The sequence below is a fragment of the Emys orbicularis genome, chromosome 6, assembly GCF_028017835.1.
Source record: "Emys orbicularis isolate rEmyOrb1 chromosome 6, rEmyOrb1.hap1, whole genome shotgun sequence".
In the NCBI taxonomy this organism is placed as follows: Eukaryota; Metazoa; Chordata; order Testudines; family Emydidae; genus Emys; species Emys orbicularis.
The window spans coordinates 53,073,587-53,650,302 of record NC_088688.1 but is presented as its reverse complement, the minus strand read 5'-3'; the positions used below and the strand labels follow the sequence as shown (position 1 = coordinate 53,650,302).

Genomic DNA, 576,716 nt, shown 5'->3' with positions numbered 1-576,716 from the left:
ACACATGCCATTTTATGCTCACTAATATTATAGTATCTTTTAGTTGTGAACAGAGAAGTCTACATAACCAAAACATTGTGCAATAATATTCCTAACAGCAGGTAGGAGCCAATTAATTTTATTATATACCGGTAATAAAATTTGACCTACTAAATAAAATGTATGGAATAATAGATGAGCTGAAGTGAAATACAAAGAAATAATTCCAGCCACACTTCTGCACTGAAGTGAAATAAATTCATTGCTTCATTATTTCTTCTTTTTATGTTCTATGGGCCAGTGACTGTTTCTTAATGTTGTAAATGGGTTGGTTGCTTCTAAATCTCTCTTCACATCCTCCAGCTGTCCCCTTGACATAAATGGAGAAAAAAAAACTAAACGTGATGTAAAATCGGGGGTGGGGGGAAAAATAGCATTCAGGCAGACAGACAACATGAGGTTCTATTCTGAACTCAGACATTGCATCAAAAAACTACTAGAGATAGGTGTTGAATCCAGATTGAATTCAGTTGGAGGTGGTCCTGCTTTGAGCAGGGGGTTGGACTAGATGACCTCCTGAGGTCTCTTCCAACCCTAATCTTCTATGATTTCAGGTTTGAGATTAAAAGAGGGCTGGAATTGGATTCTGACAGCAATGAGCTCTTGCAACCTCTTCATGAGATTTTATGTACCACATGAGATTGAGATAATTGGTCCCTTCTGATTTTAAATACAGATTCTAGGGAGAGAGAGGGATAGATCATATTTTAAATTACAGTTAGGAACCATTTCCTCACCAAATATCATGTGTGACTTTGGTCAGTGAGATGGGATGTACCAATCCCACAGTGAGCCTGAAGGGTTTAATGAGAACCTTTAGCAGGCCAAGGCTGATTGCACCCACACCTGCAGTGGGTGTCAAGCCTGGAGTGTGGACATAAAATGGCTGAATCTGGGTCAGTTAGGGCCTGATCAGAAAGGCGAGTAGATTTTGGTTCTCACGCAATGGCAGACACCTGATGGGTGTCAGGGAGCTGAGCTATGGTGCTGGCAAGCAGAACCTCCCTAAAGAAAGGTACATCTGCAACTGGGAGCTGAACACAGTGTCAGGAAGTGTCTGCCGAGGACTCTTCACACTGGTGGAGGGCCTGTAGAGAGCAGAAAGATTTCTGCTGGGTTAGTGACTGTCCTGTGAAGACAATGGCAAAAACTTCCCTCCAGCAGAACCGGCTGCCTAGCAGAAACTGCAAAGAATCTCTGCAGTGAGCCAGTGGAAGAGGCTTAGATAGAGAACAGAACTGATTTCTAGGAGTATGGGAAGAGGCTGAGGCAAAAACCCAAGACAGGGTGAGGTAGGAAGTGGCCCAGGGAATCAGCCAGGTGATTGTGTAGTCAGGCCTTGACTGCCTAATTCAAGGCTCCCTGGACTGGAACCCAGTGGAGAGGGAGACCTTGAGTTTACCTACCAGCCCACAGAAAAAGATGGAGCAGACCAAGGGCCGGCTCTAGGATTTTTGCCGCCCAAAGCAAATACAATTTTGGCCGCCCCCCCCCCCCCCGTTTTTTAATTACCCCCACCCCCGGCCCTGCCTCAACTCCGCCCCTTCCCCAAATCCCCAGCCCTTCCTCCTCCCCCCAGGCTCTCAAGCCTAGGAAGGAGGGAGGGAGGGGGAGCAGCGGCACGCGAAACAGGTGTTTCGCGCGCCGCGGCCGCTCGGGATCTCCCCCTCCCTCCCAGGTTTGAGAGCCTGGGAGGGAGGGGGAGACTCCGAGTGGCCGTGGCGCGGGCGCCGCTTCTCCCCCTCCCTCCCAGGCTCTCAGGCCTGGGAGGGAGGGCAAGTAGCGGCGCGTGAGCGGCGCGTGAGCGGCAGCGGAGGTGAGCTAGGGCGGCCGCGGCACATTTTTAGAGGCGGCATTCTGGCGCCGCCGCCCCTAAAAATGTGCCACCCCAAGCACCAGCTTGTTTTGCTGGTGCCTAGAGCCGGCCCTGAGCAGACCCCACCCCTTTCCCCCCAAAACGGGGTAAGGACTACTGAAACTTCACCTTGATACAGGGGTAAGGACTAGTGAGTGTGGACTCAGACCAATGGTCCAGTGTGAAGTTATTAGTTGGGCTTTTGGTATCCCAGAAGAGGTGAGACTTTGTGATCTGGCCTGAAGGCTGAGTTGCAAGAAGCAGCAGACCACAGCAGTGCTGAAATGGCTGTCAGTAGGGAGTGCTGAAGGAGGAGAACCTGCCACGTGCTGACTGGTGAGTTGCATGCTCATAGTCAGCACCCCCTATTAAAAACTATTGCTTCACTGTAGTACTCTTGTCTTTCAAAAGGTGCATGAAGTAGGGTTAGGAGACACATGATCACTACATGACACAAGCATTCATTTTCATAAAGTAGTGTTTGCTTTAGCCACAAGTCACATCAGACCAGCTCACAACAGCTGGCACTCTTATCTGGAAACAAAAATGAGAAAGTTTTCACTTAAAAAAAAAAAAGAAGTCTCTAGTGCTTATGGTTGCAAAGAGACCTTTACAATTGTTAACCAAGTGTATGCTGGTACAGTTATGTCTGCCTGAGTCGATAGATATCTCAGAACTATTGTTTCAGGCTGTGTGAAGTGCCCCTGCTCTTTTCACTGTGGTGAACGCTTCATTGTGATAATTAAAATATCACTGATAACCATTTCTCTGCAAATTAAAGCACACAGGAAGGCAGGGAGTGTAGTTAACAAGAGATCATGAGTAGTTTGAATAGTATCCTATTTTATTATCTTGTGATATCTCAGGTGCAAAGAGATGGGTTGTTAGGCAGAGCTTGGGAAAGTGACATTGCTTCTTTCCCCTATTCCCCAGGCTCGTATTCTACTATTGTAACCATCATGACCAAGTTCTGGATATATCAGTTTTTATATTGTATAATATTTAAAATGTGATCACAAAGGAGTGTTGTGGTTAAATTTAAAATGAGTTTGGAATATGAAGCTAGGAGGCTAAATTATGTAGAAGAAATTTTATAAATTGCCATTTTAGGAGGACAGGATATATGGTGCACTTGGAATCCTAGGTTCAAACCCTGATTTGGACAGATAAATCTGGTCTCATACTGTTCTCCTGCAGACATTTTTCTACATCAAAAAAACATCATACAATTTGGCACAACAGGCAGTTTCTGCTCAAGAGAAACTCAGAATTAACAGACTGTTGCAGTTCAGGATTAAAGTTCATTGGCAGAGCTGTATGGGGAAACTTTCACAGAGTTTCACTACAGCAGATCTGACTCAAGGGTTTAATAGCATTGGCTTGACTTTCTCAAAGAAAGAAGTCCTTTTATTTTCAAGCATTTAAGGAGGATTGCTAACAATGGAAATGTTTAAAAACAAAACCCCCAATACTATAAAAGCAATGGACAGTGTCTTGAACAACTAAATACACAGCATGAGGAGTCAGTTAATGTTTGGAGACTGATGAAGTTGAATTCCAAGCATTTGTAAATAAATGCAGCCTTTTGGAAAAATCTGTGCCAAGAAAACTGGTGATTTTAGTGGTGTTACACTTCCATATGCACTAAAGGCTTGTCTACACTTAAAATGCTACGTGGTACAGCTGCACCACTGTAGCACTTCAGTATAGACACTACCTATGCTGCTGGGAGGCATTATCTTGTCAACATAGGTAATACACCTCCCTGAGTGAAGAATACTTCCAGCAACTTAGCTACCGCCAATCAACCTAGCACTGTCTACATGAGGACTTGGGCCAACTTAACAACACTGCTCTGGAGTATGGATTTTTCACATCCCTGAGCAATGTAGTTAAATCAACCTAATTTTCTAGTGTAGACCAGGCTTAAGGCTCAGATCCTCAAAGGCATTTAGGTGAGTAACTTCTATTGACTTCAATGGGAGTTAGGCCTAGATCCTCAAAACGGTATTTAGGCAACTAAGGGCTGTAATCCCACTACTTCCTCTGCAGCCATAAATTCCCAATGGTAGTGGTTTGAGACTGGGTAGTGGCACACACAGGAAGTTAATTGGGTGGATCTGGTTCTGATGAAGATGGAGGGTAGCCTCTGAGAGATTAATATTAGATATTTATGTTTGACTCTCTTGGGTGATGTCTGTGTGTTAGTTTCTTCTGTATCTGATGACAAATTAGAGACATTACACTGACCCACTGCAATTGCACTTTGGCTAAGGATGCAAACTCTTGGGACCCCACAGTGGAGGTCCATGGTCTCTGTATATCATAGAGTTCTCATCTGCCTGGTCTCCATGCACCCTACTCTAGAGGAAATTTTGGGTGGAGGGCCCAGAGTGGGTGAGGTTATTGGATATGTAAATACATGGACCCACTGGCTAGTCTCTATTGCAGAAGGGAGCATACCACTGTGTAGGGGCTGTTGAAATCCAGATTCTGTAGTAGTTGCCACAAAGTCGTTTTGCTGCTGCACCACAGCCCAAGGGGATGAGATGATTCCTGATTCCCAGAAAGATTTATAGAGAACAGTTACTCTGGCTGCATGTTGGGGTTAAAGATTTGAACTCTTTCCCTAATTTCCTACATGCCAGAATTTTCAATTTTAGGAGAGGAAGGGGCTTGAAAACTGGTAAGGAAAATCTCCAGTTACAAGGATTCTTAAGTTTCTGTTGGAAGTTTGATGAAGGACATTTTGAATACTAATGGACAAATTTCAACTGGCCTATGATGTGTTTTCCCCCCTCCCCCGAAAGTTTATGTGTGAATGCATGCTCCAAAACCCTTCAGGTGCTCACCAGAATAGGAACTGCATACATAATTGCCAAATTGCCAGCAAAAATTGCCTTTTCTGTGTGTAACTACTTGAGCCTTGAATAAGAAGCTGTCCCAGGAACAAGTCTGGAAAGGAACTACTGTAGGTCTCAGTGAGACCCCATTTGAGACATATTTCCTAGATTCCGAGGTCAGAAGGGACATCTGTGGTCATCAAATCTGAGTTCCTGTATAAACCTAGAATTTATACAAAATAATTCCTAAAGAATATATTTTAAAAAAAATCTAATCTTTATTTAAAAATTGTCATTGGTGGAGAATCCACCACGGCCATTGGTAAATTGTTCCAATGGTTAATTACTCTCACCATTAAAAATTTATCCCTTATTTACAGTCTGCATTGATTTACCTTCAACTTCCAGCCATTGGCTCATGTTCACCTTTCTCTGCTGGACTGAAGTGCCCATTATTAAATATTTGTTCCCCATGTAGATACTTATAGACTATACTCAAGTCCATTCTTTAACCTTCTCTTTGTTAGTATCAATAGACTGAGCAGTTTGAGTCCATTATTATAGAGAGGTGGGTTTTTTTGTTTTTTCTGCATGGGGCAGTAAGCTGCATCAACCCTTGGCCAGATCAAGTATACTCCCCTGCTCTGCTGCTGAGTCCATAGCAGGAAAGACTCCTAGCTCTATTTATTCCCTGGCTTCTCTGGGTGGGAGTATTGCACATACTGCTCTTGCTGTCTCCCTCCTGATGCCCAACCCAAGATCTGGTAGGTCCTCTTTCACCATGCAGGGGGATTGGGTTGGGGGCTTTACTCCCTTACATGTCCTCATGTGGGACATAATCGAGACCATTTTATGTGCAAAAAATTGGCTCTTATGCTCAAATTTTGCAGGGATCTGTATGACAGTGGCAGATGAACCTCCTGAGTTGTGTGTCCAGTTCAATTCTGGTAAGTATCCAGATCTGTGCATATTGATGCAAACCACTGGTTTAAAAAAATACTCTTGAAATGTTTTGAGAACAGACTTTCTCATGAGATTTCAAAGGCTTTCTGGTTTTTGATGAGTCAGAAATACTACACAAATAGAATAGCTTTACTCATAGAAGTTGTACTTCTGACCTCATCTAAAAGTAGACATGCTGAAGAATGAAGACTATTGCAAAAAGTTAACTGAAGTTTTTGTTTTTGTTTTTTTTAAACCTCAGACCATCATTGGTATTTGCTTACCTCCTTTACAAAGTGCTTTGCAATCTACTGATGAAAAGTACTATGTAAGAGCTAAGTTTCAGTGTCTGTGCTTCAGGCAAAGATTTGAGGAGATTCTTATTTACTTTAATTTGTTTGTCTATCCCTCATATTAACACTTGACTGAAAAAGGGTTACATTTACAAAAAATGACCTCCTAATTTTGCACCCACATTCACCTGCACTAAAAAAACTCATAGACTTTTAGATATCTAACTGCAGACTTGCAGGTGTGGTCAGATAGCTAACGGTCTAAATAATATCCCAACAACTTCCTGTATTTACAATGGATTGTGGGGGTAAAATTAGAGGCGGGTTGTAAAATAATTGGGAAAATTTGATCTTTTAGGGTGCAGAATCCCACCATTGTTTAAGGCCCCACTCCAACAAAGCACTTCAAGCATGTGAATGGCCCTATTGAAGCAAATGGGACTACTCATGTGCTTAAACATAAGCAAGTGCATTCGTGCTTTGATGGATTGGGGCCTAAGTGAAAATGCAATGAAAAGCACCAGGGCACAGAGCCACAAAGGGATTTAGGTGTTTAAATCTCAGATTTAGGCACCTAAATCCAAAATCTAGGTACTACTGTGATCCACACAACCCCTAATCAGCTTCTACCCAACCCTGTAGATGCCTAAACTTGCTTGGCACCTAAATTTTAATTGTAAGAGTCCCTAGGTGCCTACATTTCTGCCTATCTCCTGCCTAAGCCTTAGCATGAGCCTCAACCAGGTGGGGGAATGCCTATTTCATCTATGGAGCCTGATCTGGTAAGCATGTGTTGTGCTTCTCTAACTCCATGGGGCACGGCAAGAAGGAGGACTCTCTCTTTATAATCTTTTGGTTAATAGGGCACTCACCCAGGATGGGAGAGACTATATGCAAATCCCCCCTCTGCTTGATAAGGAGAAGGGATTTGAATAGGGGCCTCCCATCCCTCAGAAGAGTGCTTTTGCCGTCGAGCTATGGGATATTCTGATGTAGGGAGCTGTCTCCATTTCTCTTGTGGAAGCTGTTCCACTTTGTATTAAATATTACGTGGACCAGAGAAATGACTCTCTAGTCCAATGGTGAGGGCACTTATTCCTATTCAAACCTCTTCTTCTTATTGGGGGAGGGAGGGAGGGAGAGTTCAACTGGTGCCTCCCACATCCCTAGCCACTGGGCCAAAGGTTATATGGGAGGCCTCTGTGACTGAAGGACCTCTTGATGTCACTGGCAGAGAGCATGGGAGTGCATAAGAGTTACAGGGATCCCATGGCTCTGATATTTACATTCTAGTTCACCAAAGAATATCCTGTAAGGTTTTAACTGAAAACCTGTGTCATGCTGATCATCATAATCTTTGTCAAATATATGTGCCACTAATACGTAAAGAGATATGAATATGTTGGAAATTATGTTGTTAAAGCTTTGACATTAAAGGCAGATCACCCAGAGGTGACATCTCAGGACAGGTTCCACCTGGCAGGAGACACTTATCTCCCTAGCTAACCACTGTGTATTCTGTGCCTTACAAAGAAAGTGTATGTGCATACTGAGTCAAATGCTAATGAAGAAATTGTGGGGACCTCAGAGGAAGAGACAAACAGAGGAGGGTGGGGGTGGGGGAGGAGGGGAAGGAAAGTGGACTGTGATCCCCTGATTACAGATGAAGAACAAAGGATTGGCCTAATGTATAGGGCCCTACCAAATTCACAGTCAGGAAAAAGTGTTATGGACTATGAAATCAGACCTCCCCTGTGAAATCTAGTGGGGAGGGGCAGGGCTGGGGGTGCCCCAGCCAGAATCTTCTACTATGAACTGGGATCCAGCTGCTAGTCCCAGAATGGGATGGGACTTCCTCTTCCCCTGCATGGCTGCTCTCAGTGGTGGAGGGGAGAGATCAAACCCACCTCCAACTACCTCCACCAGCTGCAGGAAGTTCCGCAGCTGTGCTGCCTTCAGAGCTGGGGTCTGAAAGCAGCAGCCATGGAGCTTCCTGCAGCTTGTGGACATGAGTCTGATCTCCCCCATACTCCTGGGAGTGCCCTGCCTGGGGGCTCCTAGTTGCTAGTCCTGGCCAGGCTGAGGCAGGACAGGACTTCCTCTTCCCCTAATAGCTGCTCTTGGAGGAGATCAGACCCACCTCCAGGTATCTCCCCATGCTTCAGGAAGCTCCCTACATCACAGCGGCCTCCTCCCTGGTTGTTTTGTGTGGAGTTGGCCAGAGAAAGGCACCTCATAGTAGCCCAGACTCAGGTGCCTAACTCCCGGAGAGGGGTGGGGCTTAAGACACATCCTTTTTGTAAGCAACTTCCATTGACTCACTTAGGTGGCTCCACACCTAGTGTGCTGGCTTTTACGGATCCATTCTTAGGTGCCTATCTCTCACCATTCATTGTTCAGGGAAAGTAGGCACCTAACTCAGCCTTTTTAGAGTCCAGTGACTTTTCTAGGTGCTTAAAAGTTATGTGTTGTGACACTGAGCCTCGCAACCCTTAAGTCCCTTTGTGGATCTGGCCCCAGTCTAAAATAATGCCATTTCATAAAACAATTACATTTTCTATATGTCTGAGCTTTAATGCAGAAAGCCAAGAGATCTGTACAGAGTAGCAGGTCAAAGAAATTAATTTCCCAACAGCAAACAACCAACTTCTCCCTCAGTCCAGGCCTCTTTAGCCTCATGACATTGATTTTTGTGGATTGAAGGAGAAACAAGTTATAATACATTCATGCTGCAGGCTCAAAGCTCTGAGAGGGTGGCTGGTTGAATAAGAAGTGTGCAATTTTGTTTTTCTCAGTCTCCGTGTTAATAATAGTGAAAGAAATCAAATATCCCAGTTTATGTCTTATTTACAAAAGCCATTTCCAATCATTATTACTAAGTCTATAACAGGAATCACACCACTGTGAGGTGCTGCTTCTTCTGTTTAGTCAAGCATGGTTCAAAGAAACATCAATCCAGTATGCAATCAAGACTTCTCAGGGATGAAATCTGCCTAGCAAATTAAATGATTGATAGCTCAAAGAACCTAGCAATGTTTCCACATGTTGCCAGACAGCTTCATCCAGTGGGAAAATAAATAAATAAACCCTCTTGCCTGGATCATTAATTATATTAAAATTCCCAATGCTCATGACTGAAAAATGAGTGTGATCTGCACAATCCGTTCAGTTTCATGTGTATTAAATAAGAGAAATAGAAAGCAATTAATATTGCTCAGTTGGAAAATGCAAAATATGCCAGTCAATAATGATTGATCAGTTTGCATAGGTGCAAAATCTCCATTTACTACCTGGCCTCCAGCTTGAGAACTTCTTTCTGATTTCTCTAAACTGGAAAGTTTCAGCAGTCATAATACCATAAACACAGCACCTGGAACTTACTGGACAGATATTTAATCTCCACATCTCTTTATTGGTAGTATTATTGGCCAAATATACCATCTCTCTCTAGCTCTGCTTGCAAACCAAGCTCACTCTACAAACAATGTGTCACTCAACTCGAGGACAAAATGACACAGTACTAATACAATTAATTGTGCAGATCTTCATAATACGTTGTCCCTCTCTTGTGTTGTCTGCATGCCAGGATATCCGCTATAGCTGTCTATCTCTTTTGCATATTTAGTTAGAAATGAAATATTTAAAGTTAACAGCTATATTTAAATTGACCTAATTAGTATTCAGAGTTAATACTCTATTGAGATAAATGGGGCAGTTAACATCTCTGTTATTATTTCAGGCTCTCTGCATAGTCAGACAGATATAAATTAATCTGTTTCTTAATTCATAATTTGAAGGTTATCTTCACAAACATGAAGGATAGAGGTATAGGTGCAAACATTGTTCCCCTTTTTAAAGATAGGTACTAAGAAAATGCAGGGAATTACAGACCAGTCAGCCTAACATCAATACCTGGAAAGATACTGGAACAGATTATTAAACAATCAGTTTGTAATCATCTAGAGGATAATAGCATTAAGGAATAGCCAGCATGGATTTATCAAGAACAAAACATGCTAAACCAACCTAATTAACTTCTTTGACAGGGTTATTGGCCTAGTGAATGGGGTAAAGTAGTATACTTGATATATCTTGATTTTTAGTAAGGCTTTTGATATAGTTCCCCATTTTACTCTCATAAGCAAACTAGGGAAATGTGGTTTAGAGGAAATTACTGACAGGTGGGTGCACAACTGATTGAAAGAGTAGTTACTAATGGTTCACTGGGACGGTGTAGTTAGTGGAGTCCTGTAAGGGTCAGACCTGAGTCTGGTACTAGTCAATATTTTCATTAATAATTTTGATAATGGAGTGGAGAGTGTGCTTATAAAATTTGCAGATCAAACCAAGCTGGGATGGGTTGCAAACACTGTAGAGGGCAGGATAAAAATTCAAAATGACCATGACAAATTGGAGATTTGGTCTGAAATCAACAAAATGAAATTCAATAAAGACAAGTGCAAAGCATGACACATAGCAAGGGGAAAAAATCCAATGTCCAACTATAAAATGGGAAATAACTGGCTAGGTTCTAGTTCTGCTAAAAAGGCTCTGAGCGTTATAGTGGATCACAAATTGAATATGGGTCAACAGTGTGATGTAGTTGCAAAAAAGGCTAGTATTCTGGGATGTATTAACAGGAATGTCTTATGTAAGACATGGGAGATAATAGTCCTGCCCTACTTGGCACTGGTGGGCCCTCAGCTGTAGTACTGTGTCCAGTTCTGGGCACCACACTTTAGGAAAGATGTGGACAAACTGGAGAAAGTCTAGAGGAGAGCAACAAAAATGATCAAAAAGGGTTAGAAAATCTGACCTATGATGCCCCCCCCCCTTTTTTTTTTTTAATTTTAAGCCTTACATGTTTAGTCTTGAGAAAAGAAGATTGAGTGGGGAACCAGATACATTTTAAGGGCTATTATGAAGAGGACAGTGATCAGTTGTTCTCCATGTCCAGTGCAGGTACTGCAAGAAATAATGGGCTTAATCTGCAACAAGGTTGATTAAGGTTAGATATGAGGAAAAACTATAAGGATAATTAAATTCTGGAATAGGCTTTCAAGGGAGGTTGTGAAGTCATCATCATTGCAGACTAGACAAATACCTGCCAGGGATGCTCTAGGTTCACTTAGTTCTGCCTAAACACAGGGGGCTGGACTTGATGACTTCTTACGATCCTTTCTACACCTACATTTCTATTATTCAGCTAGTGTAAATTGGAATAGCTAGACTGAGGTCAATGGAGCTATGTTGATTTGCAACAGTTTAAGAGCCAGATCATCATAGTTTATATGAAAGCTTAGGTTCTGGAGCAGCCTCCAAAAAGGGTACTGAGCCACAAGATGGCCCAACGGAACCTGGATCTACTATTCCCCAAATACCCATTGATGTTATTTTGCCAATCCCTAGAATGACTGTCTTCTGGAAGTTGTAGCAGATGACTCCTAGCTGCATCTTTTGCTAGCACATAACTGACCCTTTACAGATTATATCACAATAGCTGGAAGGATTATGCCACGCTAGGTGGAGACTAGTAAAACTGGATAAAAGTAGAGATTATAACGAGTGGGGTTCCGCAGGGGTCTGTTTTGGGACCGGCTCTGTTCAATATCTTCATTAACGACTTAGATATTGGCATAGAAAGTACGCTTATTAAGTTTGCGGATGATACCAAACTGGGAGGGATTGCAACTGCTTTGGAGGACAGGGTCATAATTCAAAATGATCTGGACAAATTGGAGAAATGGTCTGAGTTAAACAGGATGAAGTTTAACAAAGACAAATGCAAAGTGCTCCACTTAGGAAGAAAAAATCAGTTTCACACATACAGAATGGGAAGAGACTGTCTAGGAAGGAGTACGGCAGAAAGGGATCTAGGGGTTATAGTGGACCACAAGCTAACTATGAGTCAACAGTGTGATGCTGTTGCAAAAAAAGCAAACATGATTCTGGGATGTATTAACAGGTGTGTTGTGAGCAAGACACGAGAAGTCATTCTTCTGCTCTACTCTGCTCTGGTTAGGCCTCAGCTGGAGTATTGTGTCCAGTTCTGGGCACCGCATTTCAGGAAAGATGTGGAGAAATTGGAAAGGGTCCAGAGAAGAGCAACAAGAATGATTAAAGGTCTTGAGAACATGATCTATGAAGGAAGGCTGAAAGAATTGGGTTTGTTTAGTTTGGAAAAGAGAAGACTGAGAGGGGACATGATAGCAGTTTTCAGGTATCTAAAAGGATGTCATAAGGAGGAGGGAGAAAACTTGTTCACCTTAGCCTCTGAGGATAGAACAAGAAGCAATGGGCTTAAACTGCAGCAAGGGAGGTCTAGGTTGGACATTAGGAAAAAGTTCCTAACTGTCAGGGTGTTAAACACTGGAATAAATTGCCTAGGGAGGTTGTGGAATCTCCATCTCTGGAGATATTTAAGAGTGGGTTAGATAAATGTCTGTTAGGGATGGTCTAGACAGTATTTGGTCCTGCCATGCGGGCAGGGGACTGGACTCGATGACCTCTCGAGGTCCCTTCCAGTCCTAGAATCTATGAATCTATGAATCTATTAATTCTCAGCTGTCCCCAGGATGAAATGTCTTGCCTCTAAACCAAATCTTCAGCTGGTGCAAATTGATGTCGCCTTACTGAATCCAATGAAGATCTATCCCTCTTTACTGTGATACAGCTAATTTGTCTCCTTATTGGACCAAAGTGTCCTTAAAGCCAGTGTAGTCTGCTGCTGGAGAGGGACGTTCAGTGTAGGGGGACATTCTGTCATAGAGCTGAGATAGTGGCTCATACTTCACCTCCCTCTCTGCAGTAGAGGTTAGGGCTGTGACTCAAGAAAAGGGGGATTTGCTGCTACTTCCCTACACCCTAAATCTTGTTCATGACTTGTGTTACTGCTATCTCTCCCTGAGTCAGCTTGAAATGTGTGAGCCCAAAATATGCCCCAAACACCCATGAGAATGGTGCACTATCTACTGAGTCCTTGTGTTGACGAACTACCATCATATTAGTGGTGATTCTCATCTCACATTAGCAAAAATTACATTTGCTGCTATGAAAATCTTCCTCATAACTTTCAGCAAGTAGCAATTTCCTGTCATATACAATTAGCAACTTTCTATGGCATAATATTAACAACATTCTCATTATGTGAAAATTTCATGTCACCCACTAGTTTATCAGCAAATTTTGTTTCTAAGAACTCAATATTTTAGAGAGTTGCTAATAAGATGAACCTTTATGTGGTAGTGAGAATGAAATATTCTAACATTATGTACAGTCACAAATAGAAAATGAAAATCAGAGTATTAGTAACCTTCAAATCATATTAGTGTTTCCAAGCTAACAGATAGGATGATAATGAGTGTGTGTAATAGCAAAACACTGCTAAGGAAAACTGTCATATTTTTAGGTTATTTCTGCTTTCAATGCTGCATAAAAAGGATCCAAAATTGTATTAGTGATATATGGATTAAAGCAACATCAGCTATCAACGTGCATATGTGGATACTTCCTAATATGAGATGTATAGGCTCAGATCCTCAAAGGTATTTAGGCATCTAACTCCCTATAAAATCAATGGGATTAGGTGCCTAAATACCTTTTGGAGCTTCTGGGCCATTGTCTCTTGCTTTTTTTGTGGATATATGGGAAGGACACAAATAGCTTTCTCCCCCCACTTGCACACATTATGCAAAGGCCAAAGACAAAACCAAGGGCTGCTAACTCAATCCATCAAGGGATACATCACGCCCAAAGGGGTAAGGAACATGTGGGGATATAACACGGCACAACCTCTGCACTAACTCACTGTGCAGGTCAGTCATATTTGGACCCCTTCACCCACACTGTGGCCCAATGAAGATAACAGGGCCCTATGCAGGTGTCATTGAAGGACAGACACCTTGAGAAGTAGGAAGCTCCACCTTAAAAGATTCCCCTACCTAGAACTGTTATGTGGAGTCTCACCATCCCAGGATCCCCCAATGCAGGTACCCCTAAATGGTTCAATTTAGCGCTGTGTGTGCTTCCCAAACTGCTATGCTCCAACATCATTCACAACAATATACATATTCCACACGCTGTATGGAATATGGGAGAGAATTTATGATATTCATAGATTCATAGATTCTAGGACTGGAAGGGACCTCGAGAGGTCATCGAGTCCAGTCCCCTGCCCGCATGGCAGGACCAAATACTGTCTAGACTATCCCTGATAGACATTTATCTAACCTACTCTTAAATATCTCCAGAGATGGAGATTCCACAACCTCCCTAGGCAATTTATTCCAGTGTTTAACACCCTGACAGTTAGGAACTTTTTCCTAATGTCCAACCTAGACCTCCCTTGCTGCAGTTTAAACCCATTGCTTCTTGTTCTATCCTTAGAGGCTAAGGTGTACAAGTTTTCTCCCTCCTCCTTATGACACCCTTTTAAATACCTGAAAACTGCTATCATGTCCCCTCTCAGTCTTCTCTTTTCCAAACTAAACAAACCCAATTCTTTCAGCCTTCCTTCATAGGTCATATTCTCAAGACCTTTAATCATTCTTGTTGCTCTTCTCTGGACCCCCTCCAATTTCTCCACATCTTTTTTGAAATGCGGTGCCCAGAACTGGACACAATACTCCAGCTGAGGCCTAACCAGAGCAGAGTAGAGCGGAAGAATGACTTCTCGTGTCTTGCTCACAACACACCTGTTAATACATCCCAGAATCATGTTTGCTTTTTTGGCAACAGCATCACACTGTTGACTCATATTTAGCTTGTGGTCCACTATAACCCCTAGATCCCTTTCTGCCGTACTCCTTCCTAGACAGTCTCTTCCCATTCTGTGTGTGTGAAACTGATTTTTTCTTCCTAAGTGGAGCACTTTGCATTTGTCTTTGTTAAACTTCATCCTGTTTAACTCAGACCATTTCTCCAATTTGTCCAGATCATTTTGAATTATGACCCTGTCCTCCAAAGCAGTTGCAATCCCTCCCAGTTTGGTATCATCTGCAAACTTAATAAGCGTACTTTCTATGCCAATATCTAAGTCGTTGATGAAGATATTGAACAGAGCCGGTCCCAAAACAGACCCCTGCGGTACCCCACTCGTTATGCCTTTCCAGCAGGATTGGGAACCATTAATAACAACTCTCTGAGTACGGTTATCCAGCCAGTTATGCACCCACCTTATAGTAGCCCCATCTAAATTGTATTTGCCTAGTTTATTGATAAGAATATCATGCGAGACCGTATCAAATGCCTTACTAAAGTCTAGGTATACCACATCCACAGCTTCACCCTTATCCACAAGGCTCGTTATCCTACCAAAGAAAGCTATCAGATTGGTTTGACATGATTTGTTCTTTACAAATCCATGCTGGCTGTTCCCTATCACCTTACCACCTTCCAAGTGTTTGCAGATGATTTCCTTAATTACTTGCTCCATTATCTTCCCTGGCACAGAAGTTAAACTAACTGGTCTGTAGTTTCCTGGGTTGTTTTTATTTCCCTTTTTATAGATGGGCACTATATTTGCCCTTTTCCAGTCTTCTGGAATCTCTCCCGTCTCCCATGATTTTCCAAAGATAATAGCTAGAGGCTCAGATACCTCCTCTATTAGCTCCTTGAGTATTCTAGGATGCATTTCATCAGGCCCTGGTGACTTGCAGGCATCTAACTTTTCTAAGTGATTTTTAACTTGTTCTTTTTTTTATTTTATCTGCTAAACCTACCCCCTTCCCATTAGCATTCACTATGTTAGGCATTCCTTCAGGCTTCTCGTGAAGACCGAAACAAAGAAGTCATTAAGCATCTCTGCCATTTCCAAGTTTCCTGTTACTGTTTCTCCCTCTTCACTAAGCAGTGGGCCTACCCTGTCTTTGGTCTTCGTCTTGCTTCTAATGTATTGATAAAAAGTCTTCTTGTTTCCCTTTATTCCTGTAGCTAGTTTGAGCTCATTTTGTGCCTTTGCCTTTCTAATCTTGCCCCTGCATTCCTGTGCTGTTTGCCTATATTCATCCTCTGTAATCTGTCCTAGTTTCCATTTTTTATATGACTCCTTTTTATTTTTTAGATCATGCAAGATCTCGTGGTTAAGCCAAGGTGGTCTTTTGCCACATTTTCTATCTTTCCTAACCAGTGGAATAGCTTGCTTTTGGGCCCTTAATAGTGTCCCTTTGAAAAACTGCCAACTCTCCTCAGTTGTTTTTCCCCTCAGTCTTGATTCCCATGGGACCTTACCTATCAGCTCTCTGAGCTTACCAAAATCTGCCTTCCTGAAATCCATTGTCTCTATTTTGCTGTTCTCCCTTCTACCCTTCCTTAGAATTGCAAACTCTATGATTTCATGATCACTTTCACCCAGGCTGCCTTCTACTTTCAAATTCTCAACGAGTTCCTCCCTATTTGTTAAAATCAAGTCTAGAACAGCTTCCCCCCTAGTAGCTTTTTCAACCTTCTGAAATAAAAAGTTGTCTGCAATGCAGTCCAAGAATTTGTTGGATAGTCTGTGCCCCGCTGTGTTATTTTCCCAACATATATCCGGATAGTTGAAGTCCCCCATCACCACCAAATCTTGGGCTTTGGATGATTTTGTTAGTTGCTTAAAAAAAGCCTCATCCACCTCTTCCACCTGGTTAGGTGGCCTGTAGTAGACTCCTAGCATGACATCTCCCTTGTTTTTTACCCCTTTTAGCCTAACCCAGAGACTCTCAACACTTCCATATTGTTGATACCACTATTATAAAATTGCAAGGAATCAGACCATCTATGCCATGTAAGGTATCTGTGAAAATGTTATGATTTGCCAATTATGATGATCTTATTTATATGTTTGTATCACCTTTGTATTGTGAGTTATAAGTGTGTATAGTATATCTCTATTTCCAAACTCGTGCTGTGTTTCTGGCTGACAGCCCCAGACAGATTGACATCAGCGTGAGCCTGCTCAATGGCCCAGGTGGTCATCATCTGTACAATGGACCCACTGAAATGAGACCGGTGCTACACTGTATGAATCAGCAGGACTTGTAGGGACATGGTTATGGACAAGGGACTCCAAGTTTTTCCATGTCGTGTGCTGTGAAGCTTGTGTTTGGGAAACAGGAAGTACAAGCCACATGGCAAAAGGAATATAAAGGGTAGCTGCATCATCTCCATTTGGTCTTCATTCCTGCTGCCTACCTCTGGAATAACTTCTACAAATGAAGCTCTGAACAAAGGACTGAATGACCCATCCAAGCTGTGGATGTGCTCCAGAGGGACTTTCAAGCCAGCAAACTCACCAATACTGCTAAGACCCTGCTATGTGGACTTTGAAGTCCCTGTATGTATCTATCTGATTGCTTTTACCATTTAACAACTCTCTTCTTGTTCTTTCCTTTTTCTTTGTAATAAACATTTAGTTTTAGACACTAAAGGATTGGCTGGCAGCATGGTATTTTGGGTAAGATCCAAACTAATACTGACCTGGCAATGCGGCTGGCCCTTTGGGGTCAGAAGAACATTTTGTATAGTGAGCAGAATTTTTAAATAACTTCTCACTCTACTGGACCTATGTGCTGATTGGGAGCCAGAGAACTGGAATGCAATAAACGGGGTGGGGGGAGGGTGATAATCAGCTTCTTGATAACCAGTGTAGGGGATCAGAAACACAGTTTGTGCCTGGTTGGTAAGTTTAACTTCAGTGTTACTCCCAGAACTGGTGGTTATCTGCTTTCCCTTTTGCAGCCTGCCCTGACCTTGGCGTTTTCAGTGAGGGCTGCCCCAGGCACCCTGGGTCACACATAGCACTAATGGACTTTACAGCAATAACAGAGCTGGATGAATAGCTTTAAAAATTCTTTCATTAATATTTCTGTGAATAAAATGTGAAGTTTGATTCACTTTGTCATATTATTTGTTTACAAATATTCAGATTGTTCCAGGGTATTCATTAAAATGTTCACAAATCCTTCAAGCTTTATGAATTATAGCACAAACTACTCATCCAAAAATTTACACCAGAAGTGCAATATTTATTATTTACCGTTTGTTCTTCTGTTTAAAAAGTTTCAATCATCCCATCCTAGAAGAAAAACAATATGTGATTGATGCGGCTAATCACATTCTAAATGACAAACAGCAAATTGTTGAAACAATCAATTCAAGAACCCCGCATAAGCTGAAAATGACTTGTTCAAGTTTGTGATGGGTTCCTCCTGGGGTGCCACCTGGAACTGGGGTACCACTGAGCCTCCTGACCCACCAGCCTGGGCTCCCTTTCACACTGTACTACTGTGACAAGCTGCAAAGCCCTCCAGCCTGCACTTTCACCAGCAATCATACAGGTAGGGACAATCCCAGCTGCGTTACATGCCGGTTCTCTGTCCAGCCCCTGCATAGGAAGGCTACAGCTAAGGCAACTCTCAGCCCCCCTGTGGAGTATAAACCCAAAATTATACCATCTTGCACTGCACAGGGAATTGTACAGCATAAGCTCATAAAGTTTACCCCCTCCCTCAATGTGGAGAGGAATATGCAACAGAACAGCCTTTGCCCCTGAGCTATGTTCCCATACACTTCATTCCAACTCACTGGTTTAGATAAAGCAAAATCAAGTTTATTAACAAAGCCCTGGCTGGGATGATTTAGTTGGGAATTGGTCCTGCTTTGAGCAGGGGGTTGGACTAGATGACCTCCTGAGGTCCCTTCCAACCCTGATATTCTATGATTCTATGAACTACAAATGATAGATTTAAAATTCGTATAAATTATAACAAACAGATCAAAGCAGATCACCTAGCAAATAAAGAATGCAAATTAAGCTTAATATACTAAATAGATTGGATATGAATTAGCAGATTCTCCCTTTAAGAGATTATACAAGAAAGCTGCAGATGCTTAAGTGGCAAGCTGTACTTGCTTTACAGCTTGGAATCCCCAGGTGTTTCATGCATAGGCTAGAAATCCCTTTAGCCTGGGTCCAGCACTTCCCCCAGTTCAGTCTTTGTTCTTCGGGTATTTCTAGGAGTCTTCTTGTGTGGGGAGTGAAGAACACCAGATGATGTCACTCTCTGCCTTATATAGCTTTTACTTACGGCGGGAACACTGTTTCAAAGCTTGGTTCTCAGACCAGTCTGTGAAAAAATACTGATATCCCAAGAATGAGTCCAGCATCATGTGGTCCGATCACATGTCCTTGTAAAGTCATAGCAGCCATTACTCACAGACTGTTTGGAGTGTTCTCAGGAAGGCTCATCACCAGGTGGGAGATAAGCTTCTCCTAAGGGCTATTCTTTTTTTCCTAATAGATCATTGCCCTGAATAGGCTCTTCCCCACCCACTATCTAGACTGAAAGCTTGTCTAGTGGGCATTACCCAGGTATAACTATATTTGTAATACAGATTCACAATCAATATTTGTAACTCCAGATACAAATATGATGCATCGACACAAAGAGGATAATCGTATTCAGCAAATCATAACTTTTCCAATGACACCTCCCATGACTTATCTTGTACAAAATGCATCATAATTATGCTACAATCATATCATAATAATATCACTATGAAGAATATGGGTTGCAGTGTCACAAAGTTATTTGGTGAATTCTTCAGAATAGCAAATAAAGATCCAAAGAGTTTGCAAATGATTTTTAATGTATGGTAACATCAGAGAAATTACTATTGTCAGGCCACTTAATGAGATAATGTACAGCTCATATTCATTCTGCCCTCTGTATGGATGAGCTTGGGGAAAAGGGTGAAAATATGCCCTACCCCTTAGGGACTAAGTAGCATCAGGCCAAAATTCACTACTGTCATAGATGACATCCTTGGTGGTGCGCCATAGTCCCAAAGGCGTATTGTCCATCAGAATGGTGGCATGGGTGGGCTCCAGGAGCCCAATGCTTATTCGCGTTGTTGGCAGGAGTGTTCACTGCTCTTTTTTGAGTCAGTAGTAAGGCATCCCTCCTGAGCCTCTTCCTATCGCTAACCTCAGACCTCAATGAGATAGCATGTCCTGTGCCACCACTATAGCTCTGTAAGACTGGCACCCTATGCTCCTCTCAGTCATTTAAACAGCTTAGAAAAGTACAGTAACTCCTCACTTAAAGTCGTCCCGGTTAACGTTGTTTCATTGTTACGTTGCTGATCAATTAGGGAACATGCTCATTTAAAGTTGTGTAATGCTCCCTTCTAACATCGTTTGGCAGCCGCCTGCTTTGTCTACTGCTTGCAGGAAGAGCAGCCCGTTGCAGCTAGCTGGTGGGTGCTTGGAATCAGGGTGGACCAGCAGCTCTCCATCAGCTCCCCCTATCAGCTCCCCGCTCCCCTAAGTTCCCTGTGCAGCAGTTCAGCTGTCCCTCCCCCCACTGCCATGTGCTGCTCCTGCCCTCAGCCTTGGAGCTGCTCCCAAGACTCCTGCTTGCTGTGCGGGGGGAGGGGGGAAGGGAAGGAAGTGGGGGGCTAATGTCACGGTGTCCCCCTCCCCCCTGCTCCTGCACCCCGCTTACCCCATCTTCCATAGAGCAGCGGGGACACACCAGGGCTCAGGACGGAGGGAGCTTGCAGCAGCTGCTGTCTCAGCAAGCTGATCTAATTAACAAGGCAGTGTACTTAAAGGGAAAATGCGCATCTCTCTCTCTCACACATACTCCCTCCATTCCTGCTGCCTTGTAGAGTGAGAGAGTTAACCATTGAGGGCTCAGCCAATTGCTAGTTCATCATTTAGCAGTAAGGGAAATATCCCACCCTCTGACTCCTCCACCTCAACCATGCTTCACAATCATCATCACTGTGTACCAGTATTAAATTGTTTGTTTAAAACTTATACTCTGTGTGTGTATGTGTATATATATATATATATATATATATATATATATATATATATATAGTCTTTTGTCTGGTGAAAAAAGTTTACCTGGAACCTAACCCCCTCATTTACATTAATTCTTATGGGGAAATTGGATTCGCTTAACATCATTTCGCTTAAAGTCGCATTTTTCAGGAACGTAACTACAACGTTAAGTGAGGAGTTACTGTAAGGGCATGATTTTGCCCCTAGTATTTAAAAGATAACGACATAATTTAGAGTAAAGTTGTATTTATAGTGCAGTCCATTATGATCCATTATACTCTGAGCCACATACAGCAAGGAGGAATGTGATAGGACTTGCAAACTGCGCTCAGCAGCCCAGCAATTTGTAATTTAGTTTCATTGTATTGACTAGTTCCCAATAGCCCATTGTATTTTAACTAGTACAATCAGTGACTCGTTTTTACAAGGGGCCTTGCACAGAGGGACAGTGATGGGAAAAGAGAAGATCTATAGAAAAAGTGATTTTCGTTAATTGGTTGGTAATTTTTGAGTTTCCTTTGCTGTTATACCTAATTGAAAATCTTTGTGTTTGAATAACAGCTTTCTCCATCACAAGGATTTTTGTTTTTCTACTTTATCTTGCAGTGAAGTCATAATCGGGTATTCATGACATTGCAGTATGTTACCATGGAAATAATGTGCTACAAACACATCATTTTGGATTTCTATGGAAGCTTTAAAAAGATAGGGAACCTTATTTTTAAGCATAAGCTTATCAGGGACTGCAGCTCTTGAACCCTGGTCCACTAGGAGCTAGTAAGTTCCAACCTGTCACCCACTAACAGTTGCCAGAGTAGAAGCTGAATGCCAATAGAGGATACCACTCCTGGAATCTGATTGGCAGAATGCCAGGGGTCATGATTGGTTCATAGTGCCTATATAAAGCTAGCACAGGAACAGGAAGTTGTCCATGTAACTGGGATCTCCATGCTTAGTACTGCTCTGGCTATTTGCTACTGATCTCCTGATAACGACCCTGACTCTTGGTTTGCTCTCTGGCCTGTCTTGATCTCTGACCTCCTGGTAACCTGACCCTGCCTGATAGCTGACTCCTGTTTTTTCCTCGGGCCTGTCTGGGACTCTCTCTGACTCCTGACTCTTGTTTTTGCTCTCTGGCTTGCCTTGGACTCTGACCGCCTGGTATTTCACCTGGCCTGGCACCTGCTCTGACCACTAGGTCAGACTACCCAGGCCCCTGTCATGACAAAGTTTCAATATGATTTAAGAGAAGTGACGGACAATAATGAAGAAAGCTTAAGAACGATACGTGTTTTTCAGACAACACAATATTTCATATAATAGTTTGTCAAGTGTTAAAGCACTTTGAAATCTTGCTATTCAGGAGGTTGAGCAGCTCTGTAACCGTCACTATCTTTCTGGAATAATACAGTTGTAACCATGACACATCATATCTATCATAATGAGTTCCCATAGTAGAGAGAATATTGTATAATACTTAGAACATGGGGGTTGGATGTGAAGAGTTCAGAACCTAGCTCTGCTGCTTACCTGCTGTGTGACTCTTAGTTAAGTCATTTAAGACCAATTTTTTCAAAAGGGGCCTCTAATTCTGAGCTCAATGGGAGTTGAATGCCTAAGTAGATTTGAGGATCTGGGCCCATGAGCCTAAAACACCCATGCATTGAACAGGATAGTGTCTGTGTAGCAGCAGATTGTGACAACAATAAGCGAAAAGTATGTGGATTAAATTGTTTTAAATTAATCATTTACCTATGTCATGTTTCTCACAATTCTCTTTATCTTTGTTCCTTAGCTAAAGTACAGACCTGAGTATATATTTTTTGTTTTATTAACAAAAATAGAATCTACAAGCCAAGAAATTGTTTTGTTTTCTATAAAGTTGGTTAGAGGACAGTATAATTTGCAAAGGTCAAAAATGAGAATTTAATGTGGAATGTTAAATCCTATCAGGTGTGTTCTATCCAAATATATCTCGGTGCATAGTTCACAGATGCAATGGGTTTTGCTGCAGATTCACTAACAGCCCTAGCATTCATGCTAATTTGTTCACAGGATATGTCTGACTGACCATGCACAAACAACAAAGCATCTGAATCATTTGGTACAATTGCAGAAGAGTATGGGGAAACTGTGATTTTTTTTCTTTTGTTGTTTATACCATAGGAAGTCTTGTGAATAAATCTCAGGAGTCAGCATGAATGTGAGGTTATATACTTGATCTTCAAATATACACTATTTGGAGACTATTTCTTTGATTCAGCATCTCTAATAAGCATTTAATATGGAAATAATTAAAGGTAAAGTAGATATCTGTTGATTACTGGCAACATTATTGAAGATTAACTGCTATATAAGAGAGAGATTGGGTTTAGCCTTGTAAAGTAGACTTACAAAATTGTTAATCCTCAATAAAAATGTCTTCAATAAGCAATTGGTTTTTAATTAATATACAATCATTATTTTATTGAATCTACACTAATTGCATACTAGAGAGACAGCATCTTTAGTTATTACCAAAAATAATTGTGCTTTTCACAAACCTCTAATATTCTGCATTTATAAAGACACCAAGCCACACATACTAATGAATTATTAAAAACATATATAAAAAGTAAACCACAAAGCAAAACCAAAAACCTTGGTACTCTTCACTGCTTCTTTGTAATATATGAAGAATAGGTCAAAGTTGACTTTCATCCATCTACCCACACACATGCGTTCCTTTTTGTTGCTGCTTCTTTAAATTAAAATACTAGGGTTTTTTTCAGTAGGATCTTGGCATGATCTCTGTAGAACTTCAATACAGATATTGCATGAGGCTATAACCAGCTGAATGAATAGGGGATACAGAATTCTAGATTGCTTAACTCTTTAGATGGCATCCCGCCCCCTCTTTCGTTTGGGGATCGGGTGAGCTCTTGTGACATCATATCTCAGGTTCACTATTTTTCTGTTGTAGGTATCAGAAAGCTAAGTAGAAGTATTCAGTCTTACTCTTTGCTCTGAAAGAAATGAGATCTCTGGATATTCTGCCTCTGTTGGAAGAGGAATTCCATAGTGTTGGCCTAACTTCTGACAAAGTTCTTTCTGCTTTTGCACAAGCTTCACCCTGGAGGTTGACAATTGCATAGCTCCTGAGGAATGTAGCTGTCTATGGAGATTATCTTTGTGAAGAGAGATGCTTTCTTTTCGGTTCCTTGGGCCAATTTATTAGCATGCCACTTTTAATTACAGCTCAGAGCTGAGCAGGGCCGGCTGCAGGGTTTTGGCCGCCCCAAGCAGCCAAAACAAAAACAAAACAAAACAAAACAAAACAAAACAAAAAAAAAGCCGCGATCGCGATCTGCGGCGGCAATTCGGCGGGAGGTCCTTCGCTCCCAGGCGGAGTGAGGGACCGTCCGCCGAGTTGCCGCCGAATACCTGGACGTGCCGCCCCTTTCCGGAGCGGCCGCCCCAAGCACCTGCTTGACAAGCTGGTGCCTGGAGCCGGCCCTGGTGCTGAGGACTATACCTAGCTTTTAACCATACTATTGCCCAGGTATAGCCTCTTCTTGCATTTTTTCTGGTGCATAGTTTAAAGAGATTTGCTGACTCAAGGCAACATCTTTTTAAAATAACCCATGAAGATTTTCTAAGCAATCCCACAGTAGTACTGTAAGGTATGACCTGGCTAGTATTTATGTGCATCACAGCCCCTTTACTGGACAGAGTAAGCATCATTCAGAAGCAGGCCAGGTCCTGAACTAATGGAAATTCTCCTCTCATTCAAATGTCCAAGCAGTAGGATGTGATTTTTTGGAGCTGAAGGACCTGAATTGTATTCCCTTGATTACAATGAAAAATCTATGAAGCAAATCAGCAACTGTGGAGGCTTGTGTGATCACTTATTTGTTAGAATATGTATGAGGCAATGGAAAATATTCCCAGGACAATAATAGTGAGTTGGAATTAATTCAGAATCATTGTCCTAGCAGAGTGAGAGAGAGAGAGAGAGAGAGAGAGAGAGAGAGTGGGGGGGGGGGGGAGGGGACAGAAGAGAGTGGTATAGGTGCATGCACATGTGGTAAATGTCTGTTGTACAACTTGTAGATTTTTGCCTCAAGTCTGCAAGGCTATAGGCTAGAACTGTGGAGGGGGGTGACTGGAGTCATTTGTACAGTTAAGTGTGCAGCAAAGAAGATTCTATTATTTAAGTGCCTACTCAGCTTGACATGGACTACATTCGATTTAGAAAAAAATATCAAAATGTAAAGGAAGCAATATAGTAATTAAGGGAATATTGCAAATCCTGCTCCTGGCATACTAACATTTTTGGAAAAATTTCAAAGACCTCTCCTGGCAGGTAGGGAAAACATGTTTTCAAAAGTCATTAGTAGCCTTTGATCAGCTGACAGTTTTTTTTCTTTGCTCTATACAATTATATAGGTAGTATACAAGCTCTCTGAGAATAACAGGAAAAAGGTAAAATATACTGGGCCCCTCTCTAACGTGTTAAGGTATTATATTAAGTTTACCTGGTCACTATGAAAAACAAGATATTGTGCATAAGCACAACGATACATGTAAAGGGTTAACTATACCCAGAATATCACATGGGGATTGATTGAAAGCCTATTCAAGTCAATTGGTTACTTCCACCACTTGTTTAGTCTGCATTAGCAAATAGGACACCAGACCACCCCTTAGGAATATAAGGACAGAGAGGTTCTATGACAATGAATGCTTAAAATACAATAGGAAAACCTCAACATACATTGAATGCGAAAGTAGCTATCAGTGTATTACCCAGAACATCTATATTGTCGCCAAGAGTTCTTCAGCAGTCATTCTGCCTCTCTCTTCAAAGTAAGCTACAGTAGGCATGTGGGATTTTGGCTAACTCTGTGAAATTGAATAGACATTATAGTTAGTGGTGCACGTTCTCAGAACTTGCATGCATTGCATTCACCACAAGTTTCCGTTGACTGCAATTACAGTGAGCAGAAGGGTGTCAGTAGTCAACAGAATTTCTTTTCTTAAGTCTGCTAAGTAGGTATAAAAACTAGAACTCTTTCGTAGCTCTGATTGAATAATTTACATGCCTTTCATTATTATTTGTGCTGTGGTCGCTCCCACTGTCAGGATCAGGGCCTCGTTGCACTAGGCAGTGTACACACATATAACCAAAAGAGGGCCTCTGCCCAGAACAGCTTAAGTTACATGATTCGTGTCAAAAATATATGAAATTGGCTTGCTATAGCTAAAATGTCTTAGAATTTAGTATTAAAATAATCCCCTTATTTAATTAACTCTATGTTCCATATTCATTCCTAGCAGAACTCCACTGACTTTGTTGCAAGGATGAAATTGGTCCATTAAAAGAGCAAGTCTGAGGAACTCTTAGATATAGTCATGCAGCATTTTGTCTATACAAACAACTATTCCAAAAAGAGTGTGCTTTAAAGCGAATTTAGTGATCTTTATAGTTCCTGGATTGACAGTCTTGGAGTTTGAAATCCTCTCTTTATCCCCAGACAAGGTTATAGCATGGACATCAGAACCTTACTTTCTAATTGGAGAAGCATGGTGGGATTTAGGTTTCAACAGCCATTCAGTCCTTTATCTTCCTGCTGAGATTGCCATCTGGCAGCTCCTCAGTGGCTTATATGAAATGAGTTGTTGGTCTCAGTCGAGATCCTAAGGTTAACAACCATCACAACTGACACCTTTGCTGGCAATCACTTCCTTTCTCTTCTAAACTGGGCACATTCATGTGTGTGACCTAGAAGTGAAAGACAGATTCTGACTGTCTATCCCAGTCATCTGAGCCAGTTCAAAAAAATCTGTCCAGCTATCAGAATCAGTGTGTGTTCCTCAAAAATGTACAGAAACTTCTCAAATGGAAGTGCTAAGGATCCATAGAGCAAGCTAAATTCTTATCAAAATGTATAAGAATTTGCTACAGTGAATGTTCCTAATGAGAGTTGTGCACATACATTTTCACACATCTAGATGAGTGTGTCCCAATATTTGCAATTTTCACATAGGCTTTTGTACGTAAAAATAAAAGACATTACCTAGACATTTATCTATACCCTCTCGCTTCCCCCTATTACTTTCCTTATTGTGTAATTTAATTCCTGGAAGTACTGCATATTGGATTTCAGGAACTGACATTACGGTGCTAATAAATTAAAATTTCTATGGAAGGAAATGCAATTGCTTGTATCCAGTGAGCATTATTCCTGGAACTGATGCTGGGTGAGAGAGGCAGAGGAGTCATCATCACTGTGGGTAAGTAGTAAGGCAGGAAAAACAATACTCACTTTATTCCTATGGATTAGCATGTACAATATCTTTTCTGTAGTATCTGCCACATCTTTGTTCTCTCTATGCCTCATTTCTCAGAAAATGCACTTTTCATTCTATTCATACTAACAGCAATGCAAACAGCATTCTATCAGGAATTCAGGCCACATAGAATTAGTCTAGCATGAGAAAGTCTGTCTGATAGAGAATTTTTCATGGTCAATATAAGGTGTGTTATAAATTAATTTACAGTCATGTCTGGTTACAGAGGGAAAATCAGAAAGGAATATTTCAAGCATCTTATTCTACTGGAAATCTCAGTGATTAGTAGTTGCAACAATATGTTACATTTTATACTGTTTTGGCAGTTTGAAAGAACTTCCTTACAAAATGCTTAAATGTTCTAATTACTTGCACTTTTTTGGATACTCTTGTTCACACTGAAAAGTACATCCTCACTCCATTAGTCATCCCATTGATGGCAATGGCTCCACTTGTGGGGTAAGGTCCTATTCCATGTGAGGAAGGGTATCAGAATCTAGCACAGAAAGTGCAAACCTCAAACATTGGACAAAGCATGCAGGAGCATACTCGGTGAAATCAAATAATACTATTGCTTATTATTTTGTTCTCTTTTAAATACTCTTGGACAGCAGCTTAAATTTATATATATATTCGCCAATACTATTCCTGCATTAACACAGGTACCAGCAGGCTTTCACATGTGATCAGCAGAAGATCCTTTCAACCCCCTTATTCCTTTATCCTGATATGTGAAAGCGCCTGTCTTATGAGTCACTCACTCTTTTTGCTACATTAAAAAAAAATGCTAACTGCATAACTAAAATTGGAGAATGTTTATGAAAATAATACACACAATGGTATTTTTCAATGCTGCCTAGGGGGTTTGGATGCCCAGAATCCTTTAGGTAGTTGTGGAAAATCCCACCTTTGGCAGTTATATAGATAGCTTTTTTAAAACCAAAATCTGAAAGTGTTACAAAAGACAGTAAATACACCCATTTTACAGCTGGGAAAACTAGAGGCACAGAGGTTAAACTGTTATGAGATGTGCCCACTACTACTAGGGTGTCCAGATTAACATGGGCACCTGAAAATTGAGGCACCCAAAATTAATGCTTATGAAAATATAGGCTTTAGCAAGTTGTCTGAGGTCAGTGGTAGAGGCTAAAATAGAACCCAGGTCTCTTGATTCCCAATTCTGTGCTCTGACCACACTGCTCAAATTTTAAAGTGGGCTCACCATTGAAGCCTTCCAGCTGCCGATTTTACTAAATGAAGCAACACCAGCAGCAAAATAGTAATATTTTGCCTTCTCCATTTCACCAGCTCTGTACAGATGCCTGGTACTGAACAGAGAGACCTCCTTAAAGACAGGAGGCATCCCTACCAGCCTGAGAAGTCAAACCTACAGATGAAAATGAGAAAAGGAAAAATTTACTTTTCAAGAAAAAAGTAGGGGTGCTGTCTTTCTGGAGCCCTGGGTGGTTAAATAATACAAAGGTATTTGAAGGGAAGATCCAACTAGGTGGTTCCCCACAATCGCTACATGGCATTATGTAGAACATTAGATGGCAATTGGAAATGGAAGTATTCTCACAGTCTGCCAAGTAGCATTGAAAAGGAAAGAGTTCTTGCAAGTGGATCTGTGAACACAAAAATAGAAGCCCTGAATGATATGGTGAGTGTGGGGTAGCGGGTGGTAGAAGCTGCCCACTTCATATGAAAGGGAGGTTGACAGACTGACAAGGATTTCATACATCCATGTGATCTATAAGAATGTCACAGTTAGAACTGGCTGAAAACTACAACTTATTTTTTTGTGGGAATTTTTGAAGATTTTGTATTATTTTTTCTAAATTTCTTGCAAAATATTTTTAGTTTCCAGGTTTTGATTGAAAAGCCAGTTTTCATCAAAGGCATTGGTCAATTTTGATCAGTTCTAGTCACAATTTAGAAATAAGAAATAAAAGAGCATGCTTAGAGCACAAAATAGTATGTAGCACATTTAGAGGAATCAGTGTTCTATCTGGTGACACTTTTAATGCCATCAATAGCTGAATTATTGCTACCACCAGTCACCCATTTGTTACGCTGATGGCATCCCACCTGGACTAGTGTATCTGCTGCAAAAGAAACAATATCTTTGTGTCAATATTTAGCAGTTAAAAATAAAATCTGAAAGGTTCATAAAAATTAGACTGTGTAAGAAAATGTAGCAAGAAAAGCTAATGGATAATTCGTAGATATAAATCACTAAGTAATTGTCTTAAAACTTCATAATGTCTGCCTATGCTATCAAAAATTACCCTTGCCAGCTCTTCAGAATCCTACTGCTTTATAATCTTCAGTTACTGCACCTCTTTCCTTTAAGGTATTTATGTTTTTAAATTAATCTTTGTATAATCTTCCCTTGTCATCCCCTTTATTTTTCAAGCAAAACATATTTTTTTACACTTTTTACTTCAGGCTGCAACTTATTTCAGACTTCCTTTGTATACGATGATAGTTCCCTACATACTAGTGGTATTCTAAGGGTACATTTATTAATATGGATGAGGTGCTTAGAAACTATGGTGATGACTACCACAGAGATGTTTATTTTATATATATTGTGAGAGGGCAAGGCCAGATGGCTGTAGGAAAGTAGCGAGGAACGGGTATGTTAGCCCCAGGCTAAACAAATCCCTGGTACCAATGTAACCAAATGGCAGTTGTTCCAGGTTAATCAAGACACCTGGGGCCAATTAAGATCCTTCTAGAAAGCAGGGGAGATAGCTAGGTTGATTGGGACACCTGAAGCCAATTAAGGGCTGGTGGAACTAGTTAAAAGCCTCCCAGCTAGTCAGAGAGGTGTGTGCATGTGCCAGGAACTGTAGGAGGAAGCTGTACAGATAGAGAAATGGGGCAGTACAAACCCTATTAGGTATAAGGAAGGAGGCCCTGAGGTAAGGGTGAAGTAGATATTGAGGAAGTGGGGGATGCTGTAGGGAAGTGGCCCAGGGAATTGTACTTGTCCTGTCTCAAAAGGTCAGCTACCAACAGCTGCTACTATTAGGGTCCCTGGGCTGGAGCAAAGGGTGGGCCTGGGCTCCCCCTTCCTCCCCCACTCTCCATGATTAATCAGAGACTGTGAGGCAACAGAGATTGTGTGAGGGAGGGTTGCTTCTTCCAACCTCCCTTGCTGGCTTATGATGGAAAATGGCTCAGTAGGCTGTGACCCTTGCCTCTAGAGAGAGAGAAGGGCTATGTGGAGGGTCTCAGTGAGCCTCTGAGGCTAGCATAAATCTGCCTGGAAGTGCAGGACCCACTGAGACAAGGTCTGAGCGTTGTCACTTACACTATTATTTTATATAGCTATATATATAGCTCAATGGTCCATTTAACTTGGATGGGCATCTATAAACTTTCCATTGCTTCCCCCTATTGCTTATATAAGTAGTTATGTTTGGAATTTAGCTGGTGGTATTGTATTCATTTATTATTATTATTGCTGTAGTGCCTAGAGGTCCAAGTGGAGATTTTACAATGCACAGCAAGGCTTCAAACACTTAATGAGAGGTAGTCCTGTCCCAGGAGCTCACAGCCTAAATAGATAAAAGCTGTGGAGGAGAAACAGAGAGAAGTGACTTGCCCAAAGACACTCAGCTAATCAGTGGCATAGCCAGGAACTGAACTCAGGTCTCCTGATTCCCAGGCTAGTATATATATATATATATATATATATATATATATATATATATATATATACACATGTTAGATCACACTGCTGTGAGATAAAAGTAAACAGTGATGCAATTTTGTAAAAACATGAAGTCTCAGGCTAAGTCTGCACCACAGCTGGGAGCATACCTCCCAGAAAAGGTAGACTTGCACTAGCTCTGCTTAAGGTAGTGCCCTTTTTTATTATGAAAAAAAAAAAGGCAGTGTAGATGCTGCCACTCAGGCTAGTCACCAGCTCTAACCTAAGGAGTCAGGTGGGCTTGGACTTGAGCAGCTAGCCCGTGCTACCTCCTATGCAACAATATCCCATGCTACTTTTAGTAACTAACTCAAGTGGAGCTAGTGAGGGTCTACCTACTGGGCTGGGAGGTGTGCTCCCAGCTGTGGTGCAGACATATAGAAAGGTGTGGAACCCTGGAGAGCTTATGTTCTAGCTCAAGAGTCGGCAACCACTGGCACGCGGCTCGCCAGGGTAAGCACCCTGGCGGGCCGGGCCAGTTTGTTTACCTGCCGAGTCCGCAAGTTCGGCCGATCGCGGCTCCCACTGGCCGCGGTTCACCGCCCCAAGCCAATGGGAACTGAGGGAAGCCGCGGACAGCACACCCTGCGATCGGCCAAACCTGTGGATGCGGCAGGTAAACATACTGTTCTAGCTTAATAACAGGCAACAAGTGGGTGTAACAGAAAGGGCATTCCTGAAATCTGATCCACAAGCATGCATCCTTATGCCTACATGCAATCTCATCCAAGTCAGTGGATCCATCTGTAGGGATCTCTGGATCCAAGACTGGGGTAAAAGGAGGGAATGGAGAAGGAAAAACATAGTGATCAGGTATAACTTGATTCTGAGGAATTTAAAGGCTAATATATGAAATAAATATCAGTAAACTCAATGACCAAATATGCATCTGAATGAAGGCTAAGGATCCAGCCATGCATTTGGGCCAGACTGCATAGATCTCCTATCAGTGTTCAGGTTCAGCTTGTCTTTAAAACCTCAGTTCTGCAAACAAAACTGCATTAGTAGACCCCTGCACCCATGCAGAGCCCATCAACTTAGATGGTTCTTTGTGGTTCCCTTTGTGGGACTGGGGCCTAAAGAATTTAAACCAACATAGTTAACTCAAAATGCATCTATTTTTCATGTCAATATACATTTCAGCTTTGTTTTTCCCCACAGGGCAATGTATATGTAAATTTATAGTTATGACAGTTATTTAGAACCCTGAGATTAATTGTAATGTTGCATTTTAAGTAGAGATTTTGTACATTTTAATTCCTGTTTTATAGCATTATTTATGATAATGATAGAAAGAAACAGTATGTATGACTACAGTACCAGGAATATTTTAATTACATGTCAGAAATGTACCATTCACTTTTAATCATTCAGCAATGTAAATGTTACTGAAAAATGCTTTCCACAGTAAGAAATTCAGTCAAAGAAAATCTTTTAATACAGTCCTGAAAGACTGAAGGTCATTGACTTAGCAACTTTCTGAAAACACTATATCAGACTCTGTTTGAATTTCAGCATGTGGGTTAACTGTTTGATGCAAGGAAAATTACAAAGAGTGTCCATCCGGAGAGGTTTACATCTATATAAAAATTCTGAATTGGTATGAGAACTAGTCTGTTTGTTCATAACTCAAAGAACCTAATGGATCCTACTGATTTTTTTTTTTCAGTTTCCTGGGTCACAACAGACTTCCTATTCCAGTCATCTGATGAACTAGTTCATCTCAAAAATGGGAGAGGCTCTTGGAGCTTTTTTCTCTATGGCTGAATGGTAAATTACAGGAGATGAACCAGTTGGGCATAGATTAGAGAAGTAGCTGGGAAGTCCCTAGGGTTTCCTTTTCTTCTGAAGAAAGATTTCATCCATATATACTTTTAAAAAAATTATGACTATAGTCAAGAGTTCACTTTTGACCCTCTGCCCCACACACCATGTGGTCCATCTTGATCTGTTTCAAGCTGTGCAAAAATCTGTCCTCTCGGAGGTATAAGCCTCATTAGTAGTTCCTTCAAATTATATTCACTGTTTGTGAAGTGGATTGGCTCTTGTAACAGAGTGGCCTGCACCTTTTAGGGTCAGGGTTCTTAGGCCAGCCAGACCTGATCAATTTTCAGACCCAGCTGGAAAGGGAGCAAAGAATTATAAAAGACAGCAAGCCTGTCTTGTGAGCGGAATTATTGGGAGAGGGCCTGGCCATGTCATGCTGTGCCTCCTCCCCTCTCCTGTAGTAGGAGGATTGAATGGTCTGTCCTGTCAGTACTGGGAGAAAATTTCAGAGCTGTAGCCCATGGTGAGCAGAGAAACTACTTTTTGTTTGGTTGTTTTGCCTAAGCTAAGAATAAAGCTCTGCTGTGAAAGAGTGGCAGAGTCTCCTTTCTGGTTGTGAAAATAGGCCAGCAGGTCACATGTGATGGAGAATGCAGATAGGCAATCAGCTCTTGTACTGAGGCAGAGGCTAGCCTGAAGCCAAACCAGGTAGGTGGTGATGCTACAGTTCCATGCTAATATTTCTCAGGCCTTTTGACTGCAAGGATCATAGACTTGTGGTAGCCTGCTCTTAACTGGGCTTCATTAGGCTTCTGATGAGGCCAGCTTTGGGTTTCTGGATTTCCTGAGACCTGTGCTGCCAGAACTGAAGCCTAGATCTGTGCCCCCCAATTTTTTTTCTGGTGCATTATGCTACTGCAAGGTTCAACTAGTCTTACAACCAGAAGACTAACTTTGTAACTGGATTATCTTTATTATAATACACTTTGGTTACATTGAATTTTCTGATACATGTATCTGTCCCAAAAGATAATCAAAGTATAACTTAGAGTAATTATGTTCATACCATGTAGTTCATGACCTAGATTCTTAAAACAACTGTATTAAAGATGAACTACATGACTTTATCCTGTTAGTTTAATTATATAAAGTAGTGACAATTATAAGTATTAAAGCATAACTAAAATTTAATTGCACATTCCTCTGTATGTCAAATTCCCCTCTATTTAGCTATTGTCAACTTTCTTCTTCTTCCTCAATCTGTTTGTTCCAGGTGCTTGTTGTAATACCTTCAATTTGATTGTAAGTCTTTTGAGCAGACACTGTCTCTGTATATGTATTTTTATATTGCCCAGCACAAAAAAGATGAACTCCTTAGTAGGGTGTTACCTTAATTATAATAAGGGAGGAAAATCAAGCTCAGTTTTCATGCGCACTTCCACAAAACCATGAATGTCATGTAGCTCTACTAAATGGAAAACACTTGACCCATCCACCAGTGTTTAGATGTAGCAAACATACTATACAAGTTACTGTAACAGAATAGCTACAAAAGGAGACAATGTAATAAGATATTACCTTACCTACATTCCCCTTCTCATATTCTGGGACCAACATTGCTACAACACCACTTTAATAATTAAAAAAAAAAAAAAAAAAAGTGGGGGGGGGGCAAGGAAGGAGGCAGAATAGAGAAGGCACTGGACTGATACCAGGAGACCTGCATTCTGTTATTGCCTCTGGCCACTGACCTCCAAAAAGACTTTGGACAATCATTTCACCTCTTAATGCCTGTTTTCCCCCATCTGTAAATTGGATACAATGATACTTGCTTCCCTTGTAAAGCCCATGGAGACTTAAGGAAAAAAGTATAATTTACTATTTAAAGACCATTTTTCAGAGGCTCTCTATTAATAGAGTTGAGCACCTGTGCATATTTCTCACTAATTGAATAGTTAGAGGTGTGATGACCTGAGTTGTATGTGTAAATGCAGGGGATTGTGTATTAACTCTCACACTTTAATGGAAGTTGTTTGGAATCAGAGCTGCATACTTATGTAGCCACAAAACAGGCCAAGTTTAGGCAGCCACTACAATTTGACAAAACTACTGGTTAAGTAGCTATTTGAAATTGGAGTTCAAAGACAAATGTTTTGTCAGACCAAGCAAACAGCAGGCCTAAATTCCCAAGTCAGGTGTTAATGATTTTTGTCTTGCCAAGTGACTATATTATTTCTAAAGAAACTTTAGTAACCTAGGGAATAGAATTGTTAACACTCAAGGTCATGATAACCAAACTGTGGAGAGTGACAGGTGGTTAAAACAGATGGGGCAACTTGGAATTCTGCGATGTACAAGCTGACCCTGAAAATAATGAAAGAAGGGGAAAAAAATTTTAGGGTGGAACTCTGCAGAATCATAGGATGTGAAGGGAAAATAAAGTTTAACCTCTGGGTGCACTAGAGTTCATGCCATTGCCTTTTCCAGTGCCTAAAAATACCCCAGCTCCCATAGAAAAGCAGCTGGAGACTTAGAATTCAGCCTCTAAGGATTTTCAGCAAACATGGCACAGGGTCAACCTCCCCACATTCAAGTCCCAAAAGGAATGAACTTAATTACCAACTTCACAAATCTTGTAAGTAAATTGTTTCTTTAAAACATCGCATAGCTATTTTATAATCCCCATACATTACCTTCAGTGTTATATATATAAAAACATCTAAACAGGTCAGTCCCCACAGAAACACATTGGGGAGGAACTCTGAGTTTCCAAAAGCTTAGGTTGAGGTCACCTGAGTCTCAGTGAGAGTCTTTGATTTGCTAAATCTATACAGTCTGCTGAGTCAAAAGCAACATCTTCCCTCCACTTGCTTGTAGGAATCTTCAAGTGGAATCCATGCAGACTCTTCCTCTGCTGAAATCACTGTTAGCCAGGTAGCTAATTCATTAACCAGTCAGGTAAGTGTATAGACTTGGGGGGGGGGGGGGGTTTTTCAAGAAAAATACAAAACTGAGACTAGCAAATAAATGACTCTTTAAATGTGATAATAGGGAAAAGTTGGTCAATCATACTAGTTCAGACAATTTAACTAAAACATCTGGCTAAAATCAAACATTCAAAGTATACAATTAAAAAAAAATTTCCCTCCCAATTTTCCCTTTCTATAATTAACAGTGCCAAGGCTTCCCTGTTGAAGGAGGGTTAACAATATTCCTGAGCTGCTGCAAAATACTTCAGAGTTAAGGAAAACAGCCTGCTTTCTGAATGCTCCTGGGCTCAGCTTCTCCCAGCCCACACAGGCCCTTTTAAAAGCAGCTTCCCTGACTGCTTGCCCACATGGAGTCTGAATGCAGCTACAGGAAACCTATTGCACATACCCAAGACTACTGCACCCAATTCCGGAAATTTCTGGATGTGGAGTGCTAATTGTGCAACAATGACCCAGACACCGCTCACTCCTATCCATTGCCCTTATATCTCTCTTAAAGAGAGATCTTCCTATGAGGCAAATGGATTACAAAATCACTTCTGACTTTAAGAAGGGTACTTTGTGTGCTAGCACACTGCTCTATCCTGCTAGCTGCTGAGCACTCTGGCCTCATCCAGCAAGCTACTGAATCACCTGCTTAACCTTAAGCATGCACAAGAGTAGTCCCATTCAAACTAATGATGCCTATGAGACTATTAAGAACCTGCCTGATTCTAAGTATGTTACGTATCTTGTTGGATTGAGGCTGCAGGGTGGTGCCCTTATGGTGCAATTGACTGGAGTGTAGGGTATTTTTTTTATCTTAATAAACCAAAACAAGCTAAACAAAACCTAGCCTTAATTTTGTTGTTGGGGTGGGGAGGTCCTACCAATTCTACTCTCTGCTCTTATGTATACATTCTAAAGAATGTAAAAGTGATGTATGTGTTCTATAGACATATACTAATTCTATAAATTAGGAGACATAATTCTCTCAAATGATATAGTAGTTCCAAAATGTATAGAAAATTGTACTTTTGCTTTTTGCTAAATTCTATAGGACTCTTCCAAAAGGATATTAAGAGCTAAAATGAAATCACAGCCTCTTCCTGTACCTTATTTTAATGTGCAGAGAGACTTCCTTTTGTGGTTCAGTGCTCAAAAGGAAATATTACATAATGGAAATCAAAGCTAAATAAACTTCTTCTTTTAGAGGCTTTAACAACCCCTGACATGCAAGCAACAGAAGCCAGATGCCTGAAACTTTCCCGCTATAGTGGAAACTGCATGTCAGCAGACTGCAGAGTTACATGGAAGGGGACAAAGGAGCAGTGATTCATAGTGGAGGCAAATGAGTTCACAGTATTCCCACATTCACTTACTTTGATTGCCACAAACACAAGCATGGGCACTGGCTAAAATCTAGGACAGATATAACATGCTAAAACCTGGATTTCTGAGAGCCAATGGACTCAGCCCAGGTTGATCCTGACAAACTGAGCTCTTCTGCTATTCCTAACTAGAACAGGTCCCAGTTCTCAGGGACGTAGCAACAAAGAATGTGGCCCCCTCCGAACGGTGGCCCCCTCCGAACCTATGTCCGGGCGGGGCCCCTTAAAATGCAGAAACTGGAATGCGGTATTTATTTTGCCACTTTAAGGGGCCCCCTTCCTTGCGGGGCCCCCTCCAGTCAGAGGGTACGGAGGGCGCTCACTACGCCTCTGCCAGTTCTCATGGAAAAGATGTGTGGAACAAGAATGTATGAGCCTTCTGACATGACATAAAGCCACAGATGACATCAGACTTAAAACTAGAAAACAACAGTGATACATTTCAGAGGGACTGAAATATGTCTGGGGATTGGACAGCATGATTGCACTTTTCTACACAGAAATTCATCTACCAAGTAATCATCCTGGAAGGAGTGATTTGAACTATATGTGCACATTCATAGGCTCCAATTTAACTCTAACCAGACAGGAAAAAATTTAAGCATCACTGTGGACAGTTCACTGAAAACAGCTGTTCAGCTGCAGTAGTGGGCAAATTACTTCGTAGCATTCCTGTTTGGTTAAGAGAATGCAATAGAAAATAATAGTACATCTTCCTTATCTTGAATACTGGTCACTTCATCTAAGAAAAAATAGCAGAAAGAGGAGGCGTCCAAAGATATGAAGTGGAAATCATTAGAGGCATGGTGAATCTAATATGAGAGAGCGAATGAAAAGACATGAACTTGTTTAGCCTGAGAAGAGAGAGTCCTATAAAATAATGCAGGATATGAAGGTCAGTTGGGTACCCATTCTCAAAATAGAGAAACAAACAGACATGCAATGTAATTGAAAGGTAAAAATTTTTAAATCTATAAGGTCATAACTAACCTGTGCAACTCATTGCTGCAAAACATAATTGAGAACAAGAAGATAGTAGGATTATACATGGATAATAAGAATATCCACAGCCATCATATAGTAATAGTGTAAGCACTAACACTGTTTGACCTCTTTATCTCAAATAATGCACCAAGATTCTGCCACACTTACTTAAGTTGATCAGTACCTTGCTTTATGAGTAATCCCATTAAATTCAGTGGGACTACGCAGTGTAAAGGTAGTACGCTATTTGGCCCAATATTTGTTATATTTGACTATCTTTCATGTAATTATCAATAAATGTTCATTGTTTTAATTTATCAGCTTTATAAATGACTGAATATTATTCATTATATTAAATTCCACTGTTTTTCTTTCTGCCAACTTGTCACTAATTTTTTTTCCCACTGTTTGACCAGGTCTAGTAAGTGTCTTTTATATATTTATAAGTATATTTATACTGATGACATTAATAGCTCTGTCTGCTTTCTTCTTGTGGTTTTGGACCAAGACTTCACAAACATAGAATATCAGGGTTGGAAGGGACCTCAGGAGGTAATCTAGTCCAACCCCTTGCTCAAAGCAGGACCAATCCCCAGACAGTGGTTTTTTTTGTTTGTTTTTTTTTTTAACCCCAGTTCCCCAAAAAGATTGAACTCACAACCTTGGGTTTAGCAGGCCACTGCTCAAACCACTGAGCTATCCCTCCTCCCCTCCACCAATATGAAAGATTAAAATTAATACAAATAAAGTCCACAAGTGTGAATCCTCACTGTTTACTTAGGATTTTGCTTAAAATGACCAAGATGTTTTTCAGTGCAAAATGATTAATTCATATGACTGTCAGCCAAGATTGTCCCTTGTCCTATGTGCTCCAAATAAGGACACCTTTACTTCTGTGTGCACTACTCACGTCACCCACACTGTGAATGATGGAGAGAGCAGATGGATGGGCAGGGAGTGGCCTTGGCTCTGCTCCTACTCCCCATGCACTGTAGCTGTTCTGATGTGGAGGGGGAAGTAACCCTCCTTCCACCCGGAATAAGACCGTGGAGATGTGGGGGGGGAACAGGATGGGAACTGTGACTTAGTCCAGGGAAGGAATTTTGACTGCTTTGGGGGAAACACAGCAAAGTCTCATTCCTTGCCTAAAGTTTGTGGTAAAACTGTAATCTGGTCCATAATAACTGAGTGAAACCTTTTCGATTGTCTGTTAATGATGAGCCAGCTGCAATGGAACAAAGAGCCCAAGATTCCAATGTTTGTTTGAACCGCCTTAATCTGCAGGTTTGGGCTGATTGTCCTTATGGCATTTTGAGACTGACTCTTTTGCAGTAAGTAGTTGGGCATTTTAACTGTTCCACTCCCAAACAGAGGCCAGAGAAGGACAATAATGAAATGTGCTCAAAATAGCTTAATCTGAGATTTAAACTTTAGGGCAGTGTTTATTCTCTAAACAAATATTTTCAATATTAAAAACTATTGTATTAAGGTGGTGATAAATCTTCAGTAAAAGAGGCAAAAGACTACAGTTCAGTGTAGTAGTACAGTTTCATGTTTCCAACAGAAACTTCACAGCTACTTATTCAAAAAGCCAGCAGTACACAACCTGTGCATGGCACAGCCACGGGAAAAGCCCAAAACTATTTACATAAAGACAATCAATATTTGTTGGAAGGTAGTCTGAGAGGCTCCCCTGTGCTTTTTGTAACCCAGGCTGTTCTGCTCAAATTTCGGAGTTCCAAAACTTAGCTCAGTGTGGTCTTTAACAAGCTGAAAATGCAAGCTTTGCTCCATGGACCTCCTGACAGGATGAAGCACTGTAAGAGGGAGCATCTTTAACAACAGGAGTTCTTAGGATTACTATTCTGAAAAAATTGCATATTCTGGCAACATTCAGCCTCAATCATTCTATCCACACTGAAGAATCTTAACATGCAGTGTAACGAGAGGCAGAGTTTTGCAAATCAGGATTAATCAGGGCAAGCATCAGTTTACAGGCCACCCTCAGCTTGTCCCTTAAGATTTTGTCCATGACCATTTTCTTCAGTTTTCCATTGTTAGACTATTTAATGGCTTTTCCCAATCTTTACAGCATATGTTGTAAAGATAGGTTGTTACAGGTGCATCATTTTAAGAAGCTTTATGACTGAGCTACTGATGCAGCAAAGTACTTAAGCATGTGAGAATACCCACTGACTTCAATGGGCCTTGGAGCAGTTCTCCAGACATGTCTAGCTTTGAGTAGTCCCATTAAAGTGTCTAGGAATAATCCCATTGATTTTAAACTAGCATTGTATTTGGCCCTCTATACTTGCCATGTTCACATATGTTCTAGAAAAGACTAAAATAATGAGCATCTAGTATAAATCCAAACAATATTTGGACTGGTATGTTTTATAGAGTGGACAATAGAACATCTCTATTTGCTGCAAGAATCTACAAGAGGTGGGTGAAATACTCATCACAAAATACAAAACTAATTACTGAAGTCACAACTTTCATATTTTGTTACAAACTTGAAAACAAACCAATTCTTAATGTTTCATTCAGGTACATTATTTTTTTTACCAAATAAAACTAGGCTTACTGCCAGGTAAAACTGCATCTGTTTTTGGTGAAGTCGTCTTTATTCAATACCATGAAAATCAGAACTCTTCCACATTTCATGGTGGGGCTATTCAAATATTCTTGTATGCTATAATAATATGAAAAGTAATCAATCATATTGCCCTTATTTCACAATAATCATTAAATAAACGTTGTTTGCTTTTCTCTTATCAAGAACAGCCAGAAGTGAGATGGTAAATGATATTTACCTTCTTTGCTTATGTCCTATCAGGGTCTTTAGTTGAGAGTTAATAGAGGTCTACAGCCCCTATGTGATTGTTCACCTTAAGCAGCCATGAGAATTAGAGAACTTTCATTTCCCTGAAGAAGCTCCTAAATTACATGAAAAGATTGCATATTCTTCCAATGGATTTCAAATACTAGGAATTATCCAGTTGGAAAAGTACTTTTTCAGTAATTATAAGCTTTCATAATTTTTTTTTTTTTTTTGTAAATTGCCTTATTTTAGTTGTGGAAGTGGCTGAGCTATGAACTATTATCCCATCAGGTTTACTTTCTTTTCTGTGTGGTGTGTTGTGCGTGGTTTTCTCTCTCTCTCTCTCTCTCTCTCTCTTCTCTTCTCTTCTCTCCTCCCCCCCCCCCCCTTTCTTCTCCCACCATGTATCACAGGGGCAGGCAAACTTTTTGGCCTGAGGGCCGCATCGGGTTTCCAAAATTGTATTGAGGGCCGGTTTGGGGAGGCTGTGCACCCCCCCCCCCCGCTCCCAGTCCCCTGACTGCTCCCCCGGGACTCCTGCCCCCATTCAACCTCCCTGTTTCCCCACCCTCTGACTGCCCTGACCCCTATCCACTCCCTTGACCACTACTGTGAACTCCCCTGCCCTCTATCCAACCCCCCCCCCCGGCCCCTTACCACGTTCCCTGGAGCACCGGTGGCTGGCAGTGCGGCTGCACCAGGACAGGCAGCCGCACTGCCCGGCTGTAACTAGCCATGCAGCACAGAGTACTGGGTCAGGCCCTGGCTCTGCAGCTGTGCTGCCCAGGAGATCGCAGCCTGCTGCCCAGAGCATTGCGCTGGCTGCAGGGGAGGGGCCAGGGGCGAGCCTCCCAGGCCAGGAGCTTAGGGGCTGGGCAGGAGGGTCCTACGGGCCAGATGTGGCCCCCGGGCCACAGTTTGTCCACCTCTGGTGTATCATAAGAATACAGAATTTCTCCCACTGTTTCATATGTTAGGTACCCCATTGGCCTCCATCACACTAGTATCTGAACATCACACAAACTTTAATGTATTTATCCCTGTAACCCCTCTAGGACAGGAAATTATTATCCTCATTTGGCAGATGGGGAGCTTAGAGATATTAAATGGTTTGTCCGAGGTATCACAGGAAGACTGTGACAGCAGGGAACTGAACCTGGGCCTCCAAAGTGCTATGCTAGCACCATTGGACCATCCTCCATCTATCTAAATTATGTCTGTCTAGCGTGCATGAACAAACACACATCTGTACATGTAGATATATTTCTGACTCAGACCTGACTATATTTGAGGGATAGAAAATGATCAAGAAAGGTCCAAAATAGCTAATGTATATCTGATAATGACCCTGGGAAGGTCATTCTGTACAGACTCACTTAAATTATTCCACCTCCTATTAAAAATGGATTATACAGGGGAGAATGTACAAGTATGAGAGATGCTGATGGATGCGTGTACTGCCCTTCTCAAAGAATTGGCTATGTAGAATTCATGAGTTATGTGACCTGGTAATACTTAATCCTGCCATAGCATAGGTGGGGGTGAGGGTGGACTAGATGACCTCTTGAGGTCCCTTAATCCTATATTTCTATGATTCTATGGTTAGTAAATTCTCTTGCCTTCCTGCATGTCCAATGTATGTATAACACTGAGGCCATGTCTACACTTACCAAAGCTAAATGCCACTCCACCGGAGCGACGAGTAAGGTAAGTCGCTGTGAGTGTGTGTCTCGTCTCTACAGGGTGGTGTAGACACCACAGTAAGTCAACCTAAGGTATGTCGACTCCAGTTACGTTAGTCACATAGCTGGAGGAGCGTAAATTAGGTTGACTTACTGCAGTTGTGTAGACAAGGCCTCAGGTAAGAACATGGCCTTTGGGGGGTATAGATATTCAAGCCTTGTGTTTCACCTTATGCACATAGAAACATTCATCCTTTTGTGTGGTAAGTGAGATTCCACATGCTCAATTATACAGCTTTAGTGACATATGTTTTCACTCTCTGAAGTTATTTTTCTGTCTTCCATTGTGAAACTTTATTTTTTTCAGGACACTAACAACACAAAGTTGTTCAGGGTTCACTTGATTAATTCATTTGAATGCTCACAAAATTCTGTTAACGTGCTTCTGTGGGTCAGGTGCATTATTGACTGATGTCACTGGAGCGGTGTTGAATTACACTATCTGAGAATGAGATCATTTGTCTTTAAAAAGATTGTCACAGCTTATGCATTATATCTCAAATGCATACCACAAAAATTGAGACAGGGTGTTTACGATCCACATTAATTACACTGGGGAAGATTCCACCACCCCCAAGGATTTGTATTACTTTCAGTGAAATAAGTGGGCCAAACATGACCCTGTCATTGTACAACACTAAACAGTCAAATATGGTTTGGGGTTTTGATTAGAAGCCTCAGACTGCTTAGTCACCATTATATTTTTAAAATTTTATTAAAGGAAAAAGAAACTCAGATTGTTGACATGGGCTAGACCTGCTACTATTAAAGTCCAATCCCATTTCCTAGTATTTTGAACCCCCTGTCCTTCAAAGTCTCTTTAAGTACCCCCAAAACAGGGGTGTCACCCTGATTTTAAGTAAAAGTGCCCCACCAGTGTGACCCTGCCTTAGGGTACCAGACGTCCCAATAAAATCGGGACCGTCCCGATATTTTGGTGTCTGTCCCACGTCCCGACCGATCTTTGGTCGGGACGCATTTTGTCCCGATATCCGCCGGCAGTACTATCTTTTGTTTTTTTGGGGGAGGGGGTTGCTCTGCCAGCGGGCACCTCCCCCCCCCATGTGTCCCAATATTTTCTTCCCCTCATCTGGTCACCCTACCCTGCCTGTACAGTGCATGCTGTACAGAGGATGCCATTTTGCTCTACAAAAGTGGAGAGTGAATGAAAACTAACTACTGGTACTTGAGACTGAAGGTGCTGGTATCTGTGGTTTGGGAGAAGGAACCAGAGGAATTAGTTGAGTACATCATCTCCATTGATCGAGAGAAGGTGCCTACTATTTGCTTCTCATATTTGTAAGCAGAGGTAGCCAGAAAGTGGAAAATCCTTCCTGCAAAAACTTCTGCAGTTTTTTTAAATTGAAATTTATTCACAAGAAGGGATTTAAAGAAAAGTTTCATTAAGAGAACTTGAAAGGGAAGTTTTCAATGTATCGGCCACCCATCTGCAGGGCCGGCTCCAGGCACCAGCTTACCAAGCAGGTGCTTGGGGCGGCCACTTCGGAGAGGGGTGGCATGTCTAGCTGTTCGGCGGACGGTCCCTCACTCCTGCTCGGAGCGAAGGACCTCCCGCCGAATTGCCGCAGCAGATCGCGATCGCGGCTTTTTTTTTGTTTTTTGTTTGTTTGGCTGCTTGGGGCGGCCAAAACCCTGGAGCCAGCCCTGCCCATCTGGAAGGCTCCTGTTAATTTTGTTTCTACCACAAAGTGAAAATGACACAAGTTTTTCAGGAAGGGAGCCATCACTTTGATTTTTGTGACAATCACATTTTTTTCCCCAGTAAAATTGATCTTTTCCTACAGGATATTTCAACTTTGTTAAAAGGGCATTTTCTGACGGAAAATTCACAACCTTCTCTCTTAATAACTAGATGATTCACACCTGCTCTTAGTTTTTCATTCAGCAGATGCTGAGACGCATTACTAAGAGACCTGGCCAGAAGTTTGCTGGTGTTTGATATGCAAACTATTATCGCTGAGTCTGGATTGATTGATAAGTAGATTCCATTCAACAAAACACATTTTTAATACAGCCAAATTACAGCTGATATTGAAGAACAAGGAATGCTGGCCTGTGTGGATCAGATGCCTGGCTGACTGAAGTCATGAGGGCTTTGGGGGAACTGTATCCTGGAAAGCAGTGATTTCTAAAAAGGATTTAGGCGTCATCAAGGACAGAATGGAACATCAGCTGCTAATGCAATGCTGTGGCAAAAAGTGCTAATGTGATTTGGGGATATATATAAACAGGGGAATGAGTAAGAGTTAGGAGGTGTCTTTACCCTTGTGTAGGGCATTGGTGAGACCAGTAACAGAATACTGCATACAGTTCTGTTGTCTAAATTTTTAAAAGGATATTGAAAAAACTGAGTGTGCAGCAGAGTCACACAAATGAATCAAGAGTTGGTGAAAATGCCTTATGCTGAGACTTAAAGAGCTCAATTTGTTTAGTTTATCATACAGAAAACTGAGAGGTGACTTGGTAAGTATCTAGTGTCTAAGCATTTTCATGTGGAGAAAGTACCAGGTACAAAAGTGGTGTTAATCTACCAGCAAAGGCATAACAAGAACCAGTGCCTGGAAGCTGAGGCCAAACCAATTCAAATTATAAATTAAAGTGCATTTTTAATAGTGATGGTGATTAACCATTACAACAAACTATCAAAGGAAGTTGTGGATTTTCAATCTCTTTCAAGGAAGTGATGATAAAGTCAAACAAGTTTCTGGGCTCATTATAAGGGTAACTGGATCAAATGTATTGGCCTATGAAATACAGGAGTTCAGACTAGGTGATCTAATAGTCCCTTTAAACCTTACACAGTATGAATCTATGCCTTTTCACTTCTAGATTATTGCAGTGCATGATACATGGTACTACTCACTGTCCCATGATGCAGTTTTCTCCATCCCATCATTCTATGAGCTTCCACTCACATTTTGTGCCACTTTTCAACAGCACCTGTAAACTGTGTGCCTGGTGTCTCTGTCTGAAAGCATGGATCCTGCACTGATCTCCAGTCTTATGATGAGCGTTATGAACAGAGTGCAGCTGATCCTATGGTATTTCATGAGCTGCGAATCTGATAATGACACCATGGTGTCTGCCTGGTGTATGAAAGAAACAATTCAAGATTGCTTTTGGCATTCATGGAACAGCTGCACGTGGTGGACTGACAGTACTGGCCTCGGGGAAGCAAGCATTGAGTGATGGGATCACATCGTGATGCAGGTATGGGATGACAAGCAGTGGCCGCAAAACTTTTGGATGCACAAAGCCACCTTGAACTGTGTGTGGAGCTTATCCCTGTGCCGAATGGCAGGGACATCAAACTGAGAACTGCCCTCACAGTGGAGAAGTGAATGGCAATCACTGTGTGGAAGCTGGCAACTCCAGACGACTACCGCTCAGTCGGAAATCAATGTGGAGTTGGAAGTCCACCATGGAGTTTGCAGTCATGCAAGTGTGCAGGGCCATTAATCACCTCCTGCTATGAAGGACTGTGACTCTGGGGAACTATGCAGGAAATAGTGGATGGCTTTGCAGCAATGGGATTCCCTGACTGCAGCCAGGCAATAGATGGCATGCATATCCCAATTTTTGCCCCCAGTCCACCTTGCAACAGTGTAAATCACCAGAAAGGGCTACTTGTCTATGGTATCACAAGTCTTGGAGGCTCACTGGGGTCATTTCACTGACACTAACAGGGGGTGGTCAGGGAAGGTGCATGACACACACATCTTCAAGAACATGGGCCTGTATAGAAAGCTGCATGCAGGGACTTTCTTTCCAGACCAGAAGATTCCAATGGGGATGTGCAAATGCCCCTAGTGATTCTGGGAGACCCAACCTACCCCTTGTTCCTGTGGCTCATGAAGCCTTACACTGGAAACCGTAATAGCAGCAGGTGCAGAATCAAGCTTGAATGTGCCTTAGGCAGATTAAAGAGTCACTGGAGCTGCCTTTTTGGTAGGTTTGACCTCAATGAGGAAAATATTCCCATGGTCATCACAGGCTGCTCTGCTTTGCATAACATTTGTGAAACGAAAGGGGAAAAGTTTCCCCAAGGGTAGTTGGCTGGTGGCTGCTTTTGAGCAATGAGCTACCAGGGCTGATAGAGGGGCTCAATGGAGCTATTTGAAGCAGGGAGGCTTTTAAAGGAGCATTTTGACAAAGACACATTACTGGGGCTCATTCTGTAGTGTTTTGAGCCAGGCATTGCTTTCTTGAACCATAGTATGACCCTTGTAACGAGGGCTGCGTGTGCGTTCACTGCATTCTGCTAATGCACTGATTGCCCCCGTGTATGAATTTCAGCAGCAACCACCGTGATTTGTAGACAAAGATTCATTTTCTTTCTGTAAGTACATTTTCATTCATCAGTAATACAAACATTTTTATTTTCTAAAGTGGACATGACAGCTGAGCAGTTCCTGAAATGAGGCTCCCACAGCTGGGTGTATCTCCAGCTGTCATTCTGAAACATGTCCCTAGGGGTGGAGTGCATGGAGTACTGGGATGGCCTGGGAACATGTGAGGAATGGGGCAGGAGAGTTTGGGGAGGGCATGGAAGGCAGTTCTGTATGGGCTGCAGGGGGAGGCGAGTATGCATGTGTTCCACCTGCAGCTCAATCAGGGACCTCCTCATGTCTTAGTTCTTCCCCCTGTATCATCTGCTCCTGCCCCTGTTTCCTCATCTGGCTATCCGTTCTCAGTCTTTCATTTATAGTCTCTCTCCATGCTCTCTGCTCACTATCGGCTGCATCAGAAGAATGCAACACCTCCCTGAATATCTTCCTTACTCCTCCTGCTTCATCTCTTTATCACTCAGAGCAGCTCAGCCAGTGTGCAGGAGGAAACCCCCACCCCCCCCAGGGCACATCTGCAGAAGCTAAAGAAACAATAAACAGAAGCACTACACTGAGTGCACTCACAGTCTTGATTCATACAAATTAGATACATCACTGTCTCACTTTCCCTTGGCAGACGCAGTGCAGCAAGAGCCCTAACCTGGGTGAGTTGGGCCTGGGGACGAGGGGAAGGGGCAAGATGGGACAAACTGGGGGGGGGGGAGGGGTTCACAGGCGTATCGAGACAAGTGCCATGGGCCACTATTCTGAATGCTGGCACCATTTTCCACAGCTAGGGGGTGAGAGCAGCTGATATCTTGCTCCTGAGGGTAAGTGAGGCTGCAAGGGTGCAGCTTCTGCATGCATATGGCTACAGACTGGGTCTGTGCTGGTCATGTGTGTGCTGCTTTGGTGCCTGCAGAGGTAATTACCGATTGGCCTGGCAAAGTTTCCTACTGGGGGCAAGAAACAAGGCTGCCCTCTCAAGGAACCTTTGGCAGAGGATTGCAGAGTACCTCCAGCTCCAGGAAAGTTTCCTAGAAATCTCGATGGAGGATACCTAGGACATCCCAGGGTGCATCAACAAGCTTTTCCGCAGTACCCCCTTAGCCTAGCTTGCACAGGGGAATGGGAAGCATATGCAAACGGTGCTAGTGTTAAATATTTCTCTCTCTCTCTCCACTCCTGGAACAACAACAAAAAGAGGAGAGCTCTACCTCATGTCTCCTTGCAGAATCAAAGCACAATGAATACTTATTGGCGCTCCCCTCTTCTGCATTGGGTGTGGCAGAGCTGGAGGACTGGGAGTGGCTAGACTCCTCTGGAGTTCAAAAGAGGTGCTGGCTCACCATGCCAACGGATGTCCCTGTTGCCTCTTTTCCCCCCGATCCTTCAACTCCACTTCCTTGTGCACCACTTTGTCCTTGGGGTTCACTGTGCTGGCTGCTTCCTCCAGCCCCTCCAAAGTAACCAGGGGGGTTGTGACATTGCATTCTATATGTTTATGGAAATATGCTTATAAGTGTAAATATAACATAACAGGAATATGCTTTAGGCTAGATATGCCATGTGATACATCTTTGCAAAGGTTATGATCTACTGAATATATTCCTCCTATCTGTATGCCTGTATCATTTTTATATCTGAAGTTATGAGCGTTGTCTCTATGCTTGTATTTGAGGTGTTTGCTGTAGGAAACACATAAGGGAGGTTTGGACAACATATTGTGAAGGGGCTATTCAAGTAATTGGGAGTACTTAAATAACAATGGACTTTGGGAGACGCCAATCCACATCTGAGCTTTCCTGGGAACATTCAAACTAACATGAAAACAATGGTGTCAGCCTGTAAAAAGCTGAATCATTCATGGATATGTAACTTGCCCAGGTGGCTACAAACTCCATCTTGTTGCTGTGATTTTTCACAGAAGAACAAATTGGTTTCCACCCACAGAGAGAGAATATAAAAGGCCTTGGAAGCCTCTCCATTTTGTCTTCAGCTGGCTCAAGAGATGGCCTCTCCACCCCAAAGAGATGCCTGAAAAAAAGTGGAACAAAGGACTCTAACTATGGGGGGTGGTGTGAGTGTTTGCTGGACCCGGGCCATAAACTACAAAGTTGGTCTGAAAAGGATTGTACCTGGGATAACATCTGTGTTGCAGCAGGCTTGCGTGTCTGGCTCAACAAGGCAGGGTGCTGGAGGCCCAAACTGGCAGAGAAAACGGGCTCAGAGGTAGTCTCAGCACATCAGGTGACAGTCCTAAGGGGGTCTCTGTGGCCAAACCCATCACAGGGGTCTTGGTAGTGGAGGTGGGGTAGCCATCGAAGAGGGCGTGCAGCTCTTTGTAGAAGTGGCATGTCTTTGGCGAAGCACCAGACTGACAATTGTCTTCCCTTGACTTCTGGTATACCTGCCTCAGCTCCTTGATCTTAGCCTAGCACTGCTGTCTCTCTCTCTTGTGCCCCTTCTCCTTCATGCCATAAGCAATCTGCCCATAGGTATCAAAGTTCCTATGGCTGGAGCGGAGTTGTGACTGCAGTCTCCTCTTCCCACAATTCCAGTGTACTCCTGGTGGGAGCACATTTGCTGTGGGGAGCCAGCATGGTCAGCTGGGAAGATGCAATGTGAGCTCTCCAGGCCGAGCAAACAGGAAATGGACTTTCAAAACATTCTCAGGCCTTTCAAAGGAGTGGGGGTGCATGCCTGTGAAACTGGGTGCAGGCCAGCGGAGTTCAAACTAGTGACCAGAGTAGTTATGATGGACAGTGTGGGACCTCTCCTAGAGGCCTCTTAGAATGACATAAGCAACTCACTGTCTACACTGACACTGTGTCACTCTAACTACATTGCAAAAATCTCTATGCCTCTCATCCAGGTGGTTTTATTATGTTGGCGTAGCAGAAGAGTTAAATCAGCAGGAGGAGTATTGCAGTGTGTACATCTCTACTGTTTTGTCAATGAAGGCTGACTTTTGTTGACATAACTGTGTAGTGTAGGCATGGCCTCAGTTGCTGTTCTGTCTCAGTTTTTCTACAGCCACACACCTGGTCACAATACCCAGTAAAAACCTACATTTTTATGGTACTAGTTTCCAAGCAGACTCTACTAGGGCTTGTTTTAGATGTGGCTCCTTAGTTGTAAAACAATTGTCTTAAGTGAAGGGTTCGTTGATACATCAGTTTTAATTCAGCACATAATAAGGCTTCACATAGAGCAAAATTATATCAAAAGAGGGTCCTGCTACTAGTGCTCTCTGAGGGGATCCTTGGCACTTGAATTTACCTCCTTTCTTGGCTCAGTGTTCTCACACTTTATAGGTTTAGTGGGAATCTTGATTATGAGGGAAGGAAAGAGTGATTGCAAGTACCAGCTTGTATTTTTTGTAAAGTTCTTTAGAATTCTTCAGCATCTCCCATTTTCAGTGGCATAAAGCTCTTATTTCAGCCTGACATTTGCCCAAGGTCAGTTTATTAACAATCTCCATTGGCCCTCTATCTACCCTTTATCATTTCTGGTAGGCATTACAGTAGAAGTGGATCTCAAGGAAGAATTTAAAAGAACGCATGGTGGTGGTGGTCTTTCAGAGCAGTGCAGAGAGGATGTTTTATGTATAAGAGGTGGGGGTAAGGGCAGTATGCAAGATAGCAGGAAGGTGCTTGTGACTGAACCAAACAAATAGGTATTTAAGATTGGCACCTTTTGCAGCACAGGCAGTTCAGTAAGTTAGAAAAGCAGCTAATAGGGAAGAGTATTAGAGAGCCTTAAAAGAAAGACTAAAAGCTTGTATTACTCCTGCGGGAATTCTGTGCCCAAAAATCCCGAATGTTTTATTTGTCAAAATAATACAATATAATCACACCAGTTTCAATTATTTTGGTCATTTATTTCAAAATACCTGTCCGCAAGTATGTCTGTAACAAAAAAGTCAGGATTTTTTTTTTTTTTTTTTTTTTTTTGGACAAATAGATCCCTTACTAAGCATATTAATACAGAATGTTGAGTAATAATCCATTTAAACTACAATATGGAACTGTATTTCCTGCACCCCTCAGAAGCAGTGTTAAGGCTTGGGGGAGTCGGGGTAATAGAATAGCTGAGGGAGAGGGAAGTAATTGCTCAGAAGGAGTCCAGGAGTGAACGTGGAGGGTTGTCGATTGTAGAATAAGTATGGAACCATTGCTTTTTGGGGGGAGGAGGGATTGCTAGTGAGTTGGGGAGCCTCCCGTATGCAGACCCTGGCTGATCTTTAGCCTCTCCCAATCAGTCAGGCACATCTGCCCCGTCCCCACATATCCCTGCTCCCCCACTCATCCACCTCTCCTCCCCCCCATTCCCAGTGTCCCTGCACCCTCATCCCCCTGCACCCCCTTCTCCAGTCCCTATGGGTCTGTGAACCCACACTCAGCCACCCCCATCCCCATGTGGCTCTGCACCACTCTAGTGTCCCTGAACCCCCCCACTCAGCCACCCCTACTTCCCATCCCCATATGTCTCTGCCCCCCCATGTGTTCCTGCACCTCCACTCGGCCCTATCCCCACACAGTCCATCCCTGCATCCTTATTCCCCATCCCCATGTGCCCTGCACTCCCTAGCCTTCTATCCCCATGTGTCCCCACATCACCATTTCCATTCAGCCCCTGCTCCAGTCTTCCCCCCACCCCCCACTAGCCCTTCTGAACCTTCCCAGTAGCCTCCTGTGCCCCACTCTGTATGTCCCTCCACACGTATCCTGTGCCACCTCACCTGGCCCCACAGGCAGGGTGCTGTGAGGAATGCAGCCTCTGCAATCTCCCTATCAGGTGCTGACAGCTATGGCTAGTGAGTGGTGAGCTGGCCACCTCTGTTCTGGCACCACAGCAGACCCTGGTGGGCAAAAGGCATAACTGCAGAACCTCTCCCACAGACTGTATTTTCTGCTGACAATATATATATATATGTGGGCCACGTGAATTCTGTGAGTACGCAGTGGTACAGAATTCCCCCAGGAGTTGTACATGGGGGAGCCAATGGAGTGATGGGGATGGGGGAGGGCATTATGTGTTGAGAAAAAATAGGCAAAGAAGCAGATTTTAGCAGCTATATTTTGAAAGGGCTTGAAGAATGCATTATAGATGTTAATGAGGTCATAAGCTTATAAAATTTGCAGATGACACCAAGCTGGGAGGTGTTGGAAGCAGTTTGTAGGAAAGGATTAGAATTCAAAATAACCTTGACACATTGGAGAATTGGACTGAAATCAATCCGATGAAATTCAATAAAGACATGCAAAGCACTGAATTTAGGAAGGAAAAATCAAATGTGTAACCACAAAATGGGGAATACTGGTTAGGTGGGGTAGTACTGCTGAAAAGGAGCTGGGGGTTATTATAGTGGATCACAAATTGAATGAGTCAATAATGGGAAGCAGTTGCAAAAAGGCTATTATTATTATGGGTGTATTCATGGGAGTGTCTTATGTAAGACAGAAGATAATTGTCCCTCTTTACTAGGCACTGGTAAGGCCTTAGCTGGAGTATTGTGCTCAGTTTTGGGCACAGCAATATAGGAAAGAGGTGGACAAACTGGAGAGAGTCCAGAGGAGAGCTACAAAAATGATAAAAGGATTAGAAAACCTAACCTATGAGGGAACGTTAAAAAACTGGGCATGTTTAAAAGAAACTTGATTGAGAAGAAAAGATGATTGAGATGGGGAACCTAATAACGTTCTTCAAATATGTTAAGGGCTGTGGTAAAGAGAACTGTGATCAATTGTTCTCCATGCCCACTGAAGGTTGGTCAAGAAGTAATGAGCTTAATCTGCAGCAAGAAAGATTTAAGTTTGCTATTAGAAAGTTTTTCCTAACTATAAGTACTAAAATCAGCTTCCAAGACCTGGGCTACACTAGCGGGGGGGTTCGAACTAAGATACGCAACTTCAGCTATGCTATTGGCGTAGCTGAAATCGAAGTATCTTAGTTCAACTTACCTGGCCGTCCTCACGGCGGCGAGTCGACCACCGCAGCTCTCCTGTCGACTCCGCTTACTCCACCTGCCGAGGTGGAGTACAGGTATCGATTTGGGGATCGATTTATCCCCGCTGATCCGGCGGGTAGTATAGACGTACCCCAAGTAAGGTTGTGGAGTCCCTGTCTTTGGAGGTTTTTAAGAACAGGTTAGGCAAACACCTATCAGGGATGGTTTAGGTGTAGTTGGTCCTGCCTTAGTGCAGGGGACTGGACTAGATGACCTTGTGAGGTCTATTCTAGCCCTACATTTCTATGATTCTGTGTCTATACCATTAACTATGATTTATGGATCCATAATACCAAATTCATGGTGGGGTTTTTTTTTTTTTTTTTTTTTTTACTACAGCAGCTCAACTGTCTATTTTTTTTAAATGACAAAAGTGATTAGTCCACATCACTGGCTAAGTGCTAACGTTAATTTTTAAAGAGAGAACAATTCGGTTTTAACTAAAGAAATTTAAAAGCATATTAACTCAATTAACTTCTTCTGTGGCCCTGCAAATTGAAAACTGCTTTCAAAATTTGTTTAAAATCCAGAAACCAAGCAGATCTTGTATGGGATGTGAAAATCTGTTTCTAGTAGAAATGCTGACAGACTATTAACTGTAGTGAGTCTAGTAGGCGTTGCTCTTACATAACTGATGTATAAATGCTGACTTTTCTAATGTTATCAAATTCATTGCATTTCACATTTGCTGACATTTAAAGTATGTACATCCAACAATTGATTTCTTTTGGACTTCTTAACAATTTTAAATAAGATGAATGTAAATTGATTTTTCCTTGCTTTCCTGCAATATCAATTTACATTCAATTTATTGTGCTGAGTTCTCTAAGAACAGCTACTTTATATTTACCTGTTAGAAGTATTAAAAATAATAGTATATGATATTCTTAAATATATATATTTTAGAACTTCTTATACTGTTTCCATATATGTATATGGCCAATTTTATTCTTTATTCTTTACTCTACATATGTGCTTGATTTGTAATGAAAATGCATGATGTAGGGGGAAAAAGCTTCCCACAGTGTTTGCTTGAGTGTTGACTTTTTTTCTTTTAACTTTCCTACATTCGTGTAAATATTCAGGTTGTTGCATGTTGTATCTCAAATATGATTGTTGCATGTTGTATCTCCGGTATGAAACTGCAGAAAAACCTGAGTGTCTCTGGATAAAGTTGAGAAGTGTGAGCAACAAGGGTGATGTCATGGTCGGAGTCTGCTATAGACCACCAGACCAGGGGGATGAGGTGGATGAGGCTTTCTTCTGGCAACTAGCAGAAGTTGCTAGATCGCAGGCCCTGGTTCTCATGGGAGACTTTAATCACCCTGATATCTGCTGGGAGAGCAATACAGCGGTGCACAGACAATCCAGGAAGTTTTTGGAAAGTGTAGGGGACAATTTCCTGGTGCAAGTGCTGGAGGAACCAACTAGGGGCAGAGCTTTTCTTGACCTGCTGCTCACAAACAGGGAAGAATTAGTAGGGGAAGCAAAAGTGGATGGGAACCTGGGAGGCAGTGACCATGAGATGGTCGAGTTCAGGATCCTGACACAAGGAAGAAAGGAGAGCAGCAGAATACGGACCCTGGACTTCAGAAAAGCAGACTTTGACTCCCTCAGGGAACAGATGGGCAGGATCCCCTGGGAGAATAACATGAAGGGCAAAGGGGTCCAGGAGAGCTGGCTGTATTTTAAAGAATCCTTATTGCGGTTGCAGGAACAAACCATCCCGATGTGTAGAAAGAATAGTAAATATGGCAGGCGACCAGCTTGGCTAAACAGTGAAATCCTTGCTGATCTTAAATGCAAAGAAGAAGCTTACAAGAAGTGGAAGATTGGACAAATGACCAGGGAGGAGTATAAAAATATTGCTCAGGCATGCAGGAGTGAAATCAGAAAGGCCAAATCACACTTGGAGTTGCAGCTAGCAAGAGATGTTAAGAGTAACAAGAAGGGTTTCTTCAGGTATGTTAGCAACAAGAAGAAAGTCAAGGAAAGTGTGGGCCCCTTACTGAATGAGGGAGGCAACCTAGTGACTGAGGATGTGGAAAAAGCTAATGTACTCAATGATTTTTTTGCCTCTGTCTTCACAAACAAGGTCAGCTCCCAGACTGCTGCACTGGGCAGCACAATATGGGGAGAAGGTGACCAGCCCTCTGTGGAGAAAGAAGTGGTTCAGGACTATTTAGAAAAACTGGACGTGCACAAGTCCATGGGGCCGGATGCGCTGCATCCGAGGGTGCTAAAGGAGTTGGCGGATGAGATTGCAGAGCCATTAGCCATTATTTTTGAAAACTCATGGCGATCGGGGGAGGTCCCGGATGACTGGAAAAAGGCTAATGTAGTGCCCATCTTTAAAAAAGGGAAGAAGGAGGATCCGGGGAACTACAGGCCAGTCAGCCTCACCTCAGTCCCTGGAAAAATCATGGAGCAGGTCCTCAAGGAATCAATTATGAAACACTTAGAGGAGAGGAAAGTGATCAGGAACAGTTAGCATGGATTCACCAAGGGGAAGTCGTGCCTGACTAACCTAATTGCCTTCTATGATGAGATAACTGGCTCTGTGGATGAGGGGAAAGCAGTGGATGTGTTATTCCTTGACTTTAGCAAAGCTTTTGATACGGTCTCCCACAGTATTCTTGCTGCCAAGTTAAAGAAGTATGGGCTGGATGAATGGACTGTAAGGTGGATAGAAAGCTGGCTAGATCGTCGGGCTCAACGGGTAGTGATCAATGGCTCCATGTCTAGTTGGCAGCCGGTTTCAAGCGGAGTGCCCCAAGGGTCGGTCCTGGGGCCGGTTTTGTTTAATATCTTAATTAATGATCTGGAGGATGGTGTGGACGGCACTCTCAGCAAGTTTGCCGATGACACTAAACTAGGAGGCGTGGTAGATACACTAGAGGGTAGGGATCGGATACAGAGGGACCTAGACAAATTAGAGGATTGGGCCAAAAGAAACCTGATGAGGTTCAACAAGGACAAGTGCAGAGTCCTGCACTTAGGACGGAAGAATCCCATGCACAGCTACAGACTAGGGACCGAATGGCTAGGTAGCAGTTCTGCAGAAAAGGACCTAGGGGTCACAGTGGATGAGAAGCTGGATATGAGTCAACAGTGTGCTCTTGTTGCCAAGAAGGCTAACGGCATTTTGGGCTGTATAAGTAGGGGCATTGCCAGCAGATCGAGGGACGTGATCGTTCCCCTTTATTCGACATTGGTGAGGCCTCATCTGGAGTACTGTGTCCAGTTTTGGGCCCCACACTACAAGAAGGATGTGGAAAAATTGGAAAGAGTCCAGCGGAGGGCAACAAAAATGATTAGGGGTCTGGAGTGCATGACTTATGAGGAGAGGCTGAGGGAACTGGGATTGTTTAGTCTCCAGAAGAGAAGAATGAGGGGGGATTTGATAGCAGCCTTCAACTACCTGAAGGGGGGTTCCAAAGAGGATGGAACTCGGCTGTTCTCAATGGTGGCAGATGACAGAACAAGGAGCAATGGTCTCAAGTTGCAGTGGGGGAGGTCTAGGTTGGATATTAGGAAACACTATTTCACTAGGAGGGTGGTGAAGCACTGGAATGCGTTACCTAGGGAGGTGGTGGAGTCTCCTTCCTTGGAGGTTTTTAAGGCCCGGCTTGACAAAACCCTGGCTGGGATGATTTAGTTGGGAATTGGTCCTGCTTTGAGCAGGGGGTTGGACTAGATGATCTCCTGAGGTCCCTTCCAACCCTGATATTCTATGATTCTATATGATCTCAATGCTCTGTGTAGTAGGAAAAATAGTAAGATAGCCATCCATTACTTGAGAGAAGTAAGGATTGTACATATGATGATTAGTTGTCTTTGTGATATTACTGATAATAGGCAACACATAAAACAAAATAGGTTTTGATCTATTTTTATTACAGTTTGACCTACTAGAACAACATTAAGTGATTTTTAAAGGCCTGCCCTGAGCACTTCAGAAAAATCTTACTTTTCCATGGTGATACTATAACAGAGGCCAGAGTCTATTACTGTTGCTAGCCTGTTGGCAAATGCTGGAAGAAGTAGTTTCAGGTTAATTAAGGCTTGATTCTGACTTGATCCAAGTAAATGGAAAATGTCTATTGACTTTAATGGAGCAGGGTCAATCCATTACTGCTGATTCACTAGTGTAATCAAAGCTCAGCAGGGCAGGGACCATCTGGCATAATGGGGACCTCAGGCACGGCTGCAGTACAAATAGTAAGTGATGATAACATTAACAGACTCTACCTTGATTATAAAAAAGGCAGAAGTACCCTCTAGACAATAAATACAAATGTATATTCAAACTTGTTTCAGCTGCATCTATCCAAACTCTAGGCACATTCCATGCATGTAAAGTTTGTTTGCCAGGATATAATTACACACATTTAAAAGTAGAGTTGAGTGGAGAACAGTAATTCAGTTTCGTGCAGTGTTTCAAAATTAGATTTTATTCAGATTCAGAACAAAACCTCAGAATTCTTGACAAAACAGCTGCCCTGACAGACTGTCACGTGGCGTACCCTAGCCCCAGGACAGTCTGTATGGTGGTTCCTGGGAGTCAGGGAGCCCAGGCTGCACTAGAGCTACAAGCAGGAGCATGGCCGAGCCAGGGCTTTCACTCTCCCTGTTCCCCAACAACTCATCAGGCAAGCTGCCAAAGACAGGTGACCTGGGAGGAAACCAAGCAGGTTTCTGATAGAAACCTGCCAACCCTGTCTAGTTTCTAGTGAAATTTTGTCAAATTGACATGATCCTGGAGAACATTTCAATGTTGATGAATTGGCAAATTTGGACAAATGTTATGTCACAATTTTTCTGATCCACTCTACTTAAGAGACAACTTAAATAATTGTGGCAGGTGAATGGAGCTGTACCATGAAAAAGGGAAATATAGTGTGCTAACAGCAGTTACATTAGAAAAAAAATCATTTTTAGATAGTAATGAAAGTCAGATTGGAAACAAATATTACTAGTAAGTGGTTTTGGTCTAGTTTACTGTTTGACTATTTTATTAAATTAATTTTCACAGATTCTAAAGCCAGAAGGCACCATTATGATCATCTAGTCTATATCCTGCAAAACACAGGCCAAAAACCCTCACCAAGTAATCTCTGCATCGAGCCCATTATTTTGGTTGAGCTATAGAATACCTATTCAGAAGGCCATCAGTTCTTAATTTAAAGATTTAAAGTGATAGAGACTCCATTGCATCCCTAGATGAGCTGTTTTAAAGATTAATTACCCACACTTAAAAATTTGCACTGTATTTCCCATCTGAATATGTATAACAACAGCTTCCAACTGTTAGGTGGTGTTATGCCTTCTCCTGGTAGACTAAAGAAGCACATACTATCAGGCATTTTCCCATTGACCTCAAGATTTCACTCTATGTATATTACAGAGCAGCAAACTTTGAAGTCTGAGCCCTGATCCAGCAATAGGTTCTAGAAGTGTTTTTGTTTGACCCAAAACTTATTTATTTTTTATTTCACTGGGAAAACTGAAACATTTCATTACCGGTTGATCTGAAATTTATTTATTTATTTTATAGTTTATCAGTTTGGTCAGTGAATGCAAAAATGTATTGTTTGAACAGCTCTAATTCAGTATCTGACATGCCATGGCATGTGTACGCTGCAGCTAGGAGTGAGCCTCCTGCCCCACATAGGCAGACTCTGGTTACTGTGCTTAAAAATAGTGGTGTGGGTGTTGCAGACCAGGCTGGAGCTCAGGCTCTGAAGCCCACCTGACCCCCTACACTTGAGAGCCCAAGCTCCAGTCTGAGTCGCAACATCCATGTTGCTATTTTAAGATTGTCTACTTGGACTGGGAGACTCACTCCCAGCTGCAGTGTAGACATACTCCCAGTCTCAGCAAAGAGATCAAACATATCAGTTGTTTATAGCAGTTTTGTGATGGAGACACGTGGATAGTTGGACAGTTACCTCCACTCACTTCATATACTATAAACCATTAAAGGCCAGCTATTTAGAAATAAAGTACTTTGCATCCTATTACCATTCCCCTGAGACATTCACTTCCTCAAAATATTATAACTTTTAGAACTGTAGGAAATAACCCAAGGTCACTAAGACAATAGGATAATCTGCCAACAGAGGTCATGGATTATGCAAACTTAAGGTATTACTATGGTTTTGCTTAGAAGAAATAATGAAGATTCTGTGCACATCTCTGTATTTTGTTTTGGGCTGCAGTAGGCAGAGGGACTAAATAAACTTTCCAAATCTCCTATGTACTAATTTATAAAGTTATTTTTTTTGTTTGTTTGTTTTTCCACACAAACATTGCAATAGTTTTAAAAGTTATAACTCATTTTTCAGTTTGATTTATTTAAAAGTGTATTATGACTTCAGAAATATCATTATCCAGCCGCTCTTACTCTTTACAAATATTACCCCAAAAGAAAGCTTTTTGTTGTTGATCAGTATTTAGTTTTAACACACTGGGGAAAAAATCTTTCCTAATAATGATACTTTGCATTTATATAGTGCTTTACATCTTCAAATCACTGTACACATATTAAGCAATGGGGAAACGGGTTAGAAAGCATCTGATGGTGGTTATATATATTTATTTTAAAGTCTAATGCACAAACACCATAGAGAATTTTTCAGACTGTACCAAAATAAAGTTTTTGTGATAGCATGAAAAGTCATAATATCTACAAAGCCATCTCCTCTAATGTAAATTTAGATGGCTACATTGACTTCAAAAGACCCATGTGTGTGTATTTGGATAATGACAGAGTATACTTATCATGTTTATGGACCATACCAATCTGGGATGGGTTGGTAGCATTTTGGAGGACAGGATTAGAATTTAAAATGAGCTTGACAAACTGGAGAAATGGTCTGAATTCAATAAGGACAAATGCAAAGTACTACGCTTAGGAAGGAACAATCAATCAAACAAATACAAAATGGGAAAGGACTTCCTAGGAAGGAGTACTGCAGAAAAGGAGCTGGAGGCTATAGAGTATCACAAACTTAAAATGAGTAAACAATGTAATATTGTTGCCAAAAAACCATCATTCTGGGATGTATTAGCAGGAGTGTTGTAAGCAAGACATGAGAAGTAATTATTCCCTCTACTCAGCACTGATAAGGCCTCTAATAGAGTACTGTGTCCAATTCTGGGCACCACACTGAGGGAAAGATGTGGACAAATTAATGAAAGTCCAGAAGACAGCAACAAGAATGATTAATGATCTAGAAAACATGACCTACTGGAATGACTGAAAAAACCTGGTTTCTTTAATCTGGAAAAGAGAAGACTGAGGGGGGACACGAGTCTTCAAGAACATAAAAGGTTATTATAATAAGGAGGGTGTGCTCCTTAAACACTGAGGGCAGAACAAAGAAGTAAAGGGCTTAAATTGATTCCAGGGATCTTTAGGTTAGACATTAGGAAAAACTTCCTAACTATAAGTGTTTACAATTCAGTGGCCTCTGACAGGCTGTTCTTTCTGCCAGAGATCCTCCCACAAGACATTCCTCATGCTGACGGCTCTAATCAATGTGGATATTCCTCTACCTAAGGATTAAGCTGGTTTTCTGTCCTTTTGTGCATCTCCAGCAGCAAAGAGCAGGGGCTGCTGAGGCCTAGAATCTGGATGGCCAGACATGTCCTCATCCTGGCATTGTTTAATCTTATTTTAGTTCCCAGTTCAGCAGGGCACTTAAGCATGTGAGTTGTCCCATTTAAGTAAAAAAAATTAAACAAAAATTCTTGAATATTTGTGTGAATAGCTATTTGAGCTATCAAGTGTGCTGTGCTTTTTTTTATTATTATTTAAGGAAACCATAGCACAATATTTAAAACTATATTCAGACTTACCCTATGTTTTAGGTCAAGTTGCTTTACCAGTTAATACATTTATTTAAAAACAAACACTTGTACAAGCTTTTCATATATCCTCTGCTGAACACACTGAGACTTGATCCCTTTAGTGAAACTGGCAGTTCAAAGTACCAGAAGAAAATATAAATGTGATATTGACAGCTGTAAAAATGACTGGGTTCCTATGTTTTCTAGGAAGAAAGAACACCAGAGAAATGACATTTGAATTTAACCTCTATTGCTGCTAGAGGAAAATGAGTAGGTAAGTACTGGTTTTGTGACAAAGGCATAAATATGTTATATCAATTAATATAACTACTGTATCTGGAAAGACCTTCCATTCAGGTTGTAAGTGATGGCAGTACAAGCTGACATTCATTTTTTACAATCGAGTTGTTTATCAATATGCTACAGTTTCAAAGGGTAATAAAATTGATTTAATTCACTAGAGTCATTTTGAAAGGAAACCTGTGATGGAGCTGAAGTGAATAACAAGTCGTCAGCACTAAGTGCAACCAGAACCTGACTCTGAGGCAGAAACTCAAACTTGACAGGTCCACCGTTAATGGAGAAAGAGTTCTAAAATAAAGTGATAGATCTCTTCCATAAACCTAATATGTAGAGATGGAAGAAAAAACGGACATTTTCACATAATTAAGTTTTACCATTGGCCCCTCTTATTCACAGAAATAAACATATTGAGGGAGGGTTCCCAACCAAGCTCTGGTAACAAGCAACTGAACTTTATTTCCAAGCTGGAAGGCGGTGGCAGCTGGTGCCCAAAACAAGTAGTGGGGCTGCATGGACACTGTTGCTGGAGTATTGGGAAGAGTTTTGGTGAGGGATAAAAGACATTGGGTGGGGCGAGGTCGGTGGAAAGGGACATTCTCTTCCCCCATCTCTTCTCTCTTTCTGAATGAATTACAGGATATTTAAAGTAAAGGGCAGGATGGGAGGAAACAGTAGTTATCAGTCTGTCATCCCTTCACTGTTCTTTCTTAGTGCCAAACTTTCCCCCTTCAATTCATGTGTTGACTACATTTGCCTTATACTCAAGCTTGTTGACACAACATGTCCTCCTTCTGGCTCAGAACCAGGGTTCAAGTCAGGATGAACACTCTTGAATGACCTTCTGGCACTCTTTTGGGAGACATAAGGTTGTTCTAGTACTTCTGGAAGGGCAATCTCAGCTCCCATCAACCCAACCCACACCAGCTCAAGTTACCTCCTCCATAATATTGTTCCCCCCTGTGATGGGGTGCACTAGGTCCAGAGGCCCTGTGCTGAAGACCTCACAGCCCTGCTTCACCCCACCCCAGAGAAGAGCAGAGAAAAAGTCCTCCATGTGGCCTAGAGTAGTTGCAGGGGAAGCAGCCAATCAAAGGGGCTGTAGGAACAACCAATCGGGGGCAGAAGGACTATATAAAAGGAAGCAGCAGCAGCAGATCAATCAGTTGCTTTCTGGACCTAGAAGAGGGAAAACTGGGTACCTGGCTAGAAGAGCAATAGGACCATGGACACCTCTGTGCAGGCAGGACTGAGTCCATGCAAGTGAAAAAGGAACTCCTGGCTGGCTGAAGGGCTGAGCAAGGACAGACTCCAGAGCCTAGCCAGACCAAGTGAGGGTACTGGGATGGGCCCTGTTGGTCTGCTTAGAGCTTGAGCCCAGGGAGGGTTGCCAAAAAGGATATGGGAGCTGCGGGAAGCGGCGCGGGCCACAGAGACATGCTATCCTCCACTTCCCATAGCTCCCTTTGGCCGGGAACGACAAACTGCAGTCACTGGGAGCTGCCGGTGGCCCACCAGCTGATTATCCTGATGGGCTGCGTGCAGCCCACAGGTTGCCCACCACTGCTGTATACCCTGGAACAGGTTTGTTTGTTCTACCTATAGACAGCATGTGTGTCTCAGCTAGAGAGCTGAGTCACTGAAGACCTGCTGAAGACACACCTGACGAGAAGGAGATGCTTTCAAGAGGTGGGTGCTGACCTGTTACACTCCACAAAGAGTCTCTCTTCTTCTTACAGCTCAGAACCACCCTCAGCTTTCAATTCTCTCCTATTTGCCAAGCTCAGAATACATTCCCCTATGTGAGTGTGTGTGTGTGCACACCACTTCCTGCCAGGTTTGGAAAACCTGACCATAGGCAAAGAACTCTTCCTCATGCCTGACACCGAACTTTACCAGTGTCAGAAGTGTTGCTGCTATCCAGCCACCTCAGAAATCTCCCTTTCCTTGGCTCCATTTGTTACTGGACCTGAAGAAGCAGGAGCAAATTAGCAGGGGAGTGCTCTGGAGTCCCACACTCTACCTTTGTGGAGTTGTTCCAAACTTGCATTTCCTGTGCTGTCCCCCTTCTCTGCCACCTGTAGCTATGTGCTTCAGTATGTAGCCTTATTAATTTATTGATTTTATTAGATAACAGTGACCTGGGTTAAGAATTTGGCCTCCTAAACTACTATAGTTTCAAGATTAGCAGCATGAGAATCACCATTAGGAATGTCTTTTTGGTTTGGAGATTTTAGTAGCACGTGAGGAACAATGACCACAACATACTGATGTACTTACAAGTTTTCAAAGGTCCTTTTATTAACATATTCAACTAAGCAGTGAAACAATCCCACAAACACTAAATAGAAATATAGATAGAGTGCAAAGTGTTATCCCTGTGACTAGCATCTCTCACATCTCCTTCTGGGGGACATTAGAGTGTCTGTCATTATCTTCCTCATCATCTTTATCACCAATGGTTGTCATCCTACTGTCTCCTGTGCATTCCCCACCGGCACACAAGTGAGGCAACACTTTTATCCTGTGTCATATATGCTACACCTAAGGCTTATATATATATATATATATATATATATATATATATGTATGTAGGTATAAGGGTTCCAACCCCTTTTTCCTTTTCCATACTGCCACATCCACTAATTTAGGGATGCCCCATTTCTCACTGGCTATCTCCTTAGTTCCCCTTATTCTCACTAACATCTATGTCAGTGAGTTACCACAGCAAGCTGGTTATTACAGAATCCCCTGAAATGTTACCATCAGGCCTCTTGAAATATTAACTTGGATGTTGTTGCATATTTTCCAGTCTATCGATGCATAGTTTCCAGAACATCTGCACTTAATAATCTTACACTTTACTGGTACAGGTTTATCTTTCAGTCAACTAGTCATGTCATCCTGTTTCAGGCCTAAGATCTTGTGTGGCTAAGCTGAATATCTCACAGGCCTGAAGCCTGTAGGCCCGGTGTTACAACATGAATTGATACGTATAGTTTACCTCTATCCTAAAGGTACTTAGTGTGTTATTCTTAGCTACAAGGGCCAGGAGTCCCCTGAAGTAAAGTTAACTAGGTAAAGTTAATTATCCTTCTGCCCTCCTGCAGCACATGCAGGAATGGAGTAACTGGAAACCAGGCCCAGTGCCTACAGTGTGGCTGATAGCTGTGGTATTCTTTGGGGGTGGATGGGGGTAGCTTCATTAATTCCTACTGACCAGCTGCTCCTGGACAGTTGCGTACAGATGTGAACAAAATTATTGTGAAAAGCGCACACATCTGGAACTGAAAGATGCTGTCTTCTGTTATGCTATGATAGTGCTGGGCAAAATTTTTCCTCTAACATTTTTCTGCAGAAAGTGCACATTCAGTGATCTCAAAATATTCTGTGAATTTGTGTTGAATTCACCAAATTTTTTCAGTTAAAAAAAAAAAGTCAAAACACTGTTTTGATATTTTAGAAATAAAACATCACTTTCTCAGTGTGAAATGACTTTGTTTCAAAATTTCCTGTGTGTGTGTGTGTGTGTGTGTGTGTGTGTGTGTGTGTGTATATATATATATACACACACACACACACACACACACACACACACACATATATATATATCTTGGGTTTTTCAAGATTATAATCACAATTTAAATGAGATGTTTTGGAGTGGGTTGAACAAAATACTTAATTGCCAGAAAACCAAAAAAATCCCCTATTAACCCAGCTCTAACTGTAACACTTTGCAGTCACGGAACTCAAGTGCTGCAATTTTGGAGAGAGTTTCTACAAATCTATGGGCCTGCTTATTTCACAGATGCAGTGCATTAATGAAAGCTATTTTGTTCCTATTTCATATAAGAATTTCTTTGCTTTCTTCAAAAGAAAGTGACAACCACAAAACCTTTGGTTTCTTTTGCAAAACATTATTGATTTGCACGCTGCAATGGAAAAAAAATTAAGCTCCTTCTGAGAGAATAATCTCCTTTGATATGTCAAACTGTTTTGACAGTAGATTAGATGGCAACTTCACTCCACTGTAACAATTAAATTGTATAAAGACTCAGTGATTAAACCTGATTCCTCATAATTTTGGTTTGGGACTACCAAACATTTCTTATTCATTCTTGGCAATGGAGCCGTTGAAAGCCTACATGAATATCCTTGTAAGTGTAAGAAGAACACGCTTGTAAATTTCCTTTGGGTCAAAAAGATTAATTTGTTCTATTAATTAGCATTCAGGCCATTGAGATTTAAATATAGCTTGTAGAATGCTAAGCAAAATAGGATACTAGGATCTAATATCTACTTCGTTCTACTTGATTAAACACAACACGAGTACCACTAGACCTTTTAGAACTATGTACCGTAATATACTTTTATACACAAGTCCCAGTTTCTCCATTTTTTGCATTTACTCAGACTTTTAAACTACATCACTTTCTAGAAAATCTCCCATGCAGAGAGAAAGCCTGGTAGAAATTATCACTGGCTTTGCTATGAGGTCCAGGTTTTTACTTTATTGCTCCAAACACACATTAACTTCAGGGGGAACAGGACTCAGTCCATCATGTTATGATGTTAGCTGAAAGTAGATTGAACATATTCCCCAAACAAGAATTTTTCTTAAAATGCAGTGAAGTTTAATATGTATCAAGAACTAAGTACAGTTCAACTCTGAAACAGGATGGCAGGTATATAAAGAGATCCTTCTTACTCAGGGAGCACGGAATCCCCACCATGCTATTTTTAGAATAATTTTTGCAGAGTAGAACTGTAATTTAAGGGGGCAAAACCTTAAAGTTGAAAAAGAAAATAAACCTCAAACATTTGAAATCAAAGGCAAGTATAGCACAAGTAAATTTCTAAGGAAAAAGAAACATGAACATTGGAAGGGTTTGAAATCCCCAATTACGGGCAACTGGGTAATTAACTTAGCCAACATCACATTTCCCCAAGAACAGCTGCAGATGTAGAGACAAACATACTCACATAGAACACAGAAGTTCATACAATCAGTGGCCCAGACATGAAATTTAATTGTATAGGCCCAGATTTGCCAAAGAAAGTGACTACTATCATCCTCACTTTATGGATGGAGAAACTGAAGCACGAAGAGATTAAAGTTACTAGCCCAAAGTTATGCCACTGGTCATAGGCAGATCTAGTAATACCTAGGTCTCCTGATGACCAATCCACTAGACCATGTTGTTTCCCTATAGAATGCAGTTCCAATTCAGATTCCTACCTTTATTTTCTGTGCATGATATAATCAGCAATCACAGAGGAAAAAATGGGGTCACAAACCACCAATTTATTCATATCCATTTAAAGTAACTTGCAAGTCATTAAAGGCAAAATAATATTTAGCCAGGTTTATTTTTGTTTCATTGTTTAGCATGATAAAATACAGAAAGCAAGACCTTCTATTCATGCACAATTAAAGACACATGAAAATTAATTGGTGCATATGTAATCCATGGAAGGGAGAGATGGGGAGTCTCACTAGTAGAGCAGGAAAGCTGGGCAGCATTGTTCTTTAAGTTGTCATAGTATCTCCAGTATTCCAAGAGGGATCATGTTTGTTGCACCACTCTTGGGTTAGGTCAGGTAGATGCTTCTTCCCATTCTACAGCACCAGCTATGCTGGGCAGCCTGGATGGGGAGAAGAGAAAAACACCTCCATTTACCTCTAGGTTTTAGCTTGGAGCTCTCCTTGTGCTCAAATGAGGGGACAGCAAGTACTGTTATTGTGGCCAGCCCTTAAGTGTATGTGTGCATGTAGGTATGTGGTGCAACAGCAAGGAGGGAGGGTATTAGAGAGATCCTCATGTGGTTATATTCTGCCCATATTCTTCCTCATATATATAAAGCTTTTCATTCTTCCTCATATATATAAAGCCTTTCCCTCTATTCCTTAGCTTAGCTTCTGAAACAACAGCTAACTTTTCACCTTCAGATTCCTCATTATCTCATTAACACATAATATATTCAATCACAGGTATTCTTTTCCTAGATATTTTTTTTAAGTTGCTTGCAGCTTCTGCTTGTAAAATCAGGTAAAGCCTTTTTGTGCTAAGGTTTCCAGCTGTTCGACTGACATAGGCAGAGATTTCTGCTTACTTTTATTCACTGTCCTAAATCCAACATCATCCCTTTTTAAAGGCTTGTGAATGGATTTGTTGGGACATACAAAATATGACAATGATGCTGGGTGAGCTTCCTGGATGACTGGAAGGACCAATCATTATAAAGAATTGAGCTGCTGAGAATACCCTTATTACTGACATTGGATATGATGCCACAGAACATGTTTGTAGGTATATTTAATAGTGCTTTTGTGGTTATAAAGGTATTTCTGGTATTTGTAGAGTAAAAAAACTGTGTAGTCCTAGAATTTTAAGGACATGTGAGATAGTAATGTTAAGGCTACACTGGCATATACGTGTGTAGATTGGTGTGTAAGTGAGTGGGTATGTGTGATGTAGGAAGAAGCTTACTTCATTAATCATTGTAATTGGTAAAAAAAAATTTACATTTTTGGTTTGCTATTAACAAGGATAAGATTTGTGACTAACTTTAGGCCTGGTCTACACTATGACTTTAATTCGGATTTAGCAGCGTTAAATCGAATTAACCCTGCACCCATCCACACAACGAAGCCATTTATTTCGAAATAAAGGGCTCTTAAAATCGATTTCTGTACTCCACCCCGACGAGCGGAGTAGTGCCAAAACCGATATTGTCATTTCGAATTAGGGTTAGTGTGGCCGCAATTCGATGGTATTGGCCTCCGGGAGCTATCACACAGTGCACCATTGTGACCGCTCTGGACAGCAATCTGAACTCGGATGCACTGGCCAGGTAGACAGGAAAAGCCCCGCGAACATTTGAATTTCATTTCCTGTTTGCCCAGCGTGGAGAGCACAGGTGACCACAGATAGCTCATCAGCACAGGTAACCATGCAGGCCGATAATCGAAAAAGAGCACCAGCATGGACCGTACGGGAGGTACTGGATCTGATCGCTATATGGGGAGAGGATTCAGTGCTAGCAGAACTTCGTTCGAAAAGACGAAATGCCAAAACTTTTGAAAAAATCTCCATGCGCATGATGGAGAGAGGCCACAATAGGGACTCAGAGCAGTGCCGCGTGAAAGTCAAGGAGCTCAGACAAGCCTATCAAAAAACAAAGGAGGCAAACGGTCGCTCCGGGTCACAGCCGCGGACATGCCGCTTCTACGCCGAGCTGCATGCAGTTCTAGGGGGGGCCGCCACTACTACCCCACCTCTGACCGTGGATTCCGAGGCGGGGGTAATCTCATCAGCTACACCTGAGGATTCTGCGGACGGGGAAGAGGAGGAGGAGGAGGAGGACGAGCTTGCGGAGAGCACACAGCACTCCGTTCTCCCCAACAGCCAGGATCTTTTTCTCAGCCTGACTGAAGTACCCTCCCAACCCAGTATCCAAGACCATGACCCAATGGAAGGGACCTCAGGTGAGTTTACCTTTTAAAATATAAAACTTGTTTTAAAAGCAAGCGTTTTTTAATGATTACTTTGCCCTGAGGACTTGGGATGCAATCGCGGCCAGTACAGCTACTGGAAAAGTCTGTTAACGTGTCTGGGGATGGAGCGGAAATCCTCCAGGGACATCTCCATGAAGCTCTCCTGGAGGTACTCCAACAGCCTTGCCACAAGGTTTCTGGGCAGTGCAGCCTTATTCCGTCCTCCATGGTAGGAAACTTTACCACGCCATGCTAGAAGCAAGTAATCTGGTATCATTGCAGGACAAAGCCTGGCAGCGTATGGTCCCGGTGTTTGCTGGCATTCAAGCAACATCCGTTCTTTATCTCGCTGTGTAATCCTCAGGAGAGTGTGATCGCTCATGGTAACCTGGTTGAAATATGGGAATTTAATTAAGGGGACAGAGGTGGCCGTTCCTACTGGGCTGTTTGCCTGTGGCTGAAAAGAAATCCTTCCCTGCAGTTAGCCAAGCGCGCGGGGGGGTGGGGGGGGAATTGGCCCTGAGCTTTTCGCATTTGGCTAGCAGGTATCTTCCCCGTTACCAGCCACGCGGTGGGGGGAGGGATAAAGCGATCATCCCAGAGAATTGGATGGGGAGGGGTTAGTTTGTTTTCTGCTGCTGAAGGTTAACAGGAAAACCGCAGCAGTCAACGGGCTTTGCTTGGTATGTGGGAAAGGAGGGCGCAGAAGCCGAAAGACAATGGCTTACCATGGCCGCATGCAAGCCAAATTCTGTTGCCCGGACCTGCGTCTGTGATCTCTAACACCAAAGCCACAGGCACTCAATATTAAGATGGAAAATGCGACCTTGTACTGAAATCACATGTGCTATGTAATGTGAATAGTGTTGTTCACCATGAAAGAGTATAAGCATTGTTCTGTAAAATGTATCTTTTTAAAAACTTCTCTCCTTTTTTTTCAACCCTCCCTCCAGCAGCTGCAAATTTTTCAAGCCTCCCTCCTCCGTCCCGAAGGCTATCTCAGATAAGGCGGCGGAGAAAGAGGACGCGAGACGAGATGTTATCGGAAATAATGGAATGCACCCGCAATGAAAGAGCTCATTTGAATGAGTGGAAGGACACGGTCTCTAAATTTAGGAAAGATGCCAGTGAATGTGAGGTCATGAGGGATGCTCAAGATGAGAGGTGGCAGGCTGCAACGCTGGGGCTGCTGCGTGATCAAACGGACATGCTCCGGCATCTGGTGGAGCTTCAGGAACAGCAGCAGGATAACAGACTGCCGCTGCAGCCGCTGTATAACCTCCCTCCCCCCTCACCATGTTCCATATCCTCCTCACACAGATGTGTAAGAACGCGGGGGGGGAGGTTCCGTGCACCCTCCCACTCCACCCCAGTGGACAGCCCAACCAAAAGGCTGTCATTATATTGAATGTTTTCAGTGGCCTTTTACTTCCCGCCTATCCTCCTCCCATACCTCACCCAGATTACCTAGTCGGTTCTCTCCCTATGTTTATAATCAATTAATAAAGAATACATGATTTTTAAACAATAGTGACTTTATTTCCTTTAAAAGCAAGCTGTGCTTTAAGGGGGGAGGGTGGTTTGCTTACAGGGAATGAGTCAATCAAGGGGGCGGGTTTTCAACAAACAGAACTTTCACACTGTAGCCTGGCCAGTCATGAAACTATAAATTTTAAATTAAATAAATTAATGGAGATATCCTATCTCCTAGAACTGGAAGGGACCTTGAAGGTCATCAAGTCCAGCCCCCTGCCTTCACTAGCAGGACCAAGTACTGATTTTGCCCCAGATCCCTAAGTGGCCCCCTCAAGGATTGAACTCACAACCCTGGGTTTAGCAGGCCAATGCTCAAGCCACGGAGCTATCCCTCCCCCCAAAGCTTCTCTGATGCGCAGCGCTTCCTGGTGTGATCTTCTAATCGCCCTGGTGTCTGGCTGCGCAGCAGCCAGGCGATTTGCCTCAGCCTCCCACCCTGCCATAAAGGTCTCCCCCTTACTCTCACAGAGATTGTGGAGCACACAGCAAGCAGCAATAACAATGGGGATATTGGTTTGGCTGAGGTCTGAGCGAGTCAGTAACGAGCGCCAGCGACCTTTTAAACGGCCAAATGCACATTCTACCACCATTCTGCACTTGCTCAGCCTGTAGTTGAACAGCTCCTGACTCCTGTCCAGGCTGCCTGTGTATGGCTTCATGAACCATGGCACTAAGGGGTAGGCTGGGTCCCCAAGGATAACTATAGGCATTTCAACATCCCCAACGGTTATTTTCTGGTCCGGTAAGTAAGTCCCTTGCTGCAGCCGTTTAAACAGATTAGTGTTCCTGAAGACGCGAGCGTCATGAATCCTTCCCAGCCAGCCCACGTTGATGTTGGTGAAACGTCCCTTGTGATCCACAAGTGCTTGCAGCACCATTGAAAAGTACCCCTTGCGGTTTATGTACTGGGTACCCTGGTGCTCCGGTGCCAAGATAGGGATATGGGTTCCATCTATCGCCCCACCACAGTTAGGGAATCCCATTGCAGCAAAGCCATCCACTATGACCTGCACATTTCCCAGAGTCACTACCTTTCATAGCAGCAGCTCAGTGATTGCTTTGGCTACTTGCATCACAGCAGCCCCCACAGTAGATTTGCCCACTCCAAATTGATTCCCGACTGACCGGTAGCTGTCTGGCGTTGCAAGCTTCCACAGGGCTATCGCCACTCGCTTCTCAACTGTGAGGGCTGCTCTCATCTTGGTATTCTGGCACTTCAGGGCAGGGGAAAGCAAGTCACAAAGATCCAAGAAAGTGCCCTTACGCATGCGAAAGTTTCGCAGCCACTGGGAATCGTCCCACACCTGCAACACTATGCGGTCCCACCAGTCTGTGCTTGTTTCCCGGTCCCAGAATCGGCGTTCCACGGCTATAACCTGCCCCATTAACAGCATGATCTCCAAAGCACCGGGTCCCGTGGTTTGATAGAATTCCATGTCCATGTCCCCATCACTCTCGCTGCCGTAGCCTACTCCTCGCCGCCTGGTTTTGCAGGTTCTGGTTCAGCATAAACTGCACGATAACGCGCGAGGTGTTTACAATGTTCATGACTGCTGTCTTGAGCTGAGCGGGCTCCATGCTTGCCGTGGTATGGCGTCTGCACTGTTCACCCAGGAAAAAGGCGCGAAACAGTTGTCTGCCGTTGCTTCCCTGGAGAGGGGGGAGGATATACCCAGAACCACCCGTGACAATGTTTTTGGCCCCATCAGGCATTGGGATCTCAACCCAGAATTCCAATGGGCGGAGGAGACTGCGGGAACTATGGGATAGCTATGGGATAGCTACCCACAGTGCAATGCTCCAGAAATCGACGCTAGCCCCGGTACATGGACGCACACCACCAAATTAATGTGCTTAGTGTGGCCACATACATTCGACTTTATACAATCTGTTTCCAAAATTCGAATTATATAAATTCGGATTAATCCCGTAGTGTAGACATACCCTTAGTATTACCAATTGTGAGTTCTAACATTTTCTAACACCTTGTCTTCCGGAAATTAAGAATAGCATTTGAGTGATGGCTGTGATCACTACTAAATAATCTAGGTCTTCCATGTATTAGATCATCCCACAAATTTCCCTTTTTAAAGAAAGAAGGTATTTTGTGTTCTATAATGAGTATGAAAAAACTTATAGAAAACCATGGTGACCATGTTGCTCATTTGGATTTTGAAACCTAAGACATACAAATGTGATGATACATGTCATTGGAGTTAAATGTAAAACATCTTTTTGTTCTGTGTTTGTACAGCACCTAGCACAATGAGGTCATGGTCCATTACTGGGGCTCTGTAACAGGGTGACTTGCCCTTTGGGATGGAGAGCCTGGGGCTAAGCCAACCTGATTACAGAATGAGCCCCACCTGGGGGGAATCAGGCAAATTCCCCATGAAGAGCAGATGTGGCTGAAGAGCTAGACTTACATGGTCATAAATCCTGCCTGGAAAAAGGGCTGGAGAGAGAACCAGGCAGAAGTGTCACAGTGGAGAAAAGCTCTCCAAGCAGGGAGGTCTGGGAGAGACCCTGCTTCAGTAGGGAAGAGACAGAAAGACTCATAGATGAATTTAAGGTAGGATGTGGCCCAGGGAAACTGCAGTACAGGTAAAGGAGCAGTTTGGAACCCCAGAGCAGAGGGTGGGATGGGGTTCCCCGACTGGCCCCAAGGAAGAGAATGCACAAGCCCACCATTAGTTTTTTCAGGGGGATACAAGCTGAGATGAGACAAGTTGAGGAAGAGCCCTGGAAAGACGGGCAGGACTTTTATTTGTGTTCATAACATTTTGGGGATTTTCAGTTTAGACAATTGTGACCCCGGAAGAGGTGGATTAAAGACGACGATCCAGCTGCAGGGCTGAGTTACTGGAAGAGAGATACCTCCATAGGGCTAGAGCGACCATTGGCAGGGAGCTCTAGAGAAGCATTTACAGGCTCGTGGGCACTACTGTAATACAAATACGAGTTAAAAAAGAAATCTTAATATAGTCCTAGTTCCTTCCATTGGAAGACATGTTGGGCCAAATCCTCAGCTGGTGCAAATAGGTGTAGCTCCATTGTTGTTAATAAAGCTAGTCCGAGTCACACCGAGGATCTGGCTGAATATCTCTCTGTTTTCCAAGTTTCTTCTTCCCTTTACCAGTTTAAAGGTCGTTTTTTACAATCAGGTGTAAAACTCACTGGTTCACACAAATCAAATAACAATTTTGGTCTGCAGCTGACACAAGGCTTATACTGTTTACATAGTTTACCTTAGTCATGTGTAAACAACAAATTAACATATTTTTAGCTTATAGAAGGCTTGTGAATTTTCATTACACCTATATCAGTTGTGTAGTCCACTGATCTTGTCATTGCTCAGAGGTAAAGCTAGCTGAAAACTAGGGAGAAAATTGTTTATTGATGTATTACTACAGTTGTTGCAGTGACAGCTTTAGTCATTCGCTATGCTGAGAAAGTCATTAGCCAAATGGAAACTTGAGGCCAGGTAACATTTCTGATGCTCAATGAGACAGTTGAGTTATTTGAAAAACAGTACATATTTCATCATGGAAGTGTCAAACATTTTCCCAAGTTCATTTATTTTCAATTGTCTTTAGAGTTAGCTGCAGATGCAGCAAATAAAGAATAGTCTTTGGATTAAAATAGTACTGCCCAAGCCTTCTAGCCAGTTTACTTGGAACAATCTAGAAATTCTGCTTTTCAATACTGAAATGGATTTTGAAACTCCATTCTTTTCTTTCACTCTTACAATACACTTACAGGCACAGCAGGAGTCAAATCCAATTCCTTGGACACCTAAATCATCCGTTGGATCTGATTATGTACACTATTACATTGGTTTTACACCAGTGTAATAGAGTGGAGAATCACTCATCAGCTTTAAAGCTCTGGGTCCTGATCCAATTTAAGTTAATGGAAAGACTTCCATTGATTTCAGTGGGTTTTGGGTTGGGCACCTGATGCCCAAGGCACTGTAGACAGGAACCTATATTAGCAAATAATATTACCTCAGCAAAATGTTTGAGTAATATTATTTATAATTTGCTACAGATTCTATGATTCAGCCAAACATCTTCTGAAAGTAAAATCAACAAGGAAAATAAATGGCAATTTCAATCATTTCTAAGACATTTTACAATGTGTGTATCTTTCTTTTTTCCTTAAAAGAGAAAAATACATTCCCCTCCGCCCCCCAAAAAGAATAGGTAATGTAGGCTACTCAAGAGTTCTGCAAAACCGATTGTTTAAATATTATCACTTTCTATGCCAAACCTCTCTTATCACAACCTCCTGTTTCTTGAGGAAACGCCACAGTTGACCATCTCTGTTACTTATTTTAAAATGTATTAAACTTTAAGAGTACAGGAATCTTTATCAAAACCAATAATAAAGTAGATATGGCTTACAGAGACTCATCAGACACAGGATGACACAGCAAAAATACCACATGCTAATTCTGTTAAAGACAGGGCCAGCTCTGGCTTTTTGGCCACCCCAAGCAAAAAAAAAAAAAAAAAAACAGGGCGGCCAGAACGGCAAAGCAAAAAAAAAAAACCTGCGGCGCGGCCGGAGCGCGGGTGCAGGGGGACCGGCTGGGGGGGGGGTTGGGGGACGGAGCGGGTGGGAGAGAGAGAGAAGGGGGCGGCCAGGGCTACAGCAGGGGCGCTGCCACGCGGCCCCTCCCGCTGCACCACCTCCTGCCGCCTGCCGCGAGGGCTCCACTCCGGTCGGCGGGGAGGGAAGGAAGAGGACTGCCCTGCAGGGCACTCTGGTTCTCCGCGCCGCTGCCCCCTACAGGGCGGCCGGAGCGGAACAAGAACAAACAAAAAAAGCGGCCGTGCTGCCCTAGGATTGGGCAGAATGCTGCCTCGAACAATCTGCCGCCCCAAGCACCAGCTTGCTCAGCTGGTGCCTGGAGCCGGCCCTGGTTAAAGAAATCATTAAAATAAGAATGTGGGCGGGGGGGACAAAACAAAGAGAAGGATAGTGATATGAAGGAAATCAAAAAGGAGAGAAAGGGTAAATGTTTTGTTATATTTGGCTGTAAATATTTCATGTAGGATTCCCATTTATTGTGTCAAAAAATTGACTAGGAATCTAAAAAATTGGTGCCTAAAATTTGCTCCCTTCATCTATATTTGAGTAAATTAAAAAGTGACCTGATGAAAACCATGTTGTATCTCTGTCTGAAATTAATAGGCAGTACTGTGTGCCTAGTACTTTTGAAAATAAGGCCACTATTTAAGGGCCTAATTTTAGGAACTGTTGGGATTTTTTGTTTTGTTTTTAGTCTTAAAATCAATATGGCTATTTACTACTCCAAAATGAGGTCTCTTGTGGGAAGTCATCTCTTAGAAAACTAGTGTCCTGCTAGATAGTGAAGATGATGAAAACTTTCCATTATTTCAGCAATACAGCCTCAGTAATCAAATTTAATTACATTTATGATAATGAATTACTTAATACTCATAAATACTAAATATGAGCTATTATGCTCTTGAGTCATTCCAGATCCTTTGTGATGCCAAAACACAGATTAGTATCATATTTTTTTTAATGTTACTTTATTTATAAGGGGACTCTGCAGCGGTAGATTGACTAACCTTTTGAGCCCTGAATCTGAGCCCCAGTGCAACTCCCATTGAACGTAGTGCTATGGCTTGTTATGAACTGCGGTGTTATGACAGTGAGAGAGGGACAGCACTGGTTGGCTACATTCCAGACCTACAAGTAGTGTGCATGGACAGAAATACACTGTGCTGGCAAACTGGTGTCCATGCAAACCAGTGGGTGCAATCTAAGGGCCCAGATGAAAATTTTCCCCAATATGGGCAGGAACTTTGCAAGCTTCTCTCTCCTGATAGTATACTATATGCTGGTAGCATACTATCTACCTAAATTCCTCTGGGTGTCTTCTGAATAAAGGCTTCCAACTACAAAGAATTTTGAAGGATCAACGTACTAGTTATGAACTGTTCACAGCTGTACACTGGGGCTATCTTAAGACAGCCAACTTCATTTCAGTGGTGCATTAAGCTAGATTTTAAAACGTCAAGATTCCAGAGGTAAAAGCCAAGTGTGCTAATCCACGGTATAACATACTCTATGAATCTTCAGTATTGATGAGCTTTTTCATGCCTAAATAGTTTATTGTCCTGTTTAGAAAATTTCAGTTGCTTTAATTCAGGCATATTACCACAGGCTTTTCATATATTTTTCAAATAGCATCAGAATGTGATCTGTACAAAATAATATTTAATGTTTATATTAGCCCTTCCTTAGCAAAATGGATTACAAATTGAAACATCAACCATACTATGAAGCTTAGGGTCTTATCCAGTAGAAAGCAGCTGCTGATCTACAAACACTCGTGGTCTCATGCTCACAGGAGCAGCTGTCAGTTCGGGTAGAGGAATTACCACTCTGACATTGAACATATATTACTGATGACTACAGAATACTCAATTAGACACTACTCTTTTTTAAAAGAGTCTTCAATGTTTCAAATACAGCTGATTATCAACTAATTTGTGTCTGAAAAATCAGGTAAATGCATGCCTTAATCCTTTAAATTGCAGTTATATGCCTGATGCAAATGCAGGTTTTGTGTATGCAAATCTTGCCTGCATAATTTCAGCTGCCCCTTTGAAAATATGGATTGAAAATAATGTTCACCATTTTAGACTTTTGGATCCATCACCCTGGGAAAAAATATGGTGATCCTCCATCAAACTGAAAAAAACATATGATAACTGGGGGAGGGGAAAGAGGGAGGTTGCAGACAGAATGTCACAAATACTGCTGGTTGGGAATTTTTTGACAATTTTCATAGGAAAAATGCAGATTGGTCACAACTATTTGTGGGAAAAGGGTCAATTTCCATGAATCAACCAACTCACAAGTTGTTGAAAAAGTTTTGAAACTAAAAAAAAATAAAAATCAAACTTTAGGCATTTTCAAAAAGAAAAAATCCATCTTTCTCCTTAGAAACACCAATTTTTGTTTTTAAATTTAATCTAATTAGATGGAGGGGGTGGGACAGTTTAAAAAAAGAAGTCAAAATCAAAGCAAAATTTTTGAAATTGTTGAAACAAAACATTTTGACTCAAATTTTTTGTTTGTCCTTTTGGATAATGAAAACTTTTGATATTTTGACTTTTCAGGACAAGAAAAAAAGTTTGAACTCCCCAAAATATTCACAGAGCAGGAAAACTATTTACCTCCCAGCTCTACTCACAAACTCAACTTCCATAAGGTAATAGACTGGGATCCCAAGCCAGACCCCAATCTTTGCTTCAAAGAGGTTGAATAAGGTGTAACTACTGCAGTCCAGTAGGAGAAGATAGGAAAGCACCTTATTGGGCTGCTTGAATGGTGGACAATTCCATTGCATGACTTCCTTACCATCAAGTAGCTCCATGGATCCTACCTATGCGGCAGATCCCAATCCCATCCTTTCTCATTTTTGCACCATTCACAGCAATCCTCAGGATGCTTTAATTAAGCATATAGCCACTTATACTTGTCCAAGGGTTTTATAAGAACATAAAAATGGCCATACTGGGTCAAACCAATAGTCCATCTAGCCAGTGTCCTGTCTTCCGACAGGTGGCCAATGCCAGCTGCTTCAGAGGAAATGAACAGAACAGGTAATCATCAAGTGATCCACCCCTGTCACCCATTCCCAGCTTCTCACAAACAGAGGCTAGGGATACCATCCCTGCCCATCCTGGTTAATAGTCATTGATGGAGCTATCCTCCATGAATTTATCTAATTCTTTTTTGAATCTTGTTAGTGTCTTGGCCTTCACAACATTCTCTGGCAAAGAGTTCCACAGGTTGACTGTGTGTTGTGTGAAGAAATACTTCCATTTGATTGTTGTAAACCTGCTGCCTGTTAATTTCATTGAGTGACATCTAATTCTTGTGTTATGTGAAGGAATAAATAACACTTATTTACTTTCTCCATTCCAGTCATGATTTTATAGACTTCTATTGAATACCCCTTTAGTTGCCCCTTTTCCAAGCTGAAAAGTTCTAGTTTTATGAATCTCTCCTCATAGGAAAGCTGTTCCATAACCCTAATCATTTTTGTTGCCCTTTTCCAATTCCAATACATCTTTTTTTTTTTTTTTAAGATGGGGTGGCCACATGTGCATGCAATATTCATGATATGGGCATACCATGGATTGATATAAAGGCAATATAATATTTTCTGTCTTATTATCTATCCCTTTCCTAATGATTCTCAACATTCTATTAGCTTTTTTCACTGCTACAGCACATTGAGTGGATATTTTCAGAGAACTATCCACAGTGACTCCAAGATCTCTTTCTTGAGTGGTAACAGCTAACTTTGACCCCATCGTTTTATATTTATAGTTGGGATTATGTTTCCCACTGTGCATTACTTTGCATTTATAAACATTGACTTTCATCTGCCATTTTGTTGACCAGTCAGTCACTCGGTATTGTGAGATCCCTTTGTGACTCTTCACAGTCTACTTTGGACTTAAATATTTTAAGTAGTTTTGTATCATCTGCAAATTTTCTACCTCACTGTTTACCCCTTTTTCCAGATCATTTATGAATATGTTGAATAGTACTGGTTCCAGTACAGACCACTGGGGGACAGCACTATTTACCTCTCTCCATTCTGAAAACTAACCATTTATTCCTACCCTTTGTTTCCTATCTTTTAACCAGTTACCAATCCATGAGATACAATTAGTAAGCATTTTTTTATTCTTCTAGTTTTTGTTTATGGTTTGCTGCTAGCATAACATGTCTGACACCAAATTGCACTGGAAAACAAGTCAATGTTTACAGAATCCTCCATTCTTATGTTATATTTCCTGGAATATTTTATACAGGGCATAAGCTTCCTAACATGGGAGTTGCCATTTTATTACTGTCATTGCTGAAAATAATTGAAGAAAATAAGCCAAAGAATTCCTTGAATGTCTTCCTTACAGTTTTTGCTAGGTACATTTTTACACTTAAATCAAGTTAATATTTTTATGTGATATTTCCGGGGGGGGGGGGGGGGGGGGAAGCCTTAACTCAATATAAGTCCTACCAATTCATGCTAACCTGAACATTAGTAACAATATGCCCAAGTGATTGGAATAATGCTTTGTTTTAACTATATAGTATCATTACTATTAAAGTCTATCAAGATCAGTGGTGAAGTAGGTAGCGCGCCCCCCCCCCCCCCCTGCCAGGTTAAGTTTCTTGCAGAGCTGGCTGGCTTCACAAGAACCAGGATCCAAACTTTTAATAAAACACCTCCACTCCACAAGCTATTCCCTCAGTATATGGATACAGAGTGCCTCTCCATACCCTGTGTTATATTTAAACAGTCTTTTGTCCTTATTCATACACAGGGGGATCCCCTGTCTGTTGTAATATTTTTTAACTCTCAGTAATTATGATTATTTGCAGTTGTCTTTGATGATTTTCTATTAATAGTCTTGGGATGGAGAAAGGCTATACAATTGAACCTGGCATTATATCACTGGCTAATCAGAGAGAGGTGATAACTCAGTCATGCTTGAATGGGCCATCACTGGGACATATTATTCCCTGGAAACTAACTTTTACTCCAAGTCCATGTAGCATACTTTTAATATATTTCCATTGTTCCTTAAATGTTACCTGTACATACATCTCGCTGTGATTGAGCCTTGATGAGGAACAAGATTTCTGTAGATGCCTTATATGTTACCCCTTGTGAGGAAGCAGAAAAACTACCAACCAGCACAGTAGAGGTTAAAGAAAACCTTTGGGTTCAGCTAGTCCCACCCTGCTATACTTGTGGCCAGTGCCAGACTTGGAGTGGGGAGAAAAGAAGGGAGCCTGGTTCAGTTCAGTTCTGACTGGCAAAGAGGCAGGACCTTCCTGTTTCCCTGCATGAAGGGATGGCCCAGCAGCCTGCCAGCCAGGGCAGCCACCAGGAAGCAAGCACTGGCTCCCCAGCCAAGGACAGACTGCGAACGAACCCTCAGCACCAAAGGTAATGGCTTGAATGGATCCCAGAGACATTGTGGGGCTTGCCCTCACCAGCTTGTGGTTGCCCCACCTGAAAGGGCCTGAGACCACAGCAAGAAACTGTCCCAAACCAAAGAGGGAAATCTACAGGCAGCAAGCCATGAGTCAGATTGGACTGGAGGGGCTATGCCCCAAACTGAACAGACTGCCGGCAGGAACACCAATCCCCCTGTTATGGGGTTGATATACACAGAGCCCTGTACTGGGACCTGATGGAAAGGGAGGCCACAGCTTTACTTACCATTCCCCTGGCATTAAAGACTGACTACTCAGCCGAGTAGGGGACTGAGAGCCTGGCAAGCTAACCACTAGGCTGCCTGGCCACCCAAGCCCTGTCACACCCCTGATGGATAAATACCCTGCAAGAAATGTGTTTTGGTGTAGTGATTTTTGTCAGGCCTGAGATGAGAGTTGATTGCAAAAAACAGAGTAATCTTTGCCAAAGGTCCTCTGTGTGCCACATGCTCCTTATACTGACTGCAGATGGGAGGGCATACAGGAGAGATGGTAGTAGCCCTGCACCACACAAAGATCTCCCTATATAGGGAATACCCTCCTGTAGCTAGCTATTCTAGCCCCATGCAGTGGAAGAATATGGTCCAATATTTACAATCTTCTTTGCAATATCAAGATTTGTTAAAATGTAAGCTCTTGGGGGCCAGGGCCATCTCTGTGTTCTGTGTTTGCACAATGCCTAGTCTAGGGGGCCCTGCTCTATGACTACTGCCAAGAATTCTTTTAACATTCCATAAAACTTTTCACTAAAATCATTTAGACTCTTAAGATAGTAATAAACTTAAATTGTCATCTGTGGAAGAATGTTCTGCTCTTTAAACACTATTTCCCTGATAAATAATAACACCATCTAGTATTGCCATTTTATCTATAGAGTTCAAAGTGCTTTACAAGGAAGGCTATAATTATGTGAGTTCTGAATTCTAATTGTATATCTAACCAGTAAGCCAAACTGTCTCCCTATGACCTAATTAATATTGGTGTTTTTCCAGAATTACAACTAATCTTTAAATAGCACAAGAGGAAAATAGGCAAATTTCAGAAACATTTACTTTCTAAATTCCAGGGGAATCTTATTTTACTTGCAAAATATGCCACCAGGTTCTGTCAAAGTATATGCTTCCTGCTTTCAAGCAATTAAGCAGACACATCCATATGTGTTTTATTATGCTGAAGCTAACACTAGATGACAGCAAGTTACAAATCAAATAAATTTAAATCCATTTTTTCTTTACAATTCAGAAGCTTTTAAGGATATTGATTAAGACCCCAATTATTTGGATAACACCTGAAAACTGACACATAAAGTTGTGTGACTGAAATATGGTAATTATTCATGGTTGAAAGCGTTGAACAGTTATTAAAAAAATAGTACCCTTGATACCAGTCATTCTCTCACTTAGCACAGTACCCAGGATTTGAATGCCCTTGTCAAACACTTTATGACTGATTTAAAACTTGCAGGCTTGAATACTGAAAAATATCAGAATAATGGAAGTTCCCATGGCCTCAAAATCAGTGGAATAGTAAGAGTCCACAAATTCAGACAGAATATGCTTTCCTCAACAAGATGAGGAGACAAGTGTATGATGGAGAAAAAAATACCTTATTACAGTAGATTCCATTTATTAGGAACCCCTCAGTCACCAGCAAAAAGTTGCTATTATCTCTCCGGCAGTTGCTAATAAGAGGAAGGCAAGCTTGTGAGGAAGCAGCCAGAGAAGAAAGAGCTGGGTGTGACAGAATGTCTCCCTGTGTCTATACCCTACACACTACTGTAATAATCTTTGTACAAAGTATGCCTTGTGAGGTATCATTTGAAAACTCATACTTTGGTGCTCATTATTGTCCTCATAAAATATGTGTGACATTGTATGTGAAGTTATTCCCTGTATGATGTTATTAACACATGTTCCAAACTACAGCCCTACCCAAGCCGATGTTGGCAAACAGGTCTGTCCTAAACAAAGAAATGTGTGATCTGCTTAGTTTGCATTTAAGCAGTCAACAGTCCTCAAGCAGAAAGAGGAAACAAAGGAAGCTCAAACTGCTGAGAAAAAAAAGTAGCAGGGAATGTCCTTCCACACAGACCTTTTGTCTCCTGGTACCCAACTGGAAATGCTTTTCAGAAGGGGGACTGAAACTATAAAAAAGAGAGGCAAACAACCGAGTGCACACACACACACCCTGATGTCATTCTCTACACCTGAAGTAACAAAGGAAGCCTTCATTGGATTTGGGGGGGAAGAGATGCCGAGCTAGAGGGTTTGGTCAGTAAGACTGCTGAAAGCATACGGTGAGAAATTTTGCTTGAATCTCATCATTCTGTTAGGCACCAGTAGCATTTTAACTTTGTTTTCTTGTAACAATTTCTGACTTTTATGCCTCATTACTTTCCCTCAAAATCTCTCTCTTTGTAGTTAATAAACTTGTTTTATCTAATCCAGTTTGTTTAAACTGAAGTGTCTGGGAAACTCCATTTGAGGTGACAAGTTATGTGCATTTTATTTCTGTTAAAGGAAATAACAGACTTTTATATAAAACTTGCATTGTCCAGGAGAGGGCTGGGCAGTACAGAACATATATTTCTGGGGGGAAATCTAAGATTGGAAGTTTGTTGAAGTCACCCTGCAAGCAAAAGACAAGGCCTGGCTAGCTGGCTGCAGCACACATACAGACATAGCTGGGAGTAACTTACATGCTGGAGGCTGTTTGTGAGCACTCCAGACTGGAGGCTACAGCAGCAAAATATTGTTAAAGGCATCCCAAATTAGAGGGCAGGGGTGACACAGCTATTCATTAGTCCGGATTGTACCCTTTCCTGACATGCCTTTCCTGCCTCCAGCCTGCAAAGCTGCTTGTGGGGGCAGGGGCTGCAGCCCAGATGCTGAGCGCCACTCCTCAGAGACTTTTGGAGTTTGGCAGCTAAATTTGTTGAGGATTCCACCTGCACTGAGCATGCTCCAGCCCAGGGATGCAGAGGCTGAGCAGGACTTTCCCTGCCATTGCTGCCCCTGGCTGGTGTGGTGCCAGGCACCAGAACTGAGAACAGGGAGAATCTCTCTCCTGTGCTTTCAGTGCTACCTGATAGAGCCCAGACAGTGTGGAGGCTGACTAATGCTGAGGGAACAAGAGCACGACCTTGATGGGGGGGATCACAACAGAAGAAGTAGATTGGGCTAAAGAGCCTGAAGTGGGAGGGAGACTGGGACAGGTGGTTGACTAGTGGAGAGGATTGAGACTGCGACTGTATGGGAGACTAGGAATAGAGGGAGGAGGGGGGAAGCAAGCAAAGGAGGATCAAATGAGGTGGCAGTGGAAAGGCTGAGATACTGGGCAAAGAGACTTCTGTGGGACTCAACATGGATATAAGAGTCTGCACCAGCACTTATTTTTGTAGAATTGAGGCCTTAACAAGGTGTGACCTATTTATGGAATCTGCTAGGTATATAGTTATCCTGTGTGATGGATGGAGAAATATTTTCTGCTTTCCTTTGCAATTACTATAAAAGAAAATTATCATTATGATGTCTATGTATATGAGTTGAGAATAGAAGTAGAATTTCGGAGGGTGCAATGATCATGCCTAAAGCACATCTATTAGGAACTTAATTCTTAATTTACAGGCAGCCCTCCATTAACTTAAAAGAAGTTATTTGTCACATAGTTATGTCTTGGAGAAAAAAAAGTCAGCAGAAATCCTAAAGGCAAATTGATTCTGACTCAGCAAAGAAATCAACAAAAAAGCAAAATTTATAGAAGTACTTTAAAGTGAATGTGATAGTTGGTAAGTTTACCAGAGAAACTATATTTGCTAATAAGTAAAATCACTACGAATACAAAGTTCAGATCTGATGTTCTAAAAGAGATAACTAAGGTCATTCATATGAAATGTCCTGGAGTCATTCATCCTATTCAGGAATAATAAAAAAAAATCAGACCTGGAGGATAAGCCCAGAAAAGGGAATCATAAGATTTTTTTTTCTTCAATACCTTTAATTGTTTAATTAGAAAAGCCACAGCATTTCAATAATTATATACTGACTTGTTAAAAAGTCTTTCAGTATTTGTTATTTTCCCATTCTTAAAGATTATTTTTAAATACTGGATGTCCCCCTCACCCATCTCCCAGTATGAAATTTGGCACACTTATGCAATGCTAAATTGGAGAGTTTTAGGGTCCTAATCCAAAGATTTCAGTGAGATTAGAATGAGATTTAGTGAGGCCTGTAACAGAGTGACTTTACCCTCAAGGGCTGGAGGCCTTGGGCCAGCCAAGCCTGATTACTGAGACACCTGGGAGAGATCAGGTAATTTCCCTATAATGAGATGCAAGTAGAAGAGGAAGCTCAGAAAAGTGCAGGGAGTGAGAGGCTCCTGAGGGGAAAACACTGATACCAGAGAGCAGGAGGTTTGGAACAAATTGATAAATTCAACAGTAATATGTGACCAGGACAAAATGGCATTCACCCAAGAGTTGAAGGAACTGAGCTATGAAATTGCAAAACTACTTAACTGTGGTATGTAACCTATCATTTAAATCAGCCTCAGGATCAGATGACCGGAGGGTAGCTAATGTAACACCAATTATTTTTTTAAAATATTTTAAGCTATTTTTTTAAATAGCTCCAGGGGTGATCTTGGCAATTACAGCCTGGTAAGTCTAACTTCATTACCAGGCAAATTGGTTGAAACTCTAGTAAATAACAGAATGATCAGAAACACAATAAGTTGGAAGAATTGGTATGGCTTTTATAAAGGGAAATCATGCCTCAGCAATCTATTAGAAAGTGCCAACAAGCATCTGGACAAGGGTGATCCAGTAGAAATAGTGTACTTGGAGTTTCAGAAAGCCTTTGACAAGATTCCTCACCAGAGGCTCTTATCCTAAGATAGCCTCGTTTGATTAAGAGGGAAAATCCTTTCATTGATCAGGAACTGATTAAAAGATAGGAAAGGTGGGAATAAATAGTCAGTTTTCGCAATGGAGAGATTTAAATAGTAGGATACCCTAAGGAACTGTACTGGTACTAATGTAGTTAAACATATTAATAAACGGTCTGGAAAAAGCATTAAACAGTGAGGTGGCAAAATTTGCAAATGATGCAAAATTACTCAAATTAAGTCCAAAGCTGACTGTGAAGAGTTATAAAGGGATCTCACAAGACTGGGTGTCATTATTTTCACAAATAATGAGAAATTCTGAGGTTCAAGGGATAAAGAAGAATATTGCCTCTGGGAGAGAGAAATCCTTTGTTTCACAATTTTCAAAGTAGTATATTGATCATTATTTGTTTTTCTTCTTCGTGCATGAAGAACCCAGTAGTTTTGCCTAGGATTATTTTAGACTAATTCCATTCCCTTGAGAGATTTCTTAAGTGGCACAAATGCCTGGAGGACAGTAATCTCCTAAGTATTAATTAGTAAATAATTTAAACTAACTTTATTCTGGTATGTTTAGAGTACTAAAAGATTAGACTCAAGAATATCTACAATCATGCAAAAGTTAGAATAATATTACAAGAGCTTTAAATCTTCATAGATCAGGTCACAAATGGATTTCTAGCTAGGGTCAGGAAGGAATTTTCTCTTATAGTATTGGTCTTCCATTTCAGTCTGTTATCAGTGGTTTTATGAAGCTTCCTGTATTGAAGCCAAATATCACACTGAAGCACTGATCCTGCAGTGGTCATAGGGACTGCTTACTTGGATGTCACTGCAAGATTGGCTTTCAATCCTCCATTCAAACATCAAGCACCAGGCAGACAACTGGAAGGGTTCTATTATAATTCCTATATTCTGATAGATACAGAAGAGTCAATGTACTTGTTTTGTTTGCAAAGTATGTGTGTTTTCTAACAATATTCATGAACTATCCTAAAATTTACAAGATAAACAATTTGTACAGAAAATCTGATACAAAGCCTATTGAAGTAAATGGGAAATTTTTCCATTGACTTCAATGGATGTTGGATCTAACACAATATTAAGGAAACAGCCAAGTAACCAAAAAAGTTATAAATACCAGTGAAGACAAAATGTTAAAAATTGTTTTAAATAATGTTAATTATAAGAATTTAATTTAAATAAGTAAGGTTGGTTTAATGAAGAACATATTTGATCTTGTTGACAGGCTATTTAATGTCAGAAAATATACAGTACAGACTATTCCTGATTATTAAGTTAAATGACATGAGGCAAAATGCAGCTTTGCTATTAATAAGCAAAGACTTTGTGAATAAGGAAATGAGAATAACATGTTTTTAGTTAAAATAATAAAAGCCTCCCTTTCCCTGATTCTACATGTTTATATTAGTTGTTTGGCTTTAATTTTCTTAATGACATCAGTTTTTTTTCTAGCATGAGCCTACAAAGTTTTTTATTATTATTAAGTAATAAATCAAACAATAATAACAATATCTTAGAAACTTTGTTTTTTACATAAGGTCTGATCCTCTTCCTGAACAGCAAAACTTCCATTAGCTTGAGTGGGAGCATAGATTGCAGTTTCCAGACTGTGCTTTAGATACCCAATCCTAGGGCAATATATTTCTGATTAAAGATAAAGGCTTGTGTCTGGGATTTTAAAAGCCATTTAAGATCACACTGAATTATTTTTTTCCTTATATATCAGTCCTTTTCTGAGAGATTTGTCTCCAGTCTAGTGTTCCTCCATTAAAAATAAGAAGGATGTAAACTCAGTACTACTTGCACCTTTATCCCACAGATAGTTTACAGAACTTGTTTACAATCTGAACTAGTGTGATGAGGGGAGAATTTTTCTCAGAAATATCTGAGTTTTCAAACATTATAGCCAAAGAGGATTAGATAGCTCAGGGGGTACTAATACATTTCATTCTCCTCAGTTAGTGGTTCAAATCAGAACCAGGGCAATACTGGCTGAGGGCCTTTATAAATGAGCTGATCTCACTTCAGTTTCTTATGAACAATTGTCCATATCCAATTAAATCAATATCACAAATTGGCACCCTCTGAAGTTTCTACTGAAAGTCCAAGTATTAGACATCCATGGCACCTGAACTCACTAATTAAGGTGGTCCTTCCTAAACAGGGTGGGTACTAGGGTGGTGGGATGAAGTTTGCACTGCTACTGCTTGTACACCTCTACCCCGATATAGCGCTGTCCTCAGGAGCCAAAAAAATCTTACTGCATTATAGGTGAAATCGTGTTATATCGAACTTGCTTTGATCCGCCGGAGTGTGCAGCCCCGCCCCCCGGCGCCCTGCTTTACCGCATTATATCCGAATTCGTGTTATATCGGGTCACGTTATATCCGGGTAGAGGTGTATTGTTGTTCTGTGCTTAAACAAAGCACTTCAATCTCTGGTGCTGATAATTTGAACTTTAATTTATAGCACACCTATTGCTTTTGTATCAGAATGCTTCTTAGGGGATTAAATAATAAATGCTGTCATTCTTCTAACTGTTAAATAAGAAATGAAAAAATCAAAATGTAGACTACAGTGAAACTGAATAAATATATTTAATGTGCTCTGGAGTTGAATACACTGTTGAAAGGGCAAAAAGTATGAATTACAACCTGAGGAACTGTACCGCTGCACTGCTGTATGGTCTCCCACGTAGCTGCTCTATGCTGACGGGAGAGAGCTCTCCCATCAGCATAATTAAACCACCCCAATGAGAGGCAGTAGCTGTGGGAGAGCATCTCCTGCTGACGTAGTGCTGTCCACACAGGTGCTTTTGTCGATGAAACTTATGTTGGTCAAGGGTGTGTTTTCACACCTCTGACCAACAAATGTTTGACCAACAAAAGTGCTAGTGTGGATGTATCCTTAATTGTCACATCAGAGTGTTAAGTCTCAGGTAACGGAGACCTAAGCTATGCAGTGCTTTAAACATAATCACCAACACTCTCCACTGCACATTTACTGAGTGTTCTGGAGTTCTATGTTCATAGCAGCTCAACATTCTTACAACCTCCCTACTGATTTTTTTTCATTTGCATTGAACAGGATATGAAGTTCTAGGAGACCCCACATGAGAATGCTCAGGGGAGGACAAGCAGTTGGCTAGTGGTTTCTTCTGGACCTCACTGAGAGGAAGCAGTGAACCCATTCAACATCCATTCTATGCTAGATCCTGTGGGCAAGTCAATATCTCAGTTGTATCAAAAGCTGTAAACAGATCCAATAAAAATCAGCACAGACACTTCATCTCTGATCATCACTAGAAGGAGGTTATCACCCATAAATATCAAGGCAGTCTCTCTTCCATAGCCAGGAGTGAAACTAGACTGATAGCAATCGAGGAAATCTTTGAATTCAAAGTGTAGGTGGAGCAGTGACAAAACCCTTTTCTGAATAACCTTCCTCAGAAAGGGAGGTTTGAGACAAAGCAATAATTGAGGTTGTTAATGTCCAAAGAGAGTTGCTGGTGCAAAGGTCTAGTCATTTCTTGCTTAAGTGACTGGCAGCTTGCCCTCAGCAAGATTAACTCCTCATCAGTAGTAAGCCCAAAGTATCTCCATTGCCCTTAACCAGCCATGAATGATGTGTACATCTTACATGTGGTTGGTCATAATTATATATTTCCTGCATAGACTGTTGGTCCTTCATCAGTTAAGACTGAGCCAATCACAACACGTCTTCCAAGCTTCTCTCGCTCTGGCCATCCTTCGCCATGTTTGTCCATATCTCCTTGTTAAGAAATCATCCCACCTCTTTAGAGGCCGACCGCGTGGCCGTTTCAGTTCTCGCGGATACCACTCAGATATAGCTGCAATCCATCTGTTGTCACCGAGTTGGGCCACGTGTCCCGCCCACCGCAGTTTGCTGAGCCTGCTTTAGACAACAACATCTCGGACTCCAGACTGCTGCCTAATTATTTCATTGGGGATGCGATCGTGGAGCGAAATGCCCAAAAATGTTCGTTCCGTTGCCCTCTGTGTGACAGAGGGTTGATGTTCTTCAGTCTTCGTCAGCGACCATGTTTCACTGCCATATAGCATTGCTGAAAGCACGGTCGAGTTAAAAAGATTTGCACAAGTTGTTTTGCTGATCTTTCCTTGGAGGATGTCCCTGATGTTGTTGAATGCGCACCATCCAGCTTTTTTTCTGCGCGACAGTTCGCCTTTCTGATCGTGGCGCATGTTGACTTCCTGGCCCAAATAAACTTATTTGTCGACCTCTTGGATCTGCTCTCCTCCAAGAGTTATTTGGGTTCTTGGCAGAACATCCGATCTCATATTTCGTTTTCGACTGGTTCATTTTTAATCCGACTTGACTACTTTTCACGTTCAGTTCTTTAAGCATTCTCTCAAGCTGGACTGTATTTTCAGCTATCAGCACTATACCATCTGCAAACCTGAGATGGTTTAGCTACTCGCCATTGATATTAATCCCTCCTTTCAGGTCTGCTCATTGAAAGACCAATTCAAGACATGCTGTGAATAATTTTGGTGAAACTGTATCTCCTTGTTTCACACCTTTCTCGATGGGGATTCGGAGGGGAGTATCGAACAGCGATATATCCGTGCTACACAATCCATGCTGCATAATTTCCTAGAAAGTGTAAAATCTTATCAAGTGAAGCTGGGTGACTGTGTTCTATTTATATGTGTGTACAAAAATTTCAGTGGGTGGAAAGAAAATAATAATCAGCTACGATGAAGAAAATTAATGGCCAGTTTGTTCCCTCAACTCTACAAGCACAATTCATTTTGATTTGAAAGGAGGTGCACATGCCCAGCCAGGGATGGTATTTGGCCCAAACATAGGCATTTTGTTCCAAACATAATATACAAATTAATTGTCGTCATAGTGACCTGAAGTTCAAAGACAAAGTTTAAAAAAAAAGAATTACTGCTAATATCTATAGAGGACCCAAAGCTCATGTGAAAAGCTGGAGCATTTTCCTCAGTTTGAAGCTTTAAGGCGGAGATTTTGAAAGGCACAAATGGCTGTTTGGTGCCTAACTCCTATTAACTTTCACTTTAGATATTTGACCCCAGTTACCATAATATCTGAGCGCCTCATGATTTTTAATGTATTTATTCTCCCAATGCCCCTGTGAAGTAGGAAAGTACTACTATCTCCATTTTATAGATGAGGAATTAAGGTACAAAGAGGCTAACAATGGGATCCATGAAGGTACTTAGATGCCTAAGCCCCAGAATAGGCACTTAAATGCTGACTTTGGTTCCACTGCAATCCACCTAGCTCCTGCCAATCCCTGTAGATGCCTATGTTCCTGTGTGTGGGCATGTGCACTGCCACCTCACTCTAGGCTCCCTGGCATCTATTTCATGCCTATGCCAGAGCAATTTATGAACCAGAGGAAGACAGGTGTTTAGCTGCCTAAGTTGCATGTGGCCCTGATCGGTTAGGCATGCTCAGCAGCCACCGATGGGATTGGGTCCCATTCAAAAGCTATCCAGAGGAAGAGGTGCTCTCCTTATGTCTTCCAGGTTAGTGATTCCCTTCTTTTCTGGCAGAAGGGGAGGAAAAGGAGTCTCCTACTAATTTTCTCCCCTTCTGCCGCAGTTCCAGGTTCAATTCCCTTTTTCTCCCTCATCCCCAGCAAGTGTTATAACCGCTGAATTAAAGGTGGGTTCCTCCTTCATCCATTGGGCATGGAGCAAGGCAGGTGCCTTACTCATTTCCCTCCAAAAGTGATTTATGCACATAAGCTGCCTTCTGCACACAGTGGGTTCCTGTTAGTGGATCGCTTAACTGCCATACACACCTCCCTGCAGCCTGAAAGTAAGTGCCTATCTCTTAGCATGCTCCCCTCTGGTTAGTGTCTCCCATTAGCTAGCTTACATGCCTCACCAAGTGTGATGGCTTTTGTGGATCACATTCTTAGGCACCTATCTTTCCCCAGTCACTATAGAGGAAGTCAAAGTGTTTAACTTTGCTTTGTGAATCACAGTGTGTTCCTGTGATGATTTTTTTTTCTAGGTGCCTAAAAGTTAAATGCCATAATGCTCTGTATTGCAACACCCAAGTCCCTTCATGGATCCCATCTTAAGGGACTTGTCTGAGACCATACAGGAAGTTTGTAGCTGGAGGCCCTAGCTAACGCTCCTACCCAAAAGACCATTCTTCCTCTCTAGCAGGTATTTAGCGGCCATTAGTGCCTTTAAAAATCTCTTCCCTAATACTCAATTCCAAAATCTTGCTCTCTAGAGGGCAAAATATAACCAAAATTTGTATATTTGTAACCAAAATATAAGAAAATGCTTCATTCTTCTTGGTTGAAGAAGCAAAATGCAATATATGTTAAACAATTATCATGATATTTTGCATGATTACAGATTTTCATATGAACCAGGGGCTGTGCCTTGTTTAAATGTTGTAGTCCTTGTATGTTTTGGGGTTGTTGTTTTTTCTTTGCAGATGGAGATGATTGGGAGCCACTGTCACTGTGCCTTAGTGGGTCACAGCCAGAGCCATCCCTAGGGTATGGCAAATTGGGGTGACTGCCCCAGGCCCTTCTCTTTTGGGGGCCCTGCAGGAGGCAGGCAGGGAGGTGAGGCGGGCGAGGAGGCAAACGGGGAGGCGAGCGGCAGGAAGGGGAGCGTGAGAAGGAGCCCCCCTACCAGAACCACCTCCTACCCCCAGTGCCTGACCCCGCCAAGCAGCACCTCCCCTTCCCTCTCAGTGCCTATCGCAGATCAGATGTTTTGCCCACAGCATCAGAAGGTGCGGAGGGGAAAGGAGCGAGGGCACAGGGCACTCTGGGAGGGGGCGGAACTTGGCAGGGAAGAGGAGGGGCAGGAAGAGGCAGGGCAGGGTGGGGCCTTGGGGGAAGGGGTGGAGTGGGGGCAGGGCCTGGGCAGAACCAGGGGGAGCACCCCCCAGCAGATTAGAAACTCGGCACCTATGTCCCGGGCCCCGCACCACGCTAGGGATGGCCCTGGTCACAGCTCACAAATTGCTGAGAAATAGGGCAGACTCACATCAAACTGGTGGTTATTCTACCATTAGATATACCATGCCAATAACAAATAAACTTGTTTATTTTGTCTCCCCACACTGGTTAACAAAAAGTCAAAAAGACAGTCTCCTTAGGCATTCCAGCACTCATTTCATCACCCAGATACTAGACTTTATGATGAGTGGTTATTGAAAACCAATTTAATCAAACAAAGAATTCTTCTGATGTCAAAAGATCAGCCCCACAGCCAGGTCAATATATAACTCAGATCTTATCCAATACTCACACTGTCGCCAATCCTTTAATAACTAAAATCAAAAGGTTTAGTTTTAAGAGAAAAGAAATTGAGAGTTAAAATGGTTAATAGATCATGTACATGCAATCATTGCAAAGTTTTTATATCAGGTTTGTAGCAGAGATGGAATAAACGGCTAGTTTGCAAAGGTTTCTCTGGAAATTACCCAAAAAGCTTGGAGGTCATCAGTCTTTAGTTAGAGCTTCCTTCTTAGAAATCCAGTCCAGAGAAATTAAGCAGGAAATGAAGACAAAATGGAAATGTTTCTAGGGTCTTCTATACCCTTTTCCCTGGGGATGGAATTTTACTGTACCAAACAACGCCCCCAGCACATATTGTGGAAAAGTACAGGCACAAGATGGAGTCCAGGGTCACATGAGCAAGTCACATGCCCTTACCTGCTTTGATGACTCAGAGGAGCAGCTATTACCCATATTCTGGCTAAAGCATCTACAGGATGGCTCACCGAGCAGAAGCAAGCTTCTTCTCTGGCCCCCATTGTGAAAGTTAAGTGTTATTTACTGGGACATTAAGTGAAATAGTTCAGTCACAATGTGCTGACTAAACTAGATGTAAATTATCTTGTGGGTGTTACCCCAGGAACAAACACATTTGAAATATATATCTATATAGACAATATTCATAACTTCAGATACAGTGATGATGTACGCATATAAACAGGATAATCATACTCAGCAAATCATAAACTTTCTGTTGACATCTTACATGATGTACTTTGTACAAGATTTGTTGCAATTGTCTAACAGGGCAATATTAGTTGTATAAATGGTCATGTTTCAATCATACATCATGACAGCCACAAAGTTCAGATCCAGATCTGAGCTTCAAAGCATAGACCTGGGATTTTGGTATGGATGCTTCTTTTAATGCAGTTCTCTGTATTTCCAATGCATTCATAGAAAAATATGAGCTAACTCAAGTGGCTAATTTAACACTTGTAAGTTCCCATGGGAATTTACTGAAGGCTCCTATGGTTCCCCCAACTTCTGCAAGCATAAAGAAAATGGGGGGTGGAAGTGGGGGAAGGAAGTGAATCTGTTTCACTGGGACTATTGCAGGATTCTAGTTTTATGAGCAAGGTAACAGTGAGCTTCCTAAATCCTCTTGTATCTGTCCCCATATAAAACATAGGTTTGGCTGATATGTTACATTCTCCTATACTTCTACCTTTCCTTGATTCCTCTTCATGGATGTAGGACCTTACAGAGATTTCTACCAAGTTTCTCTCCTTTCCTGGAGACTCAACTGTTTCGACCTCTCTAGATTACTTTTGATTCAAGTCTTCTTGGCCTCCAATTCTGGAGGCAACAGCAAATTTGATGTGAGTTGCATTTACCTCTGAGAAACACTTGAGAAAGAAAGTCTTGTTAACACATTTCAATTCCTGCTTGGCAACACAAAGGGGCAGAAGAATATAAGAGGGCTCTGCTTGAACACTAAATTATGTAACAGCTGAAAGTTTCTAGGATGACAGGTCTGCCTCTTGTTTCAATTTCACATTCAACACCATGAGATGAAAGCAGAAAGCCTGCAACCACTTCATGGACCACAGTTTGAAACCCACTGGTCTAAAATATAAGGGACTTGGCACAGAAACAAATTGCTATAGGAGGTGAACCTGCCAAGCAAAGGAATTGGTTTTGAAAGTCCCCTTTTGAGAGGCAAATTTAAAATCCATATCTTAAAAGCTCAACAAGCAAGCTTATCTCTGGTGTAAGACCACTGGAATCTGTGAAATCTGCGCCTTGTATGTTTAAGTGTACATACAGTATTAGGGTGATGTCTTTATTAAATATTATTCAACTATAAACCTACAAAATAAGTCTTGAACACTAGTTCTTAGACAAAGTAGCTGGTGAACTTATTGAGTGAGTTTATCATTTCAAAAACTCCTAAAGCTGTTTTCATCTTACCAATACCTATATTTTAACCACTTGAACTGTGAACCTTTGATTCTCTAGATAGCTAAGAATGTGGAAGCTTTTTCTTAAGTGTTCTGTTAGGGGCTGTGTAACAAACAGTAAGAAGAGTCTTGTAGAGCATTTTATTCTGAGGGAGAAAACTCAGAATATGATTTAAAAAATCCTGTGTCTTATTTTCAGCACTTATATTGCACCGTTAGCTTTAACAGCTCATTCACACTATACTCCAGAACCCAAGGGAGGAACCACTAAATTACAACAGAGTATTTAATGGAGCTGTGCCATCTGTGTTTCAGAGACTTAACTGCAAACTGAGCTTTAGCTTTGTGATTTCAAAATAAGAGGAATATTACTAGAGTCAGAGGACTTTCAACCCCACATCACTCATTTTGAAATATATTTCCTATCAAGATTTCAGATGAATAGTTGGTAAGTTTTATTGAAGGGTAATGCCTGGATCATGCAGGCAAAAGCCATCCAGGTTTCTAGACAGTTAAAAATATTGCTTCACAAAGGAAAAAGAGATAACATAACTAATCATAAGTACTGTCTTTGTACCTTCTGATGAATTGGCAACCTGTCATTCCATGTTGTGAAATAGAACCTGGTAGGTTGAAATAGCAATGCAAAGGGTGTAGGAGCACAGCATCTCAGTGCCCTGAGAGAGCTATCCCGGCTGAGTTTGCACTGATTCTTCTTTTGGCTTACATCAAGTTGAATTATTTTTTACACAACTGTTCCTGGAAGCCTCAAGAAGCTTGAGGCCCAACTGTGCTAAAGTCTGTACAGATATAAAGTAACGATAATCTCAACCCTGAAGAATGTACAGTCTAGAAGATAAGACAAGACAAACAAGGGGGGAGGGGGGAGGATGAGATAACAAAAAAATGCAGATCACTGCCTAAGAATTGCACATGCAGCTATCAGCAGCACTAACCACAAATTATTATTTTTATTACTGTAGTTCCTAGGAGCCCCAGTCATGGACCAGGACCCCATTGTGCTAGGTGCTGCACAAGCACAGAAGATTTAACTCCCTCAGCTCACCCTGATGACAGTCAGCATCCTGCATGAAGGAGGCCTGCAGGTTTTGACCCAGTGTTTGAGCCAACAGCTTTCTCTTGACTGCCTCTCCTGACTTTATCCCACTAACATTTTGGGTATCTTTAGAAAAAGCAGTGTTTAACAAGAGAAAACAGAAAGGAAAAAAAAAATCACAGAATAAAAGTTAGTTAAGTGCAGACACACACCAAACTAAGACTATTCACAAGGTGGACAATTTACTTCTGTACCAGGTAACTAAAGTATTTTCTATAGCATGACAGAAAGAACACATAACCTTTCCTCCCTGCCCTTTGTATATATTTACATGCTATTTGAATGGTGTGTGTGTATGTGTGTGTGTGAGAGAGAGAGAAATTTGTATCTACTGGCCACATTTGGGAGGTTTGACTGTGTGTGTGGAACTCCTTCAATGGCAGATTTTCTCCTCTCCAAGAAAGGCACCACTCCAGAGGGCTTCATTTAAGAAACTATCTTGAACCTGAATAGGCGAGACTCAAACAAAGGTCATTCTAGAAAATGTAACGCTATGTTAAAAAACTACACATGGGAAACAGGCACTAGTATTGTCAGTATTAGGAGGCAGCTTCCTTGTAAGAGGGTAGCATTTTCCTCAATTTGGATATATGTGTTGGAGAACAGTTACTGTCATAGGGTCTGATCCAAAAAGAGTTTTGCCATCAGCTTCAGTGGGTGTAGAGTTGGGGCCACAGCTAGGAGTGTCCCTGTGTAAGTGCTGTATTTTGTCACGGTATCTTTGTTTTATACTCAATTTAGATTTTCTAAGCTGCCTAAACTCTTGCAAATTTGGGGTACGCTTAGGCAGATTTTGCATTTGTGTAGGCATAGGATATGGAGTAACTGGACACCTAACTAGGTCTTTCTATGCTCTCCACCCCCACATCCCAAGTGAGTTTTGCTTCAGGGAAGAACATATGTACATTTTACAAATGTATGTTGGGTGCTAACCTTTGAAAATTTGATCCCTTGAGCACGGAGCTTTTTAGACCATCCATTTTTGTAGCTTCAAATTGTGTTCACTGCTACAATTCAGAGCAACACCACCTGTATTCCCCCTCCTGGGTTCCTTGAGGGTACCTGCTCTAGGCTCCAGGCTCCTAAGCTATCACCTCTTTCACTCCTGACCAGGAGCTTTTCCAGGCTGTATGGTTACCTGCCTACACTCGGATATCCCCAGCAAATCAGACTGCCCAAGCAGACCAGCATCCTTGCTTTGCTTTCTCTCCAAAGGCTTATCAACAGTGTGATAACTACCACACAGCTCTTTCTAAGCTTAAAGTGCAAGTATTAAAGAGAAAACACTAAAACAATAAAAGGTCCTGTACACGTGCTAAAAGCTTATCAGATATCTTACCATCAGTCTTGTGGGGGCTCAGGATGCCAGAGTCCTTCCAATCCTTCCCAGGAAGGATTGGGGCTCCTTTTGGATGGAAGGTCCTGTCCATTTAGTGGACAAAAGTCCTTTCTTTGTCTGTTTGGTCTCTGGAGAGTCCAGTATGAACCAGTACAGGTGAGCCTCTCTCTGAGACTGTTACAACCTGATAGAATTTGCCTAATCAACCCCCCCTGTTCTTAATTCCTGAAGGAGCTATGGCCACCCCCCCTTGGAATTACATCCAGTACCTGGCCCACAATGATACACACACTTATTATAGTAGGAGCTCCCAAAGGTATTGCAGGGAATTTTCATATCTGTCACATTCACATTTGAAATTTTTAATCAAGCCAGTTTTCTTCATAAGTTCCCACAGCTCAGCTTCAAAATATTTGTATCTGAAATTACTTGCACGTCTTTGACAAGTGACTGCTTTGAGCCCTGTGGAAAGTCATGTTCTACTAGACGGACAATGGAGCTTGGCAGCCCAAGGCTTAAAAAAAGAACCTTTCTTTGCATCTTCTGGCAACTAGAGGTCTCCCCCAACCTACAAGTCCTCATTTAGAGTTTCTCTGATTTTGGTTTGGTTTAGCATCTGCTTCTATTATTTTCTATAAGAGGCACAGTAATAAATACTGTATATCCCAATATAATGAATCAAATAACCATCAGGAGTTGCACTAAAAGTCCTGTATATGATGCTGATCAATTCTCTATGGCTAGACCTTGCTCATTCAACCTGCATGTGTATTTTTACAGTTATAATTGCTAGCCTTGCACTGGCCATGCAATCCACGTGCCTAGAAGCATGACTTCCATGTATATGGATTTCTGGTGTAAGGGAAGGGAAATGCTTTTGAGTTTCTGATGAAAGAATACTCCCATTGCAGTGAAATAGAGGTTCTTGTAGTAGGAAACATGGACTGCATATGCAAACATAGTATACTTTCTGTGGTAAAGAGGCAATATTTTGGCAAAACTAGTGTCTAATGGCCTGGAGTAATATTCTCAAATCCATCTCCATCAGACCTCCCCCCCCCACACACACACACTTTTTTTGCTCTAGGTGTCTCCTTCTAATTTTCTTATTTCTCTTCATTTGGAACAAAGCCATGTAGCTTGCTTTCCAGATTTTCTAACCTTTTTTTAAGTGACTTGAAAATATGGCATTTAGTGACTTATGCTTCCTTTTAGCTTACTGCATGACATAATAGGGGTGGAAGGAATCATACTAATTGTAAAACCATCCTGAATTTATTGGTTGTAAAATGAAAATAAACATTTAATTCTGCCATGCCATGATGCACAATAACAAAAGGGTAGGGGGAGCTATCCATTACAAACCTGAAACGTGAATGCTTTGATCACTTGTTAGAAGTGTACATTTAGCCAGTGTTTTTAAAGATTAAAATAAACAAACTAACAATGCATCTAACCAGCAATATCAACTTTAATAAACTGACAGTAAATTTTATTGTACTTTGATGCAGATATTCAGTGCTTACCAGAATCAACAGTAAGTAGTTAGTACTCTGACTGAACTCTAAGTATGTTCTAGTCAAATGGCAGTTTGTTTTTGATATCACTATTTCCCTATATTTTAAAACATTGTGTGTTGAGCTAATTATTTTAAAATGATCTCTTGCCTCCATATATTTTTGTTTCAAGGTTGCTTTTCTAAAAATGTTGTTTTAAAATATGGGTCATAAGCCACTAAGACAAATTTAACATGAATAGTTGTATTAGGAACTCAAGAGCAATTCCCATAATTTATTGTAAGAGCACTAATCAAATCAATTCCCAATATCTGACATTTCACAGATTAGAACATTTATCTCTTGGGTATCGTTTTCAATTGATCAGTGACACACTGAATTTTGTGCTGGCATTTTTGGTGTAATTTATTGTGTGTGTCTTTTCTGTAATTTTTATGATGAAAACAATTAATTAGCACCATTTCTCCCCCCCCCCCCCCATTCTAAATAGATGAAATAGGGGAAAGACTTCAGTTAGTAATACTACTTCACAGGGACATTCATGATTAATATTTTGAAGAAATGCTTTTCATACACATACATTATCTTATCAGGTAGCCATCATTTTCTTTATTGCTGTCGGACAAAGCAATTTTTCCTCCCCTTTGCAATTCACTTTGGTTTTTTCAGACTATATTGATTTTTTTTTTTTAATTTCCTGTTTGTTTACGGAGAGTGCACTTCAGTGTCTGTCGCTTTTCTACTCTGAAATGGAATCTTTAAACATACATTCACCGGTGATTGCCAGAAACAGATATGAGATCTAGAAGGAAAAAACAAACCACACACACACACACACACTGGTAGTTGAGGAACAAAATGTAAAAGTCCTCTCTCATGATTTGAGCACAGACCATTGTCCCTCTGCCCTCAAGGATAGGGCTGCTGGCAGTGATAATAGGGAGTTGATGACCAATCTGACCAGGGAGCATGGACTAATTCAGTAAAGTTATGGGCATGATTCCCCACTGCCTTGCGCTTTGTGTATAAGTGTAAATGGCTGCAAAGTGGATGTAAAATGCGTCCTCTCTGATCTCCTGGCATTTTATGTTCACACTATTTTTGGATTGCATAGGTTTAAATGTCTGCACAAGATGCAGTGAAAAAAATCTGTCCTCCTAAAGAGCAAAATTCTTATTTGTTGCCTGAATTTGCTGAGTATTTTCTAATGGCAAATCCCAGTTTGCACATGCAATAAGTAGCTGTCAGTAATATAGGGAGTCATATTTCAGCATCTGACATCCAAACAGCATAACCTTATGAAATATTAAACATCCTTTGTTCCAGAAGCCCCATGCTAAATTATTTGGCATCTATTGCTGAAAGATTATCTCACTTGCCCATCATTTTGGGAACTCACCATCTTCCCCTCCTCCATGAATCCATCATCTCAGAAATGTATTTGTCCAGAACAACAGAATTAAAAGAAAAATGAAGTGACCTAATGACTGTGTTCAATTAATAACTGAACTATTTAAGGAAAAATGGGGAAAATGCAATGACAAAGATAATAAAATGATAACGTAAAAGGTATATTTTTTATATAAAAAGTTAACATAACTTCTACTGTCAAGTATACTTCATTCCTGTATCTTGTGCCATTTCTCAACACTTAAGTAACTTGTACTTTCAGCCACTATTTACCTTTTAATAAAAATAGTAAATACAATGTTTACACACAGAGAGCCACAACCATGAAAGTTGTGCATTCATAAGGAGCACCAGGACTACAGCTACGGCTAAGTATTGAGGCAACAGCATTTGGTGGCCTGATCCAGGGCCGCCCGGGGGGGGAGGGGGCAAGTGGGGCAATTTGCCCCAGGCCCTGGGCCCCACAGGGGCCCCACGAGAGTTTTTCAGGGCCCCTGGAGCGGGGTCCTTCACTTGCTCCGGGGACCCTGGTCCCCGGAGCTTCTTCCACAGCAATTCAGCGGCGGGGGGTCCTTCCGCTCCGGGACCCGCCGCCGAAGCGCCGGGTCCACCGCCGAAGACCCCAGGCCCCCTGAATCCTCTGGGCGGCCCTGGCCTGATCCCAAGTACTTGGTACTCCAACTGAGCTCAATAAGAATTGCAGATTCTCAACCCCACTGCAAAGCCATAGAGTGCTAATATATGGAGATATACCTATCTCATAGAACTGGAAGGGACCCTGAAAGGTCATCAAGTTCAGCCCCCTACCTTCACTAGCAGGATCAAGTACTGATTTTGCCCTAGATCCCTAAGTGGCCCCCTCAAGGATGGAACTTACAACCCTGGGTTTAACAGGCCAATGTGCAAACCACCAAACTATCCCTCCCCCCTGAGGGATAGCCTAGAGGAGTCTTAAAATATCCTCATTGCCAGTTAAAATACTTACAATTTTATGATTCCCTACTGTTTGCTCCCCTTAGCAGTACCTCTTCTCCTCCCAACATGATTCTGTTCACATTAATGATATCTTTGGAGTAATTAGGGGAGGGTAGATGTTACAAACAATAAATAAACACTGCAGCTGGGGAGCAGCTATCACACAGCTGTTCAGTCACACTGAGATTTCCTGCTCTCCTACAAGTGCAGCAGCTTGCATATAACTAGTTTTCTAACATTTATTTAAAATGGCTTACTTCTAATTGCATTTTGTTCTACAGCTTTTTCTGTTATTTGGTTTATATTTAAGTGGATTGGAGTGTGGGTCAATGTATACTTTTGGTTTCATGTTTATGGAGAGAGAATTCATAATAGTATGTGATGATGCAATATAAAGGTTTAATTGGCCTTTGTTTTCTATGGCTACTTTACTCTTGAGTGAAAACGTAAGAGCATACTGCAGATCATCACAACAAAGGGCTAATAAACCATCACACACCCTTTTTTTGTGTATGCCAGAAAAGCTATTTGCGAGTCTTTAGACGTTTTAAAAGGGTTATTGCTGCTATCTTTTAGCCTGTAAAGCCAGAGATGCTGGGTTCTTTAGTATCAAAAGTCTGTGCAAAGGATGAGAACTTTCAAAGCATCTGAAAATTATCTAAGGTCCTAATCCTTCAAACATTTAGGTATGTGTTTAATAATCTGCATGGTGAGTAGTTCAATTGAGTATGGTAAATACGCTCAGCTGCCCTCTGGCTGCTCTGAGGTCCAAAATACTTGGAATACCGAGGACTCCATCTATACCCCATCTTGTCACAGGCATGCACCTATGCTGGGTGCTGCCTGTGGGAATGGTAATGTAGGAATTCCTGGCTAGGCACTTAAGTTCTCCAAGAGGCATAAAGGAGCTGTAACATGGCCTTGAAGCAGGGCTTGTTGCAGGGGATTCTTGTGGAGTTTTCCTTCCCAGTGTTACCACAGTAGGGAAATGTGTTAGCAAAATGTTTCTTAATTGGAAAACATTCAGGTGTTGCCAGTTAGTTAATGCATTTAGCCAGCTTGCCACCTTGTCTGCTTTTAGAGAGGCAAGTTGCATCTCTTCACACAGAATGAAAAGTCTTGGGTACTTAGCTTCCTGGCCAAATCTTCCTCTCTTCTGTCCATGGAAAAACATGGTTCATTTGCTCCTCTATTGAGAAATATGAATAGACTCAGCTATAAGCACCATAAAGTATGCCCAGGCAGCAGCAGAATAGGCTCTCTCTAAATGCATGTAATAATTTAAATAAATAATTGTTTAGTTGGCAAAATATTGCTTCTTAAACATTTTAAGAACTTTCTTTTACTGGGACAGCTTCTGAGAGCCAGATGGTGCCTGGCAGGGTCACACAAAGGAAGGGAAAAGTATAGATTCAAATAGCCTTATATGTACATACACCTACCTTGTTCTGCTCCCTGCACAGGGACAAAGTATGCTCAACACTCCTTGTGCTCTCCTGGATTCAGGGACTGCTCACTTCTTACATCCTCTGAGGTATGAACTACCCCAGCTGGACACACACATGTAAGTTTGCTGTATCATCCTTAGGTGCATAGCAATAGATGTCTGTCTGCTACTCCCTGGGGACCACAGGAAATTGTCATTCCTCAAGTAGGTACAATGGCTGGTGCAGGGTAATATGACTGTGCCTGTGTGGTGGGCCAGTACCTATCAAGTGCACGCTGGCCCCTATTGGGACACTAGACTGATGGGGGTGTCCAATAAGAAAAGGATTGTAAATTCTAAGAGGAAGGATAGTCCAGTGGTTAGGTTGCTAGTTTGGGACTTGGGAGATCAGGGTTCATTTCCCTGTGTCATGACAACAGGCCTTGAACCCAGGATCAACCTGTGACCCCTCCACTTGGCAGCCTGCTGACAATTGCTTACCCAGGACTGATGAAGCCCAGCCTCAATCTGAGGCTCCACCCCTGAGGTCCTATTGGTGGAATCCCAGAGCTGTCAATTGGCCTGCTGGCCCTACTTAAGCCAGCAGCAGGAACAGGAAGCTGTCTAAACAACTGGAATCCAGCTGTCTAAGATGCCTCTGATCTCCACTATCCTGATCTGGCCTGACTCTGGTTACCGACTAGAGCTTCTGATCTCCCAGTATCTTGACTCCTGTCTTGTGTTTGTGGACTCTGGTTCTGACGACCAGGTCTGGCTGCCCACAACTTGGCTGTGACACTCTTCTCTATCACAAACTTCCTGTGTTACCTGTGGCAATTTAATAGGCTGAAATCCAATGAAGTTAATAGGAGTTTTGCCATTAACTTCAAAAGGGTAGGATTTCATCCTAAAGCTATGTCTATACTATGAGGTACATGTGTGATTCCCAGCTGAATAGACATACTTGTGCTAGCTCTTCTCTGAGCTAGAATGCTAAAATAATAGTGTAGTCACAGTAACACAGGCAAGCAACAGTGGCATCTGTTAGCAGCCCAAGTACGTACCAACAAAGTTCAGGAAGGTTTGTACTGGGGGTGGCTAAACTACTGCTGCTGCTGCCCATGCTACCATGGTTTCACTACTATTTTTAGCACATTAACTCAGAAAAGGGCTAGCATGAGTATGTCTTTGCAAGCTGAGAAGCCCATAGAGTAGCCTAAGACTATCTTGTGCCTCAGTTCCCAGTTGGTAATGGATAATAGCACATCTCTACCTCATAGGAGTGTGGTGAGAATAAATACATTAAAGATTGTGAAGATCTCAGCAATCACACCAAAAGTGGCCACAAAAGTACCTTAGATAGATAATAATTAATAAGGGAGGTATTTGGAGGGTAAAAATTATTCTCAAACACAGTGCAAAGAGGTCAAATATCTAACTGAAAGCATATTAATAAATTAAAAGGAATATATATACATACATGCACACACAAGGAAAAAAACACCTAAATTTAATAAGACAAAATAGCTTCAGATCATTGGATACTGGCTTATTCAAAATGTTCTCAACATCTTTTTGAACGTAGGCTGAAAACTCATCAATTGTAGGCTATTACATATACAACATTGCAAGAAGCCACAAAAGTCACGTTGAAATATGAATGAAGCTGACTGTTACATGATCTGTTGTACTATCTGAGATGTCACATAGTTTTGTGGAGGAAGCCTCTGACAGGTCCATGCATTTAGAATCATATGTATATAATTAACAGATTCCAGGTTAATTAATTCCAAGGTTCTCCAGTATTTATTGTTAGATAGTAGGGAACTTGGCCCCCAACAATTCAGAAATGTATGAAAAAAGAAATATGCACTTCATGCATCTAGAGCTGCTGATTATATGAGAGAAAGATTGTACAAAAAGTCTAGACTGACAAGGTTACAACTATTATCAGATAATACGGAGCAGAGTATGAAACCTTCACATTTTTTCTTTAAACCATTGTTTTTTAAAAAGGAGAATTCTTAGATCAAGGTAAAGGGCAAAAATTGTCTATACAGAAAAATGGCATAGGGCATGAGTTTCTTTAATCTACAATTTTTATGGTCCTCTTCCAAGAGGAGTGAATAATATACTTCAAAATTATTGCACTGAGCTCTGGCATAGATGGCGGTGCTGGCACTAAAACTATTTCAATGTTGAGCATGGAAATTATGTATGAGAAAGGGCTGCTGGGACTTGTCCATAGTTATTGACTGTTATTACAAAGAGGAAGGGAAGGGAGGCTTTTGTTAACTATTGTAGGGCACTTCTAGGACATTCATCATGATAATATTCAGAATGGATTCTGGTGGATAGTTTGGCTGGTTCTGGGCAGTTTTTATTACCTCAGGGGAAAGTGGAGAACAGTAGACAAGTAAAAAGTAAAACCATACCTATTTTGCCAGCTGAGGAGCAATGAAGTATCACAGATGTGAGCACAGTGTTAAACTTTGGCTGCTGCTATGCAGTCAAAGAACAAAAGACATAAGGCTTATTGTATTGCAGGTACCTTATTAGTGTAGATGAGTCCTGTTACTGACTGTGAATTGTCTTTCAGACCTATAATAGTTATTTCCTGATAGCCTTTTATCTGAGCCAAACTTTAGGCTTATATATCTTTCTTTTGGTCCAGTCTCCTGCTTTCCCTCTGTTGAGGTAAATTGAGTGATAAGGACTCAATTTACTTGAGACTTCCTTTCTCCATGGTGAAATGTTCAAAAGAATAGCACATTGTGCCATAGGCAGACCAATTTCTTCATCTTCAGAATGATGTGCATTTTCAAAAACTATGTCGACAGGTTGAAAATTAGGCATGACAAGGACACCCAAAGTATGTATAATACATATGCACAGAGCTTGGGCATGTAAGCAGGCAGGGATGCTAAATCTCAGAGAAGCACCCTGATCCCCTCTATACTGGTCCCAGCAGCTCCAAAATCAGCCACGGCCATTGGACTGTTTTCTGATTTGTCTATTTCCTTTCCTCCTCTTCTCCTTCGAGTGAGCTGATCTCAGCTATGCCAGAACACACTCTAAATAACATGCTAGGGCACAGTGATAGTTCACAAAACTTTTGTAAGTTAATAGTCCATTAGTTAATAGCTGTTGTTGTTTTTAATGCAGTTGGATCTTCTAGCTTCAAATGCTCTTGTGGACTATATAAACCACTGAAACACATGTTGCTTGTGGACCTGTAGTACAGAAATATGTTTCACACCATTTAGTTTCATTAGCTTCATCATGCTATACATATACTTCCCATAGGCTTCCTCTGGATTGTTCAACTGAATCGTCTGACTGAAAGTTAACATTTCTATTTTTTTTTAAATTTGGCTGGGCTTATGTCTGCCATATAAGCAAACAGAAAAATGGACCATTTTTATGAGAACATTTATTTAGTCAAAGGTGACCATCTGCAGAAGGTAAGCCATCCAAGGAAGACTGCTCACTTAATATGATGGATTAAGCCCAAACAACAACAAAATTTAATGAAGTCAGGAGTCTAAATCCTTTTGACCAAAGGGGCAATGTTAACTCTGTGGAAGACACAGAAAGATTATGGATGCATTTAACAGTAATTAATTAATGCAACCTGGAGCCCATTGATAAGTTTGAGACGTTCTCATTTTTTTCTTATCTGCAGGAAAACTTACCTGCTCTTTGCTATTGACTTTGAATAATTCATTTTGAATCACACACATTTCCAAACACCTGCTGTGCTTCCACTCAGGTCAGGCTAGAATTCGCTGGCCTTTTTAACACTCAGTGCCCTCAGATAAGGAAATGTCATGTGCTCATTCACATTAAAATCTAATGTGGCATTATTTGTAAGGAGGCCTTTTTGACTGGTTCAGACAAAGGGCTTGGTCCTCCAACATGTATCCATGAATAGTGCATCCTCATCGAGTCAACAGAACTACTCACATGATTAAAGGTTTCAGGACCAAACCCAAAGGATGCATGCTGTACATCAAAGGCCCATTTAATACTAGTTCATTTGACTCTAGGTTAACTAAAACAGAAGGGATATGACAAATCTATAACTGTGCTGTGCAGCCAAATGTCAGCTAAGTTCAAGATTCTGTTGCCATCAAAGTAAATGACATATCTCCCATTGACTTTTATGATCCAGGGTCAGGCACAGATGGGAATTATATTTTACCAAAAGAAAATAAGACAAATCCTGTTCTCACTTCCTTTTGTGAAGAGAGCCCTCTAGTAGTGATATTCCAATGTATAAATGAAGGCAGGATTTTGAGTACTTCCTGGGTGGTTGAGTACAGAGCTGGTTTGGAGGCAAAACAGAGATTTGCCGGAGAATCAGCTGGAACACAGATTCTCTTCTCTTCCTCCCTCCAATAGAGTGGGGCATTAGAACAACAGATGCCACTTCTGCTTCTAGACTGGAGTAATCAATATGGAGGAAGTTTATATCCATTCTACAGTTTGAGGAGGAATTCTTCTCAAAGAAAACTTCTAGCAGTCAGCTCTGTTATTTGGGCATGTGAGAAGATTTATTTCTATATGATCAGTCATGTTGGACACTATGGCCCCTGTGACAAATGTGACAACTTCCTGCAATATCCTTCAAAAATTATTGTATTAAGTAGGTTGGTGTCCATTGTAGTAAAAATGCGAAGTATATGTATTATTGTGAAATTTTATGTAACTTTTGTAGGGGGAAGACGTGGCCAATGTAAACCATGCGAAGTATTATGAGCTTCAAAGAGCTATTTGAAACAACGTGCCAGACAAGAATGAACTTATGGGACAAACAAAATCAAGTGGGTTTCTCAGGAAATCTGTAGGAGGCGGTATATGCAAATGTACCCTCTCAGTTATAAGAGAATTTAGCCTTTTGAAACTTTGACCTGAGGACAGGACCTTTGTCTGCTGATTACCTGTTCCCAGGTCCCAAGATCAAAGGCCCAAACTGTATAAAGGAGGGACTGTCAAATTCATAGGTGGGCTTCTTCTGACCAAAAATCATTATGAACTTATGACCACAGAAAAACCCGTTGGTGGAGTTTGAAAGGACTGAATCCTACCAGAGCCCTTGCTGGAGGTGGGGTGATCTCTAGTAATCTTATTATCATGAGTTTAAGTACTTCTATTATGTTTTCTCTGTAATGCTTTGACCTTAAGAATAAATGTGTTTGCTTAGATGTGTGGTACTTTATGACTGTGGGCAGATACGCTGTTCATAACCTCTGGAGAGAAAGCAATGTGCAGACACTGGCTGAGTAGGCAGTCTGGCTTGCTGAGGAACTCTAGGTATAGGCAGGGAACTTTGCAACCTGGAAAAAAAATCCCAGTCAGCAGGTTTGGTGATGAGAGGTGATGGATGATAAACCAGGAGTGGGTGCAGTTGCTGGACCATGGAGAGGGAATAGAGGTACAGTTGCCTTGAACCATGACAGCTCCAATTCATTTGAGCAGTCCCTTCAAAGTCAATGGGACATTCACTGCATGCATAAAGTTAGGCACTTACTTATGTACCTTGCTGAACCAGGGCGTAATAAGGTTGATGATTTCTTGAAACAGCAAGTTAGTAAAAAATATCTATTATGTTGACACCATCAGCTCAGGATTAAACAAAGACTGTGAATGGCTAGCCAACAACAAAAGCAGTTTCTCCTCCCTTGGTGTTCACACCTCAACTGCTAGAAGAGGGCCTCATCCTCCCTGATTGAACTAACCTCATTATCTCTAGACTGATTCTTGCCTGCATATTTATACCTGCCTCTGGAAATTTCCACCACATGCGTCTGACGAAGTGGGTATTCACCCACAAAAGCTTATGCTCCAATACGTCTGTTAGTCTATAAGGTGCCACAAGACTCTTCATCGCTTTTTACAGATCTAGAATAACACGGCTACCCCTCTGATATTTTGATAATTGTACATAATGGATAACACACTGCACATTCACTATCCACTTGTGGTTTAAACCAAAGGGTAGAAATGTCACTCTACCCCAGTCTTAATTAAATGTTTATTCACATTTTCCATTGAGAGATTTTGACATTTTAAAATACATTTGTTTCATTGTAGACCATTAAAAGGCTTTTTTTTACCCCTCCTTTTTGTCTTTAAAAAAATGCACTGTAGAGATTACATAAGTAACATCCCTGGAAACTATAGGCCCTTTTAAGCCTGTTGTCCACCAGGAATCTGGAGTTTTTATTATAGATGCTTTCTAAGCATCTTGACACGTCAGCTTCTATATAAGAGCTGATGCTAGTGGCTTTCCTTTCCAAACATGTGTACCTTGTCTTCTACATGAGGGGATGCGTGTTTCTATTTTGTGGTAGAGAAGCAGAGTATTTTACATGGCTTAGTTGTAGCTTTACAGTGTAATTTATGTTGTATTACATTGTTTAGTTTTGTGACTTTTGGGTGGGGAAGGGGGAGAATTTGATGGCAGCCAGATATGCTTCCCATGCACGACACAATGTATGGGAAAGTTTAACAGATGACATGGGGGATGGGACACTTGTCACTTTGTAGAGTGGAGAAGGATTTTATAATCCGATTAGGGAGTCAGGTTGTGGGGTTGGAGCTTGTATTAGGGTTTGCATACCTATCCCTCTGTCAATAATGTGAAATTTTTTCCAGCGTCTAACATTGCACACTGATTGAATCCCATTCCCACAATTCTGCAGTCAATAGACTTCCATTCAACTGAAAACAGAATGGTCACAAACAAGACTTACTGCTTTCAGCTTTGTAGGCTGCACAGACTCTGTATACAAGATGCCAGTTTGCCATCAGTGATGCAGAAATATGGGAAGGAAAAAACAAAATACTCTGTCTAATGGATCCCCAATAAGCCTGAATAAATGACTCATAGTATGTGCTCTACACATGGAGCAGAAGTGACATGTTAATGTTTAATTTAGTATTTGATACATTGACAGCAGCAGAGTTCTTTACGAGGAATCATACAAAGGTGTTGCACGTATACTAGACATACATATTTGTCCATTAGTACTTGTCCTCATAATTGATTTAGTCCTTGTGCCAGAGCCACTGTTATACCTTTCCCATAAATCTGAATTGCCTTCCCACTTAGACACAACTAGACAAAGGGCTGGTCTACACTAGTGGGGGGGATCGATCCAAGATACGCAACTTCAGCTACGCGAATAGCATAGCTGAAGTCGAAGTATCTTGGATCGAATTACCTGGGATCCACACGGCACGGGATCGATGGCCGCGGCTCCCCCGTTGACTGTGCTACCGCCGCTCGCTCTGGTGGAGTTCCGGAGTTGACGGTGAGCGCGTTCGGGGATCGATATATCGCGTCTTAACGAGACACGATATATCAATCCCGGATAAATCGATTGCTACCCGCCGATACGGCGGGTAGTGAAGACGTACCCAAAGAATTATTTCAGCTGGAATTAGACAGTTACTTCCACACTTTGGCCTGCATAGCTTTCTCCTTCTTTATGGTCTCTTATATTCTTTCCTTTAGAGATGGAAAGACCTATTTTGTTTAATTTTCAACCCACTCAAATGTTTAGCCATAGAATGGACTTTGCAGTGTACCCATTCCATTTAGACAGTGAAAGCTGGTTTTGGAGGAGAAAGGAAATGTGATCATAATGATATTGATGATGTCACATAAAGACCCTCCCACCTCCTCCTTATACGTTGTCAGAAAGGGGGATTGCAAATTGGGGGTGGGGGAGGAAGAGAAGCTCTATGTTTTGGCATCAACTTGGTATGTTTTGCTGTGTCCCCCCAGGCATTTATCTACCTGTCTTCTGATTGACTTGGCATTACAGGGCATTTGTTTTGAACCGTGAATGTTTGGGGATGGAAGGATCTTCCACACCTTGTGCATCCAAAACTCATGCTGATTTAACTGGATATATTGCATGTGCAAGAAAGGTAGGACTAGGTCCTATATGGGCAGTGACAAAAGGATGATTTCCCCACCACCACCCCTGAGGCCGTGATCCAGAGGTGGCAATAGGCAGACTTCTAAAATTATTATATCTTTTTTTCTTTTCTTTGTTCTAAGGCAAATATGTACTGAGTACTTTGTGAAATCAGTGCAGCAAGTTGTGAATGATGTATGACATGAAAAATCCTCCTGTGCACAAAGTACATACTTATTAGAAAACATTATGGGGAAAAATTACTATCCAGCAGCAGTAGCTGCTTTTTTATAACCTTAATTATAATTGAGGTTGTAATATAATTAGCAGCTGCACACCTCAGGCTTTGAGCTTCTCAGATTTCACAAGCTAAGCAGGCTCAGATCTGGTCAGTGCTTGGATGGGAGACTGATAAAGCTAACTTCTAAAGTAAAGGAGGTTTCTAAAATAAAGCTGGTATCTGAGATCCTCTAAAGATGTCAGCAGGGTAATTCACAGGTTATGTTCTTGCTTATTGAAGGAGCTCTAAAATGTAGAGGTGGGTTAGCTGGTGGTAAGGATAAGCTGTTAGACAAAAAACCCCACACCCACACAACTATCTATTTATTTATTCATTTATTTATTTATATAATATAATATAATATAATATAATGGTGGCACCTAGACCTTGTTTAAACTAGAATTTACGTTGGTATAACTTACGTTACTCAGGGATGTGAATAAGCCACCCCCTGAGCAATGTAAGTTATACCAACCTAAGCACCAGTGTAGACAGCTCTATGTCAGTGGGAGAGTTTCTCCTGCCAACATAGCTACCACCACTCTTCAAGGCTCGAGTAATTAAGTTGATGGGAGAGCTCTCTCGTCAACTTAGGTAAAGGTTTCTAACCAGCAGGAGAGCGAAGTTCTGGAACAGCCTTCCAAGGGGAGCAGAGAAGGAAAAAAACCTAACTTGTTTTAAAACTGAGCTTGATAAGTTTATGGAGGGGATGGTTAGATGAGGTAGCCCACTATGGTGGCCCAAACGCAACTGCTAGTATCAAATATCTCCAAAGGCTGGGGATGGGATACTAGAGGGGAAGGACTCTGAGATACTACAGAGAATTCTCTTCCAGTTGTCTGGCTAGTGGGTCTTGTCCAGAGGCTCAGGGTCTAACTAATCACCAAATTGGGATGAGGAAGGAATTTCCCCCCAGGTCAGATTGTTAGAGACCCTGGGATGGGGGTTGCCACACCTCTGCAGTGTGGGGCACGGGTCACTTGCTGATTTGAACTACAGTACATGATGGATTCTCTGTAACTTGAAGTCTTTAAATCAAGATTTGAGGACTTCAGTAATTCAGCCAGAGGTTATGGGTTATTACAGGAGTGGGTGGGTGAGGTTTGGTGGCCGGCAATGTGCAGGAGGTCAGACTAGATGGTCGTGATGATCCCGTCTCATCTTAAAGTCTCTGAGTAACACCTAACACAAGAACTAGGGGTCACCAAATGAAATTAATAGGTAGCATGTTTAAAACAAACAGAAAGAAGTATTTCTTCACACAACGCACAGTCAACATGTGGACCTCCTTGCCCGAGGATGTTTTGAAGGCCAAGACCATAACAGGGTTCAAAAAAAGAACTATATAAATTCATGGAGGATAGGTTCATCAATGGCTATTAGCCAGGATAGGTGTCCCTAACCTCTGTTTGCCAGAAGCTGGGAATGAGTGACGGGGGATGGATCACTTGATGATTACCTGTTCTGTTCATTCCCTCTGAAGCACCTGGCATTGGCCACTGTTGGAAGACAGGATACTGGGCTAGATGGGCCTTTGGTCAACCCAGCAGGGCCGTTCTTATGAGTATATGATTTGTCCAAGGTCACACAAGTTAGTGGTAGAGCCCAGGAACAGAACCCACTATTTCCTGACTCCCACTCCAATGCCCTCTCCACAGGACCACCCTACTTCCTAAATTGGTTACTGCAAGAGAAAGTTGGATTTTGCTTGTAAATTGATGAGTGAGCTCTAAAGAAAGGAACTTATATCCTGCAGAACACTCTGGAGGAGAAAACACTTTGGAGAATATCTGTGTTTAAGGTAATACAGATTTATCCAAAGTCCTTTGAAGTCAAGGAAAGGCTCAAAATCCTGAGTGATTGTTGGAGTGTTCAGGTTACCGAAGACACATTTATGTGTACTTGTTAGACTATCCAACAGAGTGACTCCCTTTTGTAAGAAAGTTTACAAAATGCAGTATTGTTCTTTGTTTCTTATCCTTTGGTGTGTAAATATTTTGCTTTATTTTGCTTTATGTTTACATTATTCTTGTTTTAGGTTGAATTATTACTTGTAAAATAAGAGATAAGAAGCCAAGCCAGCACCAGTCTTGGGAGACACTGCATTAAAAACAGAGACATGCGGAAGGCTATCAGAAAACTAAGCTTTTTCCTGAAATGCTATAACAAAACTGAGAAGAGGTAGCAATGTTAAAGGGACTCCAAAATTCACTTGTTACAGATATAGCTAGTTCTTGTAGGAGATATTGGGGTTGCCAAAGGAATTCCAAGTTGCTGTAGAAGTGATGTTTTGTAATTCAGGATTTTATTGTGCCCCAATGCTCCCATTGACTTTAATGATGCAGAATCAGGGCCTGTGTGTGGGTTTTGTTCCTCCTATATGTCAGTGGGAGAGAGGTCACTATGCTGCTTCCTTACCGAGGAACTCCTCATGGATGGCCCTACCTTTCAGCAGGTCCTGAGGGCAGACATGTGGTCTGTTCCCCAGGGACACAAACCTTGCTTTCTGATGTAGGGGAAACACCACCACACAAGGGTTTCTTTTCCCTTAAGCCCCTCTTGTGGAAGACCCAAACTAGTCCTCAGGTAACAGTCATCCCTGTGTCATTAGTAATCCAGTATTGAATCATGGAGGCCATGAGAGACAACTGTTATCTTCTGTATCTTGGCCAAACTCCAGTTTGGATAACTCTATTTCTTTCACCTCAGTTCTCCCTGCATTTTGCAAATTGATCCAATATTCTATGCTGAACACAGTTCTGGAAGGTGCTGAGATACTATGGTGATGAGGGCTGTCTAAGAACCTCATTACAGTAGAAGAGAATATTTTTCTTAATTTCTTGTCCTAAACTGCTGTGTAGTTTTGCTGTGCACTGCTAAACAGTTGCTGCATCCCACCCAGAGAGGTGCTTGCGTTTTAGTGATTGATGAAGTGATTGTTCTGTGTGTGTGTGTGTGTGTGTGTGTACACACACATATATAAAGTGTTTGAAGTACTTTGAGATTCTGGGGATGAAATGCACTATCTAAATGTATGTTATGACTCTGGTGGCTTCATATTTTTTTAAATAAAAGAATAGGGCCTGGTCCACTTATTAATTCTCTTCTTTGACAATTTAATGGGATGAAATTAATTTTTTTAAAAATCAGAAAAAAAAGTGTTCTGATACGGATCTCTAAGAAATGGGAAATAGTTTCTAAGGGATGCAGTTGTAAGCCCCACTGCTTACAGGCATTTAAAATTAGCCAAAACACTACAAAATAAAAGGATGGAGACTATCACGAACTGACAGCTGATGGACTAGATGACTAAAGTGGTCTTTTCCATCTCTAATTTTATGATTGTTGTCAAGCAATCTGTTTTGTCATAGATTCAGACTTACATATGTATTCTTAAGATATTTTGGCATTTTTCCTAATCCAATGGTCTTCAATAATCAGTAAATAAAAACAGAATATTAATACTCAAACTAATATTACTATGAAGATACTTGTGTGGACTATAACATTAATTGTAGGTATATAAAATCAACAGTTGTTTTAAAACCTCTAAAGATCTTTCCAGCCTCCCACAGAATTAATTAAATTGTGTCCATTACACCACATGTTGATAACTAGAGAAGGAGGATGGTTCAGAGAATGGGAAAAGAGAGGAAGGATGGTTCAGATTATAGGATTTCGGAGATCTAGCTTCTGTTTCCTGGTCTGCCACAGACTTCCCCTGGGCTCTGACTTAGGGAATGGAGGCACAGCGAGACTATCTGTTAAAATGGGGATATACTCCCCACTACCTCACAGGGGTTTGTGAGGGTAAATGTATTTAAAATGGTGTAGCACTCAGACATAGTAATGGGGCCATGTAATTAGATTAAAAAAAACAACATATAGAATTTTCAGCTATTCAAGTAGTGCCCTTTTAAAGTGGTTTGTAAAGTCGTTTGTCCTTTGACCTCAGTCAAAATCCAACACAAGTTAGTAGTTACCAAAACAAAAGTTATCTGTTAGCCTATGGGAAATTCCCTGACAGAAGAGGACTCTGGAGTGCGCACAGTTCGTCTTCAAGCTCCTAGATACTGCTTTGGCATGGACACTGAACTTTAATAGTGCTGGATCAAGTCCCCTTCTGGTTCAGATGGTCTGCCAAAGTGTGGATGGAAACAGGTCGCCATCAGGATTGCGGTTGGCAGGGGCAGACTGGCACTGTCCATGCTGTTCTGTTGATGAACTTCACCCATTGTGAGTTCTAAATTGCCAGGAGAGCACTTCCTCTCATTTGACCAATGTCCCATGGACCTCGGCCATCACCACCCAATTTTATTGCAATGAAGCCTGCATTGCCACTGACTGTGCCTCCCAAGGGGCAGAGCCTTTCAGTCTCTGGGACCTTTTCATGTGCCCTGAACTCACCTAGAAAAGGAGCAGAAGGAAATCAGCAAACATTTGTTTCTCTTTGCACTTGCACAATCTAAGAGTGACCCATTAAGGGGGCGAGGGGAACAGTTCCCCAGGACAAGGAGGCCTTGGCAAGCTTTTACATGGGAGAGGATTTTCATTGCAAAGTTACCAAACACCAGCTGGGAAAATAAAACCCACCCAGGCCAGCTACAAGAAACCACCACCTCCTTCCTGTTCCATAGCGCTGTCCTCCTTCTACTGAGTCCTCCAGCCCCTGGGGCTGCGGGGCTCTTAGTGGAGGGTGGAGCAGGTGCCAGGGCGTGGCTGTGCTCATCTCTCTTTGTGTGTCGTCTTCTCGCTCTCTTCCAGCAGAAGGAGCCACTCCAGTGAAGGGACTAGGGGGAGGGGAGTGCGGGGGGGAGGGAGCTTAGGTGGCTCTCCGCTCCGAGGCACGCCGCCTCTGTTTGTATACAGTGCGCTCTCTAGTCAGCAGGGCTCTGTCCTCTCTCCCTTCATTGTTTCTTTCCCGGCAGAAGCCCCTGCAGCAGCAGGCGCCGGAGGAGGCGGCTGTCACCAGCCCACTGGTAGACAGGGGGGAGCGCCACACACCCAGCCAGCTCCCGAGCGCATCGCCGGACCAGCCCCTGCTCTGCAAGCCGTGATGGACTTGCAGCGCTCAGACTGTGAGCTGCTCTGCCTGATTCCGGGATCTTATTAGTAGGGGAAGAGGCAGAACTCAGCCACCCGCCAAGAGAATTAGCCTTATTCCAAGGAACCTCCAGGAAGAGGACATCTTCTTGCTGAGTCGCCTGGTGGAAGGTTCCCCCTTCTTTCCTAACGAACCCCCCCTGCCTGGGCTCGCCCCTGGGGGGAGGAAAAAGGATCACGATGAGCCGCTTGCTGGTCGCCTGGCTTTTGCTCTGTTTGAGCCTCGGGGGGCCGCAAATCACCCAAGGTGAGGAGGGGCGTGAGGGCAGTGGGGAGGGTGGGGGTGTCCGTGGGGCCACGGGGAAGCCAAGTGATCCCAAAGTCAGAAGCGAAGTGCGCTGTGTGGAGTGAGAATTGACGCAGGCGATCTTGGGGGTGGAGGGGAGAGACGTGAACTATTGGAAGCTGTGAATAATACAAAGCTGACAACGTGGGTGTGTATTTTTTTTAATATGTGTCTGTGTCGGATTAGGTGCCCTGACCTCAGCACACATGTTCTGTTTAGTAACTATGCTTAATTAGTGGGAAGGAGGCGGTGAGAGCTTAAATGTAATCCAGATGAGAGGTTGGGAAGACTGCATATCCACAAGAGCTGTCCACATCTCCCCCTTCATTTTTTAAGGGTGTTAATTCGGTGCTGAAGATCCAGCTAAATGCTGAACAGTTTGCAAACACATTCACGGGCTTTAATACCGCTCTACTAATGAACGCCTGTGTCAACCTTCTTTTTGGCTGGCTCTCTAACTAGGACATTCTGCATCTGAAATGTGGGAATAAAACACACTCCTTAATCCGATGGGTTTTTAATTCAGCCCCACCCCTCCCGTAATAAAAGTTGCAGGAGCTCATCTTGTCAGGCTCTTAATGACCTAAGGATGCGAGAAGGGATAATAAAGTAACGAGGATTGTGGTTTTTTTTGTTTGTTTTAAATGCAAAGCCAGCGAAGGCTTGGTCTGATCTTCATGGGAACGCTTCGGAGAGGAGGGATACTGGGAAATACGAAGCGCCGCTGGCTCGGTGTATTCAAGTTTGTAGCGACAGGGGAGGTTTGGTCCAGAATTTGAGGCGCTCTCCCTGGCAGATTAAAGCATCCTTTCTGTGCAGTTTTCAGAAGAGAGAGTGTTTGGAGGGGAGGGATTAAAGGGGTGTGAAAAAAGCCTCCCACTGTGCCGGCTTTGATTGAAATATCCCCATCTGGCTGCAGCCCCAAGGGAAAGGCCCCCCCCATCAGAAAAGGTGTCTGCCATTTCCCCTGTACGGAGCTGGAGGGATTCGCCCAAAGCAGTTCTGTTCTGATCTGAGCAGGGGCTGCGATCTGAAACTCCTCCTCACCCTCACCGCTAGGCTAGCCCACAGGATCCGGGGGAGTCAGGCAATGTGCATGTGAGGCTCTCAAGTGCCTTTCCTAGTATAATGTTCGCAATCGGCAGCCGCCTCTAAGGTGATGGGGTGAAACCCGCTGTGTAGTTAGTTTCTCAGATGCAGCGAGGGGTTTTCCTCCTATCGGTGATTACCCACCCCCAGTGCTGTTTTCTGCACTGATTGTCTCTGCACTTTGATTTCTAAAGCAATGAGAGAAGGAGCGAGTGGGTGGCTGCGTGAACCACACGCCTGCCTGTCCCATAGGTGTGGAGATGGGCAGCCCCCGTTTGGGTGGAGGCAGGGAAGGGTTGGATGCAGCAACGGCAGCTGCAGCCCAACCCAGTCCCGTTGTTGGGAGCTCTGCTGCGGTCATTCACTCACACTCACCTCCCCTGCCAGTGCTGCTGCTGCTCCGTGAATCATACCCTCAGCCCTGTAACACACACACGGCACCAAACTCAGCAACTGCTAGGGCTAAGGCTAGCCCAGCAAAGGACAGCTGGTGATCGAGGCTGATTCTAGAATTGCTTTTTAAGTCCCCACAGACAATGATCTGGCAGCTGCCCGCTCCCTAGTATCTAGCACTGTGTGTTTTTTAAGTGGAGAAACCGACAATGAAATGGTACTTTCCCCCCACTTTCTTCTCTTACTGTAATGTAAAGCTCACTGCGGGGTCATTATTGCAAATAGCTACCTGTGCAAGATGAGTTTCTCCTCAGATAGTCCCCAACCTATAAACGCAGCGCGAACTTGCTACCAGTGTCGTTGTATCCGACCGATTTTTCTTTTCATAGGCTAAACGGCCATGTGGTAAGGGTTAATGTATTGAGATGCACTAAAAAAAGAAATGCGATTTTGTCAGACTTGTGTAGAGCAAGTATTAGCTGAGCATGTATCTTGCTAATTTCTTTAACATTTAGACTTGGCCCCTTTCATTAATCATTTTTATTTTAAAATTAAACCAATGCATCAGTCAAATTGAATATTTTATTAGCTCTTAAATTATTCATTGCTATGGGTTGCTCTCAAAATCCAATAACGTTCATACAGTTGCAGCAAGCATGTGATAGCTTATGCAATCTGTCCTTGTACCTGCAATTTCTGCCTAAAGTCTTTTAAGCAAAAGGTATTATATCTGACAAAGTCTAGACATGTCTTAAATACTCTGCATTGGAATTGTACATGACTGCCTGATATACATCTAAGCCTTTTTCTTCTAGTTACAGTAGGAGAATTTTTTTTTTAAGTAACTGGAGGACTAAATGAATATCATTATTTTTCTACAGAGCAACATACCTTGTAGAGACAATTTGCCCATTTTTGCATAATAAATTGAATTGTAATTGTTAAAGTAAAATATTTTCCAATTATTTTAAAATGCAGTGATAAGAGCAAATTGTATTGAGTCTTCATAACATGGTGAAATTAAATAAAATGGTTCTTAAACAGATCTACTACACTAAGTTAATTTTGCTCTCTGGCATAACACTGTAATAGGCACTCTCAAAATTACGAGGGTTGTAAGAGTTACAATTACTTACAGTGCTTCCAAAAAGTTTTCAAACAGTCCCAAACTTTCTCTATGCTTTGTTAAACTTCATCTTTCTCAATAAATATCAACTTTCATAATAAAAACTATGCAGTGGCACCATCATTGCAGTGGTCAGCTCTGCGTTATTTTGCCTTTGGGTCAATACCAGCTACAGATGGAAATTAAGTAATACGGGTAGTTAATGAGTTAAAAACTTATAGTTTTTATATATGAGTGCTGAAAACTAAAGAGAGAGATCAAATTGTGATGCCTTTTAACTCATATTGTCTTTAAAAATGTATGTTCATTATTAGTTTTATATGCAGCAGGTGTATACTTAACTAGCACAGTTGTTTAGTAAATCATTAAGTTATCCTTTATAATACACAATAATAATGATGGAATAGTCTGGTCATTACAATAAAAAAACTGATTTTTCTTCCATTTTATTTTGTCCAGTCTGGCTAATTTTTTAATATCATACATACATTGGCACAGCAGTTAGATCTTCAGATACATGTTATATGCAAATATATGTGGAAACTAGGCTATAGGAGCGGAGTGGCTTCTTGTAGCATTTAGCTTTCAAGAAGATGTGGATGAATTGTTTGAAAGGGAGTTACTGGCTCTTTTGATATTTGTTTCTAAACCACAACAAAGGGTTTACCTTTCTTGTTGTTGCTGTTCTTTGGTGAAACCCGAGCAAAAGAAATCTGATGTTGTGTCATTTATTGAACAGACAGCAGCTACAGTGAAGAAACAGATGATTTATGATGGAGTAAAAACATTGTCTCTTCTCCATAGAAGCAATACAGGGATATCAGTTTGGTTTGTACCGCTTTTTAGAAACGAATCAGAATGAAGAGTAGTCTGATGAAATCTTGTAAGCAAACTATTCGCTATAATGGTGACTAAAATTCTGTGTCTATATTTTGAATATCAAAGATCGCAAATGAATGTAAATGATCTGAACACTTGAAATGCTCTGTTTAAGCTTACTTTTTAAGTAACTTTAGAAACAGGTTGTAAGGTATATCATAATGATCTTTTTGTGATGATTTTGTGTCCTTTTGTGAATTTCAGTAATATGCTGAAGAGATACATTATAGAAAAAAAATCATGTGTGATGTTTTCAATGTTTCATTGTCTCTCATATGGATAAACCAAGATCTATTAAAAATTTAATACATATTTAAGCATAATGTTGATGAATGTCAGAAGAAAACTATGAAGAAGACTTTATGGTACTGATTTGTGTTGAGAATGGGCTGTTAATCAGATGCACACTCACCAGTAGGTGTTAGAAGTGTCAGTGGAGATTATTTAGACAAAGAGACATAAATCACTACCCAGAAATAAATCATGTGGTCAAACAGGTAATTAGCCATCAGGACTATCTCATGGAAAGGGGTTGATTAGACACGTCTTAACTTTACACTAATATTTAACAATTACTGTAATTATGTGGGTTTTTTTAAATCACATTTTCAAAAGGAACTTTCTCAGTAAATTCAACACATGTGGTAGATCTTTTGTGGGAAATAGACACGGATCTGTGTAATGCCCCTGCATTGAAACAGTTTCTGCTCAGAGATTATGGGAAGCCTTTACACAGAGGCTTAGCAAACAGATGACATTGGCATTGCCAAAAAAGTCTGCAAGCTTTTTTGTCTGTGTCTGGGGAGCCTGAGAAGATATTTTTAGACCCCCAAGAAACTTTTTCAAAAGATGTTGCTTTTTCTCCGTTACAATGCAAAAACATAATTTACTCCAGTGCTTGGAAGCTTCTCTAAAGCCTGCTGCTGCAGCTGGAATGAGCAGCGTGGTGCAGCAGTGCTGAGAAACATCAGAGATAAATAGCAGAACACGATTGTTCAAATTTAACAACACTGGAAGACTGAAAACATCACAGAGACTTCTTAAGATTTTCCTGTTTTATGTCTCAGTGAACCTTTTGCATCTGTAGACAACATCCATTTCTCTACAAACAGCTGACAGTGTGACCTGGCATAGTGGTTTCTCACTGTTCTTTAACAGATTACCTTTGTATTCAAATTTGTTTCCAGTGCCTGCTTGGGTAGCCCTAAGCATATAACAGATGCAGCAGGGTGCAATAATGTAAGGCTTGTCAGTTTTGGACAGTAGCAAATGTCAAGCCATGCATTGTTCCAATGGGGACGCCTCTTAAAAAAAGAGTCCTTTTAAATAAAAATTGAATGATGTTTTATGTGAGGCTGTGTAACAAAGACAACATTTGCAGAAGTGATTACTGAAGTGCCCCTTTCTGCTGGTCTTGTAGCAACTAGTTAAAATACATGAGAGTTTAGTGCACTCTGACAGTTCCATCAAAGGTAAATCTCTTGCCATTAGGGGCCAGATTCTGATACCCTTCCTTACCTTGGAATAAGGAGCTTACGCCACAAACGGTCTTACTGACTTCATGGGAGCACTCGGAGAATAAGGTGCTACTGAATATGAGTAACAGCATCAGAATCTGGTCCTGAGGAATTTGTATTGAAATGATTACAGTGGTCCGGAATAATTTACTTTAGAAAGATGCATGAGCTCTCTTACAAATTCATTGCCCAGGTGTAGGGTTGCTTTCTTTTACCACTTCTAACTTACTTACTGTTCATGCCTCTTTGAGAACAGCAAAGTCAAACTTTTACAAGCTCAAGAGCCAAGAGTGGTGCTGAAATCTTAGAAGATGATCATAGGGCTTGATGTTGTACTGAGAGACAGTTCTGGCATGTTTGAGGTATGCTTGAGGCTTGGCTAGTTACAGTGTCAGACTGCACATGGAGGTTTGAGAGCATGGGATGAGCATCCAAACAGTACTAATTTCTTTCAACTTTAAAACTTTGTCCAAGAACTGGGGAGAGCAGAATGTGAAGTAGGAGTCTAAATTCTTTCTGTCCAAAATCATCTAAGATACTTGAGAAGAATTGAACCAGAACAGATATTAAAGGGACTGATCCTATCACTCCTAAAGAGGCAAAGACAACATTAAAAGCAAACTGCAAGTCTTCAGTGTCTCTCTCGCTCTCTCTTCCAATGAAATTTATGATAACAAGAAGTGGAGGGAAAGGAAACATGAACTGAACTTTTAAGTGCTTTATTTCAGCCGGAGAGAGTGAAAGATGGTGTGGTCACAAACCATTTATAGTTCTTATACTCAGTTATTATGTTGGTCAAGATCTTACCCTACATTAGGGATCCTTCATGCTGCTCCAGTGGTGATAGAAGCCCTAAAGCTGGTTTGGCTAGCAGCTGGGAGGGGGAGCCAGCATAGGGGAATCTTCAGGTGGTATACAACTGTCATAGCAGTTTCTATACTTAGGGGAGTGGCCAGGAAAAGAAGGCACAGAGTTCCTGATGGTAGCATGGTTCTTCAGTACTGGTAAAGCAGCAACAGAAATGGCAGTTGCAAGGCTGAGGAAATTTGAAATCCTTGCTCTTTGGGGCAGGAAATTATGTCTTTGTATGCATTTGCGCTGTGCATAATCTGTGTTCTGAGCAGAGGTCCGATTGGGACCTCTGAATGCTACGGTAGTATAAATATTTAATAATCATGATATATATCATATTCCTTGCCTATAAAATAGTTCCGATTTAAAAAGCGGAAAAATCAGACTGACCTTCGGTGGCTATAAGCAAATTATTAGGCACAATTAGAATATGTAATTACCTCAAAGCTGATTATTATAGAATCTATTCAGAGTGGAATACATTATCATACAAAATCCTTATAAAAATGTATTAAAGCAGCTATAACCCATATAAATTGTCTGTAGGTCAGATCCTCAGTTGGTGTAATAGCAAATGGGGTTAGATCATAGGGTGCTAAACTTCATATTTCAAAACAATCAGTTATAGGAGCCAAAAACTGCATCGGAAGCAACAAAACTTCGAGGCTTCTTAGGTTTTCTTGAAACTCAAAAGCTAATGAACAGTGCCCCCTCACCCCCCACCCTCACCCCAAACTGCTTATTAAAATGTTTCTTCCACACTACGGCTTGTATGCCAAGAAGCATTTAGAAGTGCTTTTTTCACCACATAGGTAAAGAGTACCTCAGAATATGTGGTTTTAATGGAGATACCTGCACAGTCTTAACTATATCATTGCTGTAATGCAGAAAGTAGGTCACAAAGTAGCTTTTACAACTTTAAAAGCTTTCTTGCAACTTGGGCAGTACCATTTTCCTGCTTTGAATGTAGTGCTTGGCTAGCATCAGAGAGTGGCATCCGATGGAAGGTAAGTAGGCATACTAAGAGCTGCCTCTGTATGTAGGAGTCGGTTGTGAGTAGAACTGGTTCAGAATTTTTCGATGAAAGCTTTATTATTATTTTTTTTTTAAGTTGAAACAGAAACTTTCTGCAGCAAGGTTTCGGGTATGAGAGTGAGGGAGACAGATGCAAACCCATCCCAGAGCAGCTGATAGCCTAGGAGTTAGGGCACTCATCTGAGATGCAGGAGACCCATGTGGCTGCTCTGCCTCATCTGGAGCAGAGAACCTGCATCTTGCACATCCCAGTTGAGTGCCCTAACCACCAGCCTATGAAGTCAGTTTTTATCTCAATCATGCCTGTTCCACTTTGTATAAATAATTAAATATTAATTGGGCAAGAGAGAGTGCAGTACTCAACTGGGATGTGTGTGGCCCAGGTTCAAATCCCTGCTCTGAATCAGGCAGAACCTGGATCTTCCACAACCCAGGTGAGTGACCCCAACACTGGGCTATTAGCTACCTTGGGGTGGATGCATTTCTCCATTTGTGAAAAATTCCAATAGGCCTGTGTTTTGTACTGGCACAGAACAAAAACAAATTCCAAACTCTTGACATTTTTCACTAAAAAGAATTCTTATTTTCTGGCCAGTTGTAAGGCCTGATGCACGGCCTTGCGAAAGAGTAAAGGGTGTGGTGAGGAGCCTACATCACTGGGGTCCTTGCACCGGCTACTTGCATTGTTGGAGTCTGCATGGGGAGGAAATCAGTTACCTCACTGGGCTGCCACTCCCCTTCCTGGGAAGGTGGGCTGGGCATAGATGGAACTTTGGCTCTGCCCATCCACCCCACCCTTGCAAGTGCTGGCATCAGAGCTGGTGCAGATTTTTTTCTCCAACAAAGCAAGGGCAAAACAGAGACTAGATTGTGGCTTTGTTTTCTGCCCTGCTCTGTGGGTACCACATCTATAAACTGCCCCTTGGTCAGGCTGGGTTGTAAGGCTACAAATCAGCCTTTAGTGCCCACGTTTAAAAAAGTGATTCCCAAACTATTGCTTGTTTTGACAGAGAGCAAAATGTTCTGAAACTGCTCATCACCTTAATCTCTTGCCAGTTTCCAGCATCAGTCAATACATTTGCCATATTTTTGTGCCTGGAGACTGACAAAAATCACTACAAAACTACTTTTTCTGTTGCTGTCAAGAAGCTGCTTCAGCCCTGTAAAATTAGGGAGAATTACTGTGGCAATTGGAAAATAAGTGATTTCTGCCCAGTGATTACCTCAGTCCTTATACTTCCTCCATGGTGCAGCCACTATGGACAATATATTGGGATGATTTTGGAATATAGTTTTATATACCAAGTTTACATGTGCAAATTGAAAGTAAAAGGTGTCTTAAAACAGTTGTATTTTTCTGTGTAGCTGTTTATCATCTTTGACAGCATCTATCAGTTTGATGTCATTACATACCTCCAGTCTCTTTAATCCAGGCTTTGGTTATTCTTTTATAGTTCCACAACTTGTGTTACTTTATCTCTCTACCATGTATTTTGTCTATAGATATTACAATCGGATATTGCCAGGTTCTCCTCTCTTACCTTTTGCTGCTCATTCACTTCAAGCTTTCTCAGCAAGGTATTATTTATGTATTTATTATTTTCATAGCAGTCATTGCTGAAATTTCATTCTTTATGAAATTCACAAAGTCCAACACACTTAGGGAACTCACTGGAAGCCTGTTGTGGGATAAATCTGTTTTGTGGTGGAAATCTGTTGGTGAGGAGCAACTAAAGCAACCCCAGAAACCTGCTGGATAAGAAACAGAGGTGAGAGTAAACACTGAATAAAGTGGACTCTTAGACCAGCAACCAGCATCTAGTAAGAAGAATGGTGGCTCAGAAATGACCTCTTCCTTGTGAGGAGTTTGGTAGCCTCTACCAATGGAGGCAGAGATTTCAAACTCTAAAATAAAAATGCTAGTTCTCCCCTGCCTTGTGCTGCTGTAGTCACTTACACCTGTGTAGTGTGACTATACAATCTGTGGCTCCGATTTGGTAGCATTTACACCTGCTTTTGTGCACTTTCTTTGCATATGTGTAAGTGACTATGCAAGAAGAAAGAATCAGGTCCTTAGAACACTGTGTCTGCAGTTACCCAATCCCCAGTGGCTGTGCTACATTGGCCCTCCTGCCCAGCTAAGTGCTGGCTGACTTTAAAGCCTGTCCTGATAGGTCACTTCAACTCTGGGCCAGATTAAGACACTTTCTCCTAATTTCTCTGAATGATTGAAATAGCTCTTGCCACACCAACCAATGAGGAACTGGAGCTCTCCTTCCACTTCCAGCAGAGGAGGGAGAGATGCACTCCTCCTAAATCCCCCTCATGTATTAACTTCAGGTTTAGCTAATTCCTAGTCAGGCACACTGATTTAAGACATCTGTTGGGTAGGCTTGATTCTGGCTGCAGTCCTGGCCTGGCTGTAGCAAAGTACCCAGGCTGTTCCCTGGTCTCTCCTGCAGTTCTCTTCTTGGGCCATGTTTGGATCTGCAGTTTCTGAAGCCCATCCACTCATACAGTGCAGTCTTCTTGCAGCCCAGCCCTACAGAGTTTGTGGAATGGTAGCTAGCCTGATGCTTGAAAAATGAAAACAAAAATATTTTTGGTAAGACAATTAAGAAAACTTCTACATTTCTGAGGGGCATAAGAGGGGTATCCCTGCCCCCACGCACACATTTTCCCTCCTCCCCTTTTTCAGTGGCAAAATATTTGTGCTTTTGATTTTCCAACAAATAACAGTGGAGGGGAGAGGATTAAAAAGTTCCTATGGAAAACTTTCCTTTAGGAAAAAAACATTTTCTGTTCTCTTTCTTCCCCCTCCCCCCAGAAAAACCAACCAAACAAAAATCCAATGGAACACTTCCAACCAGATCTACCTGTAACCAATTACCTGCCCTTGCTTGGGCAGGGCTGAGCTCCTATGCTGGAGTGACATCCCCTCCTCCAGTGGGAGAAGGCTAGTACCAGGAAGTTTTATGGGTGAGATTTTCTGCCACCTGTCTAATCAACCAGGGCTCTGGAGGTTGTAGAGGATAGCTCCTCCCCTCTGCCTGCTTGGATTTGAGTGTCAGGGCTGGCCCCTTCAAAGCACTACTGTGCCACATGGGGTGAGGGTTTCAGCTGCATGCTGAGGTCTATCAATATTTTGTTATTTAAATGGGTGTATCCTCCAAAGGGGATATGCAGTTTCTCTCAAGATCTAGAAACCATGATATATGAAGACCAAGAGATTAGTTCAATAGATATATGCCTGATGTTAAAAGAACTGCTAAGGAAAATCCAATGGTTGTATCTGTTATGTTAGGAGTTATGATGTCAGACCTCATTGTTAATATCACAGATACTACTGTGGAAGGGTCAAGAGCAGCTCCCTGTTAGTGTGAGACATCTCCTCAGCCAGCATGAAAACTATGATCATTGTGATCTCATAATTATACTTACTCCCAAACGTAATCCATTCCAGACATCTTAGAAACAGATGATCTATTGTGAAATTTGGAATCACTATTTCAGGTAAAATGTTGGCTAATTTAATTTAATGTTCTCATCTTATGACTGTGTGTGTATTAGATTCTCTTTTCTCTTCCATTTCCGAACTGATGAGCTGTAAGTTTCTTTAAAATGCATATTGCAAATGGTCACAATGTGTTTACAGCAAGGTATATGTGTTCATCACAGTTGGAATAATTTTAAAAAGCCTTGGGTGTAGAGAGACAGCACAACTTTTCTGTAGAAAAATTATATTCAGAAGGGATATAATTTTGTTCTCCATTTTGCTGTTAAGAATATAGCACAGAAATTGCTGGAGGATTAGACTTATTACACCTGTTCTTTGAGGAAGAAAGAACATGACTTGCTAAAAGATTTTAAGAAACATACTGCACCAAGTTGTAATCTATTCTGTAAATGACTTTATGAAAGATATTTTTAAATGGATTTAATGATATACTAATGTTGGGCCCTGGTCACACGTGACTGAATTAGGGGTGTAATTGCACCTTTTACTCCCTAGTGTGGCCATGTAGGATCTACCCAGAGCTTAGTTTTGGGTGTGAGGTATTCTGCCTTCATACATACATACATGTTTAGAGGAGGGGGTAGGGAGTAAGGGAAGCCATGTCTCTACTTCTCCAGTATGCTGGGCAGTGGAGCTGGCTGAATGCATAGGGCAGAGTGGAGATCATACTGCATCTTTTAAAGGGCTGACATAGGATGCATCCACTCCACCCCATGGAAATGAGGTAAGGAGGAACTGTACCTTGAAGGTGTATGTCTGGGGCATATTCCCAGTGCTCTTTTTTGGGGCAATGCCCCTATGTGTTGCTCCATGCTCCTGGTAGAGCTTAAAGGCTCAATCTAGTCCTTTTATTAATAGCAATAAAAATACATTCTGTCTGGGGCAAAACTTAATAAATGAGACTTTTTTTCTATCCAGTATTTCACATGGATTTTGGGGTGACTAATTCCCAGGGAAACTTGAAAGTACAGGTACAAGAGAGGAGATTCACAATACAAGGATTTCATGTGACATAACAAAATAAATCAAGGTGACTGACAGGATGGTTATGGAGGAAACAGCAGGCTACTTGCATACTTATTTCATAATTCAAAGACCAGAAAGTCTATGCCAGCACTGCCTGGATGGGAGGTGACTGTATTTATCATAGATATCCCTGAAATGCCTATATGAAAATGGGGACTTCTCATTGGCCACTTAGCATTTGTAGCCCACAGTTGCCATAGTTTCATAGTTGTGATAGGGATTTGGGAAAACATGGTGACCTTGTCATTCTTCTTTGCTTTTGACCTTTTGTCTTTTCAGATCTATGCTGCTGCTAAGGTCCTATTCTCATTTGTTTTGTTTTCTTAGGAACTCTTTATTCCTTGCCTTTGAAGAGCTCTCAGTGCAGTCCTCTATTTCATGAATTGAAAGCTTTCAAATAGTCTTGAAAATTATTGGTATTGTATAGCCTAATGGACAAGTACTAAGATCAACTGCAATCATAGTACAATTAGACCAGGAACTATATGCAAAACACCCTGCTGTGTCAAGCTTGGTGTGTGGTTTGAAGGTGTTTTCACAGTGACAGTTTATAATGTATGGTAAGCCAGTGCTTATTTTCCTGTGGACCGCTATTTTATCCACCTTTAATGGTTCACTAGCTCTAGTTTGACCCCTGTAATGTCAAGACTTCAATTCATGGAATAAAAAGCACAAAATGCTAGAGTATTTTGATCAAAAGGATGGCTTGATGTTGAATGTAGGCTATTTTTAAAATAACTCCTTTAAGTGCAATGGCTTTGTTTTATTTGTCCTGGTTTTAATAAACAAAGAGGCATTAGTTTACAAACACTGCAGAAATTACACAACCAAAACAATATAAAACTGTCTACAATATCGCAAAAGCAATAATTTCATGAACAAAATCCTGCCTGCGCATTGCAAACTGCATATTGTGCAAATTAGGAATGTGCAATTGCTCTTTATTCATATAATTTAGGATTTTAAGGTTGCATAGAATCATGGATTCTGGGGCACAAATGTAGAGACTGGGATAAGATGTTTCTGAAAATTTGGTTCTGAAGTTAACTTTTCAGATTTGGTCTGGGTTTTTGTCACACAAGCCAAAACCTGAATGTATAAAATTAGGTGCCTTAGCCCTAAACCACAACACACTATGGGGTGCAAGATGGGGAGCCCTAATCTATATTTGCTAAGTAAGAGGCCTGTGTTTTGGAGCTGAGAGTGATCAGCTCCTGAGAAAATAAGGTGAATTTTATTTAGGTGTTTACATATGGATTCTAAAAAGGCAATGGGAGCTATGGACAATATGGCCTCTTTGGAAAATAAACAAAACTTGTGGCAAAACTATGAACTTTGCCAAAGGAAGACATTCAAAGTAAAGAAAGGGTTTTTTTCCTCCTAAGTAAAACAATGTAGTAACTAACAGAAGTGTTATGCTATCCACCTTTTTTATTTTTTTATTTTTTTTTAAATAAGAGACCCATTACAAGTGTGAGAGATTAAATATTACCTGTTCAGAGCCACCATGTTGTTCTGTTTTGCTTTTTCATTCTGTGCATTCCTTTGTTCGGATTTCATTTTGGATCATTATTAGAGCCAGATGAATACTGCAAAACTTTGCAAGTATATTATTTCACATTTTATAATGTGAATAAACTTGATCTGGTTGCCTTTATGCTTCCCCCTCTCCTCCTTTCTAGGGGAAATTGACCCCCAAATGGAAGGTCAGCCCAAAGGTTCACGTCCTATGTAAGCTCTGCTGTGACAACTTAAAATTGGAGATATATAGCTTTGTACTGTTAGCTATCTCTGCATAAGGCTGAATTTCATTCTTTGTGAATGTTAAAGTGATGAAGCTTCACTCGCGCGAATGCTAGCAGAATGCAAATCTACAACCGCAGCCACATATCAAAAAACAGTTAAGTGTTTAAGATCAGCTACAGTGTAAACCTGCTGTTTTTCTTCGTTTCCGTGTTTGCTGATTTACCTTTAATTGGTGCTTATTATGAACTGAATGGATTAAGCAGTGTAAAATAAATATGCTGAAATTTCCAGGAATTAATTGTCAGGTTTGTTTATGCAGTGTTTATTGGGCTATATAAGCTGACAATGGCAACCCATGAAAAAAAGGTTTACTTAGTAATTAACTTCTACAGTTATATATTTTTATATTAAATCTAGAATGAGATATTTGATAACTGTACAGCTTTCGCTCTTCTGTATATTTCACTTCAGAATTTTAATAGTAGAAAACTATTTGGATTTTAATGTCCAAGACTGCCACAGAAAACCACAGTTCTTAACTATATGGGGTTGAAGCCCTAAGTACTCAAACTAGGGGTTAAAAACTAGCTGGTTTGGCACAAGAAATCTCAGATGGATGTCTTTTGCTGAGAAGCCCCAGATCTGGGATTCAGTGATCAAGTAAAGAGTTTAATAGCTCTCCTGATAGGAGTGTTAAGGGAGGAAATTAAAGTAAAATGAATTGATGAATCATTTGGTTGCACTCTGGGGAAAGGCCAGATATTTTCCAATAATGAATTACCTAATTTAAAACCTACCCCCTTTTTTTTTTGTTAAAGTAATAACTTGGATATTTCTACGGTAAAGCAACGGATCTTAAACTAATGTGAAGCACTGTTATACTTTTCAATAAAGGTATAGCTGCTGTAATATAATAGATGCCACCTAAAAAAATTAGTATCAAACAAATGAGCCCATAAAAAGCAATGTGTACTGCATTGCTTATTAATCAATGTGTAAATAGAACTAATATAAGTATATAACATCAGGATTAAAACAATAGTAATTAAATATATGCATCGGTTATTAAAATAAATGTTTGATTACTGACAACTAATCATGAGCTGTTTACATCTGAATTAAATGGATAGTATCTTTAACTTTAAAATGAATAAATCCATAACCGTGTGCGCCAACCTTGCCCTCAGGATTGTTTCTGCAAGATGCTAAGCACATCTATGAAGCTCTGAGCACAGCTCGATGAAATTTTTCAACTGAAACTTTTTCCAGTGAAAAATGCAGATTCAGTGACACCGAAACACTTAATTTTTGTTGTTTTGAAATATCCTTAATTTTTTTTAAACAATTTTATTTAAAATATTAAATGGTTAAAATCAAAACAAAGATTCATTTTGGGTAAAACAAAATGTTTTGTTTGACCCAGAATGGTTTAACTTTTTCAGAATTGTCAGAACAAAAAAAAAGTCTGTTAGCCCAACCGTACTGAGTGCCCTCACTTCCCATTTCCTTCACTGGGTATAGTTATTCAGCAGGCTGCAGGATTGAGTCATCTTATCCTACACTACACTGGAATTTACAAATAGTGGCTGTAAATTTTCTAACTCTCCCAGTAAAACATTATCAAGATATTTAATTTTAAACGATGCTAGATATTTGTGTATAGATTATTGCATTCTTTAATGTTGCACAGACGTTCTCTTCCATCAGTTCACCTCAGAGTGAAAGCCTGCGATTAAGGATATGCTTTCAGTTGCCACTTTTTAACATCTTCATGATTGGTCCTGTGAAGCAGTTTCTGTGCTGCTGACACTCCACTGATTCTGAAATGGAAAACATTGGAATATTGAGTGCAGCATGTGTACTATGTCTGGCAAAACAGCAGCTTACTTTTGGCACTCATACATGTTCTATTTGACAGCAGTAATGAAGTTAAAGTGTGTCTTTTTGGAGCTGCTGGTCTAATTTTCATTTGGGCAATTTAACTGTTAGAACTAAGCTCTTCTATAGCAGCTTTAATCCAGAGTGAAATTGTTTTGTAAATATGAAGCCTCACAAAATTTGAGATAAGCAAATAGTATTCTACTATTTTGTAGATAGGGAAACTGAGGCACCAACACTGCTGTACCGCCAAAATGCTTCTGAAATAAATGTAGTCAAACTTTACTAATTCTGGGTCACTGAGAACGAAAATGATGCTTAAAATTGTTGATTGGCTCTAGTTTTCAAGATATGCTATTGGGTCAGTATATACGACCCTTGACTTGGGAATGGCGGAGGATAAGTGAGTTATAAAGGGAAGGGATCTCAATTTAAACCAGAAATGACTAAAATACATCTTTGACTGGATCTATGAATAAATCTATGACTGGGTTTGGACAGTACTTGCTTTTTAGGCAAAACAATGAATGATGCAATCTGAAGCTGGTATTGCGTCATACATGATATGAATTGCATCATGTTATTCCTAGAAGTCATGGATGATGCAATCATAACGAAGCTTACATCACTCTGCTGAACAAATTGCCCTATATCAGCTCTAGAAATCATACAGTGTCGTGCTCTCTTATTTGTCAGTGTTTGATTTTGCAAAGGGACACATTTCTGTTTAGCCAAAGTGAGCAGAGATGCCTCGTACTTGTGTGAACAGTGCAGATAACTTCTGCCATGTTTGTGGTGAAGTGACTTTTGCATCACAAAAGCGCAGTATAACCACTATGGTTAAGAAAGCCTATCACCTTTATTTTGGCTACAAAATTGGAGATCAGGACAAGAGGTGGGCCCCACACATATGCTGCAAGACTTGTGCAACAAATCTTCGCCAGTGGTTGAACAGGAAAAGGAAATCTATGCCTTTTGCAGTGCCAATGATTTGGAGAGAGCCAACAGATCATACCAGCAATTGTTACTTCTGCATGGTGCCTCCAGTTGGGAAAGGTGTGTCAAAGAAGAAAAAGTGGACTGTGCTTTATCCAAACATTCCATCAGCTATACGCCCAGTACCCCACGGAGAAGGACTGCCGGTTCCTGATGCCCCAGAATCATTCTCACTTGAGTCAGACGAGGAAGAGGATGAAACTTCTAGTCCTGAACCATCAATGTCACAGGACCCACATTTTCTCCCCTCCTCCTCCTCTGAACCACACCTCATAACACAAGGTGAACTGAATGACCTTGTCAGGGATTTGGAACTACCCAAGAGTAAGGCAGAGCTGTTGGGCTCCAGACTACAGCAGTAGAATCTCCTGGCAGGTGATGTTAGGGTTTCCATGTTCCGTGACCGTCAAAAGGATCTTGTCCCATTCTTCTTCATGGAAGGTGATCTTGTAGCCTGCAACAACATCGATGGTGTGATGGCAGCCCTCAACATCGTTCACAATCCAGATGAGTGGAGACTGTTCATTGATTCATCGAAGACGAGTCTTAAAGCTGTTTTACTGCATAATGGCAATGTTTTGCCATCAATTCCAGTTGGTCATGCAGTCCATATGAAGGAAACCTATGACAACATGAAACAACTTTTGAGGTGCATAAACTATGACCAACATCAGTGGCAGCTTTGTGGCGATTTGAAGATTGTTGCTCTCTTGCTTGGTCTGCAGACTGGATACACAAAGTACTGCTGTTTTCTCTGCGAATGGGATAGTCGTGCAAGAGATTCCCACTACATCAAGAAAGATTGGCCACTCCGACAGTCATTGGAGCCTGGGAGGAGAAGTGTTCAGCATCCACCACTTGTTGAATCAAGGAAGATTTTGTTACCACCCTTACACATCAAGCTGGGTCTGATGAAGAACTTTGTCAAGGCCATTGACAAAACACAAGCAGCTTTCAAGTACCTCCGTGGAAAATTTCCAAGGTTAAGTGAAGCTAAGATAAAGGAAGGTGTCTTTGTTGGTCCTCAGATTCGTGAACTTCTTCCAGATGATGCATTTGACCATGCACTGCGTGGCAAGGAAAAGACAGCATGGAAAGCCTTCCAGTTAGTGGCAATAGATTTTCTCGGAAACAACAAGGCAGACAACTACAGGTTGTTGGTGGAAAACCTCCTCAAGGCATACAAAAGCCTTGGTTGCAACATGTCACTAAAGATACATTTTTTTTGCACTCTCATCTAGATTTTTTTTCTACCGAACTGCGGAGCAGTGAGCGACGAGCACGGCGAGCGATTTCACCAGGACATTGCAACAATGGAGAAACGCTATCAGGGCAAATGGAGCCCATCAATGCTTGCAGACTATTGCTGGACAGTGACAAGAGATGCTCCATTTAATGAATACAAGAGACAAGCCAAGAAGCGCCGAGTAGACACTGAATAGGACTAAACTATGTACAGAATAGTTTTTTGCCTTTTGTTTCATAATAAATTTTATTTATATAACCCTTTTGCTGATTTTTAAAGTGTTACATAAACAGGACAGGTGAAATATTATCATGTAAAGCAACCATAAACACATGAAAAGACCTAGGTTTACAATTTATGATTAAAACTCTACTATCTACACAATATACATAGACATAAATGTAAAAACTTAAATATCTTAGAAACAGTAGCCAATCAGTTGTTTTAATTGTCATATTTGAATTCAGCACATCAAAATACATAATAAATAGCACATTTTATCTCTGAAGCAGACGACTTCTCAAAAATTGTAGACCAGTGTAATCTGCCCCTTGCACAAGGTCACATAGCAAGTCCCTAAAAGAGTTGAAGAGTAGCATCTATGGGGGTAATATTCCCTGTCTTTTATTCTGACAAGTATAAATACTCTTCTTATTAGTTAGGGCAGCTCCTTAACCCCTTGCAGTGTGGGGTTTTTCCACACTATCATAGAGCACTAATACAAATAAAATCTTGGCAGTGGAGTACTGTTGATAATGAAATAAGGGTTAGTGCCTTATTTAAAGGGGCCCATAAAACTCTTGCAGTCAAACTGTTGATGTTTCAGGGCCAAAAGTAAGCAGTACTGGAATGAGGTTCTTGGGGTATCCTTTAGTAAACCCAGCTCACTTAACTCCTTCTGCCAAAAATATTCTGGCAAATAGCAGACAATCTAAGTTAAGCTTTGATGAGAAAATCCCCATTAAATTGTTTAAAAACCTTCTTTAGCTAATGCTCTTTTTACTGACCTTAAGTGAGAAACACTTATCCTTCCTTCCTGGGACAGATACTTAGACAAAATCTTCAGCACTAATAATTTACTAAGCTGGGTTGAGATCATCTGTCCCTTACAGATCAGACAAGATTTCTTGATGCAAATGATCCAACAACCTCTTAATGCCAACTGGCAAGGAGGTTACAGAAATATCCTGATTCTGGTATGCATATTCTGGTTCGCCACTGAATGTCATGTGAAGTCTTAAGTGAAAACCGCTGTCATACCAGTTATTCATATCAGTGGGATGAAATGTATGTACAAATATTATTTAAGAAGTTATGTGTATATAGATTCTTAAAGTCTGTAGGTACTGGTCACCAGCAAAGGTGAAAAATAGGGTTTCTGTCAGATAAGGATGTTTGTTCATCTGTCAAGTGTAAATCAAGTTCTGCTGTATTTACAAAGGGCTTCCTATCAACAGTCTGATCTGATTGGAAATGAAGGATTGTGGGGACCAAAAAAAAAAAAAAAAATCTAACAGGAAGAGAAGAAAAGCAGGGGGAAGGGAACCTTATCTGGTGGGTGCACTTCAGATTTTCTGGACTATTTTGGGGGAACAGAGAAGTCACCATGCCATGCTGCATGTAGGAAGTAATTGGACAGCTGCAGATCTGTCCCTTGATTTACCCAGACTCCACCATCTAGCGTAAATCAAGGGACAGATCCACAGCTGTCCAATTACTTCCTAGGTGCAGGATGGCTCAGTGACTTCTCTATTCCCCAAATATAGTCCAGTGCAAAGGTTCAAATTTAAATTCAATTGTGCCAATTCTTGTGAGCTTTCTCATGAGACTTCCACCATTTTGAACTACATCCCAAATAGATCCAGAAAACAGGCCTCTTCCAGTTTTGTAGCCAAAGTAGAACCAAGGAAGTAAGGGTAGGTTTGGCGATAAGAGGATTGAATTCAAATTTCTATTACATTCAGGAGGTATAGATTTGAGGTTCCAGTTCATGCCTTTCTCTTAAAAGAAGATCTAGGCAGAAAACCTTAGTTGCTCAGAAAATCAGAGTAGAAACTAAACATAAGAAACAGGAGAGAAGAAAAATCAATTTTTGAATACTTATCAATGGAAACAAAATGATACGCAAAACAGAATAGCTGGAAAATCATTGCATGTAGATCACATCAGTATCCTTGGCCTTCAGAAAGCAAAGCAGTGGATGACTTAATTGAACTGACTTTTGAGAAAACTGTCTACCTAAAGCAATATTTCTGGATGTTTTAGATGACCATAATATATATTGAAAGGGCATACTGAGTACCAGACTATTCCGGGTGGGGGAGGGGATCAGACACTAAATCAGGCAACAGTACTACTTGGAGACTGTCCTTCAGATTAAAAAGAGGACCTCTAAGGCAAGATGTGATGGGGCAGCAGATCTTGATCCTGACAGACAGCAGTGTGCTAACTCAGGCCAAATGGATATCATAGGTCTCTATCAAGAAAACTCTTCTGTTTAAAAACATATAAATAAAACTTTGAGACATTTTGTTATTATACTTGGCAAAATTGCTTATTAACATGTAAAGAAGCAGCATGTCTTCCGGGACTTTGAAGAAGTCAAGAATTCATGTACTTGGACAAAAAAAGCCCCCAAAATGGTGAGATGGAGGAGAATTTAAAATGGATTTTACCAATTTTCAGACTAAATAAAAACTCCACATCTGCCCTTTATGGGAAGATTTTCACAACCGGGCACCAAACTTCCCAATGAGTGTCTTTATTTTGGGGACTTATCTCCCATTTGTGCCTTTGAAAACTCTTTATTTCACAGAATCATGTGATGGGGAGGGAATAAGCAGCCACATATTTTTCTCCACAGGCCACTTTTTGTAATGTTTTATTGAAGTGTTTTATGACTGGTGAGTATATTAAGGAAATATATTCAAACTTTTCAGAATGACTTTCAGTCAAAACTATACTCGATTATTTTAAAATAATAATAATATATACAGAAGGGTTAAGTGAGAGAGCCTTACAATCAGATATAACCTTTGGCCACAAATGGAGGATGGAGTTGAGCATTCAACGGAATATATATCCATCTGTTTGCTTCTTGAAGGTTGTTGTTCAACTGATAAATAATGTTTCTTAAGAAACTTCCACCTCTTGGCCCTATTATCATTAAAGGCAAACAATATTAAGAGAGAGAAATACATTAATAATAAAGCTCCAATATAAACTGCCATTACAACCCCCCCCCCCAAAAAAAAAACAACAACAACAACAACCTGTTCTCTTCATGTTCTGGAAGAAAATAAACTGAAATAGTAACGAATGGTCTAGAGCTGTGCAAAGACTTTGTCAGTTGGACCATATGTGTTGAGTAAGAATACCTTGAGGATAGATCATTTTCAAGTCTCATTAGTGCTACTTTGTAGAGCAGAGATCTTCCTAACTATCCATTCCATTAAAGACAATGTGAGTCTTTCCATTCACTTTAATAGGACCTGGATCAAACTATATATAAAGTTAGAGGCAGCAGAGCTGCATCATCTATAAGGCATTCTACAATACTTGCTAGGAACTCCCATGGACCTAGATTGCCTTCCTTTTTTTGTGTGATGCAGCTTATGATCATTCATGTGACAGCTGGTGTATGAGGGGCAGAGCTAATGTCTCCACTACTCACTGTCTGCACAAGGATGAGAGGCTTCATAAACCTCCTTACTCACCATTGCACATGTGCATAAGGTCAATGCATAACTTGGTCCTTAGTTACTGGCATCCATTTGATACTGACCATTGTGCAGAGTAAACCTTGGCATAACAGATCCAGAAGGTTCTTAAGTAATGTTCCAACAGCATTAAGGGAATCTTTTCAGCAATATAAATCCATACAAAGCAGAGTCCTCTGGAAGAGATCTTACATAGGATTGAATGAAATTACTAGCCTACAGAAGAACTGGAATTGGAGTGATGGCTGAGAATCAGAAGGAGCAGATCAAAGAGGTGGAAAAACACTTCAGAAAGTCTTTAGCTTTAGGCTGTTTGATATATTTATCTACCTGTTCTTCTGTCAGCAGCTGGTGCTTTTGGGCTAGCCACTTTTCTCTTTGGTTAGATGCCAAAGGCTAGATTCTCAGCTTGTGTAAACAGGCATCATTGGAGCTGCCATGATATAGACTAACTGAAATTCTGGAGTTGGAACTCTTATGATCATCTAAATCCTGAAAACTTAAACTTTATGGCAAAATTGCTGCTAATAAAATAATTGTGTGGGGCTTCCCTTCCTTTCTTTCCTTTTGTCAATGCGGCGTATGGATTATAAGGGACCAAGGACCAATACCTTGCTCAATTTGCACAAAGAAACATGGGGGTTTCTGGTTATTACACATATAATAATAATTAGTGCTGTTGACATGATTGTGTTTCACACGTCCAATAGCTAATTATAAAATACACTTCCTAGTGTATATACCTCATTGGTCACTGAAAATTACAATCCAAAGTAGTGATATACCACATCACAACTTGCAATCTTGAGAAAAGAAAAATGAGATATGTTGAATAGCTATTAAAATATCAAGCAATTTTCTAATAACATCAAGGCACTCTGGAGTGTGATGAGACTGTGAAATCTTATTGTGCCTATGCTATTTGAAACATTGAGGTGTGGAGATATTTTGCAGTTTCAGTGCACCTTGGTGTTCTCCTGGCTTGAGCAATGGAGCCTGTATTCTTTAATGCCACCCTACATGTTCACTTTTTTTCATAAGTAAGTTGTATTGAAGTTTGCAGTAAATCAGATCCTAGGATATACATTTATATACCATTTTCAAAAATATATATATATATTAAAGTTGGCATAAGAGGATACCTGATTGACAATGGACATAAGCAAAATTGTACCTTATCAGCTTTCCTAATATGTTCCTGTCTTGGAAAAACTGTTTGATGGCAAGACCCTTTTCTTGAGCTAGAACACTGGTTTTTGTTTTTCGTTTCAAATTAATTAGAAGCCTGCTTTATGTTGTCATGGAAAAACTGTATTCCTGTGTTGACCTCTGAACTCATTTGTGTATTTGAGCTGACTGTAATGCAGTAAATAAATTACTACATGATGCACCACAATAAATGGGACACTGCCAGAAAGAATGTAACCTGATTCTTGGCCCAATCCAGACCTTGGCATAAATCTCGGCAGGTCATGTAAATTAGGATGGCCTATTATGATAGAGAGCCCAATGTTTGAGTGGCAGGAGGGCCTTTGTCACTGTAACATAGGAGTACATGGAATGTGCACAACTCATGCAAGCGAGCTCCCTACCACTCCCCTCAAGCAGACCTAAAAGTATCCCCTTCCTCCCTTAACCCCTGTGTGTGTGTGGGGGGGGGGGGGGGGAGAGATACTCTATCTCTAGGGCTATAAAACCTCTCCAACAGGTCTGGGTGGAGGAGAGTCAGGACTAGGGTTATTTTATTTTAACATAATAAAGTGGGATTATATCATATCATCATCATCATCATCATCATCAGTTTTTAAGCAAAAATTTCCCATGAATTCAGTGACTAATTCTGCCAAAAAGTTGATGGAGATGCAGTGGAATTACTCTATTTCTCTGCCTCCAGTTGTCTGTCGGTGGTGGTCTACGCAGCCTCACTTCCCTGACCTACCTTGGATCCCTTGGAGAGCTGTTTTGGAGCTATCAGCTCTTGGTGCTTTTTGGACCTAGTGACCCTATTCAGTTTATCCCTGGCTGGCAGGCAGCTGGGGCCTAATCCCACAAGGTGTTGCATTGTCCTGAACTCCCATTGACTTCAGGAGGAGTTGAGATCACTGTATTTCTCAGGAAGCTCTCATCAGCTCACGGGATTGTGTTCCTGGTGGGAAGCCTGCGTCCCTCCTGGGATGCATGCATGGTACATTCTTTGATAAGTGTCTCCAGCACCTAATGCTTACATGAGGAAGCTTGGCTGGGAGAAGTGCATGACTCTGCCTTTGGGAAGATAGAAGAGTTGGGTGAGCTTTTCCTTCTGTTTTTGCATTAGCATTGGTAGAGCTCCTGGAGCCTCTTCATTACGAATACTACTGGTCCTAGGGTTTTGCTCAGTCTTTGTCTTTGTCATGAGCAATTCTATGACAGTTAACCAACAGAGAAAGAACCTTCTGAATAGGAAAGGCAGAAGTCCTACACAGTGCAACCCTTGGCTGTGTGACTCTCCGTGAGAAGGAACAGGTTAAATAGCATGGCTCAGTCCCCACTGACAGGGAATTCTCTCCCCACTCCCAGAACAGGGAGCAACATTGCTAGCCAGATCAATGGGGTTTTGTGGATCAGTAGTTGCAGAGGCTGCTTTCTGTTTTGTGGAGCCCACAGATTTCAGACTCTGCAGATTGTAGGAAGAGGGTTTTTTTTAAATGGCACTCCATAGATTTCAGTTGTGCCACAAATGCTTTTCTAAAGCCACCTTTCTGATTTTTAGACTTCAATACTTACGAAGTTAAGGAACTAAATCAAACTGATTACAGGCTTCTGTTCTACAAAAAAATATGTAATTTTCTGCATCCATTTTTCATTTTAAAATTAAAGTGTATATGGTGAATAAGCTTAAAAATTGCAATTAATACCATTGAATGATATAATAGTACAGCTGTTAAATGCAAATCTAACTTGGCACTCTCAAATAACTGTGCACAAACTAAAATTAATATTTCTTCATAAATAGCCAAGGCTATTGCCTTTATTCCATGATAGAAAATGTGGAACTTTAGAGGTCTAGTATCCCAAGGTTTATTGTACTTCAAGTAATAAAGTATTGGATTGTGACTGGTGATTTTGAACTAGTAGTATTGACCACTTGCCAAAAATACCCAAAGCTGAGTATCTTTGATCCAGTAAGAGGGAAGAAAAGTCTTCTTCCAAGATTTTGAATATGTTTAAAAACTTAAACAAATATTCATAGATACTATTTGCAGTATTCCCCTGGCTCTGTTATTTAGATGGGAAATGGATTTTTGGCTGTTCTTCAGAAGGGTCTTTTTCAGCTTGAGAATCTGTTGGGGTTTTTTTCTGTACTTGGTAGTGATGTGGTCTTTTTAAAATGGAATGATGGTATGATATTTTCTCCAGTGAAACCACAAGATTTTAAGTGCTCTGGCACTATTTCAGCTGAGGACTATTACAACCCAAAAGTCTTAGGACAGCAGAATTTCTGGAGTGATAGATTAGGAAAATGAGTCAATAGGAAAAGATAAGCTAACAAAATAGATGCTAATAGTATATTTGGTCTTTTTTTTTTTTTTTTTTTTTTAAAGTCTAATTCAGTTCAGATGCAGCTGTAATTAGTTGTTAGAAGATCCAAACGCAGTTTTTTTCTTTATTCAGAAATAGATTAGCTGTTGGTTGCATGAACTGTTAAATTTGGCAGTAAAATTAAAAGTTGATATCAAAAGCTAAAAAATTAACCACATTTAAATGTGTATGTGAAGGACTGACCTTGATCCAAAGCCTTTGTGTTACAGGGGTGCTGTATAAAAGAGAGATGTCTGTATATATGTACATAGTTGATTAACCAGATAAAATGCTCAAGAATATGCAGTGTTGCTCCTGGCTTTTGTAAGAGCAATAAAACCTTTGTTATTCATTGCAAATGGCTTCCTTTATGCCGCTCTTTACATGAACTCTTAGCAATGGGCTCTATCTAGTTCGGGCCCTTAATGCATAAAAGTCAACTGTAAGGTTAATTAAGGCTGAAATGTTTCAAATTTTAGATGGTGGCATAATCAATGAAAATGAGTTGATTTATCTGTTCCATCTGCTATTCTTACCTCCTCTACTTTCCCCATGTAGGCACCGTGGGTGCTATTGCAGTGAAAAGCCAAAGTTACCCCAATGTGGTGTATTGATGACTGTTGGAACTGGAAGCTATCACTTTAAGAGGGAGGGAGGGTGTTTCCTGGTCCTGTTTGTGAGCAAAGGGGCTCTGGAGCAAAACATCTAGGAGTGGAGTCATTCTGGAAAAAGCCAGCTTAAAGTAAGGTGGGTTGGGATGAATTGTGCTTCGTTGCACTAGGGAGCAGCCTGTTTTCTCTCTGAGTATTTTTGGTCCTTGTGTATTATCCTGATGAATTCTAAGAAATAAAGTAGTGTTACATTGCAACCTTCCAGCAAGAACATTTTTTTTAAAATCTAATTTCCGTAAGTTTATGCTGTGAATGTAACACCCAGTTGAGTGACTTTCTTGGAAAAGCAGAGGGGCCTGACAATGCAGAAACATTGACAAAGTCACCAAATGTTACTTGGTGGCTTATGTGGAGCACCTGTGCAAGGTCCTTCACACAACCTTGGGCTACAAGGAGTAGGTTCCTCCACATCTCTGCATGCAGCAGAGGTGTCTCCATTCTCTCCAGAATGGACGATGGAATCAAATGAGGGAAAGGGCCATAAGGCCCCACATTTACATATCCACTCTCTTTCTCTAAGAGAAAGTCTCACAAACAGTCTTCATTAAAGGACTATGATCGCAATTCCTGTGCCCAGACCTTCATGGCCAAAGGGGGACTGCCCTGTTTTTGTTTTTATTTTTTGTTATAGGTAAGGTAAATTTGATCCATAGTGCAATAAGTAGCCTTTCACCTCTGGAAACTGGGTTCAATTTCTGGTTTAGGGAAGTAGTGTAACCGTCTTTGGTGATTTCATTCTAGATCATATGATCTTAAAACTATCACTCAGCTTGACATGCGTAGTACCATCTGTTCAAAAGAGAACAGTTATACAATAGCAGATACATTGCTGGTCAAGTCTGACATATCTGACAGAGTTCTCCATGGAAACTTGCATGTTTGCCCTGACTATACTTGACTTACACTAGTTTCTCAGTTTAGTCCTTCACTTTCATGATCTCTAAAATTCACGTCCCTCCCACAAATAATTATACAGTATGAATATGATGAAAAGACGAGAAAAATCAGTGTTGCCAAATGGGGAAGGACAAGATTACAAAGGAAAGAGGTGCTATTTTCAAGCTTCAGAGTGGAATTCACAATCAAAAGATAACTTTTTTTGAATATATAAAAATTTACCTGATGTAAGCAAAGGAAATAGACTATACAAGTACAAGTGACATTTTCTGCCTCTCCACTATTGGCTTGGCTTTATAATAATTATAATGGCTTTATAATAATTGTCAGAAAAATATTTGGATACCCCTATTTAGCATTCTCTGACAATTCTGCTTTGCTTGTCCATTAACTGATCAGATGGTAAGGTGGCAGTATTGTTGTGGAATCAGTCAGACCTGTAAATATTCTGTGCTGCATAATTAGTAATTCAGAACAGGGAGAGAGACGAACTGTTGTGGCACTGTGATAAAAGGGAGCATTGAAAATAGACATGTAAGTCTTTTCTGCCTTTCAGAATGTGATAATCACCATCAAATGTGGCTTAAATGCTCAAGTACCCACACAGAAAAAATTACAGCGGGTTAGATTGAAACTTGAACCAGCACTGGAAAGTATGAAATCCCCTTGTACCCCAGCACAGACTACTGTGCTACTCCAGAGCAGATGGGCTAGTGGGGTGGAACCTTGCTTTTGCCTCTCCCTTCCAACTCTCCAGTCAGTGTAGCACAGACAGACAGAACAGGGTGGTGGTGTAACTCCCTGCTAGTATGTGCCAGCAGTGAATTACTATCCTATGGAGCAGTGGGGAAGCAGGGTGTAAATTGTGCCTCCCAGAGCTAATCCTAAAGGCACAATCTAGCTCTGTAACTTTATATGCTATGCTTGCTAATTTTTGTTCTTGTTCCTAATTTTTACTGTGTTCCTCTTCCCTCATCCCCTTAGTTTAAGAATGAAATGAGAAGGGCGTAACTGGAATGGAAGAAACTAGAATAGAATCCTGGGAGGAAAATTTTAAAGCTGCACTTCACCAAGTGCTTAGCCATAGTGAATCAGCAGGAGGGAGGGACTGTCATAAAAAGATCACCAGGCTGTTTCAGCTGCGTAAAATCAGGGAAGCTTGTCATGTTATTGAACAGCAAAGCAGTTTTCAGAACTCCCCATCCCATCTTGCTAGGCATTCTACACTCTATAAACCCAATCAGAGTGTAAAATATCTAAGGTAATCTGACAGTCTCATTTGATGTGAAATCATCTATTTACTTACTTCTTTGCTGTCATTGTAAAACTGGTGATTAGTCATTGTTGGTCCTGTCTACAGAAATCTTCACACTTGGGTAATGTTAAATCTTAATTGTGTGTACTATTTTGAATGTATGTCCATTTTTACAGTACTAGCTCCTTCCTGAAAATAAACTGACTAAATTTAATAGCTGTGCTTAAATTATATATCTTTTTCTAGTGGAGAAAAGAGTTGTCGCTCAGTAAATATATGACTCAGCAGTTGTTGCCCTTTCTAGTAAACTGATAGTCTTGGTCACTTAAGGGGTGAGATGTCAAAGAATGAGACAGTGTTTCTTGTGCAGTACTCTGGTCACCCATGGGAGTCTGTGAAATGAATAAAATAAACACTCTACAATTTTCAATATATGAGCATTTGGGATTTCCATTTTATTTATTTTGTGATAGATCAGTGGATGGGTTTTAGAAGCTGAGCTGATTAGTCCATGTTTGAAGTGTAAACATTATTTTGGAAAATACTAATTATTAATATATACTTTACATAATTTCATTTTTGGGTAGGAAATGCATCTAGATATCATTTTAGATGTATTGTGTCTATCTATGGATACACCATTAATATAATAACTTTGCTATTATATCTTATTTAAATGATTCCATTTTAAAAATCTTGGGTATAATTATATGTGGTTTCTGTTGGCTTGATCTTTTGAGAAATGGTTGCTATACCCGAATAGTCTTGTGTAAAAGAGTGTGTGGAAGTCACCCCTTCCACACACTCTTTTACCATTGGATCATTCTGCACAACCATGTAGGCTAGAAACGTGTTTTTAAACAAAAGCTGGGATTCTCATGGGATTCTGACTCCTGGACTGGGAGCTTTAAGAAAAATGCCAAATATATTGAGACTTGTGTTTTAAATATCTTGAATTAGCAATAGTGTAAAGTCTTCATATGGTGCTTAATTAGTTCATTGGGTGTATTTAAACTCATGTGATGGGTGTATTTCATCCAAGTGATGGAGGTATTTTGTCCAGGCTTTTTAGAAATCAGCATTTTACTTTGCTGGTGAATTTTCTTCCTTGAGTAGTGGAATGGAATGTGGAAGGAGTGAAAAAGTTGGTGGTGCAGAATGAGAGGGAGTGTTTGGGGTAGGAATAGTCTCTGGAAATGAATCAATGAGATTACTCATCTTGCTAAACATTACGCCCAACAGCAAATATTTCTAGTATTGGGCTCTAAGATGAGGATTAGGCCTAAAAATGGCCTAAATCCTGCTTGCCTTGCTGTTACGAATAGCCCCATTTGACGTTGGGCATACTTTTGTGAATGGGTTTTGGTAGTAAATATTGCTTTATCTATTCTAGTCATTTATGTTCGGAAATTTAGCATTTTGTGTGTGCGCTTTATATAAGCATTGTGCATACATATGAAGTATTAATTTTAATTGAGTTTTAAGTTAACTTTTTCAGAGACTGACTATATGCTTAGCCAAAAAAGGAAACAAGGACACTATTTGCATAGCTGCATTATTAGGACCCTGTTCATACATTTCAACTGGATGATGATGATGATGATTGATTATTTTTTGTTAGAAATGGTTAGGTAAATTAAAAACATATATTGTTTCTTGAAAAAAATACTTAAAATCTATTAATATATACTGCATGAACAGGAGCCTAATTATGCAGCCATGCAAATGGTATTGCCATTTTCCTTTTGCCGAGTTGCTGCATTTGCACTGATTTGCCATAAATCCACTAAATGTTGCATTCGTGAACCTTTCCACCTGCCACTTTGCCTGCCTGCCTTCTTCCTTCACATCTCTTTGTTCTGTGTTTTCCTCTCAAGGGGAGAACTCAATGATACCTGTACTCTTGTTGCTTCTTTTCTGTCTTTTCAAAAAGAACAGTGAGGGGAAGATCCTTCCAGACCGAGGGCAGCAATTAAGTGAAGAATGAATATCCACCCACCTGGACATTCTCTCAGAGATGGGGGTCCTCTTTGAGTGTCAGTCTCCAGGTCAAAATCATCGCTTTAAAGATCTATGTAGCTCCTTATATGGTCCTGATCCAAAGCCTATTTAAGTCACTGGAAAGATTCCCATTGACTTAAGTGGGTTTTGGATCTAGCCCTACATGAGCAAGTGAAACAACTAGGCATTTCTGATTCAGTCTGTCCCCATCATTTAATACTACTCTGGCATTAATTAAGTGGCACGTCTATCTGAAGAACTTGTGGTGTTTCCTTGTTACCAGAGGGTGCAAAGTATTATTATTATTTTTTATTATTTTCACTTTAGCGGAGGGGAAACAGAGATACAGAGGAAGGAAGTGACTTTTTCAAGGCCATGGAGTAGGTCAGTGGCACAGCCAAGAGTAGAATGTAGATCTCTGATGGCCAGTTCCATGCATTACCACAGGCTACCTTTCCTTAACCTTCACCGTTTCCCCTCATTCTCAATCCCAATCTCTTTCATCCTTTATCCTCTAGCATTTTCCCTCTCTATCCATCACATGGTTGTTTCTTCTACCACTTCAGTCCCTGATTCTCTTCCATCCCAACCACTCCATTTCTTCCTTTCCCTACTATCCTTTCTCTCTCTCTCTCTCTCCCCTCTATAATTGGTGCCACCTTGGATCCTGATTTTCTACCCCTAATTTGGGTTGCTCTTGGATGTTGTTTCACCTGCAAATGCTTGGGCTTGGGCTGAAGCCTGAACTCTGGAACCCCATGAGGGGGGAAGGTCCTAGAGCCTGAGCTCCAGTCTGAGCTAGAACATCTACACTGTAGCTTTATAGCCCTGCAGCCCCGAGCCCTGCAGCCCAAGTCAGCTGAAATTGGTCAGCTGCAGGTGTCTTATCGCAGCATAGACATATTACCCACTGTGGCTGCATGGTAGCTATTCCTAAACATTGAACGCATATGTAGCCTCCTACAACTATGAACACCACTCTTTTCACGATTCAGGCTCTTTGTGTGTGTGTGTGTGTGTGTGTGTGTGTGTGTGTGTGTGTGTGTGTGTGTGTGTGCGTTTTACCTGGATCGGCTGGCACATAGGACAGGTTTGGGCCTGGCGTTGTGTGGGGCCAGAGTATCTATGATCAGGTGCCATAAAGCTTGCATCCAGGTGCAGATTGGGTGGAGTGCTGTATTGTAAAATGGTGTAGATTGGCAAAGGGTTGGGGTATGAATTACATTCCTCCCGTAACCCAATTGAGATCTCCTGTGTTCCCCCACAATATACTGATTATTCAGGCTTTTTACAGGGAGTGAACTTCAGCCATGGGGAAGAAAAACTTTATGTAAAGTACTAGGAATGTACTTGACAGTTATGAATAAAAACAGCTTTAAGGACACAAAAATTGCAGGCACTTAATCCTTTGAATGTTTATTTATTAGGGTAAATAGCCAATATATTTAGCTGAATAAGTCACTGCTTTTCATACTGCTTTACAACACTGTGAATTACATCATTAATGACTTTGCGGACAGGGTATCACAATTTATCATGTCACAAGGACCTTCAAATCTAATACAAAGTCTGCAAAAGTGACTTCTACAGCATGATTGCAGCTGCTGCCGTTTACCCAATGAAGTCATATTGGGAGGGATAAATGTGCTGAACTGATATGATAATGAAAGATAGCGAGGGAGGAGAGTTATGGAGAATACTGTATTCTGTCACTTGCATTAGTCATTACAGTTTCACTGCATACGTCTCAAGTCCAAAAAAATGGCATTTTGTAATTAAGCTAGAAGACATGGACAAGCTGTCTGTTGTCATGGATATCGGCACACCTCTGGTATATAGGGAGTACAAGTCAAAATGAAGCATCTCTGATCAGTCCAAAAAGAGCCAACATCTATTACATATGTCCATGGGAGCCCTGTGAAACTATGGTATACATCTTGAAATTTAGACAGAACAATTTTTAAAAAATATTATTGCCTTCCCTGTTTCAGAAAAGTTCAGTGAGGATCAAACATTTTTAATTTCACAAAAGCAAATACTTTAAAGCAAAATTTTAAAATATTCAGATTCAAGAGTTTTTACAACAGCATTTCTTTCTAATTTTAGGCTTCCCTTTATTTTTTGCTGGAACTGTTTCTTTGTTACAGGAAGGGCGAAGACATGGGGGTGGGGAGAAGGAGGAGAGAGAGAGAGAGAAATGGCATTCTTCTTCCAACTGAAAGAATGAAGAAAGAGAAATGGAAGAAGGCAGCAGACACAACAAAAGAAATGACAATTGTTTGAAAAGACTTTAAAAAAAATTTTTTTTTTTAAAAGAGAGGGAGAGAAAGCAGCTGTCTAATGCCCACCAACCCCTCCTCAGAGTCTTCATCCTGAGATGACTTCTCGGGCATTAGTAGAACTTTTGGGTTACGTAGCACTTCATCCACAACTCTGCTGTTTCTAAATAAAAGGCTCTGCATGTTGCCTACAGCATAGCACTCATCTCCTACTAAGTACCCCTTGTGCGCTATGTACTGATAACTTTGCCCCACTCCTTAATGTGCACCTCCTTCTCCCACTTACCTTTTCTTCTCTGTGCTATTCTGTATGCCTGGAACTGTCTCCACCAGGCAGTCTTGTACACCTGATCAAATGCCCCATAAAAATTCACTTTCTATATAGCATTCCACAACTCCCTCTCCATTGTTGTTCTCTTTCCTCTCCTTGTAACCCTTTAATTCAGATCAGATTAAAATTTAAATTGGGGAGAGAAGCACGTATGCCAAACATAATTGTTCAATCCCTTTCCTTGTATGTTGCATCTCTTTTTTAGGGCCCAATCCTGAAAATGCTTACTCGTGTATCTGAACCCTTACTAATACAGGTACTCTCATTGACTTCAATAGACCAACATGAATAAGAGCTTGACATGAAAAAGCATTTGTTGTATCAGGTTCTTGGATTATAAGATCTTTGGGGAATGATCCTCTTGCATGTGTCTAAAGTGTCATGTGCACTAATGGTGCAATATAAATCATAGCAATACAGTGTCATTTAAATAATATCTGAATCAGGAGATGTTTTATAGATTTATTTTTGTTAAGTGGGAATTAAAAGCAAAGGTGCTACAAAAGTGACAGCTGTATCAATTTCACTTTCCAACTCTGAAAAGTGTATATTTCTATCAGTATCTGTATGACATTTCGCTATACTTCACCACTCGCCATGTTGCTTTTAACGTTTTGAAAACACTTCTCTTCCCAGCTCAAGAGAATTAAATGTTCCCTTTCTTATTCAGTTGTTTTAATTAAAAAGCACAGTTTTAAAACTGGCACAGTTATCTGAGGTAAAGTGTTGTCAAAAGCCAGTTCTGGTCTGTCTCTCTGTTGGGGAGGAGCCCTGAACTGGGAGGGTGAAGGGCCAGTCCAAGGCTATGGAACAAACACTCACAGGAACTAACGAGCATAACAAATATCGCCATTTTCCATCCATTCAAATGCAAGGTGCACTTCTTCGAACTGTCTTCTTTTATACAAACGTATGTACACTTTAAAAACAACCCCAGAATTATTTTTCACTGTTTTTCTTCATCAAAGCTGACACTTTAAACAGGATCATGCTAGTTTCAGAGAGAGGTTACTTAGGCCTAGGATATAATTTCAGGTGGTGGGTGGGTTGTAGGGGAGAGAGACCCAGCCCAGAATAGCCAGTTGTCTGCAGATCAGGGTACGTACTTGGGATATGGGAGACCCAGTTTCATATCCTGCTCTGCCTGATTCAGACCAAGGACTTTAACTTCAGTCTGCCGCATCGCAGGTGAGTGCCTTAACCAGGGATTCATTCTCTCTCTCTCTCTCTCTCTCTCTCTCACACTCACTCACACACACACACACACACACACACACATTTCCCCAACACCCCCACCCCCCAGTTATATGCAGTGTTGCCAATTTAGTTGTTGGTTGGAAATCTGAATTGAAATTGAAATGTTAATACACACTTTAAAAGCATATACAGTATATGAGAAAATACTTGTACCCAAGAAAACATAATGGGTTTGGAAAGTATGAACAAAGACTAGCTTCCTCATACAGCTATTGTTTATGGCCATATTGGCCCATTTGTTTTGGCTATATTGGCCTACCTAGTAATTTCAAATTATGATTTGTAAGCAAGGTCTGAATAAACTCTTCTCTGACAAATAGTGATGAGCCAGAGGAGGGGGGGAAAGGCTTCAGGACCAGACTGTATTTACAAGAACACACCTACTTGCCTAGGTATCCAGCAGACAGAGCTGTGCTGCCCAAGTGATCAATTTTGGCTGGTGTTGGGTTACAAATCACATTAGTGTTAAATGTTGTGGTCATGAAATGTTGTTATCCTTATTGTATGAGTAAAGGGCAGCAAAACTGTACTTAGCCTGCCTGAATGAGGGTGTCTCCCTCAGTACTTAATTTGTGCTAGGGCTTGCCAGGGATGAGCCCCGGCACTTTTAGGCTTGGCAGTTCATAGCCCTAGCACTTCTGGGCTTGCCACATCAGTTATGAAAGTAACAAACTTGCTTGAGCCCCAGCACCTCTTTCATTACAAATTAAGCACTGGTCACTCTCATTCAACTGCACTCCCTAAGCAGAAGGTTTGGATGCCATATCCTAGTGAAGAGAGAGGTTGGGGCACAGGTGTTTTGCTTGGTCGTGTGGGCTCTGCCTAAGGCCTGGTCTACACTATGAGTTTAATTCGAATTTAGCAGCATTAAATCGAATTAACCCTGCACCCGTCCACATAACGAAGCCATTTATTTCAAAATAAAGGGCTCTTAAAATCGATTTCTGTACTCCTCCCCGACGAGCGGAGTAGCGCCGAAATTGATATTGTCATTTCGAATTAGGGTTAGTGTGGCCACAATTCGATGGTATTGGCCTCCGGGAGCTATCCCACAGTACACCATTGTGACCATTCTGGACAGCAATCTGAACTCGGATGCACTGGCCAGGTAGACAGGAAAAGCCCCGCGAACATTTGAATTTCATTTCCTGTTTGCCCAGCACAGGAGAGCACAGGTGACCACAGAGAGCTCATCAGCACAGGTAACCATGCAGGCCGATAATCGAAAAAGAGCACCAGCATGGACCGTACGGGAGGTACTGGATCTGATCGCTATATGGGGAGAGGATTCAGTGCTAGCAGAACTTTGTTCGAAAAGACGAAATGCCAAAACTTTTGAAAAAATCTCCAAGGGCATGATGGAGAGAGGCCACAATAGGGACTCAGAGCAGTGCCGCGTGAAAGTCAAGGAGCTCAGACAAGCCTATCAGAGAACAAAGGAGGCAAACGGTCGCTCCGGTTCAGAGCCGCAGACATGCCACTTCTACGCCGAGCTGCATGCAGTTCTGGGGGGGGCCGCCACCACTACCCCACCTCTGACCGTGGATTCCGAGGTGGGGGTAATCTCATCAGCCACACCTGAGGATTCTGCGGACAGGGAGGAGGAGGACGACGAGCTTGCGGAGAGCACACAGCACTCCGTTCTCCCCAACAGCCAGGATCTTTTTCTCAGCCTGACTGAAGTACCCTCCCAAGCCAGTACCCAAGACCATGACCCCATGGAAGGGACCTCAGGTGAGTTTACCTTTTAAAATATAAAACTTGTTTTAAAAGCAAGCGTTTTTTAATGATTACTTTGCCCTGAGGACTTGGGATGCATTCGCGGCCAGTACAGCTACTGGAAAAGTCTGTTAACGTGTCTGGGGATGGAGCGGAAATCCTCCAGGGACATCTCCATGAAGCTCTCCTGGAGGTACTCCAAAAGCCTTGCCACAAGGTTTCTGGGCAGTGCAGCCTTATTCCGTCCTCCATGGTAGGACACTTGACCCCGCCATGCTAGTAGCTGGTATCTGGTATCATTGCATGACAAAGCCTGGCAGCGTATGGTCCCGGTGTTTGCTGGCATTCAAGCAACATCCGTTCTTTATCTCGCTGTGTAATCCTCAGGAGAGTGATATCGCTCATGGTAACCTGGTTGAAACATGGGAATTTAATTAAGGGAACACAGGTGGCCGTTCCTACTGGGCTGTTTGCCTGTGGCTGAAAAGAAATCCTTCCCTGCAGTTAGCCAAGCGCGGGGGGGAGGGGGGGGGGGAATTGGCGCTGAGCTTTTTGCCTTTGGCTAGCAGGGATCTCCCCTGATACCAGCCATGCGGTGGGGGGAGGGGTACAGCGATCATCCCAGAGAATTGGATGGGGTGGGGGGGTTAGTTTGTTTTCTGCTGCTGAAGGTTAACAGGAAAACCGCAGCAGTCAACAGGCTTTGCTTGGTATGTGGGAAAGGAGGGCGCAGAAGCCGAAAGACAATGGCTTACCATGGCTGCATGCAAGCCGAATTCTGTTGCCCGGACCTGCGTCTGTGATCTCTAACACCAAAGCCACAGGCACTCAATATTAAGATGGAAAATGCGACCTTGTACTGAAATCACATGTGCTATGTAATGTGAATAGTGTTGTTCACCGTGAAAGAGTATAAGCATTGTTCTGTAAAATGTATCTTTTAAAAAACTTCTCTCCTTTTTTCCATCCCTCCAGCAGCTGCAAATTTTTCAAGCCTCCCTCCTCCATCCCGAAGGCTATCTCAGATAAGGTGGCGGAGAAAGAGGACACGAGACGAGATGTTCTCGGAAATAATGGAATGCACCTGCAATGAAAGAGCTCATTTGAATGAGTGGAAGGACACTGTATCTAAGTACAGGAAAGATGCCAGTGAATGTGAGGTCATGAGGGACGCTCGAGATGAGAGGTGGCAGGCTGCAACGCTGGGGCTGCTGCGTGATCAAACGGACATGCTCTGGCGTCTGGTGGAGCTTCAGGAATGGCAGCAGGATAACAGAGTGCCACTGTATAACCTCCCTCCCCCCTCACCATGTTCCATAGCCTCCTCACCCAGACGTGTAAGAACGCGAGGGGGGAGGCTCCGTGCACCCTCCCACTCCACCCCAGTGGACAGCCCAACCAAAAGGCTGTCATTATATTGAATTTTTTCAGTGGCCTTTTACTTCCCTCCTATCCTCCTCCCAAACATCACCCGGGTTACCTTGTCGGTTCTCTCCCTATGTTTATAATCAATTAATAAAGAATACATGATTTTTAAACGATAGTGACTTTATTTCCTTTAAAAGCAAGCTGTGATTTAAGGGGGGAGGGTGGTTTGCTTACAGGGAATGAGTCAATCAAGGGGGGCGGGTTTTCAACAAACAGAACTTTCACACCATAGCCTGGCCAGTCATGAAACTGGTTTTCAAAGTTTCTCTGATGCGCAGCGCTTCCTGGTGTGATCTTCTAATCGCCCTGGTGTCTGGCTGCGCGTAATCAGCAGCCAGGTGATTTGCCTCATCCTCCCACCCTGCCATAAAGGTCTCCCCCTTACTCTCACAGAGATTGTGGAGCACACAGCAAGCAGAAATAACAATGGGGAGATTGGTTTGGCTGAGGTCTGAGCGAGTCAGTAACGAGCGCCAGCGACCTTTTAAACGACCAAATGCACATTCTACCACCATTCTGCACTTGCTGAGCCTGTAGTTGAACAGCTCCTGACTCCTGTCCAGGCTGCCTGTGTATGGCTTCATGAGCCATGGCATTAAGGGGTAGGCTGGGTCCCCAAGAATAACTATTGGCATTTCAACATCCCCAACAGTTATTTTCTGGTCAAGGCTGCAGCCGTTTAAACAGAGTAGTGTTCCTGAAGACGCGAGCGTCATAAACCCTTCCTGGCCAGCCCGCGTTGATGTTGGTGAAACGTCCCTTGTGATCCACAAGTGCTTGCAGCACCATTGAAAAGTACCCCTTGCGGTTTTATGTACTGGGTACCCTGGTGCTCCGGTGCCAAGATAGGGATATGGGTTCCATCTATTGCCCCACCACAGTTAGGGAATCCCATTGCAGCAAAGCCATCCACTATGACCTGCACATTTTCCAGAGTCCCTACCTCTTGTAGCAGCAGCTCAGTGATTGCTTTGGCTACTTGCATCACAGCAGCCCCCACAGTAGATTTGCCCACTCCAAATTGATTCCTGACTGACCGGTAGCTGTCTGGCGTTGCAAGCTTCCACAGGGCTATCGCCACTCGCTTCTCAACTGTGAGGGCTGCTCTCATCTTGGTATTCTGGTGCTTCAGGGCAGGGGAAAGCAAGTCACAAAGTTCCAAGAAAGTGCCCTTACGTATGCGAAAGTTTCGCAGCCACTTGGAATCGTCCCACACCTGCAACACTATGCGGTCCCACCAGTCTGTGCTTGTTTCCCGGGCCCAGAATCGGCGTTCCACGGCTATAACCTGCCCCATTAACAGCATGATCTCCAAAGCACCGGGGCCCGCGGTTTGATAGAATTCCATGTCCATGTCCTCATCACTCTCGCTGCCGCGCTGCCATAGCCTACTCCTCGCTGCCTGGTTTTGCAGGTTCTGGTTCAGCATAAACTGCACGATAACGGGTGAGGTGTTTACAATGTTCATGACTGCTGTCTTGAGCTGAGCGGGCTCCATGCTTGCCGTGGTATGGCGTCTGCACTGTTCACCCAGGAAAAAGGCGCGAAACGGTTGTCTGCCATTGCTTCCCTGAAGGGGGGGGAGGATGTACCCAGAACCACCTGCGATAATGTTTTTGGCCCCATCAGGCATTGGGATCTCAACCCAGAATTCCAATGGGTGGAGGAGACTGCGGGAACTATGGGATAGCTATGGGATAGCTACCCACAGTGCAACGCTCTGGAAATCGACGCTAGCCCCGGTATGTGGACGCACACCACCAAATTAATGTGCTTAGTGTGGCCACATACATTCGACTTTATACAATCTGTTTCCAAAATTCGAATTATATAAATTCGGATTAATCCCGTAGTGTAGACATACCCTAAGAATCACAGGCATTATTTGACCTGCCCTTCTCTCCTGTTTAGAGAGAGAGCTGATTAGGCTCTATAGAGAGTCTTTTGGTTTAAGTGACCACTAGAGCTGAAATCACTGATAATCAGGTTTAAATGCTTAGACCTGCTATGGAGCAGTGTTTCTGTGGAAGAGACAGCTCAGCCTGCACTAGCAGCGAGGTTCGCCCACTGAGAGCTGAAATCACTGAGAGCTGGGCGGACCCTCTAGGGACCAACTCGCAGAGGTCATAGTGGCAGGTGGCAGTAAAAGGCGATGGTGCAAGGCCATTGGGGACGCAGTGGTGGAGTGAATGGAGAGACGATGAACAACAGCGGGCGGAGCATTTGTTTGTTTTAGTGACTTCACTCCAGCATGTTAGGTTTCTGACTGGGCAACTTTTATATAAATATGTTTCCTAGTAGACCAAGATTTTTAAAATGCATTATTTGCCACGGTGGTTATCTCACATCCTTGCTATCTCGAGAGGTCATTATCTTGCGGAGTTTGTGTACTAAACTTTTTTTATTATTATTAAATTATAACTAATTTTTATGTAAGAATGGCCATATTGGGTCAGACCAGTGGTCCATCTAGCCCAGTGTCCTGTCTTCTGACAGTGGCCAATGCCAGGTGCGTCAGAGGGAATGAATAGAACAGGGAATCATCGAGTGATCCATCCCCTGTCGTGCACTCCCAGCTTCTGGTGAATAGAGGTTCGGGACATTCAGAGCATGGTGTTGCATCCCTGCCCACCCTGGCTAACAGCCATTGATGGACCTATCCTCCATGAACTTATCTAGGGTTACCATACGTCCGGATTTTCCCGGACATGTCCGGCTTTTTGGTCCTCAAATCCCCGTCAGGGAGGAATTTCCAAAAAGCGGGACATGTTCGGGAAAATAGGGAGGCATGGTAAGGGGACCGCCTCCTCCCCGGGCTCCAACTTTCCCGGCTCCCGCCGCTCTCCCCAGCGCAGCAGCTGCTGGAGCCTGGGAGGAGGCGGCTGCGAGCTCAGATGCCGGCGCCGCTTGGCCGGAACTGGGGCCCGAGCCAGGCCGCAGCTGCTGGGACTGGGGCTGGGGTTGCTCGGCCGCCGGCCGGCACCGCTCAGCCAGGGCTGGGGCCGGGCCGGAGCCGCTCAGCCAGAAACGGGCCCGAGCCGGGCCAGAACAACCGGGGCTGGGGGTGCTCGGCCACCAGCCGGTGCCGCTCGGCCAGGGCCGGGGCCGGGCTGGAGTCATTGGGGCCGGGGCCGGGCTGGAGTCGCTAGACCCGGTGCCGCTGGGCCGGGGCCGCGGGGCCGCTCGGCCGGCGCCGAGTTGAAGTCGCTAGAGCCGGGGCCGGGGGTGCTCGGCCGGGGCAGGGCCGGAGCCGCTCGGCCGGAACCGGCGGCTGGCGCCCCAGGGCCGGAGCCGAGCCAGGCTGGAACCGCCGGGGCCAGAGCCTCTTGGCTGGCCGCCAGAGGGAGCCGCTCGGCTGGGGTGGGCCGGACTTGGCCGCGCCTCGTCGCGCCCGCCGCCCCAGCTTACCTGCTGCCTGCCTGCCTGTTTCAGGCTTCCCACGAACATTTGATTTGCGGGAAGCAGGGGAGGGGCGGAGTTGGGGCGGGGCCAGCGGGGAAGGGGCGGAGTTGGGGCAGGGCCGGGGGTGGGGAAGGAGCGGAGTTGGGGCAGGGCCGGGTCCCCTTAGAGTGTCCTCTTTTTCCAGGACTGCAATATTGTAACCCTAACTTATCTAGTTCTTTTTTGAACCCTGTTATAATTTTGGCCTTCACAACATCCCTGGAAAAAAGTTCCACAGGTGACTGTGTGTTGTGTGAAGAAATACTTCCTGTTTGTTTTAAACTTGCCGCCTATTATTTTTATTGGGTGACCCCTGGTTCTTGTGTCAAGTGAAGGGGTAAATAACACTTCCTTATTCATTTTCTCTGCACCAGTCAAGATTTTATAGGTCTCTATCATATCCCCTCTTAGTCGTCTCTTTTCCAAGCTGAAAAGTCCCAGTCTTTTTAATCTCTCCTTATATGGAATCTGTTCTATACTCCTAATCATTTTTGTTGCCCTTCTCTATTCCTTTTCCAATTCCAATATACCTTTTTTGACATAGGGTAACCAGAACTGCACACAGTAATCAAGATGTGGGCATATCATGGATTTATATAATAAAAGTGTGATGCAAAATGTGATGTTAATTTGAACAGTGTTATGATTCTGGTTTTGGTCATTCACATTTTAGAATCTGTTGTTTTTAAAGGGGCTCACCTGAGCACAGAGACTGCATCCTGCTAGGGTAAGAGAAGGTAGGCAAGAGATTGTAGCTTCTCCATACACTCACCCAAGTGATGGCAAAGTAAGGCTGCAGCGTTTTCCCTGTTGGGATCTTTGAGAGGCATTTTGCCTTCCTGAAACACAATGTTTCCTGGTGCTCTCTCACAGGTGGTCTGATTTAGCTTTGCCACCTACTGACAGTTGTATCTTATTGGCACAATCCTCAATGTATACATTTTGCTCAGAAGTGCAACTGGAGGCATGGTGTGTGTTTTTTAAAGGAGCCTAGAAACTTCAACTATTCAATTCAGGGTGAATTCACAGGTTTGCTTGGTTATCTTTAGAATTCTGTTTGATCATCAAGTCCATCTTTCTGCCAGTGCAGGATTGTTTTTCTGCTGAATGCTCATTAGTCCTTAATGAGCTAATCTGGTTTTAAAGTCCTAAACAATATGGCCTCCACCATTCACCTTGGGAGGCTATACAAAACCTGATGCATCTCACTGTCTGGCAACTTTTTCTATTTCTGAAAAGGCTAGCAGAGTTTGGAAATCTTCTTCTTTTTCTAATTAAATTGGGATTGTTCAGTGAGACTAGAGCACTGAAATATTAAGACTTTTCGGCCACCCCCTCTTCAGCTGGCAGAATGTCTCTTTTCTGGAATACATAAATAGGCCACCCAGATGGAAAATCTGTGCCAGTCCCCAATATCTGCTCTTTACATATCAATTTGTATCCAGTTTGGTTGTCTCTCCTTACTTTTGAGTTCAGCATCACATTCATCCGTATCAAGTTACTTTTAATTTATTATGTATGTTACTTTTCAGTTCATATCTGAATTATCTAGCTTTTTAAACCTTGAACTCAGTGATATCCTCTAAAAGAACTCTTTGAACAATGAAACCTTCTGTTCATCACATGTGAATTAAGAGAAGGAGCACTTTTAGTGTCTGAAAAAGTCTGATAGTCCCATCCTCTGATGCATCAGGGGTGAGCTTTCTTTGGGGTCTCTACCAAGGGCGCTCTACAGGTCTGGGGTCTAAGTGAGGATGGGGCGCAGGTGGGATATGGGCATAAATGCAAGTTATCCCTGCTGCTCCGCTAGCGCCACAGAGCGTACCTGAAAAAGTTAATGTAGCCTGATGCTGTATTATATTTTTCTGTAACAGAATTGGTCAGGCGCCCCCTTCCACCCACCCACCCACCAGATTGCTGTGAGGGGAATCCAAGCCTCTGGATGACTGGTGGTTTGCCTCCAGAGTCTGAATGGAGTCCAGCCGCTGCCCTAATCTTGGGGTCCCTAGGCACAATTTCAGTGTGCAGACCTTTGTCTACTACCCCATCCTCGGAGCAGGAACCCTCTGTCACTTAATTACACCCTTTCCCAGAATTCCATCCCAGGGTGTGAGCATCTGGTTTACACCTTAACTTTCTCAGGAGACACATAGTAACTGAAGCATGTGACGCAGAAGCGCTTTGCATAGAACTCCTAACACATTATTGCTCTCTTACTTAATCATATAAAGCATAAGAGCATACACATCATTAGAAAACAATCAACATCCTAAACACAATGCCTGTCAGTAGCTCACGCTTTCCTTGGGAGTCTTTGGGGGACCATCAGGGTTCAGGAAGGCATGCAGGCAGGGTTTCTCCTGCCTCACAAGGCTGCATCAGTTCCCATCAGATTGATCAGCTGAAAATGGCCAACCTCCCTCTCCAAATAGATCAGATCCTCCCTTTTTATAACCACCTATTCTTCTGTGTCAGGTGATTCCCTTGCCAGCTTCACCAGGTGACTTTCTTGCCAAGGTGACCTGTTTCCCAACAAACCAGTTATTCCGGCTAGGAGTTATCTTTCTGTCTAGAGTAATTATATTTCAGTTGCCAAGCATTTTAATTCAGTGATGTGCTTTTGTTATTTTTTTGCCACCAGCCTTTGGAATTTCAGCCTAATGTGGACGCAGATGGACAGTAGAGAAGGCAAAAGGCTGGGTATTTAAAATGTAGTTTGCAGATTGGTAAAGATATATATATAGATCCCCTAATATCAACCAGAATTCATAAGTTCCACATACAGATTCCCCCATTTGCCAGAGCTCTCCTTCTACATGATGGATATCTCTTTAAGGGAGAGTCCCTGGAGGCAACCATAGCTAAAGAAGTTGTTGATAGTATAGCATCATTGGAGCTTCACTGCCAGGGGAGCATGTTGAAAAGGGCCAGAGTTCCAGTAGAGGCATAAACCCTGTGTCCAGCAAGTTCTAATCTCCTGTAGATACCCTGCAGGTGAGTGGATCCTTATGAAGATTTCCTGCCCTGCTAGTGGATGGCTCAAGATGACTTATGTCCCTTGAAGTTGAGCTATTGTGAGCTCAAGCCCTACCCTTGCCGACTTTCAGAATGGGTTGAAAGGAAAGATGTTCAGTGGTTGGGGCACTATAGCCTAAGACTTGGGAGATCCAGATTCAGCTCCCTGTTCTGCTACAAGCTTCCTGTGTGACCTTGGGCCGGGGATCATAGTACTTTGTAGCTCCCTGGAGGTATAAATATGTTAGATTGTGAGGTGCTCAGATACTATGGTAATGGGAGTCATATAAGTATGTTAGACAGAGCCTTCCCACAAGCCCCGAGTTTCTAATGATAGGTAAAGCTTCTGTAGGTATAGGAAGGAAGAATACCGGTAATATCTAGGAGTCTGAGCTCATACTTAACTGTCTCATTGTAAGGGTGTCCTTTCTATGCAGAATGCAGCTATCTTTCTGCCTCTGGTTATAACTGGAATCAGATTTCAGAAATTCATACTATAATTGAAAATTGCTTTGACTGACAGTTTTTTATGTTGTTGTTTTTCTTTTTCTAAATCACTAAAGGTGATAGCAAATATGTTCATCCAATTAGCAGGATAATATTCAAGGAGTTTTTAAAACTACTTGAGATTAGGAACTTAGCTTCAGACCTTCGGAATCCACAAGTGTAATCAGTTTAATTAGTTAGATGATGACACTTTGAAGAATTTTTGAATTCTCTAAGCATTTGGCACTTCTTGCTATGCTATCTACCTTAATATTCATTCCTCAGTAAGTGTGTTCCTCTCTGAATGTTTCACATTTTCAGTGAGCCACATAACAATCAAGGTTTTATTGATTACAGTAACTCCTCGCTTAACGTTGTAGTTATGTTCCTGAAAAATGCAACTTTAAGCGAAACGATGTTAAGCGAATCCAATTTCCCCATAAGAATTAATGTAAATAGGGGGGGTTAGGTTCCAGGGAAATGTTTTTCACCAGACAAAAGACTATATTTTATTTTTTTATATTTATATTTATATATATATATATATATATATGTATGTGTGTGTGTGTATACACACAGTATAAGTTTTAAACGAACAATTTAATACTGGTACACAATGATGATGATTGTGAAGCTTGGTTGAGGAGGTGAAGTCAGAGGGTGGGATATTTCCCAGGGAATGCCTTACTGCTAAATGATGAACTAGCAATTGGCTGAGCCCTCAAGGGTTAACTCATTGTTGTTAATGTAGCCTCACACTCTACAAGGCAGCACAAATGGAGGGAGGGGAGACAGCATGGCAGACAGAGAGACACACCCTGTGTGTGTGAGAGAGAGAGATGCGCGTTGCTCCTTTAAGTACGCTGACCCCACTCTAAGTACATTGCCTTTTTAAGTTAATCAGCAAGCTCCCGCTGTCCTGAGCCCTGCCGTGTGTCCCCCCTGCTCTATGGAAGATGGGGTAAGTGGGGTGCAGGGGGGAGGGGGGCACCCTGACATGAGCCCTCTTTCTCCTCCCTCCCCGCCCCCAGCAAGCAGGAGGCTCCGGGGAGCAGCTCCAAGGCAGAGGGCAGGAGCAGCACATGGCAGTGGGGGAAGGGACAGCTGAACTGCCGGCAATTGATAGCCTGTTGGGCGGCTGTCACACAGGGAACTTAGGGGAACGGGGAGCTGATCAGGGGGCTGCCCGTCCACCCTGGTTCCAAGCCCCCACCAGCTAGCTGCAACGGGCTGCTCTTCCTGCAAGCAAAAATAACAGGAGTACTTGTGGCACCTTAGAGACTAACAAATTTATTAGAGCATAAGCTTTCGTGGGCTACAACCCACTTCTTCGGATGCATATAGAGTGAACCATATATTGAGGAGATATATATACACACACATACAGAGAGCATGAACAGGTGGGAGTTGTCTTACCAACTCTGAGAGGCCAATTAAGTAAGAGGAAAAAAACTTTTGAAGTGATAATCAAGATGGCTCAGTACAGACAGTTTGATAAGAAGCAAGTGTGAAAATACTTACAAGGGGAGATAGATTCAATGTTTGTAATGGCTCAGCCATTCCCAATCCCTATTTAGCCCTGAGTTGATTGTGTCTAGTTTGCATATCAATTCCAGCTCAGCAGTCTCTCGTTGGAGTCTGTTTTTGAAGTTTTTCTGTTTTAAGATAGCCACCCGCAGGTCTGTCAAAGAATGGCCAGACAGGTTAAAGTGTTCTCCCACTGGTTTTTGAGTATTATGATTCCTGATGTCAGATTTGTGTCCATTAATTCTTTTGCGTAGAGACTGTCTGGTTTGGCCAATGTACATGGCAGAGGGGCATTGCTGGCACATGATGGCATATATCACATTGGTAGATGTGCAGGTGAACGAGCCACAGATGGTATGGCTGATGTGATTAGGCCCTATGATGGTGTCACTTGAATAGATATGTGAACAGAGTTGGCATCGGGCTTTGTTACAAGGATAGGTTCCTGGGTCAGTGTTTTTGTTCAGTGATGTGTGGTTGCTGGTGAGTATTTGCTTAAGGTTGGGGGGTTGTCTGTAAGCGAGGACAGGTCTGTCTCCCAAGATCTGTGAGAGTAAAGGATCATCTTTCAGGATAGGTTGTAGATCTCTGATGATGCGCTGGAGAGGTTTTAGTTGGGGGCTGAAGGTGACAGCTAGTGGTGTTCTGTTATTTTCTTTGTTGGCCCTGTCTTGTAGGAGGTGACTTCTGGGTACTCGTCTGGCTCTGTCAATCTGTTTTTTCACTTCAGCAGGTGGGTATTGTAGTTTTAAGAATGCTTGATAGAGATCTTGTAGGTGCTTGTCTCTATCTGAGGGATTGGAGCAAATGCGGTTATATCTTAGAGCTTGGCTGTAGACAATGGATTGTGTGGTGTGTCCTGGATGGAAGCTGGAGGCATGTAGGTAAGTGTAGCGGTCAGTAGGTTTCCGGTACAGGGTGGTATTTATGTGACCATCGCTTATTAGCACAGTAGTGTCCAGGAAATGGACCGCTTGTGTGGATTGATCTAGGCTGAGGTTGATGGTGGGATGGAAATTATTGAAATCATGGTGGAATTCCTCAAGGGCTTCTTTTCCATGGGTCCAGATGATGAAGATGTCATCAATGTAGCGCAAGTAGAGTAGGGGCGTTAGGGGACGAGAGCTAAGGAAGCGTTGTTCTAAGTCAGCCATAAAAATGTTGGCATACTGTGGGGCCATGCGGGTACCCATAGCAGTGCCGCTGACTTGAAGGTATATATTGTCCCCAAATGTGAAATAGTTGTGGGTGAGGACAAAGTCACAGAGTTCAGCCACCAGGTTAGCTGTGACATTATCGGGGATACTGTTCCTGATAGCTTGTAGTCCATCTGTGTGTGGAATATTGGTGTAGAGGGCTTCTACGTCCATAGTGGCCAGGATGGTGTTTTCTGGAAGATCACCGATGGATTCTAGTTTCCTCAGGAAGTCAGTAGTATCTCGAAGATAGCTAGGAGTGCTGGTAGCGTAGGGTCTGAGGAGAGAGTCCACATAACCAGACAAGCCTGATGTTAGGGTGCCAATGCCTGAGATGATGGGGCGTCCAGGATTTCCAGGTTTATGGATCTTGGGTAGCAAATAGAATGTCCCTGGTCGGGGTTCTAGGCATGTGTCTTTACAGATTTGTTCCTGTGCTTTGTCAGGGAGTTTTTTTAGCAGATGGTGTAGTTTCTTTAGGTAATCCTCAGTGGGATCAGAGGATAATGGCTTGTAGAATGTGGTGTTAGAGAGCTGTCTAGCAGCCTCTTGGTCATATTCCAATTTATTCATGATGACGACAGCACCTCCTTTGTCAGCCTTTTTGATAATGATGTCAGGGTTGTTTCTGAGGCTGTAGATGGCGTTGTGTTCAGCATGGCTGAGGTTATGGGGCAAGTGATGTTGCTTATCCACAATTTCAGCCTTTGCACGTTGACGGAAGCAATCTATGTAGAAATCCAGTCTGTTGTTTCGACCGTCCGGAGGAGTCCACGCAGAATCCTTTTGTTTGTAGTGCTGGTAGGGGGGATTCTGTGGGTTAGTATGCTGTTCAGAGGTATGTTGGAAATATTCTTTGAGTCGGAGACGTCGAAAGTAGGATTCTAGGTCACCGCAGAACTGTATCATGTTCGTGGGTCTGGAGGGACAAAAGGAGAGGCCCCGAGATAGGACAGACTCTTCTGCTGGGCTAAGAGTATAGCTGGAAAGGTTAACAATATTGCTGGGTGGGTTAAGGGAACTACTGTTGTGGCTCCTTGTGGACAAAGCAGATGGCTGCCAAGTGATGTTATAAGGGAGCATTGCACAACTTTAAACGAGCATGTTCCCTAATTGATCAGCAACGTAACAATGAAACAACATTAACTGGGACGACTTTAAGTGAGGAGTTACCGTATTTTAATGATTTTTTTAAATAATATTTGTCTAATTCTTACTGAAAAGAGGTTGGGAACTGGTCAACTTTTCATTTGTTCTATCCTTGCAAGAAGACTTTGCGTTCTTTTCTTTTCAATTTACTGTATGTGCATTTTCAATTTTTATGGCTAAGCAGTGTGTTCTATAGTGTCTGTGCCAACATTTATAGCTCTCTTCCCATTCATCCACTCTAACATTGTTTTTAGATACTACATTCACAAACTAGAATAAAAGAACCTTGTTAAGGTTTCAAAGTCAAGTGCTCAGGCATTAGGAAATGCCAGAATCAAGACTGCCCATGCTACCTTAACTTGGCCCTCTTGTGTGTACGCATTATGATGGTCTTTAATTACATGATCACATTTTTCCACAGCACCCCTGCCTCCATCAGTTCTCAGGATAGATGGTGCTCACTGAATGAGCAGCTGTTCAATATTTTGTTTTCTCCTTGATATGTAATAATTGTATGAATATTCTATGCAACAAGGTCAGTGAAGTGATGTGACTGTAAACTGTGGTGTTAGACTTTCCTGAATGAATGTATTGATCTAGCTTAATATGGGGCTCTTATAAAAACAAGCTGGAAGGCAACACAATGTCTTTCAGAAAAGAACATCCTGGCACACACCTGAAAGGTGATAGCTATTAGCTTTGAGAATCCTATATCCCGTCTCCAAGGAAGTTGCAAGCCTTGTTTTGCCAGTGTGGGGAGCTAACAAATCAAAGGGCTATAGACAGTTAAAATGTGATTCATTCTCTGAGAATGAAGGTGAGGTGATCAAAAGTCTAAGCATGTTTTAAAGACTTGCTCCCCAAAGCAGAGAGGGGGAGAAATGGTTTGGGAGTTAAGGGAAGAGATTATGCCACCTGGATCCTAGAGGTCTTGGGGAGTAAGCGGGGGTCTACAGGAAGCTTAGATTTATCAGGATCTCCATGTGAAAAATGGGTAGATGCCTGGTAAGGAAGGCCTGTTGTATAATCTCTTTATTATTTTAAGACTTGTTTTCACTTACATGCTTTGTCTAAATAAATAATACTTTGCTTTAAGAAGGCTGTTTGTCTTAGCTCCTGGAGGGAACCAAACTGCAGCTACTGAACCTAGATCAGGCCTGCTGAGGTAATCATGGTTAGAACCTGGGGGCTGCATCCAGAGGCCTGGTCTGAGAGTGGGAAAATCATGTGATTTCACCCCAAGAGAGGTTACTGTTCAAAGCCTGTGACCTGAGATGGGCATGCACTGCAAGGGACTAGGAAGGATTAGAGGTGCAGTTAGCCTGGTAACTGTAACAGCCCTATGCTTCATTTACTGCATACAGTTCAAACCCTGCATTGAAGACAAAACTATTAATTTCCTCATGGGGTTTCAATGGTCTTCACCACTGTAGTATTGGAGTGCTACATCAATATTAATTAATTTATTTTTGTAACAGCCCTGTGAAGTGAGAGGGTGAAATTATCCCCATTTTTACAGATGGGGGAACTGAGACACCAATAAAGATCAAAAGTATCAACTGATTTTGGGTGCCCTATTTGAGTTGCTTGGGCCCTGATTTTTCAGAGTACTTAGCATTATATAGCACTTCATATGTTCAAAGCACAGCTCCCAGCGATCAGCACGTCTGCAAATCAGACCTCAGCATCTCAAGTGAGACACTCAGAAAATGGGGAACATACCATTAGTGTGGGTGTCTCTAACTAAAATATATAATATCTCCTTGGAAATATTGTTATTAACAATGCAGACATAGAAAAAACTAGTTTTCTATATGCAACTTGTCTTTAAAAAATGAGTTTTAATTCTGAGTATAACTGACTGACTTACCTTTATGCAATTCAAAAACAGTTTCTTTTTGCTTTTGTTTTAGGGTTGTGGGTTTGTGGGGTTTTTTTTTTTTTTTGGGAGGGGGGGAATTGCATTTCAAAATTCATAAACAATAATTCTCTAGTATTCCAGGTATTACATTTAAAACCCCAAGGTTATTAACCAAGGGTGTCCCATTTCTGTTTTATCACCATATTAATGACCTTTGCAGTCATGCATAGTTGCAAACTGTCCTACTTAAAATCTGGACATACTATCTGAGCAATGTTTAAAGTGTACATGGAATACTCTGGTAACTCTCTCTTTTTTTCTAATTTATTCTAATGGTTTAAGTGATGTCAGTAAGCAAATGTAAACATTTCACTGCTTTTGAATCAAGTGTTTTTGACGTGACTGTTGCTGCTCATCCTTCACTTTTTGCTAAGTTGTCCTGTGTACCCATGAGGCTGCACTGTCAAGAATCCCCAATTCTGTGTAACACTTGATTGTCTGAACAATCAAGATAGTGTTTTATGTAGTGTCTACAACGCAGAGACATTGTTTGTTCACTAGCATCAGGGATGGTGTTGGGGCACTTCTGAGAACAGTGTTTAAATGCTGCAGCAAAGCTGTCAGGAGGATCATAAATACTGTATTTTTGTGAATCCCTTGAAGAGAGTGGCTGTTGTTGTTTTTCATGATGGAATCTAAATATCAGCGGTCAGTTTTTGACATTTTCAAGGGGGGGGGATGGAGGATTGTTGACATCTCTTTAAATACAAACAGGATAAAGAGGTGTCAAGTATCAGAGGGGTAGCCGTGTTAGTCTGGATCTGTAAAAGCAGCAAAGAGTCCTGTGGCACCTTAGACTAACAGACGTATTGGAGCATGAGCTTTCGTGGGTGAATACCCACATGCATCCGACGAAGTGGGTATTCACCCACGAAAGCTCATGCTCCAATACGTCTGTTAGTCTATAAGGTGCCACAGGACTCTTTGCTGCTTTTACAGGATAAAGAGGGGGTTTCTTAAGCTGATTCATAATGTGGACCATATATTAATATAGGGTTACCATATTTTGAGTGTCCAAAAAGAGGACACTCCACGGGGCCCCGGCCCCGCCCCCATCCCCGCCCCCGCCCCAACTCCACCCCTTCCCCAAAGTCCCCGCCCCCTCCCCTGCTTCCCGCGAACATTTGATTCGCGGGAAGCCTGAAGCAGGCAGCAGGTAAGCTGGGGGGGGTGGGGAGAGGAGGCGCGGCCCAGTCTGGCCCCCTCCGGCGGCCGGCCCCGGCCCCAGCATTTCCAGCCTGGCTCGGCTCGGCCCCTGGGGTGCCGGCCCCGGGCCAGCCCCCGGCCGAGCACCCCCAGGCCAGCACCGCCGGCGCCCGGCCCGGCCCCCGGCCCAGCGGCGCCGGATTTTCCCGGACATGTTCGGCTTTTTGGGATTTCCCCCCGGACGGGGATTTGAGTCCCAAAAAGCCGGACATGTCCGGGAAAATCCGGACGTATGGTAACCCTAATTAATAACTTGTGTTGTGGAAACCTCCCTGATCATTGGTGATTGAATAACATATTGGACTAACTACATCAATTGCCTACATGGAAAAATAATGTTGTCCCTTTTGATCCAAGCAGTCAGCCAATATTTGGGACCTCTTGTGGGTTGTTTCCATTAGGAGGAGAAATTTATGATAGTCACATTTCTCTGGTGCAATCCTGTTTATTCACAAAGAACACACATAAAGTCCTGTTCCTACAAACAGCAGGAGGCAGTGTCCCTGATCACAATGCCAAGCCTGCTTTTCCACAGAGGACTCTGCCCAAAATATGTGCTCTCTCTTGGTTTCACTACCAGTGCTTTTCTGGCTTTCTCACTGCTATCTGCTTCTGACATACCGGCACTCCAACCAATGAATGCCCCAGCCTCTTCATTTGCAATCAGTCATCAAGGAAACTCTTTGGCCCACATGGCTCAGCCACTGTCCATTCCTTGCATATGGCCAATGCTTTGGGTGGTGGCTTCTGTTGTTTCAGCTATCTTGCTCCACAAAGGAGCTTAATTTCATCTTCCATTTAGCCAGAATGTAGTGTGACTAGCCTGCCCATCAGCTTAAATGAGGCTTGTGATTGCCTGTAAATCAAGACATGGTTGCTTTTAGCTACCAACTCCATCCAGCATAACAATAATATTAGAAAAGTGTGAGTGGATTACTTTTAGGTGAATTAACAGCTGGAAAAAAGGAGAGCCGCTGGGATGAAGAAGCTTACATAAAATTCTACCCTTTGAAGAAGTCTGATTTCTTATGCAGATCTGACTGTCTTGGAGCTTTAGAGGAGGATTTTAGAAATTCACATGTCTGATGAAAATGGTTCAACTAATAATAAGCATCTTCATGTGTACATTAAGAACTAAGCACTTATTTCTCACAACATGCTTCCTTCTATCTTCCATACAGCTATATATTCTTCCCTTCTGTTCAAAACACCGGAAAAGGGGGGGGGAGGGGATACTGTGGTTTAAATTGTAGAAAAAGAGCCACATTCTCCAAGTGGATGGGAAGAATGGAAGGAGCAGGAGGTTGACCAAATGGATGTAGGGTGGGAACTGCCAGCACCAAATCTGTAGGTTTCAGTTCATCTACAGAGAGGGCTTGTCTTCACTGGTTCTTGCCTTAAATTAATGGATTTAAGCCTTGATTGTGGGGAGTGTCCACACTAGCCTTTACAAACATGTTAAGTACCTGAGTTAATTGGCAAGCAATTAACTTGAGGGCTGTTTGTTTTTAAGTCAGTGAAAAGGAGTCAATAGTGGCTGGTATTTTGATAGCCTTCCAAATTTCCTCCATCATTAAAACTGGCAGCCCAGCTCATGTGCCATCTGCATTTGGTTGTGTGCATTAATTCACCCTTTGAAGAGGATAAGCTGCCTAGCAGGAGTTAATGCTGCAACATGCTTCATTAACATATGCAGCAATTATCTGCATAAATTAAAGGCAAGTTGCCCGTGTAGTGTGCTGCAGAGAACAGCTGCTCTCTAGACCCACCCTCTTCTGGGCAGCCTCATTGTACATCCTGTGTATTTTAAAATGCACATTGTCATCTCTGTCCTGGTGCAAGATTACAGACAAGACCAAGAAACAGCAGGTAAAATACTTTCTCTGCATTGTATATAAGAGTCCCTCTCACCACTTCTTCCATAGGAAGAAGAGAGGGTTCTGTTTTTCGAGGCTGAATGTGGATAAAGATTCCATTTATACTGAGAGAGCCTCCTCTTTGTGCTCAGGCACTCAGAGCTTCTAATTGCTTGAATGGGAGAAATTAGAAGATGTAGCTAAGTGTCCCATCATACTGAGTCACCAGCAGATCAGATAAGTACAAGTTTATGATTTACTTCAAAGGTGACCACAGTAAACATTTCAAGAGGATTCCTCCAGGAGAGACAGAAGGCTGGGCCCAGGAAGCTGGCACTTAGCCAAGACAATCACAGGGCTATAGGGCTATTCCTGGTACTTCCTGGGTAAGCAACAGCAGCCGGGATCTGATTTTATTTCCTGGTGTTTTGAGCCTTGATGACATCCAGAGGGTTGGCATAGCAATTAGACTTTCAGATATAAGGAGGAAAGTGCACAGAAAAATCAGAGACACATATCACTGTGGTATCTTTATCTCATTCCTGCCAGGAGCAACAGCTTCAAAAATAAAAGGAAATGTAAAACTCCAAGCCGGTCATCCATTGCGGGAACACTATCAGAATCAGACCTACAAGGAGTCTATAGACGGTGCTCAGGGTGGGTTCCTCCTCCCAGACTACTCCAAAACCATGATTGAAAGGGTTTCTGAGCTCCAGAAGGAACAGAAGAAGCAAAAGACTTAAAGAAACACTGCAAGAAAGAGCTGGGTAAAGATATGCTGGGGGAGGCGGGAAAGGGGGAAGACTGGGAGCAGTCTGCTTAAAGGCAGATGCTCTTTGTCAATAAAGAAGATAAGCAGATAGAAGTTGTATAAACTTCAAAAGAAGGTTGATTTTTCCATTCAGATTTCTAAGGTGGATATTGTTGTAGCCTTTCTGGCAAAGAACACCAATGTTCTTTCACAAAGGTACTTTTTTTTCTGAAAGACCCAATGGACAAGGGGATAGCAGGTAGTCTGAGGAGAATGCTATGAAGTTTCTCTCAGGGTTTCACAAGTGACTGGTCTCTCTTTCTGCAGACTAGCTGATTTTTAAGGATTCAGTCAGGGAAGTGAAGAAAACCTTCTCTGTAGTTGATCCCCTTTGCAACTTCCTTTGTTTGATATTGCTGAGATTTTCTTTCAGGGCTCTCGATGGGCACCTGCTAGGGCCAAAGCTTCATGGGTAATATGACTGTGTCAGCACAACTTTTGTTGAGTTGTCACATAAATTCCCTATTTGTCCTGCAGAAACCCACAATATTTTTTTTCTTTCTGTGCTCTCTGCACATGAGCATGTTAGCAGATCTATCTTTTCAAGGCCAGTCGTGCAGGAGCAGGTACAGCAGAACAGGTGGCAGCAAGAGTGTGATCCTTCCAGATTGAGGACAGCTGCAAGAACACGTGACAATTAGCCCATTCAGACATTCTCCCTGAGGTGGGAGGTTTCAGTTCTCTGTCTGGACTAAAGTAAGGGGAGCTACACAGAAGTAAGAGTGTGGCCTGCTGGAGGAGTAAGAGACAAGGAAACCCAATATTAGAAGGGGCTACAATATTTATAGTGACATACTTCTATTTCACTTGCTAAGCAATAGATGACATAGTTCCAATGCTCAGACATGGATCTGATAAGTTGCTAGAGAAGCTGCTGCCCAGGAGAGTGGGATCAACCACTACGGACTAGACATAATGGTATCATGCACAGAACTGACCACAGGGGCCCAAGCAGTTCATGAGTTCCTTGCAGAGATAAGTTCTATCAAAATGATACCCACACCTAGAAAGATAGATCAGGATCCCAGTTAACTTCATTCATGATGAGCAAAGAAAACAAAGATCTGTGTGTCCATGTAGGATCCTCTCTGGGATAGTTCTTGGGACAAACCAGATTCTCTACAGATGGAGAGCTCATAAGGACAATTCTTAGAATCATAGAACTGGAAGGGACCTCGAGAGGTCATCTAGTCCAGTCCCCTGCACTCATGGCAGGACTAAGTATTATCTAGACCCTTCCTCACAGGTGTTTGTCTAACCTGCTCTTAAAAATTTCCAAAGATGGAGATTCCACAACCTTCCTAGGTAATTTATTTCAGTGCTTAACCACCCTGACAGTTAGGAAGTTTTCCCTAATGTCCAACCTGAACCTCCCTTGCTGCAATTTAAGCCCATTGCTTCTTGTCCTATCCTCAGAGGTTAAGAAAAACATTTTTTCTTCCTCCTCCTTGTAACAACCTTTTACATACTTGAAAACTGTTACCATGTCCCCTCTGTCTTCTCTTCTCCAGACTAGACAGTCCAATTTTTTCAATCTTCCCTCAGAGGTCATGTTTTCTAGACCTTTAAACATTTTTGTTACTCTTCTCTGGACTCTCTCCAATTTCTCCACATCCTTCCTGAAATGTGGCATCCAGAACTGGACACAATACTCCAGTTGAGGCCTAATCAGTGCGGAGTAGAGCCGAAGAATTACTTCTCGTGTCTTAGCTCACAGTTCTGATGGCCACGAGAGAGAAGTCTGACTATCAACTTTCTGGATATGAACAGTTAGTCACAACATACAGACCCTTCTCTTAACCATATGATTGCTGAAAGATGGCTAAAGTGACACCGGATATTTAGTTAGGATCATAGGCATTTTATATGTCAGAAGACAATCTATCGGAATACATACTACAATTCCAAAGATATAAAGATCGCTTAAAGAGAACAGGTAACCAACTTAGAGTCCTCTGAGCCGTAATTGGTTACCTCTATACTTCCAATCTTTACACTGGCTTCAAAAGTGCATAGCATTGGTCTCACTCTGCAAAATGGATAACTCCCATTCACTTTGATGTGAACTGATTTAGACTAATGGAAAATCCCACCCTAGGCTTTTCTTGTTAAATGGCAATTATAGTTGCAGAGACAGGATCACTAGCTGTAACAGAACAACACAGTATCTGTCAAAGTGACAAAGTGATACTGAGATTATCATCAGATTTTTAGTCTAAAGTGCATTCCAGTTTCTTTAGAGATCAGAAGTAAATATTGCCATTTCTTTGTCCAGGGAAATGTGAAAGGGAATTAATCCACAACACTCTGGTGTCTGCATAAATTCTCAGAATACCACATAGGAGCTGTGGACATCAAAAGGCATTTAAATCATCCACTGTCAGATGGATTTGCACCTAAGTACTATGGGAGTAGGCTAGATAACGTTGCTGTAAAGAAAAACTAGACAAAAAGGCAGGTGTGGAGTACAACTAGGTAGCATCCTTTTAAATTGTTTCTGAGCCCCCTAGTGGCCCTCAATATCTTCTAAATTAAGCAGTTATAAAGATATCAAATTCTCCATGGACTCTATCATGGGCACCCAGGACTGAGAGTCACCTTGTTTCAAGGAAGGGGAAATCTATCTTGTGGTAGCTGGGTGTCAGCTCTCTGACATCACGGGCTTTTCAGCCACTCAAGCACTCTCCTCTGGGCTATGCCAGTCTCTAACTCCACCTTAGAATCATCAGAGTTGGAAGGGACCTCAGGAGGTCATCTAGTCCAACCCCCTGCTCAAAGCAGGACCAATCTCCAGACAGAATTTTACCCCAGTTCCCTAAATGGCCCCCTCAAGGATTGAACTCTCAACCCTGGGTTTGGCAGGCCAATGCTCAAACCACTGAGCTATTCCCCGCCGTTGCCGCCGCCGCCACTGTCTGCTCACAGAAATCCCAAATCCTCTGCCCCAAAGGTGCAGTTTACCCCAGTTTTACCTTAAGCCACTGTTCCTGTATACCACACAACACTTGTGAGCACTTGTAATAAATCAAAAAGTGGGTTTATTTAAATAAGAATAAAGACTTAACGAGAAGTGAGAGAAAGTGATGGAAACAACTGGTTACAACACAAAATAAAATGTAAACCTGGGTCTACACTTATCAGTAGTTACCTTTCCTAAATAAAGTAGATTTCAACAGTCCTCTCCCCTCAAAGTTCAATCCATTGCAGAGCTGACTGTTTTTACAAGAACCAGAATCCAAATGTTCATGAAAATCCCCTGCTCCTTAAGGGGTTCACTCAGGGCATGATTACACTTAGTGTGGCAGCGCCACAGCTGTACCGGTACAGCTGCAGTGCATGTGGTGAAGACGCTCTATGCCGACCACCCCCGAGAGCAGCAGAAGCTGTGTTGGCTGGGGAAGCTCTCCCGCCAACATAGCACTGTGCACACTAGAGCTTATGCTGGCATAACTTACGTCGCTCGGGGGGGGGGGGGGGGGTTATTTACACTCTTGAGCAACATACGTTTTTCCAACATAAGTGGTAGTGTAGATATGGTTGCAGTGAGTGGATGCAGAGTGCCTTTCCCAACACTGTCTTTATTCATAACCAAGTGGTCTCCTGCCATCTATAATGTTCCTTTTCACCTCGAAGTGGTTTTGATCAGTTGCAGTTGTCTTGATGGTTTTCCATTGATTGTTCTATGATGCGGCAAGGATTGACAATAGAACACTGCATTACCTCACTGGCTGGCTAGGGAGGGATGACAGCTCCCTCTTGCTTCAATGGGTCATTACTGAGACATATTGCCCCGGTGACTAATTTCTATTCTAAGTCCATAAAGCATACTTGCAATATAATGTTATTCCTTAAATATTATACATACATCTCACAAATATTATTAATTCTAACAAGTTAAGAGCTTTCTGTAAAGATCTTACATGTTACTCTTTATGGATGAAGATCCTGTAAGACATGTTTGGTGTAGTGAGTTTGCCAGGCCTGAGATGAGAGTTGTTTGCAAAGAACAGGGGACCCTTTGCCAAAGGTTCTCTGTCACAGACTCCATGTTGTCATCTGTAAACTGATCAATCTGAACTAGTCTGGCATTGCTCATGTGAGGTGATAGTTGTGCTTTTTGCATTTACTTTTACGCTTCCTGTGGGTGTCCCGGTTTGTTGCCATTTCTGTGTGGTTTGTCTTAGAACTAACAATCCTTTGCAGGATTGTTTCCCACAATGAAAGCAGACTGTCTTTGAATGTTGTCCATATTGTACTTTTTGCTTGATACCTAGTTTATTTGTTGTACACATTACACAATGTGGTTCCAGCTCCCTGGCATCTTGGGTAGCTGTTTTCATTGCTACAGCAATTTCTAGTGCATATTTTAGGGTCAAATAAAACTCAGTCAACAACAGTATTTGGATTGCTTCACTTTGCACTCCACACACTAACTGTTCCTTTTAATGCATCTTTTCAACTCTCTCCAGACTGGCAATGCTCTGTTAGTTTCCTTAATTCAGCTTCGTAGTCAGAAACTGTTTAATTTGCTTTTTGACTCTGTTTATAAAAGCAGAAAGGCTCTGCAGTCACCAAGGGCTGTAGGGATAGGTAGTTTTGCAGAATTTCCTCAATCTTAGCAAATGTTTTGTCTGCTGGTTTAATAGGTGCTGTCGGGTGTGTACAATGGGGGGAAGCAGGGGCATGGCCCCCTCCCCAATAATCGGGGGGGGGGCACAGAACTCCTCCAGTCTGAGGGCTGTGGTGGGGGGAGTTGACAGCTCTTCTGGCCCCTCCAGAAGTGATCAAATTTTTATTCCTGTGCACGCCCCAGGTGCTGTAAATTACACGGCAGGTTAAAGTTCAGTATGGCAAACCTGATTCCCAACGTTTAAAAAGCAGGAGTCCAAAATCATTAAATCAGCCCCCAAATCATGAGACTTGTAACAGTGATTATATTGTGGCTTTTGGTCTGTTTTATTTTTCAACACCTCCTTGTGCACAGTGTGTGTGTGTGGGGGGGGGGGGGGGGAGGGTGTAGGGGAGGTAGAGGGAGAGAGTTGCTAACTGTCCCAAATTTATTGAATAAATGATTTTAGCACTCAGTGGCTGCCTGATGGTGTGAGGCTTCCAGCTACTCCCCAAACCCCTAAAGTCTAAATAATTCTTTGTCTCCCTGGCCCCCACATCAGTTCCCCCTTCCCCCCCCCCACCTCACCTACTTAATTCCTATACACACTGGGTTTCTCCCCAAAACGTTGTTCAAGTTCATTCGAGTAGGTCCATAGCTTCATTTTATGCATAAAGAACAGTTACAGCAAAAGATATGTGCAGCCACATCATCTAGTGTATTTTTACTAAGTACTGTAAAACTGACTTGTTCTCATCCTAAGAAGCAGCTTTTGGAACATGTGTGTTCAATCTTGTGGGATAAAGTCAATAGGAAAAGTCAGTGAGGGGAGGGTAGTTCTGATGTCAATGTAAATCCAGAGAAACTCCCTTGCCTGCACCAAAGTAACTGGGATTAGAATGTGGCCCAGAGTGTATAAATGAATCCTATTTCCATAAACATATATTTGGCTTTATAATTTTTTTCATCTGTTTTTACACTTTGATGACAGTTTTCCCCCTTGTATATACTGCTAGATTGTCTTTCAGTGTAGATCTGCATTGTACTGAGGGAATATGGAAGTTTGAATTGATGATTTTCTTAATGCTTTAATAGCGATAGTTATTAATATGCACAGTTTTGGATTAATTTCTTCTTGGGTGTTCCTCTTCGTAGTGACATAGTGATTGAGAGCCATGTAACTTGCCTCTGGTACTACATGAGTATACACATAAACCTTAAGTGAGGCTGGTGGATTGTATTTTGTCAAGAAAGCAAATTAATAGTTAGACATATTTTCCTTTCTTACTGTGTGTCTCACAAATGGTGCGCTGAAAGAGCAAAGAATAATAGCATTATTTCAGGCTTCTGGTAACTGATCAATATATAATTTAATATAAATCATTATACGAAGAATATATTTTTAAAAATATGAAGATATTCTGTATTGATGTCTCTCATCCATATTGATACGCTCATCCATATTTACAGTTATTTGTAACTCATTTATTGGTTTTATAGGTCCATAATTCTTCCAGCAAGTATTGCAAATCTCCATGCTCTGTCTGAATGCATTATTTGGGATTTGGATCTCATCCATGCTCCCTTGAATTTGGCAGTTATTACTGCAAGGCTGGAATAATTTATACTTGCATAATCATCCCAAAATAGATGCGTTTTGTTTGTTTAGATGGTAGCTCCTGAAGGTCTGTTACTAGCTTACAACAACCCCTGTGAGTCAAATCACTTCCCCTTTTCGGGGCTCTGCTGTTGCAAGGATAGAGTAATGCAGCTCTGGCATTATGCACTTTTGGGCAAGCAGGAGATGTCAAAATTTCATCAGATTGTGTTTTCCACTCAGTGCCTCCAAAGTATGGACTTCTCCTTCTCCTTCTCCAAGGTACATGTGAACCTAGAGGCAGAATTTTGTCCTTGATTCATTATTTTGAATCTGGAGGATTTATCTGATCATATTATAATAGTTTCAAGGTAGGCCATTGTGATGCTTTTTAGGGCACCCAGGACTGAGAATCACCTTGTCATTGCCTGCCTCCAGCGTAAGGGGCTCTTGCCGAATCGGCGGGTAATGATGGATCTATCGGGATCGATTTATTGTGTCTAGTGTAGGCACGATAAATTGATCCCCGATCACTCTGCCGTCGACTCCTGTACTCCACTGCGGCGAGAGGTGGAAGCAGAGTTGATGGGGGAGCGGCGGCAGTCGTCCCCACGCCGTGAGGACACGAGGTAAGTCAGCCTAAGATACGTCGACTTCAGCTATGCTATTCTCATAGCTGAAGTTGCGTATCTTAGGTCGATTTCCCTCCCACCCACCCCCCAAGTGTAGACCAGGCCTAAGACAGCCAGCCTGTCAGCCACTCAAGCAATCTTCTCTGGGCTACATCAGCCCAGTCTTTTGCCTTGCAGATTGACAACAGATGCTCCTGAGACCTGAGTCCCTTCAAAATGTCCTCCCGATTGCTGGATAGCCACAGAAATCCCGGATACTCTGTTCCCAAAGAAACAGTGTACCCAGTTTACCCATTTCATCTTAGACCCCACCTCCTGTATTATGCACAGCACTTGAGTTCAGTTCTAAAACAAACAAAATATTTGAGAGAGAATACAGATTCAAATAAAAATCAGTGATAGATGGGAACCAATGGTTACACATAAAACAAAATCACAGTATGCTTTTGAGAGACTAAACTTACGCTAACAACTTCTCCTGTCTAAAGAAGCTTATCTCACCCAAAGTTCTTTCCAGCATTTTCACCCAAGGCTGGTTGAGATCCCGTTTGAAATAAACAAACAAACTCACCATCCATTTATATCCTAGGTGAAGGATGTGAGGGTGTCGTTTTTGTCCTTAAAATATACCAGAACATATCTTTGATGTTCACCTCAAGATAGGGTCCCTCCTCCATCCCTGCTCTTTACCTTTTTCTGTTAGTTTCCTTCTAAAGTCCCCACCAACTCTTCATTAGCATTAGACTTAGAATGCTAATGGTGCCAATTAGAGAGAGATCAGTGATGTAATATCTTTTATTGGACCAACTTTTGTAATGATGCTTATGGTGGACTAGACAATATTCACTTTACATATAACCCGATAAATGCATTGTCCTCTCTTGCCTGGGGGTGGAAAAAAAACCCATTTTCACCTTTCCTGGTGACCAATCCACAACTTGCATATCTCCACCAGACCTGAAGAAGAGGTCTGTGCATACTGAAAGCTTGTCTCTTCCACCAACAGAAGTTGGACCAATAAAAAATATTACTTCACCCACCTTGTCTAGCTTAAGAACATAATTTTCCGTATATACAAGTAACTCCTTACATAGTATCTGTACATACATTTCACAATTATTATGATGACCAATGTGACACAGGCTTTCAGTAGACACGCTTTGGTGAACTATTATGTATAAATCAGATCCAGCATCAGAGTCACATTTTGAGAATAATATCCTCAGCAGCATTGTTTTCTTTAATTATCAGTTTAGTTTTTAAAATGTAAATAAAAATTTGTTCCATAGACCATACAAATAAAAATAGATTCAAGCAAAAATGCCCAATATAATGAATACAGGAGGTTATCAGTTACTATTTAGTAAAGACACATAATATAAAAGAGTGGGATTATTCAGTCTAATTTTAGTATCACTTGTTCCATGCACACAAACATTACTGTTTAGTGACTCTGCTCTATTTAATGATTTGTTAGCTTGAGGCTTTATTTTAAATACCCATTGAGTTAATTAGGTACTTATGTCAAGTGAAATAGGGTGAGAAAAACCTAGATCCCATTGTGCTTAAAATGTATAAAAAAGCAAAAAATCTTAACATAGACAAACCAACATGAGAGACTTGAAAGGGATGTAACCTATCCTAAAAGTATTTCAGGAGGAATGACTGACATTAGCTAAAAAGGTACATTTCCTCAATTGTACATCAGCTAGCCTGAGATTGTAAAACCATGTCTTAGGCAACTGACTCCAAGTGGCTGTTGGAGAGGAAAGCCCCCACCACCCCGTGGCTTGGCCTACTCAGGTCTGGGTTGCTAGTGGCATGCAACCCTTACTCTCCACATACTCCTTGTGCTATATAATAAATGCTCAAGGAAGTAGAGTTGCCACACTGCCTGTACATTAAAGATACAGTCTTTAGTTTCTGGTCACACACTTCCTGCTGGAGACAAATAAAGAAGCCTGGAACAGGGCAGTCACAGGCTGCAGCTACAAAGATACTGCTTTGGAGGACAGGGTCATAATTCAAAATGATCTGGACAAATTGGAGAAATGGTCTGAGTTAAACAGGATGAAGTTTAACAAAGACAAATGCAAAGTGCTCCACTTAGGAAGAAAAAATCAGTTTCACACATACAGAATGGGAAGAGACTGTCTAGGAAGGAGTACGGCAGAAAGGGATCTAGGGGTTATAGTGGACCACAAGCTAAATATGAGTCAACAGTGTGATGCTGTTGCAAAAAAAGCAAACATGATTCTGGGATGTATTAACAGGTGTGTTGTGAGCAAGACACGAGAAGTCATTCTTCCGCTGTACTCTGCTCTGGTTAGGCCTCAGCTGGAGTATTGTGTCCAGTTCTGGACACCGCATTTCAAGAAAGATGTGGAGAAATTGGAGGGGGTCCAGAGAAGAGCAACAAGAATGATTAAAGGTCTTGAGAACATGACCTATGAAGGAAGGCTGAAAGAATTGGGTTTGTTTAGTTTGGAAAAGAGAAGACTGAGCGGGGACATGATAGCAGTTTTCAGGTATCTAAAAGGGTGTCATAAGGAGGAGGGAGAAAACTTCTTCACCTTAGCCTCTAAGGATAGAACAAGAAGCAATGGGCTTAAACTGCAGCAAGGGAGGTCTAGGTTGGACATTAGGAAAAAGTTCCTAACTGTCAGGGTAGTTAAACACTGGAATAAATTGCCTAGGGAGGTTGTGGAATTTCCATCTCTGGAGATATTTAAGAGTAGGTTAGATAAATGTCTATCAGGGATGGTCTAGACAGTATTTGGTCCTGCCATGCGGGCAGGGGACTGGACTTGATGATCTCTCAAGGTCCCTTCCAGTCCTAGAATCTATGAATCTATGAATCTATAAGAGTAGTAGAAAGTTTTGCTACCTAATTTTTGTACATAGTTCTGTTCATAATAAAGGATATATCTTGCCAGTGATCTGCTTGTCAGTAATGGTACATGGTAACTACATGGTACCAGGAGTGGAAGGCACAGCATGCTGGAAGACCCAGTGAGAGTGGTAACACTGAAATGGCTGCTACAGAGCCTGTACTATTGCACATAACTCCTCCATCAGCTCCGACAAACAGAAGAAATGCTAAATATGCCTGGAAATGGTTCAAACAGCAATTTGAACTGTGTATGAAAGCCATATGCACAAATAAATTGGAGGATGAGAAAAAGATTGCTCTGCTCTTAACAGTGGCAGAGAAAGCAGCCCTGGATGTCTACAATGCATTCTATACAGATAGTGGTGGGAAGGAGAAGGAAACTTTGCAGAAATGGTGAAAATGTTTGAGGATAATTATGTCCTGAGGAAAAATGTTACCTATGAGAGAGATGTTCAGGATGAGAACACAAAATGAAGGTGAAACAATAGAGGAGTTTGTCAGAGACTTAAAACTAAAAAAACAGTCCTGTGAATATGGAATACCAAGACACTCTCCTTAAAGACCAGATCATCCTGAGGTGTAACAGTAAGAATCCATGAACTGTTACTAAGGACGATGGATCTGACACTGGAAAGAGCAATATTTATATGCCAAGCCACAGAACAAACAGAAATGCATATAAAAAGCTTGGAGAAAGGCACAGAGCTTATGACTTTGGGTACCATAGCTAAATCTGCATAGGAAAAGTTCACAGCAATTAAATTGGCCAGTGACAGAAACATGGAAAGCAGGGGACAATGCCAGCAATGTGGTAACCAGCATGAGTATAGGAAATGCTCAACATTCAGACAAATGTGTAGAAACGATAATAAACCCAATCATTATGCTAAAATGTGCAGAGAAAGCAGGAAAGAACATGTGTTAAGACCAGAGAGGGATTCCTTAAGTGAAGAGGAAGAGCTGTTTTAAGCACAATAATGGAGGAGGCTGAAAAGTCAAAAGATTGACTAATTAAAATGTGCTCAAATTGCACTTATATGATATTCAAGATAGACACTGGGGCACATGTAAATGTAATCACAAACTGAAAGAGATGTAAGACGCACATACAAATAGAAGAGTCAAAAGTATCTGTAAAAGACAATAATGGAGGAACAATTCCAGTGTTGGGAAGGGCCACTGAGATTTAAATACAAAAGGAAAATGATAAAACAAGAATTTGTGGTGGTATGCAAAGGTGAACGAGAAACCAGAAACCGAAGCAAAAATGGCACTTCAATGAAGAGGCATTTGCACAGGAAGTGAGTGAAATGGACCTTGGGTATAAGGTCAACAAGGACATCAATGGGGACTATGAAGAGTTTATCTAGCAGATAATCTCAGCAGTTAAGAAGGGAAAGGCATTGAAAATGCTGGGATGCAAGCAGAGGATCAGTGAGGAAACTGTGAACCTGATGGCAAGGAGGGCGCACATGAAATTAGAAGAAAAAATTGGCGACGAATAGAGAACACTGTGGAAATAAATTTGTGTGAAGATCAAAGAAGACTACGAAGACTTTAGAAAGAAGAAATTGAGAGAGAGGCAGACAAAAAGAATGAGAGTCTGAAGAAGGTAGAAAGAGATGTTAGGCTGAAACAGATTATCCCAGCAGGGCTAAAAGATGAAAATGGTGAAAGGACATTGGAAAGGAGCAAGATGAAAGAAATATGTACAAAATTCTACAGTGACCTCTACTCCTTGCATGTCAATGTCCAGCATACACTGTTAAGGCAGCAGGTTACAGAAGAAGTTTCCGACATTATGTGGGAAGACATTGAATACCTAGTTCGTAACATAAAAAGGGGGAAGAGTCCGGGAGTGGACGATGTTTGGCCGGAATACCTCAAAGCAGGGGAAGATACTCTCTTCAAAGTGTTGGCGCAACAGTTCACCATCTACATCAATAGCAAGCGTGTCCCAGATGCATGGAAGAAATCAAAAACAATACTATTGATGAAGAAAGGCGGTCCAGAAGAACTGAGCAACCACCGTTTGATCACACTCCTCTCACAAGTGTATAAAGTCTTTACCCACGTCATACTCGATCGGATTAAGAAGGATCTTGAAATGCACAAAAGCAGAGAACAAGCTGGTTTCCGCTCAGGGTATTCGACAACTGATCACATCCACTCAGTTCAACAGCACATCGAAAAATGCAAGGAATACAAAGTACCATTGTGTATTGCATTTGTTGACTACAAAAAGGCATTTGACTCAGTAGAGATTAATGCTGTACTCAACACGCTCAATTAAATCTGAATTGACCCGAGGTACATCAACCTGCTGGAAGAAATTAACTGCAATTGCTCGACAGAGATAACATTATTCAATGTCCCCTGCTTTATTACTATATGTAGAGGAGTGAGACAAGGTGACACAAACTCAACAAAGCTGTTTGCAGCAGAACTGGAGTCGCCGTTCAAGAAATTGAACTGGGAAGAAGGAATCGGAATTGACAGAGAACAGTTAACCCATTTTCTCTTTGCCGACAACTATGTAATACTGGCAAAGGACACAGCAGAACTGGAGAACAAATTGCAGCAACTGCAAACACCTTCACATGATATCGGGTTGGAAGTAAACACGTCAAAGACTAAGAGGATGTGGAATGAGCATTGTGCAGAAGGAAACATCACTGTAAATGGGAAAGAAATCGAGGAGGTCAACAAATATATTTATCTGGGTCAGCAGCTGAGCAGAGACAACTCATTCAAAGGGGAATGCAGCAGGAGGCAAAAGGCAGGATGGGCAAGTTTCAACAAAATAAAGACATCTCTAACGAATGATGAACTTCCCATGAAGAAAAGGAAAGAACCGTTTAACTCCACTGTTCTGCCAGCAATGATATACAGAGCACAAAGATGGTCAATGATGAAAGCAGAGAAAGAAAAATTTGCTGTCACCCAGAGAGCAATGGAAAGGTGAATGTATAAGATATCACTCCGTGATCATATACTGAATGAGGAAATCAGAACGCGTACAAAGGTAACCGATGTAGTGCAGGCAATGTATGATGCAAAGTGAAGATGGACGAGTCATTTAGTCCGCAGGCAAGACAATAGGTGGACAACCCGCATCAGTGACTGGATCCCTAGAGATGACAAGCGGCCGCTGGGCAGACCAAAAACGTGCTGGGCCAATCCCATGACAAAACTCTTTGACAAGAAATGGAAAGAACATGCTCGCAACAAAATGGAATGGTGTGGCATCGACTTGCATTCGTGTAGGGACGGACAAAGGTGAGGTGATGTAAAGGCAAGAAACAAGTCTTGGGCCTACAGCAAGATGCTTCATCTCATTAAGGGGATGTATGCCACAGAGAGGCAAAAAGACAACACAGAATCAAGTATGAAATTATTTAATAGCATTATATGAAGATGTATTCACAGGAAATGGTACCCTCCCAGTAACATACAAGATACAGTTAAAAGAAGATATAGAACCTATGGTAGAGGCTACATGAAAAGTTCCACAAGCCTTCAGAAAGAAGCTAGAAGAAGACCTAGACCTGCAAAACATAAGGCATATGGTATTATTCATAAATAGAAGGGCCAACAGATTGGATGCACTTTTAGTAACTGTAGCGAAAAAAAGGAGGGAGACTACAGCTGGGTGTGAACCGTAAAGAGCTGAACATGAACATAAAAAGAGAACACTTCCACTTGCCCACAAGAACTGAACTATTGTGTGAGACAACAGGAGCCAAATTCTTCAGCAAATTAGATGCGTCATCTGGATTTTAGCAGATCCCATTGGACAACGGGAGCTACAAGATACCCATTTTCAACACGTTTTTTTGGCAGATACTATTTTCTAAGACTGCCTTTCAGAATATGTTTCATCTCTAGATGTATTTCACTGTACAATGAGCCAGATGTTCGAAAGTACATGAAAGTGTACATTGATGACATTTTGGGGCAGCAAACTGAGGATAGTACTGGAAATTGTGAGAGCTAATGATCTTAAACCAAATAAGGGCAAACGTCCGCTTCAAACAATGGAAATAACATACTTAGGAGAGAGCGAGAGAGGACAAAGAGAATCTTGCCTGATGAGTCAGATTCAGGCAATACTGAACAGGCTGAGACCAGAAGATGAGAAGGAATTCAAAGACTGCTAGGCATGTTGAATTATGTCAACAAAGTCATACATAACTACACAGTTCGTACCACTCACCTACGACATCTCCCCAAGGTCACCGAATGGGCATGGATGCCAGAGCATGAAAGAGAGAGAAACTATTTAAAGCGCATTGTGAAATCAGCTCGAGAGCTGCATTTTTTTAATTTTTTTTTTTGACCCATTGAAAGAAAGGAAACTCTCCACAGATACCTTGAAAGGAGGGCTGGCAGCAATACTATTACAGTGTCATGGAACTGATTGGTTGCCAGTCTCACATGCGTTTAGGGCAGTGGTTCCCAAACTTTAACAACCCACGAACCCCTTTCACAAAAATATCAAATCTCGTGAACCTCCTCCTAAAAATGAATATTTCCAGGGATTTTCTCCCTTACCTGAGCATAAATTATAGAAGCAGTGATCTTGGAAATAATTTTTTATGACACACTTTTATTACACACTATTTATTATTACATTATTATTTATCATTACATTTATAATTTTATTGCATTATGAAAACGACAACACACTCTTCCAAGATTTCACTTCTGTAGCTCATATCACTTCAATTAAGCCTCCTACATGTTTCATCAAGGAGTACCAGATGTGAAACAGCATGAAGGTATTTAAGAAGCCAACTCAAATAAAGAGTTCTTCCCACAAGCATTCGGGTCTTGAGCAGTCTAGGCAAACAACGCATGACTACAATAAAGCTTAAACTTGTTCTGCCAGGAAGTCATGGTCATGGGGCTCGGGCTGCCGGCCCCTGCGCCCGGGGTCTGCCATTACAGATTTTTTTTGGAGAACCCCTGATACAGTTCACAATCCCCCAAGGGTTCACAAACCCGAGTTTGAGAACCACTGGTTTAGGGCTATGACAAATGCAGAGACGGTGTATGCATAAATTGAAAAAGACACGTGGTTTGGCACATGGATGTATAAGATTTCATTACTTTCTCCACGGTCATAGCTTCAAAGCACAAACTGATCGCAAACCACTAATTGCCATACAAACAAAGGGAATTGGAAAAGCAACACCAAGTATACGGACACTACTTTTGAGAAATACAGAAATATAATGTGACCCTGGAGTTCCAACATGGACATCACTTAGTAATGGCAGACACATTCTCAAGAGCATATGCTCCATCTATTAGTACACAGTCTGATGATTTGGAACAAGTGGTAAGCATACATGTGAACATGGTAAAAGTGCCACATGCTCATCTCTAGGCATCTAGGATGAATTGGAGATAGAAACAGCTAATGATGTAATACTGCAAGCAGTGACACAAGTGATAAGTAAAGGAGGAGAAAAATCAACACTTCCCACATGCATGTTCACACTGTAAAAATGAGCTTTCAAGTGATCTCAGAAATGCTCTTGAAGGGAAGACAGATCATGGTTCCCACAGTGATGAGAAGGAAAATGTTGGAATAAATACATAAAGGGAATCAGGCAATGACAAAATCAAGAGAGAGAGCTAGAGAAGGAATATTCTGGCCACAGATGAATAGTGGCATTGAAGAAATGATAAGCAAGTGTGGAACATGTCAGCAGTACAAAGATTCCCATCAGAAAGAACCAATGATACCACTCAAACACTTGAAATTCCATAGGACAAAATTAGTATTAGTATGTTCAACTTGGGAAGACGTGATCACCTGGTTATAATAGACTACTTTACCAATTTCCCAGAAGTCGTCATATTTGTAGATATCAAAGCAGCAACAGTTGTCAGGCACGTTAAAACTGTATTGGGCATCATGGCATTCCAAGAAGATTTGTCTGAAGAGGGTTTGCAATACAGCATATTGGGAAGATTGCTGAAACGCCCTAAAGACTGACCAAGACATGTTAAGATTGTGTTTCAGCATCTTGAACTGTTAAGTCTGTTGTTGTACTTTGTAATAGTTTCATTGTTCAATAAAAACAACAAGTAGTCCGGTGGCACCTTAAAGACTAACAGATTTATTTGAGCATAAGCTTTCGTGGGTAAAAACCCCACTGCGTCTGAAGAAGTGGGCTTTTTACCCACAAAAGCATATGCCCAAATAAATGTTAGTCTTTAAGGTGCCACCAGACTCCTTGTTGTTTTTGTGGATACAAACAAACACAGCTATCCCCTGATAATTGTTCAATAAGTTAGTTCAGTCTGAAAACATTTTAAAAAGAACTACAAAAAGGAAAAAAGAAGTGCTATAGAATAAGTCCTCCAGGAAGTGTAGAAGTACCAGACTTCCTGTATACTTTAGAGGCAATATTTGGTTTCTTGTGACACACTTTCTGTTGGGGGCAGAAACAAAGAAGCCCAGAACAAGGCAGTCCCAGTAGGAAGTTGTTTTATTAACCTCGCTTTAGTATGAACAGGAACCAGCTTAAAACCAGTCTGCTCATCAGTAAGATACTACTCGTCTGCTGCAGTAGGGCTGGGAGTGGTTGGTGCCTTGGCTGACACTCCTTCACACACCCTAACCAGAACATCTGGCTAAGCACAGAGGAGAAATAAATTGCACCCTTTTGGGTCTGGGTTTTGGTAACTTATTTTCCTAACTGGAGCATGGGAGGAATTGTGACTCTGAGTCTTCCTTCCTTCCAGTGGCCGTTCCTGGAGTAGAGAAGTTACCCACCATTCATTGCTGCAGGATGAGTTTAGAGGCTTAATTTAGCCTTTTAACAATATATAGTTCAGCAAACTTTATCCTTACTTTCCAAGAAATTATATAATAAATACTTGCTTTACTTAAAATATTGAGAACACTCCATGTAGTAGTTATTCTAAAGTCAAGGGTTTTATAAAAGGATACTAAATTGTAAGAGTGGGAAATCTGGGTTCTAGACTGTTATCAATAGACACATAAAGTTCCTTAGCTGTAATGGGAATCGCATGCATGTATCACTGCGAGAATCTCATTTTATCAGACTCAGTGAAACAGTCGTGTATGCTGTATGATATAACTATCTGATTTTTGAGGCTGGAAATTCTAGTTCACACAAATTAGAATCCAATTATGGGTCCATTAATCCTAGTGGCATTTGTGCAAATCTGCAAAGCTCTTAGATATCATATCAGAAATATTGTAACACCAGAAACAGCTTAATCTGAATCCCTTTTCATTCTTTTAATACGGTTAAGGGGTAGACAAATGTTCATTCAAAATAACCCCTGAATTTTATCAGGGCATGTGGTTATTACTGTGTATTGATTGTAAGGTAATGAAATATTTTACTATGGACAATTTCTAAGTGTCATAATCTGCTAGAAGAAAATCTAGAATTATTTTTGTTCCAGAAAATTGTGATATTGGTATATGGATAAGAATCTCTTACAGCATATATGCATATACACAAAATAAAACACATCATGCTATGTCTTTGTAATGGGATAGTTCTCTTGTAATTCTGATGTAATCTCGATTTAGGGACACACTGAGGTATCTAACAATCTCAAGCATAAAAATCTTTCTTGAAAGAGAGAGAAATGACTGTCACTAACAAATTACGTGCTTTTGACATGATAAAAATATTTGAAAGTGGTCCTTTATGAAAAAAATTTAAGCACATGAGAAAAAGGCCTATTCAATACTGTGAATTTTCAATGATAAAATAGAGGATTTAAGTTGTTCAGCAGTAATACACTTTTGAATTTGGAAGATATAATTGATCTAAAGACTCATTTCATTGAATTTTGTTATTCTTGGTTTGTCTTTGCAGTTCATTAGGTGCTTTTAATTTCAAACATTTGTCTATTTTAATTTTAGTGTAGGACAAACACATTCTAATTTAACTCAAGTTGACTGCTTCCAAGACTGTACTTTGTTTGTAATTTAGATAGTTGAGGCAGTATCATTATACCAGAGAAACAAAACTTTCTTGAAGCCTTCAATGATAAATTTTCACTGCAACTGGGATAACTTATCCAGTGACCTGAGCAATTGGACAAGTGTGAGAATAGAAAACTAGGGAGTGATGAAATTGATCTTTGGTGTATAGTACAAGTGTTGAGTTTGACCAAGGAGACCTGTCTAGTGCATCTAGAAAGAGTGTATATAGAAAATATAAATTCATTTGTAGCTACACAAAGTCTTGGGTCCTTATATAACACTGATAAATTCTTTGCTAAATCCAAAGTGCTTAAGAATGTGAAAAGCAAAAAGGCTACATATCTCAGAGACAGATATAGCTCTACAAAAACAACAAGGAGTATGGTGGCACCTTAAAGACTAACAGATTTATTTGGGCATAAGCTTTCATGGGTAAAAACCTCACTTCTTCAGACTAACACGGCTACCCCCTGATAGTTGACAGATATAGCTCTACTTTCCCATGGGTCGTTGTGTTATAATAAATTAAATACCCAATAGAAATTATCACTAACCTCAGCTGTCTCATAAAACTAACTTGATCCAAGTGAATGAACTGTAAGAAGAGTTTATCTAATTGTGAAACGATCAGGTTGGTTTGAGACAGGTAGTAATCCTTTTTAAGAAGTGGACTAGAGTAGGTTCATGCATACAAAGAACTCCAGTTCAAAGACTTGGGGCTTTTTGACAATAAAAAAAGGCAAATTTTATAGAATCTGGTAAAGACTCGTATTAAAATACATTGTTGATCAAGTTTAAAAAAAAAAAAAAAGAAGAAAAGAAAAAGTTGACTGCAGATTTAGGTGCCTGCAAAATCTGAGTAATTGATTTAGATGAAGTGTTTCCTTGTTTTAAAGTTCATTTTGTAATCACCTATGTTTCTGTGTCATCCAAGCTCTGATTACCATATTAAGAAAGCTCTTCTGTTCTTTCTCTCTGTCCTGAGGAATCTAATCACTTGAAAAAGTATTTTCTACTATTTTGATCTGGACCATTAGTCTTATTCTATAAGTATCCATAATATAAGAGAAAATGCTTTGTTTCCTATTAGAAAGATAGGTTGTCCGGTAGCTAAATTTATCACCCCAGAAAGACATACAACTTTTCAGTTTCTCTGCTCTAATGGGATTAGAGAGCATTCTGGAATGTAAAAAATTAGCTATAACATCTGAGGTGGGGCAATCATTTTATGTCCAATATGAATTCCAAGTTACGTATTCAAATCTTCAGTTGCTTAATCTTTCACAGCCTTCTCTTTCCTTGGAAATCAGAAAGCATATGTTAAATGCTGAATAATTATTTCTCAGTTGTAGTTAAACGTGAAAGTCATTGGTGTCAGAAAACATTGGTGTCAGCTTAGTTACATTTGGGTCTCATAATGATAAGGTTTAGTGCCTCCAGGGTTTGTAGGTTTTATAGCATTATTCCCCCATTCAGATCTAGAGGACACAGGGGAGGAGTACCTTTTTTTAAAGAAAAGATATTTTGAAAAGAACATTCATAACTGTAGAGAGAAAGACAAAGCTAACCTGAAATAGCAATTAAACCATAAAATGAAACATTACATGCATCTTACATGTTTGATGCTTGCCTAACATCTGTCGGGGAATCTCATGAATAATTTTGCTCACCTCTGGGCCAAAAAAATGGTGCATGAAATAGATTATAGATGTCATGACTTCGGAACAATTAGATTCACCTGGCATAACCACCCTACATCCAAGGAAACTTAGTTTTATTTCTATAAAAAATGATAGATGTAGTGCATTAGAAGGCATTTTCAATGTAGACATTTTCAGGGGGTTTTATTGTCATTTTGTTGTGTGTTGATTTAGAAAAATCTCCCATGTGGATCACAAAAGACAGAAGTCACAATTTCATGTATATGTGAGGAAAATGAAGCTACTAAGTCACTAGACAACCACCCAATTTCTTTGCAACTTTTTGTCTTCTAGATGAAATATACAAGTGCAAAGCTGTAGAAAAGCTTCAGTGAAAATTTCTTATGAATTTTTTGCAGTTGTGTTTAAGTGATTTCCACAAAATTTTACACTTTTCTGTAAAGTTTCATGAATTGCAGAGGTGTGTTTGGGAGGGTGGGGTGGGTTGTGTGTTTTTTTCACATTGAACAAATATCAACACTTAGATAACCAGGCAGAAAAATCTTTGAAGAGATTAATTAGAACAGTAAAAACACAAACGTTGATGTTTTGCATTTAAAATCTATCTTTGTTCAAAAACAGACTTTCCATTACTCGACATTTCACACACTTCAGGTAAAAAAATTCCCCTTTTGGTTTGACAATGAGTTCTGTTTACTGGGGGGGGAAAATCCAGTTTCTACATTCTTTTGGAAACTGGACAGCTTTTGATGTTGATATGTAACGAAAAATATTGAACAAGTGCTATGAAAACTTCACAACCATCCATGTGTAGGTTGTTTGAAGAACAGTAAATGTGCTTAGTCATGTTAATTAATCATTTTTCCATTTGGTAGATTTACTTGGGAAACAAATGTTGCAGATGCAACATTGCGTGTACTGTGAGTGTAAGCCAGAGAATAGAGCTAAAGACCCAAATTTTGACCCAGACATTCCATGAAATCAGGAACAATTTAATAGTGCTCCTCTGAATGATATTTAGGCTCCATCTTCTAATTTCCACAGAGAAGCAACAGAAATTGACAAACAGTTACAGAATACAAAGTCCATAGACAGTGGTGCTATATCAAAATCATGCCAAGCTTCTCCTGAAACTTGCATACATTTGTTTTTACTTTATTTCATTATATAACTTAGTCAACATTTAATCAACATGTAACAAGAATTCACAGCTAAGAAAGCTGTGGTTTACTGCTCACAACATAGCACCAAATCAAACCTCAGAGATCCACAAAGAAATTTTTTCTCATTTAGCTAGTAGCTTACATCATACATCTAAATAGGCTCCCAGAACAGCAAAAAACAATAGCAATCACCCTTTTGGCCGTGATTGAGCAAAAAAGTGGTAAAATTAGTAAAACAAATGACTCAGGAAGTAGAACTAGAAATTGGTGCCAACAAAGGGCACAAAGAGAAAGTAGTACAAAGTATAGGAAGAGAGATTGTTGCCTACTTGTCCATAGAAAACCTCTAGGTCTCTTTCCATACCCAAAGGAAAAACATGCATATTTAATATAAGAAATTCATTTAACTTCCCCCCTCATTCCTTTCCTGCAATCTAAGCATTGTAGAAACATTAAATACAGATAAGTGAATGTCTGTAACACCTGAAAGCCACTAATATCAACAAAGCCAAAACCAAAGAATGCTACATTTCCAGGAATGATTCATATTTGAAGTCTGACTGCAAGTTGCCTGTCCGTACTGGGAACAAAATAAATTACTAGAGGCTGAAAAGAAAAATACAAGACCTACAAGAACAGAGGATATAGTATATATTTAAAAGTGGCAAGTCATATTTGTAGATGGGGAGGTCTTCTACAGCAGCCTTTTTTGTTTGGATGATGATAATGAAGTCTCATCTTTGAATTATACAGAGAATCTAGGTTACTGTATTCCAAAGAACAGCATTGGAAGTTGTAGAAGGTTGTTATTTTTTGAAGCGCCAAGGCCTCAGATACAAGATCTGTACTGCAGATCTCCAAAATTTGGACATTGTTACATATTTCAGGGAACAGCAATAGTTTCCACATCCAAATTTAAAATCAATTGGTAAGTCCCTATCTTTTAATAATGGCGGATTTGTAGAATGTCCTGACTTAATACACTAGTTTGCAATATAATAAATTTCCTCTAGATATGGACTGTGTTTTCCCATGTATTTGTGCAGCACCTAGCACTTGAATGAAGATCAGTGTAATACAAAATTTAACAACAATAACTTTGGCATTTACAGATTGCAAGGTTAGGTGAATTAGAAAAGTTTCACCAAATCTGTTGCAGAGTCAATGAATGTCCTAATACAGGCAGGTTTCTGTTGTAAACCTGCTGGCATTCCAGGGTCCATAGTTCCATGAAAAGGAGACATGGGGGCTCTCAGGGTCCCTGCAGTGGAACCAGGAATCTGGAAGTTCTGGAAGCCCAGGAAGATCCAGATGAAGTCACAGCTCTCAGGACTTCCAGGCTCCCAGCACTGCAGCAGGGAGCCTGGGAGCCCTGAGAACCCTGACTCAAGCTGGAATCCAGGCTCTGGAGCCTGGAGGTCCTTGGCTCGCAGGTCTGCAGCTCTGAGGCAACCCCACCACGTGGTCCCAGGGTTGTGAGGTCAATCCTTGAGGGGGCCATTTAAGGATCTGGGGCAAAAAGCTATCTGGGGATTGGGCCTGCTTTGAACAGGGGATTGGACTAGATGACCCCCTGAGGTCCCTTCCAACCCTGATATTCTATGATTCTATGACTGTCCTGGGGGTCAGTGACACTAGGACTTCCAACTCCCGGCCAGCCAGTCCAAAACTATTTCTTTTCAGATTTTCCATTTTGGTGAGCGAACCTGAAAAATTTCAATTTTGGTTCAACCTGAACTTATTTTTTTTTAAGGCCCTCCCCCCCCCCCCCACTGAAAAATCACTTATTCACTTACTTCTACTCTCAGTGATCCCCTGCAGAAGGGACAAAAACCAGATGAGGGGAGGGAAAGGAGTAAACTGGACCAAGGCATCAACTAGGACTGGGACTGGAAGGGATTGGAGAGAAACTGTGTCTGAGAGTTAGGGGGGGGACAGGAACCAGTGGGGCCAGGAGAGTTGGAGCTGGTGAGGAAAATGGGGGAGGAGAGAATGATTGGGAGCCAGTTGTCTGGGAGGACACTTAGATCAGACGACGAGCTATAGGGGAGAGGCATAGCTGGAATGGCTGGACAAGGAGCCATGAACTGGGAAAACTGATCAAAGGGATGGAAAAAATAGATTAGATGAGGAGCTGGGGGCAGGTCTGGAACAAGAAGGCAAGAATGGGGAGAAGACAGGCCTGGAATGGGAACAGGGCAGAAAGGTCAAGCTTGGGGGAAATGGGCAGAAAAGTCTGTGCTCCAGCCCGAGGCCAAACATCTATCCTGCAATTTTATAGCGCCAGAGTTCAAGCCCCATGAGTCTGAATCAGCTGACCTGGGCCGGCCACAGCTGTTCTACTGGTTTTTATTGCAGTGTAGACATACTCATTATTTCCAGATAGGTTGGCTTAATTCAGTACTTCATCCTCTGGAATTCACATTAGGAAGGCTGGGCTGCTGGCAGAAAAGAACATGTATTGCCCCTGCATTCTGACAAAATTTTAAAATTGTTGTAATAGAAGCAATCATAGAAGTCTCAGTCCCAATCCTGAGATCAGATCCATGTAGGTGGACCTAACACCTATGCTGAACAATACTAACTTCACTGGGACTCTGAGTGGGCACTGGAGTCAACCTGCACAGACGAATTGCAGGACTGAGGCCTATATCAACACTGGGCCGTTGTGACAATGAAAACAATGCTTTCCTACATTGGAGAGGAACTATTTTTGACTAGTTAGTTTGTGAGGAGATCTGGATTTCCCCTCACCCGCTTTCCATTAGGTGCAGGACCCTTATGGTTAGGATTTGGTGGCCTTTTTTGTCCCCTAGAGGTTAGTAGCTTTGAGACCCTTATTGTTCCTGGACACTGTTGTTGTTTATAAATGTCTCTTCAGAGCAGAAGAGATGGATGTAAAAAGTTCTGGATAAGGGGCAGGGAGACATTCTTTTCCTGCTCTTTTATTTTCCACCCTCCCTCCTGCTAACTGGTTGTGGTTGTACAAATGGTACTGCAAACTGGGAAGTACATTTTAGTTCTGTATAAGGTTTACTATTGCTATGTTTGCTTTGGGCATTGGCTTGCCACCATTTTGGGAGAAAAAAGGGATTTTTCCTTGCTGAAGAATGGGCAAATGGTCTGGATATTATGCCTTCCTTGCAGCATCTTGTAGCCTTAGCTGGGCCCATTGATCCAACAAATATCATGGTTGTGTGTTTATAGTATAAGGCAGACCAGCAGTCAGATGTGTTTTGTTGCTTTTGTTTCAATTTATAATTGGGCAGGAATCTATCATGGTAATGGTGCATTATACTGACCAGCATTTATTGCAGCCACAACACAGAGCTGAGAGTGAATGAGATCTGGTTATGTTGGGAGTGATGGACCATGGGGATGTGTTTTAACTTCAAGCATAGATCACAACATTGTCCTTTTGGAACCGAGTGCTTCCAAGATGGAGACAGCTGAGTTTATTTTGTTCAGGACTGACTAGGTCCCAAAATTATAGGAATTAACTAGGGACCCCTTTGGCTCTGGGACTGTTGTGGTCAGAGAGCAAAAGAAACCGAGGACTTGTCTGAACCTTAACTTTGCAAATTTTAGCACTTCCAGAAATGATGATCTTAACATTTTGTTTGTATAGGTTTTTCCATGGAATTTCTATAGGGCCAAGTGGTGAATCTCTTACTCACATTGGTGGGCAATTACTCACTCAAATAACCCCATAAGTATGACTGCTTGGGTGAGGAATTGCCTAACAATGTGAGTAAAGGGTTTACAGTCGTAGCCCATTCAGAGCAGAGTTGTGGACGCTGTATGGAAAACTATAGCCTAGTGGATTGGAGATTTTCTCCATAGCTCCATAATTCTTAATATTGTTTTTTTCTGCCAGCCCTGTGTTTCTTGGTCATTGACTTCAATGTTTATTTTTCAGATTTGTTGCTCTGAAGAGAGAAAGATACTGATGACATAAATTACTCTACTTTTTACTATACACAACAGCTTCAGTAACATAGTTCCAATACACAGTTCATATGACCTGTAAATTTTGAAAATTGTCATAATTAAATGGTTGGCTCTTTGGAAAGTACCGGTAATTATTACTGAGCAGACATCCCATGAAAGAGTATATCTATTGAAAGCTCTCCCTGTTGGCTTGTTGCCACCCTTATTCACTATGAATAGTACCTTACTGAAATCAGTGGGACTACTCATGTAGTAAGGTACTACTCAACGTGAGTAAGAGTGGCAGAATTGGGCCCTCTGTCAGTGTAATACCAGTCATGTTGTTTGATCAGTCTGTGGTGTTGATGTGCAAAAGTATCCCAGTTCCCTTCTTCCTAAAACAGACACTGTGGAAATTAGTGGGTACATTTTGAAAGCTCCCTTAATATTTTATTTTATTTTATTTTTGCTGGTATGCAATACTTAATACCTCCCAAAGTGGAAGAGCTTTAAACATAAGCCCCCTTCTTCTTTAGTATGTGTTTTAGTAGTGAATGAGTCATTGCAGCTGATGCTTCCATTTAGTCACTTTAATTGGCCCTAGTGGAGTCTAAACATTGTACATTATTAAATGGCAAAAATCTTCATTAATCCAGAGTTAAGGTTGCCCGGTAAAAGCTGAGGAGTTCAACTTCAGTCTTCTGAGCACCAATTCAGTGCCTTAATGGCAAGACCGTCAGTCCTCCTCATATCAGATCTATATAAATATTTAGATACTAGTAGGTAGAGAATATAATTATGTCTTGCAGTAATCTATTCATTCTGGCAAACCTGAGTAGGTTTTATGTATATAAATGGTAAATCAGTTATATTGTTTCAAAGTAAGGCCTTGAAATTTGAAGCAATTTATTTCAGTTACATAATGCACTAACATTTCACAAGTAGTTATTCAGTTGTACAATGTAACAGTATTTATACATGGTCTGGCTTTCATTTAATGGGTCCCATAGCAAGATCATCACTTCCCTCAGTGTAATCACTAGCTGTCTTTATAGTTCCATCTTCTCTTTGCTCTTGTTATAGCAGCCCTGAATGACTCAGAATATCAATCCCTGCTTAGGGTGAGAGCTCCCATCATGCAGGAATGACAATTTAATCACACATTTAATGCAGAAAAGTTGCTTCCCAAGATATTTCCATGCTCCGTGTAGGCATTTATGCTGACTGTGCATCACAATATCTTGGAACCACATTTAATAAAAGAAACGAGATTTTAACAAGCTGTAAAAGACGTATAAACAGTTATACATGGTACTTTAACTACCTTGTTGGTGAGGAGATAACCAATTCAGGACCTCAAAACAGGTCATTATTCCCTAATGATGACTTACCAGAAGCACAGGCTTTTATTATACAGCTGTTGGTGTAGGGAAGGGTATGTTTTTGTTAATTCTTACTGGCTGCTTTTTTTAATGAATTTTTTAAAGGAAATTGCAGTGAGTATGCCTACGAGTTCCCACTCTGGCAGGCAAATGTCCTAAGGGGCCGGTGGAATGGGCTAGGTAAAAGGATGTAGCAGTGGCAGCATGGCTCAGTCTGGATAGAGGGATCCGTGATTAACATGCAGAGGCTGGCCCTCCATGTAAAAACCCCTTCTCTTTATGGAAGCCATGAGATCCCTGTGATTACCTTTTGGCAATTAAGACATGCAGGATGGGTAGCGCGCACACACTGTTAACAGGGAGGCAAATTCCAGCCTCTGTGTATATTTGCACTTTGAGCTGAGGGTGTAATTTCCAGCTGCCCTGAGTACAATTCCATCAGAGACGCTACGTACGTACTCAGATGGTTAACTCCTCCTGCTGCTCACAGCCGCGGACGCACTCTGTTTTTAGCACACTAGCTCAGTCACAGCTAAAGTGGGTTCATATCCTTGAGCTGGGAATTACACCCTCAGCTTGAACTGTAGACATCCCCAGTGACTACATGTCAGCTGAATGGTACCTTAGAATATGAGTTTAGCATAAGTAGTTAGCAATCTGTTCAATCTTGTATTTAGCTGTGACACTCTGAGTACCTTTCCCAGACATGAAGAAGAGCTCTGTGTAGCTCGAAAGCTTGTCTCTTTCACCAACAGAAGCTGGTCTACTAATAACATCACCCTCTCATCTCTCTAATATCCTGGAACCAACGCTACTACAACACGGCATACTGAAAATCTGTAAGGGACCTGTTTCGGAGTATTTTTATCCTTGCATAGATTGTTTTTTCCCTGCAGGAAAGCATGAGAAAAGCTGTCCTAAAGTTGTAATCAAAATAATCTTTTTTAGATGAAAGACTATGGCAACCATATAAGAGGGGCAAGCCACTCACCTGTCATAAAAAAACTGGAAGTCATAACTATTGGGTTTACTCTGGGTTTCTGTAGTTGATCAGGAGCCAGAATGACACAATATGGTTTGAGAGAGTGTTCTAGTTAGGGTCTTGCTCTGTCTAGATAGAGATGTATATAATGGACCTCATTCTCCTCTCTCTTGCACCAAATTTACAATAGTTGAATTGCAGGTACTTTAATGGAGTTACTTCTGATTTATACTGCTGTAAGTGAGAGTAGAATCAAGCTGTGTGTATATATAAAATAGATATATTCAGATCTTGAGAAGACAATTTTTTGAGGAACAAATTGCACCCCTAAAAAAGAAGTTCCCTTTTTGCAAGTGAAATTGGCACCTGCCAAAATTTACACCAACAGTTGATTAAAAGAACAAGACCTAGGATTTAGATGACTGATTGCAGCTACCAACTGCACACCCCAAAAGGGTGGAGTCTTCCAATAATATCTGCCATAAAACACATTTAATAAGCTAGTTCATAGTTGGCTGTCCTTTTGAGGGGATACAGCTATCAGGGTCAACACGTGCAGCATACTTCCTTTCATTCAGTAACCTCCCAGCTTTACATGTGGTATATTATATAGTTTTATTATTTTAATGAAAAAAATTGGCCTGTGATCAAGAATGGGATGTTTTTATCTTGATAATTAATTTCTTGTTCACAAATATTGTGTTCACATTTTCAGCCTCTTTGGGTAGGATTTTTACATATTTCTTAAAATGGAAACTATCAGTTTCACTGGTTGAAAACTGAAACTGGTAGGCAGATTACATCAATATCATATGAACATACCTTATTGCTTGTGCTCGTTCAAAGGGTGTAGACCTATTATTCTAAAGCAGTTAATATATGGAATGAGATCATCTTCCTTTATACCTGTGTTTTCCAGCTAATCGTCTTAGCCCCCCATGATGAAATATGCCCTAGCCTGATATACAGCTATCTATGAGCAAATATATTGTCCCTTAGACATCAGTATGTAACACTGAAATTAATACAACTTTTGTTTATCTTTTGTACTAGACAACTCACAAGAGTTGTCCAGTTGTCAGCTTGAACTATGACCAAATATAACTAAGTATAAATTCCTAGGTGTGGAATTGTACCAAAAGCTTTTTTCAGGATGCTTGCAAAATGGTAAACTGATAGGTCTGTAGTCAAATTCCACTACTCATGGTGTAAAGCAACTGCACTGCATCTAATAATCAAACTATCAATTTTTAATACATATAATACTTTGAAGTAACAATTAATGTTAGGAATTCTTCTAAGGTGCCAATTAAAAATTCCAGGAAATATATGTGAAATAACACTCTGCTGCTACCCTTTTTGCTACCTGCCTCTCTTTTCTCTTGCCTTAACAATGAAAAGTGACAGCATCTCTTCCACTATAACATGTTCCTATCATTGTTACTGACTTGACAGTATGCTGAATAAGATCTGTGTGCTGGAGTCTTTACTTTGTGTTTCCGCTTAGGGCCAGACAGCAATAGACATAAAAACTGGAAGCTATAAATAGTGTGCTTTACTGGCATTTCCCACAAAGATAACTTTGTGTACCATCTATTCTACATTTGCATACAGCATATGCTCAAACTATTATGCACTCACCATATTATAATGCAAAATTACAAATTCACAAGTAGTAGATCTGTAGATACTGAAACATTATGCAAATGTATGTTTGCAAAATAGCATGATTAGTATAAACAGGAGGATGTTTTTATTGGCTTATGTTCTTAAAGTCATTACTACCTTAAATTATGCAGGGGGATTTAAATTTAGGAATACATTCCGGGCCACTTTTCTAGGCATCAAAACAGGCATTTTGCACCCATATTCTGATCACCCAGGGAGTTTTACACAGCCATCCACACAGATGACTCTAAACAGAAGCACGGATAGTCAGACTTGGGAAAGATATGCAGAAGTTTGGAGGACATGATAGGAGGTATATAATACAGAGGTATAAGAGAGATTGTCTCGTATTTAAGGCAGTGGACAAAAACGTAGGCAATCTGGATAAGATTCATAACTCCTGTCACAGACTTCCTGTGTGATCAATTTTTCTGTGCCTCAGTTCCTTATTTGCATAACAGTACTCCCATCATTTGTCTGCTTGCATTGTAATCTATTTGGGGACAGGCATTGTGTCTTAGTATAATGCCTTAGTCAATGGGGACAGCAATACATATAATAATAATGAATGTCACAGTGCAATACAGCCAGTTAAATCTCATGCAGCCTCTAGGTGCTGTCATAGTACAAATAAAAACTATAATAATAGTAAGACCACACGCTCAGGATGCTAAACCCCATCCTTGCATGCTGGCATTCAGGGACTGCCAAGGGCTTGGAGTGTAAACCTAATGGGTTTTAGGGAAAGCAGGTTTGTAACAAAGCATTTGTGTCTCATAGTTTTCCTCCTGGCTGTGCCTTTTCTCACTTGTGCATATACATGAAATATAATAATGCTAAAATGTATAGAAAAGGACAGAATTGGCTGCATCTTCCTTTCTAAAGATCATCTTGATATATTTGTCCTTTAATTTGTATGTTGTATTCTGAAGATCTGCACTGAATTATCTCACAGTTTTACAATGGGGAGGAGAGAGAGCAAGCAAGCAAACTGCTGTCTGAACATTTAAATATGGCAGAATAGACAAATACATAGAATGACTCTGTTTCTTTCTATTATTCACCAATTTGTTATACCAGTATTATTTTCCCTGTTGTATATTTGGTTAGTATTTTCAGATGATCGAAACATTTTTTTTTTCCTGTGTGGGACCATAATCTCATAGTGGTGAGTATTGAGACTTCTAGAGCCTCTTGTGATAGTCTTAATCAAAAGACTGAAGGTCCCACATCCATTCCAGTAGCATATCTGGGAAATATTTATACAAATAATCATCCAGAATGATGCTGAACGTTGTGTGCAGTCTGGTCTGTTCAGATTGTTTGCAGCCTAAGACAGAATCAGTAGTTAGTCTTGGAGATTTTTTCATTATACTGTAGCCAGCAAATCCGCGATCTCATGAGAGGGAATGTCAGGCTGCTAGGACAGGTGTAAGAGAAGAATGAGGCTAATGCCAGGCTACCTTAGTTGAGTTTCAAGAACTTTCTCTTGCCAAGACACTTGCCACTTGGATCACAGCAGAGACAACTGGGGCCCATAGGTAAAGCACACAGACACCAAGAAATGCATAGGCTGGGATAGATTAAAAGAGAACAACACAACTTTATTAACTTTGAACTCTAACCGGTGGAAGGAGAAGGAGGCAACTCCCTCCCCCACCCTCCAAAACAACTGCCCACTCCCCTCCAAAACAACTTCTCATGCTGTCTGAAGTGGCTCTTAACCATAAATGCCTACCTCTGGGCAGACTGTCAAAAACAGGGCAAACTCCTCAAACTGGTGGTGTGTTAAATAACACTGGTCTACAATTTTTGAGAAGTCGTCTGCTTCAGAGATAAAATGTGCTATTTATTATGTATTTTGATGTGCTGAATTCAAATATGACAATTAAAACAACTGATTGGCTACTGTTTCTAAGATATTTAAGTTTTTACATTTATGTCTATGTATATTGTGTAGATAGTAGAGTTTTAATCATAAATTGTAAACCTAGGTCTTTTCATGTGTTTATGGTTGCTTTACATGATAATATTTCACCTGTCCTGTTTATGTAACACTTTAAAAATCAGCAAAAGGGTTATATAAATAAAATTTATTATGAAACAAAAGGCATAAAACTATTATGTACATAGTTTAGTCCTATTCAGTGTCTACTCGGCGCTTCTTGGCTTGTCTCTTGTATTCATTAAATGGAGCATCTCTTGTCACTGTCCAGCAATAGTCTGCAAGCATTGATGGGCTCCATTTGCCCTGATAGCGTTTCTCCATTGTTGCAATGTCCTGGTGAAATCGCTCGCCGTGCTCGTCGCTCACTGCTCCGGAGTTCGGTGGAAAAAAATCTAGATGAGTGCAAAAAATGTATCTTTAGTGACATGTTGCAACCAAGGCTTTTGTATGCCTTGAGGAGGTTTTCCACCAACAACCTGTAGTTGTCTGCCTTGTTGTTTCTGAGAAAATTTATTGCCACTAACTGGAAGGCTTTCCATGCCATCTTTTCCTTGCCCCGCAGTGCATGGTCAAATGCATCATCTCAAAGAAGTTCACGAATCTGAGGACCAACAAAGACACCTTCCTTTATCTTAGCTTCACTTAACCTTGGAAATTTTCCACGGAGGTACTTGAAAGCTGCTTGTGTTTTGTCAATGGCCTTGACAAAGTTCTTCATCAGACCCAGCTTGATGTGTAAGGGTGGTAACAAAATCTTCCTTGATTCAACAAGTGGTGGATGCTGAACACTTTTCCTCCCAGGCTCCAATGACTGTCGGAGTGGCCAATCTTTCTTGATGTAGTAGGAATCTCTTGCACGACTATCCCATTCGCAGAGAAAACAGCAGTACTTTGTGTATCCAGTCTGCAGACCAAGCAAGAGAACAACAACCTTCAAATCGCCACAAAGCTGCCACTGATGTTGGTCATAGTTTATGCACCTCAAAAGTTGTTTCATGTTGTCATAGGTTTCCTTCATATGGACTGCATGACCAACTGGAATTGATGGCAAAACATTGCCATTATGCAGTGAAACAGCTTTAAGATTCATCTTTGATGAATCAATGAACAGTCTCCACTCATCTGGATCGTGAACGATGTTGAGGGCTGCCATCACACCATCGATGTTGTTGCAGGCTACAAGATCACCTTCCATGAAGAAGAATGGGACAAGATCCTTTTGACGGTCACGGAACATGGAAACCCTAACATCACCTGCCAGGAGACTCCACTGCTGTAGTCTGGAGCCCAACAGCTCTGCCTTACTCTTGGGTAGTTCCAAATCCCTGACAAGGTCATTCAGTTCACCTTGTGTTATGAGGTGTGGTTCAGAGGAGGAGGAGGGGAGAAAATGTGGGTCCTGTGACATTGATGGTTCAGGACCAGAAGTTTCATCCTCTTCCTCGTCTGACTCACGTGAGAGTGATTCTGGTGATTCAGGAACCGGCAGTCCTTCTCCATGGGGTACTGGGCGTATAGCTGATGGAATGTTTGGATAATGCACAGTCCACTTTTTCTTCTTTGACACACCTTTCCCAACTGGAGGCACCATGCAAAAGTAACAATTGCTGGTATGATCTGTTGGCTCTCTCCAAATCATTGGCACCGCAAAAGGCATAGATTTCCTTTTCCTGTTCAACCACTGGCGAAGATTTGTTGCACAAGTCTTGCAGCATATGTGTGGGGCCCACCTCTTGTCCTGATCTCCAATTTTGCAGCCAAAATAAAGGTGATAGGCTTTCTTAACCAGAGTGGTTATACTGCGCTTTTGTGATGCAAAAGTCACTTCACCACAAACATAGCAGAAGTTATCTGCACTGTTCACACAAGTACGAGGCATCTCTGCTCACTTTGGCTAAACAGAAATGTGTCCCTTTGCAAAATCAAACACTGACAAATAAGAGAGCACGACACTGTATGATTTCTAGAGCTGATATAGGGCAATTTGTTCAGCAGAGTGATGTAAGCTTCGTTATGATTGCATCATCCATGACTTCTAGGAATAACATGATGCAATTCATATCATGTATGACGCAATACCAGCTTCAGATTGCATCATTCATTGTTTTGCCTAAAAAGCAAGTACTGTCCAAACCCAATCATAGATTTATTCATAGATCCAGTCAAAGATGTATTTTAGTCATTTCTGGTTTAAATTGAGATCCCTTCCCTTTATAACTCACTTATCCTCTGCCATTCCCAAGTCAAGGGTCGTATATACTGACCCAATATCATATCTTGAAAACTAGAGCCAATCAACAATTTTAAGCATCATTTTCGTTCTCGGTGACCCAGAATTAGTAAAGTTTGACTACATTTATTTCAGAAGCATTTTGGCTGTAGAGCAGTGTAATTAGAGTTTACCAACACAGTAACATATGTGAACTATATCAGTCTTATCATGAAGTCACAGACAGTCCCCTTAGACTCTCCAGTCTATCTTGCCACTCAGACAAACTGGACTTAGTGATAAGTGGACCACTGATCCCACCATATTCAGATTGTTTCCAGTCCCAAGAGACCAGTCACTTACCCCAGATCAATTGGTACCCTAGATCTTACACCAAAGACAACATCTGTGGTCTGTCCTGTAATAAACTAAAGGTTTATTAACTAGGACAAAAGAAATGTGAGTTATTTACAGGTTAAAGCAAGCAAACATATGCACACAAACGAGCTATCATCTAAATGCTAAGAGTTACAGAGTTGTAATGTCTTTCATGGTGGACCCCGGGATAACCCCTGGGAATCTCTGCTTCTAGTCCTATCTGAGTTCAAACAGCAAAGTGAGAGATGGAAAATTTTCCTGTGACTTTGTTGTATTTCCTTCATTCATCTTCCAAGTCCACAGGAAGAGCTTCCTTGCACATAGCATTTCCAAGGTGAGTTGCTGTGTTCCTTGATGGCCCATCTGATTTTGATAGTCCTTCTGGATGGGCTGAGGGTGAGGAGGATGATTCCCATACCTGGGTTCACAAGTTCAGAACAAGTATTTTCAAAGTTATAAAGCAAAACTTATATATTTTCTTATAGCAGGGAATGCCAATATTAAGTGAGATTAAGAGAGTCTAAACACTAAATACATTCTTATAAGACTAATACCTATTTTGAGCAAAACTAACATACAGGTGATCTGTTCTGGTCTCCACCTATGAGTTTTTTAGTTCGTAGCTAATTCCTGCAGCCTGAGCAAGAGCTGGCATCTGGCCTGCCAGCTTCACAAAACCAAAACCAAAAATGCATCTATTTAGCTCCAGTGTGCTGTTAGATAGGCTCATGCAAAATAACTAACATTCAGGTTTGGTCTAACCCTTAGAATTCAGCATACCTCTGAATCCTTGCTTCACACACAAGGGAGAATGAGGGTATACATGAAGGGTACATCAGTCTAAGAAGACTTAAGGCCTCCCCTTCTTCTCCAGACTAATATGGCCCACCAGCCATTTCCTGGGTCTTTTATTCATGTTTTTCTCTGAGAACTGGACCCTTTGAGACTCTCACCTACACTGGACATAGGCTATAAACTGTGATGAAATTACGTGTAAACGTGCAGCTTTTAAATCCTGTCCTCACTCCTTATTCCCCTAAAAAATGGCCTCCAGAATTGTCCAGGGTAGGGGGGGAAACAAACAAACAAAAAATACCAGACATTTTGCCAGTGTTGCCTCGGGAGGGGGAAATTCCTTCCTAATCCCATCTTGGAAATGCAGTTCAAAATATATATCTCCATTATAGGCCCAGGAAAGCGGGGCAACTACTGCAGGAGAATGGTGTCTGCGTGCCCTGAAGGCTTCATATAGAGGAGGGATGCAGAATTAAGAGTGACAATCAATTCTTCCTCCCCACCATCCTTGCCACACAGTCTAGCAAACAAGAACAGGAAGAGGTGAAAAAACATCTCCTTCCCTTGCCTGGCTCCTTGCCTAGGTAGGTTCTCTACATGTATTCTGGGCAGCAGGGAAGAGAGGAAGGCCCCAGAAAAGTCAGACCTGGCCCTCTCTTACCCTCTCCTTTGTGGACATCAGGGCCTATATTTCCTCTGCTGGTCTGATGAAGCACCCCCACCCCACTCAGGTGAGGGGACAAGAAGGGGCCATCTGTAAGTGCATAAATAGTCTCATCATTGGTGTATACGCCATATATCTGAGTAACTGCTTGCGTTACTCAAGCAAGTTAGCCCCATTGAGGTAAGAGAGTAGGGTCTGGCCATTTATTTGCAATCAATACATGTTGGACTAGATCCTGTAGAGAGACCCAGAACTCCATAGGTGCTAGAACTAGGGGTGCTGGGGGTGCTCAGTGCACTCTGGCTTGAAGTGGTTTCCATTATACACAGGGTTTACAGTTTGGTTCAACGGCTCTCAGCACTCCCACTGTAAAAATTGTTCCAGCACCACTGCAGAACTCCCATTGACATCAGTGGGATTTTGAATTAAGAGTCTGCAAGATTGAACCCTAGGTCTCTTGTTTGAGTTTAGTTATTGTTTATAATTGTTTGGGTTTCTTTTTTTTTTTTAAGAGCTTTATTTAAATAAGCTTGTGTTGATATTGTAACCCAGATTCACACAACTATTAGATCAGTTTTTGCTTTAGAAATTTAAAGCTGTGATTTGAAACCAGTGATTTTTAAGGTCACCAAAAAGGTCTCCCCCATTGCCCAGAAGGCAAACTAAATATTGTATTTTTTCTCTCTTGCTTTTCTTCCACCTACATAATGTTTTTCAGTTGACATGACAATGTCTTTTATATGCAATACATGTTGTCTTCGTTTCATTATCTACAAAGGAGGCAATGAAATTTAGCTCACCAACACTTATTTATAGCTTGTTCAAAGAAAAGGGTTTAGTACGTACTGCCAGTACTGTAGTGTCTGTCTTTGATCTTCCTTTGAATACTTAAGACACTTCCTATTGTGCTGCCTTGTGGATGGCTTTTAATAATTAAGCAGTTTGGACACTGTTATTAAAAGTACAAAAAATAGCAAAAGTTAATGTTCCAGCTTGCCTGGAGCTTGCCACAAAAAAATGTGAAGGTAAATATTCGTCTTGTATTGTTTTCATCAGTCTGGAACTTCCATCAGTGCAGCCTCAAAAAGAAAGAATGTTGAACTCCAACTGTTGTTTTGTTTAATGTGACGTTTCCTGCAACCTCATAATCTCCTGCTCCTTTGAAATTAAAGTTACACTTTTAAATTAATCACTCCTGAATAATGTAGCAGTGACATTCACCATATATTCTTGTCCATTATTGGAATGAATTTTCCCTAGGAAAAATTCTGAGAATATTCTGAAAGCAAGTAAGGGCTTAAGAAAAAGCTGCTTGCTTGCTTTATTTATTTTATTTTATTTTGCCTAGACTCTCCAGATAACCATACATGTATTTGGGGTATTTGATTAGACAGGGTTAGTGGATACCACAGTGGCAATGTATGATTTAGTAATCCAGCAATCGTGATAGGTAGTGACACAAGGTTTATATGCTACCATTCTACACCCTGTAATAGTCAAGGGTTTTTAGAAATGCTTCTTCAGCTACCCTAATGTGATTGTCAAATAACTATGCAAAACTACTTAGCAAGAAAATAAAGTGACAGATAAATGAAAAGAGAGGGCGATCACAAAAATTTTTACTCAAAGTGGAAGACAGGCTTTTATTCACTGTCAACTTAAAATTGGTTCAGAAAAAAATAAATTGGGGCTGAGACACTAAGAAATAATAAAATTTATGGGAAATAAATTAAAAAGCAATTACAACATGGCTCAAATTAAAAAAAGAATAAAATAGGGAAAATTCAAATAAATATCAACATCAGAAAATAAAACCTAAAAAGAGAGAGTTTAAAAATCCTGAGGTGTATCATAAAAAAACACTTATTGAATAATAGAAGGAATTAGCCAAATTCTACATTCAGTGACAGCAATGTCAATTGGGAATAACTCTACTGACTTTATGGAGTGACTGTGGATTTACACGAATGTAACTGAAGGCAGAATTTGGTACTTGAATCTAGACTGATGGCCTTGCCAATAGCTGAGACTTGGGAGATATAGGTTTAAGTTCAACCACAACCTTTTGGGCATTAAGGGTCTGATCCTGCTCCATGGAAGTCACTGGGAGTTTTGCATTTAGCAGCAGGATTAGGCCCTAAATCTGTGGGAGCTGCAAGTGTCATGCAAATAACATTTTCATCATTCAGGATGCTCTGCATTACTCCCTATTTGCACTCCTCTTTTTTGCTGGTAATGATAAACTGTAATCAGAGAATACCATCTGTCACTTTGGTTACAGGGTTTGTGCAAAACAGCAGCTCTTCCTTGGGTTTTGGGAGGAAGAGAGTCTAAAATGGAAAGAAGGTGTTGGCCTCAAATGAACGACAGGTTGAAAACCCACCTTGGGCCTGGCAGGGGAATTGTGCCAGACTGGTAAAGGGAGAGTCTGAGGCTCTCTGTGGTGACCAGCTCACTGTATCGAAACCTTAAAAATATGTGTTTCTACTGCACCCAACACAATGGCATCCTGGTCCATGACTTGTGCTCCGAGTCACTACAATATAAATAAATAATCGTGATAGTCTGTGTGTACAGAGAAATGGGGAAAAAATCAAGTAATTAAACAAACAAAAACAAAAACTGCTCAGAGAAAAAACAGAGGTACCAAAACTTCCAGTGGTAAATGTATAAGTTCAATACATTTTTGAAAAAATAGATGATTCCCATAATGAGACCAATAAATACATAGAAAAAATAGTTGAGGCGTTCCATAATGAGCCTCTGGGTTGTTATTAATAGCTCAATTTGGGAAGAAATATGTTGAATCCTTGGATCTACCTTTATCTTCTACTTATCAGATTTTTATTTTAGTCCCTTTATTTGTCAAGATCACACAATACTAGCCTTTAGGGACCAAGCCAATCTATTTATCTTGGTGCAATAACTCGTTTATATTCACTGGCTGGGAATAATGAGGCTTCTCTAATCACTGTTTGCACTAGAACTACTGTACTCTATTCCCTCAGAACAACTTGCTGGATACCATCAGTAAACAATAAAAGTCTAAAACCTGTAACTTGGATACAGGGAGCAGGCCAGAAACTGTCACAATTTTATCTTTAGGGAGGGAAGGAGCAGATTGGGGTTGAGTGCATGAATGAATTTGATAGTTGAATTGATATAAGCCTGTAGGGTTTGGATATAATAGAGGTTGGGTAAGGAACACAAATTCACATCCTGCCCAACTCCACAATGACCAAATGTTCTCTGATGGCTATTTTGTGGTCTAATTCTGCTTCCCAATGGGCTGGTATCCACATCACAAAAACCAATATAATTTTTTTTTGGCATTAGTTAGTAATGAAGGCTTATTGGTGGTCTCAGCAGAGGCCAAGGACTGAAAGGACATGGAGAGGATTCTCTCCTCTGGTCAAATTTGAATCCCATTGGCGTGGCAGTGTGGATGAGCTTGTACAACTGCCATATAGGTTATTTATTACTGTTGTTTGGTTTATGGTCATGCCTAGAGGCCAAAGCTGCATGTTGCCAGCCGCCATACAATCCTGTAACAAAGAGATGGTTCCTGCTCTGAAGACCACTTCTTACCATTATCAGGGTTTTTTTTTGGTAGGCATCACAGCAGAGAATAATTTTAAGGAGGGCTTTGAAGGAGGACAGTGAGGTGGCTTTGCAGATATTTACAGGAAGTTCCTGCCATATGTAAGGGACAGCATAGCAGAAAGTGCAGTGGTGCTTGTTATGGGAGTAGGGACTTAATTTTCCAGTGCTGTCGATCTGCATAAAAGTGATTGAAAATTTTCCAGCAGAATATTTTTCAGTTGGAAAAATGTCAATTTGTCAAAATTGAAATATTTCATGGGAATGTGTCTATTCTGACCAAATTTATTTTAGAAAAAGTGGAAATGAAGCATTTCAGTAAGGTTGGAACATTCAATCTTGATTTTATCAGAATAGAATATCAACATTTTGATTTTTCTTTTTGAAATTATTTTTCATTTAGAAATTCATTTATCTTTTATTTAATGTTCATATTTTTATATTGTACCAATTATAAATGACCTGTTAGAATGCCTAGGAATTTTTTTTTTAAGTCCAAGGCCAGTCTGGATCTTTGAGAAAATAGTGACAAAAAGGGAAGGAGAGAAAATGACTAAGGGCTCAATCTTGTCTGGTAAGAAAATATGATAGTATCTGAGAATCTCCCCCCCCCCCACCCCAAAAAATTCTTAAGCTCATTGGTGTTACATGTCCATGCCTTAAGGACAAACTATTGATTTCATTGGCAATTAAAAATCATGTATATATTGACTGACCAGCATATCTCTCATGAAGTTGAAAAATGAAAACTACCCTTTTATGTTTATTATTTATTCTTACTACAATAGTGATAAAATGCCTCAGTCACATCGGGTTTGGGAGCATTGTGCTATACAAATGCACCTAAAGATACAGCTCTTACTTTGAAGAACTTTGTCGAATTAAAGACCGTATCAGACACCAGGAGATGAAAGCAGAAGTGAAAGAGAGGTAGGAAATCATAGAGTAATGGTAAAAGTATTGCACAGTTACATAGGCTTATCATTTTAAAAATTTCCTTTAAAACTATAGCCTCTGTGCTCCCTTTCAAATTTGCCCTGACCACTCTGTGAAAAGTGTTCATATGCTCACTGAAAATTATTTATTTAATCAAATTCCTTCTCCTGACTATACTATCCCTGACCACCTCTCTACCTAGCTTTATTAGGATTTATACATATTGTTGAGTGTATATATATGAACTTCCATAGTCCTCTTTTAAATGCCACTGAACAGCAACTGCATCTCAGACAGTACTGTGGGTATATCATATCCGTAACTAGCCATGTTTACGCTACCTGAAATGCAACATAGGATGCAATTCACAGAGTAAAGCCAGAAAAAAATGGAGAAATATAGCAGATCAAGTGGACAAACCATCCATTTCTTCTTCCAAGTGGGAGACCAGTTTCATTTTCAGCTTTACTTAAGACACATCGGTCAGCCAATGTATCCTCAATATTTAAGTGCAGGTCAGCAAATGGTCCATTAGAGAATAAGTAATCAAAGTACATTTAATTTGTCTAGACTGGGTTTTTTTGGTTGTTTTGAGCTTCCAGAGAAATTATCCTGTATTGTATTGTGTAATATAAACTTCCAACTGAAACAGACTAGATACTTTGATAATTAGCTGGATGAGCAGAAGATACATTAAAGATGCATTGAAGACACACCCTCACCCCAAAATGGAATTCTTGTTTTTGGCATGCCCTAATGATTGGTAACATCTCCTTCCCACAAAGTTAGATAAAAATTGGGAATTAGATGAAGGGAAAAGGCAGTACCACTGAGTTAACAGGTAACTGAAATACCTTGTGTAGATGATGACTGACTGTTAGCGGTGGCAGATTTTAAACAGTTGTGACAAAGTGAAATGGGTGGAACCAATGAGGTGGCATCAAAACATCATTGCCTGCAGCAGTAACACGGGGGGAGGGCATAGCAGCAACTGCAGCAATTTTAATAAAACTGGAGTCTCCTGTCTGTCTGTCTGTCTGTCTGTCTGTCTGTCTATAATGTACACACACACTTTTAAAATGTAGACTTGAATTCATTTGGGAAGTGCAACTCTTAGAGCACTACATATGAAATGCCTCCTGACTGACTTTCTGTCAAATGGCCATATATTGATCCATTTTGCAGTTTTGAATACCTAAAGGCATCAGGGAAAAATCCATGGCTGGCAGCGCGAAGGACAATGAGTGTTTAAAGAAATGCTAGCAATGTTATATGCCCATTACTAGATGGAAATGGTAAAATTGCTTATGAACCAGAAAAAGCAAAAGTATTCAATAAATATTTCTGTTCTGTATTTGGAAAGAAGCAGGATGATGTAATTTTATCACATGTGGATTAGTAACTGATGTTAGATAACAGGGATAAACATTTTTAAATCAGCACGTCTGGATAACTTGCACACAGGAGTCCTAAAGGAATTTGGCTGAGGAGATCTCTGGCCATATAATGTTAAATTTTAATAAAACTTGGAATACCAGGGAAATTCCAGAAGACTGGAAGAGTGCTAATGATATGACAATATCCAAAAAGGGGGAACAGGATGATCCAGGTAACTATAGGCAGATTAGCTTGATATCAATTCAGGATAAAATAGAAAAGATTATATAGAATCCAATGAACAAAGAATTAAAGGATAGGAATATAATTAAAGCCAGTCATGTTTTTATGAAAAATAGATCTTATCAAACAAACCTGATTTAATTCTTTAAAACTACAAGTTTAGTTTATAAATGTAGCCTCATAGTAGTAGTATATTCAGGCCTGGGACCACAAAGATACTTAGGAGCCTCGCTCCCAGATTTAGGTACCTAAGCCACATTTTTAGATGCCAGTGTGATCCACAAAATCCCCTCTCTGCTGCCACCTAACCCTGTAGGTTTCTAAATTTATTTGGCACCTGTTTAAATCCCTTTTACTCTTCGGGGACTTGAACCAGTCGTCTCCCTCAACCTGGGTAAGTACCCTAACCAGTGGGTAAAAATCTAGTCTTCCTATTCTTCTTCTTGCTCCCCCCCCCCCCCCCCAGCTGTTTTCTGTAGAGCTAGGTGACCTCTTGAACATGCCTACTGGATCTGGTCCCTCAGGTGAGTTAGGTAGAAGTATGCCTATCTTCTTCCGCTTTGTGGATTGCAATCAGACATAGCTCCTCCATCTGATAAATGATTGATACAAATCAAAGTGTTTTTACCTAAACCTACTTTTTATTAGGTCTTAAACACACATGCTCACACGTGCACACACACACATATGCGCTATATATTCAGAGCACCCCATACATAGTTATCCAAAGTCTGAGGTGGTTTCAAGTGACCACCAGCTGGGTTTCCAGGGGCTCTCCTTTTGTCCAGCTGATGGGGAGTTGAGGTGTCAGCTTTTTGCCCAAAGAAAAGCCTTTTTGGACTGCTTTGAGTTATGTACTTCTATTTAATTTTTTATAGCTAACTTTCACGTAACTCATAGAACTCTTATTGGGTCACAGATTCTTCTAGTTTTAACAAATTTCTTATTTTTTTATTAGCAAAGCATTTTTAATATTTCTAGTTATAACAACAATAAAACTTATATGTCAGGGGCACGTAGAACCAAGGTCGCTATTTACTTACTTGTTTTTATTTTTATCGTTTAGCTTTTTTCCCCGTCTTCCATTCTAATTAGCAAAGATGCAACTGCAGCAATTTGGCCTTACCTATAAAAACCCTAACAGTTATTCCTAGCTATATGGTTCTGCTTTTAATCAATAACCATTAAATACACCCAAAATAGTTGCGGTTTAGTTTGGTTAAGTTCTCGGATTACACTGTCTCCTTGCAGCCTGAACTTAGGTGCCTATCTAATGTGAGAAGAGGCAAGGCTTAGGGACACATTCCTTGTTGGTATCCTCCCATTGTCTAGTTTAGTTGGCTACTTCCCTAGCATGCTGGCTTTTGTGGATCATATTCTAAGGCACATGTTTGTCCCCACTAATCGTATGGGGGTCTTGACACCTAACTCAGGCTTTGTGGAGCTCAGGGTTGTTCCAGTGATTTTCTAGGTGCCTGAAATGCAATTCCTCTTTGTGGATCCAGTGCTCGGACTTTTGTAAGGTATTTGATTTTGTACCACATGATAGTCTGATTGAAAAGTTGCCACTATACCATATAAAGAGAGCACATATTAAATGGATCTAAAAACTGGTAGCTCTCAAATAGTAGCTACAGTAGGGAATCATTATCAATTTTGAGGTGTTTCTAGTGGTGTTCCACAGGAATCATTACTAGGCCTGAAGCTATTCAATATTTTCATCATTGATTTGGAAGTAAATATAAAATCACTGCTGATAAAATTTGCACAAGATTGGTGGACCAGGTAATAAGATGAGAACAGGGCAGTCATACAGAATAAACTGAACCCATTCAAACAAAAATCATTTAAATATGTCCAAATGGAAAAATCATACATCTTCTTTTCTTCTTCTTCTTCTTCTGTCCATCAGCTCAGCAGCGATGATGGGCACAATTGAAGGTTTTCCACCATTTTTTTGGCTTGTAGCTAGGGTGACCAGATGTCCCGATTTTTATAGGGACAGTCCTGATATTTGTAGCTTTTTTTTATATGGGCTCCTATTACGTCCCCACCCCCATCCCGATTTTTCACACTTGCTATCTGGTCACCCTACTTGTAGCACTGTCATGTTTTGAGGTGCAATCTAGACCAATAAGGGTTTGTGTCACTGCCTGCCCTGTAACCCTGGGTCTCTTGAGTGCTCTGCTGCTGTGGCTCACAGCCTGGTCACCAAAAGACAGCAGAGAATCCAGCAGTATCCTTAGAGTTTGTGTGCTATACATCCCTGGTTCAGCTCTCTGACCCTAGCAGCCTGCCTACAATAAAACAGCCCAGCTCTAGTCACTGTCACCCAGTTAGCTTATGCAGGGGTGACCCCAAACACATTCCCAGTCCTGAATTTCCCCAAAACCATCTGTCCTGAAGTGCCCAGCCCTCTCCTGGAACACCCAGAGAAATTAACAAGGTTCATTTGCTCCTTTTAAAGAGATAAAAGCACAATGCAGCTTATTCACTTAACTGGGATAAATACACCTTTGACTTCAAGCACAGCACTGAGCTGGTTTATTGTAAAAATAAATAAATGAATTAGCAAAAGGACAACGGTTAAGTGACCAAGTAGAAGGAATAAAGTTTAAAAAAGGTTACAAAGAACCAAAAGGAACCACTTTCTAGTGGCTAAGACTTAACAAGCTAAAGCTTTGGATTAAGCTTGATTTCTTACCAGTCTTTTTCTTTCTCAGAGATTTCAACCCCCTTGGTTGAAGGACCCATCTTTCTCAGCTTGCAAGAGCTCTGGCCCCTTGTGTCTGTCCAAGATGACTTCTTTGTTCTCCTTATATTATCTTCCCAGACTCACTGTTTTGTCCCCAGACTCAGGATAACTTTATGCTATGGACTTCTTATTCCCCTGTTGATTCATATGTAAACAGCTTCCCTTGGTTTTAGTCACACCTTGCTTAATTTCACTGAGACAGGTAGATAGCTGCCTTCCCTTTGGTCTGGGATAAAACCTGTTTCTCCTGTGTTTGGTTACAGACTTTAAGGCATAATATCATTAAATATCCATATATTCTCATGTAGTATTACATACATTTCACAAAGATATTAATCACCTGAGTATCATTAGCTTTCAGAAAAGACATCACTCGATACACTTTTATAATGCAGTAATATTGTATACAATTAATTGATTTAATTACTTATAATCTGAGGTTCAGATCTGCTGCCTTTATAGCTAAGAAGCTGTCTCCCCTATTCGCTAGGTTGATGACCTTGTTTACCTTTCATATAAATGTGCTTTCATTGTCTCTGCCTGACGATTAGGCTTGTCAGCCAAGCAAATACACGTTCCTTTGTCTAGGACAGATTGGGCTATTCATGGCTTGCCAAACACATTTTAAGAACATAATTCTAGCACATATTCATAACTTTTTGTACACATCCTGTACATACTGTGAGTTAGTTTTCCAGTGATATCTTACATGCCCTGTTGGGCATATATCATGACAACAGTGTGTTAGATGTGGTGAGTATGTCAGGCCTGTCAAGAGTTGCTGACACAGATAGCGAGCCACTAGTGGACCACTGTTTCACAACCAGCTTCATTCATCTTTAACCTTTTTTTTGTTTCATGTTGTTCTTTACTTTGTCTATCCAATGCATCTTTGTTCTTCCTCTGTTTCTAGTTCCTTGCAGTGTAGTATGTATTGCCTTGTATGGTATCCTTTTTGGGTCCATTCTTGACATATGTCCAAATGATCACAATCACTATTCTTGGATTTTTTTTATTTTGTGCCCTAGCCATTTTTGTATTACTTATTATTTTATTTTCTGCCGTCTTGAAACTCTCAGTATTCCCCTCCACCAGTTTTATTTCTGCAGTCAATATATTTTTGTTAGTCAACTTTCTTCATAGTCCAACGCTCTGAGCTATACAGCAGTACTGGCATGGCAGTTATCTCATATATGCTGATTTTTGTTTTTATCAAAATGTCTTTAGCCTTCCAAACCTTGCAGAGCTTTTTAAATGTAGTAGCAGCTAGTATGATTCTTTTTTTTTAAGTCATCTTCAATAATCCCATTCTTTCATACTGGTTCTTCAAGGTACACAATTTTGCACTTGTTCTTTGTCTCTGACTTTATATAATTATTCATTGCTCTAGGAACAAAGAATGCAGTCCATACTTACAGAATGAGGTATCCTAGAAAGTAATGACTGAACAGGATTTAGGGGTCAGAGTGGACAAATAATTTAATATGAGCTTCCAGTGCCATGCTATGGCAAAAAGAGCTAATAGATGTATGGAATGTAGGAATAGAGAAGTGATTTTTACCTGTGTATACTGCATTGGTGAAACCAATAGCGGAATACTGAATCCAGTTCTGGTGTCAACATTTTTAAAAGGATATTGAAATATTAGGGGGATCGGGGAAATGCAAAAAAGAACCACAAAAGTGATTCAAGGACTGTTTTAAAAAAAGAAAAAGAAAAAAAGGCAGACTTGCACTGGGATACATAAAGAACTCATTCTGTTTAGATTACCAAAAAGAAGATTGAGAGGTGACTTATTAATAGTGTACATGAAGAAAATACCAGGTAGCAAAGGGTTGTTTAATATAGCATATAAAAAGAAACAATGACTGAAAGCAGAAGCCTGACAAATTTAAATTAGAAATTTTGAACACTGAGGGTAATTAACCACTGGAACAAACTATCAAGGGAAGTGGTGGATTCACCATCTCCTGAAGTCTTCATATCACAGCTAGTTGCCTTTCGTTAAGTTATGCTAAATTTTACTAAAGTTATTGTGCCCAATACTCAATTACATGGGTGAAATTTAATGGCTTGTGATATACAGGTCAGACTATCTGCTCAGTGGTCTTTTCTGGGCTTACACTCTATGAACCTATAAATTATTTCTTAATCGCAAAGCAATCCTGATTTCTGTGAATCTAAACATTTGTGGGAACAAAGCTTGATTAACATGAATGTTTATGAATATTGAATCAAAAGGAAGTACAAACATAGTCAAAGTGAATATATTTGTGAATACTGTTTAGCAGATTTTTGCCAGCTCTAATGTAAGCATGCACACACACATGCAAAATGTATTATGGGGTAGAAGATTTTATTGGCAGGAGTATAACGTAACTGCATTAGGGACATTGAGTAGCAAAAACCACTCCTTCAGTAATGTCTGTCAGTCAGGTTGGGGAGCTGCGTCCTTTCTTTTCTGATTAAACAGTTCCTGGACTGTATCACCTTGTTGAGCAAACAAACTCCTTCATGCATTTAAAAAAAAAATCATCTATTTCTGCACTTGTAAAAATATACATAAATGGTCTGGAATCACTTAAAAGAGAACTGGTTGGGAATCTTCCGGAGTTTTGTTGGAAAATGCTGATTTGTGGAACCCCAAACATTTCACAAAAGTGCTTCAGGTTTGACAAATTTTAGGTGTTTCCAAAACAAACATGTCCAGAATTTGAACTTTGGGGGAAGTTGTGAAAAATTTGGTTTCAAACCAGATTTCGAAATGTCAAATTTTCCTATGAACTGGAAATTCCAAATTTCAGCCAGCTCTAATTTAAAACACTTTTCTCTCTTGACCAAATATGAACCATTTTTTCCCTAATAAAGATTTAACGTGATGGAATTATGTCATCTCTTCCTCTGTAGATCTAATTAGCATAGACATGAACTCCTTATAACCTATAACATGGAGAAGAGTTTACTTCTTAGCTGGTTTTATTATTTCTTATTGTGTTGTCACATATGAGATATTTTGAAAAGTGTCCAGTGCAGCAGGTTGAAGTATGGTGACCTACTGCTATTTCCCATTCAAATGAATAAAGTAGCTGATAGTATAGAAAAAGAGGGGAAAAAAGATTAAAAGGTAGAAAGGGATTTAGCTTGTTATAAATTAATACACCAGAGGCAATACTGTAAAGCTCTTGTCCTAACCTTGATAGGCTAGCCATACTACTACTGCATTACACTGTTAGATGTTGTCATAGTCCAAAGCCCAATCTAGAGCTACCTCTTCCCTTGGGTTTGTTATTCCAGTCCTAGAGTTGTCCTTATTCCTGCTTGTGTGGGCTTTGGAAATGAGACAAATGGGTAATGAGAATGGAAAGCCTGAGACTTGAGAGCACAAGAAGTTCACTGCCTTGAGTTCTCCTGTCCTCTGTCTTGCAGCTCCACAACTTGCTGTCAAAGGATGAGCATTTTTCATGATTTCTTTCCCTTGGAAGCCTAACTTTCCCACAGCTGCAACCACAATCTTCCTAGGCTCTCATGGACGAGATGACTATATACTAATGTACTCACACCCAATCTGCTGAATTGGGCCTTAATATTTACAGTATAATCTAGGTCCTCTAGTATAATCTCAATATTGCCAAACTCAGGCATTGAAAAATCATGTCAGACTCCCAAAATCATAAGGGTTTTTTTTAAAGATAATAAAGTTTATGTTCATTTGATTAGCCTTCTGATTTCTGAGCTTTTATAGCTCACTCATGGCACATTTTATAGCTTTTCCCCACAAGCACGAGGTCTAGAAACTATTTTGTTTTTATACAAAAGCTGAGATTTGCATGCAAGCTCTTGATTCCATCACCTGAGGCTTTCAGAAAAATGTCTGATGTCCTGACACTTTTGATAAAATCATGAGAATTGGCAAACCTGCTATCTAGATTCTTATACAGACTCTCATCCGCTTAATATGTGAGCACATGCAGATAATAGGGCCACTAAAATATATATTTTTAATCATTTGGACTCTTGTTTTATTAGCCCTCTAGCTTCACTGCTTATGACAATCAGCCATTAGGTGTAACAGGTGAAAGAGGTGGGTAAAATTTCTAGGCATCAGTAGTTTAAAGTTACCTTCTCCTTCAAATACTGCAAGATCTGTGTTAATTGTTCATCTCTCTCTTCAGGAACACTTTTACATTAGGAAAACAAATCAGCCATCTAGCTATTAAGTCTGGACAACTGTTTCCTTGTTTGCTAAAAGAATTACAGAGCTCATTTGTTCTGGTGTTTATCAGTTTGCATGTCTACAGAGGTGCGTCTTCAACATGATTTATAGTTCTGATTCAACTGTGGATAAATAGATTTGAATGTTGACAGTTAACAAATGATTCTGTGCCTTCAGAAAACTATTAAAGTACACTGAAAACAGTTGATTTTAATGTCAAACTGCTAGTGTACTTTCTCAGTCTTCTTTTGAAATCTAATTGTAGCTCTATATTTCAGAAATAGGCCCAACCCAGCCCACCTTTTATGCAAAGTTCCCATTGACTTCAATGGATTTTTTCTGAGAAATGACTGAAGGATCAGGTTCTTTGTTATATAGTGGCCATCCAAAGAACATTGTCAATAGGGGATATTTCTTCCTAACCAGCCAGTTAGTACTTAGCACGCATCCTATAGCATAAGCACTGATAGCCTTAAAAATGATTATACAAGTAAATGTGACTGTCAATTATCTTCTTGTTATTCGCATAAATATCTAATCCTTTTTGGGGTACTACTAAGCATTTTCTTCAGTAACATCTTGTGACAATGAATTCCACTGGACAATGAAATGCACTGTCTTAAAAAACATTTTCCCCCCCTTTTTGAATGGCAACTGTCCGTCTTGAAAGACAATGATGTAAGTGCCAAAATGGTTCATTTATTGTGTCATGCTGCAACATGGTGAGTGATTAAAAAATCCAATTCTCAAGTGACAATCCTTGAAACAGATATTGCAGGCATAAAGTGCAGGGCCAGAGGCTTGCTGTGCTTTCCTTTTAGCACTCTTCCCTTTTCTCTCTCTCAACCACCTCTCTTCAGCCTTTTTGATGCCCTGGTGCAGTGCATCCCTCCAATGTAGCCTGTTACTAATTGCATATTCCCCACTTGTGGTGTCAGTGTTGAAAGTTTTCATGTCCCTCTTATAAGCATCCTTGAATCTGAGCCTAGGTCAGCCCAGTGGCCTTGGAGCATTTGCAAGTTCTCTGTACAGGAGACCCTTTGGAATGTGTCCATCATCCATTTGGTGCTGATGACCAAGCCAATGGAGTGTCTTTGTTTTGAGAATAGTGATTAGATTTGGTAATTGTGGTTTCTCGAATATTTCAGTGTCAGGAACGTTGTGTTCCCACTTGATTTTAGAATACGGCGAAAACTGCACTTGTGGAAGGTGTCTAGACTTCTCTCATGCCTATAGGTGGTCCTGGTCTTGTCACCAAACAGCAGTGTGTTCAAAAAGCCCATCTGGGAGAACCGTATCTTGGTACTCAATGTCAGTTTCTTGTTATCCTACATGCAGTTGGTAAGGTGGCCAAATGTGGTGACTGCCTTTCCTATGAGAGAATTAGTTTAGTCATCCAAAGATAAATTATCCAATATAGTTGATCCTAGATAGCAGAGCTTGTGTACAACTTCTAGCTATTAAAATATCTGGTGCTTTCAATTTAACTTTGCTACCTTTTTAAATTTCATTTGATGTCCTCCTGTTCTCATACCATAAAAGTGTGTGTGTGTGTGTGTGTGTAAGAGCACCCAAAGGAAGTCTCTTATTCATCTCCTTTTATCACTTCTTTTCACCTATTTTTGGAGGCTTGAGAGTCTGGATTTCTCTTGTCACTCTTTGTGGTCTATCACCACCTAGTTATCCCCAGGAAATGGTACTCCTAGCTGCATTTCTGCCAGTAACACTGGCTATGATGATTCTTGACATTGTAATACAATCAGATGAAATACCTTATTTATAAAATTATCATTCTTAAATAAATAGTAAGAACATAATCTCTCCATTCCCAGATCCAGAATAGGAATGCCTGCTGACAGATCAGGTATTGTGTGTCTGAGGGTCCTGCTGATGCAGGATAAACTGTGTGGAACTCTTTCAGTAAAATTAATAAGCTCAGTCAAGTTCAACCCCAGATTCGTAAGTTATGGCTGTAGCTGACTGATATTTGTAATTTTACAACTTAGTAATTATGGTTTGTTTTACAAAATAATACAATACATAAGGAAAACTACTGGATGGTTATTTTTTGTTTGCACAGTGTATCCAGTATAGCTAGCCTTCGTATCACAAGATTGTTTTCATAAAGTCACGGTAAGTTTGTATTCTTGACAGGAATTGATGGACTAACTGTTACCATCATGATGTGTTGCATTATTTATATACAGCAATTGAATTCCGTCTTTCAGGTTGTCCTTTGTTGTCAACCAAGGAACTGCACTATTCTGTAAAGAAGGATTCTACAATGATCTGTGGGATTTTATAAAATTACAAAGGCACGTTGTATAAAATGTAAAATTTCTCAAGGTCTTGCACTGTAGATTTGTTCAGAATTGAATGTTTCCAGGGTGTAAAAAGAAGCAGGAGTGACGCTCTCAACTAGAAAGCATTTCATCAAGTTAAATACAAAGGATCAGTTTATAGCTGGCTCTTTGCAGGTGTCCCAAGGAAAGAGAATGTGCAAGCCGACCCTTTACTGTCCCAATGCACCTATATAAGAAACACATGTTCTATAACTCGATGTGTTCAGTGCACAAGGGATATAGGCTGATGTTGATAGAGAATCACTGGGGTGAGTCACAGGCCACATCTTCTTAAAGATGTACCTAGGCCCTCTTCCCAACATGCTTTTTCCTGTGTCCCTGGAGGCCTCTTGTCTTATACAGTTTTCATTATTTGAATGGTAGAGGCAGCGTCCCCAACTTTTGCAATTTTATCATTAGTCTTGCGATATTTGATGTTTTTATTAAAGTCCCAGCTCCTGGAGTCATGAAGTGAAAATTTCACTTTCACTTTCATTTAAAAAAAATGAAAAATAAAGTTTCTATCTTTAGTTGTTGCAGAGAAAAGAATGAAAAATGTTACCCAAGTGCACCCTAAATGTTCAAAACCATAAAAGCAAATAAAAAACCCCAAATATTTATTTTTTAAAATAACAATATTTAAGCCAATCTCATGATTTTGGGTGTATGACTGATTTTTGAACACTTAGGGTTGGTGATGCTGTAGAAGTGCCCAGTTTTGCCCCATTGATTCAGAGACACTCAGGGTCATAATTTCCCCCCTAGTATCAAGGCAATAGTTCTCTGCAATAGATTTCTATCTTCAGCCCTCCCCTTCATGTGTGCATAATGGACATGTAGAAGAGCATGCCTTTTAAAACCATAGGGGGGAGTCTGGGAGGCCAGGCTATGCCATTCCAGGAGTTCTGGAGCAGACAAGGACCTTAAGGAATGGCAGATGAAGATATAGATATAGATATCTCCTGTCATAATAATTAGTATTTGGGGAATACCTAGGCTATTGTTTCTTTAAGGGCCTGGGACCAGGAGACTAGACAGTGGACAAGATTGAACCTCCCCCAGCCAACCAGGACAAGTTCTGGGAAAGAGGTCATCATATCTCTGTCTCTTCTCTTGTAATGGGGGGTGGCACTAGCAGGAAAAGGACTGTTTGCCTGCTGACCTTTCCTAGAACCAGGGGAATGGACTGAAATGGGTTGTCCTGGCTTCTGTGGTGTTTTGAGGATTGTGCCGGAATTGCATTTTATCACTTTAAGAGTGGGTGGGGGGTTTCTGGTCCTGCTTACAGGCAAAGAAGTTCCATAGTGAAGCATCTGGGAGCAGCAGTCAGCCTGGAAACAGCCATCTTTAAGCAAGGTGGGGTGAGTTATGCCTTGCTGCATTAGGGAGCAGGCTGTTTTCTCTTTGGTTACTTCTAAGAAATAAAGTAGTGTTACATTAAAATCTTCCAACACGGGTATTTGTTTTTATCCAACTTCTCTGTGTATAAGCTGTGAACAGAACAGCCTCCAGTGGTGGAGGGGAATTGGAAGACTGCACCCCATCAGACATATCTATGAGAAAAGAAAATTTTGTTATGAAGGTGGTGTTTTGAGTTCTGTTTGTTTGAAAACATTTGCTGCCAGTCTGGCTGGAACCAAGTGAGGAAAATATAAAAGGGCTCGCCAAGTGAAGCTGGCTACAGGACAAATATATTTAGTATGATTACATACCTTGCACCACTTCATGATCTTGTAAAGAAATGATAGAAAATTTGCAAGCAGACCTTTGCCTTCAAGAAAGCTCAGTCTCCAAAAAGAAGCAAAAAGCAAGGTTGTTTAATTAACTCTGGCAACTTTGTACCTGTGTGTTTCTTCTTTCAAGCAAATGTTCTGCCATTAACAACTTCTCAGATCTTTGCATGGAATCCTAAAATCTTGATATGATAAGTTCCTAAAGTCTTTGTGATTATGTCTTGAGTTAGAACAGAGTAAGAACATCCGGAGTTGACCTCTTGTGATTATTACAATAGCACTGCTATAGCACGTACATTACCCCTATTGTGGCACTTCTGTATTTAAAGATGATGGTTGAATCAGAATATGTCTGAGGGCATGAAGGGGTTAAAAGGCACCTGAGATCATTTCTTTGGAAATGAGCATAGCACACTTTTTTATTTTTAAGAGGCATTTCTGGTTGCAAGTTACAACAAGCATAAAAGATTGTGTCATTTGTATTTTGTAAACAGCAAACCAATTTTTTATGCTGTGTTTATTAAAAAGAATGTATTGGAAGTCATTGTGGTTGCACCAATAGATAGGTAATGTCACATCTTCATCTAAATGCACAGTACTAGGAGAATTTGCCTTATGATTATAGTTCTTTCTCTCTCCTTCTCATCCTGAGTGCAGAATTATATCCTAAAACTGTAGGGCTGTATTAAAAGTTATATAATATGCAAACCAGACAGTACTTATATGGTAACAAATCCCATCATCAGTTATGTCAGAACAAACTGTAAACCCGAGTAAGCCTCTCTTATTGAGAACAGAGCCTTTTAAATCAAAGTCTATGTCTCAAAATGTATAACAAATTAGATTTCAATATTTCAACATAAATGACCTCTGAAGTGGCACAAATGTAAATTGAGGCATATTGTTGATTCAAAAGTGACATTTATTTTATTCTGCACAATTTCACAGGCAGTAAGTCATACGGGGGCTAACATTTTAAGCAAGATTCACTAATTTGAGTATGCAAATTTGCATGAACTTTACTTCTAGTCTTAAGTAGAGTTATTGCTCACTTGTGTCTGAGTTTGCTCATTTCCCTGACTACATTGTGTAGGATGTCATGCCAAATTCCAGTTTTAATCATTGCAGTTCAAAGTTGCTATAATACATTTTCCCTCTTTAGTCCTCTGCTGTTTTGTATGAGTTAGTCAGTATAGCAAGGCTTTTGATGGGACTCTGTTTTGGTTTGTGTCATTAGTTTTTGCATTGCTGCAGCCGCCCCACAGATTCATACTAATAACTGAGACTGGGTTTATAGCCCACCACTTACAAATTTACAGCAACAATAAAACCATGACAGATTTATCCAAATTAGCCTGCTAGAGCCTAAGCAAAGTGTCACTAAAACAATAATGAATAACAGAGCCAAAGGTACGTGACTGTGTAATTTCACCAGGGAACAAATAACTAAGGGCTAAGTTTTACCCATAAAGATAGATTAGAACCAGATGTCTAGCAACCAGGGCCCAAAGGAGGAATGTTGGCTGATTCTCCAAAATTCTTTGAGAGCTCCCAGGCAGTGCTCATTGGCATTCCAGCTCCACTACTCTTGAAGAGTCATAGTTACAGTCATGGAGTTTAAGGCCAGAAGGGACCACCAGATCTTCTGATCTGACCTCCTGCACATCATAGGCCACTAAATCCCACCAGTTACCCCAGCACTGAGTCAAATAACCTAGTCAAATTAAACTAAAAAATTACAGCTCTCAGGCAGAAAACGGGGGGACCTGGGTACCAATGCCCAAGGCCACTGCAATGGCAGGGAACTGATTTGATGAGATCTATCCAGATGATCCTAGCAAGCAACCATTAAGAGTGTTCAGCACACTCCCCTCTGAGTGTACTGCCCCTGTTCCACTGGACATTTGCAGTTCACAGATTCACTGCACCCAAAGGAACAGTCGGCCCAGCTTACCAGTTTCTCTTTAGCTCACAGCTCTGCTTAACCCACAGAATTTAGTTATGTTTATAGTGAAAACTAGCAAAAGTTTATCTTACAAAGAGTAGAGATTTTAGAGAAAGCAAGTAGAAGGATTGGAAACAAAATGGTTACATATAAAATAAAAACACAACACATGTTCTAGAACCTAGACTTACTTAACTAGTCATTATCATGTCTTATAGAGGAAAAGCTCAACCAAAATCCTTCCTGCGTATTACAGCCAGGCTTGGCTGTGGTCTTCTGTACATGAGACAAGTCACATTGTTCTCTTGCCTCCTCAGTGGAAAGATGCAGGGAGAGGTAGCTCTGTCCCCCAGATATATTCCAATAATCCGTATTCTTTACTCATAAAGGGAATCCCCTCCTGCTGTCTTATTTATTCCTGTAAATTTACTCTGTACATTTTCACGATCTTCTGATTAGCATTTTGGCTCAATGTGCAAATAGACACATACATTGTAATGCAGACAATACACAACACCACAGGTGAAAGTAAGCCGGTACGCCCCCGGTACGGTGTACCGGCAAGAGCCGGTTTGCCCTACCAGGGCGGCCCGGCTTCCCCAGGGGGCAATTTAAAGGGTCTGGGGCTTCCAGCTGGGGCTGGAGCCCCAGGTCCTTTAAATTGCCATCAGAGCCCCACTGCTGGAGCCCTGGGGTAGGGCTGCGGGACTCTGGGGGCTATTTAAAAAGTTCGGGGCTCCCACTGCTTCTACCACCCTGGCCCTTTAAATAGCCGCCAGAGCCCCACCGCCACTACTCCAGGGCTCCCATGCCTATTTACAGGGCTGGGGCGGTAGAAGCAGGGGAGCCCCTGGCCCTTTAAATAGCCCCCTGAGCCCAGGGGTAGTGGGAGGCTCCAGGGGCTATTTAAAGGGCCCGGCGCTCCAGCTGCCTCTGCCACCCCAGTCCTTTAAATAGCTGCTGGAACCCCGCCTCTTCCCCAGGGCTCCCGTGGCTATTTACAGGGCCGGGGCAATAGAAGCAGGGGAGCCCCGGGCCCTTTAAATAGCTCCCAGAGCCCCGGGCTGCTGCTGTTACCCCGGTGGGGGGGGGCACTTACCTTACAGGGTGGGCTGGGGCTGGCTCTGACTCCCTCAGCCATGCCCCTTCTGCCCTTGGCCCCGCCCCTTCCAGGGGCCAGAGCTGGCCCCAGCGTACCGGTAAGTCACTGGATTTACTTTCACCTCTGCACAACACCCATCTAAAGAGATAAATGTCTATTACCCTCTTCCTGGAAGGAACAGGTCTGAAATAGGTCAGCTGTTTACCTACCTTAACTCCCAGGCTTTGAGAACATAATTTCACGTACAGCTACATAACTCTTTAAATATTATATGTAGGTACATTTTGAAATGATTATGATAACCATACGGTAGAGACATCACATGCCATCCTTTGGATAATTATACACTATGAACAGACTGTGTAAGATGTCAAGTAATGGCTAAAAATGGAAAATCTAGGCATGCATCCTGCTCCCATTGAAGTCCACGTCAAAGCTCCCTTTGACTTAATGGGAGCAGAATTCGGCCCTAAGTGCTTGCTCCCTTTAATACCATGAAGACTTTCTGGTTTGTTGGCTTGTGGTGTTAAAGATCAGAACAGCACAAAAAACAGGAAATATCTTATCTAAATCCAAAGGTCCCTTTTAATGTTACTGAGAACTTCCACACTGTTTGTTCAATCAGTGTTTCTCCTCCAAATTAATTAATAGCATTGTAGGGAATACACTTCTCAGAGCATCCTCTTCCCATGGTGGTATTAATTGGGCCCATACCACCCTATCTTCACTGCAGAAATGCCTAAATGAGCCCCATGTGGTCAAGATCTAGCATTCTTTGCTCCCCAAATAAACAGACAACCCTCAGGAGGAATTTAAAACAGATGCTTTAAACAATGGAAGGGCATATCATCGTCTCTCTCTTTGAGCCAATTACCTCTCTCCTCGATGTACAATTGGCAGGATATAGAGTTACCAGGGAGCAGACATACACATGTCAAGTCTAAGAATGGCCTATTCCATGAGACCAATTTAAACTTGGCATACTCAAAAGTCAACTTGAGTTTTTGCATTAGAAATACAGAATTCAATAAAGGAAAGCTTTTAAACTACTAAAAAGTGAAATTTTTACATGTGATTATTCTTTTAATTTGGAATTCTCCGACTAGATACTGATCTTAAGGCTAATTTATGTCAAAAATTATTTTTAAAAAGTATTTGAATTTCCCCCATCAGTACCACAGCCATGCATATGTGATTAATAATGTATAACAGAATCCACATTGGTTAGTACTCACTACTACTTCTTGTGTCCTTGTCACAAACTAGATGTTTTTCCAGAACCATGCACAAGTGATGGCTCTTTCTGTTGCTGCAACAAGGTTCTCCTTCATACAGGCCTCCCCAACGAGTCAGCAAACAAGCAGGTGCTCCATGGTCTGCACTTCACTTGCATATATTTGTGTCATTAAATGGGGCTACTCTGATAATGTTAGTCTTTCATCTGCCGGTTTGCCTGTGTAGGCAGTTCAGACATTGACTCGTCTGTAATGGCCCCTCTGGGAACATCTTCCTGGGCTTCAAGATCTATTTCAGTGCATATGACTGCGCCTAATCTTTCATTCCACTGATACAGACAAGTAAGTTTCCCTTGGTACTCTTTGAACAAATATTAGATGCAAAAACAACATCTCTTTAATTAAAAAAGCAAGCAGCCAACCAACCCAAAAAACAAAAACAAACAAACAAACAACTCAAATAAATTATAAATTGTAGAATGCCCCTCTATTTAATCTTTGAAAACAATTAAAAGAATCCCCGGAGAGATTTGTTTTATTTTAGTTGAGATTAGCAAAATATTATACAAATACTTGTTGGTAGTTTTGAAGTATATTATTAACCACACTAAAATATGAATGGTAAAATTCTCCATTGATCACCTGTTTGAGAACAATGGTGTAATTATGTGTGTGTGTAATGTTGTGTGTATAACAACTGAGCATTCCTTTCAGATTTGTGAATTCACATGCATGAGTAACAAGTTTTGATTGACATATAGAATTCCATAGCATGGAATAGAAACTAAAAATGTTTGAAGTGCAAATTAGCACTATTACAACATGACCCATTCAAACATAAAATACAAGGAAATTCAGTTCTGGAGTTCTGATACTAAACTAAGTGAACTGTGCTTCTGTGGTTTAAGGCCAGACATTATCATAAAATTAAAATACATTTTTATTCTCATGGACCTATTTTGCACAGTGGGGAAGAGCATAAGAAATCAGCAACTCAATATGCAGTTTACTATCTGAGCAACAAATTGACATCACGGGACTCTGGGTCAGACCCGAGAGGTCAGAGGGAGTATTTCCATAACAATGGGCCCTGGAACATGCCAGTAGCTGAGACCATTTTTTCCTGGAATCTAGATATACCTGTCCCTGGTGACATGGGGTTATATATGATGGAGATCAAGTGCACAATCCAAAGTCCATTAATATCAATGGTAAGACTCCCATTGACTTCCATGGGCTCTGTAGCAGGCTCCAAGTTTACAGTATAAATCTGAAGTGTCTTAAAGTGATAGAACATTGCACAGTGACTCTGCCAAGTTATAAATCCATGGCGCACATACTTTTACTTGCCTATGATACTAACATAGCTTTAGATTATTAAAATTGAACAAACTTTTATAGTCCAGTCCACACAGCTCTGGACACATTCTCTTGTCTCATCTCCACTACGTGGAACTAACTCCCTCAGATGCTATGAACAAAGCAGTCTGATGCAAAGTGAGGTCAGAAGAAAAAGGCACAGACTCTTCAGCCAGGAGACCCAGTTGAGGGTATGTCTTCACTGCAATGTTAATGCAAGTAATTCGTATCTGGGTTAGCCTAGTCTGGGCATAAATCCATACACGAGTTATGATATCCTCACCAGCGCTGTGCCCATCCATGTGTGTCTGCCCTAGGTTGTATCTTTAGGGTGCCTCCTTGGGATGACGGGGGGCACCTCTCATTTCAGACATCCCTCCCTATATGTAGATGTCACTGGAGCACCGGTTTGAAGTGTGGGGTGTGGCCTTCCATCTGCAAGTCTTAGGGCAGTGGATCTCCCTTCTGGCCATAACAACAGTCCAAAACAAAAAAGGCAACAAAATAATCCTGCAGCTCACAAAACAGTCCAAGCTTACCCCACAATTCTCTGGAAGGCAAAAACTAAACAGTCTCTGTGACGGGGAGCTAGGTTCCTAATCCTCCGTGTGTCCAAGAAGACCAGGTTGAGCACGCTGGGCACTAGAAAAAGACAGACAAAATAAAAACAGTCCCTTTACCTTTCCAAAGGGTCCAGGCAGTATAGCCCTTCCTCAGCTTTCCTGGTGAGCATGTCCTAGCGCTGTGTGGCTAAGGAGCTCTAGCTCGGCTTCCCTCTGAGTGCCACTGTGCACTGGGTTTTGATCCTTCCTTTTAAGGAGTCGCCCTTCTCAAGGTTTGACTGGCCTCACAGGTGCACTGGATTGGGGCTCATTGTGCCCAGATGAACACTTTAACCCCTCCCTGATCAGAGTGGAAACCCATCCCACCACAGTGTCACTAGGCATATCCCATGGTTCTTTGAAATGCGGTCAAATGAACCACATTACAACTCTTTCCCAGTGAATTTTGGGACAACTTGTTTGTCCTTTGGGGAATAAAGGGGGAATTGTGGGAAGGCAATGGAGGACTATCAGAACTTGAGTAGTTTAGCCTACATTCTCACTGCAAAGTGGGCAGGTTGCCAGCTCGTGGGAAAACCTTGACCTGGTTTTAGCCTATATCCCCAGATAAGCCAGCTAGCCAGGATTGAAAACACCACTAAACTTCATGGGATAGTTGTGTGTGGGGAGTGGAGCCAGGTAAATGCAACACCCAAGGAAGAGCTTGAGTTAATTCTGCAGCGATGATGTACACTCAGTGGCTTCAAAGGGAAAGTGGGAATGGGTAGGGTCTTTTCAACCACATAAATTACTTTCACTTTTGTTGATTATTAACAGATTTTTGTTTTCAGTGATTCAAGGTTTGTGTTGCAACTGCAAGGTAATGTCTGACTGTATCAAGACAGTTTCTTATGAAGTGTTTTTTTTATTTTGTTTTTTTAATGAAAACCTATTTGTCTTTATTGTTGGTAAAAGCTTCTATGTACAAAATGAAAATCTTGGGACAAATGTGAGTCTCTTTAAATAAATGTAAAATTGAGCCTATGGTAGAATTGTAGGTCTGAAGGTGTTTGGTTTTCAAAGGAATCTGGAGCCATTGTGCTGGTCTATTCTTGGTTGTCAATAATCTAGCTGTACTAAAGTTATCACCTAAGGGGTTTTGGGAAGCCTGTATGAAAGACTGAGAATCTTTTTCTTTAATTCACAGGAGATGTGTGTGATTCCAACCCCTGTGAAAATGGTGGCATCTGTTTATCTGGGTTGGCTGATGACTTCTTTTCATGTGAATGTCCCAGTGGCTTCACAGACCCCAACTGTTCTAGTGTTGTGGAGGTTGGTAAGTGCAAACATAAAAGATGGCAATAACTGTCTAAGTATCCCATTAGTCTATGATTATCCAAATAGTGGTGTGTCCTTTGCATTTTGTGTCATTGCCTTGTTCTTTATTGGTGCCTTATCCTTGTGTCTAATGTTTGTGGTATCTGAATTCATATTTTATTTGATTGTTTCTTTGTTCCCTAATTATCTCTAAATTATATCTGAAAAGAAAAACTACTCAGCAAAGTTCAGTGTTTTATTTTAGAGACATTGTCAGTTTGCCAGAAATTTTACCTAGCTTGTAAAGGTCACCACAATCCAATTCGTTCAAATACCCTGCTGCTAATTTCAGTGATTTTATTTATTTTAATGAGGGCTGCAAAGCTCAATTGCTTGATAAGCCAATGTGGCCTGATTCTGAACTCACGCTTTTGTAAATCAAGAGTGACTACAACTGAGTAACGTGGATATAAAATCAGAATAAGGCCTATTTAGCATTTGTTTGCATTTCACAGTAACAGACCAGTTGGTTTGGGTATAATAATTAACTATGATACAAGAACAAATTAGAAGTGTGTAGTGGTGTGATAATCTGCAATACATGGATGCATCTGAGTGACTGAAAATACAACTGGTGGGTCTAATGAACCAGTCTTCAGTGTCCTATCAGAAGATTGTTTGCGGTGAAGGGGGACACAGGAAGATGGTAGAATTGGGTAGAGACACATAGCTACAAATTCCATTATCTCAGACTGAATTGGAAAAGTTTTGAACCTGGGCTGGTGGAGGTCGAGTTTATAACTTACTCTGAGACACAAATAGAAAGGAACTGACTATCCTATATAATCATCAGATGCAACCAGTTACTTAGGGTACCTTTCTTCTGCCTTTAACAGTGATATATGACATGCAAATAGATGAGTGAAAGAGAATTAAAGAACAAAAAAGGAGTGGAACTGATATTTATGAAATAGAGAGCTCAGTACACAAATGTGTATATATATGTGTCATCAGTGTTGGATTAGAGAGGTAGGAGATTCCAGGGAAGGATAGAAGAGGTGATTATCAGGAGTGTTGACTTATAGTGAAGATGAGGATGGTCTTTTCTCCCCTCATATTAGAGGACCAGAAGTCCTGCTGCTGTTTTTTTAGGCTGTGACTCTATGGTGGTCCCAGTTCTCTTGATGTTTGTTCTTTCACATGATTTGCCTTCCTACTGATGACTGATTTATGTTTGATTATAGTGTGGCATTATGAGGGTGTTACACATCACATGTGTATCACATAACACTGTAACATGCTACATTCAAACACAGCGGCTGGGCCCACACCTCACTGCCACCCAAATCCCAACCTCCTATTTCTCTTGGACCCACTCTTCATTAGTAGTGAGGACCTGCACATGGTTCTGTGGCTTTACATTCTATTTGGCCCTGGGCCCCTTGGCAGACAGGACTTGGGCTGCAGATCAGTGGATCTATGTTTAAGATACCACTTCCTGGTGGAACTTCCCAGGAAATTTCTCTGCTGCCTGGTTTGAGCCTGAATGTCTTATGTATTTATTAGATATATTAGGTAACTGTTGAAGTCAGTTTAATGTTATTTAGTTTCTAGTTATTCTCCAGGAGTAATGTTCTTGAGTCTTTTAATACCTCCTTTACCTATATTTCCTTAACAAGCTTATGAGACTAATTATTCTACTGCTGAATATTAATGTTCTAATATCATCCAATTTTAGGGTTGTTCATCAACATATTGAGATTGCAGATTTTATGGCACTAAAGAAAACACCTGTAACCTATTTTGTTCCATTTTGCTTGTTGATGCGGTGACATTTACTATTGCCTTGAAAAGATATAGCAGTCCTCTCTCCACACAGTATCTCCTGCCAGGCACTAATACTGCTGCATCCAGAGTGGGCCCCTGGCCATGCTTTCCTGTGTTATGTGCTTTCCTGTGGCTATGAAATGTCATCAGATATGATAGTTGGCTGTCCCCTAGCACTCGAGGAGTACAAGTAATAGCCTTTTTCTGGCTCTGTGCACAGGTGAACAAGGGGTAGAAAGAGGCTTCCCTGAGCACTTACCCTCCCCTTTCCTCACTAATAGATCTGTGCTGGCCTGGGCAGAATTTAGCTCATTTAGCAATAGCTTATGCAACCCTAGAATAGCTGTGGCATAGGTTTTCAGCAGTAAGTTTACAGACTTATTGTGTAGGAAATTGTGTTGTACAGAACTGGGAAGAAGCCAATTGTGAGTGAATCTGAGATGAAAGCATATTGTAGTAATGTGAAGTATAACTTACAATTATTTTTTTTACTGAGAACTTTAAACAGTTCTATAAGGTCCACATTTAGTAGGTAAAATAAAGTACAAACAAGTAAAGCATTTGGGAAGATAGCATTATTTCTGCATATGCAACGTGATTATTCCAAGTTTTTAATTTGAAATCCAGAGATAGTGATTGGTAGAAAACCTTTTTAATTCAAGTAATTATTAACATTTATACACTAGCTAGACTACAATACATTAGTGCATTTGACATTTAATATTTTTTTTTGTCCTGTACAATTACACTGCGTGCATGAAGGCAGTAAGGCAAATTGTTATTTTGTTGTTCATATGTTATAATGAAGTTGGCTGAGTTGTGTTGGGATTTACCCCTTTTCCACTCTGCTTACCCAGAACACCTTGTCCAGTTCTGGGAGAACACTTCATCCAGTTCGCTGGGATCCGAAAAACCCTCAGACAACAGCTCGTCACTTTGGTTACTTTATTAGGCATGTAACAGCTGTGTCTCCTCGCTAGCCAGGCCCAGACGCAGGGGGTTTAGGTACAGGGTGATACCCAGGGCCGGCTCCAGGTTTTTTGCCGCCCCAAGCGGAAAAAAAAATAAAATAAGCCAGAGCCGAAGCAAAAAAACCCCAAAAAAACGGGGTGCCACCCTTTGAAAAGAGCCGCCCCAAAGGGCTGGAGTGCCGCCCCTTGAGAAGTGCCACCCCAGGCACATGCTTGGAACGCTGGTGCCTAGAGCCGGCCCTGGTGATACCACAATTCTAATTCATGTCTCACACTACACAGTTTATATACATCTTTCCTGTCTACTAACATCTATACTTCTTGCGCGTAAATACTTCTTTGCAGATTACATATGGTAAACTTATCAGTTCAGGTTGTTTCTGCCAATTTTGTGTACTATAAACATACCCACTATAGTTAGTTGTTTTAGCAGTTACTTTTCCAGGCTCTTTTTGTTTTAACTTGGGCCTGCTTATGTCAGCTCAGTCAGCCCACGTTCCACTCCTTTTTGTTGTCTCTTATGTTAGCATTTGTTTCAGTTGCATCGTATTTCTCTTTGTGCTTGCTTTTTCAATTGTATTATCCAGCAACATATTCCTATGACCAAAATAGTTGTTTTTATTTGAACTCTCATTAAGACTAAGTACACAGCATGGCGTGCAAGCTCCCCTCTACTGGTATGGCCCATCTGGATGTTTCCATAGCCTGTACAGTACTGTCCCCAATTTGTTGTTGCTCGGCTATCAGTTAGTTAATGGGCACCAGTTGCTCTGCATCTCATTATTACTTTATCTTAATGGACAAGGGAGGTATGGGCACAAAAATATTAGTCACTAATGATTCCCATTCAGTGTTGTTCAAAACTGCCACCTCCCTGTTCTCCTCAATCCCTATATTTAGCCATAGGGCCTGGGTCCCAGTCTGAGTCAGAGAGTTGAGGTTTAGGCAAAACCCATCCAGGTTCCCCTGACTTGACGTTATCCTAACAGAAAAGTGGGGCTATCCCACTGCACACACAGTTGCACTGAGCTGTATCACCTCATTCATTTTCTCTTTGGTGACTAGTTGGGCCCAACCTCCCTCTGAGGTAGATGCCTTCCCTTGTATTGAGCATTCACAGAACCATCTATGCCAGGTTCTTTGACAACATTGATGTTTTTCTCTACACCATCCCTTGTTGCCAACTTAACACTCTGATAGCATTGTATATGTGTTCCATTCTCAATAGTATCCATACTGTTAACATACACTAATTCTCTAGAACTCCCTGTCCATCTGGGAATAGCAGTCATGATTGGCACAGTCCTATTATTAATTTCCTGTGGTGCCCAGGACCTTCTAGTCTTGCAAATTGCAGTTTTTCTTCCCCAATATTATAAATTCCCTTTTCCAAATCAGTGTTCTGTTTAAAAAATTTAAACCCTTTCCCCTGCTTTATTTCTTCTATCCCCTAAATTAAATGCATTACAAATTTAGTACCAAATATGCTGCAAGTAACCATTTCTTGCTTCTTTCTTTACCAACCTTAGTAGGCTGTAAACTGACTCTCATTGACACAATTCTGTCCTCTATTTCCCAACTCCAATAAGCACACCAAAGGACCAAGTTGATCCAGCAGAAAGTATGGGCTGTGCTACTTTGCCTTCAGGAATGGATGGTGTGTGGCCTGATCCTGCATCATGACTTGGAGCCTACATGATGTTTGGTCAGGTCCCCTTTGGCATCAAACCACACTTGGGTCTTCTGCACTTTTTTTTTGCAATGGCAAAATCTGCTCTGCAAGTCCTATACCCAGGACTCTGACAAAACTACTGTAGCCATATGGCCTTGTATAGGGTTAATTATATTCTCCCACAGTATCATTGGTCTCTCCATTAAGCCTCATAAGGGGAAAACCCCACGGATCTTCATTCTCTAGCTCTGATGCATACTAATCCCAATTACTACCTGTTATGTTTACTCCTTTCATGAATTTAGTTTTAATGGTTCAATTCATTCTTTCCACTTGCACCGCTGCTTTGGGATGATAAGCTATGCGGAATTTCTGATCAATGCCTACCACTGTGCTGGTGTCCCTAGCCTCTGTTTGCCAGAAGCTGGGAATGGGTGACGGGATAGATCACTTGATGATTACCTATTTTGTTCATTCCCTCTGGGGCACCTGGCATTGGATAGGATACAGGGCTAAGTGGACCTTTGGTCTGATCCAGTATGGCCGTTCTTATGTTCATACTTTGTTAACCACTGATCCAACAAATCTTCTACCATTATCTGAATCAATTGCCTTAGGAACCTCTCACCAACTGAACAAATTATACACCAGGTGTTTAGCTGTTGTCAATGGAGACATATTTTTAGTTGGAAATGCCTCCCCCCAATGTGAGAATGAGTCACTACAACTAGTACATATTTGCCCCCTTGATGGGTTAGGGGTACTTCCCCAATCTAATCAGTTTGGATCCTTTAGTTTCCAGGATCCCCTGAGAGCCTGTTCAATGAGTGCCCCTCTGCATTTTCTATTTGCTGGATCATATCTAGCACAAAGAAGATAGGAATTAAGTTGCCCATTCAAATACTATTCCTGGGCCACCATCCTGTTTTTGCCAGTCTTTCCTGGGTAGCTTCATATTTAGGGTGACCACCCATAGTTGATCCATGTACTCATCCTAAGAGATCCTTCCTCATATCCCTTTGTACTACCCATACTAAACCATCTTCTGACTTTACACGCAGGAGTCCCTTCTTTATTACTATCTCCTGCCAATCCACCTTTATTCCCAGGCTTTGAACTTGCTTTCATAGTGGACCTAACTCTGAGGATGCTCTGCAGTTGCTCTGGCTTAGCTTGTAATGATTGCTGCTGGCCCCAGGTGATAGCTGCCAGTGGAATGGCTTCTAAACCAGTGTCCAACAGACAGGGTGATCTGGTTACCACTGTGTCTTTGGCTGCTAAATCTGCTTCCTCATTTCTTTTATGAATAGCCCTTTCTTTCTGTGTGCTCAGATTTTTACCATATCTGTTCTTTTTCAAAATGTTTAGTCATATTATCCAGCATTTGTCATAGAATCATAGAATATTAGGGTTGGAAGAGACCTCAGGAGGTCATCTAGTCCAATCCGCTGCTCAAAGCAGGACAAACACCAACTAAATCATCCCAGCCAGGGCTTTGTCAAGCCGGGCCTTAAAAGCCTCTAAGGATGGAGAGTCCACCACCTCCCTAGGTAACCCATTCCAGTGCTTCACCATCCTCCGAGTGAAATAGTGTTTCCTAATATCCAACCTACACCTCCCGCACTGCAACTTGAGACCATTACTTCTTGTTCTGTCATCTGCCACCACTGAAAACAGCCGAGCTCCATCCTCTTTGGAACCCCCCTTCAGGTAGTTGAAGGCTGCTATCAAATCCCCCCTCACCCTTCTCTTCTGCAAACAAAATAACTCCAGTTCCCTCAGCCTCTCCTCGTAAGTCATGTGCCCCAGCCCCCTAATAATTTTCGTTGCCCTCCGCTGGACTCTCTCCAATTTGTCCACATCCCTTCTGTAGTGGGGGGACCAAAACTGGACGCAATACTCCAGGTGTGACCTCACCAGTGCCGAATAAAGGGGAATAATCACTTCCCTCGATCTGCTGGCAATGCCCCTACTTATACAGCCCAAAATGCCGTTAGCCTTCTTGGCAACAAGAGCACACTGCTGACTCATATCCAGCTTCTCTTCCACTGTAATCCTCAGGTCCTTTCCTGCAGAACTGCTGCTTAGCCAGTCGGTCCCCAGCTTGTAGCGGTGCATGGAATTCTTCCTTCCTAAGTGCAGGACTCTGCACTTGTCCTTGTTGAACCTCATCAGATTTCTTTGGCCCAATCCTCCAATTTGTCTAGGTCACTCTGGACCCTATCCCTATCCTCCAGCATTTCTACCTCTCCTCCCAGCTTAGTGTCATCTGCGAACTTGCTGAGGGTGCAGTCCATCCCATCATCCATGTAGCAATGAACTTGATTTCTCCTTCATCCATAGCACAATACATGTTCTGAGCCCACCAGGCCAGCATCAACACAGCTCCCCTGAACACCTGATCCAACTCCAAGACTACGGTAAGCTTAGAGCAGCATCCTTTTTTTCCCCATCAGTACTCTAACAACAGCTGCTAGTTCTGCATACTGAGCTGACTTATTCCCAGTTATACAGCAAAGTTTTTACAGTCACTTCATCTCTCAGCTTCATTGCTACCTATCCTCCTTTCCTTTGTCCTTTTACATAATGGCTACTGCCATATGTATACCAAGTCTCCTCCTCTCTAACCTTGTTAACATTTAGTTCTTTAAAGATTAGCTGTCAAGTGCTAGCTGAGCTAACTTCTCATTCATGGGGCATTCCTTCTATGCGGATCCCTGCCACCCATTCCTTTGGTTCTTTTAGCCATACTGCCTCCACATTTTCTTCCTGCCAGAATCCAACGCTAACTTTGTCCAGCTGATACTACCCCCCCAGCAGTATCTTGAGGGAGGTGTGGTAACTAGCAATGAACAGCTTCTGTCCTCCGACCGAGATTTGTTTTTAATGATTGCCCAGTACACAGTCAACACAATTTTCTCCCATCAAATGTATTGAGGTTCCACGCTTTGCAATAGTCAGGAAGCAAATACTACTGACTGATCCTGATTTCCATATTTCTGCGTGAACCTCCACCCCTGTGCCAGCTGGAGTTACTGCAGGATACATAAAGAACGGTTTACTTTCATTTGGACCTTCCAACACTGGAACACTCCCCAAAAGCTGTTTCAGCTTTACCACTACTTCAGTGTGTTCTTCCTGCCAATCCCAGTGGGGGGGCCTCACGAACTAATACAAAGGACTAGCAGCTTCCACATGAAATTGTGAGAATCCCCTACCAAATCTGGTGATCCCCCAAAATAGCTGTAATGCTCGCTTATCAGGAGGGATTGGTAATTTAGAAATTAATTCATTGCCCTCAAAAATGTAACCTTTCTGTGAACCGAATGTGCTTTTCTGCTGTTAATCTTTAACCTTGCCTGCTGCAAGCCCTGGAATGGCTCAGACAGATCCTGACTGTGTTCCTTTTCAGTGGGGACTGCACCAATACATCATTCTGAATGAGTCACAGGCTCAGAAAGGTCCTTAGGTCTTGGTTTCATCTGTCCATGAAAAATACTGGCGAGTCTTTGTACCCCAGATGTAACATGGTCCACACATACTGCACTCCTCCCCACATGAACACTGTTCTATACTGATACTCTGGGAACAGGGGCAACATCCAGAAGCCATTACTAATTGCCAATATTGAAAACCACTTCATTTTAGGAGAGATTTTGCAATCATTTCAGAATAACCTGATACTATAGCAGCCATAGATTTTTGTCGTTTACACTTCTATTGTTAATTTTGACCCACCTGCTGGCTTTATCACTGACCATGCGTGAAAATTACACACCAAGGATATTAGCTTTGTCACTCCTCATTCCATCAGCACGTCTTCTGCCTTATGTATTGGCCCTATAGATTTCTAAAGATTCATTGGATTGCTCAGCATGCACCTTATATAATTCTTTTGTTTCTCTTTCAGTTCACAGTTCTCCTTCTCCACTTTACTTAAAGCGTCGCTCTCTAGGTTCCTTACACAGGGTTCCTAGTCCCAAAATTAATCTCTGTAACAACATGTTTGTTTCTGTTTGTTTTTTGTCTCTTTGCCCTGGGGGGTCTATCTAAGATACGCAACTTCAGCTACACGAATAGCGTATCTGCAGTCGGCGTATCTTAGTCCGACTTACCTGGCCATGAGGACGGCGGCGAGTCGACCCTGCCGCTCCCCCGTCGACTCAGCTTCCGCCTCTCGTGAGCTGGAGTTCCGGAGTCGACGGGGAGTGCATTCGGGGATCGATTTATCTGCATCTAGACAAGACACGATAAATCGATCCCCGATAGATCGATCTGTACCCACCAATCCGGCGGGTAGTGAAGACCTGCCCTATGTTTCTTCACTTTTTATCCAAAAAACACTCCTACTGGAGTTTCTTTTCTACTTTCTTTTCTACCAGTTTCCCCCTAAAACCTCCCTGGGGAATCCAAAGGGCCTTCCCTTGGACTTAACCCATTTCTCTAATGCAGTAGAAATCTCCTCAATTTAAACCCATCTAATAATGCCATTGCTTAAATGTTAGGTTGTGAGTATCACCAGTAAATCTATGTATAACAAAACCTATGTTACCTGTTCCAGACAAGTGGATCTGGGTCACCTAATCCAGACACGGATCCAAGTCACAGCACCAGTGATGCTGAGATTTCCTCCAATGCCTTTTCTGCATAATCAGAACACCTTATCCAATTTTGGGACAACATTTCGTCTCTGGGATAAAAAAAAAAATTCAGTTCAACTCCAGCTCGTCACTCAGGTTACTTTATTAGGCAAGTAACAGCTCTTCGCCCATGCTGGACAGGCCAAGACGCAAGGAGGTTAGGTACAGAGTGATACCACAATTCCAATTCATGTCACACAGTTTATATACATCTTTCCTAGCTACTAACATATATACTTCTTGCATGTAAAGACCAATTGCTTTGAAGATTGCATAAGGCAAACTTATCAGTTCAGGTTGTTTCTGCCTACCTTGTTTGTTATAAACATACCGACAATTGTTAGTTTCTGCCTCCCTTATTTTCTATAAACATATTCACAGTAGTTAGTTGTTTCAGCAATTATTTGTTCAGGCTTGTCTTGTCTTAACTTGGGCATGCCTATGTCAGGTTAGGCTGAAGTTTCTGAATAAACTGTCTAGAGAATTTTGTAGCCATTTCAGTAACTCATGGGTTCTCAGAAGCCACATATTCTTAAGTCTTCATGGGAGAGCATCATCTGCTTTGATACATAGCTGAGGGACCAATTAAGATATTAATTTATTTGGAATTGGGGCTTTGGGATGGGGAGCAGAAGAAACCTATTTATGAAGTATTTGAACCTGCAACCCTCACTTGCAATGACGGGAATAAGGTGCAAATAAGCCATAAATTTTTGACAGTGAGAGTAATTAACCACTGAAACAATTTACTGTGAGTCGTGGTGGATTATTTATCACTGACCATTTCTAAATCAAGATTGGATTTTTTTCTAAAAGATCTGTTCTAGGAATTATTTTTGAGAAGTTCTATGGCCTGCATTATACATAGGGCCCTACCAAATTCACGGTCATGAAAAACGCATCATGGACCATGACATCTGGTCTTTTCTGTGCTTTTACCCTATACTATACAGATTTCACAGGGGAGACCAATGTTTCTCAAATTGGTGGTCCTGACCCAAAAGGGAATTCCACAGGGGTTGTAAGGTTATTTTAGGGATGTCATGGTCTTGCCACCCTTACTTCTGTGCTACCTTCAGAGCTGGGTGACCAGAGAGTGGCAGCTGTTGGCCAGGCGCCCATCTCTGAAGGCAGCACCCTGCCAGCAGCAGCACAGAAGTAACGGCAGCAATACCATACCATGCCACTCTTACTTCTGCGCTGCTGCCTTCAGAGCTGGGCGGCCAGAGAGTGGCAGCTGCTGACTGAAGGCCTACCTCTGCAGGCAGCAGCGCAGGAGTAAAGGTGGCAATACCATACCACGCCATCTTTACTTCTCCACTACTGCTGGTGGCGGCTCTGCCCTCAGAGCTGGGCTCCCAGCCAGCAGTCTCCACTCTCCAGCTGCCCAGCTCTGAAGACAGCACCACCGCCTGCAGCAGCACAGAAGTAAGGGTAGCAGTACTGCAACCCCCCCCCTCCACAATTCCTTTTTGGGTCAGGACCCCTACAATTACAATACCGTGAAATTTGAGATTTAAATAGCTAAAATCATGAAATTTACGATTTTTAAAATCCTATGACTGTGAAATTGACCAAAATGGACCGTGAATTTGGTAGGGCCCTAGTTATATGGGAGGTCAAATGAGATGATCACAATGGTCCCCTCTGGCCTTGGAATCTGTGAACTTACTAATGCAAATCATTCAGTAGGGCAACTCGTATGTTCCATTCAACATGAATAAGGGATGCAGACTTGGACTCCGCTGGAGCAAAATGACCACATCCTGAGTGCTTCAAATTTTGAAAATAATAATAATAATGATAGCAATCATGTAGATTTCCCTCCCCCTTCCCTTTTCTTTTTAACAAGCTCTACGCATCTCAGTTGTCATAGACATTTTGAGGAGTGAGAAAGTTGTGTATTATTCTAGGAATAAATGGGGGGAAAGGAACAACACTGTAACTGAGCGGGTGGTGAATGTTAGCATAGCTATGTATAAGACTGAAAACAAATGAAAGGTTAAAGAAACTTGTGAAAGAGTTCAGTGTGCAGTAGGATGGTCAGAAGATGTTCCATAAATGAGGTGTTGTCCAGATTGAGTCACTTGGAAAAGGTATGATTTAAACTATTCAATTTTGATTTTATAATCTTGTATTCAGTAGCTGTCTGTATGGGATGAGGAACATGCTAACATAAGCAAAGAATAAAAGTTATAAAGAGATAGGGAGAGGGATGGTGGAAGAGCAACAGGTCTATCAGAGTACAGCTGGGAACACTCTCTCCAAAGCCGCATTCTAATAGGCTGTAGAGCTCTTGATGATGATATATTTACCTGTGCATCAGCTCTCAACAGTGCAGAGCTAGGATCTATCTTGTTACTGAAAAAAATATTTTAAAATCCCCGACACCCATATTAAATCAGTGGGAGAAGTTGTTAATGGCATGACAAAGATAATGAAAGCTTGGGGGCAGAGGGCAGAAAATCATCTGGGGTGTAGGGGAAGAAGGATGGAGGTGTTGGAAGTAAAACAAACGAGTTTTCAAATGCAATTCTGTTCTGATAAGTGATTTCATTTAAAAAAAAAAAAAAGTCAACCTGGAATTCGATGCTTACCATATTTCAGAGCTTTCCATGTCAATTTATTCCATTTACACACACACACACACACACACACACACACACAAATCCTGTATTTTTGCCAACTGTCACTCTACAAACTGAACCTAGGACCTATGAGTCAGTCTGGGTTCTTTCCTTCTCATGAATCATCAGCAAGCTAAATTAAACCCTCAGTGACACCAGTGCAGTCCCGTTGCCTTTGGTGGCTTTGCACATAGACTCCAGTGCTCGCTTTCATGCTCTCTCTTTCTTTAGCAGTTGCATTGATGACTGCACTCACAGGAGTAAAGAACAGTGACGTGAGTCAGAAAATGCCTGTCAAAATAAAATTTTGACAAAGAAAAAATTCACATTTATTGTTTCGTTTTCTGACCAATACTATTAGAAATTTGTCAATGAAATAAGCAGAAATGACTGAATAAACACAAGAATACATTTGAAGATCCACAAGATTTTGTTTTACAATTTTACATCATTTCAGAGCAGAACCAAATTTTAAACTGCTCCCACTACTCTATGCCATTGAGCTAATCGGGTTTCCCTTTCACAGTGGCAATAAAATCACGGAGACAAATTGTTCTGTGGGACTTCAGTGTCCACATGAAAAATTCCTTTGGGCTATCATATGGTCCCATAGCCAGACATTCTGGGTATGTCTACTCTTTGAGGTGTAGATGTAATTCCCAGCTTGAGGGGACACGCTCTCTCTCACTCTCGTCAAGCTAGCATGCTAAAAATGGAAAGTAGCCACGGAAGCGTAAGCAGCAGGAAGGGCTATGTGCCACAAGTGCTTGCTTACTAGTGATATTAGGTACATACTCAGAGCAGCTAGTCCCTTCCATCACTTGTGCTGCCATGGCTACCATCTATTTTTAGCATGCTAGCTCAATGAGGGCTAATGTGAGTGTATCTCCTTGAGCTGGGAATCACATCCCCAGGTCAAAGTGTAGACATACCCTCTGTTAGGTGGTTATTAGTCCTTCTGATGTAGCTGACCACACCGTGGTTCTTGATTTTTGAGGGGGTAGTACTGGAGAGGAAAGGGATGAGGTGTCTGTTACACCTCGCATGAAAATAGTTTCAATGGAGTTTCACTGGTGTAAATCTGGAGGAACACAGTGGTGTATTGGGCCCATTATCATCTGGATGCATATAGAATTGTCTGCCTTCATGATAGCAGAATCAGTTCTTGACGGGACAAGAACAGAATCTTCTCTGCTTGAGTTTCAGCTTGTGACACCTTGTTGTCTGGCAGATGTGTGGGCTGTGGCTTGTGAGTTAGATCCACGTCCTTCCTGGATGGTACAGAAAGATGTCATCTTTGCTCAAGAAACCATCTCTTGATATGCTGACAAACCCTCCAATCGTTCTCAGATCTCCAATTACCATTTTTGGGTAAAATCATTGAGAAGGTTGCTGCAAAACTGTTCCAGCAGTGTGTCAACCGATGAAGATGTACGTGTCTATCTAGATTCTTTGGGATGTATCATCTGCCTTCAATACCACTGATCATGAGGTGAATGAAGTTTCTCTTGAGTGTGTCCATTTTTCATTGAGAGAGATTCCTCAACTGGGACCATTGCTAATCCCCCTGGGAGGAGGGAGTGCCACATGGTTATACTAGAATATAGACTATCAGGGTTGGAAGGGACCTCAGGAGGTCATCTAGTCCAACCCCCTGCTCAAAGCAGGACCAATCCCCAGACAGATTTTTGCCCCAGAACCCTAAATGGCCCCCTCAAGGATTGAACTCACAACCCTAGGTTTAGCAGGCTAGTGCTCAAACCACTGAGCTATCCCTCCCCCCTATATCACTGCTATTCAGTGTGTGGTGGGGAGGGGCCTATTAGTAGACTTAGGGTATGTCTGTTAGTGGTCCCTTACACTTGAGTGGGGAAGGAGGCCACTCCGCCTCACTACTGGCAGGCCGCAAGTAACAGTCTTATAGGGGAAAGCTCTGGCCCCATGGGCAGGGCAAAGCACAACAGTCTTTGGCCCACAGCCTCCTGGCTGGGGCAGACAGTAATTAACAGTCTATAATTAGAAGTCTATAAGGGAACTCTGGCCATCTGGGCAGGGCTTTAACCTGCAGCTACCTGTCTGGGCAAATAGCCATAAATAGTCTATCGAGGAGCCCTGGCCCTCAGGCAGGGCAGGGCACCAAACAGTTTAGGGTTCTGGTCTGCAGTCAGGGCAGAGAAATAAAGATTCTAGGGGCGCAGGCCCTCAGCTGGGAAGATAATACAATGATCAGGCATCCTGGTGTGCAGACTAATAAATCCACAGGCTCGGTTCATAGCGAAGGAACTTGGTCAGGTTTATTGTCAACAAAGCACGGTCCTAATGCCCTCGGTCAATGGTTACAGGTACACTAACACATGTATGCCCGTTGCAATGGACTAGCATAGTTAGTGGCAGGACATTCTACTATCCCCTAGGCCAGACAAAGATACTCCCTCTGAGATGCATCTTTATACACCAATACAAACAAGTTACGTATCACCCTTGACGTATCAGGGTGCCACGCTCTGACCTATTAGGGCGCCACACATTGCCTTGTACCTGTACGTTCGATCAAAACATCTCTATTTATCATGCTGTCTTCCTGACCTTATCCTTAAAGATGGGTCAGTGTGTTCCTGTTTATCTTTGAGGAATGTGTTTATCAGGGTGTTCTGATACCACCTTTCTGGACTGTGTTTGCGTATATATTCTTATGCCTAGCACTACTTAGGAATGTGTGTTTCTGCAATATCAGCCTTGTTCTTGCCAGATTCTGTGAGCAAGGGCTGTCTCTTGCTCTCAACTTAACTTTGCTTTATACTAGCAAGTTTTGACCATGACTTTAGCACAAGCCTCATACCAGGCCTTATGTTTCAGTCCCTCTTCTTACTACACCTGGCTCTGGTGGATGGCCAACAAACACAGGCCTCTTGGCCTCGAGTGGGGAGTCTGCCACCCCAGGGTTGAGGTCTCAGGGGTAGGGGGACCCAGGCCCACCCGACTCCACTGTTTCCCAGCCCAGGGCCTTAACAGTGGTGGAGTGTTCCACCACTGGGTCAGCGGGGAATCCAGCCACAACATGCTGACTCACCCTCAGGCAGCAAAACTGGTCTGGTCCCCCTGGTCTACTTCTTACCACAGTCTGGGTGTAGGGCCCCGTGGTCCAAAAATCCTCTGTCTCCTCAGGGTACGTGGCCGCTGGCAGCTCAGCCAGCTCCTCAGCATCTTTGTCTGCCTCACCTGACAGCAAGGCATCGGTCCACTCCAAGGCTGGGCTGGGCTCTTGAAGAGGTGTTTGCTCCCTAGAAGAGATGTCCGCTCTCTCTTCTGTGGCTCAGCAGCAACTGATCTCTGGAGCTCTCCTTTTCTATTTCCTGTCCCGCCCTGGTACTTCCGGTGAGGGGCACAGGGAGTGTGACTTTTGCATGTGTAGACTTGGTGACTTTTTGCATGTGTAGACACACCTGAGTTACCTTTGATCCAGCTAGCTCAAACAACATTAGCAGTGAAGCTGCAGCAACACTGGTTGTACAGGCTTGGCTGGGACCCTGCTTATGTATTCAAGTGGTTATCTGGTGCTGCCATGGCTCCACTGCTATTGTATAGAATCTATTTAGACTTGAGTAAAGCTCTAGATGTTGTTAAAGCATTTCACAAATTGCTCCATAATTGCCAACTTCTTAGACTAGCCAATCTGTGTATGGCATGAAGACATCAAACTGAACAGGTTAAATCAGAGGTGGGCAAAATACAGCCCATGGGCTGGATCCGGCTCATCTAACATTTCTGCCTGGCCTGCCAGGTTCTTTGGCTGCCCCCTTGCGATCTCCAGGCTGCTAAAAGTCCCACGGCGCAGCGGGCTCCTCAAGCAGGCTGACTGCCTGTCATGGCCCCAGGCCGTTCCCGGAAGTGGCCGGCAGCTGCTGGCATGTCTCTGCGTGCCCCTGGCAGGGGAGGGGAGGTGGCTCCATGCGCTGCCCTCGCCCCCAGCACCATCATCACAGCTCCCATTAGCCGGAAAACAGCCAATGCAGGGGCAGTTCTTGCAGGGGCTGGCAGCGCACAGAGACCCGCTGCCCCCCTCCCCCCAAGGGGTGCACAGAGATGTGCCAGCAGCAGCCGCTTCCGGGAGTGGCATAGGGCCACAGCATGGAGGCAGCCTGCCTGAGCCTTGCTGCACCGCCAGCCAGGAGCCGCCTGTGGTAAACACCTCCCGGCCAGAGCCTGCACCTCGCACCCCTCCCTGCACCCCAACCCCCTGCCCCAGGTCAGAACCCCCTCCTGCACCGAACCCCCTCCCAGAGCCCTCACCCTCTCCTGCACCCCAACACTCTGCATCAGCCTGGAATCCCTCCTGCACCAAATTCCTTCCCAGACCCCGCTCCCCCTCCATTAATATAATAGAAATGTGTGGCCTGTGACAACTTACCAAGATTCGTGGAGTGGCCCCCCTGCAAAAATTATTGCCCACCTCTGGGTTAAATGGAAATGGATGTAAGCAAAAGGTCATGGTAGATGGTGCCTAGATGCAGTGGAGAAAAGCTGTAAGTGATAATTCTATGAAGTCAGTGCTGAAGCAATTGCTCTTCAGTTTGTTTATTAGTATCCTATGTCAGGGCTGTGCCTGTAGAGTGGCAAAATTTCCAGAGGATGCCAACATCTGCAATGTTATCATTACCTTTATTGACAAAGATCATCTTTAGAAAGGTTTTAATCTGTTATGTGAGTGATCTACGAAATGAGTGATGGATTATCAGGTGGGTAAATGTAAAACAATGCCCATTAGACTGAAGATAATATTCGTAAAGGAACTTATGCTTTAAATAAAGTCCTGGATTGCAGCAAAAGCTTCATCCAAAGGGGTCTTTTTAAATAAATATGACTCCAGCAACTTTAAGCAAGTAAGTAGTCCCACTGATTTGAATGGGACTGCTCACATGTATATTTAGGTGCATACCTACAAACCAGGTTAAAATAGGGGTCTGTATCATTGCACAAAGACATTAGGAGGCCCTAGCTGGAGTACTGCATCTAGTTTAGGGCATCTTACCTCCTTAGTTGTGTTAAGATTCTGGAGAGAGACCAGAGGAAAGCTATGTAATTAATGAAACCTATTTTCTTGGCTAAGTAAGGCTGAAGAGCTATACATTTTGGAGATGAACAGGTTAGAAGGGGGTCTTGTTGCATGGTACAGCTTAAATGGATCATTGCATAAAGATCTGTTGGAAACGGGTAAAAGCAGTCATACACATTGGTATTCACGAAGATTCCAAAAAGAAAAAAACCCTGTTTAGGTTAAACACCTAAGAGTGTTTCTTTTTTCCTCAGGAAGTTATCAGTGTTTGACATTCTCTGCCACAATCCATCATCAGGAGAGATGCTTATCATTTTTTTTTTTTTTTTGCACATATGACGTGGGTTGGCCAAAACTGAAATCAGAGGTTGTTTTTGTTTTAATATAGGTAATATCAACACCAAGACTCCTTTACAATAATATCTATTCACTTTTAAATCTTCCCCTTAATAGAGATAATAAACTAGGATCTGACGATCAATCAGTTTTCTGTGGCTTGCTGAGGATGGGGTGATAATTAGTGGACTTGAGTTTTTCTTGTATTCTACTGTTTTTATTTGCTAATACAGTGCAGATATCCCTGATGATTTTAGAAGAATCCACATAGGATAATTATCCCTATAATGCAGCTTTTAGAAATGGTGTGCTTTAAAGACTAGGAAGGGCTGTTACTATCTCTCTCTCTCTCTCTCTCTCTTATGTTCCCGTATGCTCCTGGATTTTTTTATGCAGTGGGATCTGACTCAACAGCTTGGAAACAACTCACTAAAATAAAAACACCAGAAGGAAACCGATTCTTTAGCTGAAAAGGCAAATTGGTCATTAAGATAATTCTGGAATCCTGAAGGATGCAGATTAAAAGGTTTGAAAACATCTTGGACAGAAGTGATTGGTTGCAAGACCTGGTGTTATTCATGTTAATGAAAGTTCTAAATGCAGTGCATTTACATAGTAAAAAGAAGCAACAATAGAATTGCTAATTACTGCAACTTTGTGAGAGAAGGATTTACACTAGCTAGGTTCCATTTTCTTCGGAAAGCTTTTTCAGAAATTTTGCAGCATGATTCTAATTTTTTTATCTATAATGATCTAATATCTACTAAAGAGTAAAATTTAATATGAAGTAAAATTTGGCGTCACCAACAAATTTACCTTTACTTTCTATTTGAATAATCTACAGAGATAAGAGTATTGGTCTGAATTCTTGAAGTAAGAGTGGCAATACTGTGACCCTCGCCCCCCGTCATTCCCCAAAATGGCCTGATCAGGCCTTTGTTGTCGAGCATAAAATTCCAGAACAACAAACAATTTTAACTGTGCAGAATAATGTACCTGCTATCTCTTTTGTATCTTTCCAGAATACTAAATGAAATTTTAAAACCTTGTGGGCTTTTGCAGTTTTCAAACTTGAATGTGCAGATGGATTTGTGGAAGCAAGTATTAGTTTTTATACACTGAAGAAAAACTTGAAGTCTCAGTTGGTGTAAATTGGCATATAGTAGCTCTGTTGTCAGTGGAGCTATGGTGATATACACTAGCTGAGAATTTGGCCCCATTTTTCAGTAAACTAATGGACTATGGCTGCAGATTTCCATTTGACCTCAGCAGAGGAAATGACTGAACAAGCTCTTAATTTCTGAATATGTTTTGAAGTATATGTTCTTATAGAACCTCCAGTAATAACTTCTTGTTTGTTTAGAGCCACATGTAATTTTATTCATATCCTGGTACCAAATAATCACAGGATATCAGTTTCCTATCAGCCTTAAACAGATCAGTTGAGAATATGCTGTAGAGAATAATCCTGCACTGGTGGGTGTAAGGTCTAGCTCACCTAATAAGTCTCATTCATCTCTAATTTCTGTAATTCTAAGATAATCAATCCAGTAAATAGTTTCTTCTGTGAAAATGGCCTTGGCAACATAATATAGCAGGGAAAGCCTTTTTTATTTTTGTTTGAAACCATTTTATTTAAGATGTATTATATAGAACTATTTCACTTACTGATGCCTAAAGTTTCTACTATTCTGTAACACAAAAATACAGCTTTTCTTGTTTTATATGAATGATAAATAATGATTTAAGTCATGGTCAATTTAGTATCCTTGGCAATCCAAATGCACTAGGGCAGTAGATTCTGCACTAAATCATGGTGACATACATATATATTTCTAATTGATTACATAGGCTGACCACATGTTTGAGAACTGGCATTGGACCAACAGTTAACTGGGTCATACTAACATTACCCATGGTAAACCCTGCTGACATTAATCTTTTCCCTTTTTAAAACATGAGCGTCACTCCGTTAATAATCTGTGACAAATTTTCATCTGGGTTTCTATCTGGTCTACACTTCTGTTCATGCATTTTTGTGAAAACATATGTGGAGATCGATACTTTTCAGATATACACATCTGCATGTTGACCTTAAAACAAATAGTTAATGCAAATGCAAATACTAAAGAATGGATGCATGCATTCAAGAGTTAGAATTGTTCAAGTGTGCAAATGATTTTTTACCTGTAGTGTTGACCAGTGTATGTGCATGTACAAATTTGTATGCAGATCTGTGGAGGCCAGCAACTGAAACGAGATTATATCTGTTTAATCCTACCTTTCACGGGGGAGGAGGTGTCTGCGTGTCGAGCGGGGCCTCCCCCCTTGGCCCAGATTGGTATACCCGAGCACACAACTGTCAGGACTCTGTTGGATGAGGCAATTTCGATTATGGGGACTCAGCGCCCCTGGCGGGGCCCGGTAACCACTCAATCTATGCTTCCCGAGCCTCCTGGCTGGGGCAAACAACAGTGGTTGGGGCTTTGACCCTCAGGCAGGGTAAAGCCGACAAGTAGTCTACACCCCCTGAGCATCTTGGCTGGGGAAAGCAATTTGCAGGGCTCTGCAGATCAATCAATCAATCTATGGCTGTAGTCCCCGGTAACCATGCCTAATGGCGGGGGAGGACCCACCTTACTCCATCGGATTCCAACCCAGGGGCCTGTGAAGTCGGGATATTCCTAGTTAAGGGGTCAAGCATCAGCTTCTACTACATTCCCTGGGTCACTTCCTACTGCAAGGCTCATCTCGGGCATCTTGTCAGCTGGCATTGGCTCAGCATCCCAGTCAGTGTCCACGGTCGGCTGGTCATCCACAGCATAGTCCGGGTCCATGGTTCCCACTGCTTGGAGAGTCATAGACACCTCTGCAGGAGCCTACAGGACACATCCTTCCTCCTCCTCAATGAGCCCAGACTGAGATGGGCTGTGTCCTTTTATCTGTCCATTCTACCTGGAGCATGCACAGCAAAGGTGAGGGGGTGTGGTTTCCTGGGTCCACAATGACTGGTCTGGCCCCATTGGCCCAATGCAGGGTTGGTACACCCCATCACACTATATCATAATATGTAAGGCACTGTACAATAAATAAGATCATCCTTCTCTTTGTCCATTAAATGGCATATCAAGGGGAGATCTATATCTATAATCTCTCTCTTTTTCTTTATATATATATAAAATTTATTTCTGGACTTTGCATAGAGGGAGGGGGCAGAGGCTGCTTTCCTCACAGTGCCCTGCCAACAGGGCAAGATGAGGAGGCAAGGGATGGGGGAAGGGAGGAACAGAGTGGGACACATGAGGCTGTTGGTGGGGGGGGGGGGGTCACACAGACTGGGGTTGAGAAGGGATATGCAGAATTTTTCAGAATTTTAAAATATTATGCACAGAATTTTTAATTTTACGTGCAGAATTCCCCCAGGAGTATTCAGTAGCTCTGCAATGGTATTTGCACCCTGTGAGAACTCAATTCATGCAAAAAGAAAAAGAGCCTCTCTGCATACAGTATGGGGTTTTGCTGTGAATCATTTCAGTAATGTTTATAATAGTAATAAAGCTAGGTATTTCATAAGCCCTTCCCAGTACAGATTTTGAAAAAACTGTTGGGAGAGTTGTTAAGTTTTTGTGACTCTATCAAAAGAGAAATTGGTATGAAAAAAAAAGGTCTGTGTTGAAAGGCAGTATTAGGAGATGTACGTAGTTTCCCAAAACCATCATACTCTATCATTTCATTTGTTCATCTTTTATGTGCAACTTATGAACTCTAATCAGAATTCATGAACTCAGTGTGTAACTTTAGACCTTTGTGTGTATTGTGTGTATTTAATGAAAGGAACTGGTTAGGTATCTTGTAAACCTGGTGTGGAGCAGCTACAGGATAGTCAAGAGTTGTTAACATTGAATGACTCTGCCGTGGTAGAACAATGAACATGCTAAAGAGCTATGCTAAATTTCTCCCAAGCTTGACTGTAGGGAGGGAGGTTGTGGAAATTCCCTAACAGAACAGGGAACAAAGAAAAAGGTGTTCAAAGCTGCTGTTAAAAAGGGGCATGCTCCCTGAGTTACGGTACCACTGGACCTGAATAAGTGAAGGAGATCTTGCTGAAAGGGGAGGAAGAGAAGCTGAAGGCTGAGGAAGGTCTTGGGACCCTGAAAGGGCTGACCAAAGTGGGTCCTCAGAGATGTGAGGACACTGGAGGAATGGTTTTAGTAAGCAGGGCTTTGTTGTTTTTACATGGATCTGTAAGTCTACATGCTTTCTCTATTAATAAAGTGTAAATGCATGCGTGCATGTGCTTACGAAGTTACTTTGCAAATCCTCTAGATTCCTTGATGTAACTATTATGTGTCCCCAAAGGGTTAAACTATAAAATGGAATGCCTATTAGGGTGGAGCTCTGGGAAAGTGTGTGCGTGGGGGGGACGTTGTGTGTGTGTGTGTGTGTGTGTGTGTGTGTACCAGATAGGGAGTTTGCTCCAGGAATGAGTCTGAGGGGACAGGGTCTGGATGCTGCTCAGACTCAGTGGGCATAGGAGCTTGCAGGATCCAGTGTTTGGATCCAAAGTCCAAACATAGCAGCCTGGTGAGTGTTCAGGGGGGGGCACTTGAAACAGTGAAAATTAAAGTACTTTGGAAGTGTGTGGAATAGTGAGGATATCTGTGTGTGATGATTAAGGAAATAAAGATTTAAGAAGAGAACAAGTGTCCTGAGATACATAGGAAGGTGGTAAAAGTAAGCATAGCAGAATATTAACTTAGACCTGGTTTACACTTGTGATAAATGAAGGGGGGAGAGGGGAGCTCCCTTTTATGGACACCCAGCCAGACAGTTAGCTATAAAATCCCTCTTAGTAGTTGTTCTCTACTTGCTTTACCTGTAAAGGGTTAAAAAGTCTCCCTGCATAGGTAAAAGGAAGGGAGTGGGCACCTGACCAAAAGAGCCAATGGGAAGGCTAGAACTTTTAAAATTGGGGGGGGGGGGAACTTCCCCTTCGTCTGTCTATTTTTGTCCTTGGGGAGAAGTAGAGACAGGGCTGGAACTATGCTGTAAGAAGCTTGGGGCCAGGTATGAAAAATCATCTGAATCATACATAGAAACTACTCACTTGAAACCCCCAGATATGTAAGTAGATCAGGAAATGTCTAGGAAGATGCAATTAGGTTTATTTCTTCTTATTTCTTTATGGCTTGTGGACTCCTCTCTGCTAACCCCCAAATGCTTTTGTATTGCTTGTGACCTTGAAGCTGGACCTCAAGAAGGTTATTCTTGATGCTTAATTCTTGAAAGTGGGTTTTTTAAATCTAGCAATAGCTTGAGTTTTCAAATGTATTTTCTTTCTTTTTGTTTTTAATAAAATTTACCTTTTTTAAGAACAGGATTGGATTTTGTGTCCTAAGAGGTATGTGCACATGTTGTTTAATTAGCTGGTGGCAACAGCTGATTTCCTTTGTTTTCTTTCTCAGCTCTTCCCCGGTGTGTGTGTGTGTGTGTGTGTGTGTGTGTGTGTGTGTGTGTGTGTGTGTGTGTGTGAAAGGGCTTGAGGGTACCCCACAGGAAGGAATTCCCAAGTGCGCCTTCCTGGGTTCTCAGAGGGGTTTTTTGCACTTGGGTGGTGGCAGCATCTTCCCATCCAAAGTCAGAGAAAAGCTGTAACCTTGGAAGTTTAATACAAGGCTGGAGTGGCCAGTATTAATTTTTAGAATCCTTGTGGGCCCCCACCTTCTGCACTCAAAGTGCCAGAGTGGGGAATCAGCCTTGACAACACTTAAAACTTAGGTAGATCTAGCAGCGTTGCTCAGGACAGTGAAAAAAATTGTGCTGTGACTTCAGTACTTAAGTCACCCTTACCTCTGATGTAGGTGTGGTTGGGTTGACGGATGGATTCTTCCGTCCACCTAACTACTGCCTCTCAGACAGGTGGGTTACCTACATTGATGGGAAAACCCCTTCCATCAGTGTAGGGAGCACCTACATTACAGCGGTGTAGCTGCAGCACCACAGCAGTGCCTCTCTAGTGGCTGTAGCGTAGACATACCCTTAGAAATAACCGATAGTAAAATACAATCCACAGCCACAAATGGTGAGGAGACAGGAACACTGTATATGTGTTCCAACCAGTTCTGATCCAAAGAGGTAATTTAAACATAAGCATTCATTAACAATGTTATTTCGTAGATGACACAGCAGGCTGACCCACTGGAGGATTAGTCAGTTTCCAGACATTTATGCACAAACCAAAAAGTTGTTTTCCAGCGTGGAAATTCATTTATTGGAGAAAAACTAGGGAAACCTGACTACACAAAGTCATTACATGAGTCTGACTTATGGACCCTCTCAATGAAGATGTTTTCCTTAGTGTTACAGCTGTGCAAAGAGATTATTCTTGATGGTAAAAAATAATCATTTTCACAGGTTTTAAAAAATGCTTTTGGTCCCCATTCTTACCTCACATTCTATGTAAAAACAAAAAGCTGTTATCAGAGGCAGATCAGCTATTCCCTGTGAAAAGCTCATGTTGTGATAATGACAGCGTGGACTAATCAGTTTCCCCCTGAAGTCAAGAGAATTGCTACTGTTAACCAAGTCCCCAGTCCTGCAGTGTGATTCATTGGCATAGATTTGTCATACCCAGTGAAGTCATTGTGGTTCCATGCTGGCACAAGGTCAGCCTGCACACAGGTGGTAGTGAGTTCAGAGCCTAAAGTATGAGCATCTCTATGGATCAAACAGCAGAAAATCACAACACCTAATGCATTGGAATACCCATTAAGTGAAAATCAGTCATAATTTTCTACTACTCAAAATGTTTACTTCTTCTACTGTTGAGGAGACCACATGTAGGAAGGCACTCACAGAAGAGAGAGTGATTTAAAAAAAAAAAAGTGTAGCTGTACTTTTCTCGAGAGGGAGGTATCTTTCATTAGATGTTGCTCATTGCTTCGGTTTCTTTTATCTGAGACCAGTCAACATTCTTATCTGTTATCGCTCACCTTAAATACCCTAATTAGGCAAAAAATTGGATTAGTTTTGCAGATAGGGAAATTGCATTGTCAGTATCATTTGATTTACAAAAAAATATGGCTATGTGGCCTATAATTTAAAAGGAGAACTCTAATGGTTTTAGAAAGAAGACATCTAATTTCAGCTCCTGCGTTTGCTGGCATGAAGGAAGAAACATCTGCAGCAGTCATTAACTCATTGCTGAACACATTGGCTTGGGTCAGCAGCAAGAGAATAAGCAATGGATTAGCTCTGTCCTTACTAGTGGTGTCATTGGGATTAATTTGAGTTGCATAGAAACAATTCTGCCTGACCAAAACTGTATATATCAACTATTTAAATATACTAGTCAGAATCTATGAGTTAGACTCTTCCAAAAGACTAATGCAGTCTACATAAAACCTCTAAAAGAGAAAATGGAGTCCTAAAGATGATTGACAATCCAAAGTTAGATGGATTCCATTATTTCTAAACCATTACAACCAAATATATATGATCCCAGGTTTAACCCTTGATGACCCAATGGTCAAGGGTGTGTGTGTGGGGGGAGATTTTCCTCGAAATAGTAGAGGAAAAAACATTTCAATGATGTTTAAAAGATAGAATGTTATGAATCTTGTTATTACTGTGGAAGTGCAAAGTTAGTAGCATTCCTTTTTAATACATATTTTACATGAATACACGTTGAAGGATAACATTTGCTATTATAGGGTTCCTCCTGATCCCACTGAAGTCAATGGGAGTTTGTCATGCAGTCTAATAGCACTGCGTTTGGAGCAGGATTAGTCCTTTAATTAGGGAAAGTGTTTGTCATTGATTGTTCAAATGACTAGTTAATTGGGATGAAATGAAATGGCATCATCTTTTCTCCTTTCTAATTTAATTTTCCTCTTTTGAGCCTAATTTAAATCCCTGTCTATAACAAACAGAAATTTCTTTGTATGTCTTATGAGCTCTGTTTGTTTGTTCAAAAAATGATCCATAGTAGCTCCACTGTTCTTCTTGCTTGGCAGCTGTAAATTGCAGCCCTGTTTCACTGCCTGCCATTCCCCTGTCCCCTTTTGTGCAAAGTCCTTGTTCTTTTCTGTTAGGAGTGATGTCAGTGAATGTCTTTTAGTGTGTACAGGAAGACAACTAACATATTTTGGTAGTGGAGGGGTTGAGCTTGACTGATAGAGTAAGGTAATCAATGGAGTACTAAGAAAAAAAATCCATAAAGGGTTCCAGGTGATTAAAAATAAGGATTAAGGCCAAAGGCCTTCCAACACACACAAGGGGAAGTATACCGAGAAAAGATGTGGAGTATCTTTTGGGTTAGTTTTATTTGTTTTTTTTAGTGGTAAAATTTTCTGGGTAACTTGGACTTTGGCAACCAAACTCTGTCCACATTCATGCTGTCATGGGGACATGTTCCATCACTGGGCAAACACCATTCCCATAGCCACCCACTGATCATTTTTTAAATTGCCTGATGAATCTGGTGTAAAAAGATCCACAGAAGGACGATTTAGCTCATTAATTTGAGCTGTCTCGCCCCTGAGGATCACTTCAGCTGTGTCAGTATAAAAGAAAAATTCTTCTGTGGCCTGGCTGATCTTTCCTCACACACAATAGACTGTTATAAAGCTAGGACTTGTGACCTTCCCCAGGCTTCTGAAGCCTCACATGGTGTTGAAGCCTGAAGGTAATCACAAAGTAATGTGTTTTGGAAAATAGGCTAGAGCTTCATTAAGCCTCTTTGTACTTATGCTCTACATTTGTCACAGCTAAATGCTAATACATTTTACGTGATCACTTCCTGCTGTGAAATCTTGACCCCAGTTACAAAGGAATTATCTGGGATTCATTAGCCCAAATTCAGACCTGATATAAGTGGTTACAGGTAGAGCTGGTCAGGAATTTTCCATCAGAAAAATCTGACAAATTTCCCTTTATGCAAAATAGAAATTTTCCTTTGGAAAACTTTAATTCCATCCCTGCCCCCCCCCCCCCCAAAAGATATTTTTGGTGGAGAATAAATGTCTGCTCAGGGGGAAAGCTCTTGTTAATTGCCCTTCTTGCTTGCAAGATGAAAATGAAATTGACAAGAGCCTTCCCAGGCAGGCAGCCGGCAAGCCAAAAAATCCATTTTGGTTCTCCCAAAAAGGGATTCCAGAAATACTCCATTTTGGGGGGAAATTCATGATGTTGAAGTTTTGTCCCAATTTGAGGTGGGGAAATTTTCTTCAAACAAGCAAAATATTTTGCTGGAAGAGATTTCCATTTTCTGGCCAGCTTTTAGTTACAGTTCTGCTGATTTCAGTAGCGTTGCATCCATATTATTCCAGGTCTGAACTGGCCTCTAACCTTCTACTGGTGTTAAATGAAATCATGTGAAAATTTGTTACTGAGATAAGATGTAGTATAAGAAGCACGCAATAGAAATGTATATTTCATTGATTTGTTGCAGGTCACTGGGAGATAACAATCAATTCAGTCAATCATTTTCACATTTATAAAGTACTTTTTATACAAAGACCCTATGGCACGGCATAGAATCAATAAAAGGACATATAAGTGAAAAAGACTAAATCAAATACTGGATGTTTCATTTTAGCGTTACCATATGACATGTAACATGCAGAAATTTCCCTTCAGCACTCTATACATATGGGTATGCATATCTTTTTCTGACATATATGTGTGTTTATGAATTCAGTTTGTCTGTGTGTATATATTTGTAAGTGTGTGTAAATCAGAGATGCACTTTTGTGTGATTTGTGTATCTCTCTCTCTCTCTCTCTCTCTCTCTCTCTAGACATTCTCTCTCTCACACACACACACGCATGGTACATATAGTACATAAGCTAGCCGTGTAGTTCTTTTAAATTCAAAATTATAACTAAAATCCACTAGTTTAAAGCATGGGATATTTATGAGATGGAAGAAGCTCCCCTCCAATGAATATTTATAACCACAATTTTTCATTTTGGTTTCTTGAATATATCTCCTATTTAGTCATAAGAATCTTAGCTGTATTATGCTTTTCCTTAATACTGTATGTACATAGTAATTAACATAGATTCTTAAAATACATTGTTAGAATATTAAATTTTAAATTAAACAAATTCCTTTATGGAAAATATTTTCTGTTCAGTTAAGGCACCATACAATTTCTAGTGAGAGAAATCTTTTGAAGAAACAAATTTTAAATGTATTTTGCCAAAACAGTGTAAGAATTGCTCTTTCTCTCCCTCCATTTAAGTCAATGGAGTTATTCCATGTTTACACTGGCAGAAATTAGATGAATAACTATCACACAAATGTTAAAAATGTTTTATATTAAAATAGAATCTTTAAAAATAAAGTAACATTGTTTGTGTTGGGAATACAGAGTATTTAGTTTATCTCTGAGGAGCTGACATAAAGGGTGGCAACAAGAAGGATCAGATCCTCTAAAATTAACCTTTTCTTTTTTTAATTTGTGCTTGTAATGAAAGCAGGGGAGATGGCAGAACAAAGTGCTCTCAGGGCACTCTCTGCTTCCTAGATTTCAGGAGGCAAAGTTCAGACTTGATAAAATTTCCTAGGGCCTTGCAGATGGAGACTGTGTCAACAGCAGTTTTGACACTGATCATGTGTCGTCATGAGCAGTTGCTAAGTGTAGTTTAGTATATTAGTGTTAATGTGGTAAAATAGATACCATAAAATACACACCTTCTGTAGTTTAGAGTTGATAGCAATGCTACCATCATCTGTGACTTCACCCATGGAAAGAGGAAAGGGTTGGTTAAGCATAAAAGTCAATTCTTGCTGTCAGTTAGCCATTGTCCCTCCAACTGGGCAGTTTGTTTCAGAATTACCATGTCCAAAGTGTCTCCTTATGGGTCAAATGTTAAGAATATTCCATATAATCTGCAGATAAATTGAATTGAGAATGGTAAGCAACTTGATGTCCTAAGGGCAAACTTTGTATTACCATAAGAGCTATCTAATCACCATCTGTTGTTCTCTGTTGATAATGGAATGTCCATAGATATGGACCCATAGAATGGGAACTATGAATGAGGATCAAGGGTATTATCTGTTTTTTTTGTTTTTTTTTTTAAAGATATTCTCTAAATCAAACAGAAATTAATTCAAGGAGGTTCTATGGCCTGTGTTATATACGAGGTCAGCCTAGAAAATCACAATGGTGCATAGGAGCCAACTCCATGGGTGCTCTGGGGCTGGTGAGTGCTGAGCATCCACCAGCAGCCCCCGATCAACTCCTCCGCCTACCATCAGCACCTCTCACCCACTGCAATCAGCTGTTCCATGGTGTGCAGAAGGCGCTGGGGGGAGGGGGAGGAGCGAGGGTGGGGCGCACTCAGGGGGAGGGGGCAGAACAGGGCGGGAAGAGGCAGGGTGGGGATGTGGTCTTGGGGGGAAGGTGTAGAGTGGGGACGAATCCTGGGGCACAGCCAGGGGTTGAGCAACCCCCCCCACCCCAGCACATTAGAAAGTCAGTGTTGCAGAATGGAGATTTAGGTGTATAAGTGCTTTAGATCTCGTCAGTCATTACTTCAAATGGGGTAAGTTAAAGGAAGGCTTAGCTGTCAGTGTTTTGGTGTGGGAGGGGAAAGGCCAAAAAGAATTAAGGACCAGATTTTCAGAAGTGCTCAGCACCTAACCGTTCCTGTTGACCTCACTGGGAGCTGTTGAGGGTTGAGCTCTTTTGAAAATCTGGCCCTAAATTACTAAAATATGATATATGAAATGTGAATAAACTTGGTCTAAAAAACTAAAGACCAGTATAGTCTTGAAATCCAAATACTTTCATATGGAAAAAAAACCCCTAACAAAACGTATTTTATAATCAATAAATCTGGCTTTTTCACAGATCAAAATTGAAAAGCACTGGGAGTACTGGAAGTACAGAGAGAAATACTGGAATGCTGACTGGTAGTTATGTTCAAAGTGCTCTTTACAAAGGTTAAGTCAGAGAAGCTGATAAACTTCTAGTGACTTCATTCATTAAGATAATTTTCATTGGTTTTTTTTATATTCACTTTATATAATTGTGTTGATACTGTATAGATAATAAATTAGAGAGAATCTTAAATTTTTTGGTAGTATTTTAGGGACAAATCTTGGTGAAATGTTTGGCAGTTCTGGGAGGTACAAGGAAGTCTCAGCTCAAGATGCATTCAGTACCTTGAAGACTCAGACTCCTAATTATGTATCATCTTCTTTTATAATCATTGAGTTGGTGTTAATGTTAGCATTACTGGAAAGTGTCCATTTTGTGTCTGTTGCCTTCAACATTTGTAGTTATGTTTCAGTACATTATTTGATGGTATGTTGATACATTGAAATGAAATAATCAATGAAGAACTTCCTGTGACTATTAAAACTAGCACAACCTATGGTACAAACCGTATGCTAGGTTTACAGTACATTTCCTTATTTTCTTACAGCCTCTTTCACCTGATGTTTTCTACTTTGCCATACTGCACATGCTGCATATTTCTGGTAGACATTTTACATCATAAACAGCAACAGATTCAGCTATGTTTAGGGATCAATCCTGTACCAACTGAAGTCAAGAGCAAAACTGTTATAGACTTCATAGGGAATAGAGCTAGGCCCTTAATCAGCAAAAATAGAAGAGAGAATACTGTAAACATGCAACATGATCAACTCAGTGTGGCTGTCCTTACCCTTAACTTGTGCATTTCCTGACTTTTCTATTGTTAACTGTGCAACTGTAATGTTGGACTGAAATCATAGAACTGGAAGGGACCTCGAGAGGTCTTCTAGTCCAATCCCCTGCACTCAAGGCAGGACTAAGTATTATCGAGACCATCCCTGACAAGTATTTGTCTAACCTGTTCTTAAAAATCCCCCCCACCCTCCCCCAGTCTTCTCTACTTCAGACTAAACAAACTCATATTTCCAATCTTCCCTCACCGGTCATGTTTTCTAGACCTTTAATCATTTTTGTTGCTCTTCTCTGGACTTTCTCCAATTTTGTTCACATCTTTCCTGAAATGTGGCACCCATACCTGGACACAATAATCCAGTTGAGGCTAAGTCAGCACGGAGTAGAGCAGAAGAATTACTTCCTGTGTCTTGTTCACAACACTCCTGATAATACAGCCCAGAATTATGTTTGCTTTTTTTTGTTTTGTTTTTGTTTTTTTGCAACAGTGTTACACTGTTGACTCATATTTCGCTTGTGATCCACTGTGACCCCCAGATCCCTTTCTGAAGTGCTCCTTCTCTAGACAGTCATTTCCCATTTTGTATGTGTGCAACTCACTGTTCCTTCCTAAGTGGAATACTTTGCATTTGCCCGTATTGAATTTAATCGTATTTACTTCAGACCATTTCTCCAGTTTGTCCAGATCACTTTGAATTTTAATTCTATCCTCCAAAGCACTTGCAACTCTTCCCACCCAGTCTGCAAACTTTATAAGTGTACTCTCCTTGCCATTCTCTAAATCATTGATGAAGATATTGAACAGAACTGGACCCAGAACTGATCCCTGTGGGACCCCACTTGATATGCCCATCCAGCTTGACTGTGAACCACTGATAACTACTAATGTATTCAGTGCATGTAGTGCAAGCCTATCAAGCCTAGCATGGACCCTGCGTACATACTCTGTTTGTTAGCCCACTCTGAATACTGTGCTGATCTATGTTTGCTGCTGTCGTTTCCTGCACTAGCTGGATTCAAGCTAGTACAGGTAGGCTTTTGCTGTGTAAGCATACCATATTCAGCCCACAATTTTTTTCTCACATCCCATCCAACTATAAGTAATGTTTTGCCCCAAACCAAAGGCACTAGACTCGATGAAAACTAATTGTATATCCACGGATTCCAACTTTCACATTACGCGTTCAGCTGATTTTGTTGTCTTACTGGTAGGGTTGGTGGAAATGACTGTAGAATAAAAGCAGGATGTTTTTACAATGGGGAGTATTGTGCTTTTTTTAATTTTCCAGCCACATACAAATGTCTGAAAGTATTTTGATCAAGTAAATCATACAAATAAACAAGCAAACAAAAAATTGTACATGGAAAATTTCAGCCTTGAAGGTGAGAGTGTGTGTGTGTAAATCATCATCATCATGTTCCCATTACGCCTCTGGCGTTTAGGGCAGTGAGGAAGCTCCTTCACTCCTGTTTGTTTACGGCAAGTCTTTCAGTAGTTTCCCCAGCTGTGCCCCAGGTTTTTCAGCTCGGCTTCCACAGCTCTTCACTGTGTTGTTTTTGGGCGGCCTCATTTTCACTTGCCTTCAGGTGTGCACCATTACTACTCTGGTGATGGAATCAGTTTCCATTCGAAGCACATGACCTATCCATCTCCAACGCCGACTGGCAATGATAGTGCTGATATCCTCTTGGCTTCACTGTGTCAATAGATCTTCATTTGAGATTGTTCTGGGCCAAAAGATATGGAGGATTTTTCTGAGGCAGTTTGTATGGAAAGACAGTTTGAACATGTCATACTTTCTCATTCCCCCGCATTCTGCACTATAAAGTAATGTTGAAAGTATGCAGCTCTGATAAATCTTGAGTTTGGTTTTGGTGTTGTATTTTGATGATTTCCAGACTTAAGCTCCTGAAGGTGTTTCTGGCTGTATGGATTTTGTTACGGATGTCCTGGCTTGTTCCACCATCCTGGCTGATGGTGCTGGCCAAGTATGTGAAGGTTTCTACATTGGTGAGACCATAATCCTCCATGCGTACTGGTGATGGTGAGGCAATATTAAAGGTCGTGATATCTGTCTTATTGCAGTTGACTTTCAGTCCAATTTGCTGGCTGAATTTGATGAGACAAGTTGTTTTTTCTTGTATATGGTGTTGGATATGTGATAGGAGAATGAAATCATCTGCAAAGTCCAGGTCTTCAAGAGATTAGAAGGGTGAGACATGACACACCCCTGACGAACTCCTGTTTTGACTTCAAAACTAAGCTCACTGTGATCAACACTGCATGTAAAGAAGAAATAAAAGCTTTTGATGATGTTGATTATACAGAGAGGGATTCCATATGCCTGCAGAATGCACCATAGGCTGGTCCTGTGAATGCTATCAAAAGCCTTCTCAAAGTCTATGAAGTTTATGTAGAGTTGCTGTTGCCATTCTAAGTATGGTTCTATTATGTTTCGTAGCGTGAAGATCTGGTCTGTACATCCACGCCCTTTCCGAAAACCGGCTTGCTCTTTTCTGAGAATGCTATCAACTGCCTCTGATATATGCTGGACTATGATCTTACACAATACTTTGCTTGGCACAGATAAAAGTGTGATACCATGCCAGTTATTACAATCACTGAGAGTTCCTTTTTTTGGTATCTTCACTATAACCCCATTGGTCCACTCATCTGGCACTTTTCCCCTTTGATAGACTGATATAAATAGAGGGGCCAGGATAGATGCTGCTAACTCAGGATTTACCTTGAACAATTCTGCATTCAAGTTATCCTTGCCAGGAGCTTTCCCATTTTTTAAGGATTTGATGGCTTGAATGATCTCTTCCTTAGATGGGGTGTCTGTGTCGATATCAAGATCTTCTTCTGCCTCCTGGATATTTGCTTCCTCTTTAGGTGGCTCCCTGTTCAGCAATTCTTTGAAATGCTCTGTCCAGTGCATTTCTTGTTCTTTTTCTGTTGTTAGTAGGTGACCTTGTTTGTCCCTGATGAGTGTTTGTTTGGTGTCTGCCGTTTACCACTGATAAGCCGCACCATGTTGTAGACGTGTATCTTTGTGTAAAGATGGGGATATAATGAACTGAGTTTTGCATTGTTAACTATAACAGATGTTAGCAGGTGCCTACTTAGTTAAAAAGGGCTATAAAATATAAGTATTTAACTTAAAAGGTTCTTTATTGGTATGTTACTGCAAGTTTTATAAAATATGAGAGGAGTGAAGACTTTGCTCTATAATTTATAGACCGGTGCTCGTAGTGATTAATATTAATGATCATTTGAAGTACATTAGGTTTTATATTTGTATATTTTATTTTTTTCTTGATATTTTTAATCCTTGATTGTATCTTCACACACTAAACACAAGAGTATGTTTATATAGTTATGTGATGTTTCAGCCATGACAGACAGCCACTAGTTTCAAAATTAGTGCTCTAAAGTCAGCCTGTTGTGATGTTGGCAGAACTTCATCGAATGGCTATGCATACCAGATAATTATTTTAAAAACAAATCACTACAGTTTTTATCTTGCAAACAGTCAGGTGTATGATTTCTTCAGTAGGCACTGGGTTGACTCATTCAGTTAGCGGTATTTTGTTGTTGTTCATCTTAACTCCCAGTCAACAAGAACAAAAAAAGTTCTTGAAGTTCTTACAGTAACAAACCAAACAGAAATAAAACAAGGATATTAAACACAATAATTTAAAAACATGGGGAATGCTAAATTAATGGAATGCTTATGAAAATTATAATATTGATACTGTTCCAACAGATTCATGGATTTTAAGGGCGGGAAACTTGAGTACGATCATCTAATCTGATCTCCTGTAAAATATGGGATATAGAATTTCACTTAGTAAGTCCTGTAGCGGTCAGAGTTATTCTCTCCTATTACATATGTGAACCCTGTAAAGGCCAATAACATGTGGTTGAACTAGAGTATCTCTCTCAAACATTCAGTCTCCACTTAAAGATTCAAAGAGATGATAAATTTACCACTCCCCTTGGTATTTCTTACATTAGATTTTATTTCTAATCATCATCATAACGCTGATGCCCAAGACATTCATAAGAAGAAACAAAAATGGAATTTTTAGTGTGGAAATTTCCTATATATTTCTATATTGTAATGAAGATTTTGCTAATCTTAATTTCCTGGAAGTTGAGGCTAGCCTTTTGTTAGTCATTTGTGTCTTGAAATATAACGGCAAAGGGGAGGGAAAAGAGAGATAACTTGTTCTCTCTTGAATGCACCAGTCGGTGGAACATCTTGCCACCAGTTCTGGAAAGCTATGGACAGCTGACAGCAAGAACTTGGCTAGCTGTAGCTGGAAAGGGGCAATGCCACTACTTGAAAATTCATGAACATTGAAGAATCCACTGTTACTCTAACATTACATACTGTATTGGAACAGAATGAGTCTACATTCCCAATAGAAGATGAAAGCATCCTTGAGCAACTGGCATCATTTCTGTCTTATCTAGGTTGTGTTTCAGCCACTTCACTGCAGAGCAGAGTCTGGTTTTGACAAAAAAGAGATGCACAGCAAAGCAGTAACACCATAGTGATGGCCTTCATTGCTCATTCCAATAATATAACTCAATATAATTTATGCACATTGAACAGGAGGGGTGAAAAAATGGATCTATGTGATACTTCTCTCCGCCCTCCTCCCCTTCATATCTGAGTTCTTAAGTAAGAGGAAAAAATGTATGACCACACCAGCAAGGGAACAAAACTTGGTCGATGGTATATTGAGTGCTGTTGACAGATCTAGTAACATCAACATAGGCAATCTTCCTGTGTCCATTAACAACTGTAATATGCCAAAAGTCAATTATCCTATTGATTTTTATTTCTAGCAATGCCATGAACATATCTAAACAGCACTTTGAATGTTCACCTTCTTGAAAGAATTGCATTATGTTTTTCTTCATTTCCCAGCTATGATTTTAATAATTTTGTGGCTGCAGTTATTCAGAACCACTTGTTAGAGTTAAATTTTAGTGCAAAAAAGAAAAGGAATCTTTTACGTTTTCTTTCATTTGAAATTGAAGTTAAATCCAGAAACTGTTGCATACTATGGGGTGTTGATGTTGACCATTATTAGGCTTGGTTTGATGCATTTTACAAAACTCTAAATATTTAGGCTTTTGAGTATGAAATAATACCCTGTAGATAGTTTACTGTTTTTATTGTTATCAGTTCTTCCAAATCATGCACTAATTACCTTTTCTTACAAATATTAATAAAAAGTGTTAAAGGCAAGTAGGTCTAGCATTAATACTTGATAACCCCTTTCTTCGACACAAAGCTAATGTAAGCCACTAGTGAACTGCCCCCTTAATAGACTTCAAATTTACTACACTTCAAAGCTCAGACTGGGTTTGCTTACACTTCTGAAAACATCTACCTGTATAATGGTCGAACGCTGAGGCTTAACACAGGTATTATTGTAATCACTCCCATGCTAACATTGCATCATTGCATTTTCATAGCCGCTCTCATACCAGTAATATGATATACCCTAAACAATTCATGTTACTGGACCCTCTGTTCAAATCTATTTCTTCTGTGATTGCGTATGTGTTTTATTAGCATACATTGAGGATGATAGTATTACTCACTTGTGAGTGAGTTATACAAGTAATCACAAATGTGCATCAAATTTGTTCTAAGTGTACAGCAATACAATCTTTGTGCTGCCATATGACATCATATATTTTGTTAATGCTCCACTGTAGAAAGGCGGAGGGGGGAACCCTTTGTAAAACATTTTTAAAGTTGCAAACCGGTTCAGTTTTGGTGTTTACATCTCCAAATACTTCAAGATCATTATCATGCCGCCACTTTATACAGACTTCTTTGACATACTGGTGGAGATATCCATGTCTTCCAAGTGACCCAATGTAGGCCCATTCCTGATCCCTCCCACCCCTTCTGAAATCAGTGGGAGAACGGTTTGAGTGATCATGCCAAACTACTGCCAGGCATAATGAACAGCGGATTTTGTGTGAAGCAATGTGATTGGTTTATTTTTTGTTTTTCCTCCTTCCTCATCTCTGAAATAAGATAATTGGGAAATTTACTGCTAATTATCATGGATGAGACTCATTGTATAAATAGTTTTTTAAAATAACTTTAGGATTGAAATTGCTGCTAATCACAGGAATAGTGTTGTGGTGGTGATATTTTTATTTATTTATCAATAATTTAATGGCAAGTGGAGAGCTGACGTGTTTGAGTTGGGATGAAAAATGTATAGTGTATTATTTTTAAACACTTCTTATTAAGGCAAAGTTGTAATACAACATTTACATATGATATTGTACATTACTTATTACTTATTCAGGATCAGGTTAATATTCACAGAACCTGGCTAAAGATTCTAGCTTGCTGGCTGGGGAGCCCTCCAGCTCTAAGTACACTAAAAAGGGTGACCAAATTTCGAAATACCTATCCTCTTTTTGGTGCATCTCGTATGTACATACATGGTGTGAAAGCTTGTCCAGTACAGGGACAGTCCATATTTTACTATACCACAATTACATAGGAGGGGAAGTCCGACGTTTCCAGTCATGTGCTATACAGAGTCTTGCTGCAAACATTTATTTATTTATTTTTAAAGGAAAGAGTCCGATGGCTTATTAAAAGCAGTTTGTTTTTCAGACGTAGCCTTTCAAGCTATCAGTGATAAAAGAAATCCTGTCATGGACAGCAGGCTTATTTAAGCTGTGTGTCTCACTTGATAAAGAAATCACTGTGTGCATAAGGCTGTGGAATTTCATATTGAATTTATTCATATTTAATTTTTAATACATATTTCCAGTTCAGTCATGCCCAGGATTTAGAAATACAGTAATGACTGCTAAAATTAGGTCTTTGCCTTTTTCATGAAAGCAATTCTAAATGTGCATATTTCTGCCCTGGAATATTATGGAGTTCTGTTTGGACTGCAAAGGGGAAAATGAGTTAATTTTGAGCAGTGACTTCTCTACTGGTTAATATCATGTTGGCCAAGATATTGCCTTCTAATTATATGCAGTGAGTTCTTCTAGCTTTTCAAGAAGTTATGGTAATCATCCTTTAGAACAGACAAGTACAGTTTTAGTTATCTCTGTCAAAGTTCTGGGCAACTGCACCTGTATTCCCCCTCCGTATTAAGCTTCTGACTTCCTAGCCCTCACCTCTCCTGAGCAAAGACATGTGTCTTTCTCTCTCCTGGCCAGGGTTTTTCTAGGCTGCACAGATCCCTGCCTATACTGAATTCCTCTGCAAGTCAGACTGCCTATGCAGGCCTGCTGTGCCTTCTCTTCAGAGGCTCTAAATAGCACAATTGCTCAGAGTTAAGTTACCATACTGCTCTTTCTAAGCAAGCGTGTTTATTTGTAAGGTACAGGCGTTACAGAGAAAACATATTAAAACAATAAAGAACCTACATGCATGCTAATAAGCTTACCATAGATCACCTCCCTCCCCCAATCTCCACAAGGGTTCTGATTGGTGTCAGTCCTTCCAACTCTTCCCTAAGGATTGGGGCTCTCCTTTGGAGAGAAAGTCCTGTCTCTTTGTGGATCAAAAGCAGGCCCTGAGTCCGTTTAAATTCAGGCTGTTTGTCCAAGGTCCTTTCTTTATCTTTTGGCCTCTGGAGAATCCAGGCTGAACTAGGATAAATGAGCCTCTCCAGGAGGTGGTGCCTCTCTGGATGGCAAGGGAGATTCTTCAAACTTCACCCATAGCCACATTCCTTCGTCTGTCCACCTTCTCAGTGCTCCGGACCTAGCCTAACCTCAGCTTCTCTGTGGGGAGGAGGAGGAGTATTGTTTCCCACACACTGAGGCAAGGTGAGCAGAATTCCCTTTCCCACCGGCTCAGGATTCTTTACTTTTTCACAGACCATCGGGCAGTCAGAGACTGTGGGAAGAAGTTCCCTTTCCTTCCTGGCTGTAGTTCTCCTCACTCCTCCCTTCTCAGGTATTTGCATACCTGGGGAAGGTATCTCGATCCCCCTTGGAAACTAGTGAGGAGGATCCACACCCTTTCTCCCTCTCCGCTTCCCCTATTTGCATTTTGGCTAACAGAGTCTCTTCCCACTATGGAGCTAACTGAGTGGGTCTGATTCACTTCTTCTGCATCAAAGCCATAATATCATTTCCTAAAAACAAAGAATATGAACTATGTGACAATTCACCTAAAATCAGTACCCCTGATCCTTCCTTTAGCCATTAGCCATTATTTTTGAAAACTCATGGCGATCGGGGGAGGTCCCGGATGACTGGAAAAAGGCTAATGTAGTGCCCATCTTTAAAAAAGGGAAGAAGGAGGATCCGGGGAACTACAGGCCAGTCAGCCTCACCTCAGTCCCTGGAAAAATCATGGAGCAGGTCCTCAAGGAATCAATTATGAAACACTTAGAGGAGAGGAAAGTGATCAGGAACAGTCAGCATGGATTCACCAAGGGGAAGTCGTGCCTGACTAACCTAATTGCCTTCTATGATGAGATAACTGGCTCTGTGGATGAGGGGAAAGCAGTGGATGTGTTATTCCTTGACTTTAGCAAAGCTTTTGATACGGTCTCCCACAGTATTCTTGCTGCCAAGTTAAAGAAGTATGGGCTGGATGAATGGACTGTAAGGTGGATAGAAAGCTGGCTAGATCGTCGGGCTCAACGGGTAGTGATCAATGGCTCCATGTCTAGTTGGCAGCCAGTTTCAAGCGGAGTGCCCCAAGGGTCGGTCCTGGGGCTGGTTTTGTTTAATATCTTTATTAATGATCTGGAGGATGATGTGGACTGCACTCTCAGCAAGTTTGCCGATGACACTAAACTAGGAGGCGTGGTAGATACACTAGAGGGTAGGGATCGGATACAGAGGGACCTAGACAAATTAGAGGATTGGGCCAAAAGAAACCTGATGAGGTTCAACAAGGACAAGGGCAGAGTCCTGCACTTAGGACGGAAGAATCCCATGCACAGCTACAGACTAGGGACCGAATGGCTAGGTAGCAGTTCTGCAGAAAAGACCTAGGGGTCACAGTGGACGAGAAGCTGGATATGAGTCAACAGTGTGCTCTTGTTGCCAAGAAGGCTAACAGCATTTTGGGCTGTATAAGTAGGGGCATTGCCAGCAGATCGAGGGACGTGATCGTTCCCCTTTATTCGACATTGGTGAGGCCTCATCTGGAGTACTGTGTCCAGTTTTGGGCCCCACACTACAAGAAGGATGTGGAAAAATTGGAAAGAGTCCAGCGGAGGGCAACAAAAATGATTAGGGGTCTGGAGTGCATGACTTATGAGGAGAGGCTGAGGGAACTGGGATTGTTTAGTCTCCAGAAGAGAAGAATGAGGAGGGATTTGATAGCAGCCTTCAACTACCTGAAGGTGGGTGTCATAACTATAAAGGGAAGGGTAACAGCTCTCCTGTGTACAGTACTATAAAATTCCTCCTGGCCAGAGACTCCAAAATCCTTTTACCTGTAAAGGGTTAAGAAGCTCGGGTAACCTGGCTGACACCTGACCCAAAGGACCAATAAGGGGACAAGATACTTTCAAATCTTGGGGGGGGGGGGGGAAAGGTTTTGGTGTGCTCTTTGTTTAAGGTTGTTGTTCGCTCTTGGGACTGAGAGGGACCAGACATCAATCCAGGTTCTACCCAACTTTCTAAACAAGTCTCTCATATTTCAAACTTGTAAGTAAAAAGCCAGGCAAGGCGTCTTAGTTTTACTTTTTTTTCTCAACTTGTAAATGTACCTTTTACTAGAGTGTTTATCTTTGTTTGCTGTACTTTGAACCTAAGACAGAGGGGGGTCCACTGAGCTCTTTAAGTTTGATTACCCTGTAAAGTTATTTTCCATACTGATTTTACAGAGATGATTTTTACCTTTTTCTTTAATTAAAAGCCTTCTTTTTAAGAACCTGATTGATTCTCCTTGTTTTAAGATCCAAGGGGGTTTGGATCTGTATTCACCAGAAGTTGGTGAAAGGAAGGAGGGGGGAAGGGTCAATTTCTCCTTGTTTAAGATCCAAGGAGTTTGGATCTGTATTCACCAGGGAATTGGTGAGAAGTTTCTAAAAGCTTCCCAGGGAAGGGAATGGTGGCAGCAGACCAGAACTAAGCTGGTAATTAAGCTTAGAAGTCCTCATGCAGGCCCCCACACTTGTACCCTAAAGTTCAAAGTGGGGATACAGCCTTGACAGGGGTTCCAAAGAGGATGGAACTCGGCTGTTCTCAATGGTGGCAGATGACAGAACAAGGAGCAATGGTCTCAAGTTGCAGTGGGGGAGGTCTAGGTTGGATATTAGGAAACACTCTTTCACTAGGAGGGTGGTGAAGCACTGGAATGCGTTACCTAGGGAGGTGGTGGAGTCTCCTTCCTTGGAGGTTTTTAAGGCCCGGCTTGACAAAGCCCTGGCTGGGATGATTTAGTTGGGAATTGGTCCTGCTTTGAGCAGGGGGTTGGACTAGATGATCTCCTGAGGTCCCTTCCAACCCTGATATTCTATGATTCTATGATTCCTGGGTCTCTATAGAAATCTGGGCTGTAGGTAGAGTTAAGGCTTTGACATCAGGAACTTCAATCCATTTTCACATCTTGGTAGCAGTGGTTGGGACTTCATGACATGGGGCTTAACTAGAGGTCTTAGCAGTCCCAATAGCTTCATCCAGTGAATGTTTCCCCGTTGACTATCACCTTCTGCTCCCACTGGCAATCCAATGTATCTGCACTCAGGAGGGTGCAGCATGCCGTGTGGGCAGTGGTTCAGAAGAGTGAATGGCTCAGCATGATCATTTATATGCTATCGGAGGACTAGCGGTGTGACTTCCTCCCTCTGGAGAATCAGTCACCCAGTTAACTCTGTGAGGTTGGGATGCAGCTGGCCTTTCCAGCACTGCACTGGGCTTCAGTGGATAAAGTGGGCAATCCCAGGAAAAGTGACCCCCCCCTGGCAACTTGCAGAACATGGCCAAAATCTTTTGCTGTATGTTTTAGGTGTCAGTTTCCACTTTTACAACAAAGCTTGTTTACACAGCTCATCATCTGTCCACCACTGTTGATAAGGGTGAAAATCCTTATCCAAGCCTTTTGTCCCTGACAGTAGTGGAGCCAGACACAGGTGCCGACTTTCCAAAGTTTCAGGGGGTGCTCGACCCCCGGCTCTGCCCCAGGCCCCGCCCTCACTCCACCTGTTTTCCCAAGGCCCTACCCCACCTCTTCCCACCCCTGCTCCACCTCTGCCCCGCCTCTTCCTGCCCAGTTCTTCCCCCTCCCCTGAGTGCGCCGCATCCTCACTCCTCCCGCCGCCCGAGCCTCCTGCATGCCATGAAACAGCTGGCAGGCAGGAGGCGCTGGGGGGGCACTGATAGGGGGCTGCTGGTGGGTATTCCTCACCCACCATTTTTTCGCTGTGGGTGCTCCAGCCCTAAAGCACCTCTGGAGCCACATTACATACCACATCCTCTTTCCCCACCTTATTCAATTCACACCCCATTTCAAAAGCATTTAAAACACATCCATGTCATTCCTCTCCCTAATGTGAGGAAGTAATTTAGAATCTGTGCCACCCACCCCCACAGCACTGGCTCCACCTACCAGACTATCATTTGACTGGTTCGGTTTCTCCAACTCAAGCTGATATTGTTGAAGCTGGTCCTGCTGATGCAGTTTCTTCATCTCGAGCTGATATTAATGTTCCTGCTCCTCTTCTCTCTCATGCTGGCGCTCTTCCTCCCAGTCCACAAACTACTGGATTTGCAGACACACTTGCTGTTTCTCCTGCTCTAACTGTTGATCTCGCTGGGTTCATGCTGATGTTTCACCAGTCCTTCTGCCCTCCCTGCAACTCCTTGGTAGCTGGGGAAATTGCAACTTGTTTGCTTTTGACTGAGTGCACAAGTCATCAGCTCATTTCTGTTTCCACCACTCTTCAGGTCAAAAGTCAGTTTCCTTCCTCTGGAGCTCCTACAACATTGTCACTGAGCTAACAGTCTATACAACCTATTCCATTTTTAAAATAAGCAATGTTTCTTTGGTACTGGATAGAAAATTGAGAAAAAAGTCATAAAATGAAAATCTATCAATACTGTGGGATTTGTCTAACCACAAACAAAAGCACTACTAGTTAGGTTCAAAGGCTGCCTGGCAAAGTAGAGCGTATTAATGACAGTGGGTGAAATTCTGGCTCCTTTGAAGACAATGGCAAAACTCCCCTGGATTTCAGTAGGGCCAGCACTTACCTTTTCAGCAATATGGAGTTTGTTTGTTTTTCTCCTCTCAGAAAGCTTGTTTAGAGCCTGATCTTACACCATTAAAGTCAACAGAAGCTTTGCAATTAACTTAAATGGGCACTGCATCAAGACCTGAGGCTGTCAGTGAATTCCAGCATCTTCCAGTGTGCCATGTCTCAGCAGAGCAAAGCATCTTTCCTCCTCCTTCTTCTTCTTCTCTCCTATTGTCTTTAAATCCTGAATTGACATGACCATCTTTTCTTTAATTTTAATATATCTACAATAAAACATTTTCTTTCTGTCATACAATTTAAGTTCAATCCTGTATATGCTTATTTGCAAAAGTAGTCATTACTCAGGTGATCATTTATTTGTATAAGGTGTTTTATAGGCATTTGTTACTGTGTTGTGTTTAGCTTCTTGTTCCCTATCCTTTTCAGTTCTTTCGGAATACTGAATTGCGTTAATAAACCTGCCCCCCTCAAAAGAGTTTAATCAAAGGAAAGCAGCTGGCTGGTGCCTCACACAACATTTCATTAGCTGCTATTGATTGATTCTGATGCCCCTTGGAAAGACTACTTCACTCCAGTGCAATTAGAAGTAACCCCTGTGTCCAGGATAATTGTCATATACAATAACATACAGAACACAATATTAAATTACCCAAGAGTTATATACAGAGCAATTCATATGTGATGAAAGAGGTTCCCAAAGGTGTCTGCTATAAAGTTTCACTAAAAATAAGGAGTCCTCGAGTTATATATGTTGATGTAGGCGAAGAGGGAAAAATAAATCATGCAGGAGATCAAAGTTTGCAAAAATCTTTGAAATCTCTCTCTCTTTGGCAGCCAACTGTAGTCAAGTTGTAGAAGCAATTGCCTGAGGGAGGAAGCATGTCACACAGTTCTCAGGCCACCTTCATTGGTGCTACCAGAGGCTTTGTGTGTTTTTATTCTGTCCAGCCCAGCGTTTAAAGAGATGTGCTGTCCAAGCAAGCTAAAAAGTGGATGTCTATGGCAGAGAAAGTGGAAAAACTGTGGTTTTTCAGTGAAACAGAAAGATAACCTTATCTTTAAAATGCTAAGGAATACTGATAAAAAAACTCCACCATGCTCTAGAGCTCTCTCTTGTCTTAGAGTTCCCTATGGCACCTTTATGCTGAGTCTCCACTGACTTCTTAGGATAAGAAGAGTGTGTGAGTTAATCACTTGTTGATTTCCTTCCCTTTGATTAAATACTTTTGAGGGATGTAGAGAAAACCATTTTTATTATGTATATGTTTATGAAATATAGATGGACTTCCTGTTATCTTGAGTGGGAGCAAATGAGGCCAATGCAGAACATTCTTTTGACAATCCTATCCTTTTTCTCTCTTTAGGTCAGCATGGCAACACGTTTCTTTTAACAGTGCTGTAACTATTCCCATTAATTAATATGGTCTCAGATATGTGTGACTGATATCTTCCAGCGAATAATATGAAGTTTTACCCTATCGTCTTTACACAAGAGATAAATATGGAGGATGGGGGACAGAGGGTGGGGGATATAGATACAAGACTGTAAAACCACACAGTCATGTTAAGTTCACAGTTGATTTAGCTTGGTTTTCTAATAAATCTGAATTCTGATAATGCAGTCGATTCAGACTTTATATTTAAAAACCCACACATGTCATGCCATTGTATTGCCAGTTTTGGATTTTAGTACATATATTTAAATGTAATCAAATGGCTATTAATTAGCACTGTTTGAGTTTCTTCAACTATTTATAACTTTTTTCTTTCTTTCTTCTTTTTTGGGCCCAGAATCTGAGGAAGAGGAGCCAACTTCAGCAGGTAAGAAAATCTTATGATTTAATCATATTAACCATTATAGATGGTTCTAGGTTTAATTTTAGCCAAGGTGCTCGCCAAAGTATGACACCATGGTAAATGCCTTTGAATTTAGGGCTAGTTAACTACAGCATCAGTGCCTTTCCCTCCTATTTGGTCCCTCCTTTTGACAGTTCTTTGGTTTATATTAGAAACATTGAGTATGCCTAGACTTATTTCAGAAGAACTGATTGACAAATAATTAAGATATTTGACAATACACTTGCGGAGTCTAGTTTGGAAACTCCCTGAATGTTGTTCCAGGATACAAATTTGTGGCTTACCCTTATGACTAAGCTTAACGACCTCAAATTAATCAGGAATCCACTGATTTGAGATTTAAAAAACTTTAATACACACAAGCTTAGTAATAGTTCTAGCATATGTGAAGGAACATTAGTAGCATGTTCAGAAGAAACAAAGGGCCTAGGGTAGCAGAAAATAAATTGTACGGATGAATGAGAGATAGAGAGGGAGGATGTGTATAGGGGTTAGAGCAGTAGTAGAAGGCCTGGTCTACATTACAGACAAAGCTACATCAGCTAGGAGTGTCAAAAAGTCACACCCCTTAGCTGAAGTAGCTATGCTGGCAAAACTTTCTAGTGTAGATGTAAATATAATGACAGAAGAGTGCCTTGATAGGCAGAGCTAATGTCGTTCGGACAGATACCAGCTATGCCAACAGAACATCTCCTTCTCTGTGCATATGCTATATCTCCAGTAGGGGGCTTTGTTGATGTAGCTATGTCAGACGAGGCTCTGTAAGTACAAATATGGTCCAGGATTTGGGACACCTGGTCTAAGTCCTTGCTCTGCCACTGACTTCCTGTCTGACCTTGGACAAGTCGCTTAGCCCATCCGAGATGCAGTTCACCATCTGTAAGATGGGGGAAATACCCAACCTCACAGGAAAATACATTAAAGACTGTGAGGTGCTCAAATAGTATGATACTGAGGGAAATATAAATAATTAAGAAGGGAATAAAAGTAAGAAGGGTAAAAGGTAGGCAGAGAGGGAGAATAAGCAAGAAAGACTGTAAAAGTGGGAAGAAGGAAAGGAGGCAGATGAAGTTGCTTAATAAAAGGAGATAGTGTCAGATTAAACAAACTGTGCAAGAGCAAAAGTATGAAGGAGATTAGAAAGAAGACAAGGAGTCAAGGGGAAAAGAAGAGTTTGGATAAGAGAACCTTAAAATGCTTAAACATGTTTAAAGATATTTTTAAAATCATTTTTAAAAGTTCCAGCCTTCTGAGAATCCATTGTAGCAGGACTTTCCAGCATTAAAATTTTGTTTAATATATCTTAATAAGCAGCTATTACATATTTTCAAATAAAATAAATGTAAAAAGCAGACATAGCTATTAAAGTCAAAAGCTATTAAAACCATGGTTGTATAACCCACACACCTTCTGGGTGTGGTGTTCTCTCCCATCTAGTGGCATCGAGACCCCTTAGCTAAAGCTGTAGAGCAGACTCATTTAACTCTCTCTAACAGCCGGTTGGCTTTTAGCCCATGCTGTAGAGGCCTATGCTGTAGAGGCTCATGCACTAAGCTCCAGAGGTCCCAGGTTTGATCCCACCTGTCAATGACTGGGGTCTGTTGGAGTTACAGTTGTTCCAATTTTTGCATTAGAAATGGAAGCAGTCATATTTAACCTTCTGCAACTGTATTAGCCATGCTTTCCCCCGCCCCCACTAGTATGCTGAGAGTTTGTGGGCACAAGCATACACATATTTACACAATCTAGGGCTAGCTTGTGCCAGCTTGTGCACAATACAGAACATGCAGACACTCCCACAAGTAGTCCCATTGCAAAAAATCCTACCAGCCATATGAATCAAAAGGGGAAAAAACCCACAATGCTCTCAACTCACTTGCTAAGAAGGCCAGATAGAGAGCATCTTGGAGTGCTGCTAGACCTGCTAAATGGGATTTCACAGGTCTCAGAGCACCCTGAAAAATTCTGTACTTGACTCCCCAGGAGCACCTTGCTTTTTAAATAGCACCACAGAAGAGTGTAATTTCAGAGGGGTTTTTTGTTTTTATTTTGCACTCCAGTGTAACACTGTGCCCTTCATTGGTATTTTGGAATATTTCTTCCAAATAAAACATGTGTTCGATGGAGCTGAGCTCATAATTTGCAATGAAGTGTGTGTGTGTGTGTGTGTGTGTGTGTGTGTGTGTGTGTGTGTGTGTGTGTGTGTGTGTGTGTGAGAGAGAGAGAAAAATTTAGCGGCTTTTCTGCTGGTGGAATATCCCTAAGCAATTCACAAGTTCCTTGAATTATGGTAATTCATTATTGATGAATATTTTTGCAAAGTTCCATGAATATATTTCACTTGATTATGTGGTCACAAATATTTGACATGTTTCAATTTGAAACTATGTTGCTTAGTTGTGATCAAATAAGCAGCACAGTGTTTTGTGTATTTTGGGAGTGCCTAGGAATCTCAGGGCATGGGGAAATTTACCAGCATTACTTTACTGGTATAATTATTTTGTTACAATCACACTGGTATAACTCTCCACATAGATACTTACGCTGAATAACAGTGGCCTCTTTGTGGGACATAAGCTAAACTGAAAAAAAGCCACTGTTATTCCAAGTAAGTGTATCCACGTGAGGTGTTGTTCTGGTACAATTGTGATATAATTATACTGGTATAGTAATGCCAGTAAATTTCCCCAAGTAGACAGCTATGGACCAGGACTCCTTGTGCTAGATGCTGCACAGACACAAAACGTTATATTGTTTCTGTTCCATGGTCTGGATAAGTGCACAAATGTTTCCAACAGGTGAATTCACAATATGGGTTGACATTCACTTATTGAAAACATTTGTGCCAGTAAAACTCAGCTACTCCAAGTGTTCACAAAAAGTATATACACAAGGAGAACAAATCTGACCCAAGCAAATGCATTTTAAAATTTGAATTAATATAATGGAAGCAGTTTGCATTACCCACTCTGGTTGTATTGCTAGATATGTCATGCTTCAGGTCCTGATCCAGCAAAGCTCTCTCTGACTCAGAAGGGGCCGCCAGAATGTCCAGTCTGACCTCCTGTATATCACAGGCTACCAACACCAGCCAGCACTGTGACACTAAACCCAACGAGCAAAATTAGACCAAAGTATTACAGTCCAGATGAGACAAAACTATTATGTGCCACAGTTTATGCTGCAAAGGAAGGGGGAAAAGCCTCAAGGTCACATAAGGCAACACTAAACTTCAAGTCTGTAATTGGTCCCACTGACTCTATAAGCATGGACTTAATCGGGGCCTTAAACAGAAAGCAGTGAATCTGTGGTCCAGAAGCTCAGTGTAAGTTGTGACCAAAAAATACTCCATCTTGTTCCTAAGGAAGTCAAAATCAAAACTCTCATAGACATCAATGGGTATAAGATTAGGCCCAGTCTTCTAACCTTCTTGATGTAGTGCTATTATGTGAAAATAAACTTAAAATTAAAAGAAAAAAGCCTCTTGTATATGTGTTGCTTGTTCAAAGAAATTACTCCAGGGTTTCTCCTATTATGCACAGAATGCAACTATTCTTTAATCCATTTCAGGGTATAAATTAACATTTAGATAAACAATTTGAGATCTTTGGAAGCTTTTTAATTTATAGTTTCTGTTCATTTTGCTTTAAGGTATGACCAGATGGTATTGTTCTGAAAGTAATAGATTGCAACGTTCTTATGGAAATGTTTTTAATACAATTATTTTCCCAGCTTTTATTGGCATTTAGAACTCTGTTCTGCATAAATCAAATAATCCTTCCCTATAATACTGACTCAAACATTTTTGTTGTTGATGAAAGATGCATGTTTATAGATTTATATTAGGGGCCTGATCCTAAGCCTACTGCAGTCAATGGGAGTCTTTCCATTGACTTCAATAGGAATTGGATCAGACCCTAAAAGAAGGAAGCCTTGTAAAGAGAGAACCTTAAACTTCTTTCAGCTACTGGAATTTTTTTCTGAAGCTCAAGTGTTTTCTTTCTCTTCAAAGAATGCTTGTACTTTATATCTTTAATCTAGTTTGTGGTTCTTATTTTGGAGGAGTATAATTAACCTTATGATGCCAGGGGAGTAGAGTTAACATGGAAGTGATTTTGGAGGAATGTAAGGACATTTTCATAATTTGCAAGGCTCAGGGGTAATCATTTATCATTCGCAATCATAAGTATCTTATGATTGTACTCTGAATACTTTTCTTCAGGTTTGACATTGGAATTTTGTAGAACAAGGACTGTGCTATCAATCACAAAAAGTGAAAAGATACATTCTATAGTTGGAAAAAAAGGACAACTGATAAACAACAATTCTAATACAAATAGCCATCCATACTTTTCCCCAAATGATACCATTCTTGAAGCAGTAATATTGTGTAGATCAAGGATATGTATCAGAATCTTGTTGATATTTTATTGGGCTTATGAGTATTGTCATGATTAAATATTTCTAATGCCATAGTGATGGTCATTAGTGTGACAGGTTGGACTCCCCTTCTGGGTTGCCACCTGATGTACTGGGATTTCACTGAGCCTGCCTGCTCCACTAGCCTGGGCTCCCTCTCCCTGTTTTGCTGAATTAGGCTCTCTGGCTTCTCGCAGCACACGCACACAAGTAGGAACGCACTAGCTGTAGAATCACACAGAGTCTGCAAACAGCTCTCTATGAGGAGGCTCAGCAAGGAAATCGCCCAGCACTCAAGTGCAGCTCCCCTCTGGAAACTACACCCAAAATAATATTGTCTTACACTGTAGAGAAATCTATTCAAAATAAAAAGAACGAGGAGTACTTGTCTTTTTGCTGATACAGACTAACACGGCTACCACTCTGAAACCTATACAAAGTAAGCTCATAAATTCGCCCCCTCCCTCACTGTGGAGGAAGATATGCACAATTTCCACCATCCCCCCATTAGAAATTGCACAAACTGGGTTTAATAATAACCAAACAAGTTTATTAACTATAAAAGACAGATTTTAAGTGATTATAAGGGGTAGCCAACAGAACAATGCTGATTACTAAGCAAATAAAACAAAACATGCATACTAAGCTTAAGATCTTAAAGAGACTTGTTTCCGGAAGTAATTTCTCACCCTAAATATTGTTTTAGGCAAGTTGCAGAGTTTCTGTAGCTTAGAGTTCCAGGTGTTTCTCTTTACAGACTAGACTCCTCTGTCTCCATCTGGACACAACCCTTGCCTTCCCACAGCTCAGTTCCTTTGTCTCTTCAGGTACTTTCAGCAGACTTTCTTCTTGGGCAGGAAGGCAATGGAAAAGAGACCTGTTTTCCTTACTCCCCAATCTTAAATAGATTTTACATAAGGCAGGAAGCCTTTGTTTCCAGTGGAAAAGTACCAGCAGTGTCCAAGGTGGCACTTTTTATCAGGTGACATTATCACCTGACCTTGCAATGTCAAAGCAACCAAGAAACCAGAATTATTTGTGGGGGATCCACATCTTCGAAGACTCAGTGTCTTTTTCCTAATGGTCCATTAAAGCTGATGGCCTGTTGTCTAGTGGGTGTCTCTCAAATACACACACAGTTGTAATTGTTACATAGTCAATATTCCTGACTTCAGATACAGAAATGATACATGCATACAAATTGGATAATCACGTTCAGTAAATTATAACCTCTCTGATACCTTACAAGAATCTGTTATGCCATATCCATATCATAAGCATATTTCCATAAAGAATATGGGGTGTAACATCACAATTAGGGATATGTATATATATATATTTTTTTTTGCATTTTATCAGCAGGATAAAATGATAATCCTGGATTCTACATTTCATGATGGAGTTTGGCTCTCAGCATCCAAGGCACACTGGCCTTTTCTATGTAGCCCCATCAGAAGTGTAAAGTCAGTGAATTTTACCCTGGCCAGTGGCCATTATTACAGCCTATGTAAAAGGATTAGTATCTTTATAATCCTCAAATAATAGATGTCTTGTCTGTTCTTAAATTAGTCTGTATGTAGAGAAATGACATTTCAGAATTGTTTTGGTTATGTAGGCAATGAACTAAATTGGCTCTTTTCAGATGAGAAGGAGCTTTCACTTTTCTGTAAGACACAGCTTCCGGTCTCAACATTTTTTTGAAAATATATGATTGGTTTGTAAGGATAACTTTCAAGCTAAATCCTTTTTGGTTTTAACAGCATTTTTGTGCCCTTTCTCTGTAGAAGTGCTTTAAAGTTCTGGAACAGCTTCTATCACATTCTGGCATAGTACCTTGGTGCTTAGATATCTCAGATATCTGTGAATACTTTCTTTTGAACCACTTCAGTGAATGCAAACACAGTTACTGATTTCTTCTGCATTTCTGACTGGTATTTTTTTCTCCCCCAATTACGGAAAGACGGCTAGAAAAATCTTCTCTGAAGAGCTTTCTAACAGATACCACCCTTACTAGTGTACAACCATGAGTGTGAGTCTCTCCTAGTGGCCTCTTTAACTTGGAGGCCTCTGCACTGTGATAATTTATATCCGAGAACAGTTTGTCTATATCAGCTGCTGCTGGATGACCTGCTATATGAAGCTTTGTATCTCAAAATGTTCGTCCTAGATTAATGTTTCCTCTCCTCCCCCTAAGGCTTAACATCTTATTTCCCTGAATATGGAACTGTTTCTGACAATATCAGAGTAATTTCTTCAAAGCAAGATGAGAGATGGCACAGATAAACATGCTTCACTTTGTTCACCTGTTTTTACTCCTTTACTTAGAATGAAGAAATAAATGCATTCCCTTTTTCTCTTCAAAATCATTACTCTGAACCAAGAACAGTCATTGTTATTGTTGTCATTGAACAATCTATTCCTTTTTTAAAGCTGAGGGCAGTAGGCAATTGGTACTCAATGTGCAAATACATTTGGCACCTCAGATGAGTGAAAGAAGCTTTAAGGTTTAGACTTGATGTTGTTTTTAACAGAGTAGAGATGCAGAATAGAAAATAATACTTTGCACTGGATATAATGCATTTAATCTTCAAAATGATTAATAAACAAATAATAGAATCATAGAATATCAGGGTTGGAAGGGACCTCAGGAGGTCATCTAGTCCACCCCCCTGCTCAAAGCAAGACCAATCCCCAACTAAATCATCCCAGCCAGGACTTTGTCAAGCCTGACCTTAAAAACCTCTAAGGAAGGAGATTCCACCAGCTCCCTAGGTAACCCATTCCAGTGCTTCACCACTCTCCTAGTGAAAAAGTTTTTCTAATATCCAACCTAAACCTCCCCCACTGCAACTTGAGACCATTACTCCTTGTTCTATAATCTGCTACCACTGAGAACAATCTAGATCCATCCTCTTTGGAACCCCCTTTCAACAAGTTCAAGTAGTTGAAATAAGCTATCAAATCCCCCCTCATTCTTCTCTTCTGCAGACTAAATAATCACAATTCCCTCAGCCTCTCATAAGTCATGTGCTCCGGCCCCCTAATCATTTTTGTTGCCCTCCACTGGACTCTTTCCAAATTTTCCACATCCTTCTTGTAGTGTGGTGCCCAAAACTAGACACAGTACTCCAGATGAGGCCTAACCAATGCCGAATAGAGGGGAATGATCACGTCTCTCGATCTGCTGGCAATGTTCCTACTTATACAGCCCAAAATGCTGTTAGCCTTCTTGGCAACAAGGGCACACCGTTGACTCGTATCCAGCATCTCATCCACTATAACCCCTACTTCCTTTTCTGCAGAATTGATGCCTAGCCACTCGGTCCCTAGTCTGTAGCAGTGCATGGGATTCTTCCGTCCTAAGTGCAGGACTCTGCACTTGTCCTTGTTGAACCTCATCAGATTTCTTTTGGCCCAATCCTCTAATCTGTCTAGGTTCCTCTGTATCCTATCCCTACCCTTCAGCATATCTATCACTCCTCCCAGTTGAGTGTCATCTGCAAACTTGCTGAGGGTGCAATCCACGCCATCTTCCAGATCATTAATAAAGATATTGAACAAAACTGGCCACAGGACCGACCCTTGGGGCACTCCGCTTGATCCTGGCTGCCAACTAGACATGGAGCCATTGTTCACTACCTGTTCATCCCGATGATCTAGCCAGCTTTCTATCCATCTTATAGTCCATTAATCCAGTCCATAGTTTTTTAACTTGCTGGCAAAAATACTGTGGGAGACCATATCAAAAGCTTTGCTAAAGTCAAGGAATAACACGTCCACTGCTTTCCCCTCATCCACAGAGCCTGTTATCACATCATAGTAGGCAATTAGGTTAGTCAGGCATGACTTGCCCTTGGTGAATCCATGCTGACTTTTCCTGATCACTTTCCTCTCCTCCTAAGTGCTTCAAAATGGATTCCTTGAGGACCTGCTCCATGATTTTTCCAGGGACTGAGTTGAGGCTAACTGGCCTGTAGTTCCCCGGATTCTCCTTCTTCCCTTTTTTAAAGGTGGGCACTACATTAGCCTTTTTCCAGTCATCCGGGACCTCCCCCGATCACCATGAGTTTTCAAAGATAATGGCCAATGGCTCTGCAATCACATCCGCCAACTCCTTTAGCACCCTCGGATGCAGTGCATCCGGCCCCATGGACTTGTGCTCGTCCAGCTTTTCTAAATAGTCCTGAACCACTTGTTTCTCCACAGAGGGTTGGTCACCTCCTCCCCATACTGTGCTGCCCAGTGCAGTAGTCTGGGAGCTGACCTTGTTCATGAAGACAGAGGCAAAAAAAGCATTGAGTACATTAGCTTTTTCCACATTCATTCAGTAAGGGGCCCACACTTTCTTTGACATTCTTCTTGTTGCTAACATACCTGTGGAAACCCTTCTTGTTACTCTTAACATCCCTTGCTAGCTGCAACTCCAAGTGTGATTTGGCCTTCCTGATTTCACTCCTGCATACCTGACCAATATTTTTATACTCCTCCCTGGTCATTTATTCAAGCTTCCACTTCTTGTAAGCTTCTTTTTTGTGTTTAAGATCAGCAAGGATTTCACTGCTAAGCCAAGCTGGTCGCCTGCCATATTTACTATTCTTTCTACTTAATATTACATAATCCTCAACAGCTCTGTAATGTAGGTATTTATGTACAGATGGATACATAACAAAGTTATTTGTATCTGTTAAATGGAATCTGTGGGGAAAGCCTTCATTTTTTGACAACATTTTGTGGTATTGATTCTTTTTCCTTCCTTATTTCTAATTTTAACTTTTGTAAACTTTAACATCAGTTGACAAGAGCAATCTAAAATGTATAGAAGGTCCTTGTAGAGAAATCCAGCAAGCATGAGAAATGTCTATGGGGTCTGAAATAAGAAAGGATAACTGACCTAGCACAGAGCTGAATTCAGAAAAAGGAGTAAAAGGGTTAGAACAGAAAAAAAAAAAAAAGCAAATGGTTCAGAACAAAATAAAAAGGCAGTAACAGAGACAGGATTTCTAGTGGGAAACAAAAAATAGCAAAGAACATAGGAGAGGCGAAAGGGCTATACCTCATACAATAGTACCTGACTTGGTGAAAAGTCACATTGCACTCTGGAAATATTTGCAGTATTCAATGTGAGTAAAAGTGGCAGAATCAGCCTCAAGATAGGAAAAAGTTTAACAGGAGATATGAAAATAAAGTTAACAGAGAAATTTTTAAACCCTGCTTCTTCAGAATTCACCACAGCATTGTGCTGGATGGGACTCTAGACTTCTCCCAGGTGCATCTTATTAGAATTCAACAACCAAAGTGGGGTGAGATACTGATAAGTTGCTGTTACTGATAGGTTAACCCCGAGCTCAATACTGCTTAATTATTCTTTCCAACAAAATGGCATGTCTGTGGGTCTCATAATAATATTTCTGATAAGCAACTTTTAAAAAAATATTTATCTGTCTTTTTATTTTCGAATGCACTAGATTACATTAAGTGTCAGGTTTTCTTTCTTTCAGACAGACACACACCCACTGACACTTCAGTTATATCAGTTGAACACTATGGGCTAGATTGGGCCACAAGAACCCATCCCTTAATAAGGCACATTGTTTCTTCCCTGAGCCATAGGGGTCCTCCTGGGGTGGCTCAGCAATGCAAATTATCACCCCTTTGCAGTAAGGGGACAGGAAGGAAGGGATTTGTGGGTCCCTGAGCCACAATTCCTTCCCTGGGATGCCCCTGGAAGGGCACAGCAGCCTACACCTATACTCAATAAAAAACGGTTACTCACCTTCTCATAACTGTTGTTCATGTCCATTCCAATCAGATGTGCGTGCGCCACATGCATAGTCGTCAGAAAGTTTTCCCTTAGCAGCTCCCGTCGGGTCGGCTAGGGAACCCCCTGGAGTGGCGCCTTCATGGCGCTCAATATATAACTCTGCCGACCCGACCCCCTTCAGTTTCTCCTTGCCAGCTACTCCAATAGAGGGGAAGGAGAGTGGGTATTGGAATGGACGTGAACAACACATCCCGAAGAACAACAGTTACGAGAAGGTGAGTAACTGTTTTTTCTTCTTCGAGTGATTGTTCACATCGATTCCAGTCAGGTGACTCCCAAGCTCTACCCCAAAGGTGGGATCAGAATTAAGGAATCGCTGACTGGAGCACTGCTCTGCCAAATGCCGCATCATCTCTGGAATACTCGGTGATAGCATAGTGAGTGGTGAACGTATACACCGATGACCAGGTTGCTGCTATGCAGATCTCCTGAATGGTGATCTGGGCCAGGAAAGCCACTGACGAGGCTTGTGCCCTGGTGGAGTGTGCTGTAATAGCCGGGGTTGGGAGCTTAGCCAGCTCGTGGCATGTTTGGATGCAGTCCATGATCCAAGAAGAAATGAGTTGGGAAGAGACCGGGATCCCTTTCATCCAGTCTGCCACCGCAAAGAACAGCTGGTTCGATTTCCTGAAAGGGTTAGTGCACTCGATGTAGAATACTAGTGCATGCCGGACATTCAATGTGTGAAGCCTCTGCTCCTGTGCACTGTTATGAGGCTTAGGATAGAAGACTGGTAGAAAAATGTCTTGACTAATATGAAATTGGGACACCACATTGGGAAGGAAGGCTGGGTGAGGCCTGAGTTGCACCTTGTCTTTGTGGAAGACCATGTAGGGTGGGTTGGAGATTAGCGTTTTCAACTCGGACACCCCCCTAGCCAATGTGATGGCGACCAGGAATGCCATCTTCCACGACAAATACAGAAGGGAGCAAGTTGCCAATGGTTTGAAAGGGGGCCCCATTAGCCTGGATAGGACCAGATTGAGGTCCCATGCAGGCACAGGTCAACGAGTCTGTGGATATAATCTTTCCAGGCATTTGAGGAAACCCCCTGCCACGAGGTTGGCAAACATGGAACGCCCAAACTCTGCCAGGTGGAAGGCCGAAATAGCAGCAAGGTGTACCCTGATAGATGGCCCTGTTGTTTCAGGTGCAGGAGGTAATCCAGGATGAATGGTATAGGTGCCTGGATTGGAGGTGTACGATGCCAGGCACACCAGCAAGTGAACCTCTTTCACTTAGCTAGGTGGATGGTTTCCTGCTGGTGAAGAGAACCTGCCTTACAAGTTCTGAGAACAGGAGCTCCAGGGGGGTTAACTATGATGCTTCCACACTGTGAGATGGAGGGACTGGAGGTCTGGGTGGTGAAGGAGACCGTGGTCCTGGGTGATGAGATCTGGGTAAAGCGGTAGCAGGATCAGGGTGTCCACAGACAACTCCAGAAGCATGGTGTACCAATGTTGGCGTGGCCATGCTGTGGCCAACAGAATTATTTCTGCCTCGTCTCTGTGGATCTTGAGCAGTACCTTGTGTTAGAGTGGGACCGGTGGAAAGGTATGCATGAGACTGTCCCCCCAGGGTAGCATGAACGCGTCCGAGATCGAGCCTGGGCTGTGTTTCCAGAAGGAGCAGAACACTGGGCACTTTCTGTTGCTCCATGTGGCAAACAGATCTACCTGGGGAAACCTCTCCACCTTTGGAAGATGGAATGTATGACATCTAGACGGATGGACCACTCGGGGTGGCGGAACGACCTGCTGATGTGATCCATTTGTTCGTTCTGCATTCCCGGGAGATATGATGCCTCCAGGTGAATGGAGTGGGCTATGCACTACTCCTATATCTGGAGGGCTTCCCAACATATAGGGGAGGAACGGGCTCCTCCCTGTTTGCTAATGTAAATGATGGCTATGGTGGTGTTGGTCATCACTGCCACGCACTGGCCTTGTAGTTGGGACAGGAAGGTCTGGCAGGCTCATTGTACCACTCTGAAATCCTTGATATTGATATGGAATGAGAACTTGTTCTGCGACCATACGCCTTGCGTTGGGAGATCTCCCAGGTGAGGGCCCCAACACAGAGCTGACGCATCCGTTACTAGGGACAGAGAGGGCTGTGGGCTGTTGAAGGGGACTCCCTTGTACACTGACCGAGAGTAGAGCCACCATTGGAGAGACTCAAGTACTTGCTCTGGCACGTGACAACTGAGTCCATTCTCTCGCGACCTGGGCGGTAGACCAATGCAAACCATGCTTGTAGGGGTCTGAGCCTCAGTCTGGCATGTCGGACCACGTAAGTGCAAGCTGCCAAGTGGCCAAGGAGACTCAGGCATCTCCCTTGCTGTAGTGGTCGGGTACTGCCTGAGGTTTTGAATAATGTTTGTTATGGCTTGGAACCGGGTCTCTGGCAGGAACGCCCTTGCCTGTACCGAATCCAGCCCCACTCCAAAGAATTCTATTCTCTGGATCAGTGATAAGGTTGACTTGTTCACATTGAGGAGGAGTCCCAGTTTCTCAAAAGTGAATCTGACTAATTGGCCTTGAGACTCTACCTGCCCCCGTATTAACCAGTCGTCGAGGTAGGGGTATATCTGCACCTGCCTCCTGCGGAGGAAGGCTGTTACAACTGACATACACTTGGTGAACACTCGGGGAGCCATTGACAGACCGAATGGGAGGACCGTGAACTAATAATGTTTGTGGTTGACCACAAACGGTAGGAACCATCTGTGCGCAGGCCGAATGGCTATGTGAAAGTATGCAAGTAAAGGATAGGGGATGAGCCCACACCCTAACCCAAACTACTATATACACTAAACTAAACTAACTGAAATCTAGACTAGAAAACTACAGGCTAAAGAAGAAAACTAAGGGAAGCATTTGCAAGGCAAACGAATGCAGTTCCAATGGCTGTCACAGATGGTAAGCAGGAACTGAAGGGGAGGTCAGGTTGGCAGGGTTATATATTCAGCGCCACGAAGGTGCCACTCCAGGGAGCTTCACAGCCGACCAGCCGAGTGCGGCTAAGGGAAAACTTTCTGACAACCGTGCATGCGGCGCACGCACACCTGATGGGAATCGATGTGAACAATCACTTGAAGAACAACTATTCTTACACTCTCCATTGGCCAGCATGTTCAGGTGGTGAAACCTTAGTTCCACCTATGTACAGATTCCTGCTCAGGTGCTTGTGTGTGAGAGTGTGTGTTTGAGAGTGAGGAGGGGAATAGATCAGGTGTACATAACCCCCTTACTCCTGCATACCCAAACCCAAGGTCTGGATAGGCCATGTAAGGGGATGAGTTTCCCCGTAGGCACCTGTACAGATGTACATAGGCTGAGGGACAATAGAGCCCTACTCTTGTTATATTTTTCAGGAGTAAACAATGAACATCTCCCCCCTGGGTTATAGTTGCGTGAGAAGTATGAGAAAGCGCTTTTCCTTAAATGGAAAACAAATGAACAGATTCCTCAGTTGCTCTCCTCTCCAACCTGTAAACACATGCATCCTTAGCTGCCACACAGGGTCCATCACAGTCTAAAAGAGAGAGGCTTTTGTGCAAGCTCTTTGTTAAGGTATCCGCAGCCCTTCACTGATTCACTGAGAACTACATTCTAAGCAAAAAGTGAAAACATTTGAGACCTTATTGTGGTTTGTATTTCCATTGGAGTTCAATCATTTCTATGCCGTAGTGTAGTATATATTTGCCTTATTAATATTAAATGTAGTGTGGCTGTGAAATTCAATTTCACAGCCAAGGCAGCTCAGCATGTTGAATAGCATTGCCCCGGTGATCGCTTTTATTGGTTCTAAGAAGTTCAAATTATGACTGCTGTAATGTTTATCACAGAGGAATAACAAAAGAACCATGCACCTTATATTTCAGTAGTGATTTCAGCAAATCTTCCCAGATAGCACTTGTATTCATAAAAGGTTCAAACCCCTCTCTTGCACATTAGACTTCTCTCAGTCACCAGCATAAATCCAAATGAACTTTAGGGACAAGGTTGGAGGCTAGCCATAGTATTGCAGTGGTAATGAGTTCTTAAGACAGTGATAAGAAATTTCCTGAGCCCCTGCACAGAAGACATAACAATACCATGTAATTGGGTACCATGTCATGATTTTGTGTGTGAAAGATTTCTGAAGTGCCCTCTGATTCTAATACCATATGCAATATTCTGTTACTGTATCTGTTGTGACAGCATTGCCTCATGTCATTTTGGGGGGCAAAATAAATTCTGTGCAATATGCAAAATTATTCTGTATCTCATACATTTTGAATAATATCTTCTAATGGATAGGAGCTACTTATGCATTCTGATCACACTTTTCCACTCCCCCCTGGGTCTGTAATGGAGCTTTACTCTTTTATTCACCTTGCCTTACACATTTGTAACAAATTTTCCTTTTTTAAAAATAGAACTGCATATTTTCTTCTTCAGTCCTAGAGCTCTCTTGCTAATTATTTTTCCATATATTCTAAGCAGAACAGAGAAGTAAAATAAAAATGCTCTATAAAGATAATATTGAACACAGCCATTTTGATGAAATAGGGGCTTGTGCAATAAAAATAAAAATGCCAGGTGGTATAGTAGATTTGCATAGTAGCCTATTACCTTAAAGGCTTCATATCTTGCTTAGGTCAGGAGTGGAAATTAATTGGTATTTCCAGACTATTCCTTAGTGAATACCTTGCAGTTCAGGGAAATTGGCCATTTCTTCTCAGGATTAGGATAGAAAGGGTGCTGGGTATTTGGATTCGGCTACATTGCCAGTAGCTATCTGAGAAAGATTATATAACAGCACTGCTGCACACTGGGTATGGCTGCAGACTAGTTGCTCAGTTTTATAAGCACAAGAGTCACTCTGAAGTTTAAGTTAAAAAATTATAGGTGGCTCAGGTAAGGCTGCCTATAGTTGAGACTGCCCAGTGCTTTCCATTATAAGAAATTGTTTTCAGTTGCTTATACCTTTGCTGAATTTTAACCGTTAGGGCTGAACTTTTTCATGCTGGGTGTCTGCCTCAGGCTGAATTTTTTTTTGGACGTTTTAGCTGTAAAATGGTTCAGCTGGGGTTAGGGAAAAATGCATTGTTTTGATCATGTTAAAATTCACACAACCATTTCATTGAGAACCTTTAGCACCTTCATGCTTTGGAGTAGGAACTTGAAATTGGGCAGGGAGGTCACCTTATGTCAGGAGTGTGCCTTTTTCTCTGCCCTTGAAAAACCACTTAAATTGGGCCATGTTTATAAGCCTTTGGGGGGGGGGGAAAGCTCTGTTTGCACATGCTCAGTAGACACTTGTTAGACTTAGGCAGCTACACGCTTCAAAGAACCCATGTGAACTGTGAATACTCCAGCCCAAGGCTGCAAGGGCTGACAGGACTTCCCTGCCATTGGTTTCCTGGCCCATTTTGAGCCACTGTGGTGCCAAGTACCAGAACTGAGAGTAGGAGGAAATCTATCTTTCCTGTGCTCTCAATGCTCTCCTTGCTGGGCCCAGGCAGCCTAGAGGTGGAAGCTGCTTGACTTAACACACTGAGGATAAGAACCAGACTTTGGAGGGGGATAAAAGGAGTAAATGGGGATAAAGAACATGGAGATGGAAGAAGGAGACTGAGATTGGTAGCTGGCAGGCCATTGAAACTGAGCCTGGGAGCAGTGGCGGGAGACTGGGTCATGGAATCAGCTGTGAGGGTGATGAGGAAAGACTGGGACTAGGGGGGAGTCTGGGACAGAGATCAGATGTGGACCCTGCTGAAAAGAAGAGGTTGGGACTGGCTGGGGAAGAAGACCTGGACTGGAATGGGAAGCCCAAGTATGTGTGTTGTGTGTTTGTAGCCAAAATTAGTTGACATTTTAGGCAGTTTTGGCTTTAATCTTTGTGCCTCAGATTTTCCATCTATAAAACAGGTATAATATGCCCTCATCTTACAGTGATATTGTAAAGATTCATATAGTAATATTTGTGAAACACTCAGATACAATTGTGAGGACACCATAGAAATGCTTACAAGAAAGTTAATGATTTTGTGTTCAGTGCATGATTTGGATGGTGTGCAGTTAGTAAGGCCTGAGGCCACATACTGAATTAGGAGGATAAAAGTCAATACTAAATTACTACCCATTCACAGAACAAGACTGGGGTCCTGTGAGAAAAAATACTATGTAATCATGTAATTAAAGACTATATTACAAGGTACATGCACAAGAGAGCCAAATAAAGGTTGCACGTACAACCTTAATTCTGGCATTTCCTACTTTTGAGTGTGTGTCTTTGTAACCTTAAAAATGCTCATTGAACATAGTTTTTTTTTTAGATGTAATTTATCTAAGGGGCCAATCCTTCCATCCATTTGGATTCAGAATTTTCATTGTACTTACTGGCAGTTCTGCCTGTGAAATTGTGTGAGTATCACCTCCTTGCTCAGTATTCTTGTGTTATACCAGGAAGTTGGTCAGCAGTATGGTAAAACTTAGTTTCCACCAGAAGGGCACATTAATAGAGCTTACATTTTTATTGCAGAATTATATATACATGCATGTGATCTCTTTTTTTAAGGACATCAGAAATTACACACATTTCTGCATAAAATTCCTCAAAACTCTTTATAGTTTGGTGTGCTTTACCCTTCAAATTCTCTTACCAAATTTCCTCCCAAGAGTTTTCCTTACATATTGTTTCCCCTAGTAATTAATTTCTTAAATTTAATGACCTGAACATTCAACAGATTAAGGTCCCAGTCCTACAAACTTTCACACAGCAAATGTTCTCAAGATCAGGCCTTAAGTAATGATGGCATGAGCCAATGTTCATGTAAAAGCCTCCCATTGACCTAAATGCTTTTGCAACACACAGATTTAGCTATCTGTATATAGGTGTATGTTGCATTCTATCAGTGATGATCCTGGATCTATTTTTAAAGGCATTGCCCCAGGCTTGCAGTGAAGCAGGGCACAGCAAATGTTAAAATGGACAGATAGGTAGCAAATGGAATTAAGTGACTCTGAGGGCATGAGAAAGTGTTAAAATAGAACCAAATGGATTTTTTTCCTAGTGCTTCTTGTTATAAAGCTCTGTCCTCTCTGATACTGACTTGATGTCCAATTCCCATCCAAGTGAGTCTCTTTCTATATTGTGTTCACTGTTTCCCTGCCTGCTACTAATCCTCTATCTAAAAAAGAATATTGTTAAAATGTCTGATGTCCCAAACAATCTGCTCTCTGGCTACAGTCAGAAGGATTTGCCTGTCCCTGTAAGGGATTAGGTAATTGGATTGTCTGAGTAGCTGATTCTGGCTGGTATCTCAAAAGAGTTATTTCCAAAATGTAGCTGGGGGATAAAGAAAGCAGCCACATGTTCACTAAATGAGGTGATTAGGTCAGGAGTCAGGAGTTCAATGGAGGTCACCCAGTTTCTTCAAAGACGTTTTTCTGAGGTGTTCACAAGGACTTTATGCATAACCTGCCTTTGGGTGAGGAGAAGGCTGAGGGGAAATTTTGTGTGTGTGTTTAGAAATAGTAACAGGCTGTCAATAACATTGATGAGGAGGTTGAACAAAAAAAGCTCCAAGACCAGGAATCTTTAAAATGAGCAGTTGTCTTTGCCATGTAGCATTGAAGCAACACTGCAGATGAAATCCAAATTTATATTTCCTAATGCAAGAGAAATAGAAATAGTGATTTATGGATATAAGGAACCAAACATAGGCATAGACTCAATTAACTTTGCTTTGAGTCAGGGATGCACACATCTCTGCATGTATATCCACTAATGTTCTACTTACAGTATTAAATAGCCATTATTTAATCTACATCTACTAATTAGCCCTGCTGATCTGGTTGATCCACTCTTCCACAGGCTAATAACCTTTGTTAGAGCCTAATTGCCCATGTCCTCTTGTTTTTTCTTTATTTTATAAATTGAATAGATTCCTACTTAAATTCTTATTTTAACCTTTTGAATGTTTCTATTACTGCCATTAGAACTCATTTCATCCTCCCCTCCTCCTTCCTGTCCTCTCCTCTGCAAGTAGTATTCCATTATCCACCCCTATAATATATCATCTTACCTGCGCCGTCCTACCATTTAAAACTATACTTTTTTATTTATAGTTTGTGATTCTCTTTTGCACCATTGACTTCAATGGAGTCATTCTTGATTTTACAGTGGCATGAGTTTAGAAGTAATAGATTATCAAGCCAGAAGGCACCTCTGCAATCGTTTAGTCTGACCTCCTTTATAACACAAGCCAAAGGATTTCCCTGGGTTAATTTCTGTTTGAACTAGAGTATCTCTTTTAGAAAAGCATACAATCTTGATTTTAAAATTGCCAGTGATGGAGAATTCACTACAACCCCTGATAAATTTTTCCAGTGCTTAATTTCTTTCATTATTGAAAATTTGCACCTTATTTCCAGTCTGAATTGGACCTAGAGCTTTTATACAAGCCACACAGATTTTCTAGAGCTGGAAACTGCTAATGTAAAATGACAGTATTACTAGAGATGAACAAAATAGTCAAATTCCTAAAGTCCTTATTCATTCCTTACTTCGGCAAAACTTCCATTGGCTTGCATGAGCATTCTCAGGACTTGAGAATTTAAGTTCTGAGCTTGGGAGGATGGCAACAAACAACAGAGAGTTAAATAAAAGAATACTTTAAATGCATCACAAAAGTCCATTTAGATATTGCTGAGATACTAAAGCAAGTGAACTGTACCTTCATAAAATTCACAAGTTATCTGAATTATATGTTAAATATGCTGACACAGGATCTTGAATTTCATGTAGTTTTATTAAATGACAAGCTGAAATGAAGAAATGCATAGTTCAAGAATTCAGAGATCTGACAGAATATAAATCCACATTCAGTTTGCCTACAGAAACATATTTTAACACTTTGTTGCAAAGCATGAATTAAACTCTACAGCGATGTAACAAAGTCTTTGTTGTTGTTCATGAATTGGTTTGTCAATTCTATTATATTTCAAATCCCTTTCCGTAATATTTCATCCATTTGAAACACTGACCTTCATCTCTCTGAACCTGAGATCAGTAATTATTCATTAATAAACATTAACAGTGCTACAGCATTTCAATAGCTGAATCAAAATCCTCTCATATTGACCTCAGGACAGGAATTCCTCAGAGTTTTAATAGGGAATTTCGGAAGAGCAAATAGTTCTGATAATTTGCCCTGTAAGATAGCAATGCTGTGTCACATTGCTCTGTTCCGAGATTTGAAATAGACTATTAAATAATAGTTCTGTCAAGCTGGCATTTCTCTTTGAAAACTTCCTAGTCAAATGAGAGGGAGGCAAAAAGTGTAATGTATTTGTCAGCTAGTCTTGTTCCTCTCTGAATTTTGGTAGCAGGAGACGAGGAGAATATAACAACCTCTGAGAACTCCTGGAAAGGGAATTTGCTGGAATTTCGTTAGCTGGGAATAATAGTGTCTCACAAAAATACAGATTTTAAATGATTTATTCAGCATAGCACTAAAGTATGTGGATTTGATTTCACTATACTGGAATTTGACATTGACATTAACACTAGGCTTCCAGCTTGCACAGTTTTTGAAGGCAGACTCTTTCTTCTCTCGCCCATTTTAACAGACTGCCTGACTTCATACAATCAGTAGAAGAATGTAATTTCAGGTTCTCTTGCTGGGACCATACCCAGCTAGAGATTGGCTCCATTTCTGAAAAGGAATAACAGCACCCACTCAGGTCCTCTATCTCAGTGGTTTTCAAACTTTTTTTCTGGCGACCCACTTGAAGAAAATTGTTGATGATGTTTGGGGTGTGGGAGTGGCTCAGGGCTGAGGCAGAGGGTTGGGGTGAGGGCTGCAGGGTGGGGCTGGGAATGAGCGGTTCAGGGTGTGGGTGGGGGCTCTGGGCTGGGGCAGGGGCTTGGGGTGTGGAGCTCCTGGTCAGCAGCGCAGTGGGGTGCTAAGGCAAGCTTCCTGCCTGTCCTTGTACTGTGCTGCACCCCGGAAGCGGCCAGCAGCAGGTCCAGCTCCAAGGTGGAGGTGCACAAACGGCTTCCCACAGCTCTCGCCCGCAGGCACCGTCCCACCCAGCTCCCACTGGCCGGTTCTCAGCCAGTGGGAGTGCGGAGCTGGTGCTCGGGGTGAGGACAGTGCACGGAGCCCCATGGCCCCCCCTCCTAGGAGCCAAACCTGCTGCTGGCTGCTTCCAGGGCACAGCACGGTGTTGGAACAGATAGGGACTAGCCTGCCTTAGCTGGGCACCACCGCCGACAGGACTTTAATGGCCCGGTCGGTGGTGCTGACCAGAGCCGCCGCGACCCGGTACTAGGTCGTGACCCACAGTTTGAAAACCATTGATCTATCTTGAGTTAAGCTGATGCTCGTTATGGACTGACTTCACCCTCATTTTACGTGACCAGAGGAATAAGGCCATCCACACTCCTTTGCACAGGCATGTAAAACCGGTTTAGATTGTGACTCTGGACACAGAGGAGATGATCCCCATCGAACGCCAGCTCGCTGAGTACAAGGGGGGAACATGCTGCATTGCTGCTCTCCTGCTTTTCTGCTTTGCCCCCCAGCCACTGCAAGAGTGCTGCACGGGATGAATTGTAGCTATAGGCGTGTGTCTGTGGTGCAGTGGTGCCTGAGACTACTCCTGAGATAGTGCAGTTTATGCACCCGCCCTTGTTCAGGGCTATGTCAAAGGCAAGATTTAGCTTGGTAGAAGTCATGTAATCTTGTCTTAGTATCAAAAACACCCACCACAACTGTAGTTGCTGTAGTGTTAGTAACAATATAATGAAAGAGTCTGGCATTAAAGTATTTGTTTATCATAAAAGACTAACTCCAAGTATTTCTATAGAGAAATTATTACCATTATTAACTGAAGTAGGTCAGGGCTCTCATCCATGCCCAACTGTGTTTGAATCACATTAATCAAGAGAAATTCATTTATTTATATATATATATAAAGTGCCTGTGAGTTAGTACAGCAGGTGCAGGAGGCAGCAGAACTCAGTGATTCTGAGATATAGCTTGAAGTTGAATGCACAGAGCTGCAAACACTAAGTGTGAAGTTAAATTGGGTGTCTATGGAGTATGCTGGATTGTTGGGCTGGTGTGAGGTCAAAATGGGGACAATCCTAGAGGGTGAGGAGAAGGGAAGGGGTTGATCATTTAGGTAAGAGGGAAGGAAGACATAAGGAACGGTTGTTGGGGTGGAGTTAGAGGTTGATTATGAGAAGGATTTGGGGCCTTAGGGAGAAGTTTTGAGAACAGATGAAATAATGAAAAGAGAAAAGGGTGTGTGCCCTCCCTCCCGTGTCCTGAGGGAAATGACTGACTGGAGTGTAAGCTTTGTCTGTTCCTCCTGATTTCCACTGAGGACCAGCTTGTAGCCTCCTGTTTTGGACAATATTTATGTCACAATTAATAACTATCTTTCATCACATTATCCTAGTGTTCGGTCTCTGAGATTTTCTTCTGTTATTCCTGTGCCATTAATACAGGACTAGTAATTAAGGCCTACCTCATAGAAATATGAATAACGAGTTTAGGCCATTGCTTTGATTAATTCCCTCTTAAGTATGCAGCTGGGGAACTGACAGGATTTTAAATTATTTGCTGTTATAATTAGGGCTCACATTTAGTTTGCAGTTGTATAAATGGAACACAGAACCTTGAGCAGGATCAAAGCTCTTGCCTGTTCCTCTGATACTTCAAAGTGAGTCCACATACAATGTAAAGGGCTAGTAGCAGAGGCAGTAGCAAAAGAGTTTATCATTGGGAGTCATCTCTCTCTTCTTTTCACCAAAGAAACACCATTACTAAGATGTCCCATCTCGCTGTGAGATGCCTGGCATATTTTACTCATCATTGGACATTGCTTATTCAGGCAATATACAAATACCGTTAACAATAGGAATAGTTTCTGGTAGAAGCACCGGGCCCAGACACTTTCATATGATACTGATCATAATTAGAGGGTCTATCTTTTTTTTTTTTTTATTCTGTGACTTGTTCTTGTCTAAATCCTGTGACAGACCAGGCAATGCACCCATTAGCAATGGAAAGATCTGCTGGTGGTGATAGAGCTTGATGAATAAATGATTTTTTTGGTTTCCTGGCAATTTTGAAAAACTGAACAAAAAATTGTTAGACTTGAACCCAACCCAAAGGTTACAAAGAAAATTCAGTGAACTGAAAAAATCCATTGTGGGTTGAATTAATCAACCCGAACCAGATTTGATAAGGTGGAAATGGTAGCCTTCCTCAGAATTTTTATCCCAGCAGCTAGGAAACAGAAAAAGCACACCCCTCATGTGCAGTGAGAGAACTGGGTTCAGTTCCCTCCTCTGCCTGATGTGGAGGAGGGACTTGAACTTGGGTCTTAAGCAGTACAGCAGAGTGGCCTTGCCACTGGACTATGGAGTACTCTAGCATAGATCTCTCTCTCAATCTCTCCTGTTGAAGCTGTTCCATTGTGTATGAATAATTAAATCATCAGCAGAGTAATGACCTGAACTTGTCTCCATGCCCTAAGTGAGTACCCTAACCAGCAGACTAGTGTCATTCATTCTCTCTCTTTCCCCTTCCTCCCCCCCCCCCCCCATGACTATTCATTGCCATTCATATGAGAGAGACCTGTGACAGAATAGCCCAGTGGATAGGGCACTCTCCTGCAATTGGAGAGACCAAAGTTCTCTATGTTGGACAGAGCAGGGAATTGAATGCAAGTTTCCCACAGCCTAGCTGAATGCTCTAGCCATTGGGCATCTCAGTCCTCTGCCGCCCCCCCGGAAAAAAAAAGGGACTGTGAAATTTGTGAATAGTTTCAGGTCAATCAAAGTTGCATTGTTGGCAAATAAACCATTAGTCCAATTTTTTTTTTTTTACCTAGCTCTAGTGGTGAATTCATCTGCAGGGCTGGCTCCAGCATTTCTGCCGCCCCAAGCAAAAAAAAAAAAAAAAAAAAGCCGCAATCGTGACCGGCGGCGGCAATTGGGGAAAAAAAAAAAAAAAAGCCGCGATCGGCGGCGGCAGTTCGGCGGCAGGTCCTTCGCTCCTAGAGGGAGTGAGGGACCTGCCACCCCCGAATTGCCGCAGGTGCCGCCCCTCTCCCTTGGCCGCCCCAAGCACCTGCTTGTTAAGCTGGTGCCTGGAGCCGGCCCTGTTCATCTGTCATGGTTACAGGGTGAGCTCCGCTTTAGACCCCTGTGTCTCCTTTCATGTGTACCAATCTGGTGGCAGGTTCTGCTCCCTCCACTCCTGCCTACCTTCCTTAGACTGGGTCTCGGGCTGCAGCCCACCTGCTTACCAAATGTGATAACATAACAAGTCCAGCTGAGTCTGGAACCTATAAACCCTCTTCCCCTGAGACCCTGTGACTAGTGGCTAGTTAAAGTGACTAAAATAGATGCTTCTTCAAAACAAAGCATTATTTATTCACCCAACGATATACAAAGCAAGCAGAGAAAAGAGATGAAATAACAAAAGGTGTATCCATCCCATTCCTTCTTTGCAAGTTTTGATAAGTTCCTCTCAACCAAGATCTCCTACTCCTGGCTTGGAAGAGAAAAACAGCCCATGTAGTTGTGATAGGTTTGGTCACAGAGACCCCCTTAGGACTGTCACCTGATGTGCTTAGAGTACCTCTGAGCCCATTTTCTCTGCCAGTTTGGGCCTTCTGAAACCTGCCTGTTGAGCAAGACATGCAAATCTACTGCAACACAGACCCAGGGTCTGACCCATGCCCCTAAAGCTGCAGACTTAACTGAAAACAGCTTAGCAAATGCTCCTGTCTCTAGCACCCAGACACCCAGCTCCCAATGGGATCCAAACCCCAAATAAATCAGTTTTAATCTGTATAAAGCGTATACAGGGTAAACTCATAAATTGTCTGCCCTCTATAACACTGATAGAGAGGTATACACAGCTGTCTGCTCCCCCAGGCATCAATTACTTACTCTGGGTTAATTAATAAGCAAAAGTGATTTTATTAAGTATAAAAAGTAGGATTTAAGTGGTTCCAAGTAATAACAGACAGAACAAAGTAAGTTACCAAGCACACTAAAACAAAACACGCAAGTGTAAGCCTAATACATCAAGAAACTGATTACAGATGAAATCTCCCCCTCAGACTAGACTAGACTCCTTCCTAGTCTGGGCCCAATCATTTTCAGACCAGCGTCGTAGGTTATGGCCTGGGTCCAGTAATCACTCACACCCCCGTAGTTACTATCCTTTGTTCCAGTTTCTTTCAGGCATCTCTTTGGGTTGGAGAGACCATCGCTTGAACCAGCTGAAGACAAAATGGAGGGGTTTCCAAGGTCTTTTATAGTCTCTCTCTTGTGGGCGGAAACCCCTTTGTTCTTCTGTGCAAAATCATAGCAATAAGATGGAGTTTGTAGCCACCAGGGCAAGTCACATGTACCCAAAGGATTCAGCTTTTTGCAGGCCAACGCCATTGTTTACATGTTAGTTTGAATGTTCCCAGGAAAGCTCAGATGTGGATTGGCGTCTCCCAAAGTCTATTGTCAGTTAAGTGTTTCTCGATTGGGCACTTACTCAGAATAGTCCTTTCTCAAGAAGCTGACCAAATGCTTCACTGATGTTACTTGGAATCAAACACATTGAGATATAAGTACATAGCCAGTCTTCATAACTTCAAATACAGAAATGATACACACATACAGACAGGTTGTAATTTGCCAGTTATGATTATGCTTTCTATAGACACCTTACTTGACCTCCTTTGTACAAGATTTGGTGCAACAAAAGGACCTTGGTTGCAACAATATCCATATCATCTCTGTGAAAATTCCACCACAATGAAGTCTTTCTTGGATGATACTAAGTCTTTCAGTGAAATTATTGCAGAAAAAGTGCTTCGGTAATAGCGCTTCTTAGAGATTTTGCAAAACAAAACTCCTGTCCAGTTGGACTCTTTCTAGTGTTAAAGAAATCAGAGAGGCTCGTGGATTGAGGCTCATAAAGGGAATTAATGACATGACTTTGGAGAGCAGAATAATGAGCCAGGGAAGGAAAGGATTTCAGACATGGATCAATGTATGTTAAAAACCAGAAGAAGGTGCCCAAGACTGTGACTGGAGGAATTAGTGCAGAGCTGGTGGTTGAGTAAAATAGTTAGCCAAAGGTAACAATCAATCTGGGGATTATTTTGGAAACTGAAATGACTTGGGAGTGGAAAATGGGGTTTTACACAGATATCACAGTCAGGCAAAAAGGAGGGAGAGGGAGAATCAGTAAACAATGGCCACTCAAGAAAAAAAGGGGACAAGGAGAAAAGGGACAAGAGCCAATTGAGTGGATTGTAAAGCTGAAGAAGGCATGGGAATGGGAAGGATGAAGAGGCTGAAAGTAAGAAGTGGATGCAGCAGCTCAGTTCCACCATATCAACCTGAGTGAGTAGTTGGAGGAGTAGAAGATAGAGGCCATGGATCATAGCTTTCTGGAGATGAAGCAGGGATTTTCAGAGGAAGGTGGAAAAAGCCAGCTGGGAAGTGTAGGGGATAGGAATAGAATTGGCAGAAATGGAGCCAAATGGGGAGAGCAAGAAGGCATTCGAAACAGGGAGGGATGGAAGTGGATGGGATTTTAAGGTGGGTGTAAATTGGAAGATACATTAGTAGGTGGGGGGGAAAAAATCAAGCATGAGTTGGAAATGCGATGATATTTATGAGAGTTAGAAGCCGGGGGAGAAGTAACAGCAGTGAAATGAAATGAGGACAGAAAGTAGTAGAACTTTTGAGTGCTGAGGAGCCTAAAGGAGAGTAGGAAGGAAGATGTGATGATCTGATATGAGGCATGATAGAGAAGAGCATAGGATGTCTGCCAAGATCCATACATTTGGGTTGCATTGCATTAGATACCACTTGAAAACTGAAAGTGAATGTCAAAATGCACACAGTGTGAAACCACTTTCCAATTTTTGGAGAATTTTTAAGCCACGCTGTTTATGGTATCAATTATGTAATGTCTCAAAGAAGGTCATGCTTAACTGTAGATTTAATCTGTTGCATTCAATAAAGGGATGCTAAAATGAGAATCCTTATCAGCTTCAGATGGTCTTCTATTAAAGAATGACAGCCATGGCCACTAGCTTTAAATAGTGTGTCATTAGTAATTGCTCTTCAAGTTTTTTAGTTAAGGTTGTGTGTTTTTTTGTTGTTATTATAACAAACCAGAGCAAAGGGAAATGTGCAGAAATGACCATAACCATTTTGTACTCCAGGTATGGAACATTTGCTTTTGATGCATCGAGGTGGAGATACCCTGATAATTTATAATCAGCATGCTTCATTTGCTACATAAAAATATTATAAATATTTAATCACAGTGCATTCAACTCTGGATTGGTGCCATTGCTTCATAATGTATATATAGAGTTGTATAATCCTAATACAGCAGCACACGCAGAAGCCAGGCTTAGCAAGTTGAAATAAAAGCTTATATTTGTATTTAATTAGTGTATTTATTGTATTGATGATTAGACAGAAGGCATAGTAACTGCTAATTCCATTGTTTGTAATCTCTGAATATTGTTTTGTTTTTATATAGATAATTTGTATCAATTCAGTTGATATTTCTAATATTCCAAATAAAGTTTAAATGCTGTTCTACCATCTCCATTTTTTGTGTACCGCTCTTCCCCCCCACCCTCCCACACCCTTGCAACTTTTATAAATATACATTTTGTCGGCATAAATATTTATTTTATTTGGATTATAACATAACAATAGAATAGAAGCAAGAATTGCAACTTTCAAGTGGTAATAAGACATTTAATCACATGATGTTTATAGCTGTAGGGAAAGTGCTTTATAAAATACATATATGATGCTAAAAAACAAATATATATGTGGCTCCTAAGTACAAATACTGAATGATTGTTACCCATCTAAAGGCTTGGAGGCTGATTTAGTTCAAAATAAGTGAAGCTTAAAGACTCATATACACTGAAGGCCCCTTTCCACTATAATATTTTTAGATGCTTAGGCAAACACCATGGGCCTAGCTAGTTTTTTAGGAAAAAATCCCCGTCACTGTGTTAGAACAAAGAAGGGATTGAAAATTATTTATTCGTTACTGAAAATTGTATCATTGCCCAACTTGAGATGGGCAAGTTAATTATGAAAAGGTAATTTGTCCATGGTTTGAGTTCAGGCTTGCCTTTGTATCACTGAGTGCACATCTCCTGCGGACATAGAACAGGGCTGGCCTTACCATGAGGCAAACTGAGGCGGCTGCCTCAGGTGCCAGACTGTGGGGGGGGCGCCACTAGGACCCAGAGTGTAGAAAATTGTGTCTGCTGCTGGTACATATGTATTCTCTCTGCTCTTGATGCACAGAGATGGTGGAGTGCTGTGCTGGAGGAAGGAGGGCACAAGAGACATAACAGGCAGGCAGGAGAAAAGGTGAGAGGGAATAACAGAAAGCAGCAGGAGCTGCAGGGAGAGAGGAGGAGGAGGAGCCTCTTGTGTACCTCTCTAGCACCCCCAGGAGCCTGGACTGATTAACACCAGCTTCTCAGGGAGCTTCCTGTTTCCTTCTGCTTCCCTGAACCCACTTGAGAACAGGCAGTCAACTGAAGTAGTAGGAGCCAGTTAGGCCCTTAAGATGCTGATATCTTCCCTCACTCAAGCAGGCCAGTAGCAGGGCCTATTTGTCCCCTTCAATTGAGTGTTGAGAGCCTGTGGAGGGGGCGACGACTCACCAGCACGGCACCTCCTGCTGGTTGTCCAGGGAATTAGCTCTTTTCCAGCTCCGGAGCGCCCTCTGCCGGCTGATGTCACGCTTGCTGCTGGCCCCTGTGTCCCTCCTGGACCTCTCAGTGCCCTTTGCCCAGGGGTTCTGCCCACCACAGCAACCCACAATCTGGGTCTCCCCACCCAGGGGAACCCCTAACCCCTATCCCCACCTTGCCTCAGTGGCTACTGCCAGTCACCATCTAGCCCCCGCTCACCGGGGCGGACTGCAGTCTGTGAACCACTCACCATCGGCAAGAGGAGTTGGACCAGCTGCCTCTGCCTATTCCTGGGCCGCCCCTCTGCAGACCTAGTGCCCTTGTGGGGGCTTGCAGCCTGGGGCTTAGCTAGGCTGGAGCTCCCCAGCTCCCTCTACCCTTCCCCAGCACTGCTCCACCCTAGGTACCCGTCTCAGCTTCCCAGGCAGCCAGGTCCTTCTCTCTCAAGAGGCTAGAGAGAGTGTGTGTCTGTCTCTGGCCCTCAGCCCTCTTATAGGGCCAGCTGCGGCCTGATTGGGGCATGGCCCCAGCTGCAGCTGCTTCCCCCAATCAGCCTAGCTTTTCCCAGCCACAGCCCTCTCCCAGGGCTGCTTTAACCCCTTTAGGGCCGGAGCGGGGTGACCACCCTGCTACAGAGCCACTATAGTTGGCACAGAACAGCAATCAAGAGTGAAAGAAGAAAACACCCCTCTGGGGCAGCATTCAGAAAAAGAAAGAAAGCAAAGGAAGCTTTTCTATCTAAGCAGGAAGGAGCTCTCCTGAGATACATAGATACAAATGTTCACGGTGAGCCTTCCAGCCCCAGTGAGGATGTGAGTGGTGAGGAGATGCCTGATCTTCCAGTTAGAGTGCAGGTGACCTGGCAGCTACTGCAGCATCCATATCTCCATCTCAAATGGATGTAACCATGCACATTCCTGAAGAAAAGTGTAGATCAGAGAAGAGTCTGGTGGAGGCGCAAGAAACAGCTGCTGCTGAGGCTTGGTCCACACTGGGGTGGGGGATCGATCTAGGAAACGCAACTTCAGCTACGAGAATAGCGTAGCTGAAGTCGACGTTTCCTAGATCGAACTAAGTTTACTTAGTGCGGGTCCACGCAGCGCAGGCAAGCTCCCCTGTCGACAGCGCTTCCTCCTCTCGGCGAGCAGGAGTTCCGCAGTCGATGGGGGAGCGCTTCTGGGATCGATTTATCGTGTCCAGATGAGACGCGATAAATTGATCCCAGAAGATCGATCTCTACCCGCCGAATCAGGTGGGTAGTGTGGACCTAGCCTGAGTTTAGTTACCTAAGTCTAGATGATCCAGGACTGTGGACTCACTTGAGCAGTAGCCTGAGGGACTTCCTTGTACTGCATGGGCCACAGCAAGTGAAAAACTTCATGTTCCCCAAAGACAATGAAAATAGAAGTTTCCATCCAACACATTACTGGCATGAAATCCCCAATGGTGACAAAGTGGAGAGGCCATGGCTTATGTACTCAAAAACCCAGAATGCTGCATACTGTTTTTGTTGCAAACTCTTCCAGTCTAATGTTCCAGCCACATTGGGTTCTACAGGAACAAAGGACTGGAAAAATCTGGCTAGAAATCTGGCATGCCACGAGAAGGCAGCAAATCACCAGAGAGCATTCCATAGGTGGAAAGAGCTTCAGATGAGGCTAAGGTTAAAGGCCACCATAGATGATCAGCATCAAGAGAAGATTGCATCAGAGTCTCTTTACTGGCAAAATGTTCTGAAAAGGCTTATTGTCATTGTGAGAATGCTTGCTACCCAAAACCTAGCACTGTGTGGCACTTCAGATCAGCTGTATGTGCCAAACAATGGAAACTTCCTTATAATTGTGGAGCTGATTGCTGAGTTTGATGCTGTACTCCAGGAGCATCTAAGAAGAGTCACCACCCAAGAAATGTACACACCCCACTACCTTGGAAAAACCATTCAAAATGAGATCATACAGTTACTGGCAACAAGTCAAACAGAAGATTGTGGCAGATCTGAAGTCAGCAAGATATTACTGTTATTCTGGACTGCACACCTGACATCAGCCGTACCGAACAAATGACTTTAATGGTGCGTTTTGTAACAACAACAGAACCTAGTGAAAATGTCCCTGCAATGGTGACTGTCAGAGAGCATTTTCTAGAATTTATTGACATTGATGATACTACAGAAGCTGGTATGACAAATGTGCTTCTTAAAAAGTTGGAAGATACGGGAATTGCAATAGCTGACATGAGCGGTCAGGGCTACGATAATGGTACCAAAATGAGAGGAAAGAACAGAGGAGTGCAGACATGGATCTGAGAGTTAAACCCTCAAGTTTTTTTTGTCCCATGCAGTTCTCATTCATTGAACTTGGTGGTCAGTGATGCAGCATCAGCTTCTAGTGAGGCTGCTGAATTTTTTAATGTAATTCAAAGCATCTATGTATTTTTCTCTGCATCAACTCATCGATGGCAAATTTTGAAGCAACATCTGGGAACATCCTCTCTGACACTGAAACCACTGAGTGCCACACGATGGGAAAGTCGAGTGGAGGCGATAAAGCCTATCAAACACCAAATTGGGAAGATAGATGATGCCATAGTTGCCATTATGGAGGATAATGCTATGACAGGAACTGTTCATGGGAGAACAGTGGCAGAGGGAAATGGAATCACTAGAAACATACATAACTTCAAATTTCTGTGTGGCTTAGTGTTGTGGCATGATATACTGTTTGAAATAAATGTTGTAAGCAAGAGACTCCAAGGTGTTGACCTTGATATATCTGGAGCAATGGAACAACTGGACAAAGCAAAGTCATACCTACAGTCTTACCGGTCAGATGAGGGATTTCAAAACGTTCTGAAGAGTGCACAGAAGTTGGCAGAGGAACTTCACACTTAAGCTATTTTCCCACCCATTCAAGAATACAAGAGTTACCGAAGAAGAAGACATCTTGATTACGAGGCATGGGATAATCCCATAAGAGACCCCAAACAACAATTCAAAGTTGAATTCTTTAACCAGGTGCTAGATTGTGCAATACAGTCAGCTGAAGAACGTTTCATGCAGCTCAAGGAACACAGCAGTATATATGATATTCCCAAACTCCTCACTATACCTGAAGAAGACCTACACCAGCAATGCAGGGCACTAGAGACAGTGTTGACACATGATGACATGCGCAATATTGATGCGAGTGATTTAGGTGATGAACTGAAAGCCCTTTCAAGATACATTTCAGCAGGATCAACTCCAAAAGCTGTTCTGGAATATATTTGCACAAATAAGATGACCACCCTCTTTCCAAATGCTTTTGTTGCTCTGCGCATACTTCTAACACTTCCTGTAACAGTTGCCAATGGAGAAAGCAGCTTCTCCAAGCTGAAGTTAATAAAAACACATCTACGCTCCACAATGACACAGGAGAGGCTGGTCGGCCTTGCAACCATCTCAATAGAGCATGAGCTGATCCAGACTGTGGACCTTCAAGAAGCAGTTCAAATCTTTGCAACCAAGAAGACATGGAAAGCACCATTTTGATTATTCAAAAAGATAAAAATGCCAGTGTTTACTATGCAGACAAGAAAAGTTGTATTTGAAAGTTAAGTGTTACTTAAAATTTTTGAACAAGGCATTTTAAGTTGTTAGTTCTCCTTTATTGGGGTAGGTAGCAGAGCAGTACCATGAGAGGAGTAGAACAGGAAAAAGGCAGAATTGAGACCTTTCAAAGTTTTGGTCCAGGGGTCGGCAACCTCTGGCACGCGGCTCGCCAGAGTAAGCAGCGTGGGCCAAGGGATATGCTGGCTGTGGCTTCCCGCAACCCCCATTGGCCTGGAGCGGCGAACTGTGGCCAGTGGGAGCCACGATCGGCTGAACCTGCGGACGCGGCAGGTAAACAAACTGGCCTGGCCCACCAGGGTGCTTACCCTGGCGAGCCGCGAGCCACAGGCTGCCAACCCCTATTTTGTTCCAAGCAAGGGGGATGGGGGCATCATTTGAGCTCCCCGCCTCAGGTGCCAAAATGTTGTGGGCTGGCCCTGACATAGAAGACCCTAAGACCAGACACCAGAAGCCAAGATAGTTAGGGGCCATAGTCTCAAGTATCAAATAAATATGGTGTTCTTTAGAGATGATTATGGCAGGAGATTTTATATTAGCATAATGATAGTTTCTTTTAAATAAGGCTCTAATCTGCAAGAACTCAGCAAACACTTAATGTTCAGCATATTAGTAGTCCCATTAATTTAAATGAGATTATTCACGCGTTTAAAATTAAGCATGTCTATAAATGTTTCAAGAATTGAGGCCCAGCTGTCCACATTGGTTAGCTACATAGTTCCTTCTTTTGTATTTTAAGTTGAATTAACTAGCTCCCACAATCACCAGTTCCATGATCTTTTCTGTCAAATTGCTAAAATGGTATGGGCTCAAAGCAGCACAATTTTCATGAAAGACACACCACTGGGAGCATTCAAATCCCTGGTATACCTGGCATGCTTCCTTGTCAGGGAAACCTTGCATGATCATAGTAAATTAATGGGCAATATAAGAAATGTGAGTAAGATCAGAGTTCTTTAATGCATTTGTTATATTGCTACCCTTTTATGCAGTAAAGCAGCTATCTGTCAGACCATGTAATGAGGTATACACAGACATTCCTGCTAGTTTAAAATGCTCTCAGCTGTGTGTCTTTGAGGGAGATGTGCTGCTTTTCTATACTTAAAGTGTGTGCCTGCGAAACGTTGACATCTATAAGTTCTCATATGAAGGAGGGCTAGGAGAGCTTTTTTGAAAGGATAGGGTAGAAATATTTCTAAAAAAAAATACTGTCTCTTCTAAATAGTGACTGTTAGTATTTATGGGTGCTAGTGTCAGGCTTAATTGTAATAAGGAATGCAAACAACATTTTGGAAGATATATTAAACCTCATGCTTTAGGTTCTACGGCAATCTCGAACTATTAGAGATTAGGGTGAGAGCTACTGTGGGGGGGGGGGGGCAGATTATCCCACATCTGCCTACTATGGAGTTCTTACACCTTCCTCTCAAGAGTCTGGTGCTGGTCACTTTTGGACACAGGATACTGGACTAGATGGACCTCAAGTCTGATCCAATCTGGCAATTCCTGTGGTCTTAATAGTGGAACATTGGTACCAAGTCTAGAAGCAAGGATAACGATTCTCTTCCTCCCTTGAGGATTAAAGATGTTGGTCTCAGATGCAATTGGCTACTTGTGCACATATCAATTTTAAGATTTAAGAGTTCCCTCTGTGATTTACTTTGAAGACTTTGTATTTGGCAATGAACACAGACAGCAAGATGTGGATCATCAGGACTCTGAAAAAACTGACCTCCAACAACTATTTAAATGCGATGAGAGGTCACCGATGAGGATTGAAATGTACCAGAGGAAATTAAGGATGCTGGTGGTGTTCCTGTGGAGACAAGAGGGATTAAATTGAGGGATTGGTGTTCTAAAAGAAATGAGGGAATTGTAGTTTTTTTTTTAAAGGAAGCATGAAGAACTTTTCTTTTGCTAGCTGATATGTGTGTGTGTGTGTGGGGGGGGGGTTTGCTTCAATGGCTTGTGGAGTTTTACCATATCATCAATGTAACAATATCACTATTTCTGCTTCAGTGATGTTCCTCACAGTCCAAAGAGTTCATATCATTGCTGGCCTTTATCCGTATCACCATGAATTTCTAGTTGAATACTTTCACTAATATTGTATGATTTCTGGAAGCTTGTAGAAGGGTCAGTTCTTCTAGCAGGTGTATTAGAGAGAAAACTATTACTGGGTGTGTTGCTGTTTCTTTAACAGGCCCTGTTTTCTCTGTCTGTGTTACTCTATTGGGGCCTAGATTCCTGTTTTTTTATATTTGTTCAACCCTCTTTCTCAGTGAAGGATGATAGGTATTTTATTTTTGATTTCTTACCTTTTTAGCACAACAGAGAGCTGATACTGCACTTTTTTGAGTGTGAAGAATCGGATTTTGAGGATGATGTGACTGATGGATGAGATGCTGGTTTAACTGTAGTATCTGTAAACAAATGGTGATATTTGTAAATGTATCTCATACCATGTTTTTAGATGACTATCTTTTTGTGGGATGCTTGGTTTGACTCTTTGTTTACTGGTTTGGATCAAGTACAATGCTGAAGAATTTCTCAAAAATTCTAAATGGTGTCTAGTGAGACGATTAAAGACCCCTTGACCCTAAAAGAGATCCTCCCACATTGCTGGCAGCATCTTCTGCCTAGAGAAGGGTGAGTGGTAACCTTTTTTTAAACTTTGACTGACTCACATTGAAATATGTTTGTTAGTAAACATGGAGAGGCTTAGCTTGCAGCTATGTGTTGTTCTTCCAGACAGCACTTGTAGACTGGTAGTGAATAATGAGCATCATTTGCCCCCGACACCTTACAGAGAGAGAGAATCCTAAACTCACAATATTTACAGTTCTGAGGATTATAAGAGAGAGCTCCACCTCCAAAAGATCCCCCTTGCTTAAGGGAGTGTAGAGGGGGCTGGTTTTTTGTTTTTGTCCCCCCCCCATGCTTTCTAGCCCTTTAAGCAGCTACAAAATGGCTGCTGTCAGCTCTGCAGCTGTTTTCTCACTCTGTTTCATACCTTGCCTCCTGGTGTGCTGGTTGTAAACAGCTCTGCTGCTAGCCATTTTAACTCAATGATTGCCTTTGATATACATTTTAATAATACTTCCTCTTTGCTCAGAATGAGCTCAGTTATGCCTCGCATAAGACTGAGCTGGGCTGAGAACTGGGAAGAGGGTTCACTGCCTGAGCAACAATGTCTTGGAGTTTTACTTTCTTAGGTATAATCAGTGCTTCCTGGGCACTGGGAGGAGGGTGCTAGGATGCTTTGCTTCATACGTGTAGCCAGCATTTCCCACCAGCTCAGCTCTACTGGTATATATGGAGCTGAGGTCTTGCCACTGTTCCCCACAAAATATCTAGACACTTCCACTTCTTGGTCCTTGCAGCCCTCCCCCCACCCCCTATGCATACACACCTTGAGTGTCCAAGGCTTGCTGCCTAATTATATCTGCCCCATATTTGAATACACTGGAGTGGTGGTGGTGGATTTTTTCGTAACCCATCTCATCACCACTCCCTGGTTTATATAGTGTTTTTCATCTTCCAGTGTGTTTCACAAACATCGATTCAACAATTTTCTTCCCAGAAATGGCAGGCTGCACAAAAGACAGAAAAGTAGGGCTGGAAATCTTGGAAGAAACAGGAAGTGCAAAGAAATTCCATTTCTTTCTTATTTCAAACATTCGTTTGCACAGCCCTCAAATCAAAACTAAACGTTCAGATCATTCCAAACTGATTCATCCATTTTTAGTATTTATTATCATTGTCAAACTACATTTTACTTGGAATGGCAGGAAATCATTTTCCCATTTCAGTGCTTTGGTATTTTAAATACAAACAACTTGTCTCATTTTTCAAATGTTCGGTCACCAGCACAAGGTTGGGTTATCCCAAGTGTGTACATTTTTATGGAGATTGAATTGACTGTTCTTGTCAAAGAGGCAAAGAAGTAACATGTTTCTGCCTTAAGTCCCTTTGCTATTCCATTGAGAACACGTTTTTAACTTCCATTGTATAAAAACCTCAGATATTTCAGTCACAGCTTCTAAAAAATTCAACAGCTGCCATCTTTTAAGTTAACTTTTAGTATCTTTCTCATGTAGCATGGGATTCCAATTGAATATCAATGTTCTTAACTTTTGAAGATTAATTCCACTTATTACTGTTGGCTATTGCCAATGGAATTGTACAGAGGAAGACTCAAAAGAGCAGCAAACTGAATAGATTTATTACTTTTAGTGTGCAATTAATCTAGTTGACATTACTTTATATGAACATGGATAAAAATGCCTGGAAAGCATACTGTTGAATTCAACTACTCATTAATATTGATCAAATGTTGTTCTCTTTGTGTAAGAAGCTACTTAAAGATTACCTACAAAAGTATTACAGCACTATTGATTAAAAAACAAATCCCTGAAGCCTATTGTGTTTTAAAAGTAATTTTACAAGATTTAGTTGTAAAGAAGGGTGGTTACAAACTTCGTTGTCTGTATAGAAGATGAAAATAACACAGAATATCAATCTGAGTGAAAGTTGGGTTTTTCATTCTTCTGACAATATGATGTCAGCTGTGGGATGCATATATCTAAGGAGATGTAATCCCCTGATCCTCCAAAGAGAGGTGCACAGTCAACCCCCCATGCACATATGTCTTTGCAGGACTGGGAAGAAAATGAAGATGGGTTGCAAAGAATAGGACCTTGATGCAGAAAGATACTTAAGCATGGGAGTAGTCTCATGGACTTCAGTAAGACTACTCACATGATTGAAGTTACACACATACTTAATTACCTTGCTGCATCAGGGACTCAAGGAGGTATTCCTTTAGAGATACCGCAAGGACAGAGAACTGTAAAGTTGGTGCCTAATTTAACTTCAGTCATTCCTTCTTTTAGAATGTAAATCAGGCTAACTAGCATTTGTAATTCATTTCTTTTAGTAAACAAAATGTTTAACAAGTGCAAATTAGCTGATTGGTGTTCTCTGCTTTTCAGTGAAACTCCTTTAATTAAAATATTGGCATTGCTTTCAAATACATTTTTCTGAAGTACCAATTTCTTTAAAAGAAACAGAAACAAACAAAACATATTACTAGTTAGTAAGGCCTTGTCTACACTGCCACTTTACAGTGCTGAAACTTTGTCGCTCAAGGGTGTGAAAAAACACCCCCCTGAGCGCTGCAAGTTTCAGTGCTGTAAAGTGGCAGTGTAGACAATGCACCAGGACTGGAAGCTACTCCCCTCGTGAGGGTGGTTTTTTTTTTTTTTTTTTTTTTTTTACAGCACTGGGAGAGCTCTCTCTCAGTGCTGGTGCCGCAACTACACGGCCACGTTAAAGCGCTTTAACATTGCTAGTGAAGACATACCGAAACAATGTTGTCACAGTTCAAGGCAACTGCATCTGTATTTCCCCTCAGTGGTCTAGCAAGAGCACCCATTCTCAGGCATGCCGTTCCCCAACCATTGCCTGCACCTCACTCCATTCTAACTGGACAAGCTGTCCCAACTGTCTAAACAGGCCTACTTGCTTTCTCTTCCGAGATGGTTAACAGTAGAGCACTGTGCGGGACTATTTTTTTAATCCCATCCCGCCCCACAGTACCTACTCCCACCTGCTCCCACATTGTTTGTTGAATTTTATCCCGCTCCCGCTATTATGGGAGCAGGTCCTGCGGGACTCATGGGATCCCAGGCCCGCGGCAGAACTCTAGTTAACAGTGTGACTGCCCACAGTTGTAGGATACTTCATAGTACTTTCTAAGCAATCCTATTTTATTCTTAAAGTAAAAAGCATTCTAGAAAAAACTTTTAAAAATGACTAAAGAATCTACACACATGCTAATACGCTTACCAGAAATCACCCCAACCCTAACATGGGCTCTGGGAGGAGTAGTCCATCAGTAGCCCACTCAAGAGGTTTCCTTGTAGTTTCAAGTTGATCACAGCTTCAGTTCAGAACAAGCACCCAGTCTTATGGGTCCTCAATAGGCCCAGTCCATCCAAACATTCCCTAAGGACTGGGGCCCTCTGTGGACTAAGGGTCCTGTCCAGTTGCTGGAACAGGAAGAATGTCTTGACCCTGTTTAAAACCAGACTATTTATCAAAAACTCCTTTCTTTGTCTGTTGGTCAAGTTTGAACAAGTATAAGCGAACCTCTCGGGGAGGCGGGTGGCTTCAAAGGGCTGATAACCAGAAGAATTACATTAGCATCCCTCTCTTCCTAAAGGAGTTACAGCAATTCCAGAGTAACGCATACACAATTGCATTTTTAGTACAATGATCCTCAAATATATTAAACCTAATTCGATAAACTTTACTGAATTAAGTTAAACATTATCTTAATTCCATAGGGTTTGTCCAGGGCATGGGAGGATATTATCAGTCTGCTACATATGTAGTTGAAATAAAAATACTAGTATGCCCAATCCACAACTACAAAAACAATCAGAATAGTTATCATATTAATAATCTTTTTTTTCCAGAAGAATGCTATGAGAGACTGAAACTAGTTAGAGAGACTGACACACTATCAATATGTTTATTATGTTGCTGAATAAATGAACATTTAAGCCACTGAGGGGTAGGCCCAAGTCTCAAAATTCAGATTTGAATTTTATATTCTTCTTCAAGTAAATGCAGCTGTGTATACCAGCACACTGGAGCTAGAGAACTTAGCCTAAGTCCCCGCAGGGGTGGTGTTCATGCCCTGTGGCCATAATCCCTCCCCTTGCCATATGAGGGTGGCAGTGCCCCAATACCCTCAGTTCCTTCTCACCACCCATGGCTAGAGTCGGAGCTTTCAGTCTCAGTTTCTGAGAATGTTTTTCTTGTGTCTATACTAATTAGGTTAATGTTAATGTTAGTGTAGTATGAGTTAGAGTAGTTGGCTGCCCTGTGTGATGCCCTCACTGGGGTTCTGCATTGTCCATCTGGGGGACGGGGGGTGCATCACCAACATTGATCCCCACACAAGGTGCTTGTTGTACGTTGTGTTCCATTTGCAAGTCATTCACAAAGAGGACTCAGGTGGCAAAAGACTTGTGGCTGAAGCAGCAACTTCAGCACTGAGGCCCTCATCCGATCGGCATGAAATGCTGCTTGGGGCTCTGGCATTTCCCCCAAGAGGAAGAGGGCCCATAAAATAAATTGGGATCATTCCAAGACTTGGGGGGAATTCCTCTTCTATTTCTAAGAGGCATGCTGATCAGCACCGTACTCTGGCACATGGGATGGTCGATCCCCCATTCCTCCTTGGCACCAATGCTGCCCCCACATTGGGCTTCAGACAAGTCTGATCATTTGTTTGCCCCATCGGGGTTGGCTCCCCTGTTGTCATCTGAGAACCTCTGGTACACCTCAAGATCCAGGTGAGAATTGTCCTCCCACTCCTCATCGGATAGGCTCCAGATCACCTATTGATACTGAGATCAACATTGCAGCTGGGACAGGGGCTCTTGACCCAGTGGCCACCAATGACTCATCCATACACATAGCTGCCTCTTTGGAATCTTTGTGACACTCCTCAGTCCCTGAAGTTCCACTCCTCGATCTGCTCCAAAGATCACCAATGCAGATGGGGCCCTTACTCCTAAACCATCTCAGTGGCAAGTGACTGTGGAGTCAATTCCCTTTGGATCTTCAGGGTTACTCCAACTAGATCCTGTGGTTCAAAAACAGGACCCATTGTTGGCACAGCAGACCTCCTCTCCCTCAATGAGGACTTTATGGCATAACAGGACACCCTGAGGCATATGGCTTGTAGCTTAGCTATCCAGAAAGAATTCCAACAGAAGAATATGCATATACTGCTGGATATTCTCCAATCATCAGCTTCAGGGAGAGTAGACCATCTGATAAACGAGGCTTTTTTGGAACCTGCAAAATCCCTCTGGTCTTCTCCAGCTTCATTGTCTCCCATAGCAAAGCATTCGGAGAGGTGAGACTTCATTTCTGTGTAGGGTTTTGAGGGTTTTTACTCCCACCTGGCCCATAACTCTCTAGTGGTAACTGCAGCAAATGGCAGGGCATGGCAAGGAAGGTATAAGTCTACTTCTAAGGACAAAGAATCCAAAAGGATAGATTTAATGGGGAGGAAGATTCACACCTCCTCTTCCCTGCAAATGTGCATCATGAACCAGCAGGCATTGAGCTCTAAATATGACTTTGTCAATTGGGCAGCCATGTCCAAGTTTGCGGACAAGTTGCCAGAACCCTACAGGGAAGAATTTATGACATTCATTGTGGAAGGTCTTGTAGTGGCCAAGGCCCTGTTGCAGTCAGCTTTGGACTTGGCAGATGCCTCAGCCAAAATTATGGCATTGACTGTGACTATGAGGAGAGCCACATGGCTTCAGAATTCTTTGGGAATATATATTCTGGCCATGAAGAGACACCACCACAGCGCTCAGAAGAAACAGTAGCAATACTGGCCACAGTGTTTTTTTTGGACAGTCCTCCCTTCCTATAAGGCAGCAAGACTACTCCTGGAAGGGCCATGAATCCCAGAGGAGAAGGTCCTCTGGTTCTAGATTTAACCAGCCAGCTCCCCACCCAACCCATCAGCATCCACTTTGACTCTTGTGTCTAGGACAGCGATCTAGTGGTGACCTCTCCTTCTCCATCCCCTCTGCTCAGGGACAGGCTGGCTCATTTTTGTGGTGTGTGGGACTTGATTACCATGGACAATGGGTCCTATACACTGTCAGAGTGGGTTATGCCATACATTTCCTCTCCATCCCTCGTACCCTCTCCCATATCCCGTCCATCTTCAGGGACCCCTCTCACGAGACACTGCTCCTTGAACAGGCTCAGTCTCTACTGGCTCAGGGGACAGTAGAGGCAGTCCCATTGCAGTATTGGGGACAGGAGATCTATTCCTGGTATTTCCTGGTTCTCAAGCCCAAGGGAGGGATGAAATCTATCCTTGATTTCCACAATATATATATCAGATATGTGGGGTTCCATATGGTCACCCTAGCAACTATCCTCCCTGCCTTGATTCATAATGACTAGTTTACTGCCCTGGACCTGCAGGATGCTTATTTCTACAAAGCAATCCTTCTGAGTCACACAAAGTTGTTCTTCAGGTTTGTCGTAGCTGGCTGGGACTATCACTACACTGCAAATGGATGATAACAGTGTGCCTTCCCATATATGGATGATTTGGTTACTGAGGGGACAAGTCCAGAGAGAAAGTTCTCTCTCTTGTCCACTTCACGCTACTCAATTGTCTAGTTCTCATCCTAAGCAACGGGAAAGGGAAATCAACATTGGTTCCAAAGCAAGCAAAGAATTGAGTTCATTGGGGCCCAGATAGACTTTAGGAGTTGGAGAGCATTTCTGCCAACTGAGTGATTCCAAGCAATTCGCCACCTGTGTCTGGAGCTGCATTTTCAACCCTCAACCACAGCCCAAGTATGCCTGAAGTTGCTAGGGAATATGGCTGTATTCATGCAGGCTGTGCCTATGTCCTCTTCAGATGTGGCTGAAGTTGGTCTATCATCCAAATCGTCATCCTTTGGACAGATTGGTCTGACTTCCTTTGCCTATCCTGAACTTATGGTGGTGGATGGTTCAGGACAAGGTATGCCAGGGTATTCCCTTTGCATAGCCTCCACTGCCCAGGACTGTTGTTACTGGTGCCACTTTAATAGGTTGAGGAGTGCATCTGGCATAGGTGCTGTGATGGGTTGCCCCCCTTAGGATGCCACCTGATGTGCTAAGATACCACTGAACCTGCCTGTTATGCCAGCCTGGGCACCCTTTTTACCTGTCTTGCTGAGCCAAGCTATTAAGCCTCCTGCAGCACACCCACAGGCAGGGCCATACCCAACTGCAGAATGAAACAGACACTGATATCAGTTCTGGGAAGACTCAGCTTAAGGTACTTGCCCCAGCATTCAGATGTCCACCTCTCTTGGAGTGCAGACCCAAAGATATATTATGAAATTCACCTCCTCCCTCAATGTGGAGGAAGGAATGCACAGCCTCTCCCCCCTTAATAAGTTTATTAACTACAAAAAGCGAAGATAAGAGATAACAGACAGAACAAAGCAGCTTATTGAGCAAATAAAACAAAATATTCAAGCTAAGCTCAATATACTTGAGGAACAGGTTACAAAATGTAATTTCTCACCTGAAATATTGTCACAGGTAGATTACAGAAATTCTGGAAAAGCAGCTGCACTGGACTGCAGCTGGAGACTTCAGGTGTTTCCACTCACAAACTAGACGCTCTCCCAGCCTGGGTTCAACCCTTCTCCCCTCAGTTCAGTTCTTGCTTCCAGGTGTTTTGGGTGGGTGGGGAGGCAGAGGAGAACCATGATGATGTCACTCCCCTGCTGCCTTATATAGCTCTTGTGTATGATGGGACCCTTTGTCTCCCAGTGGAAGAACACTGGCATTTCAAATAGTGGGTCCAGTACCAGGTGACTCAGACCCATGTCTCTGCAGGGCTGTGGCAGCCATTACTCCTAGGCTGTCTGGAGCGTCAACAGGAAGACTAAGCTCTTTCACAGTCTATTGTCTTTGCTAAGGGGCCATTAGCTCTGTCTGTCTTTTCCATTGTTGTACCTGAAGGGCTAGTTGGGGGTGACACCCAAAGTAACACATTTGAAATACAGATACATAGTCAATATTCCTAACTTTAGATACAGAAATGATACAGGCACATAAATTGGATAATCACATTCAGTAAATCAGAACCTTCCCAATGATATCTTACATGTGCCATCTTGCATAAAGTATATCTTAGTTATGTCCTATGCATATCATAAGCATATTTTCATAAAGAATATGGAGTGAAACATCACAGGCGCTGACTTTTGTTTTTGCCGGTGGGTGCTTTTCAATCGGTGTCAGTGTTGGGGAAGGGGGAAGGGAGTGGGCACCCTGCCAGTTTTGGGGGGAGACTATTTTCAGCATATTTATACACTTCTTTCATATTCTAGTTTACTGAATGTGTCTATCATTGGTATCTTTACTATTTTAATAATGATTAAATTGTTATGAACTTCATAATTACATTATCATGCAATCACCTACAAGCTGTTTTCACTAACGTCCCAGTTTAAAGACATTATGTCTCACTGTAGCTTTCTGGATGAGACTGTCAGCAATCTTATTCAGATTTAGTTCTCTGGTATTGTCTTGATGAAAGTTAAGGACAGAGCCCCCAAAACATGAAACTTATAGCTCTTTTAACTTTAAATCATTCATTTCCCAGTGTTGTTTGACAGTAAACTGTGGGCATGTTTACACTGCAATCTTAAGTCGACTTCAGTTAAGTCAACATCCAGCTGCCGCAGTAATTAAGTCAGTAGTGCTTGTCCACACCATACTCTTTGTGTCGGTGGAGTGTGTCCTCACTAGCGGCGCTTGCATCGATGCAGAGAGCAGTGTACTGTGGGTAGCTATCCCCAGGGCCGGCTTTAGGCCGATTCCCCCGAATCAGGCCCCACGCCTAAGAGGGCCTCGTGCTCCGGGTCTTCGGCGGCACTTCGGCAGCGGGTCCTTCATTTGCTCCGGGTCTTCGGCGGCATTTCGGCGGTGGGCCCCGTCAAAACTATTCAAATTGGGCCCCACACTTCCTAAAGCCAGCCCTGGCTATCCCACACTCAACTTACTGCAGGGGGGTTTGGGAAGGGCTTGCAATGCCTCATGGAACCAAAACATTCTCGCAGGAATGACTTCAATGTCCATGATGTAGTTTTCACCCTACCTCCCCTGATTTCAGTTGGAACCCATCAAAGGCTGGCATAGCCACATGCATGCCATATCACCTGAGAAGCATGGACCCATCTCAGCTCTGCGCTGTTGTTGTGAGCATTACAAACACCACACACCTTATCCTGCAGTATTGCCAGAAGCACGAGAGGGGCTGCTGTGCAGAACATTGCAGTGCCCTTCAAGAAGCCCTGCTGGAAGCCATAGAACAAAACAATTCCCGGTTGCTTCTGGCAGTCACTCAGCAGCTGAACATGGTGGAGCGCCATTTTTGGTCCTGAGAAACAAGCACTGACTGGTGGAATCACATCGTTATGCAGTTATTAGGTGACGATCAGTGGCTGCAGAACGTTTATATGCGTAAGGCCACTTTCCAGGAACTGTGTGCAGAACTCCCCCCAGCCCTGCTGCACAGCAACACTAAAATGAGACCTGTTCTGACAGTGGAGAAGCGAGTGGTGATCGCTGTGGAGAAGCTTGCAATGCCAGATTGCCACCAGTCAGTGGAGAATCAATTTGGAGTTGGTAAATTCACTGTGGGAACTGTTGTGATCCAAGTATGTCCGGCCATTAATCTCCTTTTACTAAGAAGGGTTGTGACTCTGGGCAATGTGCACAAAATACTGGATGGTTTTGCCGCAATGGGGTTCCCTAACTGCAGTGGGGTGATGTATGGCACGCATATCCCTATCTGGGTACCAGACTATCTTGCCAAAGAGTACATAAACAGAAAGGGATACTTTTCAATGGTGTTGCAAGCGCTGATGGATCACCAGGGCCATTTTACCAACATCAATGTGGGATGGTGAGGGAAAGGTGCATGACATATGCAACTTTAAGAACACAGGTCTGTTCAGAAAGGTGCAAGCAGGGACTTTGTTTCTGGAATGCAAAATAACCACAAGTGACGTTGAAATGCCAATAGTGGTCCTGGGAGACCCAGACTACCCCTTACTCCGGTGGCTCATGAAGCTGTACACTGGACACCGGGACAGCAGCAAGGATCAGTTCAACAATAGGTGCAGCAAGTGCAGAATGGTGGCTGTTTAAAGTGTCGCTGGCGCAATTTGCTTATTAGGGTAGACCTCAGGGAAAGCAATTGTCCCATGGTTATAGCTGCCTACTTCATAATATCTGTGAGGCAAAGGCAGAAAAGTTTCCATAGGGATGGGGCGTGGAGGTGGATAGGCTGTCTGCTAATTTTGAGCAGACAGATTATTGGGCGGTTTGCTCAAGGTCTGCTCTGCCACCTGTGTGCGCGGAGCTAGAACAGCACACAGGGAGAACACACACACACGGCCAAACATCTAACCACACCAGATACCAAGACTATAAGAAGAACTCATCATGGAGCACTGTGTCTCAGGGAGGCTTTGAAAACCCATTTCAGTAATGAGCCACAGTAATGTGCACAGCTTCTCTGTATTGTGCCTTCCAATAGTATGAACCATGCTGTGAATGCTGGGTTTTTGTCTCCAGCACATCCTTTCTGTTGCCTCACTTTCCCTCTTTATCCCCTCCATCCCCCCCCCCTTTAAATGAATAAAAAATAATTCATTCTCAAGACATGGAGTTCTTTGACCAAACATACTGAAACTTAATTATCACAAATAGAATTTAACCTCAGACACATAGTGGAATAAAATTGGAAGGGAAAAAAACACACCATCTTGTCTTTAAAAGCACAGTAGCCTTGCTTGTCACACATCATCGTATGTGCGGCTTTTATTCTTAGGACCCTCCCCTGGGGTTGAGTGGAAGGGATATTGCATTCCCCGCCTCACCTCCTGGAATGTTTGGGAGAGCGGGAGGGGGAATACGGCGATGTTGGAATGCTGTTGTGCAGGGGCTGCAGAGGGAGTCTAGCCTCAAGGTGCTTCTCCTGAAGGTCAACCAGACGCCTCAAAATGTCTCTTTCTTCCTTCAGAATCCCTAGCGTCTCCTGCTGCCTGCCATGCTCATGCTTCTGGGCTGCTCTCCTGTTTGCTATGTCCAGTTTTTCAGAAAGAGAAATCCTCCAGGCTTTCTGCTCAGTGTCTGCTGTCCCAGAAGCATTCACTATCTCATTTAACATGTCATCACGTGATCTCTTTCACCTTCGTCTTATCTGGGAGAGCCTCTCCACTCATGTGAAGGAAGAGCTGAAGACCGCACTTTGAGCTGTAAGCCATGGAAAGCACAAAGCAACCATTGTCAGTACAGACCAGGTCTAGTGCGAAGTTGCTATATAAAAACCACTCCCCATATTTGAAGACGTTTAAGGCAGAACATTTTCATTTATACAAGGTATTCCTTGAACTGGTTTGCTGTCCCAGCCAAGGTGAGTATAGCCCTGGGGCATGGGCACCGGACCATCAGCAGCATTGGGCGGGCAACCCACAGCAGGACCAGAGCCACCTCCCCTTTGCAACTTGGACATAGTCTGGAGATCGGGGACCAGTGTTCCCCTTCCCAAACTGCAAGCCTTGGTAGAAGCTGCACTGGGAGAGGGTGCTTGTGGTGGTGAGTGGGCACCACAAAATTACCCTTCCCCCACAACCAACTCCCTAGTGCCACTGCTGCTAGCTGTCGCCCGAGGCTTGCAGTTACTGAGGTCAGTGCTGACCCCTGCCACCTAAACTACAGCCATATTTTGGAAACCGTTGATGAAGGGAACAAATACGTTATTTTTTGCACAGGCACTATTGTTTGTGGTCTGAGCAGATTAAATGAAAACTACCACCATCTCCCCTAGGTGACCCTAGCTGATATCACTCTCCTGAGGGTAACAGAGGTGGCAAGGAAACAGATGTTGCAAGCGTCCAGGTACAGATTGGGTCCTTATGCTGCTATGCTGTATACTGCAATGATGCCAGCCAAATTAATACTGGAGTAGCACGGGAAAGTATTCTACTGTGGTAGAAGAAATAAGGAAGCCCTCCCCAGAAACCATCTGCAATGGATTGCAGAACACCTCCATGGAAGGTTCCTGGAGATCTCTATGGAGGATTCCCAGGCCACCCCTATATACATAAACAGTCTTTTTCGTGGGGCATCCTCTGCCTAGCTCATGCAGCCACTGGGAGGCAGATAGCCACTTGACCTCACCTTGTTAATTTTAATGAAAAAATAGAGTATAAGAACATGTGACCCCAAAAATACTACTTGAAATTGCATACTCATCAGAGGTTCCTTCCCTGGCATCACGCTCAGCCACGATGCTGTTCTGCGACTAGCTGGACTGCTGTGAGGTTACAAACAGCTCCTGGCTCTCCAGGAAAATGGATCCCCTGCTTGCCTGTCTCCTATTCTCCTCCTTCTCTTCCTCATCCAAAACCTCCTCCTCAGCATTGCCTGCGCTGGCCTAGAACTCCAACTCCTCAGAGGTATCCACGCTGCTCTTGGGAGTTGCGGTGGGGTTGCTGCTGTAGACTGTTCACCTCCCTTGCCTTCTGGTATGCCTGCCTCAGGTCCTTGATTTTCATGTGGCACTGCTGTGTGTCCCCGGTGCAGCCCTTCTCCCCCATGCCCTGCATGATCTGCTCATCAATGTCTGCGTTTCTATGGCTGGTTTTGTTACCCAGGGTTCTTTCAACCCAAAGCTCTTGGTAACTTTTACTCTATGCGAGGTGGTGTCAGGAAATAAATCAGGGAAGACATGACCGTCCAACCGATAGATGGCTGGCACAAACAGGACAACACAAGAGTGCTTTCACTTAAAACTAAACTTTACTTCGTCTCAAGCACTTACACACGTCCGCAACAAGTTAGTAAAACACCCCCAACCCTTGATAATTACTGAAGCTGAGTGTGGTTCTCGAGTGGCACAGCGGCAGCCCATGTGCTTGTGGGAAACACAAGATGCATCCAGAGGGAGAGTCCAGTCCTGAAGAGTCCCCCTACCTCAAACTTTTCCCCTATACGTTAGTAATAGAATGCCATGTCCCTTAAAGAAAACTTGTTAAGCAAGTAGTTTCACTGGTCAAGCAAGAGACTTCCTTCTGATTATTGATTAACCAGCTGTGGGGTTTTCCCAGTGTTTGCGGCCTTGAGGCCCCAATAGACATTCCTGCTCTTCTAAAATGCATGAATCAGCAACTTCAACACAATTCTTATCACAAAGGACATGGGGTCAAGCTGCCCTTTCTGTGGCACCCAAAACTTCCTCCCCTCCTGTCTTGGTCAAGCTGAGTTTGCTACATGGCCACTTTATGGCCTGCTGACTTGGCTGCTTTTAGCAATAAGCCATAGTGGTTTCAGGCACTTTACTGGTTTGCCAAAATCTCCCCCTACAGTTTGGAGCTGTGCCTGCACAGCCAGGAGCGGCACCAGGGTTTTTGGCGCCCTAGGCGGGGGTCCTTCCGCGCTCCCGGTCTTCGGGGCACTTCGGCGGTGGATCCCGGAGCGAGCGAAGGACCCTCCGCAGAATTGCCGCTGAAGACCCGGAGCGCGGAAGGACCCCCCGCCGCCGAATTGCCACCCCCCCAAATCCTGGCACCCTAGGTGACCGCCTAGGTTGCCTAAATGGAAGCGCCGGCCCTGTGCACAGCCTCTTCTCCTCACAGACCAAGAAGATCCACCACCTCCTGGGTACTCCAGGCTGGAGCACATTTGGAGCGTGGAGCCACCATGATCAGCTGGGCAGGCGAGCTGTCCATGCCAAAAAAACAGGAAAGGGAAATTCAAAAGTTTCTGATCCTTCAATGGGGTGGGGCTGTTTCCTGTATACCTGGCTGTTGTGCAGTGGAATTGAAAACATTTACCAAAGTGGTCACAGTGGAGAATTGTGGTACACCTCCTGGAGGCCAGTTAGGTCAACGTAAGCAACGCAATGTCTACACCGCCTCTATGTCAATCTAACAACATCGAATTAAGCACTACACCTCTTGTAGAGGTGGAGTAATTAAGTTGATGTGTCAGATGAGTTTTGTTGGTGGAAAGGACCTGGTAGTATAGATACATTCAGTATTAGGTCGATGTAAGGCAGCTTACGTCGACCCAACTGTGTAGTGTAGACCAGGCCTACGTTGTAGAATGGAAAATATTTTCTCTTTTTACCACAAAATAAGATTTTAAGTGGCTGAATAATTACAAGGCTTATACCACTGCATTTCAACAATGGAGATTGGCTTCAGTGTGTATGCGGAGAGGAGTTGGGGATGGTAAAGAGTGTAAATAAAATAGTTTTGTAGTGCTCACTTGAGATATTTTTAAGGCATGTTATTGATTTTTAAATGTTCAGATCACTGACTACCAATTCTTTGTGAGGTAAGACTGGAAACAATCTTTATCAAATGCAAACATTTATTCTTATAGGAATTTTATTGGTCAGTATAGCTGAGATATTAAAAACATATTGAATGGTAAATGCTTTCAACACAAAACAGTTAAAAAGAAAAGAATAAACAACTGACCTAGATTTAACATAGTCTAGTTATTTCAAGGCATCCACAGTCTATATAAAAATAACATTTACTGTACTTAGAAACTCTACCAAAACACCCACTGTGAATGAGAGACAGACAAACAATTAGATCTCGTGGTTGTATGCAGCAATTTTATTTTAGCTATCACAGCATGTGTGTAGTAGAAAGAAGTGATTTCATTTATGAAAGGAACTCTTAGAAGTGATTTGAAACAGATAAGTTAAGAAGTTGCTTATCATGGAAGGGAAAATTGGTTCAGATAACCTAATGACTGGTGTATACCGTCACATGTTCTCAAAGTGAAACTCACCCAATACACGACATCCTTCATGCCACTAAAACCCCATGTAGGGGCTGTGCAGGCATATTTGAGGTGAAAGTCCTTGCATACCTGGTAAGCCTAACAGAAGTATTGGGAGCATAAGCTTTCGTGGGTAAGAACCTCACTTCTTCAGATGCAAGTAATGGAAATTTCCAGAGGCAGGTATAAATCAGTATGGAGATAACGAGGTTAGTTCAGTCAGGGAGGGTGAGGTGCTCTGCTAGCAGTTGAGGTGTGAACACCAAGGGAGGAGAAACTGCTTCTGTAGTTGGATAGCCATTCACAGTCTTTGTTTAATCCTGATCTGATGGTGTCAAATTTGCAAATGAACTGGAGCTCAGCAGTTTCTCTTTGGAGTCTGGTCCTGAAGTTTTTTTGCTGTAAGATGGCTACCTTTACATCTGCTATTGTGTGGCCAGGGAGGTTGAAGTGTTCTCCTACAGGTTTTTGTATATTGCCATTCCTGATATCTGACTTGTGTCCATTTATCCTCTTGCGTAGTGACTGTCCAGTTTGGCCAATGTACATAGCAGAGGGGCATTGCTGGCACATGATGGCATATATAACATTGGTGGACATGCAGGTGAATGAGCCGGTGATGTTGTAGCTGATCTGGTTAGGTCCTGTGATGGTGTTGCTGGTGTAGATATGTGGGCAGAGTTGGCATCGAGGTTTGTTGCATGGTGCCACAGGACCCTCTGTTGCTTTTTACAGATTCAGACTAACACGGCTACCCCTCTGATACTGGTAAGCCTAGTAGATCTAGGAATTGTATGCAAATGAGTAACTGCCATAAGAGTTACTTGATGAATATACATTACCTCATTTACATAAGTGGTAAAACTCCCATTGTTTTCAATGGGAGCAAGATCAGGCATTAATCCCATGTTCTTCTCTTGTACTAAAAATATAATGCTGTGATTAATGAAGAGTGACATTCTTCATAATTCTTCATGTTAGTAAAATCTACGATGGTAAGTAATCTGAATGAAGTGAAGGGTAGATTTTAGTGGGTTAGTGGAATATATAATGTGGGGGTTTAAATGAAAACACTTAAATTACTACATTATTTTTATCTTTCAGGACCGTGCCTTCCTAATCCCTGTCATAATGGTGGAACCTGTGAAATTAGTGAAGCGTATCGAGGGGATACATTCATAGGATACGTCTGTAAATGTCCAAAGGGATTTAATGGAATTCACTGCCAGCACAGTAAGTTTCAATACTGTAACTTTTATTACATTTATGGACAAGAGCCTTTAAAATCTCTTTCTGTGTTTGCAGTATTAATACTGACACCTGTTCTCATTTCCTGGGACATCTAATTAGTCGGTATTTATGCCATGACCAGGTTAGTGCTGTTGAATATTGAGAACACTACCAATTTAAAATTACTTTTTCTCATGATTGTTGATGCTGAGCCATTGACAGGAAATGAAACAAAAATTAAATTGGTTGAGTATATGCTAAAAATCTAGTGCTAAAGAAAGACTAACCAAATTCTGCTCTCATTTACTGTGGGTGTAACGGAGAGCAGACATTGGCCTGATGTCTCTAGTAGTACAGAGACATCTTGTTCTCAATGGAGAAAAGGCTTTGGGTTTTGTCTTGATGCTGATGCTGATTAATTTGATTAATGACAGCTGAAAATATAAAGGGTAGTTAAAAGGAGATCTTTATTTTAGTTAATTTTCTAGATCTTCTTCATCCCACTTTGATAGGAGCCAAAGAGGAGTATTCTAAATCATGCTGTTTAATTCAACAGAGAGATTTTCCTGAGGGTTGGAAGCTTCAGATTTAAAAAGGGATGGACTTCTAAATTTGATGTTTTTAAGCCCAATATTTGGTCCATTTTCCATTTCATATAATTCACTGGAAAAAGTCCACACACTTCTAACTTAAATTTCACATTACGTTATGATCATCATATTGATATTGGTTACCTTTTAAGCATGTATAGTTACAGGCCAGAAGACTTGTATTGATAATCAAGTCCTACTCTAAATAAATCATTAATAGTAAACCTCACACTGTCAGTAATGTCTCTGGAGTTTATTAAAAATTGTATGAAGGGAGTCCCACCCTATTAAACTTAGCCAATATGCAGATTTTAGCAAAAGAACAGCTTTTACTTTAATTATGCAGCAAATGTATGCCTCAAAGGTCTCCAATTAATATGTCAGTAGTAGTTCATCAGCAAAGGGCTGATCAATAGGAGTCATGAATATTTATCATCAAAAGAGTAACTAGACCATGAACTCTGCTGTCATATTCTCATCCAATAAATGAGACTCCATGATCTAGAACAGTAGGAAAGTTAAATAGAAGTTCGGGGCTCTTGAAAGATTCATTTAACTCATTTGGCATTAGTGGAATTAGTGTTTGTGTAAGAAGAAACTATGCTCCAAAGTTTGTGTTTTGCTTTGTGGATTAAGGCACAGTGTGGTTCTTCTGAAGATTCCATGTCTTGATGCAATTGCAAGGCAATGGCTAAACAGTGAGAAGGTTAACTCTGTAGGCCTGGCTTGACAGAGCTGTGTTAATGCTAGCCTGGTGGGCTCAGAACAAGTATCAGGCTAATGACAGAGGAGAGATTAAATTCAGTACCATGTGCAAATGTTGGACAATATTGTCAAATAGTTTGACAGAGCGGACATGGTTAAAATTCAGCTGCACAGGAAAGGAGGTTCCCTGGTAAAAGGTTATCAGGCAACCAACTTAGCAGCCAAGATCCAGCAGTAACTGGACCGCCCTGGCTGTGGGAGACCTCTTTGAAAGCCACGTGGTAGTAGTTCTCACTCGAGGCAATTGCAACGAGCTAAAGCAAGGCAGTTGCAAAGCATTCAAAATCAGGATTTGGAATTAGGACTGCTTTGGGAGCAAGTCTGCAGCCAGGAAGTGAAAGGAAAAGGTGAGGACCTAGTAATAGAGCAAGGACTCTTATGTGCAAAAACAGAAGATGGTTTGGTATGGATTGTACCATGGAATATGAGAAAAGATCTGCTGCTATGGGTGCATGGGCCCAGTGTGGGTGGTGGCCCCAAACAGGAAGAAGCCAAAGACAGGTTGGCAAAAATGGGGTGGTGGCCCTAATGGGAAAAGGACCTGAAGGAACATCTTAATGCTTGTGTGGTTTGTGTCAGACATAATCCATCTAACAATATAGAAGGGCTTTTACGAGACAGGTACCAGGAGTCCATGGGAATTAATTCAAATTGACTGTACTGGGGAGTTGCCGTTAGCACCAAGAGGTAACAAATATGTGCTGGTAGTTGTGGATGCTTTTTCACATTGGGTGGAAGCTTTCACTATGAAAAATATGTCTGCCCTAACTACAGCAGAACAATTGGTGTATAATCTGTCTGCAGATGTGGAGTTCCTAATGTAATTGACTCCTCAGACAGTGGTAGTAGATTTGTGGTGCCAGTCATTAAAGAAATGACATCCTGCTAGACACTGATCAGAAGTTTCACATTCCCTATCATCCAGTGGCAGCATGACAAGTTGAGCAAACTAATAGGACCATCAAATCCAAATTAAGAAAAGGGGTGAATGTAACAGGCAGCTATTAAGAGCTAGGGAATACAGATCCAAGGCTTTTCCCCTTGCAAGGCCTTAATAAAAAGACCAATGAGATTGTGGAAGAATATAGTTAACCCAGTTGCAGCCTGTCTGGCTACTGTAGCCCTATCTGAGGCCTGAGTACAGAAATTGCAAAGGCAAATTTTGGAAGTGCAAAAAAGTGTGATGGGAAAAATAAGGTGGAAGTACAGAAGACCAAGGCATGGTTCAATGCCAAAGAAGACCTGACTGAGCATCAAGTGGAATTGAAATCATGATTCAAAATCCGGCTCCTTACTGCATTTTCCCGAAGGTGAGGTGGTACGGTCCATACTTGGTGTTGGACAGACTTGGCCTCTTTGTATACTTGCTAGACCCGGGAAATAAAGTCAAAGCTGGGCTAATGCAAGTTAGTTCAAAGCACATAAAAATATGTAAAGAAAGAAGCAAAAAAATAGTTTCTTCCCCTTTTGCTTTGTAAATTTGCATCCATGCAGTGGTGATAGTTTCCAACGTTGGGGGCAATCTTGTGGTTTAGGGTAGTATTATACCTGTACAGAATCTGCAAAGCTATTCATATCACTCTCCCTATCCATTTAAGAGGGCAGAGATGTCAGTGTGCTGCTAAGGCAGACAATAAGTGTTCACCTGGTTTCGTGGCAAAACCCTACAAAACCTATGCTTATGGTCATAAAAGCAAGAAGTAATCTACCATGCTATGCATGGGTGTCAGAGGGCATACTATGCAGAGTTTTAGAGGGAGACCCTAACTCCTGTGCCACAAAAACCCTAAAACAAACAAACAAACAAACAAAAAATACATTGGCAACCATACTGAGTGGCACAAGAGCTGGGGTCTCCTTATAAAATTCTGCCATCATTCAAAACTAATCCTCAGAACTAACTCCTTAACTAATACATTCAAGCAAGCCATGAAGAAAGGAGAGGGGATTAGTATTTTAACCCTGCAGCCAAAAGCCTTAACTATCCGTAATATGCACTCTATTACACAAACTTTAAAATAAATTAATGGTCAAGATTGTTAAACAGCACATTGATGTGGACCACACTAGTGGAAAAAGGAATTTATAATAACAGTGGATAAAATAAGCCTGGAACCTGAAACGTGGAAAAGAGTAGGTTCTGCATGGACAGTATTTAGACGGAGCATGTTGTTCAGGGATTGGTTCCTACAAAGTAACCAAACCAATCCCAAAGCGTGTAATGTAACGTAATGCATAGTAATGCAACATATGTGCAAATGTATATAAAGGAAGAGGTTTGCTGTGTAACTTTGGGTCTGTGATGTACCTTGCATCCACCCCCTGTGTTTGAGTCTTACCAACTCAGCATACCTTTGCTATATGCCAAATAAAGATACTTGAGTAACATAATCTGGAGTTGAACTAAATTCATAGGAAGCCAAGTAGAAAGAGGTCTTGGAGAAAATACTAACAAACTGAAATATTGACCTCAGGATTTAGTCAAATAGCACCAGCTGGACTGTGGAAAGAAGCCTACTCAAAAACAATAGTGGGTGATTCTTACTTGGCTTAATACTGCATTTTAGGCTCTGACTATTTATTCAGGATTACACACTAAATATTTATTGTCTAATAAAATTAGACATCAAAGTGTACTTAAGATAGCAACTCTTGTATTATATGAGGATTCTTAAATATAGAATGCAGTCATCAAGCAACAGACATGCCAATAAGTGCTGTTAGCTTAAGTTGTTTTCATGGTAATTAATGGAAAATCTGTTTTATAATGTTCTGTCTACACTAATAGAACAGCAACCACTATTCTTTCACAGAATTACATTTTCCTTTGTTTCATCTTTGTTTCTTTCTAAAAGCTGCTTTAATATAAAGGAAAACAAAATCTCAATTTTGAAATGAAAAATTGTAACATTTAATTTCAAAATGGCCATGGTGGGGGGGATGCGAAGGGATGGATCTATTCACCAAATTCTATCAGAATTCATGAATAGTTTTCATGCTCCAAAAAGTGCATTATTTGGTGAATGTACTTACTGTTCGGGGGGAGCGGGGGGAATCCCAGTTCTACCTATGTATAATTGTGACATTTTACCCAGTGTCTGATCTGGACTGCTGAACAGCTGTGTCCCCTCAATTCTCCAACCTAGGGTACCTTTTACACTGCTTTGCTGTGAGAGCAACCACTCCTGCATGTAAATTACTCCCAGCTATACTGTCTGAGTGCTATGGCCAGGCACTCTTGAATTACATCGCAGAACACCAGAAAATTCCCAGTCCTAGACTTTCCCCCAGAAATGTACATCTGATACTGTCCAGCCCTTTCCTGGACAACACAAACTCATATAAATTCTATCATCTTATTAATAGAAAATGATATGCACAAATTCTATCATCTCAAATGGAGTTTCCCAAACACTTCAAGCACACTGGTATCTCTTTTAGCCAAAATTCTTTGCAACACAAAGTTTTATGAACTTATGAAAAATTAGGACTCTAAACTCTTACTTTCCTGTGTAGGAATTCAATTGCAAATTCGTTACAATTCAAATTAAAAATCTGTCAAAATCAGTCCAGCATAAGAAGTTAAATTAAAATGACCCCATTCCAAGATACATAACATCTTCTAAAACTATTAAAATTTCTAAAAGATCACACACTAATTTAGTTTTATCTCAGATTTCTTTAATGTTTAATATTCTCCTGCTAAATCAATTACACTAGATGACTGATTTTGCAATCAAGATACACTCCAGAAGCTGACATTCTGTCATTCATGTTAACCAGAATCCAATCAATATTTCTGAGACACCCTGACCTTTTGCTCATGTAAATAATTGGTATGTAAATTATAAAAGAACAGTATTAATTTTACTGATTTCATATGCCATGCTTGTTTGCAATATTACATATTAAGTGTCAACACTTGTCTCAAAAGTTTCTGATACTCCACTGGCAAAACTGGGGAGGAAGATATTCTAAATAACATCATTGCCAGACAGTCGGGGATCATAACGAAAAGCAGGGATGGATTTGGATGGGAAAACCCAGATCCCTCAGATCTAGTTCTGATACCTTCACTGAAATGCTCAAGGAGTAAGGAACTATTAAATATTCCTGATATATTAGTACATAGCAGTCTCCGTCTCTGCAATCCTCACTTACATTATATAGTGTTTTTCTACATATATGAAGGTCTAGATTTCAAATGCCTTACTCACACTGGGGAGAAGTTAGCCATATGAAGTCAACCTGGTGAGCAACAGCAGAAAAATCAGGCTCTGAGTCAGTATTGAGTCAGGCTCTCACTCAGCATAGCTGTAGTGGTCATTACACTGCATGTCATAATTCAGATGAGAACAAAGTCAATTTCTCTACTGCTTTGGGATCTTTATGGTTGAAAGTTGTTATGTAAATATAAATATTTACCATTCATCAGAAGCAAGCATAATTAGAGTTTATTATACTTCACTTTTATGACTGCGAATGACAACGTTCTGTTAGCCTATCTGAATGCACCTTTTAAAACAGAGGGATAGTGATCTGCACTACTGAATCAACATTCATCATAAAACATTTACATTATCAACATCATTAATTAATCATTTGTATGAGACATAATAATACAGGGCAAATAGCTGCTGTTCTGAAAACAACTGCCTTGATATTTATTGTGTCTAATGCTTCAGCTTTGCTTTAGTATTTGCAGTAGGAGACCATTACCCTGTAATCATATACTGTAATACTGTCTGTACCTCTTAATCTTATTCAAAGGAGAAACTGAGTTATCCAGAGGCACAGATGTAGAAAATCCATCCATTTCACAATTTTGAGGTCTTTCCCTGGTTTTTGATTTGCTCTGAAGAATCCAAGACTTTATTTTAAAACTTGTATTTATTTCTCTCTTCTGGCTGGGAAGATTACCCTTCTGTTTGTAAATGAATGCAGTGAATGAGTTACTGCCTGCCACTAGACAGACTGAAACAAGAGAGAGGCCCGCACTGAAAAAGTCAAGTGAAAATTATGAATCCCCCTGAAACCTGGGGATGTTCAGATTTGGAGGTTTGGCTGGGATGTCGTTTATATTCTTAGGGTCTTAAGGGGAAATACTTACAACAATACAGAAATGCCCTACACTGCTAGAAAACCAGACTGGGTTCAAAGTCTAGGTTACCACCTCCATAGGTGCCGACTTTCTAATGTGCTGGGGGGTGCTCCCCTGGCTTCACCCCAGGCCCTGCCCCCACTCCACCCCTTCCCCCAAGTCCCCCCCCCCCCCAGCACCTCCTGCACAGTGTGGAACAGCTGATCCATGGTGGGTGGTAAGGGCTGGGAAGGAGGGGGAGGCTCTGACAAGGGGGCTGCCATTGGGTGCTAAGCACCCACCATTTTTTTTCTGTGGGTGCTGCAACCCTGGAGCACCCATGGGCCACAGGGCTCCTGGGCGTGCACAACCGTGCTAGCCAATCGCGCTGGCCCGCGGGGCCCCCAAAGCGCAGGGCCCGGAGTGATCACACGCACCTAGGCATGACGGGCGGTCCTGGAAGTGACGAATTCGTCACTTCCACTCCGGGCCCTGCCGCCCCAGGGACTACCATGGCCCTGGCCCTGGGGCCTGGCATTGCTGTCAGCGGGCCTGAATAAGGTGTTCTGTCACTGCCTACCTTGTAACTTTGAGTGCCCTAATGCTATTCTGCTGTAGCTCAGAGCTCTGACACCAGTAGCCAGCCTACACGCATGAAGGTCTCACCCTGGCTTCCACCTGCATAGTTCCTGCTCAGGGCTGCCCCGGGGGGGGCAAGTGGGGCAATGTTGGAGGCTCCCCCCCGCCTCCGCCTTCCCCCATCCCCCAGCGCCTCGGCGCGCCATTTCCAGGAGTGGCCCTGGACAGAGCTAAAGCGGCGTGGCTCGGGTGGGGCCTGAGCTCCTCCCGCTCGGAGCTACGTGGTAAGGGGGCGGGGCCTGAGCTCCTCCCGCTCAGAGCCATGTGGTAAGGGGGCGGGGCTGCGAGCTGCGGTCGAAGCTCAGGCCCCGCTGGAGCCAGGCCGCTGAAGCGCTGTCCAGGGCTGCTCCTGGACGCGGCTCGCTGAGGCTCCAGGAGAGGTGGGGGTAAGCGGCATGATAAGGGGCCGGGGATGGGCACCCCCCTGACCCCATTCCCTGCAGCCCTGACCCCCAGCTCTGAGCCCAGCCCCTCTGAGCCAGGCACCCCACTGGCCCCATCCCCCCCACAGCCCAGCCCCTCAGCTCTGAGCCCAGCCCCTCTGAGCCGGACACCCCCCAACCCCATCCCCCCCACAGCCCAGCCCCCCAGCTCTGAGCCCAGCCCCTCTGAGCCAGGCACCCCCTGACCCTATCCCCCCACAGCCCTGACCCCTAGCTCCGAGCCCAGCCCCTCTGAGCCGGGCACCCCCCCGACCCAGAGCCCAGTTCCCCACCCAGCCCTGGGCAACAGCAGCGCCACCCCCAGGCAGCGACAGCCCATTGGCACCAACCATCACCATCACCCAGCAACAGCCCATTATGTAATTGCAAATGTATACATACCATTAAAGTATTTAATGTTTTTAATAATGTATTTCATGTATTTTCAAATTATTAAAAATTAATTTTTGAATGTATTTCACTGGTTATTTTTTACATTTCCAAATACATGTTACTATAGTATTGCAACTTTTTTTTATGGAAGGGGCCCCCAAAATTGCTTTGCCCCAGGCCCCCTGAATCCTCTGGGTGGCCCTGTTCCTGCTTGCAGAGTGACCCCAATAGCCCTTCTGGTCCTGAGTCTCCCTAAGTCCATCCCCTGAGTTCTTAACTACCGGACTCTTGGACTTTTCTCTTATGGTTCTTCACCCCCGAAGAAGTGAAGCCTGTCCTCAGTTATCCGTCCACTTGGGGCTGCACGCTCCACCCAGATTGCACAACAGACACCTGCTTGGGGTAAAAATAAACAAAACGTTTATTTAAGATAAACATCAGATTCAAAGATGAAATAGTAAGAAAAAGCAAACACATAAGTTGCAGAGAAAATAACTTTAAAGATGCAACCTCAGGCTTTACACTTCCGTATTAGCTAAATTCCTTTCCCTGATGCGAGCTACCTATTTTCTCTTAACAGTTTCTCAGCATGCCCTTTATCATAGAGGTAATCCCTGTAATTTATGGACAGCAGCTTGCTTAGATGCTGGCCCTTCATTTCTGGAGAGCCTTCACTTCAAACCCCTTCCCTTTTAACAGCATTTGAAGTTTTTTCCCCTCCCTCTCAGACTGTGGTAATTCATGGTTACACAGAGTAGGGGAAACATTCTCCTCCCTTAGTTTTCCAAGACTGGGGTTTTGTTTTCAGTTTGAAATGTCTTTCAATTAATTTTAATGACCATCAGATTTACTTATACACAGTAACATTGTATGCATAGGCCAGTTGATTCAATTGCTTATTCTTTGGGTTCAGACCCCCTGTCCTCCAATTCGGGGTGTCTGGACCCTGATTGTCACACCCTCACCATTGTTAAGTTACTATGGCTATGGCTACACTAGAGAGCTTACAGCTGCACTGATGCAGCTGCACCTCCGTAAGCTCTCTAATGTAGCCACTCTCCTGTCCGCTTATATATTCCATCTCCTGTAAGTGACATAGTGCTGTCCACTTAGGTCGGTGTAACTTATGTTGCTCGGGGGGTGGCTTTTTCACACCCCTGAGTGACATAAGTTCTATCGACATAAGTGGTAGAGTAGACATATCCTGAAATTGCATCCTGCTGCTTAAATCCATCCTTGTTTCTGTCCCCTTCACCTGCATGTCCTGATCAAAGAAAAGGTGCTTGTATACCAGAAAGTGACACTGACTCTTAATAGTCTAGTTTCCCTGCCCAAACTGATTGCAATGTAAAAAGTAAACAGCATATATGGTGAAAAGTAAATCATTTTTAGTAAGCTCAAGTTTCACATAGAGAGGGTTTCTTGTTTTAAGAAAACTTATTTTGCCTTTAACCTTGTATATAGATTGAACAGGAATATTAATATCACTCCAATACACATGCTGTGGAATAAAACAGTCTTAATATAAAATAATAATGTAAATGTAAAATTCAATAAAACCTCAAAACTGTTCCCTCAGGTGATTGCTCATATAACTCCTTGCTTAGATAAGGAGTGAAGAAGAGCAAATAGCACCCTCATTCAATCAGGCACTTTCAGAACTTTGCTGAACCAAAATAATTGGTTGCAAACTTGATTGGAAATGTTTGACATTGATGAGGTGGACCTTATGAGAGCTGACTGGAAGGAAGAACATTCATTAAAGCATTTTCCTAGAACAGAAGCCTTGAAGAGGAAGTAAAATGCAGTAAACAAGCTCTAGTAGTCAGATCATCAGGAGTAGTTTAAGATGACTGAAAGGACATCCATCAAACTTGACAAGAGGGAACACAGCAGAAGTTGACTCCATTCATAGAATTTTAGGAAGTTGAGCCAGTAATGCCTCATGTGAAAGTGTTGAGAGCCCAATGAGTGCTTCAGTGGGTTATATCAGGAAGGGACAATCCAACCATTCGGAGCAAGAAACCTCACAGTAGACTGATATTGCATAGGAGTACTTGTGGCACCTTAGAGACTAACAAATTTATTTGAGCATAAGCTTTCGTGGGCTAAAACCCACTTGATCGGATGCATGCAGTGGAAAATACAGTAGGAAGATATATGCATCCGATGAAGTGGGTTTTAGCCCACGAAAGCTTATGCTCAAATAAATTTGTTAATCTCTAAGGTCCCACAAGTACTCCTGTTCTTTTTGCGGATGCAGACTAACACAGCTGCTACTCTGAAACCTGATATTGCATAGTCTACCTGTACATGAAGATTTTTATCCTATTCCCTAATAGTTAAAGATTGGTTTAAGACCTGAAACATGAAATTATTTTTTTGTTAGCAGTATAACTATTATAACACTGAATATTCTTGTTATTCATATAAATGCTCATCCCCTTTTTGAATCTTGCTAAGTTCTTGGACCTGGCAACTTCTATGGCAATGAGTTTCAAAGTCAAATAATGTGTTGTATGAAAAGATATTTCCTTTTATGAGTTTTGTACTAGCTATCTTTCAATTTCTTTGAATGTCCCATGTTCTTGTATTATGAGACTGGAAGAAGAGAAGCTTCTGAGCTACCAACTCTATATCATTTATAATTTTGTATACTTCTATAATGTCCCTTCTTATTCATCTCCTTTCTGAGGTAAACAATCCCAATATTTTCAGTCTCTCTTCAAATGGCACTTTTTCCATGCCCCTAATCATTCTCATTGCCCTCCTCTAAGGCTCCTCCAGTTCTGCAATATCAGTTTTGTGATGGGGTGACCAGTATTGAACACAATATTCCAGAGGCAACATAATTGATTTATATAATGGTCTGACAATATTTTTCCATTCCTTATACATCTTACTATCTTGTTTGTCCTTTTGGCCACAGCTGCACATTGAGTTGAGGTCTTCACTGAGCTGTCTATTGTGGAGCCCAAGTCCTTTTCCTGAAGTGATACAATTAATTTAGACCCCATTAAAGTGTATGAGTATTTCATCTTTTCCCCCTCCAATGTGCATGACTTTGCATTATCCATAGTGACCTCACAATAGGGCATAAGTAGGACTTAAATGGTGCTTTGGCCTTGCATGGGTCCTCTATAGAGGAGTGAATTTCACCCTAGGTGCAAGCTGGCTAAACCACAGGTTGACTGAAATATTGTAACAAACTCTCTTGTTGCTATAAAGTGAGAACACCTTTCTACAACTGGAAGAAATTAGTTTCCTGCAGAACAAGATACGTTTACCATTTAAAATTATACACCCTCAGCAAGTTTGCAGATGACACTAAACTGGGAGGAGTGGTAGATACGCTGGAGGGTAGGGACCTAGACAAATTAGAGGATTGGGCCAAAAGAAATCTGATGAGGTTCAACAAGGACAAGGGCAGAGTCCTGCACTTAGGACAGAAGAATCTCATGCATTGCTACAGACTAGGGACTGAATGGCTAGGCAGCAGTTCTGCAGAAAAGGACCTAGGGGTTACAGTGGATGAGAAGCTGGATATGAGTTGACAGTATGCCCTTGTTGCCAAGAAGGCTAACGGCATTTTGGGCTGTATAAGTAGGGGCATTGCCAGCAGATCGAGGGACGTGATCATTCCCCTCTATTTGACATTGGTGAGGCCTCATCTGGAGTACTGTGTCCAGTTTTGGGTCCCACACTACAAGAAGGATGTGGAAAAATTGGAGAGAGTCCAGCGGAGGGCAACAAAAATGATTAGGGGGCTGGAGCACATGACTTATGAGGAGAGGCTGAGGGAACTGGGATTGTTTAGTCTGCAGAAGAGAAAAATGAGGGGGGATTTGATAGCTGCTTTCAACTACCTGAAAAGGGGTTCCAAAGAGGATGGATCTAGACAGTTCTCAGTGGTACCAGATGACAGAACAAGGAGTAATGGTCTCAAGTTGCAGTGGGGGAGGTTTAGGTTGGATATTAGGAAAAACTTTTTCTCTAGGAGGGTGGTGAAGCACTGGAATGGGTTACCTAGGGAGGTGGTGGAATCTCCTTCCTTAGAGGTTTTTAAGGTCAGGCTTGACAAAGCCCTGGCTGGGATGATTTAGTTGGGGTTTGGTCCTGCTTTGAGCAGGGGGTTGGACTAGATGACCTCCTGAGGTCCCTTCCAACCCTGATATTCTATGATTCTATACGCAGACTGTTGTTAGAATTAGCAGCAGCAGAATTAGAGAACTTTCCAATCTCTATCTACAACATGAATCGTATAGAACAGATATGGAACAATGTCTGCTTCATACTTTACTTTACTTTCAGTCTGAGCCAAATCCTATATTGACGTGTAATGGAAGTCTGGTTAGAAAAAGAATGCAGAGTGGGCCCCTGATAACTTTGGAGACTGGAATTCAAGTGCCCATATAATAAAAAAGTGATATATTGAATTAAAAAATTGCCTCCTCTTTAAATTCCATAACAGTTAAAATCTCAGCATAAACTCAATATTTGTCTTATAAGGTAGTGTAAGGATTAAAATATAGTGCTTCTGCAATGGATTTTCTCATAAGAGGAGTAGTTATTTATTTTCCTAAATACATTATGGAAAAATACTAAGTGTGTTTCTTACCAATATTACATAGAAACATGTTTACAAAACTATCAAAAAGTTAATCCCTTTCAGAATATATTCAGTATTGTGTATATTCCTTAGAAATGAGTAGAGTCCTATCACTTTATCTGAACTGCAAATAGATCCTAATATCATAGCTATTTAATAACTAACAAACATTACAAAGAGGGTTTAGGAATTTGAGAGATCCTGTTTCTTTAGGATTTCAGATTTCCAGTATTTTGATTTTGGATTTTTTTAATGTCTCATGCTTAAATAGATGAATTCTTTTATTATATTATAATGGACATGAGGCTGCACTCCTCACTCCCACAAACCTGTCATTTACTTCAGTAGGAGATTGCCTGGATAAGGATTACAAAAAGGAGCCCAATTTTCTGTATATGTTAATGCTCTTTCTTTATCACTTAACACTGTGTTCTTATCATACAGTATGTACTGTGTACATATTTTCAATTTTCTTCAATATTATATATTCAAACAAGCAAAAGCTATTAGTTATGGCATCACTGTGATTTTATTTTTTGTGGGGGGTTTTCAATTTCTGCTTTAAGCTCTCAGTAAACAAATGTTTATTTCAATTCTCCTCCAAAAAGTGGTGGTTTGGTTTTGAAAGAGTGAAAAAGTCATTTTCTTATAGATCAATGCAGTCATTTCCTTCCCTCTCTGGGACTTTGAGAGTGGAAGGAAATATTTATTGCTGAGTGCTTTGTTTGGTATATTTTAACAGACTCAGGGTTCAGAAGGCTTTCTGGAAATGTATCCATTGGACATTTTATTTTTGTAATAGGCTTAGCCTTCTCTATTTGAAGGCTGTCTGCTACCTGAAAGCTCCCAGTGCTTTCTCAACAATAATTTGGCATTGAGAGACTAGAAAGAAAATCAGCCTCTGGACTGAATTAAAAAATGAGTTGTTTCTTAGCACAGGTCTGTTAATAATGTTTCTGTTACCAAGTGATTATAGGAATACTAATTCTTAGAAACGATTCAGGTTTGGCAGTGTGTCACATGATATATTCTGTGTATCCCTGGCACTGCCTCTTCCATACAATTATAGGCCTGCATAGTGCTTATTACCAGGAGCAGTCCTGTTGGCTCCTGATTCTTGTAAAGTACTCTTCCAAATGCCTTAATAAACTTTCTTTTCAGTGCAGCCTGAAGCATTAAGCCACCTGAAAATTTGCAATATTCCCATACGTATTTGCACGACACAGGTTTTCACTATTTTGTAGGACCCATAGAATAATTGAAATATAGGATTAGAAGGGACCTCAGGAGGTCCAATTCCCCCCACCCCGCTGCTGATGGAGGATTAAGTATACATAGACCATCCCTAATAGGTCTTTATCTAACCTGTTCTTAAAAACCTCCAATGACTGGGATTTCACAACCTCCCTAGGTAACCTGTTCCAGTGCTTAATTTTGCTTAGACTCAGAAATGTTTTCCTAATATCTCCCTTGCATCAAACTATCCCAATTATTTTTCGTCCAACCCTTGGAGGACATGGAGAACAACTGATTGCTGTCCTCTTTATAACAACCTTTTTACATACAGTATTTGCAGATTGCTATTGTATCTCTCCCTCCCTCCCCCTTCCCTTATCTAGACTAAACATACCCAGGTCTTTCAACCTTTCCTCATAAGTCAGGTTTTCTAAACCTCTTATCATTTTTGTTACTTTCCTTTGGACTTTCTTCAGCTTGTTCACATATTTCTTAGTGTGGTGCCCAAAATTCAACATTCCAGCTATGGTCTCACCAGTGCAGAGTAGAGTGGAACAGTTACCTCCCCTGTCTTACATACAACATTTTTCATACCCTCCTGTATATATAGCTAATGTGGTTACATAGATCCATTCATAAATATACAAGTGCTCAGTCTTGAGTAAAGTGCCTCAAGGAGATACTCTGAAAGGTTCACACACACATGATGCAAAGAGAATGAAAACTGTAACATTTATGAACATTTATATAAAGCAAAGATCATACAGCAAAGGAAATGTGAAATGAGATAAAAAGATAACATACAGAAATCATACCATTAAATCTATCTAAGAAGTTAACCTTGCTCTTCAAAAGTTTGGTTGCAGAGAAAGATAAAAGACAGTTCTATACAGGGTGGGGAGAATTAGGACCAGAAGATCTGATGCTATGCATAGCCTCATCAGTTCTTCTTATGCTTTCCCCATTCCTCTTGCCCATTGTGAGGTTGAGTTGTGGAATCATATGGCTACTTCAACACTAGGGTGATTTAACCTTCGTAAAGACACTCCACAGCCTCAGAGGGAAGATTCATTCCCTGCACTCTCAGAGCTACTGTGAAGATTCGAGCACTCATCTTGCTATTCAGGCAGGGAACTGAGACCCTGAACTTGGCTCTTAGGGCAGGTCTTCACTACAGGGGGGGGTCGATTTAAGATACGCAAATTCAGCTACGCGAATAGCGTAGCTGAATTCGACGTATCGGAGCCGACTTACCCCGCTGTGAGGACGGCGGCAAAATCGACCTCCGTGGCTCCCAGTCGACGGCGCTTACTCCCACCTCCGCTGGTGGAGTAAGAGCGTCGATTCGGGGATCGATTGTCGCGTCCCGACGAGACGCGATAATTCGATCCCTGAGATCGATTTCTACCCGCCAATTCAGGCGGGTAGTGTAGACGCAGCCTCAGAGTAGTTCTACCCATCTGAGGTTCTTTTCTGGCCCCTGTAGTATGTGAGCACCTCATTATCTTTAATGTATTTAACCTCCCAACACCCCTGTGAAGTAGGCAAGTGTTGTTATTCACATTTATAGATGGGAAACTGACACACAGAAAGGGTAAGTGTTGTGTATTTGGTTGTCGTGGTAATAGAACCTTGTGTTGCTATGGCAACTGAGTTAGATTATTAGGGGATAGCCCAGCCAGCTTTGGCTGGGCTGTTGGTTAGTTCTGAGTGTGGAAATAAATGGCTGCTACAAGGTTTACATCTCTCTGTGTCTCCAGTGATTTCTTCCTAAAACTGTTACCCCCAAGGATATAACAACGTGGCGACAAGGGTGGGATATCGGTGCTGCCCCAGCAACAGAAGGAAGTAGAAGTTAAGGTACAAAAAAAACCAAACAAACAAACCTTGTTTGCTGCTGGAAGGGGGTGAGAACTGGCTTGTTTGCTCTGACTGTGCAAACTGAAACTAAAATCATGGCTACACTTACAGGGACTCTGGAACCTTTTGAGGAGACTATAGTGCAATGGCATGTATATACTGAGCGTTTTGAGCTTTTTGTTATTGCAAATGACATTACAGAAGAGAAGAAGGTGCCAATATTCTTAAGTGTTGTAGGGGCTAAGACCTACTCCCTGCTACGCAGCTTACTGCACCCTGTTAAGCCAGAGACTAAATCTTACAGTGACATTGTGGAAATTCTGGGGTCCAATTTTTCTCCAAAAACACTGGTAATTGCTGAAAGATATAGGTTCCACAAAAGAGACCAGAAAGATGATGAAACAGTTGTACAATTCGTAGCAACTTTGAGGAAGCTTGCAGAACACTGAATTTAAGGAGATGTTAAATGATGCCCTACATGACAGGTTAGTGTGTGGCCTGCACAGTGAAGCTATACGGAAGCGCCTATTGACAGAGGCTCAGCTTACCTTACAGAAGGCCATTGATATTGCTGTCTCCATGGAACTGGCTACAAAGGAGGCACAATCCATCGGTGCATCCCCTAGGGTGCATAAGGTGTCACAAGAACCTACCCACAAAACTGTGGGGAGTCAGGAATGTTACCGCTGTGGTAAGCCGGGTCACCCTGCATCAGAATGCTGGTGTAAGGACCTGGTGTGTCGACACTGGCAAAAAGGGAAACATTGCGTGTGCCCGTAAACAAAAGAAAAAGAGGCCTGTGGTCTGGCCGACCAAAAAGGGAAATCTGCATACCCTAGAGCAGACCCAGGATGGCCAAGGAGACACCTCCTCACAAGAAGAAGAGCCACTCCACGTTTTATCTTTGGCAGTGGGCTCACATGAATACTGGGTAACCCCATTGTTGGACGGCAAACCTATACGCATGGAACTGGACACCGGTGCAGCCGTTTCGCTGGTCTCGGAGACTGTGAAAAGCTACAGCATCTTCCGCTTAAAGCAACAAAAACAGTGCTGAAGACATATACGGGAGAAGCTGTGCCCATGTTGGGCACTACTGATGTTAAGGTGGAGCTCAATGGACAGGCTGCTAAATTGCCACTGTTTGTGGTGAGAGGTAATTACCCAGCCTTAATGGGTAGGCCTTGGCTTAGGAAGATCCAGCTGAATTGGGCAGAAGTGCACCGAGTGACTAAAGAAGACACCAGTCTGACCACTATACTAAGGAAACATGCTGTTGTTTTTGGAGAGGATCTGGGAAGTATGAAGGGAATCACTGTGACATTGAACATTAAACGTGACAGTCAACCAAAATATCTGAAAGCCAGAACTGTGCCATATGCCATCAGGCCGAAGGTTGAAGCGGACCTGGAGCGCCTGGTCACAAATGGAGTCCTAATACCAGTTACCCATAGCCCACGGGCAACTCCTATTGTTCCAATAGTGAAGAAAGATGGATCCCTCCGGATTTGCGGTGATTTTAAGGTCACTGTCAACCCAGTGTTGTGTGCAGAGCAATACCCGCTTCCCCACATCGATGACCTCTTCGCAGGCCTGGCTGGGGGACAAAAGTTCAGTAAGATTGATCTGAGTCAAGCGTATTTACAGATGCACATTGATGAAAAGTCCCAAGAGCTGTTGACTATTGTGACGCATAAGGGGCTTTATCGATACTGTCGCCTACCCTTCGGAATAGCATGTGCTCCCGCCCTGTTCCAGAGGGCTATGGACCAGATCTTGAGTGGCTTGCCAGGAGTCCAGTGCTATCTGGATGACATCCTGGTCACTGCAAGGAATGAGGAGGATCACCTAAAGAATTTAGAGGCTACCCTACAAAGACTGAAAGAGTACGGACTGTGAGTCCGCAAAGACAAGTGTGAATTCTTCCAGCCCTCTGTTGAATATTTGGGACATGTCATTGATGCTACAGGTCATTGATGCTTCGTAGCCCCTGCCAAAGTTAAGGCTATTGTGGAGGCTCCCCCTCCTCGAAACGTTAGCCAGCTTCGCTCGTTTCTAGGACTATTGAACTATTATGGAAAGTTCATCTCACAGTTAGCCACACTGCTAAAACCACTTCACGAACTCCTTGGGCAGAACAAGGCCTGGAAGTGGACTGAAGCCTGTGATGTTGCCTTTAACAAAGCTAAGGATGCATTGCTAAATTCTGAAGTTCTGACGCACTTCGATCCATCCTTACCCCTACAGTTGGCCTGCGATGCGTCACCTTATGGAGTGGGAGCAGTCGTGTCACACATTATGCCTTCGAGAGAAGAGAGACCTATTGCTTTTGCTTCACGCACTCTAAGCAAAGCAGAAACTAACTATGCCCAAATCGAACGTGAGGCATTGGGAATCGTTTTCGGAATTCGGAAGTTTCATCAGTATCTGTTCGGACGGAAGTTTACTCTTCTCACAGACCATCGACCCCTGACTTCAATTTGTGGACCCCACACCGGCATTCCTCCATTAGCCGCTAGTCGTATGCAACGGTGGGCACTGTTGCTTTCCGCGCACACATATGAAATCAAATATCGGAAATCCACCCTGCACGGGAATGCGGATGGTCTCTCAAGGTTGCCTTTTCCTGTCAACCGTCGAGATAGTGCCCAGAAGGAAATCTTTTACTTTGAACAGGTAGAGAATACACCCATCACTGCTACTCAGGTAAAGAAGGCAACTCGAGTTGACCCAGTATTGTCCCAAGTCATGGTCCTGGTGATGCATGGAACATCTCAACGAACCTCTCTGGTCTCACTCGACCTTGTTACCTACATGTCCAGGAGAACGGAGTCAATCCAATCTGGTTGTTTGTTGTGGGGGAGACGTGTCATCATCCCACCACCACTGAGATCACAGATGTTAGAACAGCTCCATTCTGGTCACTGTGGAATAGTGCGCATGAAGGAAATTGCACGAAGCTATTTTTGGTGGCCTGGATTGGACAGTGCTATTGAAGAGAAGGCAAGAGCTTATATGTCATGTCAAGGTGTGAGGAATGCACCCCAGTGAGCACCCCTACATCCATGGGACTGGCCTGAAAACCCGTGGCAACATATTCACGTTGACTTCGCTGGCCCCCTTGAAGGAAGCATGTTCTTGGTGATGGTAGATGCCCATTCTAAATGGCCAGAAGTCTCTATAATGCAGTCCACTACTGCAGAGAATACTCGTAGTTTTTGGATAGGACTCTTTAGTCATTTCGGTCTGCCAGAACAACTTGTGAGTGACAATGGACCGCAGTTCGTCTCTCAGGAGTTTCAAAAGTTTATGAAGGCAAATGGGATACACCACATCACTTCAGCACCGTATCATCCATCCACCAATGGATCAGCTGAAAGATTTGTGCAGACAATGAAACAAGCTTTGAAATCGGCAAGGGGACAATTATCCATTCAAAAGCGTCTGGACACCTTCTGACTATCCTACAGAAACACACCTCATGCTACGACCAAGGCATCCCCGGCCTTTCTAATGATGGGACGACAGCTGCGCACTTGCTTTGATCTGCTGAAACCTTCTGAACCCTGACAAATTGTGTAACGTCAGCAGCAAGATCAAGTCATCAGGCGTGCACCCAGAGCAAAAGACTGAACCTTTAGCCCAGGACAGCCTATTTTGGCTCGGAATTATACTTCTGAGGCTAAATGGGTCCCTGCCACTGTCATCGCTCAAACAGGGACCTGTTTCCTACACAGTCCGGACTGGAGAGGATCTCACCTGGCGGCGACATGTAGATCAGTTGCTGCCAGGTCATACCAGTCCTCAGGACACATCTTCAGTTGAGTTTCCTGACTTCACCACCTCCGGCGAGACACCAAATCGAGAGTCACCTGTTCCTGACTTTTCCCCTCCATTACTGCCAGCGGCAGAGAGACCCCTCTGCCCGGCACAAGCTGATACCCCATCCTCACCCATTCGCCCTACGAACCCTGAGCCCATTGTCAGGCCCGCACCCAAGACACTTTCGGGTACAACACCACCAGAAGTCCGCTGTAATCCACCTAGAGACAGAAGGCCTCCTCGTCGGCTGGATCTTTAGCTAGGGCGAACCCATGGTTATGGGGCAAAATAATCCCCGGGGTTTAGCCGGGAATGGAGGCAGTCTTCTCTCCTTCTCTAGTTTAGTGTTTGTTTTATTTAGGGGACATTCTTATTAAGGGGGGAGGGATATGTTGTGTATTAGGTTGTCGTGGTAATAGAACCTTGTGTTGCTATGGCAACTGAGTTAGATTATTAGGGGATAGCCCAGCCATTTGGCTGGGCTGTTGGTTAGTTCTGAGTGTGGAAATAAATGGCTTCTACAAGGTTTACAGCTCTCTGTGTCTCCAGTGATTTCTTCCTAAAACTGTTACCCCCAAGGATATAACAGTAAGTAAGTGACTTGCCCAAGGTCACACAGGAAGTCTGTGATGGAGCAGGGAACTGAATTTAGATCTCTTAGATCCTAGGCTAATATCCTAACCAATGGGTAATCCTGCCTCTCCAGTCATTCAATATTTTTATCAAATGGCAATAAGTGGCATAGTGAGACTGATCCATATATGTAGAAATATAGGTATTATGACAAAGTGGATATTGTTATTTAGAGTACCCCTTTTCTTTCAAATGTTTATTGTTTGGTTTTAAGTTATTGACACCATAATTTCTACAGAAATGGGACTAAGTGTGCATGCAGGAGAGGATATGCATATGTTCCAGGTCGTGCAGATTTATGAGTGTGCAATTACCTACTATGAGATGCTGATTGTTGCACTGGCATATTGAACCCTCTTAAAAATGATGTGAGTAATTTATCTTTCAATGTTTGGAGTTTGAACAATCCCCTTTAAGCCCCCAAGCAATTTAGGCAGAGATGAAGAGATACTCTTTATGCTTGAGACCCAGAGAACAAAAGAGGTGCAAAAATCTGAGGTGCTTTTTAAAAAAAAGAGATCCAAAAAGCTTTTCATTACCCTGGGTCCTTGTCTGCAATGCAAACTGCTACTTACTCAAGCAAGTAATCCTACTGAGCTCAACGGGTTTGATAGCATGAATAAGTATTACTTCGTATGAGCAAAGGATGGAAAATCAGGCCCATCATCTTTGTGTGTGTATGTGTGTGTGTATGCATGCATGTGAGTGTAGTAGATGTTAGTTATTCTAATAAATAAAAACAAGCTTGGGTAAAATTTGAGGAAAACGTAGCATTTGGATATAAAGCGCAATATGGAGAATTGAGATAATAGTCTAATGGTATGTATCAATCTGCATTACAGATGTGATCCCTTTGTATTCATGAACTACCTCAGGAATGACTCATGGTGCTATCATGTTCTGTGCATTCACATTTGCATGTCAATACCCAAAACGTTCTGCTAGCTCACAATTACTCTGCAGCAGTCTCTTGTCAGAGGTTTAGGAATACTTTGAAATAAAATACAGACATATCTGTACTGAATTTGGGTTGTTTTTTCTGATATGTGTGGGGGCCAGATTTGTAGAATCGTTTCCCCTTTTCTTGTTTTCAGTTCTTTGAGTGTGGCTGATATTATTACCTTAGTTTTGGCTACTTCCTGGTAATGCAGGAAGGTTGAGTCCTTATGTTCTTCCATAGCACCCAATCCTGCAAACACTCATAACTGATTTTAGCACTTACTAGCAGGAGTAAACCCAATATCTTTGCTGACTCCTGATAGTCAGTACTATTCACAGAAATAAAGATTTGAAGGAATAGGCCTTTCGGGCTAAATTTTGGAAAGAGCTCATCACCTAGAAGCTCCCAGTGTGCTAAACTCTTCTGAAAATTGGCTATTAGTAGTTAGTCGTTAATTCCTGGAAAAACTCCATTGGAGTCTAGGCATGTTCTTGACTGGATAAGGAATGAGTAAAATTTAAGGCCTTGAGGCTATGCCCCTCTGTAAAGGATTGACAGTGAGAGCCAGGCATACAGTCAAGAATCTAGTACACCAATGAGGATTTAAATTGCTGTTTGCCCAAGGATAATTGATAGATTTATAATCTTGTCAGATTTCAATTTATCCCTAGTACTAGTCACTAAGGCATCTGGTTCTGCAAGTGTATTCTATTTGATCCTTTCTTGTACTTAACAAAGGTTGTTTATGCATAAGAATCATTACTCTTGTGCAGTTTTTAGAGTTTAATTAAAAGCAGTATGCTTTTGTAATACAGCTATTTTTCAGCGTTAGAGAAATTGGTCTGCTATTCTGTACAGTGAAGTTCTTCTCCACTCTACTTTCCTTTCTCTAACATATTTTATGTTTATAGCAAAGCTACAGAGTAATATTACTGCAGAAGCAGCACATAAAATAGGAAGCAGAATAAGATGGAAAGAATTTTAACCCCAATTTGAATGTCTGTTGCACCTCATTTAATTCTCACTTCACTAATCCAATAAATTTAACACCAACAAAGACTGGCCTCATCTCACTTTTCAGCAAATATTTAATAAGTGAATTATGTTCTACATTACTAGTATAATTCTTGGCCAAATGTTGGTCCAAGCTATGTCAACAAACTGGAACAAAAGCCCTCAATTTCCCCATGGTGTTGGGTTTTGTAGCTATAAATGCATAATTAAGCCTAACCTGATGGGTCTTTCATTTGACGCAGGTGCCAAACTGTGGTGACTCTGCCAAGCCCAGTTGCCATATATATATGAGATCCAGTGTGTGGGGGATGATGTCAGTGGAAGACAGGCATACTCCTATCTGGCTCCTTGTTAATCATGAAGAATGAATGGGCTGCATGTAGCCCAAAATAACAGAACTGTTGATTAGAAAGAGACAACTGTCATCATGCTGAAGATTTCCTAAACTAAACCTTCAGCCACACCTGGCTCCACGTGCAATCCCTATTTGTCACAGGGAGGCTTCTTTGGCACCTTTGTTTGAGAACCCACAGGGTAGGTCTGTCTTCCTCCCCAGCCTCCTCTTCCTGAGCTGTGTTGCTCCCTTTAAAGCTGCCTCTCCAGTTGGAGCATGCTCTGCAGGTCTGGAGGACCAGGGCTACCTGGCCCAGTGTGGGGTTTGTACATCCCATCACATGGTGTTGTGCCAGTCATGTATAGTGCAGTACATCCAGTGGTCCCAACTCATTAAAAAAGTGTGACAGCTACGTAAGTCCATAGGCTACTTGAGGGGAGCTACTCTATAGGCTTGTGCCAGGGTGCTTGGTCAGTGGGGTGTATTTCATCTCCCAAGCCCACCTGCACTACTTCTGCACTGAGGCCAATTACAGGATAGAGTCCTATACAGGAGAATTTGAATTCACCATAATTCTTAGTGTTTTGGATCATTACTTGTAATAGTGACTGATAAAATGTTGATGCATTAATAACTTTTTATTCTCAGAAAAAATGACAGACAAAATGATTTATCAAAGTGCTTGTTATATAAATACCCAATTATTTTAATAAGGTTCATAGGCGACTATGGGAATTGTTGCCCTGAAGGCATACTTTTACAGTGTTAAATTACATGGTAAGTAACTTAATGAAACTAAGATTTCCATCCCAGTGTATATTAAAAGCAATTAAAATGAAGGGGGAAAAAACCCTACTTTTCTCTGCATAAAACTTTTAAAGTAGCAAATCTTGTAAAACCAACAAAAAGTTCCAAGGAATGTTGTTACAAGATCTATTAAATGAAAAATTGCTTAGCTGGGAAATTGTTAATGATACATTTAAATGGGTAAATAAAAGATAAAGAAATATCTAAATATTCCAGATTGGGTTGGAATATAGAATAGAGAGAGGGTAGCTTCTTTTCAATTTGTAATAACCCATGCCTATAGTTATTAATTGTACCAGGAGTGGACTTACAATGAAACAAACCATGAGGTGGCACGGGGCCCCCAATGATGGGGGGCCCCCAAAATGCAGGACAAATATCTGACAACCTGCTCCTGAGTCCCAGCCGGCGGCGCAGCAGGGCTCAGGCAGGCTGCCTGCATGCTGTGGCCAGTGGCCCCATGCCACTCCCGGAAGCAGCCAGCTGCTGGCACGTCTCTACGCGCCCCTGGTGGGGGAGGAGGCGGCTCACAGAGACCCACTGCCCTGGGCAGCACACAGAGACCCACTGCCTCCCTCCCCCCAAGGGGCTCAGAGAGACATGCCAGCAGCAGGGCTAAGACAGCTCCCTGCCCGCTCTGCCTCCCTCTCTCCACGCTGCTTCACTCCCGGAAGTGGCCGGCATGTCCCTGTGGCACCTAGTGGGGGATGTCTCTGCGCACTGCCCTTGCCCCAAGCGCTGACTCTACAGCTCCCATTGCCTTAGAACTGTGGCCAATGGGAGCTGTGGGGGCGGCGCCTGAGGGCAGTGGCACGTGGAGACCCCCTGTCCCGCCGAGGAGCCGCTGCTGGAGGTAAGCCGCCCGAGGTAAGCACCGTCCTCCAGCCCCCCTCCCACACTCCAACCCTCTGCCCCAGCCCAGAGCCTGCACCCCACACCCAAACATCCTCCCAGATCCCGCACCCCTCACCCACTCCCACACCCCTGCCCCAGCCCAGAGCCCGCACCCAAACTTCCTCCCAGAACCCACACCCTTCACCCCTCCTTCCTCACCCCAACTCCCTGCCCCACCCCAGAGCATACACCCAAACTTCCTCCCAGTTCCCGCACCCCTCACCCCTCCTCCCACACCCCAACCCCCTGCCCCAGCCCAGATCCTGCATCCAGCACCCAAACTTCCTCCCAGAGCCCGCCCCCCACACCACCTCCTGCACCCCAACCCCTTGCCCCAATCAAGGTACCTCACTTTATTTTCATTTACTTCCCATTACTTATAATACAGGAGGAGGATGACGAAAAAAAAGAATGGAAAAACAGGATGCGGGGGAGCTAAGAGAGAATGTTCTTTTTCTTGCCTGGGTCCTGAGGGGAGCCCCCGAAAATGAAGCTGCGCACAGGGCCCCACTAACTCTAAACCCGCCACTGCCTTGTACAGGTACAAAACACTTAATGGGGATTCACATAGATGCAGGGGTTTACCTGAGCAAATCTCACTGCAAGATCAGTTGTTTTTTGTAGGTCTTTAATAAAGCAGCAGGTGACAAAAAACCACCATTAAAACAGCAACATGTGATTTTAAAACCACAAAGATTGTCAGAGTTTATAAAAGCTATTTAAATATAAGATGTACGGTGATTAGGGCAAAGATTTCTGTGGCAACTGCTTCCTTTAGAACCTGATCCAAAGTACACTGGAGTCAATGCGAACTTACTGTGCACCTTAGAAGTTCCCACTTGACTTCTGAGGACTTAATTTTGTGACTTTAATTTTCTTTATATGTAACTTCTATGTTTTTTTTTTAAAGGAGTGAGAGAAAAAATATCTTTTGGGACTATAAAAATACTAGACAAATAATTTTTTAAAAGGCACTACTGGGATTTCAGATCCCATTCACCTATATCTATACACAGGGAGCCCCTCATGGGCTGAAAAGCTGTACACTTTGTAAAGTTTACACAAGGCTATGCACTCTTCTATGTATTGGACTGATATGTAAACTTTACAAGTTCCACAGAGATTCCCTAAATTTGCTCCTTGTGGCTCTTAAAATAAACCACAATCATTATTCTGCTCATGTACAAAGTGCAGTTTTCAAAGACTCATGATTCAGCCACAAAAAAATATAACCCCCCCCCCAGTTTTTTAACCAGCATACTCTTTAATGAGGACTTGTTCTTGACGAATGTCAGCTTTCTATCCCCAGCTGTTTTTAGCTAGAGCACTCTTTAAAAACGTGGCTAGAATTCATCTTATATATAATGGTTATCTCCTGCTTCTCAGAAATGGCTGAAAATCTTTGGCTCAGAGTTCAAAAAAAAATGTATACAGGCAGAGACCAAACAGGGAAAATGTCATTATAGAAGATGGACAAAGTGGGTGAGGTAATATCTTTTATTGGACCAACTTCTGCTGGTGAGAGAGACAAGCTTTTGATTTATACAGAGCTCTTCTTCAAGTCTGGAAAAGGTACTCCCAGTATCACAGAAAAATGCAAGGTGGAACAGATTGTTTAGCATAAGTAGTTAGCACATATTGTAAGGGACCGTTCAAGGTAGAGCGGCCTGTTGACACCTGTTCAGTCATAGGACAAAAAGAGAGGGTTAGTGGATTACATATTGTTAATTAGCCATAAATCCAGTGTATCTGTTCAGTCCATGATTTTTAGTGTCTAGTAGAGTAATTAATTTAAGCTCCCAGGCTCATATTTTGAAAGTGTTGTGCAGGTGTCTTTTGAACATGAGGACTGATAGGTCAGATACAGAGTGATCGCTTCATGAAAAGTGTTCACCCACAGCCGCTAGGGCATTTCTGTATTTTATCATTTTCCTTTGTGAGTTCATTAGAGAGCGTAGTGATTGTCTGGTTTCACCCACGTAGTCGTTATTGGGGCATTTAGTGCACTGGAGAAGATATACCACGTTATGTTAGGCTATGTCTACACTTGCAGAGTTTTTGCGCTGTCAGTTTCACCGGTGATAGTGAACCGGTGAAAGAAAAGCACTGGTTTGTGTACTCACTTGCTTCCAGGGGCGTCAGAGAATGTTCACATTTGCAGCACTTCCATCGCCGATGAGAGCAGTGCACTGAGGGCAGCTATCCCACAGTGCAGCTCTCTCCATTTTGATGACAGGTCTTGTGGGGAGTGTGGGGGTGATCGTGGGGCATCCTGGGGTCCCTGCACAGCCTCCTCTCCCAAACACTGATCAGCTCCAGTAGCTTAGTATTGCTCCAAGCAGGGGATCGTTTGCTCCATGGAACAGGCATTGTCACCTGGCCAGATGATAAGTGAGCACTTGCCAAGAAAACAGGAAGGGGAGTTTCAAAGTTCCTGGGGCTTTACAGTGGGAGGGGTGGATGTCTGTTTACCTGGCATCAGAGCAGCAGAGCTGCTGGCCAGAGTGGTCACCTAGGCACTGTGGGATATCCTGCAGAGGCTAAACAGGAAGAATATGTCTTCTCTTGCACATCAATGCAAAAGCATCACTGGTAAGAGCTGTACGCCTCTCGTGGAGGTGGTTTTCTTTTTGCAGTGAAGCATCTGAGTTTCACCGTAAAAAGTCATTGGCAAATGTAGATGCTCCCATGGTTTTTGTGCAAAAAAGGGACTTTTTCTGCTTTAAATGGCAAGTATAGACATGCCCTTAGATGTGTAGGATCCATGGATCTTCAAAGGTGTGTTTTGTAAGTCACCCAGTTTTGTAAGCCCCTTTGTAACTCTTTGCAGTCAGATTTGGGTTTAACTATCTTGAGTAATTTTGTGTTGTCTGCAAATTTTGCCACCTCATCATTTACCCCTTTTTCCAGATCATTTATGAATATATTGAACAGCAGTGGTCCCAGTACAGATCTTTGGAGGACCCCTCTATTTACCTTTCTCCCCTGTAGAAACAGACCATTTATACCTATCCTTTGTTTCCTGTTTTTTAACCACTTACTGATCTATGAGAGGACCTTGCCTCTTATTCCATGACAGCTTACTTTGCTTAAAGGCATTTGGTGTGAAAGGCATTCTGAAAGTCCAAGTACACTATATCTACTGGATCATCCTTGTTCACATGCTTGTTGACACCCTCAAAGAATTCTAATAGTTTGGTGAGGCATGATTCCCTCTACCAAAGCCATGTTGACTCTTCCCCAACATACTGTGTTCATCTATGTGTCTAATAATTCTGTACTTTTAGTTTCAACTAGTTTGCCTAGTAGTGAAGTTAGGCTTACTGGCCTGTAATTGTCAGGGTCACCTCTGGAGCCTTTTAAAAAAAAATTAGTGTTACATTCGCCATCCTCCAGTCATCTGCCACAGAGGCCAATTTAAGTGATAGGTGACATACCAGTGTTAGTAGTTCTGCAATTTCATATTTGAGTTCCTTCAGAACTCATGGGTGAATGCCATCTAGTCCTGGTGACTTATTACTGTTTAATTTATCAGTTTGTTCCAAAACCTCCTCTACTGACACCTCAATCTGGGACATTTCCTCAGATCTGTCACCTAAAAAGAATGGCCCACATGTGGGAATCTCCCTCACATCCTCTGCAGTGAAGACCAGTGCAAAGAATTCATTTATCTTCTCTGCAATGGCTTTGTCTTCCTTGAGTTCCCCTTTAGCATCTCAATCGTCCAGTGGTCCCACTGATTGTTTGGCAGGCTTATGTCTATGTCACCTATGTCACTGGTACCTACTTGTACCATGTCCTCTGGCTCCTCCCCAGCACTGCACATAAGTCTGTCTAGATGTCTTGAGAGGTCTGCAACCTTTGCACCCAGCAGGCAATTCACCATGTGGTTCTCCTGGTCATCACAAACCCAACTGTCTCTGTTTCTAATAATCAAATCCCCCATTACTATTACCTCTCTCTTCCTAATAATAGGGATCCCCTCCCCTGGAGAGGTATCCTCAGTGCAAGAGGATACCATGATATCATCTGGAAGGATGGTCCCAACTATGGGACTGTTTCCCTCCACTCCAGCTTGAGTTTCTCCTTCCCTGAGACTTTCATCCTCCTCAACAGCACATAGGCTGTCAGACTGGGGATGGGACAGCTCCGTGTCCCAGAAAGTCTCATCTACGTACCTCTCTGTTTCCCTTAGCTCCTCCAATTCAGCTGCTGTGGTCTCAAGAGTCCGTATCCTGTCTCTGAGGGCCATGAGCTGTTTGCATGAATGCACGCATAGGACACCTGCTCCTTCTGGAGCACTTCAGTGCCACTCCTCAAAAGGCCAGATGAGTTGCTGACATACCAGCCTTTTCCTCATCCTCTGAGTCTGACCGTTTGCATCCATATGGCTTTCAATCAAATGAAAAACTGGGCTCATGTTCCCCACATTAGCAGCCCATTGTGTTATTTTTAGATTACTGGTCCAGACCCATAGCTCTTGCCTATGGTGGTGATCCAGCAAAGCACTTAAGCATGTATAATTTTAAGCATGTTGAAGTCAATAGGATTCATGCTTAAAGTTATTCATATCTTTAAGGGTTTTGGCAACTCACCCCTATATCTGAATGCAAACTATTTCTGAAGTTAAGATGAAAAATTCTAGAAATATTTAGCAATACTAAATATTAATAATTTCTTTTAGTTGTAGTTAACTAAGTTTCTAACTATTGAAAGATAGCTTGTGTTTTTGGAATTCAGTTTCTTTAGTTCAGAACTGTAACACGGTGGCACCCACCTCTCGCGAGCACCCCCTGGTTGAGTGTATATGCCTACAGTCCACCAGTTTGTGGTGACCCCTATTGGTAGTTTCTTGGGCGGGCAATGGGGCCAAGTCACACACGCTGTCTGCAGGGCCGGCTTTAGGAAGTGCAGGGCCCAATTCGAACATTTTCAGCGGGACCCCGGCAGGGATGACTAACAAAAAAAAAAAATACCTGTAAAAAAAGCCCTTTCATTTCTTCCATGTATTATTTACTTTCCATAACTATATAAATAATAAAATTATATATTATGTACCTTGCATCATATATGCTGTTGATCGTTTATTAATGAGCTCCGTTTCACATGTGCGGGTCCCCACCACTCCCTGGGGAGGGGTGTGCACATGTGTGGGTCCCAGCTGTTCCCTGCCCCCCTAATTGAAGCAGGTGTGCAGGGTTACTGCCCTGGGAACTGCAGGGCACCAGTGGACATGGGGCTGGCTGGAGGCAGGGCAGGGGCTGACTTGGAGGTAGGGTCTGGCTGCAGGGAGGGCAAGGGGTGCGGGGCTGGCTGGAGACAGGGGTGTGTGGGGTGGGCTGGCTGGCTTAAGGCAGGGCCGCAGGGGGGTGCGGCAGGGCTGGAGACAGAGGAGTTCGGGACTGGCTGGCTTCAGGCAGGGGGGTGCGGCAGGGGTTGGCTGGAGACAGGGCAGGGGGTGCGGGGCTGGTGCGGGCAGGGGTGTGTGTGGGGCGGGCTGGCTGGCTTCAGGCAGGGCTGCAGGGGGGGGCAGCAGGGGTTGGCTGGAGACAGGGCAGGGGGTGCGGGGTTGGCTGCAGGCAGGGCGGGGGGGCGAGGCTGGTGCGGGCAGGACAGGGGGTGCAGGGCTGGTGCGGGCAGGATGGGGGGTGCAGGGCTAGTGCGGGCAGGGGGTGCAGGGCTGGAGATAGAGCGGGGGTGCAGCAGGGGCTGGCTGCGGGCAGGGCAGGGGGTGCAGGGCTGGGCGGGGGGTGCAGCAGAGGCAGCTGGAGCCCCAGCCCTTTAAATAGCCCCCGAGCCCCCCGCTATCCCAGGGCTCTGGGGGCTATTTAAAGGGCCTGGGGCTCCCCTGCTTCTACCGCCCCGGCCCTTTAAATAGCCACGGGAGCCCTGGGGAAGCAGTTATTTAAAGGGCCGGGGCGGTAGAGGCAGCGGGAGCCCCGGACTTTTTAAATAGCCCCCAGAGCCCCACAGCCCTACCCCAGGGCTCCAGCAGTGGGGCTCTGGTGGCAATTTAAAGGGCCTGGGCCCTTTAAATTGCCCCCTGGGGAAGCCGGGCCACCCCGGTATGGCGCACCGGCTCTTGCTGGTACGCCATACCAGGGCTTGGGCGCGGGGCCCGATTCAGGGGAATTGGTTGAATTGGCCTAAATCCGGCCCTGGCTGTCTGTATGTGAAACAGAACAAACCCCTTCTGGGGTACACAGTCTTTTAACTAGTCCTGGACCTGATATGGGGCTGAAACCCCCAGGGCTTCCTCCCTGGAGACACAATCTTCCTGCAGCCATCCCTGGGCTCAGTCCTTACTCAGGCCCAGCAGCCAGCCAAGACCTCCATCTTTGCTCCCCTGGTCCCTGCCAGCACTGAGCTGTGTGTGGTCCTGCTGCTCTCTCCTCTCCTCTCTTCTCTCTCCTTTAGCTCCAGGCAGCAACTGACTGTCTCTGCAGTCCTGTCTATATGACCACTCTGCAGCTCCTGTCTATATGGCCCTCCTGGGCTCTGGTTGACTGTTCCCTGCAGCTCCTCTCAGTGACTGCTTCCCCTACAGCCACTCTAAGCCACTTGGATGACTTCTCTTCTGCTCCTCTCCAGGATGGGGTGTGGCAGGACCCTGAGGCCTCCAACAGAGGGCCTCTGGGCCTAGTCCATCCCGTCACAAGAACACTACATTTGGAAGTTACTTTTTGGCTTTACCTGTTTGTATACAGATAATACTTTAGGTTAGATAAGGTCTATTAATTAGAAGTTACATTTTCTTGCATTTATAGTTATATGATAGCACAATGCAAGATCTGTTGTCAACAACAGGAACAACAAATTTTTCTCTTATCTAATGGCAGACTTATACTTGCTGATACTAAAGCACTACAATTTCAAAGAAATAAAATGGTGATCTATGTATAGAGGATGTGACTCTGTATAAAAGAAAGGTGACCATGTTTACACTAATGTATCATCAGTGATGTAGCACCACTGTTGCACAATTGTGATAAATCGTGTACAAAGTATGTAGTGTAAGATATCATCGGAAAAGTTATAGTCTGTTAAGTATGATTATCCTGTTTATATGCATACATCATCATGGTATATGAAGTTATGAAACATTGCTATGTGTTTGTATGTCAAACCTGTTATGTTTCTGGGTAACACCCCAAGACAGATTTATATCAAAATCTAGCCAGCCTGCTTGATGGCCCATTAAGAGCAATCAGCTCTTCCAGGGTCCCCTCCTGAGGTCTCTTCAGGCAGCATGTAGGCAATGAATGCCTCATTACTCAGCGAGGCACATGTGATCCAAGACTACATGTTTGTGCCAGTAACTTTCCATGTACTTGGAGTAAGAGGTATAAATTGCAGACTGTCTGATCATTCTGGGTCTTCATTCTTGCTCCATATCTCTGGACTATGATTTCTAACAAAGGGAAGCTTTCAACAAAGAACTGATGACCCCCAATATTTGGGATGATACAGACAGACTTATTGCAAACTAGTGGATTTAACATCACTGCTATTATCCTGATCTACAAACTCTGAAAGCAACTCTAATGTATATGATTCATTTTAGCGTCTTAACTCTCTTCCTTTTAAAATATATTTATAAACCTTTTTAGTTACTAAAGGATTGGCTACCAGCGTGGTTTTTGGATAAGAACGGAAGTATATTTTGACCTGGAGAGTGTGTCTGATTCTTTGGAATTGGAAGAACCTAATATATGTGATTTCTGGTTTTAATAATCATACATCACAGAAGTCTGGTTTGTCTGGAGGGTGCATGAGGGGCTAGAGTGCTTGAAGGGGATTTTCTGTGGCTTCATAATAACTAATAAAGTATTTTGGAAGCACACATTTGTTACTGGCTTGGTGAAACCTTATGATAGACTATACCACCAGTTTGGGGTACATGCCCTGTATTTTGGCAGTCTGACCTAAGATTGGCATTCTTAGCTGTGTCCTGTACCTGGCAGCTGTGTCCCATACCCGGCAGCATGACAGTAGTTGTGGAAAAAATGTATTATTGGTCTTTATTTGAAATCTGTATAAGGCAAAGTGCTTAACATAGATCTTTTAAATCCTGCATTTCCTAGTGTGAGAGTTCAGTACCAAAATAGCAGGTGGAAGGGTATATATTTTCATCTGTGTTTGGGACTGATTCATGTGATTCCCATTAACAGTAAGTATTAATCTAGATGTCACGATATCCCTAAGTATGCATGAAACAAGCTTATATTTTCTGCATCCTTAGCTGAGATTTTATATCTTTGCCTATGCATATTCATTTAGCGTTTGTAGCATTTAATGTGTGTCATTCAGTGAAGGCTAGCCATTAATATGTATTATTTCTCTCCCTGTGATCTTCACTTAGGGCCCTATGAGCATATATATATATAAGGGTATGCCATCCTGATACATAAGGGTTTCACATATTGTCTCATTATTAATAATGGGAATTATGTCATATTACTATGTGGCTGTAAGTTAAGGTACATAGCTCTAGATAAATAATAGATACTAATGGGCATTGTCCTCCAAATGAGAGACAGATCTATTATGGTAGGAAAAATGCTGAAGCTGAAAATGTTGATAGATTTCTACAAAGTAGAAAGGTAATGGAACTTCTTTCAAAATCCTTCTTTTCATGTGTTTGGATCTTAATTTCCATAGCTGGCTGTGAGGGTGACTTACAGATTCACACTTACTTCAACACACTGTCCAACCAAACATTTGCCCCATGCCTAAGGCTACTTTTAAGTGTGTTTTTTGTTTGTTTTGTTTTGTTTATTTCTTAAAAATGTCTCTTTCTAGCTTCAAAACACAGCTCTAGTAAGTCTCTTACCTGACAGAATATTGACACTCTTCTTAACTGGGGATAGCATTATCTGAAGTGCACTTATCTTCTGCTGAAAGACTCCGGAAGGGTCCTAATGCGTAATCCGGAAGATTGTTTCACAATAGATTATTCTAGACAGTGTTTACCAGAAATCTCATATCACAAACGTGTCAACAGTATTTAATAGGAAGACTGCTTATGGCTGCATAAGACTAGAGGCATAATAATGTTGTGTATTTGTGGGCAATAAGTGGTTTGTGTCTACTTTCCTCATCCATGAGTGTAATTGCCTTTCAGTGTCTTCAAAAATCAAATAATCAGGATATTTCTGAACAGTGAGATACTTTCAATATATCATCAGGGCCATGGTGTAGCAAAGCTATTTCCATTTGAAGGCAAGAAACCAACCGTCAGAAAATATTGGCCCCAGTGAATATATCAAATTCTGAAAAAATTACTGGTAGTTAGAAAAGACTGCCCTGTGTTGAAGCTGGCCCTTACATTCAGTTCAGCTTTAATGTGATCTGTTGCAATTTATCAGGAATACCTATCCATATTTTCTCCAGTAGCCTCTGTTTAAGGGCACATTTTTGACAGCAAAATAATTCTGCTATGATTTTTGTACCCGTGGTAAATTGAAACACTCATGTTTTAGCTAGATACCTAACTACTAGTTTGCAATTTCAAATAATGACACTATCTATCTGATATCAAGAAGACTTGTTCAGGAGCCAATCTGGAGCTAGCTTTAAACTGGAAGTAATAATGATAATATTTAGCTCTTACATATCTTTAAACTAGAGCTTAAATGTCCTACTTTTGACCTTTCCTAACCTTTAGTTGATGCTTATTCATTCAATTTTAAATGCAAGTCCCAAAGATACAGAGAGAAAAATCATTATAACCTTGCGACTTGGAACTATTTTAATAAATCTCATATTCTGAGAAATGGAAATTTAAATATAAAGTGACATTTATTGCAAGTATTTTATCAACTGTCATCTTGCTTTTGATCCATGAGATTTTTGGATCCTTCACATTTCATTGTTTCAGTAAGTAGCTCACTCTTGAATTCTATTTTCACTGAATATCTTGGGTCAAATTCTTTGCTGGCATAAATATGGTAAAGCTCAATTCACTTCAGTGGAGCTGCCTCAGTTTCTACCTGCAGAGAATTTTGTCTCTGTTCTGTACTATAGCTTACTGCTACAACCTTATATTAACAAAAATATCTTATTCAAAGTCCCATTTTCCTGGTAATTATAGAATTTTTTTTTAAATCCACATTTGGCTCCTTAGACACATCAACATTCCACTGTAGATTTTTGTGTTTCGTAGAGTCCACAAACAAGGCATTCTGTATGAACTTAATCATATGACACCTCATTCTTTGCTTCATTAAATCTTTCAGTGCTTCTACACAATAAACACCATAACAGAAGAACTAAAAAAACAACTTTAAAGTGTCTAGGTAAATCATCTCTAAAGCCCCCAGCTATTTGATCAACAGCTTCATCTATAAAAATTCCCAAGGCTAAACTCAGACAGAAAGCCAAGTATTTCAAGATGTGTTTCTCTGTGTTATGTCAAAAATATTACATCTGTTGTAAAAGTATATGAATTCAGTGATTAGTCATCAGCACACCTTTATCATTGGATTTGAAAGAGCTGGAATAATGTTTGTCGGGGGGATTGGGGGAAATGTGTCTTTTGTTTAGTAATGCACAATGAGGTTTTGATCTTCAGACTGCTCAGTTTGAGACAAATCCTCAGATGGTGTGCAGAAGCATAACTCCATAGAAGCCAATGTCTACACTGTTTTACACCAGCTAAGAATCTGCCCTCTTGATGTGGTTTGTTTTGATTTTTTCTATAGATATAATTTTCTCTTTAAGGAAAATTGGTTTAATCTTGTTTCATAACAACATGGGGGGAAAGACTGCATAAAAATGATTGTGAATTTATATATTCATTTGTATTTTGTGTTATTTTAGAGGAAAAGTACTTTGTGTCCCTACATTATAATAAATATTTAAGGACAACTTAAAGGAATAATAAGTCGTATATTCTTACATTATTATTGTCACAGGGTGGGGCTTTTCCCCAGCTTCCAAACACTCACTGCCATGCCCAGTCTCCTTTAACAAGGGTTATTTTTTTAACAAGCAAGTAAAGCAATAGAAAACAGTCTTAACTCACTCCTTTCTCTCAGGCTTCGGGGCCACCCCTCTGAAGAGTCTCTCATGCTCACACTCGAGGACCCCCAAATTCCTCCTGACCAAACAAAACACTCCCCTTAGTGTTTTAACATATCACAAAGACACCATACAGCATTTCACCTAAAGTCCTCCAGGCCATTTAGGATATGTCTGCACTACAGCATGAGCCCAGGATTTGAACTCAGATTCAAGCCTACCTTCCCCTCCCCGTCTACATACAAATCACATTAATCAAGAGCTCAGATCCAGGGGTCCAGGACCCCACGGGGATGGAGGGGCCGAGCCTGAGTCAAGCCAGGACACTATTGCTTTCTAGTGTACGTACACACAGCCCCACTGGATTTGTGCTCTAGGAATCTGCCAAAAGTATCCCTCTATCCCATGGGCTGACTTTCTTTGTCCTCTGGACAGTCACATTTGGTGGGCAGCCGTGTTTTCCCACAATGCACCATGAATAGAGAGCTAGAGCAGCCACATTTCAGGAGGGCACTAAGAAGTCTTGGATATGGTTGGTTGCACTCAGGTCTGCATTCTACGGTCTGGATGCTGAAGCCCTGAGTTCAGGCCTGGCTTAGAAAATTCTTAACCTAGGGTTGACAATCAGTGTAGAAACTCAAGCCAACCCAGGGTCTGCTGACTCAAGTTCCACTAACCTTCAGCTTACACTGCAATGTGGACATACCCAGAGTATTGTCCTACTGCCAGGAACCTTAGCACAATTGCTCATGCACAAACCCCTAGTCTCAGTTGCCTTCAGTCTTATTGCAATGGGATCAGGGTCACATTTCCAGTCTCACCAGGCACACGCCACATACAGTCTTATCTTCACCGCCTGGATTTCGAGTTCCCTGCATACATAGGTCTTTCTATCTCTGCACACAGAATTTCTACCTCAGACTTAAGGTCGTGGACCATGAAGAGTAAGCATTCTCTTTCCTCCTTGGTGAGCTGAAGTGCTATTGTGAGTTGTTTTCTCTCATGCTTAAGATTCTGTAACTTGTGTTTTATTGTTCCCAGTTTGTTCTTTAAGATCCCCTGTAGTGTCTTTTAATATTTTTAGAGGAAAAGTATTTGTACCCCTACATTATAATACATGTTTAAGGACAACTTAAAGGAATAAAAAGTCTGATAATCTTACATTATTACTGTCACAGGGCAGGGCTTCTCCCCAGCTTCCAAAGACTCACTGTCATGTCCAGTCTCCTTTAAGAAGTATTATTCTCTTATTACAGGCAAGTAAAGCAATAGAAAACAGTCTTAACTCACTCCTTTCTCTCAGGCTTCATGGCCTTCCCTCCCAGGAGTCTCTGGTGCTCCTGCTTCTGGCAGCTTCCTAGGCCTGGTCTACACTAGGAGTTTATGTCGAATTTAGCACCGTTACATCGAATTAACTCTGCACCCGTCCACACAACGAAGCTATTTAGTTCGACATATAGGGCTCTTAAATTCGACTTCTGTACTCCTCCCCAACGAGGGGAGTAGCACTAAATTCGACATGGCCATGTCGAATTAGGCTAGGTGTGGATGGAAATCGACGGTAATAGCTCCGGGAGCTATCCCACAGTGCACCACTCTGTTGACGCTCTGGACAGCAGTCCGAGCTCGGATGCTCTGACCAGCCACACAGGAAAAGCCCCGGGAAAATTTGAATTCCTTTTCCTGTCTGGGCAGTTTGAATCTCATTTCCTGTTTGGACATCTTGGCGAGCTCAGCAGCACTGGCAACGATGCAGAGCTCTCCAGCAGAGATGGCCATGCAATCTCAGAATAGAAAGAGGGCCCCAGCATGGACTGATCAGGAAGTCTTGGATCTGATCGCTGTGTGGGGCGATGAGTCCGTGCTTTCCGAGCTGCGATCGAAAAGACGGAATGCAAAGATCTACGAGAAGATCTCAAAAGCCATGGCAGAGAGAGGATACAGCCGGGATGCAACGCAGTGCCGCGTGAAAATCAAGGAGCTGAGACAAGGCTACCAGAAGACCAAAGAGGCAAACGGACGCTCCGGATCCCAGCCCCAGACATCCCGTTTCTACGAGGCACTGCATTCCATCCTAGGTGCGGCCGCCACCACTACCCCACCACTGACCGTGGACTCTGAGGATGGGATATTGTCGACGGCCGGTTCCTCGGACATGTTAGCGGACGGGGAAGATGAGGAGGATGAGGCACTCGAAAGCGCTTACAATGCTGATTTCCCCGACAGCCAGGATCTCTTCATCACCCTTACAGAGATCCCCTACCAACCGTCCCCAGGTGTTAACCCGGACACAGAATCAGGGGAAGGATCAGTCTGTAAGTGTTTTAAACATGTAAACATTTATTTTTAACAGAACAGGAATATTAACTATATTAACAATGGGTTTTTCATGATTAGTTTGCCCTAGGCGCTTAACGTTTCAGTCCTTGGCAGTGCAACTACTGAAAAAAAATCTAACAATGTCCGGTTTAGCATGATTGGTTTGCCCTAGGCGCTCTACTGTTTAGTCCCTGCCAGTGCAGCTACAGTAAAATCCGGTCTATATGTCCGGGGATAGAGCAGAAATCCTCCTGGGACATCTCCACGAAGCTCTCCTGGAGGTAATTGGAAAGCCTTTGCATCAGGTTCCTGGGGAGAGCGGCCTTATTGGGTCCTCCGTGGTAGGAAACGTTTCCGCGCCAGGAGACAATCAAGTACTCGGGGATCATTGCCTTGCAGAGCATGGCGGCATACGGCCCTGGTCTTTGCAGGCTTTCCCGAAGCATCCTCTCTTTCTCGGTCTCTGAAATCCTCATCAGAGTGATGTCGCTCATGGTGACCTGCTTTGAATTAGGTAGGGGAATGTTAGTATTGGGACTGCTTGCCTGTTCCTTTACAGAACTGTAACCGGCGGTTTACAGCCACGCGGTGGAGGCGGGAGAGGAGCAGCATACAGGGATCTTTCCCTGGGACAGCCGCGAGGGGGTGGGACGGGGCAGAGTTCATGCTTGCCGGATTGCTGGCAGCAGGGACTGGCATTGCTTTGAACGTGAAAGGAGGCCAGTGCTATTATAAAAGTTTTAAGCAGCCACAAGTCTACGGCTTACCATGTCAGCCTGTTACCCAAATTCCGCTGTCCTGCCCCGCTTGTCTGATCTGCACTGCAAGACCCCAGGCACTGAATGCGAAAGCCGAAAATTCGACCTTGTCCTGAGTGCGCATGTGATAGGTGCTGTGCATGGTCTTGTTCACAGAGAAAGACTATGTTCTTTGTTCACCCAAAAATTTATCTTTCTGAGGAATTCACTCCCTTTTTCCCATCCCACAGCTGCGACTGTCTCCCGAACTACCCTGGCATCACACTCCCAGAGGCTGGCGCAGATTAGGCGTAGGAAGAAGAGGACACGGGAGGACATGTTCACGGAACTTATGGGCTGCTCCCGAGCCCAGGCAGCCCAGCAGACCCAGTGGAGGGAGAACTTGTCCCAAATGCACCGATCACACATGGAACGGGAGGAGAGGTGGCGGCAGGAAGACCAGCAGGCGACTCAAACGCTGCTTGGACTAATGAGGGAGCAAACGGACATGCTCCGGCTCCTTGTGGATGTTCTGCAGGACCGGAGGCAGGAGGACAGAGCCCCGCTGCAGTCTATCTCTAACCGCCCTCCCCCGCCACAAAGTCCCATACCCCCCTCACCCAAAGTCCCAAGAAGGAGGGGCGGCAGAGTCCGTGAAAACTGTCACTCCACCCCTGCAGACTGCTCAAGTACCAGAAGGCTCTCATTCCCCAAAATTTGATAAGTCGTTTCCTTCGCGCCTCACCCAAGCCCCCGTCCCAGTTTCATCCCCCAGTTTCATGTGTAGTTGATAATAAAAAATACGTTTCTGTTAATTACTGTTTCCATCATGTTCTTTAGAGGAGAGTCTGTTTGAAGGGGGGGAAGGGGGTTGGTAATTGGACAGGACAGTCACCTTTAGCAGGGTACAGAGGCGGGGGCAGGTTCAGCAGCAGGGCACACACACATTGCAGTCACTAGTTACCCTGGTCAGTCTGGGAGGTGGTTTTCATGTTCTGTGTGGGGGGTGGCTATGTGACTTTGTGGCGGGGGACGGCGGTTAGAGGCCTTATGCAGCGGTCCTTATCCTGGATCACAGAGCCACGCAGCAGGGGATCTGTAACCGTCCTCCCCCTGCCACAAAGTCACATAGCCCCCACACACAGAGTCCCGAACAGTAGGGGTGGCAGGCTCCATTGAAACAACCAGTCCACCAGTGCGGAGCCTGTCATTCCTAGAGTTTAGAAGCGTCCTTTGCATCACTACACTACACCCGCTCCCCACCACAGTCTGCGTCCCAGGTTCAACACTTTACCGCGAAAACAGTAATAAAGAAAACGGTGTTCATTAACAAATTTCAAGTGATTTTATTTTTAAACGTGTGTTGGAAGGGGGGGAACGGGGTGAACGGAGTATGTAACTGGAGAGGATAGTGAACATTCACTGGGTAAAGAAACGGGGGCAGGTTCAGCTTCTCTGTAAACAAACTTAATAGTCACAGGTTACCCTGCTCACTCAGGAACCTAGCTTTCAAAGCCTCCCGGATGCACAGCGCGTCCTGCTGGGCTCTTCTAATCGCACGGCTGTCTGGCTGGGCGTAATCAGCAGCCAGGCTATTTGCCTCAACCTCCCACCCCGCCATAAAGGTCTCCCTCTTGCTCTCACACAGATTGTGGAGCACACAGCAAGCTGCAATAACAATGGGGATATTGGTTTCGCTGAGATCAGAGTGAGTCAGTAAGGTTCTCCATCTCCCCTTGAGACGTCCAAAAGCACACTCCACCACCATTCTGCACTTGCTCAGCCGGTAGTTGAAGAGTTCTTTTTCACTGTCCAGGGCGCCTGTATAGGGCTTCATGAGCCAGGGCATTAGCGGGTAGGCTGGGTCCCCGAGGATCACTATAGGCATCTCCACATCCCCAAGAGTTATTTTGTGGTCCGGGAAGTAAATACCTTCCTGCAGCCATCTAAACAGACCAGAGTTCCTGAAAACACGAGCGTCATGAACCTTGCCCGGCTACAGGGGATCTTAAAGAACAAACTGGGAACAATAAAACACAAGTTACAGAATCTTAAGCATGAGAGAAAACAACTCACAATAGCACTTCAGCTCACCAAGGAGGAAAGAGAATGCTTACTCTTCATGGTCCACGACCTTAAGTCTGAGGTAGAAATTCTGTGTGCAGAGATAGAAAGACCTATGTATGCAGGGAACTCGAAATCCAGGCGGTGAAGATAAGACTGTATGTGGCGTGTGCCTGGTGAGACTGGAAATGTGACCCTGATCCCATTGCAATAAGACTGAAGGCAACTGAGACTAGGGGTTTGTGCATGAGCAATTGTGCTAAGGTTCCTGGCAGTAGGACAATACTCTGGGTATGTCCACATTGCAGTGTAAGCTGAAGGTTAGTGGAACTTGAGTCAGCAGACCCTGGGTTGGCTTGAGTTTCTACACTGATTGTCAACCCTAGGTTAAGAATTTTCTAAGCCAGGCCTGAACTCAGGGCTTCAGCATCCAGACCGTAGAATGCAGACCTGAGTGCAACCAACCATATCCAAGACTTCTTAGTGCCCTCCTGAAATGTGGCTGCTCTAGCTCTCTATTCATGGTGCATTGTGGGAAAACACGGCTGCCCACCAAATGTGACTGTCCAGAGGACAAAGAAAGTCAGCCCATGGGATAGAGGGATACTTTTGGCAGATTCCTAGAGCACAAATCCAGTGGGGCTGTGTGTACGTACACTAGAAAGCAATAGTGTCCTGGCTTGACTCAGGCTCGGCCCCTCCATCCCCGTGGGGTCCTGGACCCCTGGATCTATAGCCCCACCGCAGTTTGGGAATCCCATCGCGGTGAAGCCATCTATGATGACCTCCACGTTTCCCAGGGTCACTACCTTTGAGAGCAGTAGCTCAATGATTGTGTTGGCTACTTGCATCACAACAACCCCCACGGTAGATTTGCCCACGCCAAAGTGGTTTGCGACTGACCGGTAGCTGTCTGGCGTTGCAAGCTTCCAGAGGGCTATGGCCACTCGCTTCTGGACAGTCAGGGCTGCTCGCATCCGGGTGTCCTTGCGCTTCAGGGCAGGGGACAGCAACTCACAAAGTTCAAGGAAAGTCCCCTTCCGCATGCAAAAGTTTCGCAGCCACTGTGATTCATCCCAGACCTGCAGCACTAAGCGGTCCCACCAGTCCGTGCTTGTTTCCCGGGCCCAGAATCGCCGTTCCACAACATCAACATGACCCATTGCCACCATGATGTCCTCGGCACGGGGTCCCGTGCTTTGTGAAAGGTCTGTGCCACTCTCAGACTTCAGGTCCTCACCGCGCTGCCATAGCCTCCTCGCCCAATTTCTCAGCATCTGCCTCTGGGAAAGGTGGATGATAAGGTGCGAGGTGTTGACAACGGCCATAACTGCAGCGATGGTCGCAGCGGGCTCCATGCTCGCAGTGCTGTGGTGTCCGCGTTGTCACTGACCAGAAAAGTGCGCAAACTGATTTCCCGCCGGTGCTTTCAGGAAGGGAGGGCGGGAGTGACGGTTGGATGACGACAGTTACCCAAAACCACCCTCGACACATTTTTTTCCCCAGAAGGCATTGGGGGCTCGACCCAGAATTCCAATGGGCAGCGGGGACTGCGGGAACTGTGGGATAGCTGCCCACAGTGCACCGCTTCCAATGTCGACGCTTGCCCCGTTAGTGTGGACTCACAAAGTCGAATTACTGTCCTTAGTATGGATACACACGTTCGACTTTGTAATATCGATTCCACATATTCGATTTCAGTAAAATCGAACTTCTCTCGTAGTGTAGACATACCCCTAGTTCTAAACAGCTCTGCTCCCGTCCTGGAGCAGTAGCCCCAGGACTGCTTCCCTGAGCACCTCACCCTTTGCCCCAGTGACTCACTACATGAGTTAATTCTGCTCTGTTCTGCTCCACTACACTATATCATGGAATCCCTTCCCCAGGCACAGCCTGTCCCAATCACTGCCTTCACCTCCCACTTTAACTGGCTGTATTGGACTCTCCTGCTCTGACACAGGAGAGTCCAATCCTGAGCGGGGCTCAGTTCTCCTCCCAGGGACCAGCTACCCTCTGACAATTACTAATAGTAGCACCCTGTTATTTATTTATTTGTAGGTTCCATTCAAGTTTAGGCAAAGACCCTCGGTCAGTAAAACACGGGCAAGAATGGAACACTTAAGTAAATCATTTTAGTCCGTTAGAATTATTGTATGTAAGAAAAAATATAAAGCAAACAAAGGCATGATAGTTCTAAGGCAAAGTGTCAATACATCAAGGTAATCAAGGGCATATATATTAGGGTGACCAGATAGCAAGTGTAAAAAATCGGGACGGGGTGGGGGTAATAGGTGCCTATATAAGAAAAAGCCCCCAAAATCAGGACTGTCCCTATAAAATCGGGACATCTGGTCACCCTAATATATATCTAAGCCAAATTATCAACACTTCCATTGTTTGAAGCAATCAAATGGGAAAACAGTCATTATAAATCTATATATCACCCTATGTTTGTTCTTTGCTCTTAATGAGCAGCTTTAGTCAGAAAAATGACTTGTCTATCTATAAAAGGGAGTGGAAACTTCCTGTGCCTAAGGAGCAGCTGCACCAGGGAGGAGATTCTACTGTAGGGAAGACAGCTTTCATTTGTGTTGGAGATTCCATCCACACATCAGTTGTGGAAACTGTCAAGATGATGCCTTGGGTACCTTGACCCTGTCCTCTGCCAGACTAGACTTGTTCAGTTTTTTGGTTGGACTGCTGTGTCTAAACCCCTGGTCCTAAACCTCCAATGCAGATTGCTGGCAATATGTGCCATAATGTCCCTTTTTCAGGTTAATTTCCACTACAAGCTGCCCACAACCTGAGTTAGGTCGCTGAGATCCAGACAACAAATCGAGTATTACTATAATCTATTATTGAAATTTATAGTGTTGATATTTGGAACTTCTTTCATGAACTTATACAACACCATTTTGCTTCAGACCATTTTGACATTTTTCTAAGCAAAAAAGTTCTGTTTTTAATTTCTAAACAACTTTTTGTTTTGAAATGTGTTAATTTATAGTAAAAAAAAGTTTTTAAAAATAGGCTGAAATCAAAACGAAACATTTCAATTGTTTCAACCTTTTTTTTTATTTTGGGTTTGTGAATTGGGGTAGGGGGAAGTTGACATTTGTCCCAGTTCGAGATGAGAAAATGTTTCAAAATCGCAAAACTTTTCCTGGGATGGGAAAACTGTTTCCTACCCAACTTTACTAAGAATGCTTGAAACCAAAAGACTATTGTAACTTCTCTTTCAATGTTTAGGGGTGTAGATGCCCATAGTGGGTAGTGCTCATGTAGATGATTCTGAATTCACAGTACTGGGGGGACACATAACCTGTTAGTGTGAATATATGGGCATAACTTACTGTTACTGATAAGTAACATTGTTTCATAGTGTCTTCACAAGGTAAAAAGGGGAACCAGCATAAGCTATACTACTATAAAAACTTCTATACATATATAACTGTGTACATACCAGAAGATTTTGCCTGTTAATTATATCAGTATAACTATACCAGCAAAACATTCCTAATATAGAAAAGGTCTTAAAGCCTATGGGGTAGCCATGGGTTTACCTTGACCTGCAAACTTGTGTGAAAATTATAAAGTGCCTTGTCTTTGTTAAGATTTTACTTTGTGTTAGTTAACCTGAGTTAAGAACATACCTTTTCTCCTAGTGAAGACAAGCCAGTAACTATATATATATATATTAAATGTAGGATTCTTGTTTAACAACCACAAGAAACTGGATGGCTGTTTTAATTGCATCTTCTTTAGGAAGAATTGCTCTAAGACAGGGGTGGGCAAACTATGGCCCGGGGGTGGCATCAAGCCCTCCAGACATTTTAATCTGGCCCTCAAGCTCCCACCGGAGAGCAGGGTCCGGGGCTTGCCCCACTCCGGCGTTCCAGCCAGAGAGCAGTGTCAGGGGTTGACCCCATTCCACACATGCCATGGCTCCGCACGACTCTTAGAAGTAGCGGTATGTCCCCCCTCTGGCTCCTATGTGTAGGGGCAGCCAGGGGGCTCTGCACACTGCTCCCACCCCAATCATGGCTCCCGCAGCTCCCATTGGCCAGGAACCAGGGCCAATGGGAGCTGCAGGGGTGGCGCCTGTGGACGGGGCAATGTGCAGAGCCGCATGGCTGCACCTCCGTGTGGGAGCTGGAGACGGGACATGCCGCTGCTTCCGGGAGCTGCTTAAGGTAAGCACTGCCTAGAGCATGCCCCCCTCCGGGTCCCAGCTCCCTGCCCGAGCCCTGATCCCTCTCCCACCCTGCAAACCCCTCGGTCCCAACCTGGAGCACCCTCCTGCATCCCCAACCCCACCCCAGAGCCTGCACCCCCAGCCGAAGCCTTCACACCCCAGCCTGGAGCCCCCTCCTTCACCCTGAACTCCTCATTTCTGGTGCCACCCCAGAGCCCGCACCCCCAGCCGGAGCCCTCACCCCCTCCCACACTCCAACCCCCAATTTTGTGAGCATTCATGGCCCGCCATGCAATTTCCATACCCAAATGTGGCCCTCAGGCCAAAAGGTTTTCCCACCCCTGCTCTAAGAATTCTAGAATTTGTTAACTTGCTCAAACATTGCTATCTACACAAACTCTTAATCATGACAAGATGACAACGATTAATAGAAGATATTTCTATCTAAGAAGGAGGAAATAGACTTTAAATACTGAAATGCTTCATATCATAATTAGCCGTGCTGGCAATTTGACCAGAATCTGACCCCAATTTGTAGATATTATATTTCATTAAATAAACTATATTTAAATGTTCACATCAAAACAATATAATGAACTGTAAATTAAATAACTTTTTTATAATCCATGTTCTCATCTTAAGCACATTTAAGTTTATTTTCCTTTCTGTAGAAGCCTGCACTTGTCTCAAAAGTGAACTAGCCTTTCTCCACGTCAGATGTAACTTTACACAGTCAATTTGGTTGGACTGAGGGGCCCATTGCTCCTGGAGTTGCTGAAAATATATGATAGAAGCTTATACAATACACACTAGCTAGCTCTAACTAACTGACAGAATAATCAAAAGCCTCCGTCTTTCCACACTGATCATAGCTAATTGCTCACTAGAGCTAGAATATGAGGATTAGTGTGAAAATGTCTGATACTTAAAATTCAAACTATTTTCTAAGTAAGCTCACAGACCACATGGAATATGTTGTACAGTCATGCATTTTTTCCTTCATATTTATCTATGAATGACAAACCAGAGAAATCTAAAATCTTGATAATCTTGAATCAGAAAAGCTCTTAAAAGGATAAATTACCGTTTTTAATTCACCAAATGAAAGAGTTTGCATTTTTTTTTCCAGTTCAAGGTGACCTTGAATTTTTTCACAGAGGCATTAGCTTGTATTAAAACGATGAACAACCTGAAGAAAACATAAGAGTAATGGGTTTTGTTTAAAAAGGCAGATAAGTACCTAGTTAAATTTTATAAATACATATAAAGAATTTAATTTAGCACTGAGCAGTTTCTATTCTTTGGTCATTAGCCACTGACAGATTTTATTTCCAGGACAATGAGTTACTTCTCTCTCTTAGTAGGCTGAAATTAAGGTAATAATCTAGGGAACCTTTATTACTCCAATATTTGATCCCTTTATAGGCAGCAAATAATAAGACAAGAATGATGTATAGGACACTAGAGGTCATGTGCAACCATTAATTTCTAAGTAGAACTTTGGAATTTGGCTTGTTAAAGGGACTGAGTGGCCTTCGTATTGAACTGAAGGCCCATTAGTATACACCTGTCCTCAAAAGAGGAAAGATCTCAGGAGCTACAAACTTTGTGTGTTTTTCTGACAGACTACAAAATAGGTCAGGCAGGTTTGACCAACACCAAGTAGAATTAGCAAGCTCCCTCAGTTCCAAATTATGTTTGTGGCTTAGTCCTGCCCTGAGTGCAAGAGACTGGACTAGATGACCTCTCAAAGTCCCTCCCAGTCCTACGATTCTATGATTTGAAACAGTTAGAGCTGGAGCCAAATTTATGTGCAAGTTAATGGCAGTAATCCTAGGTACCTGAAGAAGAGCTCTGTGTAAAAGCTTGTCTCTCTCACCAACAGAGCTTGGTCCAATAAAAGATATTACAGTACCTCACTCACCTTGTCTCACTAACCATACCAGGAATAACTCATGCTCTTGATCCCTTCAGATATGTAGTTGATATGTGAACACTCTAACTATGTGTAATTTTAAACATCTGTCAGGTCTGTCATGGATCTATATGCAGAACCTAAAACTCTAGAATGTTATATGGATTTGTGATGCTACGAGAGAAATTTTGTCCCATTAACCAGTAAAGTGCATGGAAACACTACAATGTGAAATATACAATGGGGAAAAACTGGGGATGCACTTATGCAACTGAGAGCACAATCTGGCCCAACTGACATGTCATGCCTGTACAAATTTTATGGTGAAAGGTACTACTGTCATGCATGTTATGAGTCACGGAAGTATAAGAACTCTGGATGAAACTTTCACCACACCCATTTAGGCAGATTATGTGTGGTAAAGCAGTGTTTGCTGGGCAATCAAACATCTCCTCAGATTCAACTGTATTGCAAAGCAACTGCACAACAGAAGAGTTGAATGCTCAGACTCTTCTTTTGATGTGATCCTAGGTGAGCGGCTTTGTCTAACAGGTTTCCCTAGTATAGCCTTCAGGTTGAAGCAGGAACATGGAACAGTTTATCTGAACTGTGAGATGAGATGAAGGCCTGAGAGAACAGTGGTGTTTTAGTTGAAGGTTTTTTGCAAGAGGGTTGCCTGTGTGCAGTTTGGGACCATCTCTGGTCAAAGAATCAGGACTGGTGTAATTGTTAGAAATGAACAAATTACACTAAGAGAATATCTTGACACAGGTGTAACTGATTTCTGCTTCAACAGGGAACTGACCTGTATTGCTCTGAAATCTACCTACCTAACAAAAGAGGCAACAAAAGATTGCATCTGGCCAGTTTCCAGAGATGGATTCTAAAGTTCTCCGTTTATGTGCATAGTCTCAAAATATGAAATAGCCTGTGTTATGTATTTTGAGTAGACAGCCACAGTCTCTGCTCAAATGCATTCATACTACCAATAGAATGTTGGAAGAGTTAAACATGTCCAAAGCACTTGTGTTCAAATAGTCAAAATGAGTGGTTGCACCTAAAAAGTGAGAGGTTTCAGCAATCTGTATCACTTATATGCATACTTATGCTAAAAACATGTGTAGCTGTGCCACATGTCATGAATGCAATTTATTTAATGTACTTACTGAAACAAACAATTCACAGGAACTTACTCAGATGTGTAGTCAATAAGGAATTCTTATCCTCTTATGATTTGAGACATTTTTCATCTAGCTCAGCTCTAAATATGGTAAGATCCAAGACTAGGGAAATCATATGGGTCTGTGCCATTCTGCACATATGCAAAACATGAATGTACTACACTCATATTACTGTCTGTAATAAGGCTGTCTAAAAGTCCTTTCTCTATTAAAAATACAATTCCAGCAACTTTTTTTTCTGAACTTCTCATAGATGAAATCACGTGGGTAGAAAATTGAAATTTAGCATGGAAAATGGCCCTTATTGAAAGGAAGCATCTTTGAGCTTTCTGGTAAAACTGGTTTTGATTTGACCAAGTTCTTACTCATTGAAAATAGCACTCTGCATATGTATGGTAGACATTGCAAGAGGTTATTTGCTAAACTAGATAAAAAAGGGTAGCTAAGGAAACAATGAAGCATAGGCATAGAGGGCTAACGGGGCTGTGCAGTGAAAATTTAATGAAAGTGTACAGCGGGGCCCAACATTGATTGTGCGGTTTGTAAGGTGGTTGGGGGGGGGTGGAATGTATGATACTACATTTCCTTATTTGAGAAATAGCATGAGATTCATGTCATTGAAGATTGTCATATTGAAAAACACACAGGGAGCACAGATAAGATTGTGTGTACAACCTTTAATTTCTCATTTACTGACTTTTGAGTTCTTTACAGTGCAATATATATGTATTTCATACTCAGATATATAAGTTCCTAACAAAGATTTTGGGGTCAGAACTTCACAGTAAGGTGTATCCATCCACTAACTCACGCTGCATATGTACAAATACCTGATTAACACATCCATATTGGGTATTTGTTTGTATAAACTTGAAGCTCGTCACTTGTGTCCTGTTTGAGTGCCCTGCTATTTATAGAAAAAATATCTTTAAGGCCCAAAACAAACTGGTTTATTAAGAGGTGTCACATTGTCAACTTGTGAACTTTGTCTAGTGATCTAATGCAACCATTTTCTGCAGCTCTGTGGTTTAAATTAGAACAGGGGTTCTCAGCCTTTTTCTTTCTGAGCCCCCGCCCCCAAATTTGCTATAAAACTCCACAGCCCACCTGTGCCACAATAACTGGTTTTCTGCATTTAAAAGCCAAGGCCGGAGTTAAGGGGTAGCAAGCTGGGCAATTGCCCAGGGCCCCCATGCCACAGGAAGCACCACGAAGCTAAGTTGCTCAGGCTTCTGCTTCAACCCCAGGTGGCAGGGCCCAGGGCCCCAGGCTTCAGCCCCATGCACTGGGATTTCGGCTTTTTGCCCTGGGCCCCAGCAAGTCTAACACTGGTCCTGCTTGGCGAACCCCCTGAAACCTGCTCGCAGCCCCCCAGCAGGCCCCGGACCACTGAGTTAGGACATGGGTTCTCAACTTGGGGAGGGTCTGACCACACCCCATTTCCTAAATGCCTAAAGGGGACAGGGAATCCTGAAATGTTTTCTGTTGCAAGATGGGTTTTCTGTTGCAAGAGAAGGTTGAGAATTACTGAGCTAGAACTTCCTTTCTGCACTCCCTGTCAAGTTCAACAAGAGTCGAAAGACACCTCTTCCCTGCAGTACCAAACTCCGGAAGCTCCCAAATAAAATTAGCTAACTACTGCCTTTTGAATTTAATAAAATTTATAAGCTACTAGATTAAACTGTTAGTTCTTATTTACGGACTAAGTCATGCACAGAAAGGGAATTATTTAGACACTAAAACAATTAGATTGTCAATTAGAGAGTTTTTTTTAATGAATTAAGATGAACTGAGAGACATTCTTAACTGGCAGCTGTTGCTAAAAGAAAAGCAGCTACAGTTCTAAAAGTAGAATGACTTAGGGTACGTCTACACTTACCTCCGGGTCCGACTGCAGGCAATCGGTGTTCTGGGATCGATCCCGGAAGTGCTCGCCGTCGACGCCGGTACTCCAGCTCAGCGAGAGGAGTACGCGGCATCGACGGGGGAGCCTGCCTGCAGCGTCTGGACCCGCGGTAAGTTCGGACTAAGCTACTTCGAATTCAGCTACGTTATTAACGTAGCTGAATTTGCGTACCTTAGTCCGAAGTGGGGGGGTAGTGTGGACCAGGCCTCAGTTACTCTCTGAGCTAATTGGATTATTTATTTAGGGCACAATTTTGACCTGCACCATGTGCCCACACAAGGAGAGGGCACAGTTGCTGCTTTACTTCCCTACGTAGGCTACCTGTTGCAGGGCAGGGTTACATTGCCGGGGGGAGGAGGGGAACAATCTTCATGCAGCTGCTATTCCCCTCCATGCAGCTGGGCATGGAATGGGTGAGTAGAGGCAGAGAATAGATGAATCTTTCAGTATACTACTCTTTTCAAACACGGGGGGGAGGGGGAGAAATCTCTGCCAGGTACATGATGATGCAGATTACTTTTCCCAGAAGAAAAGGAGGAGCCTCTGAGTCACTGCATGGTCCCTCATTTCCTCCTGGACCAGAACAACTATGCACTGCCCCTTTTTCAGAACTTGTGACAAAGCCACGGTGTAGCCCTTAATTCTTTTGTTGTTTAACGAGAAATTTCAAGATTGTAGCATGTGTTTCTGAAACTAGCCAAATCTATATGAGCTTGATTGGATTTGATTGTTAAAATTGCCCTGTTTTGAACACATTTTGCACAATTTGCATTCTTTGCTGAACATATGTTTACTGTCCAAAAATATGTTTCTGATACTAATATCATCCATATGGATCCTTAGAGAATGACTGTCTAATTTACAGTGCATGTAACAAATGCTTATTACTTCTTAAAGTGTTTTGCTAATGCTGACACTATGTATTTCCCACAGATGTAAATGAATGTGAAGCTGAACCTTGTAAAAATGGTGGCATTTGTACAGATCTTGTTGCCAACTATTCCTGTGAGTGTCCAGGTGAATTTATGGGAAGAAACTGCCAATACAGTAAGTATTGCAATTGTTTTACAAATCTACCTGTTTAAATTCTTTACTCAATGCATTACAGAAACAACCATGTAGTAGCACCCAGGATTCCACTATATCCTTAATGTATGGATAAATACAATATTAACATAGATGGGCAGGTTATGAAGTTGGCAGACCTTGGGTGCATTGTGCAGTACATGGTCTTTCAACCATCTTGAGGAGTGGACCTCTTAAATATGAACTGAAGGAGCAGCTTTTTTAAAGGGGCTTCAACTTAGTCGCCAATTTTGCAGGCAAAGGCGTCTACAGCTGTTGTCCTACAATAGGCAAAAGGGCAGGGAAATTTGAAAGAGCTGATAGACATAGCCCATAAAAAATGTGATACTGGAGAGAGTTGATAGGTTAAATTCATTTGGCTATGTTTTGGGAGGCTGAGATGATGCTTGCAGAGTTTGCAAACTGCTCTAGAACAGTTACTAACATTGACTCAGCAGCCTTAACAGATTTAATAACTCTTGCTTCCTGTTTTCTTGGTTGCTTAACAACCCCAGACTCTCAGCTGTGAAGTGCATCCTAGTGTAGAGATTCAGAAAGGCTGAAATCATGCCAGGCGGACTAAAAACTATCACAAGATGGTCTCTACCTATTAAGTGTTGACTGTCATGATAGGAGAGCCTCCACACTTGGGTCATATCCTTTTCAAAGGAAAATGATACAGCTGGCCAGTTAAAAATATGCTTCAGCATAGTTAATTCTTAGTAGCAGATAGAATACATTATTTTTTTTCCAGATTCAATTTTTATGTTGTTCCATGGAGTTTATGGAGGAAAGATTAAGGGCTACACTGTGTGTGTGAGGTGGCTCACGTTAATGGAATCCCACTTCAAGCATCACTTATTAGATCGATGGAATGTTTTGATTTTCTTGTATCATTAAGTGTTATATAAAAATTGTTGATAGATCATTTTACAGGGTACTTACACTTGATAAATGGAGTAACTGACACATTCTTTGGGAATTCATCAAAGGATCATATCTATCTCGTGGGGGTTTATCCTTCTGTGACATTCCCCTCTGGTGTTATCTGGACCGGTGATCTGCGAGGTCACTCCAATCCTCGACTCTGAGAGCCAGCCTTACCCTGCTCCACTGTGAGAACCCCCACTCCCGGGCTGTTCACACACAGCCTCTAGCATGTAAGCTGCTCTCAGCACATGAGTGAGCACTTTTGGCCAGTCACTGCTTGGATTGTGTAACCGAATGACAGTAGCCAATATCTCCAGTCCCAGACACAACCCTAGGAACCTCCATCTTGCAGTGTCCAGTTATGTGCACTGGACACTGCAAGCTTATATGAGTTTGTCAATTTAACAAAGAAATTGATATGTACCAGGCTTGTTATCCCAAGAGGAGTCTCTGACACACTTCAAACCAAACACATTGCTTCAGGTAGAATAAACAAATACATTTATTAACTACAAAAGATAGCTTTTAAGTGATTATAAGTCAAAGCACAAGTAGTCAGATTTGGTCAAATGAAATAAAAGCAAAACGCATTCTAAGCTGATCTTAACACTTTCAATGCCCTTACAAACTTAGATGCTTCTCACCACAGCTGGCTGGTTGCCCTTCAGCCTGGCTCTCCCCTTTGATCAGCGCTTCAGTCGCTTGGTGGTGGTGTCTGTAGATGGAGGTGGAAGAGAGAGAGAGCATGGCAAACATATCTCCCTTTTATCATGTTCTTTCTTCCCCCTTGGCTTTGCTCCCGCCCCTTCAGAGTCAGGTGAGCATTATCTCATTAAAGTCCCAAACTGACCAAGGGAAGGGGGGGGGTGACTCACTCGAGAGTCCAACAGATCCTTTCTTGCTGCCTAGGCCAGTGTCCTTTGTTCCTGTGAGCCTGTGCTGGGTTGGTCCCATACATGCCCTGATGAGGTGTGAACTGCCCCTCTGCTCCTGGAGAGTTTTGCCTGGGCTTGTTTTAAGCCATGAGGACATATTTTCAGACTCAAAACTATATACATGAAATTACAACCTACAACATTGGGGGGAGGGATAGCTCAGTGGTTTGAGCATTGGCCTGCTAAACCCAGGGTTGTGAGTTCAATCCTTGAGGGGGCCACTTGGGGATCTGGGGCAAAATCAGTACTTGGTCCTGCTAGTGAAGGCAGGGGGCTGGACTCGATGACCTTTCAAGGTCCCTTCCAGTTCTAGGAGATGGGATATCTCCATTAATTATATTATAACATTACTATCACAACAGTGCTCAGTGCAAAATGAGCTTTCCAAAGACACCCGACATAACAAACTTTGCATTGGATACCACACAATCATATTATAAGGATGAACGTGGGGGTGCAGGGTGTTCCCCCCTGAGGTACAGAGCATCACACCTTCCTATTTCTTGCAGGATACAAGAATAAAGAACCATCAAAGAAATATTTCAGGGATTTCAGGCCATATAAGTGCAATGCCCTTTGCTGCTAAAAATTGGACATCATAATTAGATAATAAAGAATGGATTTTTGAAGGGACTGTTGCTTTTTTAGAGACATCACCTTTTATTTGTCTTTGGCTGTCCTTGAGGTCCCAATATGTAGAAGTCAATGGCAAAATTTGCATTAACACTAGAAGAGCAGGACTGAAACTTAAGAGATACTCACTTGTGTTCTCTCTTTGAGTGGTTCTGCTGGTTTCAATGGGTCTACTCACATAGGTAAGTGCTCAACGATGTGACTTGCAAGGAAATGTCTTGGGGAATTTAAAAGGGTAACTTTGCTGGGTTAGGAAGAATTATAATAATGTGTATCAATTTATTGAGCACAAACTCTTCACAAGCCTGCTGAGTCACCTTGATGTAGACTTCCAAAAACACATTCATTATGACTTAACTGTGATTTCTAAAGAATGTGCTGGAATGGGTAGTGACAGAGATATGTAACAAAAAATTGTTATTCCCAGGATGAGAAAAATGCTTACAAATGTGTGTCTGTGTGTGGGGGTAAAAGGCTCACAGTCCTGTACTACAAGATTCTGTTCCTTATTCTCCTGGGGGAAGGGAAGGAGAAGTGCTGCCAATAATATATGTAGGAGGCAAAACCCAATGAGGAATATAAACCAAGTGTACCAAGAGAGAATGCAAAAAGAAATTGGAAAGCAATATAGTTGCTAACATCAACATTTATACTATGTATAATTTAAAAGAAAAATAAACATTTAGAATATTTGATCATACTACTGTCTGTAACTACCCATAATGTTTCAGGTTACTTTATGGTAACATAAATGGATGGACAGGTGGCTAAACATCTGCGCTGACTACAGATCATTGAATTATCCTTGTTTTGGGAGCTCACCATATCTTCCCTAAGCACTTAAACACAGTTTTAATAACTTTTAGCATTCGTTTGTGAGCTATAAACATAAACTAGCTTTAGTTCAGTTCATATTAAAACGTGGACTCTTAGTAATGTACCAACATTATTATTGTGCACTATAGCAACTCCAAATAGCATCACTGTAGTTGAGGTTGCAAACACCCAATTCTATTATAAAGAGTTTTACTATGTTGTTACATCTAATTATGTAATTACAGGTAGTAATTACACATTCTAATTACATCATTATGCATATTTACAGTAATTAAATGCTGTTACACTAATTATGTAAATGCATGATTACTGATTAAAAATTACCTCAGACAGCTTAAAGATTTTTTACCTAGACCATAGACTACCAGAAACATAGAAGAGAGAGCAGAAAAATACATATTATGTCATCCAGTCCATTTTCCTGTCAAAGTTGGGCTGTGCTCTATAGTGCATTTTCTAGTGTTACATCTAGGTTGTTCCAGATAATGCGGCTTCAGCCATTTCCCTGGGGAGATTCTTGATGCTAGGAAGTTATTCCTAAATTTTCTTTTTCCTAATTTCATTTTACCACTCTTAGTTATAGCTTCTTAAATCATTCCTTTCTGTCCTTCATGTTTAACAACTCTTGGATTTGTAGAGACTGTTATTTTATGCCCCAGTTCTGCAAACTGCTCAGTATCCCTGGAGAGCCCAGTTCACAAATCCCATGAGCTTTTCATGGCAACTGATATGATTGTAGTGGGAGGGGCAGGCTAGGCTGGAGATGAGTTAGTGAGGCAATTCCTGCCCTCAGACTCTTTCTGCTGCTACTGTAAGAGGGAGTAGCAGAGAACTTTTCAGGGCTCAAACCCTACAGCTGAAAAGTTCCATGGGTTGGGAAGAACAGCCCATGCTTGTGCTGTTTTGCTGCTGACGCTGTGGCTGATGTTGAGGAGTTTTATTTGATCTGGTCTGTGCATACTTAGCATGGAGACAGGAAAAGGGATCAGGCTAGGCTGCAGCCATACTTCTTCATGGTTCCATGGCTTCTTCAAGTCTCTGCTGGACCTACTTCTTATTTAGTATTTTGTTTTCTGTTTTAAAACACTTTATCCCTTAGTGCGTCTGGATAGTTTTAAACTCATTCTGCTTTTCTGTCTTATTAGCTGCCTTTATTTTTTTCGTCCAGACTTACCTGATTTTGAAGTCCAGATGGTCCTCATTTCTGGAAGGTGTTGGGGAGGAAAGAGAGCAACAGAGTAACATGGAGTGGGAAGGCTCTGAAAGCTTCACAAAGATGTATGATAGCTCTGCAGTATGCTTATTCCCCGTTCCTCTCCCCCCAGGAACCCTCTGTGTGAGCCTATCTATGTGATTTCCCTGGAGTTGGAGCTCTAGATGATTTTAGGGTTGTAGTTAGAGAGCAATCACTGTCTACAACAGGGGTCAGCAACCTTTCAGAAGTGGTGTGCCAAGTCTTCATTTATTCACTCTAAATTAAGGTTTTGTGTGCCAGTAATACATTTTAACGTTTTTAGAAGGTCTCTTTCTATAAGTCTATAATATATAACTAAACTATTGTTGTATGTAAAGTAAATAAGGTTTTTAAAATGTTTAAGAAGCTTCATTTAAAATTAAATTAAAATGCAGAGCCCCCCGGACTGGTGGCCAGGACTCGGGCAGTGTGAGTGCCACTGAAAATCAGCTCACATGCCGCCTTTGGCACGCGTGCCATAGGTTGCCTACCCCTGGTGTACAGCATATTCTCTAAAGACTTCATTGGTATTCTATGGAAATCTATTAAATAGTTACTGCTGCTCAGATTATTATTAACGTTATCTCTGTGCCTGTACCCCTTTCAAGAAAGGAGTTCTGTACTATTGTATGTGGAGAACCATGCTGCCCATGCAAATGAAAAGGTTGAGAAGCATCATGGAGAGAGAGCCAGCTCCACACAGGTAGTCCCTAGAATTTAAAGAATTTGCCTGCAAATGCTCCATCTCCACAGGATTCAAAGGCTGAGCCCCTTTCTGTTCTATGAGCTTTAAACCTCTACCATTTTGATTGCATCTTACTCACTAGATTTCTTAATTCCTCAACATTTGGTTTCCTGACATCTAGTGCCCTCACAGTGCTTCATTCTTTGAACCCATTTCTTGCTTCTATACTGCATTCTAGTAATTAATGGTCACTAGCTTCATAAAAGCTTTTCTGTTAGTCTCAAATTCTCCATAAGTAAGGAGCAACTCCAGTTCCTTAGGTTGGAATCTCTTGTTTTCTGGATCACAAAGTTGTCTTATAGGCAATTGAGAATCTCTTTTAATTCATGTTTGGCTGTTTTTGTTACCACAAACAAATCTGTATAGCTAAAACCTCCAATGAGCACTCAGTTTGCAGCTTTCAACACCTTGGAAGTTGGACCACACAGTTTGCCCTTTTTCTCCTTCAGTTGTGATAGTCCGCAGCAGGTGCTTCTGATACTTTTTGCTCTTCATTCTTTGTGTTCTCACCTAAAGAATTTCACCAGTGTGCTCTTACACTTACTGACTAAAACTATTGCAAATCCCCCATAGCCTTCAGTGGGAGAAGGATCAAGCCCCCATCATTGCAAATATTTTCGACATATGCTACCATTCTTTCACTCTCTCATCTTTTTCTGTCTGTTGATAGATTACATTCATGTATATTGACATTCCATTTAGGAGAATCATCCCACCCAACTTAGCAGATCTTAACATCCATTATTTAGTGTCAGTTCTGATTCATGTTGCTTGTTTCCAATGCTTCTTGTGTTTGTGGAGAGAGGTCCAGTGTTTAAATGGGAATTTTAGTTTTGCTTTGGACTCAAAAACAAAACAAGATTAAACTCTCAGAATCTGATATTGAAACAAAGTCCTCAGTCAGATGCCTCTGGGTACATTGTTACCATGCTGCTTTTGTACACTACAGAAATATCTCACTTTTGAAAATTCATTCCTCGGTACCTTAAAGTGATTAGGCAGTAAAGGATAGAATTTTACTGAGACACCTGATAGAGACTCATTGTAAATTATTCAGACAGGCCCCAGGACCTGATCACACATTTTACACATTTAATTAGCTCCTTGCTACATGAGAGCCACTCATTTAATATTATCACCGAGGCACACCCTAACAGGGTAGTAGCTTTCAAGTTGCGTCAATACTCCTATTATGAAGTAAATTCTATTTTCAAGCATCTATAATTTGGTTATCAAATTTCATTTCAGATTGAAGTTTCTCAGACGGAGAGGAGATTCTCTCTAGCTATATTTTCCAATCCAACTCCTGGCCTGATCCTCCATACCCATTGATCCTATGCTTTGTGGAGCCCCTTTAATTAGCTTTTACACTGTTGGAGGAAACATGTATTTAGGTAGCAATTGTCTCCCAACCTGAATTCTGGTATATCCCAATCTGCTTACTGAATTGGAGGAACAGCATGGCCCTGAATTTGCTAAATCACTTTTCTATACCCTTACTGACATTAGTTTATATATGCCATCCTCTGTCTATGTAGTAAGAACTTTCATGTGGACATTTACTATGTGGTTTGTCCTATGCCAATGCAAGTTTAAAGTATTTTCTAAACCCAAAAGAGCCATTACAATACCCAGAGTTATTTTTAAAATTGCCTCAATATGCACTTTAACAGCTTTGTCTAGTCACATTCTTTATGTTCCTACAAAATATAAATTGCAAGTAAAGACTTGGTAATATAAAAAGAAATAAGCCAGAATATAGCTACAGGCTACACAACTTTAAGAATATAAGAATGGCCACACTGGGTCAGACCAGTGGTCCATCTAGCCCAGTATCCTGTCTTCTGACTGTGGCCCATGCCAAATACTTCAGACAGAATGAACAGAACAGGGCAATTTCAATTGATCCATCCCTTGTCATCCAGACTCAGCGTCTGACAGTTCGAGGTATAGGGACCACCATCACCACCTGACCATCTTGGCTAATAACTTGTGAAACTCATTGCTATGGGATGTTGTGAAGGCCAAAAGTATAAATGGGTTCAAAAAAGAATTTGTTAAATTCATGGAGGATACATCCACCAATGGCTGACTGTGCATTGTGTGAAGAAGTATTTTTTTATGTTTGTTTTAAACCTGTTGCCTATTCATTTTATTGGGTGACCCCTCGTTCTTGTGTATGTGAAGGGGTAAGTAACTATTCCTGTTCTCTTTCTCCACATCATTCATGATTTTATAGACCCCTATCATATCCTCCCTTAGTCATCTCTTTTCTAAGCTGAACAGTCCCAGTCTTTTAATCTCTCCTCGTATGGAAGTAATTCCATACCCTTAATCATTTTTGTTACCCTTTTCTGCACCTTTTCCAGTTCCAATACATCTCTTTTGAGATAGGATGACTCATACAGTGTTCAAAGTATGGATGAACATTGATTATTACAACATCAAAAAACTAGAAAAGATGGAAAAGTACCTTCAGTGAAAGTATTAATGAATAGAAAGACAAAAGAAGAGCAACTTACAGTTGAAATGTACTCAGCAAAACTGTCTTAGTCAGAAGGAAGCTCCCTCATGTTTCAGCTATTTGACCTGTTGCTGACAGACTGCAAGACTTGATTCAGGTCTTTGCTGTAGTAATATGCAGGTCACTTACTCAAAGAGTCTAGCCATGAAATAGGGTCCTCTGCTAACTGATTCAGTCTGCTCTAGTTTTTAGCTACCAATCAGCAGACACACAAATTAGTAATATGAGTAAGATAGTTCTAGAGCTTTGTAAAACGTTCATAAACTCCATTGAGATTTACCAAAGTTAATAAACTTTTTTGGTAAATCAAGTCTAATCCAGTATAAACTGTGCAAAATTTGGAGATTGTGTCCCAAACTATGCAAAACTCAACACCATTTTGACATTTGCTTTGTATTTTGGAGCTTCATTTGGACTCAGAATTCAAACCAAACTGCAGAGGATATAACTGAAAAGGGAAAAAATGGTTCACATGCAATGAATTGGAAATCACTGAGGGCTTGTCTCCACTTACCGGGGGATCGAGGCGCGACCTAAGATATCTAAGTCGACCTAAGGTTAGTCACGTAGCTGGAGTTGCATAACTTAGGTTGACTTAGCCCCATAGTGTAAACAGGTCCTGCCTGCAGCTCTCAGAAGATGAAGGAAATGCAAGAGCTTGCTGAGGCAAGCTGTACAACTCCTACTTGCTTGACCAGAAGGAGGTTCCCACAAATCTCCTGTTCCAAGCTTGGGGGCAGTGATATGTAAGACACACAGAGGAGGAGTGAGAAATATGCTAACTGTTAATTCTACTTTAGTCTCTGGCTGAAAGTTCACATGTATAGCAATAATGTTACCAGAAAAGACAATTATTACCATTCAGTACAGCAGCTGAGAAGTCACAAGAAAATTTTGGGAATTTGTCCATTATCTAGTAGTTATTTGTAGCTATAAGAAAAAAATCACATAATTTGCCACAGGGTTATCTGCTTTTTGGTTATGCCAGGTTTAGTACTGGAATAGCACAGTCATTGCCAATCAGATCTGAAATGTGATGGCATAGCTTTGTGATGGCAAACTGCCAGATAAATTGTTGTCCTGAACATGCAAGCTGCCCTGCCTGGGTGGCCCTCTTCAGCTTGGAAGATCAGTGTGTGTGGTTTTAATTAGGGCAGCCACTTTCATCGAATCTCTACTTTAAAAAAAATACAACAGTAATCTTTAATGACAAATAGAGACCTTAGTCTTTCTCTCGTGCCGTACATTTTAACTAAGACTCAGAATTGTACAGGCATGTTTTGACAGGAAAGTGGTATTCTAGTTTTTAAATGACAAGTCTGTCATAACATTTTATTATTTCATTTGCTAGAGGTGACTGATGGGACTGATCCTCAGTTCCAGTCTTTATCTATCATGGTAGACAGCTGTCGGCTTGACATATATCTACTACTGATGTTGTTTTCCATTGCTAGTGACAAAAGTTTTAGAACCCATCTTGGTTGAGTTTTCCCCCCTGGCACATCCGACACCTCTGGTAGAGTATATTTGTAAAATCACATGCAATTTTAGTAAAAGTTGACTTTAAAAAAACCTTTACTGTCTGAAACTGCTAGGCTGTTTAACAGTCATTAAAGTAAAGCCACAGCAAATGTCAATATTTGTCTGATAGGAAAATCATGTTATCTGAGTTTCACTTTCACATTTTTTATTAGAGTTGTGATGCTGTATGGAATATGGAAAATTTATAATATTAATATCAATGTTATAAAATTGCAGTGAATCATGCCAGATATGCCGTGTGAGGTGTCAGTGACAGTTATGATTTGCAAGTATAATCTTGTTTATATGTTTGTATCACCTTTGTATTATGAGTTCTAGATACATATGGTATATATGGTATATCTGTATTTCAAAACTTGTGCTGTGTTTCTGAGTGACTCCCCAAGACAGAATGGAATCACCACTAAGCTTGCTTGATGGCCCATCAACTGTACAATGAACCCATTGAGAGAAGGCAGGGGCTACACATCTGAGTCAGCAAGACATGTAGGGTCATGCTGATGGACAGAACTCTAAGGCTTTTCTATGCCATGTGCTGTGAAGCTTGTGTTTGGGACAAAGGAAGTACAAGCCACACGGGGAAGAGGCGGGGATTTGGGGAGGGGTCCAATAGGGGCAGGAAGGGGGCGGGGCTGGGGGCGGGCCAAGCACCCACCGGCGCCAAGGAAAGTTGGCGCCTGTGTACATGAGCAGTTTTTAAGTAACTTATCACTTTATTGGACCTATGTGCTTATTGGGAGCCAGAGAACTGTAATGCAATAAAGGGGCCTGTGTGATTTCTTTTTTCAGCTTCTTGATAATTAGTGTGGGGGATGAGGAGCATAGTTGGTGACTGGTTGGTGAGTCTAACTTCAGTGTTAACCTCCAGTCCTTGGGAGAATCTGCTCTCCTTTTTGAAGCCTGCCCTGACCTTGGCATTTTCAGTGAGGGCTGCCCAGGCACCCCGGGTCACAAGAGGAATAGCACTAAAATAATAGTAAAAGTTTTTTTTAAATTTCAAAATGTCTTATCTATATAGTGGCTCATAAAATGGGTATTTTTATGGTATGAAATTAAGCAAAACTTTGGTAGTAGCTGTGGTGAGATGTTTGGCTGCATGTGTTCACTCTGTATGCCGTCCCAGCTCTGCACAGGTACCTGGCACAGCAGACCTTGAATGAACTGCCCAATGACCAAGATCTGTTAAGGTACGAAGGCACAGTTTATTGTAAACAAGGCACAGTACTAGTATCCTGCAGACTCTACCGGATAACTAATACATGTATTCCCGTAACAATGGACCAGCTCACTGAACAGTGGGACTTTCCATTCCTCCGTAGGCTAGACAGAGACACTCCGTTTTAGTTTCCATTTTATACATCAATACAAACAAGTTACGTACTGCCCCTCTGATGTAGTTAGTTGACATCCTCTGATGTAGCTGGTTACCACCCATCACCTTGTACATCTCTATCCATCATGCTGTCATCCTGATCTTATCTTTAGGATGGGTTCCTGTTATCTTTAGGGAATGTGTCAGTATCAACGTATTCTGGTACCACCTTTCTGGAATGTGTTTGTTTGACTGCTCTGTGCCTAGCACCTCTTAGGAATGTGTGTTTGTGCAATATCAGACCTGTTCTTGCCAGATTCTGTGAGCAGGACCTACCTCTAGTTCACAGCCTGATTGTTCTTTATATCACCAAAATTTTACTGCTAGTTTAGCCCAGGCCTCAGGCCTCAGACCAGGCCTTTGATACAAGGGCTTATGTTTCAGGCCCTCTTCCTACTTCAGCAGCTAATATATTGCCAACCAAGTATGGCTTCGCTGAGATCAATTCACAGGTGAAATTTCTAATGTTATGTCTGTTAACATAAATAAATTCTGTGTTCCTGTTTGCCCTAATATTTGTGTGCCCATGTTTTCTAGTTATTCTCTTTTACGTGTGCATATTTTAAAGATGCAACCTAAACACAGATGTGCTTAGTTACATCACAATGAGAGATGAGCAAATAGTGGGGAGAAAAAGTCCCCAAATATGTATTTGAATTTGAAAGTAAATTTGAATACTCAGATCTAGAATGTGTCCAAATCGTACTGTTTCTTCCTCCACAATGTTTCTAAGATCAGTCCTTTTCCATCTAGCGAACAACAAGAGGTTCTTATCAACTCTCACCTTGATTATGCAGCCTCCTACTCTTATACCTCCCTCACACCTGCATCGACACCCAATCTCTCCAATCCATAAAAAATACAGCCCCTAAGAGTATCTCCTTTGATCCATCGATCTGACTGCATCACTAGCCCTAGAATCCTTTTCTTCAGGCACAATTTTGGATGTTTTAAGTGAAATTCCATCCACTTCCATGACCATTACCAAGTCCACATAGAAAAATAATATACAAATCCATTACAGATTAAACAACCCACAATGAATCTTTACTTTTTTTTTATCTTGACATTTTTTGAATTTGAGTGAGAACTTAGTCATATTCTAACTTGATTCCCCATCCATCCAAAGAAGCTTTAAAACCAAATGAATTAAATCCAACTAAAATAGAACACATCACTAGAGTTATTTTCCATGTAAAAATTCACCAAAGGAACTGAGCCAAATTCTACACTGACTAGACTCTATGGAGTAATGAAGTAATAAAGAATTGTTTCTCTCCCCCTCCCCCCCTTATTTTTAAACATTGTCGTCTTTGGCATCCGAAAAACTTTGGAGAGCTATTTTATGAAACCTATATAAATAAAAGAAAGGGGAAAGAGGGGGGAAAAAACAAAACACAGAGGCCTGAACTATTTTGGTTACAATTTAACAAATCAGAGAAAACCTTGAGCTTATTTTCATGCTAATCTATTGACACTGGAAATTGTTTCCTTTATGATAAGTGTCAGTGGAAATTGCTCTAAAATAGAATTTGATTCCTCTTCTCAGAATGCATGATATAATCCATACAATGCCTTCTCATGTTCCACTGAAGTCAATGTCAAAACTCCCATTTACTCCATTGCGAGCAGCATGGGGCACATGTTATAAAATGTCCTTGAGAAAAGTGGATTAGTTTTAGTCAGACAGATAGAATTGTTGGAAGTTAAATATTATTTTATATTCAAAAGCAGAACAATTAGACCATTCACAATCAACAGTTACAGTTCTCAATGTCAAACACTCATTTATTTGGATATTGATGTAATTTTGAAGTCCTATTTTCCCTGCTGGTTACTAATGCTTAGTGAGAGGAATCATGATTCCTAGCACCGTAATACTTAATTCTTTTTTGTGCCATTGTGTTAAAGTTTCTTTGGGAGTCATTTATATGTAGTTTAGTAACATACAGGGTTAGTGCTGTGAAGCAATGAGACTTATTGAATCAAGGTTCTTGAGGCCACAGAAACGTTTCTTTGGTATAATTATTGATGTGGTTCCCTTGTGTCAAGGGTTACTTGTGAACTTCTTAATAGGTGGACTATCAACACAGTGGGCTGTAGTTACTCCTTCTGAGTCATCACAGTCTAACACAGGGGTCGGCAACGTTTGGCACGCGGCTCGCCAGGGTAAGCACCCTGGCGGGCCGGGCCAGTTTATTTACCTGCTGACTCACAGGTTCGGCCGATCGCAGCCCCCACTGGCCGCAGTTCGCTGTCCCGGGCCGATGGGGGCGGCGGGAAGCCGCGGCCAGCACATCCCTCGCCCGCGCCGCTTCTCGCTGCCCCCATTGGCTCAGGACGGCGAACCTCAGCGAGTGGGGGCTGCGATCGGCCGAACCTGCCACGTCAGCAGGTAAATAAACTGGCCCGGCCCGCCAGGGTGCTTACCCTGGCGAGCCGCGTGCCAAACGTTGCCGACCCCTGGTCTAACATGTCAAGGCCTACTTTTAAATACAGTTATTTTGGTTCATGGATCATTGACAATGAAAAAGCATAACAGCTCCTCTGCCACTGTAGTTTACTTGCATGTGTATTGTCTTCATACACTACAAACTATTACACGTTTTTATCCTAGTCCACTAGGCATTGTTCTAAGTTAAAATCATTGCATATATTTTTTCCAGATATTAGTGGGAGTATTCTGTGAGCAGGATTTGGTCTCTGTTTTTTGGGGGGAAAAGCAAATGTTAATAGACACTAGGTGGCTTAAGTTTGGTGATGTGTTACGGAGGCATTCATTTTTAGGTCATATAATCAAGGTCTCTCAGCCATCGTGTCTTTCTGATGGCTGAGTGAAATGAGTCTGTCAGTCCAAATAACGAATACCACTATTTCTGATAATCCACTAACAACAAAGGCTTATCCATGGAGATGTATGGAAAACCAGTCAGTAACTAACTTCCAACAAAGCACTCAATAAGCAGCTCTCACACTTTAATTAAGGGAGAGCCCTTCTGAAATAAAAGCATTTAAAAAAACCTATTTTCTTATTGTTCTGGTAACTAATTGAAGTAATATACTTACTCATTATGTATTGGGTATGCTTGCTTAGAGAGTCATTTATATATGGGTTATTAACATGAAAGATCATAATTACTTCTATTGAGTCTATTAAGTTTAATTATATCAATGAACTGCACAACTATTCACAGTTTGCAAATGATACACAACAAAGAATAAAGGCTAAATTTATTGAATAATTTATTCACATGATTAGTTTGGACAGTTCTAATCTGAAATAAGTCCTGGACTTCAACAATTTACAGTCAGTAAATTGTCTTCCTGCCATTGGATTTTATTTAATCTACTCAGATTATTTCAACATAGGTGATTGCCGTTATTCATAAATTATAAAACCAGATCCTCTAATATGACCTGCATAACACAAGCCACGGGACTTCCCTCAATTAATTTCTGTTTGAAGTAGAGCATGTTGTCACAGTTCAGAGCAACTACACCTGTATTTCCCCTTAGTGGTTCAGCAAGGCTACAGGCTCCCTAGCCATGGTCTTCCTTGGGTAGAGACCCACATCTCACTCCTTTCTAACAGGGGTATTTCCAGACTGCACAGTGCCCTGAATATATTGTGATATCCTCAGCAGAGACAGGCTGTCCGCTTGCTTTCTTTTCAGAGATGATTAACAGTGTGACTGCCCACTGTTATAGCTACCACACATTTTTTATGCATGGTTATTTTATTCTGAAGGTAGAAGCACTTCAGAGAAAACATATTAAAACAATAAAAGAAACTACACATTTGCTAATAAGTTTACCAGAGGTCACCCCCAACCCTAACATGGACTCTGGGAGGAGCAGTCCATCAATACCCCACTCAAGGGTTGTGGTTTCAAGTTCATCACAGCTTCTTCTCAGAACAAGCACCCAGTCTTATGGGGCCTCAGTAGACCTTGTCCTTCCAAACCTTGCATAGGATTGGGGTTCTCGGTGGACCAGCAGTCTTGGCTGTTTGCTGGATCAGGACAAAGGCCCTGAGACTGTTTAAAACCAGGCTGTTTATCCAAAAATCCTTTCTTTGTTGGTCCTAGCAGCATCTAGTTTGAACTGGTATACACAGACCTCATTGGGGTATGACTTCAAAGGGTTCTGATAACCAAAGAAATTACATTAGCATTCATACATCCTACTTCCAGAGAAGTTGCATATTGTTCCATAATAACACATACACAATTGCATTTTTAATGCAATGAACTCCAGAGGTATTAAATCTAATTCAATAAGATTTAACTTAATTCAATACCTTTATTTTAATTCTATAAGGTTTGTCTAGGATGTTGCAAGTTATTGTCAGTCTGATGCACGTCGTTTACAAAAAACATCCAATCTTCGTTTAAAAAATGCCACCATATGCCTGGGTAAATTGTTCCAGTAATTAATTACCCTCACTGTTAAAAATTTGCATCTTATTACCAGTTTGAATTTCTCTAGCTTCAACTTCCAGCCATTGGATCTTGTTACACTTCTGTCTGTTAGATTAGAGCACATTATCAAATTTTTGTTCAACATGTAGGAATTTACAGACTGTGCTCAAATCACCTTAACCTTCTCTTTCTTCAACTAAGTTAAACAGAGTGAGCTCTGAGAATCTTTCACTGTGAAACATGTTTTCCAATCCTTTAATCATTCTGGTGATTCTTCTCTGAACCCTTCCCAGTTTATCAATATCCTTCTTAAATTGTGGACACCAAAACTGGAAATTGTATATTGGTAGTGGAATAGTTAATAGTAATAATACTATTATGCATTATTTGAATTACCATAGCATAGGAGCCCTGGTTGTCAGGAATCAGGCCCGGCAGCAGCGTTAGTCTCCAGGCAACCTAATGACCACAGCTGGCCCTGTAGTAGGCTGTCTGATTGGCTGTGCCACCTGATTGGCTGGAAGAGTGAGCAGACCAACACTTAAGCCGATAATGCTGGCATTAAAGTGTGTGAGATGTGAACCCAGCCACCATAGTCACCCTGTCTGATTCCTTGTCAGGACTGCTGGCTATCAGAAATGTCATTTCAGATAGCAGAAATGATATACTTAATGGAATATTACTGTTAACAACAGAGTTGACAAAGTTGAATGTAATCATAGTAATAGCATGGATCGCAGCACATGGAATGGTAGTGGGCAATAGGCTGCCAGACAAAGTGGCAAGAAATGCTATTAAAAACTAGCACGTTCATGTAGAGATCCCTTTAAGTAAACTGAAGTTTAAAAATCTAATTAAAGATCAGTTGAGAGGAATGGCCGGAACTATGGGAAAAAGAAACAAAGGGGAAAAGATTCCATGAAATATGCCTGAATCGAAAATGTTGATTTACTGCAAGGACCTGAGAGATAAAGAATTATCTGTGATGTACAGTGATTGGTGATGGTAGACTCAGCAATGTAGTTGTAGCTGTGTCGATCCAAAGATATTACAGAGACAAGGTAGTGAGATAATATCTTTTATTGAACAAACTCAGCAACAGAAATTGGTCCAATAACAGATATTACCTCATCCTCCTTGTCTCAATAATAGACTCAGCAAGTGAGTCTGCTTCACCATAAACACAAGAAGTTGTTCAGAGACTACTCAAACCATTCACCCACAGCTGATACTTCCTGTGCCTGCTTGTTCTCAGCCCTGCACCTGCCCTGGCCGAGCCTTGCCTCACTCCAGGTAACCCAGTTCTGATCCTCAGCTCCAGTTCTTGGCTCCGGCTGTGATCCTTGGCTCTGCCACCTGGCCTCTGACTCCATCTCTGACCCTAGCTCTGATTCCTGGCTACCAAATCCTGTTCTAACCATTTGGCCTGACTCCTGTTTCAACCACTAGGCACAACCACCTACATCCTTGTTGTATGACACTGGCCATGAACCAGGCTGCCATTGTGCTAGGTGCTGTACAAATGCAAGATGATAATATTCACATTAATAATTTTTTCAGGCTAAGAACATGAAAATCCGTCTGTTATTTCCAAATAATCAACCCTTCCATCAGTGTCCTTCCAACATAGCATACTCTTACTTTGTTTCCCCAACCACCCATGGTATATGTAAGGCAGAATTCTGTTTTATATGGGCTGGGGGGAAAGGGTTTCCCCCCTCTTTTTCACAGCAATCTATTGCAAAGGATAAGATTTAAAATCTTAAAACTGTATAGGAGTGTTGATTTACAAGTTAAACAGTTATATTGCTTTGCAAAAATCCTAAAATGGAGTTGTTTTAACTGCAATTTGAATGTCATTTATCTCTCCAGCTACGGAATGTACATGGCCCCATCACCATAGTACCTGAGTTCCTCACAGTCTTTAATGTATTTATCTTCAACATGTCTATAAGGTAGGGAAGTACTATTACCTATTTTACAGATGGGGAATCGAGGTACAGAGAGGCTAAGTGACTTGTCCAAGGAAACATAGGAAGTCTCTGGTGAAATAATGTGTCCCAAGTCCTAGGCTAGTGCCCTAACCACTAGGAAATTGGCAAGCAAATTCTGAGATGTGTGTGTCAGGTTAGGTGTACAAAACAAAAATCAAGACTATCCTATTTCAGCTGATCTCCCAGACCCGTTACTACGATCCTCTTTCTCTCACCGATCTCCAGGTGGTCATTGTCAGAAATGCTCTTAAAGAAGAATCCCCAGGATGGTATCTAGCATTTCCAGTTTTAGCTTGGTTTCGCTTATCTCATCCTTTCAATTGTTGGATCCTGTCATCTTAAAACCTAAGTTACATCTTACAGGCCTTTGCTGCTCCTTTAGCCTTACACAGCCTCTTCACTGGGCATGTTTAATCATGTTCTCTGGCTTTGCATTGAATTAGCAGTGTCTTTTAACAGTTTGAGGAAATCTGAGAAACACTCAGGACCTTAAAAACTTGGTAGGCTTGAGTGTTTATAGTTTGCCTTTTTTTCCTGGATCCCTTTAGAGTTTTTATTGCTTCTTCTGGAGTTTGCCTGATCTGGAGCTCAAATATTTTATCACACCAACTTCCTACATGCTGTGTCCTCTCTACTATACATTGTGTCCAACTCATCATCCATTAAAGGTAGTTGGAGTTTTGCCATTGACTTCAGTGGGAAGAGAATCAGGTTTGAAGTTTTCATTTATCTGACCAGACTAAGATGTCCTCATTTGTTTTACATAGTCTTCAGCTATTCCTCTCAGTTGAGATTAAATTCCATTATTAGTTACTTAGCTTTCACTCCCTTCTTTTCCTTTTTAATAAGGGGACAATGGTAAATTTTGTTCTCATTTTCTTACACAGGCAATGTCTGTTCTTCCATGATTATTTACAGTCAGCCCAGATTACCACTTTATTTCTCTAGACAGTGTGAGCTATAGAGACTAAACTTTTAGTTAACCCTAGAAATGCGTTCTTCCAGGGCAGGATTATGATGCATTGGTGGCTCAGTGGGGAACGTACTGATGATACCTATCCTATACTTGCTTCATGGATAGAAAACACCTCAGAATCCAGGTGCATCAACCCTGTGGCAACTTTTATAAATGTTAAATCAATTAAAGCAAAATAAAACAAAGGAAAACAGTCATCTCTAGGCATCAGGAGCCCTGCAAACTACTAAGAACCTCCAATTTCCATTTTTTTAATGCTCATACAGTTTAAGAATGGCCTAATCTCACTTTTACACTTTCTCCTCAGCTAAAACCTTGTACGCCAAATAATAGCCAACACTGCATTTTACAACCTTGTTATAAACCTATGATGATAGGATTTTATAATGGAAACATTGATAGACTTTTAGCAGTAATGGCATTATTGAGAAGCGGACTGCAGCATCCAATTTCTTTATATCTGATTAGTTCTGATAGACATTACTTACACACATGAAGAGTGTTGACCAATACAATAATAAAATAATGTGCTGCTATTTGCTGATATGCTACATCAGCACAAAAGACATTTAATCTGTTTGAACATATTGGCAAATAAGTAGGTTTTCAGACAGTAATGGGATGAATCGCAATCTTCAGTTGCATGGAGCATAGTTAATCATTTTATTTTCAAGTCAACAGCTGGAGATTTGAGGCTTGACCCAACAATATCTGAAAAGTTTGCTTGTCTGGAAGTGTATGTATCCTCGTTAGTTGGCACTGATGCAGATTGTTAGAGATGTTGCCTTCCACATATAATATTTTGTGAAACAAACCTAATCATATTTTCTAGTTCATTGCCAGGCAATGTGGTGGCTAACAATGTATTTAACTGAAAAATTAAAAATAGTAAAAAAAAGTTGATAGAATTGGAGAGTTTTCTTCATATTGTAAAGCAAATTTTGGGGGAAAACTTACTTTCTTTTGTTTCAGATAATCTGACTTCAAGATAGTATGGATCTACAAACCTCAGACTTAGAGTGTATGTACACTCTAACAGTTAGCTTGAGTTCCCCCACTTGAGTTATCCTAGCTCAAGGGAGGACAGCCATGCTGTGAAACAGAAACACTCCAACTAAGGGTAGGTCTACACTTACCCGGTAGTTCGGCGGCGAGCGATCGAACTTCTGGGTTCGACTTATCGCGTCTTGTCTGGATGCGATAAGTCGAACCCGGAAGTGCTCGCCGTCAACTGCGGTACTCCTGCTTGGTGAGAGGAGTACCGCGGAGTCGACGGGGGAGCCTGCCTGCCGCGTGTGGACCGAGGTAAGTTCGAACTAAGGTACTTCGAACTTCAGTTACGTTATTCACGTAGCTGAAGTTGCGTACCTTAGTTCGACTTGGGGGGTTAGTGTAGACCTGCCCTGAGTTGATTAGCAGTAGAGAGTGATTGAATTAGCAGCTGAGGAGTTGTGCTAATTTGAGCTTGTAGCCTTTAGCTGCATCCTCACTGCATTACAAGGAGTATGGTGACACTTAAATGTATGGCTGCAGCTGCATCACTGTAGCACATCAGTGTAGACATTACAGCGACAGGAGGGGTTCCGCTGGTGCTATAGTTAATCCACATCCCTGAGAGGTGCTAGCTAGGTCGATGGGAAAATTCTTCAGTCAACCTAGCACTGTTTATGCCAGGGGATAGGTCAGCATAGCTGTGTCTCTAGGGTTTGGATTTTTTCACATTCCTTTGAAATGTAGCTATGCTGATGTAAGTTCCCAGTGTAGACCAGTCCTGGCTTGAGTGTCAGCAGCACTTAAACATCACCCCATACCTTTTGATGGGCAGCTAGTTCAGGTTTAAAGCACAACTTTACTTGAGCTAGAGATTTTTGTATGTGGATGGGAGTCGGGTTAGGGGCAACACTCAAGTTATTCCTCATGCTAACACTGCAGTGAAGATGGGCCTTTTGTGGAAACATTGATTTTATGTCCATTTTACAGTTTTTCAATGTTGAGAGGGGAAACACATCCTTTAAAATTCCCTCTGGGTGAGATCTCTTCCCCCCCCCCCCCCCGTAGAGAACACCCACAAAGCCTAGGCTCAGTCAGGGCCAGATTTCCAATTAGGCACAGTAGGCATGTGCCTAGGGACTCCAGCATTCTAGGGGCACCTAAAAGTTAAAAGAGGGTGGAAAGTTTCATTTTTTTATGCAAAACACCAAGGTCAGCTGTAGGTGGGGGGGTGGGGAGGGGGCACTGAAGATGCTGTGCCTCGGGGCGAGTAAGGTGTAAATCCGGCCCTGTGCTCAGTTTGGGAGTGAGAGGACAAAAGAATAGGGGACAATGAAAAGAGAAAGCAAGACACGTTTGCAAAAAATATATCAAATAACATCACATATATGATCATGAATGAGAAAAACAAAGAGGAAATGAGAGGGTGCAAAACAGAAAATTAGAGACCAGTGTGACACTCTGTACCTCAGGGGAACACCCTGCACCCCCATGTTCATCCTTATAATATGATTGTGTGGTATCCAATGCAAAGTTTGTCATGTTGGGTGTCTTCGGAAGGCTCATGATGCTCTGAGCATTGTTATTATAGTGATGTTATAGGTTGTAATTTCATGTATATAGTTATGAGGCTGAAAATGTGTCCTCATGGCTTAAAACAAGCCCAGGCAAAAACTTTCCAGGAGCAGAGGCCCAGGCAAAACTCTCCAGGAGCAGAGGGACAGTTCACACCTTATCAGGGCATGTATGGGACAAACCCAGCCCAGGCTCACAGGCAACACAGGATACTGGCCTAGGCAGGAACAAAGAATCTGTTGGACTCTCGAGTGAGTCACCCCCCTTCCCTTGGTCAGTATGGGACTACGATGAGGTAATGCTCACCTGACTCTGAAGGGGGGGGGCAAAGCCAAGGGGGAAGAAAGGACATGATAAAAGGGAGAGACATTTGCCATGCTCTCTCTCTCTTCCATCTCCATCTACAGACACCACCACCAAGCGACTGAAGCGCTGATCAAAGGGGAGAGCCTGGCTGAAGGGCAACCAGCCAGCTGTGGTGAGAAACATCTAAGTTCGTAAAGGCACTGAAGGTGTTAAGGTCAGCTTAGAATGCGTTTTGCTTTTATTTCATTTGACCAAATCTGACTTGTTGTGCTTTGACTTATAATCACTTAAAATCTATCTTTTGTAGTTAATAAATTTGTTCATTCTACCTGAAGCAGTGCGTTTGGTTTGAAGTGTGTCAGAGACTCCCCTTGGAATAACAAGCCTGGTACATATCAATTTCTTTGTTAAATCGACGAACTCATATAAGCTTGCAAAGTCCAGCGGGCATAACTGGACACTGCAAAACGGAGGTTCCCAGGGTTGTGTCTGGGACCGGAGATATTGGCTAGTGTTATTCAGTTGCACAATCCAAGCAGCGTCTGGGCAAAAGTGCTCACTCATGTGCTGAGAGCAGCTTACATGCTAGAGGCTGTGCGTGACAGCCCGGGAGTGGGGGTTCTCACAGCAGAGCAGGGTAAGGCTGGCTCCCAGAGTTGAGGATTGGAGTGACCTAGCAGATCACTGGTCCAGATAACACCAGAGGGGAACGTCACAACCAGTAAATGCATTTGATATATATGGATGCTGTGTTCAAAGTAAGAGTCCTATGCTATACATAACAATATTGGAACACTATTGGAACACTACCCCCATTAATACTGCAGTGGGGCAATTTTCTTAAAACCCCTGGCCAGAGGCCAGGCATGAAGCTATTAATCAAATGAGGCAGAGAGGATATGTGGCACTGCCATTCACCAACAGGATGCCACACGTACATCCTATCACATTTGCTTTTGTGCAAATGTTATCTGAGAAAATTAAATGTCAACATCCAGTACATCTTGCTTCCAATGGTTTATGAATTACTCTCTCCCACACTCAAGAAACTTAAGTATATTTAAAGGTAGGGTCTATCTATCTTCCATCATTGGGGATTTTTAAGAGCAGGTTGGACAAATACCTATCAAGAATGGTCTAGATCAGGGGTTCCCAAACTTAGTTTGTGGCTTGTTCAGGGTAAGCCCCTGGTGGGCCGCGAGATGCTTTGTTTACCTGAGCGTCCGCACGTATGGCTGCTCACAGCTCCCAGTGGCCGCGGTTCGCCGTTCCTGGCCAATGGGAACGGTGGGAAGTGGTGACCCGGCCTGCGCTGCTTCCTGCGGACGCTTAGGTAAACAAAGCATCTTGTAGCCCGCCAGGGGCTTATCCTGACCAAGCTGTGAATCAAGTTTGGGAACCCCTGGTCTAGATAATACTTAGTCCTGCCTTGAATGCAGGGGACTGGACTAGATGATCTCTCGAGGTCCCTTCCAGTTCTATGATTCTACTTAACCAGAGTATAAGGTTCCTGTGGAAAGTAAAAGATTTAAAAAAAAAAAGCAAAACTATAAGTCCTTGTCTGGTTTTCTTCTGCTCCTGTCCCTAAAAAAACTCCCATCTTCTCCCTAAGGCAAAGCACCAGTGATGTAGTCAAGGCCTCCTTCAGTTTACTAAATATACTGATTATCCATTCAGGGAGTGGAAAGCCGTTTGATTAGGTAACACAATCATGTAGCTTAAATACAGAATTTTATATATCAAATACTCACATCTAACAATTTTTGAACAATTGGGGCTGAAACATGTTCATATTCAATGTTTGCCAGATGAATGTGAACAACAAACAGATTTGTGCAAATTGTGCCTGGCCTGTGAATGCCTCCCAAACAGAGAAAGGGCTAAATCAGTTAACAGATTATTTTCTAGGAATATTTCATACTGTGCTAGTCCTTATGTTACTGGCTAAAGTTAAGTACTGTAGGCCAGATCCTCAGCTGGTGTTAATCAGTGTTGCTCCAAAGTCAATGGAGCTGTGACAGTTTTTACCAGCTGAGGATCTATGTTGATTTGAGTTTGCATCTTTTTCCAGCAAAACAAAATTGATCAAAGTATTTACAGTATGCACTTCAAATGTATCCTGGACAGAACTAGGAGTCACTTTGGTGTTTCCATGGAAAATAACATTTTGAGGACTGATATGTTGTCTGTTTTAACTTGAATCATATTGTTACCTTAGTATGCCAGTGGTAGTCTTTTTGTGAGCACTTCTGTCACTGCTTTTTTACACAATGATCAAAATCTAGTAAGCTGTTTTTTTCAGCTGTGTAACACAATGGCAATCCATTTTATCTAGAAGTTACAGTTCACATATGCTCTGAGTGGCTATTGTTTCTTTCTCATACATTCATCTTTCTGCCTTCATCTATGTTGTTGCTCATGCCTGAAACTCCTTCTCCCCTGGTGTGCCAAAAAACTTCCCTCTCTTCTTTTGAATCTCTTCTTAAAAGGCACTTTCCCCCCTGAAATCTATCTGTGTTAACCCACCAATGAAAGTGGCATTACAGGAAAAAATGTTGCTACATATTTTTTAATTGTAAATTGTTTGCACTACATTGAGATCTGTTAGAATATAAAGCACCAGATAACTACGTTGTTTCATCTATTTTAGAATGCAGGTGCTTTAGAGCAGAGGCAGTGTCTTCCTCTGTACTGGGTAGAACTGAGAGATGCCAAAAAAGAGAAATGAAAACAAAAGGATAGAATGTGAGAGTGGCAATTGGATAGAAGAAAAAAAGGAAACCATGCGCAAGGGTGGGAAGAGAGAGGAAATGTTTGAGTTTCTCCATAGTGCATTCGGTGGCATCTTATGCACATGGGGGGAAAAAATCAAACAAAAAATGAGATTTTTGTATTAATTAGATATCTGGTTTGGTTGTCATGCTTAGTTCTGTCATGCTGAGGACCTGTATTTCAATACTATTCTTGTTATCACTGGGCCTTCAATGTATGCCTCAACTAACTTCCACTAATCCGTTGCCACAGCATCCAACATCTGTCATGAACTAAAGCCTTGATCCTGTAATATGTTGAATGTGGACGGACACCAGTGCCTGAGCAGAGCCCCATTGACTTCAGGGGAACAATGCATAGGCCCCAGGATGTGCCGGAGCACAGGAAGTTACAGAATCAGAATCTAAACTGTGAATAGGCTGGGATATAGTAAGACACCTTTGGAAGCAAAGATTCTGTAGAATTCACAGCTTTTGTGTGCCAGCCTAGATTGCTGTTTCTGTTGTATCTCATACTGAACAGCTACTGCCACTCTGATTGAACCTCTCTATCCTTCCTCTTTTTCACTATTTAAAACGTATTTTCATTTAAGAAAGACATTATATTTTTTATAACACTGTTAATGAAACAGGTTAAAACTTTAATTGTAATAGCATCAAGAAATTCTATGTTTAGGTTCTGACAGAATCATTAACAATGCTACTTTGAGCATCTGCATTACAATAGAGCTGCATTGCTATAGTCTTTCACTGCATACTCATGCCACTATTGCCCGTGCGATATGTTATTTAGCTTGCAGATTGTTACAGAAAAAGTGCAGAGGCTTCCACTATAGTCTGCATTATTGTGACATTCCCCTGGGCACAATCTGGATGGTGGAACAGCTGGGTTCCCTCAATTCTCCAATTGGGGTGCCTTTTACACTGCTTCTCTGTGAGAACAACCACTTCTGGTCTGTTCACACACAGCCTCTAGCATGCAAAATCACTCCCAGCTGAATTATATGAATGCTTCTAGCCAGCCACTCCTGAATTGTTTTGCAGAGTAACACCAGAAAACTCCCCATCCCAGACTTGTCCCCAGAAATGTGAGTCTTATACTGCCCAGCTCTTTCCTTCTGCAAAATACAAGCTCATAGAAAGTCAATCATTTCATGAATAGAAAATGATATGCACAAGCTCTGTTATCTCAAATGAAGTTTGCCAAACACTTCAATTCCAACACTCACTGGTTTAGATAAAACAATAAAAAAAGTTTATTAACTAAATAAAGATAGTGTTTAAGTGATTACAAGTACTGATTAAGGCTTTAGTCACGGGTATTTTTAGTAAAAGTCATGGACAGGTCACGGGCAGTAAACAAAATTCACAGCCTATGACCTGTCCATGACTTGTACTATATACCCCTGACTAAATCTGTGGGGGGGGGGGGGGCATCCTGGGACTCTTGTTGCTGCTGGGGGGGTGGCATGGGACCCCTACAGTTCCTGGGCGGGGGGGAGCAGCACGTGGCCCGAGACCCCTGCTGGTTCTGGAGAGGGTGGGTTGGCAGGGCTGGCAGGTTCCCTACCTGGCTCCACACCTCCCCGGAAGTGGTGACATCCCCCTCTCTCAGGTCCTAGGTGGAGGCGTGGGAAGGCAAATCTGCACGCTGCCTCCGCCAAGAGCTCTGGCTCCACAGCTCCCATTTGCCAGGAACCACGGCCAGTGGGAACTGCGGGATCGATGCCTGCAGGCGGAGGCAGCGCGCAGAGCTGCCTGGCCACACCTAGAAGCTATGGGAGGGAGATGTCGCTGCTTCCAGGGAGCCCCCGAGGTAAGCACTGCCCAGAGCCCTCACCTTGTCCTGTGTCCCAACTCCCAGCCCTGAGACTCCCACCGAGACTCCTGCTGCTGCTAGGGGAGAGGAGCTCAGTGGCCCGACTCTGCCCCAGCAGTGGCTGGTGCAACTGGCCCAGGGGATGCCTGAGCTGCTCAGATGGCCCCCAGGCAGTGATGAGCTCCCACAGTCCTAAGAACTGGTTCCCTACCGGGTCCTCGGCAGCACTTCAGAGGGGGGAGTGGGGGGTGTCTTCACTCGCTCCGGGTTTTCAGCGGCAGGTACTTCACCTGGAGCGAGTGAAGACCCCCACCCCCATCCCCGCCGCCGAAGTGCTGCCAAAGACCCCGTAGGGAACCGCTCGGTGAGTACAAGCCCCACGTGCCTGTCTCCCCCCCACCCACCCGACCCCAATCCACGTCCTGCCCCCGACTGCCCCCCTCAGAACCCGCAACCCATCAACACCCCCCCCGCTCCTTGTCCCCTGACCACCCCCTCCCGAGACCCCCCACCCTAACTGCCCCCAGGACCCCACCCCCTACCCAACTTGCCCCGCTCCCTGTCCCCTGAGTGCCCCAACCCCATCCACCACCACCCCGACAGACCCCCGGCACTCGCACGCCTACCCAACCCCACTCCGTTCCCCGACTGCCCCCCCAGAGCCTCTGCCCCCTCCAACCGCTCCCTGCCCCTTATCCAACCCCTCCTCCCAGCCCTGGCCCGGACCCCTTACTACGCTGCTGTGTATGGATGCCGCGCGGCCGCTGGAGCTCGCAGCCCCACCCCCTTACCATGCCGCTCAAAGCTACAGGAGCTGCAGAGCTGCCCAGAGTGCTGGCGCCGGCAGCGTGGCGCGCTGGGGCTCTGCGAGGGGGGTGGGGAAGCGTGGGAGGGGCCGGGGGAGCCTCCCCAGCTGGGAGCTCAAGCGGGCTGGGCAGGACGGTCCCGTGGGCTGGATGTGGCCCGCGGACCGGAGTTTGCTCACCCGCCCGCCCCTTTAGGAACCGGTTCTACACCGGCTTCTAAATTTAACAACCGGTTCTTGCGAACCGGCTCCAGCTCACCACTGCCCCAGGGCCAGGGGCAACGGCCACTGCAGAAGTCCCGGAGGTCCTGAAAAGTCACAGAATCCGTGACTTCTTTGACCTCCTTGACAAACTCGCAGCCTTAGTAATGAGACGTGAGTCAAAATTGGTTACAAAGAAATAAAAGGTAAAATGTAAACTAATACCTAACTTAACAAGCTGAGTCAATTTGAAGCAAAAAAAGTTTCTCTCACCATATGCTTACAGAAGTCTGGTTGGAATCCTTCCGCCAGGACCACTCCCCCAGTTTAATGAGGCTTTCTTTGTCTTTCAAACTTTGTTGATGCTGTGAGTAGAGATGAGGGGAGAGCAGTGATTTGGGGGCTCTGTTCCTCATTTTTACATCTTTTCCTTCTCTGTGAGAATCATCTCCAGTTGGGGTTCAGGCAACAGCCAGGTTGTTTACACAGCATGTAAATTTCTCACTCACATTCTTCTTCCTGCCAAAGAGTGACCGCTTAACCAGGTGATAGTCCAATTAATTTTGTTGACGCCTGTCTGAAGCGTCAGTTTGCCCTTGTCTCTGAGGAATTGGTTTGTGCCTGCTTTTCTAAACTTGAAGCATGTCTCAGCAATGTCATACAGTAGAATCTTATAACTTTACATACAATGTTGCTACATATATTTTACCAGGACAATAATGATCAGCAAATTATAAGTATTCATATGATACCTCACATGGTGAACATAGGCGTACAGTCTGTCACAAGTATCATCTGATGAATTTAGCAGTCTAAACTATTTAATATAAAGGAAGGAATTGTATTATTTTGTTTGTAATGGTAGGTGCATATACTGGCACCCATGCCTGAAAAGTGTGGTCTAAGTGTTGATGTCCAATTCCATAACTGAAGGTACCTAGGCTAAGTGCCCAAAGTTAGGTGAAGATAGAGCCTCATGTGCAATACAATATTATTATTGTTAAGCAGAATTTGTAATTCTGTTCTTATACTAAGACCTACAGTTGCAAATGTAGAATATGTATTATTGTACACATTATGCAATCATTTAATGAAATACCATATTTTTATGCATATGGAGAACAGCGGTTGTGGAAATATTGATTTTGAATTTCAACCCTAATGTAGGTCACTGCCTTCCCCAGTTTAATCCTACATTTGTAGCATGGTGCTTATAGCCCTGATTCTGCAGACTTTTCCACAAATATGAACATGGGTTCTCCTACATGGAACATCTTGTGGGATCAGGGCATAAATTCTGATATCTGAGCTTCAAGTTATCAAGAAGTTGTGTATTTTATGGTAAAAGATGGAAACACCTTCCAGGCTTTGAAAACTGTATCTTGTGGATAGCAGAATTTAAATAATAGCCATTTGCATGCAATTCAGGTTCTCTACAGTGGTTATAGCTCATATTTAGCATTTTACATCAGCACTATATTGTAAAGTGCTTCCATTTTTTTTAGTTCTTTCCAAAGAACATCTATTTTATTACAATGCAGAATTCATATTACTGCAGCTGGTAGTTTTTAAACAGTCTCAGTGAATGTGTCTTGTAACTGGCAATATTGTTGTCATTTTTCTAGAAGATATGTTTTGCTGCTCTTCTAAAAAACTAAAGTACATTACACAAAGAATGTACCTGTGCTGCAAAATGAGATTCAGCACTTGAAAAGCCCAGTGTATTCCAACTGAGTCCAGTGAAGATTCTCATTGTCAGGGTATCTTGGAGGAATGTTAATTGTACTGATGTGATAGTCCCATTATTTCCCATTGCAGCTCTCATAAATTTGCTAAGGTAATGCAGGTGACCTTTCAGCGTAATGGTGTCTTGTCTTTCCAATTCTATCTACAAGAGGAGTTATCTGACTATATCTTTAAAGATAAATATTTTAGTGCATTAATGCAGAGTTTCACAGGACACTGGGTACATGTGTGTATATATTTTTTTCACAAGCTGTGTTTAAACTGACAGTACCTCATTAGTACTTTTAAGAAAATACTAAGGGCCATTTTCATTCTGTCCCTGTGGCTAATTCAAGGCACTGGTTCAGAACTTCAGAATTTACAACTGGTCAGCTACATCAGTGACCACATCCTTCTGCATGACCTGCCAAGGGAATTGTGCTCCAGTGGGACAATGCATTTTAATAAATCCAGGTCAAAGTGTATGGGAGGCCAGGTTTTTCAGTCAGCTTTCTTGGCTGTGGAACAGGCTTCCAAAGATTAGACCAAACTCAACTCTGTTTAAGTTTACAACAATCTGAAAATTATTGTTAATATTTTTCTACCATAACTAGAATAGTTATGGGGTATCTTAAAAATAAAAGTCTTATCCCAAGTAAAACTTAATAACGGAAGGGAGAAGTGCAGCAGTTTCTATTAAGTCTCATATGTACCTTGCTGTGCAAATTTAATTTACCTGAGGGAACTTTAGTTACTGGCATTAATGAAAGCTCTAAAAGCACTGATCAGCTATGTCCTCACTAGTTGTCAGCATATTAGAGCTGCTTTTGTTCTAATGCATAGTGGGGACAAACCACACAGAAACTATGGGCCAGACTTTTAAAGTTATTTAGGCACCTAAAGAGGCAGATAAGTGCTTAATGGAATTGTCAAAAGCACCTAAGTGCCTAAATCTCATGGGGATAGCTGCATCTTTAGATTCCTAAATACTTTTTAAAAAGTCTGGCCCTATATGTGCTCTGTGTTGGTTCCATGTACAGTGGTCTTGAGTACTAAAGGAGGGCTGGGGGGTGTGGGACATAACTAAAGGACCAACAAATATGCAAGTCTCTCCTACCTATAGGGGTTCAGTTGCTGCAGAAGTTAGTGTAGCGATGAAGCAGTTTCACTACTACACAGCAGACCAAGGAAGGGAGGATTCAAACCACTACAGAACTCTCCTGCACAAAACCTGTTTTCTCGGTCTTTGTACAGGGGAGAGGATTTTAGTGTTCTGTGGATTTAGACATTCCTACATCAGCAGTCCATCGTATATATTGAATATGGATGGAAACTGTAATAAACTATAAATTATTGTTCCTAACCATCTAATCAGATCCTTTAAAATATTAGTGTTGTCTGAAGAGTGGTATCCTATAAAATACAAACTGTAGGAGTGGGGGAAAGGCTGCAGTCTAAATTGCACAGAGGAAAGTTTATGCATGAAACAGCATTAATTACTGCAATATTGGAGGTCATCTGTAATCCCATTGTCAGGCTTTGTGGTCAGCATAATTACCATGCTGTGCTAAGAACAGCCAGAGTAATCTCACTCCACAAAATGAGGTGCTTGGAGGAAGAGAGGACTGCAAATGTCTAAAGTAAATTTGTTTTTTGCATACCTTCCATTTTAAATCTGTTTGTTTTTATTACATTTTCTGGAGATATACCAATCAAATAAATGAAAGCTGTGTATTCATGCTGCATAATCAGCCATACTTCATTTTAAGTAACAAGAAATCTTATTTTCTTATTTGCAAGGGCATAGTCTACACACTTTCAAGCAACATTTAAACCATTTGGAGGTTTTGCTTAACTTCTAGCTTGAAATAAATTATAGAAGTCAGCATTAAATCAACTCAAGTAAACATGTTTGTCCAGTGAACTAACACTTACCCCCTTTATTTCTTTGCTTATTACTATTATTATTCTCTCTTCAATCATTCCTAAAAAAAATGTGCCCCTTCACCTACTAAGGTTATAAATCAATAGCATTTTTCTATATTAATATCCATCTGAAAATATCATAAAGCAATTTTTGGCACAAATGGGACAGTACTTGTTTGGTTTGGTTTAGTTGGTGGATGATAATGGAATTTACCTTTGTGGATGATTTGGGCAGTGGTGCCCAATCTGTGACTAGGAAGGCCACTTGATGCTTAAGCCCTGTATTCTAGAGGTGAAACCTGGAAAGATGTCCAATTGTTTCTTGATTCATATTGGTGATAACCTGTGCTCTTGTTGTAGCTGTCTTCTTATATGCTAAAGCAACCCCCTTAGTGCTTATCTTCATTCCAAACTGATGCTGGTTATTAGGAGAATTAAAAGGGTAAATTGGTACTCAACTCTTCAGGTTTTTGAGGATGTATATTTACATTAATTCCTACATTTTCTTGATTCCATTCATGGCCATGAGGTTTATTGGCATTCCTTTTGAATTTGTGAATTCTGTACATAGTGTTTGCGTGTGTGGGTTTATTTTTAATGAGTGTAAGAGAAGCAACAGTGGTTCTGCACTCGGTGTACACTAGTTGTCTGAGAGGGATTAAAACAAATTGGTGAAGTTGGCATTTTGCCACTGACTTTTTTATTCCAGTAACAGCTCCAGATGAGAAAATCTTCCTAACCGTATTCTACATCATGAACCTGCTATGCAACTTTCACATGCTTTATTTTTTTATCAGGCTTTACCATCAGACTCTGATATGACAGCATTAGCTCATAAAAGTGCATGCCTACTTTATGACAGGCATTGACCAGCCTGAGTTGCACAGATTCATTTTAGTGAAGCAATTGCCTCCCTCTGAGGCTCCAATTTCTCATCTTGTCATGAATTCTGTTAAATTAACTTTGGATTGTAATAGGGAGGTGCCCAGAGAGAGAGAGGGAGAGTGTGTACAGCTTGTATAAGCTCTGGAAAAAAAATGTACCTCAGCTTTGTTTAAAAAGAGAAGAATCTTCAAACGCTCTGGGTTGCTTTTTTTTTTTCTTTCACTTCTAGTACCCAACAGCATGTCATAACATCTGAGCACTAAATAGACTCATTTAGATCTTAATTTGCAGGGGGGGGGAAGCAATCTTTAAAATATCTAAACTGTGACTCAAATTGCAAATCCTGTGCAGCAGTTGTCCTATTACCAATACTCCCATGATGCAAAATAGTTGACATAAACTTGATGTATGGTGAGCTTCAGCTAAGATTTTTCAGAAGTAAGTTTGTTGAGAATCATTGTTTACCAGAAAGAAAAAATAAAATGTTGCTTTTGCAAAATTCTGCATTTGCCCAACAAAATAAAATAAAATAAAATTTGCATACATTGAGCTAAAACACAAGGATTTTTTACAATTAATACTATAACTCATATTTCTTTTGTATTTGTTAGCTGTAACTTATCTAGGGAGAACTGTCAGAACAAACTGCAACTGCATAATGGAAACTAGAATTTTACAGCACTTGCACAAATTAAAACAGATTGTCTTCAAACATGATTTTAAAATAATTCACAACTGAGTTTATTTTCATGACCTACTCAACAATTTCTGAGAGAACTTTAACTATAAGGCACCTCCATGTTCTTTGAATGCAAATATCTGATCTCAGATCCACATGGCAGATCTTGGCTAATGTTCTTCTCCTGTAGAAACAGAATATGGGAAAATACAGCACACGAGGTGAGATCTCAATCTAAGAGTAGAATTTTGTCCCTTCACCTTTTATAACACCAACCAAAAGTGTAATTAAACTATTTTTTGTTTCAATAATAGATAGACCAATCATTCCATTATGTTAATAGAATTGATGTGCCTCTGTAATGGGAGGAATTTATCTGTGTGATCTGTATCAGAGGTGTTAGTCTGAATCTGTAAAAAGCAACAGAGGGTCCTGTGGCACCTTTAAGACTAACAGAAGTATTGGGAGCATAAGCTTTCGTGGGTAAGAATCTCACTTCAGACTTGCATCTGAAGAAGTGAGGTTCTTACCCACGAAAGCTTATGCTCCCAATACTTCTGTTAGTCTTAAAGGTGCCACAGGACCCTCTGTTGCTTCTGTGTGATCTGTTCTTTCTTGAATGGCCTTAAAAGGTGGAATTGAAAATATCTAATGTTATTGAATATTACCTTGGATAACAATAACCGTCTAAATGTGGATCTTATAACTGCACATGCAAATGTGTCTATGATTGTTCTATATGCCTTGCTCTCTTTATCTAGAAATGAATATCTAGTCTAATGTTTGCTATGTGTTTTATTTTGGTATGTTTTGGAATGCACATTGAAGTTAAAAAAATCTCCAATGTTGTATTTTAGGATTTTTCATTTACAAATTGTGAATTTTGGGTCTTATTCTTAGGACATGTCTACACTAGCACTTATGTCGGCAAAACTTTTGTCACTCAAAGGTGTGAAAAAACACACCCCTGTGTGACATAAGTTTTGCCAGCATAATTTCTCATGTGCACAGCACTATGTCAGCGGGAGATGCTCTCCTGTCATCATAGCTACCGCTGCTGGTTGAGCTGGTTTTATTATGTCAATGGGAGAACTCTCTCCCATTGGCATAATGTGACGACACGAGTGATCTTATAGCAGCACAGCTGTATCAGTACAGCTCTGCCTCTGTAAGCTTGTAAGTGTAGACATGGCCTTAAACAAATTAACAAAGCACAATTTGACAAATCAAGACAAATGCAATTACAATAAGAAATATATACAGTGAAGTAAATATTCCCTGGACATAGAAATTAGCTGTGGGTTTTAGGAGTAATCTCAAAAAAACTAGAGAAAACATATAATTCTGATAGTATATGGTCATAGTTGATGGAGCGTAGTAAGTGCTGTACTCAGTGTTACAAGTAGGGTGGTATGATATGGTACACCATACCATTAAGATATTTATTGCCAGTACGCCATACCAGAAAGACAGAGGAGCAGAACGTGGGGCTGCTGGGCAGCCCCATGCCGGCACCTCCTCTGGCAGGGCTGTCCAACCTCCAGCCCTTCCTTGCAGCTGCGCCTCCTGTCTGGGGTCTGCACAGCCATGCTGGAGGAGCTGTTCCTTTCGTCGCTGAGGTTCCTGGGAGAACCATGTGGTTCAGAAGTCTCCGACACAGTGGGAGGACAGAACTTCCCCCCCTCCCCTTCCCAGGTAACGTGGGATGGGGAGAGCATGTGGGCCCCAGGCTGGGGGTGGGGCAGGGAGGAGTCACGTGGGAGGTCATGTGCCTCCCCTTTAGCTAGTGCCCCCCTTTGTGTCCCTCCCCTGAGTTGCCTATGCACAGCGTACTGCAATTCTACTTGCGCCACTGGCTGTACTTGGTAATTTAACTGCCTTCAATTTAAGAAGGGAAATTCACATACCCTCTTGTTAAAATTTCACATGGATCTCCAATACTGTTTCACACATATCAAGCAAACATGGTTCCAAATAAAGACTATTCACAAGGGCTACTTATGATTAGCAAAGCAATCAGACATCCCTATTTACTATAAAACTGCAGCCACTGGAGACACATTTATGGGCAGGCTGAGAGTCCTCAATCTCAAGTATGTTCTGGTTTTGAAAACACATCTGCTAAGGCCAAACCCACTGTGATTGGAACTCAGTATATGTAGGGACCAGGTCTTGCTTGCTGACACAGTGCATGGAACCTATGCTCCCAGACACTCTTCTCCCTGGAACATGGAGCATTGCCCGCAGTAATGACTGGTATCTCTATCCTGTCTCTTTCCAGCAGTAGGAGGCAGATTGTAGCTGTTTCCTACTCTGGGAAGAGAACATACTGCATGACCCCACTAGCACATCTGCATAGGATAAACCACAAGTGAGCCCTAAATATACTAATTAGTTTCCTAGTAAGAACAAAATGTCTCCGTCCATGTCATTCAAGCATTTAAGGTGATTTCCTACCCTTGGTTGTCCCTCACATTGAAGAGCCATATTAAATCCTTAGGTCCATATACTGGGGCTGATCTCAAATCCCCCAAATAACTCCATAATTACATCAGCAATGTAGGCAGATGTTCTAGTCACAGATCAAGGCCCCTCAAGTGACTTTTCTCATACTTTGCACAAACTGTCCAGGTTTGTATGATCGTCTTTGTAACTCTTTCCATGTCTATGTAGAGGGAGCTCTTCCCATTTTCATAATGTAGGTAGAATTTCCAAAGCACTCAGCACTGGCCTAACTCTGCTCCCACTGAACTCAGCTGAGTGGGAGCAGACTTATGTCAATGCTCAGTAGACCTGGGCAAAAATTTTCAGTAGTAAATTCACTGAAATATGCATTTTGGGGGGCACAGAAACTATTCAAAAATTCAGAACTAATTTGACAAATAGTTTCTGCAAAAAAGAAGTGAAGAAAAAAAATCAGAAATATCAAAACATTTTTACATTTTTAAACAAATCATTTTGACACTTCATGTTGAGTTTACATTTAGTTTCAGAAACATCATTTTGAATCAAACAGAACAAAAAGTTTTTGGTTTAGTCAAGAAAAACAAAAATAAAAACATCAATGTCAGTTAGAAACAAACCTATTTTTTTTATTTGGTCACTGATTCGAAAAAATCAATTATTCGTTTAGTTCTAATGCTCAGCACTTTTGAATATCCAATCTGTGAGCACTACTCTGTGTAGTTATACTTCTGGTGCCTAATCCAGAAGTTAACCTCTCACTATTCCTGTTATCCCCATAGCTAGATCACCATTTGATGCAAAGTTAAGGTTGAGAAGTAAAACATGAAGAGCTAGGAAATTCACAGTTAAGTTTCCCCACACCCACTTTAATGGTCCACTTGCAGGGTGTGCACTGCAAATAAGAACTGGCCCAAACCTTTACTCACTTCTCATTCCAAAGCAAAGTGCTGCTTTTTTCTTTGTTTCATTATTAGTGTCGGCTTGGTTTGATTAATACCTTGGGCAAGATTCTCAACTGATGTAAATGGGTCCTCATTGACTGGGTGGAGCTGTACCCTTTCATACCAGCTGAAGTTCAGCCTATTGTCTTTTCATTTGCAAGGTCTCTGGCCATGGCTACACTTGCAGCTGTAGAGCGCTTTGGGTTAAACCAGCCTTCGGAGAGCGCACCAGGGAAAGCGCTCCAGTCTGTCCACACTGACAGCTGTAAGCGCACTGGCATGGCCACATTCGCAGCACTTGAAGCGGCATTTGGAGCAGTGCATTATGGGCAGCTATCCCACAGAGCACCTTTTCCCATTCTGGCGCTGTGGCTTGTGGGAAGGGGGTGTGGGATGCGGGGCATTCTGGATCCTGTCCCAACGCCCCGTGATGCATCGCTTCGCATCCCAGCAATCCCTGTGTTTCCGTCCACATTTGGCGCCATCTTTCAACGGTTTCTGTGCAGAGCACACTTTGTCTTCCCTTTCGGTCTGCGGGAATGGAGCCCGAACTGCTGCGGAACATGCTGACGAGTCTCGCCAGCACGTCTCATTTGGCAGTCGAGTTACTGCTTAAGATCCAAAGTGACAGTGAGGAGTCTGACGATATCGAGTCACGTAACACATATGACACGAAATTGCTTGTCTCATTCACAGACATGCTCTCCACCGTGGAACACCACTTTTGGGCTTGGGAAACAAGCACTGAGTGGTGGAATCACATCGTCCTGCAAGTCTGGGATGACGATCAGTGGCTGCAGAACTTTCGGATGAGAAAAGCCACTTTCATGGGTCTGTGTGAGGAGCTCGCCCACCCTGCGGCGCAAGGACACGAGTTTGAGAGCTGCCCTGCCGGTGGAGAAGTGGGTGGCTATTGCAATCTGGAAGCTGGCAACTCCAGACAGCTACCGATCAGTCGCTAACCAGTTTGGAGTGGGAAAGTCGATGGTTGGAATTGTGTTGATGCAAGTTTGCAGGGCCATTAATCGCATCCTGCTTAGAAGAACCGTGACTCCGGGTAATGTGCATGACATTGTGGCTGGCTTTGAACAAATTGGTTTCCCTAGCTGCGGAGGGGCGATAGATGGGACGCATATTCCTATTCTGGCACCAGCCCACCTAGCCTCCGAATATGTTAACCGAAAGGGGTATTTCTCCGTGGTTCTCCAGGTGCTTGTGGATCACCGGGGTCATTTCATTGACATTAACGCAGGCTGGCCTGGAAGGGTTCATGACACACACATCTTTCGGAACACTGGCCTGTTCAAGAAGCTGCAAAAGCCAGGACTTTTTTCCCAGACCAGAGGATCACCGTAGGGGAAGTCGAAATGCCCATTGTGATCCTTGGAGACTCCATTTACCCTTTAATGCCGTGACTCATGAAACCCTACACAGGGAGCCTGGACAGCAGCCAGGAATGGTTCAACTACAGGCTGAGCTGGTGCCGAATGACTGTGGAGTGTGCTTTTGGCCGTTTGAAGGGCCGCTGGTGCTCTCTTTATGGGAAGCTGGACTTGGCCGAAGACAGCATCCCTGCGGTTATATCCACGTGCTGTACCCTCCATAATATTTGTGAAGGGAAGGGTGAAAGCTTCACTCAGGCATGGGCCTTAGAGGTTCAACATCTGGAGGCTGAATTTGCACAGCCAGAGAGCAGGGCTATTAGAGGGGCCCAGCATGGGGCTGCAAGGATTAGGGATGCCTTGAGGGAGCAATTTGGGGCTGAAAGAATCATAGAATATCAGGGTTGGAAGGGACCTCAGGAGGTCATCTAGTCCAACCCCCTGCTCAAAGCAGGACCAATTCCCAACTAAATCATCCCAGCCAGGGCTTTGTCAAGCCGGGCCTTAAAAACCTCCAAGGAAGGAGACTCCACCACCTCCCTAGGTAACTCATTCCAGTGCTTCACCACCCTCCTAGTGAAAAAGTTTTTCCTCATATCCAACCTAGACCTCCCCCACTGCAACTTGAGACCATTGCTCCTTGTTCTGTCATCTGCCACCACTGAGAACAGCCGAGCTCCATCCTCTTTGGAACCCCCCTTCAGGTAGTTGAAAGCAGCTATCAAATCCCCCCTCATTCTTCTCTTCTGGAGACTAAACAATCCCAGTTCCCTCAGCCTCTCCTCATAAGTCATGCGCTCCAGACCCCTAATCATTTTTGTTGCCCTCCGCTGGACTCTTTCCAATTTTTCCACATCCTTCTTGTAGTGTGGGGCCCAAAACTGGACACAGTACTCCAGATGAGGCCTCACCAATGTCGAATAAAGGGGAACGATCACGTCCCTCGATCTGCTGGCAATGCCCCTACTTATACAGCCCAAAATGCCGTTAGCCTTCTTGGCAACAAGAGCACACTGTTGACTCATATCCAGCTTCTCGTCCACTGTGACCCCTAGGTCCTTTTCTGCAGAACTGCTACCTAGCCATTCGGTCCCTAGTCTGTAGCAGTGCATGGGATTCTTCCGTCCTAAGTGCAGGACTCTGCACTTGTCCTTGTTGAACCTCATCAGTAATGTCTGGTGCTCTGCACGGGAGTTAAGTGCAGTGGCTGTGTTTGGTACACTGACTTGCAGTGCTTGTTGCTTTCCTGGGCTAAGGTCTATTTTGCTTTATGCACTAATAAAGTATGTTTTCAAAGTAAAAAACTCCATTTATTGAAAGGAAAATACTTCCCCCCCCCCCCAATAAATGAAACACAGAAATACCAAAAGGGCAAGGGGGTAGGGTGGGGACCGGTTCACTCATAGGCTTGAGTATGTCCTGATTTCATACTCTCGAATCCTGTCTGGAGTGCTGTGCACTGAGTGCTGCACTTCAGGATGGCTATAAGGCATGTTGAGGGGGGTTGCGTGCAGTGGATAAGAGTAATAGTTTTTGTGGGTGGGTGGTGAAGCTACGGGTGTAGGAGACAGCTGGGGGCAGTAAGAACCCGGATGTTGGGGAAAGTGGATTGGAGGGGGCATGGGGGCACAAGGGGAAGAGTGTTGGGACAAGGGCTGCAGAGCGGGGCGAGCGTGGTAGTGCTCCACCTGCATGGCGACGAGCGCCTGGAGAGAGTCCGCTTGGCCCTCCATTATGCTAATCAGCCGTTCCGTGCTTTGCCGCCGGTGCATCGCATTTTCCTGGCGGATCCTCCTTTCGCTCTCCCTCCACTTCTGTGCCTTTCGATTCTCATTTACAGACTGCTGCATGACTTCATGCAGCATGTCTTCTTTGCTTTTATGCGGCCTCTTCCGGAGTCTTCTCAGTCTGTCGGCCGGTAATAAGAATAACGGCTGAGATCTCAAGGTTGCACCTAGATAGGCAAAATGCAACACTTAACAGAGGCAGCATTGTACACACCAGAGAGAACAATGATTCCTCGCTGCTGAGGGTGACCAGGGAAGCAAGGGAGGGTCTTCTCCTACAATGCGGCTTCCACCCTGGCCCATACACAGCTTGCCTGTGTGCAGCAATGGTCCCCCCGCACCTCATGGCACAGTGGCACGGACACGTTAGCCTGACTGGGACATGAACCATGCTGGCTCTCCCAATAAACCTGTGCAGGTGCATTGCCCATGTTCTGGCTGAGGATGCCGATTACCGCGATGTGATAGACCACATCAATGCGCTATTCCGCATCTAGGCATGCATGCAGCCCTTACCCTCCTCACCCAAAGAGCCCGTACCTAAAAACTTCCTTTCCAAAAAGAAAGCCGCTTACCAGGAACCTCCTCTGTTGTTTGTCCTTCCCCAAGCACCGGACGCTGTGACTGGCTGCCTTCCTCCTGGCTCGAGAAGAGCTCCTGGCTGCATGGCTCCAGGGATTCCGGGGTGTCTTCCCCCCGCCTCAGCACCATCGCTCGTGCTTTCTTCTTCCTCCTCCTTTCCCCCACCCCTTGCTGTGCTGGGCTCGGAAGTGTCCATAGTGGTCATTGCAGTGGAGGTGGGATCGCCCCCAAGTATCGCGTCCAGCTCTTTGTAGAATTTGTAGGTCATGGGGGCAGTACCAGAGTGGCCGTTTGCTTCGCGGGCTTTGCGGTAGGCATTCCGCAGCTCCTTCACTTTAACCCGACACTGCACCGCATCCCAGTCATTGCCCCTGTCCATCATGGCTCTTGATATGTGCCCGAAGGTATCGTAATTCCTACGGCTGGAGCGCAGCTGGGACTGGACAGCTTCCTCCCCCCAAACACTGATGAGGTCCAGCACCTCGCCATTGCTCCATACTGGGGATTGCCTGGCACGTGGAGGCATGGCCACCTGGAAAGATGCGCTGAGAGCACTCCACACCTGGCTGAGCAAACAGGAAGGGGATTTTCAAAATTCCCAGGGTAAAGGGTGGGTCTGATGCTTGGTCACCTGAGGACAGGGCAGCAGAGTTCAAAAGTGATGACCAGAGTGGCTAGAACAGGCATTGTGGGACACTTCCGGAGGCCAATCAGAGCCAATCAGAGCGCATTAGGTGTCCACACTGGCGCCGTGGCGCTCCAGCGAGAGTGCAACAAGCGTTATTCCTCTCGGGGAGGTGGAGTACCAGGAGCACTCCAGCCGCGGAGTCAGAGCGCTCTACGTGCCTTGCCGGTATAGACGGGGAGTGAGGTAGACGCTCTTGGCAGCTTTATTGCGCTATAATGCGCAAGTGTAGCCAAGGCCTCTGCATACTACTAACTTTTCCCTGGGACCTCTCTGTATTTCATTTTAAGACTTCCCAGGAGCACTGGGAAAATCAGAGAGAATATAGACATCTCTGTTGTTGTGAGAAGGGCTGTGGACCCTCAAAGGCATCTCTGATTAGGGAGATAGGTACACAGAGCTCCTCCCTAGAACTCTTCCAGGTGAGGTGGGGGGAGCGGGGGAGTATTAGTGAAACTACCTTTGTAAAAGTAGAACTGAACTTCTTGCCATAAAATGTAAGTGCACATGTATCAGCAGGCCCAAATACATTCATTGCAGTTGTGCATGTAGTTAACCAGTTTGCACACACAAACTTGTATGTGAATATTTGAACCATTTAAAAAAAATGGTCCAGATCCATTGGCGACAATAAATGCTTGCAACAAAAGAGAACATGGGATCCTCACAAAACTATTTATTATGATTATTTATATTGCAGTAGTAGGTAGGAGCCCCATTCATGGACTGGACCACATTATGCTAGGCACTGTACAAACACAGAACAAAAAGATGGTCCCCTGGTCCGGTACTGTCCTGATCATACAATGAAGGATCCTGTTGTATTTACAGACAGGCTCAGGTGGCCATGTTACCAAAACTTCTTGTAAAAATTTCAATCCTCCTGTTTTAGGTTTCCAAGGACAAAATCCAGACTACCCATGGTTTGGGATTCCTGCAATATAAGACTATGGAGCATTTTACAGGTTCCCTGTGCTCATTTTTGACTGATTAAAGATAAAATTATAATTGCCTTTTCCACTTTAAACTATTCTTGTCTTACTTCTAGTGGGAAAACATACCACCCCCACCACTAGCATTGGCCAGAAAAATGGAGCACACAATAAACTTGTCAGTAGTCAGTCAACATAATACAATATGTATGTGGTAAACTAGTTTCAATATGAACACTTTCTGTACAGTGAGGCTGCTTCTCTGCATGCTCTCCTGTGCATTTTGCTATAAGTAGGGTCCTACGAAATTCACGACCATGAAAAGCATGTCAGGGACTGTGAAATGTGTTCTTTTTTCTGCTTTTACCTTATACTATACAGATTTCACAGGTGAGACCAGCATTCTCAAATTGTGGGTCTGACCCAAAAGGGAGTTGCAGGGTTAGGGTTATTTTAGGGAGGTCGCGGTATTGCCATCCTTACTTCTGCGCTACCTTCAGATCTGGGTAGCCAGAGAGCAGTGGCTTTTGGCCTGGTACCCAGCTCTGAAGGCAGCACCCTCCCATCACCCCCAGCAGCAGCGAAGAAGTGAGGGTCACAATACCATACAGTGCCATTCTTATTTCTGAGCTGCTGCCTTCAGAGCTGGGTGGCCAGAGAGTAGCAGCTGCTTACTGAGGGCCCAGCTCTGCAGGCAGCAGTGCAGAAGTAAGGGTGGCAATACCATACCATACCACAACTTCTGCGCTGCTGTGGGTGGCGGCTCTACCTTCAGAGCTGGGCTCCCAGCCAGCAGCTGCCACTTTCCAGCTGCCCAGCTCTAAAGACAGCGCTGCCGCCGCCAGCAGGAGCGCAGAAGTAAGGGTAGCACTACCGCAACACCCCCCCCCTACACACACACAATAACCTTGCAACTCCATCACGATTCTTTTTTGGGTTAGGACCCCTACAATTACAACATCATGAAATTTCAGATTTAAATAGCTGAAATAATGAAATTTACAATTTTTAAAATCCTATGACCGTGAAATTGACCAAAATAGACCGTGAATTTGGTAGGGCCCTAGCTATAAGGACAAGCAGGACATCTACAACTGAAATAGCAAAAGTCCCAGAAAAAATATAGAGCAGACCTGCCTCAAAATGAACATATTTGCTAGAGGGAAACCTTCCTCTCCTACAACTCCCCACCAGCCTAAACGTATGAGGAGCTGGGAAGTGAGGCAGGAAGCAATACAAGGACAGTACTTGTACGTGTTCCCCTGAATCCAGAATTAAGTCTTATCTCCATCCGGAGCTTTAGCTTCCATCAGACTCAAATCCATGCAGATTGGTTGCATCTGAAGCCACAGAATCAACATCCTCCTCCTTTCAAGAAAATTTGAAAGGATTCAAATCTGGGGGATTGGATTTGACCTGTTTGCCCATAATTAACATATGCAAGGGAAAAGTTAACATTGATGTAAAATTTTAACACGTTAGATAAGTAAAAAAGGAATAACATGTCATTAGGCAATGATTTATCAGACTGAAGGCTGCCAAAATGCAATATTGTATCTGAAGCTTCTAGTTCAAGTTAACCTCCATCAGCTCACTGATCCACATTCAACTTTCCTCCTCAGACTCCCTGATCCATATCCAGAAGCATAACTATCCAATCTGAAATTAAATTTAATAACATCTCCATTTTTAGACTTCCACCAACCCCCACTATTCACTTGCTCTCATGGATGCCTAATTTCATTGGAAACTGGAACCAGTTAAGCTGGGTTTGTTTTTGTTTTTTGTATTTGAATTATGAATTGATAAAGAAATTAAATTCTTTATGCAGAAATCAGAAACATTACCTTTTGAAGCCCCTTTTTTTTTTTCAAAATCCTCTTCTGACATGAAAGTGTGACAATTCTCAGGCTCAATAGACTTATTTTAACAAATTATTTCACCCTTCTAATGAAATCGATGTGTCAACCTTCAAGTTGGATTTTACTATGTAAAAATGACACATTGTTAACAGTTCGGCTTCTCAGGTTCATTCTTTGTCATGTCTGCCTTTGTCAGTGACAAAGATAAGGTTTTATTATTTTTTCCTCCTGTTACCACTGTGGAGCCAATACAGCTGTGGGAGAGTGAACTGAATTTCATTCGGATTCATGCAGCATCCACCGAATTATTAACTAAGCTCTAATTGCAGAATCTATATTGGTGGTGGTGGATGACCCAGAAAAACAGAACTAGGCTTCCAGATTTCAGACTGAGTTTGGCTGGCAGTTAGAAATAACAGGTGAAATCCTGTCCTGTTGAGATCAGTGCCATTGATTTCAGTGAGGGCAGGATTTCATCCAGCATCTTTTGTAGTTGTACAGTGAGCAGGTTTTGTCATTTGGAAAACAATAAACATGGAGCCCCTCAAAGTATTTTAGAGGCCTTTTAGCCCTCACCCTAAAGTCAACTTAAAACTACAATTTGTTTTATATTTGTCAGTAATATATAATAATGCCTGAGATCATGCTGCCATTGACTACCAGTGCTGTCTCCCTGCCACGGCTTCAGGGAGCAAATTGCAATAGTCATTTTTCCCTCACTGTTTGTTTAAATTAAATTATTTGTAAGTTTATCACGGTGTGTAGTAAGCATTTTACAGAAATAACACTTAGGAATTCGTTCTCAGTTAATGCTTAAGGCGGAAATGCCTACATTCAGATGTGCATATATGGTTCAAAATGTCTCCCTTCTCCCTGATCAACAGGAGGGGATGTTGATAGGACAGCAGGATACTGGAGGAGAAGGAGGAGAGACTGCAAGAACACATGCTTGGCAGGATAAGTCTGGCCCCCTCCTCCTTAGAGTCCTCTGCTTTCCTATTGGCTGGGCTGATGGCACAGGACTAAGTGGCTTTGATGCCCATCTGCCCCATCTATGTAAACTCTCCTGAGATTTTTTCAAAAGCCTCTTGTCCCTGTTAGCTTGGTGCTTGCAAGAATTAGGATCCAGAGGGATGTGGAGTTGGCTGAGCATGTTCTGATTTGATCAAAGATGCTTGTAAGGTGAATTTGGCGGGGAGCTGTTGGGTCAACCTGCATCAACCTGGAAAAGTATGAACTGTGAAGTGGCCTGGATAATTTTGTAGGCATGTGGCTGAGTGATCACACACAGAGACACTTGCAACACAGGGCCTGAGCTTTTTAGGGTTAATGGAGTCCATCTGTTGCATGCAGAAGCTGACATTTGACTCTGTCTCCTTAAGGGCTTGATCAGGCAAGAAATAGTTGCCAGGCAGTAAGGATGGGCACATGCAATGAAGCTAATTGCTGTTGCCCCCAGTGGCTAGTGCAGATAAAGCTTAAAAGAAAAGGGCCAGCTCCCAGAGGTAAATGAGACCCAAGATTTTGCTGGTGGACCTTGTGCCTGTAGGAGAAGGGGGCATGTGAACTCTGTGCAGACTGAGGTCCCTTCTTGTTTACCTCTATCCCCTCATTTTAGGGAGAGGGAGAGAGAATTCAGAAGTGAGGTAAGTCCTGGGGGGGTGCGAGGAAGGTTTACCCTGAGTTATTGGTATATGGTGGGAGCCTAGTAACTCACTGTTAGACCAGTTAAATGCCTGGTATGTGAGAGCAGGGGGGTGGGTGCCTAGCTCAACTTCCCAGTGATAAATTAATAAAATTGCAGCTGGCCACTTCAATCCATCCCTGTGTCTGTTGTTCACTCAGCTGCATGTCCTGATCAATGCCTGTAAATGTCTGCTCTCTACTGTCCTGTTTCAAATTCCCAAGATATATTTGGCCCACAAACTTGCAGAAGATCTTTTGCAGAGCTAAGCAAATAATTTACAAATAATTCATGTAATGAATTTCCACTTGTGAATTGTTTTGGAACAGAAAAAAAAATCCCATTCACTTGAAATGATTCACATTTTTTCCCCAGCAAATTATTCTTAGTCAACAGAATATTTGTGAAGTCCGAATAATCATTTTTTTCTGTGTGCTGGTTACTCATGTAAGTTATGTTGTTATGGGTTCTGTTCCCTGATTGAATGACTTGCATAACCAATCATGTGCAAATATCGTAATATCTCATAGGTGTCTTAGGAGGATAAATCCATTAACATTCTTGAGGTGCTTAGGTATCTTGGTGATGAGCACCATAGAAAAGTCTATAATAAAATTGTAAATATTCCAACTGAATATATACATCTTGTGCTGCATCAATTAGTTACAAAAGAGCTCCACTCAGGGACCTGACTTAATACAAGGTTATTTATGTAACTAACCAATGCAGTGCAAATTTCCAATTATATATTCAATTACAATATTCACAATTCCCACTGTGTGATGGCTAGAGAACTAACCAGCACTGCACAAATGGCAAAATGCCAATTTTGCAGTAATTATACAATTTGGAATTTGTTTTTAGCAAATATTGCAGCATTCGGGCTTACAGTTCATTTTTGTGAATACTTGCATTCATAAAACTCAGACTTTCAAATGTTTGTGGAAAGCAAACAAAAAGGAGTCATGAAGTGAATCTAATCAGTCGTTGAATGTAATTAACTATTCACGGACAATTTTTTTGCACTGTTTGCTCAGTTCTGCTGATAGTACAGTATTACTCAGATGCTCTAAATTTCTGCTAATAACATATTTGAAACCAGTAGCATCCTGGATTAATTTAACCACTATTCCAAGTATGTCAATCATGAATCTGAGTAATCAATCATTTCAGTTGTATTCATTTTTCCCCTTTTTTCATTCACAGGATGCTCTGGCCCCTTGGGAATAGAAGGAGGAATTGTATCAAACCAACAAATTACTGCATCATCCACCCATCGGGCTCTTTTTGGGCTCCAGAAATGGTATCCGTACTATGCACGACTTAATAAGAAGGGTCTTGTAAATGCTTGGACTGCTGCAGAAAATGACAGATGGCCATGGATTCAGGTAACAGATGGAGTTGTGGGAGGAAAAAAAAAATCTCCTAGACTCAATTGCCAGAGTCATTTAAGAAACTGATGAAGATAAGTGGTAAACTAATAGCAGGATTCTTGTTCACTGTCATAAATGCATCCTAGATTAAAGGGTGGTGGGAGAGGATCCTAATTTCAGCTTCTTTATGTGTGTAAAATATACAAATCTTATATAAAAACACGACATACCCTAATACTCCATTGTAACTGTAAGAATCTTCTGTACATAAAAACAGATTCTTATCAAAGAGTCAGCTTTTCAGATATGCCACATCTCTGTTCATTAGTGCTATAGTAGCATTTAGCAGCAGCAGCTGTTGATGGACAGCCTTTGATATTTATAAAGCCATAGGCTCAATCCTGAAGTCTTTATGCAGAAAAAATTCTCATCTGCTTTATTAGGAATTTTGCCCAAGAAGGGACTTTAGTGTAGGACCCTCTATTTGTATCCTCTCTGTCTAGCTACGTAACACACATGCCCACATAAAATAAGTCAGTGTGTGCATTATAACAGATGCAGTGGTAACTGTTGTGGTTAAGACTGAAATGTGTCTTCTATTTGAATCCCATTTTCTAATGTTTGTAACTTGCTCAAACATATCTTTGGGAGCTGAAATTCTCCATACTTTATCTCTGCCCAGAAGAGAATATTTCTGGAAAGTTGCAAATGGAAATGTCCACTCAATGGATATGGTATTTCATTACCATGCAAATTGTGTAGTTATTTGCACAGGTGGATTCACTTTGCACAGATGTACATGACTACACAAGTGGCAAAGCAGTGGAATATCAAATCTGATGGCTATATGTTAAGGAATAGTGTTTTAAGCTTGATATCAGATTTGTAGCTAATCTTAGCTGGTGATTTCTATAGATTGTTTTTTTGTTTTTAATGATGTGTATGTATTGGACTAGCATTTAGCTACTTTAACTATTTGTTACCTAATAAAGCTTGTTGCATGGTAATATATGTTATAATCCACTCTCATATGTAACATATAAAAGGAGCCACTTTCATATTAGTCTCTATATGGTCTCATGCAAGTAAAATATGTAAAATATATGCTTAATAATTTTCACATGCAAATTGCATAGTTTTTGTTCCATGTGGGATATTTTAGTTCTTACATTGACTCCCTGTGTTACTTTTGTGCACAGTTACTGACTAGTCGATAAAATATGTTCACAAGTGTTATATGCACTTTTCTTACTTACCTACATTTTAGGTCCAAAATCTCTTACAGGTAAAAATTTCAAAACTACCTGTGATATTTAGGAGCAAGAGAGTTTTTGAAAATTTTACCCTATGTTGTTTTATTATTATTAATTATTATAGTTCCATAGTGAAAAAACAAACAGCTTAAGCATCTTAAGATCTGTTTCCTTCCATAAAGTCCAGCAGGGAGTTGGAAATTCCGGAATATACACATTGAGAAGGAATGGGAGAGAATAAAGGAAAGGGAATTGGGCAGAAGTATGTTCTTGGAGTCAGAACCTAACTTAAAAGTAAAATGGGAACATGAAGTAGTAAATTGTCCTTTTAGGCTCCAGTAAACTAGAGAAGTTGGCTCCAGTAAACTAGAGTGGGATTTTCTGCTTGATTCAGAGCATGGACTTGAACCCGGGTTTCTCATTTCCTATATCAGTGCCCTAATCACTGGGCTGTTAGCTATTCTTCATGGGGCACTCTCCTTTTATATATTTTTTTCACAAAAAAATATAGCAAGGTCTTTTGTGTGAAATGAAATTCTTGTTTTCCAGTCAGCCCTTCTAAGGACGGTAGCCCATAGGGCTAGCTTTCCTTCATTATCTTCACTGCCTTGCCTTCATTATATTCTGTTTTATTATATTAATCAGTAATGCAGGGAAGCTGTATCCTGTAAGACATTCGCTTCAGCAGTTAGCATAAGGCTTGAGGCCTATGAACTTTGGCACAGATAAATGACCTAATGGTCTCCCCTAACTTTTGGGGAACTGAAAATAGAATTTGCAAGGGGGAATTTTGACCATAATGACACCTATCAACCACAGGAACAGGAAGCAACATCCACAGATGACTAACCACAATTATGCCATGGCAATGAATTGACATATATGAGAATAAGTTGAGATCTTTGCTATACTAACCTATAGGAATGTACACGCCAACATTAGTATAATGTACACGCCAACATTAGTAAGGTGAGGAAATACACATAAGGAAGAGGGGAGAAACCCCTGCTGAATATGCAATAGACATAGTGGTGTCAGCATAACATATTATAAAAGTTGCATCCCAGCCTATGGGCAGTAGGAGAGAGAAATGTAGCCCTTGGGAGATGCCAGAATGATGGCCACTGGTGATGAGGGGGAAGGTGATGGTGATGAGGAAGATGATGGCTAACATTTCAAGTTATTCTGCAAGGGATGGTGTGAGTATATGGATATTCATACGTACTTTCTGTAGTATCTCTATCTACCTTACTCAGTTGGAGTGTTTGTGATTGTATTAAATGTATTAATAAACTATTTGTAAATATAGAAGAGTTCCTATAGTGTGAGAGTTACAGCTGTGCACATCGGGGTTCCCAACTATATAATTTGAATAACACTGGGCCTAATCTTGAGACAAGAACCTGTCAACTCTCAAAGTGATAGCTGGGAATTCTTAAGTAGTCAATAGAATTAATACATAATCTATAGATCAGGACTCAGTCTAGTCTTAGCAGATTTTCCCGTTACTTTGGGGTAGCTCATTTATTAGGGTTACTCTTCTGGGGGGCAGTGTTCTGTAATTCTATCAATGTACTCCTTGTGTTACTTGTGTTCTCATACGGAGCTCTACTTCTCCCTTCTGATAGCTTCCTCCCCGTGGAGCTATCCTGCAGGACCTAGGTTCCCCTGGGCTGGGTTCTTCCAGCCGCAGAATCAGCCACACACACACACACACACACACTCATTAACAGAGCGTGTCTGAGAGGACCGGGTTAATCAGCACTCCCAAGCTGACCCCTTATATGTCACTGGACTCAGGCTGGGTTGAGCAGCATTTCCAAGCTGTCACCCTCATAGGCCCTTGGATTCAGCAGGCTGGGTCAAACAGCACCTCCAAGCTGTCACCCTCATATGCCATGGGCACTGCACCGGAATAGAGTACGCCTGAGCAGGCTGGGTCGAGCAGCACTTCCAAACTGCCATCCTCATATGTCCCAGGTTCAGCATGTCTCTATCCCCACTTTCATGTTACAATTGTTCTGGTAGTAACCCACTTGATGAGCAAACCCCACAGGATTTCTGGGCGCTGCAGGGATCTTTGGCTTAGGTACGAAGAGTGCTGCTGCAGAGCGAATGAGAAAGCCAAAAGACACCCACGAGGGGGAGAGAGAGAGGCAACTGGCTTAACCATGAAAGTTATTTATTGCCAGGTAATAACCATAGGGGAGCCAAACAAACAAAACAGTTATAATATTAAATGTAACTTAAATTTGATGATAAGTCAGGTTTAGAAAACTATAACTGATCATACAAATGCCTTCCTGTCCCATCTTCGATGCAAATGAGCTAGGGGAGTTTCCTTAATCCTGTCACCTTTGTCCAAGGGGTTTAGATGCATCCCCCACTGCCTTTTCATTGCTTTTTGTAAGTCTTTCTTCTGATCGGCTTTGGTTCAAGCAGAGGCTGGGGGGTCCTTTGTGAGTCAGACAGGTTGGATACTGCACCCTGGTTCCCCAAAAACACAGTGCTGACCAGTAATACTAGATAGTGTTGATTCTATCATATTCAGATTCTTATACAACTTTTATCACCATAGTATTTAAGTGCCTTTCAATAATTAATTAAGTAATGTGCCTAGCCTATCTCACATGACTCTCTTACTTTGTCCCTCCATCTCCCCCTTGCACTTAGAATGAAAGGTGGTCATGTTTGTGGTGATTCTAAGGCCTGGTCCACACTACGACTTTAATTCGGATTTAGCTGCCTTAATTCGAATTAACGCTTGACCCGTCCACACAACGAAGCCAGTTAATTCGAATTAAAGGGCCCTTTAATTCGATTTCTGTACTCCTCCTCGACGAGAGGAGTAGCGTCAAAATCGGTATTGTTAATCCGAATTAAGGTTAGTGTGGCCGCAATTCGATGTTATTGGCCTCCAGGAGCTATCCCACAGTGCACCATTGTGACCGCTCTGGCCAGCAATCTGAACTCGCATGCACTGGCCAGGTGGACAGGAAAAGCCCCGGGAACATTTGAATTTCATTTCCTGTTTGCACAGCGTGGAGAGCACAGGTGACCACAGAGAGCTCATCAGCACAGGTAACCATGCAGGCTGATAATCGAAAAAGAGCACCAGCATGGACCGTACAGGAGGTACTGGATTTGATCTCTATATGGGGAGAGGATTCAGTGCTAGCAGAACTGCGTTCGAAAAGACGAAATGCCAAAACTTATGAAAAAATTTCCAAGGGCATGATGGAGAGAGGCCACAATAGGGACACAGATCAGTGCCGCGTGAAAGTCAAGGAGCTCAGACAAGCCTATCAAAAAGCAAAGGAGGCAAACGGTCGCTCCGGGTCAGAGCCGCGGACATGCCGCTTCTACGCTGAGCTAAATGCATTTCTAGGGGGGGCCGCCACCACTACCCCACCTCTGACTGTGGATTCCGAGCTGGGGATAATCTCATCAGGTACACCTGATGATTCCGTGGAAGGGGAAGAGGAGGAGGACGAGCTGGCAGAGAGCACCCAGCTCTCCGTTCTCCCCAACAGCCAGGATCTGTTTCTCACCCTGACTGAAGTACCCTCCCAAGCCTCCCAAGCCAGCACCCAAGACCATGACCCCATGGAAGGGACCTCAGGTGAGTTTACCTTTTAAAATATAAAACATGGTTTAAAAGCAAGCATTTTTAATGATTAATTTGCCCTGAGCACTTGGGATGCATTCGCAGCCAGTACAGCTACTGGAAAAGTCTGTTAACATGTCTGGGGATGGAGCGGAAATCCTCCAGGGACATCTCCATGAAGCTCTCCTGGAGGTACTCCAAAAGCCTTGCCACAAGGTTTCTGGGCAGTGCAGCCTTATTCCGTCCTCCATGGTAGGACACTTGACCACGCCATGCTAGTAGCAAGTAATCTGGTATCATTGCCTGACAGAGCCTGGCAGCGTATGGTCCCGGTGTTTGCTGGCATTCAAGCAACATCCGTTCTTTATCTTGCTGTGTAATCCTCAGGAGAGTGATATCGCTTAGGGTAACCTGGTTGAAATAAGGGAATTTAATTAAGGGGACAGAGGTGGCCGTTCCTACTGGGATGTTTGCCTGTGGCTGAAAAGAAATCCTTCCCTGCATTTAGCCAAGTGCAAAGGGGGGGGGAGGATTGGCCCAGAGCTTTTCGCGTTTTGCTAGCAGGGATCTTCCCTGATACCAGCCATGCGGTGGGGGGAGGGAGAAAGCACTCATCCCAGAGAATTCATGGCGGGTGGGGGGGGGGGGTGTTAGTTTGGTTCCTGCAGGGATCTTCCCTGATACCAGCCACGCGGTGGGGGGAGGGAGAAAGCACTCATCCCAGAGAATTCATGGCGGGTGGGGGGGGGTGTTAGTTTGGTTCCTGCAGGGATCTTCCCTGATACCAGCCACGCGGTGGGGGGAGGGAGAAAGCACTCATCCCAGAGAATTCATGGCGGGGGGGTGGGGGGTGTTAGTTTGGTTCCTGCAGGGATCTTCCCTGATACCAGCCACGCGGTGGGGGGAGGGAGAAAGCACTCATCCCAGAGAATTCATGGCGGGTGGGGGGGGGTGTTGTTAGTTTGGTTCCTGCAGGGATCTTCCCTGATACCAGCCACGCGGTGGGGGGAGGGAGAAAGCACTCATCCCAGAGAATTGGATGGGGGGGGGGGTGTTAACCTTCAGCAGCAGAAAACAAGCTAACAGGAAAACTGCAGCACAACGGGCTTTGCTTGGTATGTGGGAAAGCAGGGCGCAGAAGCCTAAAGACAGTGGCTTACCATGGCAGCATGCAAGGTGAATTCTGTTGCCCGGACCTGCGTCTGTGATCTCTAGCAGCAAAGCCACAGGCACTCAATATTAAGAGGCAAAATGCGACCTTGCACAGAAATCACATGTGCTATGTAATGTGAATAGTATACACCGTGAAAGAGTATAAGCATTGTTCTGAAAAATGTATCTTTTAAAAAAATTCTCTCCTTTTTTCACTCCCTCCAGCAGGTGCAAATGTTTCAAGCCTCCCTCCTCCTTCCCGAAGGCTATCCCAGATAAGGCGTCGTAAAAAAAAGACGAGAGAAGAGATGTTTTCCGAAATCATGCAATCCACCAGGAATGAAAGAGCTCATCTGAATGAGTGGAAGGAGACGGTTTGCAAGTATAGGAAAGAAGCCAGTGACCGTGAGGACAGGAGGGACCAACGTGAGGACATGAGGGACCAACGTGAGGACATGAGGGACGCTCGAGATGAGAGGTGGCGGCAGGAAGATCAGAGGAGTCGGGAAGCAACGCTGGGGCTGCTGCGTGAGCAAACAGACATGCTCCGGCGTCTGGTGGAGCTTCAGGAACGGCTGCTGGAGAACAGAGTGCCGCTACAGCCCCTGTATAACCCCCCTACCTCCTCACCATGTTCCATAGCCTCCACACCCAGACGTGTAAGAACACGGGGGGGGGGGGAGGCTCCGTACACCCTCCCATTCCACCCCAGTGGACAGCCCAAGCAAAAGGCTGCCATTTTCTTAACCTTTTTTTACTGGGCTTTTCCTTCCCGCTGATCCTCCTCCCAAACCCCACTCAGGTTCTCTCCCTCTTTTTATAATCAATTAATAAAGAATAAATGATTTTTAAACAATGGTGACTTTATTTCCTTTGAAAGCAAGCTGGGGGAAGGGGGAGGGTGGGTTCCTTACAGAGAATGAGTCAATAAAGGGGGCGGGTTTTCAGGAAGGATAAACAAACATAAATTTCACACTGTAGCCTGGCCAGTCATGAAACTGGTTTTCAAAGCTTCCCTAATGCGCAGCGCTTCATCGTGTGCTCTTCTAATCGCCCTGGTGTCTGGCTGCGAGTAATCAGCAGCCAGGCGATTTGCCTCAGCCTCCCACCCTGCCATAAAGGTCTCCCCCTTGCTCTCACAGAGATTGTGAAGCACACAGCAAGCAGTAATAACAATGGGGATATTGGTTTGGCTGAGGTCTGAGCGAGTCAATAAGGATCGCCAGCGACCTTTTAAACGGCCAAATGCACATTCTACCACCATTCTGCACTTGCTCAGCCTGTAGTTGAACAACTCCTGACTCCTGTCCAGGCTGCCTGTGTATGGCTTCATGAGCCATGGCATTAAGGGGTAGGCTGGGTCCCCAAGAATAACAATTGGCATTTCAACATCCCCCACGGTTATTTTCTGGTCCGGAAAGTAAGTCCCTTGCTGCAGCCGTTTAAACAGATTGGTGTTCCTGAAGACGCGAGCGTCATGAACCCTTCCCGGCCAGCCCACATGGATGTTGGTGAAACGTCCCTTGTGATCCACAAGTGCTTGCAGCACCATTGAGAAGTACCCCTTGCGGTTTATGTACTGGGTACCCTGGTGCTCCGGTGCCAAGATAGGAATATGGGTTCCATCTATTGCCCCACCACAGTTAGGGAATCCCATTGCAGCAAAGCCATCCACTATGACCTGCACATTTCCCAGAGTCACTACCTTTCGTAGCAGCACCTCCGTGATTGCTTTGGCTACTTGCATCACAGCAGCCCCCACAGTAGATTTGCCCACTCCAAATTGATTCCCGACTGACCGGTAGCTGTCTGGCGTTGCAAGCTTCCACAGGGCTATCGCCACTCACTTCTCAACTGTGAGGGCTGCTCTCATCTTGGTATTCTGGCGCTTCAGGGCAGGGGAAAGCAAGTCACAAAGTTCCATGAAAGTGCCCTTACGCATGCGAAAGTTTCTCAGCCACTGGGAATCGTCCCACACCTGCAACACTATGCGGTCCCACCAGTCTGTGCTTGTTTCCCGGGCCCAGAATCGGCGTTCCAAGCCTATAACCTGGCCCATTAACATCATAATCTCCAAAGCACCGGGGCCCGCGGTCTCAGAGAATTCTGTGTCCGTGTCCATGTCCTCATCACGCTGGTCGCTGCGCTGCAATCGCCGCCTCCTCCTCCTCGCCTCTTTTTTCTGGTCCTGTGTAAGCATAAACTCCACGAGAAAGCGTGAGGTGTTTATAATGTTCAAGACTGCGTTCTGGAGCACAACGGGATCCATGCTTGATGCAGAATGGAGTCTGCAGAGTTCACTCAGGAAAAAAGGCGCGAAATGGTTGTCTGCCGTTGCTTTCAGGGAGGGAGGGGGAGGCTGTACCCAGAACTACCTGCGACAATGTTTTTTGCCCCATCATGCACTGGGGTCTCAACCCAGAATTCCAAGGGGGGTGGAGACTGCGGGAACTATGGGATAGCTATGTAAAAGCTACCCACAATGCAACGCTCTGGAAATCGATGCTACTATGGTAGCTTGGACGCACACCACCGAATTAATGGTGCATAGTGTGGCCGAATACATTCGAATTTATAAAATCGGTTTCCTAAATTCGAATTATATAAATTCGGATTAATCCTGTAGTGTAGACATACCCTTAGAAACTGCAGCAATTTATCTAGAGACTTGGAATAGATCCCATCCACCCATTCTTCCTGGGCATAAATAAGGTTCCCTGCAGTTTACTATGTGGATTTTTCAGGAAAGACATTAAAATTGAAGTTCAGTGTGAATATTGAGAGCTAGTGTTGCATTTTCTAAGACTAGAGATTTTCTATAGTTTCATTATAGCTGGAGCACGAGAGATAGCTATAGTTAAGGTTGCCTGAGCATTTCCATTATAACCTGTTTTCAGTCAGTCATAACATTTTGAAACCTTCACTTATTGAAATGAAATTTTCCAGGGCTTATCTCTGCCCCAGGGTAACTTCTGTTTTAGCACCTGAAGAAAAATTGTTGAGCTACTTTTCAGTACGGGGAGAGTGGACATAAAAATACATTATTTCCATAAAAAATAAATAAAACAATCTTGCAATATTTTTCTGAATACCTTTAGTGCTAAAATAGCTGGGGATTAAAAAAAAAAAAAAAAAATCTAAATTGGGAAGGGAAACAGTCCTTGTCAAGGAGAAATGCCTTTGAGGTTCTGCCGGAAATTGGTTTTGATTTCTCAGAGAAACCTCCATTGGAAAATCAGATTTCATGGATGCACTGTACTTTGCATTGGAGCCCTGTTTCATTCTCTGACCAGTAAAATACTCATTAAGGGGCAGATATTGCCTGGTCCTCACATGGGTGCACAGAGTTGGGGAAGTTAGGGAGCAAAGGAGAGCAGCAGCAGGAGTCTCAGACCTCACCATTGCACAAGAGCCTGGGAGAATTTATTTAATTTTTGCATTGCAATCCCTGGTCTCGCCTAGCGCTCACCAAAGGGAGGTGGTGTTCTGTATTGCCTCCACTGCAGGGTTGTGCCTAAGAACAATCTAGCTTTAACTGAGGATAGACTCCATAGGAGGCCAGTCTAGCACCTTTCTTAGAATTGAAGGCTCACAGGCAGATGTGGAGGATACGAGAAAGTTAATATAGCCTGATACTGCATTAACTTTATTAGGCCTTGTCCTAACAGATAAGAGGAACTGACCACAGAAATAAATATTAATGGAAGCTTAGGTAAAAGTGATCATGACTTGATCATATTTATAATGTGCAAGCAGAATAAAGTCCAGACCAGTAATACATATATACTTAGTGCTTTAATAGGGCCAATTTCACAAAGCTGAAAACAATTATGGATCAGGTCAGCTGAGGAGAAGAATTTAATTAGAAAAAATGTGAATAATAACTGGGAATAATTTAAGAACACCTTTCTAGATGCCCAAAAAGCTACAATCCCACAATTGAGGGAAAAGGCTGTGCTAGTTGAAAAACCAACCTGGTTTGAAGAGAAAGTGAAGGTAGGTATAACAAATAAGAATAAAATAATGTATAACAAATGGAAGAAAGGAGGATTGATAGTAATTAATATGAATCAGAAATTAGGAATTGTAGAAACTTGATAAGAGAAGCAAAACGACACAAGGAGAAATGTATGGCCAGCAAAGGTACAGACAATAAAGAGTTTTTAAAATATATTAAGAACAAAGAATCCTAACAGTGGTATTCGTTCATTAGTAGATGGAAATGGTAGAATTATCAACAATAATGAAGGAAGGCAGAAGTGTTCAATAAATATTTGTTCTGTATTTAGGGAGACAATAGACAGTCTCATACTGTGACATTCTTTCCATTGCACTAGTATCTCTGGAGGATGTTAAACAGTTGCTACTCAAGGGAGACACTTCTAAACTGGAAGGTCCAGATAACTTGAATCCAAAAGTTTTAAAAGAGCTGGCTAAGGAGATTGCTGGACCATTAATGTTAATTTTCAGTAAGTCTTGGAAGCCCTGGAAAAGTTCCAGAAGATGGAAGAAAGCTAATATTGTGCCAATTTTTAAAAAGTGAAAATGGCATGACATGGGTAATTATAGGCCTGGCAGCCTGACATCAATCCCAGGCAAGATAATGGAGTAGCTCATATGGGACTCGATTAATAATGAGAATATAATTAATGCCAATCAACCTGTGTTTATGAAAAAATAGATCCTGTCAAACTAAATTGACATGTTTTTTTGATGAGATGAAATGTTTGGTTGATGAAGGTAATAGTGTTGACATAATATACTTAGATTTGTCTAAGGTATTAGACCTTGTGACATTTTGATTAAAAAACTAGAATGATATAAAATTAACATGGCACACATTAAATGAATTAAAAATTAGTTAACTCAAAATGCAATGTTAAGTGGGGAACCATCATTAAGCAGGAGTGTTTTCACTGCTATTTAACATTTTTTAATCAATGACCAGGAAGAAAACATAAAATTGTCACTGGTAAAGTTTGTAGATGACACAGAAATTAGAGTGGTAAACAACGAAGAGGATAGGTCACTGTCTCAGAGTGATCTGGATCTCTTGGTAAACTGGACACAAACAAACAATATGCTGTGTATATGGCTAATGTAAATGCATACATCTAGGAACAAAGAATGTAAGTCATAGTTACAGAATGGGGGACCATATGGGGGAAGCAGTGACTCTGAAAAGATTTGGGATTCATGGTGGATAATCAGCTGAACATGAGCTCACAATGTGATGCTGTGGCCAAAAAAAGCTGATGCAATCCAAGGATGGATAAGCAGGGGAATTTCAAGTAGGAGCAAGAGGTTATTTTTCCTCTATCTTTGGCACTGGTGTGACCACTGCTGGATACTGTATACAGTTCTGGTGCCCACAATTCAAGAAGGATGTTGATAAATTGGAGAGTAGGGAATTCAGAGAATAGCCATCAGAATTATTAGAAAACATAATTTAGAGCAGCCTTTTTCTTTCTGAGGTCCCCCAACATGCTATAAAAAGTATATGGCCCACCTGTGTCACGACTGTTTATCTGCATATCCAGTAGATTAAAAGCTGTATTAAATTGATATTTATATATGTGTATTTTTAACTGTATAATATAAAAAAAGAAAGGATAATATAGGTCCAAAAATAAAAATATTTTTATTTTACATACTTAGTGTGAAGCTTGTTGCAGGTGCTCTAGCCTCTGTTTGCCAGAAGATGGGAGTGAGCACCAGGGAATTGATCACTTGATGATTACCTGTTCTGTTCATTCTCTCTGGGGCATCTGGCATTGGCCACTGTCAGAAGACTAGGCTAGATGGACCTTTGGTCTGACCCAGTATGGCCATTCTTATGTTAAGTGGTGACTTGATTTTACAGTCGATAAGTACCTATATGAGGAACAAATGTTTAACAATGGGCTCTTCAGTTCAGCAGAGAAAGGTATAACACAATCCAATGGCTGGAAGTTTAAGCTAGACAAATTCAGACTGGAAATAAAATGTAAATTTTTGACAGTGAGATTAATTAACCATAGGCACAATTTATCAAGACTCTAGTACTGGCAATTTTTAAATCAAGATTGGATTTTGTTCTAAAAGATCTGCTCTAGGAATTATTTTGGGATGGTTCTATGTTCTGTACAGGAGGATCACATTGGTCCTTTCTGGCCTTGGAATCTATTAACTTTCTGGCCAATTTCCTATAGTTCTTGCAAGAAAGGGGAAAAGAGGAACATTCCTTCCATCTTCAGCCCACCCCTTTTTGCCTCCCCAGGGTGGGAGCGGTAGAACACAGTGCTGTGGAATCAGCTGACCTTATCCACTCTGCGTGCAGGATGGAGGAGGTCTATTCAGAGCATCACCTTCATGGTGGTCTGATTGATGGAATAGTTGGGTTCTCAGAATGGCAATTTTTTTTTCTTCAGAAACTGAATGAATGTTTCACAGAGATTAGGTAGAATGATATGAAACAAGAAACTCATTTATAGATACATATATATGTAGAAAGCAAATTAACATATGGTTCAGTGAACTTAAAACAGTAGGTTGTTTCTTTATCAGAGTTTCCAATGTAAAGAAAATTCTTAGGGAATTTGTTATACAATGGACAAAGTCCCACAAAGTATAATTATATTCAGACCCTAGCTATTTTTGTCTGTAACATCATTATCTTTTGTCATTTAATTTCTTTATTTATATGCAGCCCGTCAAGTGAAAGGTTTTGAGTACTTTGCTTATAACTCACTTGTAATGAGTGCAGTTTTCCCCCTAATCTTTCAGGTGTCTGACACACATGAACTAATTAGTATGCAATTTCATTTTCCTGCATTCTCCTGATGAACTGAAATTGCTATTTTAAATTTATGCTCCCGGCATGTAATTAGTGATGACACTACAATGCTTGTAATCGGCTGGCGATTTAAAGGGTCAATGACCATGTTTTTGAAAGCAAATTAAAGGCAAACTCAGTCATCACTCTCTTTTTATAAAGTTCTGCTGACCTTTGATTTTCCTTATAGGTTTAGAATATTAATAATATAACATCCATGTTAACCACTTACTGCTTCATTAGTGACAACAGACATTATTGTTTCTAATTAAAAGGGGAGAAATTCATATTTTTATACTTTTATTTTAATAATTGCTGGTTAGAGATGATCAAAATTATCTCTGCTTATTGTAGTAATGCTAACTGTTTTCTTGTAAAATCCCAGTTATAAATCAGAGCTATTTTCTTTATCATTGCTAGCCCCTCTGTTTTATGGGCTTGGGATATAAGTTGTCCTCCCAAGCCTCCCCCCCCCCCAAAAAATAAATCTTAATCAGCATCCAAGTATTCTAATCTTCCTACTCTAGCCCCTTACTGCAGCCATCCCAGTTTTATTTGATCATACCTCTTATCTCTTAAAATACTGAAATGAACCTCCTAATAGAGGAAAAAAATTAAACTGAAAAAATATGAATGATGAGGGAATTGTTTAAGAACACTTTACTCAATGCCCAAAAAGTTACAATCCCCCCAAAAAAATCAAGAAAGAAAGCTGTACTGGTTTTAAAATCATAATTTGGTTTAGAGGGAAACTGAAGGCAGCTATTTAAAAAAAGGAAGAAAGGTGAAGCTGATAGTAATGAATCTAAACAAGAAACTAGGAATTGTAGAAAATTGATAAGGGAAGCAAAGGGACACAAGGAGACGTCTATAGGCCTCACAGTTAGGGACAATAAATTGGAGTTTCTAAAATAGATTAGAAACAAAAAGAATTCTAACAGTGGTATTGGTCCAAAACTAAATAGAAATGGAAGAGTTTTCAATAATAATGCAAGAGAAACAGAAATGTACAATAAACATTTTTCTTCTATATTTAGGGGTGGAAAGTGATGTAGTTATTATGGTGAAACATTTTCCATTCCAATAGTAGCTTAAGCAGATGATAAACAGCAGCTACTAATGTTAGATATTTTTAAATCAACAGGTCCAGATAACTAGTATTCAAGAGTTTTACAAGAGTTGGTCCAGTGAGCTTCTCAGCCACTAATGTTGATTTTCAATAAGTCTTGGAACACTGGGAAGTTCCAGAAGACTAATGTTGTGCCAATATTTTAAAAGGGTAAATGGAATGACCCAGCGAATTATATTCCTGTCAACCTGACATTGACCCTGGGCAAGATTATGGAACATCTTATAAGGGATTTGATTAATAAAGAATTAAAGTAGGATATTTAATTAATGCCAATCAACACAGGTTTGTTGAAAATGGATCCTGTCAAACTAACTTGATTTTTTTTTTTTTTTAAGGTTACAAGTTTTGTTGATAATGGTGACCATGTTGATGGAATATTCTTAGACATCTGTAAGGCATTTTAGTCAGCAAGACATTTTGATGAAAAAAATTTCAATATACTAAATTAACATGGCACACATTAAATGGATTCAAAGCTGGCTGTTATCTCTCAAAATGTAATTGTAAATGGGGACTCATCATTGAGTGGGTATTTCTACTGGGGACCTCAGGGATAGATTCTCGACCTTTTGCCATTTAACATTTTTAACAATGACCTGGAAGAAAAAAGTGTCACAGTTCAGGGCAATTGCACCCATATTTCCTCACTTTTGCTCCACCCAGGGCACTCACTCTAGGCTCGCAGTTCCTCACTCTCCCTTCTGACCGAGGCTTTTCCAGGCTGCACAGTTCCCTACTTACACGCTAATATTCGCAGCAAACCAACAATTCCCTAAACAGACCAGCATCTGTGCTTTGCTTTCTCACCAAAGGTTATGAACAGCTATAATTGCTAGCACTTAAGTTATCACACATCCTTTTAACCGAGCACATTTATTCTTAAAATAAAAGCATCACAGAGTAAAACACATTAAAAACAATAAAAGAACCCTCACACACACTAAGAAGCTTACCAGAGATCATCCCCCCACCAATTCCAACAAGGGCTCTGCTAGGCGTCAGTCCTTCAAACCCAACCCCTGCCATGTCTCATGCTATTGGGTGGTAACTGCAGGTAAATGTCGGTTGTTGATGGAAAGCATTGTGCATAGGTAAGTTTTGGTTATTGAATAGAATCACTCAGGAAATATTGTCCACTCCTCCATCATTAAACCAACAGTGAAGGAGGCCCCAGAGAAGTAAATGGGGTTGACATATGATGAGAAATTGGAAATGTTTTTCCCCATTCAGTGACACCTTTGGCTTTGGGGTCTGGGCCTGAAGAGTCTCCAATTCCCCTTCCAGTTTGCTAACCGTGATGAGAAAGTGATCCCTTTCTGCTAGGTTGCCTGATGCTTATCAGTGAGCTTGTCCTTCCAAAACAGCCAGCTTTACTCAGTGCTTCTCAGCCAGAGAAAGTAGCCATCTCACATCCTCCCCTCTTAGCTCTGTGTTGCACCTCTTGGCAACGGTAGGAGGTGCTGCCATCGTTGTACCATCCACCCTTACTCAGTTCCCAGATGTATGTCCAGGGCCGTCCTTACCCATACACAAACTATGCAGCTGCGTAGGGCACCAGGAAATTTGGGACACCAAATTGCCCCAAATTTCCTGGTGCCCTAGGGGCCAGCCCGATCCATCGGCTGGCTGAGCCGGCTAGGAAAGCTTCCCCCGTTGCTGCCCCACCCCCACCTTTTCCCCAAAGCCTCCGTGACTGCTCTGCCCCAGCCCCATCCCCACCCCCCACTCCACTCCTTCCCCATAGCCCCCACCCCTGCTATAGAATTCTCATTCTACAGAGTGCTGCTTTGCCTTTTTCTTCCCCTGGTCTCAGTATTGGGTCTGCACCCTCTCTGACTTGGCCTCTCTTACTGGGGAATTATCTTTCCTTGTTCTGCAGGGCTTTCCTCAGCAGCTTCTTCACAGTGCAGATCTTCCTTATGTGCCTGGCCTTTCCACACTGAAAGCATTTAGGTCATCTCCTTTCCCCTTGGATCCATGCTTCAGCGTTCCTCCATTTCTGGGCCAACCATCCCCTGGAATCAGGTCACCACCTGGGGCATTTAAATGCCTATGTCCTGGCTTCCCACATTGGAAACGGGGGAGTGCAGCGTGTATCTCTCCTGTTGACAGCACTGAGCCTCTTGCCTCTGCCGCTGATTATGCTGGGCTGTCCACAGCACTTCCTTTGCTGATCCTGCAGAAGTTGCAAGAGGACAGCCTGGGTCTGCTGTTGTCATACCAGGTACTACGGTATCTGCTCCTGTACCATTGTTACTTCCCTCCTTGACAGGAGGGGTTTCAGAGATCCTGTCAACTATACCAGTGTGGCAGACAGTCTGGCCACCACCCAACCTCCCCCTTGTGGCCGAAGGTGCCTCTGAAGTGCCCGGCCTCTAGTTAGCCTCCCCTTTACAGATCTCTGAAGCTCTCCAGAGAGGCTTTGTTGTTAGGGTTTCCACCAGTCTGGGTTTTACCAGGACAGTCCAGTTTTTAGTTTCTGTGTCCGGGTTGCCAGGTGCCCAGTTTTCAAGTGGGAAGTCTGGTCAAAAGAGGGACCTGGCAGTGTCTAATCAGATGTACTGACTGACACCAAAAGCCCAGTTATCACAGAGTGAGCAGAAGCACCGGGTCATTAATCTGCCCCAGCCCCTTCTCAGCTGGAGCCTCCTCCTACCTCCAGGCAGGCTTCTTGTCAGGCTGCAACAGCTCCCATCCCAGCCCCAGAGAACAGGAAGTCCAGCTGGGGTGGGGGGGGAGGGGAGAATGTGGAGACAATCCAGCAAGTGACTGAGGGAGGGGAAAGAGGAGCAAGCGACAGGGGAGGGCCTTGAGGGGAAGAGGCAGAACATGGTAGGGCCTCAGGTGAAGAGACAGGGCAGGGGGGCAGGTCCTCGGGGGAAGGGGGGGTCCGGTTCCCAGCCATTAGAAAGGTGGTAACCCTATTTCTTGTGCCTTACAGTACCCCTTTCTGGGGCTGGTTTAATAATGGATACCGTCAAAGTCCTTAATCACAAAATAATTCAACAAAGTCCAAAATTAGAAGCTCTACCTGAAGTGCCAGGTCCCAGTCCTCTCTGGCTGGAGCTCAGCCCTCTGCTCCTGTTCCCATACTCTCCTTTAATTAGTCACCTGCTGCCTTTTATATAAAATCACCTGATTCCACTCAGGTGAGGCTCCTTGTGATCAGGGCAGGCTTAGTCCCAAGCTCTCCTGCTCATGGGCAAGCCACCCTGTTATAGTGTCCCATCCAAATGTCCTTGGCCAAAGAAACTTACAGTGGCATGGGTTATCACTCACAAGGGAAGAGAAACTGAACTGTGCAGTATAGTATCAAATGAGGGGAAATGGCTGGGGGGATCTGGTATTTCTAGCAGTTATGTAGGGGATTAATTTTCAGGAGTGCTGGGTTCTAATCCCTGCTCTGCCACAGACTCACTGTGTGACTTTGGGCAAATCACTTAGGGCCAGATTTTTAAGAGGAATTAGGTGCCTACTCGGATTTTCAAAAGTATCTAGGTGCCTTCAACCCATAGAAATAGGGCACCTAGATGCTTTTGAAAATCCGAGTAGGCACTTAAATACCTTTTAAAAATCTGTTCCTTAACCTCTGTGCCTCAGTTTACCATCCTCACTTTACAGATAGGGAATACCTACCATAACCTGCTAAAGCATGTTGAGAACCTTGAGGAAAGGCTGTATCCAAATGTGAATATCGCCTCGGGGCTCTGGCATGGATGTTAAGGTTGAAAAGCCATTATTTTACAAATATCATTCTTCTTGTGTTTTTGAGTTGTATGTACCATAAGTTTTAGTTGCATGGGATACTACATGCTCAGATACCATGGTGATGGGTGTGGTATAAGAACCTGAAGAGGAGAGAATAGAACTTTTCACCCAGTGGATACATTGCCTGTCTTGTGAGAAGTGAATATTTTTTTTACACTACTCAGGAAAGTATACTGCTCCCAGCACAACTGTATTCCAGCCTATATCCCAAAGGCAGCATTATACCTAGTACATTAATTTATTGCTTAGTCTAATGATCCCTTCTAAGTTATCCCTGATGGAAAATTACAATTTCATTTAAAATGAGATTTAAAAAGTAATCTCTTATATGTAGTTATAAAGGAGGTCTTAAAAATGTATGCTACTTTTTGATTAAACAACTAAAACAAAAAGACTCTTAACATTAAGTTAGCAAGCCTTGGTGTTGCCATAACACAATATAATTGTTTGGCTATTCACCCTAATTACCATAATGCTAGTGAAAATTTGCTTTCTTAATAGTTTAAAAAGATATATTCTACATGTTAACTGCAGCTGCTGTCAGTTTTAGAAAATATGGTAATAGTATAAGAATGCTAGTTAAAACAATCTTCTTGTAAGAGACAAAATGCACATAAATGTGCATTTTTAATGCGTTTTAATGTATTTATAGTAAATGATGTGATCAAACACTTCATAATTTTTAAATGGTAAAACTGTGTCACTATCATGACGAAGGCCATCAGTCCGGGTCAGGAGAAGTCCAAATCAAACGGACATCAAAGCTACCAGTTCAACAGCAGGAATGATAGTGACAGCTATAGGAGATCCACGCTGTTGCTTGACACTTCCATGAGAGCGCTGCCTGTCAGAGCCCTTAAGGAGGGACTTCCCATGGTCTGTGTCCATAGTGGGTTGTGGATTGCAAACTGGTTACAGCTGCTATGGGGTGGCAGGTTTCAAGACCCACTGGGCCTTACCTTTACCCAGCTCCCTGTGGGGGCACCCTCCACCAGCCCAGTTTTGTCTGGATGGGCCATGTGGAAGGCTGCCATGATGTCAGGGGCATGGACTTGTGATTCTGGCTCCCAGGATCCCTCTTCTGGGCCGTAACCTTCCCAATCTACAAGGTACCAGAGACAGCTGCAATTGACTTTTCAAGTCCAGCCTCTCATGACCTCATACTCTTTGTGTTCTTAGGTCCACACTGGAGGGTATGGTTTTTGAGCCCAGTGAGCGAAGGGGTTGTCAGTGTAGGGTTTTTCCAAGGATACGTGAAACACTAGGTGTATTTTGAGGGATCTGGGAAACTGAAGCTTCATGGTCACTGGGTTGATTACCTGACTGATGGAATATGGCCTGAGGTATCGGTAATCCAGTTTACAACATGGCCGGTTGGTGCACAGGTTTTGGACTGAGACACACTTTTTGCCCGATTAGTGTATGCCAGGCCTTCCTGGCGCCAGCAGTCAAAATGCTGCTTGTTGTCTCCCTTGGCCTTGTCCAGATGTGCCTTGAGTTCTTCTTGGCCCTCCTGGATCTGCCACAGTCAGCGACTGTGGGATTGGTGGAGTTGGCAGTGAAAGTTTGCATAGAATGGACTCTGCGTGATGAGACATGGTCAGCGTTGTTGTAACAAAACTCTGCTTGGGGTATGAGGCTGGATCAGTTGTCCTGGTGGAAATTTGTGAAGCAGGACCAAGTGGATGTTCTGGGTGTATTGCTTGGGATCCTCAGAAAAGATGAACATATCATCTAGGTAGACTACAATATACTGGTCTAAGACCTCGTTCATAAAATGCTGGAATGTTGCAGGCATTTGTGAGGCCAAATGGCATTACCAAGAATTTGTACTAGCTTTTTTAACTAGGTACAGCCATCTTCCACTCATCCCTGGCTCAGATCCAAATCAGGTTGTAGGCCCCACACTTATGACGAATTCTATGAATGCTTGATCCAATTGTACACAGTCCAGTAGTTCCAGGAGGAGTAGAAGGGGGTATTGATTCCTGATGGTAACCTGATTGAGGACTCGATAATCCAAGCGTAGGCACAGGGTTCCATCTTCCTTTTAACAAACAGAACTGGGGCTCCAGTAGGAGAAGCTGCTGGCCTTATGAAAACCTTGGCCAGATTCTCCTGGAGTACAGGACAAACAGCTCTGGTTCCAATATTGTGTGGATATGGACAAATGGCACCTGGGTCCCTGGTTGCAGCTCAACTGGGCAGTTATAATTCTGGTGTCATAGTAGGGTGTCAGCATTCTTTTATTCAAAGACATCACCATAATTGCTGTACTTGGGGACAGTGCTGAAGTCAACTCCAGTGGTGCTCCCAGCTGACCCTGAGCCACGGCCCTGGGAGGGAGTACATTTTGATTCTGGGATTAATCCAATGGTGCGCAAAGGCAGACTTGCTGGCAGAACTTGGACCAAGAGTTAACTTGGTGCTCATGTCAAAGGATGTACAGATCATGAGCCAACAGCCATGAAATGCCAGCAATTATGGGGATGTGTGGTGAGCGGATTTTCTCAAACTGAAGGACTTCCTGATGGTCCTGAATGGCACCATCTCCTGTGTCACTGGCCCTGATGACAAGAGTGAGCCATCTATAGTTTACAATAGCTTGTGGACAGTCTTCGGTTGAACTGGAATACTTGGGGCTTGGGCTGTATCAGCATCTATGAAGTTGTCTGCTGCCCTGGAATTCACCAGTGCCTACTGTAGCAGAATTCGGTAAGGCTCCCCTAGAATGCAAAGACAGATCTGGACTTTAAGGTTCCTTGGTGAGGAACGGGGAGCATTATTGAGGGGCCCACCTAGGCCAAGCCCCTCTACCAGGCCTGGGCGTGGTTGTTTCCTGAACTGTGTCACGCTAGAGCTCAGGGTGGGCAGTAGGCAAAAGCATGGCCAGATCGTCCACAGTAGAAACAAAACCTGTGGTGGCAATGGTGCTGTTTTTTTCCTCCGGGGTCAGAGGGTGGTGGGTGCTATCCAGCTACTAAAGTTTAGAGTCTGGGCTGGAGACAAGTACTAAGGAGCACTGTGTTATGCTCATACAAAGTACACGGGATCTTTATAGAGGAAGGTAAATACACAGCATTTATTGAGAATACCACAGTTAGCATATGCTTTTCAGTCACACACACATACACACACATAGACCTGCCAGTGATGTTCATAGTTACCAGTCTGTTGTAGCTCGAGTCAATCTAATGGCCAGTTAGATTGAGCACGAGTGTGGAGCTGGGTTCGGTCGGTCGCGATCCGATGCTCCGAGGCCTTGCAGGAACCCAGAGTTCCATGGCAAAACACCCCAGCTTTATAGTTGTAAATTTCCATTTGAGTCCATGCATTTTGCAATGTCATCCTGTAATCATTAGTCCTTAGGTGGTGTTATCATTTGATGGTTATTCTCCGGCTTCCCATCATTATCTCCTATTTGTTGTCTCGCCTTCGGGGGTGCCTACCTCACCTCTGAGGTTGTCAATGCTGCTAACATGTTTAGCACCGGATACAATGGATGTTTTCTGATTGTCTGCTGGTCTTTCCAAGTCTCTCACTTCTCCTTGACCATCTGGACATTTGTGATGGCTTTCACACCTTATCTTTTCCTGATGCATGCATTCCTCATTCACACAAACAATCTCTTACAGAAACCTTCAAAGGTATACAGACAGCAGTATTGTATATTCAGCAGAATACATTGCAAATCAAGCCTTGCTAAATCTTATAACTAAAACAATTCACATTGGGGCTTCAGGCTCTCAACATCCCTCTAATCTTAACATAGATACAATAGAGAATCCTGTCTCTTACTTCCTAATTTGTAATACATATAGGAAACCATAGTAGCTTTATAACTTATTCTAAAACAAAAGGGTGACCATAATCATTCATAAGGATTGTTCTGGTATGTCTTTCCTTTCTGCTATTCAAAAAGGGTGGCTGACAGGATGAAATCAAATCATACATTAATTCTCATAGTACATTATAAAATCCAACTCCTACAACTGTTCCGTTAGCAACGTGGACCCCTCCTTTCCTCATGTCACTCACTGAGAGTACTGTTGATTCATATGACAAGGTCGATGAAAGCATCTAGGTTAGTCAGGGAATCCATCCGAGCTAGGTCATCCTTAATCACCTCCTCACATAGTCCCCACCAGAACTTGTAGAACTGGGCCACTTCATTCCACTCAGTGTCAGAGACTAGTCACTGAAAGCAGGCAACATAGAAGGAGGCTGGTCCCTACCCCTGCTGGAGTTTGCATAGAGTCGCCTCTGCCAAGTAGGCATGGTGAGGATTGTCAAATACGCCTGAAAACGCCTGGAGCAAGGCATCCCAGTCAAATAGACATGCTCGCTTGTTCAGATAGGGACAAGGCCAGTCAATTGCATCTTCTATCAGGAGGCTAATAATGAGTCCTACTTTTGTTTGGTCAGTGATGTAGGACCAGGGGTGGAGCAGAAACAGCAAGCAACATTGGTTAATAAAGCCCCTGCATTTTTGGCGGTCCCCATTAAAATGTTCTAGGAGGGGGACTGGGTTTGGGTACACAGCCACAGTGTGTGCCTGTAATGCAGCATTGTTATCCTGTAGCTCGGCTGCCCGCTCTCATAGCATCTGGTTATCAGTAGCATGCTGTGCCACTTGGGCCTGCAGTGCCATGTTTTTATTGTGGAACTGGGTGGATTGCCTGTACAGAGCTTGGTTCTCTGTTGCAAGCTGCGATACTTGGGCTCAAAGCGTGGGGAGTTCCTCCTCAGAGTGGTCAGTCTGTTCAGGCATCTCTAATATCCTCTGAGGCATGCTGGGCAGAAAGTGGCCCTCTGCCTCCATGGTTCCCCAACGTAGGCCTTCACCACAGGTTAGGGTGGCCCAGGCAAACTGTCAGAGTCCTGACAAGGGTTGTCAGAACCAAACCTGAGACTGGGAGTAGTGGCAATGTTTCTAGTCAGGTTGCAGGCCAGGGTCAATACCCAGGGTCAGAGTCTGAGTCAGGTTTCAGGGTCTGCATCAGGAGGTGAAGTCCAAATCAAACTGAGGTCAAAGCCAGCAGTTCAAGAACAGGAATGGTCATGGCAGCTACAGGAGATTCACACTGTTGCCTGAACACTTTCTGGAACTCCCCTTGGGATTATATAGGGCAGTGAACCAATCAGGAGCCATAAAGATACTGCCTGTCAGGCCCCTTGAGGCAGGACTTCCCATGGTCTGTGTTCACTGCAAATCAGTGGTAGTGGAGTGCAAACTGTGTACAGTTGCCCTGGATTGGCAGCATGGGGATTTCGGCTGCCTGGTAGCTCTGCAGGCCTGTGTTTGAGACCAGCTGGGCCTTACAAACTGAAACATTGTAAGTGCCTTTATAGAAATCACCATGGATGTAGTAAAATGTTCTTTATGGCTACCTATATTAAAAGCTCCCCCAACTGGCTTTATCATGTAGCCTGCCAAAGCTGAGATACCCTTTTATAATCTAATATGTGCAGACTTTCCAGACTAATATTCAAGTATTAATCATTTATTTTATTGCAAATAATTATTAGTGAAAGAGAATTCAGTAGGTGTTTTATTTTAAAATAAAATATTTGGTGGTACATTTGTTACCCCTCTCAGAAAGTACTGGTTTATATTACTTCCTCCTTTTATTATCATCTCACCATTTATAAATATATTTTTTAAATTGATAAACTACATTCCTAGTCCATAGTCAATAGTGGTCAAGGAGAGGATTGGCAAGAAGGCCTGCCAAGTAAGGCCCTAATCCTGGAAAGGGATCTACACACACAGATTATAGGTAAAATTTCAAAAGGCATGTAAATGATTTAGGACCCTAAGTCCCATTGACTTTCAATGAGCCTTAACCTTCTACGTTCCTGAGACACTTTTGACAATGGGACGTAGGCTTCTAAGTTCCTTAGCACTTCTGCAAATTCAACTCTGTGTCACCACCAAGACCTATAGGTGTCTTAGGCCCTGATCCTGCAGTGAGCTTTGCACAGCTGACCTTTGCCAGTGCACAAGACTCCATTGAAGACTTTAGGGTCTACACACTGGGAGCCCCACATATAATGGTCCTTGTAAGCAAATCTCTTCACATGATTGGGATTCTACTATGCTACTCAAGATAGTTAAGTACAAAGCAGACTGCAAAGAGTTACAAAGGGTTCTAACAAAACTGGGTAACTGGGCAACAAAATGACAGATGAAATTCAATGTTGATAATTGCAAAGTAATGCACATTGGAAAACATAATCCCAACTATGCATGTAAAATGATGGGGTCTAAATTAGCTGTTACCACTCAAGAAAGAGATCTTGGAGTCATTGTGGATAGTTCTCTGAAAACATCCACTCAATGTGCAGCGGCAGTCAAAAAGCCAACAGAATTTTGGGAATCATTAGGAAAGGGATAGATAATAAGACAGAAAATATCAGAATGCCACTATATAAATCCATGGTACATCCACCTCTTGAATATTGTGTGTATATCTGGTAACCCTGTCTCAAAAAAAGATATATTGGAAAAGGTACAGAAAAAGGCACCAAAAATAATTAGGGGTATGGAACATTTTGCATATGAGGAGAGATTAATAAAATGGGACTTTTCAGCTTGGAAAAGAGACGAGAAAGGGGGGGGATATGATAGAGGTCTATAAAATCATGACTGGTGTGGAGAAAGTAAATAAGGAAGTGTTATTTACTCCTTCTCATAACACAAGAACTAGGGATCACCAAATGAATTTAATGTGCAGCATGCTTAAAACAAACAAAAGGAATATTTCTGCACACCATGCGCAGTCAACCTGTGGAACTCTTTGCCAGGGGATGTTTTGAAGGCCAAAGACTATAACAGGATTCAAAAAAGAACAAGATAAGTTCATGGAGAATAAGTTTATCAATGGCTATTAGCCAGGATGGGCAGGAATGCAAAATCATGCTCTGGAATTTCCCTAGCCTCTGTTTGCCAGAAGCTGGAAATGGGTGACAGGAGATGGATCACTTGATGATTACATGTTCTGTTCATTCCCTCTGAAGCACCTGGCATTGGCCACTGTCAGAAGACAGGATACTGGGTTAAATGGACCATTGGTCTGACCCAGTATGGCATTTCTTATGCTGTGCATATTACAAATCACTGAGTAACACAAACATTACTTTAATAAATAATTTTCATCTCCCCTCCATCTCATTTACCCTTGCTTTCAGATATTGTCAAAACTAAAAGCTATTGAGTAGTCCATTCCCATTTATATTAAAAGTACAAATTGTTAAACATAGTCAAAACCATAGAATCATGGAAATGTAGGGCTGGAAGGGATCTCGAGAAGTCATCAAGTCTAGCCGTCTGCACTGAGGCAGGCCTAAGTAAACCCACACCGTCCCGGACAGGTGTTTGGCCAACCTGTTCTTAAAATCCTCCAGTGATGGTGACTCCACAACCTTCCTTGAAAGCCTATTCCAGAGCTTAACTACCCTTATATTTAGATTTTTCTAACATCTAACTTAAATCTACCTTGATGCAGATTAAGCCTATTACTTCTTGTCCTACCTTCAGTGGACACACAGAATAATAGATCCATGTCCTCTTCATAACAGCCCTTAGCATACTGGAAGACCATTAAGAAGACCCTCCTCAGTCTTCTTTTCTCAAGACTAAACATGCCCAGTTTTGTTACCTTCCCTCATAGGTCAGGTTTTCAAAACCTTTTATCATTTTTGTTGCTCTCCTTCAGTCTCTCTCCAATTTGTCCATATCTTTCCTAAAGTGCAGCTCCCAGAATCCTCCGGCTGAAGCCTCACCACTACCAAGCAGAGCAGGGCAAATACCTCCTGTGTCTTACATATGACATTTCATTTAATACATCCCAAAATATTAGCATTTTTTGCACCTGCATCACATTGCTGACTCATGCAATTTGTGATCCACTATAACCCCCAGATCCGTTTCAGTAGTACTGAGACAGTTATTCCCCATTTGTAGTTGTGCATTTGATTTTTCCTTCCTCAGTATAGTACTTTGCATTTATCTTTACTGAATTTCATCTTTTTGATGTCAGACCAATTCTCCAATTTGTCAAGGTTGTTTTGAATTCTAATTCTGTCTTCCAAAGTACTTGTCATTCCATCAATATTGGCGTCAGCTGCAAATTTTAAAAGGATACCCTCCACTCCATTATCCAAGTACTTAATGAAAATATTGAATAGTACTAGTCCCAGGACCTGGGGGGTGGAGGGGCATGAGATATGCCCTCCCAGTTTGACAGTGAACCATTGATAACTTCTCTTTGAGGAAAGTCCTTCAACCAGTTGTGCACCCACCTTATAGTAATTTCATCTAGACCACAGTTCCCTAGTTTGCTGATGAGAATGTCATGTGGGACTGTATAAAAAGTCTTACTAAAATCTACTGCTTCCCCCCACCCATCATTTGGACAAATAAACCTATCAAAGAAGGAAACTAGGTCGGTTTGGTATGATTTGTTTTTGACAAATCCATTCTGGCTATTCCTTGTAACCCTGATATCCTCTATGTGCTTACAAATTGACTGTTTAATAATTTGTTCCAATATCTTACCAGGTATTGAAGCAGACTGACTGTTCTATATTTCATGGTCACTTTCACCCAAATTGCTTTCCACCTTCAGATTCGCTACCAGTTCCTCCCTGTTGGTCAGAATGTCTGTCCCTCTAGTTACTTCCTCCACTTTCTGAAAAACAAAGTTGTCCCCAGTACATTTCAAGAACTTTCTGGGCATTTCGTGTTTTGCTGTATTACTTTGTATTACTTTTCTAACAGATGTTTGGGTAGTTAAAGTCCCCCATTACTACCAGGTCTCGTGTTCTCGATATCTCTGTTATTTGTTCTAGAAATGCCCCATCCATGTCCTCTTCCTGATTTTATGATCTGTAGTGGATCTCTACCAGGATATCACCTCTATTTTTTTTTTACCCCTTTTATCTATACCCAGAGACTTTCAACTCCGTAAATATAAATTCTATTATTATTACATGCATTTCTAGGATACCTATCACAGTAGTATCTGCAATCCTAATCTGCAAACACTTACTAATAGATATACATTTAAGCATGTGAGTAGTCCTAGTGACTCCTTGGAATACTCATTGCTTTAGTTATGCCTAAACAGTAAGTTGTACCATACATTTCATAACATTAACGTTTTAAAACTAAAGGAGCCCTAATCATTTGCTTTTGTTTGTTAGTTTGTTTATTTTTCCAAGAAGGGACCAAAACATTAAATGTATTTAAAATACAGACTTTCTAAATCCCACCACTTCCATCCCCAATGGAGGGAGGGGGGAGGTCAGATGGAAAACGTTTTCACTTTCTACATCAATCATCCAGAACTTCCATAGGGCAAGTATGCACCAGGTGATAAGTATTTGCTAATAAAATGATAAAAAATGAAAATACACAGAGGTCTATAGAACATTCGTGCAAACATCTGGTCGGAAGAGCTCTTAAGCAAACTGCCATCTGTCAAACCATCCACTTTGTCAAAGTTCATTTCATCACTCATGAATACTAGAGTATCAGCTTCCACACACACACAAAAAAACAAAAAACTTGCCATCCTCATAGATTAAATATTTGATATAATTTAATAGCACACACTTTTTTTTGCAGGATATAAAACTTCAGTGGCCAAGTTAATCTTTTCAAATTTAGCCTCACATAGAGTAGCTGTATATTGTTTAAGAGAGCTGGAACCCCAGGGAATCTTGACAAGCGAAGTGTTAAAAACCCTACCTGAGCTCTGCATTTGCTTTCAGCAGTCCAACAGTGAGGCATAATAAAATAGCTGGATTTCCTTGGGGGAATTTGGACAAGTGTAATTGGCAGCAGACATCTGATTACCTGGCAGGTGAGGAATATAAACCAGCAAAGAGGTGAGTTTGAATGCTCCCTAACTTGCTTCCCTGCTTGTCTTTTGAACTGCAGGAACCAAGAAGCATATCTTAAGCTGGTGGAAATTGTCACAGCTCCAGTGATTTCACTGAAGTCAGCGGACCTACAACAATTTCCACCAGCTGAAGATCCGCCCCTGTGTCTTTGTTAGCCTTTAGGCACTTGCCCCTTCAACTTTTCTTTTGGTCTGGGCAAGGGAAGCTGTACTTTTTCTGATAAAACGTGGGGTAAACTGTTCTTCCCCAACAGCAGAGTGAAAAAGTCCTTGTGCTGATATGACTAGCTGCTGCATTAAATGGCCTATATCACATGAATAAAACTTCTGGTTATAATTGATTCTTTTTGCACCATAATCTGTATATGCTGGTTCATTTAACATTGAATGTAAAAAAACGGTGACGTCAGTGCTGAGATTTTAGATGCACAAAAGATAGCCTGTTCAAAGTTAGGATTCTCTCAGCAAGAGAAACTTGGTTCTCTTGTGCATACTGTGTAATATACTCTATTATTTGTTATAAGCCATCTTCCTTAATATCCTTGCATAGTGTGGTTGAGTTGTTGTAAGAGCAATCATTTTAAATGTCTTTTCTTTTGTGCATCTAAAATCTCAGCATTGATGTCACAGTTTTTTACATTCAACTTTGTTAGCATTAAAATAGTTTAAGAATAGTGAAAGGTCATGCACTGAATGAAATAAACAAGTGATATTCCATGAGTGTGTGCCTAAATCAGTAAGAAGATGATGTACCTCTCTTGAATAGTATGCTTTAGTCAAATATTTATAACATTTTGTGTCTTAATTAATTACTTTCAAACTTGGCAAAGCAAATATTGCTCATTAACAAATGTGCTTGTGCCACGGTTGAAATTTTAAAAAGATACTCTCTTTTTACGTTATCCTACATCAAGGAACAAACAAACAAGTGAAATTACATTTAAAAAATTTGTAAATCTTTCTCAAATAATTCAGCTTTTGGTTGGCAACTTAGGCACCAAACCTGTAAATGTATTCACAGTTGTATTCCCCAGGCCATCTCAAAAGTCCCTTTGACTTCTGTGGAACTTCATCTCTTTGGAGGATCAGTACTATGGAACGAAACTCCTCAACACTATGAGTATGTTTTCACCACTGCAACAATATAATCCTCTTATTCTGTGAGTGCTAAAGCAGAAAGTTATCATTACAATCTCACATCCCATGGGGCTTACCCTTGCGTTCTCTATAACATAGATCAAGCAATGAATTTTTAAATTAGAGCCATTGTCTTCCAAATGTTCTGAACAGAAAAAATAAGGTGTATTCTTTTTTTAGGGCATAATCCAAAGTTCAGTGATGTTAATGAAAAGACTTCCTTTGGCTTCAATGAGCTTTGGATTGGGGCCTTTGAGGTTTGGCTTTGTATAAAAGGAAGCTTGAAAATTCTCAGCTCTTTTCCATCCACAGTTTTTTGTGTGTGGTGAAAACAAGGGTTACAAAGATATTGAACTTAACTGTACAGTTTCCTTGCACACATGTGTGGAACCCGGATGTTGAAACTTGATTTGTATTTCAGTTTTCTTCTGTCATAGAAAAATATCTCTCTTCAGGGTGGTGTTGCGGGGGGGGGGGAAATCAAAGTGTTCCCTCTGATTTTTTTTCCTCCGGAGTGTTAGTTTTTTTAAATAATAATAAAAACCCCACAGAAGTAGGCAATGCCACAAGAAGTATAAACACAAGGGAATGTCACCAAAACAAAAAACTATTTTCATCCCATCTGGGGAAAGACTGCATCAGCCTCTCCACTGGTGTCTTGATTCATTCCAGGTTTATAATTGGTTGTTCTTGTTCATGTTTATTAAACATCAACAATGTGTGCGCTGTTTTACAAGACAAAGATGAAGACAGTCTCTTCCCTGAGGTATGGCACAGTTTGTATTATAGAACCTAGGAACCACAGTCATGGACCAGGACCCCATTGTGCTAGGCACTGAACAAACACAGAACAAAAAGACAGCTCCTGCCCCAAAGAGTTTACACTCTAAGTATAAGATTTGGATAGAGACAGACTCAGGGCCGGCTCTGGCTTTTTTGCCGCCCCAGGCAAAAAAGCCTCCCGCCGCCCCCCGCCCCCCCACCGCAGGGGAGGGCGGCGAGCCCCACCGGGGAGAGCGGAGCCCCGGGGGTCAGAGCGCCGGGGGGAGGGCAGCGAGCCCCACCGGGGCTCCGCTCTCCCCGGCGGCCAGAGGCTGCGCCGGGAGGAGGGCGGAGAGCCCCGCTGGGGCTCCGCTCTCCGCGGCGGCCAGAGGCTGCGCCGGGAGGAGGGCGGAGAGCCCGGCCGGGGCTCCGCTCTCCGCGGCGGCCAGAGGCAGCGCCGGGGGGAGGGCGGCGAGCCCTCCGGGGCTCCGCTCTCCCCGGCGGCGAGAGCGCCGGGGGGAGGGCGGCGAGCCCGGCCAGAGGCAGCGCCGGGGGGAGGGCGGCGAGCCCGCCGCGGCTCCGCTCTCCCCGGCGGCAAGCCCGGTCGCATCCCCGCTCTGGGGCCGGAGCATCGCGCCGCTCCCCTCCAGGTGCCGCCCCAAGCACCAGCTTGGTGGGCTGGTGCCTGGAGCCGGCCCTGGACAGACTGAAAGAGGAGTACCGGGAAGCAAGGAGACAGTTTTGGTCAGCATGATAGGCAGTGGTTTCAGCATAACAGCTGCCTAATTGCTGTCAAGTTTTTTGTAGGCATCAGAGCAAAGGAGAGTTTCAAGGAGGGATCTGAAAGAAAACAATGAAATGTTTTTGCAGATGTTTATGGGTAACTCTTCCCAAGTTTGAGGGGCAGCATGGGAGAAAGTACAAAGGTGTTTGCCTGAAAATGTAACAAGTGATTGGTGGTGGCTGACATCACGGGCTGATTGGAGGAGGAAGCTGACCTTTCACTACTCAATGGTTCCCAGGTTCATGAAATGTTACAGGGGGTTCTTGGGAAAACATTCCCTAATGAGGGACAAAGCTGTCCCTATGGATCCCGGGCAGCACAGGCCAGCAGCCTGGAGCCCCTGGACTTCCAAGAGCTAAGCAGATCAAAGCAAGCATCTCTATCACACTGAGGAGATTTAAACTTCAAGAGTCCTTATTAGAAATGGAAAGGGAGGTGGATATTTTTTGCTGTTTTTAAAATTAAATAGGCAGCTAGTATTGTTTTTAAAATTATTATGAAGAACAAGTTTAAGCTTTGTTGTAATGTGCGTTGTTTGCCTGGACTGCTCAAGACCTGAATACTTGTGTAGGAGGAATGCTATGAGTTGGCTTCTTAAATACCTTCATGCTGTTTCATCAAGGAGTGTCGAATGTAAAACATAGGAGCCTTGTCTTATAACAGGCTTATTCAGAGTGATACAAGATATGAAAGTGAGATCTTGGAAGAGTATTGCCGTTTTCATAATGTAATAAAAATACTTTAATGATAAATAATAATTAATAATAGTGTGTATTAAGCAGGTCATAAAAACAAATTTTATTTTTCCAAGATCACTGCTTTTATAATTTATACTCAGGTAAAGGAGAAAATCCCTGGAAATATTCATTTTTAAGAGGGGGTTCACGAGACTTGACATTTTAGTGAAAGGGGTTCACAGGTTGTTAAAGTTTGGGAACCACTGCACTACTGAATGAGAGATGTTTCAGATGGTGGGGATAGGGTGTGAAGGCCTTTGAAGAGAGAGGTGACAATGTCAAAGTGACAGGCTAGGAAAATGAATTTCGCAGCAGCAATCTGAATGGATATGAGTGGGGTGAGACTGCATTTGTCAAGGCCAGAGAAAAAGATGTTCCAATAATTATGACATGAGATGATGAGAGTTTTAGCCACATGAATGGATAGGAAAGGCCAGCCTGGATTTGAAGACCTAGAGAAAGTTCCGACTCAAGGATAACACCTATGTTAAAGGCCTCAAGGACAGCCACAGAAAACATAAGATGTACTTGGAGACCCAGAAAAGAGGTTGAATTAGGGTTGCATGTCGTCAAAGGGTTAGTTTAAAAAAATCAATGAACAATTGGAGTGTTTTTCATAATAAATTGTGATCTCTTTTTGGCTATCTATGTGTGCTGGCCAATTATTCTGAAATTTCAACAGAAAATGATAAAATACTTCAACATATTTTCATGAAAATGTTTTGCTGGTTTTTTAATAGCTTTTCTTATGGTTTCATTTTTCCTTATAACATCTTGCTTTATTTCTCTGTTTTCTTTAATACAATCTTGGGATGGAGAAGGCATGTCAATGACATAATGTCTGTGAGACTTAGGAAGGATCAGAGGAGCAGTAGGTGAGAGCAAGGTACACTTGGATTGGTAAAACATTCTATGGATTGGAGCATTGTGGAAGACTGCAGTAGGAGAAGTAAGCTAAAGATATAGTGAAGAGGGTGAGAGGAAATGCAGCTGGAAAAATACTTTGGGATGTAGACTGAAGCAGAGTTTTTCAAGGTCTTAAAGAAAGAATCAGATATTTAAATGTGATATGGTTGGCAAAGAATGTCATCTAATACTTGGAAATCTTTAACTCAATAATATTTTTCCAATGTAAACCTGTAAAACAAAAAATGTTTAAAATGAAGTGCATATAGTAGGGAAGGGTTGCAGAGAGGTTTGAGATGCAATTTGAGGAGGTTGGATGAGGAACAAGTCAGCAGTGAGCTCAGAAAGGGAATGGGGCATGAGAGGTTGTGGAGGAGTCAGTGATAGGAAGACTGGGGATGCAATCAAAGGATGGAGTAGAAGATTACAATCCTTCTCTCACTGACATTTTTGAGAGTGATCTGTTATTTGCTATGGGTACACAATACAGTGGTATGATTGATAGGATGGGGACTGTATGCAATCTACTTCATTCTGTGCTTCAGCAGCCTTTTGGTGGGTGGGCTGAATTCAAGGTTTGGTTTTAATGTTCAAAGGCCTAACTGACTGGGTCTTCATTGCGCCATTGTGACCCTAATGCCCAACAGGCTCTTTTAAGTCACTTGATTGTAATTCACTAATACTTCTTGGTCTGACAATTTATGTATGGGACGGATTTAAAGCACCTTGAAGTCACAGGAAGTCTTTCCATTGACTTCAAGGGGCTTTGGATCATTCTGTATTGGTTACCACAGAGCTCAGAGGTTTCATGTACCATGGTGCATTGGAAGAAAAAGAACAGAATAGAAGTTATTTCTGGTCTCTGTCACATAAGTAATGAATCAAGTATCTGCCCTGGACAGAGTTCCAGGCTGTATTTGAGGTTTTATATTGTGACCCTTTATTGTTGTTGTACAGTCCTGTGAAAAGGAGAAGGCTAGGCTATGTTGGAATTAAATGGAGGCTGTATTTTGTTTATGTGACCCTGAATGTGTAGAAACAGCCTGCCTTTTAACCTCTGGGGACTATGGATTTAACCTATTTAACATGTGGAAATAAAAACTAATCTAAAATATTTTCTCTGATTGATTTTGTTCAGGCATTCTTTAACTGACATTTTAAGTCACTTATTTTGTGAGGGGCTAGCATGCCAATGGTGGAGTTATTTCATTGAGAATTTACAAGTTTGAAATATCTGGAGGGATTATTTTTACTAATAATAAAGTAATTAATATTTAGCATCTTTTAGCTAAACACAATTGCAGTTAGTTAATAACCATCTAATCAATATTTTGCAAATGAGGTGAAATTTTATAGGACTTCAGAATTCTGAACAACATGGGCCTTTTTATTGAGACTACAGTCTAAATATGCCACTAGCTGAATAATTCATATCATCCAGTTAATGGAATTTATAACAACTACTTTGGGATTAAAATAACGTCTTAATAAGAAGAAGAAACAAACCAAGCAAGTTTTTAGTCTGTCTAATTATGTAAATGCTCTGAGGCATAAAGTGAAATTTCTCAGCAATAAATAAATGAGGTGAGCATTTTCTGTTGTTCATAGCATATAGTATTCTGTTTTAATGCTACAAACCCCCAAACGTATGTTTTCCGTATCTATGATTTTTAACATGTACTTTGATCTATGCACAGAGGGTCAAATTCATGTGAGTAGTACACAGTCATGGCTCAGGACCCCATTGTGGTAGGCACTGTACAGAGAGGCAATAGATTGTTGAAGATGCAGTAGCAGAGATGGGGAAAGGCTTTTCTGGGTCCGGGTCTAAGTGAAGGACTTTTGCTCATACAACAAATTGGAATTAACAGAAAATATCAGTGTATTTATCCTAAATCTTATGGAAAACATTGAACAATCCCTATAATAGTGTCTCCGTATTTAGTTCCCCTGGATCACCCTCTTAGCATTAAAAGATTCTTTTTATATTTATTTTAATATTTCATTTACATCTCACATTGCCTGTCATGTAGGAACTTGGATGTTTGCCATGCTTTCTCATATTATTTGTAGCACAATTGTGTAAAGAAAATTTTTCCTTTTCCCTACACCTTCACCCCTTTCTCTCTCTCTCTCTCTCTCTCTCTCTCTCTCTTTTTCTCTCCCCTATTATGCATGACAATGAAAAATATCAAAAGTTTCCTATTCTCATTTTTCACATTATTCTTTGTGTATTTTCTGTCTTGATATTTAATTGATCCTGAGTCAGCATTTAGGAATGCAGCACTCTCTGTAACACTGTCAATAACATCTTCATAGTAAATCTGTACGTGGTCCACTGGCAATGCTCTCACGTATTGGCAAAGCAAAAGGCAGTTAAAGTAGTGACTGCCATAAAGCAGCTAACAATGAATGTGATGCAGAGAGTGGCTGAGCACCTGCAATTTTCCTTGACCTTAGTGTAGAGTTATGGGTGCTCAGATCTCTCAGGAGCAAGCCAAAGGCTCTGAAGTCATTGACAGAGAAGAATCATCATTCAAACTACATTTTCATTTCCACTATCAGTTTAAAAAATAACTAATGTTTCAGCACAAAGTAATGACTTCTATCATCCAGGCATATAAGTAGCTAAGTTTGCATTTTCTCTAAGTGCTTCATTGTGCTACAGCAATAGGTATCTTATCATGTGTCTCTTTCATATATATTGTAAACACTATAACTGTTCTCACTATGTTAAGGCCAAATTATCCTTCTGCCTATAACATCCACAATGGCATCAACATGAACTATGAGACTTAGACCAAAATTATCAAACTTGTGTGCCTCAACTAAAGCACAAAATGTTTGTGCTTCTGATTTTCAGAAGTGCTGACTAACTGCAGCCTCCCTTGACTCCAGTTCTTACTTCACTGGGAGCTGCAGGGACTCAGCATTTTGAAAATCAGGCCTCTCTTTGTTAGATTCCTAAACATGGGGCAGGTCCACACTACAACCTAAGTCGATATTACGTACGTCGCTCAGGGGTGTGGAAAAGCCCTCCAAGTGATGCAAGTTTCGTGCTGTCCACACTAGTGCTATGTCGGTGGGAGACGCTTTCCTGCCAACATAGCTTCCACTTCTCGCTGAGGTGGAGTAATTATGCCGACGGGAGAGTGCTCTTCCGTTAGTGCAGCTGCGCCAATGTAGTGCTGTAATGTAGACTTGCCCACAGATTCAAATATTTTAAGGCCACATGGGACCATTATGATCATCTTGTCTGTCCTCAACACAGGCCATTAAATTTAAGTGAATAATTTCCACATCAAGCTCTTAACGTCTGTCGAATCCATAACTTCTGTTTGAAGGATTTAGGAGCCTCATTTTGGATACCCAGGTTTGACAGTTGGGGCCCTAGAGCCCAATATTCAAACTTAGCAGCCCAATCTTATGCCACTGAAGTTAGTAGAAAGTTTGCATTGACTTCTGTGGGAACCAGATTAGAGCCTAAATTGGGATACCCAGTTCTGCATGGGGGTGCTCAATTGGCATTTGGACAATTAAAATAGGTATTGGGACACCTAACAGCTTATTTCAGCACCCAAATGTGAGATTTAGGTACCTACATTTGAAAATTGTATACTTATCAGAATCATGTATCAGCCACAGACGAAGAATGTTACCCACATTTTTTTTAAAATATTGAAAGCTACAGAAATATCATCTGCCACATTTTTGTTCGTTCCACACATGTCCACTCCAGGGGTCAGACTGGAGGCACAGAGAAAGTGTCGGTATTCTACTCAGCTCTTTTCATGGCTTGCAAAAATGATGAGCAGTGAAACAGCTGATTGTGATGACATTTAAATTGCTGCTGTTAGGCTTCAGCATTAGTCACCCTTCCATCAACATACAAAGCTCAAGTAAATTGGCTTTGCACAGAAGGTCGAAATGGAGTTGGGGAAAAAGGAACCCTTCCCCAGGGCTTAGTCAAGAATGACTGTGTAAGCCCTCAGCCTGTGAGTCATAGCAGCAAGTGAACATCTCATCTACACTGGCACTGCATTACCAAGTGTAGACAAGCCATAAGCATTTTAACCACTGTGTCATTTAATTCTATTCAAACCAGTTATAGATGCCAATTATTTAAAACACAGGCCACTGGTGGTGTACACTAATGCTCCCAGTATTGCTAGTACCAGTGGGGCAGCTCAAATGGTAGTGCAGTGGAAAACTTCAACAAAAAGGCAAGTGCAAATAAGGCCTGTGGGCCTCCCACCATACAGATTCAGTGGTGCTGAGTCCTGCTGTGCAGCCTTTCCCTCCCAGCACAGTGGGTCCACAGATGTCGTGTTTGTGGCCTCCTGGGTTGGTAGAGAGGAAATGGCAGTCATTCTGCCCTTAGAGTGGTTGTTTCACTTTGCATGCTGGTATGTTTCCAGTTCCAGCTCAGAGTGATGTCTTCATTAGAGCTGGTGATGAAAAATGCCATTTTATTTCAAATGGATGTTTTTAAATGTATTAATTTCAACAAATATTTTTGCAGAACAATATTTTCTAAAGAAAAAAATTTTCAGAAATTTTTGACTTGGGAAATTCTGAAATTTTTGGTTGAATTTTATTTTATTGGATATTTCCATTTTTATACCATTATTATTGTATTATTTTTGACTGTGTCAAAGAGTTTTTTATTACAATACAAACTGGATACCCTTTGAACTAGTGAATATGACAAGTCTTTCAATCTGCTTTAAGTAGCAGCTTCCTTAATGATTTTAAAAATAAAATAAACTATTTCAATGATTGTATTATGCCATATCATGTTATGTCAGTAGTAGTAGTAGTGCATATTACTTTATGGGAAATTAAAATATTTGGCTGTGTTCCCATTCCCATTCCCACTCTTCCATGAAACAGATATTCAGTTTTGACCAACTATAGTCTTCACAACCATCCGGAATGGAAATTAGAGGTGGTAACAAAAAAATTCTTTGTAAAAATGTCCCCGTTTTTCACCAGAAAATGTTTGTGAACATTTTCCATCTGCCTCTACCAGAAAGTTGATTTTTTAATATATTTTATATTTAAAGAAAAATTAAAACTTCAGTCTTTGGGAAATTGATAAGGTCACCAGAGAAGGGCTGCTTTGGTGAATCTCCCCATTCTGATAATATTCAATCCCCACTCAAACCCTGGTTTTTGCATAAGGGATAACTAAGATTAGTAGAAAATACACTCAGCACTGGAATAGATGAAGAGTCAAGTGAACATCATTGTTGTCAAGTGCAGATTTTCTGCATGTTGAGTTTGACAGTATTTGATCCTGGGCTGCAGAAGCATATGAACTTTAAACTGATCCCATTAGACGTTTCTCCTGTTTGAGCTGCATGGAACAAGCCCACAGTTCACCATCTCAGAGCCTAGTAGAGATAATTTGTCCAGCCAAAGAGGCATAAAACAAGATAAAAGATGATTGAAAAAAGCATTCCGTTATTCAGAATCTTGAGTTGTGTGTCAAAGGAGGGAGGAAAAACCATTCAAATTTTCCTCCATTTATGTTGTACATAGAAAGATTTGTAGACACTGAATAATACCTGGAGAAAATGGATTCCATGCTTGGGATTCTGTATGAATATTGAACTCCTTACATTTTACATGTCTACTGATAGTTGTAACAAATTATTCAGCAGGCTAACAAGTCTCCTGTGTATCCCAAATCCCAGGGCCAAAATTGTAAGTCAGATCTTTAATGGTGTTCCTAGCAGCTAAATCCACCTTAAGTACTACTTTGCTGAATGAGCCAATAGCCTCTCATTTTAAAGTTAACAAAAATTAGGGAATTTAAGATCTATAAAGAAATCTGACATCTATAGCTTTGGAACCTAAGACATGAGATACCACTGAAATATGTATATGTATACATGACTCTGTGTGGGGAGCACTTTCAGCTGCCACAACAGACAGGAAAATCTTGAAATGGCAAGCGAGGGCTACAAAAATAATTTATTTTCTCCACATGGAAAGTAATTATCTCTGTTTATCTTTTCCCTTTCTAGACATTCTCTGCCTTCATGAATTACATCACTAAAGTATTAACAGAATATTATTCTTGAGGCCCTGATCTGGAACCCAAGTACGTGCATACATACGTACGTACACACACACAAACGTACTCACACTTGTGAGAGAAGTTATACACATGCCTTGCATGGAGCCTAAATTTGTTTTAAAACATTGTCCCAGTTATATCCTCCATTGTCTGTAAAACTTTGTAAATATTTTCTTTCTGATGTTGCCATTTTCAGGCAAACACTCTTTTTTGAAGAGAGCTCAGATTAATGAGGCTGCTTTTGTTTGACATCTTCAACATAGATACTTCAGTGTTTTACTCCCAAACGGTTTTGTTTATGCACCAACATAATCAAATATATTAGTGCACCTGTGCAAATAGCATGATTATTAATTACTGCTTTAGAATCAGCAGAAAGAACAGAAAACATGACACATGGGGTGGTTTTATATAATAGGCCCTGATCCTGCGATATGCAGACCCATGGGGACCAGGGTGACTGTAGCTAAAAGGGTCAAAGGGATGAAAAAAATTCAAGGTTGAGTGGGATTTTCAAAAGTGTCTAGGGGAATTAAGTACCCCAGCTCCCAAGAGCCACAGCCTTGATATAAGGATGATTTGATTCAGCATTCTACTGGGAGCTTGACTCAGACACAATGGGCCAGATTCTCCTTGCTTTCTCCACTTACTTCACACTTACTCTACTGTGAATCGGGATTAACTTCACTGAAGACAATAAAGTTACACCAGTGTGAAGCTGGTGTAAATGAATGTAGATTCAGTCCTGATGCCTCCAGGAGAGTAGACCAGACCCAAACCTGCTTCACCCTTGGACAACTGTTTGCCCAGTGCCAGGTCATACCTCCTGGCCAGTGCACAGTAAGGCATGGCATAGCTCTGCCCTCACCCCACTGCATCCCCCAGCTCCAGGAGCTTCTGATTGTTTATCTTGTTGCGATAAAAGGTCTCGAATTAGGTTTATATCCCATAAACTCAGTAGACTGCCCAGGAATTATTTTATAAGGGCTAGTTTGTGCAACTCTTACATTGTTGCACACTTACTTACACAAGTAACCCTACTTTTTAAATAGAGGTCAAATTCAGAAAGTTCCTTTTCTTTGAGATCTGTGGAGTGTTACTTGTGTGAGTAAGTGCTCACCAGTATGAATAAGGATTGCATGACCTAGTCGCAAATGAGCTTCTCTACTAATACTGCATTAACTAGTCACTTAGCGGTAGATTCTGATACTAGTGTTGAACAGTACCTTATTCATCAAGTCTCGTCAACTGCTGTCTGGCATGAGTAAGGATGGCAGAATTTGACCCATAATTTTTGAATAACAAAGGAATTATTTTTATATGCCATATTATTAATAGAATTGGGGCCCTTTGTTTTATATTGGGCCAATCCTGCAGCTCTATTCATGTGAATAATCCTATTGGGCTACCTAGATGAATAAAGAATATGGAACTGATCCCTTTCCCTGCTCTTAGTAATTCTTCAGTGGCAAAGATCAAAATTTCCATAAAGGGTGTTCTTCCTCCAGCATCTAATCTTTAATAGTGTGAGTTTCTTTCGTCAGGGTATTATTGACTTTCTCCATCCTTGTTATGTCTAGATAGATATAATAGTTTTTATGCTTAATTTTCTTTATGCCAATAAACTCCTGTCTTTTTAAAATGATGTGTCAAATTGTTGTTCTTATCTTAATGCCTATCATCTCCTTGTTTATTTTAACTCACAAATAGCTATATAATTAAAATGTATCACGTTATTTCCTAGGTCCTTGCTTTTTCTGCATCCCTAAAGCCTAAGGTCTAACAATTAACTTGAGTTATTTTTCTTCACAATTACCACAGAGGACTGAGTTTTTTAAAAGATTGTATTTGCTAAAAGTGCTAGTTCACATTCCATACTGGGAACTTTATTTCCTACTAAAATACACTTAGTAAGAAAGCTTTCACCTACTGCTTTTAGTTATAGTTACTGCACAGTTGTAATATTTTGTATTTTGCTAGACTCTGGCTTGGCAAACGTAAAGGTCATAATAGAACACAGACACTATGGGCCAGTTTCTCTTCTGCTGTAATTCTTTTGACTTCATGGAGTTATACCTGTCAAATGTAGCCCCTGAGATTTTTATACACATGAAAGTTCTGGGAATTTCAAGGTACTTTTTTCCCTTCCTGTGGGTTTTCTCAGAAGTACTGAAGAAACATAGAGACCTAAATCAAGCATATTGTATAGCATCCGATTTCTTATTTTTAAATCTGATTGCAAAACTGCATGAAGCTCAGCAGTGTTGAAAGCCAATGCTCAGTGGTTCAGAGCAGAAACAGAGACCCAGAAAGCTAAAAAAAAAAAAGTTTGTTAAAACTTAGGACTAAATAAAAGGGGGCATGGTTTTTACCTAAAAATACATGGATATGGAGGTGGGTGTATGGGTGTGGAGCACAGAAAACTTATTTTCTTAAAGTATCAAGGTCACAGGTCAAACAGTACTCAAATTCCATAAGTAAAAGAAAGTAACTATGTTAATTAAGCAAGGCAATGGTATGGCTAAAGTTTTCATGTGTAGTCATTTGGCAGGAGCACCCTTTAATTTCATGTTTTTATAAAAACAAACAAAAAACCCAAACACCGTCTCCAAGAGCGTTCAACTCTTCCAAACGTGTGGGGAGAGGGGGCTCACAGGAGTTTAGTGTCAAAGGGTTAGAATCATAGGGGTAGAAGGGACCGCAACCACCTGCCAAGATGCAGGATTTGCTGTGGCTAAACTATCCAAGACAGAGGCTATCCAGCCTCCTTTTGAAAACATCCAGTGAAGAAGCTTCCACAGTCTCCCGAGGCGTCTGTTCCATTGTCCTAATGTTCTACAGTTAGGAAGTTTTTCCTGAGATTTAATTTAAATCTCCTATGCTGTAGTTTGAACCCATTGCCCCTTGTCCTGCCCTTTGTAGCAAAAGAGAACAACTTTTCTCCATCTTCTTTTATGGCAGCCTTTCAAGTATCTGAAGACTGCTATCATATCTCCGCTTAATCTCCTCTTTTCCAAACTGAACAGACCCAGTTTGTTCAGCCTTTGCTCATATGGCTTGCATTCCATCCATTTGATCATCTTTGTCACTTGCCTTTGCATCCTTTGCATCCTTTCCAGTTTCTTTACATCCTGTCTATACATTGGTGACTAATATTGGACACAGTACTCCAGCTGAGGCCTAACCAGTATCAAGTCGAGCAGAACTATTACCTCCAGAGACTTCCATGCTATACCTCTGTTGCATTTACTTTTTTGCAACAGCATCACATTGCTGACTCATGTGGAGGTTGTGATCCACCACAACTCCCAAATCCTTCTCAGCTGTGCTGCTGCCAAACCAGTTATCCCCCATTCTGTATTTATGCAATTGTTTTTTCTTCCTTAAGTGTAGCACCTTACATTTGTCTTTGTTGAATTTAATTTTGTTGTCTATAGTCCGGACTCTCTGAATTTTATCTCTGTCCTCCAAAGTGTTGGCAACTTTGTGACATCTGAAAACTTGATCAATATGCTCTTATACTTACATCCAGATCATTAATAAAGATGTTAAACAACACCAAACCCAGAATAGATCCCAGTGGAACCCCACTGGAAACATCCCTTCAATCTAACCTCTTTCCATTAATAGTTACTCTTTGTTTACTGTTGCAGTCATGGATGCTGTTAGTAGCCATTGTTTCTCCAGCATTAGGGAGATGGGTTTCAAAAAGCTTTAGTTAGTTATATTAACATTTACCGTATAAATCATTGGAGGGCAGACTTGTACAAAAAAGCCATATTAGAATTAGAAAAAAATCATCTGTATAAATGTGTGTGAACTGTTAGTGCAATTGGAAAATGGTTACCATTTGAATAACAGTGTCAATGGAGCTGGGAGGCAAGTTAGCTATAATTGTGTTTTCTTTAACTTAACTATCACTTGTCAGACTTGGGGGCGGCGGGCACTGTTTGGTTTGATTGTTTTTTGTAAATATTACAGGGTTACGTGACATACTATTTTTGTTTGTGCATGTTTAAGATTTTCCATATACAGAGTGAAAAGTATATTAAATCACCCTTATTAGGCAACCTCTTATAATAAGACACCATGCTAAAATATACTCCAATGTACTGAGCACAAATCCATTTTGCCTTAATTGGGAGACTCCTCTCAATTAGTATAATTGTCAATCCCTGGAGTGGACCACTTCAACATATTTTGCTGTTTTATTAATTGTTGTTTTTTTTCAGAAGGATGGGTGAAAAGAACTGTGAATTGCTCTACTTAAAATTTGATTGTAAATATATTGGGCCTGATTCTCCTCTTACACCAGTTTTACGCTGGTGTAATTCCATTGACTTCAGTAGAGTTACTCCATATTTATAACTGTATGTTTGAAGACAAACAGGCCCCTGAGGTGTAACTTTTGGGGGTCTGCTTCACCTCTCACTTATAAGGATGTAAATCAAGTATAAGTACATTGAAGGCAAGGGAATTATGCTGGTGTATGAGAAGGGAATCCCACTGACTGTATGCGTGTGTATAATAGATATAAAATCCTTCCAAGGGAAAGTTGAATAAATGTTTATCAATTAGTAATGGGGGGAAATGAACCTTGCAGTCTCTCAAAGGAGAGAAACATTGGAAAGACTGGAAATTCCAAGTGAGGATTACACTGCGAGAGAAAGAACTTATTGATGAAAAATAGCCTTTTTTTCCACCTGCAGATAATGTGTATTCAAAATTTTCCAGTTTCAGAAGTCTTAAATGCATTGAATCTGTTTAATTTCTGTGGCTTGTCTTCAAAGCTGAGGAAATCTGGAGCACTTTGGTGTGAGTGCATGCAGTTATTTTGTTGTTGTTGTTGTTAATTTGTTTGTGTTATTGTAGTGCCTAGGAGCCCCAGTCATGGACCAGGACCCCATTGTGCTAGAACAAACACAAACTAGAAAGACCAGCCCTGCTTCAGAGAGCTTACACTCAAACCCATTAAAAAAAACTGTTTTGAAAGGTCAAAACACAGATTTTTTTCTTTTGGAACACCCGTATGTTGGAAATCCCTATTCTGTTTTGCCTCAGACTTTCCAGAAAAATTTTACTCTGGCAGAGGACCATGCAATGAAGATTCTTGTGATATTAGAGTGGGGGGTCAAAATCAGCCTTCTAATGGAATGGAAGATTAAATCTTAGCTGTGGACACAATGCAACACATATACAAATAACACAGTATGTAGCTTTGGGGGCAAAAGTTGTTGTTTTTTTTCATATTTATGATCAAATGAAATGTAGAGACAATCAATCAAAATGCTACAGAATGAAGCACTGGTTTCTTTTTTGTTTGAGTCAGAACAACAATTTAGTGTCATAATAGCAACTGTGTCCCTCTGATGGTTACCAATGATATTGAATTGTTATTGCAGATAAACCTGCAAAGGAAGATGAGAGTCACTGGAGTTATAACCCAAGGTGCCAAGAGGATTGGAAGCCCAGAATATATAAAATCTTACAAAATTGCATATAGTAATGATGGGAAGTCCTGGGTGACATACAAAGTAAAAGGCACCAATGAAGATATGGTAAGACTGAGTCACCTGTGTGTGTGAATGAAAATCCCAAGGTATATCTGACTTCTGAAAGCAAAAGGTATCTCCAGAAGACGAGTCTAATTGTCTAACAGAGAAAGCACTTTTATGTGTGTTGCCTTATTTTTTCTGGAAAACATAGCAATACATTTCCACTTTATGTCTGCTAAGGCTTTCTTATTCTTTAATTGATGGTTCTCTAAACACTGTGTCCCCAGGCTAGAATAATCCTGTTTATTACACTTAACTGATTTTCATTTTAATTAGTTTACCAGTAATTACTCATGACTCTGTTCTCAATTTGGTTTTAGTACATTGGCAGATTAATGTTAACCCTTGATACCCTAGAACCCATTCATCAATGCTAATGTCCGCATTGCAAAAATGGTGTCCTCCTGTAAAAAAACAAACCAACAAAAAAATATTTACAATATAGTTAGAATTTATTTTCATACAAAGCAGCACAGAATGCTTTACTATGAGAGGTAGGCTAGAAGTAAGGCACTTCACAGAGTTGGACACAGTTTCTGTCATGTAGGCAGAGGGAATGCTGTGTTGAAAAGACTGTAATGAGGCGAGGAAGCGAAGTGTAAGAATATCTAATTACAATGAAGTGAGAATAGAAAAATCCTTTAAGGGCCTGATTTGAATCCCATTGCAGTCAATGGAATCTCTCCAGCTGACTTCAGTGGAAGTTGGATCAGTTCTTAAATAAGGGAGGGGAAAGTAAGTGTGGATCAGTGTTTATAATTGCAGACTAAAATGAACAGGGACATTTTAATACACAAGTTGAAGGGAAGATGTGATTTTACTGTATTAGTAGCTGGAGCATGAGAGAGAGAGATCCCAATTCAGCAAGATTCTTAAACACATGCCTTACCTTAAGCACGAGCACTACTCATCAAGTAGTTCTACTAAAGTCAACAAATAGAAATACCCACATGCTTCAAGTTATGCTCAAATACCCTGCTGAATCCGGCCAGATTGGGGAGCATAGGTGAAGGAGAAGCCTCTAAACGTGGAAAGTCATGACAAACAGGATAAGACTAGAAAAGGAAGTGGATATATATAAGTCCATGAAGATAAAGTAAGGATCCAGTTGTGATCCTTGTACTATTTGAAATGTGTGATGATTTTTTTATTTTTTATTTTATTGTTGTCGTCACAGGTGTTCCATGGAAATGTGGACAACAACACTCCCTATGCCAATTCTTTCACACCTCCAATAAAATCACAATACATCCGACTATATCCTCAGGTTTGCAGAAGACACTGTACTTTGAGAATGGAACTTCTTGGCTGTGAATTATCAGGTCAGTTTTCCAACAACACACCATTGTCATAGCATAAAACCGCTTTGTTCCTGTGGTTTAGAATATTTATTCCTGGTATAATTCCATTGACATCTGTGGTGTTACAGCATGGTTGAATTTGATATTCTTTGTATTTAGAATAGGGTATATATTTTTGTACATATTGACATCAAATTATTTGTTGCTTGAAATGGGTACAGAAGGCTGAGGTATTTAATGCCTATTTTGCTTCAGTCATCACTAAAAAGGTAAGTAGTGACCAAATGCTTAACAAAACTAAAAATAAACACAGGAATGGAATGCAAGTCAAGATAGGGAATGATCAGGTTAAAGAATATTTAAATATGTTAGATGTATTCAAGTCAGCAGGGTCTGATGAAATTAACCCTAGGGTACTTAAGGAACTACCTGAAACAATCTCTGAACTGTTAGCTATTATGTTTGAGAACTTGTGGAGGAAAGGTGAGATCCCAGAGGACCCGAGAAGGGCAAATATAGCACCTATGAACAAAAAGGACCCAGGGAATCATAGACCAGTCAGTCTAGCTTTGATACCTGGAACAAATTATTAAACAATCAATTTGTAAGCACCTAGAGGATAATAGGGTTATAAGGAATAGTCAACACTGATTTGTGAACAACAAGTAATGCCAAACCAAACTAAATTCCTTCTTTGACAGGATTACTGCCCTAGTAGATGGGGGGAGCAGTTGACATGATGTATCTTGATTTTACTAAGTCTTCTGACACAGTCCCACATGACATTCTCATAAGCATACTAGGGAAATGTGATGTAGATGAAATGACTATAAGGTAAGTGCAAAACTGACTGAAAGACTGTGCTCACAGTGTAGTTATCAATGTTCACTTTCAAACTGGGGGGACATATCTAGTGGGATCCTGCAGGGGTCTGTCCTGGGTCCAGTACTATTCAACATTTTCATTAATTACTTGGATAATGGAGTAGAGACCTATAGAATTGGTGGATAACACCAGGCTGGGAGGGGTTGCTAGCACTCCGGAGGAGAGGATTAGAATTCAAAATGACCTTGACAAATTGGAATGACATCAACAAGATGAAATTGAATAAAGTCAAGTGCAAAGTATTATACTTGAAGAAAAAAATCAAATGCCCAACTACAAAATGGGGAATAGCTGGCTAGGTAGTAGTACTGCTAAAAAGGAATTGTGGGTTATAATAGATCACATGTGGAATTAGTCAATAATGTGATGCAGTTATGAAAAAGACTAATATCATTTTGAGGTGTATGTAAGACATGGGAGGTAATTGTCCCACAGTACTTGTCAGTGGTGTGGCCTCAGTTGGAGTATTGTGTCAACTTCTGGGAAACATGGAAACATGAGGATAAGTTGGAGAGCGTCCAGAGGACAGCAATGAAAATGATAAAAGGTTTAAAAAACCTGATCTATGAAGAAAGGTTAAAACAATTGGACATGTTTAGTCTTGATAAAAAAAAGATTGAGGGGGAATATGATAAGGGCTGTTATAAAGAGGATGGTGATCAATTGTTCTCCATGTCCCCTGAAGGTAGGACAAGAAATAGTCCACTTAATCTGCAGCAGGGAAGATTTAGATTAGCTATTAAGCAAAATTTTCTAATTATGAATATATTTTAGCACTGGAACAGGTTTCCAAGCGAGGTTGTGGAATGCCCATCATTGAAGATTTTTAAGAACAGGTTAGACAAGCACCTGTTAGGGATGATCTAAGTATATTTGGTCCTGCGTATGTGCAAGGGGCTGGATTAGATGACCAGAGGTCACTTCCAGTGCTTCATTTCTGTGATTCTCTAATTATTTATTTACAGTAGCACCTAGAAGTACCAATCAAAATTGTGCTAGGCACTGTACAAACACATACTGAGGGACAGCCTGTGCTCCCCACCCACAGCTTACATCCTGACTAGACAAGCCAGACAAAGGGTAGGAGAAACAACAGATACAGAAGTCAAGTGACTTCTCCAGGGTTACATAGCAAGTCAATGGCAGAGCTGGGAAGTGGACACAGGTCTCCAAGTCCTGCCTTCCTGTTTAGTGCCCTATCTACTAGATTATGCTGGACAGGCACTGTATAACAAGCTCGAAATTGCAAGAGTTCAGTAAGCTGCAGCTGAAGAACTTTCAAAGCAAAATAAAATACATTGTGCCTGGTTGCTTTTGATGAAGTTTGATTTGATTTAGATTTGTTTTGTGACTTTCCTACAGAAACTGTGATTGTGTCTTGGAGCAAAAGTCAATAAACTAGTGAGCCAATATAAACCCTCTCAAGGTTTGTTGTAGCAAAGGTTATAGCACATAAATGTAACACTTGACCCCATCCGCTCTCTAACATGCAAATTCTTTATCTGTCAAAAGAGATCAACTTTTCACCACACGGATTGCTACAGTAAATTCATTTTGGGATGATTTTACCTGGCTTCCTGTTTTACTGTATGAACAATAGTCATCCAGTTCCCGAATGATATATCACAACAGTCTGAGTTAAATAATTCTTGGTCCTCTAGTGACATCAAAACCAGATTCAGAAATTAAAAGTTAATGCATTAATCTCACTGTAGCCCTTTTCCAATACAGATAGATTTGAAAGTAAATAGAAAATCCCGTCTTAGGTACTTTAGTGTATTAGATTTTTCTTTCTACATTTTCCATTTCTGGAACCACAATTTAGAATAAGTCCTTGCCAGAATGACCAGGAATTGTTTTGCTCAAAGAACTGTGAAAGCTACTAAAGTGAATTCATTTCAGTGGTCTCATCTCAGTTTCAAGGTCACTATTCCTCAGCACTGTTGTCACAGTCTGGGCACATCAGAACAACTCTGCCTCAGTGGAAAGCCAAGTACAATTACACATAAAGACAGATTAATGCAGTCTAATTCCAGGTGGTTTATCTGAGGTTGAGATACATTCTTAGAGGTCTGGGGGTTTCAGAACTGATTTTTTTTTTTTTTAATGAAACCTTTCTAATTAAAGAAAGTGTAGCAAGATCAAAAGATGAACCTTTCTTAGGCCCCAATTCAGCAATATACTTAGGCACAGGGCTAATTTTAAGCACAGTAGTCCTATCTAAGCAGGTCCATAAGTGTGTTTTATATTGAACAAGCACTTTCTATTCTTGTGCCAGCCAACTATAAAATGAACATTTATTTCTTTCCCTGGCTTTTTTTTCCCCCATGAAACCCTCTGCATTTAGATCCAGATTCTGGCAATCTTGCTCATGTTGAGTAGTACCTTATTCAGAAAATGGTCCCATTAGTTTTCATTTGTCCTTCTGTAGAGTAAGGTACTATACTACTCAATGTGAAGAAGGGAAGCAGAAGCTGCCCTTCACTTTTTTTTGACTGGCATTCTTGGATTTACAGAACACCTGTTTGATTTCTCAAATGGACCGATTGAAAGTGAGAATTATAGGCAACATGTATATTTTCATATAACCAAGCAGTCTGTTATTTTTCATAAGCAAAGTCTTAAAATCTTTTTTTTAATTCACCAATAGATACATACGGCAATCAAGACAGAACATAGTCTTTGTATTAAAATAATTGGCTTGCTCTGCTCTTACCACTCCTTCACAAACCCTAGCATAAGGCAAGACAAACGTAGTAATTTGAGCACAAGCCTAGGTGATAGGAACTCTTGCCTGCAAATATCTAGCTTTGGCACTGATTACTTCTGAGTTCTTGCACAATTATATGAGATGCTGAGTACCTCTTGAGAAGTGCTGAGCGCCTCTTGGGAGGTGCTGAGCACTGTTGAACTCAATGGGAGTTAAGGGTACTCAGTGTTGTAGAGGACATGGGCAAACTGACAGACAAGATGTGCTTACAACCAAAGACCATAGAGAGCATGTCTGCAGCTGAGTATGGATTATCCCAATCTCAAGACCTTGAATTATTGGTCTCCTAGTGCCATCTTGGCTTCTTGCCTTGTCATTCAGAGAGCTTTCAGTTCCACTTCTAGTGTGCATTTCTGTCTTAACCTTGGTCTACCGCATTGCACCTTATCCCAGCGATTCCAGTCCAACACTTCCCTTGTTATGTTATTTGGGTCTTTCCTTCATGTATGTCCTAGCCATCACCATTTCGTTTCCATAATTTCCTATCCTGTCTTTATAATCATGAGTATTATAATACTCCCTCACACCATTTTTTTTAAATAAAAAGTTTTTTTGTACATACAAAGTATTGAAGGAGTCTCCTTTACATGTCCTTTGCACCCTGGTTCAAAGCCCAGACATCAGAAATTACATGTGTGTGTTTGGGGGGTGGGGGTAGAGGGGGTTGTTTTGTTTTTTCTGGAAGTATTCAATTAAATATGTGATCTATAATGGATGTAATTTTCTTTGATATAGCAATAATTTGTTGTCCCTACTCCTGTATCCATATAATGTTATCTCCTGCTTTAGTACCTCTGCCTCTCTTTCTGCTAGCAGTTTAAGATTTGTGGTATCCTCTTCTTCCCTCTAACTTTTGAAGCTGGAAAGAAAGTGTAAAATTACATGTGTGCACAAGCATGTACAAGGGTGGGTGCAAAGTAGAAAAAGTAGATGAATGCAATTGATGGTTTCATTTTCTGTGATGTATTGTTTTTCAACTCTGGCCCAAACTGTTTTGACAGCCCATTTTTGTGTATTAGGCACTTTCCCCTTCCTCCTCACCCCGCCCCTTCTTCAGATGAAGCACTCTTAAGGACAGCCCTAGCAATCCAGTAGTGAAACTTTGATACTGAATAATAAGCAAACTGAATGAATCTCTCTCATTTTTAACTCCAGTCAAGACCTATATATTGCTCCCTTCCACTCCCACTGCGTTGATATAGCGTGATAGTGAAAACAAGCCCTTAGACAGGGTTTTCTTTGGCAACTAGCCTGAGTTGCCATCATATCACCGTGGCTACACTTTTGTTTTTTGCACACTAGCTTCAGCAGAGCTAGTGCGTGTACATCTGCCCAGTCTAAGAATTACATCTCCCAACTGCAGTGTAGACATGGCCTCGAGGTATGCCTACACTGCAGTTAGAGGTCTGACTGCAGTACGAGTAGACGTAGCTGAGCTAGGTAGCTTGAATAACAATAGCAGTGAAGCTGCAGCGGCATGGCATAGGTGGCAGCACAGGGTCCTAGATGAGCTTGTATGGCATTTGCTGCAGCAGCTTCACTGCTATTGTTACTCAAGCTAGCTAGATCAAAGTTAGCTCAGGTATGTCTACTCGTGCTGCAATCGTACCTCTAATTGCAGGGTAGACAAAACCTTAACCATTCTCCTAGCCAGCCACATACCCTACCTTTTCCTTATTCCTTTTTATCGCAAGAGCCACGCAGCCCATCTGCCTCTCCTCGGCCTCTGTTCTCTTGTTACTACGCTACCATCGTATGGTGGTACCTTCTGATCTATGGAGGTCATGGCAGCAGAACTATTGTGTTCATCTAGTTTGACTTCCTGTCTAATACAGGCCATAGAATTTTCCCAAAGTAATTCCTAGAACATATCTTTTAGAAAAACTTGCCAGTTTGATTTAAAAATTGTCAGTGGTGAAGAATCCACCACAACTCTTAGTAAATTATACCAATGGTTAATTAGCCTCACTGCCAAAAATTTGTTTTATTTCCAATCATAATCTATCTAGCTTCAACTTCCAGCCATTGGATCATGTTGTATCATTCTCTACTAGATTGAAGAGCCCATTATTACATATTTGTTCCCTATGTAGGTACTTAGACTGCTCTAATTCTGTCACTATAAGGCACGTTTTCTAAACCTTTAATCATTCTTGTGGCTCTTCTCCAAACCCACTCCAATTTATCAACATGCTTCTTCAATTGTGAACACCAAAACTGGATACAATATTCGAGCAGTGGTTGCACCAGTGCCAAATATAGAGGTAAAATAATCTCTCCACTCCTACTTGAGATTCCTCTGTTTATGCATCCCAGGATTGGCATTTGCTCTTTTGGCCACAACATCACATTGGGAGCTATGTTCAGCTGATTGTCCATCATGACCCCCAAATCTTTTTCATCATCACTGCCACCCAGGATAGAGTCCCCCATTCTGTATTTGGTCTACATTGTTTGTTCCTAGATGTATACATTTAGTCTTATTAAAACCCACTAGCTTCTGTTTAACATCCTCCAGAGATAGCGGAATGGAAAGAGTGTTATCATTACCATATGATGAGACTATATCATGTGTTTTTCTCCCAAATACAGAACAGAAATATTTATTGAATACTTCTGCCTTTTCTGCATTATTATTGATAATTCTACCACTTCTATCTAGTAATGGACCAATACCATTGTCAGGATTTTTGTTGTTGTTGTTGTTCCTAATACTTTTAAAAAACTTCTTATTGTCCTTAACTCTGCTCCAACCTATTCTTCCTCCTAGTAGATCTAAATGCACCCTGCCTCTGCACAATGAATAACCCCTCATAATTCATTGCACAGCATCATGTCTGTTTGGAATCACTTGTTAAATTTTATCTTAGAAATCTAAAAGAGGAGAGGAAGGACCAATATCCATCAATGTCCATCCTCATCTGCAGTCACAGTAAATCATGTGGGATATGGCCACCTGATTTTAGCAGACAATCCCTGCTTAGTTCTCCAGAGGAAGCTACACCCCCTCCCAGCTATAATATCTGTAGTCTACACCTGGCTGCTGGTATATGGTTTTTGGCAGTATATCAAGTTATGAAAAAGTACAGATGTGCTTAGTACTCAAGGAATTTTCCTCAGCACTAGTAGCATTAAGAAAGAAATACGTATTTTGTAGAATTACACTTCCTTGGTGTTAAGACACCACTACAATGTGACATGGTATAAGAGTAGAGTAGAATAAATTAAAGGAAACAATGGGTATGTGCTGGATAGGAATTCATGTATATACATGAGGCTGAGACTAATGAAAAGGACTGGGGGGGGGGGGAAATCACCTTTTTTACTTTACTCTGTAAATGTGTTAGAAAATATTTTGAGTTCTCTATCTTGTTTTCAATTCTTTCAACATGTGTTATAATAAAATGCCTTGAATTGTCAATTTTTGGTTTGATTGCAATTTCCTCCAAAGATGTTCCTGATTCCCCAGGGCCCTTTCTGTGGGAACTGCTTTCTTTTTCCCCCCCGTAAGGTGGTTTATGGGTCTCCGTACCTCTAAGGGCAGCTAGTCATCAACAAGAGCCCTTAACCCAGTGTTACTCTGCTTTAGCTGGAGTGGGTTTCAGTGGCCTGGGTTCTTAACTACTAACTGATGGTGCCTCCACCTGATTGTTTAAGGTATTCAGGAGCCCAGCCTTAGCTCCCTATCTGGTTTTGACTATTGCTGACCCAGTACTTCTCCCTATGCTTACCCTTATACTTCATACATACTCTTCTGACACCTCCATAACAGATGAGGCAACCATCAAGGTACATTTTATTTAACAGGGGAAATATAGAGGAAGCATATAAAGGGAAGGGGAAGATTGATCTGAAGTGGGTACATCAGTAACACTGTATGACCCGCAAGTAGTCAGGGTGGGTTTCCCTGGATTCACGAGTTTATTCCACACTAGTGGGTGCCATAATGTGGAGGAACCCTTGTACCTTCATGAGTCGTTGCAGGCCTGGAGGTTGCGGCGAGGTGATGAGGGTGCCTATTCACCCAGTGGCTAACCTATTTGCTGCAGCAGTAGATTTTACAGTAGAAAAAGTCCCAATGGTGGATCGGGCCTCCTCAGTGTTTCTAGGTGAAGTTGCTCTCTTCCAGAGTAGTTTGGCAAATCCCTTTCAGAGCAAAATAGGTAGCCTCCCCAGGCAGGGGGGGAGAGAGACAGGAGATCACTCACACTCCCTCAGGCAGGTCCATCTCCCCCGCTGTTGGCTTAGTCAGCCATGCATCTCCCAGCGTTCACCTAATTATAAGGCTCCTTTATTAGCAAGGTGAGCACACTGCAGTTTTCCCCATCTCTCATCTATCTGGCAACAAGCTTGGCTCCCTTTCTTATCAGACCCACTAACACAGGTTATACCACCAAAAAACAAAACAAACAAAAAAAACCCTAAAAGGCACTGTAGTGAAGTAAATAGTCTCCTTTTCACTTTTTTTCAGGTTGCTCTGAACCTCTGGGGATGAAATCAGGGCATATACAGGACTATCAGATTACTGCCTCCAGCATCTTCAGAACACTCAACATGGACATGTTCACTTGGGAACCTAGGAAAGCCCGGCTAGACAAACAAGGCAAAGTGAATGCCTGGACTTCAGGTCATAGTGACCAGTCACAGTGGTTGCAGGTAAAGTTTCACTGTTTCATTAATGTTCTTAGTGTCCATCTATGTTCTATATGTTCTTGTACTGGAAAGTTTTGTTGCTTTAGAATCAAATCTTGCTTTTCTCACCTGGGTATGTAGGGAACAACAGCAGTGGAACCCATCTAGATCAGCTGCACATGGGAGATAAGGCTCCAGAGAGCCCAAACTTGGGTGCCTGCATCCCAGTATCTCTCAGTGCACTACATTGTTGTTCAATATGTGCCAACATGCAAAAAGGCATGGTGAGGGTGGTTCTACAAACTGAATTAATCTAATCTTACCCTCCACCCATTTATGAGGTGCTAGCAGCCATGAGTATTACTACAGCTAATGAACTCAAATACACAGCTACCTCGATATAACGCAACCCGATATAACACGAATTTGGATATATCGAACGCGGTAAAGCAGTGCTCCGGGGGGTGGGGCTGCGCACTCCGGTGAATCAAAGCAAGTTCAATATAACGCGGTTTCACCTATAACGCGGTAAGATTTTTTTGGCTCTTGAGGACAGCGTTATATCGAGGTTGAGGTATAGTGGCTATCGATTACTGTACTGGATGCTTGACTGCCTGTTGAGAGAGATTCTATCCCCCAGCCCTAGCAAAACTCCCTGGGACAAAGCCCATTTATTTGAACTTTTGTATAAGGTGAGCAAATTTGGCTCCTAGGAGTTACCTTAGTCTAATTGAAACTATTCAAAATTACCTTCCCCCAATACTTTTGAATCTAGTAAGATTGATTCAACACATGGATTCATTATGAAGCTGTTCACAAAGGTTGTTTTCAGTCTGAAAGTGATTTATAGAAGTTACTGGTAGGCTAATGGGAAAGATAGCAACAAATCACCATATGGAAGCCTATTTGACCAGTCGTGACATTTACATTTTTGAACTGTTGTATGTTGCAGTGTTTTGAGACAATTGCCAGTTTGGAATGGAATTCTCAGCATGAAACCTCAATAGCGCTAGAGGTGTACTACTAACCCCCTGCAAGCTTTTCACATATAAATTATAACTTATTAGCTTTTTTACCCACAGTTGCTAAGCAATTTAGCAATGTGATTACTATCTCCTCTCTAAGCTTATACACAGAGGGAAAAGAAGTAGTGTCTATTTATCATTTGAATAATTAAAGATGTCTGGATTTGGTGAACTTTTTTAAAAAACAGTCTGTCGAAATACAGTAATGGTTTAAGTCTTTTTAGTTTTTTTCAGGAGGAAGTGGTTATTGTGTTTTGTGGTGAAGGAATGGAAAAGAGTGTCTCTCCACCTAAAAGAGAGGCAAGCCAGATCTAGAGTAATTTAGTCTCGTTGCTGATCCAAGGGAGCCAATAGCATTCAGAAGCTATAAAAAAATGCTCTGTGATGTTTTATTCTATTTAGGGTGACAATGGATTTGTCATTGTCTACAGATGGTAAGGGAGTTAGGGAGCTACAAAACAGAGGAAATGACCGCATTTCTTATTTTCTAACATTTTCTGTTTTGTTCTAAATGCTTTTTCCTCTCTTTTTCTTCCCTTCCCTCAAACTAACTTGAGTATGCAAATTAATTCACATCACATTCATTTGATTGCTGGCAGGTTTTCCGTCAGTCAGTCCATAAAACTTACGCTTTTTTTTTTTCTTGTTAAAATTTGCAAGAAGTCTATAAGGCAAGTTAAATCTGGAAGGAAGTCTTTTGTTTTGTTTTTAACTTTCATAATATGATTGCAGAACATTTCATGGGAGCATGACTATTTTCTTCCCTTTAACTTAATATAACATGCTATGGATAACTGGAAGTTGTTATATTTATGGTACTTTTCCTAGAAAATACTAACTATGTTTCAGTAAAACCGGAGGCATTAAACCATTTGAGTTTTCAATGCATAGACTAGTTATTTTGTACTGTAGTCCAATGCCTCTGAATTCATGTGCTTCAGTTATTGAAGTGCCCAAACACTTCAAGTCTAGGTAACAGCTCTGTAGGAAAGAGGATATACCCATCATTTAAATTTGTCTCGTTATTGTTTTTCTCTTTGGGAAATTCCCTTTATACTCGTCACACTGCAACCTTTTAACATAGTGACTGCTTTTTCACAATGCTGCTTTCACAGAATCTAGTAAAACCTTATTTGTAGGAAAAATGTATAAAAGCAAAGTTATACATTTTTTCCCTCAATCGCTGCATGTTAGTATGGAGGCTCTTCCTTGCAGCTCCATATCTAAGGTTGTTTTCTAAAATGTGCTTAAATTGAGGCATACATTTCTGTTTTTCTCTAAAGAAGGTAACGCATCAGTATGAAACTTCACACAGTATTAGCTATCATGCCCTTTGAATTTTCTGTACAGTCTTTATTTGGGCATAAGCTTTCGTGGGTAAAAAACCTCACTTCTTCAGATGCATGGAGTGAAAGAGGATGGGTATATCCTCTTTCCTACAGAGCTGTTACCTAGATTTGAAGTGTTTGGGCACATCAAGAACTGAAGCATATGAATTCAGAGGCATTGGACTACAATACTTTCACTCCACACATCTGAAGAAGTGAGGTTTTTTTACCCACGAAAGCTTATGCTCAAATAAATCTGTTAGTCTTTAAGGTGCCACCGGACTCCTTGTTGTTTTTGTGGATACAGACTAACATGGCTATCCCCGATACTTGTACAGTCTTTGTTTTGTTTATCTTTATTTTATTTTTTATTAGGAAGTCTTTGACATTGGGCTCTGGCTGAAATTGGTCCTTGGCCCTTCAAACTTTCATTGTTGACTGTTGTATTTTAAAAAATATTGTGGGTCTACATAAATGTTGGTAGAAAGAGGTAGATCTGAGTAGATCTGATGCAACTTGTTGTTTTGGGGGGAAATATTGATTTTAGGATCATTTTTAGCCATTATTCATCATAGCTGGAAGTTTATGTTCCAATGGTTGTCAACTTATTTGTGTAATGCAAATAAACATTTTTTTTACAATTTATGACAGCTGTTTTACACTGTTCCCGTGGAGCTCTGATGTTTTAAGAAAACCATTGTTCCCTCAAAAATAGACTGGAGCAACAATCCATGTCATCTTTTAATGTCTCTCATGTTGATTACATTTGAAGGAATCAACTAAGCATGATCAGAGAGAACACCAATGTTGATACACAACATATTGCTGCTAGAGATTGATAAAATGGAATCACTGTAGCCAATTAGCTTTAGATGTGTATAGATTTCTGTTTCACACCTAATTGCTAAAAATAATATAGTAGATTTTTTATTAGTATTTCCTCCGCCACTGAACATGGTCTCCGGTATCAGATGTTGTCTTGGAGCTTTTGCACCAATATGCTTAGATATCAGTTGGAATAACTCTTAACTTTGCTTATGCTTTCAGCATAATGCAGGACCACTATTTTTACCTTCTAAGATTCTGATGGTCTGAGGCACAGATGGAGAGTCTTATTCAAAATAAGTCATCACTTTCTTTGTGTTATATTTGCAGAAAATAACATCTGTCTATGATACTGTTTTGTGCAAACTTAGGATCTGTGTGTCTTCATTTATACAGACTCTTTTCTGTTTAGTAAAAGATTTGCATGTTCATTTTCTAGATAATCAAACAAAAGAGATACTGTTATTGATTTGTTGGAACAGACCAGTGGTCCCTTTAGTTAGTTTTATCATATGCTTCTGAGGAAAGCAGAATCCTTAAAGCTGATATAAGTTGCATCTGATTATTCCCCTGGCACGGGGGGATCTCCAGTGGCATAAAGCCATTCATGCCGCACCTTTCTGTTTTTCCCTTGGAAAAAGTGAATGGACCAGGAATGTGAGGGCAACATGACTAGAGAGCATTGAGCTCCAATGATTCATGGCTGGTGTAATGCCCCCTAGGTGCCAACATAATTCAACATAAATTGGAGCAGCTAATTCTGGAGTCAAAATGCCCTTGGCAGCCCTGGTAATTGCAAGAGTGCAAAAGTGGTATACAATCAGCTTTCCCACCACTGTGTTATAGGGTATCGCAAATTGAACATGAGCTAACAATGTGATGCGGTTGCAAAGAAGGCTAATATTCTGGGATTCTATTAACAGGAGTCTCGTATGTAAGACATGGGAGGTAATTGTTGTCGGAGAAAAACTGAGTTCTCACTCTTTTGTTTGGGTACAGCAAGTCAGAAGCTTTATTCACTCTCACAATTGTGCAGAGGGAGAGAGCCAAGCAGGTATCCTCTCTCACTGATACCTAATTACAACAAGCATTTATACCTTTCAATAATGAGGGACAGCTGCATTTTGTTATACATAAGCCATCTTGATATCTTATTTCTTAATTGTTTTGTCTCTTGCCAACATACAATATTTCCTATACCTTATCTACACAAGGTCTTCTACACCTTATCTATACAAGGTCACAATAACTTCTCACACAGTACTTTCTCACCCGCCTCACACAATCCTCGCTTCTACAAATCTCGCGTTATCAGGGCTACAGTTAGCCTGACTCTTGCTAACAAACTGTCATGCATTGTAGTTCTTTTCTGACAGTTCTTTTTCTGCTTCCACATTGTCCTGCTCTACTCGGCACTGGTGAGGACTCAGCTGGAGTATTGTGCCCAGTTTTGGGCACCACACTTTAAGAAAGATGTGGACAAATTGGAGAGAGTCCAGAGGAGAGCAGCTAAAGTGATTAAGATTTAGAAAACTTGACCTATGAGGAAAGGTTAAAATAGGCTTCCAAGGGAGGTTGTGGAAGGATTGGAGGATTTTAAGAACAGGTTAGACAAACACCTCTCAGGGATGGTCTAGGTTTACTTGGCCCTGCCTCAGCATGGGGGGCTGGACTAGATGACCTCCCAAGGTACATTCCAACCCTACGTTTCTATGATTCCAGTCTTGCCTGGGTTCACTTGAGTTTGCTGCTCTTTACCCAAGAACTGATCTCTTGTAGGCATTCTGATATTTTAATAGTGATAATGGGTTCATCTGTTGCCAAGTACAGCTTATCTGGATCCAAGGATCTGGCCCATAAGTGTGTTAGAATTTGGTCCTTAATTTCCAGAGTTCAAAACTTATTGCTATACATATTGTCATCTGCCAACCTGTGCAGTAGAATTGCAGATTATAAATAAACCATTAAATGAAAGCACATAGCTTGTTTATGATTGTGCCATAATAGAGACTTTTTAACACGAGTAATTAAAAAAAATTTCTGTGTTCTTTGGATGACTTTTAATGGTCTCATTGTGTCAGGAAATTTTAGCTTAGGCTTTCCTCATGGACAAAGAGTCAGTGTGTCATCAGAAGTGTATATACTGCTTCACAGAAAAGTATTTGGTGTTAGAAATAATTATTATTGTGTTAGAATTTACATGGGTTCTTTTAATTGCTGGTCTCATAATTTGACAAGGAGTGAAAACTATCCTAGGTAAGAGGATACATGTAAATATAATAGTGGGTTGATTTTATTTTTTATACTAAGAGTATTCTTTCTGGCATCATTTTATATTTCAAATTAAGGCCCATTGTTTAATTAAAATGGGTTCAGTGAATCAGAAGTATATTTTCTCTTCATTGACTAATTTTAAAAACTGCTGAAAGTTGGAATAAGGAAAAATGCTAGTTTAAGAGCAATTTGAGTAATTAACAGAATGAGGAAATTATATGGCTTCTAGATGGCTTGGAGTACATAAACAGCATATTATGACAGTGTTTTTAAGATATAACAGTATTCGGTGGAAATTGTACGCTTAATTATAATATGTCATAAAAGTAGATGAATCCCTCCATGCAGCTCCACTGAACCTCAGCCAGTACCACCAGGTAGGAGAGGGGAATTAAAACCCTTTAAAATCTAAGCCAACTCTTTCTCCTGTGCACCCTCACAAAAGGCCTCTCTCCTGCATGTGCGCTCTCTCTTTGCACCAGGAAATCTGGTATCCTCTAAATATAGTGGATTTGGTTGTTTTGGAGAGGTGGGGGTAGGTGAGAAAATTGTGTGACGGCTGTTTAACCTCTCTCACCCACCCATTGCCTGCAGGAGTTCATGACTATGTCTTATAATTTGTTGTTTTTTTGCTACAGTTCTTCATTTTTAGTTCACTGATGATCAAAGGTGAGAAGGTAGATAATTGAGGAAAGACCTAATATGGTGGGAACAATTTAATGAACAGAGGTGATGAATGGTGGGTGAGTGACTCTTACTTTTGTATTGTTTGTGAAGAATTTAAAGTGTTGGTGTTGGAATCTATCTGTTGATATGTTGAGGCAGGAGGCATTGATATTGTTCCTCAGAGTTTTCCATGCGGGATGGGTAGAGTTTACAAACATTGTTTCTAATGATCTCTCTACATCTTGAATGATCTCTATGATCATTGTTCTAATGCTCTCTCTAGATCTAGAGCCCAAGCTGGATTCAGTTATGGGAACTAGTGGATGTAGCAACTTCCAGTTTAGATAGAATGGGAAAAAAGCCAACTGGACAGTGTACTTTAGAAGATTCTCTGTTTTGTACAATCAGCCTGATCTCAGTGCCAGGTTGTACAGCAATTGATGAGTATTCCAAAGACCAACTGATGAGTATTTCTGGAAGGTTTTCTTAGGCCTTGTCTACACTATGGAGGTGAGTCGACCTAATTTACGCAACTCCAGCTATGTGAATAATGTCGCTGGAGTTGACGTAGCTTAGGTTGACCTACTGCGGTGCCTACACCACGCTGGGTTGATGGGAGACACTCTCCCATTAACTTACCTTACACTTCTCTTTCCGATGGAGTACAGGAGTCGACGGGAGAGCAATCTGTGGTCAGTCCCCGATAAGTGTAGACATTTATGTCCCTTATGTTTACTCTATCTGCCAGATCTCAGAGCAGAGGGGCTGTGAGATGATAGTTTTCATACTCAGAAAAGGCTAAGAAATCTGTAAGTCTGGGAAGCTTTGGAAGGCTTTTCAGTATGCCATTAATGTTCACTTACTCTCTGGTTCTCAGTGGGGTGGCTGTAATCGCTTCCCAGACAATCGGGGCTATGAAGCCTGTGGGGTTTCAGATAGTGGAAGGAAGGACCTTTGTTTCAGATTTTGTACTGGAATACCAGGAAGAATTTGGGGCAGTCTTGTTTATTTTAGGCTTCCCTATCATTTGAAGATAACTTTTACTTTTCAAGTTAAGAGGCTGCTGTTGCATCCTGCCTGGAGGTCTTTGTTCAGGCATTCAGTTGTGGCAGCGGATCTCCCCCAATAGCTCATTGGTCTTGAAAACAGTCTTGTACAAGGTTCTGCAGAGTAACACTCTGATCAGTGTGTATGTGAGCCCACATAGGGAGAGAGTGAGACAGTTTGGGTTGTGAGTCCATTATTATGTGGCTGATATGCAGTGCTCTTTTTTGTTTAAAATGGTTTAGCTTCTTTGCTTTCCCAGTGCTTGGCCAAAACAGGGACTTACATGAAAACTAATTTTTGGATCAAACTGTGGTTTTAGGAGGGTCACAAGCAGCTGGCTATTTTTAAAACATGTTGTAATAATTTCTCTCTTCATATGGAAAAATAGAGTGCTGATTTAATCACTGAGTGCTGTACAATGTGTATTAGTTTTTATTAAATCACACAAATGGACAGACCAAGAGGGACAGGGCATTTCAAAGTAGAAAAAAAAAGTCACTTAAGGACAAAGGCTAGAGAGAAAACATTGCGAGTTAAAATTAATATATTTTAATTAAGTGGGACTGGTTTTGTTCTCTCTTTTCGTCTGTTGCTTTCCTTTTTTTTTTTTTTTTTTTTTTGCGCAATGCCTTCCTTAACCTCCTGAGTTATAAGGATGTAACACACAGGCATGCTGTTAAGAGACTAATATTTATTTCCTGGCCCCAGTTACCCGACATGGGTCAGGGTTACAGAATATTAATTTCCCTGTCATATGACAAAGATTATTACCCACTGACTCTATTGGCTACAGCTACATTTCTCTCCACTTTTTTTTTTATTTTGAAAGTCACATGGGAATAAAACAACACTAACCTAAAATAACCACAAATTTACACATCTGTAGTTATATACCTGCCACATGGTAAGTACCCATTGATTTTCTGTTTCCCCCAATGCCTGTATCTGATGATGCCTGCAAAGCATGTTGCCTTGCCTTCACTATGCTAGCGTCACTTCCCATTAATTGATCTAATCAGTGACAAAATGCACTCCTTTGCATCCAAGGACATTACCTGGGCAATGCACTGGATATCCATTCCTGAGGTCACACTCTAACCCAATGTTTCCTTCATATAATTTCAAGCAAACTCCATTACTCACAATAGTATTGTTAAAGTGTACATTGCAGCATTGCCCTTTCCAGAATTGCTTTTGACTCTGCAAAGCTTTGCTTCCCAGTTCGTTTTATGAAAATGTTTATAGTGAGAATTGAATTTAAGCCATCATTTTAAATAAGGCAGCATAAAAATCTGTGTTTATACAGTATTAGCTTTTTAATGATGTCTTTAGGCAATAAAGTCCAGGGCCTCAGTAAACTCACTGATTTTATATTGGCTGGCCACTTTCAATGAGATTATTAAAAACACAGGTGAGGCAAAGCCTTCAAAAACTTCATATTGCAAGAATTGTTTCTAGGCATCCATGAAATACACAACAGTAGGAGGTAACAGTTTGATTGTTTCTTTGGGTTCTACTTTTTATAATGATAGTCTGATAGATAGCTCTGAAAGAGAAGGTCCGTTTGAACAGCAGAGCAATTGTATTGATAGATATAACAGTAAAAGCAGTTCCATGGTATAGTCTCATACTGTACTCAATGAATGATGTTTCCAATTCTTTCTTTTAAAGGTTTTTGTAGAAAAATATAATGAGTTAACTTTGTTACAATGACTGCTACTTATTAAATATAACACATTCGTCTTTGGTTATAAATATCTGTGAGAAGTTTCCCTAAGCAGGCGAAGCTGCCTCTCTGTTCGCTTTAAAGCGTTGCAGGAAAGCACTGTCAATTCCTTTGCACACTTACCATTCCTCTCTGTGTATCACTGCCTTGCATACAAAAGGAAATTGAATAATGACAAATTTCCCATTACAATAATGGCTTTTGATTCTGATAAAAAGAAATAGGGAGCATAAGCTGAAGCTCTCCAGTTGTTCTGAAAGTGGATGTACGTAGGCTTTAACTCTGAAGTGTTCATTGTTTTTGAGTATTTACTCTAAAGATCTCCCAATTGCTTGATACCAGTAACAGCACCCTCTGAAAATGACACACAGAGTTTAATATGAAGGTTGGTAGGTTTTTCATTTGTTTTACACTGCAAGCAATTGAATAATAGCCATACTTTCCACTGATTTTCACTAATGATTTATGGGTAACAGAAGCATAGTTATTTCCCCTGCTTTTTGTCCATTTATAATAACAAAACCATATTTTCTTTCCCTTTTTAAAAAAGGGAAAAGGCAGACTGGTCAAAATTGCTTAGAGGGAGATGGAAGGGATGGGTATAAAATATGCTACTTATTCCTTCCTACTCTCTTCCTGCAGTAGCATTGTAAAATGGTGGTTAGTTGTGTCCAGGGCAAGGATATTTTGCGCCCTAGGCGAAACTTCCACCCCCCCCCCCAAAATATCACATACATTATACACAATACACGGTCACAGAGTAACATGTTATAATTTATGCAGGCATAACACAGCAGCAGGGCTTAAAACTCAGACAGGGCTGCCCAGAGGATTCAGGGGGCCTGGGGCAAAGCAATTTCGGGGGCCCCTTCCATAAAAAAAGTTGCAATACTATAGTAACATGTATTTGGAAATGTAAAAAATAACTAGTGAAATACATTCAAAAATTAATTTGTAATAATTTGAAAATACACTAAATACATTATTTAAAAACATTAAAAGCTGTAATGGTATGTATACATTTGCAATTACATAATGGGCTGTTGCTGGGTGATGGTGATGGTTGGTACCAATGGGCTGTCACTGCCTGGGGGTGGTGCTGCTGTTGCCCAGGGCTGGGTGGGGAGCTGGGCTCTGGGGTGCCCGGCTCACAGGGGCTGGGCTCAGGGATGTGGGGAGATGGGGTCGGGGGGTGCCTGGCTCAGAGGGGCTGGGCTTGGAGCTGGGGGTCAAGGCTGTGTGGGGGATGGTGTAGGGGGGGTGCCCAACCCCGGCCCCTTACCATGCCGCTTACCCCCTCTCCCAGGAGCCTCTGACATACTCGTGGGGGCCCCTGCGGGGCCCGGGGCAATTTGCCCCACTTGCCCCACCCTCTGGGCAGCCCTGAACTCAGATACCGGGCATGACAGAGGCTGGAGCAGGGAGAGGGGGGCACTGGGGAAGCTCAGCTCTGCAGGCTGCCATCCTCTCCAGCTGCCCATGCACAAGGGGAGCAGGAGCAGGGACCAGCCAAGGACCAAGGGGGCAGGAGCACAGGTGCCTGAGGCCGAGCTGTGTGGGGAAGCGCTTACCTTGCCCAAGGCACGGGCGTCGGGGTCCTCTTTCTTCCTCCGCTCCACCAGACCGCCGCCTGAGGCTCTTTTCTTCTCCGTGCCCCGCGCTGGGGCTGACCGTGTAGGCTGAGCCAGGAGGCAGCCGCCCCTTTCCTCCAGAAGCCCTGCTGAGTCGCGCCCGTCGCCGGGCTCGTGCCACGTGCACTAAGCAGAGCTGTGGAGCTCTGCCCAGCCGCCGGCACCCCTGCCGGCAACGACAGGAATTGCATGGGATGGAGCGGCCGCTGCGCTGGGAGGGAGAGGGAGTCTGAGCCGCCGGCAGCCCAGGGGTTCCCCTGGGTCCGTGCGCCGCCGGCAGCCCAGGGGTTCCCCTGCCGGCGGCACGCTGACCCAGGGGAACCCCTGGGCTGCCGGCGGTGCGCGGACCCAGGGGAACCCCTGGGCTGCCTGCCGGCGGCTCAGACGCCCTCTCCCTCCCAGCGCAGCAGCCACTGGAACGCTTTAAAAAAATGTGGGGGCGCCGCTTTTTGGCGCCCCCAAATCTTGGCGCCCTAGGCAACCGCCTAGTTGGCCTAAATGGTAGCACCGGCTCTGATTGTGTCTTAACTATTTATTATTATCATGGCAGCATCTAGAGGCTCCAACTGAGACTGGAGCCTTACTATGCTAGGCACTGTACAAATGCATAGTTCAGTAGAGTTCTTGTCCCAAAATTCCTACAGTCTAAATAAGACAAAAGGTGGGAGGGGAAAGAGATGCATTGAGAGGTGAAGCAACTTGGCTGAGGACAAACATCAAGCCAGTATCAGAACTTGGAGTTGAACTCCTGTCCTCTAGTTTAATACACTTGCTGTTGGATCTTACTACTTCTCATTATCCTCTCTAATATATATAATATTGTCTATATCCAGGGTGATTTAAGTTCTTCCTCAATGTTACTTCATAACTCTGCAAGGCAATCACTTACTTTCTTTGTACCTCTAATAGATCCAATATAAAAGAGTGCAAAAGGACTGTGAAGCTACTGTTCACTGAATGAAGTTTTGTATTTATTTTGTGTTCTTATTATTGTATTCATAATACCACTGTTATTAATCTAACCAATGCAATGAGGCTGTATTACAAGAATCTGGCTGATTTAACAATATTTTTGTTCAACAATTGAGACACTTTCTCCTAGCAGGGTTTCGGTCCCTGGGTTAGATAAAGTAGATACAGAGAGATCCATTTTTTACTGACAAATTGTGTGTGTGGGGGGGGGGAAGGGCTATAAAGTAAGAGTACTCGCCACCCATAGTTGATATTTTTGCAAATATTCACTTTTGGCCAGCACCCCTCTTCCACCCCGCCTTTTGAAGAGATCTTCCTGCACAAATGCAGGAGACATGCCTGCAGATCTGGGACTCTCCACTCTTTAGAGGTTGCCGGAACACTGGCAGATAACAGTTCAGGGTGAATGTTGCTATTAAATATTGTTCAATATTTTGGAGATTCTTCAGAAGAGAATCAGGCCCTAATCTCCTATTTAGAAATTATATGTATATTTTCAAAGTTTAGTGTAGGGGAGAAGGCAAATAAAAGAGAAAGCATCCGAGGGAAGCCCTTGTGCTATATGTAGCCTCTTTTAGTGACCAGAAACAAAGATGATCATTGACACCAGTTGGAGGGGCAGATTCTGACTTGGTGTAACTCCACTGAAGTCCCAAAGGTATATAGATTATACGGCACCCAATCAGAGAAGAAGCTGAGCACCCTCAACTGCCATTGAACATTCCTTAATAACTTGCAGGAATGGTCCCTTCACTATAAGACCATTCTTTCTCCCTGTTAATAGCATTTACATTGCTTGATCCTCAAGTAGTAGAAGTGCAGCTTCCCTGTCAGAAAATGTGATATAGGGGGGAAAAAACTTGCTAGAAAACACTCATAGATTATAAAGCAGGAAGGGACTACTGCTGTAATGTAGTCAAACCTCCTGCACAACATAGGCCATAGGACTTCCTGAATGAATTCCTGTTTGAACTAGAGCATATCTTTTAGAAAAACATTTAAAAGTTGACAGTGATGGAGAATCTACCACAACCTTGATAAGTTGTTCCAATGGTTAATTACCCCCCACCACCACTGTTAAAAATCAGTGCCTTATTTTTAGCATGACACTGAATTTATTTAGCTCCAACTTCTAGCCATTGGATCTTGTGATGCCTTTGTCTTCTAGACTGAGGAGCTCATTATAAAAGTTTTGTTCTCCATGTAGGTATTTATCAACTGTGATCAAGTCAACCCTTAACCCTTCTCTTTGTTCAGGGCCGGCTCCAGGGTTTTGGCCGCCCTAAGCAGCCAAACAAAAACAAACAAAAACAAGCCACCATCGCAATCGCGATCTGCGGCGGCAATTTGGCGGGAGGTCCTTCGCTCCGAGCAGGAGTGAGGGACCGTCCGCTGAATTGCCGCCGAACAGCTGGACGTGCCACCCCTCTCCGAAGTGGCCGCCCCAAGCACCTGCTTGGTAAGCTAGTGCCTGGAGCCGGCCCTGTCTTTGTTAAGATAAATAAATTGATCTGAGGTCTATCAATGTAAGGCATGTTTTCCAATCCTTTAATCATGGCTCTTCTCTGAACCCTCTCCAATTTATCAACATTCTTCTTCAGTTGTGGACACCAGAAGCAGACACAGTGTTCCAGTAACAGCCACACCAGTGCCAAATACCACAGTAATATAACCTCCCTACTCCTACTTGAGAGTCCTCTCTTTATATATCCAAGGATCACATTAGCCCTTTTGGCCACTGCATTGCACAGGGAGCTCACATTCAGCTGATTATCCACCAAGCTCCCTAAGTCTTTTTTCAGTCAGGATAGCATTCCATTCTGTAAGAAAGGCCTGCATTCTTTGTTCCTAGACGTAAACATTTACAACTGGCCATATTAAAATACATATTATTTGCTTGCACCCAGCTTACCAGACTCCTTTCTTTCAGTGACCTTTCCTCTTCATTATTTACTATTCCCCCAATATTTTGTATCATCTGAAAACTTTATCAGTGATGATTTTATGTTTTCTTCCAGGTCACTAATAAACATTAAGTAATATAGGGCAAAGAATCAATCTCTATGGAAATTATGTGCTTGATGATGATTCGCCATTTATAATTACATTTTAAGACCTGTCAGCCAGTTTTTATCCATTTACATGTGCCATGTTAATTTTGTATATTCTAGGTTTTTTATTCAAAATGTTATGCTGTACCAAGTCTAAGTATGTTACATGAACACTATTACCTTTAATCAACCAAACTTGTAATCACATTTCAAAAAAAAATTGAATTAATATGACAGAATCTCTTTTCCATAACGTATGTTGATTGGCATTAATTATATTACCCTCCTTTAATTCTTTAGTAATCAAGTCCCTTATCAGCCATTGGATTATTTCTCAGGATCGATGTCAGGCTGCCAGGCCTATTATTACCTGAGTCATCCTGTTTACTCTTTTTAAACATTGGCATAACATTAGCTTTCTTCCAGGCTTCTGGAACTTCCCCAGAATTCTAAGAGTTCTTGAAAATCAGTATTAACAATCCAGTGAGCTCCTTGGCCTGCACTTTTAAAACTTTGGATGCAACTTAGCCATATCCGCTGATTTAAAAATGTCTAATGTTGGTATATGAGAGCGGGAAAGAGCATTTTAAAAAAAGAAATGACAATAGATAGCGAAAAATACTGTTATTAAAGATTTTTTCAGTTATCTGAGTCTTGTTCAAAAGCACCCGATTTTTAATGGGATTTATAATGTAAAATGACAGATCAAGTTCACTTATCATTGATCATCCTCTGTGCTTAAATTTACAAACTGTGAGTAATCGATAAACATTAATACAACTACTCAATGTGCATAAATTTAAGCATGTATGTAAATTTTTGCAGATTGAGGCCATAATCTTTGGTCATAGTTACCCTTTGACATCCAGACAGAGCTGACATGGAGCCTAAATTTAGAGTGGTATATTTTTAAAATAATCTAAGCCCTTTCTTGGAATATATTAAATGATCAGCATTTCTTTCACCATGTGCAAATTCTCTTTCCTTTTTCCCCCCCAGAGTTCTTTCTTTTTTAAAAAGTCTGACACTAGGGAATATAAAAGCAATAAGTGTTTTCGAAGTTATTTCTATAAATTTCAAGAAATGCCTGTCTAATTATGCCCTATATGTAACTAAACATTAATTACTTTTGTTGTTGCAGTGATCCTCTTAGAACTTGTGTGTAATTAAACACTAGATATATTAATCCTGTTTGAACAGAGCCTCTCTTTGTTGTATAATTAAACAGAAAAAATATTTTCACAATTATTTCTATATATAACTAATTAATGAAAAATACATCTGAAAAAACAAGAGTGCTGATATTTCTGATCCTCAGAAAGGAGGAAACTTTTCAGACTTGCCTCTGTGGATCATCTTATTACAGTATAAAGGAATGTATAGCATATTTTAATATCATTTTGAACTAAGAAGTACTGAAAATATAACCATTTTTTTTCCAAAGGCAAATGAGCTAGAGATTCCTTTTTAGTATCTTCAAAGCAGCACTACAGAGGCTTGGTACGGTATTTACAATTAGAGGAATAAAGCCTCATCGTGTCTTCCTTTATCTGAGTATTTTTTTATTGACTTTACATTGTGATGCGCTGAGGTTGGCCTTAGTAATACTTTTATGTACATTATACATAGGCACTATGTTATATGCAGTATACACAGATTTTCTAGGTTCAGTCCTGCAAGATGCTGAGCCCTCCTATTTGGTGCTGTGCACCCTCAGCTGGGTTCAGTGAGTAGAGAGCACTCAGCACCTTGTAGTATTGGCCCCAACTTGCTATGTGCTTGAGTGCCTTTTGAGAGGCCTTAAGCACCTTCAGCTGACAAACAACGCTTTTGAGGACCAGGCCCAAAGAATTAAAGCAGGACAGTGTGGTGAATGGGGTTGCCAATTTTGGTTGGTCAGATTCCTGGAGGTTTCATCACATGACATAATCTTTCATTAAAGATTAATCTGGAGACTCCAGGACAATCCTGAAGGGTTGGCAAACCTAGACTGGCACAGTGGGTAAACCACACTGAAGTGTTGAAATTCTACAGTCCTCCTTTTCCCATGAATTAGCAAATTAAAGATGGGCCCAAGCTCTGCAGTCCAAAGGGGCTCCAGAGCAAAGTGCTATTATACAATGTGACTTAAAAATCCACCAAAACAGGAAGTTTTTTTTTTTTTTAATTGGCACCACTTTGAGTACCTTGCTAGATCATGGCCCTGATCCACCTAATTGGGTCCAATACTGTATTATGTATTTTATATATAGATATAGATTATATATAGATATGAATAAATACATATGGTGGTGGTATCTGTATACTAATTTGCATGAGCATGTGTAATGGGGTGGCACTCATCTCTTGTGAGCACCCCTTTGGCAGAATGCATGTGCCTACACTTTCTTTCTGCCTTGCAGTGAGTCCCTCTGGCTGAATCTCACACAGTCTGTATGTGAAACAACAAATAGATAACCTCCTGCCACATCCAACAGGGGCCTATCCTCAGTTGGCCTTTCTCTTCCTGTAACCCTCCCTGGGCTCAGGTCCTTAATTAGTCCAGCAATCTTTAAAAAGGTCTCAGCCCTGGTATTGAGGTGTAGTCCAGGGCTCCCTCCCTAGACGCAATGTCCTTGCCCCCTCTGGGCCTTTCTAGTCCCAGATCTCCTGCTAGGCCACTAAAACAGTTCAGTTCTCCTTCTGGGGTGCATCAAAGTCCAGGCCATTTCCACAGTGGCTAATGGAGGGGACCCATGCCCTCCCTCTACTCCAGGTCCCAGTCCATGGACACTATAGATAGCAGCCATCCACCATGTCCCTTTATCTAAGCTGCATCACTGCTGAGATTCCTTGGGCTGCTTCCCCATGGCCCCAGCACATTGTTCACCCTTACCTCAGGGCCACGTCCCAGCAGCCAGCTAGGAGCTCCTTTTTGCTTCTCCTGGTCTCTGTCAGCAACTGCTCTGGCCGAGGTCCTTCAGCCAGTCAGGAATACCATCTTAACTCCTCTGGCTCCAGGCAGCAACTGCACTCACTCTGGGCCTGCAGCTCTTTTTATACTAGCCTGCTGACCCCTGATTGGCTGCATCCCACACAGACACTTTAGGAAGCTTAGAGGACCCTTGCCACTGCCCTTTTTTGGGGTGGGGTAAGGCAGGGCCGTGAGGTCTCCAGCAGGGGACCTCAGGACCTAGTCCAGCTCAACACAGCATATAGAATCCTAGAATATCAGGGTTGGAAGGGATCTCAGGAGGTCATCTAGTCCAACCCAAAGCAGGACCAAATAAATCCCAACTAAATCATCCCAGCCAGGGCTTTGTCAAGCCTGACCTTAAAAACCTCTAAGGAAGGAGATTCCACCACCTCCCTAGGTAACCCATTCCAGTGCTTCAACACCCTCCTAGTGAAAAAGTTTTTCCTAATATCCAACCTAAACCTCCCCCACTACAACTTGAGACCATTAGTCCTTGTTCTGTCCTCCAGCCAGCAGAAAGTGCCATAATCTCTAGAGTACAGAAAAGGAAAATAAACCCAGAGGTCAGCAGGGACCAATGATATGTTTATCCTGTTCCTTAGATAATCATGCCTGTTTTCTGCCCACAAATCCATCTTCAATAGGAGGACTGCTTCTATCAGTGCAAACTTTGGAGCAGCTTTAATATGGCTACTTGTTTTGTTGATGGTGGTTTTGATTTTTTAAAACCACATTGCTTATTCGTCTCACCGCCCTCAAAATTGTACTGATCTAAATTGCATGACTGGTGATATTCAGACCAGGACCAGATTTTTGTTCTAATATTTTGTGATACATCATGGCTATGAATTTGAGATTTATTTCATTTGAGAGGAGCTTGGAAGCCTGTCTTCCCAACAGGATACAGTGAATGTTTCCAGAAAGTTCTCAGGATATTGGACCTTAAAGTCATAGCTTTATGATTTTAGAAAAGTTATTTCAGACTATTATCAGGGACATCTAAAATGTTTACACCTCTCTCCTTCCAATAGCAGCTCAGTTAGCCTCATGATACTAGGGCACCCTGGCTGTACAGGAAACATACAGAAAAAATAGCAGGAATTAAAAACAAACAAAAGAAATCTACTGTCTAAAATAGTTTTTCCTTTGAAGTATATTGCATATATAAAACATGATGGTGTGATCTAGCATAAAGGATTTTATTGGTATTCTTTTGGAAGCATCTGAGTAAAGTGGCCATTTTATATACATGCCAAACTCGTGATATACCATATGGTTTCTCTTGTCCCCTCTATTGAGATGTCTTTTCGCACTATCAATTTTTTATTTTATTTTTAATTCCATTATCCTGTTACAACATGGCTGTTTTTTGCTCAAGCAATGGTCCTGACAGTAGCAGAGAAGTAAGATTTTTTTTCCCTGCAAAAAATAATAAATATTAACCATGGATGTGAATATTGTACTACTTGACCCTCTGAAAAATCAACTTGACAAATTGTGCAGTGGCATTCTGGAAGAAAAAAAGAGTACAGATCAATAGAATCTGCATGGTGTCCCGTTGAGTGAAATATAACTCCAAAGCAAATTCAGTTATAAAAGTGTCTGTCTTCTATCACAGACAGTCACTCAGGGTGACAGAAATGGTGAATAATCGATTTACAACAGTTCTGGGAGGGTTTCCAGAGTACCTGAGCCCTTCCATATTGTTTTGATTGAAACAAGTCCTGAATTCTGGAAATTACATTCTCTTCCTTACATTAAAAGTTATAAGCAAGTTAAACTTTAATGCAGGAGGACAAAATGGAAACATTAAAATTAATTATTCAAATTTAATCTGTTCTTCAGTTCTACAGAAAGATGTAAATTTAATTTGAGCATTACACTTCAGCCATTTAAGCAATGTAATCTTAAATATCAGAATAGAGACTTTATGGGTTTTTTTGTTAGGTAATATAATAATCTGTCACTTTACATAGTGTCATTGAGCAGTGGGTACCACAGATGAAAGGAGAAAAGCTTAATGAGACAAGTTGATGCCAACATTGTCACCAAGACATTGCTTTTAAAGCACAGATCTTTTCTCTGCATAGTACATAATGTTCATCAGCACGTGCACCGGATTAAAATAGTTTGAGTACAGTTCTATTATTTTGTTGTTTAATTATTTTATTACACAAAATTTAGTGTGATATTGCCCACAGAAGTCTGCAGTAGCTATTTGGTAGGATTTGTGCAGCTCTGAAATTGCCGTTAACTAACTCATTAAACTAAATAAAATAAAAAAAATTAAGTTTTTTTACAGAACACTTAATATCCAAGATAAATAATGTCTACTTGAAGGTTATTGTATTGTGGACATAAGATAAGCCCACCCAAACCAAGTTGTATGCATTTTGATATGGAGAGTAAGGAGCTGACTGTAAGGAATTCAGTGGCTGATCCTGCAACCCTTACTCAGATGAGTAGTTCTTACTCCTGCAGTCAGTCCAGTTAAATACAGGTTGCCTTTTTCATACCATACTGAAAATTATTTCCAGCCCCAGTAGCTAAAACAGCAAAAGGATTTTTACTTATATATTTTTATGATTTGGGACTTACTCCTACAAGTCTCCTGCATACGGAAACCTCATCAAAATCAGTGAAAGTTCTTTGTATGTAGGCTTGCAGGATTTGACAACTTTATTTTTTCATAATGTAAAAAACCCAAAAATTTGTCAGAATAGGGAGTGACTGGTCCCACAAGTGATTGTGTGTGCCTTCGGCAGTGAAAAAGCCCAAAGCCAGATGCATATTCAGACATTAAAAAAACAAAACAAACCCCTTTCTTCTACAAACCATGCTCTGAGTGTCCCCAGCCTCTGTCAGAAGCTGGGAATGGATGACAGGGGATGGATCACTTGATTGCTTGTTCTGTTTATTACCTCTGAAACACCTGGCATTGACCACTGTCAGAAGACAGGATACTGGGCTAGATGCTGACTTAAAACTAAAAAAGCAAGGAAAAAAATACATAGTCTGTTCCTCCATCTACAGGCATAAAACTTACCATTACCACAACTATTGCATCCCCCACCCTTACCACTTCCCTTCTAGGGGTGCTAGCCTTCCAGCATGCACTTTACCCCGTTAAGGTAAGAGCTAGAGTAATGAGTAAGGTTAGATTTAGTCACGGGTCTTTTTAGTAAAAGTCATGGACAGGTCATGGGCAATAAACAAAAATTCACAGAAGCCCATGACCTGTCTGTGACTTTTACTAAAAATAAGCAGGAGGTTGACTGCTGGGGAGGAGACTAATTGCTCCAGCTCTTGCTGCCCATGGAGGATGCTGACAGCTGTGGGGCCCCCATTGCCGGGGCAGCTCAGAACTCCAGGGCCCACACCACCTGTGGCGGCTTGGAGCTCCAAAGCCCTGAGGCAGCAGCTCAGAGCTCCAGAGGCGGATGGCAGCTCTGGGGCCCCCACTGCCCATGGTGGTTCAGAGATGTGGGGCCCCAGCAACTCCCGGCAGCTCAGAGCTCCAGAGGTGGATGACAGCTCCAGGGCCCTGGCTTGGAGCTGTGGGGCCCCCAGCAGCTGGGAGCTGTGGGGCTCCCACCGCCCCTGGCAGCTGAGAGCTTTGACTCTGCTGCCCCAGGATACAGGGCTCAAGCTGAAGCAGAAAATGTCATGGAGGTCTCTGAAACTCACAGAATCCCTGACTTCCATGACCTCTGTGACAAAATCTTATCCTTAATCATCGCACTAAAACTGATGGGATTACATCTTTGCTTAAGTTATTCATGTACTTCATTACCTTGCTGAATTGGGGCCTCAGCATTTACTCAGCACCTGTGCAGACACATGCCCACTTAGTATGGAGAAATGTGCAAGGTGCTCATGACAGTAAGTCCAAAAGAGGCACGGCAAGGAGGCTCGGACACAATATTGGAGTTTGTCTATACAGGGGGGCAAAGCTAATTCAAGTTGCATGCGGTGGCCACTTAGAGGATTTGCAGTTACTCCTATTACTAATCAGGAGTACAGCTTCCAAAAATTCTCATGCGCTGTAATGCCTCAGAGCCAGAGCTGCTCCAAACTTTGTGGTGAACACTGGACATGCCCTTCCTGGTTTACCAGGCCAAACAGCTGTCTTCCTTTAGCTTACTTCCCCTTACTAAAGCAGGCTTAACCATAAAGGACCATTTTCATCAGCTCTCTGGATGTTTCAGCTCTGTTTTTACACAACCCTCCTTTTTACCCATGCAGAAACAAACCCTGAAATTGGTTTTCCAACCTACCACACGATCTTCTCAACTTTAAAAGTCCATAGAGCATGAACTGTGTGTGTGTGTATTTTTCTTTCCTATATATAACTAAAAACATTTAGCATCTAAATTTAGATAATGTTTGGGTTTTAAGGAAATCCTGATCTTGTAGTGACTCACATTTATTTCTGATTGACTGTATTTGTTCATTTGCTTTAGCATATGCCTTTAAATACTTTTTTTTTAAGTATTTCTTTAACCATGTGATAAATTTCAATTACAAATTGTTAGATCAGTAAATCTAAATTATTTTCTTATACATGTGTGAAAATATTTTTCAGCCTGGTTGAATGAATAGCTGGAGAATAACAGAAAAGTCTGCTGATAACAAGCCTGGTTCCACAAACTTAACTTAGAATTTGAACACTCTCACAACACACTAATCAAGTTTTTTTTTGGGGGGGGGATCCATAATTAGCCAGGTCTATTTTCTGAACATTAATTGGCAAAAAAAAATGTATGAACAGTTTAAAATTTGATTACACAAATCTATAAAGCCAAACTAACATAATACAAAAAAATACTGTTGTTGAATACTGATGTTTTAAGAGTGCTTGTAAATGGTCAGTACCAGAAATGCAATATTGAAACAATAATGAATCGTTTAAAACATAATGTTGGATTAAATATATTACAGAAATTAGACTTAATACTTAATTCAAAAACATGAGTGCAATCGAGTGAGCCACAGAATAACTTTATTCATCTAGTCAGTGTTTCAGTTTTCATGAAGATGAACAAACCTACCTCCTCTGACTTTACATCAGCACAGGACTTCATTGGGTTTTTTCATTCTTAACAATTAGTTTGCTTATTCTGGCTATTATGCATATTAATTAACATCCAGCAATCAGTTGCTCTCTTCACTTTGTTTTTTTGCCATAAACCTCAACGTATCCTCAACAGCATCCACAAATGCCCTGGGTGTAAGCCACACACGGTGCCTTACTGGGAGTAATTGGTGGTGGAGTGGGTGGATCTATTAGTGTCCGCATGCTCTCTAGAACGGACAAGTGAGAAATTCACAAGCTGTCAGCTAAACTTAATTTTTTGTCAGCGTGATGAAGGAAGTCTTCGTTCTTGTTAATATCTGGTCTGACTTTGTGAAAAATGGATCTTGTCCCTTAATGGCTGGAGAATTAAGTTAGCAAAATTTAAATTTCCTTCCAGCAATTCAAAGTGATCTTGGCTGTTACTGATCTTCTTCAGGCATTATGAATATATTGCAAGAGCTGATGAGCAGTCAGCAGCAGTGATAAAGTGGTGATACTATTTACTACTTCTTGTTAAAATATTTGATACTTTGGATAATGCCCAAATTCATTAGCTGGATATGGTATGTAATATTTAGTAATACATGAGAGTCTCCATGAGTCTTGTTACCAGGGTAGGAACGATGCTAGAATTATCTACCTAAAGAAAAATGTAGTGTAATTTAAAGTGGATTTATTTGTCAAATTCTTAGACTTTTTTTGGAATTCAGTAGTTGTAAACCAGGTGGTTACATTTTCCCCATACCATGGCTAAATCTTTGGGTCAAAGTTTCCTATGATGTTTGTAGATTTTATAGTTTCAGCTTACACACATACAGACAGACATTGTCTTCCTTTCCAAGTGCAAACAGATGGACATCATACCAAACGGACTGAAGTAAAAAATCCATTGCAATCGACATACTACACTGACTATGGTGAGAGATTGTGCTACACACTCTCAAAGAAATTGAGGAACCACCCGATCAGCATCCTGTACAGCAAGCAGGAGAAGATCAAGAATGAGCTCTCAAAACTGGAGACTCTCATACAAAACCAACCTTCCACACAAACTTCCACGTGGCTGGACTTTACAAAAATGAGACAAGCCATTTACAATGCACACTTTACTTCTCTACAGAGGAGAAAGGACAGTAAACTATCTAAACTCCTACATGCCACAGGGGGCTACAACAGTGGTACCCTCAACTCACCTAACAATATTGTTAATCTATCCAACCACACACTTAGCCCAGCAGAAGAGTCTGTCCTATCTTGGGGACTTTCTCTCTGCCCCACCACCCCCAGGCACATACAGTTCTGTGGTGATCTGGAAGCCTACTTTCACCATCTCCGACTCAAAGAATATTTTCAACACACCACTGAACAGAGCACTGACCTACAGGAACCCTCCTACCAAAACTACAAGAAGAAGAATTCTGTGTGGACTCCTCCTGATTGTCGAAATGACAGACTGGACTTCTACACAGAGTGCTTCCGCAGACGTGCACAGGCTGAAATTGTGAACAAACAACATCACTTGCCCCATAACCTCAGCCGTACAGAACGCAATGCCATCCACAGCCTCAGAAACAACTCTGACATTATAAACAAAGGTGCTGACAAAGGAGGTGTTGTAGTCATAATGAGCAGGTCAGATTATGAACAGGAGGCTGCCAGGCAACTCTCCAACACCATATTCTACAGGCCACTATCCTTCAATCTCACTGAGGAGTACCAAAGGAAACTACATGATCTGCTCAAGAAACTCCCTGCTATAGCACAGGAACAAATCTACACAGACACACCCCTAGAGCCCTGACCAGGGTATTCTATCTGCTACCCAAGATCCATAAACCTGGAAATCCTGGACACCCCATCATCTCAGGCTCTGGCATTCTTATGCAGGATTATCTGGCTATTTGGACTCTCTCCTCAGACCGTAAGCTACCAGCACTCCTAGCTATCTTTGAGACACCACCAACTTCCTGAGGAAATTACAATGCATTGGTGATCTTCCTGACAACACCATCCTGGCTACCATAGATGTAGAAGCTCTTTACACCAATATTCCATACGAATATGGACTACAAGCTGTCAGGAATAGTATCCCTGATAAGGCTACAGCACACTTGGTGGCTGAGCTTTGTGACTTTGTCCTCACCCACAACCATTTCAGATTTGGGGACAACTTATACCTTCAAGTCAGCGGCACTGCTATGGGTACCCACATGGCCCCACAGTATGCCAACATTTTTATGGCTGACTTAGAACAATGCTTCCTCAGCTTTCGTCCCCTAGCGCCCCTCCTCTACTTGCGCTACATTGATGACATCTTCATCATATGGACCCACGGGAAGGAGACCCTTGAAGAATTCCACCTAGATTTCAACAATTTCCACCCCACCATCAACCTCAGCCTGGACCAGTCCACACAAGAGATCCACTTCCTGGACACTACAGTGCAAATAAGTGATGGCCACATAAACACCACCCTATACCAGAAACCTACTGACCGCTATACTTACCTACATGCCTCCAGCTTCCATCCAGGACACATCACATGATCCATTGTCTACAGCCAAGCCCTAAGATACAACCACATTTGCTCCAATCCCTCAGACAGAGACAAACACCTACAAGATCTTTATTAAGCATTCTTAAAACTACAATACCCACCTGAGGAAGTGAGCAAACAGATTGACAGAGCGAGATGGTTACCCAGAAATCAGTTGCTACAGGACAGTCCCAACAAGGAAAATAACAGAACACCACTGGCCATCACATACAGCCCCCAGCTAAAACCTCTCCAGCACATCATCAACGATCTACAACCTATCCTGGAAAAGGATCACTCACTCTCACAGACCTTGGGAAGTAGGCCAGTCTTTGCTTACAGACAGCCCCCCAACCTGAAGCAAATACTTACCAGCAACTACACACCACACCACAGAAACATTAACCCAGGAACCAATCCCTGTAACAAACCCTGTTGCCTACTCTGTCCCCATATCTATCCTAGCGACACCATCGGAGGACCCAACCACATGAGCCACACCATCAGGGGCTCATTCACCTTCACATCTACTAATGTGATATATGCCATCATGTACTAGCAATGCCCCTTTGCCATGTACATTGGCCAAACCGGACAGTCTCTACGGAAAAGAATAAATGGACACAAATCAGACATCAGGAATGATAACATACAAAATCCAGTAGGAGAACACTTCAATCTCCCTGGACCCTCGATAACAGATTTAAAAGTAGCCATTCTTCAACAACAAAACTTCAAAAACAAACTTCAAAGAGAAACTGCAGAGCTACAATTCATTTGCAAATTTAACACCATTAATTTGGGCTTGAATAGGGACTGGGAGTCACTGGCTCACTACAAAAGCAATTTCCCCTCTCTTGGTATTTGACACCTTCTCATCAATTATTGGGAGCGGACCACATCCACCCTGATTGAATTGGCCTTGTCAACACTGGTTCTCCACTTGTAAGATAACTCCCTTCTCTTCATGTGTCAGTATATTTATGCCTGCATCTGTAATTTTCACTCCATGCATCTGAAGAAGTGGGGTTTTTTCCCAGGAAAGCTTATGCCCAAATAAATCTGTTAGTCTTTAAGGTGCCACCGGACTCCTCATTGTTTTTGTGGATACAGACTAAAACGGCTACCCGTTTGATACTTAGTTTGAGCTTGTCACTTCCACTAGCTTACATACAGAGAGACACTGGTAGTCTTGGAATATATTAGTGACAAAATAATGCAGCTGCCACTGTGGAGTTAACAAACAAACAAACAAACAAGCAAAAACCCTAGCAGCATCACATGCCATTGCATCTCTTGCATTCATCTCAGTCATACAGATATTTAGTATAGATTCCTAATCACTGTTTGCCAAAGCATATATGAACCACAGTATTAGAATCTGTTGTGGGATGCTAGCCATCTGTCTCTGCTTCTCCGTATGCCACTACATGTTGATGGGCCAATCCATATGCCATACCCTTAATATGCATATGCCACCCTGTCCTTGTATGTTGTTGTTTGGTCTTCTGTTTTTCCAGATGCATAGCTGACATTTCAGTAACAATGAGAGTTCTACATGGCAGTGCTTTCTACCTGCTGCTGTAGCCATGGTTTGCACAATATTTTCATGATTCATTAAAATCACAGGTTTAAATACAGACACCTAGATCAAGGTCATTATCTTTTCTCTGTTACTGAAAGTGGGATGCAACTACTGAATTTGTATAATAAGGATAAAGTGTGTAGATCATATTAGCCTGCAAGCAACAATGAAGATGGCCATGACACTAGTCATTCACTATAATCACTATTTATCACTGCAGCTAGCCAAACAACCTGCAAGGTGTCAATGATGTATGGCTTATTCATGTTTATACAATCAGAGAGCAGCCAGATGCCACTGAGTTTGTCAGCAATGCAAAATACACTGTAAATATACAAAAGCGATATGCATCCAAAGCTTTCACTTCAAAAGAGAGGCAACATTATAAAACCAGTCAAATATGCATATTCACTAGTTTAATGTATGTAATTTACAAAAATCTGATTCACAGACATACAGGTTAATATCACCAAATCCAAATGCAGCCAGCTTTGTCATAAATGCCTGCCTATTTAAAGTAGTTCACTATCTTTCCTAAACTATCAGATTTAGTCATATATTTTTAATCTCTTTTTGGTCCTATTTGACAAGTCCCTACTGTATGCTTTAGAGCAGGAGGATGTGATTACACTGAAGTCTCTGAGTGAAGACTTTATGGCAGTGGGCTTTTTAGAAGTACCTTTACCAAACAGGAGATTAAACTGGTTACAAAAATTGCCATTAAATAGATTCAAAAGTAAACGGATAGTTTTAATCACTTCTGAAGAAAGGCTAGGTCCATTTTTGACAATAAATAAATAAATATTTGCTTGACCATTCTGCTATATACAAATATAGGGCTAAATTGTCACGGTTGAACCTTGCCTGAGTAAGGCATAGCACATAACTGCCCTCTCCAGGAGCAGACCAGGGAGGGAATTATCACTTTCAGTGACAGTTCTCTTCCTAGCTTCCCCTTTGCTCCCGAGGACAGTAATCTCCTACTTGCCATGCTGGCCCAGCTGTGCTGGCCAGTACATCATGTGCCCTTATGGTAGAGGCAAGGCTCCACCCACTCCACTCCTCTCCAGTCTTGGAGGGAAAGTATGGCTTACAATGGAGGTTACACTTCCCCCTCCACAGAGGTGTAAGAGGAAGTCTTATTTCTCCTTGCTCCCCTGGATGGGCACACAGGAGAAGAGACAGTCTTGGCCAGAAGTGATAAAGAGAAAATGCACATGGTTATAATGTACAGTATAACTTTTGTAGGTATGACTGCTTAGTGTCATCTGCGAAGTTGCTAAGGGTGCAATCCATCCCATCATCCAGATCATTAATAAAGTTGTTGAACAAAACCGGCCCCAGGACCAACCCTTGGGGTACTCTGCATGGATTGCTGCCTCCTTGTACATCCCTCTGAATGCACATCACCACAAAGCTGGTAGGGATACTGCCATCCCCTCCATTAGCCTTCTGAGGACACCTACATTAGCGAGGGAGGTCCGACTTAATGATCACAGGGTCCCTTCAGGCCTTGGCATCTGTGAATCCTTTACCTCATAGAGATGTGCAGCAGCAGAGGAGCTCTAGGAGGAATTTTGCTCTTCTGAGGCACAATACCTCCTGGAGCGTACTGTAGGGTGGTATGACCTGCATCATAGGATAGCACTGGAACCTTTTCCTATTAAAAACAGTACAAAGTCTCACATTGGCTTTTCTGACAAAGGATCAGACTCATAATGCATTACTGAGACCTACACTAAAAAAGGTATGGCCTATTCCTTGTTTTCCTGTTTATTTTCCCTTTAGAAAAGCTGTAGTTCTTATTGGTGTTTATGCAGTTAACTAAATGTATGGCATTGCACCACAGTAAGCAGAACATAAAAATCTGGCAAGAGGCAGCCCTGACTTATTTCTTTTAGTTCAGTGTTTTCTTCTGAAAGTACCACAAGGTTAGTTGCATATTTCTCTAGGATCATTACACTTCGACTGCTGTAATGAAATAAGCTTAGCTTCTTTGATACTTTCCTAGGCTGGTGTATTATACATAAATGAAATGTGATCTGTGTAGTGAAATAAATTTCTTACTATCGTAGTAGTAAATTTAAGGTGCATATGGTTTATGTTAATTATGGGTAACAACGTGCCTGTCGACAAGTTCAATGTATTTTTCAGTTCCTGGTAAACTTTTATGAATTCTTTTTTGGGAGGTGAGGGGGTGCTTAAATTCTTTTTATAGGTTTTCAAAGGGGAGGCAAGGACAGGGTTATATGGGAGGGATATTAAACTGTTATAGTAGGCAATAATATAAGAAGAAATATAAATAGCACATGTAAAATATAACTGTACCATGATACTCTGACTTTTCTTCATACATATCAAGAAAACAAGGCCGTACAACTTTAAAATCCTTAACTTTATTGATAAGATCTTGTATGAAAAGTTTATATTCATTAAACCCCTCTGCATGTTGAGGGTTATCAGATGCATAGTTAAAGGGACAGCAGTAGGACAAAAAGTGTTTAACTTGCTACTTCAAGATGATAGATGAAGGGGCTTCTTGGGGTCCTGAGGACTGTTCTTGAGGACTTGCAGGAAGGAGTGGGCTTATTTTTATTGCCATCTATACCCTCCTGTAGGCCAAGAATCAAGGAAGGCCAAGGCTTCCTCCTGAAGACATCAGGAAGATGGATCTGCACTGGCTATTTGTTCACATCCAGTAAGAGTTTAAGGTGTCGATTTTGAACCATAAAGCCCTGACTGGTTTAAGACCAGTCTGTCAAATGGGACTGTCACAGTGCAGTACAGCTGCAGTCACTGGGCACACACAGGATAGGACTCTCTTGTTATGAAAAAGAGGGAGCCGCTGGCAGGTGTTTTCCATGGGGGACTCTTAAGTTTGGACTATTTCTCCCCTTAATCTATAATTGCCCAACTCTGTTGACCTTCAGGGCAGTCTGCAAGGCTCAGCTATTCCCCAGGCTATTGGGGATGGAAGGGATTGATAAGTGCTAGTGTTCGTGTTTTTAATATGGCTATATTGCTGTATGACTATAATTTATAGCAAGGATTCCTAGGATAGGAACCTTTTTTATGTATTTGAAATGAAAACAAATATCTATTAATAGTTTAGGCATTTTATTAAGTATTGTGCAAAGTTTGGGCATCTAACAGTACGACGTAAAACACATCAGTGTCTGTGTTGTTGTTGACTTTACCTTCAAAATGAACTTCCTTTAAATTATGGATGTGACTGCTTGGTTATATCTGCTTCCATACTCCCCATCATTTTATAGCTGTGCTGTTTATTTCCTCTCCATGGGTGTAGGACTTTGTGTTTTAGTACCCAATCTCCCTTGTTTCCTGTAGTTCCTATTTTAATCTCTCCAGGTCGCTTCTAGGTATGGTGGGGGGGTTTTGTTGTTTGTTTTGTTTTTTGGTCTTTCTGTTTGTTTGTTTACACGTTCAAATTTTGTTGTGCTCAGATCTGATCACAACTGAATTTACCCCAAAGGAATACCTAATAAAAAGACATGAAGTGGCCATACAGGATGCAGAAATAGTGTCAAGGGGAAAACCTCTTAAAACCAAGAACCAGCACAAAGAATGGAAACAATCTGTACATTTTGTGTGTGTGTGTTGTGTGAAATCCAGGCAATAATTCCACAATTTAAGAGATGTGAAAACAATAAAGCCAAAACTTGATTCATTTTGAATAGGCTAAAAAGTAAGAATACAGCACTTTGCAACTTCAAACCACTAGCATCATACAAAATTGGACTTGCAAAATTTATACAAATTCATTTAAAAAAAAAAAGTTCTTTTAATAAAAGAGCACTTTTGTTTTTTACTCCTGATTCTGTGTACAACTTCTGTTAGGAGTTTCAATAGTTCCTACATGAGCCATCAGAAAGCAACAGGAATGCATTGTCTTCCTCATTATCATGCCAGTTTGTTGTGTTGCCATGCTCTGCTAGGTTTTGGCCAACAAGAGAGTCTCTACAGGCTGCATCTCCCACCTGCTGGCAAGAGCCAATGCCATTTTATGTGATTTAAAATAAAAGCTCTTTCTAAATTGTGCCATGGTAAAGGCTCTGATTAGTTTTAGCGCAATCAAAATCCAGCCAGATTTCTGCTTAAAAATAATTTTCACCATCACCTCAGTCAGAGAGGCTTCATGAACTCTACAAAGTCCCAAGAAAATAAAGGGACTGTGATTTTTGTTTGCTTTTTAAATGGCAGTTGTCCTTTTCGAATTTTTATGATTTGGACAAGCATAAAAAATGACCTATTTTTGCTTTTCTTTTTAATTAAATTGGGAAAAATTATAATGGGAAGAGGAAGGTAGCTCAAATAAATCCTAATGTAGTGAGTTAGACCCTGATTTTCTAAACACTTATGTACATGTTTAATTTTACACACATGAATCGTCCCACTGAAGGCAAAGTTAAGCACATGTGGAAGTGTCTACAGGATTGAGGCTTCCTTTTGCAAATTGTATAGTGAAGACATCAAATTTGAGAAGCAAAACCAGCAAATTAAATACATTCCGAAATAAAGTGCTTGTGTGACTATTTTTGATGAGACTGGAGATGCTGAGGATTAATATATTTGCATATTTTGTTGATTCCTTCAGGAGTAGGGGAACTAGACATCTTGGCTAAACTCATGTGTAGTGGAATGAGCAAAAACAGTTCCCGGTATTTTGAAGTGGTGAAATAAATATTGTTACACTATTAGTATTAAGAGAGTCATCACTTATTCCAGTTGAGATGTGATACTACTGCTCCTGCCCAGCTGTCCCTTTTACTATTATCACAGTTGCATGACACCCAGAAATACCTGGGTTCTGCATAAATGCAAGTTATTTCCATCATCTTAATGAGAATAGTGTTAGGGCGCTCCATACTTCGAAAATTTCTCACCATCCTCATCCTGGGAGGGTTCTTCTCTCACTGACTGAATATGAGTTACTTGAGGAATTTTAAAGAGCTGTGGGTCAGAGGTAAGCCAGGGAGATCAAGAATAGAGCCTGGTGGTCTGGAGGTTTAAGGAAAGCCATGCCTCCATCTTCCTCCAGGAACTGTTGTTTTGTTAGTTTTTTCTTTAAATAGCAAACAGCCAGAGGATGACCCTGGAGTCAATACCCAAAGCTGTGACCATGCAAGCCATTTACTTCAGCCTAGATTTGGGTTAGCCCCCATAGGTTTCATAGCTCAAGGTTTTGAAAATCAAGAGTATTCATATGCCTTATTCACCTCTCTGGTGGCTTTGCAATTCATAGGCCTGAGCCTTTGAACACTTACTACTGTATGTAGTGCTTGCCACCATGGGTAGACTCATTGGACTTCATCCCATGGACTTCAACAGTAGTAATCACTGAACATGATGGATTGTTCAGGCCCCTGTGTTTGTTTCATGGTATTTTAGGGGATATTCTGGGAATATTCCTTAAACTTAATTGAAATACAGTGGACTAGGGGCTTGCAACATGCAGAGCAATTTGGCCCCAATCCACCAAAACCCTAAACCAGAGGTGGGAAAACTACGGCCTGTGGGCCACATACAGCCTGCGGGCCACATCTGGCCCACCGGCCCTTGAGCTCCCGGCTGGGGAGGCTATCCCCCGTCCCCTCCCCTGTTGTCCCCCTCCCCCACAGCCTCAGCTCGCCATGCCGCCAGCACTCTAATAATTTATCTTGGAACTTACGGATATCATCAAATCCTTCCCCAAACAATTCCAAGAGAAACTCTACAAGCTCATCATCCACAAACCGACCGCTGCGACCTCCTAAATGCTTCCCACACTACACAAATATTGGAACCCAGACAGGCCCATCATATCTGGCCCAGCACAGCACTTTTACTGAAGGAATATCAGGACTCATAGAAACCATACTCAAAACACTCAGCACACAAAGGGTCATCTTCCTCCAAGACACAACTGACTTCTTCCACAAAGTCTGCAACATTAACAACCTTCCTTTAGAACACCATCCTTCCCACCATGGATGTCACTTTCCTATGCACCAACATCCCTCACAATGATGGCCTAGCTGCCTACCTCAAATATTTACAAGACAATGAACTGTCCCCAGCTATCCACCCTAAACACATCATTTCATCCTCACCCATAACAATTTTATATTCAACAACAAACACTTTGTCTGTAACCCACTAATCCTTCTTTTTGTCCTATGACTGCAGAGGTGTTAACAGGCCACTCTACCTTGAACAGTTCCTTAGAATATGTGCTAATTACTTATGCTAAACAATGCATTTATCTGTGATGCTCAGGCTATATCTACACTACACAGCTTTTAGTGACATGGCTGTGTCGCCACAGCAGTCCCACTAAAAGTCACGTAGTGTAGCCGCTGTTTGTCGGCTCTCCTGCTGACAAAAAACTTCTACCCCCAACGAGCGGTACTTGCATTGTTGGCAGGAGAGCGCTCCTGCCGACAATGTGCTGTTCACACTGGCACTTGCCATGGCAAAACTTTTGTCTTTCGGGAGGGGCGGGGGTTAACACCTCTGAAATACAAAAGTTTTGTCATTCAATTGTCAGTGTAGACATAGCCTCAGAGTACCTTTCTGAGACATGAAGAAGAGCTCTGTGTGGCTTGAAAGCTTGTCTCTGTCACTGATAAAAGTTGGTCCAACAAAATATATTACCTCACCCATCTTGTCTATCTAATATGACATTTGGAAGACAGGAAACGGTTATGTCTATTGATAACAGCTTAAAAATGATCTTTATTTCCTGGTGTGCCAAAAACAATTTCCAAACGATTTCCTGCAAAAATCCAACAGTGCAAAGAAACATATTTCAAGTGTTACCCCTGGAAAAATGTAAACATCCCATTGGTACATGTGTTTCTTTAAAGTGATGTTTTCTGCATCAGAAGAAACATTTGCTACATTTGATGTGGCAGTTGATTTGGAAATTGCATTGTTTTATTGAGCAGCCTGATAAGCATATGAACCTGTTTAAATGTCAGTGCACAAATTATTGTTGATCTGGACTGCAGGAATAGATGTACTTCTGCCTGTTATCTTATAGCAAAGAGTTCGGAATCATTGCAAATGAGAAATGTCTACCTACAGTTAATGGGCACAATCAGGTTGTAAACTTCAAACCAACATATTTAATGTGACTCCTGGATGGGAAACAAAAAACAACCTCCTCCCTCCCCCTCTTCCCCCACCACCCTTCATTTAGCAGACTTATGCAGTGATGAGCCAAAGATTTTGCATTTCAGTATACCAGCCCATTTAATATTTTGCTTTCTACTAGACCCTGATTTATATTAGGGCATGTTTTATTTAGGCTTTTTTGCTAATATGCTACTGGTAGATGTTCAGATTTATTCTCCTGATTCATTCTTTTACAGTTATTTTTTTTAACCACTAGAGGATGAAAAAGGATTTGTCACAACGTCCTAGGCATGCTCTAAGTAGAGTGAGAAATTCTCTGTTTGCAAGGCTGTAACAAAGGTATGGAGGTTTGGAGAGTAAACGTGTTTTCATATACTGGACCTGCACCCACCTGACAGAGCTAGAGCTGCAGGAGCCATTTAAAGGATTAATCTACAAGCAGCAAACTCGGGGGCCCGGGGGGGAGGAAAATGCTTTGCCCAGATCTGAAAAATGGTTTCTTAGAATTTCTAGTCTCATGATTTCACTGTCCTTTTTTTTAAAAAAATGGTAATTTTAAAAAACTCAGTTAATAATTGAGCATCTCCTATTCTTGTCCTACCAAATTTCTGGCCAAATACTGCCCTGAACTGCATGTATGTAGTTCTTATTAACTTCAGTAGGGATCACAAGCACATATTCAAAGGCAGAATTTGGCCCATAGTCTGCTTTCTTCAGAAAGTCTAAAGGATGTTATGACTTTTTGTTGGGAAGGGGCTTTGTTTAGCATTTCTTCTAAAAGAATATCCTATTGAGGGGATTATATATTTTTTTCTAACCATAGCTACCACTCTGCCCTTTTCTTTGCCTTGCTCAATGCACATGGTTATTTTCAGTAATTTTTTCTACTTTTTACCTTTGTGAGTTGCAAAAATTTCCTTCCAAACATTTCCTTCTCTGCAGTTTGAAGTCCCCAGGAAGTTCACATTAGGTCCACACATGCCTTTCTAGTCATGTTTTAAAATGTGTTACTTAACATGTGTTAATTAACACAATAATACATTCTAGTGTAAACACTACATAAACATTTGTTGCTAGTTAACCCTTTGAGTTAAACACAGGTAGCAACACATGTTTCAGAGACCTTTTTTGTAGTATGTATATTAGAATTTACAACCATGTTAGTTAACACTTATTAATTGACATGTTACATGACTTCTGAATGTATTGTCAGATTTCTGCATTAGAGCTTTGATCTAGAGCCCACTAATAACAATGACCATGTACTTCAATAGTCTTTATCTTAGGCATTAAACTTAGGAATCTAAAACTGATTGCAAATGAAATGGTTTTGTTTTGTTTTAAGGGACTCAACAGTCTATATAGTTTAGTATCCTGCCCTCAGAGTCAATATAACTGCCACAGAGCCAGTTTGGTTAAATGGCTCAGGACCTGATTATCTCCTTGTGACATACTGCCATAGTTGAAATCAGGGCCGGCTCCAGCATTTCTGCCGCCCCAAGCAAAAAAAAAAAAAAAAAAAAAAAGCCACGATCGCAATCGCGACTGGTGGCGGCAATTGGGGGGGGGGGGGAAGCCGCGATCGGCGGCGGCAGTTCGGCAGCATGCCCTTCGCTCCTAGAGGGAGTGAGGGACCTGCCGCCCCCGAATTGCCGCACGCGCCGCCCCTCTCCCTTGGCCACCCCAAGCACCTGCTTGTTAAGCTGGTGCCTGGAGCCGGCCCTGGTTGAAATCAGCAGAGATGTTTAAGTTGGAACTTCCTCAGTCTAAGTGAGGGGGAACTTTGGCAGGTCATTTTCTATAAGGGGTCTTCAGTTTCAGAACTCACTCCCACCTTGGTCTGCCAGTGCCCAGATTTGATATCTCTGCAGGCATGTAACAGAACCCATCTTTTTCCCCTTTGCTCTGAGGTTGCTGGAGAAGGAATGGCCTGAGGTAGATATGTTAATGGGAAGCCTTTTAAAATTATTTTGGTACCTAAATGTATGGGATAAATTCCTAGAGCTGAGGATGGTCACCTATACTTTCAGGTTAGTAATTTGAAGACATGAATGAAAATTGGCCAGGACTGACTAGTCCTAGGCAACGACTAGCCCAGTCTCCATGAGGATCATTGGCAGCAGGTGCCCAAGGAAGATTATGCAGTTCCAAAGTAGATACTGACTCCTCACACTTGAACCCCATGTGCTAAGAACTTCATCTCTCTATATTATCCATTCATCCTCTGTCTCTAAGCAGGGAGACTAACTTAGAGAAGAATAACCTGGTTGTAATGACCCTCTCCAGACTTGTACCCATCTGCCTAAGGCTCACAGCACCATCACCTCCTTTCCTCACTCCTGCTTAATATTAGGTCTTCAATGTTTTCAAGGGAACAGTTTTCCATCAGAAAATGCTCTTTTATCAAAATTTAAATGTTTTGCAGAAACATGTTAATTTAGACAAATTTTTGATGGAAGAATCTCAAAACAATTCAAAATTGAAATGGAGTATTTAATTTCAATTTTCTCATTTCATTTTCTTTAGGCTTTCTGGATTAGTTTTGTTCTGATATTCTCTTTTCTTTCAACTTTTATATATTACAAAATATTTATTATATATATTATATTGTAAAATATTTCAACATTATCAGAATGAAATGTTCCAATGAGGTCATGTCAATGTTTCTGAATTGAAATTTCCAGAATTTCTGTCCTATAAAAAATTTTACATTTCGACTTTTCATCCCAATCCAGGACTGTCACGGGGTATGCACACCTCGTCCCCTATTGGGGTAGGTCAGGGCTGGGTGGCCTAATGGCCAAAGTCAATATGGCTGCCCCTGGGGTTGAGAGCTATATGCCCTAATGGCCCAAGTGAATATGGCTGCTTTTGGGTTCAGGGCAGCGCAGCCTAGTAGCCAGAGTCTATACGGTTGCCTTTGGGGATCAGGGCTGTGTGGCTTAATGGCCAGAGTCAATAGAATTGCCCTTGGGTCAGGGCAATACGGCCCAGTGGCCAGAGTCTGTATGGCTGCCGTCGGGATCAAGGTTGTGTGGCCTAATGGCCAGAGTCAGGGGCCGCCACCTATGGGGGTGACGGCTGGAGTAGGCAGACACGGGCCCTCCCTGTCAGCGGCGAGTGTGGTCACCACCAAACCAGTAGGGATCCTACTGCAACACACTGACCTTCCTTGTGTGGGAAATACCAATCACTCCACCTTCCTGGGGCACTTCCTAATGTGTTTCCTGAAGCTGGGGTCTGTAGGGGGGGGAAATAGCTCAGTGGTTTGAGCATTGGCCTGCTAAACCCAGGGTTGTGAGTTCAGTCCTCCTGAGGTCCCTTCCAACCCTAATAATCTATGATTCTATGTTGTCAGAATCTCCAAGCTCTGCAGTGTAGGTAGTTCTGACTCCAAGCTGTAGATCAGGTTCTTGGAATCTCTGGTTTCTGCAGGCAGGTGCTGAAGCAGCTGCTGGGGTGGAACCTCCCCCAAGCATCCTCCCTCCTCAGTGGTAAGCCTAGAATGAGCTGGGCTTCTCTCTTTTATACTGAGGCAGCAGTTGGAGCATGCCCAGCACAGTCTGATGGGTAGGACTTTCACTTCCCATAGTGTGGAGTCAGGGTCATCCCTAGACATTTTGGTGCCCTACGCAGCTCCCCCATGGGGGGGGGGCATCCCCAGGCCTCCGCAGGGGGGCAGGAACAGGCTTGGGAGGCAGGGGGGAAACCGCCCCCCAGCACGAGCCAGCAGGGCAGAGTGGGTTGGGGCCAGGTCGCTCCACTTCCTGCCGCCCAATGAGTGCAGAGCAGACCCGACCCCGCACTCACGGGGCCGCGGGAAGTGGAGTGACCTGGCCCCAGCCCACTCCGTTCTGCTCCCCTGGCTCCCAGCCTTGGGACTTGCGGGGACAGGGAGGAACTGCCCCCCAGCACTCACCAGCAGCGCAGCTGGGAGCCGGTGGAGCAGAATGGATTGGTGCTGGATCGCTCCACTTCCTGCTGCCTGGTGAGTGCAGGACATGCCCGACTCCGGCTGCAGTCCTCAGGGGAAGGGGTGGAGTGGGGGCGGGGCTGGGACAGAGTTGGGGAGGGAAGAGACGGTACAGGGGCGGAACCAGGGCAGGGGCTTAGGGGAAGGGGTGGAGTGGGGGTGGAGCAGGGGTGGGAAGAGGCAGGGCTGGAGTGGAGCAGGGGCGGGGGCTGTGGGAAAGGGGGGAAGTGGGGGTGGGGCAAAGCAGGGCGGGGGCCCTGGGGAAGAGGCAGAGCAGCGACGGGGGCAGCTTTCCTGGGCAGCTCAGCCAGTCGGGGGATCAGGCTGTCCGCCAGAGCAGCATGCAGCTGCGTAGGGCACCAGGAAATTTGGGGCAATTTGGTGCCCCGCATTTCCTGGTGCCCTATGCAGTTGCGTACTTTGAGTATGGGTAAGAACAGCCCTGTGTGGGGTTAACACTTTCTTGCCTACTGCAGAATATACACACCCCGTCACAAGGACAAAAACACATTTCTGATTATCTGAATTTTTTGTGGGACAGGAATTCTATTGTCTAGCAAGCTTTACTTAATATATATAAAAAAAGTTAACCAGAATCTGTTCATAACAGCTACCTCCAGACATCTGTCCATTCCCCTGATTTTTTTTTTAAAACATTGACAAAAATTGCTTTACAAATTGTGCATCTTATATTCCCAGAACATATACAAACAATTTGAGACTACACCTCTTCAAACAATCACAGCCTAAAATTATATTCTGGATGAATAACTAGGTAAATCTTTCTCATCCACAACTAATTTTAATTGTTAAATCATTCAGACCCATTTTATTCCACTCCTCCTTCAGATGCCAAGGACAGCAGATAAACATGCAACATGTCTGGAAGGTCAACAAATTTGGGTTGAGTTGGACCAAGGAGAGAACAGGATATTTCCCCACAGTGAAAATATCCTGCCATCAGAACCACTCCCATTTCAATCTGGTGTCTATTTGTGCAATGGTATATTAAGTATTTGGGGATGTTCATTCTGACCAATAACAAGTGATTTTCCTATTCCCTGAAGCATGAGAATTAATAGATCTTTTAATTTTATTCAAGATAGTACATATGGGAATACTGCTTTAGAAGCATCTATCCACTTAGCTTAAATTGAAAAAGAAACTCATTTTCCTTTGTAAATCTGCACCTATATTTCTCTGACTAAAAGGGGCCATGAGAGATACCTTAATTGTATTGCACCAATTTGTTTCTTTAATTCTATTTATCATTAACATTTTATTGTTGAAAACAAAAGCTTGTTCTGTTATTTTGGCAAGTGTATTTTGTAAGGCTTATGGTTATTTTCAAGGTCTGTTAACATGGCTTTGTCATTTTTAGTGTACAGCTACAGCAGCATAGCTGTAGAAACAGGTTATGCATGATAATCTTGTCTGACAGATGGGTGAAGTCATTCTTTAAAAGAATGGCTGAAAGATGCTGTCTTGGCTACAGTTACTATGAAAAGAAGACTCCTATAGTAAGAGCCTGTAAATCAGAGGAGGATCTTTCAGACTAACCACCACTCATCTTCTAAGCAAATTTAACTTTGCTTCCCGGGAGGTTTTTGTTAGTACTTAAACAGTTCAGTAGTTATGTTAATTATCATTGAAATATCTTGTGTGCAAAGTTGTCTTGAGTTTACTTGCTGATATTCAGCATATATAGTAATAAATTATGAAGACTTCTTTGTGTAGCTGTATTTAGTCAACTGAGAAAAGCAGACCAGGTAAATAATAAACTTCTTTATTGGATGAACATAACAAGCTTTTTTTTCTTTAAAAAACAAAACAAACAGCTTGTGCCTTGCTCTTAAGCCCCTTCGTGATCTAAACATTTGTATTAAAACATTCACCGGTATTCCAGTCAAAGTCATCACATTATCTTCCTTCTGAAGAGAGTTGTCCTGTACTCTCAGCAGTTTCATTTTTCAGGGGGGATTTCTCAAACTTTCTTTCAGGTTTCAGTTCAAAGGGTTTGCACTCCTGAAATTTTGCTTTTGGTTGCAAGATGTAATTAACCCAAAACCTCAAATCAAAATTAATTTGAAACTACTTAGATTTCCACTGATTTCAGGACAAAATCAAGCACAACTGTTGGTTGTAAACCACAAATCCTTCTACCTTCACTTCAGTGTGGCTGGGGAAGTTACCATTCTGAAACTAACAAATATATTGCATCTCACAGATCACATCTCCTTTGCTGGTATTCTTTGGTTTCCCAGCCCTACGTTTACCTCCAGGAAGTCCCACATTCGCACGGCTGTTTTACTAACTCTGGGGCCTGAGAGTCCAGTGCTTAATTTGTGCCAGCGTTTGCCATGGCCGAGCCCCAGTACCTCTGGGCTTGGCAGTTCATAGTCCCGGCACCTGTGGGCTTGCCACACCAGTTATGAAAGTTTTTTAAAAATTGCTGGAGCCCCGGCACCTCTTTCATTCCCAATTAAGCACTGTGAGAGTCTCCAGAGTGGACTGTGATAATAGGGAATCCTTCTGTAGAACTAAGGAATCCCCATTCTGGGATTGAATCTCCAGCCCTAGAATCATAGAAATGTAGAGCTGGAAGGGACATTGAGAGGTCATATAATCCAGCCCTTGCACCAAGGCAGGACCAAGTCTTCCTAGACCATCCCTGACAGGTGTTATCTAACCTGTTCTTAAAAATTTCCAATGCTGGAAATTCTACAACTTCCCTTGGAAGCCAATTCCAGTGCTTAACTATCCTTATGGTTGAAAACTTTTTCCTAATATCCAATTTAAATTCCCCTTGCTGCAGATTAAGCCCATTACTTCTTGTCCTACCTTCAGTGGACATCAAGAACAACTGATCACTGTCCTCTTCACTTATGCCAACATCTTATGCCAACATCTAATATACCAACAGAGCCTGTCACAATTTTCAGTGGGAACTGTAAAAATAACATAAAATGAAAATTATGTTAAAATCAGAAAGTGCTCAAAAATCCCATAAACAAAGATCTCAGTGGCATGCATTAAATTCAGGCCATTTGAGTCATGATGCAGCTGAATTGGGGACAGGCTGCCCATCTCCTCAGGAGATTTTTCTGTGAATTTGGGAACTGGTCTAGCATGCTGCCATCATCAAAATTAAAAGATGATGGAGCAAGTCAGCATGCTGTTTCTGAAGTTCCTGGAATATGGGCAGCTCATTGCGCACAATAGCATTGGAGGGAAGCGTTAGCAGCTAGTTGAAATGCTTCAAATTACTTTGGTTTTGATCTTGGTTGGTTGGTTGTTTTTTGGTGTGTGTTCTTCAACTCCAGTTGTAGTCATCTTTGTGGGCTTTTCTGTACAGTTGTCATCCTTTTTTTGTCTTCAGCCATTGTCATCACCAATGTTGGCTGTTTTATGTTAGTTCATTAGCTTATGTTTAGTATTTGTCATATTTGGTTTGTTTGGGGTTTGGGAGGCAGAAAACATTGCACTGCCCATTTTGATGAGTCAGCTTAGTTATGTGTTGAAATATTTTCAAAATAGGATATTTTCATTTCAGAAAATTACTGATTTTGACACAAAAATGGTTTCTCTTCTCCCTTTAATGTCAGTGGGAATTGTCTGGGCAGAATGAGATACATGACAAAAATGTGCTTCTTACAATGCAAATTTCATGGGTTCTCTGAAAACTAAGGGCCTGAATTCAAGGCCCATTGAAGTCAATGGAAAGACTTCCTTTGACTTCAGTGGGCTCTGGATCAGGTCCCATAAGAACAGCAGAAAGTTCAATTAGGGCCAGCCAAAAACTTTACATCACAACTGTTTTTTTATTAAAAAAATTGGATTTTTGATTAAACTTTTTTTTTTTTCAAAAAGGTCTGCTATTTTGCTGGAAAAAAATTCGGTCCCTCAGTCCCTCTCTTCCTTTTTGAGCTGCCGCCGAAGTGCCGCCGAAGATGAAGAGAGGGAGTGAAGGACCCGCTGCCGAACTGCCGCCGAAGAATGGAGCGGCGCGACTGAGCTGCCGCCGATTGCCTTTTTTTTTTCCCGCCGCTTGGGGCGGCAGAAAACCTGGAGCTGGCCCTGACTGTATGTCAGATTTCCATATCTACACTTATGACAAATTCGATCAGTGCCCAAGTAACGGTCTCACGGTTTTGTAACCACATTCTTCCTTCAGGTTGTCTTATCCAATAGGAATTGTTCTTTTTTTGCAGGACCATGTAGAAAATGTCATGCTTTTCAATTATGTGAAAAGATGCCATACACTAACTTTGGGACAATAGTATTCAAAGACTTGACCATCATTTGACAATAATGTGCTGATATGTGGCTGACAGTTATAATTGTTTTCATACTATCTTGGAAGTTATTCCCCTATTAGGAGAAAGAGTCATAATAATAATTCCTTTAAATGACATTTTCTTGCAGTTATTTCCTCTACAATTATTTCTGCCATGCTCCTGTGATTTGGTTTTGCTTTGTTTTTTAACAGTGGCATATACTATTAATTTTCAAAAAAAGGTAGATTTTTAATCACACCTCAAATGTTTCCAAACGTATCATTTTAATTTCTATTACTACAAATTATTCCCCATTTCTGCCATCAGTTTCCAGCACAGGCTATTTGTAACAACTTATGAGGATTCAAGCTGTGAGGATTCCCTGCAATTCCTGAGTGCTTTTCCTTTGAATTGGCTACCAATGTTGTGTGCTGCACAGTTAGCTAATGCAGTAGCTTTCAAATGCAGAACTTGTCTACAAGGCAGCATAATGTGCTACTACTGTGAGGTCCCAAGCACACACTATTTTAATGGCTTTTTCATTTTTAATGACTAGTGTACTATAGGCTGCTATTTCTCTGACATTCTCCACAAGAATTCTCATTGCCTGATATGACACCTACTGGTATGAACAGAACTGATCAACTATTTAAGTGTTCTAATGCAGTTCTAAAGTTCCTTCTAAGCTCCGCCAGATGTCTAAACTTGTTAATCTTATGGACTGTTTTATTTGCATCTGTCATCATAAACACTGATCAGCTTTGAACATCCCTGACAAGTGAGAGACACTTTAGTTACTTAAAGAATTTTACTCTCCTGAGCTGCTTTAAAATGAACTTTAACTTTTTTTAAGGTAATACACAAAAATATGTCTGAATACAAATAGGACTAATTCAAGGTTAGTAGAAATGACAACAGATTTTTAGACCAATGGCTCTCGGCCCTTCACATTCTGAATACCTTTGTGACCCTTTCTTTATAAATCAGCATACCAGGCCTGAACTTGTAAAGTGATGTCCTCTCCTGAGAGGTGCTGAGTGTATTCTGAGGAGTTCTGGGAGCCATCAGCTTCCAACGAAGTCACTACATCTTGCAGTATCAGTTGCATTTTATGAACCACTGGGATAGCATTGTTATCTGGGTGCTATGCATGGGATTTACAAAAGTAAATATGGGACTTTAGAGCACAAGTCACATTGAGTTCCTGTGGGAGTTTGGTGCCTAACTCCCTCTGGTGTTTTTGAAAATCCAAGCCCTATAGTTAAAATGGATTTGAAGCATCAGTAAAGTAAGATTAGTCGTAGTTTAGCACATTGTGGTATGTTAAAATTCTCTTATATAGGAAAGATTCACAGGTCTTAAAATGGTCAGTGACTGTAACACATAAAAAGAAGCCTTAACTTCATTTGTCTTTGAAGTACTGAGGAAAGTATATTGTATTTTAGTGTTTCTGTTTTTGCCGTGACTTACACCTAAAAATGAACAGTAATAAGAAAACTCCATTAGTTGAGAGTTTAGTTCAAGTGACTTATTTCTCGGTCTAAAGGCTTGTCTGCATGGCAAGTTAGTGCACGGCAAGCTAGGGTGAGAGTCTACAGTGCACCAGCTTGCCATGCACTAACTCACCATGTGGACGCTGCTACAGCTCGCTCCGGGACGTGATAGACTCTCACCATGGCTTGTCATACACCAACTCACCATGTAGAGAAGTCCTCCATGATTCCAGAATTGTGGTCTGTAGCGTGTTTGTTGGCAGTCCACAAAAAAGCATTTAGGTCACATGGTACTGGTTCTTCCTGGTCTCCAGCTGCTAAATTACATAGAAGACAGCTAAAAATACATGAAATGTTTTCCAGTGTTGCTTTTCCATATAAGCAATTGTTGTAGTTGCCACATAGATGTCATTCAGTTGCTAGCAGGAGAGAAAGTCTTCATGAATGTTCCACAATTGTGAATGGGACATGAAGTGATCCACAAGACCACCTCTCTAAGACCTTGTCCACACTTGCAGTGGTGCATAGGGTACATGCAGCTAACACTCCAGCAGCAGGGAGGCAGCAGGACACCACACTGCTAAAAAGAGAGAGTTGAAGTGGGAGGTGTGGCTTGGGCATGTAGAGAGCCATGTAGGCTATATATCCTACAGTTCTGGTGCGTCTGTCCTCTCACCCAAGCAGTACCTCAATGTCTATACTGCTATTTATACCCCTGCTAACTGGGCATGCAGTATCTGTACTCTACTCACTGCTGCAAGTATAAACATAATTTAAGTTGAAATCCACAAAGTTTGAGAAACACCCCCCCTCTCAATTTCTGAAATGTTTTACTATAACTGAAAATACAACGCATACCATTTGCTACTGTGATTTTTTTTTAAAAATGAATTGAGCTGCTTCCTCAAACAAACCAGCCATTGTATAAGTTTTAAGACAAAAACATTCAGAGCAAGCCTACATATTTATACTTGTTTCTCAAGAAAGCATATACTCAGGAGATGACTCTTTTCTACAAAATATAATTTGTACATTCACATAACTTCTCTTGATGTACAGGTCATTTTTGTGTATTCAATAGCTGATCCAATGAAACATCATTTTTTAAGCAGAGATAGAACAAAATAAGAGCTGTGTTTAGTAGTTCTGCCTAAGGAACTAAAGCTGTTAAGAAAAATATCAAAACATTGTAAAATAATGTTATGGGTCTAAGCTTAAATTGAAAAAACCCCAAACAAACAGGAAATGTAAAGAAAAGAAACACTCTCTCCTTACCATTTGCAGGAGCCTTATACCAATTCAGAAAAGTACCTAAGCACATGCCTAAATCAGTCCATGTTCAAGAAAGCAACTAAAAACATGATTAACTTCAAGCATGTCTTTAAATTCCATTCACTTGAATGGGACTTAAGCGCATGCTTAAAGTTAAGCATATGCTTAAGTGCTTTCCAGAATCAGGGCATCAGTGAATCATTTTGCCTGATACATGTGTTACAATATCTAGTAGTAATTTAAAGAGAGAAAGAGAGACAGAAAAGTCTCTTTGGAAGGTGTTGGAATTGACAAAATAGTCTGCAGAAGCTTCTTCCTGTCAAACTGCTTACAAAAGTTCTTTCTGGAGCATTACTTTTTAATCTCATAAATGAGTGTTTTTCTTTATAATCTTAAATCTGTAATATTTTTGATAAAATGAATGCATACTTAGTTAACTTTATTTAATATACTTCTGAGAGTTAGTTGTTAGTTACTTATGTGCAGCAGCTTCTAGAAATTATATCTTTTAGCAGTGTTTTTTTTTCTTCAGAGTACTACAAGAACTTAGGCACTATAGATTATTTGCTAACCATTTCATTTTTTTTTAATAGGGGCATTTTTAGATTAAAACAGAGATTCTGACACAGCATTAGCTACTGTATATAGCAGCACACCTGGTGGCTGCTATATTTTATTGATTCCAATTTTCCACCATATCAAATGCTTGGAGTGGAGAGTGGTGGCCCCAGGGAGCCAGCTACAACTCCCTGATTCAGGGTCACGCAGCCCTAGTGTAAATAAGATCAGGAAGGTTCCGGCACTAGCTTTATGTTGCTGGCACTGCTGGCATAAAGTCTCTTATTTATTGGATAATTTGAGAATTGGGCATAGCTGAGCTCAGCTCTGCCATGCCCCCAGACTGCCTCTGACAAGTCACCTATGCTGAGGGCATAGGAATCAGTTATGCCACCTTTGCCAGCTCTACACCTGTGGAGTTTCCTCCTGCACAGAAGGAATTTTCTGCTGGAAACTTCATCCTGTGTTACAACTACTTTCTTCTTCTTAAATGGGTAAGCAGTGCAAAATGGTCTAAACTCATCAGAGAATCTGGCTTTATTATACTTTGGCCCCAATCCCTCAAACGCTTATACATGATTACTTACTCCTGAGTTCAACTGTATAAGTAAAGAGTTCTCAAAAAGGGCCAATTCCACATAGTTTAAATAAGAACACTATTCAGTACTGTTTTAAATTTACACTAAGTTGCTCAACTAACTAGCAATCCAGAGCATTTAATTACAAATATTCAGATACGTGTTTGTGTTAATAAATCAACTCTTTCCTCCAAATCACATTTCCACTGTTGAATTGCCTTTTAATATCTCAGGACTAAATCCACAAAGGTACTTAGCCACTGCTTCACAAGGTGCTGCAATATGAACCCCCTCGGTGCCCTACCACCTAGTAGAATCTTCAGCCCTGAGGTATATGCTCAGGCTTCCCAAACAATGCATGGAGAGAAAAAAGTGCTTAAGGGAGGGCTTCTGAGAAGCTATTTAGTTGAGCGGGGAGCCACATAATCTCCATAACTCCTCAGCCAGGAGTGAAATGGAGGGGCTTAGGCTCCTCTTCTCAAAGGCATTTAGGCACCTGAGTCCCATCAATCTGGGTCTTTAGGCAAGTGACTGATGGGCCAAAGGGAAGTGCCTCCATCCATCCACTCAAGATTCTTAGCCATGAACCCTCTCCTGTAATTCACTGCCTAAGCAGTCTGTGTCCTGACCTAGGGGATGAAACCCAGACTTTTCTCAAGAAACACCCGAGAGAAAGAGATCCACACCATTGTAGCCAAGGCCCTCACCTTGGATACAGAAGACCTCTGTTAAAGTCTCTGCGCTGCCTGATTTGGAACAGGGCCTTGAACCTAGATCTCCCACATCCCTGGTGAGTGCCCAGACCACAAGGCTATTGGTGTCCTTGTACACCCTCACACATGCCGGGCAGCCAGCTCCTGAAATTCCCAAGCTGGTTGCCCTGTTCTTTTTGCGTGGGTTATGCATGCTCAGAGCATGCCTACCAGCTCAGACCCCTCAGGTGAGATAGGCAGGGGAACCCCTACTTTAAGAATCCTGCCAGGGCTAGGATGCTGAGCAGCTCAGTGGTAGCCGGACTTGGATGATTTTGTGCATGCCCACCAGTGGAAACATAGGCAGCTAGGTAATTTAGACGCCCACAGAGTCAGGTGCCAGCTGAGTGGTGGTTTTGAGGACATCATTGGTGCCCGAATGGTGGACTTAGGCACCAAAAGAGGCTGTTAAGCCCCTAAGTATCTTTGTGGATCTAGCCCTTAGTAACTAAAACAAAACAGGAAAAGGAGATATACAAAGAGAGCCGGAGAGTTTAGCCCAGGAGAGTTCTTTGAATCACAGGATGTTAAACTGCTTTTAGATCAGCAGCTTGTAGAAGTATGCATTAAATTGTAATCCATGGTTCTTCTTGTAACCAGTTAATGATCCTATCAGTAACAGCCTAATTGCCTCTGCCAAGTTCTAAATTCTGCTGTATTGAAGAAGGCAATGATTGTGATCCAGCTAATCACATTCAAATCTGAAAAGTACACAGCAACAGAATGTTAATTCAGATTCTTTCCCTGGTAATCCATTTGATAACCTAGTGTTTGCAATTGACTAACTGAATATTCATTCTACTTCCTCAGAGGAAGGTATGTTTTTCATTAAATTATTTTAATTCAGATATTTTGTCTATACTCTGCGTTAAATCCTGCTTTCCTTTCTCATACAAGTTGGTTTCAGTGGAAATACTCCTGCAAAGCAAGCAGGATGTAGCCATTTGGGGAAAAACAGGCTAAAGGAACATGTGGTAGCACAGCTGTTACCGTAATGCCTTGTTAATATTAGCCTTGGTTATTTATAATTTTGTTCTTGTTTCAGTATAATTTTTCAACACAATGTAATAAAAAAATGTGTATTTAGCACCATGAAAGTGTGCTAGGAAAAAAATGACAGAATATAGGCCAAAGTATCCCTGAGCTTTCCACATCATTTTTCAGAACAACATTACAAGGCCATTGGATATGTTCTGTAAGCATAAAACAATTGTTACTGGGACATTTTTATTAACTCTGGATCTGTGTAATAATAAAGGTTGATTATGATTTTACCTTTTAAATCCTTTTAATTTTAATGAGATTTTTTTCATGCTCTGAATTTCAATGAGAAGTACTCTGAATATGATGGCCACATAAAATATTTATGAAATCCATCTAGATTATCTTTAAGGTTATAAAACAAACAAACAACTTCTGTTTTCTAAGAAGGTTTTTTTTCATACACTAACAAAACAGACATTAATTTTCAATATAAGAAACATTCCTTTCAAGACTACTTTAAGAGACCATTAAGGTCAAGATATTAAAAAATTAGTGCCTAAAAGCAAAGCTCCTAAAACCTTAGTTCAGTGATACTCAGACCTCAGTAGTTCAGGAGCCAAATAAACGAACAGCATTACCCAAAAGAGCCACAGTAGTGTGAATTCATTGTTTCATTTACTATAGTACTATATATTCATATTTAAACAGTATGACAGGGGAAATATTTAGATAGATAGATCAGATTATTCTCACAGCGAAATGACTGACCAAGTATTCTAATTGGTTAATAATTAAATCACACAGCATTTTAATATAATATGCTGCAAAGAACTACAGGAGACGCATTAAAGAGCCACTTGTGGCTTGTGAGCCTCAGTCTGAGTATCACTGCCTTAGTTAAAAGTGCAGAGCAACCAGCAACTGCCATTGAAGTTAATAAGAGTTGCTTGATGCTCAGCCCTTTTGAAAATCAGGCCACTTATTTAGGCTCCTAACTAAAGTACTAAGAGCTTAATTTTAGTTACAATTTACTCTAAGTCCCCTTTATACTGCTCTTCCCTCCATTTTTGAAAAACTTGACCTAAGATTGCAAAGTTAGAATTAAAGTTCTGCAGCTTTAGGGCACAGTCCTACGAACACTAAGCTGATGAGGTTTTTTTTTTTACTCACATAAGTTAACCTATTGACTACCACCCATGCTAAAGAACAGTATAGTTCTGCCATTTCACTAAAACACATCTCTGGACCTAGCAGACCTGCAAAATACTGACTGGAGGCAAATCTGCTATTTTAGCAAGAAAATCAATAAATTGGCAAAGAACAGTCTTCAGGCACACCAATCTACGGCCCACTTCCTTGATCTGTACCAGTCAATGTTCAGGCATAGTCATGGAAGAAGGACAGCACTGATAAATAACTCCTTCCTGTCCACAAATGGGGGAATATATCCATACTCATCCTCCTGGGTCTGTCTAGGTCTAGAGCATTAGATACAACTCATCATAGTGTGTTTCTGTCACTCACCTCAGAGATGTAACAAGGTCTGACAGGAAAGGTCAGAAATGGGTCCAATCATTCCTGTCCAAATGCTCACAGAGAGGAATCATGGGGAGATGTTCCCTTATCTCTAGGCCACTCAATTTTGAAGTTCCCTAAGGCTCAGTCCTCTTCTCCATCCTTTCTAACATCTACATGAAGTCTCTGAGGGGAAGTGAGACATCATGGCTGAAATGCAAGCAATATGCAGCCAGTCCTCAGTTCTACATACACTTTGCTTCCAGTAGAAATATCACCATTTTCCCAGCTATCCATCTGCCTGGCCAGGATAAACAACTAGATAACAGAAAGCTGGCTGATCCTGAACCTGAGCACGCTGGAGGTGCTTTTGGTGGGAAGATGAAAACTCTCTGAAGACCTAAAAAACTTAATTCACCTCCCAGTCAAAGTTCTGCCCTCCAGCTGTCTAATCAGACCAAAGTGTACATGCCTTTCTGGACTCCAGATACCGATGGTTGGAAAAATGCTTACTTCAATCTATGTCTAGACAGAAGACTGTTCCCATTCATATCCTACATGGAACTGCTCACATGATCCAAGCCTTCATGATCTCATGGGTAGACTACTGCAACTCACTATGAGTCTTTTCATGACTTCAGTGGACTTTCAAATGCAATGTTGTTGTTGTAGCCATGTTCATCCCAGGATATTAGAGAGACAAGGTGGGTGAGGTAATATCTTTTATCTGACCAGATTCTCTTGGTGAGAGAGGCAAGCTTTCAAGCTCACCAGAGCTCTTCCTCAGGTCTGGGAAGCTAAATACAAGGTGAACCAGATTGAAATATGTGTTAACTACTTATGCTAAACAATCTGGTTCACCTTGTATTTAGCTTCCCAGACCTGAAGAAGAGCTCTGTGTGAGCTTGAAAGTTTGCCTCTCTCACCAACAGAAACTGGTCTGATAAAAGATAATACTTTACCCACCTTGTCTCTTCAATGAACTTTGAAATATACTCTAGATCCAAATATGCACACTCAAACATTTTAAAAGTTCCAATTAGTCTCAAATGTACCAGCTCCTCAGTAATATTGATGGCTGAAAATACATAACCCAGTTGTCTGCTCACTACACTGGCTTCTCACAGAATACTGAGTCAGTTTCAAGGCCTTGGCGTTAATTTTCAAGATCCTCTGTAGAACTGACCCAAGATACGTCAAAAAGCATCACTCTCTTCACAACAGTGATCTCTCTTGACAACTATATTCCTCAGAACCATGAAGCTGTCAACCTCAGGAGAAGACTAGGCTTTCATGGCAAAAAGGCCAAGACTTTGGAACTCATTACCAGTACCAGAGGACATCTGAATTGTCACAGATCTTCCTGCCTTCAGAACACAGTGTGAAATTAACTTCTTCAACTATGACTACATCATAAAATAGCAAAGGAGGAAAAAGATGTGAAGGCAGGAAGAGGGAGAGAGAGAAGAGGAGGAGTGTAGCACAGGAGGAGAGGGGATATAAATAAATAAATATTTAAAAATAATAATAAAGTACCGCCTTTACTATTTTAGGGGAAGTGGAAGAGAAAAGTGGACCTTTGGACTATTGTGATCTGGTTATTATCAGATGGGGACCATTCACTTTTTAGTTAAGTTGAATGAAGATGAATTGAACTATTACAACCATGTTAATTATCTAGCATAGAGAAAGAATCAGATATTACAGCATGCTATACTTGTGCATTGGAGCTTATATAGAAACAATTATATTACTATAGGATTGCAGAGCCTCTTATCCTTTCCCACAACTTCACTTTGTGAATGGCAGTAGGTAGCACTCCTTACAATTTTTACACATGCTATATGTGTTAGGAGAGCCATTATTTGATTGTATTCAGTCCATTTGCATATGGAAAGTATGTTTTTAAAATGTTTCTAACTGACAAATCATAACCAATTTTCACCAAACCTCTGAAAGGCACATATGTTGCCTAGGGAGTATGTCCCTTCAAAATTTAAAGACACTAACACCTAACACTGACTGAAAATTTGACCCCTTATGTTTTAATTTAAATGGGAAAATATTATCTTCTGCCAAAATACATTTTAAAAAAATGGGTGTCAAGTTTTGGGCATTCAACTTAGAAAAGTCTGATTTTCTGAGGGTGGCTCAGCACTTCTGAAAATCAGACTTCTTTTGAGGAGTCTCAGAGTCGACATCCAAAAATATATGTTTCACTCTATATGCATCCGAAGAAGTGGGTTGTAGCCCACGAAAGCTTATGCTCTAATAAATTTGTTAGTCTCTAAGGTGCCACAAGTACTCCTGTTATTTTGACATCCAAAAACTGAGGCATACAGTAATCACTAATACAGAACAATGCACCTTTAGCTGAAGTTGGAAGAATAACAGTAAACACAATGGAAAGTGAAAAAGCACATGGTTCTCAACTACAAAACACCAAGAACAATAAATATCCCATTTCATAGCTTTCTCTCTGTATTTTGCCTTCATAAAGTATGATCTATTTTTTTAAACAGCATTGGCAACTCAGTTTTTGTCAGTGCAAATCATCAAATAGCAATTTTATGCCTAATAATGCAAATTACATTGAAAGGCTACCTTTGACTTCAGAGGGGTTTGAGTCATGTTCCTAAATTGGAGCACTTAGCTCCAGAATTAAAATCAAAATCTTTGGTGTGACATTGTGATGCCTTGGGGTTCACCCAGACATAAGGGGTTCAGCCCCCACCTGCCTTGCAACTCTATGCTATGCTGCTGTGGCAACAGCCAGCATACAAGCAAGAAGGTTTCACCCTGGCTTCCACCCGCCAGTTATTCTTTGCAATGGGACCTCAACTACCATTCCAGCCACAAGTTCTCCTCAAAAACATTTTCTGCCATATTCAGCATCTCTCATTGTAACTGTTCAATTTCACTGCTCCTTTAAAGAGACAGTATACATCACCCTGTTAGTTTAACAGGTGTTAACACACCCTCCACACTGAATTGATTTGTTAAAACTAGCACACAGATTTAAGTGATACCCAAATAGAAGGGACAGGAATAGAAAAGGTTACAAACAAACAAACAAACAAACAAACAAAGAAACAAAAGTAAAACTCTGCTTCTAAGACTAAAGTCCAATTTAACAAATTAGAGTCTTCTATTCAAAGTAGTTTTCTCACCATAGTCATTCTTCCAGCAAGGCTGCCCAGTCTTCAGCCAGAATCCAACATAGAGCCCAAAGCACTTGGTTTCTTTATCTCCTCAGGTAAAGGATCATATAAATGGCTTTTGCTTTCTCATATATCTTCCCAAAGTTCATTAACCCTGTTTGAAGAGGCAGGAAGGCTTCCTGGGGGTGCAGTCTCTATCCCCCATGGAGATTAAGTGGTCATCTTCCCTGACTTGCCTGCCTGATAGCTTTGTTTATCTTGTATGTAAATATGCTTTTTATTGTCTTAGGTCACACCTTGCTTAATTTACATTGGAGACACAATCAAGCCTGTGGAACCAGGTTCTAGGACCAGCTGGGCTTAGGCACTACCCAGGGGTGCAGAACAATTTGTATAGTGGGGATGCTGAGAACCATTGAACTAAACTGTAAACTCAGTATATGATGGAAACCACTTTAAGCCAGGGAGTGCAGCAACACCCCCAGCACCTCTAGTTCCAGCACCTATGGCACAGTCTGCCAAACACAATCGAGGAACATCGTTCCAGCGCATCTGTGTAGTTTTTTGCACATTAACCATACTTACATCACGCAAATATTAATGATCAGTGAGTTACTTTTCCAAGACACATTTTAAATAAATATCATGACAACAATGTGTAGGGTGCACTGAGCTGGTTAGGCCAGCTGGGACTCACTGCTACGTACCAGAGAGCTCCTTGCCCTCTGGTATTGGGGTGTCACAGACATCCAATTTGCAGGAGACTGTTTTGTAAAAAAAAAAAAAAAAAAAAAATGCATTTGCTACTTAGAAAGTATAAGCATAAATATGGAAATGATTTAACCTGGAGCAAAAACTAAAATTCATGGGGGTAAGTATATTTTGGGCAATAGCTGTAGTTAAAGTGCCAAAACCATTTTAGAAATCTCCAGGCCCTAAGCTGGTGCAAATAAATGTAGCTTCACTGAAGTCAATGGAACCAGACCAAATTATACCAGCTGATGATCTGGCCCCTAGTTTGAGAGCTGGAGAGGGGGGAGGGGAGCAACTAAAATTAAAGTTCCACACAAGAGGAACCCATAAGCAGCTCTAGGAAATAAGGAATGTAGGCTGCATTTATACACTCACGTGCATCACAAAACAAACAAAATGCCCAAACAGCACATGTTATATAACAGTCCATGATTGTGTGGAAATCCTAACTTTGAGGCTGCAGAAGCATATGAATACTGAAAATCAGGACTGGAGAAATAATGCACAAGTCATTCTAAAATCTCTTTATTAGGAATGGAAGCCCTATCAAGGATGTATGATTCTTGTAAAGCCAATCCAATATTTATATTCCAGATCTTGGAAAATATTGGTCTAAGTAGGCTATTGTAAGTTAGAAGACATTTTGGAAATCAGCTTAAACAATTGTTGAGGTGGTTTCTCTACAAAACTCTGGGCTTTCCTGAATTAGCTTGTGCTCTTGGGCATCATAGCTGCTATGACATGATCAAGAATGTATCTTTATGTTTTTGTGTGACACAAAGTCAGTTGTTGAATTTAAAATATTACAACTATGTTTGACTGTCTTATTTATTTGTTTGTTTATAGATTGACCTCCTTGTTCCTACAAAAGTGACTGGCATAATTACTCAAGGAGCTAAAGATTTTGGTCATGTACAGTTTGTGGGATCTTATAAACTTGCTTACAGTAATGATGGGGAGCATTGGACCATCTACCAGGATGAAAAACAAAAAAAGGATAAGGTAAGATAATGAGGCAATTGCTATTTGGGTTGCATTTACAGAAAGTAGTAACCTCAGTGCGGGTAGCCTGCAGGTTAATATGTACTGTCTGTTTTATGTGCATCTATATGGTTAGAGTTCCACAGATAAAAGTCAAGGTGAATAGAAAGGAATCATATACCACAATGACATTCACTGATACTATAATATCATACATATCTATGCAATGTGCCAGATCCAAAGCTATTAGATGCGGGACATAAAACTTTACAGTTCTCCATTTATTGAAATTATTTCTCTCTTGAACTCTGCAGAAGAATGCATATAAAAAGTAGCTTGTTTGTGTTTTTGAGAACAGCAACCCTGCTGAGATTTTGATAAGCATATGATAAAATGTGCTAGCTATTTTGAAAAAATAAATACTTTTTTTTTTATGTGCCTTTGTACCTAATGGTTCTGGGTTGATTTTTCTGGTAATTAATCATTCTAGGATATCAGATACCCACCCATATGCATTAATATTGCATCAGCGGTCTTAATATGCTTTAAAATAAATTAATTTCAGAACTCTTCCTTTTGCAAATGTTAATGGCAGATGTTAGAGAAAGGGGTGTTTTAAGGTGCTGAGTGCCATTTAATTTTATATCAACATAGTCTAGAGAAAAATGAATTGACAGGTCAAATTTTAATAATTGTCTCTCTTCATACTGCTCCAGGGATATGAGCCTCACTATAGTAGTCATGTGAGGTGATTTCCCCCCTCCCCCCTTAGGGGACACCACTATCAAAGACAAGCAAGATACTCATAAGTCACTCACATTCCTATTTTCTGAGCTTTCAAAATAGTCTGTTTAAAAATTCTCAAAGAGAGTCTTAAACTCAAGTGGTCATAAAAAAAAATCATTGTGTGTCTTCTTAACGATCCTTGAAGAGGTGATTGTTGTCTTTGTGAGTTTGGTAAGAAAGTTTCCTAAGCAATGCCAGATAACTAATTAATTCCCCAATTAATATAAATATTTGATGTTCAAATAGCTTCTTATATTAGTAACCAGTTTTAGAAAGGTCACTTGATTCTATATTGGTACATAAAACATATTACTACTCACACAGTAATGGTATTGTAAGTTATTATTTTAGATGATTGTATTTAGATGCAAAACATTTGCCAAAGAACATCACAAGAGAAGCTTTTGCATCTTAAGCATTTAGGGAATAAACAAACAGGTTTTCACCTTTAAATTGAAACATAAGGTTAGAAGTAACCAAAAAAATTCACCAGTATACATATTTTCCTTAAAGTTAAACAAATGAAGACTTTAGACTTTATAAAAGAAATCAGTGTCACAAAGCATATTTCCAGAAATCTTTGTGAGTTTAAAACTGAGGTTTTTCTCCTGGGAAACAGGAGGCACGGGAGAGGGGAGACGGGAGAGGGAAGGGGTAACCAAAGACTCCTGAGTCAGCATTTATTGCCTTGAAAAACCAGGTATCACACATCATTTTGCTTTCACATTGTAGAAAATAATATATTAACATCCCTTAACACGGCGGTGGTAAACTGCTTTTTGAGAAGACATTCCTATGGTAGTTTGCCTTTTAACCAAACAGTTCCCCAGATTACAGTCTAGATTAATAGATTCTCACCCATCATACTTCAGGAACCACTGAGGTCATCCTCTCTGTCCTCCTGTATAACATAGGCCATAGAATGTCCCAAAAATAATTCCTGGAGCATATCTTCTAGAAAAAACATCTGATCTTGATTTGAAAATTGTTAGTAATGGAGAATCCACCATGATCCTTGGTAAATTGTTCAAATAGTTAATTACCCTTGTTGTCAAAAATTTAACACTTATTTCCAGACTGAATTTGTCTAGCTTCAACTTCCAGCCATTGGATGGTGTTATACCTTTCTCTGCTAGACTGAAGAGCCCATTCTTTTTAATTTTATAACATTCTAGTTTTTTTAATCAGAATGTTGTGCAGTCAAACGCTTTTCAGAAGTCTAAGTATATTACATCAACATTATTGCCTTTATTAACCAAACTTGTATTGTCATCAAAAAAACATATCAGGATAGTTTGACAGGATCTATTTTCCATAAATCCAGGCTGATTTGTACTTATTACATTATCTTGTCTGGGATCGACGTCAGCCTGACAGACAGGCCTATGATTACCTGGGTCATCCCATCTAGCCTTTTTAAAAACTGGCATAACATTAGCTTTCTTCCAGTCTTGTGGGACTTCCCTAGTGCTCCATGACTCACTAAAAATCAATATTAATTGTCCAGCGAGTGCCTCAGCCTGCTCCTTAAAACTCTTGGATGCAAGTTCACTGGCCCTGCTGTTTTAAAAATGTATAACTTTAGTAGCTTCAGTTTAACATCGTACAGTAGATTCACCTACAATTCTCAGTTAAAACTCCTACCACATAGTCTATGCATGGGACAAATAGCAATAACTAACATTTAGATATATCTTTCTAACATAATATAAAATTCAAGCTATATAGAATATTAAAGCAAAATAGACATTATAAAGCTGCATTCCAGAGTCTGTGCAATTGGACCTAGAAATGATATGTACAGGTTTATGGCCAAGAAAGGGGCATTCTCCTGGATGCTTTTTGTGCCTCTCATTTTTGAGAGAAAACAGATTTCCTAAGAGTTTTTTTAATTAGTTCAAATATTTAATTTCATAAAGTAAGCAACTATAAATATAAGCATGTATGCTATTGTTTTCCAAGCATTGTATGCATAAAAATAATTGTAAATATGTTCTAAAATTCAGTAAAGGCAAAGACAGGTTTGTAATAATCAAAATGATATGTTATTATAATTACCATAATTATCATTTTTGCATCAATTTGGAGGTCTGTCCCCCCACAGGTATTCAAGAGTAGGTTTAGTGATTGATTGATTTATACATATATATTTATTTTCTCTTTTTTTATTTCAAATGTTGTTCAGTGTACATTGACTTTACACTGGAGGCTGCAAACAGCTGAATTAGTAGCATGGTCAATTTTTTATTATGGATTTGTTTACAGTACATACACCGCTTACGGGAATCATTTTTTAAAAAGGCAGACAAAATGGAAATTATTTATTAAAACATTCTCCTGGGTTATGGATAATTGGAACATAATTACACTAATGGCCATTTATAGCATATATTTAAGTTCCAAATGGTTAGCAGAATGTCTTATTCTAGCAGTTAAAGTAACTGTTGCCTCAAGGTTTGAATGTTTTCAACAATTGTTGTTGTTTTTTTCAGGGTATTAAATGTTTCCACTTGTATTTATTATTCTTAGAACTTTTTTTTAATAAAAGGAACCATAAACCTATCTCATACATATCAATTGTATTTTCAGTTTTTGCATTCTATAAAAGAGCTTATGATACAAAATATGGTATATCCATATGGACAGTTTTGCTGACATGGAATTAGTGGTAGCTTGCCTCTTGGGTAGACCCATTGATTTCAGTTAATTGAAAGATTCTATTTACTCAGCATGAGTAGGGTATCATAATCTGGCCCATATTGTTCTGTTTTAAGTCTTTCTCTCTCAAATATTATTTGACAGCATTGAGAACAAGATGGCAGATCTCAGTAGTTTTATCCTGTAGTGAGTTTCTTTTGCAATAAATTCCAAGACTCCAGATAATAAAATCTGCTATTATAGCAATAAAACTGAAAAGGTACTGACAGCTGTGATTATGGATGTGTGTTTAGTATAATTGGTTGTCAGGTAAAAATAGGAAACAATAATTTCACCTTTCCTGGATGTACCATAAATGTATCCAAAATATCTAACAGTTACCAACATTAGTACAGTACTTCATACTCATATTAGTTTATAAAAAGGAAACGTCTTCCAGAGACCAAACGTCTAATAGCAAAGTACTGCATTCATTACAGTGAAAAAGAGAACATGCATTCAAGCTTACCCTAACTTTGCTCCTTGGTGTAGTAGCACAGAAAGAGACACCATCAAGAAATACTGAGCAGCACTCGGGGGGGGGGGGGGGGACAGAAGAGAAAGAGTTTGGAACAAAAACAGAATCCGACCAGCCTTTGCAGAAGAACCAATTTTGAGGATGTCCACAGGATTTGGCCCAAAATGTATAAATATTTTCAAGGATGCTTTACTGCACCAAGCAAAACTTACTGATGTTTCCCTTTTTCTACCATGGCCTGATAGCTTTATGATAGTCTTGATATGAACTTATCCTGAGTAGGATAGGATTGCCATATTCTTTGAGAGTCCCCATAGATTTTTGCTTCCCATTACTGGTGATTAGTAACCTCCTGCCATCATTTTTCAGACGCTCAGTTGTCTAACTTTTATTTACTATTTCAGGTAATCTACTCGGTTCTAATGTTTTCCACTGCCAACTGGCTGCCCAATGGTCCAGTGTCTTAGGAAGAAACAATAATGCCAGAAAATGGAGGAAAAGGGAACACAGTCTCCAAGGGAGACCTACTCTTGAGCCCCAAACAAAATCTGTCACTTCATACGATGAATACATTATAGATCTAAAACCCATTAAAATATATATACATTCAATGTATATGTAAAGTGCTGATCACCACCTTTCACATTCAGCCAATAAATAAATAAATTAGATGTTTCAAAGAGAAGGAAATGTGGTTTTTTAGCTTTAGTTTTCAGTGAAGCACACTTTTAAATGGAAAACCTGTGAAAGCAAGAACAGTAGCACCTGCTGCTTGTCTGGTTTTTGCCATTTTAAAAAATCATCCAGTCATCTCAGTTTAAACCTACAGTGAGCTCATCTAGAGATGCAAACTAAAGGGTACTGGAAAAAACGCATCTTTAAAAATAGGCCTTTCTTGTTCATTGTAAGTAGTTAGAATGAAACCTCTGGGATATATTAATGTTTTCCCTGCAGTCAGGAATTACTGAAGTTTAAGCAACCTACATGTGTAAAGAAAGTGTATTTTAGAATGACTGGAGTAAAATAGTTATCTTGGTTTTCTCAGCTAGAGGTCAGTAGCTTACTATATCTCTTATGGCAAGGCCACTTATACCAAGCATGAGCAGATTTAAATTTTTTTTTAAATCATATTCTGAATGTGATTTTTAAATTGCCTCCCATGCTGTAGATAACCTAGAGGCAATTGTAATGTCAAATGGAGGTCTAAAGGTTGCATTTTTCTTGATAATATGTAAAGGGCCACACTTTTAAAGGAGCCTCAGTTCAGCTTTGAAATTTACATCCAGAATTTGGCACCGTCAATCCTGATCAGAAATTGCAGGAACAATTAGTTGCAGACAGAGATTACAATATTTAAATGTAGGCCTGATTTGTGGGCAAAGCAGGTAGTTAGCAATATAAATGGTATAATTTACACTTCTAGTCAATCTCCTTAGCAACTGATTGCACAGGCTAATTGCAAGTGTGAAATGAGATGCTATTATATATTTTTTTTAAATTGGCCTGTTTTCTGTAATAATTTTGCTTAATTTTCTTTTGTCAAATGTATAATTATTTTAATACTCTACTTATATTTATAGATTTATCACATTATCTTTGTGCATAAAATACAAGTTATGGACACATTTTAACAATATTTTACACATTTTCAAATGTAGTACTTGATTTGCTTATGTATAGTATAATAGTTAATACCAAAGTTAATACCAAAGTTGTGAGAATATAGGAGAACTTTTCAGGCACTCTGGTTTTCGTTTTTCAAAATTCTCCAGGTTTAAAAGTCTAGTGCATTGTTGATTAGTGATAACAGCAAATGTAAAGCAAAGTTTTTAAAAAAACATTTATTTGCATTTGGCATGTGGTATGGAAAGGGATATTGTATATTATTAAGCATCAGGTAGTTTTATCCCCAAAATTACTAAAAATATTTAGTCTAGAGAAACAAGAAATGGTATCCCACTCTTACTAATTATGCTTCTTATTGACAGTTCAGGGATGCAACTCCTGCTGTTGTAACTTAAGATATTAACAGTTTCTACTGTTAATCACTAAATGGTCAGATCACATATTCATGGAGAGAAGATGGGGGCTAAACATTGATAATCATAGAAATGATGAGATTTAATTTATTTAAGATTCTTATTTGCTAATTGGCTTGTTTTAAGACAACTTCTTACCCGACTACTTCTAATTAACTGTTTTTAAACACTCTGATTCCCTAGGATTTAGTTAAGATTGCTTATTTTACCCATTGATAAATTGTTTCACGTTATCAATGATAACCTGGCAGAATCCACCTGTAAACAAAATTATTTTGCTCACCCATGAACAGTTTCTATTTTCCTATGAGACATCAAGTCTGGGCTCATAATAATTTGGGGAAATAAAACGTTGGTCTCAATTTACCAAGAGAAAAGGGCCCCAACATTTTAGTCACAGGGGTTTTTACATACCTTCGTGGAGACTGCAATTAAAACCAAGCAAAATAATCACAATTATTAACTGTGGCTATTTTATTATTAAAGAAAGAAAAATACAGCATTAAACAAAACAACACAAATAACAAACTGGTTACTTCTGACAGTGTCTTAGTGTGCTTCTTTTGGAGAACTTTAAACAAAGATTACACTTTTGAGAGTTAACCCAGTCTTTGGTGGGGCACTTTTCTCAATGTAAGCTGAGACCAAGGTCTTATTTCCTAAAATTATTATGGGTCCAAATTTGATATAAATTTCAATACTCCAATAAACTCATTCCAAGAGTTTTCAAACCTAATCCCTTGGTAGTGCTTTTGGCTACTTCCATCTCACTATGAAGAAGTCTTGGTTGTCATCTGGGCTAGAAGGTTGCCTTTTATTGTTGCTGCTGTGTGTCTGTTCTCTTCTTTGTCTTCTTAGCTGTCTGTGGCAGCTTGCTTGTAGAGATGCACAGGATGAGTTGAGGAGTGCTTGAACAGGATAGCAGAGAGTGGGAGTGATGGATGCTCACTTCAGAATTTTATACTCTTCTGCTTTCTATTTTCATGAAATTTCAGTCTTGTTTATATTCATAGTTGATTGCTGTAATCCTTTCACTGGCTCCATTCCTTCATGGGTTGTTTTTGATGACACCTTCAGGTCCTGAATATTCAGTATACTTCATGAATGTGCCACACACTTCTTATTGCCTTTGTTCTCTTGTGGCTGGAAAGCCTCCGATAATCTTTAACGTTATAGTTTTAAAAACTGATTTTATTCAGTCCATTTTCTGAAATATTTCTTCAGTTTTATTAGGGTTTAACAGGAAATGAAATTCCACTTTTAAAAATTCCAAATACTCTTGCTCTTTGTATAAAAGTTTTTAGTTAAAATAGTCTTTTGAAATTAAATAATTAGCTTAAATAGTTATTAAAGAAGTTGATGATTCTTCATAATTTTGGAAAGTGATTCTTTTTGTCTTCCTCAGTTGGGTAAGGGGGTTGCTTATGTATTAATTAATTAATTCCCCATTCAGTTTATGTCCATCACTGGCAATCTTACTGTGCCACCAAAACTTTTTGCATCCATGTGGTTGCCGGATGTGTAGTCGCATTCCTTGTAGTGACTTCAGAATTTGTTGGTCTTCCATTCTAATATGTCCATACCAAGAAAAACACTGAAACTGAACCAGTGCTGGGTTCAGCTTTAAATATCCTCATTTCCGATCTTGTTCTGCCACTTGATATGGAGCAGCTGATGAAGATGATGAGAATCAAAAACATCAATCCAGTGTTCTTTAGCCTTCCTCAGCATCCACATTTCACTTCAGTACAATAGAGTTCATATAAGCATAGTTCTCTAGATCTGCAGTTTCATAGCAAGTGTGATGTCACAGTGACCTGACAGAGGCCATTGAAGGATCTGAAACCATGGCAGCAGCAGGTGCTATACAAGTGTCCACCTCTTTCAAGCATCCTCCATTATTGTCTATGATGCTTCCCAAATATTTGACAGTTGCCACCTGCTCAGTGTCCTGTGCAGACAGGTTAATACTGAGCTCGTTGTAATCTGGAGCTGGAGGCTGCTTCATGGTAATGGCCAGGAGTTTATTTTTCTCTGGATTAATAAGCAGACCAAAGAGCTTCTTGCCTGACCAGATTGGTGAATCGCTGAAGCTGTTGGCCAAACAGCCAGCAATGTCATCAATGTATTTGAGATCTTGAAGTAGAATGGTATTCAGCTCAACACCACAGGCAGCTGCTCCTCAATTTATCCATCAATCAATCAGTGCAATATTGAACAATGATGGTAACAGAAGACAGCCTTGTCAAACTCCTGCGGAGATAGGAAACCACACCATGTATCTGCTATTGACTCAAGCACAGCTCTCTGTTCCATTATAGTGCTCATCTATCAATTATTCTATGAACCTAGGGATTCTGATCCCACAAACTTGCTCAATGCATTGAATCAGAGGCCACAAGGAAGTCTATGAAAAGTGTTGCACACGCTTTCTACATTCAGTTGCCTGTGTCGGTGCAAAGCCCTAGTCAGCAGTAGAACAACCAACTCTAAAGCTGCACTGAGTATCCTGACCTTTGCCTCAAAGTGAATCATTGATTCAAGATATTAACACTGAAGTGAAGACTTTCTCTGTGACCAGCAACACAGTAATACCTCAATAGTTGCTATATTCAGCCTTATCACCCTTTTTTAACAGAGGCAGAATATCCTCCTCCTCCCAGTCATTGGGGATTATATTAGTGCTCCAGATGGCCTGGAAGAGCCTATGCAGCCATGGTTCAATAATACTCTCATCTGCCTTCAACAACTCATGGGTAATGTTACAAATCCTTGGTGCCTACCTAGACTTCAGCTAATGGACTGCAATCCAGATCTCTTCGTTGTTGAAGGAAGGTGGCACTACCACAACTTTCTGCCACTCTTCAAATGGAAGAGGGACTGCAGACAAAGAACAATTGAGAAGTGTCTTGAAATGATCTTCCTATCAATGTAACTGATCCTGGAGACTGGCTGAGGCTGCCCAGATTCTTTACTAGAGAAGCTGGTGCCACCTTCCCCTGAAAACACTGTGGGGTGCCAACGATGGACATAAACTGAATATGCAGCCAGACCACCTAGGCATCTTCCCCAAAGCCTGATCCAGGTGGTGGTCTGTCTGCAAGGAGGATACATCCCTGTGGGATTTGCCAAGATGATGATGGTAAATCCCCATTAATATAAATATTCAATATTTAAATGGCTTCTTATATTAGTAATTAGTTTAGCAAGGTCATTAGATATCAGGTTAGTACCTAAATCATTTTACTATTTATATAGCAATGATATTAGAATATTACATTACAAGCTTTGAATTTAGCTAACACATCTGCAATTATGCATTTCAGAAGGGTTTGCCATCTCAAGATTTAAAAAATAAACAAGGTTTTCTACAAAAAAAAATTCAAGTATAAACTTTTTTGTAGGGTTTCGAGGATGTTGATTTTAGAGTGATTACAAAAGAATCCACTTTACTGCCTAGTGAATGGTTCTGATAACACATCCCTATGCATTTCTCTCTTTCTCTCTATCTTTAAACATCCTCTTGAAATCAGGACCTAGCTATTTTGCAGATCTGTTGTATAAGACATACCAGCTGATGTTTTAGACAAGAGATGTGTCCTGTTATGTGATAAGACAATCTGGTTGGTTGGTTTGTCTTCTGACCCAACACTTCTTAGAGTTATGACTGACTCTCATTCCAGATAAGACAGAGGTGACGATAGTTGTTTGTTTTGAAGTATCTAGAGAATATTGTGGGGATGATGTCTAGCCAACGTGATGGGGTTTGCCCATCTCTTGTCAGTTTTGGGGTATTCATGGATTTTTGATTACTTCAGATTAATTGGATGCCAAAAGTGCATCTTCATCAGTGTTGAAGAGGATGATTATTACTATTTCTCGCTACAGCTATCTATGCCTTTGTCACCTCCAGAATGGATTGTTGTAAGCGCTTGCCTGGAGGTTAACCTTGAATACAACTCAGACACTACAGCTTGTGCAGAATAAAACTGCCCTGTTGGCCTCAGGGAACTTATTGTATCCGTTCAAAACTCCAGTATCCTTTAATTTAGTTCCAGGTGTAAATCAAAATGTTGGCCTTGCTCGTTAAAACTACAGGCCAAATACTCATCTGGTGAAAATTGATGTAGCTCAATTGTTTTCAATAGAGCTATGCCAGTTCCACAAGATGAGTATCTGGCCCTATAAATTTTAGGTCATAGCTTCACCACCATATAGTTCATGTCCTGCCTTCCTAAGAAATGGCTTTTGTCCCCACACACTGTGATGACAATTGAGAAGAAATTATGTGCTTATGTTGACAGTATCCACACTTGAATCTCAGTGGGTATTTTCCCAGGGAAATCAGGGCTTTGAAATGTTGTAATAATCCCAATTTCTGAAGATTACTTTTGACTTTGAACCTGCCAGTTTGAACAATTCACAAACTCCATTCAAAGGAGTAAATTCCCATCAAGTGGCATCACTAGCCATTTCTGGATAAAAATACTACATGATTGCCTTTCTGTGTTTTGCCTATTTGGAAATTATTATCTCCCTTGAACCCATTACAAATATGATAAAAATAAAGGACACATAATAATTTTTCCAGCCATGAAAGTTGCTTTTGTGTGTGTGCGCGCACATGAGAGAGACAGAGAGATACATACATAGAAATACATATGTTTGCATGTGTCTATATTCTGAAATGCATATACTTACATTAATGTAAACCTTAAAAATACAAACAACAAAAACAAACAACAGAATGGAAATTGAAAAAAGAGGTTAGATTCATTGTAGGAGCCCATTATTTTTTCTGCTAGTATGATATTCTTCACCAGAAAAGTTACGTTTTTGAGCCATCTACTGTTGGAAGGGCAAACGTCCTTATGGTCATCCCAATCTCTTCTGCCTACCATTTGTGGGCAACACATGCCATCTCCATGTAAAGATCCACACTCCACCTCACTCCTGACTCTAAGCCTGTTACTGGCATAGTGCTATAGGAGAAGCAGAAAGGAGGTGGCCAAGAGTGCAACCTTTATGAGCACTGTGAAGAATAAAGGAACCTAACACATGCTAATGTCAGGGAAAGAACTGCTTTTTCTCTCTGCATATGTACATATAGAGATCTATGTCTAGAGGGTAGATACATAAATGGAAATGAAGACCTATTGCCTGATCCAGCAGTGTGCCTCACCATCTTCCATTGGAGTCAACAGAATTAATACCCAACTAGATGTCTGCCAATGATAGCACAGTTTGGTAGAGACGTTTAAAAAGACTTTCACTGATTCCTACCTAGTCTTGTTCATTTCTCACTCTTTGTGACTAAAAGTGTTACTTTAAAAGAAAAAAAAGTAGCTTTTCAAATTTACAAATGCAGTGTCTGCTGAGTGTATCATCTTCAGTGAATTTGCAATATATAAATTAGATGCTTTAAACAGAAGGGAATGCACCTTTCAAGCATTATTTTTCAATGCAGCATGCTTTTAAATAATAAAAAAAAAAAGGTTTGAAAGAAGGAACAGTATCCCTGCTGCCATTTTAACTGCTGCCAGTCAGCTGAGTTCTGATCTACACTGACTCCAACTCTAAATAGGAGCAGCACCAAACTTTTCTTTTTAGCTAGATCTAATCCAAGCAGGGATGCATTTCCAATAGAGGGTCCATATCAGATATTTTGCTTGGCACGGAAATATTGCAATAGGCAATATATTAACAACAACATTGTTTTGGGGACTGATTGTCAATTTTTAGTCTTTCTTCTTCCCCCAGCATCATAGATATAATGGTGCCTAGAATTTTTTTTAAAAAAAATCTTTATTTCTATGGCCAAGCCACCACTTTAATCTAATTTAGGTTTATACCTGACATGTTATCCATAGAGGTCTTCTGTGGGGAGTTAGAATCCATGCACACCTGTTCTTTCTGCACATTCACTGACACTCCACCACAAACATTCCCTCCCACTGCAACTGCCTATTCAAAGGTTGCCTGAGGCTGACGTGCCCCATAAAACAGACACTAGCTCGGAGCTTGAGAATAAAGCATAAACAATTCACGATACATTATTTAGCTATAATTCAGTTTTTTCCAGTTTATTTTGTATTTAAACATTTCTTCTAAATTATTAAGTTTTGTTATAAGGTATTTGTTTAGCTTTTAAAAATATGAGTCATCTTACATTGTCAGTATTTAGATTTGTTGTTTGTGCCATAAAAACATTGTTAACTCTATTGAAAATTTCAATAACTGCTGAAAGCAAGGCAACTTAATTGTATACCCCAGTTATAGATAAAGGGCACATTTTACAATAAAAAAACCAACATTTTATTGAAGCAGATCATCCCATGCTATATTTTCCAGGTTTTTAGTCTCATTTGAGTAGGCTCCAATTATAAAATAAGTTGTCATACTTAAAGTATCATACTGGACCTTTTTTGCATAATTTTAACAGCTGCTGTGCCCTGTTTTTCAGCTCTGAAGGGCGAGGATACACAGGAGCCAGATACACATTCAGTATACTCGCACATACTCTCTCACATAATTGCATGTATCCTTGTTAGAGCAGCTGTCTTTCATGTTGTCATATTGTATGACGCTGTCAGATACGTTTAACAAAGGGCAAGTTCTGCTACTGTTACCCACACTAAGTAATACTTTATTCCATAAGGAGCCACACTGATCTCACTTGGACTACTTGTGGAGTAAACTACTCTTCAGCATGAGTAAGAGTGGTAGAATCTGGATAAAAGAACATGAAAAGTTATTAAGTTAAGAAGCTTTTAATACAATTAAAGCACTGTATTCCAAATTATTTTGTTGAGATTTCTCATGTGGCTGACAGAAAATTTTGTGAGGTAATCAAAGGATGTGGAAGCCAGAACACAATTTATCTTTCCTTCTTTTTCCCCAATAGAGAGCACAGGTCCTACGTCCATTGAAGTTAATAGAAAACTCCTTTTGACTTCAGTGGTCTTTGGCTCACACACAGAGAATGATGGAAAACAATGTGAATGTGTAGAGCTGTTACAATTCATGCATCTTTGGAAGCAAGTTGAAGAGTTGAAACCCTTGGATCTAATAATATCGCTTTATTTCTTGAGCAGTTTTTTTACACATAGGATGTTGTTCCAGTTGCAAATTTAAGTTTTTGAATATGTCAAACAATGGTGCCATAATGGTCAATAGTCATTTGAAACAAACATTGACCTCAGTCATTTAAAGACAAAATTATTTCCCTAAAGGTATTTGCCTTGGTCCATCTCAACAAATTACACATCTACCTTGATATAACACTGTCCTCGGGAGCCAAAAAATCTTACTGCGTTATAGGTGAAACCGCGTTATATCGAACTTGCTTTGATCTGCCGGAGTGCGCATCCCTGCCCCCCCCCCCCCCCCGCGAGCACTGCTTTACCGTGTTATATCCAAATTCGTGTTATATCGGGTCGCGTTATATTGGGGTAGAGGTGTAATTGCTTATCAATGGAACTTGAAGAAAGATGAACTAACATGAATTCTAGACTTGCCAACTTTAATGTGAACTAGCAAATCAGAAAATAGCCTTGGAGATGGGTTCTGTATCTACTGCAAAATGTTCTGCACTCCAGACTTAAACATATTATTTTTGCTCCAAGTACAAGCAAACATGCCAATGAACTAGAAAAAGAACTTCCCTAACTCTTATTTCCATATTGTTGATCAATTACACTGCTTTCATCTAATTAAGAATTAGATGTCTTTTTGTTTTCATCTAATGCATCTTTCTTTCCCCCAATTTTGCATGAAGATCTGCATGTGTGGGCCTATACACCAGCACAAACCCCTTTGTTTTCAGTGGGGCTCCTCATTGGTGTAGGATTCTGCAGGTAGAAAGGTCCTTTCAGGATCAGACCTATAGTTCATTTTACCTTGTGATCTACGTCTTCCACAGTAAAAAACTAATTTTTTCATCAGCTCTGTGGTGTGAAATTTTTGCAGTGTTTTTTATACTTGATAACCATCAGCACTGGGTAAAATATTTTGAAATTTCAACCAATATTTTGCAGAAAACTTTTTAAAAATTGCAATAAAATATTATTTTTCATCTGTCTCTATTTATCATTGTTGGCTTATTTAATTTTTCAATGGGGAGAAAAACTAGGGGTTATGCTAGTACCATGCCGCTTCCTGCAGCCCCCATTGGCCTGGAGTGGCGAACCGTGGCCAGTGGGAGCCACGATCGGCCGAACCTGCGGACGCGGCAGGTAAACAAACCGGCCCGCCAGGGGCTTTCCCTGAACAAGCGGCAGCCCTAGTTTGAGAACCACTGGTTTAGTCCCCCATGCATTCAGTCTTTGGCATCTCTGTTAAAGCTTCCTTGTCCATACTACCGCAGTAAGTCAATGTAAGTTACACTACTCCAGTTACATGAATAACGTAACTGAAATCGATGTGGACTAGGTCGACTTAGGTGTCTACACTGCACTGTGTCGATGGGAGACGCTCTCCTATTGACTTCCATTACTCTTCTCAGAGAGGTGGAGTACCAGAGTCGACCAGAAAGTATTCTGCTGTCGATTTAGTGGGTCTTCACTAGACCCGCTAAATCAACCCCCGCTGCATCGATTGCAGCAGAGCCTATCTATCAGTAAGTGAAGACATGGCCTGAGTGCCAGTTGTCGTAGGAGTACCTGTCCAGTAGGAACAGAACTAAAACCACTATTTCATTTTTTATAGGACACTGAAAAGCCAATAGATATTGCTTTTCTACCTTTTGCCCGGTGTTCAGGTGAACACAAAAAGTGAATTTGTCAAAGTTTGAAGGGAATGAAGAACTTCCAAATATGCTGAAAATTCGCTCTCAAAATATCTTTCTCATCTTGCCAACAAAAAAACAATCTTTAACATGAACTTGTGGCTATTGTGACTTAAGGAAAAAATCCTACACTGTTTTAACACAAACTAGAGTCAATATATTGATTTATATATTGGTTTACCCTAGCTAAAAATAAAACAAAACCCATGATATGTGAGCTGCACAGTATTCAGACTTTTGGACTCAGTCAGAGCTTTTTTTCACTAACCAATACCATTTTTCCATTTCCTGACTGTTCTTTGACAGTAGCAATTGAGATTTTGATCATCAGTGAATTTACAGCAAAATAGGTTGTCTGTCCAAGCTATACTCACTAGTGATGAAATAAAAAGCTACCCCTCTTCAGTGATGTCCTACTGTGTGAAATAATATGATTTTCCAAATTTATCTCAACATCCAATGTATGTCAAAAATGCTAAGTCAGAAAGGTATTTAATTTTAAAATGTTAGTAATTTTGATACAACTTTAGAGCAAGGCTGCAGATATTGGGTGTGCGGCAGATTAGCCTATGGGTAAGACCAGTCAACTGCTGTGAACCAAAGCCATCTGTAACAGGGAGTTTTGGGATGACTGAAGTCAATAGCAAGACTCCGATTGATTTCAGAGTCTCACCCATGGAGTGGACTGAAATATTTGCTTGATGTTTCAGTCTTATTTTTGCAGTTTAATATTAGGTGGATGAGAAAAGGGGCTGGGGGGAATTCAGGATGGGATTTTCAAAAGAGCCTAGGTGAATTCAGAGCTCAAGTACTATGCTGAGTCAATGGGACATGTGTTCCTAAATCACTTAGGCACTTTTTAAAATCCCACCCTCAATGGCTAGCATTTAGCATTTGACTGTAATATAAAAAGAAAAAATGTGTGGAATATTTTAAATGTAATATGGAAGAAAATTTTCGAGTAAAATAATACTTATATAAGAAAATGTTAATATTTAAAATGGTGGTAGAAAATTAGAATATATAGTGGGACCCTGTGACGCTGCTCTTGAAGGCAATGGGAATTTTGTTATTAAATGTAATGGGAGCAGGATCAAGTTCTGTCAGAGTATCCTTGTATTTGAAAAGAATGAGTAATATGCACCTATTTGGAATTAAAGTTGAAACTTTTAAAATTATTACTAATAACTAATTAATGATTAATGAGATGACTAGGCTAAACAGAGGGATGGATAGTCCAACAGTCAGGATGTTAGCCTCGTACTTCGTAGAGCCAGGTTCAATTCTTAGCACCACCACAGACTCTTGTGTGACCTTAGGGCCATCTTTTAAAGGTATTTAAGCACCTAAACATACAGGTGGGCATTTAGTGGGATTTTCAGAAGTGCTCAGGCACCTAACTCCTATTGATTTCAATGGGAGTAGGTACCTAGGTGCTTCTGAAAATCCTACTAAATGCCCACCTGTATCTTTAGGTGCCTAAATACCTTTAAAATCTAGCCCTTAGTCTCTATCTGCATGTTTCCCATCTGTGAAATGGGGAGCGTAGTATTTCCCTGCCTCACAGAGGTGTTGTGAGGATAAATACATTATAGATTGTGAAACACTCAGATATTATGGTAGAGGTGACCATGTAAGTACCGTAAAGAGAAATAAATATAACAATGCTCATCCTGTAGATGGCTAGAGGTCAAATTTATCCCTGGAGTTAGTTAGCTCATTTCCCACTGACTTAACTGGTAGTTTCACCTTCTTACTTCATTTGTCAATTTGGGGTAAACTTTCACCCTACAATCTTACCAAATTTTAATCCCTATTATCAAATTTCTCCTGTATACCTCAGTCCCCTTATAAAGAACCAAGAGGCTCTTGACTCAAAAGGCTAAGTGACAAGACCTTAATCACTTGAGATACAGTTAAATTCTCCCATCAAAGCACTTTAAACCTGCCTCTCACAATCTTCCTCCTGTTACTCAGACCCATGCATGGTCCACCTTCTGCCTCTTCCCCTTGCCTTTGCCCTCCTTGCCTCTCCTACTTCTATATCTATGTCTCCGTATTCCTTCAGCCTCTGGACGTGTTTTCTTACAAGTTTCCTGCTCTTTACAGAACATAGTGCTATAGTAGAGGGTGCCACAGAGCACATGTGCAGGATTGGAACATGTTAGCAGGAATATATACAGTGTGAACTTTAAGTTGGAATTGAGTTTGGTTTGTCTTCTGATTTTTGAACTCTTGCGTTTGGCAATGCTGGCATTTGCCAGTTGGGCTGTATTACATTAGATTGCTGCATCACTTCTTGGGGTCCAACCCCAGCTAGCCAGATGTTCTGAAACTGTGGTTGATGAAATACTGGTGGCCCATGGAGCACTTATAGTGGTCCACAAAGAGTTGGTTGGTCACATGATGCTGGTTCTCTACCTTATGTCCAACAGCTAAATCACATTCAAAGATGCTAGAAATACATTATTTCTTAATATTAATTTTTCATGTAGGCAGTTGTAGTGCTGTAGTTGCCAGAGGGACATTATGAATAGGAAGAGAGACAGTCCAGCAATTGCAAGTAGGAGGGGAGAAAGTCCACACTATGGAAAATGTTTGTGAACCCTTGCTCTAAGCAAAGCTGATGCAGTCATGCAACACTCCCAAGTTGGCAAATTGACATTATTTCAGCATGACATGTTTTCTGTTTCTGGTATCCGGGATAATGATAAAAAGTACTTTCCTGACCCTCAAAGGAGACAGTAAACTTACTAAAATACTGTTATAAATTAATTAAATTGTATTATTTATGCAATTATTGACCCGGTTCTTTTTGGAGACCTTTTTAAGCCTTGCAAGGAGTAGCTCCTAGCTGAGAAAAAGACTCTGCTGCAGGATTGGGAAACTGTCCTTTCCTAAGTCAGAATATTTTCCAATTACTTTGGGAAAATATACATCTTTTATCAACTCTTTTTCTTCCATGAGTTCATATTCACTAACGGCAACACAGGCATAAATAATAATTTTTATTTCTTACATTCTAGGTTTTCCAGGGAAATTTTGACAATGACACACACAGAAAGAATGTCATTGACCCACCAATCTATGCACGGCACATAAGGATCCTCCCTTGGTCATGGTATGGCAGGATCACTTTGCGGTCAGAGCTGTTGGGCTGCACAGAAGAGGACTGAAGAGGATCTCTGTTTGACAACACAATTCTCTATATTCCTAAAAGTATCTCTGTAGAAGAAACTGTGCAAAACCTGTAGGAAGTTGAATGGGTTTTTCATGAAAAAGTGCTCACTTTTTGGTAGGCCGCTAACTGTCTTTTGTAAGGAGGTCTAAGCCTGCCCTTTAAAGGATCCAACCTGATTCTGCCCTTTAAATCTGTTACAGTATTGTCCCTTTCGCTGTGCAATTACCTTTCTCGTTTTCTTCTGAGTTGTTCACACTGGTTGAAATGTGTTAGGGGAAGAACAGCAGCATCCTTTTTACAAGGAAGGAGAAACGGCATGAAAAAGATCATTTGCAGCTTTAGAAACACTGGGCTGACACATTGTTTGCAAATCGCACTGTCATCTTACTTGCAAAAAGAGATACTGCAGCTTTTAGCAATAAGTTTTCTCTGGGATGACTGCATTATATTGTTTCCCTTGTGCCTATCAGACATTGTCAGTATTTATGACACACATTTTGGAAGATACTCTGTAGTGTATGGTACTTGTGATGTTGCAAACTACCTTTCATTACTTTTTATTTAAACTACAGAGTCCATGCAACTGCATTTTGTTTCCATTCAGTTTACTTTATGTTATGCATGCTGTGGACATAGTCACTGTCTTTTTTACATTAATCTCATTGCTAGCATTGTTTTCTTTAAAAGAACTGACCCGTTTGTACATGGAACAAAATCTACTATCAGTATATTACGGAGTTAATGACTTTGTTAAAGCAAAGTTTATGAATTCAGTTTGCAATTTTATTTTTCAAGAAGGTGGAGATTAGACACTGTGGACCAAATTCAAGGCCCAAGTACTTTTAGCATGAAAATAGATGCACATTTATGCTGCAAAAACAGCATTAATAGGCGCCCATATTCTGACTTGCTCAGGGGTGGGCATGCAATCTCCACAGAGCTGCCCAGGAGATTACTTATCTCAGAAGCCTCCTTAGTCTTAGTGAGGGAGTGTGCATGTGGGATCAGGGAGTAGATGCTAATATACATGGCTCACTTTTCCTAGCCCCGGCACTGCCCTGGTATGCTCCCTCTATGGTGCTGGCCAGGAAGTTCCTGCAGAATGAGAACAAAACAGTGTCAGAGGAGCATGTAAATGTTGGGCTCTTCAGATCCCCTCCTGACTATAGCATGTCAGTGAGTAATGTGAGGCCTGAATTTGTCCCTGTTTGTTCACTGTATGCCATTGTTGCCCCTTTTCGATCAAGTGGCTATTCAAAGTTCAGGGTCCTGGCCACTGGGGATGTTCCAGTAGGGAGTAGAAATTGATGTAGACTGATATTTTCTTTGACACAATCTTTCTTATTTAGGGTACGTCTACACTTACCGGAGGGTCTGGCGGCAGGCAATCGATGTTCTGGGATCGATTTATCGCGTCTGATTTAGACGCGATAAATCGATCCCGGATCGATCCCGGAAGTGCTCGCCGTTGACGCCGGTACTCCAGCTCGGCGAGAGGAGTACGCGGCATCGACGGGGGAGCCTGCCTGCTGCGTCTGGACCCGCAGTAAGTTCGGACTAAGGTACTTCGAATTCAGCTACGTTAATAACGTAGCTGAATTTGCGTACCTTAGTCCGAAGTGGGGGCTTAGTGAGGACCAGGCCTTAGAAGGAATGTACAAGATCCTGCTTCTCCGAATGCAGGAGGAATCCGAATCAGAAACAAAAGAATAGTTTCTTAGCTTACAACTCCAAGCCTCTTTAGTTAACACCACACCCACAAACCTCTCTCTCTAGCTTTTTTCCAAGGTCATACACCTTGTTCACAGGCTGCTGTTTGGCATTCTTCCATTTTGCCTGTCTCTCCGTTTCTGTTCTCTGTGCTCCCTTCCCCCACACACACAGACACTTCACCCAAACCAACACTCACATAGCCCTTTTATCTTGGTGAGGAGGAGGGATTGTGATTAATTTATCCTTACAGGTTATGCTAATTGAAGGGTGTATTCACACCCATCCACCTCGCTGGGCTTTTTAAACTAAGCTCATAGCAAGATTTCACCCATCTCGTTACATTATTCACAGAATTACTTCCTTTTCTAGTCCCCCCAGATATGTTATATTGTGTTAACAACATCCTATTCAGATAGGACCCAATTCTAAGGTATCGTCTGCAGGTGCATAAGGACAAAAGCTGCTGAACAGCTGCATGTCTGATGCATGGAGGAACAAACTCAGCCTACACAGGGGAATGCTGTAAATGGGGCATGTCAGGAATATAGTCCACGGATAGCACGTGACCCCAGAGCACTGTAAGAGGGGAGCGGCAGGCCTCCCCCTCCTATTGTGTAGTAGCTGGATGCAGCCCAATGCACATGTTCCCAGTGATGTGCAGGCTAGTGTCCATTATGCTAGCTCTCTGTGAAAGTTTCACATGAGCACATCCCTCTTGAAGCCTGTGAGGCAATGTATGGGTAGAGCATAAAACTGGGAATCAGGAGACCTCTGTTCAGATGCCAGCTCTGTTGCTTATTCATTGTGCAACCTTGGGCAAGTCACTTTACTTCTGCCTCAGTTTCCCTATCAGTAAAAGAAGATGATGATACTCACCTTTGTAAAGCATTGAGTTCTTCAGATTAAAGGTACATGCCAAGTAGTATTATGTTATTACTTTACTCTCAAATTCTTGGGGTGGGGAGGTAGTTTAGTTATCTAAACTAACATTGTTTAGAACATTGGATAGCTGATTATTTTCCCTGCTTTAATTTCATAACATGCTGATGTAGATATGTAGTGCTGCATGTTTTAAACAAATAATGCTGAATTTCTGTTTGTCACCATTACATTTTATTGAAGCTATAACATCACTGAGATATGAACCTGGGCCTGCTTCCCAGATATACAAGTAGCCATCCCATAATCTGCAAAGGGGAAAATTTTACTTCAAAAACAAAACAGTTTGAATTTCACAACCTGCATATAATCTCTCATTCTCCACAAAGAGAAAATTTCACTTTGAAAGACCTTCAAACTTTGTGGGGAATTTTTGAAACAAAAATGTGTTACTGATTTGTGGAGGTTTGCTTGACAGCACATCTCCAATTACTTGAATTTTTAAAAATAAATAAAAATTACCTAACCCTCATGCTGTATTTATACAAGTATTTATTTTATAAGGCTTAGACATGGATTTTCAAAGATTTTAATTAAGAGTCCTCTAAAGGTAAAAGAAAGTATGTGTAAGAAATGTTGAGGTCCTGTGCAACACTGCTAAGTTTTTGTTTATCTTTTTTTTTTTATTTGTGCTGCATAACAAAAGCCACTAGACTGTTACCGTCTCGTCTGTAACTGTGTTAGCAGCATTCCTTAATGATGTATATATGGAGTGGTCTTCAATTGTAGTGAACAATTTTAAAGAGAAAGTCAATCATAATGGCATTTTTAAAGAGCAAAAACTGTTGGAAAAGGGGGGACTGGTATATAGTTAAATTACATACTGCCCATGTTTTGCACTTTAGGGTCTTCACAAAAGAGTTGTTGGGTGGTACTGTTTGAATTTTTTCTGGCCTGATATCTAAAGGGGTCTCAATTTAGCCTCCTACTTTGTGAGCACTAATTTGTACCTGCATTTAATTGTAGGTATAAATAATAGCATATAGACTTCTATCTTACTTTGCCCCCTAAATGAGAGGCCATGTCTGAAAGTTAGTTCTCTAAGTCAGCAATTTGTTTTAGTGTTGTTTTTTAATTTAGTTGCCATGTTCATAAGTAATTTTTATATGTTTACTAGTACTTTCCATTTTTAAGTTTGGATTTGAATTAATCTGTCTTGGCTCAGTGATTAATTATGTTTCAATTTCACCAGCACATAAAAAAGCAACATTATGTTACAGAATTTAGACTTTTCTCTTATTTCATAATATTTCAGAGTTGAATTTTTCCATCTATTTATTTTTGTCAGCCTTCCTCAATTCATTCTTCAGAGCCTGAAGAGAAAGCTCAGTACATTGTGATAGTGCTCTGTAATGATTTATAAATGAATCATATATGATGCATTTACATTTTCAAATGCTGTACTGGGGATTTTTCTAGTGACATCATTTGATTTTTAGTTGCCGGAGAGCTTTCTTTAAACTGCATTGTACAGCCAGCGAGCTAAATTTTGCTCCAAGTGATAGCTGTATAAAACTGAGATAACTTCACTGACTCCTATGAAGTTACTTCAGATTTAACATAGCAACTGAGAGCCAGGTTTGGCCCATCATTTAAGAATTTTTTCTTTTAACTTTTTTTTTAACCCCTTTATCTGCATAAAATTAATTGACACTAAGGAACAAATTCTACCCTGATTCTACCATTTGCCACTCTTAAAAGCAATGGGAGTTCCATACATAAAAAGAGCAGAGAATATGTCTTTCTAAGAAAGGTTGGAAAAACATTCTGAAATAATCCTTAATTTTTATATAAATTGTAACAATGACACCAAACTGGAGTGCAATTGTTTTCTTAATTAAATTTCACTCTGAACCAGTTAAATATATGTAGACTGGCTTCACCTTTCTATAGCTCTATGATGTGCTATATAGCCTGAGAAATAAAACAAGGCACAAAACTTAGTTTGATCTATGTTCTATTAAGGGCTTATCACGTCAACTGATTCTGATTTTTAGGTTGACTTTCTCTTTTGGAATGACTGCATACAAATTAGTGTGAGTTTTGAAGACTAGGGATACTAATGAGTGTATCTTTGCTATACAACAAATATGAAATATAATATTCAGTGCTGGCTTCTGATGTGTCAGTAAGTACAGAAGTAACTCAGACACAATGACCTTTGCAACCTTTGAAGCTGTGTAACATTCAAATGTTTTTTTGTATATACTTTAATCATGTAGGATGATGTAAAACCAGTATGACCTTGTCTAGTCTTCAAACTTAACAATAAAACTTTTGAAAAATGAGTACAGTTTTGTAGCATTTATAATGAAATACCTTGAAGAAGACCCAAGTTTTCTCAGTCTGAGTGACAGTGAATGCAGAATACAGATATGATATGGTATTTTGTTGAATTCAGTCTTTGGCTCTTTACCAAGGTAAGTTTGTCCTTGGTAAAACCAACTATTGTCTAAAAATACTCTATTCTTTTACATAAAAAATTCAAAGGTGCAAGGGAGACTAACAATTCCATAGCTTACTGCTGTTTGGATGGGCATCAGAAATGTATAGGCACCATCTAGTGTCCTATAAATCAAATTTTAATGGATATGTGTCAATCACTCCCCCTCACTTTCCCATCCATGGGTTAGTGAAATGGTAAGAAGATAAAGATACTGATTCGAGTGTTCAATCAAAACTCAAATATAATCTGAATGGAAATGTTTCTAGTGTTCAAAAAAGTTTGGTTGACCATGTCATTTATGCTTCTGCCTGAGAATGGGAGTAGAAATGCCAAAATACTTTGAGAAAAGCTGTTCTCTACTAATTTTGTACATTTAAGAGATTCAGCTGAAGTATCAAATTCAGGTGTGTTTATTCTAGCTGAAGTGAACCTCCAAACTTTGACCATTTACCCACCTCTATCTACAGCCATATACTTCTATAAAAATATAGATATGCTTTGTTTTAATATATTGCAGTGGATGAAAAGGAGATTTCTGTGGAAGGAAATACAAGCCATGAATATGCTACATACGGAGAACAATTATATTATCTCTGTTGCAAACTTACATTCTGAACACTAATAGCATAATAATCTTTCAGTAGAAAGGTCTGATGTTGTGATGGCTTACTGGCAAAATATCACTATCAGTATTCAAAAATAAGCAAGAAAGTAGGTGCATACAGAAAAGAATGTATACTGTAATATTTACCATATTAAATCTATTTGGCTTTTAATTATAAACGACACCTTTTCAGGAATGTGAAAAGTAAGGCATGCTCCTTCAGAACAAGAAGTGAAAGACTTTTTGTACCTCCTCATGGGGTGTTAAATTAAAGTAATGACAGAAAATAATGCATAATTCTTTTTAGAACAATAATGCTTTATCACTGTCCATCCTGCTACACATGTGGCTAATATACTAGAGAGATTAACATGAAAGTCAGCATACTGTTTCATTATGAAAAATGTAGCCTTCAGTATCTATGTTGGTAAAGACAAAAATCTGTATTTGAATCTTTAGATAAAAACAACAGGTATGTACTTTGATCAGATAAGTCTCATAAAATCTGGGGAGGTGGGGAAAACATAAATGAGATAGTAATTGCAGGACTTGGCGCAACACACTTTCACCTCTTTTTTTACAAAGGTTTTTGTTTGGAAATACACTTTACAGTGCAGAAAACGGTGATGAAGTGATACTGTCAAGTCAGTAATATAAAGCGTAACAGAGAGACATAAATGTGCTCATTTTTATACATTTTCTTTGTATACCTTTACACCCAAATTATTCTTTGATCTATACCAGGACCAGCATTTGGTGGAGATTTAGATAAATGCTTGAGTAAAACCATTATTTCAAATGCAAGAATGTGGAAATATTCTTTGGTCTCATAAGTTAACTTTGTAAGACTGTATATGAGCAGAACACAATTTACCATATATATATTAATAGGCTTTAGAAACATCCTGTCTCAGTATAAATTAGAGGCAAGAATAGCCCAGTATAATAGCATAACCAAGAGAACTGCCTTTGTGCAGTCTGTTCATCATGTTAATACTCCTGATGCTGTCTCCTTTGCTGCTCTAACAGCTGATACATCATGGTTATCTGAGGTTTTGCATCAGGCAATAGGTCAGTGGACACGTTTCTCATCTTCACATGACTAGATAAAGAAAATCAGCCTTCAAAGGATGGTGTAAAAGGTCAGTAAACATTTGCATCAGACTGGAAAATCAAAAGCAGAATAAAAGGAACATCCTGAACTGTATTGAGATTCTGGGCCACTGCAAGAGGTCAATATAGAAACTGTGGTATGGAATGGTATTTTTCTATTGTCTTGATCACAATAAATGCAGTTAAGCACAGAAACTGTCAGACATAAAATACATGAGCTTAATGTTGAAGGAGAGCAGGGGTGGGTATGGGAAGGGATGTTGTTCAAAGATGCTAAAAAACAGTGAAACAGTTCAACCTTATGAAAAACTATTAATGCTGCTTGAGTTGTGTGGTGTGTACTGTAAATGTCAGCCACAAAAGGTAGACCCTCTCTGGGGGTTAATTTCTTTCTCTCTCTCACTCACTCACTCTCACACACACACCTCTTTCCTTGCTTGTTTCCATTACATGGGTCCATCCTATTTTTCTTTTGAAGTATATTCCCTTTTGCCTTTTTCAACTTGCAAAATAGTGTCCTTATGTTGTGTGACCCACATTAATTGACAAATATCAGGTTACAACTTGATTAGAAGAGGCCTTTGACACATTACCTTGGAAAAAGCTATTGAAACTTGTTACAGGTGTTGAATAGGGCCATATATACACATGTTCTGTAGACTTATACTGTACAGTTTTCATGAATGGGAAAAGCAAACAGGAAGCATATGGAGCTGTCCCCATCAACTCCTTTCCCTTCCCTTTTCTTTCCATTTAGCTTATCCACTCCTAAGTAAACCCACCCTAAAAATGCAGGAGAAATTTGTTTAGTTCTCGTTAAAGAATTACTTATATAAATCCAATGTGCATCAGCAGACCCATTAACTGAGCAGAAGAGACCATTTCATTCCTAGCCAACCTTTTGATATTGATAAGATCAATGAAGTTGCAATGAAGTCAATCCTTGACCTTCTACTTTCTTCTCTTCCTTTCAGCAGAACTGAGAAAACAAGGGTTTGTCCTATGTGAACTATGTTCTTTCCTGTGGAAGTCCTGTTTGTAACTTTCAGAATTTATGTTGCACTGTACAAATAAAAGCACTTACCACCACATCCAGCCATGGCACTACAACTTTCTTCTAGATGAAATTATTGCTAGGGCTCATTAGTGCTGCATATTATTAAGGTAGCCCCAGAAGTCCTATTATAAAACCCAGTTGCTTCACTGTCTGAGCTGAAATTTTACATGGCAGATATCTGCCTCAGACTTAATTGTTGTTTATTTTTGGTGTGGAAATGGTTCAGTTATTTCCCAGACCAAAGCTGGAAAAAAGTATATTGTTTGCTTGTTTGCTCATGCTAAAAAAATTCTGGTGACATTTTCTTTGCACAATGCTGGATCAGGGACTTGAAATTTGGCAGGCGGGTGGCCTTTGTGTCAGGAATGTGCCTTTCATCATCCCTGTGAAAACCCACGCAAATTTGGCTAAGCTATAAGCCTTTAATTCTCACTTCATACATGCTCAGTAAAGTCTTCAATTTTATCAGCTAAAATCTCTGGATTCCATTCTCACTGAGCATGCAGAAGTCTCTCTCCCCTCCTAGTGCTGACTTGACTCTGTATGCACCATCTCCACAGAGTGATTGAGCATTCTCCATCCCCTCACAGCTCCTCCATGTGAAAAGACTGCACATATGCTAGAGGAAGCAACTAAGCATGCTCCCTCTAGCGCAACACTTAAGGAGGCTCAGAAGAACTTTCCATGTAATTGCTGCTCCAGGCCCTGGTGGGGCCAGGCGCTGGAAATGAGATCAGGGAGAATGTCTCTAATGTGCTTTCAGTGCCAACCACTGCTGCCATTCAAATGCAGAGGGGACAAAAACTGGAATGGACGAAGGAAAAGGAATAGATTGAGACAAGGAGGCTAGTGATTCTCAGACTGGAAGGGGGGAGAAAAGAAGACTAGGACTGGAAGCTGGTGAGAGAAATGGGAGGTTTCTCAGATCAGATGAAGAACTGGGGATGAAGACTGGGAATGGCTGGACAAGGAGAATGGGACTAGGAACCGGTGCTAAGGGGAACAGGAGCAGGGGGAGGAGAGTCAGACATGAGGTGTGGGGTAGAATTGGTACAGGCTGGGCAGAGAGACTGTGACAAGGAGCCAGGGACAAGGTGGGGTGAATCATAGAAGTGTAGGACTGGAAGGGACCTCAAAGACAGAGAATGGCTGAGGAGCCCAGGAAGGGGAACTGGAACAGATAGCCAATGGCAAAGGATGGGAGAGACAGATGGGACAAGGAGCAAGGAAGAGGGAGCTGAACAAGGAGACCAGAACTGAGTGTAGAGAGAAGAGACAGGGAGCTGGGAAGGGGAGTAGAGACTCAGGGCTCAGACAGTGAGCCCAGAGGGTGGCACTAGGACTGATTTGGCAACAACACTGGGAATGGGATGAGAAACCTGAGGAGTGAAAACCAGGACTTGGTAAGCAAGGACAATAGGTGTTTGGTAAGGAGCCAGGGGTTGGGAAAAGACAGGACTGGGACTTGGACAGGGACATTGATTGGGAGAGAAGGGATCAAACTTGGGGCAGGGGGGATGGGCAAAAGAGTCTGTGCGCATTAGAGCACACTCCCCTCCAGACCCTGGAATGGAACCCAAGATTCCTGAGTCTCGCCATCCCTCTGCTGCCTTTCAGCAAATAGCTGTGAAATCCAGTGGGAAAGCGTGGTGTTAAAGCTGCAGAGTCAACCATTTGAAAGCTAGAAAATCCCAGAAGTAAGGTTGCCTGTGTGCAACCTTAATTGGGCTTCCTTGTGGGAATGCATTTTGCTACAGTCTTTAATCACATGATCACATACTGTTTTTCCCACAGGACTCCTGCCTCAATCAGCACAGGACCTGCTCTGTGGATCCGTCAGTATTGTGTAGGAAAATAAGTTGTTGTCTGTAGGATCTCTGCTGCAGAACTTGGAAGGTGTTTAGTATTATTATTAGTACTGGTGCGAGCAAATGCAGGTCCGCACAAAAGTGAAGGCCCCCCCTCAGCTCAGGATTTCTGGAGACAAGGAAAGAGAAAACCAGATTGGAAGTGGAGTCAAAGGGATTCAGAGGGGGACACCGAGCAGAGAACCCCGGACGGCGCCCACTGCTCTTCTAAAGGAGTCAGTGGACACTGCCCAGAGGAACTCTGCCTAGAGGCCTGAATGGACAAGAGAATGGAAATGGACCTCACAGTCACAAAGCCTCCCTCCCCCCACCTCCCTCTCCCCACTTTTTCCCCAGTTGGAAGATGAGGCAGGGGATTGGAGGAAGAAAAAGGAGGGTCTCATGGTTAAGGCAGTGGAATGATACCCTGGGGAACTGGATTCTATCCCTGCCTCTGTGAGTTGCTGTGTAATGGAGGGTAAGTCACTTAAACCAGACTTTTCACAGGAGGTCATTGAGTGTGTGTTCTTAATTTGTTGGGTGCTGAACCTGATACCCTGCGATCTGATTTGCAGAAGTGCTGAGCACTCATGGCTGCAACTGAAGTGCTATATAATGCTAAGTGCTCTGAAAAATCAAGTCCTCAAATGGAACATCCAAAATTAGTGGACACTTCTGACCTTATTCTCTCTCTCTGCCTCAGTTCCACATATATAAAATGGGGATATAAAATCTGAGAGGGAGGTTGTGAATATAAATCAATGTCTGTAAAGCACTTGGATATGATAGTGACGAGCTCTGTAAAAAACTCAGAAGGAAATTAATAATTCTGTCTTCAGAGCAAGGTTTGAACAGTGGCCAGTAAATAAGGCCAAGGGCAACACTCTGAACAACATAGATAAAACAAATATTGAATAGCTACTCTTGAAGTGAACACCATCCTTCCTGTGCTCCAAATGAGGCAGAGGGTCATGTAGAAAAATAGTATGTAATTAAATGCATATGCAGAAGAGAGGCAAATTAAGGCTGCCTGCGCACAACCTTAATTTGTCCCCCTTGTGCATATGCATTATGATTTCCTTCTTTTTAATTTGCAACCTGAATAATATTCTTTAAATATAGGATTTTGATGTGTAACATAATGAATAAAATGCCTGAAACATTTTCTGGACCAAATTCAGTCCACCAGGACAATATCAGTGAACTTCTAATAAATGTATTAAGCCTGGTGCCAAGAGAGCAGTGGGGGCTGGGATTCAGTACAGAGACACGGGGCTTTTGCTTGTCCTCCAAGATTCGTTGGCTTTGTGGGCTGAGCCCTCTCGGCTTCTTTTCCAGGAGGCTGGAAAGGAACAAAGCAACGTCCATCTCAAAAGGGTAGAATTCATGGTAATTGGAAACTTGCAAGAAGTACCTCATAGAGTTTCCTGCCCCTTTGTGGGAGTAGCCCATTGTAGGGGATGGAAAGGCCCTTTGTGTTTTCAGTAGCTACTGGGGCTGTTTGTTCATCCTAACAATTGCCAGATCCTGCAAACCCTGCACAGTCCTTTCCAAGAGCCAGATTGTGAAGACTTTTTTCACACTGGTGGGCAGTTACCAACCCAAACAATACCACTGAAGTCACTGGGCCTACTCAGGTAACTGCCCACTGATATGAGTGAGGGACTCATGATCTGGCTCCTTGGCTGCAGAATTTGGCAGGCTACAGATGAACACATATCACTAAAATTTGAAATATTTTTGTGTAGATTAAAGGCCTCAGCACATTCACAGCGATGGTATATGCAAAATACAGGCCCGATCCTCAGCTAACTTGGAGATATCCCAATTTACTCCAGCTAAGGCTCTGGCCTAATATATCCAGTTGGATAATTATTACTTTTTTCCTAAGTATAATTTTCCAGGGAATTACATGTCTAAAAGTCTGCCATTAACACCTATCCTCCACTTAGCATCCAATTGCTGATATTTCAAAGACCCTCCGGCTATTCTTACATTCTGACTTTCATTCCATAGGGTCAACATCACAAAATGTCATTTGGATAGTTATTTCACTTTTGCTAAAATATAAATCTACTACTTTCAGTGTAATTGTAAGTATAATGGGAGCAAACCAGGGTAAAACATGCTGACAAATTATTCTCTCCTTTTGAAGACTTCAGGGTTCTGGAGTTACACTGATATAAAACTGGAGTAACAGAGTGAGGAACAGGAATCTAGCCATCTTTGTGTGTGTGTGTGTGTGTATATCTATATATATCTATATATCTATATATATATATGTATCATAGTGTCGATCTTTTTTTATTTTTTTGTTCACTTTTTTGTTAACCCAAACCTGAGCAATTTAGACCTGAAGAAGAGCTCTGTGTAGCTCAAAAGCTTGTCTCTCTCACCAACAGAAGTTGGTCCCATAAAAGATATTACCTCACCCGCCTTGTCTCTCTAATATCCTGGGACCAACACAGCTACAACAACACTGCATACAGCTTATTCTAAAGTAATTTTGTTCTTATTATGAGATTTGTAAGTACATCTTAATATATTAAGAACACCAACACTAACCTGGGAGGACTGAAGTTTAAGTAAGGAGAGTTTTTCAATGTAGATTTAATTACGTGACTTAAAAGGTTTACACCAAGTGTTTTTAATTCCAGAAGAATCCAAACTGATATTTACATTAAATATATATATATTATATATATATAATAAAATGACAGTTGCTATACACCTTGAATGGTCTATAATATCTATAATCACCTTTCAGTTTCTTTCCAATTTCTGTTTTGTATACAAAGTGCTGTTTTTCCTATGGGAGAGGAGCCATCTACTAACAAATGGCTTTTCACTGAGAATATGTTTAACTGTAACCGTCACATTCTCCAAATATTTCTTAGAGTCTAAAAGCAGACTTCAAAACCAAACCAAACCAGAAGAAAGTATGATGTGGCGAAGGAAAATTTGTTCAGTCCTGCTGCAACTTCTGAACTGATTGAATGGTATGCATAGTTTACACCTGTAAACACAGAGTGGGTAATATGAACCGCTTGATCAACAAATCCCAATAAAGTGCCCATAGTTTGGAAAGTTGTACTTCAACTAAAACGGATTAGATATTTTTAAACATTTAGCAACCTTCTCCCAACTTGTGCCACAGCCATTTATATGGCCTGGGAAAAAAATGCATGTGTGGTCAATGTTGGTTTTTACTGCGAGTTACATTCTATTTAGATTAATGCTTACTGGGTGAGAAATCTCTTAATGGACTAATCTTTTCCCAAATCAAAGAGTGGACTGCAAGAAATACTTCTTTTAACTATCATTTAAAATAGCGTATGTACTATGCAACAGCTACAAAGTAAAACAGCTGTTCTCCATTCATTATTTTAACTAAAACTACTACAAATAAAGGGTCTGATTTGGCCACCCTTACTTGTCTTGAATAGTAAATAGTAACTGGAGTAGATTCCTTGACTTCAATGCAGCTACTCATGTGAGTAAGTACTTTTCAGTGTGAGATGGCAGACTTGGGCCCATAATATTCCAGTAATGATACTAAAATACTTGCACAACAGACGGTTATGCTCAAGGGCTTATAAGTTTCTGGTAAAATAACGGTTAGGCCTGATATATTTCACCTTTGCTCTCAGCTTGTAGTTCATGTAATTTCATGTATGTTTTGTTAAGCTATTTTTAGGTATCTACCATGGTTTGGATTTAAAACGTCTCCCTTGGCCTGTCTCGTGCATAATCTTCCATGGTATGCAACATCAAAATGAATGAGTGAAATTTATGTACTGCACAACCACAGTGCTGTTTTCTTACTGATCACCATGCACTCCAAAAGCCAGATTTTGATCTTATTTACACCCATATATATCTCAGTAGTTCCTTTGCACTTGTGTCAGTGTAACTTTGAGTGTTTCTGTAAATAAAGAAATAAACTACACATTCATAGTAATAACATAGCCATCAGGGCCGGCTCCAGCGTTTTTGCAGCCCCAAGCGGCGGAAAAAAAAATAATAAAAAAAATAAAGCCACAATCGGCGGCAGCTCCACCGCGCCACTTTCTTCTTCGGCGGCAATTCGGCGGCAGGTCCTTTCCTCCGAGAGGGACCGAGGGACCCGCCGCCAAAGAGCCCGAGGTGCCGCCCCTTCCCCTTGGCCGCCCCAAGCACCTGCTTGCTGGGCTGGTGCCTGGAGCCAGCCCTGATAGCCATGGCCCAGATCACACCCCACCACTGGAAAAAGAAGAACAATGGGCGGGGTGCTCCTTGCACAGTACCCTTCCATAAGGATTCTCTCCCATCATATAGACCCATATGTAAGGTACATAGCTCCATCTGCCCATTCTATTCCCCTCCTCTCCACCCCCACCCCCCACTAAAAAAAAATCAGTGGGGCCAGCTTGAAAACCTGATGCCTTCTCAGTGATCCTCAAAGCGCTCCTGTGCCTGCTCTGTACCCTGGCTTTGGCATCTGACAGGGTCTTTGCCCCAGCTCCCTGGCAGTGCAGCTACGCTGGAGCTGCAGTACTAGTAACTCCTGGCTGCAGATGCTCCTGGGACCACTGAGGGAGCTAAACCGAAAAGATGCTGCAACTCAGGTGATATTATCTTTTTGGTAGGGCTGTCGATTACTCGCAGTTAACTCACACGATTAATGCAAAAAAATAATCGTGATTAAAACAATTTCTCGATTAATTGCAATTTTAATCACACTGTTAAACAATAGAATACCAATTGAAATGTATTAAATATTTTGGATGTTTTTCTACATTTTCACATATATTGTATTCTGTGTTGTAATTGGAATCAAAGTGTATATTATTTTTATTACAAATATTTGCACTGTAAAAATGATAAACAAAAGAAATAGTATTTTTCAATTCACCTCATACAAGTACTGTAGTGCAATCTCTTTGTCCTGAAAGTGCAACTTACAAATGTAATTTTTTTTGGTTACATAACTGCATTCAAAAACAAATCAATGTAAAACCTCAGCGCCTACAAGTCTACTCAGTCCTACTTCTTATTCAGCTAATCGCTAAGACAAACACATTTGTTTCCATTTACAGGAGATAATGCTGCCTTCTTCTTATTTACAATGTCACCAGAAAGTGAGAACAGGCATTTGCATGGCACTTTTGTAGCTGGCATTGCAATGTATTTACGTGCCAGATATGCTAAAGATTTATATGCCCCTTCATGCTTCGGCCACCATTCCAGAGGACATGCTTCCATGCTGATGAAGTTCATTAAAAAACATGCATTAATTAAATTTGTGACTGAACTCCTTGAGGGAGAATTGTATGCCCCTGCTCTGTTTTACCTGCATTCTGCCATATATTTCATGTTAGAGCAGTCTCGGATGATGACCCAGCACATGTTGTTCATTTTAAGAACGCTTTCACAGCAGATTTGACAAAACGCAAAGAAGGTACCAATGTGAGATTTCTAAAGACAGCTACAGCACTTGACCCAACGTTTAAGAATCTGAAGTGCCTTCCAAAATCTGAGAGGGATGTGGTGTGGAGCATGCTTTCAGAAGTCTTAAAAGAGCAACCCTACGATGCGGAAACTACAGAATCCTAACCACCAAAAAAGAAAATCATCCTTCTGCTGGTGGCATCTGAGTCAGATTATGAAAATGAACATGCTTCGGTCACACTGCTTTGGACTGTTATCGAGCAGAGCCAGTCATCAGCATGGACGCATGTCCTTTGGAATGGTGGTTGAAGCATGAAGGGACATATGAATCTTTAGCACATCTGGCACGTAAATAGCTTGCGACGCCGGCTACAACAGTGCTATGAGAACACCAGTTCTCACTTTCAGGTGACATTATAAACAAGAAGCAGGCAGCATTATTGCCTGCAAATGTAAACAAACTTGTTTGTCTGAGCGATTGGCTGAACAAGAAGTAGGACTAAGTGGACTTGTAGGCTCTAACATTTTACATTGTTTTATTATTGAATGCAGTTGGGTTTTTTTACATAGTTCTACATTTGTAAGTTCAACGTTCATGATAAAGAGATTGCACTACAATACCTGTATTAGGTGAATTGAAAAATACTATTTCTTTTGGTTTTTTTAAAGTGCAAATATTTGTAATCAAAAATAAATGTGAAGTGAGCACTGTATGCTTTGTATTCTGTGTTGTAATTGAAATCAATGTATCTGAAAATATAGAAAACATCCAAAATCATTTCAATAAAAAATATTGTATTATTAAACAGTGTGATTAATCGCGATTAATTTTTTTAATCACTTAACAGCCCTACTTCTTTGCCTAATTTCCGTGGAGCTGGAAGGGCAAGAGTATGGTGTCTCTCACCTCCCCTGTACTCACATCCTCCCAGATCTTCATGCCCCACTCCTCCCCATCTCCTGCACAGACCCTAGACAATGCATAAAAGCCTCTACAAGTTTCAGAGGGAAAAATTGGGATGATGAATGATTCTGTACACACAGCTGTGTCAGTTCCATGTGCAAGTGGGCGGGACATATGCACACAGAGCAAGGTTCCTGGAGCCTTGATAGGTGCAAGGTAGTTAAGGAGCCCTTAAACATTGTCCATTTAAAATAAATTTTAAAATCAACCTTCAAGACTAACTCACATTGCTGCTTTCTGGCTAGTAGTAGTTGTATTTCAAATAATATTATTGTGAGTAGTTTTATATTTATTCTCATTGAAGTAGCAGTGAACTAGAGAACTCCGCTTCACTCTCCCATTCATTATTATGTTTACTAGCTCATAGCCAAGATTGAAAAGACTGAGGTCTACACTGGGGGGGAGGGGAAAGGGCGGCGAGCTATGTCGGTCTAAGTTACGCAATTTCAGCTACGAAAATAGCGTAGCTGAAGTCGACGTACTTAGAGCTACTTACTGTGGTGTCTTCACTGCGGTAGGTCGACTGCTGATGCTCCCCCATCGACTTTGCCTACACGTCTCACTCCGGTGGAGTACCGGAGTCGACAGGAGAGCACTCGGCGATCTATTTATCGCGTCTTCACTAGACATGATAAATCGACCCCCGCTGGCTCGATCGCTCTGGAGATAAGTGTAGACATGCCCTTAGCTTGAGCAAAGTGAAAATAACTGCTAGTAAATCACTTTCTCCCTGACTTTGTTAAGCTGAATTTGCCATTGAAACAAAACAGAGGCCTGAAAACTTAAAGCTAGAATTTGATAACTGTATTATGTGACAGGGAAATAAATCTGTACATAAGCTTAATTTTGTGCTTTTTCTCAATGTCCAAAACAGGGTCAACACTAAAATGCAAAATAAGGCCCCAATCCTGCACATACCTACACATATGCTTAACTTTAAGCACGAGTAGTTGTACTGAACTCAATGAGCCTATTCACATGTGTACAGTTGAGTACATGCATAAAGTGTTTACAAGACTGGGGTCTTAGTTTGTCTCTACTATAACCCTTTCCCCCCCACTTCTATTATATTGAAGTATGGTGCTAATTGATTATGCAGGATCTGTGCCAATGGGTATTTTTACCTAAAAGCATCTTTGCAAATGAGATAAGAAATCCCAGCTGGATTTTTCCTGACAGTGGTGGTATTTTTTTTTAATGTAAACTATTCTTTATAATAGTGCACAAAGCTTAAAAAGTTTTTTTTCAATTTTATTTTTTTTAAAACAGGTAATGTTTGCTACCTTGTTACATGTGCAGTCTGCCTATTTACCTACAAAACATTTGGTTTTGTTTAATATTGGAAGCCAGGCATAAGTACAAATAAAAAAGGCACAAAGAAAAACTCAAGATTTGTTTGCAAAGTAAATAAATTAGATCCACAGGAGAGGGGTAAGAGTAAACATATTACCATCTTCAATGTTCAACAACATGAACAATGGCCTTAATTCAGCAATCTCTTAAGCATGTGATTAACTTTAAGCCTATGTTGAAATCCCTTTAAATGGAATGTAAGAACGTACTGGTAGTTAAGCATGTAAATTGGGTCCAAAATTATTTAATGTTACCATTGGCAGGGCTAGCCGTACTGAGTGAGTAGCAATGGAAATGAGATCTGGGTAACGCAAATGAATAGGGGGGAAGAAATGGAGTTACTAGGTATCAGTACAGCAATATTACTTCAGGATACTCAGTTCAACTGATGCATCATCATAACATAGGGGTACCATACGATAAGTTATGGGTTGGTCCTCCTCTCACTAAAGTCAATGGCAAAACTTTCGTTGACTTCCAATGATGTAAGTTCAGGCTCTTAAAGCCCAATGTTGGCTAGTCAGATTATAATGTGGGTGACGAGGCCCACCCATAGACCTCATACCATTATGCACAGGGCCAATCTTAAGATTTTGTTGAGAGTCAGCAAGAGGAAACTTTGCTCTAAATTCCAAAAATCTAAACTGACTTCCATCTGCCTGTGCTTCGAAAAATGCATGGAGGAGTCTTGCTCAGTCATAGGGTGGCTGGGTGGCAGGCATCCTAAAAGTCATTTGGGTTTTTTTTTCACCAAAGTCATGGCCACTACAAACATGTAGTCTTCCTTTTGGTGGTAAGACTAGGTCAGAAGTAGATTTTTTAAATGAACAGTTCACAAAGCAAGAATTAGTATGTAGTAAATGCATAGCTACCCAAAATAGCAATCATAATTCCCTCATTCCCAATGCCATATGATACAGGATGTTGTAATCTGCCTCTCACTTCACTCTGAGAAATGAATGTGTTTTTGTGGGAAAATTTTAGACTTTTTTTGATCTTTCAACAACAAAAATTCAACAAAAATTCTGTTCATTTGTTTCGCAATTATACAAAAACACTTTCTTTTGACTTTTTTTTTAAACTTCTCCATCTCTTTTTCCAGTGGAAATAAAAGGAGAAAACATTTAAAAATTAGGACAGTTGGATTTTTCCATCCAAAAAGAAATTTAAACATTCAAAAGAAAAAAATATATATATTTTTTTGGAATCTAAAAAACCCCCTCACTTTTTCCCAAAGCTTTTGGTGTAACACTATTATCTTTTTTTTTTCAATCTGCTCTTCCTGTCAGCTGGGTCCTTCAACCACTATGGTTCACCACAGCCAGCTGACGTGTTTTTAAACACCATCATCTTTCTCTGCATTAGTTGATAAGTGATATTTGAAAATGTGTTAATTAATACACGGTAGCTAATACATTTGCAAAAGCTCCTAGTCTAGACATGGCTCAAAAGTCTGATTTTTCAGCATGTAAGCATCTCTATGAAATGCAGTAAATACACTTTGTGAAATGCACGTCACTTTTTATTCAATGTTTGAAAAATATAAAACAGCCAATCTGAGAACTAAAGCAACTCAGACCTTGGTCTTGGAATGCTTAATTACTAATTTTTATTTACAGAACACTCTATTCCTGAAGGTCCCTTCATGGTTATTAGTGTGAAATACAGATGGAAAATAATGTGAATCATTGTATTTTATCCCTTAATCTTAACTTTTATTAGGCTTTGTCTACACTAGCACTTTTGTCGGTAAAACTTTTGTCAGTCAGGGGTGTGAAAAAACACACCCCTGACCGACATAAGTTTCACTGACAAAAGTACTGGAGTGGACAGTGCTATGTTGGTGGGAGATGCTCTCCCACTGACACAGCTACCACTATTTGTTGGGGGTGGTTTAATTATACTGGCAGGAGAGCTGTCCCCCACCGACACAGAACATGGGAGACCTTACGTGGCGCAACTACAATGGTACAACTGTGCCACTGTAAGGTCTGTAGTGTAGACATAGCCTTAATCACATACATTTTCAGAAGATTAAACAGTCAAAGAGTACTGTAGCCTCCTTCGGATCCAAGCAAAAGGCACCTGGAACTTTGAGAGGAAGACATGGAATTAGAAGGTAGTGCTCTACCTTGTCTGCAAGGGGATTCCTGACACCAACGTTGGAATTGTGCACTTGAAGGGAACAATTATGGATGGATTTATTTTAACTTCCTGTCATGGGAAAGAATTTCATGCTGGTGAGAGTCCTGACAACTCCAACCATTACAATGTATGCAGCCAGTGACTGTATATACCTGAGTGCTGAGTGAGGAAGTGATGGTCTAGAATGGCAGCTATCATGCCATTGGTTATCCTCAGGGCCGGCTCTGGCTTTTTTGCCGCCCCAGGCAAAAAAGCCTCCCGCTGCCCCCCGGCGGGGAGCGCTGCGGGGAGGGCGGCGAGCCCGGCTGGGCCCCCGCTCTCCCCGACCAGGGCCCCGCTCTCCCCGACTGGCCGGAGCGCCGGGAGAAGGGCGGAGAGCCCGGCCACGGGCCCGCTCTCCCCGGCGGCAGGAGCGCCGGGGGGAGGGCGGCGAGACCAGCCGGGGCCCCGCTCTCCCAGACCGGCCGGAGCGCCGCGAGGAGGACGGAGAGCCCGGCCGCGGCCCTGCTCTCCCTGGCCGGCCGGAGCGCCGGGGGAGGGCGGCGAGACCGCTGCGGCTCCGCTCTCCCCGGCGGCCGGAGCGCCGCGGGGAGGGCGGTGAGCCCAGTCGCGGCCCCGCTCTCAGGCCTGAGCGCCGCCCCCCTCGAGGTGCCGCCCCAAGCACATGCTTGGTAGGCTGGTGCCTGGAGCCGGCCCTGGTTATCCTGCAGGGTCTATTCCATCTAATTCCATCTCCTGGTTACTGTATGTTTCCAGCATGCAGTTAAAGAAGTTTCTCCAAAGTTACAATCATCAAACAAGGCAGTAACTTTTATGTCAAACCATTATTGTAGAAAATTCTTAGGTTTTGTTCTCTCTATAAAGAGAATGGACATTTCCCAGATTGTTAGGTGTTTTTTTTCTTAGTGTCCTCAGAGACATAACAGATCGGAGTAATTTAGGGCTGAAACTTAAGGGCTCATATTTTCTTTATGAGAAACTGCATGTAGTTTTCACCCCCCCAAAAAAAAAGTAATCTTATTTTATTAGGTTCATTCTCAGTTTCCCCCACTGAGGGATTCTCACAGAACCTAAAACATTTGAGCTAAACTCCACCATGTAGCCTGTTTCACTTGTTCCACCTATTTTTATATTGTAACTAGCTGCCTATCTCCTTTCATTTTAATTCTGGATTTGGCCTAATAATGATAAATTGCATGTTTTGGGTTTAACAGGCACTCCATTTTATTCTTACTGTGTTTTGCTGCCACAAAGAAAACATATGGCACAACATTCTCACACCGAAAACTTAACACAATTGATTTGTCAGAATATATTATTCTTCAGCATTTGCAAGCCTCATAAACTTTTAGCATGAAATATTGGAGCACACCCAGTCAACCAACTGAAAACATTTCACTTCAAAAACATGGGAAATGTTAACATAGACACAGAGAAATGGGGCAGATCTCAGCCAGTATAACACAAATGTCTAGAGAAGTCGTGATACTGAAGAAGGAAAAACTTAGACTGGATATCAGGAAAATGCTCTTAAAACTGAGATTGATTAAATCATGCTTTGATGTGTGAGCATGACAGGCCTTGGATATGGCAATCAGCATTTAAAGCCAAACGTAAAGTATATCAGCACTATCCGACCCAACCTGTTTTTGTTTCTGAAAAGGTAAATAAAAGTCAGTGATAATGAACTCTTCTCAGAATCAGAATACAAGGCACCCACACATCCCTTATGTGTGAGTGGGGACGGAGGGTGGCTTGTAGCAGTATAGCAATATCATCAGATTTCTCTTAATAAAAAGACAAAAAGAAAACTCTACTTGCTTAGGTGCATATTAGTTGTGCCCCACTCCCATCACATCCTTTTAGCCTTAAACATGTTTGGTGATTAATTTATGTAACAATGTAATTATTGGTGAATGGAAATTAAGATATTTGACTTCAATAGATTTTATTCAAAGATAGATTGAGTTGCTTTCCAGATGACTGTCAGTTCAATCCGCTGAATATACAAAACTGATGACTTGCTTCATTTTTCAAGTCACATTACACTGCCAGAATCTTTAAAGCAAAGGCAGGCTGCCATTATGTTTAGCTTTGAGTGGTTGTAATTAGAGTGACCTCTAATTTTTCAGAACTACTTCATCTTAAGAAACATAGTTTTATCTCTGTTGACCTCTGTAGCTGCCAAACTGCACAAGTGTATGGGACGAAAAAGATAAATTAACTTAGTGGCACCTTCAAAATGGTATTGATTCAGGAAGTACAATGGTGGGCAAATGGTTCCTCAAAGGAAAATCTGTATTTAGTTCAGTCCATGGAATAAATACAACTAGTAACTCAGTCATTTTCTAACATGATTTAACAAATTTAATTTGGATTTTTTGTTGAAATGGTGCCATTAGAAAGAAGTACCCACGTAGGATGAAAAGGTGACAATTTTCAGAAAGGTTGGATACATGAATTTCAGGTTTCTGCAACATTTTATTTCTTTGCTCCTTTTCTATTTGTTGTCCTTCTATGGAAACAACCATATTCCTCATGGCATTTACATTTTAGAGAAGGCCTCTGTGAATTCAGGACCTATGAAGTATAAATCTAAAACTGAATCTGAATATTAAATTGGTCAAGGTTGATTCATAGATTCCAAGACCAGGAGGGACCATTAGATCATCTAGTCTGACCTCCTGCATAACACAGACCATATAATTTCACCCAGTTACACCTATGTTCAGCCAAATAACTTGTGGGTTCAATATTCAGGGAGACTTTGGATCTGATATGCCAGTTTTATCCCATCTTTGAAATAAGATTCTGCCTTTTAAAGTTATGGTATACCTCTACCCTGATATAACGCTGTCCTTGGGAGTCAAAAAATCTTACCATGTTATAAGTGAAACCGCGTTATATCGAACTTGCTTTGATCCGCCGGAGTGCGCAGCCCCGCCCCTCCAGAGCACTGCTTTACCGCATTATATTCGAATTTATGGTATATCAGGTCGCGTTATATCGGGGTAGAAGTGTATATTGAATTCCATTTGTTATTTCTCTTAATACGGTACAAAAATCCAGGGGATGCCAAATGAAATTAAAATACAGCAAATTTAAAACTGATAAAAGGCTTTTTTTCTTTTAAAGAAAGATAAGACATAATTAACCTAATCTAAAGAAATGAACTCTGGAACTCACTGTTGCTAGATATTGTTAAGCATTCAAGACAAGATTAGATATTTATCACAGATATACTAAACAATTATAAGGAATACTATTACCCTCATGATTCAGGATACGAACCAAGCAGGAAGTGCTGTTGTGATAACTGGGGCTGCAAATTTACTCTAATTGTGAGCTCAACTGTAAAAAATATGTGAAAATGTTGAGATGTCACAATACCCTATAATAGCAAATGCTGAGAGTAAAAGATATGAAAAGGAGACAGAAAAACTTAATTAGTCTAAACAAGGGGGTCTACTGATATGGTTCAAGGACTATGTCAAAATTATGCTTGGTAAAAACAGAAGATGTGAAACCGGAAATTAATTAACCAAAATGAGTGTGTGCTGAATATTAGGCCTTACTGGTGGACAAAATAATGAGGGGGTGGATTAATTCACCCACCATTCCCTTTCTGGGCCCTTAATGAAAGACTTGGGGGGTGGGATATAGAAGAACAGACAGAGGCTGTTCAGAGGCTACTGAAGAGAGCTTCACCATCATGGCTGTCACCCACACAGTCTCCTGGGAACATGGACTTTCTTCATCCTAATCCTGAGGGATCCCTGACCAAAGTGGGCCAGAGTGGATCTAATTGACATAGTCATCCCTACCAGCTTCTGCTGAATCTGAAACATGGCCTGAGTTGAAAGAGGATCAGACTTTAACATAGCAGCAGCAGCAGCTCCAGCCCATCTCAACTAACTTCTTCTCTTTTCCCTAAAAGGACAATGCCATCTTTGATACCAAGATCCAAGAGACTGTCAAACAAGGGGTTTTTCCTTCTAAAAACTCTCTCCAGCTAAAAAGAAAGGGTAACGGTTAATAGGAAAGCTTTACTTAACAATATTTCAAATGCTTCAACTGTTTTTCCTCCTTCTCCGTATCTTTAAGAAAAGGTTTAAATGATTTGTAATGGTGTGTTTGCCATAGTACTAAGCAGGCTAACGTCTCTATGTACCAAGCCCAAGACCTTGTTTAACACTGTTTGATGTTGGACAGTGACTCGGTCATGTTAACACCTTTGGCCCATATAGTCCATCTAAATTAATACAACAGTGCCTGTGACAAACATTTCTTTCTAACCTCAGGCTTGTTACTGTATAAACGTCCCTTGTAGGGAGTATACACCTTCCTGTGAAGCATCTGACACTGGACACAATCTAAAATAGATGTCAGACTACTGTAGACAGTATATTGGTCTGATCCGTTTTGGCACTCTTATGTTTCTGGTCAAGTGCAAATTATCTTTATTTTTTTAAAAAAAACATCAGTTTTAAAGTTGAAGCATTTCCTGATTTAGGATTTATTTTTAATCTCAAAGCCAGGGCACAGAGAGGACTGGGTCCTAAGGGAAGTGTTTAATATAAGTAAATTGGCTAATGTGCATGCTTAATACTTTATTACACAAAACAGTGTATGAGTTTCATACACATGAATCTGAAGTACTAAAAGCATTTGTTAAAGTTAAAAACAATGCAGTATTATAAGAGTACACAATTCCCCCCATACAGCTATCAAAGCACCCAAGTCCGTGCATGTAAAATTCTTGTCTTTAGCAGAGATTGCCAGTCATGGTGTACAATTTGGTTTTGTACTTTGGGTATATTTCTTCTAGGAATGAAGATGAAAGCACCATGCCTATTTTTTCCCTTTGCTCCAAGCAGGGAAGTGAAAGGTTAGGGCACTAGCTTCTGCACTACAGTGCTTAGCATTTTTCTTTACCTTTTAAATAACGTATCCATATTAATATAATTGCACTGCACTGAATGTTCCATATTGAATACTGACCCCAGAATCTTTTAATGGCCAGTACTTTTCAACTCCCTTTCAACTAGCATTCAATCTGAGGTTAATGTTTCTGTCTAACACTATGGCTCATTACACAATCACAAATTAAATCACAAAATGAAATGCTGAGGAATAGCATTTTGAGTTTAAAATGAGGGATGACTGCATTTGGTGATTAAACCCTGCATACCAGAGGCACATGGGCGAGTTGTACGGGACTAGAGAATATATGTTTGTTTTCCCAGGCCATAAATAACGAAGGCAGCAAAAGAATCTGCTACACAAATGCATGTGTCAGAATTCTTTGAAGATAGGGTGAAATCAGGGCTGTCCTTAGACATACGCAGCATACATAGCTGCGTAGGGCACCATGAAATTTGGGGTACCAAATTGCCCCATATTTCATAGTGCCCTAGGCAGCTGTGTGTGCTGCATACACGGCAGCACCAGCCCCGGTGACCAGCTCTATCCCTCGGCCAGCCCCCCCACGGGCTGCGCCCACTGCAAGGGGCAGGGCCATCCCTAGGGGGTGTGGGGCCCCAGACAATTTCCTCCGCCCTGCCTCTTACCCTTCCCTCTTGCTCCACCCCCGGCCCGCCCCCATTCCAGCTTTTCCCACATCGACCCTGCACTCACTGGCAGCGGCGGGAAGCAGAGCAACGTGGCCCCAGCCCGCTCCACTCTGCCAGCTCCCAGGCGCAGCGTAGGGCACCCAAATGGTTAGGGACGGCCCTGGATGAAATCCTTTCTGCTCTGTAGTCAACAGGAGTTTTGTCATTACTCAGTGCGGGGATAGCTCAGTGGTTTGAGCATTGGCCCGCTAAACCCAGGGTTGTGAGTTCAATCCTTGAGGGGACCACTTAGGGATCTGGGGCAAAATCAGTACTTGGCCCTGCTATTGAAGGTAGGGGGCTGGACTCAATGACCTTTAGGGTCCCTTCCAGTTCTACGAGATAGGTGTCTGTCTGTCTTTCTCTCTCTCTCTCTATATATATATATATACATACTTCAATGGAGCCCGGATTTTACCCACTGCTTCTGGGATATACATAAGATCCACTAGTGCCAGTTAGGCAAATCCCTGCATATGGAACAATGTAGAGATGCACCTTCCCCTGGTGAGCAGTGGAAGGGCTTGTGTCTTAGGAGACAGAATTCTATCTGGAGCTCCCCAGCTCTCAAGACAAGTGTGCATGCTGCAATGTCTCTTGGGGTGGTGCAAACTGCTCCTCCTCCTAGCATACCTGGATACCCAGTACAAAAGAAGAAGTGAGACGATCCCTCTGCCTTCCCACACCCTTTGTGGTCCCGGGAGCTGTGATTGTGCCTTGTCCCATTATGGGGGAAAGAAGTGGTGGGAATGCTAGTGTAAACAAGTTGCCAGCAGCCAAGAAACTTGCTCTCATCAAGGTTAGACAACGTGATGGCTAAAACAACAGTAGTTGGTTTATGAGAGCACGGCCACAATTGCTACAACTGGTGGAGCCATGTTAACATTTCCAAGGGCAAGGAATAATCCCAAAGAGAGAGAACGTTATTTTAAAAAGTCAGCAGCAAACACCATGTATTTAACTAGAATTGACATCAATACTATTCAAAATAGTTTTCTCATCCGATCACCTTCTCTGCAGCTCCCACCTAGGAATGACAGTACAGTAAAGGAGGGCACATACATCTTTTTTTTTTTTTAAATCAGTGGTAAAGTAGTGCTCATCTTTTCTCATTTTCCCCCTTTTGCACTGTCTTCCTCTTCCTTCACTTGTCCCTCGCCCCCTTTCTTTCCCACCCAAAAGTTTGTGCAATGTTTTCTCGCCTTTTCTGGCTTCACTATCAATCCTTCAGGATTCTCTGGAATTCTCCCCCATAAAAGGGAAATGGAGCATCCCTCTTTGGGTCTATCCCTCAGTGTAATCCACTTGCTACATCCTGAAAATCACTGCAGGGTTAAACAAGGGCTGGTATTGCCATTGGGTGCTGCCAAGCCATAGGGAGTGAAGTAACTACAAGGAGTTCTCAGCAAGCTACAGGCTGTCTTCTTGCTCAGCACTAGGATCAACACTTGTAATAATCACTGTAATAGCTGTTAAATTGCTATTATAACATAAGAAAAGATACTGGAGCCTTTTTAAGTAACAAACTTGTTGCTGAGAACTGTATAGCTAGGCGTTGCTGGCTGGTCTGCTCTAGCTCCAAGTGCAACTTTAAGCAAAAGCAAAGTGCTTCTGCTGATAAGGCTCAAGTCACTACATAATAATTTCGCACTATTACAAAGTTCCTACTCTCATTACAATCACCTTGTACCTCCCTGATGATTGGGACTCATCATGGGCTTTTCAAAACAGCTGGACCCAGGAGGCAAATTGCAAGATTGTTGACAATTCTGTAATTATGAACTCATTGAAGAGACATTGAGTCTCTCATGAAGTTACGGCCTGTCTATGAAAAATACATCTGGCTTCCATAACACAGGCATAAAAAATTGGCCTCCAACTTGATACACAATGCAGAAGCTGTGAGTACATATATATTGGGCTGAAAGTTTCCAATTAGGTTCTGAGCCCTTCTGTTAAAATCATCAGCTGTAGGAACTTCGGTCAACTTGATAGAAATGATACTGTAACAGAGCTACTGTGAAAATGGTGGGAGATTGGTTCTAATGTGCACCTGTCAACATCACACAATGGCATTGCAGAGAAGTTTGCATTGGCTTAGTGCAAATGGAATTTTTTCTAGTTGTTTAAAGCTATACAATCTGATTCTCATCTAACTTATACCAGTGTTACACCAGAATAACTCCAGAGGTTTCAAATTGAATTATTTCTGACTTAATGCTGGTGCACGTTAGAGGACAATCTGGCTTGTAATATTATAGCTTGGGTTGGAAAATGGGGGGAAAGTAATTTTTTATCAAATTTCATTTCTGGTTTTGACAACTTGTTTTTGTTGAAATTTCCTGAGCAACTCAATGGTTTTATATGGTTAACCTGAAATTGTTTGCACATTAGAGTCTATCCTGCTATTTAAAAGTTTGCATTACTTAAATAAAACTACATTAGAGAACATTTTTCTGTACACTTTGATGAAGAAAATAACACAGCATTATTTCAGAAAGATGATTAGAAAAAGTACAGCTTTGCAGCTACTTGGAATCACCAGTTGATTATCTCTTCACTTGCATGTGGAAAATATAGAGCATCCAAAATCTGGCTGTGAAACAAGTGGCAAGCTTCAGAACTGGACGATACTAGACAGAGAAATTGAGGGCTGGTCTATACTGCCCTACAGTTTGGAGTAGGGGGATGCTAACAGTGGTGAGCACCAAAGTGCTGCACAGTAACTCCCCTGTGTTGATGCTGTGGGTGCAAACTAAAAGGTTCCTGGTTTGCATTACTTGTAATCCTCTTCCAACAGGACTACATTAATGAGAACTAGGAACCTTATACTTTGCACCCTCAGTTTTTCTGTGTCTAGCATTTTCCATTTCTTAATCAAAGTAGCATTAAAGTAACAGATGCAAAATCTGCACACATGGCTTGACAACAAGACTTTCAAGCTCCCCGGGTCCTTGTGATTAGGTGCCTACCCTACACAAGGCCTGAGTAGACAGAAAAGGCCAGTTAACCCTTTTACAGGCTTCACCTGATAAGCTTTTCACTGATTGTCCAGCTGGGCAAGGGGCAGGCTAAGCTGCTATAAAACCAGGAAGCAGCGGATAAGAAAGGAGCTGTAGCACAGAAGGTCTGTAATCATTCTCAGAGCTTAGAGAGGGAAAGGCAGAAACCAGCAGGAGACTTGAAGCTCTGGTATTCTGGCCCTGAGGGAAGGTGTACCCAGAGAGGGTGAAGAAGGAGCCTGACTGAGGCAGAGTAGGAAGCAACAAGATTTGGAACAGTGTAGACCTTAGCTGCTGGCTGGAACCCAGCGTAGTAGGCGGGTCCAGGTTTCTCTACCAGCCTTTGGTAAGTGGCACAATATTGGCAATGGAACAGAAAACTGCTTGAGACAGATCATCCAGGGGACACTGTAATACCCCAGAAGGAGATGAACTATATTGACCTGGCTGGAGGGCCATCAACAGGGAGTACCCTGAGTATGGAAAGAGAGACACCTTTTGGTAAGTGATTGAAGAAGGGGGTGTCAGCCTGGGGGTGAGCTCTAAGGAGGCACTGCAGTGGTGAGTAATGAACCCCATGATAGTCCTGCACATATCTAACACAACATGTGGTGTACCTCAGCCAGTGTATCAAATGCTAGGTGGGTGAAACGAGACAATCACTATGCTTGTGAATCTTTTCTCAGAAAAGTGAGAAGAGAAAAACACCCTGTCACCTGTGTGTGAACACTTTTCATAAAGCAATCACTCCACATCTGACATCCTAGGTCTCAAAGGAAACTTGCACAACACTGCCAAAAGATGGGACTGGGAATTTAAATTCACACCTCTACTGGATGCTAAAAATCTGAGTTTAACGAACACTGGTTTTATGGCTCATTAGTACAATTTGTAGCATGCCTTACTGCCTGCTAACCCTTAATTATTCACTTCATTTTAAGTGGTCTCCTACAGCATGTATGTTAAGCATAAGGCTTTCAATCTCCCCTCTGGGTATTTAGCTCAGACACTGGTTACTTTCTTCAGACCTGATAATGAGTTCTGTGAAGCTTGAAAGCTTGTCCCATCGACTACCAGAAGCTGGTCCAATAAAAGATATTACTTCACCTACCTTGTCTTTCTAATAGTCTAGGTCCAATATGCCTACCACTACACTTTCATTTTTTCCCATGACAGATTATTTTTTGAGTACTTTTCAAGTTGATGTGACAATGCTTCTTATTACAAAAATAATAGCATACAGAAATGCTACATATTCAAAGCATATGCTATCGTTTAACATTTTGTAAGGCATGATGAGCATATTTTCTGTACAGGTCCCTTTCTTACTTGGAAGTAATGTGTAAATGCCAGAACTACTGGTCTATAAGACATGACTCTAAAGTATATTAAGAGCACCATCTTGGTGTGTATCACATAGTACTAATTTTTATGTATTTGCATGCATTTAAAGTAGTCATTAAAATTTCAGCTGTTGACACCTGTGAGACCTTAACACCCTAGTGGACTCTTCAAGTGCACTGCTGTTTCATCCTGACTAATAGCTTGTCTCAGCGAGAGCTGTAGGACTTGGTTTTTCCCAGCTTTCATCTTTGTATGTGCCTATACTTGCACCCAGGCTTTACAGGTTCAAACACCACTGCTTACCATGTGTGTTCAAGTGGGTGCATAGTTGTTCAGACTTCCAAATTGCAAGCACCCATGCTTACGTGCAATTTTGCTTGGGAATATGAGAAGAATAGTGTGAGTAGGGCCCTGGAGGGGTGGGGGAGCCAGCTGAGGTCACTCAAAAGGGTAGAACTGCAAAGAATGGGGCTGACAATCCCCAAAGCTGGTGGATATTTCAGTACTTAGATTTACCAAGCCAGCACAAAACAGCTGCTTTATTACCTCATTGGTTGCCCAGAAGCCAACAACACAGTTCCCTTAAAGTAACCCAGCCTCAGGCCTCCACCTAGATACCCAAGTCAAGAATGATGAAGATTCTTTTTCATCATATGAAATAAAAGGTTCTACCACTTCCAAAGGATCGGGCACATTACCTCCCAGGTTAATGAATATTCCAGATCTTACCCAAACATGCTTACAGCCAATCCTTATTAACTAAACTAAAATTTCTTAAAAAAAGAAAGTATGGTTAAAAGACCAATTATAGAAGATTAGGGTTGGAAGAGACCTCAGGAGGTCATCTAGTCCAATCCCCTGCTCAAAGCAGAACTAACACCAGCTAAATCATCCCAGCCAGGACTTTGTCAAGCCTGGCCTTAAAAATCTCTAAGGAGGGAGATTCCATCACCTCCCTAGATAACCCATTCCAGTGCTTCACCACCCTCCTAGTGAAATAGTGTTTCCTAATATCCAACCGAGACCTCCCCCACTGCAACTTGAGACCATTGCTGCTTGTTCTGTCATCTGCCACCACTGAGAATGGCCTAAGTCCATCCTCTTTGGAACCGCCTTCAGGTACTTGAAGGCTGCTATCAAATCCCCCCTCACTCTTCTGTTCTGCAGATTAAACAAGCCCAGTTCCCTCAGCCTCTCCTTGTAAGTCATGTGCCCCAACCCACTAATCATTTTTGTTGCCCTCTGCTGGACTCTCCGATTTGTCCACATCCTTTCTGTAGTGGGGGGGGGGGGGCAAAACTGGATGCAATACTCCAGATGTGGCTTCACCAGTGCCAAATAGAGGGGAATAATCACTTCCCTTGATCTGCTGGCAATGCTCCTACTAATACAGCCCAATATGTTCTTGGCTACAAGGGCACACTGCTGACTCATATCCAGCTTCTCATCCACTGTAATCCCCAGGTCCTTTTCTGCAGAACTGCTGCTTAGCCAGTCGGTCCCCAGCCTGTAGCGGTGCATGGGATTCTTCCTTCTTAAGTGCAGGACTCTGCACTTGTCCTTGTTGAACTTCATCAGATTTCTTTTGGTCCAACCCTTCAATTTGTCTAGAACGCTCCGGACCCTATCCCTACCCTTCAGCATATCTACCTCTCTTCTCCGTGCCCCCCCCTCCCAGCTTAGTGTCATCTGCAAACTTGCTCAGGGTGAAATTCATCCCATCATCCAGATCATTAATAAAGATGTTGAACAAAACTGACCCCTGGGGCACTCTGCTTGATACTGGCTGCCAACTAGACATAGAGCTGTTGATCAGTACCCATTGAGCCTGACAATCTAGCCAGCTTTCTATCCACCTTATAGTCCATTCATCCAATCCGTACTTCTTTAACTTGCTGGCAAGAATATGTGGGAGACCGTATCAAAAGCTTTGCTAAAGTCAAGATATATCACATCCACCGCTTTCCCCATATCCACAGAGCCAGTTATCTCCTCATAGAAGGCAATCCAGTTGGATAGGCATGACTTGCCCTTGGTGAATCCATGTTGACTGTTCCTGATCACCTTCCTCTCCTCCAAGTGTTTCAAAATACATACAGACATGAGTTAATCTTGAGATTCAGATTCACAGCAGAGATGGTGAGCTTTGTAGTTGCAAATAATTCTTTTAGAATTTAGTCCATAGGTTATAGTCCAACGTTTGTATTCAGGGTGGTCCCGTCAGAGCTGGGATCTCAGTCCTGATGGCTTAGTCTTCCCCTGCATGAAACCTCAAGTAGATCTGAGATGACAGGATCAGGACCCAAGGGTCTCTTATACAATTTCAGGCCTTATACAACTTCTTTGACAAGTTGGAGTTCCTCGGGGAACAATAGGCCCTCATTGCCTAAGCATCATCATTAATTATTCACATAAATTAACATGGCAATTGCCTGTTTTTCACCATTCGCAGATAATCAGCTATATATATATTTCAAAGAGAGATGAATACAGCAATATCCTATGTTTACAGGTCATTTAAATGCTAGGATGTTCTTTTGATCTCTCAATTAACAGAATACAGCATAGACAGAGACTGTTGATTCTATTGTTGACCACTACTCATATGTGTGAATACACAAAAACACAAACCTTCTCTCCCCATATGTCCTTAAGGGTTGAATTTAAGTCATTTATCCTGCAGGATGATTAACCCTTTCTGGCCATGCGTCACAAGTAGATAGAAATCAGCTGAAGATTTGGCCCTTATCTAAAATTCCCAACAGACAATGGGACTTGGTAAACCATGTTTATTGAGGTTGTACAAAGTTTTACTGGGTGATAGGCAACCCCAGATTAGGGTGACCATATTTTCCCAACAGGAAAACAGGACACTGCACAGGGCTGGCTAGTGGTCTTCCTGCCTCCTGCCCTTGCGGGGCTGGCCTGAGGCCCCACTGCTGCCCACCCACATGGGCCTGGCCCAGCTCAAGTTGCTGTTCAGAGCCCTCCCTCCCTCACACACGTTCCTCTGTGCCAGGCTAGGAAGCACCCCCCACTTTTTTGAGGAAAACTGTGCATTTGTCCTGTTTGCGCTTGCCAAGTGATGATCAGCTGGCAAGAGTAAAAGGGACAAATGCACAGTTTTCCCCAAAAAGTCGGGATGGCCGAGACAAGGCTTAAAGGACACTCCCAGCCAAAATGGGACATATGGTCACCAGACCCCAGATGCTGCTGGGAATGCACTAGCTAAACCCCTAGTCTAAAGGATACTTTGGCTTTTTTTTAAAAAAAAACAACAACACCCTAGTTGCCCACCAGGGAACAGGTGGCCCCCAAATTTGCAAAGTAAAAATGTATAGAGGGTAGCAGAATGTCATTCTGGATGGGAGCGAGGCTAGCAGAAAGAATTGTATTTTCTTCTGGATTGCGTTGTAAGAGGTGGCATCATTCTCCAGTTTATGGAGGGCTGAGGAGGAGCAAGGGCATATGTGCATAAATGTATATCACTTGCATGCTGGTGGAAATTTTTCAAAATAAGTGTTTGACCATATGGTCTGTTTTGTGGAAACTTATGCTTTTTTAAAAGAACATGTGTGTTACACCCTGAAAAGGAATGAAGCAAAAAATCTGGAAAGTTGTTCCCTGGCATGTATGATAGTTGTACATGGTCAATAGATGACAAATACCTAAGAAGGGGAACACAAACCCCAAAAGAGTAATGCACTATAGAAAAGTAACAGAAGTAAGTTGCATAAGAATAACCTGGAAATGGACAGAGTCAGGACACTAAGATAGCACTTACTAATGAAAATCATAGTAATCCATAGGGGTCATATTCTACTCTCAAGCTTTGTGCAAACTTCTATTGTCGTCATTGGGAGCTTGCTTGGGGATTGGTATAGTATCTGGTCCCCTTTATAGATGCAGCCCATGGATCATTATTAAGAACAAAGGGCTAGATCAGTGGTTCTCAACCAGAGGTACATGTCCCCCTAGGGGTATTCAGAGGTCTTCCTGAGGGTACATCCACTCATCTAGATATTTGCCTAGTTTTACAACAGGTTACATAAAAAGCACTAGCAAAGTCAGTACAAATTAAAATTTCATACAGACAAGGACTTGTTTATACTGCTCTGTATCCTAGACACTGAAATGTCAATACAGTATTTATATTCCAATTATTTTATAATTATATGGTAAGAATGAGAAAGTAAGCAACTTTTCAGTTATGTGCTCTGCCACTTTAATATTTTTATATCTGATTTTTCTAAGCAAGTAGTTTTTAAGTGAGGTGAAACTTGGGGGTACAAGACCAATCAGACTCCTGAAAAGGGTACAATAGTCTGGAAAGGTTGAGAGCCCACTGGGCTAGATCCTTCTTGCAGCCTGGCTGAGCCGCACATGGTACAGTAGCAAAACAAGAGAGGAGTGAAGGTTGCTTAATGCCATGTATGTGGCTCTCTGATACTACAGTCAGCTGGGGCCACCCAACACAGTTTTAGACAACTCTCAGAGCTGCTCTAAACTGAACCCAGCTGCTCATGGACCACTTCCTATTGGCAATGCCTATGTGGAGCCAGAAAAGGTCTGTCGTGGAGCTAGTCTATAATCTTGATGTCATTGCAATATGAAAATGGAAAGAGTGCTGGCTATGTTTATTTTCTCTCATTTAAATATGAAAAAGGTTAAGAAATGCTGCAGAGAGCTGTTCAGATGAGGAAGTAGAACTGTATTCCCACAAAATTACACTCTGGCATGCTGATGCCTTTCTAATTACTGGCAACAAGTATCCAAACCAGTCACACTGTAGGATTAATAAAATTGGTTATGTAAGAAATGAGATGAAGAGTGA

The 576,716-nt window shown here is 41.6% G+C and overlaps 1 protein-coding gene across 1 annotated transcript; it reads left to right on the top strand.

Annotated features, from left to right (window-relative positions):
* Nucleotides 1–227,311: 227,311 nt before the first annotated feature.
* On the top strand, nucleotides 227,312–542,308 carry EDIL3 (EGF like repeats and discoidin domains 3). The gene is made up of 11 exons (XM_065405890.1): nucleotides 227,312–227,342; nucleotides 227,776–227,904; nucleotides 271,725–271,754; nucleotides 321,940–322,068; nucleotides 372,376–372,489; nucleotides 417,860–418,041; nucleotides 461,474–461,629; nucleotides 462,804–462,948; nucleotides 471,054–471,238; nucleotides 524,213–524,368; nucleotides 542,159–542,308. Exons 1-11 carry the CDS (start codon nucleotides 227,312–227,314, stop codon nucleotides 542,306–542,308), a joined length of 1,407 nt encoding a protein of 468 aa, XP_065261962.1.
* Nucleotides 542,309–576,716: the final 34,408 nt, after the last annotated feature.

Bases quoted from the DNA above. Each gene is read 5' to 3' on its own strand.
- EDIL3 (XM_065405890.1), top strand. From the start codon at position 227,312: ATGATGTACACTCAGTGGCTTCAAAGGGAAA. The intron at 461,630-462,803 runs GTAAGACTGAGT...TTGTCGTCACAG, and splicing joins AAGGCACCAATGAAGATATG to GTGTTCCATGGAAATGTGGA. The intron at 471,239-524,212 runs GTAAAGTTTCAC...GTTTGTTTATAG, and splicing joins ACCAGTCACAGTGGTTGCAG to ATTGACCTCCTTGTTCCTAC.